The sequence below is a fragment of the Biomphalaria glabrata genome, chromosome 11 (genome assembly GCF_947242115.1).
Source record: "Biomphalaria glabrata chromosome 11, xgBioGlab47.1, whole genome shotgun sequence".
Taxonomy (NCBI): domain Eukaryota; kingdom Metazoa; phylum Mollusca; class Gastropoda; family Planorbidae; genus Biomphalaria; species Biomphalaria glabrata.
Genome location: NC_074721.1, coordinates 11,060,833 through 11,567,500, shown reverse-complemented (window position 1 = coordinate 11,567,500; position 506,668 = coordinate 11,060,833). Strand labels below are relative to the sequence as shown.

Here is a 506,668-nt window from a genome sequence, read left to right as displayed (position 1 = left end):
TTAAGCAATCAGCGTAAAACTCACGTTTCGTTTAGCCCACTCGAATGGATCGATGAGAAAGTATTGATAAACCGTGAAATCGATTAAACACTAAACAATAACTTACACGATTAGAAAATAAATTAGTAATTATTCATCAGCATTGACAACAAGCCACGAATAGTTCAACGCTTTAGTCCGAACAGACAGAAGTTACCACAATCCAAACTTAGAAACGAACGAACCATCCAAGTGCACATCTTTTAAAAGCAGGTCTACACTAGAGATGGGAAACGAACCGAACCCGAACCGAACGAACCGAACTCGAACCTCACTTATGACCGAACCGAACCGAACCCGAACTTTGAAACTGCTTGGTACGAACCGAACCGAACGAACCCTCCTTTTCTTAACCGAACTAATTTTGCAATTTTTACATCCCTTTTTATATTTTGGGTTTTAAAAAAAAATTACTTAAATATTTTATTTAAATTAAAATGATTCCATTATACTTTGAAAACTTGGGAGGGGGTGGTGGTGGTATTTTGAAGAAAAAAAAAAAAGCGGCTCGCTTTGATTCCCATGGGTTTTTCCGACTCTCCCCTAACCTTGAATTTTCGCGGGCTGTTTGCAATATTGGTTTTCAGTCGAATAGACGCCCTCTAATTAGATCTAGATCTAGATTCAAGTTCCTAGTAAGTAGAAAGTTGACATTAAAATATTGTCACTTTTATTTGAGATGGCTGTTAGTTAAGAGTAGAATATTTTTTGCCGATTAGAGAGTGTAGATATAAATAAGCTCATTTGTGTTCTAGTTTAAAATAAATTTTAATTATCTTCTATTAAGTGATTTATTTTTACAAAATTGTGAAGTATTCCATGTTGGAATATTATCAGTGGCGTAGCATGGGTGGGGGAGGAGGGGGAGAAATGTAAAATCCCCCCCGGGCCCCCAAAGAGGTCCAGCCCCTCCCGGGCCCCCAAATGATGAAAAATTCTACGCCCCTGAATATTTTTTACTATTATTCTGTTTTGCATTATTGATCATCAGTATTTTTAATGCAGCGTTTCTCAAACTTTGGGTCTTCTCCCGTGGGTGGGGATGGTTAGTACCTGGAATTGGGGGATGGGGAGACGCAACTTCTTGACAAAAAGGGGTGTCATAAAGTGTGTGTGTGTTTTTTCTGGTGGCGGTAAGAAGAAGTTAAGCGATTGATTGGTGTTTATGTATTAAGGATGATGAAATTAGCGTAATCAAATGTGAAACGGCAGACAATCTTGAGACATGAAAGAGTAAAGACGTTGTTTTGTGGTGACCTAGATTTCGTTTAAATATCAGTATATTTCATTAATATTACATCTCTATCAAAAGTTAAATATGTGAATATTGTAATAACAGTTAGGCTATATTGAGTTGTTCACATAAGAACTTTATTTTAAAGTTTATTAAGTTTATATATTATTATAAGGCTTGTCTTCGAGCCCGAAGATTAGTGAGGAATGCAGTTTTTCCCATGGCTGCGCAGGCCCAGCTGTGACCTACATATTTTGCCACATCCAGGGCAAGCATAACCACTGTTCGCAGGTGGTCGATTTACTTTTTCTTTTCGCGTCTGCGTTTGTCCTCGGCAGCGGATTTTCTTTTGGTCTCAAATGTGTATCCCGCGGCCTTCGGGAGTGAACTCCAACTGGCTCGTTCTAAGACCGCATGCAACCAGGTGCTCTCTTCTATCTCAGCCAAGGAAAGTTGACGCCTAAGCTGGTCTTTGAAGCGTTTTCGTGGGGCGCCTCTGTTACGTCGACCACCTTTTAGCTCACCAAAAAAAAAAAGACTGCCTTTGGCATACGTTCGTCTCCCATACGGGATATGTGCCCTGCCCAGCGTAACTGTCGGACCATAAGAAGTCCGACAAACCAACGACCAACTAACAAAGAGAGGGGGCATCGAAAAAAAAAGTTTTATTTTTATTGTAACTTATCTGAATATTAGTATAATTACATAATTACAAGTGGAGATGTCATTTTATCTTCTAATAAGACCTTGTGAACTGTAGACTGCTTTTTGCGAGGCGCGTATGCACAATATGGGTCAAAACGTTTTGAAGAAAACATTTTAAAACATCTCCGCTAGTGTGATTCTTCCGCATTTTTTTTTTGTTTCAGAATAGTCGAATTTCTTCTTTATATTGCAATTTATAATAGTGACGAATTATGCGTGAAAAAAAATCCTCGATAGAGACGTCTTTACACGAAGAATATTTCTTTAAAAAGATCACGTCCATTATAGAAGTACGTGCGCAATATGTAGGCCTACCTAGAATGTCCCTTGCATAATTCTATTGGCCAGGTCTGCCTCTTTATTATTAGATTTAATATGGCTCTCGACTTTTTTTTTATTATGATGAATAGTGCGTTCTGAAAGAAAGAACATCGATATTAGCCTTTTTAAAAAATTCGCTTAGCTCCGAGTCACGCCCTGAATTAAACCACTTGCCGACTTGAGCGAAAACCTGCCGCATCTTCATTTCTATCTCCATTAAGAAATTTTTACAACGCTTTAAATGTTTGTAGGCAACATTATTTTGGCAAAAGTATTGCCCATAGGCCTATTATATGGTTCAAAGTATTTGTTTTATTTAAAAATTCAAATAAAAAAGTTTAAACTAATAAATTGCATTAAACCTTATAACTTAATTTTGCTATTACATAATTTCATAACATCGAACCGATCCGAACCCGAACTTTAGACCTGACCGAACCGAACCGAACCCGAACTATACTCGTCATCGAACCGAACCGAACTCGAACTTAAATCTGACCGAACCGAACCGAACCCCGAACTTTAAAAGTTGGGTTCGATTCCCATCTCTAGTCTACACAAACACCAACATTCCTCAGTGGGAGATAAATATGTTCACCTTAAGTTAAAACTCATTTCATTTCGTCATTAAGCGAAGAGAGAAACCAAATTGTCTTCCCTTTTCCACCGCATAGCGAATATGTGCAGGAAGGGGGTGTTCGGGATGCTTCTGTAGTAAGGATGGGGGACTGGGTTTAAGGGGAAAAAAAGGGTGGGGAAGGGACTGAATGAAAAACCCATTGATTAAGGCTCCTGTGTTTGAGCTTAGAAGTGATGATAGAAATAAAAAACTTGATTGGCTTAAAGCCTGTCAGTTAAAGAGATTTAACAGTGAATATAGGGCCTACAAATCAATGAATGGAAGAAGTGTCCCCTATTTAAGCAAGGTACTTGAAGCGTAATGCTCTTGACCTATGTCCAGCGGGCATTAGAATGTAGTTTTAGTGATCCGAATGAGAATGTTTCACATTTCTAAAATAGTTTTACTACAAAGAGCTGAACATATTAAAAAACGCTTTAAGCAAATATAGGTAACCAAGTCTATGTCTTTTCATCTGTATGGACTTTTCTTTAAGATTATAATGCCACAATCCCAATCATAGACAAGTATCCGAAATGAAATAATTATTAAAATACAACAAAGTAAAGCGAACAACAGATGGGAATAAGTTAAAACGAAACAAAAAGATTTGATTCAACATAGACATCTAGATCAACTCGACCAAAAAGATTTGATTCAATATAGACATCTAGATCAACTCGACCAAAAAGATTTGATTCAATATAGACATCTAGATCAACTCGACCAAAAAGATTTGATTCAACATAGACATCTAGATCAACTCGACCAAAAAGATTTGATTCAATATAGACATCTAGATCAACTCGACCAAAAAGATTTGATTCAATATAGACATCTAGATCAACTCGACCAAAAAGATTTGATTCAATATAGACATCTAGATCAACTCGACCAAAAAGATTTGATTCAACATAGACATCTAGATCAACTCGACCAAAAAGATTTGATTCAACATAGACATCTAGATCAACTCGACCAAAAAGATTTGATTCAACATAGACATCTGGATTAACTCGACCAAAAAGATTTGATTCAATATAGACATCTGGATTAACTCGACCAAAAAGATTTGATTCAATATAGACATCTGGATTAACTCGACCAAAAAGATTTGATTCAACATAGACATCTAGATCAACTCGACCAAAAAGATTTGATTCAATATAGACATCTGGATTAACTCGACCAAAAAGATTTGATTCAACATAGACATCTGGATTAACTCGACCAAAAAGATTTGATTCAATATAGACATCTGGATTAACTCGACCAAAAAGATTTGATTCAACATAGACATCTAGATCAACTCGACCAAAAAGATTTGATTCAATATAGACATCTAGATTAACTCGACCAAAAAGATTTGATTCAATATAGACATCTAGATTAACTCGACCAAAAAGATTTGATTCAATATAGACATCTAGATTAACTCGACCAAAAAGATTTGATTCAATATAGACATCTAGATTAACTCGACCAAAAAGATTTGATTCAATATAGACATCTGGATTAACTCGACCAAAAAGATTTGATTCAATATAGACATCTGGATTAACTCGACCAAAAAGATTTGATTCAACATAGACATCTAGATCAACTCGACCAAAAAGATTTGATTCAATATAGACATCTGGATTAACTCGACCAAAAAGATTTGATTCAATATAGACATCTAGATTAACTCGACCAAAAAGATTTGATTCAATATAGACATCTAGATTAACTCGACCAAAAAGATTTGATTCAATATAGACATCTGGATTAACTCGACCAAAAAGATTTGATTCAATATAGACATCTGGATTAACTCGACCAAAAAGATTTGATTCAACATAGACATCTAGATCAACTCGACCAAAAAGATTTGATTCAATATAGACATCTGGATTAACTCGACCAAAAAGATTTGATTCAATATAGACATCTGGATTAACTCGACCAAAAAGATTTGATTCAATATAGACATCTGGATTAACTCGACCAAAAAGATTTGATTCAATATAGACATCTGGATTAACTCGACCAAAAAGATTTGATTCAATATAGACATCTGGATTAACTCGACCAAAAAGATTTGATTCAACATAGACATCTAGATCAACTCGACCAAAAAGATTTGATTCAATATAGACATCTGGATTAACTCGACCAAAAAGATTTGATTCAATATAGACATCTGGATTAACTCGACCAAAAAGATTTGATTCAATATAGACATCTGGATTAACTCGACCAAAAAGATTTGATTCAATATAGACATCTGGATTAACTCGACCAAAAAGATTTGATTCAATATAGACATCTGGATTAACTCGACCAAAAAGATTTGATTCAATATAGACATCTGGATTAACTCGACCAAAAAGATTTGATTCAATATAGACATCTGGATTAACTCGACCAAAAAGATTTGATTCAATATAGACATCTGGATTAACTCGACCAGAATCAACTAAACCAACAACTTATAGAGCGTCAACTTTCCCAAATTAACAACTGTTAATTTGTACATCCAGTTCTGTGAAAACATGATTGTACCAAAGAAAAAAATTAAAACATTCAGTAATAATAGACCCTTGATGACCAACATTAAAAATTAACATTCTGTCGTCTTCGAGAAGTACATAGAAGTTTATTTGTATAGCGCTGATTATCAGTGTGTATGGGTTTTTCTTGTGTGTATGTCGATCGTATGTGCATCTATATTGTGCATCTATATTGTTATTGTACAGTAGTCACGCTGAGGTTATCAATTGTAGTCAAACCGAATTTCCATTTGATTGTATCAATAAAAGTTATCTTTTCTTATCTTATCTTCATCACATTGGTAACTTCCACATCTTACCCAAAATGACAAATTCTCTAAATCGACTATATTCCTCAAATCGACTACTTCAATAGAATCGATGAGTCTGCAACTCCATTACACCGGTCTTTCGATCCTGATATATATATTGTCAATTCCAATCACTCCAAATGCGTATATTATCATAAACCTAACAAGTCAAATGCTTCGAATGTTCCTTCAGAGTTGAAGATAATCTACTTCCTAATGCAAACCTCCTGCAGGACGGTTCCACAATAATTCGTTCACTGACATTTCGTTCACCGACAAATCGTTCACGACTTTTCGTTCACGCGACTATTCGTTCACCAGACATTTCGTTCATCCGACAATTCGTTCACGCGACATATCGCTCACGGACTATTCGCTCACAGACAACTTATTCACCGACAACTTGTTCATCGACAGTTGGTTCACGACAAATCGTTCACGCGACAAATCGTTCACGCGACTATTCGTTCACGGCACGGACAAATTGTTCACAGACAAATCGTTCACTGGATAGTAACATATTGTATAAATTATATATTTTCGTTGCGTGTTTAATTTATTTACATTAAAAATTTTGTAGCTATTATTTCCAAATGCAAAAAAATTCTAGAGATCAGGTCAAATCCGAGTTTATTTAATTTCGTTGTTGTTGTTGTTAATATTTTGTTAATGAGGACAGTATGTGGTAAAAATTATACTTAAAATAAAAAAAAAATAAAAAAAGAGATCTTACATGCTAGCTGAAAAATGTAAACGGGCCCTCACTTTACTATAGGTAACATGGGCGTAGCCTGGATTTTTTTTTCATAGGGGGTTTTGGGGGGGATTCCCCCCCCCCTCCCCACGGAAAAAAATTATATATATGTGTGTGTGTACATAATTAATCTTTATTACATTCTGACCCTTTCGGAAGACGTTTATTGTTTATTGTAGACTCCCCGCTCTTGACAGCAAGGGGGTCTGGGGGAGCTCGCAGCGCTCCCCCAGCGCGGGGCTTCGCCCCGCCGCCGAGCACCATTTCTGGTATTGAAAGCCAACAAAATGCATATTCTGAGGTACCTACAGTGCATTATCTTGCTATTAAAAAGTTTTATTTCAAAAACCTAATAAACTATTCTTACTGACTTATACCCTCTCGCGCCGTTCGGCGCATTTTCCGGCAAGCTGTTTCCGCAACTCTTATTTTGCGTAATTCATTTTGTCGGAGAACATGTCCCCCAAAACCTCATGCGACGCTCTATCACAACCTTACTAAGGATTCGACTCACAGTTCGGCATATGATTTCTTTGGTTTAGACCCGATCTCTATGACTGACTCCTAAAATCTGTCTTAGCCATCTTTGTTGAGCCACATATATTGTTTTTCAATTTCGGCAGAAGACTATTCACACTTTATTAATGGAGCCCAATCCACTGGTAGAAATTTGTAACCTTTCTTGACTACGCTCTTGGAATTACATGCCTGAATTTCGCTTTAGATTTTCTATCGAAAAGGAAAGTTTTTTCGTCAAATCATCTGTTGAGGGGTTTTAAACTAAAAAATCTCTGGATTTTTTTGTTGTTTTTTTAAATTTAAAACCCCATTTAGCTACAATCATAGAATTTGGTGACTGTAGTTTGCTTTAAAATAATATTGAAGAGAGAGGTTTTCAACTCTAAACGCTCTGTAGGGGAATTTTAAACTCAAAACCATCTGGAGGGGTTTTAAACTTTAAAGAAAAAGCCATCAACTCAAAACCCCTTTGGCTACGCTCATAGATTTTATAGTGTGTAATTTGCCTTTTTTTATATTGAAGAGGTACTTTTTAGCTTCAAACCTCAACTGGAGGGGGGGGGGGGTTAAACTCAAAACCCCTTTGGCTACGCTCATAGAATTTTGAATGTGTAATTTGCTTTTTTTATATTGAAGAGGGGGTTTATCGTAAATTTCGGAGGGGGTTTTAAAATCAAAATCTTCCTTAACTGTGCTGTTGGAATTTGGGGATTGTTGTTTGCATTTTTTTTTTGTTTTATAGAAGAGGGGGATTTAACTGTTTTAAACTCAAAGCCCCTGGTAGGGGGTTTTAAACTCAAAACCCCCTGGTAGAGGGATTTGTATCTCAAAACCCCCTGATAGGTTTTTTTTTAAAATTTAAACTCAGAACCCCCTGGTAGAGGGTTTTTAACTCAAAACCCCCTCGGCCGTGCTGTGGTAAGTGATGATTTAGTATTAAAATCTCACCTAATATAAACAAAATGAAAGCAAAAATCAGTCACTTAATTCCGTCCCCCCTCCTGCGGTAAAGTTTTATTTTATTTTTATTTTAGTTAACTTGTTTGTATATATGACCACCCATTGGTAGACTAATTTGATTGCTTGGACTTCAATAACAAATTTATTGAAACAATTTTATTTTGTTGTATTACGATAAATTATAATTTTTTGATAGGGAACCAAAATATTTCCTAGTGTTGTACATGTAATTAGTTTTTTTTTCTTAGATGTCTTAATTGATAAGTATTAACCTTAGATCTGTATCTAGTATGTGACGTTCAGAGTTGAACAGTGAAATCATATATAGTACCAAATCTAGTACCATTGTTAAAAATCTAAATTATCTCTCGTAAAAACACTAAAAGGATTGTGGAAAAAAATACTAGTGTGTCTGAGCTAGCCAGGAAAACCAGTGACTTGGCAGAATGCATGACGCGTAGGACGTAATCATCTTCTTTTTTGAAGAAACGTCTGTATTATATAAGATAAGATTTGTTTTTTTAATAAGATATCAATAAAATGGGTATGTTAATTAAACATGGACCGCTATTAAGAAGATAAGCAAATATGGGTAGGTCGAACAAGACCACATGATGGACATGAGTGTAAAAGAAGGCCTACATGTTGAAAGTAAAAATGTTACCTATAGTAAAGTGAGGTCCCATTTAAATGTTTCAGCTTGCTGTGAGATCTCTTTTTTGTTTTCAGTATAATTTTTTATCACATACTGTCCTCATTAACAAAATATTAACAACAAACAAACAAAAATTTACAAAGAATTTCGGATCAGGCCCGATCTCTATCAATTTTTTTGTTTTTTGGAAATATCCAGTGAACGATTTGTCTGTGAACAATTTGTCTGTGAACGAATTGTTAGTGAACGATTTGTCGCGTGAACAATTTGTCGTGAACCAACTGTCGGTGAACAAGTAGTCTGTGAGCGAATAGTCCGTGAGCGATATGTCGCGTGAACGAATTGTCGGGTGAACGAAATGTCTGGTGAACGAATAGTCGCGTGAACGAAAAGTCGTGAACGATTTGTCGGTGAACGAAATGTCAGTGAACGAATTGTCGTGTCCCCCTGCAGGACGACCTGGGGGGGGGGGTGTCATGTGGGCAGGGTATGAACCCGGTGCCGTCGAGAGGACCAAACGACAGTTGAACTCGCATAGCGCACGATCAAGCAGCCCAGACTTCTCTAGGATTCCAAGCCAGAAAAAAAATAGTTCTATTTCAGAAGCTTTTAAAATGCTAACGTTAGAAGCATTCTATTTAAGATACGTTATTTTTTTTATTAAAGAAACATCTCTTTAAAAACAAAAAACTTAGCCTATTTCAGCAGCCTTACATACCCTAAGATCAAAAACCAAATCCCATATTTTTAATTCAAAAGCATTATCCTTTTTTCTACCTTATGGAGCCTAATGCAATGTTTATTTCAGAAGCTGCTATTAAAGTACTTTTCCCTAAACCTACAGTCTTCTCATGATGTATAAAATAGCCCTCAGCCATGAGTGCCAGGTATTGTGGTCTATGGCCTGTATAAGTTGCCGTACAATTAATTAAATCTCTCGCCAGTAACGCATCTGCGAGTCGTCCCGTGCAATTAGCGATCTGTCACGTAGCTGGCCGGTAAAACAGTTGTCAAAGTTAGAATGCAGACCAGAGCTGTCAACCGAACTTTGGGCAGCCCCTGCTCAGCAGAAGTCTCGACCTAAACAGGAAAGTTTGTGCAGGGAACATAGATAAAACTTAAGTTCTGATGGAGTCATTACAACTTTTACATGAGATTTACAGATCTATATAATATAAATAGGACTACAAGACACCCGTCAAAGCCATAGGAGGCGCGGTGGCCGAGCGGTAAAGTGCTTGGTTTCTGAACCTGGGGACCCGGGTTCGAATCCCGGTGAAGAATGGGATTTTTATTTTCGGGATCTTTAGGCCCCTCCGAGTCCACCCAGCTCTAATGGGTACCTGACATTAGTTGAGGAAAAGAAAAGGCGGTTGGTCGTTGTGCTGGCCACATGACACCTTCGTTAACCATAAGCCACAGAATCAGATGACCTTTACATCATCTGCCCTATAGACCACAAGGTCTGAAAGGGGAACTTTACTTACTTACGTCAAAGCCATAAGGGGGGGGGTCGAAGCTTTATAAAGGAGTGCAAAAAAAAACAACATTAAAAAAAAAACATAGTCTTTCAGTTTATTAGATGAAACTTACGTAAATCAAGGGCTGTACACCTACTGTATATTTCTTAGACGAACGAAAAAGGAAGGTTCCCCTTTCTAGATGGACATTACGATCTATAGGGCAGATGATGTAAAGTGTTTTTTTTGTGGCCTACGGTTAACGAGGATATCATGTGGGCAGCCTAACGACCAACCAATTTTTTAAAAAAAGTATGTTTATATTTTGCTTACTTTTTCACATATAGTGTCTCATAAACTTTATTGATGTCATGTAAAGCTACAGAACAAATATTGAAAACATTTTTCAGACATAATTTAATGTCTTCAAAAGTTGTACGGGGTCGTTATTCGTGACATTCAACTTATTGCTGACTTAAATGACTTTCCACTGTACAATCTCTAATAGTACTAATACCTAAATGGCCTACCACTAAGCCACTATACAATCACCAACGGCCCGCTGAATCTCTTTATAAATAAGTCTTGCTAGACCATGTATCATTCATGTACCTACTATCCTCCTCCAGCACTACAGAACAAGATCATACACTTGATTCTCTCGGCCAGCTTGCACGACATTCCACTGCATATTTTTTTTTTTTATATTTCTCGCACCAGTTAACATCAAGGGGTGTTAATAACTGCGATCTTAGACCCTCAATTAACGCCCCTTAAAAAAAAATTCACTTCAAAAACGCACGTTTTCCGAAAAGTACAGTACTTAAAAAAATACTCTCCCCTTTGAATTATTCTGTGTGACATTATCCCCCTTTGATAAGTATATATAAAAAAAAAGGACGCTATGGTTGCCAACGTTTAAGTTTGATGTAGGCTATATTAAAAAATAAAGTCAAGATCTTTATCGCCTCGGAACAATTTGGGTAGAGAAATTGATACAAGAGGCGACATCGTGTCCCCAGGCGTACATACATATGTAGCGAACGAGTTTAACGTTTGAAGCGCACTGCAAGCTCCACAAAACAGTTCAGTTTGAAATGACTAAGGAGATTGGGCGATATAAATACTAAAGGATCAGAACATAAACTGAGGCATTAGAGTAGATCAGTGGTTCCCAAACTGTGTTCCGCGGAAACCTAGTGAATAGGTGTTCCACGAACTACTGGAATACTTTACATAGTAGGCCACCACGTGAATTAACCTCTATAAAAATAAGCAAAGTGTTCCGCAAAATACTCAAAAAGTGTGAAGTGTTCCGCTAAATACTCAAAAAGTGTGAGGTGTTCCGCCAAATACTCAAAATATGTGAAGTGTTCAGTTAAGGAAAAAATTTGGGAAACACTGAAGTAGACCAATAAATAATTTTGTTTTTATGCGAGATTAGGGCAAACATTACCTTAGGTAACAGGACAGAGGAAGAAAGGGAGGGAGGAGGAGTTGACAGACTGATGTTATCTACCTTTATTACAAGGACTTAGACCAGATAGTTGGTCAATAGTTAATAAAATGTTTTTCTTCAAATCATTAAATAAGAACAATCTGGTATAAACTTTGTCACATGTAAATTATGAGTGAGTCTGGTGTGAAAGTACACTTTGGTTTCTTATAGTTATAATGTTTTTTGTTTGGTGTAATGCACTAATTGTAAGACAAATTTCCTTACGGATAATAAAGATTATTATTATTATTATTATTATTATAACATTTTGTTTGTTTGTTTTTGTTTTAATAGTGTTGCTTCAGATGGAAGATTATTACATCCTGGACGGGAGGGCGGAGGGATAGTGGGACCAAGCAGGGCTCGAACCCGAGACCTCGAGACGACAGACAAGAGCGCATAACACTCAACCAAACACCCATCCAATTTGATTTGTTTATTTGACTTAATGTGTAGTTGATAAACAGAGGAATTACTACATTATCATCATCTTTCGTTTGCGTTCGTCATGGGACATAGGGCCTCAGTAAAAAAAAAACGCCACTCTCCACGGTCTCTTGCTGTTTTTTTTTAATGGCTTTCCCAGCTCTTTCCTGTCCTCTCGACTTTATCAAGTCTCAGTAATATTGACTTATCCATTTGATTTATCTATTAGAATCTAAAAGCTGTTGTTGATTGTTTAAATTCACAATTGTATTATTTTACTTCAACGTAAGAGAGCTTCTATTTTGGTATATCGTTTCATTAACCTGTATTGGGCCAGTGATGGCTTAATTTGGGTAATCTCTCTTGATCCTAATCGGCCAATGTTTGTTGACTACACGGATGCAAGTAGAGCTGAGGCTGTCTGCAGATTGGAATGTACTGGCCAGGTATGCCAGATAGAAGGAGAAGGCAGGCCAAATTAAAAAAAAAAAAACGTAAAGAGAACATCGAATAGGAAGTGGCCTTTGCCCTGTAAGAAACTGTTACAGGAAACACGTATGTCAGTAAAGAAGGGGTTGTCTGGGTGATCGCTTTTTAAATGCATTTATGTTTGTTTTTTAAGTGAGCGACCTGAATTCGAAAACGAGGGCTAAAACCTCATCAGCCTCCTCAAGCTGATACACTAACCTTTGTGCCAGCGAAGTGCTTATGAAAATAGAAGGTGTTATAGTTATCGTTAACTTCAACTTTAAAAGTATAAAAGAGATTAATTCAGTTTATACCACCACTTCGGTCAAGTACATATTCTTTCCCTTGTTCAATACCAAAAAAAAAATTACCAAAAAGTTAATTAACAAATTGGTTAATTTCTTAAATTCATTCTTGTGTTGTCATGAAAAATAAATAATTGTGCAAAATTTCAGCTTGATCCGACTTTGGGTGTAGGAGAAATAACGTGTGCAAACTTTTTACCAGACAGCTAGACATACAGAATGAGTAAATATAAGCTTTGTAAAAAATAGGCTTAATATTGTATGAGCAGGGATTAAAAGATATGTGGTTACGAGTCCTACACATTGCCCAGATTTTATCAAGATATTCATAAATGCCAGCCAAAATAAATAAAAGTATTAAAGTATTTTTTTTTAACAAATCAACTTCTGCCAGTCATTCTTATCTTTGTAACTTAATAATCTGACCATCTCTCGGGCAACTATTACGTCCACTGAATTTAAAGATTATAAAACAAACAAATTTGTTTTCTGTTTGACAAATCTCTTAGTCAAGATAAATTGCCATAGAAAAAAAAACTGAAATATTTAAAGCATTTCTGGTCTGACAGCTGCTTAAGCAGAACGTATTAACAAGCTTGACGCAGAGTTAATAAACATATCAAAAGCAATACTATGTTCTTGCTAGACAAAGAAGGGTAATCAAAATATCAACCTGAGCGCATGAAAACATCAACTGCAAGGGGCAGGCTAATGCTCTTGTATCAGAACAAAGTTATCTGATCTTGTTTTTTAAATCAAGTTTTCAGATCAATGCCTTAAAACAGAATGAGTGCTTCGAGGTTTGTTTTTATTTAACACTCGCTAGACGAGTGTTACTTAAACATAGCTCAAGATTTAGTGAACCTCCCTATGTACTCGCAAACTGCAATGAAAAAAAAACAAGTTTTACATTATACACATTCAGGGCCGGATTTACGTCAGTGCAGTACTGAAGTTATTACTCTAGCATTTTAATGGAGGTAATTTTCATTTAGGACTTTAATAAAAGAAAGGATGATATCCATAATAACCACGCTTAGGTTCTTCATTTACTATCGATTAGCTCTGTTAATATATATATATATAGTGTTGTAACCCTGCCTTGCACCAGTGCTTGAGATGCGCACGAGCGCACTAGTGAACAAAAACAGGAAGACACTAGGATAGAGAGAATAACTGTGCATCAGTGACTGTGAAGAGTCTGAATGTTTGGAAACTAAGAAGCCAGCTTTTGTGCTGCTTTAAGGTTGTAGAAGGGACCTGGAGCAAAGCGGGGAAGGCTGTAGTTGGTCCACTTTCGGGTTGCTATCTAAAGGACTGGTATACTTAGTAGTAAGACTCTGAGGAAGCTGAAGGATGTTATGTGTTTGTCCTAGTGAATAAACACCTGTCTTTATTTCCTGTTAAACTGTGTTGAGTTGTCTGCTTTACGTTGAGTGTCTACCTTAAAACAGTTTACAATTATTTGTCAGGTTTTGTTCATTAACAATGGAAATAACTTAAATAACTGAAAAAAAAAGTGACCTTTCGGCATTTTGTACAGTACATTTCTTAATGTTAGCAACACAATCTCTACATTTACATTTGTTTATTTCCACATGAGAATTTTTTTTAAAAAGGAATGCCATAGAATTTGATCGACTTGATGTTTAATTAATCCCATACTAAACGTCACAATTTGCGTTGTATTTTACACACAACTCTCAGTGGACCAGCACGGGATGAAGGCGGTGGGTATAAATGTGCCGTCACAACCTTCGGAGATAATCCGTTAATAGTTGGCAACATTAGACCCGTTGAGAACGGAAGCGGATAATAAAATATCGTCTGCATCAAGCGGTGTCCCCTAATTTTTTATGGGGGTAAAATTTTTCTCCTTCCTTAAACGGTGTAAATGTGAAACGCAATATGTAATTCCTATAAATAGATATCAATAATTTTTAAATAATGTAGGCTGTATGATTTTATGGAAAAGAAAAGGCGGGATATGCAATTAACAAAAAAAAAAAAGAGCTCTTGAAGATTTTGAAAGTCAATCACAGCAATCTGCTCATTATCTTATATCTTATATGATGCAGAAGTTACTTCAAAAAAGAAGATGATTACGTAGGCCTACTACGCGTGATTGTTTATATTTCGATATCTACGATCCGTTTCTTGAAAGCACTAAAAGAAGAGAAAATGTCGGAGTAACGGAATCTAAAATAAAAAGCAAGAAAACAATAAGAGGACTTTTAGGAGAGAGTCTGAAATAAATACATAAAAAACAACAATGTCAAGGACGCGAAATGGAAAGATGACTTGCCAACTTCAAGAGGTGCAGTTGATCTTCGTTTCGCCAGTTCATACATTTCATTTGGCCACATTCATAGACTTCCTCTATATCGATATTATTTTTTTGATCCGAAAGGAAAGGTTAAGCAATTTGATTCTCTGTGGCATTTTACGTCTCGATAGACGATCTTTTCCCTTTGCAACTTCTTGTGTGAGGCCAATCCTTGATATGCAGCCGCGATTACAGGTTGAGGACATATGTTATCACCAGGCGCCGTTGTACTTTCACCCTTCTTTCTACTACTGTTGTGTATGGCATCTGCAATCCGGGACCCTTCCTTTATGCTCGCTCTCCTCGTGGATATATCCAGTGCCACTTTTTCCCAGCTGTTAGTGTCGATATTGAAGGTCTTCATCATGGCTTCGTGTTACGTTTGCATACAACAATATACCGCAAAAAAATGGACGACCAGCGGCTTTCCTGCTTTCTGTTAGATCGCCATACAGAATGTATTGTGGAAGTCGACCAGCCAAGCCAGTCAAGCCGTCTGCTGCTGATAACAGAGCGGAAGTCCTGGTACCCTGCTCTTCGTAGCACTTCCTCATTGGTTATTTTATCTTGCCACCTTATTTTAAAGATCCGCCTTAGGCATCGGAGGTGGAAGATATTTGGCTTTAAAAGAAAAAGAAGCTAAATTCGATTCTACAGCACTTTTAAAATCACACAATTAGCAACTAGCTTTTTTTAAAAAGCATATCAACACGGAAAATCAGTTGTACCAAATATCTAGCTATTTATAGTTCTCTGTCATGAATGAAAGTCTTAAACGTTGCTTAGTGATTAGACTTGGTCCAATCCAGAGGAATCGTCACTGTAGGCCTGAACACTAGCCTACAACGTCACATCCTGTGGGCAGTGGAGACCAGTAGCTCGCTACCAAGTCACTATTTTTGTTTTGTTTTACATAAGACCAAGACTAAGACCAAAACTAAGACTGCTTTATTGATCCTTATGGGAATTTGTTGTGATTACAAGGACTCTTTTCTCATCATTAAGACAACACAACAGATCAACTGCTGTCAACTATCAAAGTCAAGAAGCAAATCCATTCTAAAAATAAAACTACAGCAACTCCATGCATTAAAAACTCGATAAATTTGTATCTGAAATATTCGTTCTGTACACCTCAACACTTGTCCGTCTCGCTACTCCCAACATAGAATCAAGGAATCCTCCACCTTTTTTAGATCGATTTGTGGATATCATGAATATATTGAAAACTAATGAGCACTATGTTCACAGTCGCAATCATACCAAAACTGGCGTAAGAATATCCACAATATCCTAAAATATCCTAAAAAAAAAAAAAAAAATAATCCACAAGAGGTTTCAAGTATCAAAAATAATTAATACTGAAACTATTAACTACTTTATTAAATACCATAAACCTAATTCGATGAGGTTTCATTTATCAAAACTAAGTATTTCCAAAACAAATACCCACTCATCATAATCATTATTTCAATATTACCATGAGGTTTCAATTAAAAATAAAGTCACCAAGTAAGTCTCAGCATTGAATCCAGAGGAAAGGTCTAAGCTATCACAACCACATTTCTATAAGTTTTCAATTAATAAGGGTTGGTAAAACTCGCGAACAATTAACATTCACTTTCCTTCATCCTCCAGTGTATCCGTTGCACAAAGAAATATCAAGATTTTTATCTTTCCTACTAGACAAAGAAATGAAAAACACATTAAGCTTGCCAGACATTGTAGACAACACCTTTAGGAAAAAAAATGTGTTTTTATTATCGATGAATGTAAGGCTTCATGGGCCCTACTAAAGATAGTTTCAGGGGAGAGAACAAGCAGAAATAAAGTACAGTTCTCCTGAATGCTAATCCCTGACATAAACACAGAGAGAAATAATTTATTGCCTAAATTGAAATCTTTAACTTAGCTCAAGAATATGTTGAAATAAGGTCATTGAAATGAAGCATTTGATATTTGTGGCATATTTAGAGTGTCTTTAAATGTAGTCCAAACATCCAATATTCTTTCCCTACTTTTCGATTCCTTCTCATTTTACAAAGCCTATATCAACTTGCCTTATCAATTAACATGTATATCCAATTCCCGTTACAATTTCTGCAATACCCACTCATAGATCTAGTCAAAACTTTATAAACTTATTCGTTGTACCCAAAAAATGAATCAATAAAAAATTAGCCAATTAGTTTATTATATACTGGTAAATAATTATTTTGTATGCTATCGAAAAAGGGAACTAAATGTTTTTTTATTGAGAGATGTAGCCTATATATGGAGTTATTTTTACTTATTACGTTTTGTACACGTTTTTTTCTCCCCTTCCCCATTCTTGGATCAAGTTAAAATTTTGCATAATTATTCACATTCGATGGCGATACATGAACCAATACTTCTTCTAGCCAGCTTTTTGTTGTTGAGCTGTTGGCTCTTTTGCAGACTGCGCCAAGGAAAAATAGTGTGCTGTTCTCTTCAGTTGTTCAGTACTGCCGTACAGGGTGTTGGTTATGTTGGGTTGTAGTGGTAGTGGGGTCTGCCTAAGGTGGATTAGGAAGGGGCATTCAAAGAGGATATGGTTTACGGTTTCAAAGGGGTGGGCGCAGTGTCTACAAAGGGGGAGTTGAGCGGGATTTATTTTGTTAAGATGGTAATTTAACAGAGGTGTGTCCTGTTCTAAGTTGGAAGATTATGAACCAATACAAAAATTAACCAATTTTAACTAATCAATTAGTAGTAATTAATCAATATTGGTTCATATAGAAAAAGGGTGCTTATTCCAGCAGTATTAAGATATATGACAGTGATTTTGCGGTTATTCCTATTAGATAAGCTTTGTTTTTAAAACATGTCTAATATTATCTCACACTATCGCCATAGTTGTACAACACATTGAGACAAAGACCAAAAACAAATATGATTATTTATTTTGACCTTTCATTATCATACCGAGACTAAACTCATGACAACTCATTTTATTAAAATTTTAGAAGGATCACGCACTATTATTCATAGCAGTTAACTATACAAGTATCATTCAAAACTTTAACCAGTTAGTTAATCACTTAGTACTAATTAATTAATTTTGTTTTATATAACAGATAGTGAGCTTAACTCTACAATTTTCAGATAAATGGCAATAATTAGCAGTTATTTCCCTTAGATAAGCTTTGGTCTTGAAAAGTTTGTTTTTTTTTCTATTGCTTGTTTGAGGCCTACAATAATGATTGGTTCCGGTTTGTCGTACTTCCGGAATTGATTGTCGATACACATAGACAGCTACGTAACTTGCGAACTAAATCAAGGTTTATATCTGGTGGCTGTAGAAAGTTTCAGCACTTGTGCATATAACTAACAAGAGAATTGAAAGAAAACAGGTCGTTACTGTAGATACTAATATAATTAGTATGTGTGTTCACTTTTAACCCCAGATGTATAAACTGAGTTGGACCTGTGGTTTGCTCGTTGCCACGTCATAGGTCAGTGCTCGGGCCTACTAAGACTATTGGTCTCTGTTGGACAGTGTCTCAAGTTTGAAAGCTCTAGAAACAGTCATTCCCAAGCGGTTTCATCAATATCAACAGACGATACTTTGCCCGAATTAAAGAAAAGAAAGAGGCTCTGACATTGTTTTAAAAGGTGAATATGGCATAAAAGGCATAGTAGCACAATATGTAGCAAAGTTCTCTAATACATCCATAGTCAATATGCACCAAAGATCTTTTAAGATAATATTTACCAAATATTTGTAAGACAACTAAAGACAATATGTAGCAAAAATCTGTTAGACAACTTAAGACAATATGTAGCCAAGAATTCTAGGACACCATAAGACAGTATGTAGCAAAGAACTATAGGACACCATAAGACAGAATGTTGCAAAGAACTCTAGGACAACCTAAAACAGTATGTAGCAAAGAACTCTAGGACACCCTAAAACAGTATGTAGCAAAGAACTCTAGGACACCCTAAAACAGTATGTAGCAAAGAACTCTAGGACACCCTAAGACAGTATGTAGTAAAGAACTCTAGGACACCCTAAGACAGTATGTAGTAAAGAACTCTAGGACACCCTAAAACAGTATGTAGCAAAGAACTCTAGGACACCCTAAAACAGTATGTAGCAAAGAACTATAGGACACCCTAAAACAGTATGTAGCAAAGAACTCTAGGACACCCTAAAACAATATGTAGCCAAGAACTCTAGGACACCCTAAAACAGTATGTAGCAAAGTACTCTAGGACACCCTAAGACAGTATGTAGTAAAGAACTCTAGGACACCCTAAAATAGTATGTAGCAAAGAACTCTAGGACACCTGTCAATAAGTTCAATGCATTAGTCTCTAATCGCACTACGACTTTCAGTAGCAATTCAAGAAAAGTTATCTTCTCCGATAATTCATTGTGCTATTATTAGCTAATCTGTGCCTCTATACAAATACGATCGGCTAGATAATAAGGAAACGCATCATTCGTTTTATTATAAACCTTTTTATAGCAACTAGATCTAGATACTTCATATGTTCAGCCCCCTTTTTTTTTCTACACTTATTGATTCCAATGTATGCCTCAAGTAATAAAGTTATTCTTGCTACAGGTAGCACATTCAACGTCGCCACAGGTAGCACATTCATCTACTCCTTTTTAAAAGATGTTTTTTTATTCAGCTTGAGGGGAGCCATTTCTTTTTGATGTCAAGCAATGTAATTCAATTTACACTCTTCGTGAGACTAGGGAGCCGTGCTGAGCTATTTACACAACTGTAGTGTACAATGGGGGAAACGCGAAGAGCAACAAGGTCTTTGTCGACTGGAAGTCTTTTAAGTGAAGTCATTCAAAATAATAAGACGATGGCAGAACAGCGAGACACTGCTGTGATGAGGAGAGGTTTGACACTGCTCTTTGACAGCTTAATGAGTCAAGAAAAAAAAATTTACCGACTTAATGTATTACTGCCAATTACAAGTGATTTTCATAATCAAGTTAATCACAGTAGTCTGATCTTATATACTTGTTGATTCTTAAGATCTGGTTTACAATCAAAAGACACCAGTTTTTCAGGCAATAAATATAGTAAGAGAAAAAAATAGAGAATAGAGAAATGTGGAGAAGAAGGATTGAGAGAATAGCAAGAAGGTGAAAGAGGAAGACTGAGATTTTGAAATATATAGACAAACAATGTCAATGAAATTATACTGAAAGATCACTGTTGGCTAAAAATCCGCAGAAGAATTTCCCTGAAACATGAGAAACATTTTCTGAACAACAGCTTTGGTACATTGGTCAGGTGGAGGTAATATTTCCTCAGATTTCCACTTCTCCCCAACTTGTTCTTAGGCACTATATGTGTTACTTGCCCTAAGTACACTATTAAATACATGCCAGGTACACGGTGCATGGTGTGGCCACAGAGAGATCCGCTTTTATTTGCCAAATAGTCTATTCACACACTTAACTCAGTTGAAGATGTGTGCATTCTTAAGAAGGAGCCTCGGCGATAACTTTTTATCTTCCCAACCCTCATTCTTTGTATTCAGTGCATTAGACTGTCAATGTATTCACTGCATTGGACTGTCAATGTATTCACTGCATTGGACTATCAATGTATTCACTGCATCGGACTGTCAATATATTCATTGCATGGGACTGTCAATGTATTCACTGCATTGGACTATCAATGTATTCACTGCATTGGACTGTCAATGTATTCACTGCATTGGACTGTCAATATATTCATTGCATTGGACTGTCAATGTATTCACTGCATTGGACTGTCAATATATTCATTGCATTGGACTGTCAATATATTCATTGCATTGGACTGTCAATGTATTCACTACATTGGACTGTCAATATATTCATTGCATGGGACTGTCAATGTATTCACTGCATTGGACTGTCAATATATTCATTGCATTGGACTGTCAATGTATTCACTGCATTGGACTGTCAATGTATTCACTGCATTGGACTGACAATGTATTCATTGCATTGGACTGTCAATATATTCACTGCATTGGACTGTCAATGTATTCACTGCATTGGACTGACAATGTATTCATTGCATTGGACTGTCAATATATTAATTGCATTGGACTGTCAATATATTCATTGCATTGGACTGTCAATATATTCATTGCATTGGACTGTCAATATATTCACTGCATTGGACTGTCAATATATTCATTGCATGGGACTATCAATTTATTCACTGCATTGGACTGTCAATGTATTCATTGCATTGGACTGTCAATGTATTCTCTGCATTGGACTATCACTTGCTTGTGTTGAATTCACACCAAGAATGCTAGTACTTGCTGTATACATGTAAGAATACAATGGCTGCCTGATCGTGGTGTATACGCGCTAAACTACCGTTCGGTGGTCTAGAAGGTCCGGGGTTCGAACCCAGCCCACTGTCATCACTGCATTGGACTGTCAATGTATTCACTGCATTGGACTGTCAATATATTCATTGCATTGGACTGTCAATATATTCATTGCATTGGACTGTCAATATATTCACTGCATTGGACTGTCAATGTATTCACTGCATTGGACTGACAATGTATTCATTGCATTGGACTGTCAATATATTCATTGCATGGGACTGTCATTGTATTCACTGCATTGGACTGTCAATGTATTCACTGCATTGGACTATCACTTGCTTGTGTTGAATTCACACCAAGAATGCTAGTACTTGCTGTATACATGTAAGAATACAATGGCTGCCTGATCGTGGTGTATACGCGCTAAACTACCGTTCGGTGGTCTCGAAGGTCCGGGGTTCGAACCCAGCCCACTGTCATCCCCCGTCGTCCTGTGAGAGGTTTGGGCTAAGAAGTAATTATTTTCAGAATGTGAAGGACCATGCCCGAACATACCAAAGTATTTTCAATTTAGTTTCATTCATTTCATTAATATTTATAAGACACTAATATTTGCTATCAATAGTGCTACCATTTATGTAAAATAAATTAATTTAAAAATACTTCATGGAATAATACTAAAATGTAACGTAGAAGTATTGCAGAAAACACTGAACCATAATTTACAAAAGTAAAATTGTATAAAATATTCAGAACGACACGAAGATAAAAGCATATTTTTTGTTCCACCTGCTAGGACAACGTCGTAAAAATGTTCATTCCCCCCCCCCCCAAAGCATTAAGAACATGAAACGGGTTTCTTGAATCAGCCACAAAAGCCATGACTAGAGTATTACTTGGATCGAGACCAATCGTCCTAGTGGTTCTGAACGGTGACCTGTGACGTGGCAACAAGCTATTGGTCTCCGCTAACCACAGCTTGCCACGTCACATTGTCAGTGTTCAGACGAAGGTCTCACTTGAATATGCGATGGACATAGTTATCTTCTCCTTTGAGGAAACTCTAGTAACTTAGGGTTGTTTGTCAGCCTTGATTTTGATCTATAAGCTAATGAAATCATAAAATGAGTAAAAAAAAATCATTGAAGAAAGTAAATGTATAATATGTATTGGATAATTGTTTATAACGCTACAAGAAACCGACAGTAGAGTTTCCCAATGCATACATTTAAATTTGATTCTTGATTTGATCTGAACGTCATTATCTGATTCAACTTGATTTAGAATCTAGATAATGGATCTGCAGTTTTGAAGGAAGAATTGAAAACACATTTTGTTGACACTGTGTCACAGATCTAGATAATTCATATATAGGTCGGTGGGATAGGTTTACCTTTTTTAAAACACTTTTTGTGAGGGTAAGAATTACAAAAGAAAACACTTTCTGGTTTCACTACTCAATGTGTGTTAATTTTTCAATTTAGCATTATTCAGAAGGTTTTATATCTGTGTATTTTACATTGTTCTGTTTTGTATTTTCTCATAATACATAAGCTTGATTAGAGCATGTTAATAATTACATAAATGAACATTAACAGGAATGAATGGTTTTCTTTTCAATATTTAAAAAATAATGTTTTTATAGCTAATATAACTCCGATTATATTCTATTTTGTCTTTCCAAATCAACCAAAAATTTACAAATCTTTAAAAAAAAAACCAACCAAAACTTATCTAAGAGGAATAATTTCAGCCGTACAACTATATCTCTCATTAATGTAGAAGATATTTCCCTTATTCGATATTAAACTATATAAAGAATGACAAATAATTAATTGACGAATTGATTAGTTTGTTCATTGATTCATGTTTTGTTAGGTACAATAAATAATTGTTCAAAGTATCGACTTGATCGGATAATGCGCGTGGGAGAAATAGCGCTAACAATTATTTAAAGGGACCCAAATCCTACAAATTAGCCATATCTTTGAATACTGAAGGATTACTTTCCTTTGTAATTACCTATAATTAATTAACTAATTAGTTGGGTTTTTTGTTTATTTATTCATGTCTTGTCTATGCCAATAAATAATTGTGCCAAGTTTCAACTTGATTCAAGAATCGGTGTGGGAGAAATAACGTGTAGAAAGTTTTTACCAGACAGACACACAGACAGACAGAGTTGGTTTAAGCTTTGTAAAAAATATTGAATGACGCTAGTAGACTAATTAGTTATACCTTACCCTAACCCTACATTTTTTTTTCAGTCCGCGGGCTAAAAAATGTTCGAGTCACGAGCCACACCACCCGATCCTAAGCGGCTTCAGTATGCACTTGTGGGCATACGCTTCGAAGGGTCGGATAGCACCACCTTCAAGGGTTTGATATGTCCCGCGTGTCCTAGTTTGGACACCATTCGTATAGGTCATTTCTGAATTATTATATTGGTATGCACTAGGCAATAAAATAATGTTTAGTTACTAGCATTTAGTACAAGTTCCATGTGTTAGAAATGTTTTCTGTTGTTTTTGTTTTGTTTTTTTAGCGGCCCCCGAAAGGGGAAAAGACACTATTAGTTTTGTGTGGCCTGTCTGTCCGTACGTCCGTCTGTCCCTCCGCCCATCTGTCCCGTTTAGATATCAGAAACTAGATGAGAAAATGAAAATCGGACATCATGATATTTTAGATCATTCAAAGTTCTGATGCAACGGCTACTTTTTTTCTTCTCCGAAAGTGAACCATCTAATTTTACAAATTATCTATGCAAGCAGATTTTTCATAAAAATACACCACTTTTACAACTATTCACTATTAATAGTAACCATACCATATTTTTAACACATTTATACATACAGTTTTGTATAATTTATCAAAAATTATTTATTTTTTTACATTTGTATTGCTAAGTTATGTAAGTTCTGTCAGACTAACTACAACATCTAAAAAAAAATTTTTAAAGTATTATTTTAAAGAGAATAAATCTATTTAGCATGCATACAAGTTGGAGAGAATTTAAAACAACATTAATTTAATTAATTAATATATTAGCTTTAGTACACACATCGGCATGGTCATGAAAATACTGGGGAAATGTTTTTTTTTTTTAGGATTTGAATAAAAGATTGACTCTTTACAAAACAATCAGATCAATTAGATATTCATTATAAGACATAAGTTAGGCCAGGTTCACATCTATCTTCACATTCACTTTCACCTATCCTTTGGTCTGCTGGACCGCTGGGGCACCACACAAGATCTGTCAACCCTTTTTCTCAATTTTTCTCTGTCATTTGTCATTGATAAAAAAAATCACTTTGATGTTCCTTCTGAAAATATTGAAGCCTGCCTTTTTACTTGACTAGGTGGACCACTTCGAGGACCGATTTCGAGTTTGTGTGGTAAAACTGTCTTTGTAACCTTGTCGTTTTTTAAATGTAGATCTAGGTCAATCGTAATATTTCGTTGACTAAACAAACGCTTAGTCTGTTACATCAGTCATTGAATGAGTGCAGATTTCTTTCTAACAGCTTGATGGATGCCCCGACAGCGTAATAGAGCAGTGCGCAGTACGCATGTCACAGACCTGAACATGCTCACATCATCATGATGACAGAAATAGTTGTCAACATAAGGAATGTCAACGCACTGTGGCCTAGGTAGACCTACATCCCCGGCGTGTGACCGAGTTGAACAGACATGAGGAATTTCTCGGTGATAGTAACTAGCCTTACACACACGCCACACACATACACGATAAATACAACCCCTTGAATTATGTTTTTTTTTAAAGTAAAACAATTATAAATCCTTTTAGCTACTTCATTGAAACCCTTCATAAGAAGAGCAAAAAGTTGTACAATGGTAAAAAAAAAAGTTCATTTGTTTTTGATACATGATTTAAGGAATAGATGACAGTCTAGTAAGCAGAAGTGAAAGGTAAATACTAGAGGAAAGCCAGTAACTAGTTGCTTAGAGTCAGAAATCAATAAATTGGAGCCAGTAACTAGTTGCTTAGAGTCAGAAATCAATAGATTGGAGCCATTAACTAGTTGCTTAGTGTCAGAAATCAATAGATTGGAGCCAGTAACTAGTTGCTTAGAGTCAGAAATCAATAGATTGGAGCCAGTAACTAGTTGCTTAGTGTCAGAAATCAATAGATTGGAGTCAGTAACTAGTTGCTTAGAGTCAGAAATCAATAAATTGGAGCCAGTAACTAGTTGCTTAGAGTCAGAAATCAATAAATTGGAGCCAGTAACTAGTTGCTTAGTGTCAGAAATCAATAGATTGGAGCCAGTAACTAGTTGCTTAGAGTCAGAAATCAATAAATTGGAGCCAGTAACTAGTTGCTTAGAGTCAGAAATCAATAAATTGGAGCCAGTAACTAGTTGCTTAGAGTCAGAAATCAATAAATTGGAGCCAGTAACTAGTTGCTTAGAGTCAGAAATCAATAGATTGGAGCCAGTAACTAGTTGCTTAAAGTCAGAAATCAATAGATTGGAGCCAGTAACTAGTTGCTTAGAGTCAGAAATCAATAGATTGGAGCCAGTAACTAGTTGCTTAGTGTCAGAAATCAATAGATTGGAGCCAGTAACTAGTTGCTTAGAGTCAGAAATCAATAGATTGGAGCCAGTAACTAGTTGCTTAGTGTCAGAAATCAATAGATTGGAGTCAGTAACTAGTTGCTTAGTGTCAGAAATCAATAGATTGGAGCCAGTAACTAGTTGCTTAGAGTCAGAAATCAATAAATTGGAGCCAGTAACTAGTTGCTTAGTGTCAGAAATCAATAGATTGGAGCCAGTAACTAGTTGCTTAGAGTCAGAAATCAATAGATTGGAGCCAGTAACTAGTTGCTTAGTGTCAGAAATCAATAGATTGGAGCCAGTAACTAGTTGCTTAGAGTCAGAAATCAATAAATTGGAGCCAGTAACTAGTTGCTTAGTGTCAGAAATCAATAAATTGGAGCCAGTAACTAGTTTCTTAGAGTCAGAAATCAATAGATTGGAGCCAGTAACTAGTTGCTTAGTGTCAGAAATCAATAAATTGGAGACAGTAACTAGTTGCTTAGTGTCAGAAATCAATAGATTGGAGCCAGTAACTAGTTGCTTAGAGTCAGAAATCAATAGATTGGAGCCAGTAACTAGTTGCTTAGTGTCAGAAATCAATAGATTGGAGCCAGTAACTAGTTGCTTAGAGTCAGAAATCAATAAATTGGAGCCAGTAACTAGTTGCTTAGTGTCAGAAATCAATAAATTGGAGCCAGTAACTAGTTGCTTAGAGTCAGAAATCAATAGATTGGAGTCAGTAACTAGTTGCTTAGTGTCAGAAATCAATAGATTGGAGTCAGTAACTAGTTGCTTAGAGTCAGAAATCAATAGATTGGAGCCAGTAACTAGTTGCTTAGAGTCAGAAATCAATAAATTGGAGCCAGTAACTAGTTGCTTAGAGTCAGAAATCAATAGATTGGAGCCAGTAACTAGTTGCTTAGAGTCAGAAATCAATAAATTGGAGCCAGTAACTAGTTGCTTAGTGTCAGAAATCAATAAATTGGAGCCAGTAACTAGTTGCTTAGAGTCAGAAATCAATAGATTGGAGTCAGTAACTAGTTGCTTAGAGTCAGAAATCAATAGATTGGAGCCAGTAACTAGTTGCTTAGAGTCAGAAATCAATAGATTGGAGCCAGTAACTAGTTGCTTAGTGTCAGAAATCAATAGATTGGAGCCAGTAACTAGTTGCTTAGAGTCAGAAACCAATAGATTGGAGCCAGTAACTAGTTGCTTAGTGTCAGAAATCAATAGATTGGAGCCAGTAACTAGTTGCTTAGAGTCAGAAATCAATAGATTGGAGCCAGTAACTAGTTGCTTAGTGTCAGAAATCAATAAATTGGAGCCAGTAACTAGTTGCTTAGAGTCAGAAATCAATAGATTGGAGCCAGTAACTAGTTGCTTAGTGTCAGAAATCAATAGATTGGAGCCAGTAACTAGTTGCTTAGTGTCAGAAATCAATAGATGTTAGTCATTAGCCAATAGATCGAAATCAGTAACAAATGGACGTAATCCACTAACCAGCGGATGTTATCATTAACCAATAATTTGTACAAGTTTTGTAATAATTAAAAAAGTTACATCTCGGGATTTTCACAGAACAGACGTTGTTTCCATTTTGCGATTGAGATAAAAATATAGAAAATACTTTTAAAAAAAACAAAGCTTATATTAAGTGTAAATTTATCATTTAGTTTGGATCAGTCATGTGATTAAATTCGTAATAGATCTAGAATCTAGACTAACAATAAATGAAAATGACAATAGCTCTGTTGGCAACTGTGCTGGGAGTCTGGGACATTGAGCAGACGTTGCCGAAGTACAAACTTGAAGCATTGTTCTTTTTTTTTCCTTTACAAATTAATACCAAAAGATTATCTAAAATTGCTCGTCTGACATTTTGTACATATCCGGTAGTTGTCATGCCGTAATGTGTAATATATCTCTTTATCAATAATAGGTTATTAGTTTGTTATTACGTTAACAGCAATGCCTGGCGTGCGGTTAGAGCGCTGGACTGTACGGTCCCGGTGTCATACCCAGCTCACTGCCATTCCCCGTCGTCCAGCGGGAGATTTGGACAAGGAAGTAAATTATCTTTAACTTTGAAGGAACATCCAAAACATGTAACATTTTACAGGAAAAAACAACAACATTTTTTGCAACGCCAAATGAATCGAAACATTACTACTTTTGACAAAATCACGTCTTGAATATTCCTTGCGAATAGGCGGATCCGACAGGGATCCGACTCCGACGGGGGCCACCTCTGAGTTTGTGTGACAACATAAACTCTCTTTGTAATCTTGTTTGTAATTGATTCTTGTTTTGCTGGGTAAAAAAAAAATTATTGTGCAAAAATTTCAACTTGATCCGAGATTGGTTGTAAATTGTAAAAGAAAAACTTGTAAAAACTTTTTACCATAAATACAGGGTAAGTTGATATAAGCTTTGTAGAAAATAAAGTAAAAAAACAACAACAACACTTTGGAATGGATGGGCATTCTTGTTATTGGCCTAATGTGATCGCCCTCTCGGGGAAACAGAAATAAATGTGGGTAGCTTTATGATCTCATGGGAAAACCCACGTCTATGGGACAGACAAAGGCTAATGGTGTCACAAGGGAAAGGGGGAAGGGAAGAAGAATGCGTGTTATTATTTTTTTTTATTTGGGGGGGGGGGGGGCGTTCAGCCAAGGTTGACTCTCCGAGATAAGACTGGCGATAAATTTACGGAAGTCATTATAGATAGATCGCAATGAGTTTATATCACTATCACTGCATGTCAACATGGGAGACAAATTTATAGTAACAATATCTGGGTTATTAGTATCATTATTACATAAGCATGCTCTCCCCTGACAAATCTGTAAGGCATCTAAGGACTATTTCGTATGTTAATTGTATGTTTATATATATATATATATATATATATATATATATATATATATATATATATATATATATATATATATATATATATATATATATATATATATATATATATGTCTTCTAATGATGAGAGAGAGAGAAAGAGTTTTTTTTTAATTACATAGTCATAGTTAAATCTAACTCCATACGTTATATACATTATATACACTAACCCCAGACCCCATTGCTAATAATGGCAGGGAATCTACAATTTTTCCACTAACTCATGGAAGAACCTATTCTATGGCACAATAAACGTCTTCGGAAAGAATGAAGGGTCAGAATGTAATAAAGATTATGTAAAGAAAAAAATCCCCCCCCCAACCCCCCACCACCGAAAAAAAATCCTGGCTACGCCCATGATATATATATATATAGATATGACCCGCTGGCCTTAATTTGTATATCACTCATCTTGTTTACTTTAAAAAAAAATCTTATACGTAAAAGTCATGCGTGAACGTAAAATGTCAAATAAAAATGTACGATGTATGGGACATGGGATGCTCGTGACATAGTCATTAGTAACTAACACTTTGAATTAGTTTCAACCTACATTGAATAGTAAGCTGAGAGATCAACTAAATCGAAACATAATGAGAAGGTTTTATATAGTAGTACCTAGGGGTCTTCAGTTCGAATCCTGATAAAGACTAGGATTTCGAGCTTCGGAATTTTTAGGATGCCCCCTGAGTGCAAATGGTTACATTAAATACCTAAAGGCGGTATGTCGTTGTGCTGGCCACATGACACCCTGGTTAACCTAAATAAATGAGCTTTACATCATCTGTACCCATAGAGGTTAACTATGACGAGGATATAAAATGAGTTATCACAACCCCATAAACCTTATCCCTCGTGCACGAAAACTTGGATCCGTTCATTCACGAATCCGTTCATCTGTTTTACAGTCACTTTAACTGCTATATAATACGCATTTAGAACGGGGGCTTTAGAAGGTGGATCGGTCATGAAGCGGACACCCCGCTGTGGCTCGAGGTTACTGAACAATTATCGTAGTGTAGCATAGCCCTGTCTACATCTTGACTTTCCGATCTGATAAGTGAACAATCAGATGGTAACCATCACAATCTTTTATCAGATGATTGTCACTAGCTTCAAGTTTCCATGAGATACAACGAATAAAGCATATATTTATTTCCCACCCCTCCTTTAAAAAAAAAACACCGCGGAAATTCCAAATAAATTGGCGTTGGCCGAGTGGTAAAGCAAGGCTTCTCTAGTTCAAATCCCGCTGAAGACTGAGATTTTTTTTTATTACGACGCTGAGTGGTAAAGCGCTTGCTTCCGAACCGAGAGGTCCCGGGTTCAAATCTCGGTGAAGACTGGGATTTTGAATTTCAGGACTTTTAGTGCTTTCAACTCTAAAAGATACCTGATTTTAGTTGGGGAAAGTAAATAGTGTTGGTCGTTGTGTTGGCCAAATGGCTAACCGTCGGCCATCGAATTAGATGCCCTATACATAGCAAGGTCTGAAAGGAGGAACCTTACATTTTTTTAGACGCATTAGAGTCCATCGTTGTAAGGGGGGGGGGCGTTGTGCTGGTCACAAGACACCTTCGTCAACAGTCGCTATAGATAACAGATACGTTTTACATTATCTGCCCCAATACAGAGCAAGTTACAACGGGTCAACTGACAACAAATTGTTGTTGGTCATTTCGACTCAAGTTTTAAGGGCCTTTAGTACGAAGAGAGGACAACATTTAGCCACCAATCCCTAGTCACCAATCCCTAGTCACCAATCCCTAGTCACCAATCCCTAGTCGCCAATCCCTAGTCACCAATCCCTAGTCACCAATCCCTAGTCACCAATCCCTAGTCACCAAAAACAATATTTGTCGAAATTGTCAACAAAAATTCATCAATGTCTTTTCAATGGCTGTGCAAATAATAGTTATCCGTATGTCAATATAAATTGAAAAAAAAAAGGTTTACAACTAAATAGATTAATCTACGTTTAGGTCTACATATTCTCTCATTACAGTCGTGAATTACCGTATGATTGTTGGTTCCAATATTAGAAAAGATCCATTACAGTCGATCTTCAAAATGAGAATTTATAAATTCCACATTAAAACTCACTCTATTCACATTCACAACACACCATCAAAATAGTGCACACGTTAATGCTATAATGAATTTCTCCGCGAATAGACAGAATTTGATTTGATCACTCACAGAAATATAGTTCCAATTGTTGCGTACTGATGAGCTTTTACCATTTGTACTCCACACTTGTGAATGAAATGTAGTCTAAACATTAGGGACTACATCTGCATGTATTTAAACGCCTGTGTAGATCCAACTCTATGCGAAATAATTATCGTGCACTCATTGCCTCGTTTGTATTTTCAATAAGACTGCAAGAAAGGATCCAAACAAAACTATGTGAAGGATAGCCTGTTGGGCGAGCGAGCACGATTGACGAACGGAACAAAAAAAATCCCTTTGAAACAGAAAAAAAAAAAGAGCTTCGTAGTCAGCCACCCAAGACACGCACCATTTTCCTCACGGGCTTGTAGTAGCCCAGGTTTTGTATATCCGACCTGTTAAATTGACTGTCGCCTGAAAAGGGAAGGGGGGGGGGGGGGCGGAGATCAGAGACACAAAAAAAGGAGGTGGGGGAGGAGGAGGGTCATGACTCCAGGTTGGCAATTGTTACTCCTACTTTTTATTTCCACCTTCTGTCATAGTCTGGAATATAGTAGGGAAGGGGGGGGAGGAGATGGACATATAGAGCTAGAAGGACAGATGGAAGAAAGCAAGGATAATAAAGGAAAGGGATGGGGTGTATGAGGAGGAGGAGGGACAGATCACCTGCGTTAGTAGATGATTTTTTTTCCCTTCATGAGTGGGTTTAGTTAGTAGAGCAGCGGGGGGTGTTAAAGATGGTAGCAACAGTTGCGACGTCAGAGATAGGGGGGATGGGGGTTAACTGTTCAGGGCCGTTTTAAGCGGGGCACTCCCACAAGCTCGTGTAAATAAAGAGAGAAAAAAATATATAATTCGATAAATGATAATATTAAGACTTATCATTGGTGAGGAAATGTGTTTTACAACTGTGCATTAGGAAAAACAAAACATTACAAGAACAAACGTTTCATTAGTTATTACATGATAGCACAAAAATATACGTTCATACCAGAGCTTCTCTGACACCAGAAAGTTGGATTGTATTCTAAGATTTAATTTGTATCTGTTTCTGTGATCTGCTATGTGGCGGCAACATGTTACAAATTTTAAAACACACCCACTAGATCAGGCTTCTCAACCTTTTAAATTCGGCGACCCAATTTTATAATTCCTTACTAAACGCGACCCCCCCCCCCCCCATCGTGAAATTATTTTCGTTCACAAAGCCTAAGTAATCGTAATTATAATGTAAATATCTAATATGTCTTGCCAAAAGCTTTATGTCTAATCACGAAACATAATTGATTCATTTCTGTTGTACCTGATCAAGAATCCTCGAGACAGTCTTCGCAAGATGATAACGCATGTCACGCACTGCATAAAGTCTAGTTCTGTAATTAGACTTGAGAACAGGCTGGAAAACTCATGTTTCGCAAAAAAAAAATATTTATATATATATTATTGAAAATGGAAGAAATTGCGCAACTTAGACTAACACTTGATCCAGATTTGTTAAACTGATATTGAAAAGAAATCATTTCTCAACGGAACATCTTCAATTCTGACTTTGAATGGACTTCTGACAAGTGCAAACGTGATGTCAGCGCTAGATTTGCACCAGGAAATGTTCTTTCACAAATATTATCATTTCTTTCAATGTCGTTTTCCTCCTAGAGAACAACGTGTAAACTTGTTTGACGATCTGAAGTTACATTTGGGCGGATCGGATTTTTTTTTCCAGACAAATCGAAGCATGTTGCCTTTGATCCTTGCAGTGACGTTTTTAATTTCATCTTGTAATTCTTGTGGCAGTGTCTTCATTAATTATATTCGTCGATGAACCACACAGTAAGTTCTTGTGACTTTTAGTGACTCTTTCTTTACCAAACTTTGAAATCCTGACCATCACACTAGCAAACTTGGAGCACCATCTGTGCAGAGAGCACTGATATTTGTCAAAGTGATTTTTTACTTTCCCAGACCTGAACCAACTTTTTGTTATACATTTAACATTACTTGGTCAATAATCAAGCATGGATTGAGAACTATAACCTAATTACAACTTTGTTTAATGGCCCCTTGTAAAAAAAAAATGTATCTACTCACTCTGCATACATATCCTCTCCCATTTAAAAAAAAAAAATTGAGATTGTCGCCCTCTTCAACTTTGAGAGGACCTAGGGGACGCGCTACACAGTTTGAGAAACGCTGCCTTATACTTTTGCTTCTCTTACCAAGCCCATTAAACAACGAACCCTTGCAATGTATGACTATGTTTCCCATAATTCCCAGCACAACAATGTCGTAGAGATGTAAAACCTGAACTCTGTCCACAACACAATCTTGCTGCGAAATCGCCCACCTACTTAAAACAACACCAATACTGGAAATCCAGAGGGTCCACTGGCTATTGTCCAGTCTCGAGTGTCCATGGTCTAATGTTACATCCTGGACACGGACTAGTCAGTACCAGTCATGAAAGAACAAAGCTATTGACAGTCCGTTGTCAAGTCCATGTGGGCCTTCGGGACTTCGGCCATAAATAAAGGAACGGGGTGTTTTCAGATAGTGTCACGTGGTTTAGGTGACGTCGGACCATTTCAAGGTCATAGCTGAAGAGCTGTTATAAACCAAGGATTGACAGACTTACGAATTATAGAGAAAAAAAAGAGTCTTCTAATAAAAACTCATTTATTAGTTCATATTTATGTGTAGCACAGCTGTTCAATGTTCTTTTACATTAATGATATTAGAATAGCACTAAATTATTCGATCTACTATGTTGCAAACACGGCGGTAATTCAGGTGTGCATTCTGTAAAATATACAATCGGAAAATTAAAAAAAAATGAGGTATGAATAAATCACAGAACTATATATAAATATTTTATCTAGACTAGACATGGAGATCTTTTAACACTACAAAAAATGTCGTGAAAATGTTTTTTAAAGTTGAAAACATATCACATATAATGGGGCTAATGAAGGCCTTAAGAACAATAATTAAGATGTTTAGTCTTCCTTGACTGTAGTCTCCCTTGATTTCTAGAACCGTTGTTTTCTTTAGTTCAACGATTATTAGGACCTGGCAGTCTAATATAAAATGAAACACAATGGAACAGTGGATAACTCAAGTCACACTGACGAATCAGTGATTCTTAAATGTGCGGTGGGTAAGACTCGGTAAGAGAGAAAGAGAGACGAAACGCACAAATACAGAAGAGAAAAACAAGAAAGGCATAAAAAAATTTTTTAAAAAGCACAAAAAAAAAGAACAAAGGTTATATTAAGCGTAGTTGTATCAATTAGTTTAGATCAGTCATGTAAATTTGTAATATATTTAGACTAACAAATAATAAATCTGTGCGATTACAAGTTGTTTTACCAATTTGTTAAGCGCAATTTCATGCTTTTAGCTTTCTCAGTACGCTATGATCCTATCACTACTGTTAGTTTCAAACTTTTCTCTACAGAGAATAAAGGGGACTAATTGAACTTATACCACCACATCAGTCAAATACAATTTCTTTTCCTTGTTCTAGATACCAAACAAATCCTGATGCAGACCCAGCTGCGATGGGCAGGACTCGTCTGCAGAATGGAAGACCACCGCATCCTTAAACGACTCTTGTATGGCCAATTAAGCCAAGGAAAGCACTCGCAAGGTGATCAAAGAAAGCACTCCAGGGACACCCTCAAAGCTTCTCTGAAGGCGTTCAGCTAAGACCTAGCCACCTGAGAAACAGAGGCACATGACAGAGCATCATGGTCGCGCTGTGAAAACTGGCGCACAGGTTGCTGAGGAAAAGAGAACAACGCTGGCAGAAGAGAAACGCCAGAGAAGAAAAGCAAGGCCCACGACACTAGCTCCAGCTGGAAGAACCTGCCCAGTGTGCAGCCGAACATTCCGGGCTCACATAGATCTCACAAGCCACACGAGGAGGCATAAAACCCCAGTGCAAAGCCCTCAGCCCCCTGGATGACAAAGTGGTCATCATCGACCCACGATGGACGAACTATATATTTATTTTTTTTCAATTTATTCTTGTTTTGTCAGTTCAATGAAATAATTGCCTGAAATTTCAGCTTGATCCGAGTTTGAGTGTGGATAAAATAACCTGTACAAACTTTTTACCAGACAGACAGAGTGAGTAAAAATAAGCTTTGTAAAAATCACACCTTCGACCATTTCATTTTTAAACAACGCGCGACCCCCTTAACCCTGTCCTCGACATGAGACTCAAGAGAATCTCCAAAAGACCCCCTAAATGTTTCTTTCATTCGAAGGATGCCCCCATGATCTTGGTATAATCAGCAGGATAGGTGTCTAGAACAACGACATTTTCAGATGCTTTTAACTACCTCGCCTGATAGCGGTACAAAGGAGAACAGATTCGACGAACATTGGTTGCTTAAGTTGTATTGCTATTCAACACAAGTCTTGCCAGCGGTGGTTTAACAAAGTTGTTTTAACCGTAGAAAAATTTAACATAGTTTGTTTATGTTTAATATCTATATATTCGATATGAGAAGGGAATGGGGAAAAACGTGTACAAAACTTATTAATGGAAATAACTCCACATATATAGGCACATCCCTTTTCGATAGCCCCAAAAATATAAATAAAAAAAAAATAACTGCAAATAACGAATTAACTAACTGGATAATTTTTTAATCGATTCATGATTTTTTTTTAGGTACAACAAATAATTGCGTCAGGTTTGAACTTGATCCGAGAATTGGGTGCGGGAAAAATAACGTGCACAAACTTTTTACCAGACAGACAGACAGACAGAGTGAGTTGATATAAGTTTTGTAAAAATACGCAAATTGTACTATCAACCAAAGACATATGGACTGACTCAGTCTGTTGCCCCTCAAGTGGATGATAGCAGAACGGCAGTCTGTATAGAGTTCTACTCTCTCTCTCTATGTATATAACGGCAGTCTGTATAGAGTTCTACTCTCTCTCTATCTCTATAACGGCAGTCTGTATAGAGTTCTACTCTCTCTCTATGTATATAACGGCAGTCTGTATAGAGTTCTACTCTCTATCTATCTATCTCTATAACGGCAGTCTGTATAGAGTTCTACTCTCTCTCTATCTCTATAACGGCAGTCTGTATAGAGTTCTACTCTCTCTCTATGTATATAACGGCAGTCTGTATAGAGTTCTACTCTCTATCTATCTATATAACGGCAGTCTGTATAGAGTTCTACTCTCTATCTATCTCTATAACGGCAGTCTGTATAGAGTTCTACTCTCTCTCTATGTATATAACGGCAGTCTGTATAGAGTTCTACTCTCTATCTATCTATATAACGGCAGTCTGTATAGAGTTCTACTCTCTATCTATCTATATAACGGCAGTCTGTATAGAGTTCTACTCTCTATCTATCTATATAACGGCAGTCTGTATAGAGTTCTACTCTCTCTCTCTATGTATATAACGGCAGTCTGTATAGAGTTCTACTCTCTATCTATCTCTATAACGGCAGTCTGTATAGAGTTCTACTCTCTATCTATCTCTATAACGGCAGTCTGTATAGAGTTCTACTCTCTCTCTCTCTCTATGTATATAACGGCAGTCTGTATAGAGTTCTACTCTCTATCTATCTATATAACGGCAGTCTGTATAGAGTTCTACTCTCTATCTATCTATATAACGGCAGCCTGTATAGAGTTCTACTCTCTATCTATCTATATAACGGCAGTCTGTATAGAGTTCTACTCTCTATCAATCTATATAACGGCAGTCTGTATAGAGTTCTACTCTCTATCTATCTCTATAACGGCAGTCTGTATAGAGTTCTACTCTCTATCTATCTCTATAACGGCAGTCTGTATAGAGTTCTACTCTCTATCTATCTCTATAACGGCAGTCTGTATAGAGTTCTACTCTCTATCTATATAACGGCAGTCTGTATAGAGTTCTACTCTCTATCTATCTATATAACGGCAGTCTGTATAGAGTTCTACTCTCTATCTATCTATATAACGGCAGTCTGTATAGCGTTCTACTCTCTATCTCTATAACGGCAGTCTGTATAGAGTTCTACTCTCTATCTATCTCTATAACGGCAGTCTGTATAGAGTTCTACTCTCTATCTATCTCTATAACGGCAGTCTGTATAGAGTTCTACTCTCTATCTATCTCTATAACGGCAGTCTGTATAGAGTTCTACTCTCTATCTATCTCTATAACGGCAGTCTGTATAATACAGAGTTCTACTCTCTATCTATCTCTAAATACAATGAGGCAACAGAGAAAGAGTGCAGTGGATTGAATGGTGTGACTGTTTGCGCTCTGTCTACATCATGTCTTTGTGACGGCACACGGAAGGCACACTGGCCGTGTGTGAAAACAGGCAAGTCAAACTGAAGGGCAGTGGATTCCCACAAGATAGTGAAGTAGCGACACACGAAGGGGGACAAATCCAATTCTGTTGTCGTTACAAAGAAAAGGGAAACAACTCGTTTTATTTTTTTTTGGCTTTAGAGAACCGCTGCTACGCGTCAGAGCTCAGAGATTTTGAATTGAATTTTGATCCTTACCACTAGATGTAACCAAGCTAGGAGCGGGGAGAGGTTGGGAATCACACATACCCGTTAGCAGAGAGCTACTGTAAGGTTTGAAAGGAATGATGGGATATGGTCCAGTTCATATAAAGTCGAGACTGAAGATTCACTCGACCATTTATTAGCAAGTATACTTTTAAGGCTAGAAATGCTTATCAATCTATATTCAACTTTTATTATCTACTTAAGCACGAAAATGAAATAATGACGTTGCGATATATAGTAGGGTGTGTCAGCACAATTTAATCTGTTTTGAAGCAAGAAACATTGAGTCCAGTCTCTAATCAACTCCCCCAAACCTCTTTGTATAAAGTTTAATAAAGGAAAGAAAAAGCAAAAGCGTCCATCTACAATGGGCTATTTGAATACAAAACTCCTCACTTTTTTTATTCAGTTTAATCAGAACTCTACTCAACATTTTGGGAATGTAACTTAAGATTTAATAAAATGTTGGTCCATTTACAATAGAGAATATTTTTTATAAAGCACTTTATTCCTCGATGATATAATCTATAACTTTGTATAATATTTTTTCGAAGGTACATTGTGCTTTACGTTTAATAAATAGCATATCATAGTAACGTCATAGTTGAAATTCCTTCCATTGAATGCGGATGCGGTATACTTTATAGTACAATAGTATTGTCTATTTAGTCACTTGCGTTTAAAAAGTGCATTTTATGCATTACTAGACTATATATCATTTTATATGATTACTAAAATATCTTTTTAAAAATTATTTGACTGTATAATCAATTACATAGTTCTTAACAACAAATTGCGGTAATGTTTTTTTGTGTTTTTTTTAACATTATTACCAAATGAAAGAAACACGATAAAAAGGGACGTAATAGAAAGTATATCTGTGCAATGTGATTCCATGAAGAGTGATTTCAGGAGAACATAAAAAAGCAAAAAAGATTCTAGAAATAAAAAATCACCCTTTGGGTGATTTTACCATCACAAAAGAGATACGATACACCGATAGCAAAGACAAACAGACACAAACACTCTTTTGTTCCCCCTGGCAATCAAATCATTAATTAGAGACTATCTGATATAACCTTTTCTCATGTAAATTATGAGTGAGTCTGGTGTGAATGTAAATTTTGGTATTTTATAGTTACAATATTTTGTTTGGTGTAATGCTCAAATTAGTGCCCTGAAGGACAATAAAGATTATTATTATTAATATTATTGTAATGAGAAATGATGTTACTTCGTTACATATCTTCGGCCTACTTTAGACATTGGGTCATCAGATGAATTTTCTGAAAATATCAAGACCTATTAAATACCCAATTTCATAGTCACAAATATCTTGGAGTATTAGAGGTTGTGTCTGAACTCCCCAACCATACTCAAACATACACAAATTCATTGTACTGTACCTCTAGCCGGTGGTAGTTATAAAAAAAAGTAAAATCTAAGTGATAACTTAGTCACTCACAATGTCCACTTACTTGTACTGGCGTCCACCTCATTGGAGTCATCATCGTCGTCCTCCACATCGCCGTCCACATCAGCATTCCGCTCATCGCCGTCTTCACCGCCGTTATCATCACCTAATGAAACGTCAGAGTCGGAATCTTCCACAACCACAAACGATGGGTAAAACGCTGACGGGTGGGTGTTGCACTCGTGGGAGCTCCAGGCCTGAATTGGTGCTCCGTGGTGTGCAGCTCTCCAGCTTTCTGAAAGCAGAAGAGGGATCCTCATTTTAAATGAATTAGTCTGTCTGCAGGCCTTTTAAAACTGACTTAAAATATAAGGCCTACAGTGTCAAGTCATGAGATGCATCATTTGTTACTAATAGCAACAGAAGTTGGTTTAATTACATTGCTATGGGAGAACCCACATCAATCTTAAAGTAGATTTAACAAAAGCACGTAAATGTCCGAAGGTGTTAAAAAATTAAAAAAAAAAAAAAGCTTTTTTAAATTACTCCAGATTCTGGTTATTTGTAGAAATTAAAGAATATACATTTAAATCAAACAATTAAAAAAAAAGGGGGGGGGGGGACAAGAAGGTCAATGGTCAGTTCTACATTCGTGCGTTTGCGTTCTGCATTCAGTGTCTATTTATTCATCCTTAGTATTTATAGTGGAAGAATTCAATGTACTTAATTATTCTACAAGTTAAGTTTCTGCAATTAAATAATTCACTATTCTCAATCATTAATTGTATTTCTTCACTTTATTCCAACGAATTCTCGTTACTCTAGACTAGAGTGTTAGTGTCATTAATTTGCCTTTAATAGTGCCGTAGAATCCAGTTATGTACTACTCAAACTCTAGGGCAATTAAAGTTCACGCCCGCCGCCCTGTTTGAGCAATTGTTCCGTCTGGGAGAGATCCAAAGAGATGAAAAAAAATTTCATCTGTTTTCAGTGGTTCGTATCCCAAGCCATTCGGGACTATATGCGAGGCCGAAGGACGAGCACAATGGGGAAACATTTACGTTTTCCTTCAATGTATCACAACGTGTGGATCGTATTGTTGGGTCTCTCTTCCTTCCCCTCCAGTACAGAGAACAAAGTTCTTAGGCGTCCCAACGGGAGTCTTGTTTCTCTTTTGACCTAGTCATCAGCTCAAAGAACCGTTTTCTCCACTTAAAGACTGCCGACTGGGATGAGTTGCTAGAGGTTAGTGCCACTACATCTTTGGGGTTATTGCCACTACATCTCTAGGGGTTATTGCCACTACATCTCTAGGGGTTATTGCCACTACATCTCTAGGGGCTAGTGCCACTACATCTTTGGGGTTATTGCCACTACATCTTTGGGGTTATTGCCACTACCTCTCTAGGGGTTAGTGCCACTACATCTCTAGGGGCTAGTGCCACTACATCTTTGGGGTTATTGCCACTACATCTCTAGGGGTTAGTGCCACTACATCTTTGGGGTTATTGCCACTACATCTCAAGGGGTTAGTGCCACTACATCTCTAGGGGTTAGTGCCACTACATCTTTGGGGTTATTGCCACTACATTTCTAGGGGTTAGTGCCACTACATCTCTAGGGGTTAGTGCCACTACATCTCTAGGGGTTAGTGCCACTACATCTCTAGGGGTTAGTGCCACTACATCTCTAGGGGTTAGTGCCACTACATCTCTAGGAGCTAGTGCCACTACATCTCTAGGGATTAGTGCCACTACATCTTTGGGGTTATTGCCACTACATCTTTGGGGTTATTGCCACTACATCTTTGGGGTTATTGCCACTATATCTCTAGGGGTTAGTGCCACTACATCTTTGGGGTTATTGCCACTACATCTCTAGGGGTTATTGCCACTACATCTCTAGGGGTTAGTGCCACTACATCTCTAGGGGCTAGTGCCACTACATCTTTGGGGTTATTGCCACTACATCTCTAGGGGTTATTGCCACTACATCTCTAGGGGCTAGTGCCACTACATCTTTGGGGTTAGTGCCACTACATCTTTGGGGTTATTGCCACTACATCTCTAGGGGGTTAGTGCCACTACATCTCTAGGGGCTAGTGCCACTACATCTTTGGGGTTATTGCCACTACATCTCTAGGGGTTAGTGCCACTACATCTTTGGGGTTATTGCCACTACATCTCAAGGGGTTAGTGCCACTACATCTCTAGGGGTTAGTGCCACTACATCTTTGGGGTTATTGCCACTACATTTCTAGGGGTTAGTGCCACTACATCTCTAGGGGTTAGTGCCACTACATCTCTAGGGGTTAGTGCCACTACATCTCTAGGGGCTAGTGCCACTACATCTCTAGGGGTTAGTGCCACTACATCTCTAGGGGCTAGTGCCACTACATCTCTAGGGGTTAGTGCCACTACATCTTTGGGGTTATTGCCACTACATCTTTGGGGTTATTGCCACTACATCTTTGGCGTTATTGCCACTATATCTCTAGGGGTTAGTGCCACTACATCTCTAGGGGCTAGTGCCACTACATCTCTAGGGGTTAGTGCCACTACATCTTTGGGGTTATTGCCACTACATCTCTAGGGGCTAGTGCCACTACATCTCTAGGGACTAGTGCCACTACATCTCTAGGGGCTAGTGCCACTACATCTTTGGGGTTATTGCCACTACATCTCTAGGGGCTAGTGCCACTACATCTCTAGGGGTTAGTGCCACTACATCTCTAGGGGTTAGTGCCACTACATCTCTAGGGGTTAGTGCCACTACATCTCTAGGGGCTAGTGCCACTACATCTCTAGGGGTTAGTGCCACTACATCTCTAGGGGTTAGTGCCACTACATCTCTAGGGGTTAGTGCCACTACATCTCTAGGGGCTAGTGCCACTACATCTCTAGGGGTTAGTGCCACTACATCTCTAGGGGTTAGTGCCACTACATCTCTAGGGGTTAGTGCCACTACATCTCTAGGGGTTAGTGCCACTACATCTCTAGGGGCTAGTGCCACTACATCTTTGGGGTTATTGCCACTACATCTCTAAGGGTTAGTGCCACTACATCTCTAGGGGTTAGTGCCACTACATCTCTAGGGGTTAGTGCCACTACATCTTTGGGGTTATTGCCACTACATCTCTAGGGGTTAGTGCCACTACATCTCTAGGGGTTAGTGCCACTACATCTTTGGGGTTATTGCCACTACATCTCTAGGGGCTAGTGCCACTACATCTCTAGGGGTTAGTGCCACTACATCTCTAGGGGTTAGTGCCACTACATCTCTAGGGGTTAGTGCCACTACATCTCTAGGGGCTAGTGCCACTACATCTCTAGGGGTTAGTGCCACTACATCTCTAGGGGCTAGTGCCACTACATCTCTAGGGGTTAGTGCCACTACATCTCTAGGGGTTAGTGCCACTACATCTCTAGGGGTTAGTGCCACTACATCTCTAGGGGCTAGTGCCACTACATCTTTGGGGTTATTGCCACTACATCTCTAGGGGTTAGTGCCACTACATCTTTGGGGTTATTGCCACTACATCTCTAGGGGCTAGTGCCACTACATCTCTAGGGGTTAGTGCCACTACATCTCTAGGGGCTAGTGCCACTACATCTTTGGGGTTATTGCCACTACATCTCTAAGGGTTAGTGCCACTACATCTTTGGGGTTATTGCCACTACATCTCTAGGGGGTTAGTGCCACTACATCTCTAGGGGTTAGTGCCACTACATCTTTGGGGTTATTGCCACTACATCTCAAGGGGTTAGTGCCACTACATCTCTAGGGGTTAGTGCCACTACATCTTTGGGGTTATTGCCACTACATTTCTAGGGGTTAGTGCCACTACATCTCTAGGGGTTAGTGCCACTACATCTCTAGGGGTTAGTGCCACTACATCTCTAGGGGCTAGTGCCACTACATCTCTAGGGGTTAGTGCCACTACATCTCTAGGGGCTAGTGCCACTACATCTCTAGGGGTTAGTGCCACTACATCTTTGGGGTTATTGCCACTACATCTTTGGGGTTATTGCCACTACATCTTTGGCGTTATTGCCACTATATCTCTAGGGGTTAGTGCCACTACATCTCTAGGGGCTAGTGCCACTACATCTCTAGGGGTTAGTGCCACTACATCTTTGGGGTTATTGCCACTACATCTCTAGGGGCTAGTGCCACTACATCTCTAGGGACTAGTGCCACTACATCTCTAGGGGCTAGTGCCACTACATCTTTGGGGTTATTGCCACTACATCTCTAGGGGCTAGTGCCACTACATCTCTAGGGGTTAGTGCCACTACATCTCTAGGGGTTAGTGCCACTACATCTCTAGGGGTTAGTGCCACTACATCTCTAGGGGCTAGTGCCACTACATCTCTAGGGGTTAGTGCCACTACATCTCTAGGGGTTAGTGCCACTACATCTCTAGGGGTTAGTGCCACTACATCTCTAGGGGCTAGTGCCACTACATCTCTAGGGGTTAGTGCCACTACATCTCTAGGGGTTAGTGCCACTACATCTCTAGGGGTTAGTGCCACTACATCTCTAGGGGTTAGTGCCACTACATCTCTAGGGGCTAGTGCCACTACATCTTTGGGGTTATTGCCACTACATCTCTAAGGGTTAGTGCCACTACATCTCTAGGGGTTAGTGCCACTACATCTCTAGGGGTTAGTGCCACTACATCTTTGGGGTTATTGCCACTACATCTCTAGGGGTTAGTGCCACTACATCTCTAGGGGTTAGTGCCACTACATCTTTGGGGTTATTGCCACTACATCTCTAGGGGCTAGTGCCACTACATCTCTAGGGGTTAGTGCCACTACATCTCTAGGGGTTAGTGCCACTACATCTCTAGGGGTTAGTGCCACTACATCTCTAGGGGCTAGTGCCACTACATCTCTAGGGGTTAGTGCCACTACATCTCTAGGGGCTAGTGCCACTACATCTCTAGGGGTTAGTGCCACTACATCTCTAGGGGTTAGTGCCACTACATCTCTAGGGGTTAGTGCCACTACATCTCTAGGGGCTAGTGCCACTACATCTTTGGGGTTATTGCCACTACATCTCTAGGGGTTAGTGCCACTACATCTTTGGGGTTATTGCCACTACATCTCTAGGGGCTAGTGCCACTACATCTCTAGGGGTTAGTGCCACTACATCTCTAGGGGCTAGTGCCACTACATCTTTGGGGTTATTGCCACTACATCTCTAAGGGTTAGTGCCACTACATCTCTAGGGGTTAGTGCCACTACATCTCTAGGGGTTAGTGCCACTACATGTTTGGGGTTATTGCCACTACATCTCTAGGGGTTAGTGCCACTACATCTCTAGGGGTTAGTGCCACTACATCTCTAGGGGCTAGTGCCACTACATCTTTGGGGTTATTGCCACTACATCTCTAGGGGTTAGTGCCACTACATCTCTAGGGGTTAGTGCCACTACATCTCTAGGGGTTAGTGCCACTACATCTTTGGGGTTATTGCCACTACATCTCTAGGGGTTAGTGCCACTACATCTCTAGGGGTTAGTGCCACTACATCTCTAGGGGCTAGTGCCACTACATCTTTGGGGTTAGTGCCACTACATCTCTAGGGGCTAGTGCCACTACATCTCTAGGGGTTAGTGCCACTACATCTCTAGGGGCTAGTGCCACTACATCTTTGGGGTTATTGCCACTACATCTCTAGGGGTTAGTGCCACTACATCTCTAGGGGTTAGTGCCACTACATCTCTAGGGGTTAGTGCCACTACATCTCTAGGGGCTAGTGCCACTACATCTCTAGGGGTTTGTGCCACTACATCTCTAGGGGCTAGTGCCACTATATCTCTAGGGGTTAGTGCCACTACATCTCTAGGGGTTAGTGCCACTACATCTCTAGGGGTTAGTGCCACTACATCTCTAGGGGCTAGTGCCACTACATCTTTGGGGTTAGTGCCACTGCATCTCTAAGGGGCTAGTGCCACTACATCTCTAGGGACTAGTTCCACTACATCTAGATCTAGAATCAATACATTTTAGAGACCACCTAACACCAGCGTACCATTCACCACTTCGTGTTATTCCTCATTCCAACGACCCCAACATATTTTTCTTCTTGCAAATCAACAAACAATCCTACTTTATAATGTAAACTTCCCATGTAATGTTTGAGTGAGACTTGTATGCATGTACATTTCGTTTGCCATCATTATAATGTTTTATTATACATAAAGCACAAACTGTACGAGGCGCGGTGGCTGAGCGGTAAAGCGATTGGCTTCCGAACCGGGATGTCCAATCATGATGAAGACTATTAATGCTCAATAGTTGTAAAAATGTTGTATTTGTATGAAAAAACTGCTTGCATAGTTGATTATAAAATTTAAATTTGTCGCTTTCAGTAAAGAAAATAGGAGCCGTTGCATCAAAACTTTGAAAGTTCTAAAATATTATGATGTTTGATTTTCAATTCCTTTTCTAGTTTACGAGATCTAAACGGGGAGGACAGACATTTCACACAAAACTAATAGCGCTATTCCCCTTTCGGGGGGGGGGGACAAATATTTTCTTCCAATTATTCAATGAAATATTTATAATTAATTATTTCGTTTGGTACTAGGAGTTATTGAGCACAGTTAAACTAAAGTAGGAGTTATTGAACAACACACAGTAAAACAAACAATACTATTCCTTCTTTGTATACTTTGTGAACCAATCTGTCATTGAACAGCTAATATATTTAAATTTGTTTTTCGCTAGAATCTGTTACATAATTAATTAAACATGACTGGCCTTTAGTTTCGAAAAGCTGTCTTACAGTTGGCACCTTAGTTCTAAAAAACAGATCCTACTCTCTAATGTATGTTTATGTTTACCAATAAGAAAACTAACTTTTGTCTTAATAATTCAAAAAACTTCATTTATTTCACATCACGGGTAATGGTATTCTATATTGTAAAAGGATTCCTACAATGACAAAGCTAAAATTGAATAGCGCAGGTGCTGAGGTTTCCTTTAAATAAAAATAAATTAAAAAAAATACTACGAATAAAAAACGGTCTTCAATTTTTTTTTCAGGTTCTCTATTAGCTGTTCCCATCATACAGGTCGATTGACTAATTTACAGACTAATTTACGACCATCGGTAGTATGTGCTTTTTTTTTTTTTACAAAGCTTATACCTACACACTCTGTCTGTCTGTCTGGTAAAAAGTTTATATATGTTTTTTGTCCGACACTCAATCTCGGATCAAGCTGAAATTTTCACAATAATTTCTTTTACCTGACAAATCAAGAATAAAAAAAATAAAAAAAACTATTGGTAATTAATTATTTTGTTTGGTATGTCGAACAAGGTAAAGAAATTGTATTTGACTGAAGGGATGGTATAAGCTGAATTAGTCCCCTTTATAGGTCGAGACTTTAAAGTAAATTTGAAACAGACAAACTATTCAATCTTCTATTTTCATAAGCACCTCACTGGCAGAATGGTTATTACGTCGGCTTGAGGAGGCGTGAGTCATGAGCTCGAATTCAGGTTTTTTCCCTCTCCCTCCCCTTTTTATAAATGCTTTTAAAAAGCGATTTCAGTAACATTCACACAGATGTCCCTTTCTTTTCTCTCCCAACTGGTCCACATAAGTGATAGGATCATAGTGCATTGAGAAGGCTAAAAAGCATGAAATAGCGCTAGACAAAAACAATTGGTAAAAATATTTCTAATCGCACAGATTTATTGTTGTTAGTTTAGATCTATTATAAATGTATTTACATGACCGATCCAAACTAAGTGATACAACGACACTTTGTATAATTTTGTTGTTTCTTAAAGTATTATTTATGTGTGAGCAGGTCAGGCAGGCGCAAGTGGATAGAGAGATCCTATTCTCTGCTGCTCAACATTAAAATTTACCAACAGTAGGCAGATGTTTGCGCTACTGGGTGGGCTCAATCTGTGCACCTCGGTATGGTGACCAAGGGGCTAGAGTCACCTAAGTAACCAGACAACTAACTATACTAACTTAACTAAATGAAAACAAGATAACAAACTTTAGTTTACGATAAATAAAACAAAAAGAAACTTTATTTACATACAAAAATAAATCAATAATAAAAAATAATATATACACTGACACTACAATTGAACTCAGCAACTAACTAAAACCCTCTAAATCTACACCACTACAAACACTAACAAACTAACCAAACCAACTATCTAACTAAATCACTACACTACTACCCTAGACTTAGATCGACAAACAAACTACAATAAACTACAATAAACTAGTCTAGATCTACAATATCCTACTACTACAACCAACCCATAACTAAAACAAGAACATCTTAGCCTTAGGCTCAGTACCTTACTATTCACTAAGAACAGAACTGAGAAACAGACTATAAATATAACTAAGCCACTAATAAGGCAACACTACAGAAACAAAATAACACTAGCTTCCCTAGAATTAGATCTAGAATTAGAATAGATCTACAGAAACAATAACAAAGCTATCAATAGCGGAAACCAACACTAGATTCCCTAGAATTGGAATAGACTTCAATAGATCTACAGAAACAATAACAAAACTATCAATAGCAGAAACAAAATAACACTAGATTTCCTAGAATTAGAATAGACTTCAATAGATCTACAGAAACAACAAAACTATCAATAGCAGAAACAAAAGAACACTAGATTCTAGATCTAGATTCCCTAGAATTAGAATAGATCTACAACAGCAATTATAAGCAGCAATATTTAATAAAATACTCTGAAAGACACAAAGATAAAGGCACATTCCTCGTCCCATATGCTAGGACAAAATTGTACAAATACTCCTTCTTCCCTAGTGCTATTAGAGCATGGAATGGGTTGCCTGAGCTAGCCAGGAAAACCAGTGACTTGGCAGAATTTAAGTCATTGGTTAATATGCATGACTAAATGCATGACGCGTAGGACGTAATCATCTTCTTTTTTGAAGTAACGTCTGTATTATATAAGATAAGATAAGATATTAGATACAGCAGCATGTATTTCAGCAGTAACACAGCAGCTAAAAGCAGCAGTAATAATAGCCTGCAAAACATAAATGCAAAACTATATTAGAATAGATCTATATTCTATTAGGACTGATGGACGCCGCCATCTTCCGTACAGCATGTTGCCAACTATTATGACAAATAGTCCAAGTAGAAAATAAAACAACTACCTTACACATAGTATAGATCTAGTAAAAAATATAAAATATTTCTACACTTACAGGCCGTCCCAGGTACAGGAATAAAAATATAATTGGACGACAGACCACAAATATCTTCAGCTGTCACACAGACAGATATGGTACTGACCACTGGTCAAATGTACACTGAACAGTTTTAAAACAGCGTGGCATCACTTTTTATACACAAAAAGCGGAAGTACAAATAATAAGTTTGGCACTAGCCTATAAAAATAAAATATATAAAAATATAACTCTGAGAGTGCAAGCTCACATATGTTTTTCTTGTTTTTATTATAATTCATATGTGCAACTTGTGTCACTACACCATTGACAGTTCTTCTTCTTCTTTGTCGTTCTCATTGTTATGTTGGAACGTTCAGATGACTAGACCAATATATGAGATGAACTGCGCAGTGGTTTCCAAATCAGGGAGCTCTCCATATAGTTTTCTTTCTATTGGGGTGTTTTGGGGCCAATGTCTTATACGGGCCTCTTGGTAGAGAGAGCAGTTTTGGAGGACGTGCTCGGCATTTTCTGGTGATACTCCACATGGGCAGATTTCACTGGTTCCAATTTTGAGCTTCCGGAACATGTGTTGTCGCATTCTGTTGTGTCCGGTCCTGAGTCGAAAGATTAGACGTTGGTCTTATCGGGATAGCTTATAATAAGCGTCATCTTTCTTGTGATTTGGATGAGAGCTCGTCCATTTCTCATTTATTTTATTTACAATTAATTTCTTCAATTCTTCTGGATAGAGTGCAGAGTTTATTTGTGAGTTAGTTCTCCCACTCGTGGCGAGTGTGTCAGTCTTCTCATTTCCTTCTAGTTGCATATGAGACCATTGACAGTTATTAGGCCTATTTTTTTCTTATTAAAGTCACTCGAGGATAGATTACATACAAATAAATCAAAATGACTTCCAATATTTACATTGCCGTAGAACAAATATAAAATATATATATATACAATGTACGTAAGCGTTACTGATACTTTTACCTTGGGCACATGGACGGTCAAAGGCCCCGCGTAATCCTATCGAAGTTGTCCAGAGAGAGAGGGGGGGAGGGGGTGTGCGGGAGTTCTAGCTTAGTGGCAAGCAGCAACATGGTCTGTTTGTTATGCCATCTTATTACCGGACAGTTGACCGCAGCCAGGTCTGGTCACCACAGCGCTTGCTCAGAGTAAATCTAGGATTGCGAGAATCTAATGTTGTCGTGGTCACCGCTTGTGTTGCGCTGCAAGTGTTATGCGCAAACACTTTTGTTACTTCCCTTTTTGCGCTCTCTAAATATCCGATTACCTCCCTTTAAAAAATTGGCAACGTTGTAACATCCTAAAGAAAATAAGCAAAATATAAAGCAAATCTTTTTCCAAGGGAAATACCTCCGCACTAGCAACTATATCTCTCAATTAATGGATTCATTGGTTCATTTTTAATGGATTCATGTTTTGATTGGTACAATAAATAACTGTTTCAAGTTTTAACTTAATACGAGAATGGGTATGGGAGAAATAATGTGTTCAATCATCTAAGAGTACAAAGTTTTTCATATATATATATGACATGTTCGCCGGATGGAGGACAATCGCATCCCGAAAATCATTCTGTACGGGCAACTTGCGTCTGGCTCAAGAAAAACTGGTCGCCCCCCCACCTCCGTTACGTTGATGTGATAAAAAAGGATTTAAAATCGGTGAACATCGATACTGACAATTGGCAAGACATAGCCTTAGACCGCACTAGTTGGAGAGAGACGGTGACCAAAAAAGCTATAGAAAGCGAGAAAACATGGGAGTGTATGGGAGTGTCTCTCCAAAATAGGGCTCCACAAACCGCCTGCTTCAGATCTTATATAAGACTTTTCATCTGTACTAGTCAATGTCTCTAGAGTTTCTATAAATTTTGAAAACTCCAAGAAATTGCCTAGATTTTGGCTTTCCCAATTCTTCTTCAACTTGTTCGCGATGCCTATTGAGTGCCAGATTCCCTTTTGAGAGGAAAGAAATGATATCCAAGATTCTTTTCAGGTAGCACTATCAGATACCCTTTGACCGTTTGATCCCTACAATCAACCATTTCAACCAGAGATGACAATCTCTCCGTCTGAACTCGCACTATGCGCGCCAACAGGACATTTCAGTCTTGAGCAACGACCATAATATTGTTGACATTAAAGTATTACAATTAACTGGTTGTTGATCATTGTCATTGTCTCAATGGTCATTACAATTTACAACAAACTAACAAGAATCATAGTGAAATGAAAATAAACAACGATAATTATTCTAGATTTTGAGTCTAGAGGTTCAAGCTCTAGTTCTAGATGAAAGCAGCATACCGAGCAATGAAGTAACCATGTGCCGCAGAAGAAAATGGGCATGCAAAAGTGCGTCGCCTTAATAAGAGATTTAAACAAATCTATTAAATTTGATACAACATGGTCTGCAGCTTAAATTTAAGAAAGATCATAGGAGGTGATGAACAAAGTAGCAAAATAATTAGATTTGTAGTTAACACTTCAAATACAGGTTTTTGTTTCTTTCATATTTGTACAATCTTTTGTTTTTATTGAGAAAGTTTATCCTTAGTTTGATGCCCCTCACCACTTGATGCGCCGTGCGGCCCGCACCACACGCACATTGCTAGATACGCCACAAGCTAAGGGCAATAACTCTCATACAACACTATATCACATACTAACAGATTCGTGTCTTGTCTATGCCAATAAATAATTGTGCAACGTTTCAACTTGATCCGAGAATAGGTATGGGAGAAATAACGTTTAGGCTACTAGACAGACAGACAGACAGGGTGAATTGATAAAAGCTTTATAAAAAAAAATACTTGGCTTATTAAAATCTTTCCATATTAAGTGTGAGTGTGAGTAATCTGCCCTTGAGTTTGTCCCTGTATTATCGTGTTTATTTGTATTCAAATGTTTAAGTCCACCTGTTTAATAGGGTGAAGAGGAGGAGAGAAAGAAGGATTTTTGTGGGGATGGGTGACAATGAGTGTTAATGTGAAGAAAGATTGAATTTTTTTAACCAAAATAATTTTAAACTCTTTTTTTTAACTTTTAACTTTTTTGAACAAACTAACCTTGAGAAAATTCCAGGGATTCAGCCGCCCCCATTGTCCAGCCGCTGGACTCCTCTCAGCCAATTGTTAATGTCTTCCTTGTCCTAGTGTGGACACGCCAACTTTTTTTTTCTTTTTCCTCATTTTTGTAAACATGACACAGTCGGACTTTCATAACTTTTTCATTGTATTTCAACATCAAAAATTTACATTTCCAATTTGGCAGTGTTGACTGTTGTTTTGTGATTATTGAAACCTAATTCGTCATTTTAGATCTTTGAATTACAGTCGATCCTTCGCTTTGAGTATACAATGGTAACAATACATAATCTTTCTTAGAGATCTCTTTATTTTCTGTGTGTAAATTCTATCAAACTTGTAGTAATTTCGTAATCCTTATCCTGTATAGAATTTAATAGAAAATAAAGCAATTTTTCTTTTTATAAAAAAATTTTTGTTTTTGAAATATATTTTTTTAATCGTTTCTTAATTTAAAACGACAACTGGTAATACGAAGCCAGAGGCCGAGCAAAGAAACAAGCATTAATGCAAATGCAAAACCTAAGTTACAATGATAACAATAATAATATCAAACAATAGCTATATAGCTATAAGCATCTAGCAAAGAATTATGTAGCCTACTTATTGAGACATGTCGACCAATCAACTAATCCTAAACCTAACCTATATGTTTCCGACACTCCTGCAAAAATGAAGAGTATTATGTTCTACATGGGCGTAGCCAGGATTTTTTTTCGCAGAGCTCCCCCAGCACTATATCCGGTATTGAAAGCCAACAAATTGCATATTCTGAGGTATCTACAGTGCATTATCCTGCTATTAAAAAGTTTTATTTCAAAAACCTAATGTGCTATTCTTACTGACTTAGATCCCCCCGCGTCGTTCGGCGCATTGGGCGGCAAGCTGCTTCCACAAAAAAACTGTCACTGGCAATGACTGAAGCCTCTTCCCACCTTCTCTGAGGACCTCCATGAAAGTGTGGCGCCAAGTTGCACTAGAATGTCCCTGTTTGCGCTTTCCTCGTAATGGCCTCCATGTCATCGTAACTCTTATTATGCGTAATTCATTTTGTCGGAGAACATGTCCCGCAAACCTCATGTTACGCTCTGTCACAACCTTACTAAGGGGTGGACTTCCAGTTCGGCAAAGGATTTCCTTCATGGAGACCCGATCTCTATAACTGACTCCTAAAATCCATCTTAGCCATCTTTGTTGTGCCAAATTTTTTTTTTTCGATTTCGGCAGATGACTATTTACTGCACTTTATTAATACAGCCCAGCCTCTGGTAGAAATGTGTAACCTCTTTTGGCTTCGCTCTTGGAATTAGGTGACTGTAGTTTGCTTTAGATTTTACATCGAAAGGGAAGTTTTAAACTAAAAAATTGTGGATTTTTTATTTTAAATTCAAAATCCCCTTAGCTACGCTCATAGAATTGGTGACTGTAGGCCTAGTTTCCTTTAGAATAAAATTGAAGAGAGAGGTTTTCAACCTCAAAACTCTCTGTATGGGGGTATTTAAACTCAAAACCATCAGGAGGGGTTTTAAACTTTAAAGAAAAGCCCTCTGGAGGAGGGGGGGGGGGTTAAACTAAAAACCCCACTTGGCTTGGATACGCTCATAGAATTTTTAGTGTTTAATTTGTTGTTTTTTATATTGAAGAGATATTTTTTAGCTTCAAACCCCGCAGTTTGAGTGTGTAATTAGCTTTTTTTTTATATTGAAGAGGTATTTTTTTAGCTTTGAACCCCCCTGAAGGGAGTTTAAACTCTAAACCCCCTATGGCTGCGCTGGGGCAAGTGATGGTTTAGTGTTAAAATCCCACCTAAAATAAACAGAGTCAAAGCAAAAAAATCAGTCACTGAATTCCCATCCCCCCTAAAGGGGGGGGGGGGTCATTTCGGGTGGGGGATGAACCCCCCTGGCTACGCCCATGATGTTCTAATCAAAACCTTATGCGGGAAGGCATAAGTAAGAAACGGTGTGGGGGTGGGGCTGTCGACTATCGTGATGACAATCCGAAGCGCCAGAAAACCAGTCTTGAGAGCAACGTTACCACAGTAGCTTATGAGATAGAACAAACAGACGGCAATACAAAAATTTGGATTGACAGAGTAAATAGGGGCACTCCAAGAAGAAGGTACGTCTTTAATCATTACACCTTGCAATAGACTAACTCCTACGGATTACCGCGACACCTTCTTGACATTAATAGTATGGCGTAAAGTAAGTAGGCCTACGCATTTAATACACATTTGAAATAATGTATGTTCTTCAGTGTTTTTATGGACATAATTCTTATAGACATAGTTCTTATAGCCAAGGCCCTTCAAAAAATAAAGATCAGTGTAGGCCTATTTTCATTATAAAAAGAATATTTTAAAATGTCTACAAATATTTACAAAAACAAGGTTACAAAGACAGTTTGTGTGGAAAATCGGCTCCCGAAGTGGTCTACCTAGAGTCTTCACCAGGAATCGAACACGGGACTTTCAGTTCCAAGTGCTTTACCTCTCAGCTAGTTTGATATTTTTGAAACTTATAACTAAAATGAAGTTCGTAACAAAATTCTTTTTTAAAAACAAAATTTGAATCAGTATTCTATTCAATGAGTTAGTTAATAAATGGAAAATATATTTTATAATGATCCATTGACACTTTTACCATTGTGACCTTAGATGCAATTTTTTTTTGTACCAATGCGCGAATCTATGAATGAATTTTGAGTTATTAATGAAGACGTCCATGACCATTTTTAAAAATTTACCTCTCCTGAAGTTTTTCATTTAAAATTGGCGTAATTTTTTGAAAAATCTGCTTGCATAGATAATTTTTAAAATTAGTTGGTTCACTTTCGGAAAAGAAAAAAGTAGCCGTTGCATCAGAACTTTGAATGATCTAAAATATCATGATGTCCGATTTTCATTTTCTCGTCTTGTTTCTGAGATCTAAACGGGACGGACGGACGGACGGGCCACACAAAACTAATAGAGTCTTTTCCCCTTTCGGGGGCCGCTAAAAAGCACTTCAAAAAATTAAATATTCCGTTTGCACTAAAAAAAAAAAAAAAATAACGTTATAAGCAACAACATAATATGATAACGAAATGACTAGATATGTTATCACTTTAGTATACCTCTGCGTGAACATCTAGATCCAGGATGTACTAACCACTGAATAAGCTGATGCCTATACACATGCATACAGGCCTACACTTTGTATGAATAGAATGAATAGCCTATCCATAATGGCACTTAAGGCGATCAATTCGGTAAAGGCTACGTGTAGTAATCTCAGATTTCATGTATTATTTTTTAATTATTAATTTATATAATATATTAGATATTATTAATTTGCTTGGACTAATAAAATGCAACTATCTATCCTAATTTTGATATAATTTCTCTCGTTTAATCCAAAAAGTAAATCCAACATAAGGAAACAAAAAAACAACAACATTGAAATTCACGGAAAACACTTTTGTTCGTGAACTGTTGGAGATATGCTGTTAAGTCCAGGCAAAAACAATATGTGTGTGTGCTGTGTGTTTGTGTGTGTGTCATGTGTGTGTGTGTGTGTAAGTGTGTGTTTTAGGAGCAGATTAAACATCTGCTTCGACGGGCAATCCGAAAAACGTCTGGTTCTGACCAGGAAGACGGAGGCGGGGTGAGGAAGGGGGAACATTTTCAGGATCTGACCAGTTCAACAAGGTGTCCCGGGGAAAACAAAGTTTGACCCTCTGTCTAAGCCCTAAGGTGAAGCACTTCTGAAATCCGGAACAGAGTTTTTTTTAAAAAAAAACGTAGGTTGTTTAAAAAAAACAACAACAACATCGTCCTAGAAGGAAAAAAACAACTACAATTTAACTTCATCGATTGATTTTTTTTTTAAGCAAGCCTGTTCCCACAAAACAAAGCTTATATCAACTCACTCTGTCCGTCTGTCTGGTAAAAAGTTTCAATATGTTTTGTCTCAAATTGAAACCTTGCACTAAAAGTAACTGACAAGACATAACAGGACACGAATCAATCAAAAAAATTAGACAATTAGATAATTAATTACTGGCGATTAATTATTATGTTTGATATCAAAAAGGGGAATAAATGCTATTTAATGAGAGATGTAAATTTATATATGGATTTAATCCCCTCATTACGTTTTGACACATTTTTTCTCCCACTTCGCTTTCTCAGATAAAGCTGAAATTTTGCATAATTATTCATAGCCAATAACAGTAGAAGAATCAGTTCAAAATTAACCAATTAGCTAATCCATTAGTACTAATTAATTAATTTTGTTTCATATAGCAGAAAGGGAGCTTAACCCTGCCATTTCCAGATAAATAGTAGAAATTAGAGATTCTTTCCATTAACTTTTTTTAAAAAATTATATTGCTTCTTTTCTTCTTCTTGTGCGTATGTTTCCATACGAATAAATAAGTTTATTAAAGTAATCTTCGAATTCCAATAGTGATATTAGGTCTACTAAGCCTACAAGCAGGGTCGGACTGGTTATATGGGCAAATGAGCAAATGCCCGGTGGGGCGGTACCAAATGGGCCGGTCTGGTCGCGACCAAAGCCCTTTTTTTTTCAATGCTGACAACTTTATAAAAAATGCCAGAACATTTTTCTTGTGTTTTTTTTTAAATTATTATTACTACAATTAATTTTGTTTGAAATTCAACTAGATTATCAAAAAGTTTACTCATTTACACTTATTATTATTTGCAAAACGATAGACAGTACTTTTTGCTATGCACGAGCGCATGGACTTCAACACTGTTTTGATGTCGTTGAGGTTGTGTTTGGCCTAATCATTTTGCTGGTCGGCATGGACGTTTGATGGCACTCCCATTTTTTTTGCTCCTTCCCACTCCCGTCTTTTGATGGTTCCATTGAAAGTTAACGAAAAAAGAGGGATGAGAAAGGTTAAGTTAGAAAACATCAATATAATACAGAAAATAAAATAGGGGCGACAATTAGCTTAAAAGTTCTTAAAAGAAATTAAATTTAACACACAGACGCGAAATTGCAATCTACCCACCATGTCTATGTACCCAACTTATTCAAAGCTCAATATGGATATAGAGTTCTTCTTTCTGCGATTTGTAAAGAAAAATTAAGTTTTTTTTTTTTGTTTATTTTTAATACCATAGATCTAAAAATACTACACTTAAGGCCTACACACACAAAAAAAAAAAAATGCAAATGTCTAAATCAATTTTTTTGTACTATTAGCCTGTGATTAATGGCCAACTTATGTTTAGCATGAAGTCGTCAATGAGCGAAATTCATATAATAATTATAATAATGTATTAGCGCTGTCACATCCGATATGTAATGTAAGGAGATTTATATTAATATTTTAAATAATGGGTAATGATTAATGATATATTCATTTACAATTCGCGTTTTTTGAAAATGTACTTATATGTGTCAGTATTTAACCGTTTTGCATTCTCTTATCTTTTAATGGAATAGGTTGCCTCAGTCAGCCAGGAAAACCAATGACTTAGCATATTTTAAGTCACAGATCAACATGCATGACGAGATTGACTCATGAAATGCGTAAGACGTAACTATCTTATTTTTTTGAAGAAACGTCTGTAATGTATAAGTAGACTAATACCAAAAAGTTTCAAACTCATTAAGGCTGCTATTGTATTGTTTTGAGTTTTCAGACTACATAATGTATATATAAAATACATTATGTAATCCTACGCAAGCATACAACCAGTTTCGATGCGTTATCAAACTTTATATATTTTGAAGAGAATTAGGCTTACACCTATAATATTACTAATGGGTGTAGTGTAGCCGGTAGGCGGGGGGTTCAAACCATCACTGCATCAGACGTCTTTTTCTGAAAGGGAAACTTTATTTACTGCCCCAGTGCAGCCATGACCGTTGCCAAAAGGGGTTTGTGGTTACCCTCCCCCTCCAATACAAAAGCTAAACAAAGCTATAGGTTCTACCAGTCTTTGGATGAAGTGCAATAAATAGCAGATTTTGTTTTTTGAATATTTTTTTTGCCGAAGAGTAGCAGGCTAATTTCACTGTAGATACCTCATAATATGCATTTTTTAAACCTAAAAGTAACGGAAATAATGCTTGGATCCGGGGCTTCGTCCCGGACTCCGTTCCCTAGCTGTCCTTTGCACCTGGCAACGCCCATGATATGACTTGCCGTTTGTGGGCCGGTTGATATGGTAATGCCCGGGCCGATTTTGATACCCAGTCCGCCCCTGCCTACAAGTTTGTAATATACGAGTTTATAGCAAATCATTTGTGTAATTAAGTTTTCTTAAGTTCTCATTGAAGTTACGATTACTAGGCCTGCACCCCAGATCAAACCTCCTGCAGAACAGAAAGTGATGGTGATGGGCAAGTTTCGAACCTTCAACCATCTTAATGATAGTCTGGTGTGCATAACTCACGACCATTTAAGTATTAGCAGTAATCTACTACTACTCCGGGTAGCTACCAGAATACATTTTCGTATGGGTATTTTCATCATATCGTTACGTTGTTGAGGAAATTGGGCGCTCTCGTGTGTATTCATCTCATCTCGCCAGGGGCATAGGCCACCAACCAGCTTTCTCCAAGCGTGACGTTTCTGGGCAGTGGCGTAGATAGGGTGGGGAGAGAACTTGAAAATCCCTCTGGACCCGACGTGAGGGGTGCTCCCAAATGAGTGTTTGAAATTTTTTTACATTAACTATTAAATATAACTCAAAATGCAAGGGCCCCCGAAGGGGTCAAGCATCCTGGCCCCAAATGAAGACAAATTCCTAGCTACGCTACTGGTTCTGGGCAAATCATTCCTACTACGTCAAGTCAATCTGCCTAGTATCTGCTTCCAAATCCTTCGTTTGAAACAATCTCTTAATGTATTTACTTTTTCTTGCGACACTTGGCAGTTTTTAGCCTTCAATACTGATGTCCATTTCAATGCTTTTTTTTTTTTTCGAAATTAGTCATAATGTTTGTTTTCTTGCATTGATTTGCTGCTTGCATGCCATATACGGCGGAAGTCTGCGTGACTTTGTCTTTACGCATTACCAAGTCCGCTATCTCCTCCTTGCCAGACCACAGATTTCATCCGCAAAGCGCAAGTTAGTAATTCTTCTTCCGCAAATGTTTACAGTACCTTCGTAACCATCAAGAACATCCCCCCATTATCCGCCAAGGAAGATATTGAAATGTGTTGGAGGAAATAAGATAGCTTTGACCAGTGGCGTAGCTAGCCATGTGCGGGTGGTGCGTGCCGCACGGGGCATCAAGCGATGAGGGGCATCAAACTGAGCATTACATTTCTCAGTAAAAACTGCACGCATTGAACATACATGAACAAACAAAAACTGCTGCATTTGATTAAAAAAATATTTATTTTGCAACTCTGTTAATATTAGGGGCTTTGCTTAAGATTGATAAGTCTGGCTGGCGCTCATAGTGCTAGCTCAGACGGAGAAATTGTCTTCTCTGTTTAAAATGGTTGACGGCAGGGATCAAAGGGTCCTAAAGGTAAAAATCTGATAATAAAAAGAATCTTTGATATTATTCATTTTCTCTCAAAGCATAATATGGCCCTCAATGGGTACCACGAACGAGTTGAATAGGAATTGTAAAGACAAAATCTCTTAAGTAGGTGGATTGTTAGTTACCATGCAGTCTTAATTTTCTCACCTATTATGGTTTCTTGGCCCCTTCCCTAGTCGGAAGGGCAACGCTAAAGCCATTATTACCTTCAATGAAAGTGTGGGCTCTGATCTGAGGATTAGTGCAAAACATCAAAGGCGTATTGGCCACAATAAAAAGAAGCCAAGCGAAAAAGGTGAAGATTCTGTATAAACACATAAGAACGAGCTACGATTGAGATTTATTCTTCCTTGGACGTGATAGTTCAAGAAACAATCACCCGATATGATCATATCATGATGTGGTTGGTGAATATGAATTTTGTCGCTCTCCCAACTATTGAATCCTCAGATTGAAATCAATCCTGATATTGTCATAGCGATATTGACAAAAACAAAAATTCGTCTGGAGCGAAAGAGGCGTCAACAATTTGTGGCGATTTCTTCAGAAGCCTTTGAAGTTCTTAAACAATGACCTGTTTGAAATCTTGAGTTAAAAAAAAAAAAAAAAGATATCAGCTAGAATGCCACTAGATGATTCAGTTCTAAATATGGTCTAAATATTCGTGATGCCTATTGAACAGATTCTGCTTTGAGAGAAAAAGAATGATGTCCAAGATTCTCTTCAGGTAGAATTAGCAGATTTTTACATATTTCTGACAATTGCGGAAAGTATGGCTATATGCGAACGATGTTTTTCAGACTTAATTAAGTTGATCAATAATTAATACCAGTGATATATCAGTGATGGTTTTCACTATCTAGGCAATTGGTGGATAACAGATTTCGATAAAATTATTGTATAATAACGTATTTTCGCTGTTTTATATCCGAGGGGGTGGGCATCATGAGGAGATGCCGCACTAGGCATCAAGCACCTTAGCTACGCCACTGGCTTTGACTCTCTACAACTGATTTTAAACTCAGTCCCCAATGTTATTGTTGAGTACACCGCTCTTGTGGTCTGCTAGTGAAGGTTATGGATTACTTTAACTATGTTTTTGTTTATATTGTGGCCTACTTGTCGATTAGTGACCTAGAGTTCCCCATGCCAGACGGGCCCAGACTCTCTCGAATGCATTCTTGAAATCAACAAAGAGAGATTCTGTTGGTGTTGAAGGTATTTCTCGCTGAGTATCCTGGGTTTAGGATGTGTTCCTTTGTACTGCGGCCTGCTTGTTCATTTTGATATAATTCTGTCTGCTATCGGTCTTAGAAGGTTTAGTTCAAATTGTAAGAGGACTTGGCTAAGATATGGTTTACCTTTGTCTATGAGTGCGGTAGCTCTGGCAAAGCTGCGAATTGTCTTTGACAATCTGATGATGAGACTTTCATAGTAAATCCGTTCATTCATGCCATCTCTAATTTATATAGTTCAGTTCAGTTAAGCAATGATTTATCGATAATATATTAGTAGCAAAGTACATAATATCAATAATCCTTAGAAATTGACTATAAATGAAGATCTAGATTAGACGATTAGTAGATAGATCTGGACTCTAACTCTAGATCTATATTAAATATTAATATGATAGATCTATCTAATAGGCTATTTATTTTAGGTGTGTGATGCATAGAGACTAAACTAGAGATCTAAAGCAAGAGCCTGAAGAGGTATAAATCATTATTATTATAGTATTATAAGTATAGATGTAGATCTAGTAAGGCGGAAAACAGATTTCCCATTGAAAATGCATTTTTGAATGTCAATATTCATTATCTCTGAAATTAAGCCACCTGTAACGTATTTTTTAGATCTGATACGTAGATCTATGTTTGTGTAAGCTTCATAAGCAACATTTTGTGGAAATTCGTTTTTATTAAGATTTTGTGCACTTGTGAAATTCACCAAGTAGGCTATTCACGACAGAGAGGTTTTACTTGTGGTTTTATGTGATCCCCTTTGAAAAGGTAAGAAACATATTATTTTTATAGTTATATGAAAAAAATTGCCTACTTATCATTAAAAAATGGTTGTTGTAAATGTTCAAGGAAAAAAAAAGTAAATTGAATGGTTCGTTTGTCCTAGAATTAAAAAAAAATAGCCTCGATGCAAATACGAAAATTGGCTGTCGCGAATGTACGCTTGCCGATATTTATTTATTTACACTTAAATATTACCAATTTTAATTAGGAAACACATATTTTTATTTTAGAAATCATATTGCTATATTTTCGTACTTAAAAAAGGGGAAAAAATATAAAAAATAATGTTTTATTACGTTTTTTATAAACCAATCGGAAGTGGTGTCGTCGAAATCGGAGGGCTTACGCTTTTTTAAAAACTTGTTTTTTCAATCATTCGCTCTGAATCCTCGAGAAAGAAACATCGCTAAAAGCGATCTCAGTCCGAACTATCCATAAGACAATAGTTTTTATAATATTATCAACTATTAAGGTAATTATTGTACTTTAATACTACGTTGTCGCTTTCGAACAACCGATTTTCGAATAACCGGACATCGGCAATAACGCACGCGTGCTAAACAGGCTAAACGCTACACAGCGTGATGCCGCATGGAGATCGATATATCTTAATTTTAACTTATATTTTATAATCTAGACTAGATCTAGATTATAGAATACATAGATCTATAATCTATTATAATAGAGATTAGACCTAGCCCTAGTCTAGATCTAGTGATTATATACTGTCTAATAGAGGCTAGATCTAGATCTAGACATTCTAGAATCTAGATCTAGAAAAACTTCTACGGCGACTACGAGTGTTTTTTTCCTTTGTAAATTCTTTTTACTAACGCCAAAAAAACCAAGATCGGGATTTAAGATTGGATTGTAGATATAGACTCTAAATGTTTAGATTAAAATTAATTACGGTATTGCTAGATTAGATCTAAAAAAAATGCTGACCGGTAAAAAATCGAGTGCTGTAATATGTATCACTTCCATTGTTAGATCTAGACAGTAATTTAGATCTAGGTCTAGAGGTACTAGTAGATCTAGACTAGTAGAGATACCAAAATAACGCAGATACTACATTTTTCTTTATCTAGACACTAGATCTAATAATACTTGTTATGTTTGTGATTTATAGATCTAGACTAGTCTAGATCTAAGACTAAATAGTAAATTCTAAATCTCTATAGATTACTATAGATATAGACTATAGAAGAATAGATCCACTTATCATCTTATGACTTAAACTTAAGACATCGTTAAAAATAACAACAAACACATATAAACCAAATATAAATGTTTTTATTTCTTTTCTCAGCAACATTTACAACAGATACAAAAATTGAGATTATTTGAGATAGTAAACAGAAAACACCATGCACTTCTAGCTTAAGCCTATTATTAGGTCTAGAGTCTAGACCTCAAATGCCTAGATCTAGAAATGATCAAGAACAAGATCTATTTATATCTTGATAATAATTCATTTAATATTAGATCTTTTCTAGTCTAAAATACATCTAGATCTATATATTATACTGTATTTATGTAAAAAAAAATGAAGATAAATATAAGAAAAAAAAAGTGACTTTTTATGGTAGGGTGGGCCGAAGAGGAGACTTATTTATTAGTTATAAATACATTTCAAAGTTGTTTGTTTGTTTTTTCAAATGTTGTATAAATATACTTTACTTTGTGACACAGTTTTATGTTAATAATATTGTGAATTTGTGAAATTCATGGAATATTGGACATATCTTCTGTGAATTTTGGATTTTTCAATATTAGGGGTAAGTGTGTTTGATCTCATTTTTTTATGTTAAATACTTGTCTGATGATAATGAATTTACTTTTTTTGGATTCCTCTGTTCTTGGGCATTAAAATTGATACATTATATGTCAAAACTGATAATGGTTTTGTTATTCAGGATGATGATAAAGTATAATTTGCAACTTTTTTTTTTACCGAGGGGGTGGGGTCTGGGGGGGGGGGGGGCTCAATTAATAGGCATAAATGTCTTAAAACACATGTTTATATATTTTTTTCAAATGTTCTATAAATATACTTTACTTTGTGATACATTTTTCTATTAATAATATTGTGAATTTGTGAAATTCATGGATAATTGGACATATCTTCTGTGAGTGATGGATTTTTCATTATTAGGGGTAAGTGTGTTTGACCTCATTTTTTCAAGTTAAATAATTGTCTGCTGCTTCTGATTTTATTTTTTTTGAATTCCTCTATTCTTGGGCAATAAATTTGATATATAATATGTCAATAATAGCCAATTTGAAATTGGTCAAAAAAATGGTCCTAAAAGTAGAATGTTGAGAACTCAATCTGTTTTCCGCCGTAATTATTATTAAGTAATAGTTAAAATTAGTAATAATTAGTTAGATTCTAGATTCTACTCTTTGCCGCGCTTGACGTGACTTGACTTTGCGTTGTAGTTGAAAAAGTTGTCATACGATACGCCCGTCAGTTGTACGGTTGTCACCGGTTGTGTAGTAAATAATAATACATATAAATTATAACATAATAATAGTATAGTAAAGTACTTACTATAGACTATAGATAGATAGTCTTATAAACTTATAGTACTCAATGTATTATTGTTGTAATAAACGGCTTTAACAGTGTAACAGTAGATCTACTAGTACTAGTAGTACTAGATGAGTAGAGGAGGTTCTTAAGTTATATTTTGAACACTCCATCGAATTCTCCTTCCTTGAATGGGTCGCTTTTTTTGTTTGTAATTCATATGTTTTTCAATTGCCATTGACATGCTTGCACATGGGAAAACACCCGGAGAAGATGGCATTCCTGCTGAAGTAATTCAGTTTATTCAGGCTGGAAAACATGCCCTAATCAAACCACTCCATGAACTGCTAAGCTTGTGCTGGGAACAAGGAATGGTCCCCCAGGAATTGAAAGACTCCAACATTGTTACAATTTATAAAAATAAAGGCGACCGCTCTGATTGTAACAATTACAGAGGCATCTCACTGCTTAGCATAGTCGGAAAGGCTTTTGCTAGAGTATTACTAAAGCGATTACAGATCCTGGCAGATCGTGTTTATCCAGAGTCGCAGTGTGGCTTTAGGGCAGGTAGATCTACAACAGATATGATTTTCTCTCTGCGGCAGCTACAGGAGAAGAGCAGAGAACAAAAGCAGCCCCTCTTCATAGCTTTTATTGATTTGACCAAGGCCTTTGACCTTGTTAGCAGAAGCGGTCTGTTTGCTGTACTAGAGAGAATCGGCTGCCCAAATAAGTTAAGAAAACTAGTGTCAGCTTTTCACGAAAATATGCAGGGCACCGTTCAGTTTGAAAGTTCTTCCTCCAGGCCATTCTCCATTAAGAGCGGTGTAAAACAAGGATGTGTAATGGCCCCTACACTATTTGGCATCTTCTTCTCAGTCGTACTATCCAGTGCTTTTAAATCCCTGGAAGACGGAATATACATCCATAGCAGATCCGATGGAAGGCTCTTTAACCTGGCACGTCTTAAAGCCAAAACGAAAAGGCGTCGTATCTTGATAAGGGAACTGCTGTTTGCCGATGACGCGGCACTCGTGTCTCACTCACAAGGAGGTCTACAGAAGCTAGTGAACACCTTAGCAGCTGCTTGTCAAGAGTTCAGCCTTACTATAAGTCTCTCCAAGACCGAAATCCTGGCACAAGACGTCGCAGAAATACCTATAATACAAATTGGGAACCACACCCTTTCAGTGGTGCAGGAATTTACCTACTTGGGTTCAACAATTGTCAGTAACCTAGACTTAGACATCGAGCTGACAAAAAGGATAGGAAAAGCTACCACAGCATTGGCAAAACTCTCCAAGCGCGTCTGGGAAAATGGTAAATTGACCACAGCGACCAAAATCCTAGTCTACAACGCCTGTGTTGTGAGCACTCTCCTTTATGGCAGTGAAAGCTGGTCAACATACATGTACCAAGAGCACAGATTGAATAGTTTCCACTTGCGCTGCCTGAGACGCATAATGGGCATCTCTTGGAGGGACCATGTCTCCAATCAGGAAGTTTTGAGATTGGCCAATATGAACAGCATGTATGCTCTCCTGACACAAAGAAGATTACGCTTGCTCGGACATGTCACCCGCATGCCAGATGGTAGAATCCCGAAAGATATCTTATATGCTGAGCTTGTGGAAGGAGTCAGACCCAAGGGCCGCCCAAGACTAACATATAGAGATGTCTGCAAGCGAGACATGAGAGCCTCAGGCATCAGTGAAAGTATGTGGGAAAACATAGCCAAAGACCGGAGTGCATGGAGACAGACTGTGCGTGCTGGGACAACCCTTGCTGAGAACAAAAGAATTGAAGCGGCTTTAATCAAGAGGGAAAAAAAGAAAGCTACCCTGTCTGCTAGCCCTAAATCAGAGGCATACACATGTACGAATTGTGGCAAAGTCTGCCGTTCTAGAATTGGCTTGATTAGCCACACCAGATTCTGCCCCTTCTCAAGATTAAGTTAAAACCAGTGACTCACTTGGGCGCATCCATTGCCTTTCGAGACAAAAGGAGCCATATATATGTTTTTATGTTTGGAGCTAAAAATGATGTTTCGGGACTGCGCATGTCCAATGTTAGATAAGTTCCGGTAATTTTGTTCCGTTTTTCCAAAGCAGTTGGCAGTTTTTTAGATTCTCGGTAACCATGTGTGTAAAGCTGTTGTTTTAACCTCCCCGGCAATTCATACCCATATAAGGGATGAAGGCTATATTATGAGCCTGTCTGATCGTAGGCTGATGGGCATATCAAAATAAGCTTCCAAACATCTTTAGAAAGACATTCCAATCACAATTATACCGTTAGCTGTTAAATAAAATTTAAAAAGGGGGTGTCCAACGAATAATAATGAATTCAGCTCATTCTCCTTCCTTGGACACAGCAAAATCGTAATAAGAAATATTATTGGGATTAATAAATCTATGATTTTTTCAAGGAATAAACATGACATAGATTGAGATATTATATCTATAATATATATATAATTTATGAATGAAAGAAAAAGTGCGGGCTGCTAATATGAAGCCAGAGACCATGCCCACTGCAGGTGATCACTCCAGATGAGCTGGCGGTGAGGAGCAGGTATACACTTTAAAGCATTTAGTGTCACAAACTATCAAACAGGCAGTGGAGGAAAGGGGGAGAGAGTCATGAAAAGAATTATAAGCATCTATGGGATGGAGGGGGTGTTAATGTGTCACAAACGAACATTCCAATTATGAATACAAGAAGAGGGTCCTTGGATGGGAATTAAAAGAAATACAGAGAAAATAAAAGTAGCCAATGTAGCCTAGTTGAAAATATCATGTTTATTAAATTATAATAATTAATTTGTAGATATTTAATCTATATAGATTTATTTCTGTCTGTTTCTACACATAGATTACATAGGTATATAAATAATAAACTATAAACGATATATATCGAGAGAGTTAGAGAGAGAGACAGAGAGAGAGTATATGAGAAAATAGACTATAAATACATAATTGCAAAAGTGAATATCTACTTCTTTTAATACAATCTAAAAAAATTTTAAGTAACACAGATATAATTTATTAGCAATTACATAGTTGTGTTCAACGACGGTGCTCACTGTCCAAGTGAGGAGAAAGCCCAAAAACTGCGTTCAATATATGAGCATGAAGTGACCCACTTTATTTTAAAATAAAACCTTGACTATGAGTGGTTATTCAAAGGAATACAGCTATTTTTATAGTCCTTTAGTTGCAGATTAAGAAGCTGCTTTCATTTTTTTTGTTAGTTAAACCTTCACCCAATAAAAAAATAAAATAAAAATTTGATCTAGTTCCAGTAAGTCGGTGTTCAGATATAAGAATCTACTATAGATCTCATCTATCAGTATCATCTAAAAATTAGGATTAGGGAGGGGCATTCAAAGAGAATATGGTTTAAGGTTTCATTAGGGTGGGTGCAGTGTCTGCAAAGGGGGAGTTGTGTGGAGTTTATTTTGTTCAGATGGTAATTTAATAGAGGTGTGTGTCCTGTTCTTAGTTGGAAAATTGTAGATTGTTCTTTGTGGGGGAGGAAGTTAATACTGATCCGATCCTCTTTGACATAATATTTTATTGTAACTATGAATAGCGAAACAAAACAATATATTATACTTTTAATGACAAATGGATGACGAGCTTAAAGATTCTATGTTTCCAGTTTTTTCCTAGGACTAACCATTATAATTCAAACTTTAAAATAGTTGCGGCAGGGCTTTTAACCTGTTTGTTAGGCAAAAATGACTACATTAGACAGCCTTCGATAGAAGACTTAAAAGTAAAGTAGCAATTAGATCTATACATAAAACACTGAACCATAATCTGCAAATACAAAAACAAAATTTAATAAAATACTCAGAAAGACACAAAGAAAAAGGCACATTCCTCATTCCATATATGCTAAGAAAAATTTGTACAAATGCTGCTTCTTCCCTAGCACTATTAGAGCATGGTCCATGGAATGGGTTGCCTGAGCTAGCCAGGAAAACCAGTGACTTAACAAAATTTAGGTCATTGGTATATGCATGACTAAATGCATGACGCATAGGACATAATCATCTTTTTTGAAGTAATGTCTGTATTATATAAGATAAGATAAGATTTATAAGATAGATGTAGTCTATTTATTGTAGGTTGATAATTAAATGGCTCTTATTGTCTGCACTGGTTAACTAAAATCTAATATTATACTACTCTACAGACTGTCATGGTCTCTTACTATTGTTAGTCAGTATGAGTAACTTAGTAATTGTAACAGAATAATCTAGATATCTACTACTACTATCTAGGTCTAAATCTATATATATTATATATAGATCTAGATTTCTAGACTTGAACAATGATTCTGTCAGTCTGACTGAAGTAGATTGTAACTACTTGTCTTTCATACTGTAACTGCTACATAGTCTCATCTGCCACCTACATATTTTGCCCATATCCAGCGCAGACATAACCATTTTCCACTAGTGGTTGATTCAGGCTCTCTTTTCTCAATCTCCATCTGTCTTGTTTGGAAGTCGCCTGCTGCTGTTAAAGCAAGTTGGTACCTAAGCTTGTATTAAAGTGTTTCTGGGTACACCTCTGCTATGCCAACCATCTTTCAGCTAACCAAAAAAAGATTGCCTTGGCATACAGTTGTCCTTTATACAAGATACGTTTCCTGACCAGTTGTGGAATTATAAGCAGTCTCTCTGTACTTCAATAACATCATTATTTGTAGTGCAGACTTGACTAACAAAGGTTTCCAACCATTCATTTTTTTATCAGTCATAACATTAGACTACCATGTTGGACAAGTACACAAGTATGCAAGCACAGTGAAGCAAAAGTCTATACTGTTGTAGTTTACATACACTAATCAAAATAAGGTCAAGATGTTCTGACCCGTGGTTTTGTAACTTGATTGCATAATGGCCATATGTTGAGTGAACTTGGTTAGTTGATGTTGCAATAGCAGAGGCAATCAATGGGATTAACATATCAATGTTTAATTTCAAAGAGGAGACAGTTTTGTTTACAATGTTTTTGTTTTTTTAATTTTTGTTTCTTCTGGCTGTTATATCAAACTGCCTAATGTTACTATTTTTACTGTTATTAATACAATACTATGAATAGCTGTAGTATTGTTTATTTGTTTGGTTTTTGCTACTGCTAGGATAGAAATCTAAAGAGAGTAGACATTAAAAGTAAGGCACTCTTGTCTGTATTGTTGTTGAAGTTTAATTGGGTATCATATGAATAGAAGTAATTATAGATAAGATTGATTAGAAAGATAAATCTAGGTAGTAGATACAAAGTGGTTGTTCCACAAGAATTCAAATTATAATATGTAAAATCCAAATTTTCTAAAATCACTTTGATTTCAGACTCCATTGATAGCACCAATATATATATGCAGTAGTTTTTTTTTTTGATACACATACTATTCTTTTTAAAGACTTAAAAAAAAAAAATGAAGTTGCTAATTTGATTTGCTATCGTGGTTATTGTTATTATTTAATATGCTTTAACATATTGTAAGAGATTGAATTTCATGATATGGCTTTCACTAATCATTATAAATGTTTTCCCCCAGTTCTTAAGTCTTCGCAATGGTAGTGAAAAAGAAAATATCCAAGTGAGTGAGGTAGTCTGAAAGCAATGGGTTGCCTGAAGCAGTTCTTTCAATTTCCTTTTTGGGTCTTAATTTTCAACTTCTTGTTTGTCTTGCAAGCTGGAGTTCCACGCATAAGGAAGGAAAACCACTGTCATCACACAGTTGGTCGACTTCAAGACGTATGTATTTAGTTAATGCTTCTTTCATCCAGCTGCATGTCCTATAAATTATGTTAATCTAAATATTTTTAATAGACTTCAAGACTTCTAATGTAGATAATAGAGTTTACTGTTTATAAAGCTGAACTGTTTTTAAAGCTAAAGCTTTATGTGGACCTAGAGTTTTTTTTACCCTAGCTTGGGAGGGGGGGGGATACTGGTGTGTGATGAGGTTTTGATATAGTTGATCTTGAATTTTTTCCAACTAAACATCCCCTGAAAAATATATTAAAAAACAATTAGAGACACCAATAGACAAAATTATGGTTTGAATCTGAGCCTTCAATTTTTGTCATTAGATACTTGGTCTTTAGATAATTTGTCTTGATATGTTTTGTTTAGATATTTTGTCTTTGCAAGCCTCTTATCTGTGTATATTTTTATTAGCACACTTGCTAGTTACTTAGCGAGATAACAAGAAAGCAGCGAGTGACACAATTTTTTGTTTTGTTTTGTACTTTGCATTCTTAGCTCTGCTGAAAATATTAGACAAATATTTTAATATTTAATCTTAAAATTTTTTATGTAAATTCCCAGGATGTGTTTTATAACGTCCAATTGGACTCAGAACATGTGATAAGGAAACGTGATGCTGACCAACCCCTCCGTATTCACTTACACTTTGATGACAGTATATCTGAGTTGAGTTTGGAAAGGCAGATGGTCGTTAAAGTGAGTTTATTTTTCCAGTGTAATCGTTCACTTTTACACATTAAAGACAAGGTCATATCACAACAGAACAAATCCTAAACCTTTGGATACTCTGTGAGAGCTTCAACACCAACAGAATCATTTTCATATCTTTATTGAATTCAAGAAAGCTTTCAACAAAGTATGACATAGGACACTCTAGGTCGACAATGGAAAAGTACAATGTAAATCATAACACAATAATAGTAATCCAGAACCTCTATAAGTAGGCCAAGTGTGGTTCACTTCAACAATAACATTAGAGACAAGATTAAAATCACAGTTGGAGTGAGAACTACTGGCCAGAATTGCACAGTCCACAGCAGCACTTGCAAAAATCAAAACAATCTGGAAAGACAATGGCATAGCCCTCGCCACTAAAATCAGACTATTGCGCTCCTGGATCATGGCCACATTCTTATTTTATGTTTGCAAATCTTGGATGCTGACTGCATGTCTCGAGAGGAGGATTCTATCAATGGAATTGAAATGCTACAGAAAAATCCTAGGTATTACTTAGTTACAAAGACTGCATCAAAAACAAAGAGGTTAAAGACAGGATTAATACAGCAATAGGAACCCACAATGACCTTCAAACTACAAGAAAAAAACGCAAGGTTAAACTCGATGGCCACATCACAAGTCCCCAGAATTTTTTAAAGGAAAATGAATGGGCTACAAAAGTGTAATAATTAAAATAAATTATTCCAAACAAATTTTTAAAATTAATTTTCAGCTTAGCACGGAAAACGGAAATATATATAAAAACTTCATTCGAAAATTGATATACTGAAAGATTTAACCTTTTAATTAAACATTTAATCCATTATATATATTCAAAACTAAACACATTCTAGCACTTCAAATTTCATAAAAGATGAAAAAATTCACTAAGAAATTGTATTATTTATATTTTTCCAGTCTTGGGAAATAAACTAAAAAAGAGGTACCACTAACATCTTTTTTTTTAAATGTGTTGGTCCTGCATCCAATTTACTACCAAAACAAAGAACAATCACTCTCATATCCGGAAAATAAAAATTGGGAGAAATAAAAAGTTTAACATAAAAAGTGAAATAAATCTTATATACCAAGTTTATCGCTGAGAGTATTGCCTCACTGAAAGAGTTAATTAATACTTAACCCACAAACTTTCATTACCCGATCATATCAACAAACGTTTTGCTTCTGTGGCATTCTAGCCAATATAATTGAGCAACTTTAAACAGTTAATTTTTTTTATTCCAATTCATGTTTGAGGTAGTCAATTTTTAAACTCATTAACATATAATATATATATATATTTATTGTTGTTTTTTTTAAGGCTCATGTACAGGAAGCAGCACATTTTTGGGAGTCAGCCCTCAATGTTCGTCGCTCTGCAACACCCATCAGACTTCGCCGAACATGCATGTATGGTGTTAGATACAATAAAAATTCAACCTATTGTTTGCAAAGCTGTAAGGAAATAACTCTGTGTGGTGCTGTCAGGGTTCCCGAAAAACATCTGGATGTGAGGATATTTTTTTTTTCAGTTCTCTCACCTGTTCTGGTATTTAAAGTTACTTAAAATAATAAAAGAAAGTTCCAACATTAAGATGAATAATTCTATCGAACATTTAATGTTTATTCTTCATTTCTAATGAATATCATATAGAGTAGTTTATTTAATCCGAATATTACATGAATTCGAACACTCACTGTTTTTGTGGTCATTACATCTTTATTTTGATATTTAATATGAAACTAGCGTGCTTTATAATGTGCTTGTCCATTTTCCAATGATTCTTCCATTTAGCTATCTTTTTATGTAAGAAAAAAGAATTTCAAATTTCAAGTTAGGTTATTGTTTTTTCCTATGTTACCAGGATGACTTTACCTCTTCCTAGGGTTAAGACTATATTTTTTAAATTTAAATCCGAAAATCTGAATTCAAATCTGAGTTTATTGATGCCTAAATATAGAGACTGTCTGAAATAAATTATGGTGTCTGGAATCAAATTTCTTCTTCTTCTTCATTCTCATTGTTATGTTGGAGTGTTCAGATGACTAGACCAATATATGAGATGAACTGCGCAGTGGTTTCCAAATCAGGGAGCTCTTTATATAGTTTTCTTTCTATTGGGGTGTTTTTGGGCCAGTGTCTTATACGGGCCTCTTGGTAAAGAGAGCAGTTTTGGAGAACATGGTCAGCATTCTCTGGTGATACTCCACATGGGCAGATTTCACTGGTTCCAATTTTGAGCTTCCGGTACATGTGTTGTCGCATCCTTTTGTGTCCGGTCCTGAGTCGAAAGATTAGACGTTGGTCTTGTCATCTTTCTTGTGATTTGGATGAGAGCTCGTCCATTTCTCATTTATTTTATTTACAATTAATTTCTTCAATTCTTCTGGATAGAGTGCAGAGTTTATTTGTGAGTTAGTTCTCCCACTCTTGGCGAGTGTGTCAGCCTTCTCATTTCCTTCTAGTTGTATATGAGCTGGGTATCCATTGAATAACAGTTTTTTTTGCTGTTGTTGTTGAGCTTTGTAAGTGCTGTTCTGAGGTTTTTAATGTAAGAGGAATCAGAGTTTAGCAAGCTTTGGAGGGTTGTTTTCGCATCGGCTAGAAAGACAATCTGACTGTGTGGGGAACTTGGATGATTTGCTAGCATGGTAGCTTCCCTTTCTGCTCTTTGGCTGTCAGAGAGCTCTCCAGTTATAATGGTAAAGACACATTCGGAATCAAATAATGTGGGTCAAATTTGTCTGAATTCAATGAAATAACATGGCCTCTTTGACCTTAAATATAATAACAAATATAGGTTAGGTGTACAAATATAAGTAGTCATTCTTATTCTCCTTAAACTAAAGAAGATTTCGATACTTCATTTTCTTTTCTATGTTGAACCATTGTCAAATAATGCACTGTTAAAGTCAAACTTTGAAATTTTGGCCTATAGATGTCCGAATAGCATTAACTACTCTTACAAGTCTAAAATTTCTAATATTCACAAGATCTTATCTTATATGATACAGATGTTACTTCAAAAAAGAAGATGATTATGTCATTTAGTCATGCATATTAACCAATGACCTAATTTCTGCCAAGTCACTGGTTTTCCTGGCTAGCTCAGGCAAACCATTCCATGCTCTAATAGCGCTAGGGAAGAAAGAGCATATGTACAAATTTGTCCTAGCATATGGAATGAGGAATGTGCCGTTATCTTTGTGTCTTTCTGAGTATTTTATTAAATTTTGTATTTGAAGATTATGGTTCAGTGTTTTATGTATAATTCCTACTTTACTTTTAAGTCTTCTATCCTGAAGGCTTTCTAAATTTAGTGATTTTACTAAAGGTGTTACTCTAGTCAAATGTGAATATTCGTTTGTTATGAACCTCACTGCTCTATTTTGTGTCTGTTCCAGTTTCTAAATGTTTTCTTGACTTGAGAGGTCCCAAACAGAGGATGCATATTCTATTATTGGCCTAACCAAGGTTATAAGATAAAGTTCGGACCAATGTTATCACATCCCATTTCTTTTATACTAACTATATATAATGACATATTGATAATGTATAAATGTTTCTTGTCTCAGTTTTCACTAAGATCTAAACAGGTTGGTCTTAGATATATTTAATTTTGAACCTTTGATACAATCTCTACCACTATTTCGTTATTTATTTAACATTTCTTCTTATAGGTGTGTAGGTATTGGGATCGAAACTTACAAACCTACATAGATGATGTGTCCTCATCACCTGGGATTGATGCAGATTTCATCCTGTACGTTGCCAGCAAGCATTCAGAAAGGTGTCAACAAAAGGAGACCATAGCCTTTGCAGCTCATTGTCAGCAAGAGGCAGCTCTTGATAGGTAACTTTTTATCTTGTACTTTGTATACCTATCACTTTATAGATATAAGGAAATCTGTTGTTTCTTTTTGTTTCTGTAAGCTCAGAATTGTCCATTATATGGTCCACAGTTTCAAACTCACTCTTTGCTCAAATGATCTTAGGTTTATTCATCTTACAGTCTGTGTATAAAAATACCATCCATATTCAACTTTATATATAAACTAGATGATGTCCATGCTAGCGCTACGGTTGAAATAGTTGGTTGGTAGGTATATATATATTAGATGGCTGCCTGGTCGTGCGGTTTGCGCGCTGGACTGTCGTTCGGATTTATCGGCGGCCGAGGGTTCAAACCCTGCCCGCTCCCATCCCCTGTCGTCCTGCGGGAGGTTTGGACTAGGAAGTAAACTATCTTCAACTCTGAAGGAACATCCGAAACATGTAAAACATTTTACAAAAAAAACAACATATTTATTTAACCTGGAACACTCTTAACTCTTTCTCTCCTAATCAAGGATACCATCATTGATTTTATCCCATTTTGCAGCCTAATGAACCATATTATCGTCAATGCTTAAAAAGTCAGTTAATTTGTTTTCTTTATTTACAAAATACTTTAAATTGCTTATAAATAAATTGTGAGTAGTTTCCCTTTGAAAAAAAAAAATTTCATTGTGTATTTACAAAAAACTATGTTTTTAAAGAGTGGGGGCTAAAAAAGGCTCCATTTTTTCTATATTAAATTTTTATAGGGGTGTGACATGGGATTTTGGCCTCAAGACAATTAATATCAATGTTTTATATATGCTATTTTTGAAAATATAATTAGCTATCATAAAAAAGACTTTTTTATTCGATATGGATCATAAAATATTTCTTAGATCTAGTCTAGATCTAGTTTTAAGGGAGACTTAGTCACAGTTTGTAATTTTTATTTTTAAATATCATTATATAAAATAAACTTTTATTTAGGTTTTATAAACATCAATTAGTATTTTCTAAAAGGGTGTGCATTCTCCTTTAATAGTATACCAAATATAACATTTTTTGATAACAAACAAAAAAGTTATTAACGTTTAATCATAACAGGGTAGTGAAATATAAATGAGCAAAATGAATAATTCCGCCAGAACGTGGAAAATAATTATGCAGAGAAAGAGCTAAACCCATCCATAAAACGGCCCGCATTACATTGCTTCCCCATCCCCAACACAATTTTCTAGCCCTCAAATTCTTTGTCCTTTTTTTTTGTCTCTTTCATCCTACAAATGAAAGGGCCCACAGCCATGCACAAACACTTCTTAGGCCCATATTTATTTTTATTTTGTCAGTCCTAGATCTAGAGAGGCACCATCTTCACAAACTGTTTTGTAACGCCTCTTCCCCACAAAAAAAAACATGTACAAATACTCATTCTTTTAATAGGCCCTTAAATTCATTTTAAAATTGTTCTACACATTATCGTTCACTACATTGTAGTAATTATGACAAGAGCAGAAGACCAAAAGAAAACTTAACTAGGCCGCCGGCGGACAACAGATTTGTCTGCACGAAATGCAGAAAAATATGCAGGTCTCAAATGGGTTTGTGTGGTCATGTGAAGCACTGCACTCACCTTTAATCTTCAGAATCAATGACATTGCCATTTATGTTCTCCACACACACACACACACATGCTTTTATACAGATGTTAAAACACATTTGATAATCACAATTATCTAAGGGTAATCCCTCCGAGTCACTCTGACATTTATCTAGACCAGTGATTCCCAAAGTGGTCTATATAGACCCCCAGGGGTCTACGAAGACTTCCAAGGGGTCTACGAAAGTTAAAAAGGGAATTGGGGGTCTATGAGATGTGCAAGGGGGTCTACGATAAAGAATCTTAATTCATCATGTCGTGACTTTAATTATGACAATTGGAATTTTTTTCATACACACATTTATGATTTGTACCTTAGAAAATCCTTAAAATTTTTATCCTGCTGATTGAATGAAAAATTGTTTTGTTTAATTTAATAACTATATTTAAATAGTGTAGTTTTGTCTAGTTATAACTTAAAAATAAATAAATGTAAACTGTACAGCGTTAAATATTTGAAATTGAACTTCATTACTTCCTTGTCAAACAAGCGAGTGTTAATGTGCCATTTTTTTATGATGCTATGAAACCAATTAAGCTGGAGGATCATTTGAGATGATACCACCCTAATAAAAAGATAAAAGTTTGCAACACTCAAAGATAAAGTTCAGAATACACCCACAAAAACTCTCTTTGACATGACATTGAGAAAATGATTATATTAAAATACTGAAAACCTACACATGATAGGCAAATTATTGATTTTACTAGCCATTGAAGAAATAGTAAAAACTCTTACACAAACTTATATCATTAAAAGAATTTCATGTTTGGGTTCTGTGGCCGGTGTCTTGTTTTGGGCCTCTTGGTGAAGGCATTGGCGGCATTCTCTGGTGACACTCCAAAAGGACAAATTTCAATGGTCCCAATTTTGAGCTTCCGGAACATATGTTTTCTCATTATGATTTGTACGGTTCTGATGTGAAAAATTTTAGGTGGTTCTATCGGGATAGTTTATAATAGGTTTCATCTTTCTTGTATATCGAATGAGAGCTTGTCCATTTCTCGTTTTTACAATTCACTATTAGTTTCTTCATTTCTTCCTGATAGAGTGCTATGTTCAAGTGTGTATTTGTTTTCTCACATTTGGCAAGTGTGTCAGCCTTCTATTACCTTCTATTTAAACATTGGAGAACAGGTCACACAGTATGTTTTGTACAAAATCTTTTGGATGTTCCTTCAGATTATGTGGATAATAACATCCTAACCCAAATCTCCCGACGGATGATGCGAGCAGGCAAGGTGACCACCTAACATCAGTCCAGGCATCATGAGTTGTTTCATTTAGGATACATCAGAGTTTGTCAAGCTTTGAATGACTATTTTTAATATTGGTCAAGAAAATTTTAACTGTTTGGCGAACTTGGCCGATTCGCTAGCATGGTAACTGTTAGCTCCAGTGCTCCTATTTCTTCTCTGTGGTTAATTTTTAAATTATTTTTTCTCCATTGGGACATTCAATGAGTATTCCAGCTCCTCCGTTTGTGGTGGCTTTCTGAGAACCATCCATGCAAACTCTGACTCATTGGTTGTTAGGGTAATGGATTTGTAGAAGAGCTCACTCAATTCTTGAGCTCTGTTGGAATATAGTCAGATTTTTCTTGCTTCTTATATAAGTCTTTGCAAACGACATATTTCTGCAAACAACAAATTTTTCTATACAGCTGGCTGAGTCAACCTTGTCTGGTAATGATGTATTTTTTTATTCAAATTATTATGGCTCAAAAAATCCACGAAAAACTGCTCTTTGTGAAATCTTTTACTATGATACTTAAGGCACATTAATATTTAATGTTTTGAAGAACTACTTCATAAACCAACAAATCATTATATGAAAAATAATCTCCGTAGCAACGGATGGTGAGCTTGCAAACCTTTAAAAAATGTGTATAGTGATATTAACGATACATATTAACTGTTATATAATGGTTTAAATTTGAATTTTGTTAATACATTTATTTTAAAAAATTAATTCAACTTAAAATGTAGGTTTAAAAAACGTTTTCACTACTCGTGTCACTGGTTAGAAATTATTTTAAACAAAATGTGTAATTTGAAATTGATGAATTTTCAAAAATTCAATATAACTATAGCAGGGGGTCTACGGATAACCAAAAAACATGACAAGGGGTCTACGAGACAAAAAAGTTTGGGAACCACTGATCTAGACCTAGGGGAGACTTACATGAACGTACTAATACTGTGACGAAATAGACATAAATAACAAAATGGAATGAATGAAAGTTGTGCACCAAAAAAAGGTGCTTAAGCAGAAGGAATTATTATTTAGTCTTTTAGCCATTAAAATCACCATTTTGTACGTTCCTTCTGATCATTCCGAATATAAAATCGTGTTTGGTCATTTGAATCGCTCCAGTTTTGATCTTGAAAATGGCCTAGTTGTCCTAGGCTTATGTTAAGTAAGAATAGGTTAAATTTTTTTATTTGCTGTTGTAAAGAACTTGGGTCAGTTCTTAGTGGGGTGAAATACGATGCCCCATCTGTCGATCATTAAAAGTGTACAAGTATTATAGGTATGATATTAAATGTATAGAGTGACACTGAATGAGTGCTAATCATTTTTAGTATAACGAGTGCATGTTGCAGCTTAGGGTATGATTCACTGTTTATGTTCAACATGAAGGAGATGCCACAGTTGTCAATTCTTCTATATTAATTATTGGTTATTATAGATCACAATCAACAAAGGAGTAGAAACTTAGTATTTATTTACAGGATATAATGGGTCACACATATAATATAAAATACACAATCATAATATACTAAAAAGTATTAAATGTGCCCAAATTAAATATTTAAGGGTGCTTAGACTAAATTTAATAATGTATTATCTCAAGGTATCATCAAACACCTTAGCATTATCAAAATATTCAGCTCACACACATAGAAAGAATAATATCTCCTTACTCTAAACAGAATAACCCAAAACAACCACCAACACCCTACTCGGACCAGGTCAGCTCTCTAACTGACTAGACTGACCTCTGGATACACATACACTTATTACCCCCTTTGAAAAAGTGGAGATAAAAACAATTCAAAACTCACAACTAATATAATAAACAAACACACACACAATCTCAAATCTTACACACCCCTTCTCTTGACAGTTGTCCACAGAAAGCAGGAGAATTAGTGATTATATATTAGGAGTGATTAGGACCAAGAATTGTATATTGTGTATATATTTATATATTAGCATGCCTGACACTATGAAGTTTTGTAATAGCTTTGGTTCTATGTTCTGCATCTCCTTCCATGTCTCTCTCTCTCATATGTCCATTGACTTTTGTCGTAGGGGTGCTGTGAGAGCTCACGTAACCTAATCCCTCCATTTTCCCCCATCAGCAGCTGTTTTTAGTAGGATATCAAGAGATAAGCCAGTTCCATTCTTGTTTATTGTCAAATCAACTTTTCTTCGGACAACCTAAAAATTTGAGTGAAATACATACAAACTATATTGTTAGACATTCTTTTAATTAAGCCTCTTAAGCATAAATGTTTGAAGGACTCAAGTTTGGATCCTGGTTAAAAATTAGCAGTTTGTAATGATTCCTGGTTACATTCAGGTCCTAATAGTCATCAGGTGTTACGTTAAATTTTTTTTTGCTATTTTGTCTGCATATACAGTACCCTCATGTGTCCTTGACCTAAAAACAACTTGCTGCTCAGGTAGGGTAAAAGTACCCTTTCAGAACTTGCTGCTCAGGTAGGGTAAAAGTACCCTTTCAGAACTTGCGATGAATGGCAGCAACAATGGCCGACAGGTTCTGAGGGTATTGTGGCTAGCACAAGGATCAACACCCTTTAACTTCCTCTACGCATGTCAGGTACCCATTAGGGGTGGACGCAGGAATGTCTTAAAATCAGAAGTTTAAAATCCCAGTCAGATACTTTACCACTTAGTCGCCATAACCCATAAGAGGAACATAAAAGGAAAAGTAAATAGCTTTTTTTTTAAAATTCATAACATTTACTTTCTACATTTAAAGAACAGAATAACTGCCAAAGCAAATAAACTGTTTTTTTTATACTTGGAATGCACAAATACTTAGGTTTTAATTTTTCATTCACCTTTATTAATTACATTCTTAGCACTGAATATTAAGTAGAAAGTTCTGACTGCTTTGACTAGCCACCTATTGAGCAGAAACAGAGTACTTAAGATAATCCATGCTGGACTTAAAATGCATTTCTTTCTTATGCAGGCCTGTGGCTGGCTATTGTAACATATGTCCCAGCATTATTTTAGCCTCTGTCTACAATACTAAGCAACTGCTGACTACCATCAAGCATGAGATTCTCCACGCTCTGGTCAGTGTTAGTTAGTTCATACCATTTATTTGTACATGAAACCTTGAAACAAATGAAATATTTTCATAATGCAAGGAAAGCTCTGATATATGTTTATTATTATTATTATTTCTCTTATTTAATAAAGACATTTTCTTTTATATCAATTTTTTTTATAACCGTATATATATATTTTCTTGTCACAAATCTTTGTTTCTAATTTAGTATAGGACATTATTTATCAATTTACCTTATACTAGTAGTATTATATTAATTTTGATTTTGATGAATATATTAATTACTGGCACCGTTTATTTTTGTTAATATTATTACAAATTTTTATCATATTTATTTAATTATAATCATATTTCTTATATATTACAATTTGTTTAAATTAAATGTATTGTACGAACAAATCTTTTGTTTTTTCTGTATTTCTTTTTATGGTAGGGGTTTACAGCTGGACTTTATGCATTTTATCGCAATTCACTTGGTGAGCCTCTTACTGAAAGAGATCCTATAACTAGACAACCAAGGAACTTCAGTGCTCAGTAAGTGTTTAGGCTTTTTCTTTTGAAATATTAACAATTGGACATGAAACATTAACTGTAGCACATAAATATTGGTTTCTTTTGGAATTTTAACTTTTTACCTTAAACATTCATGACGTGGCTTGTCATGAGTTTAAAATCAGGTTGTTCCCACCCCCCTTTTTTTTTTTTAAATAAATGCTTTTAAAAAACGATTATGGTAAAATTCACCAAGATATCCCTTTCTTTCTCTCACCCCCCCCCCCCCCCCCCTTAATTTTCCAAACTGGTCCAGATAAGTGATAGGAATCATGGCATATTGAGAAAGCTTAAAACAATGGATGGCTGCCTGGTCGTTAGGTTTGCGCGCTGGACTGTCGTTCGGATTTATCGATGGTCGAGGGTTCAAATCCTGCCCGCTCCCATCCCCCGTCGTCCTGCGGGAGGTTTGGACTAGGAAGTAAACTATCTTCAACTCTGAAGGAACATCCGAAACATGTAAAACATTTTACAAAATATTTCAAATCACAAAGATTTATTGCTGTTTGTCTAGATCTATTACAAACTTATGACTTATCCAAACTAAGTGATACAACTATACTTTGAAGTGATACAACTATACTTTGTATAAGCTTTGTTTTTTTTTTTTAAGCATTATTTATGTTTCCTGTTTTAAATTATTTTTATATTTTTCTTGTTATAATTTTGTATGGCACTGATATATATTTCACAGAATATTTTATTGTTTGTCATTTAACTTGATACATTGTGACAGAGCCTTAAAAATTCAACATTATGGCCATTGTTAGTTTGCCTTCTGGCATTGACAGCCCCCTTTTTTTTTTAAAGAATGTTTTTTTTTATATGTTAATACGAACTCCACAACACATCATAAATTAGCTAAAGAAACTTGAAAACAAATAAATATATATTATATATAAATATTTTTTTTTTTTCAATGCTTATTTGGATGCTATTTAATGAATTGTTGTATATCCTGCAGGATACAAATTGTAATTTAATTTTTTTCAATCATTTCATCTGTAAATCAATGTATTTCTTGTTGCTATTCAGAATGAATGTATTTCTTTTGTTTCAGAATGAATGTATTTCTTGTGTTTCAGAATGAATGTATTTCTTGTGTTTTGAATAAATGTATTTCTTGTGTTTCAGAATGAATGTATTTCTTGTGTTTTGAATGAATGTATTTCTTGTGTTTCAGAATGAATGTTTTCTTAAGCAGTACCAACACAGTGAGAGCAGTTTTCAGACCCAACTGGCATCAAATTTCGGGTGTAGCAACCAAGAAAATTTTCATGATGGTCACACCAAAGGTTGTGGTAAGTTTAGAGTTTGTATTACATTATGGTAAAAAAGTACCATTTCTTATCTGCCAACTTATTATTTTGAGTTATATAGCATTTAACCCAACATCTATTGGGCTAGAAATTGGTACAATGTGATATAAAGCTACCAGTAGTTATTTTTTTTAAACTTTAAGAAGAACTCTTCAGGTCTTGTTCAGAATGAGAATATAAACAGGATTATCAATGGTCGTTGACTTCTAGCAACAAACTGCTTGTTGACAACTAAACTGCTGTAGGCGTATTATATTTCAACTTAAAAAACTTGAAATAACTTCTTTTTGAACAAAAATAAGTATAACTTTTATTACAGTATAGATAAATTTAACTTGAGATGAAATGAAATAAACTTATATTTATAAACAAATCTAACACACATCACTCTGGCATCCTAAAGTTGTCTGTGAACCCAAGACAGCTTACAACAGTGCTGCTTATCTTGCATCATTCACATTGCACCAACCAATCGCTAACTTCTTCCTGCTGTCACCATAGAAACATTCACACACACACACACACATACTCCATAATACAGATATACATTTTTTTTTTATTAAAAACCCATTGATTACAGCTCTTTTTTTCTGTTTCGGAAATTGAGTTATTATGAAGCTTGTTTTTTTGTTATAAAGGTATTAAAAGAAATATATATTTTTAGAATATTCATTTTAAAATTTAAAAAATTACAGTAACTGTTAGCCATACCTTTTACTTTCATATACCAGGAAGAAGTCAGACTTCATTTCAACTGTTCTTCTCTGGAAGGTGCCGAGCTTGAGGATCAAGGTGGTGATGGCACAGCCGTGACCCATTGGGAAAAGAGAATTTTCGAGGTAAGAGGATCTTTAACTATCTCATCTCTGCATGTTTTCACATTAAACCTTTTTGAGTATTTTTATTCTCAATCATAAGTTTTCCATCGGCCCAACTTGCATTGTAAAATTTATGTTTTTAATATTCCTACACATTTTTAGCGCTCTAAGGGCATCTTGATTTATAAATAAAAAGACAATTCTACCTTGAATAATTATTTAAATTTAAGTTATATTTAAATAATTTACATTTTGCTTATCAAATTTAAAAAACAGCAACTAGATGCATGACGTGTAGGACGTAGGATCATCTTTTTGAAGTAACGTCTGTACTTAATAAGAAGATAATAATAATAAAATCAGTGATTTTTAGGAATCTCTAAACCTAAAAAAGAAACACCAACTTGAAAAAATTACTCTGGAATCCTCGATACACTATAATGAATCTCCACCCTGGGACGAAAGCCCTCTTCCTACTATAAGGGACCATATTGAAAACATAAAAAGAAAATCTGATTACAGACCAACAGAGCTCAAGGAAATAGTGAACTGTTTTCTACATACCAATTACCCTAGCAATCAGTGGATCAGAGTTTACACGGATGGCTCATCCCATAAAGCCACCACAAATGGAGGAGCTGGAATACTTATCGAATGGCCAGATGGAGGAAAACTAGAAAAATCCTTTGCAACTGGAGAGCTCTCTGACAGTCACAGAGCAGAAAGGGAAGCACTAGCACTAGCTGCTACCATGCTAGCAAATCATCCAAGTTCCCCTCACAGTCAGATTGTCTTTCTAACAGACGCAAAAACAACCCTCCAAAGCCTGCAAAACTCTGATTCCCCTTATATTAAAAACCTCAGAACAGCACTCACAAAGCTCAACCACAACAGCAAAAAAACTGTCATTCAATGGATACCAGCTCACATACAACTAGCAGGAAATGAGAAGGCTGACACACTCGCCAAGAGTGGGAGAACAAACTCACAAGTAAACTCTGCTCTCTATCCAGAAGAAATGAAGAAATTAATTGTAGATAAAATAAATGAGAAATGGACGAGCTCCCATCCAAATCACAAGAAAGATGATGCTTACTATAAGCTATCCCGACAAGACCAGCGTCTAATCTTTCGACTCAGGACCGGACACAACAGAATGCGACAACACATGTTCCGGAAGCTCAAAATTGGAACCAGTGAAATCTGCCCATGTGGAGTATCACCAGAAAATGCCGACCACGTCCTCCAAAACTGCTCTCTCTACCAAGAGGCCCGTATAAGACATTGGCCCCAAATCACCCCAATAGAAAGAAAACTATATGGAGAGCTCCCTGATTTGGAAACCACTGCGCAGTTCATCTCATGTATTGGTCTAGTCATATGAACACTCCAACATAACAATGAGAACGATGAAGAAGAAGTGATTTTTATTAATTGACAAAGCTTTAATAGCTTTCTCCTAGGCTATTGTCTAATCCATTTTGTTGACATGTAATTAAAAAACCCACAAATATTTCATTTGCATAGCTAATCGCAATGTTATCTTAAGCTCAAGTTTTTTAGGTCATCCAGTAATCTGTAAAATAAAGTTACATGATAGAAACAAATATTTATGTGTGACTTTGGCATAATGACTTGTAGATAATTAACACTACTTATTTAATTCAAAGGCAACTTTCAACTAATGCTAATAGAACTTTGACATGATAATGAGTTAGTTTTACCTTTTGCGCTAAATGTTCATAGCAAGTAGAGATTTAACTGTTGACAATATAGAACCTCGAAACATTGATCATTCCTTTCTGAATGCTGCAATTATCCCACCTCAGAGAAATCCTATGACAACAACCAACTCTAGCAAACACTCTCAATGACAGTGATAAGCAGTTGTGAACACCATGCTATTCTACTATGATGTCATCTTAAAAGAGACTCAGCAGTAAAAAAATTGCTAGAAGCAACAGAAACTCTGTTCATATTTTTGTACCTGGCTAGAAACAGCAGTAACTCTGTTCATATCTTTGTTCATAAATCTTTTCTCTGTGTTCTAAGGATAACATTATGAACACTACAATTTTTGTTTTACAAAGTTTTTTCTGTCTACAATTTTTTTTACATGTTATTTCTCCCACTTCACATTCTCGATCGAGTTGAAACTTTGCACAATTATTCATTGTTCCTAGCAAAATATGAATCAATAAAAAAATTAACCATTTAATTAATTAATTAGTGGTAATTAATTAATTCAGTTTGATATTGATTAAGGAAACTAAATTTTACAGTTTGATATATGTAGCTATGAAAACACAGTTTTTCCCCTTAGATAATCTTTTATATTTTGCTTGTTTTTAAGTTGTGAATGTTTTGTATAGTAGCATTCACGTATCTCAAAAATTGTAATTATGTATTGTCAGAATGAAGCCATGACAGGAACCTACACACACAACTCTATATTTTCAAGGATTACATTTGCCATGATGGAAGATACAGGGTAAAACTTTGAGTACAAAATATTGTAATTTATAGGGACACCATAAATTAGAACTGTGCAAAGACTGTCTCAATGTCCTTGTGATTTGTGACCTTAATGAGCACCTATACAACTTATTAATTAAACAGGAAGGAAGGAAAGTAGGATGTGTGGCAGAGAGTCGAAGTAGGCTTCAACTTGGCTTGGCTACCTATCAAGGGAGCTCGAGGTTTGACACCTGACTCAAGCAGAGTTGTGTTTAATGAGAGTCTAAAGGCAGCATGGAAAACCTTCTCCCATATACCCTCCCTCCCCTTACTGGTTCACCAATTGGACCATAGCGCTCTGAGCATGCTATAAGCATAAAAGTCGCACTAATAAAAGCTATTTTTTTAAATTTCCCATTTCAGAGCTTGCAATGTTTAGGGCTAATAATATAAAGGTCATCTGTTTCTGTGGCCCATGGTTAGCAAGGGAGTCATGTGACCATCACAATGACCAAGCTCCCCCCCTTTTTTTCCCCAACTAATGTCAGGTATCCATTAGAGCTGGGTGGACTCAGAGATGCCCTTAAGATCCCAAATTTAAAAATCCCAGTCTTCACCAGGATTGGAACCCTGGACTCCTCAGTTCAGAAGCCAAGTGCTTATTCAGCCACCACACCTCCATTAACAATAAAATGATTGTTTTAATTTCCTAGTGATCTGTACTTTGATGACAACCTATATTTTATTAACTATACAATATCTGTTTTTAATTCCTAGTAATCAGTGATTTTATAATACAAGAGTGTAGAATTTGTTTGCTATACAAGTACTGTCTTAATGTCCTAGTGATTTGTGTCTTAAATGAGAGAGCATAATAGTGATTGCCACCAGTGGATATTGTTGGGACAAGTAGGCCAAAAAGGTTAAACTCAGGGAGAATTTGGACAGGAAGTATTTGCTCAATTCAATGCAGGGTCTTTTAGAGTTGAAATTCTGTAGCACTTATCATGTGGTTAATACAATTATGCACATTTAGAATGAAAATCAGGGCAAAAAAAAATAACTATTTATAGTAAATTACTTGACTAAACTAGATTCCATTGTGAATTTTACAATTTTTTTTTTTACATCTTTTCTTTCAGTTGGTACAAGGCAGACTATTCCAAATCTGGTGAATACGAATGGGGTAGGAATCTTGGCTGTAATTTTGTTCAGGACAGCTGTTATGATTGGATCAATGAAAGACTGACTAGGTACAAGTTAGCTGTGGCAAATTAAAATGTAAAGTAAAATTTCTTAAAAGTTATCATGCTACTGGGGAACTTTCACTTTGATGCCAGTGTTAGAAAAGGTGATGTGCTGTGTCAACAAACTCTGTCCATAACAAAATTTCCCACTTTTCTTTAGGTTATTTTTGTGTACGGTATGTTTTTTGCAGCAATTATTGTAAAAATATTTATTTAGCAAAAATGATTAAATTTAGGTGAAGCATATAAAAAACTACAATTTATAAATGCTTCTTTGAAGCACTCCCGTTGCAAATAATTTCAGCGGAGGTATATCTATTGTAGAACAATTTTTGACATTTAGGAGTTGACTTATTTCATCTTTAGTGGAAAATTACTATCTTCATTTAGGACTGAATTCACTTTTTTTTTTTTCTTAAAACATTATATGTTAGTTTTTTAATATTTAAACAAAAATCTTTTGTTTAGTGCATTTTTTTATGCTTTAGCATTCTCAAAGAACATGTGGAGGGAGGGGATTATCTGGGAGAAGGTTTCCATGCTACTCTTAGGCACTCAGCAAACACAGCTCAGCTCTAGTCAGGATATTAACTCCAGAGACCCATTGATAGGTAGCCAAGTGATCTACGTCACTCATAATTGACTTTATTATTACTATAAAAATTGGTTTCTGATTAACAGTTGGCTTAGACATGTATAAAATGTTTTAAAAATTCAATTAGATTCAATAGAAATGCTTTTGTAATTTTTTTTTTACCTCAGGGAGCATTCCTTTGTCTGCAGTATTGTCTTACATATACTATGCTATTTTTTTTATTGTATAAATACCCGCTAACAGGGCCGGCCCTAGCAATTGCAGGGCCCTATGCGAAACAGATAGCGCTGGTCCCAGTCTGTGTAGGGATAAGCATAATGTCCAAATTAAGATTTTGTATTAGAAAATACATTCGTCTTTAGAATGATTTTTTATCAAATGAAAGCTGACAATGCCATTTTTTTTAGCGAGCTTAGGGTTGGCACCCCAAAATGAACATTTTAATTTTGTCTATTTTCCAGCAGATTTTTATGAGTTTTCTGGAGATTTTTATTTTAGATTTCCAGGACTTTTAGTTATATTTTGCAATTACAGGAGATTTCCAGGAACTCCTGGAAAATCAAGAAGCCACAGAAAACTTGTTATTCTATATAAGTTATAATTTCAATTTAATAATTTACACTTCGCATTAATGCGAGGCCTAATGAAAGTGCGGGGCCCACTGCGACAACATAGGTTGCTGTGGCCTAAGTCCGGCCCTGGTGCTAAGAGCCTACATTTTTAAAAATGTTAGTTTCTGTGTTTTTCTTTTATTCTTAATACGTCTGCAGTTTTACTTATAAATTTGTCTCAGTCTATCAGATTCATTTACTTATAAATTTGTCTCAGTCTATCAGATTCATGCAGTTTGAGGATTTTAGTGCAGACCTGCAGCAGTCCATGCTTGTTTATGTGCAGTTTTGGCATACCAATTTCTACTTGTGCATTCAATTTCTACTGGTTGTCTTCCCTTCTTTGTCGGAAGACATCTCTTCATTACATTAGTCTTTAGTGATTCTAAATGTGATATAGGAAATTTCAAAGTGATAATTTGTAAAAAAAAAAAAAAAAAAGAGATAGTGTTTACATTGTATTCGGACATTCATTTACAATGTCTAGTGTTTACATTGTATTGGGACATTCATTTACAATGTCTAGTGTTTACATTGTATTGGGACATTCATTTACAATATCTAGTGTTTACATTGTATTGGGACATTCATTTACAATGTCTAGTGTTTACATTGTATTGGGACATTCATTTACAATGTCTAGTGTTTACATTGTATTGGGACATTCATTTACAATGTCTAGTGTTTACATTGTATTGGGACATTCATTTACAATGTCTAGTTTGTTTTGTTTGTTTGGACATTCATTTACAATGTCTAGTGTTTACATTGTATTGGGACATTCATTTACAATGTCTAGTTTGTTTTGTTTGTTTGGACATTCATTTACAATGTCTAGTATGTTTTGTTTGTTTGGACATTCATTTACAATGTCTAGTATGTTTTGTTTGTTTGGACATTCATTTACAATGTCTAGTATGTTTTGTTTGACTTTTAGAAGGGAGAACATCCATCCATTTTGCAATCTGGTGAAGAGAGGAGAACTCTGGACTGATTGCTCGCTGGACAGAAAGTCTGTTGTGATCTGCAATCTGGTAGAGTACAAGCAACCTGTCAGTGCTAGATACCAGGTGAGTAGAACAAATGTTGTCAACTTTATTAGATTGTCATCGTCACACTCCAGGTGTTGACATTTCATTTGACTGAGCTAGACATTCTTTTGAAGTTTTATATTTTAATGAATTATTAAATGGATCCTTTAGGCCTGTACCTGTTTTGAGCTTTTACCACCCTTTGTTCAAAAAAAGCATAACTCTTATCAGTTATCAAACTCTAGGGAGCCTTAATGATTCTTCATTTGTGTTATGAAAGAAAAGAAAGTTTGAGAAATTATTTCATGGTTTAGTTGACCTAAAAGTTCACCAGGTTTCTATAAGGCCAGCACAATGATCTAATGCTTGTTCTCAAACCTGAGTACTGTGACATCCAAAAATTCTAGTTTGAAATGTATTTCTGACAACCTGACATAAATGATCGGCCATGCAGTTTGAGCTTTAGACTGTCTTTATGATTGTCCAAAGTTCCAATTTTGCCCACTATCCTGCTGGATTAGGTTTGGGTAAGGATGAAGGAAATCCAAAGTTAAGTTCATGCTTTTAGAATTCTTGCTTCCCTATATCAATCTATTTAGTGATATGAAAACATATGTTGTTTTTGTTTTTATCCCCTCAGTATTTTCATTCTCTTCCTGGTATTCCAACTGACTCTGTTTCAAGATTTGCTGGCTCTGTAGAACTGGCTGACTTTTGTCCTTTTTTGCAGGTACTGTAGACACATAATTGTGTTAAATTATGTTTTAAATTTCTCCTTTACTCTTTTTTTGAAGCTCATCAAGTCACTTTTCTGTATGATTTACATTTTTTTTCTTCACTTTTATATATTGTTATATTTTTCTACTATTAGATGAATTTTAATGTTGTTAACAATTTAACTTTAGTGGTTTTGAGATACCATTAATCTTTATAAACAAGAAAAACATTTTTAAAAATAAAAAAAAAACCTATATCTCCTTTATAGCACATCTTATAGAAAAATTATATTGCTCTTGATAACTAATGAATGTTAGAGACAGAACATTTTTTATTCCCTGCCTCATTTCCCCCTTCCTCCCCCCCTCCCCAAAAAAATCCTAGTTAAGTGAATGTATAAACCTATTAGACTTTATACATATTCCAATGATGGCCTTTAGCTTTAGATTTAGAAGATGATGTGCAAAATGTTCCTGAACATAAGTTGATTAAACTCTTCAATGACGAAATACCCAAAGATGTATGGTGTTTTCAAGATAAATATCTTCTAGGTCTCTAGCCAAATTTAAATTAATATCTTTTTATACTTTGAAAAACCATAACGGCCGAATTACAGTTTTTCCAATGTGGCCAATGAGCTTGTAAATTCTTTTCCCAACAATATACATCAGCTTTCAAATTTCAATGAAAATAGTTAGAGCCATTTTCGAGAATCATGTCGACCCTACATTGCCCAACTAGGTTCCTCTCTGAAAGCGTGACTTGAATAGAGGTATTGTGAAAATACAGATTATGTACCACAAAAATCTTTTAGTGTCTAATCATACTTATTTAGAGTGTGTATGATTATTGGAACAGCTTCTGTATTTTATATTGCTTGGTACCATTCAAAATGGTAACCAACCATATATCTGGAACAAATCTGGCTGATTCATGACTCTAGATAGATTCTAGTGATGCTCTATCATTGTTGTTCATTTAGTTATGTCCTTATTAGCTTGTATGGCATTATGCATTTGTATTCCTCTAGGAACTGAGCTGGTTGAATGAATTGAATGTTACAGACAGAGGCTCCAACTGTCAGGACTCTAATAATAATATAAGTGAGTATGGAACAAAAGGGAATGACCCATAAAGTTTAAAGAAATCAACACTGCTGATTCATTTTTTTTTTATGTATTTAAATGATCTTCTTTTGTTTGTACTAGAAATAGGATAGTTGGCAGTTCATGTGATACGCTCTTCCCACTGTTGCCACTCTGTTCCTAAGCTTGAACTAGGCCTGCTACTGTCTCCTTCTGTCCAGCAGCTTTGAGCTAGGATGTCATTATCTTTTCTGAAGGAATGTCTGAAACTAACAAATAATTTGAATGGAACATTTTGCTTATATCTTTGTTTTTATAGCTTTGTGATGATTAAAATGTCTTCAAAACATCATCTAGAATGTAATAATTTTTTTTGCTGACTTCCTGACAGAATCTAGTTCTGGTGTTCCTGCTTCTTTCTCTAACATTTGACTAAAACATGGGTTTTCCTTCTCATTGGCCAATGATACAACAGGATTTGTCTTACAAAACCTTTTCAGAATCCTTCTATGAAAAAATGTTTACTTCCATGTCGGTAAAACATCATCATGGTGAAAAAGGGGGGGGGGGGAGCAGTCTTCTTTGAAATTTAAGAATAGAAAGAGCTTATGGAAAACTTTTGTGTAAAACCAAAGCCACTCTAATGACTACTTTCTTATTCCCTTGTGTTCAATTGTTCACTCTTTATGAAAGGACAAACAGATGAAATGATCTTAAGTGGATCTTTTTTTCCTGGCTAACAAAGTTATTGCATGTGTATTTAATGTCATGTGAGCATTTATTTTATTCATTGGTCGTCAATGTTTTCATTGTAAGCTATTTGTGTGTCCTGTGCTAGGAGATGAAACAAAGAACTATTTTGGAGAGCTCTATAGCAGCAACAGTCTCTGCTTTGAACATGCCAGCAAGTGGTATCTACACCAGTGTGGCTCTATACGTAGTCCTCAACATTCTGGAAGTGGCTGTTATCAGGTTTTATAAGCTTTGCAATTTTTATTTTTTTAATTGATACATTGTGTTTCAACCAATGGCTTATATTTAATGTTAAGGTGCGTGTTGGCTGGTTAAGTGCTCGGCTTCCAGACCTGGGATCCTGGGTTTGAATCTTATTCAAGACTGGGTTTTTGAATTTCAGGATTTTTAGGGCACACCTGAATCCACCCAACTCTAATGGGTGCCTGACATTATTTTGAGGAAAGTAAAAGCGGTTGGTCGATGTGCTGGCCACATGACACTGTGTTTGTTAACTGTTGGCCAAAGAAACAGATGGCCTTATCATCATCTGCCCTATAGATTGCAAGGTCTAAAAGGGGAACTACAATTTTTATGTGTCTGGGAACTGGGAAATTTTTTTTGTAATTAATTCACAGCAGTCTATGATAAGTGCAGGCTTAATTAATTTTGATAAAAAGTATGTAAATAAACAAAATAAAACATTGAAAATACATTTTTTTAAAAAGGCAATACCTCCATTACACAAATTCCACTATAATAAAGTATAAAAAATAATTAGTGAAAAAAATATTTAGTTTAAAATGGGTATTGAACCCTTGATTTTGACAATCGTCACCTGAATGAATGTGCAGTTCAAATTCGACCATCTGTCTATGCATACTTTTGCGATTATTTATTGATATTATCATTATATAGACATCTAGATCTAACACTGGACCAAGACTTCTGATTTAGAACTCTAAAGATCTAGTCTAGTCTAGCCTTTGAAGAAAGAAAAAAAAAGATATCTTTTTCACTTCATTTTGTCCTCAGTATAGCTGTGTGGCTGGCATTGGACTTGTGATTCATGTACACAACACTACCTATCAGTGTAAATATACCAAGCAAGTCATTAACTTTGTCTTCAAGTCCAGTACATATTTACATCAAGGAAGCTTAGTCTGTCCCAACTGTTCAGACCTTTGTCCAGTAAGTTTAGTCTGTCCCAACTGTTTAGACCTTTGTCCAGTAAGTTTAGTCTGTCCCAACTGTTCAGACCTTTGTCCAGTAAGTTTAGTCTGTCCCAACTGTTTAGACCTTTGTCCAGTAAGTTTAGTCTGTCCCAACTGTTTAGACCTTTGTCCAGTAAGTTTAGTCTGTCCCAACTGTTTAGACCTTTGTCCAGTAAGTTTAGTCTGTCCCAACTGTTCAGACCTTTGTCCAGTAAGCTTAGTCTGTCCCAACTGTTCAGACCATTGTCCAGTAAGTTTAGTCTGTCCCAACTGTTTAGACCTTTGTCCAGTAAGTTTAGTCTTTCCCAACTGTTTAGACCTTTGTCCAGTAAGTTTAGTCTGTCCCAACTGTTCAGACCTTTGTCCAGTAAGTCTAGTTAATCTAAACTGTTCAATCCTTGTCCATTAAATTCAGAGCAAGATTAATGTATTGAAATGTCACAAATGGATTGAAGATATTGTTGTTTTGTTTACCTGCACTGTAATGTAGAGCTTCATCTTTATTCAATTTCTATAACTGGCATAATCACTTTATAAGAAACAGTTGTAAATATGAATGTAAACTAGTCTCTCTATCCTAAATATACCCAAACTTTGTAGACATAATGCAAGAAATGTACTGTGAGCTTTGATATCTGATATTAAAATACCAGTGTATATGGTTTTGAAATGAGTGCAACTGTTTTAAATATTCTTGCTGTTACAATATATCTGTTGCCTTCTTATCTCATCTCTGCCTGTGGTCTCTTCTGGCACATAGGCCATCAATCACCTTCCTCCAGGCGTCTCGGTTCTGGGCGAGTCTCTCCAACTGCCCCCATGTCTTGCCCATCAGCTTGGCATCTGCCTCCAAATTGCGGGGTGGTCCTGGTAGGTCTTTGGCCTGTCGGCTTCCAGATGACTCTGGCTTTCACCAACATGCATCATAAATCTTCCAGCTGGAGGTCCATCTTCTCCCAGGTCCATGAATTCTGTTGATTTACTGTTTGATGTTTCTGTAACTTTTGGTTTTCCTACAGGATAGGGTTGCTAGCCCTAGGTCTAACCCTTCTCCTTTCTCAGCCTGGCTTGGGACCGTCCTATGGCAGAGTTCTATTGCCTATTTTGTAAAATTTTTATGTTTTAGCTCTCGGTTGCTGTGTTAATAACTCTGATATATTACCCAATAATTTGTATTTGTTTTATCAGCATTGCTATCAATAGATGTTTTAAAAATGCAATTTTCTTATAATGATTTTTTTTTAGCTTTCTAATCACTTGATAAACTTCCCATCTATATTGATCTTCTTAAAATAATGTTTCTTTATTACTGTGACATTTCATTATGCTAGAGCTCTAATTAATCATGACTCCTGAATACTTTTTTTGACCACCTAATTGTTAATTATGGTTTCTTATTGCCGTTAGATTACGCAGAAAAGATTTGCTTGTCTCCTCCATGTTTTCTTGCGTCTGCTACTAAAAGTACTCTGTCTTTTTATTTGATATGTTGTGCTTTCATTTCAGAGCAAAGGTGTGATCTGTCCTCCAGAATCTAATCCATCAGTCTTTCATGGCATTGTAATAGACCAAAGGTCACTGTGTAACTATGGCAACAGGACTAGGCAACATAAAGTCTTTCTATTGTGGATGGTACTCTTATGTCTAACAGTAATAATGCATCATTTGCTATTGACTTGATTACACATAACGAATGCTGAGATCTCCTGTTGTGTCTGGTGGACAGCTGCTGAGTAAGCAAATTTTTGCTGAATTCATCAACATGTGTAATTCTAGTTATTTCAATAAGTTATCATAATGGTTATTGATGTCAGGTGACAATTTTATAATTGTAATCACACTGTCATACTACATATCACATTGGGGCTTATATCTTGTCAATATCGTGTTGACAAATTGTACTTAATCAAATCTGGCCACATAGTTTTATTCAATCTAAATTATATTTTTCAAAGCTTAATGGGTCTTTTGTTAAAACAGGTAAAATTTAGTACTTAAATATATTTTATCTGTTGTTTTTTTCCTGTCATTTATGGATACCTAATATTTAATTGGTTAATTTAATTTTTTCAAAAGTATTACTTTGAAGCATGTTTAAAAAGAATCATAAATTTGCATATCATTAGATGAAAAATAATAACTCCAGCATTATCAGCTGTGTAATAACTCACAGCTTCAACTCATTACCACATAGAAATTCTTTGTAGCAGCAAAGTTTAGTTCTTTGTGACAAGATTTGACCCACACACACTACAGTACATGTTACATACTTGGCCTTACCATTGAAATGTTGAATTTACTATTCATTTAAGAGTTATTAAAGTGTTGTTCTATTAAATAATGTCCCCATTGGTGATGTCACTTGCATATAACACTTTTGTTTTTATTACATTTTTTGTTGTTTTAAAAACATGCATGTTAGTGAACCAAGCATACACATGTTAGTGAACCAAACATACACATGTTAGTGAACCAAAGATACACATGTTAGTGAACCAAGCATTCACAGTTAGTGAACCAAACATACACATGTTAGTGAATCAAACATATTTTTATATTTAAGCTGAACATTAAGAGATAGGGTTGGGCAAATGAAAACTTGCAGATTATTATTTTAAGAAACTAAAGTGTATGAGGATTGTTTTTAGAATCTGCTAGCCACCCCTCTTGACCTGCCAAACTTTGATTAGATCGTCTTGCATCTAAGAAAGAGGCTTTTCTGTTAATTAATAAGTCATTGTTTTATGGTTGTGTCCATTTTAAGAGATGGTTTTTCTACAAGCTATTTCAATAGAAAAATATCAGCATCAGTCATCTAATAACCATTTCATGCAGGTTACAATAGTTCAGTGTTTCCCAAACTTTTGACATATGCATACCCCTTCTAGAATTTTCTAAACAATCAGTACCTCTCTCTGCTCCCCCTTCAAAGTATTTATTTTAATAGCACTCAATTTTCTTTTGTAGGCTTGCATTCAAAAAATAATAATTACTTCATCACAATAAAATATTCAATTAGTGAGTTTATTTTTTGCATGCTTCAGAGATACATCAAATACATTCTGAAAAAATTAGAAACAGTGTTTACAAATAAAAGTGGGCATGGCGACGGAAGTTGTAACATCCCTATCCATTTCCGGATCTTTGTAGAAGAAAGTAGTCTCCAAATGTAAAAATAGCACAGTATTTGAGTTTGTAAAAGCTTAAATAATAAAAAAGGATTTAAAACTTATAATATTTTATTCTAATTTATAAACTGAATGGATATTTTTTTAAAAAAATCAGCATAGTTAACTATGTGCAATGCGTACACCCTTCAAGCTCTTCACGTACATCTGGGGATACACGTACCCCACTTTGGGATACACTGCAATAGTTTGTTGGTGTTTCAATGTATTTCTATGTTGAAGTCATCACAATCTTCAATACTGTTTTGTGCCAAACAAATATTTTGCTATTTATTTCTAGCTTTGTTATTCTTTATTGTAGTCATTATGTGACTGATTTTTGTATGTGTGACATCATATGTTTAAATATATATTATGTTCTAAGATGTTGGCAGAGCACTTGCTTTCCTTGGAAGGTTGCCTGGTCATGTGCTGTATGTAATAATTTTCATTTCTGAATGAAACTTGTACAACACATTGCTAAAACATAGCAGCAACCTGGAGTTGAAATCTTTGTAGAAATTATTTTTTCTTTGAGTTCAGAAAATGCAAGCAGAAGTGAATGAGATCAATAAAAAAAAAACAAGAGAAAATGGAACTATTCGCTGAGCTGGACGCTCAATATTCTCATTTGCTTTGAACCTCAGAATGTAATGAAATGTAGATAGTAAGAAAGGTTATTGTTAGAGGTAACTTTTTTTTTTTACAGAATTTTTTTTTTAAATTCTTTTTATAAGTGCCATAACTAGTATTTATAGCCCTTGTGTTCACCAGATAAAAAAGAGCACTGGACAATTGTAATTCATATACATAGATAGAGCTTTTTTTATTTTTGTTAAATTATTACATTCTATCCTATATTTGCAATGTATCAAAAGTTCACAATTTTAAACATTATTTATATCATGTAGCCTATATATTGTGTGGCTGTTATTTTGCATACAACTTGAAGCATATAGTTTTATGCTTATTTTATATTATAAAGATATCAATGCTTATAGAAAACTTGGGGTAGTCCACTACTTTTTGTTTCATCTAGCCAGCTTTTTGATGCTGAGCTGTTACACCACACTCAAGATGATATTTGATACTATGGGCATTTTTGGCACATCAGCACAATTTAGGGCCATGAAAGTAGTGTGCTGTACTTCTTAGCTGATCTGCACTTACCATACAAAGTGTTGGTTAAGCTGGATGGTTGTGATAATAGAGTACATCTGAGGTGAATTAAATTGGGGCATTCCAAAAGGGTATCATTAACAGTTTTTTAAGGCTGGGGACAGTGTAATAGGCAAATTTGTACTTACGGTCATTTATGTCCCTATAATCATGAATTAAAAATAACCATTTTTCTACTTGGGGCAATAGTTGTGGGATGCATGGTCGAGAGGCTATGTATGCTTGAACTTGACCTGGCTTGGCTATGAAAGGGGCTTGAGGTTTGACACCCGACTCAAGCACAGTTGTGTTTACAAAGCGCCTAAAGGCAGAACTGAAAAACCTTCTCCCAGATACCCACCTACTGGTTCACTCATGAGATTGGACCTTAGCACTCTGAGCATGCTGTAAGAATGAAAGTAGTGCTACATATCTATGGCCTCCTTCAGTTGGGAAGCGGCTATTGATCATCTTATGGAAAAGAGATGAATGCCTGGGCATTAGCTGTGGTCGGAACGATGTAGCCCACACATCAGTTCCCCCCTCTCCACGCAGCTGATGTATTCAAAGGAACAGCAATGCCAATACAGTTTGGGGTCAGCGACGTTGCAGGCTGCCAGGGTGTAGCTCTGGGTGCTGCAAACTGCCTTAGGGTCACCAGCTCCTGATTTTTCCTCAGGATTGACTAAAGAAGCCTTTCCCATGATTGGGTATAGCAGCAAGGCAACAGAGGTTTGAATTCAGAGTTTTCCTTCTCCTAGGTGGGTAGCCAGCCATGGCTAACGAGTCCCTCCTGCGCTATGTAAAAGCTATAATAATAATAGTAGTTTACAGGAGTACTTTAAAGAATACAAAAATAAATATCTTTGTGTCTATTAGTGGAAGAGAAAGAAGTTGTTTGGGGGTCCTCCTCATAGAGCAAGGCAGTTATTTAGTAGTACTATGAAGGCATTCCTCATGGTCACTGTCTTTGGCTATTAAAAGGGATCAAAAGCCCAGAGGTCAACACTTTGGATAATAATCTCGTACATTGAAAAAAAAATTCATACAGAATGGGGAGTAAAGAGTTCCTGGTTCATGCCTGTCCACTGATAGAAATCCTCCTTTGTGGTCAGAGGGCTCCGGAGGGACACTCCAGCTCTTAATGAGCATCATTTGAGATTGTTGTCTAGTTCTTCAAAATTACTTCGCTAAGAAGGAAGATTAGGCTGAGTAACCCTTGTTTAGTGTTAGTCTTACTTTAGTAGTATCCATATAGTTTGGTTAACCTCAAAACACGTGTGTTAGTTCAGCCTCAAAACTTCAGAATTGTAATTCCATTTTGTATGCACTCGTTGTAAAACAGCTCAGCACTTTCAGGGTTAAAGTTATTAAAGTGACAGTATTCTGAGAATAAAATTGTGTGTAAGTAATTTAGATAATATCTTCCTCCCAGGTGTGGAAGATCTGTTGCTTCTAGTATGTTTATACTGGGGCACATATCATAATGAGGATCACAGAAACTGTTCTGCTGTTGTTGTTTTTATATTATTATTTTTTTAAATGTGAATGCATTTAGGCCTTCAATGCTGTTAAAAGATGCAATATTGTTCACTACTTACCTCCCTTGGTTTCTGGCCAGTAGAATATTTGGTGCTATTTATGTCAAACTAAGGTCTTATTTATTTATTTTTTATGTTTCAATAGTTGGATCATCTGTTGTGTTTGCTTATTAGTATGATTCTTTATGTCATAATATATTTCCATGACATTTTGTTTTATTTGATGCTTTGATGTTTACACATTGTCTTCATTCAGTTGCACTGAATTTCTACTTTTCAGAGAGTTAGGCCTTTATGCAGGCTTGGATTTATACAGTAGACAATTTTAGGCCTTACTTATCCATTTACCAATCCTTCTATTTCTAACACATTATTAGCATTAAGAATGTCATTAGTATGCTAATTATTAAGTCAATTAACTTTGACAAACAGATAGTTATTTTTTTTTATTGAAGTTTTTCTTAAAACCCTAAAAATTAAAGTTGTCCCCCTTTTTTTCTGCTCATGTTCAAGAATAATATTTTAAATAGTTACAATGAGGTCAACAAATATTATTTCTATGAAATGATTTGACTTGTAGCTGTACTTAGTGTCCCTTAGAGCTTCCTAGATCTAGTAGGATTTCTTTCTTTCTCCATAATAGAAAAATGTTATTGATCAAGCTTAATATTCTGATTTTCTTTGATTCTAGCTGTTTTAGTGATGCTTTGTTTTCTAAAAATGTAAGCAGTTTGTCAACTATGTCTTGAATGTTCAACGCTTGTCAAGCTGCATCTATAAGACTGAACTTGTTAGTTTAATTCTTGCATTCTGAACTTCTCTGTAAGTATAGCTGACACCAGAAGTCTTAAAGTGGAACATTACTTTCAGATTTTAAGGTCATCTATATAGGTCAGTGCATTTATAACCAAATGCTGAATCTTATCCAGATTTTCACATATCAAATTTCCTGACATGACATGACCAAGCCAATAAAGCTGGCTGAGTAGTCAAGAGCTTGGCTGCCCATGAGGAATTCACCAGTCTGAATCTTGCTGAAAGGCACAATTTGATTTTTAGATGTCCCAGAGTCCAGCCAGGTCTAACGGGTACATATTATTTGTTCAGGAAAATAAGGGTATTTTGTCATTGTGCCGGTCACATGTATTGCTTGATCTTAAAAGGAAAAACATTTTGTGTAAATATATTGTTTAACAAGTTGTAAAGTGAACAGTTTCAAAATCCAAAATTGTATTATTTATGTCAAATCTTTTTGTATAATTGGCATTTTTTTGGTTCTTTTTCACCTTCCAGGCCCCATCATCTACAACAACAAAAAAAAAAAGCTGCTGCTTCTCTAGCTTAAGAAAATTCAGACCTGCCAGTTAGAATGATTCCAAATTGACTCTTTATTCATTGATCTCATTTGGCTCACAAATCCACTTATTATTTGCTTAGTTCATTTTTTTGTTATCACCTTTGAAAACCAATGAAGACAATTGAAGATTAGAGAAATTTAAAAGGGATTTGGGGCTATGAGTAAATGGAGATGAAACGTTGTTGGTCAGGTTAGAAGTATTTATTGACATTTTTATTTTTACTTCTTTTCATTTAATCCTGAGACTAGAATGCAACTGCTTATGTATTCAAATGTAAATAAGTGATATGAAAGGATAGTTTCCTTCTGCATTGTTTGCTTGATACTATATGTCAAACATTTTATAGAGTGTGTGAATCAAAAACAATTTTTGTGAACAAATTTTCATGACATACTATGGCAATTAAAAACATATTGTAATTGTTTTGCGTTGATGTTTAGTGTTTCTTTTTAAATTACTTTCGTTGTAGGTTGTCACATATTTTAATTGGTGAAGGATTCATCTTTGTTGACATCAAGTAACCTAAATGTATGCTGTGTTCCCATTGCTCTTAATCACCAGATTAAAGAAAGAAATCAAATGACATGACATGGATAAGATTATTCAACATGGACAAGGCATGGTTTGACATTGAAATGACAATAAATGTTGGTCGTTTCACGGGACCTTTATTTTCTAAAGCCATATTTTTATGGAGTAATGACATTATTGTTGTATAGGATTGTTGATCTTGCTTCAAATTTTGTGTTTAGTACTTTACGTGATACTGGTCTGTAGATTCCTGAATCAGATTTATCTACCTTTTTAAATAGAGGAGTGACATTAGCCTTACTCAGGACGATTTTTACAAAGCTTATATCAACTCTGTCTGGTAAAAAAATTTGAACATATTGTTGTAACTCCGCTCCCGCGCCACACTGATGGTACGCATCAGAGCACTATCAAACACAAGTAGTGGAGACATGTTTATTCTACAAGAAGGCCTGTTGTAGATCCGGCTTGAGTTTTGGGAGTCTGAACAGACTGTGGCTAAGTGCTGTCCTGTGTGTTACTAGTGAACTGTTTGGAAGACCTGGAGCGACACTAGGAAGTGTGTCGGTGGTCTGTTCTAGTATTAAGTAGGACTCTTAGAACTTAAGACATTACTCCCTGTGACTTGATAGCGGAGGTCCAAGTCTAACTATTTGTTGATAGCTTATAATAAATGCATCGTCTCGTCTATTATTACCTCCTACCTTTCGTTGGGTTGCCTGGCTTACAACACTGTATACTCCCATTTTCTGATCAAGTTGAAACTTTGCATAATTATTCAATGTATCTTACAATTAATTATTGGTGATACATTCTTGTGTTTAAAATTGAAATAATGGGAAAAACTGCTACTTGTTGAGAGATGTTGATAGATGAATTTTATCCCCTTATTACATTTCGACACGATATTTATTTAGATACTAGGGATACTTAATTACTTAATCCTGTGTACTCCCTGGGGAGCATAGGGCCGCAACCACACCTCTCCACCGAACTCGGTTCTGAGCAGCTTTCTTCATCTGCTCCCATGTCATTCCCGTACCCTCAGCTTCACTGATGACTGACCTCTTCCAGGTTTGCTTGGGTCTGCCCACTTCCCTCTTTCCTGTTGTGTTTCAGTCAAGTGCCTGCCTTGCAACATTGGTAGCTGGTTTTCGAAGGGTGTGTCCTATCCAGCTCCATTTCGTTTTGTGATGTCTTGGGCTATGGGCTTTTGTCTAGTTCTCTCCCACAAATCGATAGTAGTTATCTTTTCTGGTTACCTAATTCCTAATATTCGGCGTAGGTATCTGTTAAAAAAAGTCTGGAGCTTTTCCATATTTGTTTTAGTGACTCTCCAAGTTTTTGAACCGTATAGAAGGACAGACTTGTATTATAGATTCGTATTTTGTTATGTAGAGATAGTGCCTTTCAGCGCCAGATTGTTTGAAGAGTTGAAAAGGCAAACCTAGCTTTATTGATCCGAATTAGTAGGCCTATATTATCATCAGCTCCGCCGTCTTTACTAACTCTACTTCCCAGATAAGTGAAGTGGTCCGTATCAAGGATGTTCTTTCCCAGTAGCATGATTGGGTTCTCTTGTCTGTTGTTGATCCTCATAACTTCTGTTTTCTTTTTGTTGATTAGAAGTCCAGTCTTTTTCGCTATTTCTGAGAGTCTGCTGAGTTTGGTCTGAGCTATTTACCGACATCACTTTGGAAAGTGCCGCATGAAATAAAATTACTAACTGATCATTTAATCACATCTTTTTTTCGTAGTCACGGCTCCTTGGGATATTATTGCCCGGTAACGCCTTTTCTGACGAGGCTGGAGGTCGAATGTCAGATGCAAGTCATTTATATTCCAACAATGCACTGCCACTATCTGTATCAAGGCCGCCATCACAGCTAGCGACAACCATGTTGAACGGGAACGGTTAGTGAGCCTTTCTTTCTTCCGTACTTCGAAATCCCTACGGAGGTTATGGTTCATTCTCTATTTTTATTCTCCATTTTCTCTTATGAAAATGGATAGACCATGAAAAGGACTGGAAAATATTTAATACCGTACCTGATTATGCCATCAAATTTTTCATCTCTTTGTTCTATTCAGAAAGTCCTGTAATGCTTACTTCGGACTTAATTCAGGAGATTCTTCATCTTGAAACTGTCAAGTAGAGTTGAGCCTTCGGCTCTTGTAACTCTAAGGAGGTCTTCTTTCAATGGAACTGAGTGATGGCAAGCAGACATGCTTTAACTCTACCTCTTCATGTGATTAGCCTATAATTATTTTGTGGTTTTTAGTTTCTAATTCTAGTATAGAAAAACATAGAAAGTAGCAAAGCCTGCATTTTTTACTTGCATTGAACAGTGAGCCCATAATCGGGCCCACCGGGGCCTTGGAGTTTGTGTAAAATGAATTAACAAAGATCTAGAGTTTGCAAGTGAGTGACTGTAATAGTTGCCAAAGCTAGAGGAATTACTAGAATCAGTGTCAATCAGTGGAGTTAAATCCGAAAAAAAAAATTATAATCGGTAATTAGACTTTTGAAATGTTTTGGCACGAAAAGTAAAGATAATATAGATCTAAATCATGATCTAAACGAAAAGAACAATTTAAAACAGTAATCTGGAGTTAATTTGCTTTTCATTAAAACAACAACAACGGAACGACAAATGATCGATAATGGCACTTTTCCGTCATTTTAGCAAAAATATTAAATTGAAAATAAGTCAAAAGTAAATAAAATCCAGAAGAACTTATTTTCAATTATGAGTTTTCTTTTTTTTTTTTTCTTTTTCATTTTTTTTTACTACGTTTTAGCAAGAGAATTAGATGTAATGTAAATTAGAAGAACAATATCATAAAGTCATTTGACGTTACCTTGCTTTTCATAAAAAAATCTGGAACTACTTAGATCTATTATCGATAGTGACATTTTTGGTACGTTTTGGCAATAAAATAAATGTAATGTATGCCAAAAGTGCAATGTCAAATCATTATTAGGAAGTGATTTATAAAAACAAAAACGGAACAGTTTATTAAACTTTGGCGATGTTTTAGCAAGTAAAAAAACCCGTTACAACCTATTATTGATTTTTTTTTTGTGTGTTTTTGACAGAAATTTAAATGTCATTGCACGAAACTTGCTGCATAATATGTTATGGTATTTACACACAAAGTAGGCTACATTCTTAGTTTTTGTAATAAAAATTAAATGTTTCTATTCCCTTTCAGCAGTCAGTGTATTTATCATTATTTGTAACAACTATTATTTTTTTAAACACACACACCGGTTGGTCTGAAAAGGGGACTTTACCTCTTACTTCTTTTACTTTGTCTGCATGAGTAGGGTCCAAGTATGAAATTGGTAAGTAAAGTAAAAAGTAAAGTTTTCTTGTGATCAATAGGGCAGATGATGTAAAGGTCATCTGTAAATTGGTAAAGACATTCTATTATCTGTACTCTATAGTGAATGGATAATATTCTTTGTTTAACTTTCCAAAGGCTATGTTTATATTGATGACGTAATTCGTGTATGTGTAGTGTATAATGACGTATTTCGCTTTTTCTGTATGCATCAATAACTTATCGCCAGCAGACATCATAGGCAGTGGGCCCCCTTCCCACAATAAGATGAGTGTAAAGGGAGACAAAATAATTTAGTAATTTGAATGTATCGGTACATTTACTAAAAGACATTCCCATGTAAGTAGTGTACCATTTTTTAATAAGTAATTAGTAACAATGTCATTACGTTTAATTCAGTTAGAACTCAAACAAGTAATATCGTCTTAAAAGTCAATGTTTGTACAAATTTCTTAACAGAATAAAACGGCTTAAAGATGTTTCAAATGAATAATGAGTTCTACATTCAACACATTTACATGCCTAACTCCTGTTTAGGACAAGTTTAGGTGAAAACTTTTTAATATGGATACAAACTATAATTAAATTCTGCTTCCATTATTTAACAGAAAATAGATCGAACATTTTTCTGGCCTTCTAAGTAGAAAAGTCAGTAACCAGTACAACTATTTCTAAACTTTTATTGTCTGTTTATCGCTCAGTGGAAAGAACACCAAGTGAAGACAACCTGCTCTCTCTCTCTCTCTCTCTCTCTCTCTCTCTCTCTCTCTCTGTGTGTCAAAGAAATTCGTATATCATTTTGAACAATTTAAATTTTGAAACTGACGCTATGCTGAAACAACTGATACAAACAAAGTGAGAAATAAGATGCATGCTGGGACATTGTTTGGAAAACATGATGATAAAATGTAGCTGTCTATGTTAAAAACAGCCAAATCTCATGTAGCTGTCTATGTTAAAAACAGCCAAATCTCATGTAGCTGTCTATGTTAAAAACAGCCAAATCTCATGTAGCTGTCTATGTTAAAAACAGCCAAATCTCATGTAGCTGTCTATGTTAAAAACAGCCAAATCTCATGTAGCTGTCTATGTTTAAAACAGCCAAATCTCATGTAGCTGTTTATAATAAAAGACAATAAACAGCCACGTCTCCTACACAGACTTGTCATGTCGTTATGGACGGCTTCTTGAAAGGATTGCATTCCTGGACAATGTCTTAAGGCAATATCATCTGGGTCAGATGTGACTAAAAGAATGGTGGCATCATACAACTCTCTGTCGTCTGTACGTGAAATGAAACTGGGCATTAACGCCTCCAACAGAATGACAATGTTTTATGTTCATGAAATCAATCAAGTAATTGTGAAACAAAGACATTGATAATCCCGTGAAATGCGTTGATTTTGAAAGTCTTCTCTTAAATCTTGAATTTGATTTTTTTTTCTTAACAGTAATTAGTGGTAGGCTTTTCAAATTCCCTAATAAATTTCAGCAATGGTGTAGTGTGAAAAGACTGTATCAACAGCCCAAGATTGGGCTACTTCAGTTCCACAGCAGCATTTATTACTTTTTAAAAGTCATTTCTTCAATGATTAACTTCAATCTAGTTCTTCAATTGACTTTCTGTGTAGTGTTGGTCTTGCTTCTCACTTTCAAACATTTTCGACACAACTCTGACAGCGCTAAACACTTTTATACTCAACAATAAGCAGAACAATATTATCGAATGTTTCTAATTTACCTCTACTGTAGTTTTCAGGCGTTTTGTTTTCCTTTGAGAAACACAAAGTAATTTGTGTTAACAGCTTAAGGACATCAAAATATCTCATAGCTGTTAGAAAATCATTCCTTGATGATTACCTTGTGGACAACCTTGTTTTATGTTTCCTATTTATTTAAGGGATATTTCACTACTTAGAGCGTTTGTTCAGCCAATTCTGCAGTCGTCTGGTCTCAAAAATATGAAAAGCTAGAAATGACTCTTTAATTTCTTTTTTTTTTTGGTTTTCCCTCATAGAAGATCACAAAAATATATACAGTATAAAAAAATCATGCTAATTTAATTAACTTTTGATGTCTTGAGTGCTCTTTTCTTATCGATAGAGAAAAATGGCTTGTATTGGACTTTCTATAGTACCAGTATTTGTGTCAGAACGGCATCGACCAAAAAGGTGTACCGTATTATTTCGTTTTGAATCTGTGGGGCTTTGTTTTCATGTCAGATTTCAATAGTTATAGCAATTTTAAATAAAGTCTAAGTGGAGGTTTTCGATTAATATAATGGTATTAACTTTCTGTAAGAACTATGAACCAAACTACGCATTGGTCGAAGATAGACATTATTACATGATCAATTCAGACATTTCTTTATGTTCTAAATTTTTGTAATAAACCTTCTCTTCAATATGGTTTCGACATTCATTGTGATAGCCACAAGCACGAGATAGATGGAGTACACTCTGTTTCTTTTGCTTGCTTAATATTTAATACTTTTTTCTGTTTGTTTATTTGTTTAGATTTCATCTCCTTTTTTTATTCTGCTGTAAACATTTTGTACACAATACAGAAGACAACAGAACAATGTGATGAAAACTTTCATGATCAGTTTCATAATGACATTTATTTAGTAAGTTAAAATCTCAGACTTGGTGTAGAAATTTTAACTACAGTACTCGATAATAAATATATATTTTAAAATGTTAAATACAGAAAATAAAAGAAACAGATTGAGCTTCGAAAAAATTGAATAATTAGCAGATGTGTCGAAATATAAATTCGTGACCATCCCTTTAGAGTAGAGAGTATAGTCCTAAGTGTTATTGTTACCCCGCCCCTTTCCTTATTGTTTCTGTAAATAAACATAAAGATATTTTCTAAACCAAACTCTCTCTCTTCCCCCTTCCCATGAAAACGAATACCATCAAATGGTTTTTGTACATTGATACAAAGAATGGGACTATCTGGCAACTATAATCTCATTAAAAACACAATTAGGGCTAGCCACCGCTACAATAAACCTGATGGAGGACAGTACCTTACATTCCAGTAATCCAAGCCGCTGGTATAGTAACTCAAAACTTAAAACACGGGTTAATGTTTTAAAACTAATATAAAGATTAGAATATTTTGAGGGGGCTTTTCAGATTCTGTGTTATATAACTTTTTACAAAAGTGCTATTACTTTTGTTTCATTTAGTGCCATCCCTATAATAAGTTCTCACGTGGGCCCCAACTGGTCAAGAGTACCGAACCCAAGTGCAATCAACCCCTTTGCGCCATTGTTGCCACGCAACAGTCTGTGGGACCCTAATGGTCGTGGGCCCGGGTTCATTGAGCCCCTTCGTGCCATGGAAGCCACGCCACTGGTCACAGGCTAATTTATCGGAGTGCTAATGATGTGAGATGTTCTGGTGTGAAATGGGAAGAAATCTTTTTGCCACTTGATTAAGTTTGGGGTATCATTTCCATTCTGTTTCAGGAAATGTCATTAGTGGAAAGAACCACGATTAGCACAGGAAGTGTTTTCCTGGTTGGGCGTTAAAGGTCTAAAGTTGATATCAGAATTTTCGCATTATTTATGATGCACTCTTTCCGGCCGATCCTGAATCCATTTTCTTTATATATATATATAATTATATACTATATATATATGTATATATATATATACAGAGAGGAGATAGATAGATATTAAGATAAGATAATTACTGTTTATTAATTATTTTGTCTATAGGTGACAATTAAAACTAATACTTCAATATTCACAGATATGGCTCAATTTGTTCAATGTTAACGCTAATTCTCCACCACGCATTCTCCGATCAAGTTGATACTTTAAACAATTATTTATTGTAACTAACAAAACATGAATCAATAAATACAAATACTCAATTAGTTAATTAATTATTGGTAATTAATTATTTTGTTTGATATCGAATAAGGGAAATATCTTGTACATTATTGGTTTTAAGGACGAGTTCTTCCCCTTCAGAGAAGCTTTAAATTTATTTATTTTTATTTTGCTTATTTTATTATTTTTTTCTTTTAAATGGTTACAATACACATCAAACATTTTAGGATGTACTAAGGAAAAAACGACATAAAAGAAACTCACCGTAGGAGTAGAATGTTATATTAAAGTGAATCGAATGCCAACTCGAAACACATTTTGTCCATTTAATTGTTTTAAATGTATCGGATGTTCTTTCACAAATGAAGACTATGACGTCATAGCCTAAACTTCCTGCAAGAAGGCTGGGGATAATGATGGCCGAGAGGTAAACTACTTGACTTCCAAACCGAAGGGTCTCAGGTCCAAATCCCGGCGAAGATCTCGAGATTCTAAATTTCGTAATTCTTAGTTCGCCACTCGAAACTTCAAAATGACAGTTGCGAAAAGTAAAGGCGTTAATCGTTGTGTTGGCCACATGACACCCTCGTTAACAATCGACCACAGAAACAGATGACCTTTACACCATCTGACCTTTAGATCACAAGGTCGGAGAGAAGTACTTTACTCTTTTTTTTTATCCGCTTAAAAATATTAGAAAAAAAAATTCCTTAAAAATGTCTGTTCTATTACATTTAGAGTTTCTGCTGATGCCAATATGAAAAGCCAATTCAATATCCTATTTAAAAAAAAATGAACGTGAAATAATTTTTTTTCTTTTCGTTTTGAAGCATTCACACTTACACACACACCCACACACTACACCCACACACCCACACACACTCACACACACACTACACCCACACACCCACACACACATTGAACTTTAACACTATCCTGCTTGACTCTAATTAATTGAATAGAGCACGACAGATTAATTTTCATTATTGACAACAGCAGACCCAACTTTTTGTTCTCGGTGTGAGAAGGTAAAAGTCACATCTTTGATTATTCATTTCTCTGCTGAGGGGAACAAATGGCTGCATGGTCGAGTAGTACGAGGTCTAATGTTGCCTCGATGGTCCCAGGCTCCAACCCTGCCCACCGCCATCTACCCATGCCGGCGGTTTGGGCCAGAAAGATATAATCTTTCATTTCTAAAGGAACATCCGAAACTTGTAAAACAAAAACAAACAAAAAATGTGTGAAAGGTTCACGCCTGCTTGCGTATTTCTAAGAGTCACGTGTCACGAGTCAAGTAGCGCGGTATTAAACAAAAGTGACTGTCAAATAGATAATGCCATGCAGAAGTACACGGCGACGTGTTTATTTTAAAAGATAAAGACAATGCCAAATAAGTTGAAGCAAAATCTTTTTTTTTTTTTTACAAAGCTTAGATTTTTATTATTGTTCACTATCGCTAAAAAGCAATACAAGAATTAATTTAAAAAAAACTTAGGAGTTTAGTTAATCTATTAGTGATAATTAATTAATTTTGTTAAATATGTAAAACAGGAGATAAAACTTGCAATATTAAGTTATAGGGCAGGGAGTGTGCGGTACTTTCCTGTTCATGCTATTTTTTAAAAAAGTTTTTGTTAACTTGTTTTTTATGTATTAACTCCGTGTGGTAGCAGAGGGAATTAATATATCTAACGACATCCATCAATGATCTGAATCAAAGACAATAAAACTCTTAACATGGATGAAAGGAAGAATCGGTACTACGGAAGATGAGGTAATGGGATTGTGACGAATCTCTGACCTACTTTAAAATAAGTCACGTGGTTATGGTCTTCTACATGACAATAATATGTCAATATCTTCCTATGATAAAATGTAGATCTCAATCTAGTGCTAGCCTAGATCCAGTAGATCTACTAAATTATATCAATTAGTGAATTATTGCAACATATTTATTATTGCTTAAAAATGTATAGGTCTAGAGTCTAGACTATTTTCATATTCAAATTACAATGAGGCCATTACTGTAGACAACACTACCACGTGACATGGAAGAACTACGGAACAGCCCCTTCTATAAATGTCAAATAAAACTATACACGATACAGATCTAGATCTAGGGTTAGCAGTTAGTTTGCAGTTATACAAGCAGCACATTTCATAAGGTCTTAAGTCTCATATTTGTTGTTCTTAATTTTCGTTCCCCCCCCCCCCATTCTTTAACCCCTCCCGTAATCACTTCTTTTCCCTTGAGTTGTCTGTACACTTTAAAAAAAAACTACTTCCGGAAACAAAAATTTGCCACGTGACTGGAATGTTGATCTAATTAAATGAAAAGATGACTTTATTTTAACCTCGTCAAAAGAGAATTAATACCGCAATTGGAAGGCACATTTGACAATATCAAAAGCTGCGGGTGATATCGGCAATGCAATATATATATATACATTCTAAAAGATGTCAACAAAATTTGATATTTTTCATAAGCTTCTGGTGAGTTTGATTATCTCAAATGCTAAGAAGATACCGAAAGAGGTCGATAAATATTAAAATATTAGATTCTAAAATTTTTCTCTACTAAGTAATGATAAAAATAGTTGCCTGCTGGCACACTTATAAATGCGATTAAGATTTGGGTTTGTGTAGCCAAATGAGGTGCTGCCTATAACCTTTTGTATAAGGTAATCTCTTTTGGTCAACTTGTTTTATATCTTTTAATATATATATATATATATATATATATATGTATATATCGTTTGTTCAACTTTTATAATGACAATAGAATCTTTTTAAATAGTAACAAATTCATCATGTAATTTATAAAATAACGTATAATTTGTTTATTCTTTAGACAAATTTCTTAAAACCAGCAACCAGAGGCGTAGCTAGGGTGAGTGAGGGAGGGGGAATTTGACCCCTCCCCAGCCCCCACTTTAGGGGGACCCCAATCGAGTGCATTTTACATTAAATATTAAATATTACGCAAAAAGCAGGGGCTCCCAAAGAGGTCAAGCCAACCGGGCCCCAAATGATGGCAAATTCCTATCTACGCCACTGCCAGAAACTCCTCAATAATGAGCTTTTTGCTATACATTTAGACAAGTAAACAGCCAGTTCCAAGCCCTGGGTAGCTATTCCAATGCAGATGATTTCCCAAAATATATAGAGATTTAAACAAAATGTTTTTAAAACATCGAGGCAAACCATCCCTGTAATGACACTCCCACTTTTCCGCCTGAAAAAGTCTTCTCCATTAATCCATCAGTGCTCTAACAAGCTTTGAATGGCTTTCACTGTTTGCATAATTAACATCAGCGTTCGGGGTACTTCCGTGACATCCTTCAGACTAAAGACTAACAACTGTTCTACTCTTGATTAAAAAAAAAGGTTTACGAGAACTGTTGTCGTCTTTGCCAGGAATTGGATGAGTCTTAACTAACTAATGTATTATTTTTTTTAAATAGTTTTTGGTCAGCACAAATAGAAAGACGTATTAAAATTTGGCTACTCTTTTTGAAAGCAAGACACGAAGAAAGGTTTAGGCAGAACTTTATTTATAAAGCAATCTTTCATTCGTCGCTGGTGTATGATTTTACTCCATACGATTTTTTTTAAAGGTTTGAATGTCGATTTCATTGATGGTTTGTCGAGGTAATAGAGTCTTTCACTTGGAAATCTACAATGAACTCCACCTACGTATTCACATCACCGTGACGTCACCGTGGCCCCACCTTCACCTTACCTTGACTTCACTGTGGCCTGCATCTTCACATTCATCTTACCTTGACTTTATCATTACCATTGAACTCCACCTCGCCGCGACTCCACCGTGACCTCCACCTTAAAATTCACCTCGAAACTACCTTACCTTCTCATCCACATCCGATTCCCCTCACCTGCGTGGTCATTATCTCGTCACCATTGCGCAATATCTTGTCTTAGTTTGACCTAAAGAAAAACGTTATGAAATGAATAAAGAGAGACAAACAAAATCAACTCTTGAAAGATCAGTGTTGCCAACTAAAGAATGCAATAGTTTTGTGCTGTAAGCGAAAGAGGTTAAAAATGATTACAATGATTACGGTCATTAAATTATTTCGCTTTTAAATACTTCTGTATTCTGATCAACGAGTACACAAAAAACTTGCTATTTCTTGAAGTTTCTACCAGGCTAGCGTAAGAACTAATATATGTATTCGTAATATTTCGATAATTGAAACCATCTATTCAGACCAAAAAGACAGTAAATGGCCATTTTCGTAACAGATCACTTTACTTCTTGGAAACTAAGTCTCAGGAAATATTAAATGTATAAATAGAAAAAAAAATAAACTTCAGACTAAAGTTAGAAATACCTGGCACGATGCAGTCTATATGGCACTCTCATGTCTTTATGACAGTCATTCTTTGCAGATTGCAAATCAGAACAAACTAGCTCCTATCATAGCTGTCATAGAAATGGTATATGGAATTGCAACGATCTATTCAGACCAAAAGGACAGTAAATGACCATTTTCGTAGTAGATCACTTGACTTCTTGTTAGCTAAGTCTCAAGAAATATCAAATATATAAATAAAAAAATAAATAAACTTCCGACTAAAGTTAGAAGCCTACTTTAGCTACCTGCTAATGAATGTTTGGCAACAAAATTATTTGACCAACTTCCACGAATGGCACTCTCAAGTTTGTATGACAGTCATTCTTTGCAGATTGCTTAACCCAAATCAGAACAAACTAGGCCTAGTTCCTATCCTAGCTGTCAGAAACATAGTATATGGAACATGCAGCTATAAGAAAATATTAAAAGACGAGCCAGGAAAATGAATCCTCGTATTATTGCGTGAGATCAACTTTATTCACGACAGGAAACTCAAAGAGACGAGAACAAAAAAAAAGATGACTCCCCCCCCCCCTCTCCCCTAGCTCATCTTCTTCCTCTAACAAAGCGGTAAAAGTTTGTCAAGACAAAAGTCATGGCACGGGAAAATTCGGATGAATTCTCCGGCAATTTGCGGTTATTTACGACGTCACCGGAGTTCTTTCATGTCTGGTGGCCATATTGTTTCCGGCCATCAATGGATCCTGACAATGTCGAGGTATTCCCTGAGGGCGGCGTCTCTCGAAATATAATAGTTTGGGAAAGCTATCTAAGATGGGGCCGTTAATATCATTATACGACCAATAAAGAAGTTCGTCTCAATGAAAACTGTCCAACGTAGTGGACACTGGTCTCCTAAAGAAAAGACGGAATTGGAAAGGCAAGGTGGGCTGTTACAAGTCGCCCTTTAAAGTGAAAGCACAACTGCGTCTATTCAAAACACATAAAGAGAAAGAGGCCAAGAGAGAGAGAGACAGAGAATGATACAAAGAGAGAGAGAGAGCGATACAAAGAGAAATACAGAGAGTGAGACAAAGAGAGAGAGAGAAAGACAAATAGAGATACAGAGACTGAGACAAAAGAGACAGAGAATGAGACAAAGAGAGATACAGAGAGTGAGACAAAGAGAGATACAGAGAGTGAGACAAAGAGAGATACAGAGAGTGAGACAAAGAGAGATATAGAGAGTGAGACAAAGAGAGATACAGAGAGTGAGACAAAGAGAGAGAGACAAAGAGAGATACAGAGAGTGAGACAAAGAGAGAGAGTGGAACAAAAAGAGAGACAATGAGAGAGAGAGAAAGTGAGACAAAGAGAGAGAGATTGAGACAAATAGAGTGACAGAGGGTAAAACAAAGAGAGAGATCAAGAGAGAGACTGAGAGTGAGATAGAGAGAGAGAGTGAGAGAGAGAGAGAGTTTGGAACAAAGAGAGACAAAGAGAGAGATCAGGAGAGAGACCAGGGGCGTAACTAGGCATTTGGGGGCCCGGGGGGATTGACCTCTTTGGGGGCCCCTTGCATTTTGACATTCGACATATGACATGAGATAATGTACGCAAATATATATAAGCCCAAAATCAAATTGGTTCAGTATATCAGTAAACTTAACAAAAAAATAATCATGAAGACTCTTTTAATGAATATTGCCGTTGTTTATTAGTTAAATAAGGCACAAGTGACAACTCTCAATTGATATCGCTTCACGTAGTGCATTCTGTGCAGCAAAGAAATCTATAACATCATCTACATCGATACTTTCTAGTATTTGTGACTTCATTGAAAATAAAGCCATGATAAGCTTTTCTTGCGTCATTGTGCTCCTGAGATAGTTTTTGATGAACTTGAGCTTTGAGAATGATCTCTCATATGACGTAATGGAAGTGGCCTGAGTTAGCGGTATTCGGAGAAGGTTGCAAAGTTTGAGCACACGTAATTACCATATGAAGCCTTTTTCCTCAATATGTCTATTGGTGATTGTATTACTGGTTTGTTGATGAAAAGTGCTCGTGCATCAATGACATCATTGAAAAAGCGAGTTGCCATTTATTTCATCATACAAACAGGAAAAGTAGCACAGTTTGTCATAAGCGTGTCTTCATCTAACAGGTGTCTTGGTTCAAGAAGAAACCCAAAGGTATCCATTTTCTTTCCAGCCTTTGGAATCTGCCCTTCATCTCCATATGAAATCTGTCCAGCACTTCTGTCGCAACACGTTTGAATTGCAGTTCTATTGACAGTCCTACATTAGAACTCAACTTCCCATCAAGTCTTTTCTTTCTTCTGGTTGTTTTGATTACAGGGAATCCATAGTATTCACTACCTTCTTTTGCTTTTTCGATGGATTGGGTTTTTGTCAGTTTCTCATCATTTTGCAGAAAGCATGAAAGGGTACTAATTTCTTTAGCAGCTTCCCGTATATGCAGTCCAGACTTTTGTAGTTTCTTCTGAAAGATATTAATTGGGCGCAGGAGCTTTGACCAGAATTTAAGATAGGCAAAAAATTCTTAATTTTCCACAGCATGAAGAAGATTCTGTGCTAATATTATATGGTATTACGTCATTGTTGGTTGTTTATGTTTTGTGCGAAAGCAAAAGGATTCAGAGCATACAAAAGTGGGAAAGATCCATATCTCGTTATGCTCGAGTATAGAAATACTCCGATAAGTGGACTGCCATATTCACCACCACAACTGCTGACGAGTAGAAGACTCAGGGAATCATTCCAACTGATCCCAAACTATTGAAACCATCTGTAGCTGAAAATGCAGAGACATTACTCAACGAACGACAGATGAAAAGCAAAGTGAAATACGATGCAAAAGCTAGACTACCTAAAGATTATTCTGTCGGAGAGTTCGTCTAGGTCAAACATGGCAGAAAGCAGTTGTCATAAAAAAACATTCAGCACCCAGATCTTACATCATAAATAGAAACAATGGAAAAAAAATACAGAAGAAATCAACGCTTTTTGAATAAGAGTTTCGATGAAGACATCTCTGGGTACTATGATACCGATGAAGACAATGAACTGCAAACTGTCGGAACAAACGAAACAGACAGTTATAGACCAATGTCTAGAGAACTTGTTGTGCCAGTCAAGACAACCAGAAGTGGACGAATTGTTAAAGTTCCTAGTAGACAGGGCCGGCCTTAGGCCTCTGCAGCCTATGCGGTCGCAGTGGGACCCGCGCTTTCATAGGCCCCGCGCTAATTCTAAGTATTAAATTAAACCATTATAACGTTAATAAATTAACAGGGTTTTCGCGACCTCCTGATTTTCCAGGGCCTCCAGGAAATCTCATGAAAAGGCAAAATATGCGATAAAGTCCTGAACTTTTTTTGAATTTATTCAGATCTCCTGAAGAATATACCAAATTGACATTTTGGGGTGCCAATAAATAAAAAGTGGCATTGCGAGCTTTCATTTGATAAAAATTTATTGCAAAGACGAAAGTAGGCCTATTTTCAAATTCAAAAAAAAATAATTTTGACATTATGCTTATCCCTACCCAGACTAGGCCCCGCGCGATCCGTTTCGCATAGGGCCCCGCAAATGCTAGGGCCGGCCCTGCTAGTAGATATCACTCTTAAGAACTTTAAAAGGAAGGGTGTGATAATAACTTCAAAAGGAATGATGTGCTAATATTATATGATATTACGTCATTGTTTGTTGTTTATGTTTTGTGCGAGAGCAAAAGGATTAGATGAAAATAAAAAGGGAGTTTCCATTGAATGGAGGAAAGATTAATAGAAATGTAATAACTCGAGTGTGAAGTTTAATTCTGAAATTATAGACGCCAAACCCGAATAATGGACTATTTTAGCATTATTAAGAATAACTTTTAGATCTGTTATACTCGATTCTGTAAATTTTGCTTCAAGGTTAATTAGTGTAGCCACAAAATACTCGCCATTTAGATCTATTATTAGTAAAGGTAACAAGATACCTGGAATTCGCAGTATATCATGCAGTTTTATTCGAGGCAACAATGTTTAAAATGTAAAACTAACTTTAAAAAAAAAACCTTTGATCTCTGTGGGAAAAAATATGTTTAAAATGTCAATAAAGTCAACGTACTGATAGACCTAGATCTAGGTTTAGTCTCTGTGATAAATTTAATCTATAAATGTTGAAAAAAAAGACACCTGTTGACACTATTTGTCAATCAAATATATTAATTTATGTATTTACAAATTTATTTCGGACACCCATTTGGGGGCCCCCCCTAGGTGGGGGCCCGGGGGGATTTTAAAATTCTCCCCCCCACCCCCACCCCCCTTAGTTACGCCACTGAGAGAGACTGAGAGTGAGATAGAGAGAGAGAGTGAGAGAGAGAGTGTGTGGAACAAAGAGAGAGAGAGAGAGTGAAACCAAAGAGAGAGACAGAAACATTGTGAGACAAAAGTAGACAGAGACTAAATCAGATGAAAGCGAATTAGAAAGAAGGATAAAGCATCGAAATCAAAGGAGAGAGAAAATAGAGAGGAGAGTTAATAAGAAGGGGAAAAATAAAAATATAAAAACTATGAAGGGAGAGAGTGTGAATTGCAGTAAATAAGAGAAGCGCTTTTGGACGCCTTCAGGCCAGAGTTTGGTGGAACAAATCGCTCCGCCTGCCTACCAGGCGGTGGTTCTCTCAACCCTTCTATATGGCTCTGAGACATGGACACTGTACAGAAAACAACTAAGACTTCTTGAGCGCTTTCACCAAAGATGCTTGCGCTCCATCATGGACATACGGTGGCAAGACCGCACTACAAACAGCGATGTCCTTGCGCCCCACGGAAACGCTTCAAAGACCATCTTAGGCGACAACTTTCCTTGACTGACATAGAAGAGAGCACCTGGTTGCATGCGGCCTCAGAACGAGACAACTGGAGGTCACTCACAAAGGCCGCGGGAAACACATTTGAGACCAAAAGAAAATCCGATGCCGAGGACAAACGCAGACGGCGAAAAGAAAATCTTAATCAACCACCTGCGGACAATGGTGATGCTTGCCCTGGTGTGGCAAAATATGTGTGTCACAGCTGGAGCTGCGCAGCCACGAGAAATACTGCATTCCTCACTAGACTCGAAGACATGCCTAATTATTATTTATATATAAATGTAAATTAATTAATAATGCATACTAATTTTATTTTATACTAATACTTATTTACCAATGATTTATTGACTATTTGGTTTATTTATGATTCAGGTTTTGTTTGAATGGGCGTGGGAGAAATAATGATCAAACTTTTTACCTGACAGAGTGAGTTGGTATGAGCTTTGTAAAAAATTAACAGGAGTTCTTGAATGTAATGATGAATTTAGCTTTCTCAGTCCGCTATGAGCCTGTCACTTGTTGGGACCAATGAGGTTGGGGAAGAAGAGGCTTACTGTCTAAAGGTTACAGTGATTGCTTTTAAATACAATAAAAAATAGTTGTACGACTTCAATTAAAAATCAAGGCCTCAAGCTTCATCCAGCCAACACACTAACCAAGGTGCCAGCGAAATGCTTATGGAAATAAAAGGCTTTGTAGTTATCGATTGTTAGTTTGAAACTTCCAAGCCACGACCTAATTCTATACACAAAATAAAATGGGGATTAATTCAACTTATTCCACCAAATCTGTCAAGTACAATTTCTTTTCCTCGCTCGATTCTCTTTATGGGTCGACGCTTTAAAGTAAGTTTGAAACAAACAACAGATAAATAAACAATCTTCTATTTTCCTAGGCACCTCACTAGCAGAGTTGTTAGTATGTCGGCTTGGGGAGGCTTGCAGGTCGTTTCCCACCTTTTTTTTTCTCCTCTATGATAGGATCATAAAGTAGTGAGAAAGCTAAAAGCATGAAAAAGTGATAAATGAAAACAATTGGTAAAAATATTATAAATCGCACAGATTTATTGTTGTTAGTCTAGATGAATTACACATTTAATGACATGACTGATTCAAACTAATAATACAGTTATACAGAGTTTAAGCTTTTTTTAAGTACTTTTTTCTTGATTTATTCTCATTAAGAATAACGTCTATAACTTATAACTTATCTTTTGTATGTAATTCGGAGATAAGTTTTAACGAATTCTACTTTTTTCTTGGTGTTAGTCATGTGATACTCTTGGGCGTTTCAATGGCTTGAGATGAAGTGTGTGATGTTTATTGTTTGTTGGTTTCGTTTGAATTTTGTTACTTGTTTTTTAAGCACAATTAAAGTTTGTTTAATTTTTTAAAATATATTTCTTCTTAACGGTCTTACCTTTTATATAAAGTGAATGGTTACGGATAAAGCAGACAGTGTGGCTTTCTGATGTAACTCTAAACAAGCCAACTATAAGTAATAATTTTGAAAAACAAAGCCTTATGTCTAGATAAGATAAAAGATATGATAATTTATATTGGTCCAATCAAATGGAAATTCAGTTTGACTACAGTTGACCACCTCGGCGTAACTACTGTAATAAAATATAGTAATAAAAAAATATAGATGCAAATACGAACAACATTAACACACGAAACACATACACACTCACAACCAGCGCTTTATGAATTTGACTTCTATGAACTTCTCGATGACAACAGCTGATCTTGTAACACTCTGACCGACAGTGGGATAAAGGAGTTTTTTTTTATCTTTCTCTTTTAGTCCTATTGGAAAGGAGACGACCTATTCGTTCAGATCTGATGTAACAATGGGTGCAGGTTGTCTCAATAAATTATGACATTTTTTTAAATATCAAAAAACAATTAATTAATTACCTTCAATTCAATAATTAATCGGTTAACTTTAAAAAAATTGATTCATGTCTTTTTAGGGACAATGAATAATTGTACAAAGTTTCAACTTGATCCGAGAAATGGGAAGTGGGCGAAATAACGTGTAAAAATGTGGACTAGACAGACAGACGGACGGAGTGAGTTGATAGAAGCTTTGACAATATCTTCTCTTTTTCCGTGCTTACAAAGATTTTTTTTTTGAAACTAAACATATTTTATGGGGCATTTAAACAAATGTTTATGTATAGTGATAAAAAGTAAAGTTAAGTTCACCTTTTAGACCTTGTGGTCTATAGGGCAGATGATGTAAAGGTCATCTGTTTCATTGGCCTTCGGTTATCGAGGGTGTCATGTGGCCAGCACAACGACCAACCGCCTTTACTTTTCCCCAACTAATGTCAGTTATTCATTAGAGCTGGGTGAACTCAGAGGAGCCCGAAGATCCCGAAATTAAAAATCCCAGTCTTCACCAGGATTCGAACCCGGTCCCTGATCCGGAAGCCAAGCACTTTGCCTCTCAGCCATCGCGCCTCCATTTATAGTGATAGTATTTATAATATATGATTATATTGACAATAGTATTTATAATATATGATTATATTGACAATAGTATTTATAATATATGATTATATTGACAATAGTATTTATAATATATGATTATATTGACAATAGTATTTATAATATATGATTATATTGACAATAGTATTTATAATATATGATTATATTGACAATAGTATTTATAATATATGATTATATTGAGAATGCTAGTTTGAAAATGAAACAAATAGCGAATGAGTAAATCTGACAGCACCAATTGACTTACTTAGCAGTATAAAAATACAGAGCATCGAATTATTTCCACCAATCAAGAGTCTGCAAACCAGAAATGTTCCACAGCGCATGCATTTCCAATGCGCGTGACAGTGAGTGACGTCACAAACTTTCACCACCATCCCCTCCTCCGCTCGCGTGTATGCTTTCTCACCCCCCCCCCCTTTTTATCGCTAATATTAAAAGGCCTTTCGGAATAGGTTACGATTCGATGGTTAGACTAGAGACTGAAGCGACGTCTTCCATTCCAGTTTAGAACTGTTTGCCTAACCTACTCTAGTAAGAAGCGCTGCATTTTATTTCATAGAAAACAAAATAGCTAATTCATATTCATTTCATTTGATTCATTTCTTATCATTATCTCATCATTCAGTTCATGTCTGTTTTACTAGCATACACATTTTTTTTCCACAGAAATTCCTCATTTTTTGGAGGGCTTCTAGGAAACTCCAAAAGCAAAACCTGTGAAGTGGCGAGAAACTCAAGCTAGTGAAGCAACCAAGCGAATATCCAACGAAAAATGTAAGTTGTCCCGTTTCTCTCATTTTACCTATTAAATACATATTTTGTTAGTAGGGCGGGCTGTCCTCTCTTGGAATGAAGGCTTTCTTTTGTGAACTGGTCTCTTTGTTATATATTTAAGATTAATAATTACTTATTATCATATTTTTAAAATTGGAAACCCTTAAGCTATTAGCATAGAATAGAAAGAATAATCCTACATTGCTTTGGTAACCTAGAAGTACTAGATTACTTTTTTAAAACAAAGCTTATCGAAAGGAAAGAATCACTTATTACTGCCATTTATCTGAAAATGGCAGGGTGTTTAGCTCCCTTTCTACCATAAAAACAAAATTAATTAATTCGTACTAATTGATTAACTAATTAGTTAATTTTTGGATTAATTCATGTATTGTCATCAACTATAAATACTTATATAAAATTTCAACTTGATCCGAGAATGGGAAGTGGGAGAAAAAACGTGTCAAAACGTAATAAAGGGATTTAATCCAAATATACAACCAAAATAATTTATCAGCAATTGTTAATTGAATAATTGGTTAATTTTTTTGATTGACATGCATTGTCCTAGGTGTAATTAAATAATTGTGCAAAGTTTCAACTGTATCATAGAATGAGAAACATACATGTTTAAACACTTTATCATACAGACAGACATAATGAGTTGATATAAGCTTTGCAAAAAAGTTAATTTTGAACGGTAGATCTTAATGTTGCTATTCAATGTAGCAAAGCATGTGGCTAGTTTGAATCTTACGAAGAGAAAGTTATATGTGTAGGCAATCAATGAATATTTTTGTGTTGCGTCTTGTCTTTCTTGTGGAATGTTGTGTTAAATTGAAATGAGTTCATGTCATTAAAACACATTTCCGATAAGGATCAATAATCAGTCTTATCAATATTATCCTTAAATCTTGAATTAGCTACAAAAATCAACAACTTGGCAGAGTTTAACTCACTGATTAACATGCATGAGTAGATTGACACATGAAATGTATAGGGCGTAATTGTCTTCTCTTTTAGAGTACCGTCTGTAATTTAAAAAATAATATAATGTCCGTGTTCTGAAAAGACCTTCAATACCTAGTTGTCTAGTTACTACAACCAATGAATAGAATTATTTTATTTAAAAATGTTTAGTATGGAACTAGAGACACGGTGGTTAAGTGGTAAAGCGCTCGGCTTCCAAACCGAGTCCCGTATTTTTAATTTCGAGATTCTTGGGCGCCTCTGAGTCTAATGGGAACTTGACATTATTTGGTTTGTTGTTCGTTGTGCTGGCCACATGGCACCCTCGATAATCGCAAGCCAATGAAACATAGATCACAATGTCTGATAGGGGAAATTTACTTTCTTTTACTCCAACTTTGTATTTAAAGAGCTTTAAAAAAAAAAAGAAATATTTAGTAGTATGTATTTGTTATTAAAATAAAAATGTATAAAATATACGAAATCTAGATATTTGTAAGAAATTTACTTCTATACTGTTCTATACTTCTATACTGTTTTATACTTCTATACTGTTTCCAGATAGAAAATTAAAGTTAAATAAAAATTAATTGCTTGTGCTTAACAGCGAGACTTTTGGAACAATTTTTAGCAAAAAAAAAAATTCTGAGGAATTCAAAGATAAGAAATGTTTACGCGCCTAAGAAAATATTTTCTACAAGAGTTGTGCGGACAATCAAAGTACTTCGCTGTCTAGTTTGAGTGCAATCTCACTTCCAATGGACTCGAAGATAACTATCAAGTCCAATCTTTGCTTTGAAAAGCAGACCGCACCAAAAGGGTAGTTTGGGTCTCTTGCAGTTTTTCAGGCTTTAGCGAAGTGGTCGGCTCCTCTTCATTAAGGGTCAAACTAAGAGATATGCAAAAACTCCTTAATTTCACTTTCAGTCAGGGTGTTTCAAGATCATTCGTCGTCACCTAGATTTACAAACAAGAAAAAATCCATAATGCGCTGGCTGTGTTTGTGTTTGTGTCTTATCTTATCCCTACCTCTTATGACCACATAAAAACACAATGTTTGTCCAGGTACCACACACACTGCCCTACACAATGTTTGTCCAGGTACCATACACACTCCCCTACACAATGTTTGTCCAAGTACCATACACACTCCCCTACACAATGTTTGTCCAAGTACCATACACACTCCCCTACACAATGTTTGTCCAGGTACCATACACACTCCCCTACACAATGTTTGTCCAAGTACCATACACACTCCCCTACACAATGTTTGTCCAGGTACCATACACACTGCCCTACACAATGTTTGTCCAAGTACCATACACACTCCCCTACACAATGTTTGTCCAAGTACCATACACACTGCCCTACACAATGTTTGTCCAAGTACCATACACACTGCCCTACACAATGTTTGTCCAAGTACCATACACACTCCCCTACACAATGTTTGTCCAAGTACCATACACACTCCCCTACACAATGTTTGTCCAAGTACCATACACACTCCCCTACACAATGTTTGTCCAAGTACCATACACACTCCCCTACACAATGTTTGTCCAAGTACCATACACACTGCCCTACACAATGTTTGTCCAAGTACCATACACACTGCCCTACACAATGTTTGTCCAAGTACCATACACACTGCCCTACACAATGTTTGTCCAGGTACCATACACACTGCCCTACACAATGTTTGTCCAGGTACCATACACACTGCCCTACACAATGTTTGTCCAAGTACCATACACACTGCCCTACACAATGTTTGTCCAGGTACCATACACACTGCCCTACACAATGTTTGTCCAGGTACCATACACACTGCCCTACACAATGTTTGTCCAAGTACCATACACACTGCCCTACACAATGTTTGTCCAGGTACCGTACACACTCCAATACTGAATCGACGCATTCGTTCTAGTTGGAAACATCAAATGTAGACAAATTTTAAGCATAGACAATTTCAATGTAGACAACGTTTAAATGTAGACAATTTCAATGTAGACAAACTTTAAGCATAGACAATTTCAATGTAGACAACGTTTAAATGTAGACAATTCTAATGTTGACAACTCTAGAGCTTAGACAATTTTTAATGCAGCAATTCAAAAATGAAGACAATTAATGTAGACAACTTTAAAATGTATTTGGTCTACTTCAGTCACGAAACGAGTATGGATCAGTTCATAGAAATGGTATGAATGCCTGGGCATTAGTTATGGTCAGAACGCTGTCCCCTACACCGGACTCCCTCCCCCATCTACGCAGCTGGACACTCGGTGGACTTTCTTCGAAAACGGTTCTAACGATTTTCCTAGAAATTTTTTCAGTGTATGTACATTTTTTTTTACCTGATACTGAAGTCCTTCGAAGAGCGGCCCGGCAAAGCAACCATACAATCCTGATGCAGTCCCAGCTGCTAAAATAAATAAAAATAAATTATGGATTTTATATAGCGCTACTTTCATGCTTATAGCATGCTCAGAGCACTTTGGTCCAAACTCAGTTGTGAACCAGTGGGTATCCAGTGGGAGGGGTTATCTAGGACAAGGTTTTTCCGCGCTGCCTTTAGGCGCTCAGTAAACACAACTCTGCCCGAGTCGGGTGTCGAACCTCGAGCCCCCTTCATAGGTAGCCAAGCCAATTTCAAGCGCACTTAGCCTCTGGACTACATCTGCAGAATGAAAGACGCCCGCATCCCTAACCGGCTCCTGTATGGCCATTTAAGGGAAGGAAAGCGCTCACAAGGTGAACAAAGAAAACGGTTCAGGGACACCCTCAAACTTTTTTGAAAGCCTTCAGCATTGACCCAGCCATCTGGGAGACGGAAGCACATGATAGAGCAACTTGGAGTCGCGCTGTGAAAACTGGCGCACAAATTGCAGAGGACAAGAGAAAAGGGCAGGCAGAGAAAAAAAGCAAGACCAATGACACTCGCTCCAAGTAGAATCTAGAGAATTCATCTATAATGGTAAGTAGATATCTATTTCTTGAAACATATTGGAGAGGTCCCTTGAAATCCTTACACATTCTCTCAGAAGGTTGAGTTGCTTTCATCAGCTCTCCGGTCGGCTGTCGAAAAAAACGGGGCTTTAGTTCTGCACAAGTTTGACATTGTTCTATCACAGTTATGACGTCATCACAGGAAAATGGAAGATTTTACGTAGTGCAATAGTCGAGTAACGCCCGGGTGGCAAAGACTAGTATGCAGCAATTTAAGGTCATTGCGTGTGATGCAGATAAATAGTGAGTGTATCAGCTACAGTGTTCTGCTTGCGATAGATGACGTCATAGTGGAAACAAGAGAGTTCTAGTTTCCACCTCTGGATTTTTTCTTTTTTAATTTTTCCTTTGTTTGACCTGTTGTACATGAAAGAGACAGATCGCTTATCCGTAACAAGTGTGAACGCTTTACCAACTAAGAAATGTTTCCATTTCCTCAACGACTCAACAAAGCATATGCATCTTTCTCAACGGAAGAATGTTTTCTTTCACTTTTTGTTAATGAGCGAGAGAAGAAAGCAACGGGTCGGCCATCTTGGTTGATGGTAGCCGCAATGGCTATATCAGAAGCATCCGTCTCAACGGTTAAAGGGCGATTCGGATCAATAGTATATAAGGCGGCCTTTTCAAGCTCATTTTTCAAACTTTCAAATGTTCTTTTGACTTCTTCTTCTTTCTTGTTAACAGACTTATTTTTGTTGAGAAGTTAGGTATCCACTGTGAGTAGTAAGCCAGAAGACCCAGATGGTAACATTGTCTACATAAGCAAAAGTGTCGGTGAGTCGTTCGTCTTCGATGATTTTGTCAATCGTACGCTGGAAACAGGTGACTCCATCCGTAACGCCAAGCGGAATCCGACGGAATTGATACAGTTTCCCACATGCTTCGAAGGCTGTGAACAGTCTTTCTTCTTCTTTTATGGAAATCTGATGGTATGCACTTTTCAGGTCTGAAGTGCTATATACAGAGTACTGGGAAATCTTTTCTGCTAGTTCATCAATTCTGGGCATAGGGTAGGCGTCTAGTAGAGTGAACCGGTTTTGGTTTGACTGTAGTCTATAACCATTCTTTTCTTATGTCTGTCATTTGTTGTGACTAGGACTTGTGGTCGCCAGGGAGACTTAGATGGTTCAATAATCTCATCCTTTATCAGTTGTTGAATTTCCTTCTCTATAAACTTTCTATCTGGAATTGAGTATCTGCGAGACTTTGTAACCACTGGGGTACAGTTTGGTGACAGATTACTAAATAGGCTAGGAGCCTCTACCCTCGCTGGCTGGAGAGTACTCAGGCACAAGAATGGTTTCTGACCATCGAAAGGAATAAACAGATTTTGGTGCAAACTTATAAAGTCAAGTCCAAGAATGACGTCAGAGCATAAATTTTCTAGTATCGTTCATTTTTGAGTCGTGTGTTAGCGTAGATATGTCCTTGAGTGATTCGAGATAGATAAGTGGAAGCCATAAAGATTCTGTTGCTGAGGAACATGTCGGCTATTTATGCTTCTTAGCTATGTTCGTCGAAATATAGCTTTCACAGCTCCCAGTGTCTACTAGGGCTTTCAATTGCACGTTGTTGATGAAAACGGGTACTGTAGATTTGTTTAAATTCAAAGGCTGCACAGTAGCGATAGCCGACACTGTTGAAGATTTCGATTTACAAACTCTTTGAAAGTGACCCTTTTTGAAGCACTGATTGCATGTCACTTCCCTTGCAGGGCATTGAAAGCGGGGATGCTTAACCCTGCCGCAAAAGTAACACTTGCTAGCTAATGCATTTACTTCATGTGTTAGTGAATTGCTTGCACTCTGAGGTATCGTTATATTTGGCAAAGGTGAGGCCGAAGAATTGGTGAGAGTAGTTTTCGGCTGTGATGATTCATATTGTAATAAGTGTAAGTAAGCGAGCCTCGAAGACGTCCTTTAAACTCAAAACTTTCTTTTCAAGTAGACGTTTTCGAATGCTGTTGGACACTGTCCATTGATAAACGAATCTCTAATAGCCTCTTCTCAGTGTTATTCGGCAGTCAATTCTTTGAAGTTGCAATCTTTGGACAGAATTCTTAAATTCTGCATGTAGGTGTCTATTGTTTGACTATGCTCTTGTTTGCAAATAGCTAACCTGTGCCTAGCAAACACCTCGTTCTTTGGTTGTATGTAGATGCCGTTTAGAGTCTGGATTGCTTCATCGAATGTCTGTTTATCGATTATCATTTGGTATGCAGCAGCAGAGATATAGTTTACCAGTAGTTTTCTAGTAGCAAGCTTATCTACTGATACTACTGATACAAAGTTTTTAAAAGTTTCATACCAGTGCTGCCAATGCTCAGCTGCTTTAGGTGCTGTGGGCTCGATGTCAAACTTCTCTGGCCGAAATATCCTATCCATTTCGAAATTCTTACAACTTCACAGTTTTGATTCAGTGTATTAAATTGTTATGAACACAATGATGACAGAGTTGAAAACCATGTCCGCTTAGTTTGACTTTAATACACTGAATGACTACACGGCACACATTTCGTGAACACATTCTTACAGACGAGTTACAAGCACATGTAAACATAAGAACGACAATCGATACAGCATATAATTTTTATAACAAATAACCTGACCAGTGTGCATTCAAACATTTCGAATAACAAAGGTCTCACAATATATTGGCCGTGTGTATTTATTTTGGGTTGGGCTAGAGAGATTACATAGCAGTCCATCTCTGATATCAGTTTGGTATGTTTTCTTTGTTTATTTCCTTTGTTTATATTTTTTTTATCTTCCCTTAAATATATTCAATTGAATATGAAATTAAAAATCAATGATAAAAACACACACACACACACTTCAAAATGTTATAATGAAATCAGCTCTAGGAATGACCAAAAGTAATGATGCCAGTGCTGTGTAATAGATTCCAGGCACGAAATCAACTAATGTCCAGACATGGGACGTGACTGCAAGAATCACGTTTAAAAATTGTATTGAATCATTGATGCAGATATCTGAGCGATAGCAGAGGAGTGTAGTTCTCTCTTTATACCAAGCTCATTTTGTCTATGCACAAACTAATAAATAAATAGGTATACACACACACACACACTTTATGTATTAGTTTGTGCATATATTATATAAATAGTTGACAGCCATTTTTTTTTTCGATTTATCGAGAGAGGGAGAGAAAGAGAGAGAGAGGGAGAAAATATTTTTCTTTTGTCTAGCACAACTTATCTTATAGCAAGCTCTGTGCCCTCTTTTGTGAACCAGGTTAGGATAGGGGTGGAGTAGGGGTGGGGAACGAGTATGTGGGAGAAGGTTTCAGTGCTGCATTTCCAAAAGCAATAAAAGAAAATTCGTTGCTTGATGTCTATAGACTCTATGATGCCCAACTACGTAGTAAAAATAGTTTTTGTATAGTCTAAAAGGTCTATAGTTTAAAATATTTAGCAAAAGACCTCATTATCCTTTACACAAGGATTATCTTCCCTTATCGTAGTATATTTTCTCTCTATATCACTGGCGGATCCAGGGGGGGGGGGCGGTAGGGGCGATCGCCCCCCCCACTCGGCCGACCCCACCCCAGGGGGGGGGCGGACGAACTTTAGTATAGGATTCACACAATTTGTATACGAATTTATTACTTATGTTAAAAATATATACTAATTATTTATATTTCAACCTATTTTTAGATTATTTCGCCCCCCCCTCTAGTATGTTGGCCGATTTGGTGGGGTCGGGAGGGGGCGATGGTATCAATCCCGCCCCCCCCCACTACACTTTCGAGTGGGGGGGGCGGTCCAATTTATTGGTAGAAATCACAGCCTGCTAACAAAATCAATTAAATATCTATATCCTTGTAACTTGTTATTGATATTTTAACCGATCTTTATATTATGTCGTTCTCTGTTTGCCGATTGGTGGGGGGGGGGACGAATACCTCTTCTGCCCTTCCCACCTAAACCCTTTGAGTGGGGGGGGGGCGGTCCGTTTTTATGGAGAAATCATAGTTTGTGAACAAAATTAGTTGAATTAATATATACATTTTATATTATGTCGCTCCCTTTCTGGTATTTTGGCCGATTCGGTGGGGTGAGGGGGGGCGATTGCATGTACTGCCCTTCCCACTCTAGCCCTCTGAGTGCTGGGGGGGGCGGTCCTATTTTTGTGGAGAATCATAGTTTGTGAATAAAATTAGTTGAATATCTATATAATATAAACTACGTATTGATATGTGACCCATTGTAAATATGTCGTACCATACTCTAATCACAAATTGTATCATTAGTAAATTTAAATGAAAAAGGGTTGTACCAGGTGGGAGGGGCGATACATGCAATCGCATTTCCCCCATCGGACAAATCAATACTTTTTCTTTTTGTATTATAGTTAGGAAATTACAAAATTTAAAAAATCTGTCACTAATATAATTTATATATACTATCTTATATCGAGTCGCCCCATACCTATTATTTAATGCCAAATGCAATCTTTAGCAGAAATGAGTAAAGGAGCGAGGATTAATCGTTTTCACTCTACCGCCATTCCCATTTCCAGACAGAGTTTTTGTAATTTCACATGAAGTTATCATAAGTATTTTAAGAAAGACTTTGCATTGGAAAAGTTAGAATTCAAACGAAATTTTTCAGTATAAGAGTCATGATTGAGATGAGTTCTAAACTCAAACAACGTTTTCATAGTCGCCTTTTCCCAACCTTTACTCAATCTGATATTTTTCTAGCTAAATAAATTTGGGACTATTACTCACAATTTATACTAGAGTTTTCTTGAAAACTATTTATCGAATAAGTTTTTTTTCGGCGGCGATCCTCAAAGCAAAAATCTAAATACGTGGGGTATCCTATCTTTTCAAGGAACAAATCGGTTTTATTTGCAATGTATTATGGGCCTATAAATTCAAATTAGAATATTTTTCAAGTACGACATTATTCGAAAGGTCGTTTTTTAATAGTATGAATAATGAGCTTCAGGTCAGGAGAATGCGTTTCTGCAGTGAAGAATGCAAGAAAACCCTTTTGGCGTCGGGGCTTCGTCCCGAACTCCATTTATGAGTAATGAGTTGTAGATGTCAGGAGAATGCGTTTCTGCAGAGAAGAATGCAAGAAAACGCTTTTGGCGTCGGGGCTTCGCCCCGAACTCCATTTATGGGTAATGAGTTGTAGATGTCAGGAGAATGCGTTTCTGCAGAGAAGAATGCAAGAAAACGCTTTTGGCGTCGGGGCTTCGCCCCGAACTTCATTTATGGGTAATGAGTTGTAGATGTCAGGAGAATGTGTTTCTGCAATAAAGAATGCAAGAAAACGCTTTTGGCGTCGGGGCTTCGCCCCGAACTCCATTGATGAATAAGGAGCTGTACTTGTCAGGAGAATGCGTTTCTGCAATGAAGAATGCAAGAAAACGATTTTGGCGTCGGGGCTTCGCCCCGAACTACATTGTGAAGAATGAGCTGTACTTGTCAGGAGAATGCGTATCTGCAGTCAAAAAAGCAAGAAAACGCTTATGGCGTCGGGGCTTCGCCCCGAACTCCATTGATGAATAATGAGCTGTACTTGTCAGGAGAATGCGTTTCTGCAATGAAGAATGCAAGAAAACGCTTTTGGCGTCGGGGCTTCGCCCCGAACTACATTGTGAAGAATGAGCTGTACTTGTCAGGAGAATGCGTATCTGCAGTCAAAAAAGCAAGAAAACGCTTATGGCGTCGGGGCTTCGCCCCGAACTCCATTGATGAATAATGAGCTGTACTTGTCAGGAGAATGCGTTTCTGCAGTGTAAAAAAGCAAGAAAACGCTTATGGCGTCGGGGCTTCACCCCGAACTTCACCATAGAACTTTATAGCGCTGCCCCAGTTGTTTTGTTTTTCGCCGAAGGTTGAGAAATGCTGCTTTTTTTATTCTCATATATATATATATATATATATATATACATATATATATGTGTGTGTGTGTGTGCGTGCGTGTGTGTGTGTGTGCGTGCGCGCGCGCGCTGTATGCACGTTTATGCGTAGAGTTAGGGTTTACTGGGCGTTAGGGTTAGGGTTTGGAAAAAAATCGCCCCCCCCACTCCAAAGTTCTGGATCCGCTAGTGCTCTATATAAATACATTTTTTAAATTATTAATTACGACGAATTGATTAACTAATGGGTTAATTTTTCTATTGATTTATTTGTTGTCATTGATAATAAAATTTGTTCAAGGTTTCAATTTCATCTGAGAATGGGAAGTGGGAGAAATAACGTGTAATATATTACACCCAGACAGACAGACATTGTATTTGAAACGTACTTTTTTAATTACAATAATAGTATAAAGGAAGACTATTACTTCACAGTTTAAATCATATGCCATTAAAGTATCGATTATTAATGTCTACAAAAATTTTTGAAATTTGCACGCACAGGAAGTGGAAACAACCTGATTTTTTTTTTAATTTGAAGAAGAGAACAATCTTTTTTCGGGCCTAAATAGAAAGAAAGTTTCTTCTTTAAAAAAAAACATTTTAAAGGAATATCGGTAACTCTTATAATGCACATCTTAGAAATCTGAGTTGTTTGGAAAGGAACAGAAACAGCAATAGAAAACCTCTTAGTAAAATTCTAATGTGTAGTGCTGACATAGTTCTAGGGCAGGGGTTCTCAACCTGTGGGTCGCGACCCCTTTGGGGGTCGATTGACGATTTGCCAGGGATCGCTTAAGACCATCGAAAATATGGATTTTTTTTGGTCTATTCTTCTATTGCTGTGTGTGCGTGGGGGGGGGGGGTCGCGGCATAGTGAGGGATTGTAAAAAGGGGTCGCCGAGCTTAAAAGGTTGAGAACCGCTGTTCTAGGGCAATGGTGGCCAACCTTTTATTTCCATGGGACAATGGTGTTCACTTCTACTACAGCTGCGCCTTGCATTCCGTTTTATACCTTTGAAAGTTGATCATTTGGACCATGTTTGGTAGGTTTTATATACCCAGTGTAATTGTTGCTATCAAAATCCTATACATTAATTTACTAACTTAAGAGTTTATGAGAATTAAAATGATAATTTTCCAAACATGACTCTGCTTTCTAAATAATGTTGAGCTGTCAAATTATATTTTATGGAGTGAATAAAGGTTAATGGTAAAAAAAAAAAGTAAAGTTCCCCTTTCAGACCTTGTGGTCTATAGGTCAGATGATGTAAATGTCATCTGTTTCTATGGCCTACTATTTACGAGAGTGTCATGTAGCCAGCACAACGACCAACCGCCTTGACTTTTCTCCAACTAATGTCAGTTACCCATTAGAGCTGGGTGGACTCCGAGGCGCCCAAAGATCCCGAAATAAAAATCCCAGTCTTCACCAGGAGTCGAACCCGGGACCCCCAGGTACGGAAGCCAATCGCTTTATCGCTCGGTCACCACGCCTCCCGAAGGTTAATAAGTCCTTCAAATATGTTGAAATTATCATCAATTCCTCTTATAAAAGTCTGAACTGGGCAACATCAAAAAATATCAGCAGATTCGTTCCCGGAAAATGAAAAGAAAATGCATACTTTGATGCATGAGAAAGCTCCTCAATGTGTGTGCAATGAGAGAGCGATTTCATTGATCTTATTTTCGAAACTTGTATCACTTTTAAGCCAAGACAAACGCGTAGTCGTCAGATGCTTCTAATATTACTTCTTTCTCAACAAAGAGATTTCCCCTCTTTTATACCCTCTTTTTTCTTGACCACACATTCTTTGTGAAAATAAGAGTCGGATAATACATTTTTAGTTTTCTTCTATTTAAACTTCATGATGTCTGGAACGATCTCTTCTGTTATCCGAGAAATGGCGCTCACAAACAATTGATATTGGTTTTCCTTATGGACTAGAAATGTTTAAGAATGAATGTTCCCACACTTCATTCAACTTACGTTTGTTGTCACTTTCTGCTTTTCTTTTGTTCCTATTCCTGCAGTGTTGGTGGAAGACTGGGAAGAACCTAACGTAGACTTGTTTTAAATTACAATCGTTCGAGTTGGCAGGTTTCGAGGACTTGCCATTTTGTTTAAACGTTAGGAAATATTTGTTCATTTCCGAGTAGAAGCATCTTGTATTTATTTTTAATTGTTTATTTTGTATTTTGTTCTCAGGTAATTATTATGTTAACTGAACTATCCTTAATATAGTGTCTCTGTAGATCTTTTTTTTTTTTTTCATTACATGAAAGAATGCTGTGTAACTTCATTAGGGATGACAAACGAATTTAAAAACCTTTTTACCAAATATAAGCTTATTCAATTATAGTACACTAAAGCAAAATTATCACATTCTTTTATAGTCATATTAATAGATGGCCAAATCCAAAGCACCGCCCATTTTATCAAGAGCATCTTCAACTTAATAACTTTGGACATTGACTTTTAGACACTTGTAACACGGAAATGGCATCACACAGCAAAATGTCTCAGAGTAGCAAAGCTGACGATATGTTATTGATGTAATGGCAATATTTCCTAACAGTTTTTCAATACAAATAGAAATTAATCTCAGGCATAAGTTATATATATTGATTAACCCTTTAACCATATTGATTAACCTTATTGCATTTTAACTTCATAGTTTGTCCTTCTACCTATTCCATTGAATTGGACTACATCTGAAAGTACCATTTTAGTGAGTCACCTGCTGTGTGGAGTATTTGTGCCATGGGATAAACATAAACAGTTTATTAAATGAATTATTTCTGAATGAGAATATAATTGACGTTGGTAGATAAAGTATGAATTGAACAAAGTGTTCTGAAAGATAGAAATACTGTTCCAGAGTGTAGACTATGGCAGCTTGTTTTAAATGCTTGAATAATATTATGTGAGAAAAGGTTTGTTTAAATCCACTATAGTTTTTATAATTACTACTTACAATGTGAAATCTAATAAATTAAGATAGCTTTTAATCCCTAAAAGCTAGTCTCTAACTTTTATATATTTTTTTTAAACATTTTTTTTAAAGAAAATTTCATTTGGAAAAAAATTATTATTAAAGAATATTAATTAAAAAAAAACAAAAAAAAAAATTAATTGGAAAGATTCATATTTTATTCTTATTGTGGTACTATTGCTGTCATGGCTACCTCAAGAATTATGAAAATAATGTTACACAGTTAAGCGTTTAACAGTAACCCCCAATTTTCAGGTAGAAAATTTAATGCAATTAAAAACTAAAACACAAAAATCAACTTTCTTGAACTTATTAAATATTCTTTATTGATCAGATTTTCATTGTGTTCCCTACGACACAAAAATCCGCTGGTTCTCCTGTCATAAACTAGTGAAGAGATTTTTCATTTGCTCCTGAAAATGCTGCTGATATGCAAAAAAGTTCAGTTATTTACCTGAATGGTATGTCGTAAATTTGAAGCTAGAATTCTTGCTATATTTGCCAGCACTTATCTCTGTGAGCAGTTCTTTTCCATAATAAAAGCTACAAAAACATCTCACCATTCGAGATTATCTGATCAAAATTTGTCATCAGTGAGGAAATTGTCATTGGCAAACAAACTTCAACTTGACATTAGTAAACTTGTATCCCAGAAAAGATGTCAAGCATCAGACCAACGAAAATATAATTATGCGTAATCAAAGCATAATAATTTTTAATGAACAACATGGTTTACACATTTATCTAACTAAGAGACAGAGGCATTCCATTAATTATTGTACTTTATTTTATTGTTTCTAATTTACATAAATCTAGTAGGCTTTGTTTTGCAACTGTTTTTTGCCTGCGGCACCTCAGGTCATGGTAAGTTTTTGTATGTAGCCCATACACCTTAATGAGTTTAACATACCTGTACTATTGGAAAATTACTGTTGTTTCTCAAAATGTAAATATGCTGTTTATTGTTTATACAATTAAATGACACTTATCGTAACCTAACATAAGTTGAAGTTCCTTTCAATGAAATTATTGTATAGAAACTACTCGCTGTGGATGGTAGGCTAATCATTTGTACTTTATGGCTTCTCTTGATTTATTACTTATTAATTTAATAAAACGAGGGGGAAGAAAGGAAATAAATCCTATCGGTGCTAGTTATCCAACTAAACTAAACTGATTGTGGTCGGAATAAACAAAAAAAAAGATATAAGCCCAAAAATAAATTTAAAAAAATGATGGTCCTTGATTACAGACCTGATTACTAAACTTCGAAAATTTGAAGTCATATCCTTCACATTTAGTGTTTTGGGTTTGGGGCCTATTAGTATTAAAACCATGTGGATCTCTGACACCATACTTGCTCATGAGTTAAATTCCCATTCATTTATTCTCTGCAGATCGGTTTTATTATTTTTTACAATCAGACATATTTTTGTTCTTTGTATTATCTCAGGGCTGTAGTGTGCCACTTGTAATCGTGCCCTTCGCCACTTTTAACGTATGCGCCATAAGTTGACCACCCTTGTTCTAGGGAGAAGACATTTCCAGTATTTCAAGTTTCTTACAAGTACTAAACTAGTCCAAGGGTCGGATTTGGAGGTTTAGAGGCCCCGGGGTAACTAATCAGCGAATAAAAGAAACCTTTTTTTTTCGTTAAATCTTTCAAAAATGTATTACCAAGAAATAAAATCGTGTCTACAATTAATGTTCTAATTGGTAAAAGTCAAGTTAAGGTCCCTCCTTAGAAAAGTAAAACAGGCATTGGGTGATGTCATTATGAAGGTGGGGAGAGGTGCCTTTTGAAAAGTTTAAATTCATATGACCAGCGTGAAGTTTTGGGGTGGAGAGGGTTTAAAATCTCAGTAGTTGTGCTTGAAAGTCAAGGACATTTCAAGTTTTTTTGATGGGTTACACTTGTCATTCGATTTCTGTCATTGGCAGGTTGTGTTACAATTCAGCTCGCTCTGATAACAGTTAGTAAACCAGCTGTTTGTTTGTTTTACATGTTTCGGATGTTCCTACAGAGTTGAAGATAGTTTACTTCCTAGTCCAAACCCTCCGCAGGACGACGGGGATGGGAGCGGGCAGGGTTTGAACCCTCAACCGTCGATAAATTCGAACGACAGTCCAGCGCGCAAACCGCACGACCAGGCAGCCATCCTGTTCAATGGTTTAAAAATATTTGTGAAATGTATCATCGCAGTATAAAGGTGAAGCCGCATTGTTGGATATGTGAAAAAAATGTCTTTATTATTGTTGCTTAATGTTTCTATACATCTATAAAGTAAATCCAAAAGCCCTAGCTGACTGACTTACATTTCATCACTAATTGTACAACGTGGGCTGGAGGAACAAGTAGGAACATTGAGCCTGTTATTACTTACCTTGTGCCTAGAAAGACTAAGCTTCTATCAAGATCGACACGGCAGCGTTTAATTTAAGAAAAATAAAAGATTTTTATAAGCGGTTTGGTCGCAAAACGTTTTTATAAAGCCGACGTACTAATATTGAAAATTCTACAACCCCTTTTTGTAGATAAAATGTTCACTTATTTTTCGCTATAGAAAAATTCTAAATAATCAGCAGCAATTAAAAAACTAATAGAGATTTTGTTTTGTTTCTCAAGATCAATAAATATATGAATGAAGTCTTGAGTATTTAACCCTTAAAACGTGTGTGGTAGTTTAGCCACAAAAAAATCAGAATTGTAATTCCATTTTGTATGCACTAACTGAAAAGCAGCTCAGCGCTTTAAGGGTTAGAGCACTATTTTTATACGACTAGATCTAGATCGACATGTATTCTACATCTAAAACCAAATATACAACTAATTCGCACAGTGAAAATGAAGGCCTTTTAAAAAGAGATTTATTCATGTATGGTAATAGTGTTAATAGAGTTGTTTTTTTTTTATTATGCACTCCTCATTAATCTTCGGACTCGAAGACAAGCCTAATTATTATTCTTTTATTTTAAAGGTTTTCTAAACAAAAAACAATTTTTTTTTCAAAGACGATTCCTTTTTTATGACGTTGATGACTTTTTGTAAGCATTATTACTTTACTCTTTACTCTTTACTCCTTACTAACTTATAAATGTTAGGGAAAAAAAAGAGGGGGAAATTTTACCCACCAATCGCCACCCTCGAAAAAAAGACCTGGTTACCCCTATAGACTTAGAGTATTTAAATTCTATTTATTGATATAGATCAAGACTAAGTAACATTAAAAGACAATAGCCTAGACTAGAATACTAGATCTAGTTTGAGAAATAGTATAGAGGATTCTAGTTTGTTGATTATATAGTATTAATGTCGTGTGTTAGAAACTGTATGTTTTATAGACATAAGACGGTGTACTAAATGTTCCTGGGCGTCTATTTGTTTATTTAATTAACTCTTTACTTTAGTGACTATATGAGAGAAATTCCACTGACGTGTATTCAAGATAGTGATGTACAGACCAAATTTATGTTTAAAATGATTATATTTTGAAAAATTAAAACTGCCAAACAAAAATGTGGGAGTTTTTTCTTTCCCAAAGATATATTAAAACTATTGCTACATTTAGACATTTTGAGTTTTTAGTCTGTGTAACTCGAAACATCGAAACAACAGTTTAGAGTGCAAACCACACCATGTGCCAATAATACCTTAACCCGAAAAGGGGTCGGAAGAAAAATGATTCTAGAATTCACGGCCCTAAAGTAGGTGAGGGGGGGGGGGCTTTATAAAATCACCAGTTTCAATTCAACTTAGGCCCAACAGATACTAGAATTTAAAGCCCATAGTATGGTAGGGAAGTGAAGAAAATAGAAAAAAAAACGGGGGGGGGGGGGTGAGGGGGGGCGGTTCCAACCAGAATATAATATTTGGAGAATGGCGCGATGCGCAAGAGGCAAGAAAAAAAAAAGCGGACGTTTTATTGAAAGTGAAAGAAGAATTTTTAAAAAGTGGGGGGGGGGAATAATGAAAATAAGTGTAGTGGAGTGGATACCTTTTCAGGAAACACCGGCCACCCCGATATCCACGTGACCCTTCCCCCTAGATGGCACCTTGTGTCCGCGCATGACAAGGCAGACCATCGTGGGCACTGTCCATTCGACCGGCATCTCTTGTCGGTGTAATGTCCGTATGTTACTGGACCTAAGTCGTCCCCACTCCCTTTTGTGCTTGGTTCTACACCATGTGTACACGTATGGCTGCAGGTCTTTAGTGTATAATAAAGTTTGGAATCGTCCTACGAGTTGCCTTCGTCATTTAGAATTTAGTTGTCTTCTGTGACAAACCCACCACATAAGCAATATATAACCTTAGAACAAATAAATAATAAAATACCCAGAAAGAAACATAGACAAAGCCATGGGGTGAAAATGTCTTCTTCCGTATGCTAGGACGAGTCTATACTATATTTAGAAACTTTCATATGGAACGGGTTTCCTGAATCAGCTGGGCAATAAATTAACACGATTAGATTAACTCGTTTTGAAGGAACGTCTGTAATTTATAAAATAGCTTTAAGGAATTTAATTAAATATCCATTTGTCTTCTAGCTTGGCCATTTAATTTTTTTTTAATTATCATTTATATAAATAAAAAAGGAATCAACCAAATGTATTTCAGCTAAACAAATTTTAAGTCGTGAACAAAATTCAAATGTATTTACAACTTCCATACTCTTAGTCCTATTTTTAATTGCAGAAATATTTGCTGACACCATTTAACTACAGAACCTATACTTTTTTATTATTCCTTATTATTGGAATGTTTCCTTTCAGTGGCGTAGCTAAGGTGGGGGGGCGGAGCGGGAGAATTTGAAAATCCCCCCCGAGCCCCCACTTGAGGGAGGCCCCCAAATGAGTGTTTTTTACATTAAAAATTAAATATTACGCAAAATGCAGGGGCCCCCAAAGAGGTCAAGCCTCCAGGGACCCAAACAATGGAAACCTTCAAGCTACGCCCCTGTTTCCTTTGCTTCCTTTTAGAAAGTAATCTGTCAATTGTGCCGCAAACCTTCCTCTCAAATGTGCTGCGTCATTACCAGGTCGTTATCACCTTCGATGATGACAGCGTCTGTGCGGCACATTAAATAGAAATAGGATGAATATTTTATTTGGATATTTCTACAATTTGAAATCGATGTACCGCGCTGTGTTTAGATCTAGGTGTTAGCTAGACACAAGCCAATCATCACTCATATTTCGGGTCACATGACCTCGCGATTCTCTGATTTTTTTTCAGTTCGACTTTAATCCTCACGTCGGTTTTCGAAGTAGTTGTAAAACTAGACTCCATAAAGAATTATAGCTTCACAAAGAGCATCGAATCATACAAAGTTGTACGAAATTCGTAAGAACTAACCTATATAGAGTTCCCAAGTTCAAAACTACATCCTATACTACCAAGCATATTATGACTGGCTTGGGGAAAGGGTGGTGCGGAACCAGGCTGTACGAATATTGCCTTTTCCATTCGAATGACGATGAAACCATGAAATGGCAGAAGATCATTTAGGAGAAGGGGAAACTTACTCTTGTCTTATCTTCTTTTCCATTTCCTTTGCAAGTTTTTTTTTTTTTTTACTCTCGATTAGAAAAAAAAAAAACTTAAAGAAAAAAAACAAAAACAGCAACATGCATTTCATTATTATTTTTTTTTCACTTTTCACTGAATTTCTGGTCCAATACGTTAAGGAGAAAAAAAAAAGGGGGGGGGGTAGAATGTTGAAAATGCCCATTAAAAAAAATGATATTGATGTAACGGCTTTCTCTCTCTCTCCCCTACTCCCTCTCTCCCTCTGTTTCACCCCCCCCCCTCTCTCTCTCTCTCTCTCTCTCTCTCACACACACACACACACATAATAACAGTGATATTTATCAAAACTTAATTCTTTAATTACAGGGGGAAAAAAAAAACGTTCTCAGAGACCAAAGACAGCCAACAACATTTTAAGTTCAAAAGTTTTAGTTAGTGCAGTATGTTTTAATCCAGGGTTCTGTAACAAATTGTTTCGCTTTTTATTTATAAATCTCTGATAGACTTATACATTTAAATTTTGTAAGATTAAAAAATAAATAAATAAATAAGCAAAGGACATACATACAAGTTTTTCTATTACTGTCGAGACGTTTATGACATAACAACATACTTTTAGCACCTGTCACATAGCACAATGTAACTTCCATTAAAATTAGTATGTGTCTAGTTACCATAGTTTATTTAGTGTTTTATTCATAGGTGTTTTTTTTTTTTTTTTTAATAAGGGAGATAATCACAACAAAAAACTTTTACATCAGCATTTGCATGATTTACCCCACCTTGTTTCTAGGAGAGAGAATTTTTTTTTAAGTGATTGTTTTTTTTCTAGAAGTCTTTGGACCAAAAAATCTAGCCCGTTTTAGCACTGCCTTCTGCTATTGAGGAAGCATCCCTTAGATCTTAGATGCACATGGAATTTGGGACACATTAGTTCGAGATTTAAATAAATATTAATAACATTGATATCTTCTAAAGACAGGTATTCCAATAATTACGTCATTAATAATAACAATAATAATAATAATAGTAGTAATAATACATGGTAACGATATTCACACGTCTGCTTCATTAGCATAGCTATAGCTAAACCTTTACCCTGAAACAGAACGATTTGTCAGCGCAAAGCTATTAGGACCAAAAACTATGAAAGGCATATTCTAAAACTCAGTGTTATTGATTGATGCAGAAAGTTTGAAAATTCGTTGAATCAATCAAACCCAAGACCACAGGTTCGAAGCCAAGCGCTTAACCACTCGGCTTGACATTCTGAAATACCCTCCAGTTCGTTCCAATTCTACGAAATACCATCTTTCAATGCAATCTAGTTTGCTAAGTTTATAAAATTATCATAAAAACTGTCCATCCATAGCTTCCCTAATAAATCAATATACTGACAGTAAAACATCCCATTCATCTTAAAAAACAAACAAACTATAATTGGCTACTCTGTAATTATTTGGAGGCGTGGTGGCTGAGCTGTAAAGCGCTTGGCTTCCTAACCGGGGGTCCCGGGTTCGAATCCTGGTAAAGACTGTGATTTTTAATTTCGGGATCTTTGGGCGCTTCTGAATTCACCCAGCTCTAATGGGTGCCTGACACTAGTTGGGGAAAAGTAAAGGCGGCTGGTCGTTGTGCTGGCCACATGACACCTTTGTTAACCGTAGGCCACAGAAACAGATGACCTTCACATCATTTGTCCTATAGACCACAAGGTCTGAAAGTGGAACTTTACTTTCTTTTACTGTCATTATTTGAAGCTAAGCGATTTTCAAATACAGTACGGTGTTTCGTGACCTTAGGATGCGACTCCACGACCTCTACACACTACACATTTTAACGTGGACCGTAAAATTAATCTTGTCAACCGTGACTAAAAAAAAAAGTTTAAAAGCAATAAGATCCCTTTGAAATCGCTTGAAGCAGACCTGGGTAGCTTAGAGTCTTGACAGTTCTGTGCACTCTCCTTCAGAACTTCACAGAAATCAAATCTCCATAATTGACTTCTCAAGGGAAACAACTCTTTCCCGTCTAACAAAAATTGTTCCACCAAAGAAAACGGAGACACGACATGAATGTTAATGTTAATAATTAGAAGAGAAAATGTGAACAAGCAATTGTCATGAATTGAAAGGATATTTTTTTTTTACAATAAATTTTTTGTTGGTAATTTTAAAAACGTATTAACTTATCACTTATTGTAGACGTTTGTAGCTATTATCACTTGACGCACATAATACCTATATAAACTCCCTCTGTAGATCGTACTGAGTCGGCACATAGAGCGATGTATTTCTTTGATTTTATTTTCACTTACGCGCTACATTAAATACAATATTGATAAAACGTAACGTAGTCAATTTTTAGCATACCAAGTTATTTGTAGCAGTCTAGACGTTTGTAGCTATTATCACCTGACGCACATAATACCTATATATTAATACCTATATAAACTGCCTCTGTATGTCGTACAGAATCAAACAGACAGAAGTTATATTTTTAATTTTATTTTCACTTACGCGCTACATTAAATACATAACGTAGTCAATTTTTAGCATCTCCAAATTATTTGTAGCAGTGGCGGCCTTTGGTGGTGGCGAGAGGGGCAAACGCCCCCAGTCCCCGCACCGGGGCCCGTGAAAAAGATAATCTTTTTGTCAACGTCAATCCATCGTACAAATATTCCTAGCGATCATATGACACTCGTCCAGGAGCACACTGCTAAGACCGCCTCTGCTTGTAGTTTCAGAACAAAAAGTCCTCCCAGACTTAAAAACTCGCCAATGTTAAGTGCATTGTACTGGCAACATTACAATAGAACACAAAAACGGTTGAATTCTACTTGACTCGCCTTGAGGAATGTCTTCTGGTACTTGGAAGTTTAGGTGACGATCATATTTGTAGCTTATGATTTTGTTTCCTTGCTCTTTCCAGATGAAGTCCAGTCTAGTTGTCCTGTGTCTCACTACCATCATCGCTCTCTGGTCACTGTCAGAGTGTCGAGTAGACTCCAAGGACATGATACAACAGCCACTGCTATTCGGTCGTAGAGGTGTCAACCCAAATCTCAACAGTTTATTTTTCGGCAAAAGGTAATAGAAAAAAAAATGTCTTTTAGACCTAGTTCGACTAACTAGATTTGACCCTGTGTATCGTTGACAGGAACTTATTGTAATAGACATATTGTAATAGACATTCTACTATTGGCTAGAGTGTAGCATACCGGTATTTAAACTTGTAACATTGGTCTCCATTAGCCCTGAAACGGCCACGGCTAATGACGTAGAGAACTAAGTGAGAGCCTGGGCATTGGCTATGGTCAGAAGAGCAGTTCACTCCTCTTCACGCATCTGATGTGTCTAAAGCCATGACGTTAGCTGATGTGTCTAAAGCCATGACGTTAGCTGATGTGTCTAAAGACATGACGTTAGCTGATGTGTCTAAAGACATGACGTTAGCTGATGTGTCTAAAGACGTGACGTTAGCTGATGTGTCTAAAGACGTGACGTTAGCTGATACAGTTGGGGGGGGGGGGGGTTGTAATTGCTGCGCTAGTCAACAAATGTATTTTGTAAGTGGGGGCGAGGTGGCTGAGTGGGTAAGCGCTTGGCTTCCAAACCTGGAGTTTTGGGTTCGAATCTTGGTGTAAACTGGGATTTTGAATTTCAGGATTTTTAGGGCGCCCCTGAGTCCATCCAACTGTAATGGGTACCTGACTTCAGTTGGGGAAAGTAATGGTGGTTGGTCGTTATGCTGGCCAGATGAAACCCTGCTATTTAACCGTTGGCCAAAGAAACAGATGACCTTAACATCATCTGCCCAGTAGATCACAAGGTCTGAAAGGGGAACTTCACTTTTTTTTTTTTACGCCACGTAAGTGGAGATCAGTCGCTCATTTTCTTTTATAGGATGTCGTCCAAAAACGAATATCGCAGCGACAAGTATCTAAACAAATTATATTAATACTTGCTTCGAAACTTTTTGTTTAACCATTCAGAATTCCACAATGAAATTTAAATGGGCTATGTTGGGCTTATGCGTTTCGATTCTTTGGTTTAAAAGTAGAATTATAGGCCTTAATTGGGCTGGAAGTACCTTTTTCCTGATATATCTTTTGCATTCTTCAGTTCTCTTTTTAAATTAAACTGGCATTATTATGCTATAATTTTAAGTGTGCCTGATAGAGAAAACAACTTTGCACAAAGAAAAGACCTGAAACAAGTGTGTGAAACTACACATGTACAGTACTTTATACTTTTATTTGATGAGTCTTTTACCTAAGATCTGTGTATTTTTTTTAGGTCTAGCTTACTTTAAGTACCCGGCATTTTCCGATAATCAATTTCACACGCAAAAATAATTGTACAAATATATTTTTTTGTGATTTTAAAACTTTAAAGGATTTTTTAAAAGTTTTTTTTAAAAAAGTTGTTACTGCAATCAGTTAATACAAATTGAAATAATTATAGCTTTTATATAGCGCCACTTTTATGCTTATAGTAATTGTAAATATTCGTTTGTTTTGAATCTCACTGTCTATTTTGTGTCTGTTTTAATTTCTTAATGTTTTCTTGAGTTAAGCGGTCCTGATGTTTATGCCTGATTTCTCTTATCAGCCGTTGTGAGACATTGGTCCAAAATAATGCTAAGCTTATACATTTAAAAAAATCGCATGTGAATATATGAATGAATTTGTTTTAGAGGAAGTCCATTAATTATAGTTGCTTTGAAAAATTGATCTCACACATGCCGTGGGTCTTGTCATAATAGTCATAGATCTATAAATCTAGTTATAGTCTAGTTATCTATATAAGCATAAATATTCAAGTTGAAATCGAATTATAACTATAGAATCAGTATAGATCTACATTTAGAATATACATCTAGGTTATAAATATAGTAGAAATAGACTCTAAGATAATCAGAATTTACTCGAGACTGTAACTTTAGGCAGTCTAGATCAAGCGTCTTGATTTTAGATGGCTTAAAGCAGTGCTGTTATTGCTCCTACTCTATTCGCTATTTTCTTTGGCGTAATGCTGGGTCAAATGAGGGAGCGATTGCACGATGGCATCGACATCAGGTTTCGTTCGGACGGCAATATGTTCAATCTTCGACGTCTACTATAGCATACGAAAACAAAGGAGGTGGTCATAACAGAGCTTCTCTAAGCTGATAATTGCGCCCTGCTAGCTCACAATGAACGTGATCTCCAGATCGCGGTCAACGAATTCACAAATGCTGCCGCCTCTTTGTGTTTATCTGTAAGCCTTAGGAAAACAGAATTCATGTTCCAGAAGTGACCCAATAAAACATACTCAGCCCCAAAGATCACCGTAAATAGTCCCCTTAACGTGGTAGACCACTTCACATATCTAGGAAGCATAGTATCGAATGACGCCTCGCTTTCAAGGAAGTTGAAAACCGTCTGGCCATGGCCCGTCGGGCTTTTGGACGCCTCCAGAATTGAGTTGGCGGAATAGATCGCTCCGCCTGCCTACAAAGAAAAGTGTCTGCCAAGCAGTGGTTCTCTCAACCCTTCTATACGGATCTGAGACATGGGTATTATACAGAAAACAACTAAGACTACTTGAACGCTTTCACCAAGATGCTTGAGCTCCATCATGGACATACGGTGGCAAGACAGCACTAAATACAGCGATGTCCTTGCGAACGCCGGTATGGACAGTATAGACTAGTATAGAGGGACTTCTTATGGTCCGACAGTTACACTGGGCAGGGCACGTATCCCGTATGGAGGACAAACGTATGCCAAAAAGCAGTCTTTTTTTGGTGAGCTTAAAGGTGGTCGACTTAACAGAGGTGCATCACGGAAACGCTTCAAAGACCAGCTTAGGCGACAACTTTCCTTGACTGACATAGAAGAGAGCACCTGGTTGCATGCGGTCTCAGAACGAGACAGACAGCTGGAGGTCACTCACAAAACCGCGGGAAGCACATTTGAGACCAAAAGAAAATCCGATGCCGAGGACAGACGCAGACGGCGAAAAGAAAATCTTAATCAACCATAGGCGTACAATGGTTATGCTTGCCCTGGTTGTGGAGGTCATAGCTGGGGCTGCGTATCCACGGGAAATATTGCATTCCTCATTAATCTTCGGACTCGATGATAAGCCTTATTATTATTATAATGTTATATTAGGTCTTGGCTTTGAAAAATAGATCTATAAGTAGAAGTATATTCAATATTATATAGATAGTAGATCTACTGAGTCTGATCTAGACTAGCTATATAATTTTTCTACATCTAGATATAGACTAGGCCTATATCGAATAATCTAGAAAGTAAATGTAGGCCTATCCTAATTAATATACTTTATTCAGGTAGAGCTAGATCTAGACTAGTGACAATCTAGTCTCAAGATAGAATCTAGATTTCTAAATTAGATTCGATCTGAAATGTAGATATACATTTATAGAGTCTACTTAATGACAATCACATTGATTATGATTGATTCCGAAGATTAATGATGAGTGCAGTGTTTACTATTTTTTTTTATGTTTCACGGATCACATGTGCCCCTGTGGTGAAATGACTACGCCTACGGTATACGCAGAACAGTTAACGACGTAAACTGTAGCCTATACGCAGAACCTATTGCGACTTGAAGGCTTTTGTAAGTTTGTCTTCTGTACTGTACGAGATGCCAAAAAAATATGTTGATTCTAAAATTCTAGAACAATAGATCTATTCCAATTCGTTTATTAACATAAATCTATTTATCTCATTTATAATATGTAGCTCTAGATCTACTATATTACCAACGTATTCATACAGATTTTAATATATAGATTTAATTATACTAGTAAAGAGATGCAATTTAGATCTATTCGGTGTTAATGAACAACGTTACACCATACAAAAAACTAGCCTGGGTTTTTCTAAAATCTAATACTTTGTCTGTAATAGTAAAACAGCACATACCTAAATAAATCGTAAATAGAGACCAAATATCTATATTTTTTGTATTATATATAGGTCTGTGGTTTCATATTATACAGCTTTCATAAATTCTTCTATAGTGAAATGACTTTTGTAATTTCTTTTACTGAAAATTTGGGCTATTCGCGTCTGACACATATATAATTTTTAGGTGTAACAACAAAGCCCATTAGCGTACTAAGTGAGCCAAGTCGATATTGTCTCAAATCATCCCATGCATCCTTGCTAGATCTTGCAGTTACCGACGGCAGATAACAAATAATTCTAAGTTTCTCGAGATGAAATGCGCCATAAATAGAATTTAAACTCTAATAAATAGTTGCAAAAAATATTATACTATAGTAACTATACTACATGTGGGTTTTATTCATAGTAACCTTCACAGCTTTTAATAATACATTTTAATAATACAATGTTGGCGAGTGGTTCAAAAGTGACAACCAACCGTAAAGATTAATTATACGACGCCGCGGCATTTCACCGTATCTCTAGGGCAGTCTAGGGTGTTTCGCTCGATTGCCGTCGTCTGTTGGACCACTTTTACCATCGCATTCGACACGCTGCGTTATCAAGGCCTGGTCAAAAGTCTTAATTAGTAGCTTGACCAGCTAGGCTACAGACTCTAAAAAAAAAAACAACTATCGTGGCATTTACCTTCTTCCTAACATTTAAACGGCACGTGACTTTCTCCTTCTTAGTGGGGTCTTGGTCTTTTGGTGGTGTTTTTTTAATCCCTCTCTCTCTCTCTCCCTCCCTCTCTCTCTTCCCCCTCTCTCCCTCTGTCTCTCTCCCTCTCTCGCTTTCCCTCTCTCTCTTCCCCCTCTCTCCCTCTCTCTCTCTCCCTCTCTCTCCCCTCTCTCTCTCTCCCTCTCTCTCCCCTCTCTCACTATCTCCTTCTCTCTCCCTCTCTCTCACTCTCTCCTTCACTCTCCCTCTCTCCCTCCCCCTCTCTCCCTCTCTCCTTCTCCCTCTCTCTCTCCCTCTCTCTCTCCCTCTCTTCTTCGCTCTCCCTCTCTCCCTCCCTCTCTCTCTCCTCTCGCTCTCTCCCTCCCTCTCTCTCTCCATCTCTCTCTCTCTCTCATATAACAACTGGCTGATCCTATCCCTCGAGCCCCCGCTGTTTAAAATTTTATAAATGTTTTAATATTCTAAAAATTATGGTGTTATAGACAGAACCAGACTTGGGGTCCCTCTACATCCGATATTTTGATCCTAATAGATCAGATAAAAATATTTACAACTCAATAACAACTTTGAAAGAGACCAATAGATTTCATTATTGCATCAGCGGTCAGTTATTCTTGTGACAAGAAAGTTGTTCAGTACAACCAATACATTAAACGTAAGGTAACTGTTATTGAGTGCCTATTTACCATGGCCAGAAGGGGTTCAATGCGACCGGGCCCACCACCAACATGGGCCCTAGAGGTTCAATGCGACCGGGCCCACCACCAACATGGGCCCTAGGGGTTCAATGCGACAGGGCCCACCACCAACATGGGCCCTAGGGGTTCAATGCGACCGGGCCCACCACCAACATGGGCCCTAGGGGTTCAATGCGACCGGGCCCACCACCAACATGGGCCCTAGAGGTTCAAAGCGACCGGGCCCACCACCAACATAAGCACAAGGGGTTCTTGTAAGGGGAGAAAAATATGTTGGCTGAATAGATTTGAATGTTTGTATGTCCCATGTAACTGTGTATAGTTGTATACTTGTTTGTCAATTAGTTTTCTGTTATATTTTCAAAAGAGCCGAATACCTGATCGAATGAATCTTATTTATTGCATTATGTAATCTACTTAAGGAGTGTAACTCTTATATTGTCAGTACAGCGTTTCATTTAAAGTCTAACGTGTTAGATATTTTAATAACAGTAATAATAATAACAATAATAATGTCAAAAGTTTAGAAAAATTTAATGTAATCACTTAGAAAAATTATGTTTGTTTTTGTGTTTTAAATTGTTATTGCATTTTTTAATATTAAGGTATATTTTTACCGGTTGAAATATGTGAATTTGTATTTCAAATACACAGTAAATTAATATCAGTTAATCAATTACAAATAGTTAGAAACTAGCAAATATATATATATATATATATAATTGAAAATACGTGATATGAACCATAAAATTACACATTGACCTGCTTTTGTACAGATGTGGATTACTCATTTATTGATTGATTCTTAAATGTTCCAGCAACTGTTATCAATTGGTGTCGTTGGTCCTGCTTCTTGAAGATCTTTCCTTAAATTATATTTAAACAATTTTGAGTCTTATGATTAGTTCTGCAATTATGTTTCTTTTCATTAAAATAAAAGTAGAGTAAGGTCTCAGTGTTGGTTAGTTAGTGTTACAGTATTGTGAAAAAGTCCCAGAGATGTTCCTTTTAGAAGCAGTAATTTTACAACGTAAACTCTTTCGCACCTGTGAATATTGTTGAGTAAAATGAATTAAGAAATGAAATAAAAATGTTTACACAAAAAAAAATATTTAGGAAGACTGCAGAATGAACACTAACGTAGGAACTAGGATTATTAATGTGCGTTACACCAACATTACCAATTTATTGACAATGAAAACTTCCATCAAAGTATTATAGAAATGTATCATTGGAAACTGAGCCCCAGATTACAATTCACTTTCTAGTGAGTAGATAAACAACGATCTTAATACAAGTGCTTCCAAAATGTTTGTTTTCTATAAAGTTGGTGTAAAATATTCAGTTGATTCTGTCAGGACAATGGCGCTGTGGGGGAGGCTTCAGGACTTTTGTTGTATTGAGCAGGTTAGGACCATATCTACTGGTTCCTATACTTGTGACGAACAATATACATTCAGAATGGTTAAAGATTCAGCATGGGACTCGGGATCCTAGCAAGTTACAGGATTGAAGAAAGATATTGAGTTTTCAAATGACCCAAAGTTTGAGGAGCTCGTTCTCCTTTACCCTTAGGAGGAACCTGTGTACTTTATGAATTCTCTGAATTATGTGTCTTTTGTACTTTATGTATTGTCTGTCTTATGTGTCTTTTTTACTTTATGTATTGTCTGTCGTATGTGTCTTTTGTACTTTATGATTTTTTTCCAAACCCTAACCCTAACGCCCAGTAAACCCTAACCCTATGCATAAACGTGCGTACAGCATATATATATATATATATATATATATATATATATATATATATATATATATATATATATATATATATATATATATATATATATATTCGATATATGAGAATAAAATAAGACTGTTTCTCAATCTTCGGCGAAAAAAACAGAAAAAAAAAACAGTCATGTTGAGGCCTTTCTCTTGCAAGCTTGGGGGTCTGGGAGAGCGCTGTAAGCTTCCTCAGAGGGGTTCGGGGCGAAGCACCGACACCCAAATTCGTTTTCTTGCATTTTTCACTGCAAAAACGCATTCTCCTGACATCTACAGCTCATTATTTATCAGTGGGGTTCGGGGAGAAGCCCCGACGCCAAAAGTGTTTTCTTGCACTTTTCACGGCTGAAACGCATTCTCCTGACATCTACAGCTCATTACTTAATAGTGGGGTTCGGGGCAAAGCCCCGACTACAAAAGCGTTTTCTTGCATTTTTCACTGCAGAAACGCATTCTCCTGACAGCTACAGCTTATTATTCATCAGTGAGGTTCGGGGCGAAGCCTCGACGCTAAAAGCGTTTTCTGGCATTCTTTACTGCAGTAACGCATTCTCCTGACCTACAGCTCATTATTCATTCTATTATAAAGGACCTTTTGAATAATGTGGAAAAATATTCTAATATGAATTTATAGTCCCTTAATACATTGCAAATACAACCGTTTTGTTCTTTGAAAAGATAAGATACCCCACATATTTAGATTAAGGCTTTGAGGATCGCCGCCGAAAAAAAAAGATTCGATGAATAATATTCAATTAAATTCGAGCATAAATTGTGAGTTATAGTCCTAAATTTATTTAACTAGAAAAATAAAGGTTGGAAAAAAGTCGACTAGGAAACGATTATCTGGCTTTTGAACTCATCTCAACCGTGACTGTTATATTGAAAAATTTCGTTTGAATTATAACTTTTCGAAAGCAAAGTCTTTCTTAAAATAGTTATGATAAATTCATGTGAAATTACACAAACTCAGTCTGGAAAGGGGAAGGGCGGTAAAATGGAAACGATTAATCCTCGCTCCTTTTTATAATTTCTGCTAATGATTGCATTTTGCATTAAAGAATAGGGGTTGGGCGACTCGATATAAGAATTCACTTTATAGCATATATAAATTATATTAGTGACAGATTTTTTTAATTTGGTAATTTCTTACTATAATACAAAAAGAAAAAGTATTGGTTTGTCCGATGGGGGAAGGTGATTGCATGTATCGCACTTCCACCTGTTTATATTATATAGATATTCGACTAATTTTGTTCACTCACTCTGATTTCTCCATAAAAGTAGGACCGCAACCCCCCCCCCCACACACACACACACACAAAGGGTTTAGATGGGAAGGGCAGTAGAGGTATTCGCTCCTTCCCTTCCAATCGGCCAACAGGTGAACGACATAATATAAAGACCAGGTAAAAATACCAATAACAAGTTTTAATCATATAGATATTTAATTGATTCTGTTAGTAAGCTGTGATTTCTAGAAATAAATAGGACCGCCCCCCCCCCCACTCGAAATGTTTAGGGGGGGGGGGGTGCGGATTGATGCCATCGCTGCCTCCCGACCCTACCAAATCGGCCAAAATACTAGAAAGGGGGGAGGGGCGAAATAATTTTAAAACAGGTTAAAATATAAATAATTAGTATATATTATTAACATAAGTAATAAATTCGTATACAAATTGTGTGAATTCTATATTAAAATTTGTCCGCCCCCCCCCCCCCAACCTTCCAATGGTCAATGTAGAACTTTCAGAGAGGATTTTGGGTGAAGTTTCTCTCAGCACACGCCTGTGTGCTGAGAGACACCCTTGTCATCGTTCAAAGGGATTATAGGGCACCTTAGATTGCCTCTCTATTTTTTTTGAAACTTATCTTTTCGAAGGTACAACCTATCACGCTAACAATCGAGTCGAAGACAGGAAGGTCTGTCTGCACAGCATTACATTATTCATAGTTCACAAGTTGGTGTTCATGTCAATAAAAAAACAAAAGAAAAAAAAGATATTTTTTTTAAAACAACTAAGCTTATCTAAGGGAAAGAACATCTTTCTTTTCCAAAAGTGACCCATCTAATTTTTTAAATTATATATGCAAGCGGATTTTTTAAAATTACACCACTTTTCAATGAAAAACTTCAGGGGAGGTAACTTTTGTTTTTAAAGGTCATAGACTTCTTCATTAATAATTCAAGCTTCATTCATAGATTCGCGCGTTGGTAAAAAAATTTGCATCTAAGGTCACAAAGGTAAAAGTGTCATTGGTTCATTATAAAATATATTTTCCATTTATTAACTAACTCACTGAATAGAATACTGATTCAAATGTTGTTTTAAAAAAGAATTTTGATACGAACTTCGTTTTGGTTATAAGTTTCAAAAATAACAAACTACTTTTATATCGCGCAGTTTTGACATATCCTCATTATAGGGGCATACACTTGACAGTCCGGATAGGACTAAATAGAGCCTAGATCTAGATATATTTATAATAAATGTATTAATAATTTGAACAAAATTTTAATTATTAAGGCAATAACTTATCTTCTGACAGCTACCTAATTAAAATAGGTCAAGAATTTTTTTTGTGTCGCCAATTTATCTAATTTTGTAAGAAGAATAAATATTTTTTTTAGTTTCTCTTTATTACATGTGTTACATGCTATTAATTTTGAATGTATGGATAAGATTAATTATTATTATTTTTAAAAAAATATAAGTGTACGGTAAATGAATATATGGAGATGCTGTGGCTGAGTGGTAAAGCACTTGGAACCAGAAGTCCCCTGTTCGAATCCTGGTGAAGACTCTAGGTAGACAACTTTGGGGGACGATTTGCAGTTTCTGTAACCTAGTTTATAGGGTGTTCACTGTACACCATTTTTATCTTTTTCGTCAGGTCTTCTGGGATGGAGCAACTTGTCTCAATCAGAGAGATCAAACACGCCTGCTCAGTGTTGAACAGTTATTTCGACAACATGGAATCACTTATCGGCGAGGACGAGTCTCAAATGTAGAACTAGATCATGCAGGAACCTTCGGGTTCGAATAAACTTGTTTCAGTTGTCCACTCTCTGAGATGCTACATGTTGTTTTTTAATTTATTTTGGAGTTTTGTTGCTAAGAGTGCATTGCTCCTGATTACATGTTAAAAGTGGACTAAAAAGGAAGGAGGTAACTGAGAAAGAGGAAGGGGGAGGTGAGAATTAAGGTTTGTTAATGATTAAGAGTGAATGTGTAAGTCTCTATTTAGTTGGACTTTTTAACTTTTATGCAACGAGGTCAAACCAAAAATCAAACTATTCGGATTAAGCAATGTGATAACATTTTATAACTTTGACAATTGGTAATACAGGGACACATTCATTCCCATTCTTCTTTCCAGTTATCTTAAATAATAACTGCTAGATTTTTTTATACTATCATTACGAAAGAACTTTAGATTTCACAAATAACTGAAAATCTAAAAGCGACACAGTCAGGGGAAACGATCCATCATAATATTGAGATTTCTCTATTGGTCAAATCGACGATATTTTGTTGGGGTAAAAATATAACGGGACCTTGCATAACTAAATTTATTTTGACAGAAGATTGAAGAAACAAGAGATAGCGATGAAAGGCGTTTTGATTGACCCTTGGAGAGTATAACGTATTGTCATTAGGGTTGCAAGGTCTGAAATGGTAGCTTGACTTTACTTACTTTACACCGCCTACCGTATAACTCTCATGAATTACAAAATAAGTAAAAACAAAATCATACAACCCGACCCCTAATTATAGCCCGGATGTGCTAAGAGTGACTTTCCGTAAATTACAGGTATATAAGGTACTTTCATGGGTACTATTTGTTTCATTGAGGCTTATAATTCATAAAGAATTCCCTATGTACGTTTCACAGCCACACAGTGAACTATAGGAAGTATAAGGACCCACCGTTATGTTCGTAGGTTCCATTAGGTTATATTTATGAATAAAATGAATGTTGTAAACCCCGCACTATCGTGTACACCTCACGGTCATCTTTCTTATGTGAATATTTGCATGCGGCCTCAGAACGAGACAGCAGAAGGTCACATGTGATACACATTTGACACCAAAAGAAAATCCGCTGCCGAGGACAGACGCAGACGCGAAAAAAAAATCTTCATCGACCATAGGATGTGGAAAAATATGTAGGTCACAGCTGGGCTGTGTATCCAAGGGATATATCCCATCCGGGCCCCCACTTGAGGGGGGGGGGGCTCAAATGAGTGTTTTTCTACATTACAAAGTTTCTACATTAAAAATAGTACGCAAAATGCAGGGGCCCCCAAAGAGGTCAAGCCCCCGGGCTTTAAACATATTTATAGGGTCTTATCTTAAATAACAAAAACATTGTCAATGTCGTTGATACTATTTATGTTGCACAAATGTTTTCTAAAAATACTCTACTAGAGCCTCAGAAATATTATAAATGTGTTTCACTTTGGCAATGATGTCTAGAACAAGTTCTGTTTCCTGATCCGTTGAGCTTCATCATTTGTTGACTTTGACTTAGCGGTAAAGAGAGCAACTCCATGACAGTGCTTTCTTTCCGACTGTCGACGGATGCTCCCTTCATCGTTTGGGTCAGAAATTCTGTTCTCTTGTTGGGGTGTCCTCATTCTCATCTTTGTTAAGTCTTGGGACGATCTCAAATGTGCCAGGTACTAAATAAAAACACGTTTTTCAATTGTAAACAAAATTGAGGAGATCACATGGCCGAAAACAAAACTAATCAGAGCTCTCTTAAAAAAAGAAACATCTTTTAGTACATTTGTGATGAACTTTTCTAGTTCACAATCTTGCTGCTAGAAATGTGAACTTTGAAACTGTCAAATAGTTTAAAATAATATATTACTCCTTAAAAACTATTTATTTAAAAAAGCAAGCTAGTAATAGGACTCTGGTAAAAGCGTGAGATATACGTCACAAAGGTCCAAAGTTTGAGCCTCCTTGTTTTTTTTTCCCTTTGTTTTGACAAATGAAAGAAACATTCAATCGTTATTGCTAATGCAGAACTGCCATCTACCAACGTTCAAAGACATGCAAATATAACCAACAATGGGAAACTAAGAACTAATTGAAGTTGGATACAAATATTAACAATAAATCCTAATGTAAAATTAGACAACAAAATAATAGACAAAAATCTTTTGGAGCCCTGAATATATAAAAAGAGTTTCCTTAGGAAGATATTGCTGCAAACAAGCCACAGAATTATGTAAGGCCTTGATAGAAACTGGTAAATGGACTAGACTACAATGAATTCAGTGAATCTCGATGCTGGCAGTGTCAAAGAATGATTATTATCTTTTGATGGATATTAAATCACGCCATTCAGATCTTGCACGCTTTAACTGACTAAAACATTAATTACAGATTCTTGGTAACTCATTCTTCTAGAGAGACAAGCACATAGTGTTGAACACAGTTATCTGTCAATGTGTTAGAAATGTTACACTATTTCATGACACGCTGACGTGCCGATAGCTGCGTGCTTTCAATGTTTGCTTTGTCTATCGCACGGACAGCGTAATAAAGTGTGTAGCACAAGCCGTATAAATAGTATCCCCCCCCCCCCACCAACTCTCATGGAACTGGCAGAAGTAGAATAAGACAAAAGGTTAAAGTAAACACCAAAAGCGCGCACTGGCTTGAAGTATGCTTCAGTTTTACTAGAATAATTTATTAGCAAGGAATTTTCAATCTTAGACTTTAGAACAACTGTCATTATTTATGATATTTATTACTTTAGTGGTAAAATGTGATTGTCTCCCTTGCTGGACTTTAAAAAAAAAAAAAAAAAAAAAACGCTAAACATAGACGCATGTTTAAACGAAAGAAAAGATTTAATTGACATTATTAGCACGAGTAAGATGAAAATTAATTTTGGAGATGAGTTTATTTTGAGTTATATTAATAATTTTAAATGTATGATCAAATCAATAAATGATGTAGACCTAGATCTGTATGCTAAAATTATATTTTTAAAATTGTTTTTTTTTTTTTTAATGCAAATTCGGAGAGAGGGGTGAGTTAATGATATAGATAGAAGATATAGAGTTTAGCCAGAAAGAGAGAAATATGCTGCCACATTATCGATAGATGTAAGCCGAGGACTAACATTGTTATTTATTAGTAACATTTCCATATAGTGCTGTAGAGGACAATCACTAGGTGTCTGTAAAACAAAAAAAAAAAACTTTTGTTTGTAGACAAATCTATAATCTATTCTAACACTTTCAAAAAATTACAAAGGGAGGTGACTCTCTTCATTTGTCATTAGTAAAGGGGGATAAGAGTTACACGGGCACCTTGGCGCTACACAAATCTTTGTGAAAACAAAACTAACAAAAGGGTACAACATACTATCGCTGGACGCAGGCAGAGACAAAGGGCACTTTTATTTTTGTATCCCTGGCATTGTCCCAGTGGTTCTCAAACTAAAGCCAGCGATGAAGTTCACTTACATATTTTTAAACGATTTATAGGCATATAATCATTTATCTTCAGTGTTCTACAGGTACAATCTATAAATAATAAAAGAGTTCGTCGTCTATACTCATAGAAACATAATACAGGATATAAAAGAATTCTACATGCAAAGTACAGGATTTATTCTTGATAAGGTCCTAAGCTGCTTGAGAAATGGGCACATTGGTAAGTCAGTGCCGAATATGTTTTTTTCAGATACCCATAAGAGTTGGGTGGACTCAGGGCTCAGGGGTGCCCTAAAAAATCCTGAAATACAAAATCCCAGTCTTCACCTATATGAGAACCCAGGACCCCAGGTTCGGAAGCCAAGCGTTTAATCACTCAGCCACCGCGCCCCCTTTTTATTACTGTACCAAACGTTAATCTTCGAAATTGAACACAATGTCTTATTATGGTTATTATAATATTATAATTATTATTACATAACGTTATGATTTAATTCTGCAATTGCGATATGGAAAATACAATAAACATGCATATATGTTGCGACATTATAATTACCTTCAAAACAAACAAATCCAAGCCCTACTTTTTATGTATTAAAGTAATAGGTATCCTGGGCTTATAGTTTTAGAACTCCTCAAGAGTTCCCAAAGAAAAAAAAATATATTACAATTGTTTCAGTGCTGCACATGGAGAAACTGAAACTATTTGCAAGGTCTTTGCGCCCCTTTTTTTTTTTCCACCTTCTAGTCATGCACACAGAAGCCAAATGTGATTCTAGGCGCCAACTTCCTGGCGAACACACATTCTAACACGTTAATTAAGGACAGGTCATAATTACAATCGTCTCATCGTAGAGAAAAATTAAAGTCCATGCGTAAATATAGCAAGCAGAACTAGACGTGTAGGGAGGCTAATGACTTGTATCCACTTACCAATTATAGTCATTGGAAGTGACTAAACACGTGAAAAAGAAAATGGACTGCAGAAAATCGTTGAACTGAATGCAATTTATGCATAGAATTGACTACCTTTAGCACGACAGTCTTAATAATTTTTATCTTAAGGTTCTATAAACAAATGTTAGTCCAACTAGACCGATTGTTTATTTAAATGATCCAACACACAGAAGACTTGTGTGATTCCACTTATAGAAGACATAATTGATTTCACACATTTCTATAATCCCACACATAGATTATAATCTTCAAATACAAAAACAAAATTTAATAAAATACTCTGAAAGACACAAAGATAAAGGCACATTCCTCGTCCCATATGCTAGGACAAATTTGTACAAATGCTCCTTCTTCCCAAGTGCTATTAGAGCATGGAATGAGTTGCCTGAGCTATCCGGGAAAACTAGTGACTTGGCAGAATTTAAGTCATTGGTTAATATGCATGACGCGTAGGACGTAATCATCTTCTATTTTGAAGTAACGTCTGTATTATATAAGATAAGAAGAAGATAAGATAAGATCAGCTGGATAGTTGCCCAAGATGTCAAAAACAAGTAGAAACTATATGTATATCTGTAATGATCTATACGCTTAACAGGGATTAGATTTGCCCAAGATTGTATCAGTAAAATGTCAAAATTATTATTATATTAAATATTACTGTCTGATTGTTAAATTCTTATATGTCTGCGGTCACACTACTTTTATGTCACGTTAGGCCAGAACAATATATTGTGTTGACATATAAAGAACTCGCTGTGTAAACAATAAAGTGTAGCTGTCAGGTTGAGTGCTCTCGTCTGTTATAACAAGTTAACACTCAGAACCAAACAAACAGTAGCTTATGGTAGCCCAACTCCTGACACTATTACCTAAAAGCTTAAGTTATTAACTTTGAACGATATTTGCCTTGTCAGCAAAGCAGTGTACACTTTTTATCACACATAACCCAACGCTAAAACTCATGGCATGCTGTTTTATTATAGTTTATTTGTTAAAAATATTTTAAATAATATTCCGTTTATTGAAAATAGATTTTATATTTAGAATGTTTGTAAAATGTTTCGTTTTGATGTGTGTTCAAACTTGTCAAGATTTTTTTCAAAATAGGAACAATGTCTTAATATGTAGGTTATAAATATTTGGCTCTATAAATAGCAAGTGAAAAGCGATAAACAGGCCAGAATCTATACCTAAGTTGGAGTCGGTGGATATTAAACTTTTGCCTACATGCTTTACAAAGCGAGCCGTTTATATTTTTTTTTAATCTACGTAATATCTGGCATAGAGAAAAGCAGCTCTTAGCTGATGACCACAGAGAGAGAAACAGCTCTCACAAAGGCGGCCGGACAAATTTTTGAGGCCCCAAAAAACTAGCACCTGTAGAAATCGGACGCAGACGACGTAATGAAAACTTAGACCCCCAGAAGACAAATGCTATGTCTGCATCAGAAATTTTAAAAAATATATATACAGGTCGCCACTTGGTTTGCGTGGCCATGTGAAACACTGCACTCATTTTTGGAATCGAAAAAAATGGTATTCATCCAATATAGTCAATTTTAAATATTTTGATTTAATTGGAACATGTTCATTCTTCTAAAAACTGTTAAAAGTGTGGGCAATGATTTGGTTTGAAAACTAGACGATATCTTAAAAATACTTCAAATACTATTACTACTACATACTGCACCAGATTAGAGTTTCAACCCTTCTGTTTCCACACACGTAAAATGATGACAACTCTGTTTCACATTTCAATCCGTGTAAAGGAATTTATTTTCTATCCGATATTTTAATTTTTCCATGAATCGTTCTATCTCTAATGGATACCTAACTTAGTTGGTAAAAGTAGATTGCAGTTGGTCATTCTGAGGGTAAGTATGAGAATAGTAAGAAAAGGAAGTCGTATCAGGACTGGCTATTCTTTACTTTTAATCTCTGTGGCATTTCTACGTCTCCTATACTGAGGGAAAGCCTGCCCGGTAATTTTGCGAGTCAGGAGCTGCCCAAATGTCAACACTCGCCTCTTTTCCATGCTGACTGGATCCGAATGAACGGAACACAATGACAATCTGGGGTCACGTGGATGCCTCCCCCTTCCCCCGGCTTAAGTGTCTCCAGTATCGGATATTCTCTAAGGTTTAACTCTCTTAGCCTAAGGAAACATACTAGGTAACACTAGGCAGCGCGGCAATTGAACTATAGGTAGGAGTTTGTTTTGTTGGCAGCAGGGTGAATCCACATATTTGCTGGCCATGACGGCCTCACATCCCGGGGCCAAACCTCCACCAAGATCCTTGTATATTAGCAGAAGGCTTCACAACCTAAGTTTCCACCTTGGTTGCCAGCGATGACAACAACTATAATGCTGCCACACTAGACACTTTAGACATCCACTTGACAATTAATAATGTATACAAATTTCGTTGGTGTAGCATTAGTGGGTTTCCGAATATTATAATTACATCTCTAAAAGAACAATAACAAAAAAAAAACGTAATCATTAAGACACTAAGAAAAAAAAATCTCTGGAAAAAAAAGAGTTTCAGTTTATGTTTAATTAACTGACTGAGCTAAAGTAAATACATTGCTTAACCCTTGCACATTTCCAATTGGTAAGCTTATTTCGGTAATGGCAGGTGTTGTGGAAAAAACAGCAATATTAACAATAACGTTGTTTTGTTTTTCGCCTTGTGTAAAGGACACATATACAAACAACGTAATAAAAACAAGAACGTTGAAACGAGCACTTATCAATCCAGCCACATGTTTTGAGAGTGTAAGTCTTGAAGAATACAGACCAAAACTGATATATAACCTGAAGTATATTAGTAAACACATATAAACATTATGGTGTTGAAAAAATAGCATTTGTGTCTTATGCACTTCTCAAGTTTCGCTTCGAATCAATTTTTAAGAACCACGAAAGGAAAAAAAAAACACAATATTCCAAATTTTTAAAAAGCACATTGACTGCTCTAGCAATCCAGGCATGGGATTTACATTATTGGGGGCCATGTGCCACTTGGTCATGGGGACTCAATTATTATGAATTGAGAGTGCCCCTCTAAGGATCCAGTCATTAAATCTGGAGTATCTGGAGGCCCTTTCAGCTTGAGTTGCGTTTTTAAAACCATAATTCAAGGCCGTCTTCCATATTTTCTAAGCAGGTCTTTACTTCTAATAAATATTTTTTTTTTACAGATATTTCTGTCTTGTTCAGACTCATCGCGCATGTGTACTACGCTATTAATTGACATTATGGATAAACTATCAGCAATGATGAACTCTGACAGATGCCTAGTTGCAGAATGTGAGACCCTCTCTAGGGCAGACTTGGAACACAGTATACAAGTTGTTAATGGGAGCACTATCACGTGGCATATCCACTAGTGTGTGAGGGAAGGGGAGGGGGTGGCGGTTAGAGACACAATTAGGGCATGTGGTTCCCATGCCATAAGAGGTCTGTCTAGATTTTTAGTTTCTCAAAATAAATGTAGGAGCAGGTTATAATTTACAATAGAAGCGAGACGTAGAAGTGGGGGGATGGAGTACTAGATTCTCTCCACACTGGTATCGACTGGGCCAATTCTTCTTGGGTCAAAATAGACTAACATAAGAAACAAGTGAAGCCTCTATTAAAGAGACTAACATAAGAAACAAGTGAAGCCTCTATTAAATAGACTAACATAAGAGACAAATGACTCCTCTATTAAATAGACTAACATAAAAAGCAAAAGACGCATCTATTAAATTGCGAGTCTTTGTTCAAGGAACTTGCTTCTAGTCCAGGCTGGGCATTAGAATGATAACGTGTGTGTGTGTTTGTGTTAGAGAAAAAAAAAAGAGGGGGGGGGGGACAAAATACCGTTCTCGTGAGTGGGCTAAGAAAAGACAAAGGGAACCCCTCTTTTACTGCCTGAAAGATAAGGAGGGGACAGTCCAGGGGTCCGTCAGAGCAGAGAAGGAGTAGGGGAGAGGTTGATATAAGCTTTATTTATTCTTTGGTGAGGATAAAAACACATAATTGGTGTGTAAAAGTAAAGCAAAGCACCCTTTCAAATCATGTGGTCTATAGCGCAGATGATGATCTGTTTCTGCGGCCTACAGTTAACGAGGGTGTCATGTGGCCAGCACAACGACCAACCGCCTTTACTTTTCCCAACGTATGTCAGGTACCCATTAGAGCTGGATGAACTCAGAGGCTCTCGAAGATCCCAAAATTAAAAATCCCAGTCTTAACCAGGATTCGAACCCTGGTGGTGTGTAATGAGGATAAAAAAATAGCTTAGAGCCTTTTCAAGTGTAAATATGGCGGCGCATATTGCAACTGAAACTGACAACAGTTAAGATATTTAGATACATGCCCAATAGTCCAAAACATAGTCACATCGAACTATCGTTTTTTGATGAGAAAATACATGCTTGAAACTGAAATATACATATTTTTTTTTTATTTTTACCACTTTCAACGTCTATCTAGCTCACCGATAAGAAGGAAAATAAAACAATTAAACTATACAAAAAGACCATGTGGGAATATTTAACTCTACGCCAAGTCAACATCATGTGAGTGGCCTTCTTAGTAAATTAGCTCTAATATCCTTGGTTTCTGGTTTCATTACAAATTATTACTCTAGTTATACTTTACTTAATAAATAAGACAGAATAGATTATTAGTAGCGATCTCCAAGCTATAACTTGTGCAGGGGACAAAAAATGTCCGCTTGACCTTTAGCCTGAGGAAGATGTCGGAACATCTGTATAATGTCACCTTAGCACAGCCTCAGACATTCTGGAGTGTCTGTACACAGACTTGGTACCCACTAATAGATAGCCTAGATCAATAATTGAAGCATTTGAAGCCTAGATCTATACTTAATATGATTGAAGCCTAGATCTATAATGGACCTCATTCACCAATCGTAAACAACATAGTCACGTGATAATATTGATAAAACAACGAAAAAACTGTCAAGTGATAGCCATTGTGTATTAAAATTAGATCGTAATTTGTATAGAAGAGATAGAGAATCACGTGACTAAATGTTGTTTGTTTACGATTGGTGAATGCGGGCCATTAAAACGATTGGAGGCTAGATCTATAATTGAAACAATTTTAACTTAAGCTAAATATTTCGTCTCTGGATCGCTTTAGACCTGGGTTTTATTGTCTTTAAAATGTAGTCTATTTTAAATATTCAAAAGGAAAAAATGTTGGCTGTTTTTCTGATCTCTGCTTAGTGTGTTTTTCTTCAAGTACACCTCAAGAGTTTAAGTTTTATGGCTTAACAGCTAGTCTAGGCCCAAAGGTTATCAGGTTACCACTGAACTATAAAAACTCGAATAAACAAAAAAAAAAGTCTACTTCAGAAAGTGAAAGTCTATTTTTATTTCCCTAACGAAACAAAATCTCATATTACACTAGAGCTGTGAATACACACTACATATCTAGATCTAGATCCTTAATCTATATCTAGTTGACAGATTTATTATAATTGGCTATCAGTTTATATTATACTTATTTGTGAATTTGTTATTGTTATAGATATTATATAATTTTTACATATTCTGCAATGTTATAATGCATAAAAATAACACACTGTTTTACTATTTTATCATCACTGATATTTTGACATAAATAAAAATAATCTAATGATTGACCATATGTTGCTATTTAAGCATACAATACTACCATATAACCCTTTTTATTTTGAATGTTAACTGGTGGTTAACCTTATAGACAACTGCAAGGTCAAAAAGACGTGCCTGGACCGTAAAACTTGTGTCCCAGATTCAGAATAGGTAACAACTAAGTCTTCAAAAAGAAACAGTTTTAGCATATAACTTGCACTAATTGTATTGGTCAATTTATATTTTTAGAAAATAGCTTTTTAAAGAATAAATCTCTGTGTGAGATATATGTCCAAATAATTTATAAATATCATTATTAATATTTGCTAAAATTGTTATTACTTTTTTAAGCCTTTTAAAATACAAAACCCAACCCTTAACCCTATATATCTGAACTTGTTTGTTTTTTTAAGCAAAGTATTAACTCTTTTTAATTTACTAAACTAAGTGTCACTCACAAATACAATGATTATTGTAAATTTTTGTTGTGCCATTGTTAAATTGCAAAAAAATTCAGTGAACAGAAATTTCTTAATTATATCTCGTACAATTATAAATTCATAAGTGGCTGCAGCTGTAGATAAATAAACAATTATTGCATATAGATCTAAATTTGGAAATACTCAGGGTTTATTAGCACATACTTCATATAGATCTAAATCTAGAAATTCTCTGGACATATTTTCTGATTAAATGTCTTGATCTTATTATAAATCTTACAGTTTAATACATGTATATCAATGATATCATCCAGGTAACCTCTTACTTACTAAATTTAGCAATTGTTTCCTTTCTTTTTTTAGCTTCAATACATGCAATATTTAATTATTCCAATTTCTAAACAAGATAATGAATTAAGGTGAAGAGATCTTGCTTTGCTCAGATCCTGGTGAACTCAAAGCTTCTTGTTTAATTCTGATACAGATAACTGAAGCTGCTAACAGATCTTTAAAATTTAATACATTCTCACCTTGTTACGCAACTAAGGGCAAGTTAATTTAGAGTACGCAAGATTCTTTGTTCACAAGGTGAACGAGGGGTTCAAGTGGCCAGCACAACGATAGACCACTTTTAAATTCTAGATGTACTTTCAAATGAGGTGCTAAAAAAACACACATTCTAGATCTAGATTCGTTGGCGTTTAATGGCAGAGTCTGACCGTGTGATATGGGACTTGAGTCACGCTGTTTTTCTCTCTACCCTGCCGTCCTGCAAAGGTTTTGTAAAGGACGAAATAATCTTATGAAAGAACGTGTGAAATCTAGATCTAATCTAGTTGAGTCAAACCAAGGTATGCTCGCTCAAGTAATATATACAATATAGACACTACAAGTTCACTCGGCTCTAGGTCTAGATCTATAAACTGGATCTATATCATTGATCTCAGACAGACAACATGCTACACCACTTTTAAGAAGAACATGAAGACCTAGATCTATCTGTTTAAAACTTTTTTAGATTAACTGTCAATATAGCTCTCGTGTTTTTGTTTGTAATGTTGTTACAGCGCCTTGAGCCTACATTTTGTTTGTTAACAGCGCTTTATAAATAAAATTATTATTATTATTATCATATGTAGCCATTTTAAAAAAAATATAAACGACACAATTTACCTGTGAAAGTCTTCAACAGAATCAAGTCAAGAAAACATCCAGAGACTTCAAAAACACAAAAGAAATTCAAGTACTTCATTGTCGCAAAGCTGCGGATTAGAAACAAAAGCATGGTCTTGTACTCCCGTTGTTCTAGATCTAGAGGATCGCTGGGCTAGGTACGAAATGACTTACAAACACCCGGTGCTGTCCCCTTTTAAATTCTTCACTCTTACTTTTTTTTTCATGTGGGTAATTTCCCCTGGACCCCACCCCTAATTCCCCGCCACCTTCCCCCCCCCCCGTCCCAAACGTTCTGTGCAAGTTTAAGAACAAAGCTTGAAAACAATGAAGGGGGTGTGCGCTTAGACAAGGGGCATAAGCCAAACACGACCGTGAACGTATCCAAGCGATTTGATACAGTGTCCCAACGGGGCGTGAGAAGGCAATTAATACGCCTGGAGCTTTTTTTTTTTCTTGGGCGACTCTAGCTCCGTGACTGCGCATGTAGTGCACGCTGACCGTACTAATTATAACCATGATACCAGGGGCATAAATCGCATAAAATGGCGCAAGGGCCTCCCCCAACCCCTATCTATATCTCTATAAAGAGGAGAAAAGGGGGGGGGCAGTTTCGAAGATATGGCATATGTGGAGTCATGGCATGTTTGGAATGGTTAATGCTTGAGGGGAGGGGAGGAGGAGGAGAAACTTGCTGAAAACAAATGAGTGAACAAGTGAGAGACCGACAGGTAAGTATAATACAATTATGGAATTATGGTGTTTTGATTTTTATTAGGCCCAAATCACTTAACAAAGTCAGCATACGCTTGATTGAGAATTGGAATCTTCCACCAAGATTCGCACATTTAAATTCGATTTTTCATACTTCTTGAATCCTTCCCTCTGTTTGTTTACATTTCAGGTTTCAAGATCCCGTTTACTCTATTTAAACAATCAAATAACCGACAGAAAGAGTTTTTTTTTTTTTTTTTTTTTTTTTTAAATAATTGGATATGGAGAAATGTAAAGGCGATGTAATGGAACCTAAAGAAACAGTACGTAAGACAATGAAAAGATGAACATTGAATGAGATTTTGAGATCTATTGACAAAATGAACACTAACAAGGAAGCCAGATAGAAAGACCACGGTTACCAACTAAATAATGGACCTCATTTACCAATCGTAAACAAACAACATTTAGCCACGTGATAATATTGATAAAACAACGGAAAAAAAACGTATCACGTGACAGCCTGTGTGTATTACGTAATTTGTATAGAAGAGATAGAGAATCACGTGGCTAAATGGTGTTTGTTTACGATTGCTGAATGAGGTCCATTGAAATTCCTTTGAGCTACCAGCGGAAGCGCTTAGAAATTAAATTCTACATGCTTTTAAATATACAAAGATTTAAGTTATCAATTCTTCCGTATTCTAGGCACCGAATCTACAGAAGAATTCATATATAAAAATTTCCCATGGACAGCACCAACAAATTTAGTAAACAACAACTCTTAAATTAAAGAGAACAGCAACACGTCAAAATAATACAACTCATTCCCCTTGCTGGGACAAATGCTCGCAAGAACTTGTTGTTTCCAAAAGACACTCAAGTGCAAACCAAAGTCTACAATGGACATTAATATTTTCATGAACATAAATCTTGACATTACACAAGAAAGAAATTCGAGACGTGGGGATCGAACTATAGAAACCAATGTCCCCAGATTATAAAGCAAGTATGAAAAGCTAGTATAACATTCCCATTTTGAGGTAATGATTTTAAAAAAAAATCCAACAAAGCACTAGGGATTAAAAAATTTTTTACAAATAAAACAAGAACATTTATCTATTTAATCTTGGCTAATCCAATATTAAAAATATGAGTCAATCTTGCTGCTGAATTAAAACAGAAGAAAGAACACCAGAGTTCTGAAGCATCGAGACAGGCGTGAGACAGGACTGTATATTATCTCCCTTCCTCTTCCTTCTAGCCATCGACTACATAATGAGGAGAGCAAAGGATCAGACTGCCTGTGGTATTCCATGGCGTGAATAGAATTGAATAACAGACTTGGACCTCGCCGATGACGTTGCACTACACGGGGCTACAAATAAATGCATACAAGAAATGACGGAGAACCTAGAAAGAGAGGCGCCCAAAATTGGCCTCCGCATAGACTTGGATAAAACGAAACTATGGAATATAAGGCAAAAGAGGTCCCGTCAAACGAGATTGATAAGTTCACATACCTCGGCATCGTCTCAGCAAACGACATGGATGCCTACACTGACGTAGACTGCAACAGGAAAGGCATGGAGCATTTTCCAATGGCTGCGGCCTATTTGAACGAGCCAAGCAATTGGACTTGAGACGAAAATTCACTTATTTAACACAATCGTCATGCCAACTGCAATGTACGCATGAAAGACATTGAAATCATCTGCCAAAATCGAGAAAAGACACCTTCGGGACAAACGACTAAAAAGCAAAGTAACTATAATACATAAAACACTGAATCATAACTTACAAGTATAGAAAAACGCAATCTAAGAAAAAACACCCAGAAAGACACAAAAATACAGGCTTATTTCTTATTCAATTAGCTAGGACAAACTCGTATAAGTGCCCCTTCTTCTAGTATAGTGCCAATACAGCATGGAACGGGCTGCATGAACCAACCATGACAACCATTAATTTAGCAGAATTTAAGTATATCTAGTTAACATGCACGATAAAAAAAAAAAGATAAGTGTACGACGTAATTATGTTCTCATTTGAAGAGAAAAAACGTCTATAATTTATAAAATAAGAGAGACGAAGATCCTTAAGTCGATTCCTGGTGGACACAAGAACTTGACGTCACTTGAAGATGGGAGGAGCCCTGGTCTGTTCTAGTTGACATCCAGAATCCACCCAGCTCTAATATTGTCTACTGGGTGTCCGCTTTAGTCGGTTGGTCGTTTTACTAGCCACTCCAAACCATCCACTATTGGCCCAGGTGTAAACTCAAGCGCCTCTGTCCACTAAACCATAGAAAGTCTCAACACTGACCTGCGACGTCGTACAGACCTGTGACTAGTGTGACGTGGCAACGAGCGATCGGTCTTCACTGCCTACAGGTTGCGACTGTACAGGTCAGCGTTCAGGCCTTCTGTGAGAATAGGTCTCGACTAAACTCGATGAACTTAAAGTAAAATGCTTTTTGTTTTACTTCACAACCTGAAATCTCTTTCAATTTTATGCACTAACATTGCATGCTACTTATCTAGTTATGCCAAAAGTAATCTATTACATTTCAGTTACCAGATTCTATATGCTAAAAAACGTAAGCTACAGTGCCGTAGCACTCATGGTGAGAAAGGATTCATTGCGAAAAGGCATATGTTACTCATGAAAGTGGATATGATAATTTAGAAGTATTGTTATGTTGTTGTTCTTGTAAGATCATTCCATTTGATTGACAAATCAAATCTTTGAAACATTATTTCATATTTGCTTAAGGTGCAAATGTACAGTACTTTAAGAGATATGTATTTGACGATCTTTTAATTTGAAACTAAATTTTACCTTGATCTTGGGTATCTAATTATTCTGTGTTTTCCCCCGTCTTAGTTAATAATTGTTCGGTGTTTTCACCTTGACATATGGTACCTAATTGTGCTGTGTTTTCACCTTGACCTAGGTTTCTAATTGTTCTTTGTTTTTACCTTGACCTAAGGTACATGATTGTTCTGTGTTTCACCTTGATCTGGGTATCTAATTGTTCTGTTTTCATCTTGACCTAGGTACCTAATTGTTCTGTTTTCACCTTGACCTAGGGTATCTATTTGTTCTGTGTTTTCACCTTGACCTAGGGTATCTATTTTTTCTGTGTTTTCACCTTGACCTAGGGTACCTAAATCTTTTGTGTTTTGTGTTATAAGTCTCTGAAGTTCTTTCAGAAGAGAAGAAATGTCTGTTTCCAAGCTCATCATACTTATAAAGAGAGTGTTTCAGAAATGAAGATCATTACGTCTGAGTCCTAGTTCAAACCTCCTGCATGCTTTCCTTCAGATGCTGAAGCATTATCAAACTTTTATAATTTATGTATTATTACGAGGACGGGTAGCCTACAAATGCGTGCTCATAATGTGGCAAGCATTTTGTGGGCCGGGTTTGAATGGTATTCCTAGGGTAGAATTTGACTCTTCCTTCCCCTGACTAGGACTCCTTTTCATTGCAATGACCTAGTACTTCATAGTTGTACATTGTTTCTTTTTTTCTTTCAAAGTAATTGTTGTGGTAATGGACATCCCCAACTGTGAAATGAACAAGGTACTCTCGCTTTAAGTACAGTGTGCATGGAAATAGATAATAGAATGAATCGTATTAGTGTTATGAAGTAAATGTGCGTGTAGCTGATAAGAACCATCAGAAAAGAGAGCGGTTGTTTGGTTGTGTAAACTGATGAGTTTCTGATGACACCACGTGGTGGTCTTGCGTAATTCAAGTGAATATCAAGTTGAGAAAGAGACTGACTAGAGATGTGAGACAGAAAAGACGTGTGTTTGTATTGAGCTAGAGTTTGTTAAAATTATCATTTATAACTCTTCATATAGCAATTTTCAAGTTGAATTTGTGTATATATTTATTAATAAAAGTTATATTGAGGTTGTTTTAAAAGACGTCTGTTCAGGTTTATTTAAGGTTTGTCACTAAGAATTTAATACCCTACATCGATTTAGTTGTACTAGTTGTTTGGAGCTACAAACCAACGACCGATTAAGAACAATTAGTATAATGAGTTTGTAGATGTTTTATTCAAAGACCCAAATTTTGTGTTAAGTAGCATAAGTAATGGAAATTATGTTACTATTGAAAATACAAAATAATCTTTAGCTATTTGTTTTTAACTATATGAGTGTAGGTTAATAATTCTCCTAGCCTTTTGCTAATAGATAGTTAAATGTATTTTTTCAAAGCTTGTATAAGTTCACTCTGTCTGTCTGGTACACATTTTGAACACTTTATTTCTCCCACTTCCCATTCTCGGATAAGCTTAAACTTGTACAATTGTCAATTACAAAACATCAATCAATAAACTACATCCAATTAGTTAAATAAATAGAAGTAATATAATTAATTTTGTTTGATATCGAAAAGGGGAAATAAATATTACATTATTAAGAGATATGGCTGTAAATATGGAGATCTTAGATAAGCCCTTTTTAAAAGTATGTTTTATATTTTGCTAATTATTTTCTATAGCTTTAAACATCCGTTACATCGTAAGTAAACAAAAGTTATTTAGCCAAACCAACATATTGCTTTATATATAAATGTAGGGGGCAGGGATACCTGTTCCCAGTTTGTGCTTAGGATACAAATCCTCTGCCCTGGTCACATGTGACAAAAGTATGCAATGTTAAGACTAAACTTGCAAGCAAATCAAAGCGAGACAATTACGAACACGAACGTCGTCTTTGTGCGAGATTACCTCCCCCCATTAAAGAGGGAAATGTGAGCTCAGGCTAATGGTACTTGTAGTCAAGTTGTAGAGATAATCTAGTCAATATAGAGATCTAATCTACATCTAGATAAAAGTAGGGAACGAGACGTCTGCTGATGAAATGCGAGACAACTCTGTGAGAAATAAAAATGCGTTCGTGAGAGTGTTCAAGAGAGTGTAACAATAAATGCTACAATACTATACGACACACAGATCGTTACAGGTGTCCGGAAAGAAGTTGTCCCTCAACGTATGTGATGGCTATCCTCAATTATTATAGAAATGTTACTAATCTTCCTTAGGATTCAAACTAAAGTCTATCAAATGTTACTAATCTTCCTTAGGATTCAAACTAAAGTCTATCAAATCCACAGCAAGTACTTTTCCAGAAGGCCTCCACGTTGCTTTTATGCACCCTTACAAAAACAATAGACAAAAATAATACTTAAATATGTCTTTCCCTTGATTGAGATACCAAACAAAGTATTGTAATACCAATAGTTAATAAATTTATTCTTGTGTTGTGCAAACTTTCAGCTTGATACGAGATTGGGTGTCGGAGAAATAATGTGTACAAACTTTTGGCCAGACAGACACACAGACAGTCAGACAGAGTGAGTTTATATATGCTTTGTAATAAGAATAACAGAATATAGATTGCTAGTTTGAGGACATAACGTGAAGCTATGATAGAGGAATACAGGTCTTTTGTTGCCTGCCTCTATGTCCACTATTTAATTTTTAAACTATTTTATCCTAACTGAATTCATGTGTTTGATAATCCTTCTTGATTATTGTAGTCCCTTCTTGTTCCACGTAGTTCCTCATTGTTCCGTATAATTCCTCCTAGTTCCATATAGTTCCTTCTTGTTCCGTGTAACGTTCCTCCTTGTTACACATTGTTCCTCCTTGCTCCATATAGTTCCTCTTTGTTTCATTTGTTCCTCCATGTTCCTCCATCTTCCGTGTAGAAAATGTTTCTTTGTAAACTATTGTACATGTTTCGGATGTTCCTTCGGAGTTGAAGATAATTTACTTCCTAGTCCAAACCTCCCGCATTACGACTGGGGATGGCAGCGTGCAGGGTATGAACCTGGTAAAATTTAGATGACCTTACGGCAGTCCAGCGCGCATACCGCATGTAACCATTGAGACAATGTTCGAGCTGTACACATTTGAGGGAGGGGGGGGGGGATACCGGAATTAAGTGACTGATTTTATGCTTTGGTTTTGTTTATTTTAGGTGAGATTTTAATACTAAACCATCACTTTCCCCAACACAGCCAATGGTTTTTGAGTTTAAAACCCCTTACCAGGGGGGTTTTGAGATTATAACCCCTACCAGGGAGGTTTGAGTTTAAACCCCCCTACCAGAGGTTTTAGCAGTTAAATCCCCCTCTTCTATAAAACAAACCCCAAAAAAATGCAAACGACAATCCCCAAATTCCAAGAGCACAGTTAAGGAAGATTTTGATTTTAAAACCCCACCAAAATTTACGATAAACCCCCTTTTCAATATAAAAAAAGCAAATTACACACTCAAATTTTTGAAGGGGTTTTGAGTTTACCCCCCCCCCTTCTTCAGTAGGCTTTGACGCTAAAAATTACCTATTCAATTAAAAAAAAAGCTAATTACGCACTCAAGATGTTATGAGCGTAGCTAAATGGGTTTTGAATACCTCTTTAATATTACAAACAAAGCAAATTATACACTCAAAATTCTATGAACGTAGGCAAAGGGATTTTGAGTTTAAACTCCCCTCCAGTGGAGTTTGAAGCTAAAAAAATGCCTTTTCAATATAAAAAAGCATATTACACATTGTAAAATCTATGAGCGTAGCTAAAGGGGTTTTGAGTTTAAACCCCCCGCCAGTGGGGTTTGAAACTAAAAAATACATCTTCAATGTAAAAAAAAAAGAAAATTACGCACTCAAAATGCTATGAGCGTTGCCAAATGGGCTTTTGAGTTTAAACCCCCCTTCAGAGGGATTTGATGCAAAAAAATACTTCTTCAATAAAAAAAAGCAAATTACACATTAAAATTATTTGAGCGTTACCAAGCCAATTGGGGTTTTTGAGTTTAAACCCTCTCCTACAGATGGCTTTTTTTAAAGTTTAAAACCCCTCCTGATGGTTTTGAGTTTAAAATCCCCTTACAGAGCGTTTTGAGGTGGAAAACCTCTATCTTCAATATTATTCTAAAGCAAACTACAGTTCTATGACCGTATCTAAATGGGGTTTTCAATTTAAAAAAAAAACTCCAGAGATTTTTTTAGTTTAAAACCCCCACAGATGATTTTGACGATAAAACTTCCCTTTTCGATATAAAATCTAAAGCAAACTACAGTCACCTAATACCGAGAGCGTATTCAAGAGAGGTTACATATTTCTACCAGTGGTTGTGCTCCATTAATAAAGTGCAGTGAACTGTCATCTGCGAAATTAAAAAACACTAAATGTGGCTCAACAAAGATGGTTAAGAGAGATTTTTGGAGTCAGTTATAGAGATAGGGTGTAAATCAAGGAAATCCTATGCCAAACTGGGAGTCGACCCCTTAGTAAGATTGTGACAGAGCGTCGCATGAGGTTTGCGGGACATGTTCTCCGACAAAATGAATTACGCATAATAAGAGTTGCAATGACATCCTATTAAGTACAACTTGGCGCCACACATTCATGGAGGTCGTCAGAGCAGGTGGGAAGAGGCTTCAGACATTACCAGTGACAGATTTTTGTGGAAACAGCTTGACGGCAAATGCGCCGAACGGCGCGGGAGGGTCTAAGTCAGTAAGAATAGCACACTATTTTTTTGAAATAAAACTTTTTAATAGCAGGAAAATGCACTGTAGATACCTCAGAATATGCATTTTGTTGGCTTTAAATACCAGAAATAGTGCTTGGCGGCGGAGCTTCGTCCCGCGCTGGGGGAGCTCCTAGCGCTCCCCCAGACCCCCTTGCTAGCAAAGACGGGGAGTCTACAATCTTTTCACTAACTTCAGGAAGAAATTCTAGGGCACAATAAACTTCTTCCAAAAGAATGAAGGGTCAGAATGTAATAAAGATTATGTACACTCACACACACACATACATATAAATATATTTTTGCGGAGGGGGGGGATGGGGGGGGGGGAGAAAAAAAATCCCCCCAACCCCCCCCCAAAAAAAAAAAATCCTGGCTACACCCATGCTTCAGATAATGTCGGTTTAATAACTTCGGGGCTCTAATCCTGCAAGATTTAGATTCTGTCACCCTGCCGCAGGTTTGGCTGCAATAAACTTATTCCATGTAACTTTTAAAACATACGTATTAACTATATTATCATAGTCTTGTTTGCTCGCTCTAAGCTTGTAGCAGAAATGTATTATTATAACTGTTTTTGGCAACGGTGACTTTTGACATTAGCACGCAGAACATTATTTAATTTGTCTAGTTAGTTCAAACTCTCTTATAATCGTGATTTTATTGTCTCTACTTTTCATTATAATGCTCCCGAATTGGGGGACTGCCTGGTCTTAGGGTACTCAGGACCGCTTATTAGATGGTCTTAAACGTCGTGGTTTTAAAGCAAGCCCACTGCCATCACTCGTCGTCCAGCGGAAGGTTTGGTCTATGATATAGTTTATGTTTTCATTTGAAGACTGCATCACAAACCAAGAGACTAGAAACAAGGTTACTACAGCGATTGGACCCTCACGATGACTTGCTAACTATTGTACAAGAACGCAAACTAAAACTCCTATGGCCATATTACAGGTCTTCGGGGCTCGCAAAGACCTTCCTTCATGGGACAGTACCAGGAAAAACAAGAAGAGGCAGACAGAGAAAGCGAAGACAACAAAAGAATGAAAGAGGTTCTAAAGACAGAGAGGAATGAAGAAAGACAGTCGGCAAATCTTGCTTGGTGCCCCAACGGTCCAAAAGATTAAGGGAAAGGAAAAGGTAAATAGTTGTATTCGGAAACTGAAGAACTATCGGAAATATGTACAACATTTTACAAAGCACTTCTCCATGACGATTTCTCCTTTATCTTATCTTCTTATCTTATATAATACAGACGTTACTTCAAAAAGAAGATGATTACGTCCTACGCGTCATGCATTTAGTCATGCATATTAACCAATGACTTAAATTCTGCCAAGTCACTGGTTTTCCTGGCTAGCTCAGGCAACCCATTCCATGCTCTAACAGCACTAGGAAAGAAGGAGTATTTGTACAAATTTGTCCTAGCTTATGGAGTGTAGAAAGTGCCTTTATCTTTGTGTCTTTCTGAGTATTTTATTAAATTTTGTTTTTGTATTTGAAGATTATGGTTTAGTGTTTTATGTATAATTGCTACTTTACTTTTGAGTCTTCTGTCCTGAAGGCTTTCTAAATTTAGTGATTTTACTAAAGATGTTACTCTAGTCAAATGTGAATATTCGTTTGTTATGAATCTCACTACTCTATTTTGTGTCTGTTCCAGTTTCTTAATGTTTTCTTGAGTTGAGGGGTCCCTCTTTTCTCTTCTCATACGCTATTTACTGTTTGTTTCTATATCATCTCCCCTATAGATCGCAATGGTCAACAAGTGGATTTTTTAATTCTTTTTTTCTCTCTCAATGAATTGTATTTCCCAAAGGTCTAAACAGCATACATCGGATTTTAAGGAATCAAAAATAGAAACAAGGAGCAGATAACTGTGCTTAAACTTTTATTATGAAAATCCCCTATATACATATCCATTACTAGTGTCAATAATTGCCTTGGCATTTAAAACATCTTTTAAAACAAACGAGAGAGAGAGAGAGAGAGAGAGAGACTAGAGAACAAAAAGAACAACGACTTTTAGCCTAAGCTATTAATTAACCTTTTTATCTCCCGGCCATGTTTTGGTGTTGTCGTCAGACCCAGTTATCGCGTATTGAATGGCACAATTATCTTCTCGCCAGAGTTACTCTGCCTGAAGTTTTATCAAAGAAGTGAGATAAAGGGAAACGACTCAAGCCTGGCTACAGTTACACTCCTACAAGCACCAATCAACCCGCTTGCATGTTGAGGCATGAGAAGAGGAAAAGGGGAGGCAATCCCTCTTAAACGTATGCCTTGACTAAAACTATAGCAGAAATTTATATAAAGATATATAAACATGAAACACGATGATTTATTTTTGTCGCAACCAGACGTCTTCACGAAAATGTCTACAACAGTGGCGTAGCTCACGAAAATGTCTACATCAGTGGCGTAGCTAGTGTGGGGGAGAATTCGAAAAACCCCCTGGGGTCCCACTTGAGGGGATCCCCAACTTGAGGGGGGCCCCCAAATGAGCATTCGAGTGTTTTTTTTTTACATTTAATATTAAATATTACGCAAAATGAATGGGCCCCCAAAGAGTTCAAACCCCGCCCCCACCCCAAATGATGTCAAATTCCTAGCTACGCCACTGGTCAACAACGTTGATTTAAAATTCACTGTCACCAAATGAATAACAATATATTACAAACAAAATATCTCAGAAAATGTGTTTCGATTGTTTCATAATCCTCACTGAGAGTATACACGTTTAGCATGCAACAAATAAACAAATCATATCTTTAAAACATAGTGTGTGAGAGGCAAAGAACACCGTACTTACAACTGTATCTCTCAATAATGTAGAAAATATTTCCCGTATTCGATATATAATAAAATAATTAATTATTAGTTCATTTTTTTTTGTTAGGTACAATAAATAATTGTTTAAACAATGGGTGTGGGAGAAACAACATGTTCTATTCTCTAAGGGGACAAAATTCTACATATTTAGCCTTATATGTGAATACTGAAGGATTAATTTCCCGTGTTTAGACAAAATAATGAATTACCAGTAATTAATTGACTAATCGGCAATTTTTTTTAAATTGATTCATGTCTTATCTATGCCAATGAATAATTGTGCAAAGTTTCAACTTGATCCGAGAATGGGTGTGAGAGAAATAACGTATACAAACATTTTAACAGACAGACAGACAGACGGACAGACAGTGAGTTGATATAAGCTTTGTAAAAAAAAAATACATAACTTATTAATACTCCATTTATTCTATATATTGTTGTAACCCTGCCTTGCACCAGTGCTTGAGGTGCGCACTAGCGCACTAGTGAACGAAAACAGGAAGACGCCAGAATGGAGAGAAGAACAGTGCATCAGGAACTGTGAAGAGTCCGAATGTTTGGGAAACTAAGAGGCCAACTTTTGTGCTGCCTGAAGGTTGTAGTAGAGACCTGGAGCGAAGCGGGGAAGGCTGTCGTTGGTCCACATTCGGGTTAAGTAGCAAAGGACTGGTATACTTAGTAGTAAGACTCTGAGGAAGCTGAAGGATGTTATGTGTTTACCCTAGTGAATAAACACAACTATTTATTTCCTGTTAAACTGTGTTGAGTTGCATGCCTTTTCGTTGAGTGCCTAACCTAGAGTTGCAACAATATATTTATTCTATATATAGTATAATCGAACAGGCTAACTATTTGTGGCTTTTCCACCATCTCTTATTTTGAAACGAATATTATTTTTTCTAGTTGTCAGCGCCGATGTTCTAATTCATCAAGAATATGATCAACATGTATGTCACCAAGCAGGTGTCTATCGGACGTTTAGATGTCAGAAGAGAAAGCTACAATCCAAGGAGAAGAGTAGAAATGTTCACCAAACTACTGTGGAAGCAAATGTCGACACTCGTGGAAACTTCAAAAAACATAAAAACCTGGCTGGGTGGACACTGATTAAAAAAAAAAATCAACAATTATCCTAGAAATCAAACGTTGCTGTATATCGCTAAGAAAAGAATGACTAGCTCGTTGGCCACACGGGGAAAACTCTAGTTGGATTGTTATAATTTTCCAAACTAAAAAAGAAATAATGTACATTTGGTTACAGAACGAGAACATATTTCTCTTGAACTGACTAAACGTCTTCTGTTTGCAGTATTGAACGGGTAGACACATTATTTAAGAGTTCAATAAATTATGTTCTGGAACATTGTGCGCACCGTCTAGATCTAGAGGCATATCATTAGAATATTACAAAGTGTAGTAGATTTATACATTCGCTTAATTTTAACCAGGATTTTTTTCCTCGCGGAGAGGGGGGATGTTTCATTAAAATCTAACATTCATTAGTTATTAAGATCATAATAATCGCTCATTAAAATTTATAAAAGAGGTATTGTCTTATTTTTTTAAAAGTATTTAATTATGTTTTTTTTCTTGCTTATAATTTCTTTTTTTTCTTTTTTTTTTGGTCTCATCATTAATTAGACTAGAGGTGGTGCATGTTATGAAATGATGCCTAGGCCACACACGAGCGTCTCCTAATCCTGTCAGGACACTCAACTATTCAACACCTCAATTAGGAAAACATATATTTTATGTAAACGCTGCTACACTGGTGACTGTGCTACACTGGGCTACACTGTGCTACTCATTTCCCAACGTGATTACAATACCCTCAGCTCCTCTTTAAAAAAAAAAGTCATTTATTTTGACACTCTGCTCGACCCACTTTATCCTCTCCGCCCCTGACCAGCTAGAGCGAGAATCAAGGTAACACCTTATAGCCCCCCCCCCCCTTTCCACCACGCCACACCCCTCTCCTCTAAATTCTCCCCACCCTACCCCACAATGGTTCGCACTGGATTGACGTAATGAATGAAAAGCTAAGACAAGCACGAATGCTAATTGTTGAGAGCGTTGGATGCATAATTACGAGGTCAGGGGTCACTGGATATCCTCTATCCTTCCCTATGCCTGGTGTGCTTAAAAATATTTGAAACCAAACGTTACTTCCACCACAGACCCACCTTTCTAGCGTGTACAGGGACATGCTGGTTTGGTTATCAATAGAATCAATGAGAGGCGAAACGGGTGTGCCTTGCATAGCTTTTACTTTAATGAATGCGCTGGACGCTTGTTTAGATACAAAGTTTCAAATATTTATACATTTGTCATCATTAGATGACACTTCGTTCATCATTAGATGACATTTGATAGCAAGATTCAAAGTATTGTTTTGTATAAACGCCTTCCAGTATCCCTTAGTTCACTTATTATTATAGCCATTGACATGCTATATTACCGAATTTATACCAAGTAACAACGCGTTGGGTACAAAATTACATCATAATACACACGAACCAAAACACTGTTGCGCAGCGATGGGCAAACTTTTGGTAAACATTTTGGCTTACTACAATTTTGTTTTTTAATTTACAATAAAATAAAATTTTATATTGGATTTTATGATATGAAAAATTAAACTATGAGATGTATGAAGCTGTGTTTTGATCATAGTTCCTCCTAATAAGTTTAAGTTAAACATGGGACGTGGAGTTAACTTTCAATCTTATTGTTTATACAGATTTTTTAAAGTTTCATTATTTAAAAAAAAAAAACTGCTACTGATGTATAAAAAAAAGTATCTAAGGGAGGCAACTCAACTAAGGCTCAAGGTGAAGATGAGTGATGTTTATTACAGGTGATAAAAGATGTGAGTCGATTATAATGAATGTAAATGTTAGTCTTGGTTATCTGATCTTCTAATCGGATTGTCTCAATAACTGTTGCCTTCATAAGCTAACAGGAATCTCTTCCACATGAGATATCTTTATTCCGCGATTGGCCACTTAACCAGACAACCCAGACAGACATCTCTCCGCTGCATCTCACCTTGCTGAATTGTCCACTGGCGTCCTTTCCTTACCATAGACTATAGACGGATCAACCCAAGTTCTAGCCCTCTCATGTAATTTCACTCCAGGATATTTCTTTGATTGATTTTGCACTGCCAATTGTTCTTCAACTCGTTCGCAATGCCCACGGAGTGCCAGATACTGCTTTAAGAGAAAATGCATGATGTCCAAAATTCTCAACATTTTCCCTCTCGCTTATTTAAATTTTGAGCTTTGCAGTCATTATTGTTGCCCAGTCACAAACTTCAAGTTCCCTCCAAGCAAGTGATGTTTGGCTGAGAGGTTAAAACTGCTTGGTTACGGCTTGGCCACCTTTCCATGGGGGGCTTGAGTTCGAATCCCGACTCTATCAGGGTTGTGTTTGCTGAGCGGTTGGAAATCCTTCTCTCAGATACCCCCTACCCCCCCCCCAACTGGTCCACAAAAGAGATTGGATCAATACTAATTATTAATTAAAAAATAACATCATTATAAACATCTTCATAAACATAGAAGTGAACAATAAAGGAACATCATGTAAGGCTTAAAAAAAAAGTGTTAAAAAAGATTTAAACAAATATGGTAAACATTTGATTCCAGCTGGTCTACAGCTTACATTTGATTCCAGCTGGTCTACAGCTTACATTTGATTCCAGCTGGTCTACAGCTTACAGTTAATTTAAGAAAGAATATAGGACATAATAAATTACCAAAACAAATAAATGTGTTTGTTTTTATAGGAGGAAACGATTAGGCTAAAGGGTAGCAAAACAAGACTCCCGTGGGGGGTGCCTAAGGGGGTACAAGAGCATCCTCATTGCACTGTGCGGAGTTGTAAAAAAAGCTCCTACAACCTTGTCACAATCCAGGCGCCGTTCCTCAAGGGGCCGTTACATAAATGGCGTGTCCTGCACGGTTAGCCTGGTATAGAAAAGAAAAATGGCAAGGGTCCCTGTGCACGCGGTCTCTGGCCGCGAGTCTGACACCCCGCCAGACAGAACAGTGTAAACTGTTCTCATTCAGGCCGATGAAAGGGAGCTCTTGTTCACTTTTGCTGGCCTGGAGTTCCAAGAGCCGAAGGCTCAACTCTACCTGGCAGTTTCAAGAAGAAGAAGAATGTAATTACAATGTGTAGTTTTACTGAGAAAGTATGTCCTTAGTTTGATGCCCCCCACCACATGATGCCCCGTGCGGCCAGCACCACCCGCACCACTACGCCACTGTCTATAAGCTTTAAAAAAAAAAAAAAAAAAGGGGGCACTTTTAGAATTAGAGAGCCAGAAAAATGTGTTTGGAGAGGGGGGCGTTGTAAGTTTCTGCGAGAGGTAACCGTTAGACGATTACTTAACAAAGTGGCTCTCCCTGAGTACGCTCGAGCGACAGAACCTTATGTAAGTGTCTGCGATAGGTTGGACAATTACTTAACAAAGTGGCTCTCCCTGAGTACTCTCGATCGACAGAACCTTATGTAAGTGTCTGCGACAGGTTGGACAATTACTTAACAAAGTGGCTCTCCCTGAGTACTCTCGAGCAACAGAACCTTATGTAAGTGTCTGCGACAGGTTAGACAATTACTTAACAAAGTGGCTCTCCCTGAGTACGCTCGAGCGACAGAACCTTATGTAAGTGTCTGCGATAGGTTGGACAATTACTTAACAAAGTGGCTCTCCCTGAGTACTCTCGATCGACAGAACCTTATGTAAGTGTCTGCGACAGGTTGGACAATTACTTAACAAAGTGGCTCTCCCTGAGTACTCTCGAGCAACAGAACCTTATGTAAGTGTCTGCGACAGGTTAGACAATTAGTTAACAAAGTGGCTCTCCCTGAGTACTCTCGAGTGACAGAACCTTATGTAAGTGTCTGCGACAGGTTAGACAATTAGTTAACAAAGTGGCTCTCCCTGAGTACTCTCGAGTGACAGAACCTATGTAAGTGTCTGCGACAGGTTAGACAATTACTTAACAAAGTGGCTCTCCCTGAGTACTCTCGAGTGACAGAACCTTATGTAAGTGTCTGCGACAGGTTAGACAATTAGTTAACAAAGTGGCTCTCCCTGAGTACTCTCGAGTGACAGGACCTTATGTAAGTGTCTGCGACCCGTTTGACAAGTAAAAGGAGGAGGCTTTCCTTAAGTAAACAATTCGTAAACATAGATATGTTAGCCGAGGCTTACAGGTTACTGCTGCAGTAATCTTCTGCAATAGTCTTCTGTTATTACTGTTGCATTATTTCTGTTTTAGATCCAGATCTAGTTGTTGTTGGTATGTTAGTGTGGAGTAGATTTAATTTTAAAAGCCCATAAGATGTGGTTGTCTAGTTGGTCTCATTAGTTTGTTATGATTGAAGGTAATGTCAGTGAAAATTCTCGTCAATGGAGAAGACAAGTGGAACTGTTTCTGTTAGAAATAGGAGCTGAAGAAAAAATCAGACAAAAAGCAATAATACTATATTGTGCTGGACCTCAGGACCAAGAGATTTGTGAGCAATTACAGTATGATGAGAATGAAGACGTGAATGACCCACAAATATTATTGAAGAAATTGCAGGAGTATTGCAACCCTAAAAAAAATGACGTTCTAGAAACGTTTAGATTTTGGAACATAGAAAATGTGTTGTCATGTGATATGTTCATTACGCAGCTGAGAGCTCAGGCTGAAAAAAGCAATTTCAAGGAAAAGGATTGGATGATTAGAAACAAAATTGTATTTCCCGTGGAGAAAAGACTGCAGGAGAGATTATTGAATCATGATGATCTTACATTAAAGAAGTGTATAGAGATATGCCAAACTTATGAGCAAATTGCAAAAGGATTAGCAGCGATAAACAAAGAAACTGTTGTGAAGATAGATAAAGTAGAACAAAAGAAAAATGAAAACATAGATAGCCTAATAGATTGCTGGTTTTGTGAGGCAGACATGCAGGGAACAGAACATCATGTCCAGCTTGGGGCAAAATTTGCAATAAATGCAAAGGTAAAAATCATTTTGCAGTTAAGTGCAAAACTAAAAATAAGATACATATGCATAATGCCATGAATGAATTTGACCAAGAGGAACACTTAAACTCAATAAATGTGTTGAATATCAATAGGGACAGAATGACAGCACTATTCATGATAAATAATCAACAAATAAGATTTCAACTGGACACAGGAGCTGATGTTAACATTATATGTAAGAAATATGTTAAAAAGACACAAATTAAGAAGACTGTTCAAACATTAACAAAGTGGAATAATTCCAAATTAAAAACAGAGGGCATAGCTAACTTAATAATAACAAATCCTAAAAACAAAAAGAACTATTTGGTAACATTCACAGTTGTAGAGAACCACTATCAATGTTTATTAGGCCGTAAATGAAGATAGATTCATATCACAAGTAAACACAATGGATTGTGATCTGGGAGATTTAGGTGAATGAGAACATAGCTCCGGTGGTATCACCTTGTCGTAATATACCATTTTCATTTCAAAAGAAGGTGGAAGCAGAAATAGAGACATTAGTAAAAAGAAAAATATTAATTTCTGTAAATGAACCAACAGATTGAGTCAGCCAGATGGCCGTGGTTCAAAAGCCAAATGAGGATTTAAGGATCTGCATAGACCCAAGACATCTAAACAATGCTTTAAAAAGAGAACATTTTAAGTTACCAACTTTGGAAGCTGTAATGCCACAGTTCCTAACTGCAAAAATATTTTCTAAATTAGACGTAAAGGAGGCTTACTGGCATGTACTGCTAGATGAAAAGTCTAGTCTCCTAACAACCATGATCACACCATATGGGTGTTACAGATGGTCAAGACTCCCATTTGGACTAAGTGTAAGTGGAGAAATATTCCAGAAGTTAACAGAAGCATTGTTAGGACTAGAAGGATGCATTAATGTCAGTCCAAAGAAGAAGCAGAAAAAGATCACTGACTAACTGAAGAGACTAAGAGAGAGATGCAAAAAGAAATGCATTAAATTAAATGAAATGAAAACAGTAGAGAAAGAAGACCAGATAAGTTTCATGGGACACTGCATTAGTGCGCAAGGCATAAAGCCTGACATAAAGAAGATCAAAGCTATTCTGGAAATGAAGAAACCAGAAAATAGCCAGGAAGCAAGAAAATTATGTGGAATGGTGCAGTATTTGTCAAAATTTCTGAACAATCTAGCCGAAGTGTCTCAACCATTAAGAGAACTAACAAAGAAAGACTGCAATTTTAGATGGACTGAAAAATGTGAAGGGGCATTCAACAAGATAAAAACAATGATTACTAAATACTCCAGTCATTATATTCTATAACCCTGACAAGAAACTTGAAATACAAGTGGACAGTTGTCAGCATGGACATGCAAGAAGGACAACCAATAGAATTTGCCTCTAAGACTAAGACTGCTTTATTGATCCTTACGGAAATTTGTTGTGATTACAAGGACTCTTTTCACATATAAAGACAACACAACAGAAAAATACACATAAATACAGCAGACAACATAAAGAGTTCATTCAGCGACTACACACAGGTATCTTGGTGCATTTCATGTTCCCTGATCAATGAGTGGCGGTGATAGAGTCTGACCGAGTGAGGGACGAACGAGTTTTTGTACCGCTCCGTTCCACTAGCGGATCCAGAACTTTGGAGTGGGGGGGGCGATTTTTTTCCAAACCCTAACCCTAACGCCCAGTAAACCCTAACCCTACGGATAAACGTGCATACAGCGCGCGCGCGCGCACACACACACACACACATGCACACACACACGCACACACATATATATGTATATATATATATATACATATAAATATGAGAATAAAAAAAGCAGCATTTCTCAACCTTCGGCGAAAACCAAAACAACTGGGGCAGCGCTATAAGGTTCTCTGGTGAAGTTCGGGGCGAAGCCCCGACGCCATAAGCGTTTTCTTGCTTTTTTCACTGCAGAAACGCATTCTCCTGACAAGTACAGCTCATTATTCATCAATGGAGTTCGGGGCGAAGCCCCGACGCCATAAGCGTTTTCTTGCTTTTTTGACTGCAGATACGCATTCTCCTGACAAGTACAGCTCATTCTTCACAATGTAGTTCGGGGCGAAGCCCCGACGCCAAAAGCGTTTTCTTGCTTTTTTCACTGCAGAAACGCATTCTCCTGACAAGTACAGCTCATTATTCATCAATGGAGTTCGGGGTGAAGCCCCGACGCCATAAGCGTTTTCTTGCTTTTTTCACTGCAGAAACGCATCCTCCTGACAAGTACAGCTCATTATTCATCAATGGAGTTCGGGGTGAAGCCCCGACGCCATAAGCGTTTTCTTGCTTTTTTGACTGCAGATACGCATTCTCCTGACATCTACAACTCATTACCCATAAATGAAGTTCGGGGAGAAGCCCCGACGCCAAAAGCGTTTTCTTGCATTCTTCTCTGCAGAAACGTATTCTCCTGACATCTACAACTCATTACTCATAAATGGAGTTCGGGGCGAAGCCCCGACGCCAAAAGCGTTTTCTTACATTCTTCACTGCAGAAACGCATTCTCCTGACCTAAAGCTCATTATTCATACTATTAAAAAACGACATTTCGAATAATGTTGTACTTGAAAAATATTCTAATTTGAATTTATAGACCCATAATACATTGCAAATAAAACCGATTTGTTCCTTGAAAAGATAGGATACCCCACGTATTTAGATTTTTGCTTTGAGGATCGCCGCCGAAAAAAAACTTATTCGATAAATAGTATTCACGAAAACTCTAGCATAAATTGTGAGTTATAGTCCCAAATTTATTTAGCTAGAAAAATATCAGATTGAGTAAAGGTTGGGAAAAGGCGACTATAAATGTATTTTTATCGGTTTAGAACTCATCTCAATCATGACTCTTATACTGAAAAATTTCGTTTGAATTCTAACTTTTCCAATGCAAAGTCTTTCTTAAAATACTTATGATAACTCATGTGAAATTACAAAAACTCTGTCTGGAAATGGGAATGGCGGTAGAGTGAAAACGATTAATCCTCGTTCCTTAACTAATTTCTGCTAAAGATTGCATTTGGCATTAAAGAATAGGGGTGGGGCGACTCGATATAAGAATTTAATTTATAGTATATATAAATTATATTAGTGACAGATTTTTTTAATTTTGTAATTTCTTAACTATAATACAAAAAGAAAAAGTATTGATTTGTCCGATAGGGGAAATGCGATTGCATGTATCGCCCCTCCCACCTGGTACAACCCTTTTTCATTTAAATTTTCTAATGATACAATTTGAGATTAGAGTGTGGTACGACATATTTACAATGGGTCACATATCAATACGTAGTTTATATTATATAGATATTCAACTAATTTTATTCACAAACTATGATTCTCCATAAAAAATAGGACCGCCCCCCCCAGCACTCAGAGGGCTAGAGTGGGGAGGGCAGTACATGCAATCGCCCCCCCCCCCTCACCCCACCGAATCGGCCAAAATAACAGAAAGGGAGCGACATAATATAAAATTTATATATTAATTCAACTAATTTTGTTCACAAACTATGATTTCTCAATAAAAACGGACCGCCCCCCCCCCCACTCAAAGGGTTTAGGTGGGAAGGGCAGAAGAGGTATTCGTCCCCTCCCCCCACCAATCGGGAAACAGGGAACGACATAATATAAAGATCGGTTAAAATATCAATAACAAGTTACAAGGATATAGATATTTAATTGATTTTGTTAGCAGGCTGTGATTTCTACCAATAAATTGGACCGCCCCCCCCCACTCGAAAGTTAAAGGAGGGGGGGGGCGGGATTGATACCATCGCCCCCTCCCGACCCCACCAAATCGGCCAACATACTAGAGGGGGGGGGGCGAAATAATCTAAAAATAGGTTGAAATATAAATAATTAGTATATATTTTTAACATAAGTAATAAATTCGTATACAAATTGTGTGAATGCTATACTAAAGTTCGTCCGGGGGGGGGGGGGGTCGGCCGAGTGGGGGGGGGTCGGCCGAGTGGGGGGGGGTCGGCCGAGTGGGGGGGGGCGATCGCCCCTACCGCCCCCCCCCTGGATCCGCCAGTGCTCCGTTCTTGTTTTGATGACAGAGGCATTGACACAAACTGAAAAACGGTGGGCTCAGATTGAAAAAGAACTACTTTCCATAGTTTTTGGGCTAGAAAGATTGATTCAATGTACATTTGGAAGACATGTCATAATTATAAATGATCATAAGCCACTTGCAAACATATTCAGGAAGCCTCTAAACCAGGCTCCAAGAAGATTACAAAACTTGATGTTAAGGAGCAATTGTTATGATTTCTCATTTCAGTGGGTAGAAGGAAACAGTTTACACATTGCAGACACATTATCATTACTGTGCAATCCAGAGGAGAAGCAAGATGAAGTTTTTAACATATCCCAGACACAAATTGTGGACATACCGGATCCGTTATTAGAAAGAATAAAACAAGAAACAGAGATGACACATTAAGTAAATTATCAAAGCAAATTATGAATGGATAGCCTCAAAGAAAACAAGATTTAGACAACACTATAAAACCATATTTTGATTTTGCTGATACTTTAGGACTTAGTAATGGAGTAATTTTGAAAGGAGAAAGGGAAGTCATACCTTTCAGTATGCGTCAAGAAATGAAGAAAAACCTACACACAGCACACATTGCACATGATGGAATGATGAGGAGGGCCCGACAGACAATATTCTGGCCAGGCATGGCTGATGAAATAAAGCAGATGGCAGAGACATGCACTGATGGTCAAGAAAGAAAACCTATGAACCAGAGAGAAACACTAATACAACATGATGAAGGAAATGTTCCATGGCAAAAAAGTTGGAGCTAACCTGATGGAAGTGGATAGACGACAGTATCTAATAACTGTTGATTTTATTGAGTATGATTATCTGTCAACAACATCACAAGATGTGATTAGAAATTTGAAAGGACAATTTGCTCGTTTTGGTGTCCCAAAAATGCTAGTAACAGATGGCGGTCCACAATTTACTCCAAATGAGTTTTTGAAATTCACAAGGCGATGTAACATCACTCACATCAGATCAGATCCTGGTTATCCGAGATGGAACATCACTCACATCAGATCAGATCCTGGTTATCCGAGATGGAACATCACTCACATCAGATCAGATCCTGGTTATCCGAGATAGAACATCATTCACATCAGATCAGATCCTGGTTATCCGAGATGGAACATCAGTCACATCAGATCAGATCCTGGTTATCCGAGATGGAACATCACTCACATCAGATCAGATCCTGGTTATCCGAGATGGAACATCACTCACATCAGATCAGATCCTGGTTATCCGAGATGGAACATCACTCACATCAGATCAGATCCTGGTTATCCGAGATGGAACATCATTCACATCAGATCAGATCCTGGTTATCCGAGATGGAACATCACTCACATCAGATCAGATCCTGGTTATCCGAGATGGAACATCACTCACATCAGATCAGATCCTGGTTATCCTAATTGCAAATATTTCTGATATATGTTTTGTTGGCTATAGAAAAGGAAGGATGTTGATGTGTGTTTTATATAGGTTGCACTACTCGGTGTTTGGGAGTAACATCCCTTGTACTTGTTGTTGTCAACCAAGATGGCGTTAGATTAAACAGCTGATTTCATGTTATAAGTTATATCCAGAGTCTTGTTATTATTCGTTCATGATAATTAACACCCAAACTTCTAGCTACGCCACTGGTTGTTAAATTCCATTATTGTTTAATTTTTTGTTGATTTGAAATATGTTAAATCAAATATTGCTTTTGGTGTAATATAAATTTATATTTTTTACTATTTAGTTCAGTTAATTTGAGTTAGTGTTAGTGTGTCGTCTGGTTGCTGAGTTCCCTTGGTCACAAATTGAGGTGCACAGATAGACCCAGTTAGTGTTAACAATTGACTACTGTGCAGTTCTGTTTAGCAGAGGCCTTAGCCCTCTAATAGATAGATAGATAGATAGATAGATAGATAGATAGGTAGGTAGGTAGGTAGGTAGGTAGGTAGGTAGGTAGGTAGGTAGGTAGATAGATAGATAGATAGATAGATTAGATTAGATTAGATTAGATTAGATTAGATTAGATTAGATTAGATTAGATTAGATTAGATTAGATTAGATTAGATTAGATTAGATTAGATTAGATTAGATTAGATTAGATTAGATTAGATTAGATTAGATTAGATTAGATTAGATTAGATTAGATTAGATTAGATTAGATTAGATTAGATTAGATTAGATTAGATTAGATTAGATTAGATTAGATTAGATTAGATTAGATTAGATTAGATTAGATTAGATTAGATTAGATTAGATTAGATTAGATTAGATTAGATTAGATTAGATTAGATTAGATTAGATTAGATTAGATTAGATTAGATTAGATTAGATTAGATTAGATTAGATTAGATTAGATTAGATTAGATTAGATTAGATTAGATTAGATTAGATTAGATTAGATTAGATTAGATTAGATTAGATTAGATTAGATTAGATTAGATTAGATTAGATTAGATTAGATTAGATTAGATTAGATTAGATTAGATTAGATTAGATTAGATTAGATTAGATTAGATTAGATTAGATTAGATTAGATTAGATTAGATTAGATTAGATTAGATTAGATTAGATTAGATTAGATTAGATTAGATTAGATTAGATTAGATTAGATTAGATTAGATTAGATTAGATTAGATTAGATTAGATTAGATTAGATTAGATTAGATTAGATTAGATTAGATTAGATTAGATTAGATTAGATTAGATTAGATTAGATTAGATTAGATTAGATTAGATTAGATTAGATTAGATTAGATTAGATTAGATTAGATTAGATTAGATTAGATTAGATTAGATTAGATTAGATTAGATTAGATTAGATTAGATTAGATTAGATTAGATTAGATTAGATTAGATTAGATTAGATTAGATTAGATTAGATTAGATTAGATTAGATTAGATTAGATTAGATTAGATTAGATTAGATTAGATTAGATTAGATTAGATTAGATTAGATTAGATTAGATTAGATTAGATTAGATTAGATTAGATTAGATTAGATTAGATTAGATTAGATTAGATTAGATTAGATTAGATTAGATTAGATTAGATTAGATTAGATTAGATTAGATTAGATTAGATTAGATTAGATTAGATTAGATTAGATTAGATTAGATTAGATTAGATTAGATTAGATTAGATTAGATTAGATTAGATTAGATTAGATTAGATTAGATTAGATTAGATTAGATTAGATTAGATTAGATTAGATTAGATTAGATTAGATTAGATTAGATTAGATTAGATTAGATTAGATTAGATTAGATTAGATTAGATTAGATTAGATTAGATTAGATTAGATTAGATTAGATTAGATTAGATTAGATTAGATTAGATTAGATTAGATTAGATTAGATTAGATTAGATTAGATTAGATTAGATTAGATTAGATTAGATTAGATTAGATTAGATTAGATTAGATTAGATTAGATTAGATTAGATTAGATTAGATTAGATTAGATTAGATTAGATTAGATTAGATTAGATTAGATTAGATTAGATTAGATTAGATTAGATTAGATTAGATTAGATTAGATTAGATTAGATTAGATTAGATTAGATTAGATTAGATTAGATTAGATTAGATTAGATTAGATTAGATTAGATTAGATTAGATTAGATTAGATTAGATTAGATTAGATTAGATTAGATTAGATTAGATTAGATTAGATTAGATTAGATTAGATTAGATTAGATTAGATTAGATTAGATTAGATTAGATTAGATTAGATTAGATTAGATTAGATTAGATTAGATTAGATTAGATTAGATTAGATTAGATTAGATTAGATTAGATTAGATTAGATTAGATTAGATTAGATTAGATTAGATTAGATTAGATTAGATTAGATTAGATTAGATTAGATTAGATTAGATTAGATTAGATTAGATTAGATTAGATTAGATTAGATTAGATTAGATTAGATTAGATTAGATTAGATTAGATTAGATTAGATTAGATTAGATTAGATTAGATTAGATTAGATTAGATTAGATTAGATTAGATTAGATTAGATTAGATTAGATTAGATTAGATTAGATTAGATTAGATTAGATTAGATTAGATTAGATTAGATTAGATTAGATTAGATTAGATTAGATTAGATTAGATTAGATTAGATTAGATTAGATTAGATTAGATTAGATTAGATTAGATTAGATTAGATTAGATTAGATTAGATTAGATTAGATTAGATTAGATTAGATTAGATTAGATTAGATTAGATTAGATTAGATTAGATTAGATTAGATTAGATTAGATTAGATTAGATTAGATTAGATTAGATTAGATTAGATTAGATTAGATTAGATTAGATTAGATTAGATTAGATTAGATTAGATTAGATTAGATAGATAGATAGATAGATAGATAGATAGATAGATAGATCTTTCTCTGATTTTGAAGAGTAGACCAATGCTTAAATATAATTTAAAAAAGCGAAACATTTAAAAATTATTTCCTTGTCTTCAGGGCATGGCCAAACATTGATTTTTAATTGATTCGTGTCCTGACATTAGTTCTATGTTCATTAATTAAAATAAAATATATATCCAAACGGAAAAGTCCTTAAAAATAAATCCTTGGGATAAGTGAGATTCTATGTAGATCTAGAAACAATCGTTACATATAAACATTAATTAATAATAAGTAGTCCCAACGGCTAACGATATATTAGGGCATACACTAACATTTGCATTTTTAACAGACAGCACTATATGAATGGATGTACAATTTTCTTTTTTTTTGGTCAAAGGGAGTGAACTGATAAAAAATAAATGCACGATTACGCTGTTTTCAATATTATGTTCTCTTAGTTTCAACACTTACTATTTATGATTTTTAGCTGGTTACATTTTCTATTTCACAATCCAATCAAGGGAACCTGGCGTTCTCCCTATTTCTTTCTTTCTCTCTATTTGTCTTATTTTAGCCAAATACTAGATACTCAAAACCGTATATATGATTATATGTATAATAATGAGATAAGAAAAAAGCTAATCAGACGGTAATACTTTACATTGTAATATTTTCTCTTCTTCCTTTTAGGTCCTACTTGCATTTTTCTTTTCCTATTGCCTCGCTATCTTTATATATATATATATATATATATATATATATATATATATATATATATATATATCATGGGCGTAGCCAGGATTTTTTTTTTGGGGGGGGGAAGCCCCTCCCGGCGGAAAAAAATTATATATTTGTGTGTGTGTGTGTACATAATTAATCTTTATTACATTCTGACCATTTCGGAAGACGCTTATTGTGCCCTAGAATAGGTTCTTCCTGGAATTGGTGGAAAACTTGTAGACCCCCCGGCCTTGCTAGCAAGGGGGTCTGGGGGAGCTCGCATTGCTCCCCCAGCGCGGGGCGAAGCCCCACCGCCGAGCACTATTTCTGGTATTGAAAGCCAACAAAATGCATATTCTGAGGTATCTACAGTGCATTATCTTGCTATTAAAATTTTTTTTTTCAAAAACCTAATGTTCTATTCTCACTGATTTAGACCCTCTCGCGCCGTTCGGCGCATTTTTCGGCAAGCTGTTTCCGCAAAAATCTGTCACTGACAATGTCTGAAGCCTCTTCCCACCTGCTCTAAGGACCTCAATGAAAGTGTTGCGCCAAGTTGTTCTAGGATGTCATCGCAGCTCTTATTATGCGTAATTCATTTTGTTGGAGAACATGTCCCGCAAAACTTCATGCGACGCTCTGTCACAATCTTACTAAGGGTTCGACATATGATTTCTTTGATTTAGACCCGATCTCTATAACTGACTCCTAAAATCTGTCTTAGCCATCTTTGTTGAGCCACATTTAGTGTTATTGAATTTTGGCAGATGACTATTCACACTTTATTAATGGAGCCCAGCCACTGGTAGAAATTTGTAACCTCTCTTGACTACGCTCTTGGAATTACAAGCCTGTATTTCGCTTTAGATTTTATATCGAAAAGCAAAGTTTTATCGTCAAAATCATCTGTTGAGGGGTTTTACTTTTAAACTAAAAAAATCTCTGGAGTTTTTTTTTTGTTTTTTTTTAATTCAAACCCCCATTTAGCTACGGTCATAGAATTTGGTGACTGTAGTTTGCTTTAAAATAATATTGAAGAGAGAAATTTTCAACTCAAAACGCTCTGTAGGGGAATTTTAAACTCAAAACCATCTGAAGGGGGTTTTAATTTTTTAAAAAGCCATCTGGAGGAGGGGGATTTAAACTTAAAACCCCTCATTAGCTTAGCTACGCTCAAAGAATTTTAGTGTGTAATTTGCTTTTTTTATATTGAAGAGGTATGTTTTAGCATCAAAACCCTCTGAAGGGGGATTTAAACTCAAACCCCCCTTTGGCTACGCTCATAGCATTTTGAGTGCGTAATTTGCTTTTTTTTTTTAATATTGAAGAGGTATTTTTCAGATTCAAACCCCGCTGGCAGGGGGTTTTAAACCCAAAACCCCTTTGGCTACGCTCATAGATTTTATAGTGTGTAATTGCTTTTTTTTTATATTGAAGAGGTACTTTTTAGCTTCAAACCCCAACTGGAGAGGGTGGGGGTTAAACTCAAAACCCCTTTGGCTACGCTCATAGAATTTTGAGTGTATAATTTTTATATTGAGAGAGGGTTTATCGTAATTTTTGGAGGCGGTTTTAAATTCAAAATCTTCCTTAACTGTTTTCTTAGAATTTGGGGATTGTCGTTTGCATTATTTCTAAGTTTTGTTTATAGAAGAGGGGGATTTAACTGCAAAACCCCTGGTAGGGGGTTTTAAACTCAAAACCCCTGTAGGGGGTTTTAAACTCAAAACCCCTTAGGGGGTTTTAAACTGGTAGAGGGATTTTTATCTCAAAACCCCCTGATTGTTTTTTTTTTTGACTCAATACCCTCTGGTAGAGGGTTTTTAACTCAAAACCCCCATCGGCTGTACTGTGGTAAGTAATGATTTAATATTAAAATCTCACCCCAAAAAAAACAAAATGAAAGTAAAAAATCAGTCACTGAATTCCGTTCCCCCGGGGGGGGGGGGATTTCATTTCCGGGACCCCCCCCTGGCTACGCCCATGATATATAGTGTTACAAATGAACAGTGATAGGTAGAGGTCAACGTATGACCCCGGCGAGATGACACAGCAGCGAGTGTCCTCTGGAATCTACATGTACAAACAAAGACAGGATGTGACGTGCCCTCACGTGTTGTTCCAGGGGACGAACAGATCTAAGTAGGGGGACAGTTACTAATGAACAGTGACAGATAGAGGTCACTACGTGTGACCCCGACTTGATGACACTGCAGCCGATGTTTTCTGGAATCTACATGTATAAACAAAGACAGGATGTGACGTTTCCTCACGTGTTATTTCAGAGGATACTAGCCGTGTTTGTGCAACTTTGGACAAGCGATTAGGGACTCTATATAAGCCAGAGAGTTAATGTTAAAGTCAGTCGTATGGAGTCGTGAGTGAGCCGTTACAGTCGATACAGACGATGTAAGACGTGTGCGGCTCTGTGGAAGAGAAATGTGTACGACTCGATGCAAGTTAACTAGGGTAGAGTTAACTGGAGTGGACTACTGTCGTTAAAGTCTATACAGCGAACTACAGTGGACTTGAGCCGTTACAGTCGATACAGTCGATGTAAGACGTGTGCGGCTCTGATTCGGTAGACTTGAGTGCGACTTGGTTCAGCTTTAGGAGACCTGGAGCGACACTGGGAAGTGTGTCGTTGGTCTGTTCTGTGGAATTCGGCTCGATGCAAGTTGAGAAGAGATGAATTGCAACTAAGTGAAGAGATGAATCGCAACGAAGTATAGCTAACTGTAAACTGACAGATATTGAACAGTCTTCTACGCTACATGTTACAGTGACGAATTGTTAGAGTTAATAGTCATTAAAGTTATATTAAACTGAAAGTTTAGTCGTCAAGTTCTTTGCAGTGTTTTTTTTTTGTGTGCCTACTAGTACATCTAGCCAGAAGATTCAGAAATACGTAACAATTGGTGTCAGAAGTGGGATCTTTCTGGCTAGAATGTGTTCCATCAAACTTCTTAATGAACTTGACATGAAAGAACTTAGACAAGAGCTTCGAGAAAGAGGTCTACAGCTTAACGGAAATAAGGAAACGCTAACAGCACGTCTCAGACAAGCCCTGTTGGAGGAAGATGAGAATCCAGACACTTGCCAATTTGAAATCAAACCTAATACGATGGAGCTCCTGAGAACTTTGCAATACAAAATAAACTCGGTGAAAGAGAGCATTAAGGAGATAGAATCAGAAATCAACACCAGAATTTCTTCATTTAACCAGTTGATTAAAGTCATGAATGAGAATGAACAAATAGCTACCACGCCCAACAAGACAGAAGAACAAATAAATACGATAAAAGATCAAACTAGAATTATGATTAACGAGCTGCTGAACACCCAACATTATCAGATTGAGTCGACAGATGAAAGGGCTACACCATTGATGAACAGCGAACAATTGTCCAACCAAGGATGTGGCGATACAGACAATTACGATAGAGATGCTGGAGATGGTTGTGCTGTCTGTGACTGTGATAGCAAACCAAACGAATGTGGCCCACAAGACATGAAAAGAGACGGTAGCTGTTACTATTTCAACGAAAAGCAGAATGAGACCGCTGAAGAAACAATAGAAGAGACCTATAGTTTGACCGAAGCTTTAACTACAGATATACCTGATATGAGTACCTCAACCAGCCAAACAGATCAAGACAACGTTGGGTCTGCGTCCAAGCCTGTTGCTGTGGGCCTTAAAGACTTCTGTCTTCTATCTGCCATTGTCTACGAGAGGAACTCGAAGCTGGATTATTGCACCCATGCGTTTGACAAGAACTGTACGTACGTAGCTATGCAAGAAGACAGTGAATGCCAAGAAATACACCAACAAGCTCTAGACTTAACAGAAGCTTGTACAGCTATCAAGGTAGGCGTGAGAAGCCCTGGTGATAGTCAAGGAATTATAATAGAAACTGATGCTGAAGTTGATGGACCTTTGCACGTTGAATGTTATCAACCTGCCCCACAGTCGAGTCCTCCAGACTCGGATGAAGGTGATGACGTGTTTGACAACTTGCCTTCAAGTGGACTTGCAGCTAATTCGCAAAGCACCCATCGAAGAATAATGCTGAAGCAACTTGTTAGATCAACAGTCTTGATGACTACAGCTATGAAATACAATGCCTTCCTATGTGCTAAGTCGCTGCCATCAGCATTGATCGACAGGAAAGCAAGACAACGACAACGACATCAACGCAACCAAAGAAATATCAAATTGAGGAGGCGAAAAAAACGACATATGCAGAGTGCAACGTGGATGGCTCCAACAAGATCTAGATACAAACCCACCCCTTCTCCCACTGATAGACCCCCACCTGCATTTATGAAACTCCATAGCCCATGTTGTTAGAAAACAAGCCCACCACTTCTCCCACTGATAGACCCCCACCTGCACTGATGAAACTCCACAGCCCATGTTTTTAGAAAGATTCTGTCCGGAACAATCAGACCAAAGAAGAAAGGCTTACGAATCAGTTGAAAGTGTGAAGCCACTAATGAATAATCTAAGAACATTCCTCATGAGAATAGGTTGATGAAGTATAACAGAGGTTTTAGAAGAACGCTTATTAAGTCAGAAGCAAGAAGGACAGAAAAGAAGTAGTTTAAGATGTCAGAACTGTAGTGAGTAACCATCTGTGACAGAATTGTACAAGAAGATCAACCCAACATCGTACAAACCCAAGTCAGTTGCTGTTGTTTAAAAGAAGAGCATGTGAATATTGCTGTACTGTGATGAACCTGGTCATCTCTGAAGAAGCTCTGGAAAAAGATGCTTGAAAATGTAAAACTCAGCCAGTGAAGCACGAACTCGTTAGAATGCTGATGAATTTTCTTGACAAGAGTGCCCAATGTCGTCATCTGAAGGTCGATGTTTCCATACCAAGATTGATGAAAACATTTGTGAGGAACAGCTGAAAAATGAGGATTTGGCTCCCATTCTTCTATGGAAAGAAGATGGACAACTGCCAGATTGAAAGAACATCTCTGAGAAGGGGGCAACCACAAAGCTTCCTACTTGATCGTCGATCGATTTCATCAGTATCGTGATGAAGTAGAATCTGTTCGGGACGAACAGATCTAAGAAGGGGGCAGTGTTACAAATGAACAGTGATAGGTAGAGGTCAACGTATGACCCCGGCGAGATGACACAGCAGCGAGTGTCCTCTGGAATCTACATGTACAAACAAAGACAGGATGTGACGTGCCCTCACGTGTTGTTCCAGGGGACGAACAGATCTAAGTAGGGGGACAGTTACTAATGAACAGTGACAGATAGAGGTCACTACGTGTGACCCCGACTTGATGACACTGCAGCCGATGTTTTCTGGAATCTACATGTATAAACAAAGACAGGATGTGACGTTTCCTCACGTGTTATTTCAGAGGATACTAGCCGTGTTTGTGCAACTTTGGACAAGCGATTAGGGACTCTATATAAGCCAGAGAGTTAATGTTAAAGTCAGTCGTATGGAGTCGTGAGTGAGCCGTTACAGTCGATACAGACGATGTAAGACGTGTGCGGCTCTGTGGAAGAGAAATGTGTACGACTCGATGCAAGTTAACTAGGGTAGAGTTAACTGGAGTGGACTACTGTCGTTAAAGTCTATACAGCGAACTACAGTGGACTTGAGCCGTTACAGTCGATACAGTCGATGTAAGACGTGTGCGGCTCTGATTCGGTAGACTTGAGTGCGACTTGGTTCAGCTTTAGGAGACCTGGAGCGACACTGGGAAGTGTGTCGTTGGTCTGTTCTGTGGAATTCGGCTCGATGCAAGTTGAGAAGAGATGAATTGCAACTAAGTGAAGAGATGAATCGCAACGAAGTATAGCTAACTGTAAACTGACAGATATTGAACAGTCTTCTACGCTACATGTTACAGTGACGAATTGTTAGAGTTAATAGTCATTAAAGTTATATTAAACTGAAAGTTTAGTCGTCAAGTTCTTTGCAGTGTTTTTTTTTTGTGTGTGCCTACTAGTACATCTAGCCAGAAGATTCAGAAATACGTAACAATTGGTGTCAGAAGTGGGATCTTTCTGGCTAGAATGTGTTCCATCAAACTTCTTAATGAACTTGACATGAAAGAACTTAGACAAGAGCTTCGAGAAAGAGGTCTACAGCTTAACGGAAATAAGGAAACGCTAACAGCACGTCTCAGACAAGCCCTGTTGGAGGAAGATGAGAATCCAGACACTTGCCAATTTGAAATCAAACCTAATACGATGGAGCTCCTGAGAACTTTGCAATACAAAATGAACTCGGTGAAAGAGAGCATTAAGGAGATAGAATCAGAAATCAACACCAGAATTTCTTCATTTAACCAGTTGATTAAAGTCATGAATGAGAATGAACAAATAGCTACCACGCCCAACAAGACAGAAGAACAAATAAATACGATAAAAGATCAAACTAGAATTATGATTAACGAGCTGCTGAACACCCAACATTATCAGATTGAGTCGACAGATGAAAGGGCTACACCATTGATGAACAGCGAACAATTGTCCAACCAAGGATGTGGCGATACAGACAATTACGATAGAGATGCTGGAGATGGTTGTGCTGTCTGTGACTGTGATAGCAAACCAAACGAATGTGGCCCACAAGACATGAAAAGAGACGGTAGCTGTTACTATTTCAACGAAAAGCAGAATGAGACCGCTGAAGAAACAATAGAAGAGACCTATAGTTTGACCGAAGCTTTAACTACAGATATACCTGATATGAGTACCTCAACCAGCCAAACAGATCAAGACAACGTTGGGTCTGCGTCCAAGCCTGTTGCTGTGGGCCTTAAAGACTTCTGTCTTCTATCTGCCATTGTCTACGAGAGGAACTCGAAGCTGGATTATTGCACCCATGCGTTTGACAAGAACTGTACGTACGTAGCTATGCAAGAAGACAGTGAATGCCAAGAAATACACCAACAAGCTCTAGACTTAACAGAAGCTTGTACAGCTATCAAGGTAGGCGTGAGAAGCCCTGGTGATAGTCAAGGAATTATAATAGAAACTGATGCTGAAGTTGATGGACCTTTGCACGTTGAATGTTATCAACCTGCCCCACAGTCGAGTCCTCCAGACTCGGATGAAGGTGATGACGTGTTTGACAACTTGCCTTCAAGTGGACTTGCAGCTAATTCGCAAAGCACCCATCGAAGAATAATGCTGAAGCAACTTGTTAGATCAACAGTCTTGATGACTACAGCTATGAAATACAATGCCTTCCTATGTGCTAAGTCGCTGCCATCAGCATTGATCGACAGGAAAGCAAGACAACGACAACGACATCAACGCAACCAAAGAAATATCAAATTGAGGAGGCGAAAAAAACGACATATGCAGAGTGCAACGTGGATGGCTCCAACAAGATCTAGATACAAACCCACCCCTTCTCCCACTGATAGACCCCCACCTGCATTTATGAAACTCCATAGCCCATGTTGTTAGAAAACAAGCCCACCACTTCTCCCACTGATAGACCCCCACCTGCACTGATGAAACTCCACAGCCCATGTTTTTAGAAAGATTCTGTCCGGAACAATCAGACCAAAGAAGAAAGGCTTACGAATCAGTTGAAAGTGTGAAGCCACTAATGAATAATCTAAGAACATTCCTCATGAGAATAGGTTGATGAAGTATAACAGAGGTTTTAGAAGAACGCTTATTAAGTCAGAAGCAAGAAGGACAGAAAAGAAGTAGTTTAAGATGTCAGAACTGTAGTGAGTAACCATCTGTGACAGAATTGTACAAGAAGATCAACCCAACATCGTACAAACCCAAGTCAGTTGCTGTTGTTTAAAAGAAGAGCATGTGAATATTGCTGTACTGTGATGAACCTGGTCATCTCTGAAGAAGCTCTGGAAAAAGATGCTTGAAAATGTAAAACTCAGCCAGTGAAGCACGAACTCGTTAGAATGCTGATGAATTTTCTTGACAAGAGTGCCCAATGTCGTCATCTGAAGGTCGATGTTTCCATACCAAGATTGATGAAAACATTTGTGAGGAACAGCTGAAAAATGAGGATTTGGCTCCCATTCTTCTATGGAAAGAAGATGGACAACTGCCAGATTGAAAGAACATCTCTGAGAAGGGGGCAACCACCAAAGCTTCCTACTTGATCGTCGATCGATTTCATCAGTATCGTGATGAAGTAGAATCTGTTCGGGACGAACAGATCTAAGAAGGGGGCAGTGTTACAAATGAACAGTGATAGGTAGAGGTCAACGTATGACCCCGGCGAGATGACACAGCAGCGAGTGTCCTCTGGAATCTACATGTACAAACAAAGACAGGATGTGACGTGCCCTCACGTGTTGTTCCAGGGGACGAACAGATCTAAGTAGGGGGACAGTTACTAATGAACAGTGACAGATAGAGGTCACTACGTGTGACCCCGACTTGATGACACTGCAGCCGATGTTTTCTGGAATCTACATGTATAAACAAAGACAGGATGTGACGTTTCCTCACGTGTTATTTCAGAGGATACTAGCCGTGTTTGTGCAACTTTGGACAAGCGATTAGGGACTCTATATAAGCCAGAGAGTTAATGTTAAAGTCAGTCGTATGGAGTCGTGAGTGAGCCGTTACAGTCGATACAGACGATGTAAGACGTGTGCGGCTCTGTGGAAGAGAAATGTGTACGACTCGATGCAAGTTAACTAGGGTAGAGTTAACTGGAGTGGACTACTGTCGTTAAAGTCTATACAGCGAACTACAGTGGACTTGAGCCGTTACAGTCGATACAGTCGATGTAAGACGTGTGCGGCTCTGATTCGGTAGACTTGAGTGCGACTTGGTTCAGCTTTAGGAGACCTGGAGCGACACTGGGAAGTGTGTCGTTGGTCTGTTCTGTGGAATTCGGCTCGATGCAAGTTGAGAAGAGATGAATTGCAACTAAGTGAAGAGATGAATCGCAACGAAGTATAGCTAACTGTAAACTGACAGATATTGAACAGTCTTCTACACTACATGTTACAGTGACGAATTGTTAGAGTTAATAGTCATTAAAGTTATATTAAACTGAAAGTTTAGTCGTCAAGTTCTTTGCAGTGTTTTTTTGTGTGTGTGCCTACTAGTACATCTAGCCAGAAGATTCAGAAATACGTAACAATATATATATATATATATATATATATATATATATATATATATATATATATATATATATATAAATCTCTGATTCTTTCCTTTCCTTTAACTATCTCATAGTTTGGTAAAAAGTTGGGGCACCACACATGATCTGTCGACCTTCTTTCTTCATTCCTCTCTTGTCTTTTGCCCTGGATAGAATCTCTTTCAATGTCTGGCACGTTGATTTTTTTTATGTTGTCTTCCCATCGCTTTCTCTGCTTGCCTCTTCATCTTTTCCTGGTACTGTTCCCTGATGGAAGGTCTTTGCAAGCCCTGAGGACTTTGCGATTTTAGTCTGCATTTTTTGACATTGGTATGCAGGTCATCGTGGGGCCCGATTGCTGTTGTGATCCTATTTGTGCGGTCTTTGTAAGTGCTACCTAGGATCTTCCTGTAGCATCTCAATTCCATTGCTAGGATCCTCCTCTCTAGCTCTGCAGTCAGCGTCCAAGACTCGCAAGCATGTAACAATGTGGTCATGACCAGGGAGTGCATCAGTCTGATTTTTAGTGTCGAGGGCTATGTCTTTGTTTCCAGATTGTTTTGAGTTTGAGTTGAAAAAGGACTGTGCAATTCTGGCACCTTCATTTCAAACGTTAGCTCCGAGGTATTTACAACTACAGACAATTCTCAGCATTTCACCTCAAATACTGTTGGCTAATTGTGTGTGTGTGTATGTGTGTGTGCGTGCGTGCGCGCGTGTGCGTGTGTGTGTGTGTAGAGGGTGGCATTAATTCGCATACCCACGCTGCGGAAGTCTTGTCTATGCGCATAACTAAGTCAGAACTTATTTGTCAACGGTGTTTCTTGGGCTTTAAGTTAATATGCTTTAAGTTTTCAGGTGAAAAGGTATTGTCCTAAAAATACGCAGAAAATAATAACCGTACAATCCAACAGCAATTGCAACATTATTGGCCTGTACACATGATTTTGATAACTATGGTAAAATTATTTTAAAAAAAAGAAAAAACAACAACAGCAGAACTAAGCTTTGACATAAAAAAAAAGAATACTACACAACTTTTTAAATTAATATTCATAGTAAACTGAAATACACCTCTAAGTTTATTTATGTAATAATAATAACTCATAAAAAGGTTACAACAGAAATGAAAATTGTATCATTGATGTTTTCACATATACAGCAAAACGTTCTGTCATGGACTGTATCGGTTTCAAGCTTGTATCTAGATCGTTTTAAAAAAAAAGATAATGATCAAACGTTTCTCCAGCCATTTTGCATCTGCGACTCATGAGTATTTGTGATGCTGCACTGAACATTGACTGCTGCTGAAACTGAACTTCAAAGGGTTGATTTTTTTTCATTTCTATTTTTAATTCTTGTTGGGGGCGCGATGGCTAAATATTAAATTGCTTGGTATCCGAACCAGAAGGTGCCTGGTTCGATTCCTGGAAAAGACACAGTGAGCTTTTTAACTTCGGGATTTTTAGGGTGCCTCTGATTCCACCCAGCTCTTATAGGTATCTGGTATTAGTTGGAGGAACGTATTTGCGATTTGTCGTTGTGCTGGCTGTATGAGACCTTCGTTAACCGTGGGCCACGGAAAAAGATGACCTTTACATCGTTTGCCCTATAAATCGCATGGTTTGAAAGGGGATTTTTTTAAAAATTGTCCATTCTTTCATCTTTTTAATTTTTTTTGCCTATCACCAATTGCTAAATTTGTTGGGTTTAGTCCTCTTAAATAATTGTTAACCCTATTTCTACCTCACGCATTCTCCAATCAAGTTGATACTTGAAACTTTAAACGATTATTTATTATTTAACAAAACATGAATCAATAAATAGAAATACTCAATTAGTCAATGAACTATTGGTAATTAATTATTTTGTTTAGTATCGAATAAGGGAAAAAATTGCACATTATTGGTAATATAGTTTTAAGAACGAAATTCTTCTCCTTTAGGTAAGCTTTTTAAAATAGATTAGCGGCCCCCGAAAGGGGAAGAGACGCTCTTAGTTTTGTGTGGTCTGTCTGTCTGTCCGTCCGTCACGTTTAGATCTCTTAAACTAGAAAAGATAGTGAAATTCCGGCATCACGATATTTTAGGCCTTTCAAAGTTCTGATGCAATGGCTACTTTTCTTTCTTTTCTGAAAGCGAAAAATGTATTTTTTAAAATCAACTATGCAAGCAGTTTGTTCATAAATAAAATACACCATTTTTACAACTAATCACTATTAATAGTAACAAACACGGGAGGCTTTTTAGTAAGGGAGATGACAATTTACCATATTTGTAATACATTAATGCAAACGGTTTCAGATGTTTTGTAATTTTTTAATATTTTTTTTTTACAATCCTATATCTACGTTTATAAGTTCTTTCATATTAACTATAATGTTTACAAAAAAATGTTTACTTTTTTAAAGAGAAAAAATATCTATTTACTATGCATATACGTGGATCATTATTTAAAACAACAATTAATAAGTAGTTTTTCATATTATCGCGTGAACTGCAGCACACATGCAATACACGACACACTTAACTTAAGAAAAATAAAGAATTTTTTTTTATTACGGAAATGTTTTTTTCTTGACGCTTTAAATAAGAGATTGGCCCTTTACAAAACAATTACATCATTTAGATAGTCATTATATGACATCAGTTAGGCCAGGTTCACATTTAATTTCACCTTCACTTTCACCTATCCCTTGATCTGCTGGACCGTTGGAGCACCACATAAGATCTGTCAACCTTGTTTCTCCATTCTTCTCTGTCATTTGCCTTTGATAGAATTTCATTCTGATATTTGTCACAGTTGTGTGATTATCTTGTTTGGGTTTTGTTGTTGATCCAAATACTATAGTACGATCTCTCACGGATCTTTTGCTGGACCTGGAGCAGACTATGACAGTGATGTATAGACATCCAGACAGAGACATCAGTTGACACCAACACTACGAAGACTCGAGAGGAACAATAAACTTGCGAACAATAGGGCTCGAAATAACACGGTCAGTGATACCGGTAGGACACATCGTGGATCATTAGATTTATGTATGGAAAAAGTGGTACTAGCAGAGTCCGGGTGACAAGAAGATAATTAGAGAATAAATTAGACATAGCTTAAGAACTATAAAATCAGAAACGGTTTGAGTTAAGGGGAAGACGACTCAAACACGGCTAGGTGCTGGACCAGACCGATGTTGTAGGAGTCGATGTCGTATTGTGGAATACGACATGTGTTGTATGTTGTAGAAGTCGTAGTCGTATTGGTATATACGACTTGTGTTGTAGTTGTTAGATTCAAGAACAGTATCAGTGCTTTTCTCAAGGACACGCGGTAAGACGGAACTATTAATCTTTTCTTAATGCACGTTAGGACGTTATGAGTTGATTTGTTGATAAGTACTCGGCTATTTGTAAGTGTCTGTCAACTTATATCTATATGACGGTCAGAGACGGTAGATTTATACCAGTACATATCACATCAAGACTATACGGACTGTGACGTGGGCTCCAGGATCCGTGCTAAGACAAGAGAGAGAGAGAGAGAGTGACTGTCCAGTGTGACTTGCTATTTGTACCAAGCATCAATTTATATGTAATTATATTATTTTAGCTTTTATGATTATATAAGTCCGAACTTTTCGTACCATTATTCATTTCTTATAGGCCTATGTTGTTGTTTTTTTCATTGTTTTATCTACTAATTAATCAACCACATTATTATTTCAATTATATCCAATGTTGGTGGTTAATATCTAAACTATATATATAGGCTACATGTATATCAATAATTAAATACCTATTTTAATGACACTATTGTGTTCGGAGGTCCTATATTTGTTACATTAGTCATTGTTGTGCTCTATACTTCACCGTCTCCTGTTGCAATCATTATTACTAGTTGACCAGCAACAACGAGAACCATTCTAGACATCTTGCCATCAAAACTGATATTCAGTTTCTTGACAATATTCTTTCTGAAAATATTGGAACCTGCCTTTTGACATGTCTGGGTGGACCACTTCGGGGGCCGATTTTAAGTTTGTGTTTCCACACAAACTTTCTTTGTAACCTTGTTTTAATATTTTGCTCGTTTTCATTTCTAAGTTAACGTTTTGAAAGTTTACTTATCTTATCTTATCTTATTAAATACAGACGTTATTTCAGAGAAGATGATTTAGTTCTACGTGTTTCCTTAAGTCAATCTATCCATGCTTGTTATAACCCCTAGACATATATCCTTTTCAATCTTTAATAATAGATCTATGGATATTAAAAAAAAAAATCTAAAAGTAAGTCCTATGTATGAAGAAAGAAATCTAAGCATGCCTATATAGCTACTTGTAGCCTAAATTTAGTCTTGTGTTCCTTATGTAAATTTTGTCATAAACAGATTTTGTGCAATGTGGAGCTCACTGGCGGCCTCCTCTAAGAGTGAAGCCCTGGATAACTGATATAGACTTAAACTGCCGTAAATCCGTCCCTGGAAATGGATCTATTATAGGGGAGCGTCATGAATACTATATATGTATATATGTATATATATATATATATATATTAATATCTTCTTCCTTTTGTTTTGTAATGGTGTGATTGTGTAGTTATTGACTGATATAAACGTTACTGTCGAGTGATATAGTGCAAGAAGTTATTTTGAACTACGTTGTCATGTATTATTCTTGTATTTGTTCCGTAATCGAGCTGCCAAGTCCAGTGTTTCCCAGACTATGTTCCGTTGAACCCAAGCGTTCTGCGAGGCATGAATATAGGTGTTCTACGAACTACTGGAATAATTAACTAGTAGACAATCACATGAATGAACTTCTCTAAAAATAATCAAAGTGTTCCACTTAATGCTCAAAATGTGCGAAGTGTTCTGTTAATGAAAAAAGTTTGGGAAACACTGAAACATTCAAGCATGACTATGAAGTCTATTAATAGTAACCAAACTTTCTAGAGTTCATATAAAAAGGGACGTAACTAACTTTTTTTTTCCTACTGTAAATAAGTGATAGATTATTTATCTACTAGAATTTAATTACTATTACTAAACAAAAATGAACTATTTCATTGGAAGAGTTTCCATGTGTTAATTCCATTCTTTTATAGTTAAAGAAATAGAACTAGATCTAAATAAATGATTTGATTTTCTTTGAGACGTTTTATTGCAAGCCGAGTGAAAACGCATGGGCATGATGTTTTGAGTCATTTCTTGACGTCATAAATAACTATATTTAGTTTGGTTGACCCACGTGACCAAACACTAACTAAACTAAGATGGCTGCGTTAATATCTGTTCCGCTAAAAAAGACTTACGAAGTCGATTTAGTAAAGCCTCTTAGAACTTTTATTCAGAACACATTTACACAGGCTAATTCAGATGACTATAATCAGGCTCTTAGTGAGTTTAATAAACTCAGAAATACTATGATTACCAAATCTGTGGATAAGCATGAATCAGCCTTGGAAGTTTTGTACAGGTAAAGAAAGTCTAAAAAGTTAGGAAAAAGTGAAAAGGCCAAAACATTGAAAATGAAACTAAAAAAGGATTATCTAGATCGACTTCTAAATAAATACAAGATTCTAGATCTTCTTGTTTGAAGTAACATCTGTATTAATACTATTATATTATTTATATAAATATAAGATAATATTAAATATCTAGAATCTATTCTAGACTATCTCTAGACTGTACTCATTACATTTATGATTACTCTCATTACTGACATTACTGGACTGATCTCTTTAAGCAAAAACACTATTACAACTGATACAGCTCAATCTAAATAAGTTTTGAACAATGGCGTAATGGTGTGAGTTTTGATTGATTGAATACCAAAGCCCAAAGCAAAGGCATATATATTATTATTATCTCGTGGAGTGGTATTGGCCTAGATTTTTATATCTAAATTTAGATTTGTTTAGAGCTCTAATAATAATTAATTGGGAACAATCATTATAAAATAAATTTATTCATTGTATCAGTGTATATTACAGATCTAGAATCTAAACCTAGATATATTCTACTAACAGTTAAATTTTATGTCTTGATAGAAAGATAGCACCACAAAATTATATTTGTGTGTCTATTAGGTTTTATATTATTGTTTAAACTATACACAAGTGTAATTAAACAGAATGGCTGCATGGTAATGTGGTATAACATACATATTATATGCCCTTCATACTCTCAATGTGAGGGTTCACTATCTGCTTCCATCCTCTTCTGTTGTACAGGAGATTTAGGCTAGGATGTAATAATCATCATTTCTATAGGAATGTAAATTTTTAAAAGTGGCAATACAATGCTTGGCTACCAACTCGAGTTCAAATCCAGACTTGCACTAAGTTGCGTTTGCAGTATCACAACAGTAATTAAACCATAGTGCACTCATGCTATGAAAGATTCGCTATACAAAAGCATTTAAAAAAAATACAAGTCAAACCTCATTGATTTTGATGTTAAGATCACAACTTGCACACATACCTGTCTGTAGCTTAATTAACTCTGGCAGGCTTCATTTGTTCAACTGGCTATAATTTACCCAGTTACACCTAGATAAAATGGTGTGTAAATGATGAAAAGAAACCTGCTTGTGCATTATCAGTTTTAATACATTTTTTTCCTGCTTAAGACAATTATATTTATTTTGACATTCCAGATATTATGATCAGCTGGTTGCCATTGAAAACAAACTGCCCATTGCAGAAAATCAGGTTAGAAAAATGATTATTTTGTATTTCTTTACATAGAAAAATAAAAAGCACCTCAATTTTTAAAGTACAGTAACTTGGTCTTAAAGCATTTAATTATCAAACTTAAATCTATGGTTATATGATATATATTAGTATGTATTATATATTATATCTTTTTATGTATTTTATTGAGCAGCATTACAAGCTGTTTACATTTTTCTAAAGTAAATGAAGTTCATTCAAAATACTAAATTTGTTGATTTTTCTAGAAATAATTTTAATCTTAGTACTAAAAAAAACAACAACCCCCAAATAACAATAGAAATATAGATATCTAAATTATATGTATTTGTTTTGTTTTAGATACGTGTTCAGTTTAAATGGAGAGATGCATTTGATGAAGGTTCCTTCTTGTCTGGCAAAAGAACTCTAGGTAATAAAGAATTTGATTTTCATGTCCAGAATTATTTTAAAAACTTGATCTGTGTGCGCCCCCCCCCCCCCCCCCCATGATAAAAAGTGTGTGCTTTTGTTTTTCTTTTTTAATTTCAAATGCATCAGTTTTCTGTTTATAAAACAGTCTCTTATAAAAGGCTTACTTAATGTCATTTACCTACAGCCATTGCATCTGCTGCTTACGAGAAAGTATGTTTGCTGTTCAACATTGCTTCACTACAGTCCCAGATAGCTGCTGCCCAGAATCAAGAAAATAACGATGGCTTAAAGTTGACAGTGAAACTGTTTCAGGTAGTTGATTGCATCTTAGATTTTTAGTTAGATTCAATATAGCTTTTGGAAACCTTTAAAAGATAGAACTATATCCAGGAAAGCTGTAGAAATAACCCATACTAAAGATACAATCAGTTGCAGCTTTTTAGTTTTTAATTAAGTGATTAAAACAGATAAATAAAATAAAATTGCAATGTGTGAGTAACTAAATGAAAATAACAAAAAAAAAATACTTTAAAAAAATAAAGCTTATATTAAGCATAGTTGTATCAATTAGTTTAGATCAGCCTTGTAATTAAATTTGTAATAGATCCTATATTAACAATAAAAAGCATTTATAAAAAAAAAAGGGAATGACCTGAATTTCAAGTCATGCTTCTCAAGCCAACACTTATGAAAATAGAATTGTTTCTATTATCTTGTATTCATGTTTGTGTTCACTAAGACTCGTCGATGACCTATAAAGGGGACTAATTCAGCTTATACCACTTCTTCAGTCAAATACAATATCTTTCCCTTGTTCGAGATACCAAACAACATAATTTTAATTAATTACCAATAGCTTATTAACTAATCGGTTATTTTAAAAAATTTATTCTTGTGTTTTCAGATAAAAAAAAATAATTGTGCAAATTTTCAGCTTAATCCCAAATTGGGTGTGGGAGAAATAACGTGTAGAAACTTTTTACCAGACAGACAGAGTGAATTGATATAAGCTTTGTAAAAGGTTACATAGCCTGATCTCTATTGTACCTGGTGGTGGAAAAAAAAGGTTGTTAACTTATGAACACACCAATGAGCAGAAAGTAAAAAAAATAATCACAACCAAATTAAACAGCTTGTGAAGACTACTGTTATAACTTTCCAGCTGAATTAAAAGCAATAATAATTGCATTACAGGCATTAGAAAACAATTATAATAATAGCAATGTCTTTCATTCTGAAGATTTAGCATAATAATTTTTGTTTGTGACCCTAATATCCTTTTTATATTAAAGCAAGCTTGCGGAATTTATGGACACTTGAAAGATATAGTTCTGTCTCATGTACAACAAGATCCTACACCAGATTTAAATCCTGACACACTGAGTGCTCTGAGTTCTCTAATGCTTGCACAAGCTCAAGAGGCTATTTATAGAAAGGCAACTCAAGGTAAGGTTATTAAAAGACTAAATGTATGAGTAATGAGTGGATTAAAATAATAATATTAAAAAAAAAGACTAAATGTATGAGTAATGAGTGGATTAAAGTAATAATATTAAAAAAAAGACTAAATGTATGAGTAATGAGTGGATTAAAATAATAATATTAAAAAAAAGACTAAATGTATGAGTAATGAGTGGATTAAAGTAATAATATTAAAAAAAATTATTCATGTAGGAAATAAAATATATGCTGAAAATCTCCTTGGCATTTTTTCATAAGAAATTTATGGAAAAAATAATTTTTAGGATCTTTGCTTTTTTGCAGAATTTCTTCAAAATTTATTCAGTAGAAGTATTTTTAATTATAAAATGAGATGCTGTAGCCTACTCAGAATTGTAAACAACTCACAATAGGTTGTTTGCTTTCATTTGCATTGTATCCCAGCACTGCTTGACTTAGTACAGTGGCTAAAGTGAGAGATTTTTTACTAGTACAGTGGCGAAAGTGACAGATTTTTTACTTTCTTGTTCTATTATTCACTTTCACTTATCCCTTAGTGTGTTGGACTGTTGAGGCACCACGCATTATCTGTTGACCTTCTTTTTCCATTTCTGTTGTCTTTTGCCTTGGTTAGAATCTCTTTCAATGACTGGCCCATCCATTCTTTGATTTTAACTTCATCTGCCCTATAGATTGCAAGGTCTGAAAGGGGAACTTTTACCAAGTCATTCTGGGGTCCAATTGCAGTATTAATCCTGTTTTTAATCTCTTCGTTTGGGATGTGGTCTTAGTATGTGATACCTAGGATCTGTCTGTAGTATTTCAATTCCATTGCTAGGATCCTTCTCTCTAGTTGTTATTATTGTATTTTGTCTACTGTACGTATGTACAGTATAGTACTTAGGAAGAAGGCAGTCAAGATTTTCATTGAGTATTTTTGGGACTTTGTTATTTTGTAGTGACAGTACCAACAGTGGAGGAATTCTCTTTCTTAATGCATTAAATGTTCTGGATCACACACACACTCATTATCAACTCATTGATGGTTGGACCTCACCTGTGCTCTACTTGTACTTGTTCTTTGATGTTATCTCCGCTTTAGCCTAGCCAACACTCTACACAAGACACAGTGAAATGGTTCCCAACACTAATTAAATAAAAAAGATAGTTATTATAGAAAGATAATCTTAAAAGTTTCACTAAAATTATTTTTTTTAACTTTTCTACAGACAAAATGAAGGAAGCCATGATAGCTAAATTAGCTTATCAGACATCAGAGCTGTATTCTGATGCTATGAAATTGATGCAGTTAGGATCCATCAGAGACTTATGGCCAAAGGTAATTTATCATAAAACAACTGGGATCAATAAATGTTACATTTTTTTTTGTTTCTGAAATGCATAGAATGAATGCGATTACCTGAACATAAAGGGTTCTGTTAATTATTCTGTGCACTCCTGTTATGAAGTGTGGTGTGAAATATATTTGTAATACCTTTGAACTAGTCATAATATTGTTTCCCTGCTTCCATAGGATTGGTTGCCCACTGTTGTTATGAAGCAAGCAGGATTCCATGCCATGGCTGAGTTTTATCAAAGCATTGTAGCACAACAGACCAAGAGTTATGGTGAAGAGATTGCCAGACTGCAGGTAAGCCAACAAAACATGGTTTTTGTCTTAGGATCTTTTTTTTTTTTAATAATTTAAATTCTACCCCAAAAATTTTAATTAACCTAAATCTGTTTCAAGTTCTTATATTTCATATTTTTAAAATACAAATTGTAATAAAAAACAAAAACAATAAAAAATAAAAAAAGATGCCTCAATTCAACCACTTTCATGTGTGATTGTATGATCTTGAAATCCTTCATATATATCCCAAGATCACTTACATTATATACTTTTTAGCTAACACTTATCTAAAGCTTGGAAAAAAATTGTCTAGAATCTAAACTGTGTAGATATAAGCAGTTTGAAATAACGTAGTATACAATTTTAAACAATTTCAGCAAGAACATAGAATTAATACTTGTTTAATAATCGAATCTGTTCAAATTGGATATTTTATTTAAAAAAAACAATACACAAAGACAAAAAAAAATTACTATACACTATTATGTTTTCAAATTATATAAACCTGTTCATTTTATTTTATCTACACAGCATGCACAGGAATTGTTAGCAGCTTCTCAGAACAGAGGTGGTGCCACTTTCAATTTCAAAGCAGAGCAAGCAAAAATCCAGAGAGCATTAGATACAGCCACCAAAGACAATAACTTCATATATCATGATAAAATACCAGACTTGAAAACACTGCAGCCTATTGGCAAGGCTGTGGTGGCCAAAGCTGCCCCAGTGGCACAGCCTATGAGTACAAAATTCACTGGTAAGTTAATGATGGCTCAAACTTTAAACACTAGAAAATGCTAGATGAATTCCAATCACAAATGGTGATGAATTTGTTGATACTTTTTATACATCTTGTGTAACATTGTTGGAATGTATAAATAACTTTGGTTTAGTTTGCTGTTGTCTTATGTTGTAGTCTAGTCATATCTACCATTAGGTTATTTCCGAGTTGTTGTTTTATATTCAAATTCTCAGTATTGTATTACAGTCCAGATAGTTTTTGGTTAAATTTTAAAATCTAATCTTCCTTAGTGCGTCTCTTAACACTAATTTGTTTTTGTAGATGCAAATGTTTTCATCTGATAAAAGTAAGAAATTAGAGAAATTAAAAATAAAAATGGCTTATGATGGATATATGTGGCCTTACTTAAACAATCACTTATTTTGAATTCCTGATATCCTTGAAAATCTCAACTCTTATGAGTTTTTTTTTTTTTTTTTGTTTTTTTTTCAAATCTAAGTCATTATTTACTTGTGATTTTTTTCTTACATGAAGTCTTGAAGTGCAAGTTTTCCTGTTTCAGATCTATTTGAGAAAATTGTACCACTTCCTGTCCATGAGGCTCTGACAGCCTTTGAGAACCGCAAGTCACAGATAGTCAGCATGGAAGTTGGTAGGCTTAGGAATGCTACAGAGATGATGAACAGGTTAGTGAAGATTGGAGACTGAAGATAATGATTTTTTTTTCCTTAATTTAAAAATGAATATCATTCAAAACAAAGAAATGTCATCAGTTATGGATTTAGTGAACTGTAATAAGTTTATAGTGAATGATTTAGTGGTTGAAAGTTGCACAGACAATCACAAGTAATTGAAAGTAATTCAAATTTAGAAAAAGTCTTTGACTTTTGCTGAAAGTGATCGTTTCCCTTGATTTCAGTGTTCTAGCATCTTTGAACTTGCCTGCTGCTCTTGAAGACTTGTCTGGGGAGAGAGTTCCTCAATCAGTTTTGGAGAAGGCTCAACAGATTCAAGAACTGGGAGGTCTGACCAAGCTAGACAAACTCATGAGTGATTTACCAGAGTTACTCACAAGGAACAGAGAAATTCTCGATGAGGTACTAAACAGATCATATTAAACATTAAACCAGATATTTCTAACTTGTGTTTCATGGCCTGGTTGAGACCTAGAGGCAATACAGTAATGTCTTATCATCTAACTGAACCCATGAGCATAATTTTCTGAGAAAATCTTATCACTGTTATAATCACTTTATGATCGTCATTAGGCTTTAAATGCATTAAATAAAGAGAACTATCATACTTTCCACAAAGAATTTCATCATTACTGAAGTTTTGTTATAGACCAAAATTTGCTTCCTAAGCTGAAAATAGTAAAAAAATGTTTTTCAGATAGTCAAAATTTTAGGCTTTCTCTTTAGTCTAAATTGTAGGCTTTCTCTTTCAAATCCCTAAAATTTCAATGAATATTGTTTTCTTATGTCTTTATCAAGACAAAGCATTTTTTTTTATGTATTGACATCACACAGCAATTTGCTTTATGCAACGACACTTCAGTTAAAGAAGACTACTGATGTTTATCATCAGCCCTAAAACAATCATGTAAATAAACTAATTTTGAAATTTTAGAAAATTTAAATTTTGCAACTTATTAAGCTTCTTTATTTCATTTTAAGGCTCTTTTATTTTGTTTCATTAATTTATAACTGATGAGTTGAATGTTTTTATTAGAGTATCAAAGCGTTAGATGATGAAGAGAGGTCTGATGTACAGCTTCGGGAACAGTTCAAGGAGAGGTGGACCAGGACGCCCTCTGCTTCACTGACCAAGCCTATGAGAGATGAAGCCATGAAGTACAAAAATATACTGGACACTGCCATCCAAGCTGACCACATAGTTAAAAATAAATATGACACACACAAGAATGCTATTGCCCTGTTATCTAAACCAAAGGTTAGTTTCTCATTGTCTTATGGAAATACTTTTTTTTTTAGTGTTAGTGAAAAATACTAACATAGCTCATGTCATTTTGTTGTTTTGATAGGCTGAACTAGAAACTGCATTGCCTGCTGCAAGTGCTGCAGGGTCTCTTCAGAACAGTGCAGTGGTCAAAAAGTTAAGGGATCTTATAGAACAGGTAAATTGTGTATTGAAAAATGTTATTTTACTTAGTGTTTGTATTCAGTAATTTTTTGTTTTTAGATTTTTGTTAGCATATTTTGTATATAGAGAATTGGGAGGACAAGGTTCCCACTCTAGCTATTGTCCAGGTTTTCATTTCATTTGCTTGGCAAGATGAACAATAGTCATTCTACAACTGAGTGTAGTCATCATACTCCAAAGCACCTTGCTGTTAATTTCATATTATTTTTTAAAAAAAGTTCCACTTTCAGACCTTGTGGTCTATAGGATAGATGATGTAAAGATCATCTGTTTCTGTGGCCTATGGTTAACGAGGGTGTCATGTGGTCAGCACAACGACCAACCGCCTTTACTTTTTCCCAATTAATGTCAGATACCCATTAGAGCTGGGTGGACTCAGAGGGGCCCAAAGATCCTGAAATTAAAAATCCCACTCTTCACCAGGATTCAAACCCCAGTTAGGAAGCCAAGAGCTTTACCGCTCAGCCGCCATGCCTCTTCCTATTATTTAGCATTGCACAAAAAAAAAAAAACAGTAATAAAATAAATGATTCACATCATAGCTTGACCATGTCTTGTTTCCCAGGTAAATACTATCAAAGCAGAAAGAGATGTGATTGAAGTGGAGGTGAAAGATGCTAAATGTGACATGAGTAAGTCAAGTTTTCCCTAAATGCTCTGTACTTATCAGTTTAGACATTAATTTGTATTCTCTTTTTAGTTCTGAGCAAAATAGTTTTTATTTGAGTACAAGTGACGGGTATATTTTGAGAAAGATTTTGACCATTACCAATTGATACTAATATGTTCAGTTTCTTAAATAATCTCAAGGTGACATTAGAAGCTTTGGCAGAGATATACCATTAGGTTTTATTAGCAGTTTTGCCACCTTCCCACATCTTTGAACATTTGATTCCATTTCATAAAAAGAATTCCAGTTAATATTTATGAGATTTAAAATGAAGAAATTAAAGACAATTTTAATTAAGTATAAATTATGTAGGTCAAATTTGCATTAAATTGTCAGCAGCAAACAGCAGTAAAGTAACCTTTGGAGCAAAGTAGAATCAGGAAGTTTTTTTTTTTAATCTTATTACCAAATTTAAACTTTGAACATTTGGCTCAGCATCTAAGATCTCTACTGACTGACCATATAATCACATTTAGTTAATAAAATATTCATTAAAAAATATTTACAGTAACACACTTTTGTTGGAGTTTATTTAAAAAAAAAAAATAGGTAAATAAATAGTGTAAAACAGTCATTATCAAAGTCAGTGTGCCACATTAACACTAAGACTTGGTGCATACAACCACTACCATAGTTCACTCTGCCACTTTTCATTATGGTGAACTATAAACAAAAATGTATACATTATTTTAGTATACAAAGACATTTCATCTTTCCCTAATTAAAAATACCAAAAAATTGTGTTGAAATGGGTATCATACATTTTTTTTATTTGGCTAATACAAATAAAATCAGTGGTGAAGCTTTTGTAGTCTCGATAAAAGCTTGAGGAAAAAAAACAGCACACTCTCAAGATATAATACACAGTTGTTTTTTATATCATTATGGAAGCTTGGCTGAGTGACTTAGAACACCAGTCTCTTTTTTAACATGCATTCAAATCTTTTGGCTGCCTTAATATTTTTACTAACTTTAAAAAAACAACAACATAGCTTTTGTATTGTGGATCTTTCAACCAACTTCTTTTGTGGGGAGATGTTGGGTCTTTTAGGAGTAGATTTTTGTGCTACCTTTAGGTGCTCAACAAACACAACTCAGCTCTTTATCAAATCCTAATTTTAAAAATTCCTGCTCAACATGGGGATTACAAGGCAAGCCCCTTTGTTAGGTAGTCAAGCAGGTTATGCCATTCAGACACTGGACAAGACAGACAGACAGACAAGTTTTTTAAAAATTGTGTAATTTAAAGTGCCATAAACCTTACCTTGTAGGTAGTAAATTTTTTGCTGCCCTTGCCTCCGAGGGCATGATCAATGAAGAGGCCATTTCTCAGGCAGAGTTGGATAGAATCTACTCACCATTGAGGGAGCAGGTGTCTGACAGTATACACAGGCAGGAGATGGTTCTAGCACAAATACAGGTTAGATTTTGAGCCACTTGGTCAGATAGAAATTGTGTAAGTTAAAGTAAGGTTAATTTTGGAGGACACATGTAAACTGAAAATTTATAATCATTTTTTTCAATAGTTATTTAACAGTTAAAGTAAAAAAAACTTTTTTATCATTACCCATTTTGAAGAGCTTGCTAAGTAGATCTATATATATATATATTTCAGAATGCCAACACAGAGTTTTGTAATGCTAAAACATCCAACCAAAATGCTGCCCAGAGAGAGACACTTTTAAAAGACCTTGCAGCTGGTTTTGACAGTTTCATGGAGTTAAAATCAAACATCGAGGAAGGAACCAAGGTTAGTACATCCATCTGTTGTCTTGATACAAAATTTGGATTTCATTCATTGGACAATCCCAAAAATGTTTTTCTATATTTTTCAATTATTGACCATTATTTCAACTGTTTAACAAAGAATTTTGTATTAGTGATGTTTAAATTGATATATTATTAATTAAATACACAAATAAATTATAGACATTTAATTAAAAATAATGTTATTAGTTTGGTGCTATACACGTGTCATCTCTAGTGACATACAGTGATTATTTATAAACATCAGATAATTTACTTTTTCTTATATAATGATCTGTTTTGTTGCTAGACAATATCATCTTTCATTTTAGCATTTCTTTAGTTCCTTTGCTCCGATAGATTGAAATAAACAAGATACACTTATCTCCTTTTTATGATTGTTATTTATTGTTATTTAAAAAATTTTCACTATTAGTAACATCTTTTGGTTTAACCACAGTTCTACAACGACCTGACCCCATTGCTTGTCAGGTTGCAGACTAAAATCAATGACTTCTGCTTTGCACGCAAGACAGAGAAAGATGAACTGATGGCTGACCTCCAGAAGGCAATAGTGAACACGCCTTCACAGGCCCCGCCAATAACCCCACGCTATCAGGGAGGTCCCCCGCAAGGTCAGTACACTAGCTGTAAACCACCATTTGATTTTGTTATTTGTGTTGTGCCATGTTAGACCCTCATAGCATTTCTTTTTGTTATTAGTAACATTTTAAAATTCTCAGATTTCTATTTCCATTGCTGAATATATTTGCTCAATAACCAAATTTGATAATGAATTTAGTATGAAATGAATTGGTTGATCAACTTTTTTTATTTGGTCTTTGAAATTTTTATTTGTTCCATCAAGAAATATATGAAGGAATTTTATGCTCTGAAAAAAAATAGAGGAGAAGGAGCTTATAATTGATAGGACATTAGCTACACATCTTATAGGACATTAGCTACACATCTTAACGTCTGAGTTCTTTTTTTGTATTAGTATTGTTAGAAGACTAGAAGGAAAATTGTAGTTTTATTTTAAAACAAAAGAAGCTAATTTTTGTAAAAGCATCCCAGCAAAACTGTTTTATAAGATTATTTTTTTTTATAGACTTTTTATTTTCTTCACCCATTTATATATTGAAAGTAAAATGAAATGCCATTTTGGCAGTTTTATTTATGTTTGGGATTGGCTGACAATCAGGTTATAAAACATTTCTGCTCAGTACATGTTGAACATGCTCATATAATTAGACAAATTGTGTGTGTGTGTGGAGATGTTAGCTTGTTTGAAACTGTTCTTTTACTGTTGTGTGTGTGTGTAAATATTGTTATTAATGGTGTAAGCTTTGGGCTGCGCTGTATCAAAAAAAAAACTTGTGCTTTTAAATGTCAGCATGTCTTGACCTTCTACATGACATATAGACTTGACCAGATGGCACCATTGTACAGAACACAGTCTAGTGTATTTGCACTCTTAAATTCTTCCCATTATTTCACAATGTATTTACTGGTATATCAAAGTTGTAGTGCAGCTGTTTTCTTGACAGTCTGTTGGCTGGGGAAAAAAAAAGTTAAACTCAGCTGCCATTAACTCCCATTTATTATTTGAATGCTCACATCCATTTCTTCTCTATGAATATAGTTTGTATGTCCAGTAAAACTTTTATTTTAGGAAGTCCTATCATGTTGGAAATAGAAGCAGTATGCAAAACTCCCCCCCCCCCCCCCCCCCCCCCAAAAAAAAAAATTAAGGTTCCTTATCTATGCCAGTTTATTATTATTATTATCCTTAAACCAAGTTCAATGCAATATTGTTATATCAAAGTTAAATCTGCAGTAGAATTATCATTAAATATACTTTTACTTTTTTTTTTACTAAATTTTACATAGAATTTAACCAAATAGCTATACAAGTTGATCAATTCTGTTTTCTCTCTTATTATTTGCTAGACCATTTTTTGTTTTGATGAAGTTTCTTTTTTTTTAACATTTCTATTTTGTTGTGCTTAGAGATGTTCTGTTGTTTCTTTCTATTGTTTTATTTGTATTTTTGATAGACTTGAGTGATAACATTTTTTTTCATATTCATTTGTCTTCTGAAATATTTAACTAATGATATCATAGATAGTTTCATTAATTTCTCACTCCATTTTATGCTGATGCCCCTCATACTTTCAACAGATAACAATTCTAATGCCCCTCCGATCCCAGCCCCACGAAATGCGCCAGCTCGTCCTCCCCCACCACGTCCTCCCCCACCAGAAGTGCCGACATCAACACCAGCAGCAGCAGGAGGCTCCGCACCCTCAGGGGCCACAAGCACACCAAATCCTCCTGGTAATGGTTCGATAGTAGCTTCATAAACCATTTTTCTCATGATAACCCTTGTTGTTATTTATGTTGTTGCATGCTCCTTATGTTGGACTTGACCCTTTTTTTTTTTCTTATTTTAACCTTTAACCCTCTGAATTTTTCTCTCTTTAAGCTAATATTGAATCAAAATTGTTTCTTAATTTTATTAAATGCTTATAAATTCTTACATCTCAGTTTGTGAATGAATATTTATTTATTTTTCATCTAATTTTCTAATCTAATTTTTCATCTAATTTAATCCATGCTTTTTATACTAATACTTCTTTTACAAATAAAACAAAAATGCCATCAAGGTGCCAGCACATTTTAAATTGACAAATATGATTAATGATGTCAAATCTTAACTATTTCACTCTGTAATTATTTTTCATGTTCTGGTGGAGTTAGTGCACTACCATTTTATAATTACTTCAATAACTGTTATCAGAATATGTTATTTTGTATAGAATGAGCTTCTGTTTATAAAACACAATTTAATGTTTTTAAAATCAAACATTAATGTAATTTGGATGATGATTAAAACTTACTAACAATGGACAAGTCCTTGGATCTTGATCTAGATTAGACATTGGTAATGTTTTATGATAAAACACTTAAAATGAAAATCTTGAGCTAATTATTCATGTCACTTCCATTTAAAAAAATTGGAAACTGATAAGAAAGAGGATGATCTTACTAGCTCTTGCTCTAGTCTATATCTAGGAAATATATTAGGGATATGATCCAAATTAATTAAAAAAAAATGGATTATGTTTATGTATATTTTCACAATTTTCACAGCTCATTATCCCATGTCCTCTTGCGATCCCCCCCCCCCCCCTCTCCGAACTGTAATCTAAAGAGAGTACAGACAACTTAATCTGTAATGTTTTTAAAAAAAAATCATTCTTGGGACAAACATGTTCAAAGAACAAAAATCCTAATGATTTGCTAAAGGCTTAAGATTAAATTTTAAGCAATTAAAAACGTTTTGGGAGGAAAGAAAACGAAACAAACAACTTATAAAGCATGGACAATAATATGTTTGATTTTATTGAAATGACAGGTGCAAATTGAAGATGGTATTGACAGTTAGGAGAGAAAGTATTAAGTCCATTTGATAAATTTTATATTTTAATATTTTCAAACAAATGTTCACTTTATATTTATTATATATTTTACAAAATTCAATCATATATTTTCAAAAATTCTATTTTGTTCAAAAACATTTTTTTTTTTTACACAAATCAAATATATTTTATAGCAGTATTCATTTTTAAATATTATATGCCTAAATAACCATAAAAACATAAATATACTCACAAAAAGTGAGTTTTTAATGCCAGGAGATTAACACACTTTTTATGGGTGAGACAAGTACCATCTCCCAAAGAACATGAAACTAAAAATATGTCTGAATTGATCTCTTTCATCACTGCAATTTCATTTCTTGATTCTATTTGCATCTTTGAATAACTTTTTTCCATGTCATAATTATAATTGTTCATGGTATAACATTTATTTTAACATGAGCCTAGGCCTAACTTAAGTTTACTTTGTACTTCCACTGTACTAAAGAGCAGTGGTGCCTGGAACTGTAGCAGGACTCTGTAGGTAGCTAAATGTGAGGCTTTCATGATGCACAAGTTTTACTCCTTGTAGTTTTGTTTTCTTGACATAATGCACCCTTTCTTATGGGTCTCACTCTGGTCTGGCCTTTCTGAATATGCACCTGACTGGTTAAGTGGTTGCCATACCATTATTTAGTCACAAAATCAAGTTATTTTCTGTTGGGCCTCAACCTATCAACTGTTATGGCACAAACCATCATCCTGATGTCAGATTTTCTTACATCATTTCATTGATTTTTAGTCTGCTGTTCTTCTTAAACATCTCTCAAGAAAATTTAATGTTTCCATTTTCTGTTCTTGGTTTGTGTCTTAAGAGTCAATGAATATTGAGCTAAAAGTAAAGTTCATGAAATTATAACCTCTTTCAAATGCTGAAAAAAGGCCATTTCTTTTTTATCTATCATTTATAATTTTACATAGATTTCCTATTTCATGATTCCAAATTTTGAATTACAATTCCATACCTATTAGCCATTCATTTATAAGTTTTGTAACCTAGTCATCTGTATAGGTTATGCATAGAAATGTTAGTTGTTTGGTAATTCATACAAAGTAAACTGAACTGACTTATTATTATAGAATCTCCAGATGTCTCTTTAAATAGTTACATTAAAAGATTTACCTGAAATATCTTCATATCTGAATGATAGCTTAGTCTATTTTTCTAAATTTCTTACATTTCAACTTAAGAAGGGCATTTTGTTTATTACATGCTCTAGTCATTTTAAGGTGACAGCCTAAATCACTGTTTGTATTTGTATCAAATATTTCTGTTTGAAATATTCCCATGACCTTGTGTTTATTTCATCAGCCACATCTTCTGCTCCTTCACTTCCTTATCCAGTAAATCCAAATCAACCAGGAATGACTCAAAACCCTTTTGGTAAGTAAAAAAAATAATAATCCAGCAATTATAAATAACAACAAAACAAAGTAGCTCAGAATATTAAATCAGTTGTTAGCTCTTTCCGGATGCTTATACAATATACTGTGGAAACGAATAATTTGAATTTGCATAAGTTAAAGTTCTGCTTAATTTCTCATGCCCAGTAACAAGTCAGCAGTCAATCCTTCAAAATGTTACTGTTACTTGATTGATTTCTAGCATCCCATTCTATACCTGTATACTTATACAATATACTGTGGAGACATATCATTTAAACTTGCATAAGTTAAAATTCTGCTTAATTTTTCATGCCCTTTAACAAGTCAGCAGTCTGTCCTTCAAAATGCTACTGTTACTTGATTGATTTCTAGCATTCCATTCTATACCTGTGTGCATGGCGTATGGAATGTTGATAATGTATAGGTGCTAAGTCTGGGTAGGTCTACATAGTGAGTGACATAGACTGGCTGACAGAAACTTCTCCCATCCTTCTCTATCTCATACACCAGACAAACAAGCTGTTTAGAATTTACATACACCAGACAAAGAAGCTGTTTAGAATTTACATACACCAGACAAAGAAGCTGTTTAGAATTTACATACACCTGACAAACAAGCTATTTAGAATTTACATACACCAGACAAAGAAGCTGTTTAGAATTTACATACACCAGACAAAGAAGCTATTTAGAATTTACACACACCAGACAAACAAGCTATTTAGAATTTACATACACCAGACAAAGAAGCTGTTTAGAATTTACATACACCAGACAAAGAAGCTGTTTAGAACTTGGAAAAAAAACTATGTTGCAAGTTTTAAATATCTTTAATTTCTTGAAGTTGAAATTTTTTAAAGTGAAAATACAAAACTCTTACAATGGAAATGTCTGTGCTGCAAGATGTTCACATAAAAAGAAAACTTGCTGAGAAACACATTGTTAGTGATTCTGAAATACTGTGAGCAAACATACAATTTTCAATTACCCTCACATGGTTGTGAAGTTTTTTTTAGGATTTCTATATTATTCATTTATTTGCATTGTTCCAGTGTAATCTGATCTCTTTCAATTTGAAGTCTCTCCTGATTTTCTAGATCTTTGAATTAATAGATTCCACTAGCAACTTAAGTTTGTTTTATTTTTTGTTTAAAAAATGACATGATGGCTAGCTTTTGTAGAGATTTATAGGTCAGAAAAGATTTGATATAGCATCAATGTGAACCAAGGGCTTCACATTTTTTTTAAAGCTGGAATCATTTTTTTTTAATATCATTATGATTTTATGCTTCTTCTTTTGTGTTCTAGAAAGGAAATAACTTTTAGTATTCACAGTTCATACACAATTTTATCTTGTAATATCTTTCTCCCTCACCCCTTAATAAAAAAAAATTACTATCCTGGGGCATTGCTTTAGAAGTAGTTTTTTGTAATGAATGAAATAGCGATTATGAACAGAAACCCTTGAATATCTCACTGCTGCGGCGGCAGTTGTTGATCTTACAACAACATGTAGCAATAATCACTACAGCATTGGCCCATCACTCAATGAAATATTGTACAAGTCTACCTATGTTGGCTTTAAGTATTGAATTTGCACTTCCTGGGATATCTTATCATTGATCTCTTTGGCATTCTGACCTGTTACGAAAAGAAATGTATAGAGATAATCAAAGAGAAACTTTTGATAGCTGTTGAAAGCTTCAATCCAAGTCAAGTAATCTCCATTGTAATATACTTATAGAAATAGTTGAAAAGACAGCATGGCTTAACATTAGCTACAGAAGCCAGAAGAGATGTATTTTAACAATAATAATATGTAGCCTATAAATTTACTGCTGTCAACGGTAGTAGCTATCTGAATTAATTTTGTCTTGCTATTAGAAAAAAAAATAATTTCAAGGTACCATAAAATCCTGGCATTTAATAACAGCAAGAAAAAAAAATATAGAAGAAATTAATAGTTAAATTCTGGGCTAATTAGTCTTATCATTGACATATTCTAATAACTTGCACATATTTTTACTTTTATTTTTTTAACAGGACAACCTGGCAACTTCCCAGGTGGCAACTGGCAGGCTCCATACCCACCCCAACCAGGTCAAGGATATCCAATGCCTCAGATGCCTGCAGGGTACAACCCTTATAACCCATACATGGGTTACCCTGCCCAGAATGCCTATCCTCAGCAAGGACAGAATCCACCAGGCTATGCCCCTCCATATGGGCAGCCATATCCTTATCCACAGCAGCAGCCCCCTCAGGCAGGATACCCATATCCAGGTTATCCTGGGCAACAATACCGTTGAGCACAGAAGAAGACAATCGTGATGCTAGCCGTTTGTGAATGTATTCGTCAGCCATGTCAAATTTAGAGCTTGTCCAATTTTAACACTATTATATAGATATTGTTATTCCCAGTATAAATACTAGAAGTGAATTTGAATTAGGCTTGTCAGATAAATCAGCTCTCTGTAGTAGGTCTTCACTCTTTTATGTTCTCAATAGTATCAAATGTCTGTCTGACTTGCAGGTGTCTTTTGGAACAGAATAATGAAATACATATATTTTTTAAAATATTATTTTGTAATGAAAAGAAATCTGGTTATGAAAGCTGTTCTAATGTCAGTGTAAGACAAAAGTTCTTATCAATTATTGTTTCATGTGGATTGTTGTTGTAAATCTCTGTAAAAAATACAATTATTTATATGATTTAATACATTTTATGATAAACCAATTTAACTTTTTTTTTGCAAGTATGCAAAACCTATAAATAAATATGAATTTGTTCAATAGTAAACACGAATGCTGATTTATTGAGGTTATGAAATAATATTGCCTTTGTCTTTTCAAAAGAAATTTAGCTTATATAATTGTTCTCATTAACAGGACAGTGAGTAATTATTTTAACCATTCCATATTTGTTTTTTTTTATAAGACTGCTTGTAGGGATAAAATAATAGTTGAACCAGAGAAGTAACCTAATAATTGTCTTCTGGCATGTTTGTAAAAATAGAAATATTATCACCTCTGTTAGACATTTGATGCTGGAATATACATTACTTAATGCAATGAATTCACATCTTGATGTTTTATTATATTTATAAGACAAATGTTACCAGTGCTGCACAATTTTTAATAAAATGAAAAGTACAGGAAAAAAAGTCACGCTCACCCACATACAATTGACTTTATTGAGAATAGGAATTAATAGCCAGCAGTCTAAAATGCAAGAGAAGATACAGATACAATATACATGTTGAAAGTCTAGTAGACAGCCTGATTAAGTGGTGTTACATCAGTGTGCATATTGTGTGTGAGGAAATATTTTTGTATAAAATGGATAATTTTTTTTTAAAGGGAAACTCCGATGGTTTTGACAATTTTTGATATAATATGTGTTTTGATTTACAGATAATGAATATATTCTTCTTTTTTTTTATTTGCAATAATAACTTAGTAATTGGTGTTTTTCTGACGTAATTTTCCTGCGCATCCAAAACAGTCAGACTTTCACCGGGTTTCTATGTGATGTCACAAAGGTGTTTTAATCTATTGACTTATTGTATAACAGGAGACCATACAGCAAAGTTTACATTCTCGTAAAAGAAATATATTTTCGTCTATGCAGTTAGATCTAGGATCTTGTAAGCAAAGAAAAAATGCGTATTAAAAGTAGATTTATATGTTGACTAATCACGGCAGTGTGTATTTTCTCGCCAGACCACTCAACACACAACAAACACTATCGCTTGGTTTTCTTGTCATGACTGACTACACGTAGTCTCGACTAGCCTTACACTGACCAGCTTGTTCGAATCATTCAGACACACGATCTATTTACTTCTTGGGATAGGGAGAGGCTTAGATGAAAATGTTACTTTTTTTTCACCTAATGCTTTTGGATCTATCTATACATGTTTATATATATAACTGTATCATATCTCTGGACTAGGCCGTCACTAAGCCTAACAGCTACTGTAAGAATGAAGCGATACGATTGGTTAAATCAAGTTTCTCTTTCAGTAATGTTTAGGGAAGTGACGTATGAAATAACTTAAAATAAAATCTCAAGGAATCCCGTTTTTTTTTTAGATGTCAAGAGTTTACTGACTAATTTATTCAATATAAAATTTTCTAAGCATTTAAATAAAAAATTATATAATGTTTACTATTACAACTTTTTACGCAGAATTTAAATATGTCAATAACTCAAATTTGAAAAACTATCGGAGTTTCCCTTTAACAAACAAACAAAATAGTAGCTTATCTTCATTATGAGCAGATTTTAATTTTGCTGCATTTTTGTTTAAAATAATTTAAAAAAAAACAACAAGAAGTTACAATAAATGAATTGAAATGTCTGGAATATCTTTGTTGAATCTATTGAGTAGACCCAACTGTTACCAATGTGATATGGTTTTCTCAGGCTGTTAAGTCATGATCCATCTTGAATCTATAAAAATACCATTTTAAAATGAAAACGGTGACAGATGTGAAGCACATTGAATCTTAAAGTTGACCTAATGGATGAGAAACATTTTGAATGTTTATTTAGTATTTGTGAAACAGTTTTTTATATTTTATAGGAATTACACTGACAATTTAATCTATATTAGTCTCTTGTAATGCATTATGACGCAATACATTTTATTTGTTCTTGTTTCTTATGTTTTTTTTTTGTTTTTGCGATAACAAAAAGCTTTAGTTTTATAATTCTGTGCAATGAAAAAATTCATTTCATGCATTAGTCTATTCATGACAGTAGACCTATTCTACTTTCATACAGTGCTTAGATTAAAATACATTAATTGTATGACAAAACTAAGGTGTTTTAAATGCAGTAGACATTAGAAGTTTATTTGTACACCTAAACATTTCATATTTAAACCTAATTGCATGCATTTCTTTACGTTGGCATTCCTTTATTCATTCATTATATGATTTATTTTTTGGTGTGCTTATTCAACATTTTATTGAATTGCAGACATCTTTAGTTTATTATACAGATTCCACTTAAAATCAAATTTTGGTCAATTTTATAAGTCTAAAAATTAGTTTGTAATTTTTTTTTTTGTGCACTGAAGAATATTTGTGTATGCTTTATTTCTGTGAGAGTTTTTTGTTTGCTACAATTGAGTAGAGAAACCTAACACGATAAAAGGATGGGAACGCCAAAATGGTGGACTGGATTGTGAACTTGTTTCTTTTTTTTTTTTTTAATAACTTTTATCAATAGAAAAACACACTTAAAATTTATTATCAACTTCACCAAATAATTTCACCTAGGTATTAAAAAAAAAAGTACTAATCAAATATTTGAATGACCTTACCTTGTTTTTAAAAATCAGAAAATGTTATGTGCAACAGTTTGCCTGACATTGTGACATGTACTTCTTTCTTAAAATGTTGAGATTGAATCTTTAGTTAATTATCTTGTGGAAATGAATTGCTTTTTTTTTGCCTTCATTTTATACAATCAGAATGAGACTAAACCTTTAATAAATATGTTTTACAAATTATTTTCTGGTTTTCATTATATATTGACAGATCAAGTACCACATTCTTAATATGAAGTCTTTACTTTGTAAATCTCATCATGACATTTCAGAACTGTTTTTAATTTGTGCAGATACTCCACATTATGTACCAACGAATAAACCTCTGGACAAGATAAAACTTGTTGGTGGCCCTTCAAGGTCCACTGTTTAGTAAGCACTACAGGTCAAAAGGGACACATGGTGGCTGAGCAGTAAAAGCGATTGGCTACCGAACCGGAGTTCGAATCAAGACTGGTATTTTTAATTTCGGGATCTTCGGGCGCCTCTGAGTCTACCCAGCTCTAATGGGTACCTGACATTAGTTGGGAAAAGTAAAGGCGGTTGGTCGTTGTGCTGGCTACATGACACCCTTGTTAACTGTAGGCCACAGAATCAGATGATTTTTGCATCATCTGCCCTAGACCACAAGGTCGGAAAGGGGAACTTTACTTTCTTTTTTACAGGTCAAAAGGCAAGTTTTTAGACATTTTTAGCAACAAACATGGAATTGACACAAGATTTCATTACCATTAGCCTTTTTTTTTTTTTAACAGATGACTAAATATGTCATCAATAGTGCCCTTTTATAATAGTAATGGTGAATGTAAAGAACTTTATCAGAGGTATAGGAAATCTTCAGGTGTGAATACCATAAACTCCAGTCACTTCATCCCCAGTCATTTCATCCTCTGGTCCAACAAATAATAATTGTAAAAAGTATGAAATTAACCATATTTCAGATATTTATTTTCATTTACATGGCAAAAAGTGTGACACATTAAATAAAAATGAAATTTAATGCTATCAAAAAATATAAAAATTTAACATCCATAGATATAGAGCTAATGTAAAAATTGATTTTGCATGTTAATTGAAATCAACAAGATTCCTTTTGATAGTAGGTACAGAAGATGATCCATTGATTGATATTGCTGTACATCGTTTGTTTTTTTTGGCCAGTGTTGCATATTTTTCCTTGGATGTTCTTTAGTACCACAATGTATAACTATAACGTTATAACAGGGATAAAAAACAACTTAGGCCATATGAATCAGTTACAGAGGATGGTTGAATCCAGCATTTATTATAAGAAATAAACCATTATATCAGGCTTTGAAATGGCATGCCCATATTCAAGAAAAAACATTTGACAAAAAAAGATGGCCTTCAGGAGATAAGTTATCATCAGCATGATCATAAGTAATGTAATCGTACTTCTATGTCTCAAAAAGATTTTCAATACTTCCACCACACCTAGGCCTTTGATCATTAATAACATCATGCAATGTGCACAGGATAATATTGACATCCCTACATCAAACAGAAACAATATATCTACTTTATAAATTATATCTACTTTTCTACATATATTAGTTCATTTCTCAGCAAGTATGAAGAATGGAGGGGAAAACTATAAACACTACAACATGTTAAACATTTCAAAAAGCATTATTACTAAAAAATATTTATATATTAGATGAAATAAGTGCTTAAAGTCAAAGCCTGAACAGCACAATTACATTATGACTAAAAAAATATTTAATTGGGGATGAAGTGCTCAAAGATGAAATGAATGGTCACAGAATTAACAAATAATAAAACTTATATAATGTATCAATGTTACCAAAAAAAAAATTGCATTTTCTTAAGTGGCACATCCCACTCATAACTTTTCTATTTCCTTTTAAGAGTTGTTTTTAAAATGGTGCATTTGTACGAAAAAGAAAAAAAGTTTGCAACCTAAGACCAAAAATAGTCATTGTATCTACTTTTATTGTCAGAGACCTAAACAAAAATGATAACAGATTTTTCCCTTGGGGGGCACTAAAGAAAATAATGAAGAAAAAAAATTAATTCTGTGAACTTGAAAATACTTTCTGTTACAACTGATACACAATAAAATATCTGCATCACTTTTAGTAAAATTAAGTTATGTTTAAATGTTGCTTAAAAACATGTTTGAAAAACAAGAAATACATGTTAAAATTCATTCTTATCACAGTCATTTGACAATGACAAAAACAATTTCTCAATCATCATGTCAACTTTGAAACAGTATTTTATACAACTAGCCCACAAAATGATTAACCTAAACAGAGTCTGAAAAAATGATAACTCTTTAAAGTCGCAGACTCAAAGAAAAGCCTTATTATTATTATGTAAACTTCCAGACATGTAAGAGCATTAGAATGCAAAGTACAAGTAAGGTAAGAACTCCAATGAGCTCATGGAATGGACTGACACATTAAATAAATAGATGTTTTTGCAATAGATCCAAAAATTTATTAACATTTTAATTTCCATTATTGGTCTTTGTGTGTCATACAACTGGGAAAAACTCTATACTACTTTCATTCACAACCTTTTGACCTTTTAACAATTGGAAATGATAACAATTTTGAGCGTTTATGTCCTCCCATAACTTGATGCTCAGTTTATCCCCAATGTTGGATTCATGAATGTACGACACCGAAAAGTTTTTGATATTTCTGAACAAATGATTGGCGTCTTTCAAACTTTTTTTTCTCAGTTCGTACTGAATGTAAGACTCGTAGAAGTATTTAATGTAATTGGACCAATTGACATGTAAGTAGGGATCTACATCACTGGCTGGAACCTCAAGATGAATCTTTTGAATCGTTTCTCCTGAAGGTGGTTCTGGGTGCACTAATTTCAGGGGCTCTTTATTGTTCAAACCAAGGGAATACTTTTGAGTCCACCATTCTGGTGGCGGGGCAGGTTTTCTTGTGTTGATGTTCACAAAAACAGACTGAGTTTGGTTTTCGCAGATTGGATTCTTCATGCCTTCGATGCTCATGACTGTTGTTAGTTTGAAGCTTGTGTTCCCTACGTAGTCTAAAGTTACATCCTGCACGAGTGGTCCTTTGGTGACAGACAGGTCGTACAGGTCAGGGGAAACTGCTGTTGATGTGGAGACAATAAAGATGAAATAGTTTTTATAAAGTTCTTGGGCATTTAGAAAATTGGCAGAGAAGCTTGCGCCTCTGGCACACTCAACCATTTTGATTAAGCTCCATGGAGTGATGCATGCTGTAAAATATTACAATGAAACAAGATGTCAAAAACAAGCCAGAGTAATTCAAAGTTTTTTAATAAAAAGAAATTACACAAAAATGCAAACTAAAAATATTTTTTCCTAAATTGTTGGAACTTATTATTTTATTATATTACTGTGTTTTTTTTTTTCTCTAAATTACTCAAATCCAAGAAAGTATTTTTTTTTTCCCCAATGGTTTAAATCTTCACCATCTATAACTTAGAAGCTAATACAAAATTTTGCTTAGGACATCAAGAATTTCTCATTTTAAATTATTGACCTTTAATTTTTTAATAGAAGGAATTAGAGAGGCACACAATTACTAGTGATATCCATAATATATTAGCTGATGTTAGTTTGGTGGCAATTTTTTTTTATTGCAGCATTTGCTCTACTAGAAAAAAAAAGGTTTATATCAGTTAAATTCATAGGCCATGTTGAGGTATTTAGGCACATGCATTTTTCCTAAAACTGTTCCTTTTATATTCAAATAATAATAAATAAAACAATAAATTTATTCATCTTATAAAAATCTATACAACTCATTAAAGCAGAGAACTGGAGAACCATTGTCACAACCATGAAAACAAAAAACAAAGTATTCAGCAATATCCGTGGGAAGCGTGGTCGAGAGGCTAAATACGCTTGAACTTGGCTTGGCTACCTATGAAGGGGGCTCAAGGTTCGACACCCGACTCGAGCAAAGTTGTGTTTACTGAGTGCCTAAAGGCAGCACGGAAAACCTACTCCCAGATACCCCCTCTCCCCCCCCCCCCCCCCTCCAAACTGGTTTACATTACAAGACAAATCCTTACATGGAAACCCCAAGAAAAGACGAAGTGGGCATGGACCAGGAATGGCATCGCAATTTGGAAACAGATGACAAGCAAATGGGCAAAAATTAGGGACAGATGCAGGGACCACATTCCACAGGCAGAGGTAAGATGATGATAAATCTATTTATAATATAAATCTAATGATAAAGAGATTTGTAACTTGACTAGACAAGACTGACAATGATAAGATGATATATATGCATATAATGTTTTTATTTCGATCCATTATTTTCTTACTTTTACCTCTAGGATTGAAGGCTTCATAAGGAAAGCCACCAGGTATGAAAACTCTAGTTTTATTTGGAGATAAAACTGTTTGTTTACAATTGATCTGTTGGATAATCCTGGAAAAGAAAAATTAAAAATATACAATCATGTATAAGATAAATTCTGATCACATCACTAAGTATGATATTGTGATATATATTGAATATTTAATTTTCTTTTCATCTTCTGCACCTGTCTTCAACAAGGGTTTCTTTTTTGGGTCCCAAATGTGTGTCCCGCTGATTTTGTGAGAGCTATCTGTCTCTTTCAGAGGCCACACGCTGCCAGCTACTCTCCTCTATGCCAGTTAAAGATATGGCACCTGAGTTGATCTTGAAAGCGCTTGCGGGGGGGGGGGGGGGGGGGGGGGCACCTCTGTTACGCTGTCCTCCTTTAAGCTTGCCAGAAAAGATCGCCTTGGCATGCGGTCATCCCTCATGCAGGATAATTTTAAGTATCTAGCTCAGCACAGCTGTTAAAAGATAATTAATATTTCTATACTGTCCACGCTGGCCTCCAGCAGAACATGGTTATTTGTAATGTAGTCTTGCTAATGTATGCCTATAATATGCAGATTTGTTGGAACTGTTCAAGGAGCTGTTGATGCCTTGCAGGGAGCAGAACCTGGACTTGTATGCTGCTGTCATTTATCTTGTAATCTTGGTCCAACACTCTTTGCCATGTTCTTTGGAGCAATGCCCAATAAAACTTGTACGAGGACATCTACATCAAGTTCAGCAACGATGACAGCATATTGAACATAAGGCGCTTGCTTTCCCATACTATAATTTATTAGAGATGATTGCTACTGAGCTGCTCTATGCAGATATAACTGCACCCTTCTAGCAAACAGAGAGCAGGAGCTTCAAACTGCCACCATGATCAATGAGTTAGCTATATAAGGCTGCTGCCTTGTTTGGTAGTCTATCAACCTCAAAAATAGCAGAGGTCATGCCTCAAAATTCCCCAATCGCATTTCCATAATATAATATATGTATTGTTACCACTTTATTTATATACCTACATGCTGGCAGCACAGTCTAAACGATGTGTCACTGTCAAGAATGGAATGGGTTGCCTGAGCTAGCCAGGAAAACCAGTGACTTGGCAGAATTTAAGTCATTGGTTAATATGCATGACTAAATGCATGACGCGTAGGACATAATTATCTTCTTTTTTGAAGTAACGTCTGTATTATATAAGATAAGATAAGAGAACAGTCTCGCTTAAGGCCAACAGGTCTCTAGATGTAGATCTATATATATTATATGTAATTAGGCCTACTAAAATAGATTTAACTAGATCTATACATATTATAATCTTTAATTTTATCCCATAGTAATTAGTATATATATGTTAAATCTATTTAAGCTTTTAAAGCCTTTTAAGGTCTATCTAGATCTAGATCTTTGATGTTCTAGATCTAGATTATAGATCTATTAGTAATATTACTATGATCAAGAATCATCTATAATAATTATATATAATAGGCCTATATATATAGATCTATATATTAATATATCTATAGTAAATATAGATCTATGATCTATCATTCTAGACTCTATGTGTACCTTGAAAAGTTTGTTCCAAGCCTAGTTACAACTGAAGTCATCTTGTCTTCTAGATAGAATTAACTATTAATTATTAACAATTTTGAATTTAGCTACTCTTACTTTTTAGCTAGAGTCTAGATCTAGAACTCTGATCAAGTCGCTATGAATATTAAAATGAATGTAACTTTAAACTTATCATTATGTAAGTAGATATAGACCATTTGATGTAGGCCTAATTGGACCAATAAACTTTGTATCGTATCAGTATGACTATATAGGTATGACAAGATTTAGATCTCTAGATCTAGATCTAGATATCGAGAATTCTATGTCTATATTATTATTATCATTTCAGCAAATAAACGTAGATCTAGTCGTAAAAAAACATAAGTTGACAGCATAAAAACAAAAAAACTCTCTTTAAAAAAGTTATTCAAAGTTCAATCATATAGATAAGGGCCATGATAAGTGCACGAAGGGAGATTTATATTTATAACAACATGGTGGGCGGTAGATTTTCAGAGATCTAGACTATACAAGGGGGCGATTTTGGATCTAAAAGCACATCAGACATCAGAAACAGGTTTTACAGCAGAAAAGACATTGCTTAATAACTGAGTATTTTTATGACATTTTCTTGAGTTTACTCTAGAGAAAATTAAATAAATTAAGAGGTTCCTCTAATAACAGCTAAATGATGATAAATCTAGTAGAGGAAAAAAATGTCTCTTAATTAATAAGTTAAAATTTCCAGAAAATTTGGAAATTTTCACATAACAAGGGGGAAAAAAAAGGTCTCCGTAGGCCTACATATAAATTTTCGGACTATATCAGGGGTGGGCAACTTTTTTCTACCGAGGGCTGCGTTAAAAAAAAATTTGGGACTGGCGGGCCGCATAATTTTTTTTACTCTCAATTGAGGAATTACAACAACAGTGAGCAATTTCTTGAACTACTTTTACGAATAATTTTTTAACCCCTAAAGTGCTGAGCTGTTTTACAATGAGTGCAATCAGTGCATACAAAATGGAATTACAATTCTGATGTTTAAGAGGCTAATCTACCACACGCGTTTAAAGGGTTAAATTTTGTTATTGTCTTTTTACATCACAACATTTCACCACAAATGTACAATTGTACTTAATGTGAAGCATTTAACTGTTTACATCCGTGCATAATGTTCTGTTACTTTAGAACTAGCTTACTAGTTGTTTTGTTCTTGCGACTGCTGTCAAATTATATAGTCAGTGAGCATCGGCCTGTTTTAATACTTGATAATTTTGAAACAAACAAAATAAAGCGTGATGATGAATTAGGTTCCGAATAATATGAAAGCTTCGCAGCGAAACTTTCTTATGTATGGGAATACAACTTCTGCCAGTCATGAGACTTCTGTGGAAGAACTCACTGGAATTAATCTTTCAGGTAATAATTTGCTTGGAGGTATGTCATCTAGAGCTAAATCAGCCTCTGCATTAAATGGTGAGTTGACGGTATTGAAAACTAGTTCCAATTTCTTGACGTCTTAAAATTTGCTTTCAAATATCACAATTTAAGGAATCCAAATAAGTCTTGTAATTTCATCCATTTCACTAGAAATAGTTTCACCTTTCAGCTAAGGAAAATGATAAAAATTGATTTCACTCGCTGGCTCGAGAAGTGGAATAACTATGTTTGAAAAGATTTAAGAGAGCACATACATTTCATTTGCAAACCAAACATTGCAATGTCTCCAATGATAAACATGAAGTCTGTCTTCAACTCTTCATTAGAAATATTAGTAACAAAGTCACAGTAAATGTCCTTCAATGAACCTAACTATTTCTTCCTTGAGATTCCATATTCTTCTAGGCCAGCAGATACTACTGTGTAACCAAACATCGGAATGTTTTGTTCCAAATCTTCAAGTACTTCTCTCGGAACTGCCAGTCATGGCAATTGGAGGCCCTTGGCAAAAAGAATTTGGTGGCCTCAAATAAAAAAAAAATAAATAAAATAAAACAGTAAAATTATTCAATTTTTTAAAAACCTATTGTACTTCAACAATAACATTGAGGACAAGTTTCGCTATTTCTTCTCTAAAATACTGAAGGTATAGCTAGTGCAAGGCCCTCACCAATTGGGGACCCTAAGCAGTTAGTACCCTTTCATGCTTTCTGCAAAATGATGAGAAACTGACAAAAAACCCAATCCATCGAAATAGCAAAAGAAGGTAGTGAATACTATGGATTCCCTGTAATCAAAATAACCAGAAGAAAGAAAAGACTTGATGGGAAGTTGAGTTATAATGTAGGACTGTCAATAGAACTGCAATTCAAACGTGTTGCGACAGAAGTGCTGGACAGATTTCATATGGAGATGAAGAGCAGATTTCAGAGGTTGGAAAGAAAATGGATACCTTTGGGTTTCTTCTTGAACCAAGACACCTGTTAGATGAAGACCCGCTTATGACAAACTGTGCTACTTTTCCTGTTTGTATGATGAAATAAATGGCAAATCGCTTTTTCAATTATGTCATTGATGCACGAGCACTTTTCATCAACAAACCAGTAATACAATCACCAATAGACATATTGAGGAAACAGGCTTCATATGGTAATTACGTGTGCTCAAACTTTGCAACCTCCTCCGAATACTGCTAACTCAGGCCACTTCCATTACGTCATGTGAGAGATCATTCTCAAAGCTCAAGTTCATCAAAAGCTATCTCAGGGGCACAATGACACAAGAAAGGCTTATCATGGCTTTAATGTCAGTGAAGTCCCAAATACTAGAAAATATCGATATAGTTGATATTATAGATGTCTTTGTTGCACAGAATGCACGACGTGAAGCGATATCAATTTAGATTTGTCACTTGTGCATTATTTAACTAATAAATAAAGGTATTATTCATTAAAAGAGTCTTGATTACTTTTTGTTAAGTTTACTGATATACTGAACCAATTGGATTTGGGACGTATATATTTTTGCGTACATTATCCCATGTCATATGTCGAATGTCAAAATGTAAGGGGCCCCCAAAGAGGTCAATCCCCCCGGGCCCCCAAATCCCTAGTTACGCCCCTGGCCCTAACCCTAACCCAATTTCTCAAAATATTATCTTTAAAGACTATCTTAGCTTGTTCGGATATAAAACTAATGTCAATTCTTTTTTTTTTTTTTCAAATGTCTTTTGGAAAGAAATCGAAGAAATCCAGTGCGCTTAACAGAACTCACATATAATTAAAGGGAGGGGATAGCATGTTACTAACATTCAGGAATCTGACTTATTATATATTCATGAAATAAGCAAAACCTTTATAAAAAAATTTCGCTGGACAGTGTTAGAATTCATACTATACATACAATATTATAATAGAGTGAAATAAACATTGTTATAAAAGCTACGTGTTTATTTAATTATCATCAAATTATATCTCGCGCCAAAACGTCACCTGCGTCAAATCGGCTCGCGCCAAAACGTATCGCACCAAAACATCTGCGCCAAAACGTCACGTACCGCTAAAAGGATGAAGCCTTCTAAAAGCACTGTCTACGGATTATGTCTATTAATTTTTTTTGAAAATGTGCTAGATTAAACTAGTATTACACTATAGTTTGTAAAAGATGTTTTTAACATGACGCTCATATAGCCCCTTATATATGAGAATATTATAAAACCTCTTACAATTTAATGTGTGCCATAGTGGCATTCATGAGGCCTTTTAGGCCCATTTGAGTACCGGCCCACATGGTATTTGCCCAAATGCCCATATAGCCAGGCCGCCCCTGGTCGGAGTCCTCGCATTGTAACGGTCCCCGCAGAGGAGCAGGTCCTCGCATTTTTGTAACGGTCCCCGCAGAGGAGCAGGTCCTCGCATTGTAACGATTTTTTTTTATAGTAACGGTCTTGTGTTTAAACGTTTGCGGGTCCAGTAGTTGAGGCTACTTTAATTGAATTTGTATATAGTGCCCTGTATGTAATTAATTATATCTGTTAAAGGTGTAGTATTAGAAAGTTTCATTTTATGAAGATATTTAAGTCAAGTAGTTATTGAATTGAGAATCTACTTTTATGTGTAATTTAAAGACGTTTACTAAAGAATGAAGAAAAGAACATAGATGTTACTTCAGTGTGTTAGGAAGTCATTTATATAATCTCCGGCAAGATGATTCTGTTTTAACAATAATTAATATAAGAAGAAATAGCAAGAAATAATTAAACAGAAATCATCACTTATAATATGCATTCGAATCTTGGACGTTGACAGCAGATCTCGAGTGGAGGAGCCTGGGAATGGAATTGAGATGCTACAGAGAATCAGAGATACATCTTAGGTATACGATTGGACCCCAAGATGACCATGCTGCTAACTACAGTCAAAAACGCTTACTAAAACTCTATGGCCACATCACAAGGTCCTCACGGATCGCAAAGACCTTCCTTCTCTTCCAGTGTCAGAAAAAAAGAAGAAGAGACAGAGAAAAAGTGACGGGAAGAAAAAATAAAAGAACAGACAGGCCTATCATTGAAAGAGAATCTTTCCAAGGCAAAAGAAAAGAGAGGAATGGAGAAAGGCGGTCAACAGATCTTGTGTGGTGCCCTAACGGTTCTATAGACTAAGGGATAGGTGTTGGTAAAGATGATGTTTCTTTTCGACCGCCCCCCACCCACCCAAACACACACACATCACCCACTTTCACAATTTTCGACCCTTTTTTAGGACTAGGACAATCTTCACTTTTTTTATGACTAGGACAATCTTCACTTTTTTTATGACTAGGACAATCTTCACTTTTTTTATGACTAGGACAATCTTAACTTTTTTTTTGTTTCTAGGACAATCTTAACTTTTTTTGTTTCTAGGACAATCTTAACTTTTTTTTTGTTTCTAGGACAATCTTCACTTTTTTATGACTAGGACAATCTTAACTTTTTTTGTTTCTAGGACAATCTTAACTTTTTTTGTTTCTAGTACAATCTTAACTTTTTTTTTGTTTCTAGGACAATCTTAACTTTTTTTGTTTCTAGGACAATCTTAACTTTTTTTGTTTCTAGTACAATCTTAACTTTTTTTTTGTTTCTAGGACAATCTTCACTTTTTTATGACTAGGACAATCTTAACTTTTTTTTTCTAGGAAAATCTTAACTTTTTTAAATTACCGGTACTAGGACAATCTTAACTTTTTTTTATTACTAGGACAATCTTAACTTTTTTTTATTACTAAGACAATCTTAAACTTTTTTTTTTATTACTAGGACAATCTTAAACTTTATTTTTAGTGTTCTCCGATTGATCGACATTACATTACACACTTTTCAACTTTTGAATTCTATATATAGAATCTATGGTTAGTTTAACATTTTCTTTTTTTTTTCACCCTTTAATCATAAGTCGAGGAATGTACTGCATTTGACACCATTATTGCAGAGCGTTTTCCGAAAGCCCCAATTGAATGCGCCATTCAATTTAACATTTATTCTGGTTTTGTGTCTCTGAATAAAAGGAAATATCAATTGGGTTTTAATAATATCGTTTATTTGATCCCTTATAAATGTAGAGAAACGACAGTGCAACAAGGTATCATTCCTTGCGCTCTCTCTCTCTCTCTCTCACACTATCTTTCTCTCTCTCAAATCTGTGGCATTTTACGTCTCGAGAGACGATCTTTACCCTCTGCAACTTCTTGTGTGACTATGAGGCCAATCCTTGATACACAGCTGCGGTCACAGGCTGTAATCTTCAGGTGCTGTTGCACTTTCACCCTTCTTTCTACTTCTGTTGTGTAGGCCATTTGCAATCCTAGGCACTTCCATCCTACTTGTGTGCTACTTGTAATTATACTCTGTATGCGGCTTTTTGGTGAAGTAACGAAATAAAATACAAACGCTCGCGAATTGCTGTTTTCAGTTGCTAATATGTTCAAATCCGTGTCTTAGCAAGTACCAAAGTGGTAGGAAGAACCTATGTACGAAATTATATTGTTAGTTAAAGAGATCTATTGATACCTTATCTTATCTTCTTATATCTCTCTCTCTCATTCTCTCTCTCTCATTCTCTCTCTCTGTCTCATTCTCTCTCTCTCCAATCCTTGATTCACAGCTGCGGTCACAGGCTGTAATCTTCAGGTGCTGTCGCACTTTCACCCTTCTTTCTACTTCTGTTGTGTACGCCATATGCAATCCGAGGCACTTCCATCCTATTTGTAATTATTAAATTATATAATACAGACGTTACTTCAAAAAAAAGAAGATGATTACGTCCTAAGCGTCATGCATTTAGTCATGCATATTAACCAATGACCTAAATTCTGCCAAGTCATTGGTTTTCCTGGCTAGCTCAGGCAACCCATTCCATGCTCTAATAGCACTAGGGAAGAAGGAACATTTGTACAATTTTGTCCTAGCATATGGAACGAGGAATGTGCCTTTATCTTTGTGTCTTTCTGAGTATTTTATTAAATTTTGTTTTTATATTTAATCCGTCTGTGGTATTTTACAAATATAATATAGATTTAATAAAGAAGGTGTACAAAAGAGCGGGAAAAGATACAGATTTCCTAGATCTCTTGCCAAATTTAGAAAATACCTTTTTTTTGTTTTTGCCAAGGGTCAAGTATCCAATAATTACCAAATAAAAGTTTAAAGTAATTACTATATTAGCCTATTATTTAGTATATTATACTATGCACTGGTGAAGGTGTTTCATTTATAATGAATATTTGTGAACATGGCTGCCTGGTCGTGCGGTGTGCGCGCTGGACTGTCTTTCCGTCGTCTCGAAGATCCCGAGGTTAATACCCTTCCCCCCTGCCATTCCCCGTCATCCTGCTAGAGATTTGGGCTAGGATGTCTGGGATATCTAGGATGTCTGGGATATCTAAGATGTCTGGGATTTCTTCAGAATCTGAAGGAACAGCCGACACGTGTCAAACCTGTTCAACAATCTAAAACATTATTTTACAAAATGTAACGAATTTTACTCTTTGATTGAAATGAATATTGTCATCAAACTAATTGTCACTCGCCATTTTGTGACAACCACTCTCTGTGTTAACAATATCATTGTTGCCTTTCTACTAGAATTTTGATGCTAAATATACGGCCCGCGGGCCGGATCTGACCCGCGTCACGGTTATATCCGGCCCGCCTACGATACACTCCCGTATTTTAATTTTCGTGTAATGAAACTGAAAAACAAGGTCAGAACTCATAACATTTATGAAGCTAGGTAAAACAGATAACGTGTACCTAGAAACTGGCACCATGGAGCCCAGAGCGTATACTACACGACCAGGCAGCCACCCGAGCTGCTTTCTTACAAGTTCCAGAACTATTTGTTTGGCATTCTTTCTAAGTGTCCAAGCCAGGTTATCTTTTTATTGGTCCTCAACCATAAGTGGCTACATGTTTATACCCCGATCTTGTTTCATAAAGATAATTTGTTACACCATTGTAGTTTATTTGTCACAAAGCTAAAACATAACATCAATGAACTTAAATAATCAATTATATTAAAGTCTATGAGCCGAGATTAGGTTCTTGTTTTAAAAGAGTTAAAATTATTAATTTGAGTTTAATCACAGACCTATATATAAGAAATGTATAAGTTCTAATTTTCGAGTTCTAAGGAGGTGCTAATCTTTTCTGATGAAAAAAAAATCGTAGAATGCTACATATAAATATACTCGTATTAAAAATTTAAACAAATAATTAATTCATATAAATAATCAATCATATATGTAATTCAGACCTAAAATAAATAATGCTTTCATTTAAATAATCAATAATACATATATTTAATGATGTGTAATTCAGACCTAAAATAAATAATGCATTCACATAAATTATACAGATATGTAGATCGTTCAGACTTGTATATATTCTTATCAATCTTACCATATATAACTCATTATATACACAATTGTACATATATCATATAACTTAAATAATGTATAGGCATTACATACAAATTAACCTAAAATAAACATACGACTAAACATAAAATGCATTACACTATACAAAAATATCACCGATCTAGAAATGCGTATGGTTTGGCAACATGCTAAGTGACTAAGGTCCTAATAACTTTTAAGAGTTAAAAATAATTGGTCTTTAAAATGACATGACACAATTGTAACTCTAGAATGATAAAACCATGCCCAGACATGATCTAGTTTGTTTTTTGTTTTGTGTCCATGAAAATATCTAGAGCATCTTACTGCATTAAAAATTCTCATATTTCTGTTACTCGAAAAACTGTAATTAAATCGTGTTTGTGTGTGCACCTGCATGTCTCTGTGTGTGTGTGTGAGTGTGTATGTATTTATGGGAGCGTAGAAGGTTTTATAAATATAGAATTAATTACTCTCAGTCGTCCAAGCCTGAGCCAAGGATATGTGGTGAAGAGTTTGGAGTTAGTGTTTGCACCTTTAAGTCCAAAGCTTCAGGATGAATGCTAACGGATCATTTGTGTAGCATGCAACAATGTACATAATAGTTAACGACATGATTCACTCCGGGTACAGCGCCGAGTTAGGACCGGCCTTATCGTGTCTCGATCCTTTGCATAAAAAAACAACACACAATTTAAAAGGAAACATATACTAATAAAAAGAAAAACACTCTAAATCTGATGAGTTATTGGCCCTTATTCCAAAGCTCGTCTACCAACCAATGAAAACAGGTTTTGGATGTACCTTTGAAAATGAAGATTTTTATTTTATGTGAGCGTGCGACCCCAGGTCTATTTGTTATCTATTTTTATCTGTATTTCGATCTGGTTACTTTATATAGGCCAGGCTAGAATAATTTAATTTAGTGTCTTTTTTTCCTGCATAGGTCAGTGCTGTGTGTTTGTAGTTTCCGCTATTTATAACTTCTGCTAGTTTTAGTCTTTTTCTGTTATTTGTGTTTTACTCGTAGAGGAAAAGTAGTTTTAAAAATAGTTAACTAGCCTTAGAGTTGTTGGCACTGTTTCCATTTCTTTGTCCCTGATTAGTTCTACGTATTTTTGTCTTTAGCGCTTAGGTTAGGTTAGTAGTTATTTTCTAATTTCAGTCTAAGTGTAAGTCTAGAAGCTGTATAGGGTCCCTGTATGAGTTTAGAATAGAAATATCTTTCTTCTTCCTTTTTATATTTTTGTAAGATTTAAATTTTAAGATTCTCTTTTTTATGCTGTTTAATTTGGTATATCATGTTGTGTAGTCCGTGTCTTTAGTAATTTTCTAGATTTTATTATAGCGTACGGCTAAGTACAAATTAGGGGAATCAGTAGTCCAGTTTAGTTTTAGGTAATTAGCGTGACGTCATGCTCTCCGATATGTTCGCGCTGACCAGTTATAGCTAGCTCCGGAACCACGTTGAGCTCTCTTTTGTCTTGACCAGTGGTCAGTGCCGACAGTAGTGCCGGTGTAGAGTTAATTGTGTGTAGTGTAATTTCAGCTGGGACCGCCTGCTATCCTTACTGCCATTAGTCTGCCTTTAGACTGCCATTAGTCTGCCATTAGTCTGCCTTTAGACTGCCATTAGTCTGCCTTTAGACTGCCATTAGACTGCCATTAGTCTGCCATTAGACTGCCATTAGTCTGCTGGTACCTTTTTTTGTTATATTTTATTAATTTTAAGCTTAGGTCTAGGGTAGTAATTGTAGTGATTTAGTTAGATAGTTGGTTTGGTTAGTCTGTTAGTGTTTGTAGATTTAGAGGGTTTTAGTTAGTTGCTGAGTTCAGTTGTAGTGTTAGTGTAGCTCTCTCTATATGTTATATTTTATTATTGATTTATTTGTGTATGTAAATAAAGTTTCTTTTTGTTTTATTTATCCTAAAGTAAAAGTTTCGTTATTGCTTTCTTTTAGTTAGCTAGATTAGTTTAGTTTAGTTTAATTGGGCTGTCTGGTTGCTTAGGCGACTCTAGCCCCTTGGTCGCAGACCGAGGTGCACAGATTGGGCCCACCCAGTAGAGCTACCACCTGCCTACTGTTAGAAATGAATTTAATGTTGAGCAGCAGAAGAGAATAGGCCACCACAGCTCGCGCCTGCCTGACCTGCTCACATTTACATTGTACAAAACATCCTCCTACAGGACGCCTGGTGACAGTGTTGATTGCTCGATACATTTTCAAGGCACTTCTGAAATATCCAGTCAGTAATTTAACTTTCGTCTCACTGAACTCTTCATCAAGATCAAGTCAGATCGACGAGTCGTTTGGCATCACAAATAACATTAAACGCCATGAGTTTTGTGCTTATTTTTTTGAAGACTGTCTTGAAATATGTGATCCTATTTTACCTTGCTCTTCAAATACTGAACTCTTTGTGAAAGTCAACAATGGGGCGTAAAATATACTTTAAGATGGTAAACATAATGGTATAACAATATGGTCTCTCACTTGCTGTATCAGGCTCTTAACTCTTTCTCTCCTAACTGACGATACCAGCGTTGATTCCACCAGAATTTGGTAAATAATTACGGAGAGAAAGAGTTAATACTTTGCTGACAACGTTCCATCCATCCTCTCAGCGTTACTATCAAACGTGCGATATTTTAAGATATTCATTACACTCCAGCACTGCGACTGGATCATCCATATACTAGCAAAAGACATTTTTTTCCTCCAACTGTAAGCCGTTTCCGTTGCATTTTCGCGCACCGTGCAAATGTTACAGCCATCGGGGTTTCCACCATACGTTATGTTCCATATGTAGTTCTGGATCTCCAGGGTTAGGGTTAAATTTACGAAGGAATAGAGCTGCTTCGTTACCCGAATAGGCCTTTCGACAAGATCTTCGTAGCGTAGGATGAAAATGCGACCTGGAAACTCCTCCGAAACAAACTGGGACATCTCCAGGTCCCGCGAAACTCTCTGGCAGTGGCCAAGCGACGTTTTGGGAAGGTGTGTCCAGTTGAATGCTCCGACCAGGTATTGGGATTTCATTGTGCCTCTAGGGTCTCGGAGCAGATGTAAGACTTTCAATCTTGGCTCTCTCGTCATCAGTCGGTACATCTCTAGCATGGAGCTTCTGATGACCTTGATCACAACGACCTTGGACTTTCTGCAGTCATTCTGTAACACTCGTACGCACCGTCCTAAAATCTCCATGTCTAGAATTTTCATGAAATAAAGAAACAGGCATTTATTTATTAAAACAAAATCAGTTATCAGTTTATCTAGACTTCTATAGAGTACTAGTACTAGTAAAAAAAAGATTACGAGACCACTTTCACGACTTGCAATGTATGGGGCAGCTGATGTAAAGCTCAACTGCTGCAGTGGTTGACGGCTAAAGAGACGTCACGTGGCCAGCGCCACTAACAACCACCTTTACTTCCCCTATTTATGTCAAGCGCTTAACCACTCAGCCGCCTAGCCCCAATTATAGACAGCTAATTGTCATGAAAAACAAAACAAAAACAAGGTTACAAAGGCAGTTTGTGTTTTCACACAAACTCAAAATCGGCCCCCGAAGTGGTCCGCTCAGGCCGGTAAAAAGGCAGGTTTGTATAGTTTTAAAAAGACTATCAGAAACTATGAACTACAAACTATCAACGACTACAAAAAGATACAAAAAAAAGAGACGTGCTCTTCCAAAAAGTGTTGCCAATAGTGTTTTACTGTAAGTTCAACAAACGACTTGACACCACAGGATACGGATACTTATTAATGTTATCATTATTATATTGTTAATATTCACATGTTTTCAATGAACTGATAGTTATTAAGATATAGTTAAATGTGAACCTAGCGTAAGAGATGTTATTGAATGGTTATCTAATTGATTTAATTGTTGTATAAATTGTCAATATCTCAGTCAAAGCCTCAACATGATATTTCTTTTTACAAAACATCTAAAACCGTTTGCATAATTGTGTTAACAATATGCTAAATATTGATCTTCCTTGTTAAATAGCCTCCAGTGTATTTTTTAAATTTTTACTATTAATAGTTAATAGTTGTAAATATGGTGTATTTTTATGAACAAACTGCTGGCAAAGTTGATTTTAAAATAAAAAATTTTCGCTTTCAGAAAAGAAAACAGTAGCCGTTGGATCAGAACTTTAAAAGATAGCCGTTGGATCAGAACTTTAAAAGATCTAGAATATCAAAATATGGGATTTTCAATATCTGTTCTAGTTTATGAAATCTGGACGGGACGGACGGATGGACGGTCAGACAGACAAAACAAAACTAATAGTGGCTATTCCTGCTAAATACAAAAAAAAAAAAAAAAAAAACAGAAGGAAATGAGATTTTTAATTTCGGGATTTTTAGGGCGCCCCTGAGTACACCTAGTTCTAATGGGTACCTGACATTAGTTGGGGGAAAAGTAAAGGCGGTGGTCGTTTGTGCAGGCCACATGACACGCTCGTTAACCGTTGGCCACAGGAACTATTGAACTTTACATAATCTGTCTGAAAGGGGAACATTACCATTTTTTGTTACCACTACATGTATTACCTTTTTGATGATTAGCACAAAGACCAAAGGCTCGAGTTGACAGGCTGTTGAACATGTGATATTGCTGAAGAGCAGACGACAATAGGCGACATGAGTAAATGACATCTGTTCATATGTTTTTCGTTTTTTTTTCACTAGGTAGGGAGGAAGGCTTGGGGACCACTATTGATGTATATTTTTTTTACAAAGCTTATATCAACTCAGTCTGTCTGTCTGGTAAAAAGTCTGTACACGTTATTTCTCCCACACCCATTCTCGGATCAAGCTGAAACTTCGTACAATTATTCATTGACATAGACAAGACATGAATCAATAAAAAGTAACCAATAAGACAATTAATAAATGATAAGAACGGAGTTCTTCCCCTTTAGATAATCTTTGTTGTGTTGTTTTTCGGATAGGATTTTGTATTTTTGTGTGTGTATATATATAGGCCTACTATTCCCATGACATTGTTTTTTTTTTACCCGAACGTACCCAAAAAGGAAATGACAATTACCATGAAAATCTGCACGTCAGTTTAATTATGAGGGAACAAAACAACAACATAAACATTCTTTTAGGACGATAACTCTTTCTCCTAATATTGAAGAGAAAAATTTAAAGATTTTAAATTTCTTACAGTCTTTTTTCTTAAAGAAAAAAATCATTTAAGTTAATAGTAAAAGCAATAGAGTTATTGCAAAACATTATATTCAAACTAAAATTAATAGAAATAATCTAAATTATAATAAAATAAATATTTTTGACCAGTTTTGATATAATATGCGCAGGTCACACATTTGTAGGGCACAATTTATTTTTACTCTGTAATATTTTTCATAAAATATTAAAGCAATGATGATAAAGCCTAGGCCCTAACTTACAGGCTTTGTCATAAAGACGAGACCCATACTTGTAGTGTTTCATGTATATAAGAAGGCTTAGAAACTAATGATGTCTGTGAACTAATAACTTACTGTAAGCGTGCCCACATCTAGTTCCATCAAGCTACAGTTTAACACCGACTCTAGAATTTGTATCTTTCTGGCCATGTAGAATTCCGCATTATAAACAAATCTGCAGAAATGCAAATCAAAATGAGCCAATAGATAAGCCAATATAGCAGAAGTTGATTAAAGTTTGACTAGGAATACACTCTGGGTACAAGCAGTAGAAAACGGTATAATATTACGAGCTGTGAATTACAAAAATGGAATTGGGCGCGTCTCACTGTTTGAGAAACGCTTTTGAGTTTTGTCATAATTATAAATATAACTTCTAGGTATGTATTCTAGGAGCAGAAATAGAACTACTGCCATAGGCCCAAAAAAAAACTTTGACCCTGCTCCGACACACACCCAATGTCGGATAAACTTGAAATTGTTCACAAAATTTCTTGAAGCTGACAAAACAAGAATCAATAAAATATAACTAATTAATTTTTAAACTATCGGTAATAAATTATTTTATTCTATCGAACAAGGGAAAGAAATTGAACTTGTCCGATGTGGTTGTATAAGTTGAATCAGTCCCCTGTGTGAAAATTTTTTTTTAATGCATGTAACAATCGATCACAGATTCACAGATACCCTCTTCTTCCCTATCTCCCCCCCCCCCCTTTTTTTCAATTGGTTCAGACAAGTGATAAGATCATAGCGCATTGAGAAAGCTAAAACTATGAAATTGTGCTACAAACAAACAAAAAATTCTAATCGCACAGATGTATTATTGTTAGTATAGATCTATAAGAAATTTAATTACATGACTTATCCAAACTAATTGATACAATTACATTAAATATAAGCTTTGTTTTGTGTTCAAACAGTATTTTTATTTAGAACAAACTGTTACAAACATGCATTCAGTGCTTTAAAAAAAGTAATAAATAAATGTTAAAACTCTTGTTGATATTGAGAAAAAGGCCAAAGAAAAATTATTTTCTCATTCTTCTTTTTCAAAAAAAAAAGCGAAATGATTATAATCCAGTGTGCAGAAGTGTGCACGGACATACATTTTGAATGGGCGTAGGGTTCTCCACTTTTTCAAATCAGGCCCTGAATGGAAGAAACGATGTAACAAATTAAACGTCAGTTTGGAAACTTACGGCAGACTTGTTCCATTCAGAAAAGTCAATGTTCCGTTCCCGCTCTTGTTGGTGAGCACCCTCTCAATGTTCCACAGGGGCTCGTACATGTAGAACACGTCCTGGCTTTGTTGAATGATATCACCGGTCAGTGTTGACCCACTTCTCATGTAGGTCATGATGATGAGTTTGTCTCGTACTAGGATAGTTTCTTCATCGTCGATCACGTCTGCAGAAGTCAGACAATAGAAACAGACAAAACATTCTTTACAAATAAATGAAGCATATTTAAGAAAGTAACAAAAAAAGGTTAAACTAAGTAACGAAAAGTCGAGAGAAAGAAAGAAGGCCAATCTTAGAAACGAAATAGTCAAGTTAAGAATGACAAAGGAAGTACATCTTAAAAAGACGCAAGTTCTAGAAAGAAAAAAGTTAAATCTTAGAATTAAAACAGGTAACTCCTAGAAATAAAAAATGTAAATCTCACAATCAAAAGAGCCAAGTCTTACAAATTGTAGAAACAAATCAAAGAACTCAAATAATTGCGCTTTCAGGAACGTTGACTCTTACCGACAAAGAGAAGAACTAGTTTCGGTTTAGACATTGGGGGAGTTTTTAATTGTGCTGTTGAAACTCAGAGAAAACTTATCGTCGAATCCAAGGTGCACAAGACGAAAAGAAAACTTCCAATAGACCCATTGCAAAAAACTTTATAATAATATATATAATCAGGTCACAAGAGGGTCTGCATGGACATTGCCTAGCAATAACAATATAGCTTAATAAACAAAAAGTATAATACCAAAAAAAAAATTCAATTATTGTACAATTTACCAGGCAAAAATTGAAACTTATTATTCGTTCTGTTAAATTTCCGAACATTTCTAGGAAAATAGTCTTTGAATTTCTTATGATCTGAAGTTTGATCTGTGAAATGAAAAAAAATAAAAATAAAATGAATACAAAGCTAAAAAGTCTTAAAACTCTTGGTGTGCAGGTAAAAATTTTGTTGACAGAGAAACTAGATTGGTAACGTTGTACACATTGACTTTGAACGATCATCTCTTTGGAAGTGTTCTCGTTACGTTACTAGATCTACATTTATATTCTTATATTTTCTTCTGGGAAAATAGGAGTTCGTTTTTGCAGATTTCTATTAGATACGGGCGCATCGAGATCGATAATTCATCCTAGTCTTATTGAGAATAACATAATACATGAAATAAGTGACTATTCTATAAAAACAGCTAGTGGAGAACTTTTGCCAGTTTTAGGACAGATCACTGTAAACATTGAGATAGCAAATCAACATTTTAGTCATGAATTCTTGGTCGCCACTATCATGGATGAGTGTATTCTGTGACTAGACTTCATGCAGTTATTTGGACTCTCCTTGAACATTGGGGGTGGCACAGTGCAATATGGAAATCTTGAAATTCCGTTGCTGGGGAACGACATGGAAGAAGAACAGATAAAGAGGGTATTGATAACGAAAGGTACCAGCATACCCACACAGTCTAAAGCCATTATATGTGACACAATAGACGGTAATGATCCTGTGCCTATCACAGGCCTTATAGAGCAGTCAAAGGAAGCACGCAGTAGACTGCCTGTGGGGAGAATACTGGCTGTTAATAGGAACGTCCGAAGGGTACCTGGTAGGGTTATGAAGTTTAACACTCAAGCTTACAACTTTCAGAAGAAGAATGTTATCGCCACTTGTTGTCCAATGGAACTTATTGCATCGTGTGATGCGGTGGTCCCTGTAGCTAGTGCCTCGTCATGTGATTCTCGAGTTGATCGGATACTTGGAGATGAGGGTGAGGATCTATCGGAGGAAGAATGCGGTGGGGTTAGGCAAATGTTGCTGGAGTTTGGGGACGTCGTGCCAGACAGTGAAAATGGGCTCGGACAGACTGATTTGGTGTTCCAGGACGAAGTGGTGCACCTGCATCGGTTGCACCGGTATTGTGAGGAGACCAGGGTCTGTTCGGGACGAACAGAAATAGGGAGGGGGCAGTGTTGTAACCCTGTTCCTCCCTCACTAACCATCTTTTGTTTCCACGTGCAAAGTAGGGTAATTTTTGTTTATGCTGTTGGGCGTAAATGACCTTGACTATGGTAAAATGTGTTAAGAGACTTGAGTTATGATCGAGGATTTTTCAACGGAGGATTGTTTTTTTTCTTGAATCGGTTTTTGTGAATAGTTGTATGTACATTTGATTAGAACAACTGTGAAATTATTTCGATTACTTGGATTATCGACTGTTCGTAGTGGATTGTGCTCACTAGCGGATCCAGAACTTTGGAGTGGGGGGGGGGCGATTTTTTTCCAAACCCTAACCCTAACGCCCAGTAAACCCTAACCCTACGCATAAACGTGCATACAGCGCGCGCGCGCGCGCGCACACACACACACACAAACGCACACACACACGCACACACATATATATGTATATATATATATATATATATATATATATATATATAAATATGAGAATAAAAAAAGCAGCATTTCTCAACCTTCGGCGAAAACCAAAACAACTGGGGCAGCGCTATAAGGTTCTCTGGTGAAGTTCGGGGCGAAGCCCCGACGCCATAAGCGTTTTTTGCTTTTTTCACTGCAGAAACGCATTCTCCTGACAAGTACAGCTCATTATTAATCAATGGAGTTCGGGGCGAAGCCCCGACGCCATAAGCGTTTTCTTGCTTTTTTGAGTGCAGATACGCATTCTCCTGACAAGTACAGCTCATTCTTCACAATGTAGTTCGGGGCGAAGCCCCGACGCCAAAAGCGTTTTCTTGCTTTTTTCACTGCAGAAACGCATTCTCCTGACAAGTACATCTCATTATTCATAAATGGAGTTCGGGGCGAAGCCCCGACGCCAAAAGCGTTTTCTTGCATTCTTCATTGTAGAAACGCATTCTCCTGACATCTTCAACTCATTACCCATAAATGAAGTTCGGGGCGAAGCCCCGACGCCAAAAGCGTGTTCTTGCATTCTTCTCTGCAGAAACGTATTCTCCTGACATCTACAACTCATTATTCATCAATGGAGTTCGGGGCGAAGCCCCGACGCCAAAAGCGTTTTCTTGCTATTTTCACTGCTGAAACGCATTCTCCTGACAAGTACAGCTCATTATTCATAAATGGAGTTCGGGGCGAAGCCCCGACGCCAAAAGCGTTTTCTTGCATTCTTCATTGCAGAAACGCATTCTCCTGACATCTACAACTCATTACCCATAAATGAAGTTCGGGGCGAAGCCCCGACGCCAAAAGCGTTTTCTTGCATTCTTCTCTGCAGAAACGTATTCTCCTGACATCTACAACTCATTACTCATAAATGGAGTTCGGGGCGAAGCCCCGACGCCAAAAGCGTTTTCTTGCATTCTTCACTGCAGAAACGCATTCTCCTGACCTGAAGCTCATTATTCATACTATTAAAAAACAACCTTTCGAATAATGTTGTACTTGAAAAATATTCTAATTTGATTTTATAGACCCATAATACATTGCAAATAAAACCGATTTGTTCCTTGAAAAGATAGGATACCCCACGTATTTAGATTTTTGCTTTGAGGATCGCCGCCGAAAAAAAACTTATTCGATAAATAGTATTCAAGAAAACTCTAGCATAAATTGTGAGTTATAGTCCCAAATTTATTTAGCTAGAAAAATATCAGATTGAGTAAAGGTTGGGAAAAGGCGCCTATGAAAATGTTATTTGAGTATAGAACTCATCTCAATCATGACTCTTATACTGAAAAATTTCGTTTGAATTCTAACTTTTCCAATGCAAAGTCTTTCTTAAAATACTTATGATAACTTCATGTGAAATTACAAAAACTCTGTCTGGAAATGGGAATGGCGGTAGAGTGAAAACGATTAATCCTCGCTCCTTTACTAATTTCTGCTAAAGATTGCATTTGGCATTAAAGAATAGGTATGGGGCGACTCGATATAAGAATTTAATTTATAGTATATATAAATTATATTAGTGACAGATTTTTTTAATTTTGTAATTTCTTAACTATAATACAAAAAGAAAAAGTATTGATTTGTCCGATGGGGGAAATGCGATTGCATGTATCGCCCCTCCCACCTGGTACAACCCTTTTTCATTTAAATTTTCTAATGATACAATTTGAGATTAGAGTGTGGTACGACATATTTACAATGGGTCACATATCAATACGTAGTTTATATTATATAGATATTCAACTAATTTTATTCACAAACTATGATTCTCCACAAAAATAGGACCGCCCCCCCCCAGCACTCAGAGGGCTAGAGTGGGGAGGGCAGTACTTGCAATCGCCCCCCCCCTCACCCCACCGAATCGGCCAAAATAACAGAAAGGGAGCGACATAATATAAAATTTATATATTAATTCAACTTATTTTGTTCACAAACTATGATTTCTCAATAAAAACGGACCGCCCCCCCACTCAAAGGGTTTAGGTGGGAAGGGCAGAAGAGGTATTCGTCCCCTCCCCCCACCAATCGGCAAACAGGGAACGACATAATATAAAGATCGGTTAAAATATCAATAACAAGTTACAAGAATATAGATATTTAATTGATTTTGTTAGCAGGCTGTGATTTCTACCAATAAATTGGACCGCCCCCCCCACTCGAAAGTTAAGGGGGGGGGGGCGGGATTGATACCATCGCCCCCTCCCGACCCCACCAAATCGGCCAACATAATAGATAAATTGTACATATATCATATAACTTAAATAATGTATAGGCATTACATACAAATTAACCTAAAATAAACATACGACTAAACATAAAATGCATTACACTATACAAAAATATCACCGATCTAGAAATGCGTATGGTTTGGCAACATGCTAAGTGACTAAGGTCCTAATAACTTTTAAGAGTTAAAAATAATTGGTCTTTAAAATGACATGACACAATTGTAACTCTAGAATGATAAAACCATGCCCAGACATGATCTAGTTTGTTTTTTGTTTTGTGTCCATGAAAATATCTAGAGCATCTTACTGCATTAAAAATTCTCATATTTCTGTTACTCGAAAAACTGTAATTAAATCGTGTTTGTGTGTGCACCTGCATGTCTCTGTGTGTGTGTGTGAGTGTGTATGTATTTATGGGAGCGTAGAAGGTTTTATAAATATAGAATTAATTACTCTCAGTCGTCCAAGCCTGAGCCAAGGATATGTGGTGAAGAGTTTGGAGTTAGTGTTTGCACCTTTAAGTCCAAAGCTTCAGGATGAATGCTAACGGATCATTTGTGTAGCATGCAACAATGTACATAATAGTTAACGACATGATTCACTCCGGGTACAGCGCCGAGTTAGGACCGGCCTTATCGTGTCTCGATCCTTTGCATAAAAAAACAACACACAATTTAAAAGGAAACATATACTAATAAAAAGAAAAACACTCTAAATCTGATGAGTTATTGGCCCTTATTCCAAAGCTCGTCTACCAACCAATGAAAACAGGTTTTGGATGTACCTTTGAAAATGAAGATTTTTATTTTATGTGAGCGTGCGACCCCAGGTCTATTTGTTATCTATTTTTATCTGTATTTCGATCTGGTTACTTTATATAGGCCAGGCTAGAATAATTTAATTTAGTGTCTTTTTTTCCTGCATAGGTCAGTGCTGTGTGTTTGTAGTTTCCGCTATTTATAACTTCTGCTAGTTTTAGTCTTTTTCTGTTATTTGTGTTTTACTCGTAGAGGAAAAGTAGTTTTAAAAATAGTTAACTAGCCTTAGAGTTGTTGGCACTGTTTCCATTTCTTTGTCCCTGATTAGTTCTACGTATTTTTGTCTTTAGCGCTTAGGTTAGGTTAGTAGTTATTTTCTAATTTCAGTCTAAGTGTAAGTCTAGAAGCTGTATAGGGTCCCTGTATGAGTTTAGAATAGAAATATCTTTCTTCTTCCTTTTTATATTTTTGTAAGATTTAAATTTTAAGATTCTCTTTTTTATGCTGTTTAATTTGGTATATCATGTTGTGTAGTCCGTGTCTTTAGTAATTTTCTAGATTTTATTATAGCGTACGGCTAAGTACAAATTAGGGGAATCAGTAGTCCAGTTTAGTTTTAGGTAATTAGCGTGACGTCATGCTCTCCGATATGTTCGCGCTGACCAGTTATAGCTAGCTCCGGAACCACGTTGAGCTCTCTTTTGTCTTGACCAGTGGTCAGTGCCGACAGTAGTGCCGGTGTAGAGTTAATTGTGTGTAGTGTAATTTCAGCTGGGACCGCCTGCTATCCTTACTGCCATTAGTCTGCCTTTAGACTGCCATTAGTCTGCCATTAGTCTGCCTTTAGACTGCCATTAGTCTGCCTTTAGACTGCCATTAGACTGCCATTAGTCTGCCATTAGACTGCCATTAGTCTGCTGGTACCTTTTTTTGTTATATTTTATTAATTTTAAGCTTAGGTCTAGGGTAGTAATTGTAGTGATTTAGTTAGATAGTTGGTTTGGTTAGTCTGTTAGTGTTTGTAGATTTAGAGGGTTTTAGTTAGTTGCTGAGTTCAGTTGTAGTGTTAGTGTAGCTCTCTCTATATGTTATATTTTATTATTGATTTATTTGTGTATGTAAATAAAGTTTCTTTTTGTTTTATTTATCCTAAAGTAAAAGTTTCGTTATTGCTTTCTTTTAGTTAGCTAGATTAGTTTAGTTTAGTTTAATTGGGCTGTCTGGTTGCTTAGGCGACTCTAGCCCCTTGGTCGCAGACCGAGGTGCACAGATTGGGCCCACCCAGTAGAGCTACCACCTGCCTACTGTTAGAAATGAATTTAATGTTGAGCAGCAGAAGAGAATAGGCCACCACAGCTCGCGCCTGCCTGACCTGCTCACATTTACATTGTACAAAACATCCTCCTACAGGACGCCTGGTGACAGTGTTGATTGCTCGATACATTTTCAAGGCACTTCTGAAATATCCAGTCAGTAATTTAACTTTCGTCTCACTGAACTCTTCATCAAGATCAAGTCAGATCGACGAGTCGTTTGGCATCACAAATAACATTAAACGCCATGAGTTTTGTGCTTATTTTTTTGAAGACTGTCTTGAAATATGTGATCCTATTTTACCTTGCTCTTCAAATACTGAACTCTTTGTGAAAGTCAACAATGGGGCGTAAAATATACTTTAAGATGGTAAACATAATGGTATAACAATATGGTCTCTCACTTGCTGTATCAGGCTCTTAACTCTTTCTCTCCTAACTGACGATACCAGCGTTGATTCCACCAGAATTTGGTAAATAATTACGGAGAGAAAGAGTTAATACTTTGCTGACAACGTTCCATCCATCCTCTCAGCGTTACTATCAAACGTGCGATATTTTAAGATATTCATTACACTCCAGCACTGCGACTGGATCATCCATATACTAGCAAAAGACATTTTTTTCCTCCAACTGTAAGCCGTTTCCGTTGCATTTTCGCGCACCGTGCAAATGTTACAGCCATCGGGGTTTCCACCATACGTTATGTTCCATATGTAGTTCTGGATCTCCAGGGTTAGGGTTAAATTTACGAAGGAATAGAGCTGCTTCGTTACCCGAATAGGCCTTTCGACAAGATCTTCGTAGCGTAGGATGAAAATGCGACCTGGAAACTCCTCCGAAACAAACTGGGACATCTCCAGGTCCCGCGAAACTCTCTGGCAGTGGCCAAGCGACGTTTTGGGAAGGTGTGTCCAGTTGAATGCTCCGACCAGGTATTGGGATTTCATTGTGCCTCTAGGGTCTCGGAGCAGATGTAAGACTTTCAATCTTGGCTCTCTCGTCATCAGTCGGTACATCTCTAGCATGGAGCTTCTGATGACCTTGATCACAACGACCTTGGACTTTCTGCAGTCATTCTGTAACACTCGTACGCACCGTCCTAAAATCTCCATGTCTAGAATTTTCATGAAATAAAGAAACAGGCATTTATTTATTAAAACAAAATCAGTTATCAGTTTATCTAGACTTCTATAGAGTACTAGTACTAGTAAAAAAAAGATTACGAGACCACTTTCACGACTTGCAATGTATGGGGCAGCTGATGTAAAGCTCAACTGCTGCAGTGGTTGACGGCTAAAGAGACGTCACGTGGCCAGCGCCACTAACAACCACCTTTACTTCCCCTATTTATGTCAAGCGCTTAACCACTCAGCCGCCTAGCCCCAATTATAGACAGCTAATTGTCATGAAAAACAAAACAAAAACAAGGTTACAAAGGCAGTTTGTGTTTTCACACAAACTCAAAATCGGCCCCCGAAGTGGTCCGCTCAGGCCGGTAAAAAGGCAGGTTTGTATAGTTTTAAAAAGACTATCAGAAACTATGAACTACAAACTATCAACGACTACAAAAAGATACAAAAAAAAGAGACGTGCTCTTCCAAAAAGTGTTGCCAATAGTGTTTTACTGTAAGTTCAACAAACGACTTGACACCACAGGATACGGATACTTATTAATGTTATCATTATTATATTGTTAATATTCACATGTTTTCAATGAACTGATAGTTATTAAGATATAGTTAAATGTGAACCTAGCGTAAGAGATGTTATTGAATGGTTATCTAATTGATTTAATTGTTGTATAAATTGTCAATATCTCAGTCAAAGCCTCAACATGATATTTCTTTTTACAAAACATCTAAAACCGTTTGCATAATTGTGTTAACAATATGCTAAATATTGATCTTCCTTGTTAAATAGCCTCCAGTGTATTTTTTAAATTTTTACTATTAATAGTTAATAGTTGTAAATATGGTGTATTTTTATGAACAAACTGCTGGCAAAGTTGATTTTAAAATAAAAAATTTTCGCTTTCAGAAAAGAAAACAGTAGCCGTTGGATCAGAACTTTAAAAGATAGCCGTTGGATCAGAACTTTAAAAGATCTAGAATATCAAAATATGGGATTTTCAATATCTGTTCTAGTTTATGAAATCTGGACGGGACGGACGGATGGACGGTCAGACAGACAAAACAAAACTAATAGTGGCTATTCCTGCTAAATACAAAAAAAAAAAAAAAAAAAACAGAAGGAAATGAGATTTTTAATTTCGGGATTTTTAGGGCGCCCCTGAGTACACCTAGTTCTAATGGGTACCTGACATTAGTTGGGGGAAAAGTAAAGGCGGTGGTCGTTTGTGCAGGCCACATGACACGCTCGTTAACCGTTGGCCACAGGAACTATTGAACTTTACATAATCTGTCTGAAAGGGGAACATTACCATTTTTTGTTACCACTACATGTATTACCTTTTTGATGATTAGCACAAAGACCAAAGGCTCGAGTTGACAGGCTGTTGAACATGTGATATTGCTGAAGAGCAGACGACAATAGGCGACATGAGTAAATGACATCTGTTCATATGTTTTTCGTTTTTTTTTCACTAGGTAGGGAGGAAGGCTTGGGGACCACTATTGATGTATATTTTTTTTACAAAGCTTATATCAACTCAGTCTGTCTGTCTGGTAAAAAGTCTGTACACGTTATTTCTCCCACACCCATTCTCGGATCAAGCTGAAACTTCGTACAATTATTCATTGACATAGACAAGACATGAATCAATAAAAAGTAACCAATAAGACAATTAATAAATGATAAGAACGGAGTTCTTCCCCTTTAGATAATCTTTGTTGTGTTGTTTTTCGGATAGGATTTTGTATTTTTGTGTGTGTATATATATAGGCCTACTATTCCCATGACATTGTTTTTTTTTTACCCGAACGTACCCAAAAAGGAAATGACAATTACCATGAAAATCTGCACGTCAGTTTAATTATGAGGGAACAAAACAACAACATAAACATTCTTTTAGGACGATAACTCTTTCTCCTAATATTGAAGAGAAAAATTTAAAGATTTTAAATTTCTTACAGTCTTTTTTCTTAAAGAAAAAAATCATTTAAGTTAATAGTAAAAGCAATAGAGTTATTGCAAAACATTATATTCAAACTAAAATTAATAGAAATAATCTAAATTATAATAAAATAAATATTTTTGACCAGTTTTGATATAATATGCGCAGGTCACACATTTGTAGGGCACAATTTATTTTTACTCTGTAATATTTTTCATAAAATATTAAAGCAATGATGATAAAGCCTAGGCCCTAACTTACAGGCTTTGTCATAAAGACGAGACCCATACTTGTAGTGTTTCATGTATATAAGAAGGCTTAGAAACTAATGATGTCTGTGAACTAATAACTTACTGTAAGCGTGCCCACATCTAGTTCCATCAAGCTACAGTTTAACACCGACTCTAGAATTTGTATCTTTCTGGCCATGTAGAATTCCGCATTATAAACAAATCTGCAGAAATGCAAATCAAAATGAGCCAATAGATAAGCCAATATAGCAGAAGTTGATTAAAGTTTGACTAGGAATACACTCTGGGTACAAGCAGTAGAAAACGGTATAATATTACGAGCTGTGAATTACAAAAATGGAATTGGGCGCGTCTCACTGTTTGAGAAACGCTTTTGAGTTTTGTCATAATTATAAATATAACTTCTAGGTATGTATTCTAGGAGCAGAAATAGAACTACTGCCATAGGCCCAAAAAAAAACTTTGACCCTGCTCCGACACACACCCAATGTCGGATAAACTTGAAATTGTTCACAAAATTTCTTGAAGCTGACAAAACAAGAATCAATAAAATATAACTAATTAATTTTTAAACTATCGGTAATAAATTATTTTATTCTATCGAACAAGGGAAAGAAATTGAACTTGTCCGATGTGGTTGTATAAGTTGAATCAGTCCCCTGTGTGAAAATTTTTTTTTAATGCATGTAACAATCGATCACAGATTCACAGATACCCTCTTCTTCCCTATCTCCCCCCCCCCCCTTTTTTTCAATTGGTTCAGACAAGTGATAAGATCATAGCGCATTGAGAAAGCTAAAACTATGAAATTGTGCTACAAACAAACAAAAAATTCTAATCGCACAGATGTATTATTGTTAGTATAGATCTATAAGAAATTTAATTACATGACTTATCCAAACTAATTGATACAATTACATTAAATATAAGCTTTGTTTTGTGTTCAAACAGTATTTTTATTTAGAACAAACTGTTACAAACATGCATTCAGTGCTTTAAAAAAAGTAATAAATAAATGTTAAAACTCTTGTTGATATTGAGAAAAAGGCCAAAGAAAAATTATTTTCTCATTCTTCTTTTTCAAAAAAAAAAGCGAAATGATTATAATCCAGTGTGCAGAAGTGTGCACGGACATACATTTTGAATGGGCGTAGGGTTCTCCACTTTTTCAAATCAGGCCCTGAATGGAAGAAACGATGTAACAAATTAAACGTCAGTTTGGAAACTTACGGCAGACTTGTTCCATTCAGAAAAGTCAATGTTCCGTTCCCGCTCTTGTTGGTGAGCACCCTCTCAATGTTCCACAGGGGCTCGTACATGTAGAACACGTCCTGGCTTTGTTGAATGATATCACCGGTCAGTGTTGACCCACTTCTCATGTAGGTCATGATGATGAGTTTGTCTCGTACTAGGATAGTTTCTTCATCGTCGATCACGTCTGCAGAAGTCAGACAATAGAAACAGACAAAACATTCTTTACAAATAAATGAAGCATATTTAAGAAAGTAACAAAAAAAGGTTAAACTAAGTAACGAAAAGTCGAGAGAAAGAAAGAAGGCCAATCTTAGAAACGAAATAGTCAAGTTAAGAATGACAAAGGAAGTACATCTTAAAAAGACGCAAGTTCTAGAAAGAAAAAAGTTAAATCTTAGAATTAAAACAGGTAACTCCTAGAAATAAAAAATGTAAATCTCACAATCAAAAGAGCCAAGTCTTACAAATTGTAGAAACAAATCAAAGAACTCAAATAATTGCGCTTTCAGGAACGTTGACTCTTACCGACAAAGAGAAGAACTAGTTTCGGTTTAGACATTGGGGGAGTTTTTAATTGTGCTGTTGAAACTCAGAGAAAACTTATCGTCGAATCCAAGGTGCACAAGACGAAAAGAAAACTTCCAATAGACCCATTGCAAAAAACTTTATAATAATATATATAATCAGGTCACAAGAGGGTCTGCATGGACATTGCCTAGCAATAACAATATAGCTTAATAAACAAAAAGTATAATACCAAAAAAAAAATTCAATTATTGTACAATTTACCAGGCAAAAATTGAAACTTATTATTCGTTCTGTTAAATTTCCGAACATTTCTAGGAAAATAGTCTTTGAATTTCTTATGATCTGAAGTTTGATCTGTGAAATGAAAAAAAATAAAAATAAAATGAATACAAAGCTAAAAAGTCTTAAAACTCTTGGTGTGCAGGTAAAAATTTTGTTGACAGAGAAACTAGATTGGTAACGTTGTACACATTGACTTTGAACGATCATCTCTTTGGAAGTGTTCTCGTTACGTTACTAGATCTACATTTATATTCTTATATTTTCTTCTGGGAAAATAGGAGTTCGTTTTTGCAGATTTCTATTAGATACGGGCGCATCGAGATCGATAATTCATCCTAGTCTTATTGAGAATAACATAATACATGAAATAAGTGACTATTCTATAAAAACAGCTAGTGGAGAACTTTTGCCAGTTTTAGGACAGATCACTGTAAACATTGAGATAGCAAATCAACATTTTAGTCATGAATTCTTGGTCGCCACTATCATGGATGAGTGTATTCTGTGACTAGACTTCATGCAGTTATTTGGACTCTCCTTGAACATTGGGGGTGGCACAGTGCAATATGGAAATCTTGAAATTCCGTTGCTGGGGAACGACATGGAAGAAGAACAGATAAAGAGGGTATTGATAACGAAAGGTACCAGCATACCCACACAGTCTAAAGCCATTATATGTGACACAATAGACGGTAATGATCCTGTGCCTATCACAGGCCTTATAGAGCAGTCAAAGGAAGCACGCAGTAGACTGCCTGTGGGGAGAATACTGGCTGTTAATAGGAACGTCCGAAGGGTACCTGGTAGGGTTATGAAGTTTAACACTCAAGCTTACAACTTTCAGAAGAAGAATGTTATCGCCACTTGTTGTCCAATGGAACTTATTGCATCGTGTGATGCGGTGGTCCCTGTAGCTAGTGCCTCGTCATGTGATTCTCGAGTTGATCGGATACTTGGAGATGAGGGTGAGGATCTATCGGAGGAAGAATGCGGTGGGGTTAGGCAAATGTTGCTGGAGTTTGGGGACGTCGTGCCAGACAGTGAAAATGGGCTCGGACAGACTGATTTGGTGTTCCAGGACGAAGTGGTGCACCTGCATCGGTTGCACCGGTATTGTGAGGAGACCAGGGTCTGTTCGGGACGAACAGAAATAGGGAGGGGGCAGTGTTGTAACCCTGTTCCTCCCTCACTAACCATCTTTTGTTTCCACGTGCAAAGTAGGGTAATTTTTGTTTATGCTGTTGGGCGTAAATGACCTTGACTATGGTAAAATGTGTTAAGAGACTTGAGTTATGATCGAGGATTTTTCAACGGAGGATTGTTTTTTTTCTTGAATCGGTTTTTGTGAATAGTTGTATGTACATTTGATTAGAACAACTGTGAAATTATTTCGATTACTTGGATTATCGACTGTTCGTAGTGGATTGTGCTCACTAGCGGATCCAGAACTTTGGAGTGGGGGGGGGGCGATTTTTTTCCAAACCCTAACCCTAACGCCCAGTAAACCCTAACCCTACGCATAAACGTGCATACAGCGCGCGCGCGCGCGCGCACACACACACACACAAACGCACACACACACGCACACACATATATATGTATATATATATATATATATATATATATATATATAAATATGAGAATAAAAAAAGCAGCATTTCTCAACCTTCGGCGAAAACCAAAACAACTGGGGCAGCGCTATAAGGTTCTCTGGTGAAGTTCGGGGCGAAGCCCCGACGCCATAAGCGTTTTTTGCTTTTTTCACTGCAGAAACGCATTCTCCTGACAAGTACAGCTCATTATTAATCAATGGAGTTCGGGGCGAAGCCCCGACGCCATAAGCGTTTTCTTGCTTTTTTGAGTGCAGATACGCATTCTCCTGACAAGTACAGCTCATTCTTCACAATGTAGTTCGGGGCGAAGCCCCGACGCCAAAAGCGTTTTCTTGCTTTTTTCACTGCAGAAACGCATTCTCCTGACAAGTACATCTCATTATTCATAAATGGAGTTCGGGGCGAAGCCCCGACGCCAAAAGCGTTTTCTTGCATTCTTCATTGTAGAAACGCATTCTCCTGACATCTTCAACTCATTACCCATAAATGAAGTTCGGGGCGAAGCCCCGACGCCAAAAGCGTGTTCTTGCATTCTTCTCTGCAGAAACGTATTCTCCTGACATCTACAACTCATTATTCATCAATGGAGTTCGGGGCGAAGCCCCGACGCCAAAAGCGTTTTCTTGCTATTTTCACTGCTGAAACGCATTCTCCTGACAAGTACAGCTCATTATTCATAAATGGAGTTCGGGGCGAAGCCCCGACGCCAAAAGCGTTTTCTTGCATTCTTCATTGCAGAAACGCATTCTCCTGACATCTACAACTCATTACCCATAAATGAAGTTCGGGGCGAAGCCCCGACGCCAAAAGCGTTTTCTTGCATTCTTCTCTGCAGAAACGTATTCTCCTGACATCTACAACTCATTACTCATAAATGGAGTTCGGGGCGAAGCCCCGACGCCAAAAGCGTTTTCTTGCATTCTTCACTGCAGAAACGCATTCTCCTGACCTGAAGCTCATTATTCATACTATTAAAAAACAACCTTTCGAATAATGTTGTACTTGAAAAATATTCTAATTTGATTTTATAGACCCATAATACATTGCAAATAAAACCGATTTGTTCCTTGAAAAGATAGGATACCCCACGTATTTAGATTTTTGCTTTGAGGATCGCCGCCGAAAAAAAACTTATTCGATAAATAGTATTCAAGAAAACTCTAGCATAAATTGTGAGTTATAGTCCCAAATTTATTTAGCTAGAAAAATATCAGATTGAGTAAAGGTTGGGAAAAGGCGCCTATGAAAATGTTATTTGAGTATAGAACTCATCTCAATCATGACTCTTATACTGAAAAATTTCGTTTGAATTCTAACTTTTCCAATGCAAAGTCTTTCTTAAAATACTTATGATAACTTCATGTGAAATTACAAAAACTCTGTCTGGAAATGGGAATGGCGGTAGAGTGAAAACGATTAATCCTCGCTCCTTTACTAATTTCTGCTAAAGATTGCATTTGGCATTAAAGAATAGGTATGGGGCGACTCGATATAAGAATTTAATTTATAGTATATATAAATTATATTAGTGACAGATTTTTTTAATTTTGTAATTTCTTAACTATAATACAAAAAGAAAAAGTATTGATTTGTCCGATGGGGGAAATGCGATTGCATGTATCGCCCCTCCCACCTGGTACAACCCTTTTTCATTTAAATTTTCTAATGATACAATTTGAGATTAGAGTGTGGTACGACATATTTACAATGGGTCACATATCAATACGTAGTTTATATTATATAGATATTCAACTAATTTTATTCACAAACTATGATTCTCCACAAAAATAGGACCGCCCCCCCCCCAGCACTCAGAGGGCTAGAGTGGGGAGGGCAGTACTTGCAATCGCCCCCCCCCCCCCTCACCCCACCGAATCGGCCAAAATAACAGAAAGGGAGCGACATAATATAAAATTTATATATTAATTCAACTTATTTTGTTCACAAACTATGATTTCTCAATAAAAACGGACCGCCCCCCCACTCAAAGGGTTTAGGTGGGAAGGGCAGAAGAGGTATTCGTCCCCTCCCCCCACCAATCGGCAAACAGGGAACGACATAATATAAAGATCGGTTAAAATATCAATAACAAGTTACAAGAATATAGATATTTAATTGATTTTGTTAGCAGGCTGTGATTTCTACCAATAAATTGGACCGCCCCCCCCACTCGAAAGTTAAGGGGGGGGGGCGGGATTGATACCATCGCCCCCTCCCGAACCCACCAAATCGGCCAACATAATAGAGGGGGGGGGCGAAATAATCTAAAAATAGGTTGAAATATAAATAATTAGTATATATTTTTAACATAAGTAATAAATTCGTATACAAATTGTGTGAATCCTATACTAAAGTTCGTCCGCCCCCCCCCCCTTCGGGGGGGGGGGTCGGCCGAGTGGGGGGGCGATCGCCCCTACCGCCCCCCCCCCCCCTGGATCCGCCAGTGATTGTGCTTCTGCAACCAGAAAGATATCGGCGACCTGACAATCGGTGAGTTAACTTTCTTTAGTCTACTCCAAAGTCGTAACATTATCTTCTAAATTACAGACGTTCCTTCGTGAACAAAAACAATGAAATTTTAATCTTTGTTGGACGAAAGACAAAAGTAACAAACTCAGCTCAGCTCTTAATGTAACCATTTAAACAGAGTGAATTGATATTTTGATTTTTTAAAACTTTTCAAACCTTTTCAGAAAGACATTAGTTATGGTATGGAGTGTGTGTGTGTGTGTGTGTGTGTGTTTTCTAGGTGACGAGTGTGTTGGTGGCTATGCAATGCAGAATGACGAAATATGACCTGAACTATCATAATGTATGCTAAGAACGAGAGACAATCTAGAGACAAGAGTAAACTCATGCTTTAGTTTGTATGTTAGATTTTGTTCAAATATCAGTTTATTTCATGACTATTAGATCTATATCTCATTTCAAGTTAAATCTGTTAATTTTGCAAAAACAAATTATTTTCAGTTTTCGTTGAAAAGAGAAATTTGTTCAAATCATTTAAAGTTTATTTATTACAAATATAATAGGGCTACATCGGTCTAGTTGTAGGCCTTCAAGCTAGTTGGAGCTACAAGCCAACGACCGACCAATACAAAAACAAAATCTAATAAAATACTCAGAAAGACACAAAGGCACATTCCTCGTTCCATATGCTAGGACAAATTTGTACAAATGCTCCTTCTTCCCTAGCGCTATTAGAGCATGGAATGGGTTGCCTGAACTAGCCAGGAAAACCTGTGACCTGGCGGAGTTTAGGTCATTGGTTAACATGCATGACTATATGCACGACGCGTAGGACGTAATCATCTTCTTTTTTGAAGTAACGTCTGTATCATATAATATAAGATAAGATAAGCGATAGTCTTTTTTTTTTAAATCAGGGACTTTCTTAAAATGGAGGCAAACGTGTTCAATGTACAGAAGACAGAAGTACGGATAAACCGCACATTTTGAAAACATATACATTCATTGTGCACACCATAGCAATGTAGAAACATATTTAAGATCATAATAAACTAACTAAAAAATTAACAAATAGCAAATAATTGTGAGAATTTCCAAACTGATGCTAGTTTTCAATGCATTGGTTTTTAAGTGCACACGGTCGCTGTTTCGGGTCAAGTTCACCTAGTTTGTATGTAAGCCAGTAGGCAATACTTAAGTGCACGTTACAAACATATTTTGTGTTTTCAAATCATAACCAGTCCTGGACTGTGAAATCTGATTGAAAGGCGTCTGTTTTATTGGATTCGAACGAAAAACAATCAAGGCTGTAACTCGATGCCTTAATACTCAATCGATCCAACAAAAAAATGTTTGATATGTTTTGGATGCAGGGGCGGACTGGGTGTTAAAACCAGCCCGGGCACTTCTATATAATCCGGCCCATAGATTGTATGTCACATGATGAGCGTCCAATCCTACCTGACCTCAAAAGTATTGTGTAAAGTTTAATAATGTATCGAAGGTAATTAGTACATGGATAATTTATTGGACGATTTTGAAACTATCAAATAAACGCCATTATTAAATGTACAAACACTTGAAATGGAGAAAACTTCTTGCTACCTTATACATTAGCTTTTACATTGAAGGCATCCGAAGATCCTCCGTCAACGAACATATTGTTTATGATTCACTTTCACTCCTCGCCATTTTCTCAGGCATATGGACTTCAATTTACAAAACCAACTCCTCATCCTTCATTATTTAACAAGCTCACGGGGCCGCGGTGGCTGAGCAGTTAAGCTCTTCCGAACCTGGTGTCCTGAGTTCGAATCTCGGTGTAGACTAATATTTTGAATTTCGGGATTTTTAGGGCTCCACTGGGTCCACTCAACTTTGACCAGTACCTGACTTAAGTTAAGAAAGTAAAGGCTGTAGGTCGTCGTGCGGGCCACATGACACCCTACTCGTTACCCATTGGCAAAGAAACAGATGACATTAACATCATCTGCCCTATAGATTGCAAGGTCTGAAAGAGAACTTTACTTTATTTACATATACTACTTTCTCAATAACTTGGAAACCTAGTTTGACTGCATCTTAAAGCTGGCTACACACACACACACAACAGAACATGTCCACGTGTTCTTAATATCCTTACGTTCAGTAAAAGAAATGCTGTCAAGATGATCTCAAATTTAGCAAAGCCTCTTTGTATTTCGGCTTAAGTCAATAACTTTGTCGTCTTGGCATTAGTGTTACTTATGACGTTGAGCCTGTTCATTTGTAAACGCTGTCATCATAAACTTGGTGAATCTTTAGTGCTTGCGAGAAAACATTAATAAGTTTACATTTTTTTTGCACAGCATTCCAGCAATAGTTATTATTACTTATTTTCTGCTTCTTCTTTTTATATTTTTTTTTTTGCATTTTGATTCCAATCAACACCTTTCAACACCAAGATAATAATTATGATTTGTGAGGGACTTCGTAGCGGGGCCAACTCGAGATCATGCTATGACTCCACCAAACCAATAATAATTCGTATGTGACTGGACATATCTATAGGACTTGGAACGTAATTGTTGATTCCTTTATAGATTCATCCGAATATATTCACACTAACGTGGATCTCTATAAGCAATAAATGCCTTAACGTTTCTTGTTTACCGTTTAGTGACGTCTCTACTAGAAGAACTATATATTGACGAAGGATATTTACGACAATGCTTTACATTAAAAAAAAGATAATTTTTTAATCATGAATAATTTAAATCTTGAAACAATTTACTAGCATTTATGCTGCACTTACGGAGGTCCTGCCGGCTCAATGGAGTACCGGCCCACGGGCATTTTCCCGAATGCCCATATTGCCAGTCTGCCCCAGTTCGGATGTTCCTTTAGAGTTCCGATATTTTACTTCTAGTTCAAACCTCCAGTAGGACTACGGGGGATGGCAGTGGTATATGAACCCGGGAACATTCTTATCTTATTTTATATAATAAAGACGTTACTTCAAAAAAGAATGACTTAAATTCTGCCAGGTCACTGGTTTTCCTGGCTGGCTCAGGCAACCCATTTCACGCTCTAACTTCTGAACAAACGTCCAAAATTGACGATATTTAACAAGATTACAATTACAATATTAACGTTCAAGTGTGACTATTGTAAATTACAATTGAACTCATAACCTTAATCTCGTCCCCTTGTTGCCCGGCCCCCGGAATAAAATCGAACTTCGATTTTTGAGAACTTTTTATTTAAATAAATGATTTCAACATACGGAACTTCAGCTTTTGATCATGATTTTGTTACACCCCTTTCCAAGTCGTTCCAGTTCTAAGTCTGAATTAATGTTACCTTGACCTTGCTTGTATCGAGCCACAACTTTGGTCTTCACCACACTTCGGACTTCGCTTCCGTCATACTTTGAACCAAACGCGTTTTTTTCTAAATAAAATAGATATAAAAGAAGAAAATATTAGTGCAATAAAATACAAACAATTATAATCTAAAATAAAGAACAATTAAAGGTCCGAAATCAAACGAAAATACCTACATCTGTAATAATCACATTTTCCCATTCATTTTAGTTCCTGTTCGCATATTGGCTGGGCCATGTAAAGAGATAATGGCTATTTCTCGAAATGGTCTACCTGTTAGCGATTGGGCCACACTTCAGACTTTCGTTGTGACACACACGTGAATTGCATGATTTGTTGGACGCACTTAAGTCCACCCAACTGTAATGGGTATTTGACATTAATCAGTAAATGCTGCTGGTCGTTGTTTTGGCCATACGACACCCTAGCTCATCTACTATATATATATATATATATATATATATATATATATATATATATATATATATCTGTTATCTATATATCTGTTATCTGTATATCTGTTATCTGTATATCTGTTATCTGTATTATCTGTATATCTGTTATCCGTATATGTTATCTATACACAGTGCTTTTTATGTAAACAAAACAGGTGCCGGTACTCAGGGATTAAGTGCCGGTACTCAGTGATTGATTGCCTAACTTTTAACTATTAATAAATTAATAATATACGTTAAAATAAAAGAAAAGTAACAATTTTTTCCCCACATTCAAAAAGGCGTACCGCCACAAAAAAAAAAGCCCTGTCTATATCTATATTTATATCTAACATATATCTAGAGGCAATGACAACATGTGGGATCTACATTATCGTGTGTCGAATCTCAGACCTCTTGTTATAAGCACAGTACAATGGATGCCTAAAATGTGTCTATGTCTTAGAATAGATTGATCCTGTATCATACATTCACGGCTGTCCACAAGCATGATATATGATATCTACTTGATTGCTTTTGTTTGCTTGATTGTTTCAGCTCTCTTGAGAGGTGACGATATTTTTCGGAATGCATTATGTCTGTGAGAACTGATAATGTTTTAATATCGACTTTGACCACAAACACGAACAGCAAGTAAATAAGAATGTAGTTCGGAATTAATAATAAACGATAAAAATATAAAAAAGTCATATAAAAAAGCGATAGATATTCATGCTGTTTGCTTCTATCTATCTATCTGTCTTTCTGTCTATCTATCTATCTATCTATCTATCTATCTATCCATCCATCTATCTATCTATCTATCTATCTATCTATCTATCTATCTATCTATCCATCTATCTATCTATCTATCTATCTATCTATCTATCTATCTATCTATCTATCTATCTATTTGTCTGTCTGTCTGTTTGTCTGTCTCGTTCCGCCGTCATTCACATGTAGGCATGAGCGCCCGCAGTGGGGGATACAAAGTGGTGCACAGACAAATTCTAGCCATTGTTTTGCACCATCAAAGCATTTAAAATTTAAATAGCAACTGAACAAGTAGTACTTCCACTGGTGACTGAAGTACAGTTGTAGTAGACTAGCCTTGGTTTATAAGGAATTGATGTCTGACCATGCACCCCTCTGAATTCTGAGCAACCATATTTTAGCCATTTTTTTGCACCTTCAAATCAATTAACTTCTGCTAGGAAGCAACTTAACATGGGGTGTTCCCACTGAAATAAAGTTAATAAGGATAAGCTATTATTGTAGTAAACTAGAATAGGCTAATCTGTAGTTCATGTCCGACCATGTGCGCTTTATTATAGGCTTGCAGTTCAATATTCTATAGCACGTTAGTCGTGACGTTTTGTTTTTATTTGCACATAATTATAGTTATCATTATATTTAGTAAAGGCCTAGAATATGTCAACATTTTTTTTTTTTTTTTTTTTTTTGTCTTGGAGGACAAATCCTTGCCAGTTGACTTTCGATGTGATATATGTGAACGCTTATGAACAAGAGTGAAGAGTGCAGTATTTTGTTTACATCCTACAAAGATAGAAGAGCTGCAACGTAAAGAGGAATATCAGAACTACCACATACGCGTCCATCGCCGGCTTGTCCATCGCGACGAGAAGCTATTCAATAGTTAAGTTAATGACAGTTTTGGCAGCGTTGACATTTTTTTGTTTGATCGAACGTTAGGATGCACTGACCAACATGTACAGTAAATAGTTTGTTCACATGTTCGTTTTCATGTATTTTATGAAACAAGTATTTACAGTGAACTTAATATCACATAGGTATGGGGGAGGGGCGAGGGTAAGCCAGTTCTTTTCTTTAATATTCTCTGTAATAAAAAAAAGTTGAAGCTACGACTTTGAGACATAGGTGGCAACTTGCACCTCACTGCGAAAAATTCTGCGGGCGCCCATGCATGTAGGCCTACCCATTTGCACAGCTCTACACCATTTAACCAAAGAAAAAGTACATTTTTTTTACACTAATAAATTCTATTCATGAATGTCCACGATAAGTCTATAGATGTGAGTCTTTGCAGCATCATTTATGCTCCGTTTGTCGGAGTTTCCAGAGTCCTAAAGCTCAGCATTATTGACAGGATATGACCCAAAAGGCAGTAATTCTTCTAGACAAGTCCATTGTCTTTTATTACATCTTCCAAGATTTAAACCAATCAAGATCTAGCTTGTTTCATTAAAAACTCCGAAACTGCCTTTCTCCCTTGACACAGCATGAGCTTCTTTAAAAAAATATTTTTACTATTCTTCTTTTTTGTTTTGCCATGTCAAATGCAAACATTTCACGGCGTTGTCTGCAGTTATAAGAAATTTCTCGAAAGTTCAACAAGATCTAGCTGCTTCTTTTTAAAATAATAAAATAAGAAGTAAACAAAATCAACTCCTGATTAAGTTCAAATAATCTAGTCAACTAAACATTCATATTTTAGTTGTCATTGATGAAAGAAAAGTGAACAAAGATTTGGTCAGTATGGGGATCGAACCCACGACATTGGCGTTATTAGCTCGACGTTCTGTCAACTTTGCGAGTCTTTGACTTACGACTTTGGACCTTCAACTTTCGTTCCGTGAAGAAAATCCAAGCCAATACCAGAAGAAATGGAGAAATCAGAGCTTACCTTACCTTCAGATAAAAACTTATCTTACATTTAGAATAAAGCTTATCTTGCCTTTAAAAGCTTATATTGCCTTTAGATAAAAGCGTATCTTACTTTTAGATAAAAACTTATCTTACCTTCAGATAAAGCTTATCTTACCTTCAGATAAAAGTTTAGCCATCCTTTACATAAAAGCTTATCTTATCTCCAGATAAAGCATATTTTACCTTTATATAAAACTTATCTTGCCTTGAGATAAAAGCTTATTTTATCTCCAAATAAAAAGTTATCGTTCCTTTTGATAAAGCTTATCTTACCTCTAGATAAAGCTTATCTTACCTTCAAGATAAACGCTTATTTCACTTCTAGATAAAAGCTTAATTTACCTTTAGATAAAAGATTATCTTACCTTCAGATAAAGCTTATCTTACCTTAAAATGAAGCTTATCTTACCTTCAGATAAACCTTATCTTACCTTCAGATATACCTTATCTTACCTTCAAGATAAACGCTTATCTTGCTTTTAGATTAAAGCTTATCTTACCTACAGATAAGCTTATCTTTCTTTTAGATAAAAGCTTAACTTACCTTTAGATAAAAGCCTATCTTACCTTCAGATAAATAGAAAGCAATTAGAAGCAGTACTGTCAGCAGCAAGATGGCTAATGTCTGTTTGTATAGACGCACCCGTCTTAACATTCTGTGTGACCAAAAAAAGAAAGCAAAATAGCCTACTCTTGTTGGTGTACTTGTCAAAAAGATGACAACATATGCCAGCTTAATTCCATTTGGACAAAGAAGAAACAGATACAAAAATACTTTCAAAAATAACAATGCTTATATTAAGCGTAGTTGTATCAATTACTTTGGGATCAGTCATGAAATTAAATTTGTAATAGATCTAGACCAGGGGTGGGCAAATTACGGAACACGGGTCACATGCGGCCCGCCGAGGTGTCTTTTGCGGCCCGCCGACACCTACAGAAATCAGGTGTGCCCACAGTAGATAGATATAAAAATGCAAATATTAAAAAAAAATATATCTATATAAATTATTGAAACTGTCTCGTTATAAAAAGTTTTAAGTAAAAGAAGATTATGCTTATTGGCTATACATCAATACACTCAATTCAAGACACAATGTCTAAGTGTTGGGTAGGCTTGGAATAAGATGGCAAGTGTAACAACTGATGGAGCTCGATTTTGGACTGAGAACCATAAACTTGAAATAGGAAATTTTGCACAAAGCTGCATATAATATAAACTTTAAAATATAAGCAAAGGATACATAATGAGATTTATTAGAGCTAGGGGAGTTGATCATTGGTAGTTCCGATTTATGAATAAATAATCCAATGTATCCGCTAGCTTAGCATGGGCAAGGCAAAGGAGAAGAATATAAAATCTTAAGGATGAAATTATGTTACTTGAAGGAAATTGACTGTCACTTTGTTACCAATATTTCTAATGAAGAGTGGAAGATAAAATATCATGTTTTTTTTTAAAATTACTACTGCAATTGATTGTTTACATATGAAATGCAAATGCATGTTAAATCTTTGCAAACAAGGCTTTCCCATTTCTACTGGCAAGCAAAAAAAAAAAAAGAAAAATTGTCATTTCCTTTACTGAAAGGTGAAATTATCTTTAGTGAAATGATTAAAAGTACAACACTTATCAAGAGAAGCCGATTCAGCTCCAGAGGACATAACTCAAAGCAAAGAGAAGTTCCAGTCAGCATTACCATGGGTGCCAGAAGCTCTATTTCCACACTTAAAAAACTTTTGCTGCTGTTCACAATATTTGGGTACACATATATCAGTTCTTCTTCTTCGTTCTCATTTTACATGTTGGAGGATTCAGATCAGTAATCCTATATCTGAGATGAAGCGTGTAGTGGTTTCCAGATCAGGCAGTTCTCCGAATAGTCTTTGGAGAGTCTTGTTCGGATCCCTTGATTTAGTATGCACCATTGAAGGACATGGTCAGCATTCTCCGGTGATGCTCCACAAGGGAAGACTTCGCTCGTCCCGACATTTCACTTCCGGAACATATATTGTCTCATTCAGTTAGCAAGCATTTTTTTTGTGGAAACTAAACAAGTATAATCACTGCTCAATGTTGATTGACTGTAATTTGACAGCAGTCACACACAGGGGTAACAACTAGTAAGCTAATTTCACAGTTAAGAAACATTATGCACGAGTGTAAGAAGTAAAATACTGCACATTAAGTACAACTGTATATTTGTTGGGATATTGTGATATAAAAAGACAACAGCAATTTTAAAAAATCGTAATACATTGTATATATGAATTAAAAGACATTCTACACAGCAAGCTTATCTTTCTAAGATATATATATATATATGCGGCCCGCCATTACCAAACTTTTTTTAATGCGGCCCTCGATACAAAAATGTTGCCCACCCCTGATCTAGACTAACAATAATACATCTGCCCGATGACACGTTGACAAAGCTTTTATCAAGTCACTCTGTGAAAAAAGCTTGATACAAACTTCTTATAAGACAAACAAAGTGAGTTGATATAACATTTGTCAGAAGAGACCAATGTACTTTAGAATCATATATAATATTTACATTGTATATTTCTCTACTGTGCCTGAACTCTTCAGGTATTCTTTAAAATGAGGAACTTAGCATTTTGTCGGTCACACACACACACACAAACACACACACACACACACACATACATACATACGTACATACATACATACATACATACATACATGTATGCATACATACATACATACATACATACATACATGCATACATACATACATACATGCATACATACATACATACATACATACATACATACATACATACATACATACATACATACATACATACATACATGCATAGATACATACATACATACATACATACATACATACATACATACATGCATACATGCATAGATACATACATACATGCATACATACATACATACATACATACATACATGCATACATGCATACATACATACATACATGCATACATACATACATACATACATACATACATACATACATACATACATACATACATACATACATACATACATACATACATACATACATGCATAGATACATACATACATACATACATACATACATACATACATACATGCATACATGCATAGATACATACATACATGCATACATACATACATACATACATACATGCATACATGCATAGATACATACATACATACATACATACATACATACATACATACATACATACATACATATATATATATATAATACATACATACATACATACATACATACATACATACATACATACATACACACATACATACATACATACATACATATATATATATAAATTAATGTATATAATGCTATATTTAAAAAAACTGGTAGTGTTGTATGTATTAATAAGGATATAAAAATAAGCAATGGAAAAAAAATTGAATGTAACTTTAACTATTGACACTATTCACTTTGCTTATCGACTAACCTCAGTAACTTAAGTAAGCCAAGTACAATTAGAAAATCATTTAATCATATCCTTTAGTCCAGGCTCACATCGAACCATATTTTCGTAACAAACAAGTGTATTGAAAACTTTTGAACATTAACCATGTAATACTAATAATAACAATATCAGCCGGCCAAACAGTACAACAACTTCGGCCACACTTTAGTTTCGCACACGTTTCGTACGGACGAAGGGAGGATTATGTTATTGAAAGTTTGTAATTCATTGGCGTGCTGAAAATATCGAAACCTGATTGTTTACTTGCTTACCAAACCATTGGCCTATAAAAAGGACATTTCGGCGGCCCCATTTGAGTTTGCGAGATACACAAACTCTAATTGTATTCTTGTTCTAAATTTGTGTTTTAAAGTGTTTAGAATCCATGTGGACTTTCGTAGATTGTTCATACGTTAGAACAAGCAAAATAAAAACAATGCTTTTAATAAAAAAAGGTATATCTAAGGGAAGAACTCCACATTAACAACTATATCTTTCAATAGTACATGATTTATTTCCTTTTTCGATATCAAAATAATTAAAAAATTAACTGACCAATCAGTTAATTTTTAAATGGATTCATGTTTTTGTAGGTACAATAAATAATTGTGGAAAGTTTCAGCTAGATCCGAGGATGGGTGTGGGAGAAATAATGCGCTAAAAAATTTTTACCAGACAGACAGACAGACAGACAGACAGAGTGAGTTGATAGCAGCTTTGTACAAATTTTATTTCTAAACGTGTTGATTTCGGGGTATGCTATTAGCACTGCTAATTTTATAATATAATGTGATTAAAAATTGGTCACAAGTATATATGAAGAGTCATCACTACGCATAATTTCTACTGTAACAGCTGTCTTGACGTGCCCGTTACTTTATGTACAGGTTGCTATCGATTAGAAATCAATAGACAAGCCATAAACATCACACTTTAAAGCACAAAGAATTAGCGATCAGTACTGAAAGTTAATTCCTAGGCTTTATTTCTATACTCTGTTTACTGAAGGAATGTCCAGTACAATGAGCATTAGCTGAGCATTTATTCCTACTTATAACTAAGGTAGGAGTTGACTTAACATTATACATACGTTAATATCAGACTCACTAAATCAATAAGATTATTTTAAAAAGTTAGATTATCTTATTTTCTTATAGATTACTGACGTCCTACCTACGCATAGGCATATATATATATATATATATATATATATATATATATATATATATATATATATATATATATATATATATATATATATATATATATATATATATATATATATATATATATATATAAATGTTTATCTATCTATGCAGGATAATGAGAAAGTTAAACTCTGCTAAGTCATTGATTCTCGTGTCTGATTCAGGCAATCCTTTGCCATGCTCTAATGACACTAGGAAATGTAAGAGGACGATGTTTATGCGCTGTGGTCTCACTACTGGCTTCGTGAGTCTGAGCTGTGACTCTTATGTTGAGCATTTAACTTGCGCTATAGATTCAGTACATACAAGTTTTAGAACGCGTAGATTCAAGTCCGATTTCAGCAGACTTCTTCTTCTTCTTTTAGCCAGCTATTTTGCAGACTACGCCAAGGAAAAAAAGTGTGCTGTTTTCTTCAGTTGTTCAGCATTGCCGTTCATGGTGTTGGTTATGTTGGGCTGTAGTGGAAGTAGGGTCTGCTTAAGGTGGATTAGGAAGGGGCATTCAAAGAGGATATGGTTTACGGTTTCATAAGGGTGAGCGCAGTGTCTGCAAAGGGGACGTTTTCAGCAGACAAAGATAAAGTTTATTCACATTAATAATACACGATAAAATAGAGCTGCTTTCAAGTGTCCAGCTACATATCACTGATTTATATATATTGGCATCCTTCAGTCGTAGAACGACTATGGTTCATCTCGAACACACACACACTCATATATATATATATATCATATATTGCAGGTCAAAGTGGCTTTCGCTTTGGTGGTAGAGGAGCCGGCCATTTTCCGTATGGCTTTTCTTCAAGAGCTGAGGCCCATGTTTTCTCGCTGTCCATAGCTTTCTTGGTCACCGTCTCTCTGCAACTAGTGCGGTCCAAGGCTATATCTTCCCAATGGTCAGTATCAATGTTCACTGATCTTAAATCCCGCTTTATCACATCCAAGCAACTGAGATGAGTGCGACCAGTTTTTCTTGAGCCAGACGCGAGTTGCCCGTACAATCACTGGTTAGACTTAAATAACACAATATCCTATATAGGAATACATCCAAGCTTGAATGCCAGTTGCATATATCCAATGTATAAGAATTACAATGATAAGTCTCTTTATAATATAACAAGGTACCAGCTCTTAATTACGTCTGCATCACCGCGGGTATAAGATATCAACTAACTTTACTACATGTGTTGTCTTGATCCAAGGTGAACAAATAACACTCAATATCAAATGAGGCTGTGACAGGAAACAAAGAACGCTTGAACGAATTAAGTCCTAACATATAGAATGATCGAAATGACTATTTTGAAAAACATAGCTACTTTAATCAGCCAAGTAAAATCATATCAAAATGGCTGTATTTTACAAAGCTTATATTTACTCACTACGTCTGTCTGTCTGTCTGTGTAGTACACATTTTGTACACGTTACTTCTCCCACTTCCCAGTCTTGGATCAAGTTGAAATTTTGCACAATTATTCATAGTCGATGACAGTACATAAATGATTTAGAGCGTGTCTAAAATGTTTTGTTTTTATTTGACTTCTTAAAACATACAGAAGGTTTCATATTTCTGCTACTTCTATTTGTACTTTATATTTAGAATGCAGTCTTCTGGGGGAATACCGAAAAAAAAAAATAAAGATTTATAAGGAAACTTGCGCTTTTTCGAAAATTGCGCTGTTCAGGATGCCGATTTGTCGAAGCCATGTCATAGTGAGCACATAAGTGGTAAAAGAAAACTTTGTATGACATTTCATGGAAATCTCTTTGCTAGTTAAAACTAGTTTAGATGATCTCTCTGAGTCAGTGTGTTGTATTTTAGAAATATATATGGATTATTATTAAATCTCTTTGCGTTCCTTTTAAATGCGCATATCTGTGAACATCTCCGGACATAGTCATATCTGTGAGCATCTCCGGACATAGTCATATCTGTGAGCATCTCCGGACATAGTCATATCTGTGAGCATCTCCGAACATAGTCATATTTGTGAACATCTCCGGACATAGTCATATCTGTGAACATCTCCGGACATAGTCATATCTGTGAACATCTCCGGACATAGTCATATCTGTGAGCATCTCCGGACATAGTAATATCTGTGAACATCTCGGGACATAGTCATATCTGTGAGCATCTCCGGAAATAGTCATATCTGTGAACATCTCCGGACATAGTCATATCTGTGAACATCTCCGGACATAGTCATATCTGTGAACATCTCGGGACATAGTCATATCTGTGAACATCTCCGGACATAGTCATATCTGTGAACATCTCCGGACATAATCATATCTGTGAACATCTCCGGACATAGTCATATCTGTGAGCATCTCCGGACATAGTCATATCTGTGAACATCTCGGGACATAGTTAAATCTGTGAACATCTCCGGACATAGTCATATCTGTGAACATCTCGGGACATAGTCATATCTGTGAACATCTCCGGACATAGTCATATCTGTGAACATCTCCGGACATAGTCATATCTGTGAGCATCTCCGGACATAGTCATATCTGTGAACATCTCCGGACATAGTCATATCTGTTAACATCTCCGGACATAGTCATATCTGTGAACATCTCGGGACATAGTCATATCTGTGAACATCTCCGGACATAGTCATATCTGTGAACATCTCCGGACATAGTCATATCTGTGAGCATCTCCGGACATAGTCATATCTGTGAACATCTCCGGACATAGTCATATCTGTGAACATCTCCGGACATAGTCATATCTGTGAACATCTTAGAACTGATAGAACATTTCTTTAGTATGATTTAAGATGAACTTCACACCATACGTTTTATTAAAATATCGAATTTCAAGTGCGTCACGCGTTTTAAATGTGTCTGTAAATTAGTTTACATGTTTCGGATATTTCTTCAAAGTTGAAGATAATTTACTTTACATCCTAGTCCAAGCCTGCCGCAGGACGACGGGGGATGGGAGCGGGCAAGGTATGAGCCCGGGACCATTGATAAGTCCAAAAGACAGTCCAGCGCGCATACCGCACGACCAGAAAGAAATTGTTTCGTGTGCAATTTTTTTTTAATATGGGAATGTTTATTACAATTTTTGTTTTAATTTTTTAAATTTAGCCTTTTGGCAACCAAATCCTGCGCATTAATATATGTAAGTCAATATATTTTTGTAGAAGGAAAATAATTGGTAAAAATGGTGATTGACGTTATGATTAATGTTAATAAACACTCTATCGCAAAGTTTTTTATATGATAAATTAACACACACAGTCTTTTAGCTTAGAAATAATGTCCTTTACACAACGCTTATCTCCCTTAGCTTACTGCGTTGTTTTTCTTTTCTATATATATTCTATATTTAAAACATAATGATCTAATTACGACTTGATGATGAACTAATTGGCTCATTGTTTTTATTGATTTATGTGTTGAAATCGATCAAGAGCGTGCATGTAAAATTTTATGACGATTGGATGAGTAGAAGGGGTCAAAAAGTCGACTTGTGAAAAATCCATGAAAGATACAGAGTGAGTGAGTTATTATAAGCGGTGTACAAATGTAACTAAGGACACTACGCTATACAAAACGCTGAAGAGATTTCTAAAAGAGACCATTATTCATCAGGATGGTTGCCTGGTCGTGCGGTTTGTGCGCTGGACTGTCGTTTGGATTTATCGATGGTCACGGGTTCAAACCCTGCCCGCTCCCATCCCCCGTCGTACTGCGGGAGGTTTGGACTAGGAAGTAAACTATCTTCAACTCTGAAGGAACATCCGAAACCTGTCAAACATTTTACAAACGAACAAAACATATATGGATAATTTACTGGTACGAATTTAACTTTTGAAGCGTGTGGGAAGTTGTGTGGGAAGTTTTGTGAGAAGTTTTGTGAGAAGTTTTGTGAGAAGTAGTGTTTGTTCGACTTAACCTAAAGGTCACCGATGTCTTTGTGTAACACACGGCTCTCTTGTTTTATTGCATTGCTAAAAAATAATAAATCCAAATCCAAAAGGCTTAACTTTCAAACATATCAGAAACTTTCAGCTGTTGCGAATCAATATTAAAAGATTAAAATAAAAGAAAATCATCTATTTATAAATATATAATCCTGGAGACACAAAGGATAAAAATGCTAAATAAAAAAATAAAATAGATCATACCGCATTAAAACATTCCAGGCCTGAGCCCGATGTCACATGACTGATCTTATCTTAGAACAATGTTCTCAATGAAAAGAAAAACGTCTGGTGGTAATGATCTTTTAATCACGTGATATCTTTCTTAATAAAACTAATTTGATTTCGAACGGTCCCCGTGGGGCAGAGCCTTTTGTGTTTGGTGTCTTGTCAGTCGCGTTTCAAAAACAAGAAGCACTTTTTCAATTTCGATTGCTGAAGCGTTTTTAGCGAGTTCGATAAAAGTGCAAATGCTATTTATGGTCACCCAAAGGGGACTGTTTGGTTTATAACATAAATTACGCAATTTTTATACAGCTAGAAAAGAATTTAAAATAAGATTTTAAAATGCACCTTTTATTTTTTTAAACTTCTATAATGGGGTTTTGGAAAACATAAACGGTACACAATAAAATGAAAAAAAAAAAGAATGTTTGATTAAAAAAAAATGGAAAACGTTTTACCCCGCCCCATTCCGCCACCTGCCCACGAGAACAAATTTCTGATTAAACAAATACATAACTCTGCTAGACTTTCTAATATTTCAATGATTGGATTAACAGTATAATATGTTCCTGAACATTAATTTATTGAACTCTTCAATGAATAAGGCCTACATCAGGAAATACCGAAGATGCATAGTCCGCTCAAGATAAATAGTTTCTCGATCTCAAGCAAAGCTGAAAACTATTTCTTTTTTTAACTTTCAAAATTAAACAAATTTGAAAAAAAAAATTGAAAGGTGAAACTAGAATTTCTCCAATGTCCAATTTCTACGAAAATCATTTGAGCCGTTTTCGAGATTCGTGTCAACGTTTCACCCACCCAGAAGGTTCCAGGAAGTTTCCACTAAGTTACGAGCTGAATAGAAGTATTGTAAAAAAACAATAGTTTCCTTATAATGTAAATCACCACATTGGTAAGCATTATTCCGGAAAAAAATTCTTTAGTCCTACATAATTCTTGTATGTATATATATTTATATATATTTTTTTTTCGAAAACGGCTCTAACGATTTTCTTTAATGACGTCAAAGGAAAAAAACTTGACACCTCCTACGTCACTGGCTTACAGCCGTTTACTAAAACATTTCTTTGAAACAAGTTTTATCGAGTTTCAACGAATGAATAGACACAGCATTTTGCGCACCGTAGTCGAAGGTGTAGTACCGGGTCAGCGTTTATTTTGATCAAGCACGTGGTTACCTGAAGACGCTCAAGTGTTTCCAAGTGTTTCTACAAATTAAACATTTCATCGATTATCGATATTAAGTAAGGTAAGTTTAAAAAACAATTTGATGTATGTGCATAACTTTAATTAGCTAGAATGTAGGCCGAAAGAATAGATTGTTTACTAATCCTGAGGGTTTTGATCTCGCCTCATCCAATGAAGTATGTGACGTGCTGACACTGAATGCTGATCAAAGCATTCCAGCTAATGAAATGGTTGCACATCAGCGAGGCAAAGAAATAGTTACTTTAAAGAACACAGACAAACGAACAGAACCATTCACATATCCATTATTTTATCCTAAAGGCAATAAAGCTGGCTAGATGAAGAAGAGGAAGATAGGATGAAGAAATTATTTACCACTTTTATTGGCAGATGCCCCGAGCATCTTTAATGGATCGGAAGACAGAATGGGTTGAGAGACTTCGTGAAAATCAAAGATAATGGTCGTATCCTCAGCGTTAATTTTGTTGCCCAGCCAGAACTCTTATCACCTAAGGATGCTTCTGTACCACGTCAACGATGCTACATGTTTTGACGACCTTCTTAAATTTATTGGTATCAGGCATGCCACGTTCAAGCAAGCGTGTCTGGCTCGAGGGCTTGCCTATGATGACCAACAGTGGATAGATGGTCTGTAGGAATCTATGTTAAATACACCAAGAGCAATGAGAACACTGTACACACAGATTTTAATCTTTGGAAAATCCAAAAGGACTTTGGGAAATGTTTCAAGCAGATCTGGCTGAGGATTTTCTACTAGAAATAGAACGCACAGGTGGCCGAGTGGAAGACGCGATAAATCATGCATATCGAATTATCGCCTCCAAACTAGATACCGAAGTCACAGAAGGCAGAGATTTTCAGTACTGGGTCATGGCATGGACAACATTCACTTTGTTAATAACGACTTAAATATGGATGTACATAACAGCAACGGCTCAATACTGTTGTTTGGACTCCTAAAAGGGAAACAGGTTGACATAGTGAATACTAATCTTGATGCTGTACAATTCATAACTCTGGAACAATTTGTTCTTTTTTATTTTTTATTTTATTTTATTTTTTATTATGTACCTAGGGGCACTGGAAAAACAGTTGTGTACAAGACTATTTTTCACACGGGGTCGAAATTTCAATGTGAAATGTACGGCATTTACAAAAATAGCATCAATTCTTTTGTCTAATGGACGCACCTCACACTAAACATTTGGACTCATGTGCCTCAAACATCTGAATCAGTTTCAAACATAAAGCCAGGATCACTGAAAGCTGCTCAGTTAGCGGAAGTGGATGTATTTTTAATGGATGAGGCTCCTATGCTGCCAAAATACGGACTTTCTACCATAGACCAGCTACTAAGAGCAATCGGGAATTCGAAAGAGTCTTTGGAGGAAAAATTATAGATTTGGGGGCGACTTCCGACAATGTCTTCCAATTCAGCCACGAGCTAACAGAAGTGAGCTTTTAGATGAAGCCCTTTAAAAAATTGAACTATGGAGGCATTTTAAAATATTCCGATGAAACCCTAAATGTGAGAGTTGATGAAGAAGAGACGGCTTCTGCAGAGTTTCTTTTAAGGATTGGAGACGGCGAAATACCATTAAATGATATGGGTGATATAGCTCTACCCCAAAGTGACAATTTTCGTCTGTATATTTCCGTATATTTTGCGATTTCGGGAGATTTCCAGGAGCTCGTGGTAAATCGACAGGATGGCGCGGGAAATCTGTTTTAAGTTATAAAATGGTTTAATTTAATAATTTATATACATTGAATTAGAGCGGGTCCTATGAAGGTGCGGGGCCCACTGCGGTCGCATAGGTTGCAGTAGCCTAAGGCCGGCCCTGAAAAATAGCGGCGTATGCTACGCCGCCGGTCGACTAGTAGATTTTTAATCCTTAGATATTAGGCTGCTCATTATATTTTTTTAACCTACATTTCATTATAAATATATCTCTAGAGAAGATATTTTCTACTTTGCCTGAAGTAGATGTCTTCATTTTGTACAAGGCCTAGACAAAGTTTGAAATAGCTTGGTTATCAACTAGTTTGCTTAAAAAGGCCTTGACTTCGCACATTGCTGGTAAAAGATATAATATATTGGTTTAGTTGTTTGGAGTTCAGAAATTATTTATATAGTAATCTAGTAATCCATGAGTAGGAACAACGCGCATCTAGGAGTTGTTTTTTTACAAAGCTTATATCAAGTCACTCTGACTGTCTGTTAAAACGTTTGTACATTTTAGTTCTCCAACACTCATTCTCGGATCAAGTTGAAACTTTGCACAATTATCTATTTGCAAAACAAGTCATGAATCAATAAAAAAAAGTAACCAATTGGGAAATTAATTGCTGGTAATTAATTATTTGGCTGCATACCAACAAGGAAAACTAAAACATCAGTACTCACAGATATGGCTAAATTTGTTGGGTTTAATCTCTTTAAATACTTGTTAACGCTATTTCTTCCTCACTCATTCTCCGATCAAGTTGAAACTTCAAAAAATTATTTATTGTACCTAACAAAACATGAATCAATAAACAAAAATGCTCAATTAGTCAATTAATTATTGGTAATTTATTATTTTCTTTAATTTCGAAAAATGGAAATAACGGAACGATAGATATAGTTTTACGGGCGGAGTTCTTCCCCTTTAGATAAGCTTTATTTTTTTATGTATAATTATTTATTTTTTGTTTAAAGAAAGGATTTTTTATATTTTGCTTGTTTTGTATCACACAAACTCCGTGGTGAGACCTGCTGTTTGATTACTTGGTTTGTTGTGATACGCTTGGTATACTTCGACAATTTATTTTAAGACTCTACCTTCCAAACAAAAACAAAATTAAAAAGACTTTTTGCTATTGTTAGCTCAAGAACTTATTAACGTCATCAAATCTAGAATGAACATGAATGACGAGATCGGTGAAGGCAAGAAAGGCAATGATCCCGAACGAATGTCTAATATGTGTAAGTGTTTGGGGGTGGGGGAGTGGCGTAAACCAAAACAAACAAGAGGAGAAGGTTGTCGACTGGTTAGCACAAGCATAGAGTGGAGCACTGACATGAGTTACTTCCCGAAACTTACAGTTGCGATCCTTTGTTTTGTATAAAAAATAAATGCATAAATCAACTTCAAGCTCTTTAATTACATACAAGATACTGCGTCAAGAGTAGTTAATTTAATCAATATAGTTTTTTAAAAAAAGTCAAGTTCCCTTATCAGACCTTGTGATCTATGGGGCAGATGATGTAAAGGTCATCTGTTTTTTCTGATTAACGAGAGTATCATGTGGCCAGCACAACGACCAACCACCTTTACGTTTCCTCACCAAATGTCAAGTACCAATTAGAGCTGGGTGGACTCAGAGGCGCCATCCCAAAAGTAAAAATATCAGTCTTCGCCAGGATTCGAACCCCTGACTCCCAGTTCGGAAGACAAGCGCTTTACCAGTCAGCCACGTACTAGGCATAGGCAAAATAGGCAGCATCGCACAGGGTTATAATCTATGTTTTGTAGAGAATAAATAGCGAAGAAACGTTTACTCAATGCTATTGTTGGTGTTGCTATTGTTGAAATGGAAAAGTGGTTTGAGTGCTGGGACAAGTCCCAAAAAGCCCGTGGAGTCTGGGAGCGCATGAGGCGCCCTGACCGCACTTCCCCGTGGTGAAGGCTGTCCAGGCCTGAGAAAGCACAGTGCAGGACAGGCCACTGTCCTGTTGGCTCATATTTCTCGCGGCTATGGCCAAATTTTGATTCACGGTGCCCCCGCTGCGGGGAAGAAGAGGAAACCGTGCCTCATATTCTGTTTGACTGCCCCAGACTTGTTGATCTCCGTCTCGACAGGTCTGGGAAACCCAAAATTCTCGACCTGTATGGCGACATTTATGCACTACGCAAGACAGCAGGGTTTCTGTCCAGGGCTTTTGCAAGAGAGGATTTGAGCCTCTCAAGCCCTCTCTCTAATGGAGTTTGATGATGATGATGATGATTGTTGGTATAAACTAGGTTTTTAATTTAATTTAATTTTAGTTTCTTCGCTGTTTATTTATTTATTATTTTTCTATTTTATTTGGGGCCACCAAATTCACTTCGCCTAAGGCCTCCAAATTATCTAGGCCGGCCCTGGTGTATCTATATCTCACTGTTACGCTTTTTTTTTATCATGTAATCAATGATGGTGAACGCCAGAAGCAATAAAACCAGCTGATACACTAAGTGATTGAAACCACACAAAATATCGACCGAATACCAGATCAAGTTATATACTTTTATTATCAAACTAAAAGATTGACCAACAATATCCTAAAAGATGGCTTGGTGGCTGAGCGGTAAAACAGTTGGCTTCCGAACCGAGGGGTATAGAGTTTGAATCCCATTGAAGCCTGGGTTTCTTTTTATTTCGGAGTTTTTATTGGGTTTTTGCCTTTAGATGGGGAAAAGTAGAGACGTTGGTCGTTGTGCTGGCCACTTGACACCCTCGTTAACCGTGGGCCATAGAAACGGATGAGCTTTACATCATCTGCCATATATAGATCATAGTGTCTAAAAGAGGAAACTCTACTTTTACTTTATCCTAAATGAAAAAAAAATTCTTGTAGCTGGATCGGATGCAAAGTATGGATTTAAAAAAAAAATTAAATGTGTACCTTACCTTAAAAAGTAAAACTCGTCTTGTAAGTCAGAAGTTAATTCTAACTCAACATGTACACTTTGTACATCAGTGTTTTATGTGTCACATGCTGCGAACAGATGTACACAAACTTTTCAATGGCATCCGTACATTTGAATACAAAAAACATACCCAGACACACCTTCCCGGGCACTTTGACCCATTTCTTGTCATCTCACGTCTGCCATTGAACGACACGGCATTTTGTTTATTAGGTTACGTCCTGAAATCATGTTCCGTGAACTCATGCTGGTTAAATATATAAAGTTATAAGGGCGTTGGATAATTGGTACTAATGTTTCCCCTCACCCCTTTTCCCAAACACAATAACCAAAAAAAAAAATCAATTATTTCTTGTGGTATATATTCGATTGACTATGTTTCAATTTAAAAGAAAAAACGTACTAAAGATCCGATTGTGTACTTTTAAACGCACGCATGCACATGAAAAACACATTACCACAAATACCTCCACTGGCGAATACAAAAGAGTAGGGTGCGGTAAGGGCGATCGATTTTTTATGGAGAAATCACGTAATTTATGTACATAGTTAATTACTTATCGTAATAATATATACTAATTATTTATATTATTATTATTTATATTTTAACCAATGTCTATGCTAATGCCGCCTTCCTGTAGTATGTCAGCCGATTCCTTGGGGTGGCGGGGGATGGCTTAATTTTTTGTGAACAAGATTAGTCAAAAATATTTTCTTTACGAGTATTTTTAGTCTCGGGACACACATTGGAGATTTAAAGAAGACGAAAAGAAAACATTGTCTTTGGTTTAGTCAGCCTCAGATGTGTCAAAATATTCAGGTCGCAACTGGGTCTGTGTATGTCAAACACTGCACTCATCCTTAACCTTCGGAATCGAAGACATTGCCAGCATTCATTATTATTGATATTTTAATTAATCCATGTGTATAATATGCCGCACCTCACTCTAATCTCAAATTCAATTATTCTTACATATAAAATTTGTTTATCAGTATCAGGTTGGACCGTGGGATGAGCGGGAGATGCAATCACCTCCTCGGCAGGTCCTTTCTTTTGTGGGGGAGCGTATTTCGGTAGAGAAATTGCACAATTTGATTAAGAAATTAAAGAAGAAAGCAGAGGCGTAACTAGGTATGTGCGAATGGCGTGGGCCGTACGGGGCATCAACTTGTTTGGTCATCATAATTTTACCCAATATTTAGCTTTTGAACTAGAGATCCTGATTATCAGTCTGCGTTTAAAAAGACCGTCCCTGTCAGACGGATTTATTGGCTCTGAATACCTCATCCTAGACAGTGAAGTATTAAAACAAACCCTGGGTATCATGAAGGATGTGGTGAAGGATGTGGTGAAGGATTGGAAGGACGAAGACAATTTCTTGGTGAACTTACTACCCAGTTATATTTTTTTTAATCTGGCCTACTTGAGTCGTAGAATGAATAGGGTTCATCTCGTAGAACCCTTGTTCCTGTGACTGTGGAGCTCTATTCTTGAGAGACATTCCCGTCCACACGTATCGCAGGTTAAAGTGGCATTCCCTTTGGCATACTTTTTTTTCCAGAGCTCTGCAAATGTTGGCGAGAAGGTGATGTGTCACAGGACCTGGGGGAATGCTAAGATCGTTATCATCTACAAGAACAAAGGTCACAGAAGCGATTGCAACAATTTTAGGTGAATTTCCTTCTTAAGTATGGTAGGCAAAGTCCGAATGATAGCCTACTAGCCAGGCTACAAACACTCGCTGATCGGGTCTACCCAGAATCACAATGTGACTTTCACTCTAGGGAGATCTACTATTGACATGACATTCTCTCTTCGTCAACTACAGGAACATGCAGAGATTAAAGGATATCTTTGTACATTGCCTTTGTTGACCTGTACTACCCAATTCAGAGCAATGACAAACGAATTTATTTGGTATCGATGGAAAATCAAGTGATAAGGCAAACAATACGGCAAGTAAAATAAGCCAAACATTTCGCGATCACATGACGACCTAACATCTGGATCCAACTTAAATCTAGTGGTACACCCTCATGGACACTGACACTGAAAGTCCTTCATCGAAATTAAAGATAATCATTACCTTTGTAGTGTGTGATTGACTGGGGAGAAACTGGGCTTCAAATATTTCAGCGGTCACAGAAATTGTTTAATTTGGTGTCAGAAGTCTTGGATATTACCTATATGCAACAGAAGCTATGGCCTAGGGACCCCACCACAATAGGTGAATTGGGGAGGGTGCGGAGAATTTATGCGCGTTTTTTTTTTCTTTGCCATTGATTAACTTTACACTGTTCTGTGCCTGATAATCGATAGTATTAAATGTCGATCTAGAAGATGAAGCGAGAACACAGGTGAAAATCTAATTGCTAGAAATCAAATATTGTATTGTCTCCCCTGAAATCTAGACACTCTAATCTATGTCAGAAATCTCCTTCTTGCTAGAGGCAAGACTAAAACCTAACCTCGCTAGAAAAAACTTGGCGATAAAATCTCCTGTAAACCGAAGCCAACAGAGAATCAATGATGTAAAAGATGTAGGTTGAAATATTGAATGTTAGTCTAGTTACCAACTAAAAGTTAAAGAAGTGGATGTTAATAATAGTTTAAAAAATGTATAGTACATCTAACAAAATTATATACACTATGGGGCAGATGATGTAAAAGTCAACTGTTTCCTTGCCCAACTGTCAACGAGAAGGGTGTCATGTTGCCAGCACAAGGATCAACAGTTTTCGCCAGATACTCATGTAGAGTTGGATGGACTGAGAAGTATCCTCGGTATCACATTCAAAGATCGCATCACAAGATTAGAGGCAGGGTTACTACGGCGATTGGACCCCATGATGACCTGCTATCGTAAAAAAAAAAAACGCAAACTAAAAATCTATGGCTATATTACAAGGTCTTCGGGGATCGCAAAGACCTTCCTTCAGTGAACAGTACCAGGAAAAAGAAGAAGAGGTAGACACAGAAAGTGATGGGAAGACAACTTCAAAGTTGATAATAATGAATGCTGGCAATGTCTTCGATTCCGAAGGTTAAGGATGAGTGCAGTGTTTGACATACACAGACCCAGTTGCGACCTGAATATTTTGACACATCTGAGGCTGACTAAACCAAAGACAACGTTTTCTTTTCGTCTTTTTTAAATCTCAAATGTGTGTCCCATCTAAGACAAAAGACAGAGAGGTATGGAGAAAGAATGTGGGCGAATCTTGCATGGTGTCCCAACAGTCGAACGGACTAAGTGATAGGTAAGGTAAGGTAAGAACTCAGAGGCTTCTTAAAACTTTTGAAATTCAAAATCCCAGCCTTTTAAATGAGATTCAAACCCGAGACCTCTAGGTTTGGAAGCCAAACGCTGTAACGCTCAACCACCATGCCGACATGTTAATAACAGACTGTCGAGTTACTGTCAAGTTTAACACAAAGGTCAAGTTTGTTTTGCTGGAGCAGATGTATCTTCAAATTTTAAATATGCTCTTTCTTGTTTCGTGTGTATAACTTGACCTGAAAATGCATAGAGCAATAGGACAATCCGAAATGAGAATTCCAAGCACTTTACTCAATAAATCCAATACGAATATACGAATAACTTCAATAAATATATTTATTAAGCCAAACCAATAATATTAAACAAGCCATATATATATATATATATATATTAAATATAATAGTTCGAGCTCTTTTTCTTTTACATCTAATTTAAAAATACTAACACAAAATTTTTTAAAATTTCTTTCCAATTTTTTTATATTATTCCTCTATTCAGCTTGTACATTCATGGAAACTGGGTGTGTGAACGCGGTTCTCGAAAACGGCTCTAATGGTTTTCGAAATTCCTATAAATGTGAAAGTGGGTTTGAATTTTATTTTGGGAGTTTAAGGCCACCACTAGTAAACATGTAAATCTTCGCGCGCGTTAGCTCGCGTGAAAAAAAAAGTGATACAATCTCGTGGTAGATCTAATAAGAATAGCCAATTCCGCATTGACGCACTGATTTATATAATAATTATTATTTTTTGCTTCAGAGGGGGAAATGCGTATTTTCAGATGTCAAACCGTACTCGCGTATTTTCGTGTCCATTTGCATACTAAATACGCAAGTAAGATGCGTACTTGTAGGCAACTCTGATTTAGAGCTTTATCAAGGGTAAATCCGACCCTGCTGGTCATGACTGTCATGCATGTTAATTAGAGATTTAAACTCTACTAACTCGTTGGTTTTCCTGACTGATTTAGGCAACCCCTTCCATGATCTAATGGCACTATGGAATCATTGACAATCGTATGAGATATAAATAGAGAAGAAGTCTTAGGAGCTGAAATTCAAACATGTAATAGGAATACATGCAATAGGAATATTTATTCAAGAAAAAAAATCAGACATGAAATTGTATTGGATTGTGTTCGTGTTTATTTTGCATCTATTTTCATAATTTAATTCGTGAATAGTTCTGAATATTCATAATCTCTAAGACCATCAGGTGTTGCATAAACTGACGAGCTCAAGCTGTCTAAATAACTTTTCGATTCGGCTGGACTAAATCGGGACTCACATATCAACCAGAAGTATTTATACGGAAATGCTTCAGTAACCGTTGAACAGATTGCATAACGCTTTGGTATGTATTGATTTGAAAAGAAACGACACGAGTCCTACGCCTCACAAAATATCTTCCATACTACAACGACACATTTGACTTGACAGCTGTTTCAATTCTTTAAAAATGGAATTAGGAACTTTCTAGATCAAATCTGAATGATTTTACATACACATATACACACATGTACACATACCTCATTTGGTTAATGGTGTGGATACCCGTGTCCTTCACGTCACTTGCTCACTATCAAGGATTATTTTAGGAATGAAAATATGGTTTGGTAGATTTTGAATTATACCGAAAGATAAAAATAAACAGTGCATGCATTACACGATATAACATCAATGTAAAGGTTTTAGAATTAGTTAAGATTTGTTTTTACAACATAGTTAGCCTTGGGTATACTAAATGGCCTAATTAAATAGATTGTAGCCTTAGAAATATATTTTAAATATGATTCTCGTCGTTCGAAATAATTCGCCTTTACAGCTGTCATAAAGATTACTAAAAATTGTCTTTTTTTTTTCTTTTATATTGAAACCTAAATAATAGTAAAAATACCTTTACTATCTTTTAGGAAATCTGTCTTACAATTTGTGCACTTCATACAACAAAACTTTAAATCGGTTGAAGACGAAAGATGGGTATATGTTGTGTATGTTGCCTAATACTTACTATGACGCTTAATTTAGTTTTCCTCAGAAAATTGAATTGAATTTAGTGGTTTGATTAATTTGCATAAATGTTTGACTGTTACAAAAGTACAATCATTTCATTTAACTGAGATGGTAACAGATGTTATTCTTCACATTGTATTTCCTACTTACGTTTGGGGGTTGAGTGACGCTGTAAGAAATAATTCCAACACGTTTCAAACAAACAAGACGAACTGAATGAAGACTTGGATTCAAAGTGTTTTTTTTTTTGTCCAATCACCAGATGGTCTTGTCATAATCCGCGTCTGATACAAACTTATGTCCTATTGATTTCTTTTTTAAACTGATGTGTGACACTTGCAAAGTAAAGAAACCTCTGACACTAGAAAAGACGTTGAAATCATTGCATCATTCCCAACTACTCTCTCTCTCTCTTTCTCTCTCTTTCTCTTTCTCAGTCACTTTTTCTTTCTCAGTCTCTCTTTTTCTCTCTCTTTCTCAGTTTCTCTCTTACCCTCTCTCTTTCTTTCTCTTTCTCAGTCCCTCTTTTTCTCTTTCTTAGTCTCTCTCTCTTTTTCTTCTTCATTCTCTCACTTTCTTAGTCTCTCTCTTTCTCTCCCTTACTCAGTCTTTCTCTTTCTCGGTCTCTTATCCTAATGAAATGGGTAGCACATTTTCTCATTCATCCATCAAAGGGAAATGGAACAATGGATATGTGCTTACAACAAATTAATTCTCTTTGGCATTTCGCCTTTTAAAAACATTCTCTGACATTTAACAATGACTCTGCCACTAAATAAATTGTGTTTAAATGTGAACCCAAGAGCCTCATCAAAGAGACGGGATACATAAATGGAGTGCACACTTTCAACATCCGATGGCCATGAACAGGGAAATTATATTTCTAAATCTAGTCTTTTTGTTGACTTACTTCCCTCTAAGTACTGTTTTCGCCTGACACACACACACAAGGAATTTATTGATGACATAATGTACTGTTTATAACTTGTGAATTGTTCCGAATAGAGAAAGCTGTTGCACGTGGATTTATAGTGGTTAATAGTGGGTGCAGTCCGTCCGGTCAGAACTTGAGTAATGGTTAGTGTATGCCTCTTGTTCAATGTCTTCGCTCGAGGCTGTCTTAAGTTTTGGAAGACGGAAGACGGACAGACAATGAAAACACAACATCAAGGTATAGGCAGACTTTAGAGGAGACGAGGAGACAGACAGACAATGACAACACAACATCAAGGTATAGGCAGACTTTAGAGGAGACGAGGAGACAGACAGACAATGACAACACAACATCAAGGTATAGGCAGACTTTAGAGGAGACGAGGAGACAGACAGACAATGACAACACAACATCAAGGTATAGGCAGACTTTAGAGGAGACAGACAGACAATGAAAACACAACATCAAGGTATAGGCAGACTTTAGAGGAGACGAGGAGACAGACAGACAATGACAACACAACATCAAGGTATAGGCAGACTTTAGAGGAGACAGACAGACAATGACAACACAACATCAAGGTATAGGCAGACTTTAGAGGAGACAGACAGACAATGAAAACACAACATCAAGGTATAGGCAGACTTTAGAGGAGACGAGAAGACAGACAGACAATGAAAACACAACATCAAGGTATAGGCAGACTTTAGAGGAAACGAGGAGACAGAGAAGAAAGACAAATAAAAGTGTATTCAGATGACTTGTGTTGTCTTGCTACACCGTCAGACTCATAAGCGAAGTCGAGAGGCCAAGTGCGTTTGAAATTGGCTTGGTTGGCTACCTAGAAGGGGGCTCGAGGTTCGACACCCGACTCGGGCAGAGTTGTGTTTACTGAGCACCTAAAGGCAGCACGGAAAACCAACTCCTAGATACCCCCCCCCCACTGGTCCACAAATGAGATTGGACCAAAAGCGCTCTGAGCATGCTATAAGCATGAAAGTAGCGCTAAATAAAAAAGCTATAAATATAACATGTGAAAGTGATACAATTGTTTCTACCTGTTTACCTGTATATTTTATCTATGTTAAAAGAGCTGTTGAAAGTAAAAAAAGAACCACCCTCGCACAGGATTTACACACAACTTCCTGTTGACTCTTTCAAGACTCACTCACTCACTCACATGACTCACAAAGGAATCAAAGAAGACTTACATAAATTAACACAAGTGTCGCACCAAGATTCACTCAGGACCTAAAAAAGCACCCACACACGACTCATTAAGTGATCGAGCAAGACTCACACATACCTCACATATACCTCACGCATACCCCACACATACCTCACGCATACCTCACACATACCACACACATATCTCACGCATACCACATACATACCTCACATATACCTCACAAATACCCCACACATACCTCACACATATCTCACACATACCTCACACATACCACATACATATCTCACACATAGCACACACATACCACACACACACCTCACACATACCTCACACAGGACTTACACAGATTTTTTTTTTCACTATAACATTTGAGGGAGTCAACGGTAGCTTAACTGATTTATGTAGATTTTTTTAGTCTCTGTTTTAAACACACAAACAAACAAACAAAAAAGACTTACGACATCCACAGTTCAATGCTGCAAATTTGAAGCGCCATGCTACGCCAGGATGTCGTCATAATAACACGGGTCACCGACCACAAGGCTATCCCTCTATATCTGGTCCCAATGACAAAGTCTAACGCCAGTCTGTTAAGGAACGCAGTCGATTATACCTGTCTCCAGTGACGCTGATCATATAAACAAAAACCTAGATGGCTGAGTGGATAAATGTTTGTCACCTATGAGCTGAAGCCAACACGATCAGGTTTGGGGCGGAGTCCAGACTATAGAAGAGAGGTGCACACAGGCGCTTCCTCCGATTGCAAAATCATAAATAGAAAGGAATAAATTCTGTGTATACAACAAAAATTGGAAGTTCTAAATATAGATCTAGTGTTAACGATCTACGAATAGATATATAAAGTAACGATCTACGAATATATATATAAAGTAACGATCTACGAATATATATATAAAGTTACGTTCTACGAATAGATAGTTCACACTAGATCTATATTTAGAACTTCCACCTACCCTTACTCCTGATTTGATTTCCTAAGGTATTATAATCGTAAACTAAAATGGGAATGATCACACAACAAATCTCACTGTCTAGGTCTGGACGTTGAAGTTTGTGTACAATAGCTGTAGAGATAACGAAAGTTCAAGATACGCTCGAGGTGAAAAGGAAGGAGCCAGACTCCAAGGTTGCAGCTAAAATACTTTATATTTATTTTTTTTTAAATAACGTTTTTAATAGAAAAATAAAGTGTCTTATGGTCTAGGTTTGGTCTCTCTAGTTACAACAAGTGAAGTATAAAATAATCCTATGAAAAAAAATAAAACCAAGAATATATGAGAACTTAAAACTATTTCTATAAAAATGTAGAAGTTATTTTCTTATTTTCAAAGAACATAATTTGTTACCAATAATTAATTGATTAATTGGTTAATTTTGTTTTTATTGTTTCTTTATTTCTATTAGGTACAATAAATAGTTGTTTTAGGTTTCAACTTGATCCAAGAATGGTTGTGGGGAAACTAACGTGTATTATTATCTAATGGTGACAAAACCCGACATATTTAACCATATTTGTGAATACTGAATGATTAATTTACCTTGTTGCTATCAAACAAAATAATTAAAAAACAATAATTAATGAACTAATTGGTTAATTTTTTTATTCATTCATGTCTTGTCTACACTAATGAATAATTTTGCAAAGTTTCAACTTGATCCGAGAATGGGTGTGGGAGAAATAACGTGTTCAAACTTTTTACCAGACAGAAAGACATACTGGCAGAGTTGACAAAACTTTGTAAAAAAGAAATTCAACTTAAGATCTAGACTAAAGGAATCGGAGCGAACAAGACTAGCAGAAAATCTTTCCTTTTTTTGTTTTGTTTTTAAAAAAACATTAAAATTAGCCTTGAAGTTTCAATGTGTTTGTAAATGCGCTAAGTAAAGGAAGATGACTCAATAGTGAAATCAAGGAGTGTATTTTTGTAAAAATGTAAAAAAAAAATGTTTATGACATTGTCTTGAAAGAGCCTAGTTCTTTACCAGTCACATTCTAGAGAGTGGGCTGTTGTAGGATTGTTTTTGTTAAACTGACTATTCAATCACAGGGAGACCTTGAAAAGTTCTATAAAGTAGTCAGTGAAAGTCAATTAATGGCTTCGAATGAAATTATAAATCCCAGATTTAATTTTTATGAAAAATACACAGACTAAAATTATTTTTATTGGATTTTTCGTCAATGGTCATTTTTGCTAGATCAAGATGAGATTAAGACAAATTGATATTTTACGTGTCGGCAGAAAGGAGGTAAAGAAGTTTGGAAATTCATAGCAACATTATAAATAGCTAAACTTAGAAAATGTGTCTGCCTGTTTGGTATGCGCTCTAAACTGTCGTCTCGATTCTCCAGGGTTTGAACCCTGACCGCCGCCATCTTCTTTATTGCAGGTTTGGGATAGAATGTAATAATCTTCACTTTTCAATTCAATCTGAAACATGTAAAACAAAACAAAACAATGTTACCTTAATAGCTTTTGCGTAACCTTAAATTGATTGATATTTAAAGACTAATTAGTCGGTGGTTAAACAATTTTGTCAGCTATCGTAGTTCTAATGGTAGCGTTGATTGATTGTAGCTATTCTCCTGTATAGTTATAAAGGACCTCTGTAGTATAACCATTCATAATTGTTATAGATATGTCTGGTCGTGTGGTATGTTGTGAAACAAATTCTATTTTGTAGATCTACATAGCCGTATAATTATATTCTTGATTTGACTTTTAAAAGTACAAAGCTTTTCAACTTTGGTTACATGTACTGCTGGTGGTACTTCCAACTATGACAAGTGGTTCTCGTGTGGTCATTTATTTTTCACAAATTGATGTCTCGATTGTTCCTTTTTTCGTCTTTTTATACTTTTCCATCTAATCTCTATAGCAGCTTTTCTCAAAGTGTGGCGCTGGGGGGCACGGCTTCCAACCTGAACTTTGCCGGTCAATGTACTTTACAAAAGACAAAATAAAATGTATTTTCTTTGTAATTATATAGCCAGGCTTGAGCATTAACAAAAATGACTTTGTTAAAAATTTTTTTTTTTTTTTTATGTTACTTGATAGAAATTCGACCATTTTGACCCAAAACAGTCGAGTGGGAGACGCGTTTTGACATTCCTTACTGACAAAATTTTAAGTCGATATTGTTACAGACGCCTGTCTTTAAAAGTCCTACTTAGACCATGCAACAACTTCTTTTACTTCATTGTTTTCTTTTTTATTTCGTATAAGTTCTGGTAAGGCTTTCTGAGCTTCGAACTGAAGTGCCTATCTCTTCTTAAATGATTCGTCATCCATTGCAGAGAAGTTCGAAGATTTGCAATGAATGTATCACCATGGGAAGATTGTAGGCATGTTATAAAATGAAATGAGCTGAACAGGGCTCCCACTCCGCATACAAAATTTCCACAACGGAAGATAATGTTTCAGCTTTACATAAAGAACATTTCTTACTGGATAAATCTGGTCAGAAATGGAATGTTGAAATGGTTTCCGGTGGCCTCTAAATTTCTAGCAATGCTCTTGATATATGTGAGACCCAGAAAGTTATTATCAACCTCTGAACAAGATTAATTTGTATCATTTTTCCCATTTTTCTTCTCAGATAATCACGCATATGACTTTTTACTTCATAGACTCTTGTATATCGCTCAATTTCCTAAATAATTAAATTAAACATTCTAATTCCTATATTAAAACAAGAATGATCTTGTCTGTTTTATTCTATACATTGTATATTGAAACAAGAATGACCTTGATTAATTATACTACCCAGTGTATGTATTTAATAAAGAATGACCTTGGCAGATTTTTACTTCCTGGGTTGTATATTAAAACAAGAATGACCTTGGCTGATGTTATTTGTAATTTCCCTTTTTTTTTCCTTCCTCTGTGCACACCTTCGTACATTTCATTCAGAACTCCCAACCTGATCCATGAACTATGTTTGCCAACAAACCGTTGTGTGACATTTTAAAATATATATGTCAAGGGAGGTAAGATTGGTAACTACAAAGTTTCGCTAATACATTCAGGATTTAGAGAGTAGTGCCCCTTCGTCATTTTTCTCTTTTTCAGTCAAAGAATGTGTTGGGTCGCTGTATGCATGTGTTTCCCAAACTGTGTTTCGCGGAACCCTAGTGTGAATAGGTGTTCCTCGAACTACTAGAATAGCGTAATAAAATAGTAGGCCACAACGTAAATTAATCTCTCAAAAAAATAAGCGTAGTGTTCCGCTAAATATTCAGAGTATGCGAAGTGTCCGTTAGAGAAAATTTTGGGAACCACTGCTGTATGCGTATGAAAAGGGCTGTGAATATTGTTGCCAGGCAAAACAAACAAACATGCTGCCAACTTGATCCGAGATCTAACGAAGGGTCAAAGGTGTTCATCTAGCTCATTAACACCATTAGCTAAGCCATGGCAAGAATGTGTCTAACCACATCAGTGTGGTGTTAAAATATGTCAGGCCAACGTGTTTGGTGGTAGAGTGTGTTTCGGCCCATACTCACTGAACACACAAACATACACTTTTACGTTCTCATCCAGAAAATAGATCAAAATATGAAGCTAGATAAGTGTACAAAAAAAAATTTTATGACATTTTAACACCTTAAAACACACATGCTCACTTACGGGTACACTCTTCTATTTGGTTCACTCTTCTGTTTGGTTCACTCTTCTGTTTGGTTCACTCTTCTGTTTGGTTCACTCTTCTATTTGGTTCACTCTTCTGTTTGGTTCACTCTTCTGTTTGGTTCACTCTTCTATTTGGTTCGCTCTTCTATTTGGTTCACTCTTCTATTTGGTTCACTCATCTATTTGGTTCACTCTTCTAGTTGGTTCACTATTCTAATTGGTTCACTTTTCTAGTTGGTTCACTTTTCTATTTGGTTCACTCTTCTATTTGGTTCACTCATCTATTTGGTTCACTCTTCTAGTTGGTTCACTATTCTAATTGGTTCACTTTTCTAGTTGGTTCACTTTTCTGTTTGGTTCACTTTTCTGTTTGGTTCACTCTTCTATTTGGTTCACTCTTCTATTTGGTTCACTCATCTATTTGGTTCACTCTTCTAGTTGGTTCACTATTCTAATTGGTTCACTTTTCTAGTTGGTTCACTTTTCTGTTTGGTTCACTCTTCTATTTGGTTCACTCTTCTATTTGGTTCACTCTTCTATTTGGTTCACTCATCTATTTGGTTCACTCTTCTAGTTGGTTCACTATTCTAATTGGTTCACTTTTCTGTTTGGTTCACTCTTCTATTTGGTTCACTCTTCTGTTTGGTTTACTCTTCTATTTGGTTCACTCTTCTATTTGGTTCACTCTTCTGTTTGGTTTACTCTTCTGTTTGGTTTACTCTTCTATTTGGTTCACTCTTCTAGTTGGTTCACTCTTCTATTTGGTTCACTCTTCTAGTTGGTTCACTCTTCTAATTGGTTCACTCTTCTGTTTGGTTCACTCTTCTATTTGGTTTACTCTTCTATTTGGTTCACTCTTCTGTTTGGTTCACTCTTCTATTTGGTTCACTCTTCTGTTTGGTTTACTCTTCTGTTTGGTTTACTCTTCTGTTTGGTTTACTCTTCTGTTTGGTTTACTCTTCTGTTTGGTTTACTCTTCTGTTTGGTTTACTCTTCTGTTTGGTTCATTCTTCTATTTGGTTCACTCTTCTGTTTGGTTTACTCTTCTGTTTGGTTTACTCTTCTGTTTGGTTTACTCTTCTGTTTGGTTTACTCTTCTATTTGGTTCACTCTTCTGTTTGGTTTACTCTTCTGTTTGGTTTACTCTTCTGTTTGGTTCACTCTTCTATTTGGTTTACTCTTCTATTTGGTTCACTCTTCTGTTTGGTTCACTCTTCTATTTGGTTCACTCTTTTGTTTGGTTAATTCTTCTGATTGGTTCACTGTTTTATTTGGTTCACTCTTCTAATTGGTTCACTCTTCTAGTTTCTGAGATCTAAACGCGACAGACGGACAGACGCACAGACAGGCTACACAAAACTAATAGCGTCTTTTCCCATTTCGGGGGCGCTAAAATATTTCGTATCGCACAGATTTGTTAGTCTAGAATACTCTTGATCTATTACAAATTTAATAACATGACTGATCCAAACTAATTGATACACGTACACTTAATATAAGCTTTCTTTTTTAAAGTATTTTTTTATGTTTTAAAGGTCACTACTTATTCATTAATAACTCAAGCTTCATTCATAGATTCGCGCATTGGTACAAAAAATTTGCATCTAAGGTCACAATGGTAAAAGTGCCAATGGATCATTATAAAATATATTTTTCATTTATTAACTAACTCATTGAATAGAATCACCAGAGAATGCCCACTACGTCCTCCAAAACTGCTCTCTTTACCAAGAAGCCCATATAAGACACTGGCCCCAAAACACCCCAATAGAAAGAAAATTATATGGAGAGCTCCCTGATTTGGAAACCACTGCCCAGTTCATCTCATGTATTGGTCTAGTCATCTGAACACTCCAACATAACAATGAGAACGAAGGAGAAGAAGAAGAAAATTAAATAGAATACTGATTCAATTGTTGTTTTTAAAAAGCAATTTTGATACGAACTTCGTTTTAGTTATAAGTTTAAAAAGTAACGAAATACTTTTATAGCGCGCAGTTTTGACATATCGTCATTATAGGGGCCTACACTTGACAATCTAAATAAGACTAAATAGAGCCCAGATCTACATATATTTATATATATATATATATATATATATATATATATATATATATATATATATATATATATATGTATATATATAATATATATATATATATATATATATATATATATATATATATATATATATATTGTAATAACTTAAGTGAGGCAACTCAACGAGGACATAGACGTTTATTTACATAGAGACATGACAAACACAAAGGGGCATCTGCCTTGAGTACAGCATCTCCATATTGGCTCTCTACTTGGGCGGAAATCGTTAGTCTCTTATGTCAACATCCGACTTGTCTGGTCACTGATAGTGCGCACCTTCTTTCTGCACTATCTTGGATGGCGGTGCGCATGGCAAAGTCATAACAATATATATATAATAAATGTATTGATAATTTGAACATTAATTATTAAGGCAATAACTTATCTTCGGAGATAGCTTAGGGGTGCAGATTTATTTAAATGTAATGTGTAAACAATAGTATCACATTAAGAAATGAATTGGATACGAACAGAATAGTAGGCCTACACCATTACCCGGTAACAAATGGTCTACTATTCAAGATCATAACATTGGCCTAGGTCTAGTAATGATATGATTAAACGTTTAAATTCATACGAGTTCTAGTCTAGATATAGTAGATTCTTTATCAAGATTATAGAGTATATCTAGTTCTAGATCTAGACTTAGATCTAGGCCTATCTCTAGATCTAGACTTAGATCTAGGCCTAACTCTAGATCTAGACTTAGATCTAGGCCTAACTCTAGATCTAGACTTAGATCTATTTCTAGATCTAGACTTTTTAGATCTATTTCTGGATCTAGACTTAGATCTAAAACTAGGTCTAGATCTACCTAGATCTAGGCCTATGTCTAGTTTGTATGACAAATGACAATGGAGGTATTAATTTTTATTTGCGAGGGGAAAGTCTTTTGTACACAATTGTAGCTTAAAGTAGGTCAAGATTTTTTTTTGCCAATTTATCTAATTCTGTTAGAAGAATTATTAATTTTGAATGTATGAATAAGGTTAATAATTATTATTTTAAAACATATAAGTGTACACTAAATATATATAGAGAGATGCTGTGGCTGAGGGGTAAAGCACTTGGAACCGGAAGTCCCGTTTTCGAATCCTGGTGAAGACTCTAGGTGGACCACTTCGGGGGCCGATTTTGAGTTTGTGTTTCCACACAAACGGTCTTTGTAAACTTGTTCTTGTTGTAGGCTCATTTCTTTTATTTATTGTGTCCTTTTCAGACAGAGGTAATACAAATAAATAATAAAAAAAGTTACAAGCAAACATTTTGAAATGTATACATAATATACAATCCAATCAAATATATATTTTTCATAAGCGTCTTAGTGCAGACCTCTGAAAGAAGATCAAGGCTACCTATACTTATTACGTTTCAAACACAATTCAAGAAAATAGGAAACGAGAATTTCCATAAATGAAATATAGCAGTCTAGAAAAAAAAAAGAATAGTGTCTTGTAGTTTTTGAAGCTTAATTATGTATCAATCACCCATTCTGTCTGTCTGTCTGTCGCTGTAGCTCTCTGTCCATCTATAGAATTATCTATCTTGCTTGCTTTTTTTTTCATCTCTCACTCTCTATCACTGTGTGTATTTATGTTTAAGTTTTCTCCTGCTTGTTTTTCAGTGCACAGACTAACTGAACTATATAATTATTAAGCTGTTATGTGACACTTTGACCTATGTTACACGTTTTGATACAGCAATTAGTTCCGCGCTAACTATTGGACGTTTAAAAGGGAAAGAAGACAAAGGATGGACGCTAAAAGAAGATATGGTTTTGAAACAGCTTTAAAATAAGCAACTAAATACTGAAAACAATAAATATATAAAATCTGTCAAAATTACTTATTAAATAACTTCGTGTTTTAGACACAGTAGTGTGATAACAGTGAACATAACTACAAATACAAGAGGGTTTACCATTCCTCAAGAACTGAGTGGGTTGCATTCGAACCCTGGATGACATCAAAGAAAAAGATGAAGGTTTGGAGACATGTTCCCCTCCGTCCACCTCACCCCTGGCTTCATTACCCCACGCGCTGAATTCTTTGTGCCCCAATCAATACATGACGTCTGCGACACGAGTTCCTCCCCTTGGCTGTGGAACTCCAACCTTCATCGCTTCGTCCTCTTGGTTTCCCTCTCTTCCCCCAAACACCGTAGAAATCACAGACTGTCTCTCTCTTTCCTCACTTCTTCACACTCACCCCAAAAAGATCGTTCTCTGGCACCCTCGCGCCCTGTACCTCAACCGCCACTTGAGAAACATTCTCGAGAATTATATGCCAGTTTTTGTTTTGTGTTTTGTTTCCCTCCAGAATTAAAAGACAACTATTGCTTCGTCAGCGCCATCCTGAGGAACAACATCATCCCCTCGTAGAACAACATCATTCGCTCGTGGAGCTTATCGGTAAGTTAGCAGTAAATTTTTCTATTGGTAGGATGTGTTTACTTTTTGTTTCTGACTCAATTTGCTAATTACTTTCTCTCAGTGAGCAATTTAATTATCTAATTATGACATTCACAGTTGGCATCAACTCACAAACAAACAGGATAAAATAAACATGTATGATTTGTTTATAAATTATTTTCTTAAAAGGAAGTTATAAAGATGATCAAACAATTTCATGTTTAAAATTAATTTGATTTCATTAGCATGAAAGCATAGCGTAAATATGTACCCATGTCATTAATTCCCCTTGATTGGATTGATCATTTTTAATCGAGTTTTTTTTTTTACTTCTTAAGAAAATGCATACAATAGGAAACGAAGAACATGCATTAGTTGTTTAGTATAACTCTTAAACATTTAATATAATGTAATCTACGGTGGCTGAGCGGTAAAGTGCTTGGCTTCCTAACCTGGGTCCTGGGTTGAAATCTCGGTAAAGACTTGGATTTTGAATTTTGGGATTTTAGGGGCCTCTGAGTCAACTTAGCTCTAATGGGTACCTGACAATAGGTGAGGAAAGGTAAAGTCAGTTGGTCGTTGTGCTGGCCACAGAAAAATATGATCTTTACATCATCTTCCCTTTAGATTTCAAGGTCTAAAAGAGAACATTACTTTTTAAAAATCTAATCAATCACAAAGAAAATGAATGTCATATACAAGATATTAACGGCGTGTGTAAATATATATTTATATATCATTGGCCTCCTTCAGTCGTAGAACGACTTAGTTCATCTTGAACACTTTTTCATGTGACTGTGGAGCCCTATTTTATAGAGACACTCCCACTCACAAATATCGCAGGTCAGGGTGGCTTTCGCTTTGGTGGTATATATGCATATCTGGTTTTACTGTATTTATCATCAACTTTCTCTGTTGTTATATTTACTTTTTCAGTGATTTATTTTCTTGAGATATGCAAGCTGTTTGTTTTATCAATGTATTACCATAGAGTGTGGTTAACTGTGTGGTAGAACATGTGGAATTGAGGAATCATTTTCTATTGTGGTCATACATCGATGTTTTCCAATGTTCGTAGTTTCCAAAGTGTTCTATTTACTTCGTCGAGCAGGTGTATTTATTTGTTGCTCGTAATCTTTCTTTCTCTCTCTCTAGCTCTAGCTCTCTCTTTCTGCCTCGTTTTCTTTTTTTTTATAGCTCTCTCTCTTTCTATCTTCCTCTCTTTTACTCCATCTCTTACTCTCTCTATCTCTCTTCTTAATCTCCCTCTTTCTTCTCTCTTTTTCTCTCTCACTTTCTTTCTCTATCTCTCCATGTCTGTCACTCTCCCTCCCTGTCTCTCTGTCTCTTTCTCCCTTTTTGTCTCTCTCTCACTCTCAGTCTCTCTCTCTCTCTCCCTCTCTCTCTCTGCTACCTATCTTACTTAGATCTAACATCTTTTACAAATAGTTTACAATATTATACTCGTTAACATGTAAACCAATTCCATGAATTAGTCTAAAATATTTTACAGTTCATATATGTTGGTCGAGTGACTAAATGATTAGCTTTTGAACCGAGTTGTCATGAGTTCGAATCTTGAAGAAAACTGGACTCGTGAACTCCATAATATATAGGAATTCCTCTCATGTGTATGTGACATTACGTTTGAAAATTAAAGGGGTCTTTGTGCTGGCCACAACACACCATAGTAAACATCGCCCATAGAAACAGCGAGCTTAATAGCATCTGCCAAATGGACTGAAGGGATTATTTGACAAATTTTATTTACGAAGAATAGAAGCATGAGTCACTAATCCAAACACGAGTTCCTTTTATAAATACGTACTATGTATTCATGGTAACTGTAAAACAAACAAACAAAGAAAGAATGAGTTTTATAAAAATTACAGCAACTGTTTCTGAAACATTTTTTTTCTCTAACGGAACAATTCGCACATTTGGAGTATTTAGCGGAACACTTTGTATATATTTTTTAGAGAGATTAATTCGCATGGTGACCTACTAGTTAATTATTCCCGTAGTTCAGGGAACACCTATTCAGGCCTCGAGGAACAATAGAGTTCGCTGAACACAGTTAGGGAAACACTGAAATACAGGCATGACTTCCAAAGAGAATACATTTGGTCCTACATGTTCCCCTGTAGATATAATATTGAAGATATGGTTTTATTTCATGAGCGCAACATTTTTAACAATCGAGTTAGAATTGTTAGTGTGATATTACATAAAAGATTGAATTTTGTCTATTTTTTTTATTTGTTATTAACAAAAAATCTTTTTTAAAAAAGACAATTCCCCCTTTATACTTATAGAGCGATTATTTAGCTCTAACTATAACTAATGATAAAAATCGTAATTAAGCTTATGTATAAATCTACTAGATATTCTGATGATAGGCCTATACATCTCTTAGAAGACAGTGCACAAAATTTCCATTAACATTGTTTATTAAACTCTTTAATGACTAGGACCTACATGCGGAAATACTTGAAGACGTGGTCTGTCAAAGGAAAACATTTTCTAGTCCTCGAGCCAAATTTGAGCTAGGAGTACTTTTCCCAACAACATACATCAAGTGTCAAATTTCTAGGAAAATCGTTAGAGCCGTTTTCGAGAACCGTGTCCAGGTTCTTTTTTTTTCCCGGTTCCACTTGTTTCCATGAAGGTGCGACCTTATAGAATTATAAAAAAAAAAGAAGCAAAATATAAAAATACTTAAATAAAAAAACAAAGCTTATCTAAAAGTAAGAACACATTTACAAAGAAATGGCTAAGTAATGAACTTAATTTCCATTTTTTCGATAACTAAGAAAATAATTAAATACCAATCATTAAATTAATTCGATTTGGAAGAAATAATGTGTAAAATTATCGAAGGGGACATTACCCCACATATTTAGCCATATTTCTGATTACTGAAGGATTAATTTCCCCATTTGGTATCAAACAAAATAATTAATTACCAGCAATTATTTGACTAATTCTTTTTATTTACATTTAAACATGTTTTGTTAGTTACAATAGTAATCTTTTGAAGTTTTAAGATGATCCGAGAATGGGTGTGGAAGAACTTGTTCAAAATTTTTACCAGACAGACAGACAGACAGAGTGAGTTGAAATAACCTTTGTACCAGAAAGACACACAGACATAGTGAGTTGAAATAACCTTTGTACCAGAAAGACACACAGAGAGAGTGAGTTGAAATAACCTTTGTACCAGAAAGACACACAGACATAGTGAGTTGAAATAACCTTTGTACCAGACAGACACACAGACAGAGTGAGTTGAAATAACCTTTGTACCAGACAGACACACAGACATAGTGAGTTGAAATAACCTTTGTACCAGACAGACACACAGACAGAGTGAGTTGAAATAACCTTTGTACCAGACAGACACACAGACATAGTGGGTTGAAATAACCTTTGTACCAGACAGACACACAGACATAGTGAGTTGAAATAACCTTTGTACCAGACAGACACACAGACATAGTGGGTTGAAATAACCTTTGTACCAGACAGACACACAGACATAGTGAGTTGAAATAACCTTTGTACCAGACAGACACACAGACAGAGTGAGTTGAAATAACCTTTGTACCAGACAGACACAGACAGAGTGAGTTGAAATAACCTTTGTACCAGACAGACACACAGACAGAGTGAGTTGAAATAACCTTTGTACCAGACAGACACACAGAGTGAGTTGAAATAACCTTTGTACCAGACAGACACACAGACATAGTGGGTTGAAATAACCTTTGTACCAGACAGACACACAGACATAGTGGGTTGAAATAACCTTTGTACCAGACAGACACACAGACATAGTGGGTTGAAATAACCTTTGTACCAGACAGACACACAGAGTGAGTTGAAATAACCTTTGTACCAGACAGGCACACAGACATAGTGGGTTGAAATAACCTTTGTACCAGACAGACACACAGACAGAGTGAGTTGAAATAACCTTTGTACCAGACAGACACACAGACAGAGTGAGTTGAAATAACCTTTGTACCAGACAGACACACAGACAGACTGAGTTGAAATAACCTTTGTTAAAAAAAAAAAATCAGATGATGTTTGAAATACTGATAACATCCACGAGCTATGTAACAACGTAGTCTACTGGGAATATTGAACAATGATTGAAAATCAACTGAGTATGGACTTCAGTCCTCGGCCATCCCGCTGCAGAAGTGAATGTTTGGTCCAATAAAAAGTGAGCACCTAAGTTACCTCGTACTCTATTGGTGAACTCTTTTTGTCAAGAGAAACTATTGAACTGTTATTGACCCTGTTACTTGGGAATGGTTCCTTTCTGTTCATAACGACACTAGGTGAGTTCAACAGACTATTTACAATCTAGAGTCAAATCTAACATAGCAGCAAAGTTTTTATACAATTGTTGTCCTGATTAATATAAAAACTTTAAAACAAAAAAAATGTATTGTGTGATATCAGAAGTTTTGTTTTCCATCATCACCATATGTCCTTTATGTGTGAAAACCCCCCACGGCCTTTTGCTAGTGTTTTTGCAAAGCTTATATCAACTCCCTCTGTTTGGTAAAAAGTTTGTTCACGTTATTTCTCCTGTCAAGATCTTGATATCAGCTCTTGATGGCTATACGTCTAGGGTGATTCTTACTGATGTAATTTAGCTGATAAAACACACACATCACAGATGACTATGGATTAAAGACCACAATATTCAATAATGATATAAATCATGATCTCTGGACACAAATTTGCATATGAAAAATAAATATTTAATTAACAACTATAGTTACATATAACATGTGATTCTAGAATTAAAATTTAATAATCACATAGACATTGATGCTTGGCTGTAGGTCACGATGAACTTTCCATTTCTCTTGTCTCTCTCTCTCTCTCTCTCTCTCTCTCTAGTCTCTGCACGGATCCTGGAACCCAACGTCACAGTCCGCTCAATACTAGAGTGATATCCCCTTGAGTAGCAGGCAAAGATACACCATATATAGATCTACCGTCTCTGACCGTCAGAATGTCACTAAGACTCAGACAGTCGCCAAGACTGTCACTCTAAATAGACAAATAATCAAAAATATCGCTAACAACTAGCTAAAGCGCCATTCTATTTATTCATAATCAATTAACATCTAATACTAGATATATAACTAATAAAAACATTTCTTCTTACCCTGGTCCTTAAGAATTAAAGTTCCTACATGTTGTCTCTGGCAAACAACTCACACATCTTGGAGCCAAGATCGCGAGCCAACCTCGGCGACTTGCTCCCAATGTCTGTATGTGTCGTTCACCAGAAAACGCCTAGCATACGACACACGCCCCTGCTAAAACTACATGGCGTTGTGTCCCGATTGCCCCAAACTCTACTCTATATAGGCTGAGTATCTAGCCTACGCCTAAACTAACATTGCTAATGTCTGTCCCGACCCACATATCAGTCTCTCTACAAGACAAACACCTAACTGACATTGTCCTAACCTTTGTCTGGTCTCTGTCAAGTCTATCGGTGAGCTTTGATAACATCTATTAAACTAATTAATAACCCTTGCACAACACTGTGACATCTTCCCCTTCTCCTTTGACTTTTGTTGCAATATTTGCAACCAAAGTCACACTAATACGACTCACTAAACTGCCTCTACCATCTCACATTTGGAGAACAAATTCTGGAACTATATTGAGACATAAAAATAATGTTATAGAACACATGCAGCATTGCTAACCAAAGTCTTTAGGCAACTGTAGCACACTGGAATAAGATTATAAAATCATAAACAAAGTGGTTGTAATTAAGAAGAAAAAAAAATCAAAACAAACATGTGAACATCGTCATCTCATATATCTGCACTGCAACTGTCACAAACTTCAACTTTAAACATCAAATAATATAGTCATGAATCTCTGCAAGTAGATTTACAAAAAAAATATACATCAAAGTGAACATGCAATTCTGCCAATCAAATCTTGAGTGCAAGTAAAACACGAATTAATATAAAACTAAAAGTAAGAAAAATGATATCATCTAATCATGGACAAAGTTTTTCGGATTGCAAGCTCCACTTGCATCTTATTTTCGACCTAAATATAGAACAGTATAATTCAATATATAAGTAACTAAAACATAATGATAATAAAATGAAAATACAAAATTCATTAGCATCCCTATAATAGAATAGAAATTGTAAAATGGCTGTACTCATTGCCAGTGTCCATCACACATGTCGTAGAAAAAAAAACAACGCTTTGTCATTTACTTCAGTGTCTGTTATGCACCCTCCCCCATTAGAAGGACTCACTTGACTCTTCAACAAACAACTCATGTTCCACCTTGGATACAAATGTCCTAAAACGTCAATTTTCTGAACTACCTAGATAGCGTGTACATTAATCGCCATAACTCAGCTAAAGCTCAAATATTTGCCAACAAAAAAAAATCTATGTAAAAAAAAAATCAATACCAATTCAAGCTCGTCAGGCCTAAACTTTAACATCTTAGTAATATCAAACGTTGAACAAACTAATCAAATGACCTTGATAAACTGATGATCTGTCAACACAGCAACATCTCACTGAAATAAAAAAATCCACGACATACCTAATGTCGGATATTCTATATAGAGCTATAGCCAACTATCATCAACACGTTCAAGCAAAAAAAATAGACGGCATACAAAAAACTGAAACCAGGCCCAACAAAACTCGAGACCCACTGTAAAAAAAAACAACTCTTGCCGCAACAACAAAAAATCATTACGTCACCCTGTGACTTAACTACCATGAATCCGTACAACAAGGACACACCAGGTAAAAAAAATCAACGCTCGACCTCAACTAAGAGGGAGAAGAAAAACAAATGTCCCTGCCCTCTGGCATGGCACTGGAAACGAAATTCCAAAACTTCCATTAACAACTACAAGGTTTGATAGGCATTACTAAAATACATGGGTGGGGTAGACACTACATGACCCAACGCCATTGTCTGTCTCTCAAACCCCCTATCCCGCCTATCAAAACACCAAAATGGCAACAAAAAAAACAACTGGCCAACAGTACTGCTCACCTGGCTAACCATCTACAAAGCTTAACAAGCTAAAAAGCAAGAAAAAAAAAATAACTGAGGACAACGACACTATACGTTTACCCAACGCGAACATACAGGTCCAACCCCCTTCTACCTTCTCCAAACAATATCTCGCCCCTGTCTGCCTGCAAAAACACAGTATAAGCACAGTATAAATGTAACACTGCCCAGTGCAGTAATTATGCTTTAAAAATAATGTCCACCTCTTTCTATCCCACCTCTATGAAATCCCTAAGCTCCCTATCAAAAATAAAAACAAGAAAACTTACACCTTATCTCACTACATCATACAGCTTACCTAAACATTGAAAAAACACGAGCTGAAGATAACAACGTTACCCTCAAACCGTGGATACACGAAGGCCCCAAGACAATGGGCGCAGGAATCAGGAGTGACAGTCTAAAAATAGATCATGTGTGACGTCCACTGCCAAACAGCCAATTCACCTGTACCACAACAAATGCTAGGCAGAAAACAAAATGTAGAAAAAAAAAAATTTTGAAAAATACAATCATGGTATTACAACAAGTGTAAAAGTGTAAACAGAAACTCTACTTAATGCTAATTCTAAGCAGTGAATATTCGTCCAAACCTTTACAAGCAAAATACAATTTTCTCAATACTATGCTGGATAAAAAAAAAATGTCAATAGTGTTACGAATGAACAGTGACAGGTAGAGGTCACTATGTGTGACCCCGGCGAGATGACACAGCACCGAGTGTTATCTGGAATCTATGCATGTAAACAAAGACAGGATGGGACGTGCCTCACGTGTTGTTCCAGAGGACGAACAGATTTACGAAGGGGGGCATTGTGACAAATGAACAGTGACAGTTAGAGGTCACTACGTGTGACCTCGGCGAGATGACACTGCAGCAGGCATCCTCTGGAATCGACATGTATAAACAACAACAGGATGTGATGTTTCCTCCCATGTTGTTCCAGAGGGTACTAGCAGTGTTTTTGCAACAATAGACAAGCGATTAGGGACTCTTTATAAACCAGAGATGTTCATGTGAAAAGAGTCAGTACAGTCGTCGATACTGTTCTCTACTGTGCGAGACAGTAGAAGAGAGTGGACTTGAGCCTTTACAGTCGATACAGTTTATGTAAGACGTATACGCTACATGTTACAGTGACGAATTGTTATAGTTATAATTCAATAAAGTTATTTAAAGCTGAAAGTTGAGTCGTCAAGTTCTTTGCAGTGTTTCTTTTATTTGTGTGCCTAGTACATTTAGCCAGAAAATCAGAAATACGTAACAATTGGTGTCAGAAGTGGGATGTTTTCTGGCTGAAATGTCTTCGAGGAAACTACTTAACCAGCTGTTGGTCAAAGAATTAAGGCAAGAACTTCGTGAGAGAGGTCTGCAGCTCAATGGTAACAAAGAAACACTAACAGAACGCCTAAGACAGGCCCTTATTGAGGAAGATCAAGATCCAGATGAATACATATTTGAATTAAACCCAGATATGACAGAGATCCTGAGTAACATGCAGGGCCAGATGGACTTAATGAAGGAGAGCCTCAAGAAAATAAACGCCATGAATGAAAAAGTAAATGAACAGATGAGCTCTATGAACGAGAAGATTGACCAGAGAGTCAACACTGTGGAAAAAGAAATGGAAGAGATAAGGACTCATGTCCAAGAACAACTGAGTAAGGAACGGGGTACTAGAGCAAAAACATTAGTGCCCGAAATCTCTGGGAAGATAAAGCCGCCTGTGTTTGATGGATCCATCTCATGGACTGTTTACAAAAGACAGTTTGAGGCAGCGGCCAAGGTTAATAACTGGAACACTGAAGAAGAGAAAGCGACTGCTCTGGTGTTAGCTTTAAGAGGGAAGGCAGCAGAACTGCTCCAGTCAATAACAAATCAACAAGATTACGCTGCCATTGTTAAGGCTATGGAGCTCCGTTACGGAGACGAACATTTACAAGAAGTTTATAGAGTTCAGTTGAAAACCCGACAACAAAGCTCCGGTGAAACCTTGCAAGAGCTAGAGGCGGATATAGAACGTCTTGCTCATTTAGCATATCCAACAGCAGCACAAGACTTTCTGGACGTCATTATCACTGATGCATTCATTGATGCTATTCGAGATCCAGAACTGAAGAAGGCAATAAGAATCAGTGGTAAGCGCAAATCCAGCGAAGCTCTGGTCTACGCCCTCTCCTATGAAGCCGCCAAAGACGCCTCTAAGAATATCCATCATGGGCGTATGCTGGAAGTCCAAGAAGAAGATCTTACACAACTTCTCAGAAGGGTAACTGAAGTGCTAGAAGAACGCAGACCAAATAAGAAGCAAGAAGGACAGAATAGAACCAGTGTACGTTGTTGGAATTGTGGAGAACCTGGCCATCTACAAAGGAACTGCACGAGAAGATTTCCCCGACAAACAGAGTATCAGCACAGACCGGAGACAGATGCAAGGTCAGGTGCTCATGTCTACCAGGGAAACTAACTTTCGCCGGTTTTATGGGGCAAAAATCGGCGATCAAGAACATGACAGCCCCTGCAACTATAATTCCAGTCGCTGTGTTAGGGAAGAATAAAAGTCTGTACATCAATGGTAGAATTGGATCTCGAAATTACCGTTTTCTTCTAGATACTGGTGCCTCACGTTCAGTCATTCGTCCAGACATTGTCAAAAAGAACGAAATCAAGAGAGTGAACTCTTACTCCTTGAAGACGGCCAGTGGAGAGATGATGCCTATACATGGACTGACAAATATAAACTTTGAGCTCGGGCATCAGTCATTTATACATGAATTTCTGATCGCTAACATTACGGATGACTGTATTATTGGGCTCGATTTTATGCAGAAATGTGAATTCTCTCTGAACATCGGAGGTGGTACTTTGAAATGTGGTGATGTTGAGATTCCCTTGCTCGGGGATGAAGATGAAGAGAATGGTCAAATAAGAAGAATCCTTTTAACAGAAGATACAAGTTTGCCAGCTCAGTCTGAAGCAATTATCTGGGGAAAGTTAGAGCATGGTCAAACTGCAACGATGACGGCGATAGTGGAAGGCATTGAAAATGACAACAGCGGAATGGCAGTAGGAAAAACATTGGTCCTTGTCGGAAAAGATCAAAAGGTGCCCGTCAGAATCATGAACCTCGGCCTACAGGAGAGACATCTAGAGAAAGACAGCCCCATCGCAATATGTAATACTCTTGACCTGATCAGAAACTGTAATAATGATATCACGATCGTTAATTCCACCAAACCTTTCAATCCACAAATTACCAAGCTCCTGACAGAAATGAAAGTGAATTTATCAGATGAGCAGTTCAGCAAAGCGGAACAGTTGATCATTGAGTTTGAAGATATTCTGCCATCTGATGAAACAGACTGCGGACGGACAAACATGGTACAACATCGAATAGACACTGGAAACACCAGACCGATTCGACAGCCACCACGTCGCTTGCCGCTAGCAAAGCAACAAGAAGCTATGGACATGATAGAGGGCATGACGCAGCAAGGAATCATTGAGCCCTCAAATAGTCCTTGGTGTTCGCCTATTGTCTTAGTAAAGAAGAAGGATGGATCTATGCGATTTTGTGTAGATTACAGAGCTCTGAATGAAGTCACACATAAAGATAGTTATCCACTTCCTAGAATCGACGATACTTTGGACACGCTTGCAGGGTCCCAGGTATTTTCTACTCTCGACCTAAAGAGTGGGTATTGGCAAGTTGAAATGCATCCCAATGATAGAGAGAAAACCGCCTTCTCTGCTGGCAATGGCCTCTGGCAATTTACTGTGATGCCATTCGGTCTCTGCAACGCACCAGCCACCTTTGAACGATTGATGGAGAGGGTTTTACGAGGACTTCATTGGACTACATGCCTTGTTTACCTTGATGACATTATTGTCATTGGCAAAACGTTTGAAGAGCACCTTGCAAATCTGAAGGAAGTATTTCAACGGATAAGAAGTGCGGGAATGAGACTCAGCCCAAAGAAGTGTTCCTTATTCAGGAAAAACGTTAAGTACCTTGGTCACATTGTGTCAAATGACGGAGTCAGCACTGACCCTGACAAAGTTGAGGCAGTGAAACGATGGCCTACGCCAAGTAATATCCATGAGCTGAGAAGTTTCTTGGGACTCTGTACATACTACCGACGTTTCGTGCCAAATTTCTCAAACATCTGTAAGGTCCTTCATCAACTGACAGAGCAAAAGAGGCCATTTATTTGGACATCTGAATGTCAAGAAGCTTTCGAGAGGCTGAAAAACACACTATCCTCATCACCAGTATTGGCCTACCCCATTCCAGGGAAGACATTCATACTCGACACAGATGCAAGCAACACTGGAATAGGCGCAGTCTTGTCCCAAAAGGTGGATGAAACTGAACGAGTCATCGCATACTTCAGTCGAAGCCTATCGAGAGCTGAAAGGAACTACTGTGTGACGAGACGTGAATTGCTGGCTGCTGTGGATGCAATAAAACATTTCCACAAGTACCTATACGGGCAGAAATTTATCTTAAGGTCAGATCACGCAGCTCTGCAATGGTTGCTTTCGTTTAAGAGCCCTGAAGGTCAGGTGGCAAGGTGGATCGAACGTCTTCAAACCTATGAATTTGAAACTAAGCACCGAAAAGGGCAAATTCACCAAAATGCTGATGCACTGTCTCGACGACCCTGCAAAGCAGAATGTAAGCACTGCAAGAGGGCTGAAGAAAAGGAGGTAGCTGTCAATTGTCTTCGGCTTGGAGTAGATGTTTCCGGACCCTGGTGTGATAAAAGGATTCGAGAGGACCAAATGCAAGATGAAGATCTGGCTCCCATTCTTCTATGGAAAGAAGATGGACAACGGCCAGATTGGAAAGACATCTCTGAGAAGGGGGTAGCCACCAAGGCGTACTGGGCTCAGTGGGACTCGCTGACGTTGGTCAATGGTGTCATCAAAAGAGTTTGGGAATCTGCTGATGGAACATCCAATCGCCTTCAGCTGATGTTACCGAAGGTGAGAGTTGCTGAAGTACTGAAAGAGATGCATAATGGCGCTAGCGGATCTCATCTTGGTGTCAATAAGACTCTGGAAAAGGTTCGTCAGCGGTTCTACTGGTTCAGATATAGAGAGGATGTAGAGGAATGGTGTCGAAGGTGCGACATATGTGCGGCAGCAAAAGGCCCTCGACGCAAAACTAGGGGTCTTTTGCAACAGTATAATGTTGGTGTTCCATTCGAGAGGATCGCAATAGATGTAGCAGGCCCATTTCCTGAAACCAAGAAAGGAAACAAATACATCTTGGTAGTCATGGACTATTTCAGCAAATGGCCAGAAGCTTATGCCATACCAAATCAAGAAGCTATCACAGTGGCCGAAACACTCGTGGATAACTGGATCAGTCGCTTTGGTGTACCTAATGAGTTGCACTCTGACCAGGGCAGGAACTTCGAGTCCAAAGTTTTCCAGGAGATGTGCAAGACACTTGGCATCGAAAAGACTCACACGACAGCTCTCCATCCGCAATCTGATGGGATGGTGGAGCGATTCAACAGAACCCTAGAACAACATCTGTCTAAGGTTACTGATGACCGACAAGACGACTGGGACAGCCATATCCCCATGTTCCTCATGTCATACAGAGGATCCGTTCATAGCACCACAGGATATACCCCAGCGAAGATGTTATTTGGTCGTGAGCTTCGTCTACCATGTGACCTGTTATTTGGGATTCCGAGAGATACGCCAGTGTCTTCAACTGAATATGTCACCAATCTCCGAAGACGATTGGAGAATGCTCATGTATTGGCCCGCAGAAACATCAAGACCAACAGTGACCTGATGAAAACGAGGTATGACAAACGGGCCAATACGTCGGGGTTCCATGAGAATGATCTAGTGTGGCTCTATAACCCACAGAGACGAAAAGGCAGATCCCCGAAACTCCAAAGAGACTGGGAAGGTCCATACCGTGTCGTAAAAAGAATAAACGACGTGGTCTACCGGATACAGAAAAGTCCACGGTCCAAGCTGAAGGTTGTCCACGTTGACCGACTCCATCAGTACCGTGGTGAAATAGAATCTGTTCGGGACGAACAGATCTAAGAAGGGGGCAGTGTTACGAATGAACAGTGACAGGTAGAGGTCACTATGTGTGACCCCGGCGAGATGACACAGCACCGAGTGTTATCTGGAATCTATGCATGTAAACAAAGACAGGATGGGACGTGCCTCACGTGTTGTTCCAGAGGACGAACAGATTTACGAAGGGGGGCATTGTGACAAATGAACAGTGACAGTTAGAGGTCACTACGTGTGACCTCGGCGAGATGACACTGCAGCAGGCATCCTCTGGAATCGACATGTATAAACAACAACAGGATGTGATGTTTCCTCCCATGTTGTTCCAGAGGGTACTAGCAGTGTTTTTGCAACAATAGACAAGCGATTAGGGACTCTTTATAAACCAGAGATGTTCATGTGAAAAGAGTCAGTACAGTCGTCGATACTGTTCTCTACTGTGCGAGACAGTAGAAGAGAGTGGACTTGAGCCTTTACAGTCGATACAGTTTATGTAAGACGTATACGCTACATGTTACAGTGACGAATTGTTATAGTTATAATTCAATAAAGTTATTTAAAGCTGAAAGTTGAGTCGTCAAGTTCTTTGCAGTGTTTCTTTTATTTGTGTGCCTAGTACATTTAGCCAGAAAATCAGAAATACGTAACAATACTATATCAAGTATAACCAAAGTATTTTCACTTAAAGAAAAATAACAGGTCCCAGTTATTCATTAGCCCCCAGACATCATTAAAGTGTCGTAAAAAAATTAAAATAAAACTTTAGACGAGGCCCCAATTGTCAAGATCTTGATATCAGCTCTTGATGGCTATACGTCTAGGGTGATTCTTACTGATGTAATTTAGCTGATAAAACACACACATCACAGATGACTATGGATTAAAGACCACAATATTCAATAATGATATAAATCATGATCTCTGGACACAAATTTGCATATGAAAAATAAATATTTAATTAACAACTATAGTTACATATAACATGTGATTCTAGAATTAAAATTTAATAATCACATAGACATTGATGCTTGGCTGTAGGTCACGATGAACTTTCCATTTCTCTTGTCTCTCTCTCTCTCTCTCTCTCTCTCTCTAGTCTCTGCACGGATCCTGGAACCCAACGTCACAGTCCGCTCAATACTAGAGTGATATCCCCTTGAGTAGCAGGCAAAGATACACCATATATAGATCTACCGTCTCTGACCGTCAGAATGTCACTAAGACTCAGACAGTCGCCAAGACTGTCACTCTAAATAGACAAATAATCAAAAATATCGCTAACAACTAGCTAAAGCGCCATTCTATTTATTCATAACCAATTAACATCTAATACTAGATATATAACTAATAAAAACATTTCTTCTTACCCTGGTCCTTAAGAATTAAAGTTCCTACATGTTGTCTCTGGCAAACAACTCACACATCTTGGAGCCAAGATCGCGAGCCAACCTCGGCGACTTGCTCCCAATGTCTGTATGTGTCGTTCACCAGAAAACGCCTAGCATACGACACACGCCCCTGCTAAAACTACATGGCGTTGTGTCCCGATTGCCCCAAACTCTACTCTATATAGGCTGAGTATCTAGCCTACGCCTAAACTAACATTGCTAATGTCTGTCCCGACCCACATATCAGTCTCTCTACAAGACAAACACCTAACTGACATTGTCCTAACCTTTGTCTGGTCTCTGTCAAGTCTATCGGTGAGCTTTGATAACATCTATTAAACTAATTAATAACCCTTGCACAACACTGTGACATCTCCCACATCCAATCTCGGACCAAGCTGAAACTTTGCACAATTATTTATTTTACCTGACAACACAAGAATCAATAAAAAAAAATTAGTTAATTTTGACTATTGGTAATAAATTATTTGTTTGGTTTCTCAAACAAGAGAAAGTAATTGTAATCGACTGAATTAGTGGTATAAGCTGAATTAGTCCACTTTATAGGTCACCGATTTGAACTAAGAATAATAATAAAAATAAGGCTTGTCTTTGAGTCCAAAGATTAGTGAGGAATGCAGTATTTCCCGTTTGAACTAAACAATAGATAACTAAACAATAGAAAACTAAACATTAGATAACTAAACAATAGATTACTAAACAATAGATAACTAAACAATATATAACTAAACAATAGATAACTAAACAATAGATTACTAAACAATAGATAACTAAACAATAGATAACTAAACAATAGATAACTAAACGATAGATAACTAAACATTAGATTACTAAACAATAGATTACTAAACAATAGATAACTAAACAATAGATAACTAAACAATAGATAACTAAACGATAGATAACTAAACATTAGATAACTAAACAATAGATAACTAAACAATAGATAACTAAACGATAGATAACTAAACAATAGATAACTAAACAATAGATAACTAAACGATAGATAACTAAACATTAGATTACTAAACAATAGATTACTAAACAATAGATAACTAAACAATAGATAACTAATAGATAACTAAACAATAGATAACTAAACGATAGATAACTAAACGATAGATATCTAAACAATAGATAACTAAACAATAGATAACTAAACGATAGATAACTAAACAATAGATAACTAAACAATAGATAACTAAACAATAGATAACTAAACGATAGATAACTAAACAATAGATAACTAAACGATAGATAACTAAACGATAGATAACTAAACAATAGATAACTAAACAATAGATAACTAATAGATAACTAAACAATAGATAACTAAACGATAGATAACTAAACAATAGATAACTAAACAATAGATAACTAAACAATAGATAACTAAACAATAGATAACTAAACATTAGATAACTAAACAACAGATAACTAAACAATAGATAACTAAACAACAGATAACTAAACATTAGATAACTAAACAATAGATAACTAAACAATAGATAACTAAACATTAGATAACTAAACAACAGATAACTAAACAATAGATAACTAAACAACAGATAACTAAACATTAGATAACTAAACAATAGATAACTAAACAATAGATAACTAAACAATAGATAACTAAACGATAGATAACTAAACGATAGATAACTAAACAATAGATAACTAAACAATAGATAACTAAACATTAGATAACTAAACAATAGATAACTAAACTATAGATAACTAAACAACAGATAACTAAACAATAGATAACTAAACATTAGATAACTAAACGATAGATAACTAAACAATAGATAACTGAAGGATTCATTTCCCTTGTATCTAAGTAACTTTATTAAATAATTAATATTAAATAATTAAGTAAAGTTTCAACTTGATCTGAGAATGGGTGTGTGAGAAATACCATGTTCGAAATTGTCACCAGACAGACAGACAGAATGATTTGATATAAGCTTTGTAAAAAAAAAGACACGTCTTCCTGTCACTCGTCTCTCGTATATTTTTCCCCTCTTCGACTTTCACACATCTATTTATAACCTCAACTAAGACAGACATCATCGAGGTTACATTTAATATATACAGCTACACTACCCACCTAGTTGCATCATAACATTGAACCTTACTGACATATTTCTAACACAGGAAGGATGCATAGCCATGTGAGGAACTGCACTCCGACTTAAGCTACGGATTCGAAGACAAAAAGTTTTATCGCGCTTGCTTTTTCTTTGAACCCACCAAGTCAACGCCGTCGAGCCCACGTCAGAATACTGTCTTAAAGTGTCATTTATTGCGACATTCAGGCCGAGCGAAATTTCCCGCTGCGCTAAACCACCCGTGGAAGAAAAAAACACTTAAGCGATTTTCTAAACTAACAAATGATTGGTCGATACTTTCTTGAATGAAAGACAAATTTACGGCCCTAAGTGCGGTTCCTTAACAAAAGCTGACTTTTATAACTCATCGATACCAATCAATCAAACCTATCACTATTTCCCACCACCCCTCGTCCTATAATCGATACGCCCAGTCGTCGATCTCGACAGTGAATCGCTGCTTACAAATCACTCATTTAGACGGTCCCAGTACGCACTCATAATTGAAGGGCCGGTGATGCTTAGCCCCGGGGTGAGCGGCCCCCTGCCAAGAAGTGCTCATGTGCTTAAGTACTTCCGGTCATATTTTCACCTCGTCGCAGCCAAATCTTTTTTTATAAGATTTTTTATTTGGTTCAAGTTGGAAGTATTGGTTTATCTCGCCTATAATCATATATTTTATAATAATAATGATTACTATGATTACTAACTTTTACTTTTTACTATACGAGTGACAGAAAGACGTGTCTTTTTTTTTTACAAAGCTTTTATCAAATCATTCTGTCTGTCTGTCTGGTGACAATTTTGAACATGGTATTTCTCACACACCCATTCTCAGAGAGTTTTATCGGTAATTACTCTCATTAAAGAGATTAAATCTTGAAGAGAAAAAAAATGTAACAAATACGTAAAAAGAGACATAATTTATCTATTACAATATATTTTTTTGATAAATCATTGTTAATGTAACCTCTTCGCAGAAAATTGGTCGACCCTTGACGTAACAGAGGTGCCCCACTGAAAAGATTTAAAGACCAACTTAGGCTCCAACTCTCTTTGACAGACATAGACTGACATTGACAAGAACATCTCTTTGTCTAAACGACGTAGTCAAATAGAATCTCCATTGATTAAAACAAGCAACATATAAAAAATCGTTTAAAAAAAAAACAAAGCTTATCTAAAGGGGAAGAACTCCGTCCATAAAACTATATCTACCAATAATATACTAGTTATTTCCCTTATTGGATCGCAAAGAAAATAAATAATTACCAATAATTAATTGACTAATTGAGTATTTTTTGGTTTATTGATTCATGTTTTGTTAGGTACAATAAATAATTATTTAAAGTATCAACTTGATCGGAGTATGCGTGATGGGGAAATAGCGTTAACATTTATTTATTGGGACAAAACCCAACAAATTTAAGCAACATCAGTGAATAATGAAGGATTAGTTTCCCTTGTTGTTAGGAAACAAAATAATGAATTACCAGTAATTATTTGACTAATTGGTTACTTTTTTATTTTTTATTTTATTTTTTGTCTATGACAATGAATAATTGTGTGAAGTTTTAACTTAATCCGAGCATGGGTGTTGGAGAAATAACGTGTACATATGTTTTTACTAGACAGGCTGATAGATAGACAGGCAGACAGTGATTTGATATAGCCTCTATATGTCTAAACGAAGAAGTCAATAGAACCTCCATTTATGAAAACAATGTTTCTCGTTAAATTTTTACAATTTCTCCTGTCAGCCTAAACCTGGGTGGACACGGATCTCGAATACGGCTCTAACGATTTCCATAGGCATTTGACAGTTTATGTACATCTTAGGGAAAGAAATAGGGGTTTACTTGCTAACTGGCAACATGGAAAACTCTGGTTTGGAACATTTGCACACTCCTTTCTGTTTATGTTTTCAAGTCTGGATCTATATCACCAAACTAGAATCTTCTATATCTCTAGATCCAACGTTCTGGTCAGTAAATCCCCAAGCTAAATTTTTTTCATATTTAGTGTGGTAATAGCTCTAGATTCAGTCTAGGTCTATTACATCACCAAACATCACCAATTTTTATTGGTTATCATTATTAATTAACTTTTGACAAATTTAATTACACGACTGGTCCAAACTAATTGATTTATTTTTCAATTTTGTCCTTCAAATTCTCATTTCATTTGTGTTTCTACATATATCTACTTTCAAGTTGATTCTTCACATCTTTATAAATTATTTATCTTCTGTTTAGTTTAAATGAAGTACTTTTCACGATTACTCCCCAGTCAAACATTAAGAATGTAATACGCCTACTCCGGTTTAGAGCTGTTTCGATTGACAAACCAACGACCGAGTGTCTACAGCAAGAACTCTTGAACATTGCTGTAAAGAAATCATACTCGCTGTCAGACTTGAACTGATGCTCTACTAATACAAACACTGAAACTTATGTTCAAGAAAATACTTGATTCTCATTTCTAATTGATACATTTCATATTAAATGGTAAATAAAAAGAAAATTTCCTCTTTTAGACCTTGCTATCTATGGGGCAGATGATGTAAATGTCATCTGTTTATTTGGCCAACGGAGCTACAAACCAGGGCTGGGCTCGTATCCCGTATGGGAGACGAACGTATGCCAAAGGCAGTCTTTTTTTTTTTTTGATGAGCTAAAAGGTGGTCGACGTCACAGAGGTGACCCACAGATAGGCTTCAAAGCCCAGCTTAGGCGTCAACTTGCCCTAGCTGACATAGAGGCGAGCAACTGTTTGCATGCGGCCTCAGAACGAGACAGCTGGAGGTCACTCACAAAGACCGCGGGATACACATTTGAGACCAAATGAAAATCCGCTGATCAAGACAGACACAGACGGCGAAAAGAAAATCTAAATCAACCACCTGCGGGCAATGGTTATGCTTGCCCTGAATGTGGGAAAATATGTAGGTCGCAGCTGGGGCTGCGCAGCCACGGGAAATACTGCATTCCTCACTAATCTTGGGACTCGAAGACAATTCTTATTATCATTATTAGGCCAATGGTTAACTCGCAGGGTTTCATGCATCCAACACTACGACCAGCGCCTTTAATTTTCCCAAGAGTTGGTTGGGCTTAGGGCGTCCTTAAACCTGAAATTAAAAATACAAGATTGGAACTTGTCACCAGCTCAGAGTTGGTGCCATACAGTAGACACCCCGTATTGCCATACAGTAGACACCCCGTATTTCCATACAGTAGACACCCCGTATTGCCATACAGTGGACACCCCGTATTGCCATACAGTGGACACCCCGTATTGCCATACAGTAGACACCCCCGTATTTTAATATTATGATTATTAGTCACAACTTATTTATCTAAAGGTGAACACTTTAACCTCGAGCTAGGTGACTTAGGGTTTTCAGTAATGGGTAGTTATTGAAGATAGTCACTTGAGAAAGTTATTGAAAGAGTCACCACATAGTTATTATAAAGTAGTTGAGATTTATACCAGTCAAAAAGGTGTTACCATTGTCAAGTATTTCTATAAAGGATCATTACTGATTATTCTTGAATTGTGTGTCATGTTTCCTATGTGGTGGTGTTATTATTGTATATATTAAACGTATTATTTGTGTCTGCTACATCGAGATTTATTTCCTTATTTACGAGAGAGGTACGATCGTAAAAGAAGTCATTCTGACAATGACTACATATAACATTATAATATGGGCCCGATGTCACCCACGACCACCCAAAATAACGTGCTGACAGAACTGTTCATAACACGCATTTTAGTAATAAGCATAGAACATTAGGACATCGAAATAGAATCCTATGTACTTGTTTACAGGTACACTGGGAATCGAACCTGGCACCTCTTAGTTTGGAAGCCCTAACCCTAACCACTCAGCCGCCACACCCCTATATTAATGGTATTAGAAGTAATAGTTACGAAAACTTTCCTTCTAAAAATGGGTTATATCTGTTTAAAGTTACTTTTTTTTTCTACTTTTTTTTCCTAGACAATTTTAATTAGTTTGTTTTTAGTTGTTTTTTTTTCCTCTCTATTTCATTTAGCCAAGGGAGTTAATTTAAATAATTCAATACTTTCTCCTGCCTGAAATTGGAATCCTGTGGCCAGGATTTGGTAAGACTACAGTCAGTTAGGAGTCTCTTCTGTACCACAGTGACAGTCGTAGAACTTAAAACTTTTTACAAAGCTTATAGCAACTCTGTCTGTCTGTCTCTCTATTAAGCCCTCTATAAAACAAAATGCTACTTTTCTAAACTTAAAAAAAAAAAAATCATTATTGAAAGTGTCATTTAATTTGGATTAGTTAATTATATCGGTTAGGATTACATGTAGACTACCAATAAACTATCAGTGTGATTAGAATTATTCATGCAATTTGGTTTTGTTTAATGCAATTTCATGCTTTTGTCTTTCTCACTACGCTATGACCCTATCACTTGTCTGGAGCAGTTGGGAAAACAGGATTGGGGGGGGGGGGAAGAAAGGTATATCTGGGTGGACTTTACTGTAATTGTTTTATAAAAGCACTTATCTAAAAAAAAAATGGGGGGGGGGCGACCTGAATTCGAACTCGTGGATAACACCTTCTCGGGGGATGCGCTAATCGCATTGCTACTGAGGTAACTAGGACGAGAAAATTATATGAGTATATATATATTTTTTTTTAATTAAGAGCAGCTACCTATAAAAGGGTTTAATTCAGCTTATACAAAAACTTCAGTCAAGTACAATTTTTTTTTCTTGTTCGAGATACCTAACAAAAGAATTAATTACCAAAAAGTAATTAACTAATAGGGTTTGTTGCTGAACATAAAAATTATATATGTGTCAGACGCGAATAGCCCAATTTTCAGTAAAAGAAATTACAAAAGTCATTTCTCTATAGAAGAAGTTACGAAGGCTATATAAAATACAACCACAGACCTATATATACTACAATAAAAATAGGTTTTTGATTTCTAGTTACGATTTATTTAGGTAGGTGCTGTTTTACTATTACATACCAAGTATTAGAGTTTAGAAAAACCCAGGTTCGTTTCTTGTGCAACGCTATTAGCTAACACCGCATATCATCTCTCCATTAGTATATTTAGATCTATATTCTAATTCTAGTCTAGGTCTATATATAAAAATCGAATAGATCTAGTAATAGTATAGATTCTATCTTGAGGCTAGATTGCCGAGTCTAGCCTATGTTAATCCTATAGTCAGTTTTTATTAGAAAAAAGGTCTAGATATTAATAAAGACTAAAGTTTTTTAATTATTAGATTATTAGATATAGACATAGGCGTCATAGGACATAGATCTAATAATACTGTAATACGTTTACTATACTCTATACTTAATCTACTAGACTAGAGATCTATCTATAGATCTATCTATAATCTAGTCAATCTAGATCTATACAATATTCATTTTAATACTTCTACTTATAATGACTTATTTAATAAGTTAGTACTTAGACTTAGATCTATTATAGTTTATTAATAGATTTACTTTTCAATGCCTAGACCTAATAATAAAATTGCGAATGATGTCTATAATGACTGATTATTTTAATTTTGTTTATAGTAATAGGCCTACTAGATCTAGGTCTAGACTCTACTTAAATCTAGTCTAAAATAATGACTGTCTAAGACTCTAGATGATTGAGAAGTTCACATAGAGGTGTTGTTAATAATACGGCATGTCGGCTGAAAGTATATAAAGTGCTTTTTTTTTGTAAAAATAAAAAAATAGGTGCCGGTACTCAGTGATAGATTGCCTAACTTTCAACTAATAATAAATTAACAATTAACGTTGAATTACAAGAAAAGTAATCATTTTTCCCGACATTGAAAAAAGGTGCCGGTACACCGTACCCGTGCGTACCGTCACAAAAATATATGTATATCTCAATCTTCTTTCATTTAATTTTTTTTTTGCGGGGTTATTGCTACTTAATACATTGATACCGGATCGATTTAAATAGGGCCTAAGTATACAAGCAGGATTTCGAGCATTGGATAAATTTATTTTTTAAATACAAAGTTTTATGGAAGAGTTGTTTGAAGTTTGTAACTTCTTAAATTCAGGCTAAAAAATATCGAAGCCTACATTTTTACACTCATTTCTAAACAATTAGAAGAGATGGACTGACTCATAGTGTAGCTTGTGTACATCTGCAAAAACACAAACTCTCTTTGTAATCTTATCAGTTAGACTTTCAAAACTATTTTTAAAAAACTTAGTGATTATTTTTACTGTATAATTCTATTATTATTCCTTTTTAGAATTAGGATATAAACAAAAATTTGCCATATGAATTTGTCTAACAGAAAAAAATAATGAAACTTACGTCTATTTATAGTTATTTTTAGTTACCTAGTAATATAAAATATATTGAACTAACACGTACATTCATCATAATGCAGCCATATGTGATTTTTCGCTTATGAACTTAGCATTATTTAGGACCAATATTTTACAAAGGCTGCTTGGAGAAATCATGTATACCCATTAGGAGAAAAACGACCCCTTTACACAAGAAAAATTTAAGATACTAGAACAGACACAAAATAGACAGTGACATTCATAACAAAATAATATTCAAAATTGATTAGAGTAACACCTTTTTAAGTAATCATTTAAAGTTTAAAATCACTACAATTTTTTTCAACAATTATTTTGTGTATGAAACTGTGTATCGGAAAATGCCGGGTACTTGAAATAAGCTAGTCCTAAAAAAACAACACAGATCTTGGGTAAAATACTCATCAAATAAAGTACTGAAAATGTGTAGTTTTACGCGCTAGTTTCAGGTCTTTTCTTTTTATAGCCTCTATCGGGTTTGATCACAACTACCCGTATTTTTGTGCAGAATTTTTTTCTCTATCAGGCACACTTAAAATTATAGCATAATAATGTCAGTTTAATTTAAAGAGAGAACTGAAAAATGCAAAGATATATAAGGAAAAAAGCCACTTCCGGCTCAATACTTTTTTAATCAAAGAAACGAAACGGACTAGTCCAACAAACCCTATTGGTTAATTTTTTAGTGATTCTTTTGTTGTCAGGTCAAAGAAATAATTATGCAAAATTTCAACTTGATCCAAGATTGGGTGTGGGAGAAATAACGTGTACAAACTTTTTACCACACAGACAGTGAGTAGATATAAGCTTAGTAAAAACAACCAACAACTTTTTCTATCCACTGGAATTTATTCTGTTTTACATTCATATATTGATTTTATTCTCTTTGGGGTCTCTAACTCTCTCTTTCTCTCTCAGTTTTTTTTTAAATATCATTTCTCTTTCTCTTCTCTTTTTTTCTGTTCTCTCTTTCTCTCTTTCTTAGTTGTTGTTTTTTTCTTCTTCTAATTTCACTCTACCTCTCTCTACCTCTTTCCTTTTCTGGCTCTCTACTTCAATTGTTCTTTCTATTTCTCACTCTCTGGGTCTCATGTTGTTTTTCCTTTTTCTTTCTTTTTTTCTTTTTTTCTTTCTTTTCTCAATGTCTTTTTCTTTCTCTACATAATGTCTTTTCTTTCTATCTCTTCTTCTCTCTTGTTCATACTCACCATTTTCATTAACAACAAAGACAACTAGCCTGTGTCCAGGCTTCATTCCAGTCTCTGAGACGTCCAGACAAACGCTCTGGGCTATGTCCATCTCCCTGCCTAGGTCAGTTATGGTCAGTCACAGATATGAGAACAAAAGGACGTAGACCTGGACACTGTCCACTCCAGAGATGTTTAGTTATCTTAATTAGAAGCTGAATCTGGTTTGCATTTTCTAACATTGTTGTCTTCACTCCATGGTGAGAACATTATTACACTAACATTTTGTTTGCATATTAATATCAACATTTTGTTGAATAAAGTTAACAAGACACTAAATATAGATATCACATTGAATTTAGATATCTATCTATCCGTCTATCTATCTATCTATCTATCTATCTATCTATCTATCTATCTATCTATCTATCTATCTATCTATCTACCAATGACGGTTAAGAATGCTAGTACATTCTAGATAGATAGATAGATAGATAGATAGATAGATAGATAGATAGATAGATAGATAGATAGATAGATAGATAGATAGATAAATAGATAAATAGATCATTGACGGTTAAGAATGGTTATTACAACGACCAACCGCCTTTACCTCTCCAGCGAATGTTAACATTATTGTACATTTTTGGCGATGTCTTCAATAAATTACTCCACCATTACAAAAATTGTCAACATAGCAAATGACAATAGAAAGAAGTATGTATTTCACTAGACTACATAAGATGAAAGAGAAATGTTAATGCCCGGTCGTTGGTTTGTAGCTCCAAACAGCTAGCTCAGCTACACCGATGAAGGCGTATTCAATTCTTAACCTAACACTTGAAATAAACACACAAAAAAAAACAATTCTTTTACAACAAAATTGTGTATACTTTTATTTATAAATAGACACAGATTTAACTTCAAAATAGATCTATGTAGAATGTAGAATGTAGAGAAGTAGAGAAGTAGAGAAGAAGTAGAGAAGTAGAGAAGTAGAGAAGAAGAGAAGTAGAGAAGAAGAGAAGTAGAGAAGAAGAGAAGTAGAGTAGTCTTTATGTCTCTCTCTTCAACTTTTCACCAGTCTTTATGGACTTTGACTACAGCAGACCTCCTCGTGATTTCATCAGAATGCATTCAAACTACACAACCAAAACCATCCCCTCTCCTTTCCTTATAATTAGGCACACACTCTTTCACATGGATTAAAGCTCTTTTATTTTTTTATTGTAACATAATTGGTAACTCCCTGTCTTAGTTCAACAATACAATCCATACTCTTGCCTAGAGCAAGTTTTGAAAACGGTTCGTTCTCACACAAAGCAAAACGCTGCCTACAACTTAACACCCACCGTGTTCTATCTTAGTCTACTATGATTTGAAAAGTTTCAGATATCTCATTTTCTTCTGTCATGTTTTAAAGAAAAGGTGATTTTTTTTTTTGCCTCAGTTAAAAGTTGAAAAATATCTTTAAGGCTGATTGCGTGCTTCAAGGCGTGAAGAGATCATCCCTAAATTAGAATGAAGACATTTGAAATCTTTTTGAATGACACACCTATCCCGATGTCACATAATGGAAAGTTAGATTTAGAATTTGATTTTTCTAACAGATTTACGAATACCAAAAACGAACTAAAAACTATGTGTGGCATATGCTAGTGACATAAAAAAAATCATTGAATGCAATGTAACATTCTGATGTAAACTTCACATGTAGGGTTTACGTGAAACTGTGGAATGGACGTAGGCTTATATTTTGTGTGCAATCGTTATAGCTTAATCAGATCATTTAATTAAGTTAAATCTTGTGAAGGTGAGTTTGCAAAAGGAACGAAAGAGTTCGTGTGTCTGTTTGCATGTGTAGTGTGTTAGTCCTAAAACCAAACGCGCATTTGAAGTCGTCTCTAGCTACAGAAACTGAAGATACATAAACATTCTGTTTTCTCAAAGAAAGAAATAGATATTTAATGTTCACTTAAAGCTGATATATATACAAAGCTTCTGGTCAAATGTAAGCTAGAAGTGGTCAGAGTTGTACTTGTATGTTCACGATGCCCCAATCTCTACGTCATATTCCAGCCACAAAAACGTTCACATTTTTTAGCTTCATTTGCCGTCACTTGAACAAGACTTCGGTTTTAGCCGACTCTCCAACCCAGTTCAGTTTTTAGGAGAGAAAAAAAACTGCCATTATGCCACACTTCATTATTGTGTGGGGGAACGCAATGAAAACTTGATTGCGTGTAATTAGAACTCAGATTAATTAGAGGCTTTTTTTTAGCCTTCAAACAAAGAGACTACGTCTTTTAAAAATATTTCTTGGCCTGAGATAATCTGCTACAAATTATAAATAATTGTAAAATTTTGTTAAACTGTGTATGTGTTTAAAATGCTACAAGAGAAACGTTAAAAACTCCATTTTAGTTTAAAGACCAAGCCTCCTATATACAACTTATAGCGCGATTGTTGTTCTCTTAATAACTCATGAATGTTACATTTTATAAAATATCCAAATCTTCTTTCTCCCCCCCCCTCTTTCTTCCCGAAAAAGACTCCTGGCTAAGCAAATGTAGAGATCTACAACCATTTATAATATTCCAATCATAGGCCTTTAGATATACACATAGATCATTAATTTATTAAACTCTTCAATGAAATTGGAAACACCCGAACACGTAGGGTCCGTTCGAAATAACTATTTTATCGTTCGCTAAACAAATTTAAATATTTTTTTTTTACTTTGAAAAATTTTACCAATGAGGCCAACGAGCTTGTAATTCTTTTCGCAACGATTTACAGCTATTGACAAATTTCCAGGAAAATCGTTTGAGCCGCTTTTGAGATCCGAGTTCGCATGGGTTTCAACCACCCACCCACCAACCAAGTAGTTTCCACGAAGTTACTATTTGAATAGAGGTATTGTAAAAAAAATAACATACAGAGATAATTTTATAAAAAAAACAACTCTGTAATTAGGTCGATAGTTATATGTTATAGTTCTGGTGTAATTTAAATGTACTAGACAGAGGATGCCAGGTGACTTCATAGTTTAGTGTTCATATCTGTAGGATCTCGGTGCAACGAAATATAATTGTCACCCACAAAGTAAAAAGATTTAAGCATTCAACATTTAGAAGCAAGAATCAGAAGCATGCAGTCACCTAGTAGGCAAGCACGATTCATTGCACAAAGGTATTTACAATCCCTCTTATTAACTTGCAAATTCATGGGTGGACACAATCTCGAAAACGGCTCTAAAGATTTTCCTATAAATTTTTATATACATCCTTGTATATACACGTCATGGGCGTAGCCAGGGGGGGTTGGGGTTCACCCCCCCCCCCAAATGAAAACCCCCCACAGGGGGGGGGGATCGGAATTTATTGACTGATTTTTACTTTGATTTTGTTTATTTTAGATGAGATTTTAATACTAAACCATCACTTGCCCCAGCACAACCAAGGGGGTTTTGAGTTTAAAACCCTCTACCAGGGGTTTTGAGTTTAAAACCTCAGGGGGTTTTGAGTTTAAACTCCCTACCAGGGGGGTCGAGTTTAAAAAACCCTATCAGGGGGGTTCGAGTTTAAACCCCTACCAGGGGGGTTTGAGTTTAAAACCCCCTACCTGGGGTTTTTGCAGTTAAATCTCCCTCTTCTATAAAACAAAACAAAAAACAATGCAAACGAAAATCTCCAAAATCCATGAGCACAGTTAAGGACGATTTTGATTTTAAACCCCTCCAAAATTTACGATAAACCCCCTGTTCAATATAAAAAAAAAGCAAATTACACACTCAAAATGTTATGAGCGTAGCTAAATGGGTTTTGACTTAGTTTTGAAGGTAAAAAATACTTCTAATAATAAAAACAAACAAATTATGTTATGAGTGTAGTCAAAGGGGTTTTGATTTTAAACTCCCCTCCAGTGGAGTTTGAAGCTAAAAAGTACCACTTCAATATAAATAAAAGGAAATTACTCACTCTAAAATCTATGAGCGTAGCCAAAGGGGTTTTGAGTTTAAACCTCCCTTCAGTGAGTTTTGATGCTAAAAATACCTCTTCAATATAAAAAAAAGCAAATTACACACTAAAATTATTTGAGCGTAGCCAATCCAATCGGGTGTTTGAGTTTAAACCCCTCTCCTACAGATGGCTTTTTTTTAAAGTTTAAAACCCCTCCAAATGGTTTTGAGTTTAAGATCCACCTACAAAGCATTTTGAGGTGGAAAACCCCCAACAGATGCTTTTGACGATAAAACTTCCCTTTTCAATATAAAATCTAAAGCAAACTACAGTCACTTAATTCCTAGAGCGTATTCAAGAGAGGTTACACATTTTTACCAGTGGCGGGGCTCCATTAATAAAGTGCAGTGAATAGTCATCTACCGTAATTGAAAAACACTAAATGTGGCTCAAAAAAAGATGGCTAAGACAGATTTTAGGAGTCAGTTATAGAGATCGGGTCCAAATCAAGGTAATCCTATGCCGAACTGGGAGTCGACCCCTTAGTAAGATTGTGAGAGAGCGTCTCATGAAGTTTGCGGGACATGTTCTCCAACAACAAGAATTACGCATAAGAAGAGTTGCGATGATATCCTAGTACAACTTCACGCCACACATTCATGGAGGTCCTCATGGCAGGTGAAAAGAGGCTTCAGACATTACCAGTGACAGATTTTTATGGAAACAGCTTGACGGCTAATGCTCCGAACCGCGCGGGAGGATCTAAGTCAGTAAGAATAGCGCATTAGGTTTTTGCAATAAAACTTTTTTAATAGCAGGAAAATGCAGTGTAGATACCTCAGAATATGTATTTTGTTGGATTTCAATACCAGAAATAGTGGTGTGCGGCGGGGCTTCGCCCCGCGCTGGGGGAGCTCCTAGCGCTCCCCCAGACCAACTTGCTAGTAATGACGGGGAATCTACAATTTTTCCACTAACTCATGGAAGAATTTATTCTAGGGCACAATAAACGTCTTCCGAAAGAATGAAAAGTCAGAATGTAATACAGATTATGTACACACACACACACATAAATACATATAATTTTTTTTCGCAAAGGGGGGGGGGAGGAAGAAAAAATCCACCATCCCCCCCAACCCCCCCCCCCCCGAAAAAAATCCTGGCTACGCCCATGATACACGTATATATCGCTTTACTCTTTTTTTTTCCTGTTACTTAAATGTATTGCTTAAATAATGTAAAATGGATCTTTGAAATTGAAAATTGAACAAGGTGAGACTACTGAGTTTAACGTGTATCAGGACTATCACCTATGCTATTAAGAAACTAATGGATAGATCAAAATGTCCTAGAAATACTGAAGTAAGGGTCAGGAGATTAAACAAACAAAAACAAATGTCCTATACGTCTACTTGTTGAATGGCCGCAAATCTCAGAACCAGACGCTCACTGACCATACTGCCCAGTCCAATACGCTGGACAAATAGATCACAGAGTTAAACAAACAAGAGGAGCAAATTGGTTTACAACAGCGCTGTGCGCCTTTGGTAGATGACTCCGGAGTAGTCTTATATTTCATAACGTCGAGTGCTGGTCAGTTAATGACTGGTCAGTTCCTTTAGACTAATCAGATAAGAATCGAGTCTGTCTGTGCGATTCAATACGTTAGTGTCCAGAATCTATACAACCCATTGGATACTACAATAATGAGAATTGGAAGATTTCCAACATGAATGCGTATCCATATACACCACATTTATATTCCTCATTTGTGGCATTTTATATCTTCATTACCAATCTTTTCTATTTGCACCAGATAGTATAGCAAAAGAGGCCAATCCTTGATACCCTTCTTTCTGCTGCTGTTGTGTATGGAAATGAGAAATGTGCTCATCTTCGACCACGAAGGAGGAGCTATATGAATGGCATCTGCAATCCGGGACCCTTCCTTTAAGCTCGCTCTCCATGTGGATTTATCCAGTGCCACTTTTTCCCAGCTGCTAGTGTCGATATTGAAGAACCTGATGTCGCGTTTGCAAACATCCGTATATCGTAAAGGTGGGCGACCAGCGATTCTTCTGCTTTGTGGAAGTCGAGCCTATTTTGAGATCAGCGTTCAGTCAACGCCCACCCGACTTCCATGAAGTTCTGACTTGAATAGAGGTATTGTAATAACAACTACAACCACTGAAATGGAAATGTCAATGGAGTTACAAATGTATCAAAAGATCAAATTCTATTACATCAAAGACTGTAACATCACAGTTAAATGTCATTATGAGTGGGTGTCATTTAGCCATCACGTTTTTGAATTGGTGCCCTTTGTCTATTGCACAAATTCGCCAGACAAATAGCAATATAGGCGTACATGTATTGCTTACAAAAAAGATTGTCATTACGTGATCATTATTAAACACTAACACCCATTTATAACATACATTAAGATCAGGTTCCTTGGCACTTAGAATACACATTTAGCTCTCGGTAAAATAAATATGAGTTAACTGTCTGATTCTTGTTAGTCTTTTACCAAATTTGTAGACTGTAGATCTACGTTTGTACAATAACATCGGATCAAGATAAAAGTTAACAAATGATTTTATTCCAGAATCCAGAAACAGACTCTGAAGATAACATTTACACAGTTTGTTTTGTTATCTCTCTTGACAACGGCAAGACAACTCTTTGCAACTTGTGAAATTATCTAGAACTCTTTCCAGTTAAAGTTTAAGTTAATCAAGTTGTTGGGAAACGCAGTGAAAAAAAAAGATTTATTTGCAATTAATTTCATAAACAATAAAGTTACAGTTTTTTTGTTGTTGTTTAGTTTTTATGTCCTTAATGGAACTGTTATTGAACGTCAATTAGTTGATTTGAAAAGACTTGATAAAGGGGATGAAAAGAGGAGAGGAAATTCCAAACACATAGTCAGATGGACAGAAATGTATGGTGCACATTCTAGTTTGAGCATTTAATTTTTCTCTATCTAGCTCCAGCTATATGAGGAGGCACAAAACCCCAGTGCAAAGCCCTCAGCCCACTGGATGACAAAAGTGGTCATCATCGAACAGAGATGGACGAACTATATTTGAGGGGTTAAACACCTTTTGCCCACAGAATCACACAAAGGAGCCTATCTCTTAATTACCATGAAATAGTTTGACTTGATCGCTTTATTTATTGTATATGTTAAGTTTTTTTGAGGTCATAACACCGAACTTCTCTTTGTCGATCACAAATATGCTGATTAATCCCTTCAAGCCCCTTCAGAAATCTTGCAAGCCTTAAAGGAAGACCGTGTTAAGTTCACATGTTTTATTATATGAGATCCAGTTATACTTTACATTTATCCTGGTGCCTCCACCTTCAGACCAGAGCCAAGGGTGAGACTCACTGTCTTGCTTATGTCGTGATGTTATTTAAAGTACTTCATCTGCCTTCCCCCCCTACCGAACTTATGTTGCAATGTTTTAACTTTAACATTCAAATTTTTTTTTGGTTTCATCTCAATCATCTCAATCTGTGGGAAGCGTGGTCGAGAGGCTAAGTGCGCTTGAACTTGGCTTGTCTTGGCTACCTAGAAGGGGGCTCGAGGTTCGACACCCGACTCGGGCAGAGTTGTGTTTACTGAGCGCCTAAAGGCAGCACGGAAAACCAACTCCTAGATACCCCCTCCCCCCCCCCCCCCCACTGGTCCACATATGACATTGGACCAAAGCGCTCTGAGCATGCTATAAGCATGAAAGTAGCGCTATATAAAAGCAATAATAATTATCATCAATTTACATTCCAAACTTCTCTATTTTAATTTTTTTGCGTTTATTTTTGTTTTCTGGACAGAGACTTTTATTCTTTATTTTTTTCTCTCATTCTTTTCATCAGCAGAGACTCTCAAAGGGAGATTCGGGAAATGTTGAATGTTTGTCTTTGTTGACAGAGAGTTATCCGCAGTTAGTGATTGATTTCTTGGTTCTGTTGGTGGATCTTGCGTTGTTTTGTTTCTCTTTGCCTTTTACACTCTAGTCACATTCATCTGGACAGAAGTTGTTTTGTTTTTGTTTTTGTTCAGGCTTGGAGAATTAGGAGATTTCAACTTATTGTAATTCTACTTACACTCGATTTTAATGAAATATAATTATTTTACTGAGATAAAATTGTCTTTCCTATATAAATCTAGTCAAATTCTACATTTATTTGACTCTAAGAAACCACGATATTTTAATATCGAAATTTGTAGTAACTCCAAATGCACATTTCCAAGGACCTGGATATATATGTATTTATCATACCACATTTCCTATTTAGATCAATAAGGCAGCCTTATTCCTCTGGCACTGCTCAGTGTACTAGCATTAACTAGTGATGAATGGTTTATACAAATTTAAATTACAACATTAAACTTGTGAAACGTCTAACAAAACATTGGCCTCTTATGATAGTTATAAATCGAACACTTTTATATCATGTATCATATTCTTTTAAAATGACATAAAGCTCGATGTTATGTTTCTGTTTATCCTTGATTTCCATTTTAACAACTTCTCCTGGATTCGTCCCAGCATTCCCTGTCTATAAACAAACAGTCAACGTGTGAGCTTTCTGTGTCGTTGTTGTCTCGGGTCTCTGACCTCTGATTACGTCAGGGCCAAATCTATGGACATAAGGAGGAAGATAAAATGAGATAATGGCTGCATGGCTCTCTGTAAGGTCACAACCCGCCAAATATCTTCTTCCAGAAATTGACGAGACATGAATATCAATAAAAAAAATGTCTCACGTTAAAACGTGTCGGAAGAGTAGAAGGGAAGCAACTCGGGTGTAGAATTGTCTACTCTGTATACTTTCAATTATACAGCCTCAAAAGCCAAAATATGTTTTCTTGTTTTGTTTCTCCATCTCGAATCAAGCTCTCTCTTTCTCCATCTCTCTCTTTCTCTCTCTCTCTCTCTATCTATCTATATTATTATCTATCTATCTATCTATCTATCTATCTATCTATCTATCTATCTATCTATCTATCTATCTATATTTTATATGTATATATATATATATCAGAATAAGTGCTTGTAGGCCTACACACTCATCGTCTCCTACAACAGAGCGAACATTTCTTTACTAAGTCTAATTCAACACATATTTAAACATATAACATGAGATGAAACTTGCGGACATTTTGTTAAGAATGGCATGTAGTTTTTAGAAAGCATTGATCCCCAATGACCATTGTGATGCTCACATTATCTGCTCCATCGAGCAGGGCCGAACTTAATTAATTAGAGGTCCTTAGCGAAGTGAGTTTGTTGGCCTCAAATGAAAATAGAAAAATAAAAAAAATAAAAAGCGAAAAAAAAAATTCAATCCAGTACCCTTCCTTAATGGTTGTTCTTCATGCATCTTCTTTTTTTTTAAGTAACGTCTGTATTATATAAGATAAGATAAGATGGGATCTATCCAGTGCCTCTTTTTCCTAATTGTTGATGTCGATTTTAAGGAGCTTCATGTCACATTTGCATACATCAGAATACTTTAAAGGTGGGCGACTTGTGGCTATCATGCCTTCCATTAGATCATCATTCAGAATGTCTTGTGGGAGCCGACATTGAGGCATTCTTTGAAGATGTCCATGCCAGCCAAGGCGTCTACTCCTGATAACAGCGCGGATATCTTGGCACCCAGCGCTTCGCAGCACTCTTTTGTTTTTGTTTTTCTTGCCACCTTATTTTTTAAGATCCACCTTAAGCATAAGAGGTAAGAAAGGAATAGTGAAATACTGCACTCATCTTTAATATCTCTCACTCCAGACAATGTCTTCTTAAGGGGTAAAACACGGTAAGAAAAAGGTGTTGTTTTTTTAAGCATCTTTTAACATAGTTCTAAGCAGTGTGTGGACACCTAATCGAAAACATTTATCCGTCCAGTAGAGGTACACGAATAGGCTGGAGGCGTAAGGCGTTGTAGCTCTTCACGCGAGACATATTGTTAAGATTGATACTACGACTCTCAGCGTCTAGCTTCGTTTTATGAGGATTTGCATTAGGTACATACTGGAATTGAAAGAACTACACGTGCCGCCGGCTATGGCGCCCATTGAAAATGCTCCCGTACAAATTTTACGTATATATTTACAGTCAGAAAACGGGTATTAACGAATTAGAATTTTAATGTTTTAATTGTTTGTATGTTTAATTTAAATGTTTGTATTCATTTTTTAATTTAAAAAAAGGATTTCTTTAATTTGTGTCTTTTCTCGCAGTCCTTGTTTTTAAAGTTTGTTCGTGCGAGACTTTCTCCGCTTTCTCTGATTCTTTCTTTCTGTCCTCCTTTCCTCTCCGTACTGCAGTGGCGTAACTAAGGGGGGGGGGAGGGGGGGAGAAATTTAAAATCCCCCCGGGCCCCCACCTAGGGGGGGCCCCCAAATGGGTGTCCGAAATTTATTTGTAAATACATAAATTAATATATTTGATTGACAAATAGTGTCAACGGGTGTCTTTTTTTTCAACATTTATGGATTAAAAATTTATCACAAAGACTAAACCTAGATCTAGGTCTATCAGTACGTTGACTTTGTTGACATTTAAAAAATATTTTTTCCCACAGAGATCAAAGTTTTTGTTAAAGTTAGTTTTACATTTTAAACTTTGTTGCCAGGAATAAAACTGCATGATATACAGCGAATTCCAGGTATCTTGTTACCTTTACTAATAATAGATCTAAATGGCTACTCTAATTAACCTTGAAGCAAAATTTACAGAATCGAGTATAACAGATCCAAAAGTTATTCTTAATAATGCAAGAATAGTCCATTATTAGGGTTTGGTGTCTATAATTTCAGAATTAAACTTCACACTCGAGTTATTACCCCTCTATTCATCTTTCCTCAATCCAATGGAAACTCTATTTTTATTTCCATCTAATCCTTTTGCTTTTGTACAAAACATAAACAACAAACAATAACGTAATATCATATAATATTAGCACATCCTTCCTTTTGAAGTTATTATCACACCCTTCCTTTTAAAGTTCTTAAGAGTGATATCTACCATTTGCGGGGCCCTATGCAAAACGGATCGCGCGGGGCCTAGTCTGGGTAGGGATGAGCATAATGTCAATATTATTTTTTTAAATTAGAAAATAGGCCTACTTTCGTCTTTGCAATAAATTTTTATCAAATGAAAGCTCGCAATGCCACTTTTTATTTATTGGCACCCCAAAATGTCAATTTCGTCTATTCTTCAGGAGATTTGAATAAATTCAAAAAAGGTTCAGGACTTTATCGTATATTTTGCCTTTTCATGAGATTTCCTGGAGGCCCTGGAAAATCAGGAGGTCACGTAAACCCTGTTATTTTATATACGTTATAATGTTTTAATTTAATAATGTACACTTAGAATTAGCGCGTGTCCTATGAAAGCGCGGGGCCCACTGCGACCGCATAGGCTGCAGTGGCCTAAGGCCGGCCCTGTCTACTAGGAACTTTAACAATTCGTTCACTTCTGGTTGTCTTGACTGGCACAACAAGTTCTCTAGACGTTGGTCTATAACTGTCTATTTCGTTTGTTCCAACAGTTTGCAGTTCATTGTCTCCATCGGTATCATAGTACCCAGAGATGTCTTCATCGAAACTCTTATTCAAAAAGCGTTGATTTCTTCTGTATGTTTTTCCGTTGTCTTTATGATGTAAGATCTGGGTGCTGAATGTTTTTTATGACAACTGCTTTCTGCCATGTTTGACCTAGACGAACTCTCCGACAGAATAATCTTTAGGTAGTCTTGCTTTTGCTTTTTCATCTGTCGTTCGTTGAGTAATGTCTCTGCATTTTCAGCTACCGATGGTTTCAATAGTTTGGGATCAGTTCGAATGATTCCCTGAGTATTCTACTCGTCACCAGTTGTGATGGTGAATACGGCAGTCCACTTATCGGAGTATTTCTATACTCGAGCATAACGAGATATGGATCTTTCCCACTTTTGTATGCTCTGAATCCTTTTGCTTGCGCACAAAACATAAACAACCAACAATGACGTAGTACCATATAATATTAGGACAGAATCTTCTTCATGCAGTGGAAAATTAAGAATTTTTTGCCTATCTTGAATTCTGGTCAAAGCTCTTGCTCCCAATTAATAAAGTTCGGAAGAAACTACAAAAGTCTGGACTGCATATATGGAAAGCTGCTAAAGAAATGAGTACCCTTTCATGCTTTCTGCAAAATGATGAGAAACTGACAAAAACCCAATCCATCAAAAAAGCAAAAGAAGGTAGTGAATACTATGGATTCCCTGTAATCCCTGTGGGAAGCGTGGTCGAGAGGCTAAGTGCGCTTGAACTTGGCTTGTCTTGGCTACCTAGAAGGGGACTCGAGGTTCGACACCCGACTCGGGCAGAGTTACGTTTACTGAGCGCCTAAAGGCAGAACGGAAAACCAACTCCTAGATTGGACCAAAGCGCCCTGAGCATGCTATAAGCATGAAAGTAACGCTATATAAAAGCTATAATAATAATAATCAAAACAACCAGAAGAAAGAAAAGACTTGATGGGAAGTTGAGTTCTAATGTAGGACTGTCAATAGAACTGCAATTCAAACGTGTTGCGACAGAAGTGCTGGACAGATTTCACATGGAGATGAAGGGAAGATTTCAAAGGCTGGAAAGAAAATGGATACCTTTGGGTTTCTTCTTGAACCAAGACACCTGTTACAAACTGTGCTACTTTTCCTGTTTGTATGATGAAATAAATGGAAAATCGCTTTTTCAATGATGTCATTGATGCACGAGCACTTTTCATCAACAAACCAGTAATACAATCACCAATAGACATATTGAGGAAACAGGCTTCATATGGTAATTACGTGTGCTCAAACCTTGCAACCTCCTCCGAATACCGCTAACTCAGGCCACTTCCATTACGTCATGTGAGAGATCATTCTCAAAGCTCAAGTTCATCAAAAGCTATCTCAGGAGCACAATGACACAAGAAAGGCTTATCATGGCTTTAATGTCAGTGAAGTCACCAATACTAGAAAGTATCGATGTAGTTGATGTTATAGATGTCTTTGCTGCACAGAATGCACGACGTGAAGCGATATCAATTGAGATTTGTCACTTGTGCATTATTTAACTAATAAACAAGGCTTTTATTCATTAAAAGAGTCTTGATTACTTTTTGTTAAGTTTACTGATATACTGAACCAATTTGATTTGGGGCTTATATATTTTTGCGTACATTATTCCATGTCATATGTCGAATGTCAAAATGCAAGGGGCCCCCAAAGAGGTCAATCCCCCCGGGCCCCCAAATCCCTAGTTACGCCCCTGCCGTACTGACTCATCAGAGGGGCTGAAGGCCTTTTTTTTTGAGAACCAGTGGATTAAAGTGATTAAAATGAACTGTTCTGTGTGTAGATCCTTCAGGCAAAGATTAGCAGACACTTTCATTTCATTTGACATTGATTATCTTGAGTTATATTAGGTCTACGTCTTCTCCACCCCCACTCTCTCTCTCTAGCGCACACACACACACACACTCTTCTCTCAAACACTGTCACACACGACCTTCACACACACACACACACTCTTCTTACACTCTCTCACACACATTGATTTTATTTTTATACCTGCATTTTGTTGTTCGCTTTTCTGATGTATTTTCAGATGTTATCCTAAAAGCTGAAAAAAAAATTTAATTTGTAAAAATAATTTCCAATATGTTTTAATCTCTAGCATTGCCATTTTTAAAAAAAAACAACATTTCAACAGCGACATGTTTGTGTGAGTTGACGTTCAGATTGTCTCTAGACATTCTGCTCTGACTTTGTTGATACCAATGACTTTTGTTTTGTTAATAGGATTCATTGATTGAATGCAATTTTTTTTTAAAATTTGATTTAGGTTGAAGTATAGATTGGACGGATTGAATATTTAAATGGATTGAATCAACGAAAACCTTACAGAAGACAAAAAGAATCAAATCTGACACAAAAAAAACAACAACAACATTTATCTGTTGTTGGACAAACAACTGGAAGATAACATCGTTGTGAGACTTCCTGTTGTACTCAGTACTATCTATTGAGCCTGTGGTGTCTTTTTGTTTTTTACCCACTGGTATATTCTCCTTTTATATCCAGGAGTGTCTTTTCTTTCTACCCAATAGTATCTTTTCTTTTTTATCCAGTGGTGTCTTTTTTTTTTAAATCCAGTGATGACTTTTTTTTATCCAGTGATGACTTTTTTTATCCAGTGGTGTCTTTTCTTTTTATACAGTGGTGTCTTTTTTTTAAATCCAGTGATGACTTTTTTTTTATCCAGTGGTGTCTTTTCTTTTTATCCAGTGGTGTCTTTTTTATCCAGTGGTGTCTTTTCTTTTTATCCAGTGGTGTCTTATTTTTAATCCAGTGATGACTTTTTTTATCCAGTGGTGTCTTTTTTTTAAATCCAGTGATGTCTTTTTTTATCCAGTGGTGTCTTTTCTTTTTATCCAGTGGTGTCTTTTTTTAAATCCAGTGATGACTTTTTTTTATCCAGTGGTGTCTTTTCTTTTTATCCAGTGGTGTCTTTTTTTAAAATCCAGTGATGACTTTTTTTTATCCAGTGGTGTCTTTTTTTAAAATCCAGTGATGACTTTTTTTTATCCAGTGGTGTCTTTTCTTTTTATCCAGTGGTGTCTTTTTTTAAAATCCAGTGATGACTTTTTTTTTATCCAGTGGTGTCATTTCTTTTTATCCAGTGGTATCTTTTCTTTTTAGCCAGTGGTGTCTTTTTTTTTAAATCCAGTGATGACTTTTTTTTATCCAGTGATGACTTTTTTTTATCCAGTGGTGTCTTTTCTTTTTATCCAGTGGTGTCTTTTTTTTTAATCCAGTGATGACTTTTTTTTATCCAGTGGTGTCTTTTCTTTTTATCCAGTGGTGTCTTTTTTTTAAATCCAGTGATGACTTTTTTTTATCCAGTGGTGTCTTTTTTATCCAGTGGTGTCTTTTCTTTTTATCCAGTGGTGTCTTTTTTATCCAGTGGTGTCTTTTTTATCCAGTGGTGTCTTTTTAATCCAGTGATGTCTTTTCTTTTTTATCCAGTGGTGTCTTTTCTTTTTTATCCAGTGGTGTCTTTTCTTTTTTATCCACTGGTGTCTTTTGTTTCTACCCAGTACTAACTTTATTTTAGCCTTAGAATGAATTAGAGATCTATAATCTATTTCTGGTATCTTCAACATTAATTCATTTAGCCAACACACACACACGCACAAACACAATGCAAATCGTGCTCAGATGTTTTGCTTAGTTACCCCTCCCCCACCATCCCTGTCCCCCCCCCCCACTAAAAAAAAGCAATAATGACGTCCAAAGCAAGACTCAGCTAATCGCCTCAGCCTACGGCTTAATACAATTATTACTTTCTCAGCAAGTAGGCTCGACTCGTTTCTAGTCAACTTTCCACTTTTACATTACGTACAGTGATTCTCAGAAATACAGCAATCGAATCCTAATGTAGATTTATTGTAGTGTCAGTTTCCTTTAGAAGGTTGACGGTGGACCATGACATGAAATATAATGTCAGAACTCATCTGTAGTAATCAAACAGTAGGACTTTTAAAGATTTTAATTTAAATCTGTCATGCTGATTAATTGGTCAGTGCACTAAATATAATAGTCTAAAAATGAACAAGTAGAGTCTAATAGGATCCAAATCCAGAAACAACAAAATTCTTAACGCAACTGAAGCCATTTGTCAGACATACAGTCGAATTAGTCGTCCAACCATTCTTCCATGAACTATGACAATTAACAAGTATTCCAACCATTCTTCCATGAACTATGACAATTAACAACCTCGTTTTCTTTCATTTCTGACATTAACACAATCTTTTCTTTGAGGCCGAGTGACATTTAGTTCCTCAGTTTGTGCAAGAACATCCTTTAATAGATTTTTTTTGAAGCAGAGAATTGTATATTGATTGAATTTCGAGGTGGAAGTGAGGACTATTGATATAATTCATTGTGATTTCTGTATTTCCTGGGTGCGTGGGTGATTAGCATAAACATGCTGGCTAGCTATGTAAATGTCCTAAGAGTTTATCTTATATTATACAGACGTTACTTCAAAGTAGAATATGATTACGTCCTACGCGTCATGCATCTAGTCATGCAGTTAACCAATGACATATATTCTGCCAAGTCACTGGTTTTCCTTGCTGGCTTAGGCAACCCATTCCATGCTCTAATAGCGCTAGGGAAGAAAGAGCATTTGTACAACTTTGTCTTAGCATATGGAACGAGGAATGTGCCTTTATCTTTGTGTCTTTCTGAGTATTTTATTTAATTTTGTTTTTGTATTTGGAGATTATGGTTCAGTGTTTCATATCCAATTGCTACTTTACCTCTGAGTCTTCTCTCCTGAAGGCTTTCTAAATTTAGTGAATATTCGTTTGTTATGAATCTCACTGCTCTATTTTGTCTCTGTTCCAGTTTCTTAATGTTTTCTTGAGTTGAGGGGTCCCAAACAGAGGATGCATATTCTATTATTGTCCTAACCAAGGTTAAATAACATTTTAGTTTTATGTTCTTATTTGATTTATAGAAATTTCTTTTAATAAACCCTAATGTTTTGTTTGATTTTTTTATAGTTTCATCAATATGGGGATTCCATGACAGTTTTTCATTTATTATAACACCTAGGTATTTTGCGTTTTTAGTCTGTGTTACTGGTTTGCCATGAATAAGATAAGTGGAATTAATTTGTTTTAGTTTTTTTATTACTCTTAACAACTGACATTTTTCTGGGCGGAAAGACGTGGTCCAATTTGATTCCCATTTCTGTAATTCATCTAATTCTCACTGTAAAATTTCTGTATCTAATATTGTTTTTATTGTTCTATATATTATGCAATCGTCTGCAAATAATCAGACTTTTTGGTAAAATTATTTATGTAAATTAAAAATTGTAGTGGACCTAAGACTGTTCCTTGAGGTACACCCGAGTTGTTATTGGTGTTGATTTAGAGCCATTTGTTATTACAGTTTGTTCTCTTACAATCATGGGAGCAGTGATTGTGTAATGCAACGGACTATGAATGCCACAATATTTTAATTTTGTAAGCAAATTATGGTGGTGAACTTTATCAAAATCCTTGGAAAAATCTAATAAGATAGCATCTTTTTGCTCACTGTTATCTAAAACTTTAAAAAAAAATCATCAATTAGTCCTATTAGTTGATCTATATATCCTAAAGCCATGTTGGTTTGGAGTAAGGACATTATGTTTGTCTAAGTGGTTTATGATGTTACTAAATACTATGTGTTCTAGGATTTTACATGGGATGCTGGTTAGTGATACTGGTCTGTAGTTTCCTGGGTCAGATTTTTTCTCCCTTTTTTTTAAAATAGGGGTGACGTTAGCTTCTTTCCAATCCCAGTTTAGTTCGAAGATTCTTGAAACTCTTGACCCATGGAAGCTCCCATGAACAAGCTGTTCTGCCTGGAAGGAATCCTAGCAGATACAATTTGTTACATCCCTATTACAGATAGCTCGAATCCCGAAACGCTCGGGCTAGAGGCGAGGTTGAAAGCTTAGCATACCGCCACACTTATTCTTTTTACATCAGTGCCCCCTCCCAACAGTTTGAGAAACGCTGGTTAGAGTATTGAAAGTAGGTGAAAACTTTAGTTAACCCAACCAGGTTTAATAGGTTATATTAATTTTAAGCGGTCCTAAGGTACGTTGAGGGTCTCGAAAGTTGGTGAATTTTAGTTTCTCGGTTTTATTTGCCAGTTAGTTCCAATGATTAAAGGCTTACTTAACACAATGCCGGTACACATTTTATCCTAATGCAATAAGACCGATACCGAAAGTACATCCCACGAGATTTTGGCCCAATGCACACTGTAGAATCGGTTCCATTGGGCTTGACAAAATGGAAATGCTCTTATACAGATGTCAAGAAAACAATGTTTACTTCAAACTGTCCAGACACAAAAAACATTGAATATTTCGGCTTAGAACCGAAAACTAAAGAATGAGGCGACAATGTTCCTGAAAATGAAAATTGGGACAAGTGAAACTTGCCTTTGTGGAAAGTCACGAGAGAATGCTCTTCAAAGCTGCATACTCTATAGAGAGGCGTGAACAAGACACTGACTTCTAAACCTCCAATAGAGAAAAATAATTATATGGAGAACTACCTTACCTGAGAACCTTTATGCGGTCCATCGCAGATATAGGACTATTCTCTGAATCATTGAATATAACAAGAAAAAAATAAAAAATAGTTTTTTTTTCAAAACAAAGCTTTTATTAAGTGTAATTGTACCAATTAGTTTGGATCATTCATGTAATTAAATTTATGATAAATATAGACTAACATTTATAAATGTGCTATTAGAAATTATTTTACCAATTGTTCTTGTTTAGCGCAATTTCATGATTAAAACTTTCTCAATACACTCTGATTCTATTACTTGTCTTGACCACTTGGGCAAGGACTGAAGGGGGTGGGGGGAGGAAGAAGAAAGGGGTATCTGTGTACAGGTTAGCATGATCGCTTTTTAAATATATTTTATATATATATATAAAGTTGTACGGCTTTATTTCGAACTTGAGGTCTCAAGGCTCCTCAAGCCAATACACTAACCACTGTGCCAGCGAAGTGTTTATGAAAATAGAAGGTTGTAAAGTTATTTTTTGTTAGTTTCAAACATTTAAGCGACGAATTTTCTACATAAAGTATAATGGGGATTAGTTGAACTTATACTGCCACATCTGTCAGGTGCGATTCTTTTCCCTTGTTCGATACCAAACAAAATAATTAATTACCAATAACCAGTTAACTACTTGGTTAATTCTTTTTTCTTGTTCTGTTAGGTACAAGAAATAATTGTGCTAAATTATACTTGATCCGAGATTGGGTGTGGGAGAAATAAAGTGTACTAGATGGTCAGAAGGAGTTGATATAAGCTTTGTACTAGATGGACAGATGGAGTTGATATAAGCTTTGTACTAAATGGACAGAAGGAGTTGATATAAGCTTTGTACTAGATGGACAGATGGAGTTGATATAAGCTTTGTACTAAATGGACAGAAGGAGTTGATATAAGCTTTGTACTAGATGGACAGATGGAGTTGATATAAGCTTTGTACTAGATGGACAGATGGAGTTGATATAAGCTTTGTACTAGATGGACAGAAGGAGTTGATATAAGCTTTGTACTAGATGGACAGATGGAGTTGATATAAGCTTTGTACTAGATGGACAGATGGAGTTGATATAAGCTTTGTACTAGATGGACAGAAGGAGTTGATATAAGCTTTGTACTAGATGGACAGATGGAGTTGATATAAGTTTTGTACTAGATGGACAGAAGGAGTTGATATAAGCTTTGTACTAGATGGACAGATGGAGTTGATATAAGCTTTGTACTAAATGGACAGAAGGAGTTGATATAAGCTTTGTACTAAATGGACAGAAGGAGTTGATATAAGCTTTGTACTAGATGGACAGAAGGAGTTGATATAAGCTTTGTACTAGATGGACAGAAGGAGTTGATATAAGCTTTGTACTAGATGGACAGATGGAGTTGATATAAGCTTTGTACTAGATGGACAGATGGAGTTGATATAAGCTTTGTACTAGATGGACAGATGGAGTTGATATAAGCTTTGTACTAGATGGACAGATGGAGTTGATATAAGTTTTGTACTAGATGGACAGATGGAGTTGATATAAGCTTTGTACTAGATGGACAGATGGAGTTGATATAAGCTTTGTACTAGATGGACAGATGGAGTTGATATAAGCTTTGTACTAGATGGACAGAAGGAGTTGATATAAGCTTTGTACTAGATGGACAGAAGGAGTTGATAAAAGCTTTGTACTTGATGATAACCAAGAAGAAAAAGAAGAGTATGGCGATTCTTTAAAACGCTAATGCTACGAATGTATTTGTTTTGAAAATTGACTTGGACCCCAGGCCTTAGAAAAAAAAAGGATGAACACCACTGCACTATATAAAATGTTTTAAAACCATGATCTAATTAAATCTAATAGGATTAAAACGGAATAGCAGAAATGTGCAAATGAAATACTCCCGCCAAAGTTAATTTCAAACGTGTGACCTCTATCCTCCTTGGCGATTTAATAAAACATAATTTATAGTTGATGTATTCTATGTGATACTATAGATCTATAAAAATAATAACATCTAATTTTAAAAAGCTATTCGTATTTCTTCTGAAATGATTAAAACTTGACACTGATCACTTCAAACGACTACGTAATATAGCTTCCAGGAAGAAAAAACAAACAAACCTATTTACGAAATGCAAATTGACCGTTTAATGTCCTGGACCAAAGTACTTTTCTCTTCCCCCCCCCCCCCCACCTTTTCACAATACGCACCCCTCCCCCTCCACGCCTTAATCCAATAGTACTATCACTCAAGAGGAAGGCCGTTATCTCCTGGGCCGCTCATTTCTCACACGGTCCAAGAAATCGTCTGCGACTCTATCGCCAGGAGAACACGCCGTCGTAGGTCCAATAAACTTGGACGAGATTCTCTTTATAAAACTGTCACTGATACTATTAACTAGAGTGAAGGGAGAGTGTGATGGTGGCCGGGACTGCTGGAGTTAGGCGAGGAGATGGGGGACACGGAGGTGGATAATCCTCTTTAAGCTTAGTGGGCGCGCCTCTTTTGAATTTTGTTTTTTGTATCTCAGATTTAGATAATTATTTTTTTTTTGATATACATAAATAAAATAAAGTAAGAAAATGAAAATCTCGAGGAAACTTTTATTTGAAATATAAAATGTATGTTGTTTGGATCAGCTGACGCAGGAAAGCTATCACTATATTGATCGGCGAAAGTTATATTAAAAAATAATGTAAATTTTCTTAAATAAAGGCCTGTAAGATCAGAATCTTGTTAATTTTTCTTCTGCAGAATACCTTTTTTTTCACAACAATTTTCGAAATAAATAATAAAGCATATTAAGTCGTGTAAAATGAGCTAAACTGGACGGTATTAGGAAAAACTAACCCTAAATTTATGGGATCTCATGCCCCACTATTCATCTAGTTATTTTTCTTGAATACGTAATATAAACACACAGCGGGTATAGTACTAATTTACCTATTTCATCTTTACCAATCCCTTAATCTGTTGGACCGTTGGGGCAACACGCAAGATTTGTCGACCGTCTTTCTCCATTTCTCTCTGTCTTTTGCCTTATAACCTCCTTCAATGGCAAGCCCGTCAATTCTTTTATCTTGTCTTCCCATCGCTTTCTCTGCCTCTTCTCCTTTTTCCCTGAAGGAAGGTCTTTGCGAGCCCCGAAGACCTTGAAATATGGCCTGTTCTTTTACGATATCATCATAGGGTCCAATAGATGCTGCAGTAACTCTATATCTCTAGTCTCTTGGTTTGTGATGCGGTCTTTAAATGTAATACCTAGGATCCTTTTGTAGAATCTTAATTCCATTGCTAGGATCCTCCTCTCTAGCTCTGCAGTCAGCGTCCAAGGTTCAAAAGCATAAACAATTTGGCCATGACCAGGGAGCGCATCAGTCTGATTTTAATAAGACAAGTAAAAAATAAAAAAATAAAAAATAAAAACAAAGTACCATTATACATAGTTAATATAAGCTTTACCCATGTTTGTTTTGCATGCTTCTAATGAAAGTATTGAAAACAATTCCAAGGATGCCGGTAGGGGGGGATGGCGGCGGTCAGAGTTCGAACCCGGAACCATTGACACGATGATAAAGAGCACGTAGCACACGGGCAGGCAGACACCCGTGTAAGTGTGATGAGAAGGTCTGACGGGGGCGACACTGAAGTGGCGTGAACAGGGCTCTCGGCTGCTCCCCTCTCTCAACCCTCTCTAAGTTTTCCTTACTTACATCCATACCCCTCACTGGCGGATCGCCCCCCCCCTTTCGGCTGACCCCCCAATATTTTGAAAGCCTTTCTTGTCATCTCTATGGTACCATCTACCATATAAACTCTAACCACGACATTTTGGGTTTTGATACACCGTTCAGCTTCGGTAAAGCATCTTAAGGCCTGTTGATTCTAAGCTGCTTTCACTGTTTAACAGTTCACCTTGGCATTATAAAATAAAAACGCCTAACCGGAAGCAACCAATTAAGAATCGTGTATTTCGTAAATAAAGAGTCATACAATATGCCTACTGTATGTGCGATACAGTGAATATCCTGTTACTTTAGTCAGCCATAGAGAAAAAAAGGGACCGGTGTGTATAAGAAGGATTATTTGTATAGTGTTATTATTTGTAATTTTGACTACCTTTGTAGCACTTGCGTTTTTTGGGCTTAACAAATAAAATTGTTAAATTGTTGATTGCTTGTTTGGTACTGTGACCTAGCTCGTATGTTACCCATGTATGTGCTCTACAGTTATGTCGGCAATAAGCATCCTTCGATAAAGACCAGTAGGGAATCCATTATTCCGTTGATCATTGGAAAGGCTTTTATCCAACGAACAGGCTCGGACGCATTTTTTTTTTCATTAGAAAGTCGGATCTGCGGATCAATGTAATTCCTATCGTACACTTTGTTCTTTTACCTAAGACAAGTATTTTCTTTTCCTAGTCAGTGGTTTAGAACGATAGGTAGTGGAGGCCAATTAGCAAACGAAAGCTGCTGCGACTGGAACCATCTTCGTCATAAAACTCATCAGGTTTCTATAAATCACTTTAAAATGTTTGTAATTTTTTTTTTAATGTTTCGGATGTTACTTCAGAGTTGAAGATAATCTACTTCCTAGTCCAAGCCTCCCACAGGACGGCGGGGGAAAGCAGCGGGTAGGGTTTGAACCCAGGACCATGGAGACGACCAAACAACAGTCCAGCGCACATACCACACGGCCAGGCAGCCATTCATACTTATAAGCAATGTTGTTGTTTTGTTTTTTTTTGCAAAAAAAAAAAAAAATAGGTGCCGGTACTAAGTAAGACTAAGACTAAGACTAAGACTGCTTTATTGATCCTTACGGAAATTTGTTGTGATTACAAGGACTCGTTTCTCATATAAAGACAACACAACAGAAAAATACACATAAATACAACAGACAACATAAAGAGTTCATTCAGCGACTACACACAGGTATCTTGGTGCATTTCATGTTCCCTGATCAATGAGTGGCGGTGATAGAGTCTGACCGAGTGAGGTACGAACGAGTTTTTGTACCGCTCCGTTCTTGTTTTGATTGACAGCAGTCGCCCACTTCGCGACGACCTGGCGTAGTTCTGATGGAGCGGGTGGCCGTTGTCTTCCAAGATTTTTTCGATTTTTCTTAGGCACGTTTGTTCAAAAAGTTCCTTTAAATGTGGTAATGTTGTGAGTGTAATTTTTGATGCTTTTTTAATGATGTTTTCTAGTCGTTGCAACAGTTTAGATGAGGCGTTGCCTTGCCAACAACTTATTCCGTATGTTAGCAGATTTTGTACAGTCGCGCCGTAAAATGTCTCAAGGATCTTCTTATTTAATTTAAAACTGTTGAGTTTGTATAGAAAAAAGAGTCGCTGGGCTGTTTTCTTTGTCAGAGTTCCAAGGTGGTCTTCCCATGAAAGCTTGTTGTTGATGATAATGCCTAGATATTTATATGCCTTTACTTGTTCTATAGATGTAGTGTTTATTTGCAGTTCACGTATAGTTTGTTTTTTCTTTCTAAAATCTATTATAAGTTCTTTAGTTTTTGTTACATTCAGTTCTAGAAAGTTGTCGGTGCACCAGTTTGTAAACTCTTCTATCGAGCTTCGATACTGAGTTTCGTCTCCTGAAATAAGACCGACTATGGCAGTATCATCAGCGAATTTAATGAGTTTAACTGAGTCATAGATGCTTCTTATGTCATTAGTGTAAAGAGTGTATAGCACAGGAGAAAGTACACAACCTTGTGGAGCACCCGTACATAGTACTCGAGTTGACGATTTGGTCTTGTTGACTTTAACATACTGGGGCCGTTGGGTTAAAAAGTTTAGAACCCATGCTTGCAAGTAAGGGCTTACATTTAAGTTACTCAGTTTGTTTAGCATTAGATGTGGCTGTATGGTATTGAAAGCCGAGGAGAAATCTACGAAGAGGACTCGTGCATATGTTTTGGGTATATCGAGATGCTTATAAAGCTGGTCCAAAAGCAATAGAATGGCATCCTCAGTTCCTCTAGCTGCTTTGTATGCAAATTGGTGAGGGTCTAGGCTGTTATTGACTTTTGCTACAAGTTGTTTAAGAATATATTTTTCAAAACATTTCATAACAATAGGTGTTAGTGCTACTGGGCGGAAATCATTTAAGCAATCTATTTTTGGTTTCTTAGGCACTGGTATGATTTCTAAAGTTTTCCAGATGTTTGGAATTACGCACGTTTGCAATGACTGGTTAAAGATATGACAGAAGATAGAAGAAATTTGCTCCGCACATAGCTTGATCAGCTTGCCACTAATTTTGTCCGGTCCACAAGCTTTTGTTACGTCTACTCTCTTAAATAACAATGTCACTTCATCCTCCGTTACAAAATTGACGTAGGGCTCTTGTTTTCCTTTGGACAGAGTGTTGAAAAGTTCTTTGTGTAGATCAACAAAATCTTCTTTGTCAAAACGAGAATAAAAATAATTTAGTTCGTTGGCGAATTTCTCATCATCAGCCACTAAAATTTGTTTTCGTTTTGAGGCGCAGCCTGTTATTTTCTTTAATCCCTCCCAGCATTGTTTTGAGTTGTTCTTTGCAAAGAAATTCTCAATTTTTTCTTTGTATGTTTTTTTCCCTTCAATTATTGCTTTTCTCAGTTTATTTTTAGCATTTATAAACTCTTCGTTGCTAGCCTTATACTTTGTTTTCTTTTCAGTAATAAGGTGTTTGATTTTTTTGGTCATCCAGGGCTTATTGTTTCCATAGACTTGTATTGTTTTTGTTGGAATTGTTAACTCCTCGCAGAATGATAGATATGAGGTAACAGTTTCTGTTAGTTCGTTTATGTCTGGACAGTTCTCAATAAAGATTTCCCAGTGATGGATCGCCTAACTTTTATCTACTAATAAATTAATAATAAACGTTAAAATACAAGAAAAAGTATTTTTTGTCCACATTGAAAAAGGTGCCGGTACGCCGTACCGATGCGTACCGTCACTAAAAAGCCCTGCCAGCATGGTCAGTGTGGTTGGATTAAGATCTGAGAGTTTCAAATGGTAGTGCAAAGGATAACTTGATGCTAAAACAAAGTAGAAAAGAAAAACTGCAATGGCGCGCAGTCATAACAAGAATTCTAGCAATAGTTCAGTACCTGCCTAAAAATAAACAGCGCATTTCGTGGGGGGGGGGGGGAACAGAGAGGTCTTTAGGGCCTTATGCTCCGAACAACGGTCAGTTTTTAGGCTTGGTTGTGATGCTTGACCAATTCGACCCAACCATGCAAGAACATCTTCGATGAATTAAGCACGCAGAGGCTCACGACCAGCACCTCGGATATAGGATTCAAAACGAGCTTATATACACCTGATGGCATATTTTCCCGTCATCCTTGACTGCACGCTTGATGTTAGCCACAAAGAGCAGATGTTTTTGGACTATCAGATCCAGAACGTGGAAAACACTTTTAAAATGTCGTTAAAAGGCCAGTAGTGCAGTACTTACGTAAGGTATAGTCAATGCGGAGCCATGAGCCGTAAGTGTAGACAATATATATTGTACCACGAGTCCACGACACGCTAACTGATCGTCCTGGCCCAGCGCACTGCTAAGGCCACCCCTGCATATGTTTCTTAGTTAAAATGTGAAGAGCAGATTACTGTGATTCTCTTAATTATGAAACTCCCCAATTGTTCACTTAGGCTACTCGATAGGATTTATTATCATTGTTACATAACTGAATTCGCTAAATAATTTGTGTTTAGAATTGTGAAATAGTAGACGTGAACTTTTGTTTTTCTGAATTGTTAAAGAGTTTAATTTTTTAAAGCTATTAATAAATTAATAATACATCGCTATCATTTACATTCTGAGGGTTTTAAATCGCCTGAAAAAGAAAATGCGGATCCATTTGATTGATCCACGTGACGTCTGCTACGCCAGCGACAACCCGTCATTACAATCAGGCCTCAGCAGACGATTTTTTTAAAATTCCGTATCTCATAATGCTCGAGATTGTGTGTTTTACTTTCTTTTCCGAAATGAGATGGGCCTCGCCCCGCTTAACTCCGGTCTGATTGAATGTGTACATGGAACATATCCCTGAGCTAAACTGCTGCCGCTAACTTTAGGCGAGATAGACCTGTCTCCGTTGTCTTTCATTGATTTATTGATTCCTGTTCTATTGCGTGAGCTTGACAACCTGAAATGTATAGATATATATTTATCTATATCTCATTAACGTTGTTTTTCGTTACATGTTACATTCCATATGAAAAGTTCTGAGACAAACAGTTTAATTACACAAGTAAAAAAAATACTTAAAAAACAACAACAACACAAAGCTTATCTAAGGGAAAAAACTTCGCACTTACAACTGTAGCACTCACGAATGTAGAACTTATTTCCCTTTTTCTATATCAAACAAAATAATTAATTACTAATAATTAAATGACTAATTGGTTATTTTTCAAATTGATTCATATTTTGTTAGGTACAATTAATAGTTTTTTTAAAGTTTCAACTGGATCCGGGAATGAGTGTTTGAGAAATAACATGTACAGTTATTTAAGGGGACAAAACCCAATATTTTAAACCATATCTTTGAATACTGAGGGATTAATTTCCGTTGTTGGTATTTAACAAAAAGAAATTACCACTACTTAATTGATTAAGTTTTGTATAGATTCATGTATTGTCTAAACTTTCTAAAGTCTATGCCAATGAATATGTGTACAAAGTTTCAACTTGATCTGAGAATGGGAAGTAAGAGAAAGAAAAGTACAAACTTTATTACCCAGACAGACAGAAAGACAGACAGACAGAGTAACTTGATATAAGCTTTGCAAACAATAACTAAATTATTGAATGAATATTTATGTGGTAGTAATAGAGTAAGGACAAAGTCACAAGCAAGTACAAATACAAATTTTAGTGTTGATACAATATCATGATACATATATATCAGATATACAATTTCAGCATAAGGGGAGATATTTTTAATATGCGAAAATTGGGATTTAATTATAGCGAAATACTGAACAGTTTCGAACCACGAACTCTAACTCAACCAATTTCACTTACAGCAACACCTCGTATAGAGATTTCCACAAATACACAGACACAAAAACATGATCTTTTTTTATATTTAAATACAGCTTATTAGATTATTGCGATGGGATATTGAGACAAATCTTAGTTATACTATGCAGTTGTATGTTGTTTATGAGAGTTTGTTATGTTTTGTCCTACAATAGCTATCCCTTAGTCTCTTTGACCATTGGGGCACCATGCTAGATTTGTCCACCGCCTTTCTCCATTCCTCAATGTCTTTTTTTCCTTAGTTAGAACCTCTTTCAATGGCAGGCCCGTCCTACAATAAGGTAGATTAAATTATGGTAACCGAAATTAAACATTTTGTTTCTTTAATGTAAACGTCGAGTAATATCTGCAATGTGGTTACGTGTTTCATTGTAATTTAATTAGGAAACGTACATATACATTATTATTTAGCGTAGTCTCCCCTTGCTTTTTCAAAATACTCGGTCCAAAATAGTCTCCCCATGCTTTTCTTAATGCACTTGGTCCAATATAGCCTCCCCTTGCTTTTCATAATGCACTTGGTTTAGCATAGCCTCCCCTTGCTTTACATAATGCACTTGGTTTAGCATAGCCTCCCCTTGCTTTACATAATGCACTTGGTTTAGCATAGCCTCCCCTTGCTTTACATAATGCACTTGGTTTAGCATAGCCTCCCCTTGCTTTACATAATGCACTTGGTTTAGCATAGCCTCCCCTTGCTTTTCATAATGAACTTGGTCCAACATAGCCTCCCCTTGCTTTTCATAATGAACTTGGTCCAACATAGCCTCCCCTTGCTTTTCATAATGCACTTGGCTTAGCATAGCCTCCCCTTGCTTTACATAATGCACTTGGTTTAGCATAGCCTCCCCTTGCTTTACATAATGCACTTGGTTTAGCATAGCCTCCCCTTGCTTTTCATAATGAACTTGGTCCAACATAGCCTCCCCTTGCTTTTCATAATGCACTTGGCTTAGCATAGCCTCCCCTTGCTTTTCATAATGAACTTGGTTTAGCATAGCCCCCCCCCCTTGCTTTTCATAATGCACTTGGTTTAGCATAGCCTCCCCTTGCTTTTCATAATGAACTTGGTTTAGCATAGCCCCCCCCCCTTGCTTTTCATAATGCACTTGGTTTAGCATAGCCTCCCCTTGCTTTTCATAATGCTCTTGGTTTAGCATAGCCTACACTTGCTTTCCATAATGAACTTGGCTTAGCATAGACTCCCCTTGATTTTCATAATGAACTTGGTCAAATATAGTCTCCCCTTGCTTTTCATAATGCACTTGGTCCAACATAGCCTCACCTTGCTTTTCATAATGCACTTGGTCCAACATAGCCTCACCTTGCTTTTCATAATGCACTTGGTCCAACATAGTCTCCCCTTGTTTTTCAATATACTTTGTCTAACATAGTTTCTTGCTTTTCAATGAATTTGGTCCATCATTGCCCAAGCTTCATAAATCCCTCATAGAAGAAGATATTTGGTTTAGCTGTTTTCCAGGAATGTAACCCTTCTTTCACTGCTTCATCCGAGGTAAATCCATGGCCTTCTGATGCCTATTTGAGTGGACCAAACAGGCGAAAGTTCAATGGGTTAAGGTGAAGACTCTATGGAGAATGATGCAGTACTTCAAGGTCTTCCATATATTCCAGTTCTTGGTATATCTACCACTACAAAAGTACAGATCACTTCATGTGGCTCTTCTTTGGTGCTAACAGAGAATGGGGCAACCATTGTTAATAGCAACATTGGATCTATCTTATCAATCTTATATTCTTATCTTATATAATGCAGACGTTACTTCAAAAAAGAAGATGATTACGTCCTAAGCGTCATGCATTTAGTCATGCATGTTAACCAATGACTTAAATTCTGCCAAGTCACTGCTTTTCCTGGCTGGCTCAGGCAGCCCATTCCATACTCTAATAGCACTAGGGATGAAGGATCATTTGTACAAAATTGTCCTAGCATATGAACGAGGAATGTACCTCTATCTGTGTGTCTTTCTGAGTATTTTATTAGATTTTGTATTTGTATTTGAAGATTATGGTTCAGTGTTTTATGTAGGCTTTCTAAATTTAGTGATTCTACTAAAGGTGTTACTCTAGTCAAATGTGAATATTCGTTAGTTTAGAAACTCACTGCACTATTTTGTGTTCCAGTTTCTTAATGTTTTCTTGAGTTGAGGGGTCCCAAACTGAGGATGCATATTCTATTATTGGCATAACCAAGGTTAAATAACATTTTAGTTTTATTTTCTTATTTGATTTATAGAAATTTCTTTTAATAAACCCTAATGCTTTGTTTGATCTAACCTAGTAGTAGAAACTAATTGAGCAGACATCACAAAATTAAACATCAAAAGTGCTGTTAATAGTTAACTTACGGAGGTGCGGTGGCTGAGTGGTAAAGCGCTTGTATTACGAACGAGTCACGAGTTTAAATCCTGGTGAAGTTTTGGATTTTTAATTTCAGGATCTTTTGGCGCCTCCTATTCCACCCAGCTGGCCACATGACACCCTTGTAAATCGTAGGCCACAGAAACGGATGACCTTTACATCATCTGCCCTATAGACCACAAGGTCTGAAAGGGGAACTTTACATTTTTTTAGTTAACTCACCCTCGTAAATTACAAAATAGAAATCTTACCAGAAAATTGTGAATACAATTGTTTATATCGAATACAGATAAAAAGCATGTTTCGCTTATATTCAAATTTGTTTTTCAAGTTATTACATAGACCTACAAGTTGCGTTTGGGTTAATTGTTTGGAGCAGTCAATTTTAAACTAAATACAAAATTTAAATCCTAAGTCTTAACTCTTTCTCTCCGTTATTATTTTTCGACGTTTCGAAGGAATTCTTCATTTTGCTCATTACTATTTCACTCCCCTGTTATTTGTTATCTGAAAGTGTAGTATTTGGTATTGAATTAAAGAGAAATGCATGCTCTTTTTATATAACACAAAGTCAAGTTTGTATAATAAAACAATAATTTAATTTAATGAGGTCAAATCAACGATGGTATCGTCGATTAATGACGAATAAGTATAAGATTATCATTAAAACGAATAAAAAGTATTTCAGAACACATATGTTTACAGATAAAGCAACTGAAATAATATAACTATTTTTTTTATTCATTTTGCATTGTTGAGCAGACTTATACTAGACTTTCATAAAATATGGTAGCATCAACTATGTATTTATTATTGAGAAAAAATGTGTAAAAACTAATAACATAGAAAACAAAACAATTTAAAAATATATGATTATAGAATAATAACACAACTTCTACCTTCCATATTTCATTTTTGCATCAGATTTATTTTGATTGGGAAAGTAGATACAGAGCACAAAGTTTGTATATGTGCATTATAGTTCTCTTTTGTAGCTAGTGGTCTTATTCTTTGTTTGTTTGTTCTTTTTGTTTTGGTGAAGTGTGAATTGTAACTTGCCTAAGAGAACTCAATAAAAAGCATGTCGTAAAATTACCTTAAATTTCTTTCCGATCAACGCGATATCCAATAACTACAATAATTATTTAGTTTGCGCTGTTTGACTAGGCAATAAATCACACAACAATTACGCTACAATTATATAAAAACCTGAAACCTGCAGTTAATTTTTGTTTAGGTTAATTGCACCATAAAGTACGTGGAACAATGACATAAATACATGCACACAGGAACAGTAAGATGCGCCCTGGTACCCACCCTGAGGGCCCCTCTCCTGGGTGCAATGACTTAAATACAAAGACACAGGAACAGTAAGATGCGCCCTGGTATCCACCCTGAGGGCCCCTTTCCTGGGAGCAATGACTTAAATACAAACACACATTAACAGTTAGATGCGTCCTGGTAACCATCCTGAGGGCCCCTCTCCTGAGACCAATGACTTAAATACAAACACACAGGAACAGTAAGATGCGCCCTGGTACCCACCTTGAGGGCTCATTCCCTGGGAGCAATGACTTAAATACAAACACACAAGAACAATAAGATGCGCCCTGGTACCCACCTTGAGGGCCCCTCCCCTGGGTGCAGGCCGTGCTCCTCTGTAATGGAGCGAGTGAAGACAACGTTGTTGACTTTTATTATAGGCTGAGAGAAGGTTGAGCTCCCCTTTCTTGTTACGAATCTTGGCTTATGTCCCTTGACACAAGCAGGGGCCGTTAACTCTCATGTCAATAATATTTTTTTTTTGTCTTTTCTTCTCTTTCTGCCTCTCTAGACGAGCGCGGGAGAAGGAAACAAGGGCGACCACTCAAAAAAAAAAAAAGCCTGCACACGGTTTCGTCGTTTTCTAAAGAAATCAATGGACTTCATAATGGAGCTGGCAGTCAGCAAATTGGCCGTGATGATGACCAGTCATAGAAAACTGGACATGAAAGCAGTGCTGGGATTGAGGGCGAGGTGGAGTGGGGTGGAAGGGGAGCAGAGTTTAAATGATTTATTGGTTTGGGGTATGGCTAAGGGGGGTGGTTGGGGAAACACACGCACACACACATACAGTGTGAATGACGGCGACGATGCGGAAAAAAAAGGGGGGGGGAGGTTAGATATAGTGTGAGAGGGGTTATCTACCATTAAGGTTCGAGTTCTTGCATTGCTTGCGCTCTTGATGACGTCATCAATTTTTGTTCACCTTGGGGGCGATTCATAGATCCAAAGTGTCAGGTGTTAAAAAAATATAGAAGTTAAAGAGCCTTGAATGAAAACTATAACACACAAATGTACCAAATATTTTTTCTGAAGTTAGCACTTTTTCAATCCATGCTTACAACCGTGGTTAGCAGTCAGCCTTGAAGAAGGTCCTAATTTTAAAAGTATGTCTTCAAGGCCTTAGAAAAGTGTTTCTAATGAAATATTTCGAGATGAAAGTAAACAGAAGTTTAATATTTAGTTCGAACCAAGAAAAGAGAGTGTATTTTTGTTATAAATTTCAACGCTTATATCAACTCACTCCGTCTGTCTGGTAGAAGTTTGTACAAGTTATTTCTCCGACACCCAGACTCGGATCTAGCTGAAATTTTGCACAATTATTTATTTTACCTGAGAACACAAGGATCAATTTAAAATAAAAAAGAACCAATTATTTGATTAACTATTGGTAATGAATTATTTTGTTTGGTATCTTGAACAAGGACTGAAGTGGTGGTATAAGCTGGATTAGTCCCGTTAATAGGTCGCCGCTCTAAATTGAAACAAACAATATAATACTATACAATCCTCTCTAGTCATAAGTACCTCACTAGCAAAGTGGTTAGTATGTCGGCCTAATAGGACATAAGCCACAAGATCGAATTCAAGTCGCACCTCTTTTTCTTTTTGCAAATGCTTTTAAAAACAATTACGGTGGAATCTGACCAGATATTTCTCCCCCCCCCCCCCAAAATCATTTTCCCAACTGGTCCAGAGAAGTGATAAGATAATAGCTTATTCAAATTACTAAAAGTATGAAATAGCACTAAAAAACACAATTGGTATAAATAATTTATTGTTTATTGTTGCTGGTTTAGATCTATTACAAATTTAATTGACTGATCCAAACTAATTGATACAATTACACTTTGTGTAGGCTTTATTTTATTATTTTTAATTAATTTATTTTTTATTTTATTTTGAAAAGTATTTTTTGAAATATTTTTTCTTGTTTTAATGCCTTAAAAGTTTTTAAACAATTTTTCCCTTTTATTTGTTAATCATTTTATTTATTTTATTACACTTTCAAATTTTGTTTTTGAAATACTAAATATATGTAGCATAATTTTAAAAAGTTGAATATATTATTATTCAATAACACGGTTTGCATTCAGAAAAGAAAAAGAAGCCATTGCCAAGTTGTATTTTTGCGTTTCTAATTTTAAATGAAAACTTTGTCCCTTGCTGCTAAACATACAACAGGGGCAGCTGTTTCTGATGATGTCATTATACATTTTTATACTCTCCCTCACCAAAAAAAAAAAAACATCAACTCTCGAGCACAACAAGACAGAGCTCTTAATTAATAAAACCTTTTATCGCTAGTATTTTTATTTTGTTTTCTTTGCTCCGATTTTCTCCCTTTATTTATTGCGACTTTTATTGCGAAAGTGTCGAGAATGCAATCAGTGTTATGATGCAACAATATCTTATCACATAGAAGATTATGTTAACTGGATGTAAAGTTCAACTTCTGACACCAGTAATGTTGTAGAAACCACTACTCTTTTTATGCTTAAATATATATGCGCTTGATAATGCAATCCATCTAAAAACAATGTTAGATTTGAGAAGAAATAGAGTATTTATTAGACTATTTATAGAGTATTTATTTATTTAATATGCATATTCTGTATATCGCAATTTAAACGAGGAGACGTCCCTATATTCAACGATTAGGCCCTGGACGGCTGCACTGGCCTATGCGGCCTTGATAAGATAAATAAGTTTTATAAGATCTTGTCATACTCAATAGAATAAGGACTCAATAATAAGTTTAGGTTTATACAAAAGACCAAGTAACATCCAAGAAGCTAGAAATTAGCTCTCTATTTAATTCGAGACCTTATCTTTTTTCACTCACCTCTCTGTTCCTCTCTTTCTATCTCTCTACGTCCTTTTTTTCCTTTTCAAAGTTCTGTTTCTCTAATAGCTCGGCATGATCCAGACTCTTCTATAATTTATTCATGTGTAGAGATCTAATTAAAGAAACACAATTTTCAGCCTGTTTGATTTTGTCTGAAGTATAAGACTTTTAGGCCACTTTTAGGGTGTATTGCTGCGTTCAAGTACCTCGAACAATAGCAGGCATTTATCCCAAGCTGATATCAAATAATACTTCATTATTCTTTTGTCCTCAACGCAAATCACATGAATCCTAAATCAACATTTAATCTTCACTGAACGATCTTATTGCGAAGGTTTCTGTTTATCAAGTGGGCTTTAATAACAACCTAAGACTGTGCAGAGTCTTTAATTTTTTCTTCATGGCGTTATTGTTATGTTGTGTTTAATATCTCTTAGTTTGAGGGATTGTCGTATTATTTTTATTTTAAAAAAAAAAGGTGGTGGGCGGGTCTGGCTACAGTTAGTGGGGTGCTTTTTCTGTTCTTTTTTTTTTCAATTTCTTTTTGTTTCTCTCTCTCTCTCTCTCTCTCTCTATCTCTCTCTCTCTCTCTCTCTGTGTTTGTTATTTTCTCTCTATCTCTCTCTTTCACTCAAATAAAAATTCAAAATGCGTAGCAGTGTCTGACCTTTAGTATGTAAAAAAAAAATGACTAGTACTACCACTGTACCAAAACTAATGTTAAAAAAAAAAATTTCCGAGATAAAGAGCCGGTGTAATGAATCCTTTGATATCTGTTTTAAATTGATAGAGAAGAATGAGCTGTAATTTCTCTCGGTATGCATGCTGTGGGTTGGAGGCATAATCGCTGGGTGACAATGTACATCGATGCATGATGCTGGGGAGGTAGCTATGGGGTGACGTAGGATGGGGGCCATCAAGCTGATGGGGGGCATCATAGGGAACCATGGAGCGTGTGAATTATAGTGTGGGAAGGGGGAAACAGCATGTGACGTAGACGCATTTATGGAGGGTGCATATTTGGTCTGTGACGCTGTTTTGTAACCAATGCACTTTAGGGAAAGGGATACTAAGCATGGGTGTTGCCTGTGAGAAGGAATGGTATTAAGGTTCAAAGCCCCCATTCCCCTCTCAAAAAAACTCTGCACAAATCGACCTGTTTTCCTGCCAGTCCTAGGTATTTATGAATAAAATGCAGTGTATAACTGATTTATTTGACCTGCACTTTTTTTTGTTAAAAGAATAGCAGAAGTTATTTCGCTGTAAACGCTTATGAAAATATTAAAGCTCAGAATACGATAAACGCTTGGCGCCTGGGCTTAATATAAATACATGTATAGGCAAGTAAAGAAAATCGGGGGAAAAATATTGAAAACTCTTAAGCCACCCCCCCCCCTTCCAATCCTCTTAAGAAAAAATCGTGGCTACACCAATGTGGTGAATGTTAAAAAACAAAAGGTAACGTTTCACTGTATGATAAACAGAACATGATTAAAATTTGGTCACTGTTACAACATGCTACCGCAGGATGATGTTGCACAGTCTAACCATGAAAGAAGGAAAAAACCCCAACAAAAACAACAAACAAACAAAAAAGCAAAGATAATCTAAAGGGAAGAACTCAGTATTTACAGCCATGAAGCTCAACCCTGTAAAATTTATTTTCCTTTTCGATATCAAACAAAATCAACTAATTACCACTATTAACTTCTGTCAGAAACAATAAAATATGTGCAAAGTTGATCCTGGAATGGGAAGTGAGAGAGATGATGTGTTCAAAATTTGTACCAGACAGACAGACAGAGTGAATTGATAGAACTATAACAATTTCTTAAGGCTAATCACGAATCTTAACTTTTTCTCTCCTAATTGACGATACCAGCGTTGATTCCACCAGAATGTGGTAAATAATTACTCTTGAGTTCTCATGAATGGCTAATAATAGAAAATAAATCACAAGGAAACTGTCAACTTGTATTGAAGAGCGAATGAGTTCAATGCTACTGACAATGTAATGACTTCATTCAGAGAAAACAAAAAGTATGTCGCGGTCATTCGTTCCGTCTTGTCATCAAACCCATATCCTGGTTTACTAAACAATACGATTAATTTGCTCTGAATAAATGGGCTTCTATTACACAACAGAAATCTATGTTGTTAACTCTCTAACTAGTAGGTCAAGATGTAGTGCTGGAACTGGTCATTCAATCTGTTAGAAAAACATTAAGGACATTCATTACATCTCTGTGTTAGTAAGTTTGATAACAGACTTACTTGATGTTAGCAGATTGACCAAGAAGTTTTAGTGATATCTTCATTTTGGGTTACTTTATTAGGAATCTTAGGCGCGGTGGTTGAACAGTAAAGCGTTTGGCTTCCGAACCGAAGGTCCGGGATTCGAATCCTGGTAAAGCCTGGGATTTTTAATTTCGGGATCTTTGGGCGCCTCTGAGTTCACCAAGCTCTAATGGGTACCTGACAATAGCTGGGAAAATTTGTGCCGGCCACATGACACCCTCGTTAACCGTAGGTCACAGAAACAGATGACCTTTACATCATCTGCCTTATAGACCACAATGTCTGAAAGGGGAACTTTACTTTTTACTTTTTAATTAGGAATCGTATCTTTTGCTGTGCCCTTTCTGTAAAATAAAACCAAACGTCTAAAGATTATGTCATGTCCTTAAAGTGTTATTGCTCTGAGGGTCTCTTCCTCTCTCTCTCTCTCTCTCTCTCTTTGCACCTCTCTGTACCTCTTCTTTTTCTCTTCGTCTCATCTCGCACTCTCTAACTGTCTTTCTCTTTCATTCTCTCTCTCTCTTTCTCTTTCTCTCTCTTGTATTAGCCAAAGGGGAACTCCGCACTCGTCTGACTTGGCTACACAACATAAGAATGAGATCAGAAATATGGCCGGAAGTCAACAATGCTCCAGCAAAACAATTTGAGAAAATGACAAAGTAAAGATTAGGAAAGCGAGGAAAGATTGCCTTCTCGCAAGAAACGAAACAAACAAAGCGAACGAAAAAAAAAAGAAGCTGAATTCGATACGAAAACGCAATAAAACAGGCGAGGAAATGGACTCGGGACTTTTCATTTGTTCTTCGTCATTTATCTGCTCATTGCGAGCGTGCTATTTATGTCTTGGACATTAGGGCTCACGTTGGTGAACTTTTTCTTACAGTTAATTGCAACGTACAAATTAACCTATTATATTTTCTACAATTAAAAGCTTTTTTTTTAAATGGATAATTACAATACTTCAATTTAACTCGTAGCTTCGTGGAAACTAAAACCTGGCTCAAAAAAACAGGACCAGATCTCTAAATCGGCTCTAACGTTTTTCCTAGAAATGTGACAATTGATGATGTACATCGTTGGGAGAGGAATTACTAGCTCGTTGTCCACACTGGGTAAACTCTATCTTATCTTATACGATACAGACGTTACTTTAAAAAAAATGAATTGCGAGCTAATTACATCCCTAGAACTTATTTCTACCATCTAACGAAAATGACGTCTTGTTTTGCATGTTGTTGTTTTTTTTTTTTTTTGACGTTCCTTCAGCTCGAAAGATTATTACGTCTTAGCCCAAACTTCCAGCATGACGGCGAGGAATAAAGGTGGCCAGGTTTCGAACCCTGGACCTTGGAAACGACAGTCCAAAGAATATAGCACACAACCATGCAGCCATGCTCTAGGCTGTTTAACGCAAGTTCAGAGCTGTATATTTTAACCATAATATCTTTAAAGTCTTTAAAACTATTTACGAAAAGACGCGACGGGATTCGAACCAATAACCGTTCGCTGGGCAGCTGCTTGCTCTAGATACCGATGGTTTTCTTTTTTTCATGAAGACAACACAAGAAGAGAAAGAAAAAGGCGAGATAGAATGTTCTAGCACTATGGAGAACGCGAGTTCTGTCATGGGGACACGAGTGATGGATAGATAAAAGAGTACATACGACTGAGTTGAGCGAGGGCACCTGAGGGCCCGTGATGTGCAGGAAATTGATCAAACTTGTCTCCAGAGCAACTTAAAGATTTCTCGTTTCCGGATATGCAAATCAGTTAACGACCCAATGAAATGGAAATTCCGTGAGTTGTATCTTGTTTGACCTTGACCTATCTTGTTTCTCAATCAAAAGAGAGGAACCTGAAGGTCGTCAAATTAATTATCGGTTCAAGTTGATTTACGTTGTAAGGAAATCTGTACAGTAAAGTAAAAGTAAAGCTCCCCTTTCAAACCTTGACCATCTATAGGGCAGATGATGTAAAGGTCATCTGTTTCTTTCACGTTTTGATGAATTATGTACACACACGAATGACTTTTAAATTCATTTTCCGTTCATTAAAAAATAATTTCGAGCCCTGCCCAACATATAAAAACATTGTGAGAAAGAAAAGTGGCAAGGAAATACTAAATGTTAGAAATATTTCTGAGTGGATGTTTTTTTCTGAATATCTAAATTAGATGGCAGGACAGTAAAACTCATTCAACAAACTTGATTGCCTCAATATAAATGTGCTTCTCTATGACATCTGGAATTAATAAAAGCTGGCTTTACGTTTTACGTTCTGGAGTCGTCTCCCCTAATTAGCACCAAAAGAAAGCAAAGCCACCTATGTTGCATCCATGTAACTTGAAAACATGTACATCTATTGTATTCGGATTTCCGAATAATGAAAAAATTGCATGATCTTCATTCTTAGATTTAAAAAAACACTAGTGAAAATAATGTAATACTTATATAGGTTATGGCTGAAATAGATATGAATACTTAACTTTTATACTGCTCATAAATGTTGTATAATAAACTACACACAAATTTTCGTTTCATTAAACTCTTTAATCGGCCAGTCTATATTTATTTATATCTATGGTTGCATCATTCTCAAGCAAACGCAAACCTCTTCCCACCGTCACCATATAAACACACACACACTCAATAACACCTACCCAATTAGTATTGCTGACCTACTCAACAAAATATTGCTGACCTACCCAACTGGTATTGCTGAACAACCCAATAAAATTGCTGATCTATCCTACTGGTATTGCTGACTTACTCAATACAATTGTTGACCTACTCAATTAAATTGTTGACCTATTCAATTGATATTGATGACCTATCCAATAAAATTGCTGACCAACCCAATAAAATTGCTGACCTAACCAAATTAAATTGCTGACCAACCCAATAAAATTGCTGACCTAACCAAATTAAATTGCTGACCTACCCAATAAAATTTCTGACTTATCCAAATGATATTACTGAGCTATCCAACAATAAAATTGCCGACCTCCCCAGTAAAATTGCTTGTTCAACTATCCAACAATACTGTTAAACTACCTAATAATGTTGTCGACTTATCCAATAACTCTCATGTGACCTTGACCTATTCCGTTTTTTGTTTTTTTTCAATCAAAAGAGAGGAACTTGAAGGTCATCAAATTAATTCTTGGTTCAAGGGTCTTTACGTTGTAATCAGACACATGCCGGAATGACTTCAAATCAAACCTTTATATTTCGGGAATGGATTTCGGCTCTACCACTTCTAAGAAAAAATAAACTATTTAACAAAGAAGATTTAGCGTTTTCGTTGAAGATTTTGCAAAATATCTCAATTTAGATTTTGTATCTTAGCCTAAACAATAAAATGTTTGACCTTTTCAAAGATGTGTCCTTTCTTCTTTCAGTTTGACATGCAACTGGATGGTTCTTTCAAGACGTTATCTTACAAAACTTCTAGCTGATCAGCAGATGTACAGACGTCTGGGGCCAGATATTAGTGTAAGTTATAAAGCTAGCTAGAAATAAAACATTGTTATTTATTAACTCATGGGAAACAGACTTATCCTTGTCTAGATATACTTTCCACTACCTGTTAATTTTAACACCCATCTGTATCAGTTGGGAAAATTTAAATGTGTAAAAAACAGTCGGAACAGATAGAAACTGAATGTGAACCGACAAATCGATGTCTATTTAATAGATGTTTCCTCAAAACCACGTGATAGGATTCGCAAGGACAGACACACATCCTACAAAAGAAGAAAACAAAATGGGAAATTTTAGTGTCATTTAGTTGAGAATTTGAATTTTCCGCTCAAACTGAATTTTTCTTTTGAATGTAAACATAACAGCAAGAAAGTATCTACTATCTCAATAGATGTTGCAGAACATTAGTAAACATTCACTTGAACTCTGACATACAATTTAAATAGTCACTGCAGCTATAATGTGACTAGATGTTTCCCACTGACATTGATATGATACATTCCGCCTTATCTTTAGTTTTACATGACTCACCGAGAATCTGGGTATTTAATGTCAGTACTTCACTTGACATTAGATATTTTAATTAAAACAGGCGCAGAGTAAGCTTGTAGAAAATAAATACAAATGCACCATTTAGGATGTATGGCCGAGTGGCGAACAGCGCATCTATCACGGTGGTGGGGGGAGGGTCGAGTTCGAGTTGTTCGCTGAGCGCCTAAAGGCAGCCTGGACACTTTCTCCCACAGCCCTCTCTCATGTCTACAAAGGAGATTGGAAGAGAGCAAAAGGAGCATCGGAGAGAGAGAGGGAGTAGCTCCCTTAAACGCCCAGCAAACACAACTCAGCTCAAGTCAGGATTCGAACTCGCGACCCCTTTATACAAAGCCAGGTAAACAAAAACGTCACTCCGCCATTTGTTTTAAATGACTCTAAAACGTTAGTCAGTGTTTAAGACATCTTTAAAAAAAAACAACATAATCTATATAACAAACTTTTTTAAAATAATATATTCCATCTTTTACACAAAAATCGTCCATTTACAATAGAAACATTAACCGATTTTTTAAATTTAAATTCCTTTGTTGCTATGGACGCTTCCTATTGTGTGCAAGCGGAAACTGCTCCACACAGTATACTTCCTCCAAACATTCGTCACGTGTCTGGTAATGCGAGGGGCTGAAGGGGAGAGAATTCCCATGAAACTCTGAGTTTCCCAATGTTTAGAACAACCTGGCCAACAGGAAATGAGACTGTTTTAACCTCTTCGTGTGGGGACAGGAAGAAGAAAAAAAGACAAGATCAAGTTTCATTTTATTGCATTTTTTTTTCTTTAAATTTTTTTTTTTGTGTGACATCAAAATCTCTAGACATTTGACATTTATTTGCTAGTTATAGATAGTTACAATTTCCGTTCATTTGATTGACAATTGCAATCCCTGCGAAAATAGAACATAAACTCTCTGACATTTAGATGGCTTTTATGTACTCATGGAACAAGGTGAATCCTTTGATTTGTATAATACGAGTTCAATGGTCAATTAAGAAAAGTTTTAATGTAACTTCCCCTCACCTTCACATAGACTCAGAGATAGGGATGTAAGATTTTTGGGGCACCATACAAGATATGTTACCGTCTTTCTCCATTCCTTTGCCTTGGATAGAATCCATTCTTGTATGTTGACTTCCATCGCTTTCTCTGTCAGCCTCTTCTTTATTTTTTTGACTGATACTGTTCCGTGAAGGATTGTCTTTGCGAGCCATGGAGACCTTGTGATATGGCAATAGAAACACAAGTTAAAGATGATATTTCAAACACAGAAAATACAAGTCTTTTGTGTCATCCGTTTCGCATAGGGCCCCACAATGGTTAAGTCCGGCCCTGCTATTTAGTGACGGGTGAATATACATAGTAGATAACTTGTTCTCTTTCCATGACTTCTTGGTCACAATGCTTAAGTCCGGCGCTGCGATTTAGTATTTGTAAAATGTTTGTTTGTAAAATATTTTAAATGTTTCGGATGTTCCTTCAGAGTTGAAGATAGTTTACTTCCTAGTCCAGACCTCCCGCAGCACGAATGGGGATGGGAGCGGGCAGGGTTTGAACACGGGACTATCGATAAATCCAAACGACAGTCCAGCGCGCAAACCGCACTGCCAGGCAGCCATCCGTAGTGACGGGTGAATACTACTTGTTCTCCCCCCTCTTGTTTTTTCGTGGGGTAACTCTATCCGCAGAAAGGAAAGAGTGATCTTTCCTTTACTTCTTGTCCAAACCCTTGAGTCATGAAGAGAATTATATATATAGATAGCTTTTATATAGCGCTACTTTCATGCTTATAGCATGCTCAGAGCGCTGTGGTCCAATCTCATTTGTGGACCATTTGGTGGAGGGGGTATCTGGGAGAAGGTTTTCAGGAGCTTAGTAAACACAACTCTGCTCGAGTCGGTTTTCGAACCTCGAGCCCCCAACATAGGTAGCCAAGCCAAGCCAAGCCAAGCCAAGCCGAGTAGTTCAAGCGTACTTAGCCTCTTGACCACTTCGTAATGCAGATATAGAAAGAGAAGACTAAATCGGTTTAATTGTAGTCCTACTAGCAATTCGCTGCAGCATGTCAAAGACTGACAACAACTCCATTATTCTATTTTAAAAAACAAAAGCATATTCGTTCACAAAGCATTTAAGTTCATACACCAGTCAATTCTCAAACGCTCCATGGTACCACAGACTCTAGCTTAGACTCGTTGCTTTGTGACTGTGACTTGACAAAAGAAACATGTAATAGCAATTACTTCCCCTTGTAGCCGAAATTCTATGAGCTATGGTTAAAAAATGACATTTTCCAGACGAATTCATCTCCAGCACTCGTGTTTGTTACTGATGAGCATGTACCTGCAGAGCTCTAGTGCTGACTCAAGTGGCCATTCACTTATATTAGGTTAACAATGAAAACCATTTAACGATTCTCTTATTCTTCATCTACAAGAAAATCTGGATAAAAATACAAAGAGATGTATTTCAAAGTGAAAGCTTGTAACTGAAGCATCATAGCCATTTTGTTGGTAAATTCTTGAGCAAATACTAATTCAATTATCAAACTGCAGACAGATCTAGATGTAAGTTTTTTTTTGCAGGGATGATGCGCTAAAGGGCACCTCTCACCTTTTTAAGTATCCTCTTTCCCTCTTCTCTTCAACTCTACCAAAAGCTGAAATAAAGTCATTGGTACTCAGTTTGGCTTCCTTTCTACTTTTTTTTGCTTCACTCTTTGAATGACCATTTAGCCCAAAGATTTGTGTGTTTGTATGTATTGTACTTGTGTTGTATACAATTCTATTTTCAGACTCCTGTCCTGGTTCTAGAAAACAGATGGCAACCAATGATGTAGTCTTTCGTGTGGGTCTTTGGGAATACATTGCGCAAGACTTTCATTCTCGAATTAAGTTCATTGTCGATGACAATAGATGAATATGTCAAAAAATCAACCAATTAATTAATTAATAAGTGAGCATTAATTAATTTTTTTATATAGAAAAGGGAAACGAATCTGTATTGAAAAAACAAAAACAAAAGTAAATGATCGGTTCTTTCCCTTATATACTTAAACCGTAGTGTATATACCGTATTTTGCTTGTACACAATTTTATTCTAGCCTACAAAACTTTATGGCATAGTGCTTCTTGTTCATACATTTAGTCTAGCTTACAAACATTATTATTACAAAACTTTGTCACAGAACTGCCTCTAATTCAAACATTCAATTTTGCCTTCAAACATTATTAGACTTCTTGTTCTTCTAGCCAACTTTTTGATGCTGAGCTGTTAGCTCTTTTGCAGACTGTGCCAAGTAAAAATAGTGTGCTGTTCTCTTCAGTTGTTCAGCACTGCCGTACAGGGTGTTGGTTATGTTGGGCTATAGTGGTAGTGGGGTCTGCCTAAGGTGGATTAGGAAGGGGCATTCAATGAGGATATGGTTTACATTACTAGACAACTTAGTGTCCTTTTATCCCTCTTGGTGGTCAAGGACAATTTTATGATCATTGAAATCATTGACATCACAGTCGTTACCGTAGCGGCCCTCGTAGACAAGAGCCGCGTTTGGTTTTGTGCTGTCCGTCTGATACTCTACGATCTCAAAATCGTACTGGAAACTCTTGTAACTGATTCTACACTTCTGAAAGAAAATCCTTTGTTTTCAAAATTCAATGTGCAAACTGCTCCCGCATACATATACACCATTTTTAAAACTGTATTGAATTGGTTTATGTAATCTATAATAGTACAGTCTTTATTGTTTCTAGAAAGATTTCTTGATTTAAAACCAAACGGTTTTGACTTCTTATTCAGTTAGATTTAAAAAGTCACGAATGAGACTTTTAAGTTATTGATTGGAATCATTAATCTATGTGCAAGATGCTACCACAGTAGCTAATGGTCTTGCTAAAGCGTACATTTTAGTGTTTGAAAACAAAGTTGTCATGTAGTAATAATAATAAGGTTTGTCTTCGAGTCCGAAGATTAGTGAGGAATGCAGTATTTCTTGTCGCTGCGCAGCCCCAGCTGTGACCTACATATTTTGCCTCATCGAGGGCAAGCTTTACCATTGTCCACAGGTGGTCGATTTAGATTTTTTTTCGTCACCTGTGTCTGTCTTCGGCACCGGATTTTCTTTTGGTTTCAAATGTGTTTCCGCGGCCTTTGTGAGTGACCACCAGCTGTCTCGTTCTGAGGCCACTTGCAACCAGGTGCTCTCTTCTATGTCAACTAAGTTGGCGCCAGTCTTTAAAGCGTTTCCGTGAGGCACCTCTGTTACGTCGACCATACGGGATACGTGCCCTGCCCAGCGTAACTGTCGGACCATAAGAAGTCCCTCTATACTGTCCATACCGCCGTTCGCAAGGACATCGCTGTTTGTAAAGCGGTCTTGCTACCGTATGTCCATGATGGAGCGCAAGCATCTTTGCTAAAAGCGCTAAAGTAGTCTACCAAGATATGGTTCTCTCAAACCTTCTATATGGATCAGAGACATGGGAACTATACAGAAAGCAACTAAGATTTCTATCATATACTATTCACTCCCATACTTACAATGATTTTATCAAAGACTAGATTTCAAAAGACATTAAATGTTAATCCCAACTTTAATACGAAGCTTCTGTTAGTATGAATGTAATGAAATGTGAGCTTACTTCTTAACCGCATGAGCCGCCTTTCTATATATATATAATTCTCTTCGTGGCCCAACCATGCGGAACACCACTATGAAAAGTCATGCAAGTCGGACTAGAGTTACCCCACGTAACTTTAGCGGTGACAGAGGGCGAGGCTCAGAAAAAAAAAGAGGGGGGTGGGCCTATTCTACGCCGCGAGTCGGCTCGTATTTCATAGACACCCTTTATTATCTATTGTCTATATATATGTATATGATTTGTAAAAAGATCTTTTAAAAAATTAAAAAAAAACGGAAATTCCTGAAAAATCGAAACTACCATTTGTGGATCAAAAGCTATCGGCCTTCCAGTACGAGCATTACAAAAATATTATGAGATCCTTCAAGGCTTTTATTCTACCTGGCCAATCAATCGCTTGGCCAGGTTTTGGGTTTCCTCCGTGATGGAAGATGGAGGAAAATGGCGAACTCTTGTTTGAAGACATTTTGTTGACACTCGCCAGACACAGTTTGATTGAATCACGCTATTGGGTTACCTTTTACTAAATGTCCAAACTTGATTCGCCAACAATTCGCAGGTATCGAATGAGTGCAAAAGAATTTCTTATCAATTCTTTAAGATCAAATGGACGAAATAGTGTTAATGGTTGCGTCGTGTTTTATTATCCTAGGTATTTAACCCAAAACTTAAGTTTTTTTGGGTTCACATTATAGTTTAACTCGTAACGTGTGTTGGCAATTTTCATTCATGGAGGGAAATCTATAAAAAGTACGGTTATGGGTGTAGGCCCGGTGTATAAAATACAAAAGATTCGATAATTAAAGTATTACAATAAACCAAATTATAATTTTTTTTCAACTGTCTGTCTGGTAAAAACTTTCAACATGTTTTTTTCTTCCATTTCCCAGATCGAGTTAAACTTTAAACGTAGTACAATTATTCATAGAATCTGATTGGCCTTGAATTAATAAAAAAAAAAAGCTAATTAATTGTTGGTGATTAATATTTTTTTTTGATATTGAAATTTCGCATAATTATTCATAGTCGATGATAATGCACGAATCAATCCAATTAGTTAAAACATTTAGTACTAATTCATTAATTTTCTTTTGTGTAGCTTTAATGGATCTAAGCCCTGTAATCTTCAGATCTAAGGCAGTATTAGCTGTTCTTTAGCTTAGATAAACTTTGTATTTAAATAAGTATTATGTTTCTATTGCTTGTGTTAATTGTTTCATTGGCCAAACTGATCTTTCAAAATGAATTCCTTGACGTCCTTGACATTGTTAATTGGTCTCTTGACTTCACAATCTCTCAGGCTCCAAATTTCACTTTCCTATTTATTACTTCAAGTCCCATTATATCGCCACCACATTCGTTCATGTCGTTTTGCCTTATTTTTTTTTTGTTTTAACTTTACTGCTAAGAAAGCGTTTTAAATCAAAGTGTAAAGTAAAGAGAAGATCACTGTGATTAACTTTTAAGATGAAAATCCCCAATTGGACTCCCAATGTCTGCTGATTCCCTAGCCTCTAAATTCAGATACGACACTTGAAGCGTAGTTCTACCTTTTTTAAAACCGAAATATTCTACGTTTAGCAATGATTATTCATCGTTAGAAAATACAGAAACAAACTATACAAAAATTGTTAAATATTTTTAAGTTTACGTTCAGGAAATGATAATTTGTTGTAACTCATGAATTCATATATAAAAACATTAAACCAATTAATGAATCGATTACTTGTATCAAAAAAGGGAAATAACTTCTACATTATTGAAAAAATATAGATGTTTTTCTCGGTAGATAAGCTTTGTTTTTTTAAAAAGGATTTGTCAAATATTTTGGCTGTTTTCTTAGGGAACTCTTAATATCGCCTCTAAAGTTTCTTCGATACTTGCTTGCGTAATGTAAATCAAATCTTTAAGCTAGCAAAATATAAAAAAATACTTTATTAAAAACGAAGGTTAAAGATAGCACATCACAATCACTTTCATGTATCTCAATACTGCAAACATTATGTCCCTTTTTCTATTAAAAATTTAATTAATTAATTACCACTGATTGATTAGCTAGTGGGTTAAACTTTTTCTGTTTTGTTGATTCATGAATTCTATTAGAAGTAATTGTGCAAACGTTTTACTTGAATGATAAGTGGGGGAAAATGTGTAATACAATTCTCCCAAACAGACAGACAGACAGACAGAGTGAGTAAATGTAAGCTTTGTAACAAAAATATCCATATGCAAGTAATGATTTGATTACAAGCACTATGTTAAAAATCTAGATCCTCCAGGCTACAAGAGACATGTTTTGATGTTTTGTGTCAGTCAATTCAACGCTTAATGGTTAAAATGGGTCAAGTAATGTCCCAGATTTTTTTTTCTGTTCATTTCTTCCCTTTGACTTAAGACTGTCGCCAAACACAATTTTTTGATGTGTGTTTCCACTTGCTGACGCTGACCAGCCCACTGCAATCTTCTGGTTTATTCTGGCCAGCACAGGAGCCGTCATCCCCGAGTCGAGATGTTAACAAACACGATGAATAATTCAGTGACCACCAAGTGATACTACAAACCATTTCCAGCTCCCTCCGCCCCCCCCCCCACCAAGTGATACTACAAACCATTTCCAGCTCCCTCCGCCCCCCCCCCCCCATGTTACATAACAGTGTTGACATTTCGAGTTCAGGGCTGGATCCTGGACTCCCCAAGTATTGACTTTTGGATACTTCTCCCAGATTTCGATAGTCTCCGTCTTACCCCTCAGGGTAGGTCAAAGGTTGTCAATGAAATGTCCTGTCTCCCTTAAAACGTCAGGATGACACAGAATATGATGTTGGATTCTATGCACTGCTTAAAGTCAGTTTCAATGCCGTCGTGTTTAATGTCATGGCTCCTTATAAATGTCAGGATGACACAGAATATGATTCAGAATATACTCTATGCTCTGCTTGAAGTCAGTTTCAATGTCTTCTTCTTGAACGCAGTAGTCTGATGGCTGAGTAGTGAAACGCTTGGTTTTCGAACCATTCGGTCTCAGGTTTGAATCCCGGTGAAATCTGAAATCATGAGCGTCGTGGTGTTTGAGAACCCCTGAGTCCACCCAACTCTAATGGACATCTGACTTAAAGGAAGAAATGAGGGTTGGTAGTTGTGCTGGCAACATCACATCCTGGTTAACATTATCTGCCCATAAAGATCTCAAGGTCTGGAAGGGATACCTGCTTAACACATCAACACTTTCATGTATGCTATTTAAATAAGTGCATTTTAATTTAACACATTTGAAGACACAGTGTCGGATCTTTCTGATTTTAAATAGAACGAGGACACCGAAGTCTGGACATTTTGTGGATTAAAACATCATTTAAAACAATCCAAAGCAGATGTTTAGACAGACAAATCCACAGGATTACCTAGGATCTACTCGCTTAACATTTCTGTAGGAATAAAAAAAAGCCAACGCTTTCAGCACAATAAGACGGTCACTTTGTTGTTATTTCAGAAGTTGTAATTTTACTTTAGGAAAATTAATTAGAGTTACCGGATTTCAGAAAGGTACGTTTTAAAAGAAGGGATGGTATCTCAAACAGGTCGAAACTTTTTGGGACAAGATTAACAATGAAGAAATTGTGATGGCCGAAGAGACAATACGAAATAAGTAAAACTGACATAGTGTGGGATTGTTTTTTCTTTGAAATACTTCTCAATGGTTCATATATACGTTCTTGGCGAGGCAGATGTGACATTGTATGGAGTTCCAACTTTGAGTGGGAGTGCTCTAAACAACTCACTCAATTTATCAGTACGGTGCTAAGAGCCACCACACCAGACGGAGTCTGTGATTATTCATTTCCTTACAAACACTCTCCAACTGGACTTTGTGTTTGATCGCACTCAGCCACCGACAAACAAATGCATTGACACACGCACACACACATTTGTTACACACACACACACACACATTGATTAAACAGGCGAACAAGCAGCCATCACTCACATTCATAATAACTTTTCTTTGTTACATATATAAAAGCGAATATGAATTGTTTCTTAGACATTTTTTTACAAAGTTTAAATCAACCTACTCTGTCAGTCTGGTTAAAAGATTGAACACGTTATTTCTCCCACACCCATTCTCGGATCAAGTACAAACGTGAAACAATCATTTATTGTAACTTACAAAACATGAATTAAATTTTTTAAATTTAACCTATTAATCAATTAATTAATTAATAATTTTGTTTGATATCGAAAAAGGTAAATAACGTCTACATTCTTGAGTGATATGCGAAGTTCTTCCCCTTAGAGAAGCTTTTAGTTTGCTTGTTTATTAATATTGTTATTCGTTTTAAATTAGCATAAAACAACAAAGTTTTGTATTGTTATTTTTTTTTTACCAAACAATCATCAACCATATGCTCAACTTCTAACAGATATATATAGATCTGTCTGTCTGTCTGTCAATATATCTATAAGGCTAATAAGGGTCACTAACAGAGCAGTACTAGAAAGAGTCTCAAGGTCACGTTTTGCTAACAAGATTATTAAGATGTGTCACTTGATGTCATCGATTCACTCCAGACTGATTACTTCTTCTGCATTGTCTGAGCCTGAGCTTGTGACGTCTGGTCAATGAAACACCTTGTGTGGAGAAAAATGTAGATAGCAGTCAATGAAACATATTTGGAGATAGTAGTATATGAAATATCTTATGTGAAGAAAGACACATAGAAGTCAATGAAACATCTTATGAGAAGAAAGAAACATAGAAATCAATGAAACATCTTATGAGAAGAAAAACACATAGAAGTCAATGAAACATCTTATGAGAAGAAAGAAACATAGAAATCAATGAAACATCTTATGTGAAGAAAGACAAATAGAAGTCAATGAAACATCTTATGTTAAGAAAGAAACATAGAAATCAATGAAACATCTTATGAGAAGAAAGAGACATAGTAGTCAATAAAACATCTTTTGAGAAGAAAGAAACATAGAGGTCAATAAAACATCTTATGAGAAGAAAGAAACATAGAAGTCAATGAAACATCTTATGAGAAGAAAGAAACATAGAAGTCAATGAAACATCTTATGAGAAGAAAGAAACATAGTAGTCAATGAAACATCTTATGAGAAGAAAGAAACATAGTAGTCAATGAAACATTAAGAAGAATATGCCAAACATAATAGTATAGTTCTGTTATTATATTAATCATTAAAATTGTTTCGCTCGACACTCTAAATAAGTGTTTCAAACTCGCTTTTGAATTTAAAATGATTAGCTAATTAAAAATGGTATTGCTTAAAAGATTATGTCAGACAATGTATCTCTCTTACAAGGGATAATAGCTAACCTTTTGATGCTATGATGAACCAGGAGAGGCTTACGTGGCCAGTACAACCATTAAGATAGATCTTGTTTTCTGCAGTTTGAAACAGACTTTCGATTACATGAACATTTTTTATTTTATAATTAAGAGCTCTAGGTTCGAACCGAGGACATTAACCTCATAAGCGGATTGCTCTATCTTTCCCGTCTTCATATTTATAATAAATCTAAAATTTCAACAATCCTTCATATGAAGTAGCTGTAAACAATGTAAGCAGAATGTAAGCAGAATGTAAGCAGAATTGCTTCAAAAGTATTTACACGTAGTTGTCAAAGTTATCTCAAAGATCTTCCATTAGGCCTTTTGAGAACATGACATTTAGTGATAATGTATCTAAGGAGATCTGCTGTGGAAGCCTTGTTTCTCTTTTTACAAAGCTTACATTAGCTCAGTCCGTCTGTCTGTCTGGCAAGATTCTTTTACACGTTCTTTTTTTTCCCAATTCCCATTCTCGAATTAAGTTCATTATCGATGACAATACATGAACATGTCAAAACATCAACCAATTAATTAATTAATTAGTGAACATTAATTAATTTTTTATATAGAAAAGGGAAATGAATCTTGCTGCATTGAAAAAAAAAAACAGAAGTAATTGATCGGTTCATTCCCTTATATACTTAAAACGTATTGTATATACCGTATTTCGCTTGTACACAATTTTATTCTTGCCTACTAAATATTATAATGGCAGTGCCTCTTGTTCATACATTTAGTCTAGCTTACAAACATTATTATTACAAAACTTTGTCACATCATTGCCTCTAATGCACGCATTCAATCTTGCCTGCAAACTTTATTAGACAACTTAGTGCAGTGTTTCCCAAACTCTATTCAGCGAGGCCTAAATGGGTATCTCATGAGCTGTTGGGGCAATTAGTTATTTGGCTTACACAGGAATTACTTCCTAGGTAAATGCAGACAATAAAACATAAACTCTTCAAGGTAACGAAACAATTAATTGTATAACAACATCCCTGTGAACTTTGAACTGATCAACCATTAAATGATTTCCGGTCGAGTTTGTCTGAAGAGTATCACACTATTTCAGAACAAGCTGCTCGTTAGTGTATCTCGGTTTCCTACAACTTTGTTGTGCGAAGAACTATCTTCGTATTATGTTGCAACTAAGTTTAAGTGTAGAGACCATGCTCGACTCCACACCAGATATTAGAATTCAGATTATCAATATCATGACTGATATCAAGAAATTTTTCTCCTCAAGGGCACAATACCAACCAAGTCTCTAAACCATATTTTTTTCGTATGTTTATGCCTGTATTTAATATAGGTTTATACGTCAAGGAGGAAAAATTCTGAATGCCAACCTCTGTTGCCTAGCAGCTATATGCAAACATATAAGAGGCTTCGAGAGTCAACCCTGAGGTGAATTGAGGTGCCGGCGACCTATAGGCAGCTTGTAGAACGCAGTGCTACATCCTGACAGAACCTGCGACGCCGCTGATTGCAAATTCCATCGGAACTTGCCGTTCATTTTGATACATCACCTGCGTCGAGGGGGGGGGGGACTGCTGGGTGGGCAGCATCGTTCCGACCACAGCTAATGCCCAGGCATTCATCTCATTTCTATGAAATGATCCATATTTTTCAACTGAAGGAGGTCATAGATAGGTACTTCAACTAAATAATAAGGCTAAATTTAGAATATGGTTTAATTATTATTTTTTATATTTAAAAAAGTAAATAAGAGATGATCCATAATAATAATATAATATTATTATTATGTTAGAAATGAACGAGTAGTCATTCTCTGGCGCTGCCAGGGTCGAGTTTCGCCAAAGAGAAACAAAATTCATCGTAGTCCCTTTAACAGTTTCCACTGAGGAATTTTCTGCTGGTGTGGCAGGTCTGCAGCAGTACCGCGCTCTGACAGGCAACGAGGATGTGCCTAGGAATGTTAGGGGCCTTGAAGGTGTCTGTGAGGTCAGTTGTTATATCCCCTCGGTTGATATAACAATGAGGTATATTGTTATTTTGGACAATTTCCATAGACGCTTAATCTCCAAGCCTAGGTTCCCAAATTTTCTTTGTTATTATTATTATTATTATTAATTATAATATGAATGAATCAAAGTGTTTCGCTAAATTCTTCAAATGTGAGAAATGTACGTTAAAGAACACATGTTTGGGAAACACTGACTTTACAGAATGTCTTAAGCGGCACGGCACAGCCTCCCACGGCACAGCCTCCCATGGCACAGCCTCCCACGGCACAGCCTCCCTTTCAGGAGTTTATGTCATTGTGCCGTAGCTTTTGTTATCGGAGGATGTAACGGCGCCTGACGTAATGGAACCATACATCAATCTTTGATTACATGTGATTGTCTGGAGATGACTAGCTAAAGTAAGAGGGAGTCGTCTGCTGAGAAGTGGGGGGGGGGGAGGGGTGGCGGGGTAATAAATATCAGGTGCAGTGGTGTAGGTTGAAGTAATCTAAACGACGGGTGCAATGTGATCAAGTACCTATTATATATGTTCACCTTCTTCTATCCCTTAGTCAATTGGACCGTTCGGGTACCACACAAGATGATTGTCTTTCTCCATTTCTCTCTGTCTTTTGCTTTGGATAGAATCTCTTTCAATGGCAGGCCCGTATATTATTTTATGTTGTCTTCCCATCGCTTTCTCTGTCTGTCTTTTTTCCTGGAATTGTTCCCTAAAGAAAGGCACCGAAGACCTTTGTAATATGGCTATAGAGTTTTAGTTTGCGTTTTTTACAATAGTTAGCAGGTCATCGTGGTACCCGATCACTGTCCATTCTATTTTATTTTATTCTATTCTATTCTGTAATATTATATTCATCTTCACCTATCCATTAGTGTATTGGGCCGTTGGGGCACAACACAAGATCGGTCAACCTTCTTCTCCGTTCTTCTCTGTCATTTGCCTTCGATAGAATTTCATTCTGATATTCTTTCTGAAAATATTGAAACCTGCCTTTTTACCTGCCTGGGTGGACCACTTCGGGAGCCGATTTAGAGTTTGTGTTTTCACACAAACTGTCTTTGTAACCTTGGTGATATGATCATTATTTTTTTATCATTATTTTCAGCACCGATGAGGTATTAAAAGTTTGGACTGTTTCAATGTTCTCAATAGCTACAAAACATATTGTTATAAACCTGGTGGTGGCACAGATGGGGGTAGTGGTGTGTGTGTAGTCAGCCGACGCAAATCGCCCCAGGCTAGCGCTAGACGAGCGGTCAACCGTGACGAGTTACGACTGTCAGCCGAGACGAGTGTCAACACGGCGGTTCGGGAAGGATCGACGGCGGTCCGGGAAGGATCGACGTCGTGAACAGAGCTCAGGAGCGTCACGAGAGTTGTAGTCATCTGACCACCTAGAAACGTCGAGCGGCGTTCTGTCCGGTTCGAGAAGGCCAGTAGGGACCCTATATAAGAGCGGAGGTGTCGCAGTCAAGACGGTTCACTGCAGGGGTTCAGAGCCCGGTTCACTACAGTCCGGTCGACTACAGCACAGTTCAGCGGTGTGGTTCTGTACGGAGCATTACGACGGTTCAGTGCGGAGTAATGTCAAGTACAGTTGAGACGAACGGCGTCTTGATCTTGGTCTGTGATCGAGTCCGACACGACGAGCCTAGTGTGTGAGTCAGTCCTGAACTGTTGAACCCAGTGCAAGCCCGGAACGAGACGAAGAGGCCAGTGCAAGAGTTGATACGGCGGTACGGTGCTATCGGAGAGATATTTGTACAGTCTTGTGTTACGTGCTGCCAATTGCACAGTATTGACTGTTATTTATTCAACTATTAAAGTGTTAAGTTACTTTGGAGCCCTGAGTTGTCAAGTTCTTTAAGTTGGTGGCGTATGGTGCAGTTTGCAGAGAGCCTGGATAGTGAGATTCGTAACAACTGGTGTCAGAAGTGGGATAGGATCGGAATCGGATTGGATCGGATCTACTATGGCTCGTCTGAAACTGCTGTACGAACTTGAATTTAGAGAACTGAAGCAAGAACTCCGTGATCGAGATCTGAAAACGATCGGAAATAAAGAAACCTTACAAGCACGCCTCCGAGAATGCATAGTTGAAGAAGAGGAAGATCCAGACACGTATCTGTTTGAAGTCGCACCAGATTTTGGAGAGTTCATGAACTCTGTACGAGCCTGGATAGTGAGATTCGTAACAATATATATGTCTAGGCTACACAAATAATATTTCTACTTTTGCTATAAAAACCAATACCGGGTATGTACATATATATATCGAGTCCATGGAGAGTGGCCAGTTTTTTACTTAGGCCCCTATGTTCCATGAGGAACTCAAAGGAAAGATGATGATGATGAGGATGATGATTATAATAATAATAATCTCTATTGTCCTTAAAATTTGTCTTACAATTTGTGCATTACACCAAACAAAAAACATTATAACTTTAAGAAACCAAAATGTACATTCACACCAGACTCACTCATAATTTACATGCGACAGAGTTTATATCAGATTGTTCTTATTTAATGATTTGATGGCAAGCATAACCATTGTTCGCCGGTAGTCGATTAAGTTGTATATATATATATATATATCACCTTCACCTATCCCTTACTCTGTTGGACCGTTGGGACACCATGCAAGATAATTTGACCGTCTTTCTCCATTTCTTGTCTTTTACCTTTAATAGAATATCTTTCAATGACTAGCCTGTCCGTTCTTATATGTTGTCTTAGTCTCTCTCTCTCTCTCTCTCTTTCTCTCCATATATAAATAAATAGGCCTATATATCTGTTTTTGTAATGAACATTGTATATTTCCTTTAACTAAACAATAACTCTATTGCTACAAGATCGAGATGTTTTTCCTTTTGAAAAGCAATGTACTTACTAGAACAGGTTGACAAGACATACAGTCGCTTCTATTTCTTTTACAGCGTAATTGACACGACTTCCTCCCCCGCGCTTCATCCCTGAAATTACAAGGAAGATAAATTTCCCACGTAAGCCTGGCCACACAGGGGCCCATAAACGAAGCCCGCTAGTTCAGATAGTCCCTCCGACTGGCCCCGACCGAGGTCCGACGATCATATAGTTTGTCCCTCGTGCGTCTCTTTTTACTGCCTGGCTTTCAAAACATGGCGATAGCTTTCAGCTGTTAAGGAAATGGAGTTTGTCTGTTCGGGGTTCGGCTCATTTTAATGTGAATGAAAAAAAAATTAAAACTGCTCGCTACTGGATGAACTGCCCTCTATTTCTCTCGAGAAGAAAAGAATGTAGTGGATATCAAATAGTGTTCTGGGTTAGCGGTCTTCGCCTCTTGCTCTGCGGACCAACACTAACATAAGTTTATTAGAATATGATTATTATTTAAATAATTCTTCTTCCTCAATTCATTTCTCTACGGGCTAGAGAGGTTGTTTTTTTTTAATCTTTAAAACTATGAATCAATCAATATGTCTCCACTGACATAGATCTGTTAAGCCTATTCTTATTTTCGTGGTGGTCGGATTGCATAGATGTGTGTGTGTGTGTGTGAGAGAGAGAGAGAGAGAGAGAGAGAGAGAGAGAGAGAGAATGATATTCCCTTACGTTGCCTCTTCAGCCTCATGCTAGCTCTATGCCAACTTTGATACATACACTAAATATTGTAATGACAGAATTGTTGGATGTTTGTTTCAGGAAAGGAAACTCTGTCATATTTAACTTTAATGTTGCTACAGCTTTCCTATTATATATCTACTTATAACTCTCTGACAACTAGGAACTAGGATGCAATAGGCTTCCTAAGATTACATAGTAATTATAGAAAAAAAAAAACAATTAAACAACTAGATGTATACACAGAAACCTTAATGAACTTTTCGGCATATCAATCACTGCACTCTCTACTTTTGACAACCAACACACTACTAACTATCTTCTCTTCTGTAAAAATAGATTATACTTACATACACACATTCACCGGTGACAAATGTACTGGTTAAGATCCTGATGCATAAGTAGACAATATATGTACTACTGGTAATCCTATAGAATGAATTTGGGCAGACATATTTATGATCGTTGTTACATTTTATTTTTACATCATATCACATACATTGTCTTCTAGCCTTTACATAAATAAATAAAAATAAATATAGACCTATGGGAAAAAATATGCTATTATTTTAGGTCACTACAGAGTTAAAAATGCCCTAACAGATTGAATAACAAGGATATTCTTTTTAAAATACATTAAAAAGAAAAAAAAAGAGCGTACACAAGAGAAAGAACTGTACATTTACAGACATATATCTCGGTACTGTATGACTTATTTCCCTGTTTCTGTGTCGTAAAATTAATTACCACCATAGACATAAAATATTTTATGTCTATGATTTACCACTAATTAATTAGTGCTTGCTCTAATGGGTGCTTAGAGCTTAGTTTAAAACGACAAGTAGGCTAGAAACTTGCACCAAGCAACAAAAGAAGAAAAGTTAAACTAAAAAAGAAAATCCGACGCAAGGAAGACGGCAGTCATAAACAACGAGCTAAAAAGGCTACATATTGACATTGCAGCCCTGCTAGAAACCCGACTGGCCGAAAACGGCATGCTCCGCGAGACTGACTACACTTTCTTTTGGAAAGGGAAAGCACAGGATGAGACTCGAATACATGGTGTGGGCTTTGCTGTCAAGAACAGTCTTCTTCCCATGATCGTCCCTCCAGTTGGTGGCTCGGAACGGCTAATAAGCATAAGTATGATGACAGCATCTGGAAAAGTCACTCTAATTAGTGCCTATGCCCCCACACTATGCTCGCTTCAGGAGGACAAAGACATGTTCTATGAAGACCTCAAAGAAGCCATTGCAAACATTCCTCAAAAAGAACATATGATCCTCTAGGTGACTTCAATGCCAGAGTAGGATCAGATTACACTACCTGGCCAGACTGCCTTGGGCTTTTTGGAATCGGAAAGATGAATGAGAACGGACAAAGACTTCTTGAATTCTGCACATACCATAAGCTCTGCATTACCAACACATACTTCAGAACAAAACCACAGCACTGTGTCTCATGGAGGCACCCTAGGTCTGGGCACTGGCACCAGCTGGACATGATACTGACACGAAAAAAGGACATTGGAAATATACTGCTGACACGTAGCTACCAAAGCGCGGATTGCGATACTGATCATACTTTAGTGTCCTGCCGGACAAGACTGTTGCCAACTAAGATCCACACATCACAGGGAAAAAGAAAATCACGCCTGAATACCACTAGCACAAAAAAATCCTGATCTTTGAACCGAATTTGAGAACAAATTAGAGGAAGCTTTTAAAAACTTCTCTGTGACTGAGGTAGAAAAAGCTGGACGTTTATGCGTGATACAATCTACCAAACATCATCACTGGTCTTTGGAAACAAAAACAAGAAAAGCGAAGACTGGTTTGAAGCTAGTCTACCAGAAATGGAAACTGCCACTACGAACAAGAGAGCAGCCATGCTAATCTACAAGAAGGATCCCACCCCAAGCAACTTAAAAAGGCTCAGAGCTGCACGTAACAATGCTCAAAGAGTAGCGAGACAGTGTGCTAACAAATACTGGCAGGAGCTATGCGAAGATATTCAATCTTGTGCCGACTGTGGTAACATAAGAGGACTATATGAGGGCTTGAGAAAAGCCTTTGGACCTCACACCAGCAATTGTGCTCCGCTCAAGTCAAAAGATGGCTCAATCATTAGTGATCGTGCGCTGCAAATGGAGCGATGGGTAGAACACTATGCAGAACTCTACCAGATTGAAAACGCAATCTCACCCAATGCTGTTTCCAACTTCCCATCACCAGTTTTGACGGAATTAGACGAAACGCCCTCAGTAAAGGAGCTGAGCATAGTAATTGACATGCTTGCACATGGGAAAACACCCGGAGGAGATGGCATTCCTGCTGAAGTCATTCAGGCTGTAAAACATGCCTAATCAAACCACTCCATTAACTGCTAAGCTTGTGCTGGGAACAAGAAATGGCCCCCAGGAATTGAAAGACTCCAACATAGTTACAACTTATAAAAAAAAAGGCGACCGCTCTGATTGTAAAAATTACAGAGGCATCTCGCTGCTTAGCATAGTCGGAAAGGCTTTTGCTAGAGTATTACTAAAGCGATTACAGATCCTGGATGATCGTGTTTATCCAGAGTCGCAGTGTGGCTTTAGGGCAGGTAGATCTACAACAGATATGATTTTCTATCTGCGACAGCTACAGGAGAAGAGCAGAGAACAAAAGCAGTCCCTCTTCATAGCATTTATTGATTTGACCAAGGCCTTTGACCTTGTTAGCAGAAGCGGTCTGTTTGCTGTACTAGAGAGAATCGGCTGCCCAAATAAGTTAAGAAACCTAGAGTCAGCTTTTCACGAAAATATGTAGGGCACTGTTCAGTTTGAAAGTTCTTCCTCCAGGCCATTTTCCATCAAGAGCGGTGTAAAACAAGGATGTGTACTGGCCCCTACACTATGTGGCATCTTCTTCTCAGTCGTACTAACCAGTGCTTTTAAATGCCTGGAAGACGGAATATTTATCCATAGCAGATCCGATGGAAGGCTTTTTAACCTGGCACGTCTTAAAGCCAAAACGAAAAGGCGTCGTATCTTGATGAGGGAGCTCCTTTTTGCCGATTATGCGGCACTCGTATCTCACTCACAAGGAGGTATACAGAAGCTAGTGAACGCCTTAGCAGCTGCTTGTCAAGAGTTTAGCCTTACTATAAGTCTCTCCAAGACCGAAATCCTGGCACAAGACGTAGCAGAAATACCTATAATACATATTGGGAACCAAACCCTTTCAGTTGTGCAGGAATTTACCTACTTGGGTTCAACAATTGTCAGTAACCTAGACTTAGACATCGAGCTGACAAAAAGGATAGGAAAAGCTATCACAGCATTGGCAAAACTCTCCAAGCGCGTCTGGGAAAATGGTAAATTGACCACAGTGACCAAAATCCTAGTCTACAACGCCTGTGTTGTGAGCACTCTCCTTTATGGCTGGTCAACATACATGTTCCAAGAGCACAGATTGAATAGTTTCCACTTGCCCTGCCTGAGACGCATAATGGGCATCTCTTGGAAGGACCATGTCTCCAATCAGGAAGTTTTAAGATTGGCCAATATGAACAGCATGTATGCTCTCCTGACACAAAGAAGATTACGCTGGCTCGGACATGTCACCCGCATGCCAGATGGTAGAATCCCGAAAGATATCTTATATGCTGAGCTTGTGGAAGGAGTCAGACCCAAGGGCCGCCCAAGACTAACATATAGAGATGTCTGCAAGCGAGACATGAGAGCCACAGGCATCAGCAAAAGTATGTGGGAAAACATAGCCAAAGACCGGAGTGCATAGAGACAGACTGTGCGTGCTGGGACAACCCTTGCTGAGAACAAAAGAATTGAAGCGGCCTTAATCAAGAGGGAAAAAAAGAAAGCTGCCCTGCCCGCTAGCCCTGAATCAGAGGCATACACATGTACGAATTGTGGCGAAGTCTGCCGTTCTAGAATTGGCTTGATTAGCCACACCAGATTCTGCCCCGTCTCAAGATTAAGCCAAAACCAGTGACTCATTTGGGCGCATCCATTGCTTTTCGAGACAAAAGAAGCCATACAATTAAATAATTGGTTATTATTTTTAATTGATTCATGTTTCATTGGACAATGAATAAGTGTGCAAAGTTTCAACTTGATCCGAGTAAGGGAAGCGGGAGACGATTGGTGCCAGACAGACGGAGTGTTATGGAAAGTGTGTGTGTGTGTGTGTGTGAGTCTGTGTGTCTGTGTGTTTTCTATGGTGACGGTGTGAAGAATTTAGCGATTGGATGCTGGTTATGTAGTGTAAATAATGCTAGATAGTCGACATTGTCATAAGCCATAAGCTGTCTTGGATACACCAGACGGATCCAGGATGCCAGTGTGTAAAGACTCGTTTTCATTGTGAGTTAGATTTGTTTTAAAATATAAGTTTATTTCATTTCATCTCAGGTTAAATGTTGTCTATATTGTACTAAAAAGTTGTATTTAGTTTTGTTCACAAAGAAGTTATTCAAGTGATTTCAAGGTTTGAAAGTTTAAATAATAATACGCCTACAGCGGTTTAGTTGTCCACCAGCAGTTCATGGCCGTCAACAGCTCGGGGGGAGCTGAGCTAAGCTTTGTAAACATGAACATGTATGAACCTCTTTTTGTGATTCCCTTCAGTCAAAGTGTTACAAGGTTACCTGTCGTCATAGAGAAGTAGGTCCTACATAGATGTCTAATTCATAAAGTGCTGTTTGTGAGTGTGTTTCGTGTGTGAATGTTGTTCGTATTAGCATCTATATTGTTATTGTACTGTAGTTACGCTGAAATGTTCAATTGTAGTCAAACTGAATTTCTATTTGATTGGACCAATAAAAATTATCTACTCTATCTTATCTTATCTTACTGTGTTTCGAATCTCTTATTCACGTTTTAGACGCCAAGTGAATGATTGGAAGAAAGCAGCGTGTGTCTTCTATAAGAGAAATAGTTCGTTTCCTTATATAAAAGACTAATAAACTATCTACACTTCGTTTAATTATAATTATCTAGGTACTTATCTTGGTACTAATCTAGGTACTTATCTAGGTACTTATCTAGGTATTTATCTTGGTACTTATCTAGGTACTTATCTAGGTACTTTACTAACAGAGCTTTTACCTTGATCCAAATGCATGAAAATACAAAAGCGTGTTTCGTGCAGTTACAAGTCACTGTGCTATTAGAAGCTTGTGACATTCAAAGAGCTTTGTTTAACTTATGAACAGAACTGTCGTCCGTGTATAGGAAACATTAATCATGCGTGAACAAACGATTATTGGTCTGTGATGATTAAGTTTGACTTAAGTCAATAATCTCAGGGCGAACCTCGGACTCGCAAACAAGGTTTCAGTACCCGCCCACTTCCGGTCAGAGCTGATTTTGTGGGGATTCTGTACGTTAGTGTGCATTAACACTAGCTTTATAACACTAGCCTTTTACACTAATTGTGCGTGTTTTGATTTCGGGCGCCATATTGAGGAGAGCGGAGGGCGCCATCACGAAAAGGACGTCCGTCTCATCTCGTGTGTAGTTACACTTAAATCCTTTGTTAGTCATTATTACTGTAGTTTAACTGGTTTCCTATCATACAATTGTATACATTAGGAACCTATTGGGACATTGTTAACCTAGAACAAAAAGTTATGATTTTACAATGATCGCTCAGCATTAGGAACCTATTGGGACATTGTTAACCTAGAACAAAAAGTTATGATTTTACAATGATCGCTCAGCATTAGGTACCTATTGGGACATTGTTAACCTAGAACAAAAAGTTATGATTTTACAATGATCGCTAAGCATTAGGTACCTATTGGGACATTGTTAACCTAGAACAAAAAGTTATGATTTTACAATGATCGCTCAGCATTAGGAACCTATTGGGACATTGTTAACCTAGAACAAAAAGTTATGATTTTACAATGATCGCTCAGCATTAAGTACCTATTGGGACATTGTTAACCTAGAACAAAAAGTTATGATTTTACAATGATCGCTAAGCATTAGGAACCTATTGGGACATTGTTAACCTAGAACAAAAACTTATGATTTTACAATGATCGCTCAGCATTAGGTACCTATTGGGACATTGTTAACCTAGAACAAAAAGTTATGATTTTACAATGATCGCTAAGCATTAGGAACCTATTGGGACATTGTTAACCTAGAACAAAAAGTTATGATTTTACAATGATCGCTAAGCATTAGGAACCTATTGGGACATTGTTAACCTAGAACAAAAAGTTATGATTTTACAATGATCGCTAAGCATTAGGAACCTATTGGGACATTGTTAACCTAGAACAAAAAGTTATGATTTTACAATGATCGCTAAGCATTAGGAACTTATTGGGACATTGTTAACCTAGAGCAAAAAGGAATGATTTTATTCTTTAGAGACGTTTAGGTACTGGTTCTATTTGGCTCAAGTCTAAAGCCTCCGTGGTGTTCTACTTCTTTGGTTACAAAGCTACAATACAATAAAATACTAAGCAATCCATTAGTGACGTTTTTTTTTATATCTGTACCCAAAACGTCATTGTAGCAATACATAAATGCTTTTTGAGGGTCTGATCCCGCCTGACCGCTGACTGACCCGTGGCAACAAAATATAGTGTCATTGAATACCAGTTTAGAATGAGAGTGATGGCCTCCACAGTGAACGATAAGCTCCGAGACTTCAGCTCCGTAGAGCCCCCTATAAAACATTTTCCTTGTCCCTTGTGGTAACGAGACCAATTAAAGAACTTTGAGGAACTTGATCGCAGAATAATTGTTCGCTGATTTGTTTTTTAAGTGACGGGAAAAGAAGTGATTGAGAGAGAGAGAGAGAGAGAGAGAGTAAGAGAGAGAGAGAGGAAAGACAAAGAATGTCAGAGAGGAAGTTAGAGAGTAAAGAAGGAAAGAAAGAAAAAGATTTATTTGAATTTAAAAACAAAAGTCTTTAATGTAATGCAGCGGTTCCCAACCTTTTTAGCTCCGCGGACCCCCTAATACAATTTTAAACTATACGTCGACCCCAACCATAAAATCTTTTTCGTTCATTGACTTATGTAAATGGGATTTAGCTAGTGTTAAATTTTCATCACTATGTCATTAGATCATATCCATAGAAATGTTTCATCCCGCAATGGTGTTACGACGCATTTAGTGAACAGTAATTTCATTGGTTACAAAAGTTTACTGCAACAACGAAGATGTGTTCCAAAACATATATTTTCGAATAACAATTATATAAAAGAAAGAAAGAAGTAACTACCAAATAAAAAATTATTTCTACGTTCAATGCTGATACATTCACTTAAGCTATAAGTCAGTGTTCTTAAATCTATCTTTGTTATTCCCACTTTTTTATTTTATTGTTACTTAATAATAATATAATCTTATTAATCTTCCAAACCTAGGTTATCCAAAATATAAATGTAGTTCGACTGTAGTACAAATATGCTTGTTACAACACGTTAGAGACACACACAAAATCTATTTTAAAAAAACTTCCGATGAAAATAGCCCCACAAAAAGTATCAATTCTCCGATAGTCTTATTCGACCCCCAAATGGGTCGCGATCCACATATTGAGAATCCCTGTTGTAATGGGAAGGGAATTGTTGAAATGGGATTTTTGGTTCCGTTAAAATGACATTGTTGATTGTGTGGAAGCAGATTGTTGATTGTGTGAAATAGGTAGGTGATTGTGTGGAAGCAGATCGTTGATTGTGTGAAATAGGGTAGGTGATTGTGTGGAAGCAGATCGTTGATTGTGTGAAATAGGGTAGGTGATTGTGTGGAAGTAGATCGTTGATTGTGTGAACTAGGGTAGGTGATTGTGTGGAAGCAGATCGTTGATTGTGTGAAATAGGGTAGGTGATTGTGTGGAAGTAGATCGTTGAATGTGTGAAATAGGGTAGGTGATTGTGTGGAAGCAGATCGTTGATTGTGTGAAATAGGGTAGGTGATTGTGTGGAAGCAGATCGTTGATTGTGTGAAATAAGGTAGGTGATTGTGTGGAAGCAGATTGTTGATTGTTTGGAAGCAGATTGTTGATTGTGTGGAGGTATATTGTTGACGATGTAAGAATTACTGTCAACGAGGTAAACTTATCTTATATAATACAGACTTTACTTCAATAAAAAAGATGATTACGTCCTACGCGTCATGCATTCAGTCATGCATATTAGCCAATGACCTAAATTATGCCAAGTCCCTGGTTTTTCTGGCTAGCTCAGGCAACCCATTCCAAGCTGTAATAGCACTAGGGAAGAAGGAACATTTGTACAAATTTGTCCTATCATATGGGACGAGGAATGTGCCTTTATCTGTGTGCCTTTCTGAGTATATTTTTAGATTTTGTATTTGTATTGCAAGATTATGGTTCAGTATTTTGTCTACGGTTGCTGCTTTACTTTTGAGTCTTCTGTCCTGTAGGCTTTCTAAATTTAGTGATTTTACTAAAGGTCTAGTCAAATGTGAATATTTGTTTGTTATGAATCTCACTACTCTATTTTGTGTCTGTTCCAGTTTCATAATGAAATCTTGTCTTGAGGGGTCTCTAACAGAGGATGCATATTCTATTATTGGCCTAACCAAGGTTAAATAACATTTTAGTTTTATGTTCTTTTTTGATGTATAGAAATTTCTTTTAATAAATCCTAATGCTTTGTTTGATTTTTTTATAGTTTCATCAATATGTGGATTCCATGACAGTTTTTCATTTATTATAACACCTAGGTATTTTGGGTTTTTAGTCTGTGTTACTGGTTTACCATGAATAAGATAAGTGGAATTAATTTGTTTTAGTTTTTTTGTTACTCTTAATAACTGACATTTTTCTGGGTGGAAAGACATGCTCCAATTCCGTTCCCATTTCTGTAATTCATCCAATTCTCTTTGTAAAATATCTGTATCTTGTGTTTTTTTTTTTATTGTTCTAAATATTATGCAATCGTCTACAAATAATCTGACTTTTGTTCCTGAACTAATGCAATTTGGTAAATCGTTTATGTAAGTTAAAAATAGTAGTGGACCTAAGACTGTTCCTTGAGGTACGCCTGAGTTTACTGTTATTGGTGTTGCTTTAGAGCCATTTATTATTACAGTTTGTTCTCTCCTTATCAGAAAATCTTTAATCCACTGATGCAATGGACCATCAATGCCAAATCTTAATGAACTACACAAACCTTTCTCCCAACAAGCTTGGTAAGTCATGTGATTGAAAGATACAAACAAGAAAAACATTAAAAATACTTTTTTTTTTTATAGTATATTTAATGTGTGATTGAATCTGTTAGTTTGGATCTGTCATGTAGTCTTATGCATGACTGTTTGAAATCTAAGCGATTAGAAATACTTTTAGCAATTTTTGTGTTTATCTTGTAGCTTTCTCAATACGCTATGATCCTATCACTTGTCTGGACCAGTTCGAAAGGGGGAGGGAATAAGGGGATATCTTGGTGAATGTTTACATTATCGTTTTTTAAATGCATAAAAGGGCTCGAGTCCTCAAGGGAACTTATTCAACTTATACCACCACATCTGTCAAGTACGATTTCTTTCCCTTGTTTGAGATACCAAACAAAATAATTAATTAACAATAGTTAATTAACAAACTGGTTAATTTTTTTTAAATTGATTCTTGTGTATTCAGGTAAAAGAAATAATTGTGCAAAATTTTAACTTAATCCGAGATTGAATGTGGGAGAAATAACTTTTTACAAACTTTTTACCAGACAGACAAACAGAGCTGACATAAGCATTATAAATAGTCATCATGTGAAGAGGTGTCTTAGGGTTGATGTCACCCAGTTCAATTCGCTTAGGATGTCACCGCCCCTCTCCTCTAAACTGAACAAAATAAACTTTCGCTAAAAGTCGTCGTTCCTTCTTTGTACTTTTGTATTCTTCTTTTGTTGAAACATAATACAAAGAGCTATTTCGCTACATCCATTGAATGGTACTGAACTAATGTGCGAAGATTCTTTAAAGAGTAACGTGGTTTCGGACGTTTTTTTGCACCTTGCAGCCTCGCCCACGGTTGTAGGGCTTACGGCTTACATGGATAAGGAGATACTTTGAAACAGAGACTAAGATAAGATAAGACTAGCTGACTAAGTGCCATGATAACTTACAACCACACTAGATGCTTCATTTATGATAAGACTGTTTGCCTCAATCACAGTTCAACAATAAGACATTCATGAAAACGTTTTCCTTGTTAGTACCTGGGATTGACTTTGGAAAACTGGAGCTTGTTCCGTCAACTCCTACAGGGTGTCCACGGGCTACAACGTTGATCCGTTCCTACATCGCGTCCTAAGGAAATATAAAATACGCTTAAAATGAAGCAGTGACTTTAAACTAACTAATAATTAGGAGGAGGGAGCTACAGAAGATGGTGGAGACACTGGGGCAGGTAAATCTGGAGAGGCAGCTGGGGTAGAGGGTATAGGATCTCTTGCAGGATCTCTTGCACTATCTTCATGAAATCATGCTGCGGGTTAGCCTGGAAGAGTATGCATGCATACGTAACAATATCTAGAAACTTCTCTGCTTGTCAATACACATTCACGAAGCTCCACTGGAGCGTTCAGACTGCAGACACTACATTGCATCAATCTTATAACAATGAAGTGCTACACGGCTTTGAGTCTCTAAAAGCTTTGAGGGCTGACCCTTAACTATTCAGTGATCATTAGTCTGAAGATTTTGTCTTGTGTGCGCCCATGGGAAGCTGCTGTGTTGAGGGGTGTTTTCTTGGAAATGTTTTAAGATATAAATACATTTTTAAAAAAAAAGATAAAGAAAGAATATGACCCCTAAAAAAAATTAAAGGCCTTACGAGATTAGCCATATTCGTTTTACGAGTAAGGTCAGACCATGAACATTTAATATTAAAACGTTCATCTCATGAACTTATTTAAACTGGCACCCTCCAGTGCCGTTAGGTGCATGGGGCGGCAAGTTGTCTTCACAGAGATTGGTCATAGGTGATTATCACAACCTCCTTCCAGCTGGTGCCAAAGGATTTTGGTTTTTTTTTAAAGAAAGAGCGACGCCATGCTCTACAACTACGTGGACGGGCCATGTTTTCAACTTCCTCTTTTCGGCCTCCACTTTATGGCTGAATTGAGGCTTCCTCTTTTCGGCCTCCACTTTATGGCTGAATTGAGGAAACATGTTTCGTCTTGTCTAAGAATATCTCACGCGAATCCCATACGACGTTCGGTAACCATTCCACTCGGGGGTCGAGTGCCCGTCATTACTGCTGCCATAATCGTGGTGTGTTATTCCCAGAATAGCTGCTTAGCCATTGTTGGTCTCTTGCTAACCTTTATGAATGACTTGCACGTCTAGCATGTGTAGTTAGCCGTTGGGACGTTGGTTGTGTCCATGAGGTGGATGGATTCTTCAAACGATATGATAGCCCAGTTATATATATATATATATATATATATATATATATATATATTATTCAGTACTGAAGAGATTACATGGCCAACAACACATAAGACACTAACATAAGTTTACGGTTTACACAACAGTTCACGTTAACATTGTCCATGAACTGTCCAAACTTGACGATCACTGGGTTGTCCTTTGTCCTCTGTTGTAGACGAACGAAGATGCTGGGATTCTTTCGGAAGGATCTTTCCTAATTTCCTTTGAAAACTTTATCTATTTTTTTTATTTAATTTTTTTTTAAACTTTATCTATGTTATTTAGATCCTTCCAGTATAGTACTGTGAACTTAAGGAACACATTTTTTTTTTAGTTTTTATATATCTGTTTTCTATTCTAAAATTTGGTCAAAAGTGTTTTCAATATTTATAGAAACTATTCACTTATTGAATGCATAAAAAATATTACTTTATTTTAAATTCAATAATATTGATAACACAAACACAAACATATAAATAATAAAAAAGATAACAAAGCTACTTAAAATCTATTATTTTTAACTCCTGCATAGTTATCATTTACCTGCGGATAATAGTTATGCTTGTTCTGGGTGTGGCAAAATAAGTAGGTCACAGCTGGGGCTGCGCAGTCACGGGAAATACTGCATTCCTTACTAATCTTCGGACATGCCAAGACAAGTCTTATTATACTATAAAGTAAAATGAATCTCTGTAACAACAAGCGTGGTCGAGAGGCTAAGGTTCGACGCCCGACTCGGGCAGAGTTGCATTTACTGAGCGCCGAAAGGCAGCACGGAAAACCAACTCCTCCCCTCACCGGTCCACAAATGAGATTGGACCAAAGCGCTCTGAGCATGCTATAAGCATGAAAGTAGCGCTATATAAAAGCTATAATAATTAATAATTTGCTGACAATCAATTTGGGAAGTGCTAAAAACAAAATATATTATAAGATATATCTTTTTTACAATTTCAGACATTGTAATAATTTTGTGACTAATCACCTTCACCTGTTTCATAGTATGTTGAACCGTTGGGGCGCCACACATGATCTGCCGATCTTCTCCATTCTCTTGCTACCTTATGTCAGGATAAAAGTTTCTTTTATTGACAGGGAAGTTCATTCCCTTTTAATGTCTTCCCATCACTTCCTTTGCTTCGTCTTTACTTCCCTAGTACTGTTCTCTACACAAAGATCTTTGCGAGCCAAGAAGAACTCGTGATATGGCCGTTCAGACTTAGCTTTCACATTTTGTTTAACCAACAAAAAGTCAGAATGTCATCGTAAGACCATACAGACATAATAGCTGCGTGTTTCTGTTTCGTATTTCCTCGTTTGGGATTCGGTCTTTGTTAGGTATATCTTTTATCTTTGTAAAGCATCTAAACTTCGTGTCTAGAATCCTCCTATCTAATTCTGCAGTCCACAAGCAGTAGCGGCCTTAGGGGGTGGCAAGTAGGGCTACCGCCCCAGGCCCCGCGCCTGAAGGGGGGCCCTGCGATTGGAGATTCCATTGTCGTCGTCAACTTCGAAAACCAGATCAGTTCTCATAAACTAGGATATTCGATACTATATGATTTGATATGATACAAATTATGATGTAGTTCTTAGCATGATATTTTTGGTTTCGAAATACCTTTCTGTTTCAGTTAAGACAGCATCTTATGAACTGCCGATTCTAAGAGTTTATGAGATTAAAAGTTGTTGTTTTTTAAACCTTTCCGCGGAAGTTGTATCTGCGAAAGTCAATGAACTACTGTAGATCCTATTTCACACTTTGTTCTTGTTTTTATACCAAAGACAAGAGTAGTGTGATTTCTTTGTAAATTATTTGGCACAATAGCTACAGGAGGCCAATTAGCAAACAAAGGCTACTGCCACTGGAAGCATCTTGGTAATAAACTTCGGCAGCATGATGTTTTTTTTTGTGAATCACGTTAAGTGCGTGTCAGCGTGGTTGGATTGAGCTCTGAGAATGTCCAATGGATACCAGGATGCTAGAACAAAGTACTAAAGAATAGCTGAAATGGCGCGCAGTCCTCACAACAAGCAATTATATAAGAGAACAGTTAAACTTTATATGCTGACCAAATTCGACTAATTAAGAACACCGAGGCTCATGACCATGAAATCGAACATAGGATTCAAAATGATCTTATGGACCTGATGGCATCAGAAATGAAAGGGAAAGTTATTGATAAAATCAAATTTGCTAAATATTATTCTGTCATCCTTGACTGCAAGCCACAAGGAGCAGATGTCGATTATATTTCATTTTGTAAACGTGTCTGATAGAAATTCAAGGAACATCGAATCAGACAAAGATTCAGACGCAAGAAATAAAAACAATTTGATTAAGAGAGTAAAGACGAATCAACATTTTTGCCAACAGCGACACAAACCCGTTAGCGTGACGTTGTACGATATATATATATGGGGCCCCGCATATGACACTCGCCATTGCGCGCCATTGCAGCTCTGCTAAGACCGCCTCTGCCAAAAGATTCACTGGAGTACGTAAATGTCTTCATGACCAAATCACGAATCAGTCATATGTTCGTTATTGCAGGTACGCATTATCTTTCTAAACGGTGACTTAATAGCTGGAAAGCAAATAACATATTAAAAGTTCTTAGTACAATACCGCTTTTCAAGTCAGAACTTCATGGAAGACTTCATGGAAGACTCAGAAACCCGGATCCAGGAACCTGGACAGCTGATCTCAAAAACGCCTGTAACGATTTTCCTAGAAATTGAACAGTTAATGTGTATTGCTGAGACAAGAATTACTAGCTTGTTGACCACACGAGGTAAACTCTAGTTTGATCCTTATAATTTGTCAAAGTAAAAAAAAAATAAATGTAAATTCGGCTGGAGACTTATATCTAGGTCTAGAGCCAACATAGCGTAGTCAACCGTATTACTGTAATGATGCCGTAACTGAGTAAATTTAAAGTTGCTTCAATTGTATTGAATTTTATAAGCGTTGCTTATATTTTAGGTAAATCTAATATAAATTACATCTAGATTCTAGATCTAGAAATAGATTTAGACTAGATCTTAGTAGTTCTAAATCAGAACTTTAGGTCTAGTGTCTAGTGTTAGATCTAGGCCTATATTTCCATATAAGGAACATATCAATAAATAATCGCTTAACATATATCTTCCTTGCTGGCCGAATAAAACAAGAAACTGGCGGTGTCACGGGTTCGATACCCGAATTTAACCAAATTTTTTAAAATTATTTTTTTGTTTATTATATTTGAAGTTTAATAATAGAGGTATTGTCCATTTAAAAAAAAATGTTTTTCTTGTTTGAATCGAGACCTCCTATCAGTTCGATGTGATATTGCAAGTAGTCTATCCAGTGAATTTTCACAATCAAGTTCTTCTGTCACAATCCAGTTCATTTCTTAATTAGTCGGTGCGCCAAATGTTTATGAACGCCTATTTATTTACTCAACTCTTTATTGAATACAAAGAAACATTGGAGTTGAGTGCGGGAATTCCCGCTGAAAGCGTGTTCAAAATATCAAATTTGATTTTATGATAATAACATTTTAAAAAATTATTATTGTTAAACCAGAATTTTTAATATGTGGACAATTACCTTTGTTTTTAATTCATAAGATATAAATAAACTGTCAAATTCTAGGAAAATCCTTAGAACCATTTTCGCAATCCCTGTCCTCACAGCCATGAGGAGTTTGCAATGTAAAGAAGAATTGTAATAATAATAATAAATTCTTATCAGTAATTGTATCAGTAATTGTATCAGTAATTGTATCAGTAATTGTATCAGTAATTCTCCGTCTCTTAGTTTCTCTACATTTTTCTGTTATTTTGTGTGTCTGTTTCTATTAGTATTTTGTCTGTCTATATATATGTCTGTCTTTCTGTCCATCTCAAGGTCTCCTACACCTCTTTAGTTTCCGCTACACTCCCTTTATTCAAAAGTTTCTTCCCTTTTTCTGACCTGCACACGAATTGAATTTAAAAAACTGGGGACAAATGTTATAAAAGTAAAACAAGAAAAGAAAAAAAAAAATAGAGTGAAATAATTGGTGACCTTTCACCTCGTGACTTCAATGTTCGTAAATGACCACATCACGTGACATGACAGAGGGCGCCACAGGGCTACAAGTTGAAGCTAAGAGAGATCCAGTCACTTCAACATAATGCTTCATTAGTGGTCTTTTGACAAAACACTCTTAAGAATGTCGCTTCTTGGAAAGCTCTAGACGTGTTCAAGAAGAAAAAAAAAGTGAAAGACTGATAGCTAAAGTTTAGGTGTTATTCAATGTTTAGAACTTTACAGGACCTTAAGTTTGTTTTTTTTTTATCTGAATGTACGGTTCACTAATGTTGTCATTTGTGATGTAAAGTTTGTTCTTTGGCAACAATTCTTTCTAATGAAACTATGCAGTTGTGCATGTCGAAAACCTTTTAAGGTTTCTAAACTTTTCTCCAGAACTTTTCTGACGTAAACTTATTTGGCGAGACATTCAATTCAAGTTATTCAAACGCTACTACACCACAATAATATCTACAGATCACCGCCGTCCGTTTTCACTCCAGAAATGTAAAAGAAAGTGAAGATCTTTAAGTTGTAGGGGGGTAAAGTTCAGGTCGCAAATTTGTTAAACATTGTTTTCTTTTTTTTTTTTCACTGGTCAGTGTAACATAATTAAAGATCTTGGCGTCATACATTTTTCACGACACAATATTTAGAGTCTAATAAAATTATTTTTTTGACACAAAGATCTAGACCAAATCAGATGAGTGCACACAATTATAAAAATCAGGCCTACAATGTTATAGTAAAAAAATATAGAGCACTATGATATTGAAATCAATAACTATCTCAAACAGACTCCGTCCCTCAAGTCTGTATTTTCTTCATCTTTCTATCCCATATTTTTATTTTCCATTTTCGTCTGCTCCCAGAATCCTTTATAAAAAAGAAGCCGAATACAAATGATTGCATATGTTGTACAGTATTTTATGGTCAAGATAAGTTTATTACATTCAGTGTCTAGATTGGATACGCTAGTATTTAAGATTATGTCCCTTAAGTGAGTCTTAAAAGAAGATTATTTATTTGTGATTCGTGTTATCGTTTAAGTCATAATTATAGACTCATTGTCCATATACCTTCACCAAGTCCTTGTATAAACTTTTAATTGGACACCATTGGAATTGTTTGCGTAAACTTTACAAACTTGAATAATAAACAAAATATTCATAGAAAATGATTGTAAATGAGAATACGCTTATCTATAAAATGAAAGTCTTGACACACATCTTGTATTTCTAACAGCTCAAGATACATCACTCATGTTTCAGATTTATCATATTACATTTAAATGTATGTCTAACAATTTACTGTTGTTGCTGTCCTGCAGAGTGCGAACATTCCAGCAGGCGACTTTGAGAGATTTCCTTTTATTGACTCGTTTGGGACTAGTCATTTGTGGGCTAATGACTGCATTGTCTCCATCCCGCGCAAAGACAGATGGAAGTCACTCACAAAGGCCGCGGAATACACATTTGAGACCAAAAGAAAATCCGCTGCGGAGGGCAGGCGCAGACCGCGAAAGGAAAATCTCAATCGACCACAGGTGGACAATGGTTATGCTTGCTCTGGATGTGGCAAAATATGTAGGTCACTGCTGGGGTTGCGTAGCCACGGGAAATACTGCATTTCTCATTAATATTCGGACTCGAAGACAGGCCTTATTATTATGTCCAACAGTTACAAATATCGTTCTTGAAGTTAGCACATTTTTGTTTGTTTATCACAAATAAAATATTTTTAAAAAGTTGAGTTTTCAAAGAAAAGGTTGACAGCTAATAGAATTTGAATGCGTCTGAGCAAAGCAGCTAAGGAGTTAACGCCCTTGGCTTGTAAGGAACAGAATAAAATTAGCCAGTGATTGACGGACAAGGTTATTTTAAAAACTAGAAACACAATGGAAAGACATTGCGGAAAGGAAAAAAAAAAGCAGAAACAATTTAATTTATTTCGTGTCTGGACTTGGGTTTGTAGTTTTATCTAGACTTACAAATATTAAAAAATAATAATAAACAAAAGAACTCATGTCTAAAACTGTAAATTCTTTACAAGAGGTAAACGCTGAACTATAGGACAAGAGCTCTTCTTTGTGAACACGAATTCAGATCTAAGCCAAGAACAGATTGCAGGTATGAGTTTCAATATAACATTCAGATCTAAGCCAATAACAGATTGCAGGTATGAGTTTCAATATAAAATTCAAATCTAAGCCAAGAACAGATTGCAGGTATGAGTTTCAATATAACATTCAGATCTAAGCCAAGAACAGATTGCAGGTATGAGTTTCAATATAACATTCAGATCTAAGCCAAGAACAGATTGCAGGTATGAGTTTCAATATAACATTCAGATCTAAGCCAAGAACAGATTGCAGGTATGAGTTTCAATATAAAATTCAGATCTAAGCCAAGAACAGATTGCAGGTATGAGTTTCAATATAAAATTCAGATCTAAGCCAAGAACAGATTGCAGGTATGAGTTTCAATATAACATTCAGATCTAAGCCAATAACAGATTGCAGGTATGAGTTTCAATATAAAATTCAAATCTAAGCCAAGAACAGATTGCAGGTATGAGTTTCAATATAACATTCAGATCTAAGCCAAGAACAGATTGCAGGTATGAGTTTCAATATAACATTCAGATCTAAGCCAAGAACAGATTGCAGGTATGAGTTTCAATATAACATTCAGATCTAAGCCAAGAACAGATTGCAGGTATGAGTTTCAATATAAAATTCAGATCTAAGCCAAGAACAGATTGCAGGTATGAGTTTCAATATAAAATTCAGATCTAAGCCAAGAACAGATTGCAGGTATGAGTTTCAATATAACATTCAGATCTAAGCCAAGAACAGATTGCAGGTATGAGTTTCAATATAACATTAAGATCTAAGCCAAGAACAGATTGCAGGTATGAGTTTCAATATAACATTCAGATCTAAGCCAAGAACAGATTGCAGGTATGAGTTTCAATATAAAATTCAAATCTAAGCCAAGAACAGATTGCAGGTATGAGTTTCAATATAACATTCAGATCTAAGCCAAGAACAGATTGCAGGTATGAGTTTCAATATAACATTCAGATCTAAGCCAAGAACAGATTGCAGGTATGAGTTTCAATATAACATTCAGATCTAAGCCAAGAACAGATTGCAGGTATGAGTTTCAATATAAAATTCAGATCTAAGCCAAGAACAGATTGCAGGTATGAGTTTCAATATAAAATTCAGATCTAAGCCAAGAACAGATTGCAGGTATGAGTTTCAATATAACATTCAGATCTAAGCCAAGAACAGATTGCAGGTATGAGTTTCAATATAACATTCAGATCTAAGCCAAGAACAGATTGCAGGTACGAGTTTCAATATAAAATTCAGATCTAAGCCAAGAACAGATTGCAGGTACGAGTTTCAATATAACATTCAGATCTAAGCCAAGAACAGATTGCAGGTATGAGTTTCAATATAACATTCAGATCTAAGCCAAGAACAGATTGCAGGTATGAGTTTCAATATAAAATTCAGATCTAAGCCAAGAACAGATTGCAGGTATGAGTTTCAATATAAAATTCAGATCTAAGCCAAGAACAGATTGCAGGTATGAGTTTCAATATAAAATTCAGATCTAAGCCAAGAACAGATTGCAGGTACGAGTTTCAATATAACATTCAGATCTAAGCCAAGAACAGATTGCAGGTATGAGTTTCAATATAACATTTAGATCTAAGCCAAGAACAGATTGCAGGTACGAGTTTCAATATAACATTCAGATCTAAGCCAAGAACAGATTGCAGGTATGAGTTTCAATATAACATTCAGATCTGAAGCAATATATTTGATTGACAATGAATATGTTTAGGGTTACCAGACGTCCGGCAAAAAGAGGCCATTTTCTCCTTTTTGGGAACCTGTTGTTTGTTTACGATTGGTGACTGAGGTCCATTCACGGTCGTTGGGTTGTAGGTTGTAGGCAGCTAGTTTAACTAAACCGCTGTTGTTTATTATGTTATTAATTCTGAACATAAACAGTCAAAAGATTTATTTGAAAAACAAAAAAAAAATGTTAATAACTTTTGTTGACTGTATACATAGACAATTTTTAACTTCGATTTATAGTTATGTAGAAACACAAGTGAAATAATATCTTGCACAATTTACCTCATTCACCAATCGTAAACAAAACAACATTTAGCCAACATTTAGTCCATTCTTTTATGTTGTCCTCCCATCGCTTTCTCTGTTTGCTTCTTCTTCTTTTTCCTGGTACTGTCCCCTGATGGATGGTCTTTGCGAGCCCAGTGGATCTTGAAAAATAGCCATATATTTTTAGCTTGCGTTTCTTTGCAATAGTTAGCAGGTCATCGTGACAGTCCAATCGCTGCAGCAACCCTGTCCCTAATCTCTTGGTTTGTGATGCGGTCTTTGAAAATGATGCCTAGGCTCCTTCTGTAGCATCTCAATTCCATTGCTAGGATCCTCCTCTCTAGCTCTGCAGTCAGCGTCGAAGAGTCACAAGCATAAAAAAATGTGGCCTTGACCAGGGAGCGCATCATTCTGATTTTGGTGCCCAGAGCCAAGCCCTTGTCTTTTCAAATTATACAACTACACTGAATATAAAATTTATGGTATTTTTTTTTAATTAAAGAATATTTTTTTTTTATTTTGTTATTAAGATTTATAGACGTTGGCTGAAGATTCGAACCAAAGACTCCAGACTCAGATATCCTACTACTAACAGTGTCACGTGGTAACCCAGCTAGATGGCGGTGAAGTTTTCCAATCTCCTGTTCGTACTCCTCCTTCTGTCCCTCGCTATGACGTCATCAAAACGCGCGCCTCGCCGAAACCGGAACAGGGCTCAGATGAGAGATTCCCAGGTGGCTGACGGGACGGACGACGACGTCTGCGAGCTGGAGGTGACCTGCAGGAGCGGAAAGAGCCTGCCCGTGACCCTTCCCATCAAAGGGCCACGTGGACCCGCCGGAAAACCTGGTTCGCCGGGACTTCCTGGTAAACCAGGCCCCGCAGGAATGCCAGGTGACTCAGGTACATATATATGTGTTTATATATTTATTAACTTGTTATACCAATAGTTCAAGTATTGATTGATTGATTTTTTTTTGCAAATTTGACATTGTCTTTCTTTTTTTTTTTCAGTCAGCAATGTTCCTACGTAAAGAGAAAACAATATTGAAAAAATAATACTAGCCTAATAATAATAATATCGAAAAACCAGTATAAGGGTATATGTGTGGTCACCAAACGGTATAGAGCCACTTTGCATGTATAGGGATAGAGGAATTAAACTAAGACGATCGCCTTATAGCTCTCACCACTGCTCTACCTTTACATAGTCCCTGGCTATTGTGGTCATAGGGCAGCTGGTCGTGTAGTATGTGCTCTGGGACGGCCGTTTCGATTCGAACCCTGCTCATCCTCCTCCTGGACTTTTTGGGCTTGGGTGTAATAAACCTTCTAATGCTGAAGAAACACCAGGATCATTTAATAACACAAATATTCTCAAAGGTGACCTCTCAACTGACCAATAGATCTTGAGACGATGGCTAATAGAACTACTTTTATCACTGTGATCACGTGACGTTCAAAACAAAAGATGCACCTTCAAGTCTTGAGCTAGTCCCGCCCTTTACATTTTGTTTTTGGTCTTTTTTTTTTCAAAGATGAAATAGCTTTACGTTTACTGGATGTTATGTAGTCTTTTATATGAGCCAACAATAACTCTTTCTCTCCGTAATTATTTACCACATTCTGGTGGAATCAACGTTGGTATCGTTAGTTAGGAGAAAGTAAAGTTCCCCTTTCAGACCTTGTGGTCTATAGGGCAGATGATGTAAAGGTCATCTGTTTCTGTGGCTTACGGTTAACGAGGGTGTCATGTGGCCAGCACAACGACCAACCGCCTTTCCTTTTCCCCGACTAACGTTAGGTACTCATTAGAGCTGGGTGGACTCAGAGGCGCCCGAAGATCCTGAAGTCTTCACCAGGATTCGAACCCCGGACCCCGGTTCGGTAGCCAAGCGCTTTCCGCTCAGCCACCGCGCCTCCGTTAGTTAGGCGAGAAAGAGTTAACTGTCCTAATTCTGTTGGAATTGACAGTATCATATAGAACTTTTATAATATTGCATTACACATAACAAAACAATATAACAACAGAAAATAAAATATACATAAAAGTGACATTCACATTATTGGTGTCAGAAGATGACATTTACAGAATTCTCGGTAACAGATACATGTATTTAATATTATACAGTTGTATCTTAACAATACATTTATTTTCCCCATTTGCTCCAGCAGGCCGCGATAATGACGACTCAATAAGGGTCGCTTTCTACTCTGGTCTCACTAAGAACATCGGGCCCTTCAGCAAAAACACTGATCTCCTGCTGGACAGAGTGGTCACCAACGTCGGGGACGCCTTTAACTCTGAGACTGGGCGGTTCACAGCCCCTTTCAACGGAACTTACGCCTTCGCTGTCACCATTTCTGCTCAAGGACGCTCAAGGGTAAAACATTGTTTAGATTTCTACGTCAGATTTCTTCGCTGATAAGTAGCTACTAACTGAAAAAAATAAAGTTGCCACTTCACTTCTTGATTATAAACTTTTTGAATTCAGATCTTTTATAAAATATATATAAAGATTAATTACTTTTAGTTCTAATTATAATTATATCAGCCTTGGATGTGAAAAACTATGTAGATCTCTGCCGAGTCTAGGTAGCCACATGAAATATGCCCTCTCTTTTTAATCTTCGGGTTCAAGGACAAGATTTTATTGTTATTAATAAATATCTAAAATAATAATAATAAAAAAAAACATGGTCAACCTACTCATGGCAGGAAAAAAAAGCTAAATATCTTCCACCTCCAATGCCTAAGGCGGATATTTAAAATAATGTGGCAAGATAAAATAACCAATGAAGAAATGCTACGGAGAGCAGGCTACCAGGACTTCCGCTGTGTTATCAGCAGCAGACGCCTTGGCTGGCTTGGCCACTTTTGTAAAATGCTAGAAGTTCGACTTCCACAAGACACTTTGTATGGCGATCTAACAGAAAGCAGAAGAGCCTCTGGTTGTCCACTTGAATGGTATAAGGATGTTTGCAAACGCGTCCAACAACCAATAGAAAAAAAGATTACTTTTTAAAAACCAAAGCTAATTTAAAGAAAAGAACCGTTAATTACTGCAATTTATCTAAAAATAGCAGTGTTTAGCTCCCTTTCTTCTATATTAATTAGTAAAAATTGTTAACTAACTGGTTAATTTTTGGGATTGATTCGTGAATTGTCATGGACTATGAATAATTATGTAAAATTTCAACTTGATTAGGAAGTTGGTGGAAAAGCGTGTCTAAAAGTGAGGAATTAAATCAATAAATACATTCACATCTCTCGTTAAGTAGCATTTATTCCCCTTATTTCGACATTATACAAAATAATTAATCACAAATAATTAATTAACTAATGGTTAATTGGCTAATTGTTTTTTTTTAATGGATTCATGTTTTGTCAGGTACAATGAATAATTGAGCAAAGTTTCAACTTGATCCGAGAATGAAAAATGGGAGAAAAAACCTATTCAAACTTTTTACCAGCCAGACAGAGTTAATATAAGCTTGGTATAATAACGTATTAAAAGGGGTGCTTTTTTGGACATTAAAATGACAGACAACCTTCGGAAGCATTTCATGCTAGAGACCTTTCTTTAAAACTTGTCTACTTGTAAAACGAATTTAAACGAAACAAACACAAATCTATGTACGGTAACTCTCTTTTTCTTTTTTGTCATCTTTCCAGGCAGCTGTTGAACTGGTGCATAACGGAAAGCTGGTCGTTACGATCTGGGCTGAGAGCGTTCCACTGTGGTCGACGGCTTCCAACAACGCCATCTTGACCCTGGAGGCCGGTGACCAGGTCTGGCTGGTGCTCCTCAGCCGCGCCTCCTCCGTCCACGGCTACATGTACACCACCTTCTCGGGTCATTGCCTCTATCGGGGTCTTTGACGAAGGCTGGGCGGACAGGCCCGGGGCGATGGAACGCCTGAACATGGTCTCCGCTAAAGGGGGATCCGACATCGTTGTGGGCAAAGGAGAAAGGTTCATGGAGGTGGACGGCAAGAAGGGGGAGAGCCGCCTCGTGGCAGGAGACGGAGAGAAGAACGAGGAAGCTTCGGAAGGTGCCGCCGATGATGACAAACTTAAATACGACACTGAGGAGGAAATCGTTATACACAATGTTGAAGGCAACCACGTGGGCAAGGCGTACTACGTCACGGAGGAGACGCAAAAAGAAACCGGAAATTCTGGAAGCGACGAAGATTTCGGCAAAGTCCACAACAATCATCATGACAATAAAGAGACACCGGGAATTCCCTTTGCCCAGAACGTGTCCTACGCAGACAATTACGACTACGGTGGCGGTGACATTTCAAAAGGAAGTTTCTCTCACAATATGGGTTCAGAGGCGGAGCCGGAAGAGAAGTATAATGAGCACAGAACCCCATCCGCAGATCCGCCATCGTGCGATAATGACGCTTACATGGTTTTGTTCCCCGACAAATGCGGCGTCGTGGAAATCGTCAACGGGCAATACAGAACCACGTCCCACTCCTCGCCTCACGATTTCGGCGAGTCAGGGGCGGTGGCGGTGGGTGAGAGTGGAGGGAACATTAACGAGGTCGCTTCGGTGCAGGCGGCGTCTGACAACCGTAACCATAGCAATAGAACTCTTCATTCTTGGAGTAGTTTGTGTGTGTTTGTAATCGCTGTACTGAGTGTCATTCCCGTATCACTAGCCTCACTTTAGTCCTGACCTGACCTAGATATCTATTGCTAGTAGAAGCCACTTGTACATAACGTCTTCACTAATGATGATTATGATGTATATCTCTGATTTTGTCCTACCATCAGGATGTATTTTGTGTGACTGATGGTCCTTTACTATTGACCGTGAATACCCTCCATCCATTTTTTGTGTCTTCTTTATTGGAATTTTAAGTTTTCTCTGAAATATCTTTGTGATACATTAAAAATGCTTTTTTTTTTAAACCTCACATCTCCATAGAAATACCCAGATCCATAGAAGTCGAAAACATATTAAGACAAAAAGGAGATACGTAGAATAATTGCCTAAACAACGATACCACAAATTCTGGTTACAAAAACGAGATTCCAGTTTTTATAGTCTGCATTATGAGATATTGTGCAGAAGTACAATAAGGATACACTGCCGTAAAAAAAACCTACGACTTTGTGTGAGTTGAAATTTGCCTGCCATTTAGTTTAAAAAAGCAATCACAAAATCTTACCAACCTCATATAATTTGTTATAATTTTATTTTTAACAAAAGTTACTATCTCAATAACCACTCCTTCAATGACATTTCTATTTTAGATGTGTAACTTTTATAAGCAATTACGTAGCATTTCATTTATGGGTCCGTGTGCAAGTTTTGACTATTTAAAGAAAAAGTTTGAGAACCTCTGCTGTAAATGACAAAACAGGCTAAAAGCAAATGCAAGCGAGCTATCTCTGAAACATGTCATGCTTCGAAAGCAATTAACTTTTGAAGACCAACATTGAACTCTGCAGCTATCTTCGTAAACATTGAAAATGAAGAGTCTTCTCATCTTCCACCAAAACAGGGGAGTTAAAAATGTCTTATGAAATAAACGGTTTCTCCCCCTTATTAAAGCAACAACATTATTTCCTTTTCGATCCCTACCTTTCAAAGTAATGACCTTAGAGATAGATCTAAGAGTCTTGTACATTTTGTTCATTTACCAAGAGTTCACAATCAAACTAACCACAGAGATTGGCTAGCATACTGAATCATTTGAAAAGTAGTCAATTAAATTGTGTTTTTATAGGGCATTGCTATTAGTTGCTACTTATTTAGTATTTCAAAGGTTCACTCTCATTTAGCGTTTTTTTTTTAAGCACGATTAGGCTTCAATATTATTTCGAGTAGCTCACAAACTATTCACATTTCAAGTCATTTTGTGAAGATATCTGTTTGTATATCATTCAACTCCCACAGTCTGTTTATATCGCATATATCTTCCATCACTTCGTGTATTTATTATCGTCTTATTTTTTATAATACCTCTATTCATTGAAGTTACTCCTTCACGGAGGAACCTAGGAATGTGGGTGGACAGTTGATCTCAAAAACAGCTCTAACGATTCTCCTATAAATTTATAACTCTTAGAAAAGAAAAGCTCGTTGGCCACGCTGGGAAAGCTCTGGATTGACCGCTCTAATTTTTCAAAGTAAAAATAAATAAATGTAAATTTGGCTGGAGACTAAATCTAGGTCTAGATCCTACATCGGTTTTAAAAGGACTATCGCGTTCTTGAAAGGACTGTCGCGTTCGGGAATTTCCGAATGTAAGGCTTTATTGATTAAAGAGTTTAATAAATTAATCTTCAGGAAAATTCTGCACATTGTCTTCTAACTAAATGCTTATAAAAATATCATTGAAATATTAAAAGGCGTACTAGATCTATACATTCGGCGGGGTAAAAAAAAATGTTTTTAATTAAATCTAACATCCATTAGTTTTTAGTAGAAAAAACAATCGCTCTATGAACTGCATAGGAAGGTATTGTCGTTTTAAAAAATATTTTTTTGATTAATGTTGTTCTGGTTAATTTCATCGTTTGCATTCGCAGCCTAACTACTAGTTGAGTGACATCTGATGTTGGAATGGCTTCATTGAGAAGTACAGCAATACTTATTCATTGCTTTTGTTTTACGGTGTTGTACTTTTTTTTTTTTTTTGTACATTGTCGGGGAACAGTTTCGTAGCTAGGTCAGATATACCGGGTATATAAAGATTTTTTTTTTATGACAATACAGCAAAGCGACTTACATCTGCAGACAGGGCCGGATTTACATGTAGGCAACACAAGCTCTAGCTTATCGGGCCCCAAGAAATATTAAGCACTGATTCTGGACTTATAAAGGGCCCCATATCTGAAATAGCTTAGGACCTTTTCAAGCATGTAGCTTAGGACCTTGACCTTTTCAAGCATCTAGGGCCCTGCATTTAGAAAAAATAAAAAAAAAAAACAACACTAAATGTCACATCAAACATAACTCATCTTCCCCTCTGACTATTTCCCCACCTCCTCTGTACACGCCGCCTACCGCCCCCCCCCCCCCCCCCCCACTTTTGCGGTACTATACAACTTACAACAGTAGACCTACCGCTTTCTCCCGCACTTTTCTCTCAGCGTATGGTCATTTGTTTTTCTTTGATAGTCAACATCAAATACTTTTAAGTATAGAAATACTTTGTGTTCATCTATTGTTTTCGCTTGTAGCTTCGTGGGACTCTTAAGTCCCTCGGTTTTGTTTGTTCTTTGTTGAAGTAGCCTATAGCTGGATTAACTTTGTTTATTGTAGTCCTGTCTATAGGCCAGAGGTAATGATTTCTTGCCGTAGAATATACAGACGAAGCTTACCTCTGTAGGAACTATTACTTCTTGTACAGATCTATGAGTTAATCAAGTCTTTTTGTTAGTGATTTAAACTGTAAGCATTCACACGTTCAAAAATCATTTCATTCACGAGTGACTCTTGAAAAAAAAAGTGTGTGTGTGTTTGTGCGTCAAAAAAAAAAGGTTACTACTTTTGGGTCTTGATGTATCTGGGTATATTGTTAGCGTATGTTTTTGTGTTTGTAACCTAATAAAATACTCAGATAAACATAGAATTGGTTGGTGTTAAAGGACATCACATTCCTCGGATGCGTATGTAAAATCCATATAGAACGTTGCACAGGCTTACCTTTTTTTTTTTTTTTTTGAAAATTCAAATATCTTATTTAAAATACTTTCTGGTATGTGGCAAAATTTGTGCGTATATTGAGTGATGGCAGAAGAACCCAAAATATTTCGTTTAAACAAACAATAATTTGTCGGATCATTCCATGGGTAGAAACGTAAAATAATTTTGCCTTGTACGCTATAGTCGTTATTGCAATTTGCTTGTATCACTTGCATATAACGCATACATAATTTCACGTTACTTTGCTAGTTATTATTTCTTTTCATTTATATTTTCCTAGGTGTAGATATAACAAAATATCATCATCTGTAGACATTGGAATTGATAGTATTGAGAAGTAATGACAGAATTGAAAATAAAGCGCATGTCGACTTATAACGTAACTTTATTTCATATTTGACTGTAAAGAAAACAAAAAAAAAAATCTGGGGACTTCATGTGTGAGCTCATCTACCTGACCTTTGTGGTAAAACTTTTATTCTGCTGACAATCCACACGATTCCTATATGTGAGAACTGATAAATATAAAGTAAATTTGTTCTTCCCACCGCCATTTGGTATATGTCATTTTTTTTTAACTCTTCCGATTATCAGCTTAAATATCCTAGACATGTTGGCCAAGTCAGAAGTGGTCACTAAGTGATGCCCACATCACCTCCACCCATTTTATTTCCACAAGTGGGCATACCCAGAAGTCTAAATCTATTTCATTAAAATTGCTAATAGATATATAGTAACTGACAGCCATTAATATGTAATGATACCAGTGTGAGCAATTATACGTTATCTAATCTTAGTCATCTAGGGGGAGTCCATCGAGACGAATTCCCATTGTTAATTGCGCAATTGCCATGTCTGGGAGTGTGTCCATACCTAGTGTTTATGTATGACTTCATGTTTTGCTACTTTCATAAAGTGTGATATGTAGTTGATCCCTTTTATAGAACTCAATTATGTTTACCTCCCTTTAAATGTATGTATATCACAAGGAAATGACGTCGTGAATAGTTTGAAGAACTTGAATTGTTGTGACCTACTGAATCCTCATTTCGTTTTTATAATAAACATTTTAGAAACATTTGGTGTTGTGTTGACTATTATGGATTCGAACTGGAGGTGGCCAAACGATTTTGGCTTCTCACATACACATCAAGTTACATAGTTAAAAGCTGCTATATGCTAAGAAATCTTTTTTTTAAATCGTTAAATTCCACCGGGATGCCACTATATGGCACGGCAGCTTACCTGGAACTTGATAAAAAATTGTATGTATGTAGGAGGCTTTCCATTGAAAGGGAAATAAATCAGAAATAAAGATAGAAAGATAATTTCCTAAACTTTTCAGATTTTTTTCTAATCAATAATGTCAGCGGATTTGCCTTTATTTAAAACAAATTACTAGCATAAAAAAGAATATTTACCTTTAAAAAAATCTCTTAACAAATCTTATGATTTGCCTTAATTTTTAAAAATCATCAACATTGATTTTCCACTATAAATAATACTACCATACTATAACTAAATGTGATTGGAATAAATGAAATTATATGCTCATATCACATTGGCTTCTATTGACCAGCTAGAAACTGACACCCTTCAATTTTAATGTCATTATCCCCTTCTCCCCTACCTATGAACAAAAAAAACAAACAACTTATCGAATAAACAACAACATATGTTTTGTTTTTTTAAATACCAAATAAAAATTGTTGTAGTTTTTAAAACTATGTTTATTTATTTTATTTACATGCAAAAAAAGAGTAGTTTTATCAAATTGAGGTGATTCTTCTTCATTCTCATTTTTCAAGTTTTAAAAATTTTAACACAAAAATTGAACAAGTTTTAAAACAGGCTGACACTTTTTCCTATCTTTAAAACAATAAAAGGTCAAAATAAACTATTAAAGTCAGAGTGTTATAATTAGTTAAAGCTTACTTATGTATGTATAGTTATATCAAATAATACTTAGTACAAATGACTGATAAATCTTGGCATTATAAAACAGATACATACATGATCAAATTACTACTTGAAAGAAAAGAATAAACAATCCTTGGACACAAAGAAGAAAGAAAACATCAGCTAAAATATAAAATGCTTTCACAATGTCACCAAAAAAAATGTGTTTGAAATGCAGTTTAAAATCAACTTATGTCAATATGAAATTTTAAGATTATCAAGGAAATAAAACAAACGAAGTATTGAAAATTAATGCTTTTTAAAATAAAGATAAACAAGTTGTTTGATTTTTGGTTGTTTCATGTCTTTCCTGCTCATCATGAAACATTTGTGTAATCTGAGAAGGTAACCAAGGCTACCAATTTCACATTGCAAACAATACAGCAAGAGTTACAGAAAAAGCAACAACACTGGAATCAATTGTGATTCTACTTTCTACAATTATGTATAATGAAAGCCTGAAAAGCAAATACACAATTCTGATAAATAATTTTATACAAGATAACAAAGGGAGTTTCCAAAGCAATGCAGGTCAGGTTTTGGCATTTTAGAGAGAATGTTATAGTAACTGGGAAATTAGAAAACAATAGTGAATTGAATTGCCCATAATATCTTGTTTTTTAACAAGGTGTAAAAGTTTATCCATACAACGTGAATGCTTGAGTTTTCAACAAAAATTACTCTTTTCTTTAGAGTAAAAGTAGCTCATGTTTCTAAAAAAAACATATATATATAACTTTTATATGCATAGTTAATTATATTTTTACAAAGCTTATATCAACTCACTCTGTCTGGTAAAAAGTTTGTAGATGTTATATCTCCCACACCCAATCTCAGATCCATCTAAAATTTTGCATTTAACAAAACAAGAAAAAAAAATTAACCTATTGGTATATAGGTATCGGTAATCCATTATTTTGGTTGGTATCTCGAATAAGGGAAATGTTAATTTGATAATTTTATATTTCTGCACAATTTAGGCCATGTCGTGCCCAAATAAGGGAAATAAATTGGTACAAATTATATTAGTCCCCTTTATACTTTGAGAAAAGTTTGAAACTAACAACAGATAACTGTTGAACCTTCTATTTTTAGAAGCACTTCCCTGACACAGTGGTAAGTATATTAGCTGGAGTTGAGTTTGAATTCAGGTCGTTCATTTTTTTAAAATAAATGCATTTAAACATTGATCCCCCAGATAACTCCTTCTTTCTCCTCCTACCCCTTTCCAACTGGTCCAGACAAGTCATAGGATCACAGCGTATTGAGAAAGCTAAAAGCATGAAATTGTGCTAAACAAAAACAATTGGTAAAATATTTTTAATCTCACAGATTTATTATTGTTGGTCTACATCTATTACAAATTTAATTACATGACTGATCCAGACTAATTGATACAAATACACCCAATATAAGCTTTGTTCTTAAAAAAAAGTTTTTTTTTTTTTTTTATTATTTTAATACCAATAACAAAATGTTACATAAAATTTTTTTTAAACAATCATTTATCTTTCATTTGATAATCATATTCATTATTATCATTAGTACATACAATATAACACTTTAAAATATTGTTTTTAAAACATTAAATCTAAACATATGAAATGTTAAAAATATTGAATATATATTTGTTTTAAAATGACAGGGTGTTGCTTTAAGAATACAAAAAGAAGCCCTTGCATCTAAGTGTCACACGCAAACGGAATATGGACAGATGAAATGACCTTAGAAGTAAGAATTTTTTAGATCTACATTTGAGAACTAAATATCAGAGTCATAAATTTACATTTTTAAATCTAAACTATCAGTGCTAATAAGAATTGAATTAATATAACACAGTTGACAAAAAGACAAAGCTCAAAGTACTTAACAGTATGCATGGGTCATATGAAACTCATAAAAGAAGATTTACATTATGTACATACCAAACCTTTTTTAAGTGAGGCTAAATTTTGTTCTTGATAGTAGTAAAGCAATTAGCTTACCTGACCACAGCGAGAAGCATGTTCCATAATTAAGGCCATATGTCGAAAAGTACCTCAAGTCATATGTTTTTCTACCAACAGAGGCTAGACCACAGAAAGCAGTGATCTTTGTAAAATTGTTGATATGATCCTATCCATAAATCCTAATGACAAATTCTTGCCAGCTTATAAATATATTCTTGTACTCTAATGGAGTCAATGCTGCGACTGAGTTGTGCTTTGACTTGCATGTGATTTACATGGATTTGCTTTATACAATTCATCTCAGCTCAGCAAATTTGTTATCAAATGCATTTACTAATGGTATTTCAAAAGTCATGACAGGAGAGTTTCAAAGCAATTGCAAAACTACTTAATTAAAGTTTTATTCTGTCCAAAGACATATGTACATCAAAAGAAAGTCCAAAGAGATATGTACATAAAAGGAAAGTCCAAAGACATATTCACATCAAAACAAAGTCCAAAGATATATACACATCAAAAGAAAGTCCAAAGATAAATGCACAACTAAAGTCCAAATAAATCTACAATTTCAAATTGTACTGATGTGCCAAAACCCCAAAATATCAATTTTAAACTTTATTGATAGACAATTTTTATTTTTCACTGAGTCCAGGCCATATACTTTCTCCATTTCCCTAATAGTCCTTAATAAAGGCTGTTGACCTCTAGCAATAAGTTTTTTTTGGTCAAGAGTTATTTAACAATGCTCAATCATATAGAGGAAATAAATAAATAACTAACTAATAAATATTTTTACTAGAAACTAACAAAACAGCAGAGTATACAATGGTATTTAAAAATAACCATTTAATGCAACAAGAAACCGACAAAATCATCTATCTAAGAGTACTTAGAATAACAGCTAAATAAAAAAAGAAATCCAGCATTTAAATATATTTTTATATAACATACCAATTAGTTCAATAATACAGCGAAATTGTACAATATAAAAAACCAAATTGACAACACTCTCTGATCTGATGTGCTTTACATTTATAACTATATCTAACTCTAACACAAGCCTCGAAGTCTTTGAGTTAGGATGGCTGCCTGGTCGTGCGGTTTGCGCGCTAGACTGTTTGGATTTATCGATGGTCCTGGGTTCAAACCCTGCCCGCTCCCATCCCCCGTTGTCCTGGGGAGGTTTGGACTAGGAAGTAAACTATCATCAACTATGAAGGAACATCTGAAACATGTAAAACAAAACAAAATCTTCAATTCTGAAGTAATATCTGAAAAGTAAAACAAACCAAAGGAAATGTGCATAAATGGAAACAACCTAAAGATGAAACTTTTTACTGGGGTATAGTAGCAATACTGATTTCATATTTAAGTCACAAACCATAAATGCTGACTTTAAAAAAAAAAGCTCAAGAACAAAAAATTGAACATACCCTTTCCTAGAAGAGAAATATATTTATATATGTTTCTAATATCAGTTTTCAAAAAATTGTATATGACAGATTTAACAAACAAGTAAAACATTTTCTGACCATTGGAACATTAACACAGCCACAGAAAATTACTTTTATGATCACTACCTCTCTATTTATTACCAATACAAACATTACCTCTATAATCATTACCAATACAAACATTACCTCTATAATCATTACCTCTACAAACATTACCTCTATAATCATTACCTCTACAAACATTACCTCTATAATCATTACCTTTACAAACATTACCTCTATAATCATTACCTCTACAATCATTACCAATACAAACATTACCTCTATAATCATTACCTCTATAATCATTACCTCTATAATCATTACCTCTACAAACATTACCTCTATAATCATTACCTCTACAAACATTACCTCTATAATCATTACCTCTACAAACATTACCTCTATAATCATTACCACTTCAAAGACAAACCTGGAAATTCTCATCACTAAAACAACTATAATTAATACTCTAACATAAATACAGTACAATGTTGATTAATTGGTAATGAGGTCTATCCAGATATTCAATCCTCCTGATAACTGAATGTGGCATATTATAAACATTCCATTTCACCAAAGATATCAAGAATGTTAATAGGGTGTATTGCACTATAGGTAAATATAACATTCAAAGTAAATATAAGTAAAGTTCTCCTTTCAGACCTTGTGATCTACAAGGCGGATGATATAAAGGTCATCAGTTTATATGGCCCACAGTTAGCAAGGGTGTGATGTGACCAACACAAAGACCAACCACCTTTACTTTTCCCCAACTAATGTCAGGTAGTCATTAGAGCTGGGTGGACCCAGAAGCGCCCAAAGGTCCAGAAATTAAAAATCCCTGTCTTCACCAGCATTCGAGCCTGGGACTCTGGTTTGTAAGTCAAGCACTTTACCGCTCAGCCACCAAGCCTAACAAATAAAATATGCAGAAGAACAAAAAGTTATATCTGGTAGTGTGGCTTCTCTCACTGTCATGTTCCCAACTCGCATGACAATTCACTACACAGCCACCCAACATTTCTCTTCACTGACTTACAAGCTTTAAATCTATCAACTTGTTCAAAACTGTGTTTTAGACACACAAGCTACGAGACAATATATCAAGATCAGGAAGCAATGCAATAAAAAAAAAGTCATACATCAGCAAGAGCATTTAGATACCATACTGTTAAACAAAAAAAGGCAATCAGAATATTTGACATTCTGGATGACTGAAATTTGGATAAACGACATTCTACTGTAAAGGAAATCTCAGCAGGTTTTTATCAAGCACAACAAACATGATAGAAAACTTAAGCAAACAGTTTACATTCCACAATTTATCAATTTTTTGTGTTTAATTATCTGTTAATAAATACATAAGTCTAGATAGTAATGACAGGGCTGAAAATATAGATACCAATTTGACCATATCATTTATAACAACCAACTGTACCATAAAATAAATATCTGCTATGCCTTAAGCAGTACATAGCTTAGACTAGCATAACTAAGAAGTATACAGCCAGGCCATTAACCTAAGGTTAATTCTAAATTGTGCACTTGCATGTGAAATTTCCTTATGTTACATAAGTATGTTAGTGTGCAATGAGTTAAGTGGCATTAACCCCTTGTAAATAACGACTTTACTCCAGTCAAGTATTGCTACATTTAAGTGAACAGAAACTTGAAGCAGAAGCACTCTGTTAATAAAGTCAAAAGTTGGGATCAACTGACCACAGTACAAATACAATTACAAATGCTGACTGGTACAATTACATGAAAGAACAGCACAAAGATAGAGTTCATGAGTATTACAAAGAAGTCTGACCCTCTTCATGGCAAAGTTTGTGTTAAATCATTAAGTTATTAAAAGAAGGTCTGTGGTTTTAAAATGGAATGTTTGTCACATCAGAAATATATTAAGTTATTAAAAAAAGGTCTGTGGTTTAAAAAAGCCATGTTAGTCACATGAAAAAAAAAAATTAAGTAATTAAAAGAAGATTAGTGGTTATAAAAAAAGTTAAACACATAAAAGATATAGACGAATAAAGAAAATCTTTCACTGGACAAGCTAGTCACATAAAAAAAAATTTAGTAATTAAAAGAAGATTTGTGGTTATATAAAGTAAAATTAAACACATCAAAAATATGGATAATTAACGAAAATCTTTCACTGGACAAGCTAGTCACATAAAAATAAATTAAGTAATTAAAAGAAGATTTGTAGTTATAAAAAGTAAAGTTATACACATCAAAAATATAGACGATTAAAGAAAATCTTTCACTGGACAAGCTAGTCACATGAAAAAAAAATTAAGTAATTAGGAGAAGGTTAGTAGTTATAAAAGGCGATGTTTGTCACATCAGAAATATGGTAAGTAATTAAAGAAGGTCTGAGACTAGAAAAAAGGCACAGTTGGTCACATTATCAGAGATATATTAAGAAATTCAAGTCTATCACTGTTCAAGGCATAGCTGCTAATATTTATAGTTACAATTTCCCAACGCTAAAGGGATGTACTTGGTGAAGAGCATAACTGACAAACATGGAGGTTCAGATTCTATATCATGCAAGAAGGTGGGATTTTTATAATGGATTAAAGAAAATTGAGTCAACCTAGACTTATTTTTTTTAAATTTTAAACTAAACTATTTAACAATTTTCTAAATTGAGACGTAAAATTTATTCGATTTTTCTTTTCAAACAAGTTTTTCATTTTCTATTTTTTATGGAAAATAAGGAAGAAAATTTATTTTCATAAATTAAAAATATAATAAGCTTAGTTGACATCTCCATCATATTAATTTCATATGACATCAACTACTGGAATACAGTAAAGCTCAAGCTCAGAGATATATATGTTTGTTTCTCATAGCTAAATAAATATTATTTTCTGTAATACTGATACAATTAATTACATTTAATTTTGTTACCTGCATTGTTTCTACCAAAATAATTTATTTTAGTAATATGATAATTATAAGCTCTAAACAAAATAAAAGCATTTTAAAATAATACTTAATACAAATCCCTGGCCTAATGCAATATTAATTTTGCATGTTTCTAACACCTGTACATTGTTTTGTGAAAATTGTTTGGGTGAGCAAGTGATGCTGAGCTTATCTGTTTCTATCCAGAGGCCAGCACATCATCCAGAAGACTTTATGATCAAACAAAATAAAAAGGAGACTTCACAAGCTGTTTATTTCAAATCCTATTCCTTACCAAATAGTCAAAATGTCACCCTCTGTTTCAAAGACAAACATTCAAGTCCTCTACCAAAAGAAGCCTCATTAAAGCCAATGAAGCCAGTGAGAGAAGAACCTGTATGAATGCTTGATGAGACTTTAGAAATTAAACGGCAGGTGGATAGAAAAATTTAAACAAATGCTATCTCATAAATAATGGTGATTTTTTTTAACAAGATAAATATATAGATATGCCTAAATATAACTGTGAAGTTTAACAAGTTTTAAGTAAACTGATCACTTTAAAAAATCATGGTTTGTAAAGCCCAAACTATTTTTTTTTTAAATCTTAGTGTATGAAAATAGTAGTAAATATTTACAATAGTTACCAAATCAATATTTAAAACTCAGTCAATTAAAAAGGTTACCTAACTATTTATAAATATCAAATTTGTATTAAAAAAATATACACATATATACAATATAAACATTATTTTGTAGTAATTAATATAGTTAAGCTTAAAACTATTAAAGGCAAATACATACTTCATCAAGCCTCTTAGGAGACTGCCACATTTTCTGAACATATATTTTCTACATGCAGACACAAGCTAAGTAAATGTCTTGTAAACTGGCATTTTTTATTTGAAAATATACATCAAATGTTAAAAAAAATAATTCTATTATTGTACATTAACTGAGAAACTCCATGTATTGTTAAAATTTGTGCAACTATCTTCGGCTAGCTTCTGTAAGTAAATAGAAAATATACATTAAGTTTTATTTTATATGGAAACAATCAGAACTACATAAGGCACAAAAAAATGTCAAGTATGTACTTGTAGTATAAAAGTACTTCTAGTTAAAATCAATCATTTATTAAACAAATCTTGAAAAAAAAAGTATAAAAGGAAATGTGTTTGCATACAAAAAATTTTAAACATGTACTGTACAAAAAAACTGTGTGTCATGCAAAACCAAACAAATCATTGAATTTACTCAAAAATAACTTGATTAACAGCCAATTATTTTAACAGAGATTATAGGTAACTCATACTTTACATATTTTAGGTTAGTTTCCAGTTTTAAGATACATTTCACTTAATAGAGAATTTTATTTCCTATTATTACATTATAAGCCTTTCTTTTTTTTTTACACAGTGATAAAATTAACTTTGATTTCAAATAGAGAAAGTCTAAAAACCAATACTAAAAAAAAAAGGAAGGGCTTATATACTAAAGTGGCAAGTTTTACACCAATAAGTTATAACCAGAATTAGGATTTAGCTTTTCTTATGTGTGTAAATAAGGTTTGTTAATAAAAAAAAAGAATATTTGCAAATAAAATTTACATGTTTTCCACCATGATTTCAAAATACTTAGGAGAAAGTACATCAGAATAGAAACTGGAGCTAGAGAATCAACAAGAGTTATGACAAACAATATCGCTCTACTTACTTAAACTGTACAACTAACAGTTTACATTAACACTTTGATACAATTAGATTTAGGGATACATGATAATGAGTTTAATGACTTAACTAGCTAATCATGTTACAATGGGCAGGCTTGTGAAAAACAATGAATGATCATTTATGTTTTTATCTTAGTGCGCCTATTGCGCGGGAGGGGGAGGTCACGACACCATTGTTATTGTAAGAGAAGACTAGTTACTAGAGGATGAGATTGTTTAGTGTAAGAAATTGTTTTATATAAAAAAAAGAGGGATGTATAGATACTTTACGATATATCTATTAGAGCAAGAACAAATAGACATGTTAGAATAAAAGAATTCTAAATACAAAGCTGTACATTAGCACATAAACAGATGAGACGAAGAAACTAATGACAAGAAGAAAAGGGAAAAAGCAATTCAATATATGCTAGGCTTAAATAGAGCTGACATCTATTACAATATATAGCATAGGCTCAAGTAAAAATAAGCAGTGTTCAGATCCACAGTTGACAGAAGCAATGTCTTAACACAATAAACAGTAAAGCCAGCTTAATGATTGAATGTATGGCGGAGATCTGAAAGTCAGATACATTTCATTAACCAGGCAACCTTTTTGAACTTATTCAAAAATTAAATTAGAAAAACTGAACAAATCAACAGCAATTAGTGTTTTCTGTAGGCATAAATAAATTGGAAGTATCATTCTCGATATAATAATAATTTTACCTTAACATATCATGATATATATTTTTTTTTTACAAATGCTCAAAATACAGTTTTAGAACTCATCCTGTCAAATATGATTTTAGCATTTGAAAAAAAATGTAAAGGCATTCACTAAAAATATAATTTTATAATGTTTATAATGTTCACATATTCAAGAATCTTGTAAATATAAGAATTAATTCAAAATAAAATTTACTATCAATCACAGAAAGAGGATATTGATGTAAAATTTAAATTTCCCATGCATCAAAGTAAACATTAAGTAACTGTGCTAGAAAGAAAACAAGGTAGTAATACCAGGAGCTACAATAAACACAAGATAAATATACGTGTGGTAAGTGTTAAGGTTGTCAGAAAAGTTTTTTTTTATATTGGCTTCTAGTTTCTACACAGAAAAGTAAATAATCTAATAATCATGGGGAGATAATTAGAAACAAACATTTTGATTGCTTTTCAGTACGTACTAGATCTTTAGATATGTAAGAAGAGGAAAGATATGTAAGTAGAGAAAACACGCTTACATCAGGGTTAAAAAAAATTTGTCCATTCAGCCTGCATGTCTACTTTTGAGCATGCATAATTGAATTTGAAATATAAAGTACATTATTCTTTGATATATAGTGTATTCAATCTTTTCATGATTTCTATTGAAAGGATTAAAGTATTTTATTTTTTAAAGAAAATTCTGTTATTTCTTCAGCTTAACGAGGATCTCGGGCATAGAATTGAATTTTGGGTCATCATATTCAACCTCTGAAAATATGTAGACATATTAACCACCCAATTCCGGTGTAATTTTAGCAAAGCTTTGAGCTATGATGAACACAGGTTAACAAGGCTATAAGCTACGATAAGCATTTGGTAAATGAGTTATGGACAATATAACACATAACTGGACATGACAATATATGAAGACTTCTGATATAAGAACACTATGGTGGGACAACTGATTTAACTAACCACAGGAAATAACTAGAAAATGACTACTTTAACACCCACACTTGTCACAAGTGGAAATAAGGAAACACATCCACATATCTACCTGGCATATACAAGAACAAACATTTGAGTCAAAGCTTTAGGAGTCAAATAATGTGCAATGAATAGAGCACAACTTAATTAGCATATATTTATAAAGTGTGTCTCAATTAAATCATTGCCATTTTTCAGGCTACTAAAATGTCTTACATCTAGTCTAGTAGTGCTTCATTTTGACAGACAATAATTTTCTAAAGAAATTGTCAGTCTGCTTATTTCCACTTATTTGTGCCTAAGTAGTTCACCAAGCAATGTCACAGATCTAACTAAACATCATGAGTACTATTCAATGCAATACAGAGAATTTCATTTCTTCTCTATATGATGATAATACTATAGGATTAAGAAAAAAACAGTTGTATATTCAATAATAAGTTCCAAATTACTTTTATTGTTCCTGACATTGTATCTCAAGTAAAATTTGTTTAATGTCTTTGCAATTAGAATCAAATTCTTCTATAATGTCCCTTCTTTCTATTTGATCTATAATAACCTTAAGCCTATCAAGTGGGCACCACAATCCATTATTAGTTTGTGAATAAGAGAACTGCTTACGCCTGACCCAATCACTAAACCCTAATTTAAATGATGTCTTATAATCCGAATCTGGAAATTTTTTAAATTGCAACTCTTGTATGATGATGTCAGCTTGTGTTCCTAACTTTTCGCACAACTTGTAGGCAAATATTTCAATGGCATTGTATAATCTATTCTCTACATCTGATATCTGATTGTCATTTTGTGACATATTGTTCTTCAATGAACTGTGTAGTGAGCCTCCAGGAAACAATGATGTAGGCCTGTTTTTATTTCCAGAACCAGGATCATTGCTAGGGATGTTTAAGTAGTGAGAGTCATCTGCATTATTCGAATGGTTTGCTTTATGGAACTTGTTTAAATCCCCAGCATCATCAGATTTGTTTATATTTGGTAAATCAAAAAGATTATCTATCTCTTCTGCATCATTGTTTGATTGGTTGGGAGTATCTTTCACAGGTGAATGATTTGAGTTATCTCCATTTTTTCCATTCAATTCACCAGACTCCTGTGAAGGGTTTGAGTTATCTCCATTTAATTCATTTATTCCATTTAATTCATTTATTTCATTTAATAGTGGTGTCTCTAATTTGCTGCCATCATCTACTTTATCGTCTTCCTTTTTGTCATAAGAAACAGAAGAATCCTTAGGTTTTTGTTTTGATGAAAAGCATAATTTTTTATTTTTTTTAAAAATGATACACAAAATGATGAAACTTATAATAAAAACAACTACTATGACAACAATTGGTATGACAATAGGAAGAATGTTTATCTCCTCAGTTGGTGATTGGGTTGTTGCCAATGGTTCACTGCTATAATTTAACTTTGTAGTTGTTTCAAAAGACACTAAAGTTGGTTGTTGTGTAGCCATGATACACTCTATTAAACCAGAACTGTTAATTTCTTGGTAGCCATCAATACAGGCCCACTCTATATCCTTTTTTGTAGTGCCACCATTCACTATGACCCAACCTGGGCCATTCTTCTGTGTCCATGGCTTGCAGGCTGTGTTTTCATGAGCAACAGCATCCATGTAAGATCTAGAAAAGAAACAAACAAGCAAATCTAAATGTAATTTAAAAGGTGATTAAAAGTGCTTTAATTATGTGAAGTCCAGTAATCAAGATTAACAAAAATATCTAATTGTTTCAATTGGATGTGACTCAGACACTTAGACATTAAATCTCTTCTTTGAGTTATTCTATTTTATCCCAAGACTAGATTATTAAGTTTGTGTATTCTAGATGTTAGCTAATAGCTCTAAAATGAGTCTAGAAATAAAATTTTTGATTTTTGATTGTTATGTGAACTAGTGTCTTTGATCACTTCAGAAGGTCAGATGCTATGTGAACTAGTGTCTTTGATCACTTCAGAAGGTCAGATGCTATGTGAACTAGTGTCTTTGATCATTTCAGAAGGTCAGATGTTATTTCAACTAGTGACTTTGATCACTTCAAAAGGTCAATGTTCAGTGAACTAGTGCTCTATAGAAAGCTTTTGTAAGTGAGTATTACAAAATACTTTCTGTATTATGTGTCATTCTTAAATTACAAGTGAACTTTCAACATCAGCCCACTATTACAACCTAGGCAAAGTAAAAAATAAAGAAGTTATTTTTTACTTAGCCTGAAAGCATGGAGTATTCCATACATATATTATGCTAAGATGGTGTAAAGATAGTAAATTAAAAAAAATAAAAAAATTTGGGCAGAGGAGCAAAATAATTTAGGAAAAAAAAGAGTTAAGTCGAGTTTTTAATATATTTTTGAAAAAAAAGATCATTATTATATGAATAATAGCAAATGTCAAAGGTGATGCTATAATGTTAGTATTGTATGCTGTCTTACTATTTCTGTTTCATCCAGAGGCTGCTGATGTGTAATGCTCAACATTTTATTGTCTTGTTTATTACTAGATATCCACAGAAACATCAAACTGCTAATGTATCACAGCCACAATCAAATATTGAATTATTGCATATACACACATATATTCATTAAAATAATAAGGCTTGTCTTTGAGTACGAAGATTAATGAGAAATGCACTGTTTCTTGCAGCCCCAGCTGCAACCTACTCATTAAATAAATATTAAAAATTAATAATAATTAAAAATGATTTCTGCTTAGAAGTAGAGTAACCACTTCAACCAATAGCTTTTACATATGTAACACAATACAATATGTTAATTCATGTATCACAGCACTGTCAAATACAGCACAATAATACCATTGTGCTTCACACCTTTTGTAAGCTTTTTCTAAAAATAAAAATTATTAAGTGAAATAAACTTTAAAAAAAAACAACAACACATACCCATTATTACACTTGATACAATTGGTTACATTGCAATACTCTCCAGAAAAACAAAATGTTATACAATCCAATGCCGCACATACATAATAATTTTGCATTACCAAAAACAAAGCCAAGAGAAACAGCAAAATGTTTTTCGTAGAAGTCCAGATCATTTTTCTGGCTATTGACAGACTGAAACGAGAAGAATAAAAATTATATTTAAACCATAACGTGACAAAAACTTCTACACTCCCTCACAAACTCTACTTTTTTACATTACTTATATCCAGTGCTGGGGTTCACACTTTTCACTAGCATAAATCTTTTTTTTTTACATCAATATGCAGACTCTGAGTAAAAATGTTTGTTTGTAAAATGTTTTACATATTTCGGATGTTCCTTCAGAGTTGAAGATAGTTTACTTCCTAGTCCAAACCTCCCGCAGGACGACCGGGGATGGGAGCGGGCAGGGTTTGAACCCTGACCATCGATAAATCCAAACGACAATCCAGCACACAAACCGCACGACCAGGCAGCCATCCAATGTACAATACCACTAATAAATTTAAAAATATTTTTTTAAATGATATAAAATGCTTTGCACCAGAACTAGATCTAAATGAGGAGAAAAAATAGATTTATCTCAATTCCAATTAGGGCTTAAGGTAAGATAACAAAGCACATGTGCCCAACATTTTGTCATTCTGGAGCCGGGAGGGGGGGGGGGGGCCCCAGTCATATCAGCATGAAAAATGATGAGTCCTCTGACGTTTCAATATAACAGATAAGTTTCCTTGGTTTGTAGAAGATGAAAGCCTCATAAGTTCCCTTTCAGATCTTGTCATGTGTCTCGGTTAACAAGGGTGTCATGTGGCCAGCACAATAGCCAACCGACTTTAATTTTCCCTGAAGAATATCAGGTATCCTTTAGAGCTGGGTGGACTCAAAAGCATCCAAAGATCCTGAAACTAAAAATCCCAGTTTTCACCTGGATTTGAACTTTATACCCCAGTTCGGAAGCTTAGAACTTTATCTTTCTGCCAACGCACCTCATGAAAGCCTCATGGCGCATTACCTGAGATGAACTCCTATTGAAAAATCAGAGCAGGAAGGACTAGTCCTCCCGTAGTGCTCTGGCAAGAAACTTAGCCGTCCGGCGTAGTGCCTCATAGCTACCATACAAGTCAAGTGACTGCACAGGCAAGTCCCCCCTTAGCTCGCAGAGCTGCGGACACTCGTACAAGACATGCGACACTGTTTCGACGCTCTCTCCACAGTGACGGCATCGGGGGTCAAAGTTAGTGCAGAACCGGGCAAAATATGCCCCAATAGGACAATGTTCCGTCCTGCACTGCGCAACTATTCATGGCGCATTACCAATTCTGTGCACCTTTTGCCCAGCAGGGTCTGTGATAACTGTGTCTATTGCTATTTCCTATACTTGTAATTGTTCACCCCTGCAGCAGAAATATTAATTTTATTATCAACTGTGGACAGAAGTTTCAAAGAGCTGGACAACATCGAGGCTAGGTGGACGTAGATAAGGCATCAATATCAGCATTTTTTTTTTCTTTTTTCATTTTTTCAAAAACCTAGACTAATGATAACTAAATGCAAAACTTGAGAAGGATCCTAGCAATGAAGTTGGTATGTTATAAACAGATCAAAGTACCACCTACAAAGATTGCATCAACAAGAACATTAGAAGTAGGATCACTATGGCTATAGGGCACATGACCTGCTGACCACTGTAAAAAAAAAAAACACTTTATGACCATATCACAAGATCCTAGGGACTGTTAAGAACTTTCTACAGGAAATAGTACCAGGACAAAGAAGAATAGGCAGACAGCTTTGGGAAGACAATATAAAAGAAAGGAAATGGCCTGCCATTGAAAGAGATTCTATTCAAGGCGAAAGACAGAGAGGAATGGAAAAAGGCAGTCAACAGATCTAATGTGGTGCCCCTGCGTTTAACAGAATAAGGGATAGGTGAAGGTAAAGATGAAGAAAACTAATAATTTTATTATATTTCAGTATAGACTATACTCATTCTGTCATAGATTCTAGAATCCTAACATTAAATTTATACTTGTTTTTTCAAGATCTCTGTGATCATGACAATGCTTCACAGAAAACTGGTTCAACAACAATTCATTCACAAACAAATGGCTAACCAATATTTTGTTCATCAACAATTTGATTATATCATAGAAACATTTTACAAATATCTTGTTCTGACATTTCATTTGCTTGCTTTGAAAGTACCTACTGAGGATTTATCTTTTTCTTTTTTTTCATTTCTATGATTTCTTTTAATTTTTTAAAATTACTAGAAATCTATATAGGGCCTACAATAAACAACAACTTTTCATCTATAATTAATACACATAAGCCAACTGAAATTAAATGGTCATTGAATCATATGCACCATTTTTATTTTCCCACTCATGGAGCTGAAATCGCCCTACCAACATATCTATGTGCATATAATCTTTAAATCTAGTTTGAAAATGTTTCTTATTGACATATCTCTTCCATAATAATTTAATAAGCAATTCTCTTCAAAGCCTTCATCTACGTATAATCGTATATATACTTTCCATTCTGCTTGATACTTGAGTAAACATCTAATAGACAGAATCATGAGAATGGCACTTAAATAAAAAATTTATAGGACAGGAATCATTTGTGTAGGTCCAAGGGACTAGGACCAGGGGTAATTAGGGTTATTTTATTCAATTCTTGAACTTGAAGCAGAGACGTCACACACATTTGCCGTGATTTGGGGTGTAACAGTGTAACTTGATAATGATACACTATCAGTATCAGTAATCAGTACCATCTATGATCTAGTGTGTGCAGTAATCAAAATTAATAGATAGATCTATAATGTTACCGGGAAAGTGAGAAATCCGGAATTCTACTAGAATATAAATAATATTATATCTGTACTAGTGCTCAGGTTTACTCTCTCAATCAACTTACAGGCATAGATCTAGATGTAGCATCATGGTGAATGACTAGATCTATATCTACTAACTTTTATAGGAAGCAGAAAACTTTCTCTGGAAATTCCCAGTATTTATTTTTAGCAAGCACGGAACACCCCCCTCCCCTCAATCATTAATGTGACCCAAATAAGTGGCTTTGACCTCCTACTTATCCTACTAGATCTATATCTCATTAAAGTCCAACAGAAGAGGTTTTTTGGGTTAGCATTATATTACAGAAAACAAGTATTAAAACGGTTTCTGTGATTGAACCCAAAACCTCTTCAGTTGGTCTTTAAACTTTAAACTATTGCGGAAAAGGAAAGAAGAAAAGGGAATGCTAAACCTGAAACCGCTTTCCCTTTATATATATATATTCAATAAATATTCACACAAGATTCCACTGCATAATATGCCATGAAATTTTCCCCGAGTGGGGAGGCTTATATAGGCCTAGGCGTAGGACCACAAATCAACGATTCAACTATTCAGTTTTGTTTGTTTGTTTTACGTATTTCGGATGTTCCTTCAGAGTTGAAGATAGTTTACTTCCTAGTCCAAACCTCCCGCAGGACGACGGGGGATGGGAGCTGGCAGGGTTTGAACCCGGGACCATCGATAAATCCAAACGACAGTCCAGCGTGCAAACCGCATGATGCGTACTTTAGGTGGATATGGGGGTTGCATCCGGGTTCACTCACTGCTTGTTTAAAAATGTGACACACAGTCTTACAGGGGCGGACTGGGTGTCCAATTCGGTCCGGGCATTGCCATACGATCAGCCCACAAGTTGCTTGTCATATGAAATACATCTTTTTTTTTTTCTGCCTATAATCCAGCGAAAATTGAACTCACCCCCCCCCCTCCTCCCCATGGCCGTCATGTGAGATGTTTGGTCTACTCTGAAGTAACAAACAAAACATGTAAATGAAAACAAACCAAAAATTTGAAAAGAAAACAACATGAAAAGTCCATGCCAATTATCAACTTGTCCACATCTAAGGAGTAGACCTAAGAATTTTAAAGAAATCTGATCAACAAACTTCTCGCCGAAAGATCGTATATGTTTGTGTCATGAACTTTTTTTTTTTAAACGCCTTTATTGCGTCTTTAGCCTTCAACATGAAACCATGCAAGTGTTCTTGTGTTATAATGCTTTTCAGCATATTCTTAATAACCTCAATACCGGCAGAATCCTTATTACGCAAGCTACTTAATTTTTATTACAGCGTAAGTGTCGCAGTTATCTATGTAACTGTATAGTAGAATTATTTCTCTAATTGATAGTGCGGCGTTGATCACTATATTGATGACGTCATTACACTATTAATATTTTTCTTTGTAGACTAGAGGACTGAGCTTTTGTTGCTTGTCACAACTTCTAGTGACGTAAAGTTTGTGTGTGTGTGTGATTTGCGCCATTTATCGTCTAGTAGTGATGCCCAAACTACGGCCCGCGGGCCATATCCGGCCCGCGACGTGGTTTCATCCGGCCCGCCGAAAAAAAAGGTTGAAAAATGTATTTTCCCTAAGTTAGAGATGAATGGATTTCATTGTGATCTAATGTATAACTTTCATATTACTAATTTTCTACAGAACGTGTATGTTTGGGACTATGCCACTGCTTTCAAGAGCTGGCCATGTCCTTGACATTTTGGGTGTGTAGCACAAGGCATCATTTCTGCATTCTTTTGGTTTGTGTTCTTTTGGTATCAATGCAGAGTAAACTCTGAGTGTAGAAAATTGAAGAAACAGTGGACAGATCTTAGAAGATATGGGTTCAAATCTTCAAAACTGAATGATACAACGCATGTTCCGACAGAGAAGCAGATTTCGAAATGTTTTTTTTTACTGACTTACAAAGCCAGACACCCCTGCTTGAGAAATTTTGAGCGATGCAGACAATTGTTTTCTACGCCAAGTTGCCGACTAGAGCCACGAGTTTGTAATAAAATATTTAAAATAGTTTATTCTCTATTTCATTTTATTTTTCATCTTTTCATTAATGTGGCCCGCGACACGAGTGTCGGAAATTAAAATGGCCCGCAGACCGTATAAGGTTGGGCATCACTGGTCTAGTACAGTCTCTCCATTGTTTTGTACGTTGGTACAGATAGACGTGTCTTGAGAGCTCTTGAATTTCTCCTTGGTTTTTGTTACTGGATAGCCTTAACATTTGCCTTGGACATTTTCTTGTTGGATCATCTTGACCCCTGTTTAGGGTGAGTTTTATTTTTCATTGTATAGTTTTTCTATTTGAATTCGTTCGTATTTGTAAGTCTATAATTAGACTAGATATATTATAAAAATCCTTTCTTTTATCTTCTATAGGGTTTTAGCGTCAAGTCTAAGTTTTAGTCGTAGTCTCAGTTCAAGACTCTATTTCAAGTTTTAGCGACAAGTCTAAGTAGTGATCTTAGCTTGGTGTCAAGTCTATGTGTTAGACTCTGTGTCAAGTCTCAGTGTCAAGACTTGTTTATCCAGTCTCAGTTATATATTGAGAGTACAACTTTAGGTCTACAGTCTACAGGACTGAGGTTTTCCTCTCAGTTGGTCGTCTGGTGTGCAAGTTGGTTGTTACATGAGTCTGAGGTTCAAGATTCCAGACTCTTGGGTTGCATTGGTCAGACCTGATGTTATAGTGTCAACTATGAACTTCTATTTTTGGAATTGTCGTCAGTGGACAGTACCTGATCTAGAGGCTAGATCTACATATATTACCAGTTGTTTTGAGATTGAAGGTCTATGTGATCCATTGAACTACCTATTATAGTTAAGGTAATATACTATGTGTTTCATAATTATTTGAATGTTCTTTATCTAAAGAGACTAACTGGATCATTTTAGAGTACATATTATTACATATTGATATTTCATACTATTATTATCATTCGTCATGGATCAGTCATTTGTAAATATATCACAAGAATAAATTTTATTGTTATTTACATCATACACTTAGTTTATTAGTTTATCTACAACTATATGTGTATGATGTGCTTGTCAGGCTGAACTTGAGCCAAAATATTATAAGTTCAGAAAATAATAACAATAATACAAATTGAAATAATATTTAATATTAATAAATATTTACATTTGAAATATATAATAATAATTTGATAAATACAAGAACACAAGAACCTGACAGTAAGTACTAACTCGAAAGCATAGCTGATGATTACAAAATACCACTCCCGTTGATAAATCGTAGCCTATTCTCAATACAGTATAATATTATGCTGAAGTGGTATATGGTATAAACTGAATTAGACCATTTTATAGGTCATCGTTTTAGTGAACACAACATGAAACAAAAAAAGGACCAGACTATAGAAACAATAGAGAACTAGACACTCGTCCATGTTTTTAGGCTCTCCAGTTGCAGTGTGGTTACAGTGTTGGCTTGAAAATCCTGAGAAGGCTTGAGCCATGAGTTCGAATTCAGTTCGTCCCCCGCCCCCATTTTAAATGCCTTTAAAAAGCTATCACACAGATGCCTCGTTAAGTACCAAAAGATACCAAGATATCATACATTGGTGCCTCGTTAAGTACCAAAAGATACCAAGATATCATACATTGGTGCCTCGTTAAGTACCAAAAGATACCAAGATATCATACATTGGTGCCTCGTTAAGTACCAAAAGATACCAAGATATCATACATTGGTGCCTCGTTAAGTACCAAAAGATACCAAGATATCATACATTGGTGCCTCGTTAAGTACCAAAAGATACCAAGATATCATACATTAAGAATTTAAGAAAGCATTTGGATACTTAATCCTATTCAATATTATTCATTTGGAAAGACCTTTATGGCCAAGATAAGGACAAAATTTTGTTTTAAGCGATCCATTCCATCATGGATTATTGATTATTCCAAATTTATTGTTTAAATTAGTTAGTATATATTGAGGTCACATGATCCATTCCCGAGACCCCGCTATTCCTAGGCTTGGGGTTTCAACACTTCCACTTAGCAAGAAGACATACTAACGTGGTATATACTTTGAGTAAAAGCAGTGAATTGTGTTGTGGTAATGGCATTACTTTTATAGACTATTTTCAGAACTTCGAATTATTGAATGCTTATGCACATGTGAAAATTCAGGAAAATAATATTTTTTTTCGATATCTTTAGCTTAAAATTAAAAAAAAAAAAAGCCAGCAATATTTGTAAAAGTGTAACTGTCTTTACTTTAATTTAAATGGAAAAAAAAACTAACAATACACCGACAAAAAAAATTAATTACAAATAATTATGTAATTTGAAGCATTTTAAAATATCATCTAAGAAGGTAGAAATAATGCCAGCATTTTCTTTTCTCTCTGGACAATAGGTAGGAAAAAGAGGTTCTTCAATAAAATAAGTTTAACCTTCTCTCTAAACGCTTATGATTCTATCTCACTTGTCTGGACCAGTTGGGAAAAAAGAAGGGGGGGGGGGTATCTGGGTGAAGGTTACCGTGATGTATTTAAAATTTAAATGTATTTTTCTTTTAAAGTTGTGCAACTTCAATTCGAACTCGAGGGCTCAAGCTTCTCCAAGCCAATACACATAACCACTTGGCCGGCCAAAAATGCTTATGAAAATGGAACGCTTTATATTGCTACCTATTGTAAGTTTCAAACTTAAAAGCGACGCACTAATTCTCTGCGCAAAGTATAATGGGGACTAATTCAACTTATAACATCACATCTGTCAAGTACAATTTCTTTCCCTTGTTTGATACTAAACAAAATAATTAATTACCCATAATTAATAAACTAGTTTATTAATTTCTGCTATTGATTCTTTTTGTTTTGTTTTGTCAGGTATAAGAAATAATAGTGTAACATTTCAACTTGATCCAAGATCGAGAGAGGGAAAAAACGTGTACAAGCTTTTTACCAAATATACAGACAGATAGACAGACAGATATACAGACAGATAGACAGACAGATAGACAGACAGACAGATCGAGTTGAAAAAAAGTTTTGTAAAAAAAAAAAACAAATTCCAGTCGCAAAAAAATATTATTGTTAATCTATATCTATTACAAATTAAGTACATGATTGACACATAATAATTGATGCAATTACACTTAATATAAGCTTTGGTTTATTAAAAAAAAGAGAGTATTTTTTCTTTATTTTAACAATGTTTTTCTATAACGCATCTTTCTTGCTAGAGGAAGTTCAGTGCGCTCTGGTCGAATCTTTTTCTGGACTTTGTGTGAGGAGAAATTTTTGGGGATAAGGTTTCCATGCTGCCTTTAGACTCTCACAACTCACTCGAATTGGGGTTCGAAACCATTGTAGCCAAACCAGTCTGCCACACAGATGTTATTGTTTTTGTGAAGTCCGTCAATCTATAACATGTCTACATGAATGAAAAAATAAATTGCACCAACTTCTTCTTCTTCGTTCTCATTGTTATGTTGGAGTGTTCAGATGACTAGACCAATACATGAGATGAACTGCGCAGTGGTTTCCAAATTGCTGCAACTAATTCTGGTCTTTTGGGAACATACATTTTGTTATTGAAATAAATATGCATATTTATGACACATTTAAAAGGTTGATTCCCACAAGACATTTTGTATGGTGATCTAATTGAAAGCAGAAGAGCTGCAGGCCACAAACTTTTAAGCTATACTATACGCGACATGAAGCTCTTGGAAATCGACGCTATTATCTGGGGAAAAAGTTGCACTAGTTAGATCCACATGGATTGCAAATGGTATTCACACCAGAAGTAGAAAGATCTGGTGATTACGGTACCCAGTCAAAATAGCGCCGACAAAATAGCGCGAACAAAATAGCGACGACAAAATAGCGCGAACATAATAGCGCCGACAAAATAGCTCAAAACATTATTTAGTCATTTTGAAAGAAACACTTTAGATATAGTAAAATATTAATAGAGCCAATTTTTTGTTTTTATTTTAATGTTATCATAATTTTTCAGTCATTTTGCAGGAAACACTTTAGATATCTTAAAACATGAATAAGCAAAAAATCAAAATGAATAATTCAAAATATAGTATTTATTTACATTATAAAAGTGTACTTCGAAACAGTGGCGTCACTAGAGGGGTGCGGGGGGGGTGCGGTCCGCACCGGGTGACACCCGTTAGGGGGGTGACACCCAAGTAAAAAAATACACTTTGTAAATAACTGACAATTTAAAAAAAATAAACGACAGTGGCTAAATATTGGAACATGCTATTCACAAGAAATAAATTTGATCTTTATACTTTTTTTTTTCATTTCAACCAAACATATTTTAATTTAATTTTTTTTATTAAATCATTTTAAAAGGTTTAAAATTCTATATCATACTTAATATATCAAGGAAAACGTGAAGCCTTTCATTCAGATGTTTACCAGCTGCATGTATGTATATATATGAAAAGGCCTACTGCTTTGATTCAAAACAATATTTTAATCGAATCTATTGACTTTGTAGCTAGCGCCGTAATATCAGGATACCAACCAATAGTTACTGTTTAACAAAGGAAGACATTCTTCAGGTATAAAATAGTATTGAACTCTCATATGTAATTGATGTACATTTTGTAGAATTTGAAAGCAAATAATTGGCCATTGAGATTACTGAAAATGATGATGTTTTTTTTTCGTTTTTCTGTTAAAGAAGCTGTAGCCAAGATAAAGGAAATGTTACAATGTGTCCGTCGAATGATATACTTGAATATTTTAGGGGATTTTTCTTCTTGGCTAGTGCCAAGAATGGTTCTGATGCTTCCTAATGGGGACGATTTAGTCACTTAATAGCAAAAAAACTGTATTCTTTTGTAATCGACAATTTTCAACTAATTGTATTGAAATGAAATAGAAATTAGTGACTTAATTTCATGTGTGGTTGAAAGTAAGTCCGAAATTGGAATATTAAAAGACGTATGAAGAATTCAACTGGATTGGAAAATAGGAAAACAAGAGCATCCGGCTATAAATACAATGGACAAGAAAGTCGTTGCAATGCTTCATGTAAAGAAGAAAAACAACGGAAGGAGATATTGCGCGGACTGTTTCTATAAAATTTGTCATTTAGTGACCATATTAACAACGAGTCTTTATTGAATAAAAAATTTCCATGAGATGATGGAAATGTTATGTAAATACAACCCATAGCTGAAAGTACATCTGTAATGTGAAAAGTGTATAAATGTTTTAGTAAACGACGTAAAAGTCAAAATGACTGTAAGCACCTTTGTATTTTGTTTGACAACACACCAGACATAGCACACCTGACATAAGACGCTGACCAGATTTAGAAATTACACGATTTCAAGGGAGACAAAAAAAAGCAATCGAAATTGAGGGGGAGGGGGAGATGTACTAGAAGGACAAATGTACACAAGATTATGCCTATCATTAGACTATTGACAAAGTGGTGACTAATTAAACTTTATTTTCAACAAAAGCATAACACGTTAGCGCTAAGTGTTATTTAAAAAAGGCTCTTCAAAAAAAAAAACAAACCCTGTGATTCAGAAGAACAAAATATAAAAAAAACAAGAGGTTCATTCTTATGTGCATTGATCGTTTTTCTAACTCTGAGCTGTAACTACTACTGGACAGGAAGCAAACATTAATGTAGCAGATAACTTTTAAGCAATCCAACTGAAATTTTTTAGTTCAACAACCAACGAAGAAATTTCAAAATGCGACATTCAAACAGAAATGCAATGACTGAGAAGGGCTCTTAAGGCAAGTAAAGTTTCTTGAAGAAAATAAAAGTCGACAGTGCATGATGCCACTAAAACTTAAAAAATATTTCTAAGTCATTTAACAAAGCCTTCAATCGTTTATTACCATCTGCTTATCTATGGCGTCATGTGAAAAAAAGGATTATTGAAATTAAGAACTTTTTGAGATAAAGGAAAAAAAACGACACTTTCACAAAGGGGAATTTTATTAAAAATGAAATCGTTAAAGGCATTCATTTTGATCAAGTTAATGATAAGTTTGAAATGCAGAAGAAAAAAAAACAGTGCAATTTACTTATGTGCCAAAATTGAACTATACTCTATTTAAATTGCAATTTCTTCCATTCCAAAGATTACAGATGATTACAGAGTTTCACATGACTAGGCAAAACCCATTGAACTGTAGATAAATTGTAATAAACAACTGAATTTTAAAATGTAATAGACACTCATTTTATAGTTGTTGAACAATAAAAAAAAAACCGTAGATATATATCAACTACATGTAACAAACAAACGAAAACAAATGTATGGGGGTGACACCCTGAGCTGACCGCACAGGGTGACACCCACCCTAGTGACGCCACTGCTTCAAAAACACGAAAAGATACTTGTCAAATTTACACACACACACACACACAAACTTTCACAAAGTTAAATTGTAGGAAATGTCACGTAGAAATTCCATCACTGACTTGTTTTCCTACATTGGCACTATATCTTCAAGTCGTCTGTTAAGTTATGAACGTAAATATTCGTTTATGTCTAATATATGTATGTATCACGTCTGTTAAGTTGGAGGTACTTTGTCAAGCTTGCAGCTTTACTTCGTTCTCCAGCATTGTACCTCAGAATCTTGTTCTCAGTGTTCTCCTGTTCTCTGAGGAAGTGAGAGATTACCTTGTACACATTAGGGTGTTGACCGTCAATAGACAGCTGAAATGCATGTTGCCATGCCTTCACTGAATTGTTAGTTAGTGGTAGATTGTCCTGCACAAGATCTCTAGCATTCCATAATGCTAATGGGAAATCTTGGAGTCACTCTGCGGTTTCGTCTCTGGCGACCCATATAGCTGTCCTCCCAATAGTCATACGAATTCCCTACAACAAAGGCAGTATTTACATCGGCAGGTGGAACAAATGAAAGGGTTAACAGCATCTTGACAAACATTCGTATCCGTTTAAGAAAAAACAACTGAATGTTGTCATGGAAAAGAACATACCATAACGAGAGGATGGCAAGATTTCTTGTCTCATGATGGGTGTACTTGGGAGAGACCGGAAATTGATTCAGGCCTAAAGTCCAAATAGACACTCCTAAATTTGATATCTATTTGATGGTGTTAGGAAGATGGACAGGAAATATCAAAATCAGTGAACTTAACTAATCCTGACACACCTAAGTTTGCCAATGTTGCGGCAAAAGACGCCTTGTTTTGATCAAAGAAAGATGCCGCATATTTCTGATTATAGTATAACACACTTTCGTATTTTCCTATCCTATTTTGAGGGGTCACCACATTTCAAAATCCTATGTTTAGCAAGTTATGCATTTTAATCAAAGGTAAAAAAAGGGGAATGATATACAATTTAATTTACTCTCGTTCTCTGCAAATATGGCATACTTTCAGATCTATTAATATTGAAGAAGATAGAGACATCAACAAAAATGATGCCCAGGACATTAAATTACTAATAATCCGGCACTTTTATACACATCATATATAAGTCCGCGATATTTTGTTTTGCGCTATTTTTTCGGGAAATTTCGCGCTATTTTGTCGGCGCTATTTTGAAGGCGCTATTTTGTCCGCGCTATTTCGACGGGTCACCGGTGATTACAGATGCCCAACCTATAACCGCAGCTGTGTATCAAGTACTGGCTTATTTTAGCCACAGCTTACAAGAGAAGTTGGAAATGGAAAAGATCGTCTCTTGAGACGTTGGATACCACAGATTGCTAAAACATTTTATACAATATAAAAAGGCATTTTTGTTTCGTACAGTCAATGCTCTTCTTCAAAGAGCGCTATTTTAAATCATATTTCTACTAACATTGACATCACTCTTTAAAGACTAAGATGAAAAAGTTAAATATATGTTTTATAATGATAACATTGGAAGGAGGATGACAATCTGTGACATTTACAACTGTATCCCATTTCATTGCCATATGGGTACAGTGGCGTAGCTAGTATGTATAGAGGAGGAGGAAGAATTTGAAAATTTCCCGAGCCCCCATTTGAGGGGCCTCCAAATGAGTGTCTTTTGCATTAAATATTAAATATTACTCAAAATGCAGGGGCCCCAAATGATGGAAATTTTCTATCTACGCCACTGTAGGGGCAGGAACAAATACAAAATAATACAAAGCTGCACCATGATTGTGTACACGAGTCTAAAGTACACATAAAGAAATAGTAATAACAATCAGTATAAAAACAAATGAAAAAGAAATATAGTAAAAGGAATTGGTGTTTTCCAAAAACTCATATACGGCCCCAGTTGATGTATCTTGCTCATTCATTACGTTACGACTTGGCTAGGCAATAAATGGCGCTTAATTTGCGGAGTTTAAAATTTAAAACTTTTAAAGCTTTTAGGTTTTTAGGCATCTTGGTAACAGATGGACGGATAAAATGAGAATCAATGAGTGCGTAGATCTCAAAATCAAGGTCGCGAAAAATGATTTATTTATATATAATTAAGATACCTTTATTATGAACATAAAATTATGCTAATTGAAACTGAACAATGAACATATTTAATTTAATATTCTCATTTCTCTTATGAGATTTCATTCTATTGTTTTGTTATCAGATCAAATTTATAAATTGTTAATATTGAGCATCTTTTTTTGTTTAACATAAAATTAAATATGTTTATTGTTCAGTTTCAATTATTCTGTGTATCACATGTATCTTGATATAACTTTTTGTTTTGTTTTGACAACTGAACTTCATAACTATATCAGCTGTATTTCGTATCCGCTTTGTAGACATGATGTAAATCATTAAACCGTCTACAGCCAGTTCGAATTGTTTTGATTCGGTAGACTGTTTATTTGATTAAGACTAAACTTTCAATCATCAAGATTGGACGCTGTAAAACCAAGGGCCAGCCTGGACTAAGATGGATCAACTTGGATGCGGCATGACTAGCTGATGAAGAACTTCTAAAGAAAAACGAATGTAGAAAGCCTCAGGGTGTAGCAGACACAGCGATGGAATTGTGACTTCCATGTGTCACCGATGATTAGAATTAACAAGATCGAAAAGATTAACATCAGCAACTTCGTCATTTTGAATCTTTCTAAATGTAGACATCACATCGTAAACGTTGGCAGCTCTTTCCCTGAAATAATCGACAATGTCCTTCCTGCCCATGCTCGTCAGCTCTTCCTTTACGGTACACAAAGGCTCCCATTCTAATTGTTCATTCCAAACAAATGGAAATTGAAATGCCCATTTTCCGAGTGTGTCGACAAAAGCTGATTCGGGGTTCCTTCCTTTCATACGGTTGTCGTAATCAGCTTTTAGACATAATGATACCAACAGATCAATATGCTGAGGCCCTAGTGACGTGAAAAGTCTATAACAGAATTGTATGTATGCCCCATTCAGTGTGTGAGCTTTGGACAAACACTCTGTCACTTCGTTGATGTCTAACTTGTTTGTCTCTTTGGGTAGAATATAACCGATCTGTTGCAATGAATTCATAAGGTGCAAGGAGTGTTTAATGTCAGGATTGGATTGTGCCCAAGCTTTTAGAATAAAATCACAATCCTCTATTGAATTCAGTTCGCAATTCGTATTAAAAGTTTTGCTTGGATCCGGCAAATAAATAATGAGAGTTTTAAACTCGTTAAGTCCTAGGACTTGCACAACTTTTGAGAACAAGTTTTGCAAATCATTCGGAATAACATATTCAGCAATACTCCCCTTTGTTGTCAACATTGGTTTACCTGAGTCTTGTAACAAATTGTTATTTGAGCGATCATTTCTATTCCTAATGTACCAGGTAAGAGCAACTACTCCCACTATTATAGATAAAAAAACGACTCCACCAATAGTAGAGCCAATGACAATATATGCTGTCTTAGATTCTTGAATACTTCCGGTCGCGACTGTAGTTTCTAGCCTCATCGTGGCAATGGGCAATGTAGAAGTAGTTTTTGGTGTGGTTGAATGAGTGGTTGTGGATGTGGTTGAGGCTTTCATGCAAGCCCACTCACCAGCAGCGCTTATAATGCGTTGGTCGAAACCTTCTTCACAACCCCAGACAGCATCTCGTTCACTGGAGCCAGCTTTAACAAGTGTCACATGAGGTCCAGACATCCTTGTCCACTTGATACAAAATGTCTTTGTGTGCGCGTCAAGTGCCATAAATGATCTAAAACGAAACAAAAGTAGACATCATTATCAATGTGCATGGACGCAGTTTGTAGATTTGCTAGGGGCATTTATATTGAAGTAAGATCATTTGAAAAGACGTAAACTATTATTGAACTAAAATCGTTTAACAAGAGATCTCGAATGTCGAATTGTAACAAAGAATAAAGCAGTATCCCATTGAAGTAGATATCCTTTAGAGATGGATAGGCCATACCTTTTGCAAGCCTGCATCCAACATTACAAGCAAGCCCTAACCTAGTACCCCTCGACGAAAGAGAAAGAGGAACAGCCTTGGAATGCATAGAGCTGCGTTTCGGAAGATTGTGACAAACATTGTTTCGTAAGAAAGATATAACATAATGAAGGTAGTGTTGAGATAATAATAATAGATAACATAGTGTAAGTATTGATTTCTTGAGTTTAATTCATTCAAACTCGAAATTGAAACAATAAACATAGATACAGGATGCTATAGCATCAATGATGATCAAATAAACCAACCAATGTTGTATTTTTATCTTAACTAGCGACATCTAGATTTAACTCTCCAAGTCCCTAACACCAAGTAGGCTACATCATTAAATAGCCTAATCCCCTAAAACATCTAGAATCTTCTTAATCGTTCACGCTATCTTGACCCTGACCCTGCGTTTCCTGCCTTGTTGTGTGACCCGAACTACTTTTTATATACATTGATATTGCATTCATGATCATCTGATCACGTGACACCACACGAGCCCGTTCGTTATAGAAGGCTTCAACACTAACCTGCAACGTCACAGCCTGAGAGAAGTTTGGACCAATGGCTCGTTACCACGCCGTACAGACCTGTGACGTGGCAATGAGCTATTGGTTTAAACTACCCACGGGTTGTGACGTTGCATGTCATTGGTCTCGCGTCACACCCTTTCGACTAGCCTTTACTTTGTGTCCCGGTTACACATTAAAGCGCGACAGTAGACGGTTTCAAGTAGAAACTTCATCAGTGGCTTGTTTCTATACACAGGCAATAGAGTTGCAAGACGTCTGATAAGTTGGTGGTACTTTATCTTCCTTACAATTTTCGTTCTCCAGCAAGGTATCTAAGAATCTTGTTTTCAATGTACTCCTGCTCTCTCAGGAAGTGACTGATCAACTTGTAGACATTGGGGTGACGACCGTCAATAGGCAGCTGAAATGAATGATTCCATCCATCCACTGCATTGTTTGTTCATTGTTTGTTCATGGTGGATTTCCTGTACTCAATCTCTAACATTCCAAAATGCTATCGGAAATCTTGTGGCCACTCTGCGATTTCATCTCAAGCGGCCAATATAGTTGTCCTCCTAGTAATCATAAACATTTACTACATCTGGCCGAGCCTCCTCTAGTTGTTTTTATCCAGACAGGAAATGGGACCGCCAGCTTGACTAATCCTGACACACCTAAGTTTGTCAATGTTGCATCTTAAAGGAGGTAGATGCTTGAGGCAAAACATCTAGCTCAGGACCTTCACTTACTAAAGTCCTCTACTTATAATTTTACATAAGTCCGCGCTATTTTTTGACTTGTGCTATTTTGTCGGGATATTTCGCGTTAATTTGTCTTTCGCTATTTCCTAGGGAAATCTCGCGCTATTTTGTGAGTTAACCGCACTGAACCAGTGAACACACTATGTGCTAATAAGATCTTAGCGTTTTGATGAATGAAATAACGAAGATTTGATTGTATGTATGCATATTTCTCAAACCTCTTCATTCCTCCCATATTTCCCTTTATCTGATGTTAAAGAAACATCTGATTTCTAGGGAAATATCTACACTATATTTACTATTTTGCCATTTACCTTTATTCTTTCTATATGAAAAGTAGAAGGATTATACATCTCATTATTGATACCAAAAGCTGTGAGCTTGAAATCAACTTTTTATTGTAAACACTTTACACATACGAAGACCGCAACTGGGATTATACAACAGATACCAAAAAAAACTTCATAATATACAATTATCATTGGCTCAGAGCAAAATTAAAGAAGATTCTTAAAAGGAAACTGTGTAATTACTGAAAATTTAGAGTTTCAGATAGACTGTAAAAGTTAGGTCAGCGTGATAGCCACGGAAAGCTAAACTATGTGACATGCATGGCTTTTGGTAATTGATTCTCGCTTACATTAAATAGGTTTTGCATGATTCAAAGAAATGTTAGCAACTGACAGGTATCCGATCTCTTGTGAGGGTAAATTTCAACCTGAGTCATTCTTAAAGAAAAAGGAAAGAACACGAATGAACATATAAATATCTGCCCAAGTAGTCACTAGTAGTGTATAAATATTCAAGAAACAGTTTTGCAACAGATGTCCATCATTGTGCTAAACAGAAAGCGAATTAACTTATGTTAACAAAATTAACTTATGTTATGGATTTTAAAAATTTAGCAGTTACCCATAAGGACACGTTATACAAGTGTGCGTCTGCAAGTCACAGTACTTCCCCTTGAAACAAACTTCGTTGCAGATAGGTTCTGCTGACAGGGTGGACAATGAGGACACCAAAATAAACAACAACAAAGGTTCCGAGAGTTTGTTCAAGTGCCTCATTGTGTCTCTGAAAGACAAACCAAATGTAGAGCTTTGCGAAGTATTTCGTTCAGTTATATATATATAGGAATGTAGCCACTATCTTCATCTAGTAGGCCTACTGACACTGAAAACAAATATAAACAAACAAAATATAAACAATTGCTTTAAAAAGAAACGAAGCTTATACTAGGGAAACAACGCACAGTCACTTCCATAAATATATAAGTAGACCTATATAGTATGCATATTTTAATCTACTCTACGAGTCAAAAGATGAATGAGGAATGGGGTATTCCCCGTGCCACATCCATCGCAGACATAACCTTTGTCACCCGGTGGTCGATTTAGATTTTGTACCGGACAGACACAGAGGGAGTTGATATAAACTTTGTGAAAAAAAATACTTTTTAGAATATCTCTACTGTGAAGCTACAAAATGTTACAGGATTTTCCATTATCACAAACTAAACTTATAAAACAGCAGACAGAGTAGTTATAAGAATACTATGCTATAACAGGGGAGGAGTAGGGTACCAATAAACTATGTTCACTAGGGGAGAAGTAGGGTACCAATAAACATTGGTATGTAGGTAAACATTGGTATGTAGGTAAACATTGGTATGAAAGTAAACATGAGTGTGTAGATAAACATTGGTATGTAGGTAAACATTGGTATGTAGGTAAACATTGGTATGTAGGTAAACATTGGTATGAAAGTAAACATGAGTGTGTAGATAAACATTGGTATGTAGGTAAACATTGGTATGTAGGTAAACATTGGTATGAAAGTAAACATGAGTGTGTAGATAAACATTGGTATGTAGGTAAACATTGGTATGTAGGTAAACATTGGTATGTAGGTAAACATTGGTATGGAAGTAAACATGAGTGTGTAGATAAACATTGGTATGTAGGTAAACATTGGTATGAAAGTAAACATGAGTGTGTAGATAAACATTGGTATGTAGGTAAACATTGGTATGTAGGTAAACATTGGTATGAAAGTAAACATGAGTGTGTAGATAAACATTGGTATGTAGGTAAACATTGGTATGTAGGTAAACATTGGTATGTAGGTAAACATTGGTATGAAAGTAAACATGAGTGTGTAGATAAACATTGGTATGTAGGTAAACATTGGTATGAAAGTAAACATGAGTGTGTAGATAAACATTGGTATGTAGGTAAACATTGGTATGAAAGTAAACATGAGTGTGTAGATAAACATTGGTATGTAGGTAAACATTGGTATGTAGGTAAACATTGGTATGAAAGTAAACATGAGTGTGTAGATAAACATTGGTATGTAGGTAAACATTGGTATGTAGGTAAACATTGGTATGAAAGTAAACATGAGTGTGTAGATAAACATTGGTATGTAGGTAAACATTGGTATGTAGGTAAACATTGGTATGTAGGTAAACATTGGTATGAAAGTAAACATGAGTGTGTAGATAAACATTGGTATGTAGGTAAACATTGGTATGTAGGTAAACATTGGTATGAAAGTAAACATGAGTGTGTAGATAAACATTGGTATGTAGGTAAACATTGGTATGTAGGTAAACATTGGTATGTAGGTAAACATTGGTATGAAAGTAAACATGAGTGTGTAGATAAACATTGGTATGTAGGTAAACATTGGTATGAAAGTAAACATGAGTGTGTAGATAAACATTGGTATGTAGGTAAACATTGGTATGTAGGTAAACATTGGTATGAAAGTAAACATGAGTGTGTAGATAAACATTGGTATGTAGGTAAACATTGGTATGTAGGTAAACATTGGTATGTAGGTAAACATTGGTATGTAGGTAAACATTGGTATGAAAGTAAACATGAGTGTGTTGATAAACATTGGTATGTAGGTAAACATTGGTATGAAAGTAAACATGAGTGTGTAGATAAACATTGGTATGTAGGTAAACATTGGTATGTAGGTAAACATTGGTATGAAAGTAAACATGAGTGTGTAGATAAACATTGGTATGTAGGTAAACATTGGTATGTAGGTAAACATTGGTATGTAGGTAAACATTGGTATGAAAGTAAACATGAGTGTGTAGATAAACATTGGTATGTAGGTAAACATTGGTATGAAAGTAAACATGAGTGTGTAGATAAACATTGGTATGTAGGTAAACATTGGTATGTAGGTAAACATTGGTATGAAAGTAAACATGAGTGTGTAGATAAACATTGGTATGTAGGTAAACATTGGTATGTAGGTAAACATTGGTATGTAGGTAAACATTGGTATGAAAGTAAACATGAGTGTGTTGATAAACATTGGTATGTAGGTAAACATTGGTATGAAAGTAAACATGAGTGTGTAGATAAACATTGGTATGTAGGTAAACATTGGTATGAAAGTAAACATGAGTGTGTTGATAAACATTGGTATGTAGGTAAACATTGGTATGAAAGTAAACATGAGTGTGTAGATAAACATTGGTATGTAGGTAAACATTGGTATGTAGGTAAACATTGGTATGAAAGTAAACATGAGTGTGTAGATAAACATTGGTATGTAGGTAAACATTGGTATGAAAGTAAACATGAGTGTGTAGATAAACATTGGTATGTAGGTAAACATTGGTATGTAGGTAAACATTGGTATGAAAGTAAACATGAGTGTGTAGATAAACATTGGTATGTAGGTAAACATTGGTATGAAAGTAAACATGAGTGTGTTGATAAACATTGTTGATAAACATTGTATGTAGGTAAACATTGGTATGAAAGTAAACATGAGTGTGTAGATAAACATTGGTATGTAGGTAAACATTGGTATGTAGGTAAACATTGGTATGAAAGTAAACATGAGTGTGTTGATAAACATTGGTATGTAGGTAAACAGGGGTGCGTAAATGAACTTCCATTTCCCATTTATCGTGTCAAGTGGCCAACACAACGACTAGCCAATGCACCCATTACAGTTTTTAGGCTACCTAGACTCGAACTCAGTGTTCATCAGCTTGGTAGCCAAGTGCGTTATCCTTCAGCCATCACGATCCTTGATGAAAGTAAAGATAGCCCCACTCCTCTTTTTTTTTTCTTTTTTTTTTTGACTTGTCTCGATGATCCGTGATTTGTTCCCTTTTCACCGATATTCCCAGCCTCCCCGATAGCGGTTTGGGCTGGAAAGTGATAATCTTCAATTCTAAAGGAACATCCGAAAGATAAAATAAAATAAAACAATCATTAAACCTATTCCATTGGATCTAATTTCTTCAATTTTATCTTGAGAGCCTTCACTATAATAATAATTATAATTATTATATTCCAGTATAATTTACTTTGTATCATCCCATACTTTATTTTTATGTGGATCGCTGTGGCTGAGTGGTTAGGCGCTTGTCTTCCGACCCTGGAGTCCTGGATTCGAATCTCGGTGATGACTAGGATTTTAAATTTCGTGATTTTTAGGGCGCCCAACTCAAATGGGTACCTGACTTTAGTTGGGGAAAGTAAAGGCGGTTGGTCGTTGTGCTGGCCACATGACACCCTGCTCGTTAACCGTTGACTAAAGAAACTGATGACTTTAACACAGGGGTGGGCAACCTTTTTGTATCGAGGGCCGCATTTAAAAAAAAATGGGAATGGCGGGCCGCATATATATATATATATATATATATATATATATATACAACTTAGAAAGATACGCTTGCTAACTATGTAGAATACCTTTTAAGTTTACCGCTGTATTATGTTCACGTTTTTTGTTTGTTTGTTTCCACACCATTTGAGGAATTACAACAAGAGTTAGCATTTAATTTTTGAAGCCAATTTTACGCATTTTTAACAAATTGTTGTTTTCTTTTTTTATCACAAATATCACAAATATACAGTTGTACGTAATGTGCAGTATTTTACTTTTTACACTCGTGCATAATGCTCCGAAGTGTAGAACTAGCTAACTAGCTGTTACGCTTTTGGCTACTGTCAAATTACAGTCAGTCAACGTCGACCAGTGATTATACTTGTTTAGTTTCCACACAAAAAATGTTTGTTCACTGAATGAGACAATAATATATGTTCCGGAAGTTAAATGTCGGGACGAGGGAGCATTATGGAGCATCACCAGAGAATGCTGACCATGTCCTTCAATGGTGAATACTAAATCAAGAGACCCGAAAAAGACGCTGGCCACAAAGCCCTCCTATAGATCAAAAACTATTCGGAGAACTGCCTGATCTGGAAACCACTGCGCGGTTAATCTCAGTTAACCCTCCAACATGTAAATTTAGAAGAACAGATGTATGTGTACATAAATAGTGTGAACAGTTTCTGGCACCCATAAGACTCCTGTGGAAGTACTGACTGAAATGTCTCTTTGTTTGGAGGTTTGTCCTCTGGAGCAGAATCGGCTTCTTCACTAAGTGGTGAACAGAAGGTATTGAAAACTGGCTCATGACGTCTTAAAATTTGCTTTTATAAATTGCATAGTTAAGGAATCTTAATAAGTGTTGTACTTTTAATCATTTCACTAGAAATAGTTTCATCTTTCAGCAAAGGAAAATGGCAAAACATGTTTTCTTTAGCTTGCTTGTAGAAATTGCATTGCAATAGATATTGTGGAGAATAAGAAATATGTCTTCCACTCTTCATTAGAAATATTGGTAACAAAGTCACAGTCAATGTCCATCGAGTAACATAACAATTTCTTCTTTGAGATTAAATGATCTCATTTGCCTTGTACATGCTAAATTGTTGCTCATTTGAAACTAACCGTGTTAAACATTACTTACTTTACTAAATATGTGCAATATTCTGATGATACAATACGATGACATTTTATGCAATTTTGTGCAAACTTTCCTGTTTAGAGTTCATGGTTTTATATTAAAAAAATATTTTTTCAGCCACTTGTTACATTTCCCTTTTTTTTTCCAAGCATACCCAACACTTAACACAGTTCTTCATACTGATCAGAGATTGTGACATCTATTGAGTATATTGATGTTTAGCCAATAAGCATAATCTTCGTTTACTTTAAACTTTTTATTATGAGACAGTTTCAATAATACATAAAGATATTATTTTTAAACTATCTGTACATTTTTATATGTATATACTGTGGGCACACATGATTTCTGTAGGTGTCGGCGGGCCGCATAAAACACTCCGGCGGACCGCATGTGGCCCGCGGGTCGTAATTTGCCCACCCCTGCTTTAACATCATCTGCCCTATAGACTGTATGGTCTGAAAGAGGGAACTTAACTTTTTTTTTTTTTTACTTTTTAGTTTATTTTTATAGACTTTGCTTTTAAACTGAAGTCTTTTACATCTCTGTAGATTTCATTTCAGATAGGACAGTATTACAGCATGCCTACTTAATTAACACATTAAAAATAATACTCCCACGTTGAACCATAAGTTAGTCTTCTTAAGATTAGTCGCACAAACGCTTTATTCTGCGTTTGTGCGACTATTGTCCAAACATGAGAAAATCAGAGATCATTTTTAAGATAAACACTATTATAATGAAAAGCATGTCGTTTCTGGCATCATTTTCTTAATTAGCGTGACGATTTCTAACCGCCCACCTTTTCAATCATAACGTAATCTACTAAATAGCTTAGGGACTCTTAAGAGAGCGATACATTACTATTTAATGAATGACGAACCTGATTTTGACTGACGACAAAACTCCGGGTAAACTTTTGTTAAAAAGTTAAACATTCAAGAATTCTGTGCTAGTTAATTTAGAATGGAATCTTTTGTTAAACAGTGCATTCTCCAACCACCCCTATGTCAATCACTTTATGTAAAGCTCTTTTAATGATTTAATTGATTTTATTGAGTCGATTGAGTTCATACCCATTTGATGTCATATTAAATTTGCCACACAACCAATCATCGGGTATTTTCACGACAAATTTCTAACACAGTAGTTTCCTCATTGTTTTTATTTTATTTTTAAGATCCACGTTAATTATTTTAGCAATAAAATACAGAAACATTGAGAAAAGCGGTATGCAGAAATGTGGAGACGATATAGAGGAACCTTAAAAAAACAAACTAAAAAGATGAAAATTGGGAGAGATTTGAAATAGACAAACTAAATAATGTCAGGGGCTCAATAATGATAAATCACAGTTACAATCTAAATAATAAACATTAGTTTGTACTACAAGGGGAAAAGCTTACAAATTTGAATAAAACTGCATAAAAAATATTGTATCCCTTTAAAACTACAAAGAAAAAAGTACTGATTTTTTTTTTTTTTTGCTAGGCATAATTGTAAAACAAATTTCCTCATGGATAATAAAGATTATTATTATTATTATTGTTATTATTATTATTATTAGGCCTACTTCCTATAGTCATTACACGGATACGCGTTATATTGTTGGCTGCTATTTATAGTTTTACGCGATAGATATATAACTTTTACAAAATATATAGATATAGAAGTGACAAATAGTCATCACTGCATCTAATTTTATTGTGCGCCTGCCAATTAGGCCTACTCAGATACTAAATATATATTACTTACAGTCACGGTATTTCTGTTTATCCCTACGCAGCCCTAGCGGCGACCTACATATTTTGCCACAACAAGCGCAGGCATAACCATTTTCCGCCTGTGGTTTATTTAGTTAGTCTTTCTTTTCGCCATCTTCGGCTGTTCTCGGCAGTGGATACTCTTTTGGTCCTTTGTGATCTCCAGCTGTCTCGTTTCCAAGCCGCCTGCAGCCAGGTGATATCTTCTATGTCAGTTTAAGCAAGTTGGCGCCCCAGCTGGCCCCATAAACAAAATGTAAAAAAAAAGAACAACTTTCTTTGATAAGAAAAAATACTTCTTTAACAAAGACAGTTGCTTCTTTATACAATGCTCTAAATAACAAATGAATTTTAGATTTTTAAAACCCCATCAAAAAAAAAAATCAAATCCTGGCTAAGCAAATGAATATAAATCTATCTATTTGAGTTAACAAAATTTTATTAATAGGCATATATACATAGATCTAGAGTTTCTAGACCAAGACTTAGAAGACAGTGCGCAAAATGCACATAGCACAGACCTATATAATATATATGGGTCTGTGGTTGCTAGGTGTCTATTAATTTATCAAACTATTTAATTAATGACTAGGGCCTACATGCGGAAATACACGATGACGTAATCTAGAGCTGTTCAAGATTGTCTCAAGCCAAATTTGAATTAATTTTTTATTTTAGTTTGAAAAATTATAACGGCCAAACTAGAGTTGTTTTTTTCAGTGTGGCCATTCAACTAGTAGGCTAATTCTTTCTTTTTTCATCACATGTCGAATTTCTAGAAAAATCGTTGCAGTCGTTTTCATGAACCGTGTCCATCCAGTTTTTTTTTTTTTTTTTTTATGTTTTTTGCATCGATGACTTCGCAAGCTGAATATAGGAGTTGTAAAAACATAATTTTATAAAATAAGAATTTAAAAAGCTACAACAAAACTAATCCAGTACTTTCCCATTTTCTCTCATTTATTTGTCTACTTTTTCATCGTTAGGCAATTTAAACAGCTGCGAAAGATGAAATAGATCTACACTTTGAGAGACATTCACTTAGGTAGACGCTTCGCCAATCTAATCGGGAAAATCCTATTTGAGTTGTGTTATAATTGCCAATGTAGTTATTTTATAACTGAGTGCAGCTTTTTTTTTTTTAAACTTATTTAAACTCACTCTGTCTGTCTGTCTGTGTGTGGTACAAAATTTAAACGTTTTTTTCTCCCATTTTCCATTCTCGGATCAAGTTAAAACTTTGAACAATTATTCACTGAACCAGACAAGACATGAATCAATGAAACAAATTAAACAATTACTTAATTAAATGTTGGTAATTAATTATTTTGTTTGCTTCTAAATAAGTGAAAATAATTGCTACTTAATGAGAGTTGTATATATGGATTTAGTCCGATGATTAAGTTTTTTCTCCCACTTCCCATTCTCGGATCAAATTGAAATTTTGCATAATTATTCTTACTCGATAATGATACACGAATCAATTTAAAAAATTAAGCAGTAAGTAAATCATTTAGTACTAATTAATTTATTTTGTTTTATTTAGCAGAAAGGAGCTGAACCCTATAATTTTCAGATAAATAGCAGTAAATACCTACTAATTCCCCTTAAATAAGCTTTGGTTTTAAAAAGTATTATTTTTTCTATTGCTTGTTATAGCCTACTACCTGTATGTTAGATAGTTAATTAAATGTGCATTTATCTAATATCTATATTAATCTTATTTATCTCTGAAAGCGAATTGGGGAAGCATCACGACAAATGGTTCACAGGCGAATGATTCAACAACAAATCGTATTCGACAATTAGTTCACCTGGGTATTAATTCACCCGACAAATGGTTCACCGACAACAGGTAAAATGACTACTGGTTCATAGACAACTAGTAGACAGACAACTGGTTCAACGACTGCTGGTTAATCTGACAATTCACAAATGAGTCACTGATATTTGGTTCCATTGATAGTAACGCACTGTTTGTATTCTGCCTGCGTGTACTTAATTGATTCTAGTTTGGGAACAAAACTGTTAAACGTGTGTAATTATGAGCTTTGTGACCATAAGGCTTTTATCGATGTACGAAGATGTGTTGCTCTATGATGTTTACGTCTTTTTATAAAGTTTCTATCAGCTCGCTCTGTTTATCTGGTAAAAAGTTAGTGCACCTTATTTCTCCCACACCCAATTTCGGATCAAGTTGATATTTTCCCACATTATTTCTTTTACGTGACAAAATAAAAATCAATAATAATAATAAAAAAAATAACCAAGTAGTCAATTAACTATTGGTAATTAATTATTTTGTTTGGTATCGATCAGGGAAAAGAAATTGTAATTGACTGATGTGGTGGGATATGGTGAATTAGTCTCTTTTATACTTTGAAGAGAGAAATAGCTCGACGCTTTTAATTTGAAACTAACAATACATAACCATAAAAAAGAAAAAAATAGTTCCATTTTCATAAGCACTTCACTGACAAAGTTGTTATTGTGTTGGTTTGAGGAGGCTTGAGCCCCCAAGCTCAAATTCAGGTCGTTCAACTTTTGTTTTATTCAGACTGAGTAGAGATAGAATTATTTTATTTTAAATTGCCTTTGGATATTTCGATTTGGCAACACTAGTAACTTTCATTTTACTTGTAATTCTTCTTATTTAATGTGAACGACTATTTATAATTCAAACTCTCATAAACAATACTATACTGATTACATTATAAAAGCAATATTTGTAGGCCTACTTTGTAAATGAACAATAAGATTTATATATTTATACATTAAAAGTAGACCTAAATGCTATTGTTCGAGTTTGTTTTTTTTTTAGTCAGGCAAAGTAGGCTGATAATACTAAAAATGTCATAGATCTAGATCTAATTGCTTATTCAACTTGCTAGGGCTTGTAGCCTACCCAGATCATGATTTTTTCTTAAGGATTAAGGTTACTAAATTATACACAATCGTAGGCCTACTCCTTATATTTAAAATATTTCTTTTTTAAAAAAGTAGAGCTACATACCAATTTAACTGTTTCGCTTTGATGTTTTCAACGATAACCTCACTCAATATTGTTTGTTTTGCTTACGTGTGTCCTATTAATAGCTTTTTTTTTTTTTAAATAATAGATCTACAGCTTACGCTTGCGATTCTCAACCTGTTGTAAGCGTCCCTTGGCCCTAGGCCCTCGGTGACAAGCAGTCATTTTTTCTTTAAAGGAAAAAAAAATGTTGTAATTACATTGTATCTATAGATAAATAGGCTTATATCTATTTGAGGGTTCGCGGTCATTTCATCCCCGGTCATTTCATCTTTGATCACTTCATCCCGGTCTTTTCATCCTCTAATGCATCAAATAATAATTGTAAAAAGTATGAAATTAACTGTATTTCATTTTTTTTATTTACAAGACAAAGAGTGTGACACATTAAAATAGAAAAGAATTTAATGTCGTTAAAAATATAAAAATTTAAGATTTATAGTCATTTATAGATATAGAGCTAACGTAAAAAATGTTTTTGCGTGTTAATTGAAATTAATAAGATAAGCTATTGAATACTATTGATAGTAGGTACACAACACGATCCATTGATTCATATTGCTGTACATCATTTGTAATTTCTTGGCCAGTGTTGCGTATTTCTTGCAGTCAGCGTTTATTAGAATAAATAAAACGTTATATCAGACTTTGAAATGAAATGCTCATATTCAAGAAAGAAAAATTTACAATTATAGATAAAGTGAAAGATGGCCGTCAGCGGCTTTATGTATATCATAAGTATTCTAATCGTTCTCATCTCTCAAAAGATTTCTCCTACTTTCACCACACCTTGGCCTTTGATCATTACATCACACAATATGCACAGGATAATACTGACATCTCTGCAACAAACAGAAACAATAGAACTAAACTAAATACAAACGCCACAGAAAGGTTTTAGAAAGAAATAGAAAGGAAAGAAACGAGCTAGAAATTGAAATGTAAACATAGCCATCAGTACATCTGTGACAATCGGATCCATTGCAATAGTGTCCGGCGATACACAATGTTTTACATTCCAATGTGTGTGTGCAGGGTAGGTCAACATGACAGGTATTCCAACCATAAAAGACACTTCGTCGCAGGATATCATTTTCCTTTCATTGGTTTGTCAGTGCTATTCAAATTCAGATTGAGATTCGATGATCACCTTATACTGGTAGGTCTGGATAGAGGAAAGCCGCAACAACGACGTAAACAGATTTTTTCTATAAAAAAAATTAGCTCTATATAGATATAGGCATTGCCAGATAAATACATGTAAGATATAAAGAAAAAAAATCAACAAATTAATTATTCGTAATAACATTGAGTGTGTGTCTATTTTATTTTTAATGTGCTTTATTGTATCTCGAGGGAGATTAGGCAATAATAACAAGCCTAAAAATATTGATGTGCGATGTTTTAATTATCACTTTAATTGCAAACACCGATGTTTAACATACAACTTCGTTTTAATAAAATACTATATATAGGCCTACTATAATAATAACATACGTCTGAAAAAGCATTTGAACACAGAACAAAGGGAGACTACATTACAGACATTGGTGAGAAACACATAAAATAGGCCTAAGTGTTACTTGCGCATGTGAGTGTAAATGTGGAAGGTGCGAATGCGTGTTGAAAGGAGAGGAGAACCCAAATGGAGGAATAAAAACAATATAGTGTTTACAGTGTTAATTAAGATTAAATTATTTATTAACTATGATTTTGACATTTTGGTGTTAATAAATCGCTATAGTCTCATTACATAATAAGATGTAATAAGTGGCGCCCAACCAAAATTTACTAGGTAATCTAATCTCATACAATACAGACGTTACTTCAAAAAAGAAGATGATTACATCCTACGCGTCACGCATTCAGTCATTCATATTAACCAATGACTTAAATTCTGTCAAGTCACTGGTTTTCCTGGCTGGCTCAGGCAACCTATTCCATGCTCTAATAGCGCTAGGGAAGAAGGAGTATTTGTACAAATTTGTCCTAACATATGGGACGAGGAATGTGCCTTTATCTTTGTGTCTTTCAGAGTATTTTATTAAATTTTGTTTTGTATTTGAAGATTATGGTTCAGTGTTTTATGTATAATTGCTACTTTACTTTTGAGTCTTCTGTACTGAAGGCTTTCTAAATTTAGTGATTTTACTAAAGGTGTTACTCTAGTCAAATGTGAATATTCGTTTGTTATGAATCTCACTGCTCTATTTTGTGTCTGTTCCAGTTTCTTAATGTTTTCTTGAGTTGAGGGGTCCCAAACGGAGGATGTATATTCTATTATTGGTAATTCAATTTAAGAGCACATAAATTGCTATTACTGCTGAAAGCCGCGTGAAATGTATCCAAAAAAAAATAGAATCAATACTCCCAGTGTATATTTATAACAATATAATTCATCAAAGAGTATATAATTCGTAATATTAAATAACAATAATAGAGAATATATCCTTAGGATAGTGTATGTAGCAATGAATAAATACTTTCAATAGACTTACCTAGCTCATTATTTCTCCTAGTCCATCTCGGTATCGAAGACTTGCTGATACGGAAACTTGCTTCCGGATAAAATGAGATCATAATTATGCTTCTTAGCGCTATTCATGCTATATTTTAAAGATGAAACTTGCTATGCAACCAATCAAACTTTGGAAGAAGGCCATACACTCGATTGGTAATTTTACTCATTTTTAGCTCCCACGAAATTGGAAAAGCCGTTATTAGTTTTGTGTCGTTAGTAGGTATCAAAATTGGAAAACATATTGGAATTCAGATTTCCCATACTATGCAGTTTGCCATAGGCCACTGAAACCTATGCGGTCGCAGTGAGCCCCGCACTTTCATAGGCCCGTGCCAATACTAGGTGTAAATTATTTAATTAAACCATTATAATTTATACATAATAACAGGAGTTTCGCTGCCTCCTGATTTTCCAGAGTCTCCCGGAAATCTCCTGAAATTATTAAAATGCTCCTAAAAATCTACTAAAAAATAGACACAATTGTCATTTTGGGATGCCATTAAATAAAAACGAAATTGTGAGCTTTCATTTAATAACAATTTATTGCAAAGACGAATATAGGCCTATTTTCTAATACAAAATCTTAATTTTGACATAATGCTTATCCCTACTCAGACTAGGCCCCGCGCAATCCGTTCCCGCAATTGTTAGGGCCGGCTCTGTATAACTGTTACTCGGATTCCTCTGTTTTTAAAAGTCATTTTGCAAATGGTTTTTTTTTTTTGTTTGTTTTCATCATTTTAATCGATGCTTAAAAGACTCGTAAAACGGAAGCGAATCCATTAAAAAATACTTTTTTGTGTGTATTCGGTGACTAGTACATTAAAAAATGGATAGTAAGCTATACATTTTAAAGCCATATCAAGGGGAAATCTCTGTGTGATTCGAAAGGTTGAAGTTACTGGTCTCACCCATTGTGCCAAGAGTGCCACAAGAATACCTGATATGGTGAAACAGAAACAAGCTGAGGCTTTGCACGGACGTTAGCTTGCTTGTATATACTCGATGCCTGACAACAATAGATGCTTCGCTACGCTTTTCACAATGTCACATAAGCATGTAACAAGAATGAGGTGAATAGACAACAGAAAATTAAACAAATGCTAAAATGTCATTTAATTAGTTGTAATTGAATTATAATCAGATTTTCTGGCATAAAATTGTACAGAAAGCTTTTGCTGTGTTCAATATCTATTATCTAGCAATGTTAGCTCGTCACCATCGCCTTACAGCATTTCCTAGCCCAGCGTCTCTGTGCCAGTTTTAGCGCACTCTGTATTCACCATTGCATTGTGTTGTATTTAGGCCTTCGGGGGGGGGGGGGGGGAGTAAAGAAATTCAGCAGAGTTAATAGTTTCGAATTAAAAAGCTTATCTCCAATAGAAGCATTCGAAAGCAAAATTGAAACGTATTTCCCAGGTAATAATCCGCACCACGAAAAGAGAATATTTTTTCATTAAATTTTACAAACACTACTGTCACTGCAGTTAAATGCTAAAATGAAGTTTTTATAATTATTAATTACATTTAGTGTAGTTTATTACATGCACAGGCAGTATAGTTTACTAAAATAAGTTGACGTTGTCTCTGTCACTAATAAAAAGCAGAAACTGTAGTTCCCCCCAAAAAAGAAAAAAAAACTATAATTAGCCTACAAGGCTAACTGCAGATGGCTCGTCACTCATGTCTCTGTCCACTCAGCCGAGAGCGTTTGGCAGAGACCAGACCATCGACGTTAGGCCTGAAGTCGCGTGTAGTGGCAAGCCACAAGGTTGCTCTCAGATGCTCATCAGTCAGTCTTGATCGTAATGCTGTTTTGTTGATCTTCATTCTGGAGAAATCTGTTCGCAAACGTACGTACTCCCAAACATCGCTAGAGATTCTAGCAGCTGCGCAGAATGAGTTTGTAAACTTCTCTCTGGGAAGAAACTGGTAGAAATCTGGAACGCCAACATCAGCGTATTTTTGCTTCAGAACAGTGTCACACTGCAGGTCCAGTAGTTCCATCTGGACTTCCTTTGGAACGTTTTTCACGTCAAATGCGAACGGAGTGGAAACAAGGAAAAACTGTGGTTCCAGTTGCTGAAAGTGGTGTTCAAAATCTTCCAGTAGTCTGAAGAGGATGTCTACGTAGTCTTTCAGGCGCTGTGGTTCAACCGTTATGCTCTGTAGAAAAGAGAAATGAGCCAGGTTTCCATCTGCCAGCTGAGTGGCCCACAAAGTCAGCTTGCATCTGAATGATTTGATGTGGTCAAACATCACGATAATCAGCTGCTTTGTGCCCTATAGTTTTAAATTGAGTGCATTGAGATGTTGTGTGATGTCAGTAAGAAAAGCAAAATCCGACAAAAACATTGGGTCACTGAGCTGAGGTATGTCTCTGTCTTTCATTGCCATGAACAATGCTATTTTCCGTTTAAGTTAAAAAAATCTCTGCACTTTTCCACGACTCAACCATCTGACTTCCGTATGATACAGCAACTCTCCGTATTCCGTTTCTAAATCAGCTAGAAATGACACAAACTGTCTGTGGTTGAGACACCGTGCACGTATAAAGTTCACAGTCTGTCTTCACGACAACATCCATCAGGGTCTTCATTTGTAGACTTTTGCCACATAGTGCTTCTTGGGGCAGAATGCAAGTATGGCTGCAAAAGGTCCCGCCAAGCTGAGCTGATTCCGTTTGTCTACCATTAATCCAACAACACCAACCTTCTCTGAACACATTGGTGATGCCCCGTCCGTAGCCACTGAAACAAGTTTTTCCCACGGTAGCCCACACACCTGCCAATACAAGCTTCCAGTTCTTGAAACACATCGCGTCCAGTCGTCGTTCCTTTCATGGGTAGTAAGTCCAATAGCTCTTCAACAATGTTCAAGTTTTCGACGACCCCACGAATGAATACGGCACAGTATGCGGTGTCTGTTACACCAGTAGACTCGTCCAGTGCAATGGAATATGCTACAAAGTCTTTTGCAGCGGCAATCAGTTGCTGTTGAACATTTGTCGCTGACTCGGTGATCCTGCTTGCAACTGTGTTCGCAGACAAGCTTATGCCTTCGAAGAGCTTCTTTTTCTCGGGGCAGATAATTTCACATGCCTGTAGCATACAGTCTTTTACAAACTGGCCTTCAATGAATGGTCGTGATGCCTTTGCTATCATCTCGCTAACAACAAAGCTTGCCTTCACAGAATCTTGACACATGTACCCCATCCCTCCCCATCTCCCTCTCTTTCTCCTGTTTCGCTAGCCGCGTGGCCTGATTAAACACGCGGCCAAACGGTCAGAGCAGTGGTATAATGGTGGCCAGATTCTAGTCGCTAGCGGTTAGAATCAATGTGGTCATTGTAAATTTTATCAAATTTTTTTTTAATTCTTGGACGTGGCCGCGGGCCACACAAAATAGTTTCGCGGTCCACGTGTTTGAGACCCCTGCAGTAGACCAACATGGTCGACTTTGAAAGAAAATTATAATATAAAGCTACATGTTAAATTTTAAAAATGCATCAATCTGGTCGATGGCATTTGTAATGGTCTTAAGAATCACATCAGATTCTACCGAGGCGGGAAGACACTATATCAACACATACTTCACCCAAAGACGAAATCTATAAGGCAAACTCCATCTGGAATCTTTTGCCGGATTTCTTTTTCTTCGTTCTCATTTTTTTTGTTTGTTGTTGTTGAGTGATTTCTATTTCTGAGATGAACTGCGCAGTAATTTCCAGATCATGCAGCTCTCCATATAGTTTTTCTTTTGGAGACTGTGTCTTGTTCCGGGGCCTCTCGACAGAGAATGCAGATAAGAAAGACATGATGGGCATTCTATGATGACGCTAGTTAGCAGTGTTAGTTGTAGATTTTTTTAATACCGGTACCCAAAGTAAATTTCATTCATTATTAATATCACTTTAAAAAAAAATTATAATAATAGTCTGCATTTAAAACGATAAGATTATTTCTTTTATAAATTAAATATGCTTTTAGGGGTTTTGTGGTTTCAAACCTTTCACATTTTAAATTTACAAAAAATAATCAATGGGGAATAATCGCAAAATGATTTAATTTCGTGAAGTCCGACCTATTAAAAATAACCCTCGTGCTATCAACTACTATTTCAGGTAACGACATTTTACTTCTTTTGACACAGGTAATATTTAGAGGACATGTCAGTAACCTTCTAGATTAAAAAGAAATTTTAAAAATGTATTTAAATGCATTTTAAGTTTTCTGATAAAATGAAGAGCTCCAAATACCATGAAAAAAGTTGAACCATCAACTTGATCAAAAGAATTTTATTTCATAAAAAAGTGTGCAGCATGCAAGCATTCTTGTTTTACACTCCTAATGTCAATCAATCAAACATGTTCTTCAACACAATTGGGTAAAGGATATAAATCTATATACAATCAGTATTTAGTAAAACAACAACAATGATTGTTGAAGTTGGCAGGAATGTTGATATTTGCCAACTTCATATTGATAGGCTTTTTCCCAGCATGATAGTAGTTGCCGCTTAAGTCATGAGATCATTTGGGAAAACAGAGGCTGAGCATTTTTTTTATTATGGCACCCTATAACCAGGAAAATTCAGGCAGATGTACATCTAGCTGACAAATGTACTCGATAAGTAAACAAAAAAAGTTTTTTGATCAACAACACCATTTCAAAGAAAAACTCATCTCACCCCCCCACTCCCCATGTCAATTTTATGTCATTGACAGTCATGTGACACACGGCGATCTTCTCTCCACCTTCTGCCGATGCAGGGCAGAGCCAAGAAGTGAGCAAGAGATACAGCTCACAGCTGACAAAAAAAAAAAAAAAAATCAGCAGTAAATAAAAAAAAATTATATTATAGTTTTTATATAGCGCTACTGGTCCAATCTTATCTGTGGATCAGTTGGGAGTAGGGGGTATCTGGGACTTTAAGCGCTCAGTAAACACAACTCTTCTCGAGTCGGGTGTCAAACCTTCAGGACCCTTTCATAGGTAGCCCAACTAAGCCAAGCCAAGTTCAAGCATACTTAGCCTCTCGACCACGCATCCCAGTACTATGATGAGGCGGATTTTGGAGATCTGGCCATTCCATTTTTCCTAAAGCATGCATCTGACAAGTTCTGGCTCTTTATTTAACCTCAATCCAGGGGAGGGAAAAAAAAAAGGCTTTCACATACAATTTTAAATATATGATAAGGAAACTATTCTTTTCAACAATGCTATTCTCGTAGCCTCCAACAGGCCAGAGACTTTAGTGTGATTGAAATAATTTGCTTAGTCAAAGCACTTAATCCACTAGCCATCAGTTACTGACTTCCAGTAATAATAACAAAACTGAACACCAGTTATAGCACTAACAAACTATACGCATAAAAACGTATAAGGCCTCAAGATAACTTTGAATATATGTTACAAAACATAACATTGTCTTCATATTAGTTCAACTGCAACACATTAAATACTGACAAAACTTGTGTAATTGAAAAAAAAATAAAAAAATTAAGTACTTTATAATAAAAAAAAAACTTGTTACACTACAGAAAAACATACTCTGATACACAACTGTAATGAATTGATGAATCACACATAAAGATTATAAAAAAAGATTACAAGATCAAATAGTGAATGGCATAAATACAAAATGCATTTAAACAATGTGTGTACCGGTATACATTTATACACAGATCTATAAACAATATCAAAGAAATATTTTAGAAAGCTGAGTAAAAATTGCCTTTTTTTTTTTTGGTTGTTCATTTTTTTAAACATGTTTTATTAAGAAATTGAAGTCTAAATGTAAAATTTCACTGTAAAGGCCAAAAATGTATATAAACCAGAAAATATATGACAGAGAGCAACCACTAACAATTTAAAAATATAAATAACAAGAAATGTAACAATATGTATACAAATAAGCATCCTTGTCTAATGAATACTTGTAGCAAGAGCTCTCAGGATAAGAACAAAAAAAAGTTGATTCTTTTGCATATATCCTATTTTATGTTAGCATTTATTTTATTTACAAATTAAATGAGTCATATTGTAGTAAATCAATACTGTAACATATGAAACAAATAATATTAAAAAGTATAGAGGGTATATAGAAAATAAAAAAAAAGAATAACTCACAAATCAATATTGCACTAGGAAATATTCCAATACATCTCACTACTAAGAAATGACACAGGCTATCATCAAACTTTAGTATTCAGACAAATAAAGAGAAATTTTACACTAATGTTACACTTTTTGAATGTTTGAAAAAATTACAGCCTTAAGTATGAACTATTTGAGGATCATTGCATTATTGTAGTAATACCAGGGTCATTCAATGAAAAGTTAACTTTATATTGTATTATACAAAGTTAAAATTGAAAAAAAAACTTTCCCATGCACTTTGTTCTACTTAAATAATGGCATTAGATAAGGAAAAAATGTAATAAATATCTGCACCAATTAGATATGTGTGGGGGTTTTTTAACATGAAAGGATCAATGAGAAACCAGAAAGTCCTTGACAGTGTTATGCAAAGTATGTAGCACATTTAAACAGTACAATTCTTTGTAATTTTGTTTTTAATTTAGAAGTCATTAAGCTTACAAATTAAAAAAAAACTCATTTATTAGTGTGACATATTGCCATTTAATGTTGAATGATTATTTACTCTCTACTTAGTGAAAAATGTCTAATCCCAATACAAGACAAAAGGACCTAACTGTGACAATCACATTTGCCGGGGATTATATTATCAAACTTGATAATCCAATGAAGTGAAGATACATCTCTCTGTATTTTCTTCCAAACTTCTTTAATAATACTTCTTCAAATTTTAACATAAAATTAACTTCTCAATTCAATAACAACTTGACTTGATACTTCATAAATAAAACTTAAAGATATATGCAACTTCACTTAGTATAACATTCAGCTTCAACTAATAATATTACTTCAACTAATAAAACTTTAATTAATAGACCCGCTAATACTACTCTACCAAACTATTACTAAGTGAGGACTAAGCGAGGACCAAGCAAGGACCATCGCTCTACAAGAACCACTACTATGCGAGGACCCTGTCTGACTTTCCCCTAATTTATACTTTTTCAATCGTACATTCCAGAATCATGGAAACTTCTCAAATAATTATTTTAGAAACTTTGACCTTCTAGAAGCTGACATATGCTATTTTTTTCCTTAACCTCTTTCTTTGATTGGATACCTAAAATTAACTTGTTTACGCTGAACACTTGCACTGGTTTGACCTCGCTTCTAGAACTTGGTCGAAATAGGTCACAGACTCGACTCGTGACACTAACCAGGTGAGAATGTCTATGTCTAGTATGCAGCCTGTAGATGATATGATGCACTTAAAGTGAACAAAAATAGGCATCTATCAAAAATGTAATGAAGACAACATTTTAGGATTAGAGCCAGTACATGAGTTCCCACAATCCATAAATTTAATCCGAAATGCTACTTGTTAGGTGGCTTAATTCACTTGGTAAACAAAGGAAGTGACAAATTGTATGCTTTTACAATAAAAATTAATACAGGGCCTTTAGGAACTGGCCTTTAATTCTGATTAGGGACAAGTTGAAATTATCAATAAACATTTTTACAAAAAAAAAAAAAAAAGGCAATTATTGTATTCTTTTCATGACTATAAGATAGAAAATTAAGGTTGGGCATGGTCCTTTTTGACACAACTACCGCTGCCCTAAAATATATGTAAGTATACATAATAATAATAATTGCAATGTCTTTGATTTCGAAGATTAAGGAAGAGTGCAGTTGCGACCAGCAGGTAAGTATATATACAAATATTTAAAAATACATAATATCCTTCATATGTCAATAAGCATATTTTTAAATAACTATTACTATATAGTACTATGCTATACAATATTGGTGGCGCCATTTTGATAGCTCTGTGAGTTGTAATTCTCCATTGCTGTATAAACACAAGAAGTAAGTGTTGGCAGATCTTCCACAATATCATTCCTTTCCATTTCAATCAGTTTTCTCCTTACAATAGTCAAGGGCTCCCATTCTCTATCATTTTCTGTGTACCTAAATGGATGTCCAAAAGCCCACTTTCCCATGCAAACAGTGAACGCCAACTCAAAGTTTTTTGAAGATTTTTGGATATCTAATTGATTTTTGAGATTTAAAAGTATAGCTAATTTTTCAGCATCCATGCCTAGCCAAGTGCACATTTCTCCACAGAAATTTTTAAATGCATTATTAAGTCTATCTGCTTTAAATAAACCATCAGCTAGAGTCAAAGAATTAATCTCACTTGAGTTTAAAGGCAATTCAATGCCTATTCTAGAAAGTGTGTCCCTGATCAATGATGGGTGATCAAATTCAGGATATCCATTTGCCCAGCTTATCAAAGCCTTTTGTGATTCTTTCTGTTTAATGATCTTGCCATTGGGATCATGTAAATAGTCAATTAACCTAATGATATCATCTTTGCTCAAAACTCTCTCAATTTCTGAGAACAGGTCAAGTAAATCTTTATCAGGCACAGTAGCATTTGGAGGTCTATGGTATCTTACTTCACCAGATCGATCAGTATTATTAGGACGTCTCCTACAATATCTAATATACAGGTATATAATTATTGCTGCTATTATAATGACACTACATCCAATTGCTATTGCAGCTATATAAGGAGTTTCTAACTCCTGAGAGCTGCCCACTGGAACTGTTGCCATTGTTGGCTTGATTGTAGTTGAGATTGACGTAGATGTAGATGTGGTTATTGTAGTGGTTGTGGTGGTTGTGGGGGCCTTGATGCAGTCCCATTCAGCGGCATTGATATCATGTTTGATGTATCCAGTTTCACATCCCCACACTATATCTCTACTCTCAGAACCTGGTGTAATCTGAATGATATTAGGTCCAGACATTGTGGTCCACCTTTTACAAACTGTGAAAGTATGGCCATCTTGTGATATGAAAGTCCTATAATTAAAAAAAAATTATATAATAATAACTGATCACTCTTGCAAAATAAAGATAAACATGTCTACAATGTTTTTAACAAAGGCAGTAAACACATATAATGAGGTTTACCAAATAGTAAAAATATGTTATTGAAACATAAAAATAGATATTTCTATTTTAAGCAATTATACCAAAGCAGGGTTTTTTAACTAAGTATGATTAGAAAGGCAAAAGATACTGAGGAATGGAGAAAGACGGTCGACAAATATTGCATGGTGCCCTAACGGTAGAATAGACTAAGGGATCAGTAAAGGAAAAAAATGATTCGAAAAAGTCATAGTGTCATAGTCATCATATCCCTATTTTGTGTCATTCTAAAAAAGTTAAAGAGATGGGAGAGGTGGGAAGGGAAGGGGGGGGTGCAAGATGGAAATCAAATGAAACTTTTGTTATTTATTGCTTCCTGTTTGGAGCAACTTCGGACAAAACTATTTGTGGACTATTTCGTTTAAAATCAACACATGGACTTGCATTTATTTCTACCTTGTGGTTATGTCCTTTTAGATCACATGACCGGAAAGCTGGTCACAAGTTAATAAGAGTGTAGTCAGTCTGGTATACACTCAAAGAACATGGAAATCACAATGTGGAAATGCAAATGTGATGGACTTTGGCGCCGCCATTTTGGCGCGAGCCGTTTTGGCGACGGGAGGTTTTGGCGCGAGATATCATTTGACGATAATTTAATAAGCACGTAGCTTTTATAACAATGTTTATTTCACTCTACCATAATAATGTACGTATAGTATGAATTCTAACACCGTTCAGTGAATTGTTTTTATTAGCAAGTGTTTGGTATGTATAGCTGGAGATACCATAATCATTAAATAAACCAATGTTAATGTAAACAAATAATTGCATCAATTTTTAGTCTATCATCGTTTCATTTTTATTTTAATTTTAAAGTAATATCTTAAAAAACTTTTTTGAAATAAAAGTATGCCTCTTAATAAACACACATACACAAGCCAAATGTTTATTAAAGAAAATGATGTGAAACACAAACACACATTTACATTTAGTACGTGAAAAATTTGTCTTAACACAAACACTAATGCAAAACATACATATGATTAATTCTTTTAAAAGAAATAATACAATAAATGTACATAATGTATTTCGAGCCAAAACGGCGGGGCTAAACGTCCTGCTTCGACATAAAATATAGTGGTTAGTTGAAAAAGATTTTTCAAATGCATACATTAACAGAATCCTTTGTCCAGTCAATGATTTTCTTTGTTTCTAATTGTTACAGGGAAAAAATCATTGCAAATGTGTCAAGAAAGACTAATTTAATTCCTTCCTACCTTCCATGCAATGTTTGTCTGGCCTCTATCTGGACAAAAGATCAGCATGTATTCTTATTTACCATATTTGTCTATCCTCAGGACAAAATATCTGAAAATCCCCATGATTTAACTACTTGCACTATATGGTGAATCGGATAGAGACACAGAGGTGAAAAAAAACAATTATAGTTCTATACTCAGGACTGTAGGAACACAAACATTTATCAAGAGGCTGCATTGAAATACTGATCCTTAATATAGAATTGTTTATTTTTTTTATTTATTATTCAATTCATTAATTATTCATTTGATGGTTAGAATATAGAAAGAAAAAAAAAGTAAGCCCAAAAAAGAGCAGAAAGCCAAAAAGAGACTAAGAAAGCCCACAAAAGATGCAAAAGAAAATAGGCAAATGCCCAAGGATTCCAATGATGTAAATAAATAGCACCACAACTTATGTCACAAGCAAGGCTTTTGAATACTTATGAAGTAAGTGCAACAAAGCCAATGAGTTTAATTTTTCATTAATAAATGTGCTAAAAACCTCATTTTGTTATAGAACTATCTAAAATTTTAAAAGTTGTGAAAACTGGAAGGCAGTAATAAAATAGTTAGGAGCAAAGATGAATGTGAAGAGTAATCTGCCATGGAAATAGTTTTCTATTGAATAGGACACATAGATATGTATTATTTAAAGATATTTTTTTTTACAATAGCAATAAGGTTTATAAAAAAAAAATTATATTTAAAAAAAAAATGGTGAAGATATTTTTTTATCTTACTGTTAATTAATACAACATGTGAATACAGAATCTAATTTTTGGGGCAGAAATGATTATGAGGGAAAAAAAATATATGTAATAACAAATACATTTAAATTTCTTTATTTCTTAAATTTAAAAGACATATTTTTTAATTTTTTTTTTTTGTCAGCAAGAGATACTAAGTAAAACTTACCCATATGGACAAGGTATACAATCTTGGCCTTTACAGAAGCTTCCTTTAAAACAATAAGCATCACATGGCAAATCAGTTGAGCTTAGAGTAAAGCGTACCGCGATAAGCAAAAGCTTTACAAACTTAATAAGCTGTTTAATACAGGCCATGGTGTGTGATTTTCTGAAATATAAGTAAGATAACTATTAATTTGATTAATAATCCTAAGTAAGCAAAACTTTTGTGACTCTAGGCTATGTTGGTATAACAGGTATGGTGGGAGTTTCTGAAATATAAAGGAGATAATGATTAATATTACTGAGTAAACAATACATTACACATAATTTAAGATTTTAGGCTTCTGCAGCCAACATCAGTACCCAGTTTCCTGCAATGCTTCTCAACCTCAATATGGCGCCCTGGTGGAAATAGTCATTAGATGAGACAATTAGGCCAATAGGTTTAGATAATAGTGAACAAATAGATGCTATCTTACTAGATTTTTCTAAGGCTTTTGACAAAGTTCACCACCATAGTTTGCTTAAAAAATTAAAATATTTCGGCATTAATGGTCCACTGCATCAGTGGATTAAAGACTTTCTGATAGGGAGAGAACAAACTGTAATAATAAATGGCTCTAAATCAACACCGATAACAGTAAACTCAGGTGTACCTCAAGGAACAATCTTGGGTCCACTACTATTTTTAATTTACATAAATGATTTACCAAATTGCATTAGTTCAGGAACAAAAGTCAGATTATTTGCAGACGATTGCATAATATATAGAACAATAAAAACAACACAAGACACAGATATTTTACAAAGAGAATTAGATGAATTACAGAAATGGGAATCAAATTGGAGCATGTCTTTCCACCCAGAAAAATGTCAGTTGTTAAGAGTAACAAAAAAACTAAAACAAATTAATTCCACTTATCTTATTCATGGCAAACCAGTAACACAGACTAAAAACGCAAAATACCTAGGTGTTATAATAAATGAAAAACTGTCATGGAATCCACATATTGATGAAACTACAAAAAAATCAAACAAAGCATTAGGATTTATTAAAAGAAATTTCTATAAATCAAATAAGAACATAAAACTAAAATGTTATTTAACCTTGGTTAGGCCAATAATAGAATATGCATCCTCTGTTAGGGACCCCTCAAGTCAAGATTTCATTAAGAAACTAGAACAGACACAAAATAGAGCAGTGCGATTCATAACAAACGAATATTCACATTTGACTAGAGTAACACCTTTAGTAAAATCACTAAATTTAGAAAGCCTTCAGGACAGAAGACTCAAAAGTAAAGTAGCAATAATACATAAAACACTGAACCATAATCTTCAAATACAAAAACAAAATTTAATAAAATACTCTGAAAGACACAAAGATAAAGGCACATTCCTCGTCCCATATGCTAGGACGAATTTGTACAAATGCTCCTTCTTCCCTAGTGCTATTAGAGCATGGAATGGGTTGCCTGAGCTAGCCAGGAAAACCAGTGACTTGGCAGAATTTAAGTCATTGGTTAATATGCATGACTAAATGCATGACGCGTAGGACGTAATCATCTTCTTTTTTGAAGTAACGTCTGTATTATATAAGATAAGATAAGATAATAGAAAAGCAAAACAAGACCCTAAGAACCTTGTTCATCGCATTGGAGGAGATGTAAGACAGCCCCAATAGTCCTGTCACAATGCACACGCTGATCCTCAAGGGGCCATATTATGCCAGACACTCACACGGTTGCTGAGGTCCAAAGAAGAAAAATGTCAGTCTTTCCTCAGGGTTCTCTGCCTTCTTGATAGCCATGATAGTCTTGCAATATGAGGCCCAGGAAACAGATGCAAAACATTTCCTTGGATTCCTTTCAGAAGGGTCAATTACTCAAACAGGGCTGGTGGTGAGAAGAATTTTGGTCATGTTTACTTATTAACACATATTATTATGTCAGACAATTGATAACTTTTTTCCCACCTGTGTCCTTTGTTATTTTTTTAAACATTAATTGCTTTTAAAAACTGCTTTTGAGTACTCAGTGAGAGTTGAAATCTTGCTGACTGCTGAATAATTTATTTCAACCCAGCTAATGAACTAGAAAGAATTTAATAACTTTTAATAATTCAAGAACTGGACCTCAAACTAAAGTAACTTTGGTTCTAGACTATATCTTGATTTATGAATGTCATGAGAGCTGAGACTGTCTTTTTTGGACTCTAATAGGCTATGATAAAGTGCCCCCATAAAAGCCAAATTTCTGTTTCAGATTTTATCTGATTCTTGAGGCAATAGGCTGAACATCCATAGGATTTTTTCTATACCAATACCATGGCCATGAATCACAGCTACTAAAAGAAAAAATGGCAGCCTTGAGGAATAGTGTACAATTTCATGAGGTTTTCTTTCATCTCAGCCAAGTGCTGTAAATTTAGACTCATGACACCAAAGTTTTTTGTTGTTTCCCTAATAGAAAATATAGATCCATTTCCTTTTTTTCTTTTGGACATTTCCACCAAAGAAGCCACTTTAAGGCTGAGAAATGTGTCCAAGTGAAAGACACAACAAAGATAAAGGGACTTAATCTTATTCCAGATCTAGGACTAATTTGTAATTTAAGTGTTCTGTCTTTCCTAGAGTACTTAGAGCTTGTCTTGCAAAAAAAAAAAACAAGGACATAGTAGAGTTTATAATGTCTGTACTTACGAGAATGACCAAAATAACACATGGATATATTATATATATATTGTATATATAATATAGTATAGTCTTAGTTTTAACAGATCTGATCTTTTTTGAAGGAATGTAAATTTATAAAAGTTAACAGAAAAATGATTTATTAGATCTACATTATTCTAGATTCAAAGCCTGCAGTAAACAAGAATATAAATTATAAGTTGATGTAGAAAAACCTGGAAAGACAAGTCTCATGACTTTATTAAGACAATTTAATTAGGCCAATTAAGTAAAAAAACAAGTTGACATCTAAATCTGGACTCTATATTGTCTATAACTATAGAGTGTTTGGATCTAAATAAATATCTATTCTGTTTATCATCTATCTAGACCAGAATTTACATGTGTTTCGCGGAACACTAGCCTGAATAGGTGTTCCACGAACTACTGGAATAATTGAGGGCTTTTTTTTGCGAAGCAGGACGTTTTGGCGCCGCCGTTTTGGCGAGGAAGGTCGTTTTGGCGCGAGCCGTTTTGGCACGAAATACATTATGTACGTTTATTATATTATTTCTTTTAAAAGAATTATTCATATCTATGTTTTGCATGAGTGTTTGTGTTAAGACATATTTTTCACGTACTAAATGTAAATGTGTTTTTGTTTTTCACATCATTTTCTTTAATAAACACTTTGGCTTGTGTATGTTTGTTTATTAAGAGGCACACTTTTATTTTCAAAAAAAGTTTTTTAACCTATTACTTTAAAATTAAAAACAAAAATCCTGTGAGAGAGGGGAGGGGTGGAGGAAACAGTATATACAAGGAGTGAAATGTGAGCAGAAGAGAGGGGGCGGGAAAGGTGTTACATGTAATGACCATTCCCAAGGAGATGATCGCCAGACGCATGACGCCAACGACCAGTGCTCGGTGCTGGTCTTGTCTTCATTTGTTTAACTCTACCTGCGTCAATGCAAGATGTGTCATCCAAATCACCCCTACCCGATTTCTCAAAATATATCTTTTCACGTTAGAGTTTCTACTGACCACATTCCGTGTCTTGATCTTTACTATGTGTGGAGTTATTGTCGGCATTCAGCGTAATAGAGCTTTAGATGTTAACATGTTTTTTGTTATATTAAAGTGTGACACTTAGCTAGTTCGTATATTACACTAATGTCAAATAAAAAAAAATTTTTTTGGAAAGAAATCCAAAAATGTCATCCAGTGCAATTAGCAGAACTCACATATAGCATGTCATTACCATTCATTAATCTGATTTATTATAGGCCTATGTTCATGAAATAAGAAAAACCTTTATAATTAAAAAAAAAAAAATTAGTTGAACGGTGTTAGAATTCATACTATACATACAATATTATGGTAGAGTGAAATAAACATTGTTATAAAAGCTACGTGCTTATTAAATTATCGTCAAATGATATCTCGCGACAAAACGGCTCGCGACAAAACAGCGGCGCCAAAACGCCACGTACCGTTTTTTTGTGACGGTACACACCGGTACGTTGTACTAGCACCTTTTTCAATGTGGGGAAAAAATTATTACTTTTCTTGTATTTTAACGTTTATTATTTATTTATTAGTAGTTAAGAGTTAGGCAATCCATCACTGAGTACCGGCACCTATTGTTTTACAAAAAAAAAAGCACTGGAATAATTAACTAGAAGGCCACCACATGAATTAATCTCACTAAAAAATAAACAAAGTGTTCTGCTAAATACTAAGAATGTGCAAAGTATTCCATTAAGGAAAGTTTGGGAAACAAACTTTTTCTAGACAATCTATTATCTAATAGAATTTATAAGTTTATAGATCCTGGTCTTGGGCAGGCAATCATTAGATGAGATCTGGTCTAGATCTAGTATTCTAGACTGTATATATATTATATATAATATAGATCTAGATATGAAGAGATTATATTATTTCTATAGCCTTAATCACCAGAATCGAAAACATTCAATTCTATACTATTACGAGGTAATCATAGTTTATTAACAAAATTACTTGAATTAAAATATAATTTTTATATTATGTCGCTCCTCTTTTGGTATCTTGGCCGATTACGTGAGGTAAAGGAGGGGGACGATTGCATCTACTGCCCTCCCAACTCTAGCCCCCTGAGTTGGGGGGGGGGGTCCTATTTTTATGGAGAAATCATAGTTTGCTAACAAAATTAGTTGAATATCTATATAACAATCTATGTATTGATATGTGAACCCATTTGTATATTATGTCACACCACACTCTCATCTCAAATTTTATCATTAGTAAATATAAAATGAAAATGGTTGAACCAGGTGGGAGGGGCGATATGTGCAATCGCCTTCCGCCCATCGGACAAACCAATACTTTTTTTTGTATTATAGTTAAGAAATTACAACATTTTTTTAAAATCCGTCATTAATATAATTTATATATGCTAAAAATTAAATTTTTATATCATTAGCAGAAATTATAAAAAGGAGCGAGGATTAATCATTTTCACTCTAATGCTCCATCCCTTCTTAGAAGAAAACATGCCGTTTTAAAACAAAATAGCCAAATATGGAGGCAGAGTTTATGTAATTTCACATGAATTAATCATATTTTTTTAAAGAAAGACTTTGCTTTGGAAAATTTTGAATTCATATGAAATTTTTCAGTATAAGAGTAACGATTGAGATGAGCTCTGAACCCAAATATCCTTTTGCTAGTCACTTTTTCCAACCTTTACTCAATCTGATATTTTTCTAGTTAAATAAATTGAGGACTATAGCTCACAATTAATGCTTGAATCCTAAAAATGCAAAAAAAAAATTAGAGTAGAAACTAATTGGTACACCTAATTTCTCCTCCCACTTCCGAAATTTTTTGTTAGAGCTTTGAATTATAGTTCTGTAACAAAACAAAGTTACAAACAGGCCTATTGAACAAAATGAATCACTTACAAAAGAGCTTTTTTTAATAATAGTGTTTTTCGAATAATTTTTTTTTCGCCGGTGATCCTCAAAGCTTTAATCTAAATATGTGGGGTATCTTCAAACCATTTTTATTTTATATGTAGTAAAGGCCTATAATTTCATATTTGAATATTTTTCAAGTAAAACATTATTCAAAAGTTCCTTTTTAATAAGATGAATAATGAGCTGTAGATGTCAGGAGAATGCGTTTCTGCAGTGAAGAACGCAAGAAAACGCTTTTGGCGTCGTGATGAATAAAGAGCTGTAGATGTCGGGAAAATGTGTTTCTGCAGTGAGAAATGCAAGAAAATGCTTTTGCCATCGAACCCCACTGGGGAGGCTTAAAGCACTATCCCAGACCCCTAAGCTATCAAGAGAAAGGCCTCAACATTACTGTTTTTTTTTGTTGTTGTTTTTTTCGCCGATGCTTGAGAAACACTGCTTTTTTTATTCACATATATATGCTGTACGCATGTTTATGCATAGGGTTAGGGTTTACTGGGCATGAGGGTTAGGGTTTTGAAAAAAATTCCCGCCCCCCCCCAGTTCTGGATCCGCTAGTGATTGTAACTATTATCTATCTAGACAATTTATTATCTAGTCTTTACAGATCCTAGGTTTAGGGGAATGTTAGGATATTACGTAACGCGAAAATTCAGCTTTTTATCCCCCCCCCCCAAACATCCCATCATAACAAGCAGAGATCAATACCCCTTGGTATTGATAGAAATGATGGACAATCAATGTATGAACTACTCTACTCTAGGCTAGTCACGGTAGTCCTAAGGCCTAAGGCTTTAAGGCAAGGTCTAGCTAGAGTCAACTAGAATCTAGATCTAGTCTAAATCTAGAGTCTAGATCTACTTCTTATAAATTCTAGACTTGAGACTGAGATACCAGTACTTGATACTTTTGATAGACTAGTTAGTCTAGAGTCTAGTTACTAGTAAACTCTAGTATAATAGACTAGACTAGTATTTATATATATATATATATATATTATATATACATTATATTATATTATAGTGTCTATATATTGAGCCTGAGGTCTAGTAATTAGTAGGTCTATAGTTATATATAGAATATAGACTAGAGCTGCCTATATAGAATAGACTAGATTTGACTAGATCTATATTCTATAGAGCTTCTCCCTCTAACTCTAAGAACTGTCTAACTCTAATGATCTAATGAAATGAGTCATGACTCTACTAGACTCTAGTTCTAGTCTCTAGTGAACTCTTAGTATCTCTAGCCTAGCCTTTTCTAGCAGCTAGACTCTCATCTATAGTCTATACATCTAGAATCTAGATCTAGTGACAATCTAGTATAGCCACTCTAGTTTAACTCTAACTCTAGTAGTCTCTACTCTAGTGTCTCAGTGACTTGTCTAGTCTAATACTAATAATAGTTTAAGTTTAATAGAATAGTTAATCTATAGAATTATTTTTTTTATTTTTTTAGACTCTTTAGCTCTATTATTATTATTATAATATATTAATATACTATAATATAGTGAAGTCTATTATACTTAGAATTATAGACAGTCAGTTACTCAGTATGAGTATAGTGACTTATAGTCTAAACTCTAGTAGATCTAGAAATCTAGATCTAGATCTAGACATTCTCAGATAATCACAATAAATGATAATAATAATACTTATTAATAGATTATAGATCTAGATCTAGTATAGATCTAATCTAGTCTATATATATAGACTAGTGACTAGTAAATACAACTCTCTAAAACTAGATCTATAATATATATTTATATAATATAGATCTAGATCTAGATCATAGTTGATAGTAGTCTAGTTTAGATCTAATCTAAGATTAGACTAGATGACTAGATCTAGATCTAGATTGACTAGATTTTTTCTGGTTTAGATCTAAAATTCTAGATCTATCTATATTTTAGACTTACTTGAACCAAGACTTGTCCCTGGGCCTGTGACTTAGATCAGGATTGTGTCAAACTGTGTCGGCAATATTAATATAGAGGGTCTACGTAATTACCCCCGTAATTTTTACCTAGATCTAGTGTTTTTTTTAATATAGATCTAGCATGGCTGTTTGTGTTTTTTGTTGTCTTTCCCGTTTAGATCTCGTAAACTAGAAAAGATAGTGAAAATTCGACATCATAGATTATATTTATATATTAGTCGGTAATTTGGCAACCACTGGCCAGATTTTTGAGATGCCTCAGCGTTGAATCGATGCTAAAAAAAATATTTTCAGGGGGAGATAACCTAGTTGATTTTTAATATCGCCAGCTGAAACCATACTCGAAGAGAGAGGAAATAAAAACATATAGAAATAATAGAATTAATAGCGCTGTAGAGTCGACTCACAGACCTATATAAATATCGCCAGCTTATAGCGGATTGCAAGAGAGAGAAAATAAAACAAATAGAAATAATAGGAATATTTACTATTGTAGTAGAAGTAGTACTTTAAAAAAAGGAATGGGGGGGGGGGGAGTAAAATATTATTATTTAAAATTGGAATGACATTAATAAAGCGTAAACTTAGGTACCTATTTTTTTTTTCATAGAAATTTAATGATTTAACCAGATTTAGGCCTATATTGCCCTATATATGATGAGATTATTTATATAGATCTATGAAGTTATATTTTAAATGATTTGATGAAGATTTAAGGTGCTGACAGCTTGTAACATTTTTCAATAAAGCTGAAATGAATGTTGAATTTAAATAGATCTAAATCTAGTGGACTAGTCTAGTGTAATGTTGTGTGTTATGAGACTTGTTGCATTGTATCTAGAATGTGCTTGAGGATACATGCAATAAACAACTGATGTCCTTATAGAAAAGAATTTCATATATAGGCCTAAATATTTATTCATTTAATAGAAATATCCCAGGTAAAACGACTGTCTTCTCTAATCTAGCCTCAAGAGTCAATGAATGTGGCTAGGTAACCAAGGTCACTGAAACCGTGAAGGCGCCGCTGAAACTGACTGACTGGCTCAAGAAATTGTTGAAACTTTGGGAGCGGGCTGGGAGGGTCAGGGGTGGGGTTAAACAGCGGGAGCAGACTGGGAGGGTGGTCAGGGGGTGGGGTGAAAATGCGGGAGCGGGCAGGGAGGGGTCAGGGAAGGGGTGAAACTGCGGCATAGGGATGGTAGGGGAGGGGTGGGTGTGTATAGCTGGATCCTTTGATCGGGAAACAACAGATTGACCAGAGAATGATGAAGTCCAGGTCTTACTGTAATAGGGCTGTCGAAGGTGCCGAATAGGGCCAGATGCATTGCGCAATCCTGTCACTGTAGGCCAATGAAAGTAACTATCAGTGCTTGCTTACAGGGAACTTCTACTGTCAAAAACAGTCTTTAGATCTCTATCGGCATTTTCTCTTGTGACCAATCCATCTCCACTTCCTCTCTAAGATCTACACCTCTATATTTTTCTGCCCACTCTTCTCCCACAGTTTGGTGTTTTCTACTTTGTCGTACCAGTGTATTTTTAGGATATTTCTCAGGCATCTGTTGATGAAGGTCTGTACTATTTTTGTTGTCGCTTCAGTTGTTCTCCATGTTTCCGAACCATTCAATAGGACAGCCTTGACAATAGAGTTAAAGATTCTTAGTTTAGTCTTGTTTGAGATGTGAGGATATTTACAGTCAGGTTGGTATTAGCTGTGTAAATCAGTAAATGTCTGACGCGCTAGATTTATACGACGTTTAATGTCTTCAGGGTTAGGGTTAGGGTTAGTAATTTTTTTTTGTTAGATTTATCTGAATTTGACAAATTTATCATTCTGTTCTGCCTTCCCTTCCACAAGCACATCTTAAAGGTTAAGGTAGTTGGGGATAAGGCGATTATATTTATCGTCATCACACCCGATCCGACTCTGTATCTATCATCGGAATCTTTTGCTTTATCGTTTAAAGGGGGGGGGGAGCTGAAATGGTAAAATTCAATACTTTACCATCAAACTTGCTTGACTTTGCATTTACTACTGACTTATGAGTGGCTGAATTTTACATTAGAGAGAGGTAGCGACATAATATATATTTAAAAAAAAATAATATGAACAATTAATCTAAAGGGTTGGTGGTGGATGTGAAGCATTAAGCGGGAAATCATCTCTACCTCCCCTCCACAGAATCCTTTGATGTGCAGGCCTAAATTATATAATGTGATTTTCCCCCGCATTCTTGTGATTGTACTTTTTTCCGTTTGTCAGCTTTTCTTTTGATTCATGAACATTCTGTTGAAAATTAATTATTGTTGGTATTTTCGGAATAAAATATGCGCTAAAAAAAATCAGTTATCTTCTAAATTAAGTCTCTATTGAAGATTGCCTAATTTTCTGCCTTGTCAAAAAGTGCCCGATTTTCCGGTCCCGGGTGCTTAAATTACTGGGAGCTTAAATATTTCCAGACACCAGTCGATTGTGAGTCAGAAAGAATAAAATCATATGTTAATAGCAGAGCTGAGTTTGTCACCCAGTCCATCTACTGTACATACACACACACACCGTTTTCCATTCATTGGACCAAAGCAGAGGTCGTTTAGCTTCCCTCCCCTTATCACTCTTAAAGCAAAGAGGGACACCCATGAGCCGCTAGCCGAAAACGCCATCGTCTGGATGTTATGTCATCCTGGATGTCTTGCTAACTTCTGTTCCCCCCCCCCCCCAAGTAAGACTTAGTTTTCTTTCGCCACTTTCTCTTCCCTCCCCTCTTCTTGACATTCTTTCATTTTCCATATATGACTCCCCTCCCCTCTTGTGAATGGTAATTGGTGTGCGTGTGTGGCGTATTGTATGAGTGTGACTTACGTAGCGCACCTGTGGTGTATTGCTCCAGTGGTCAAAAATGGGACGTCTAGTAAGTGAGGTATGTCTTTGATGGTTGTGAGATATGAACAATATGGGTATTTGGCGCAGTAAAAGTGGGCGCTGTTTTCTTTTGAACTTCCAGACCGCCGAGCAGCAACTTTAGAACAGAATTAGAATACGACTAATTTCGTATTTATCACCAACTACCAGGATCCACTTGTCCAGGTATTACGTTATGTTGTAATTATCTTTGACTCAACTCTTTTGACAAACAAAATAATCAGCTCTGCAAAGGTTTATAGTGCTTTGTTAACAGCGCTTAATAAATTAAATTATTATTTTGTAGTTATTTGCAGGAGCTTGCATACCTAGATAAACCTAACTCTATTCTAACCCTAACATTAACGGTGCCTAAACAGTAGGCCTATATCTAGAGGAAAAATGTCGATTTTTGCACATTAACGTAACCTGTAGCTAATCAGTTAATGAGCAGATTAGCTAGCTTAAATATATGGCTCCTCCTTCGTAGCTGAAGATGAGATTATTTCCCATTTTTCTATGAATTTGAAGATGGCTTTGGAGTCCATTTTTTCTTTTAAAAAGCCGACCACATAGATGGCATGGGTTGCTGCAGATATGCCTGCTTCATTTCTCACCTTCCTTTTTTTTTTAAATCTTAGATCTACGTTCTTTGTTGATTACCAAGCTCCTTGCGTTATATCATGAAACACGACACTCACGGCCGCAGTCAATAAGAAAGGACTAGAGCTATAGCGTTTCCCTCACACTCCTTGAGAGAACTCTTAAGGGTGTCTTTGTAACGTTTGTGTTGACCCTCCCACGCAATTGTTGCTGTGGCATGGATACTGTTTATCCGTAACAACGTCTGTTATGTGGTCAAGCCAATAAACCAAATGGATTATTCTTTAATGCAACACTAATGTCCAACCCAAACCAAAGACTAGCTAAGTAATGTGCACATTGACGGATTTTAAGCTTTAGCGGTACTGTGTCAGCGTGCACTTGTCTCCTCTACCGCCTTAAAATCGTTTTCTAAACTAAAATGTACTAAAATGATGGTACTGATAAATCTACATTAGTCTAGTCCCCTGCCTAGAATGAGAAAGGAGGGGATGGTGGAATTAATATGTCTCATTAATTGTTTTACCATTAATAAGATACTTGATAAGCTAAGTTATTTTTTAACTCTCAATAATTTCATATAAAACACACGCGTAAGTACGTATGCACACACATACACATATATACACACATATGTACATACACACACATAATGAAATAAAGCATCATCAAATTAAAAAAAAAAAAAAAGAACATCTATGTGAAAAACAAAAAAATACCGATTTTTTTTTTTTTTTTTTTTTTTCAGATTCAATAGAACACAAAAACATGTATCCTTAACAAACTCAATCTACACCAACACATACAAAATAAAATATTGAGAAATAATATAGATTCACACTAGTAAAATGTACATCTATTAATTTCCTGTTTAAATAAATAGGTCTACATTCCCTCTTATCTAAATGTATTCAGATTTTGTTTATGTAATAGTTGGCAGCACACTATAACTCATTTTATTTATTTTAACCAACAAAATCCATCTGGCAACAATTGGTTGCCTGGGAGCTGTTGCTATCATCATTCCAATCAAAGTTCTGATGCAACGGCTACTTTTTCTTTTCTAAAAGTGAAAAATCTAATTTTTAAAATCACATCTAATTTTTTAAATCACATAGATCTAGAGTCTATAGAAAAATACTATAGATAGATCTATATCATATATATTATATGCAAGCAGTTTTTTCAAAAAAAAAATAAAAAAATACACCACTTTTACAACTATTCCCTATTGATAATAACAGAGTTGGGGAGATGGTAATTTACCATAGTAGCAACACATTTATGAAAATGGTTTTAGATATTGCGTTTAAAAAATACTTTTTTTTTTACATAAGTATTCAGTATTGATACGTTCTGTAAATTCTGTCCTACTAACTATAACTTTTACCTGAAAATAATGTTTACTTTTTTTTTTTTTTTTAAGAGAAAAAGATCTATTTAATATGCATATAAATCGGACATAATTTAAAACAATAATTATTAAGTAGATGTTCATATATTATGTCAGTACTGAGCTGCAGTACTGATAGTACAACACAAAACACTGAAGGAAAGGAATTTTTTTTACGGAATGTTTTTTTTAATCTTTTTTTTAGGTTTTGAATAAGAGATTAATTGACCCTATACAAAACAATTAGATCAATTAGATATTCATTTTAAGACATCAGTAAGGCCAGGTTCGCATTTGACTTCACATTCACTTTCAACTATCCTTTGGTCTGCTGGACCGCTGGGGCACCACACAAGCTCTTACAACCTTCTTTCTCCATTCTTATCTGTCATTTGTCTTTGATGATGTTCTTTCTGAAAATATTGAAACCTGCCTTTTTACCTGACTAGGTGGACCACTTCGGGGGGTGATTTTGAGTTTGTGTTTCCACACAAACTGTCTTTGTAACCTTGTTCTTCTTGGCTAGTGCCAAGAATGGTTCTGATGCTTTCTCAATAGGACGATTTAGTCACTTAATAGTAAAAGACTGTAATCTTTTGTTGTCGACTATTTTCAACTAATTTTATTGAAATGAAATAGAAATTTGTAACTTAATTTAATATGGCGGCCTGGTTTGCTTTATAAGATAAGAGCCGTGGGGGTGCGGGATATATTACTGGATTAGAGATTTCCTAAAAGAGCGTACAATAAGAACAAAGATGTATGGAGAAGTCTCAGGGGAAATGACCCTCGAGCACGTCCTCCCCCAGGGCTCCGTCTTGTCATGCGCCCTTTTCACGGCCTTCATAAATGACCTACCGCTCAGCTAAAATGCCAAAAGCTTCTATATGCTGATGATATTGTCCTTTGGAAATCCGGAAGGAGCGCAACCTCTACACAAAAAGTGTTGCAAGAAGATCTCCATACGCTCTGCTCATACACACAAAAATGGAGGTTAGAAATAAACACCTCCAAGACGGTCTATTCTCTGTTCATGCTCGGGACTGGCATTCTCAGGCAACCTCTCCGCTTCTCCCTCAACGGAGTGGCTCTCAGCATGGAAAAGCTACCCACGTACATTGGCGTAACTTTAGATCGTAAACTAAAAATGTGTGAGCACATCCAGGATGTTGCAAGAAAGGTCTCAGGGAAACTTTGCATTGTGCGGAAGCTGGCATCCACGAAGTGGGGAGCCGAGCAGACATGCTCCGATCACTGTATTTAGGAGCAGTCCGATCACAAATAGACTACAGCCTACCTGTGCAAATTTATGGCTCTAGGACTGCTCTTGAACAACTTGATAAAATACAGTCCCAAGCACTAAGATTTGTTTGTAGAACCTTTAGGGCAAGTCCAGTAAATGCGTCTGAAATAATGGCTAATGTAGGTCCACTAAACATTAGGAAGGTCAGTACTGACCTGCTTTGAGCGGTATAAAAGGCTGGATGAATACCTGCCAGCTAGAAAACAAGTGGATGGTTGGAGATGCAGAAGACGTATTCAGATACAGTATTTTATGCATCATGCCACTAGACTATCTGATAAAGCTGTCCTCTCCACCAACCGACAAAAACATTCAACGTTTTCATCCCCTTCACCCAACGACCCCGGACATACGCTTGAAACTAGTAGACCCTAATGCCACTAAGCTAAGTCGTTCATCTAACGACCTTCAAATTCTAGCATTGGAGACCATTATTACCTTCAAGCCCAGTGCTATTTTTACATACACTGATGGGTCGGCATCGATAGATTCTGGAAGAGCAGGCTATGGAGCCTACATCGACTTTCTTGGCTCTTACTCAGTCAAAATCTTTGGACCATCTGGTAGTGTTTGCAGTTTTCATGCGGAGACCATGGCAGTCTGTGAAGCCTTAAAAGTCATTGACTCTCAACTCGGCGAGGGATATTTGAGGGCAACACAGATTGTTGTGGTCACTGACTCAAATTCTGTACCACAGGCTTTGCAAAGGCCCGGACCATGGCCCCCCAATATCGAAATTGTCATCATGGCTTTACACAACATAAAACAACGCTATGGCACCATTGTAATAATGCAGTGGGTACCGAGTCACATAGGTGTGACTGGCAACACTATTGCAGACTCATTGGCTCACCAGGGAGGGCAAATTCCACCCACTGAACAGGCTGTAAGTTTTCATCATGCTCTGGCTATAATTCAAAAAACAGAAATGGAAAAGTGGTTTGAGTGCTGGGACAAGTCCCAAAAAGCCCGTGGAGTCTAGAAGCGCATGAGACGCCCTGACCGCACTTCCCCGTGGTGGAGGCTGTCCAGGCCTGAGCAAGCTATTATAGCACAGTGCAGGACAGGCCATTGTCCTGTTGGCTCATATTTCTCACGGCTATGGCCAAATTTCGATTCACGGTGCCCCCGCTGCGGGGAAGAAGAGGAAACCGTGCCTCATACCCTGTTTGACTGCCCAAGACTTGCTGATCTCCGTCTCGACAGGTCTGGGAAACTAAAAATTCTCGGCCTGTATGGCGACATTTATGCACTACGCAAGACAGCAGGGTTTCTGTCCAGGGCTTTTGCAAGAGAGGATTTGAGCCTCTCAAGCCCTCACTCAAATGGAGTTTGATGATGATGATGTTGAACTTAAATTTAATGTAAGCTTGAAATTAAGTCCATTATTGGAATATTAAAAGACGTATGAAAATTTCATCTGCATTGGAAAATTGGAAAACAAGGGCATCCGGCTACAAATAAATTTGACAAGGAACCCGTTACTATGATTGATGTAAAGAAGAAAAGCAATGGAATGATATATTGCTCGGAATGTTTCTATAAAAGCACAATATTTGACATTTTCTGACTATATTAACAACGAGTCTTTATCGCATAAAGAATTTTACATCAGATGATGGAAATGTTATGTAGATAAAATCCATAGCTAAAGTTAGATAGAATCCATAGTTGAAAGTACATCTGTAATGTTAAAAAGTTTATAAATGTTTTAGCAAACGACGTAAAAGATAAAAGTCAGAATGACTGTAAGCACTTTTGTATTTTGTTTGACAACACACCTGACATAGCACACGCTGATCAGATTAAGAAGTAATACGATTTTTAAGGGAGACCAAAAAAGCTGATGAGATCAACTTAACTTAATATCTTAAAATGCCTAGAAAAGGTTGAGCTTGAATTTATATGTGGAGCTCAAAAATATGAAAATGCAGCTTCAATTTTTGGGACCATGAAGGAGTACACGAAATTTATTAAGAACCAACAGAAAAGCTTTTTAATAGATTCATATAACATTTACTCAGTCTATGTGGTCAACATTCTTTTACAGAAATTAGCTTTTTGCCTAGCATTTTTGATACGATTGAAATACTTTTTTTTTCGTTCTGAAATTATTGCCACTAGATGAGCAGCTTAAGATCTTTTATTTTTCATGAAGGCCAAGATACACAAGAGTAGGCCTATTTTTAAACTCTTGACAATGTGGTGACTAATTAAACCTTTTATTTAACAAAGGCATAACATTTTAGTGCAAAGTTTTATATACAAAAAAAAGGCTCTTCAAAATTAAAGCACTGTGATTCAGAAAAAAAAATTAAAACAAGAAGAAAATGTCAGGCGAGCAATGGCAACTCTGAGCTTCAACTTCTACTGGAAGCAATCATTGATGTACCAGATAAATATGGAGCAATCCAACCGAAAAATTCTTTAGTTCAACAACCAACGAAGTATTGTAGATGTTAGTTTCAACATATTGGCGTATATAATGATTATTCAAAATTCGACTTTCAAACAGAAATACCTTGACTGAGAAAGGATCTAAAGGCAACATAAGTTACCTTGAAGAAAATAAAAGTTGACATTGTATGATTCATATGCCACTGAGACCTTAAAAATATCTCTAAATCATTTAACAAAGCCTTCAACCGTTTCTTGCCATCTGCTTATCTATGGCGTCTCATGTGAAAAAGGATTTTTAAAATTAAAATTAAAAACTATTTGAGACAAAGGAACAAACGACACTTTCACAAAGTGGAATTTTATTAAAAATGAAATCGTTACAGACATTAACATGAAGTTAATGATACGTTTTCAAGTTTGAAATCCAGAAACAAAAAAGCAATGTAATTTACTTGTTGCAAAATTGAACTATAGATTAATGGCAAAGTCTTCGATTCCGAAGATCAAGGATGCTTGCAAAGTTTCACATGACTAAACAAACCCAGTGAAATGTAGGTAAATTGTAATAAACAACTGAATTTTAAAATTTAATAGACACTCATTTTATAGTTGTTGTACAATCAAATAACGTAAGTAATTATAAACTATATGTATTACAGCACAACAAACAAACGAAAAAAAAAAATCTTTTAAAGGGGGGGGGGTGACACCTTGAGCTGACCGCACCGGGTGATACCCACCCTAGTGACGCCACTGGTCTCTGTCCTGTGTCTCATGGTGCACAGTCTCGCACGTAATAGCAGTGCGCAATGTATAAGGGTCATAACAATATAGTCAAGGAGTTTTACAAAGCTTATATCAACTCTGTCTGTGCATTTTAACAATCTTCATGAGCAATCGAAAAAGATCGACCATTAGAATAATGTTTTAAAAAAAAAGCATTGGCCATTTAAAAAATTGCAGAGTTTATAGCAAAAAAAACCTATGTGTCATGATGCTGTAAAAAATTATCAAAAAGTTCTTATAAATTTGACATTTTAATATGAGTCTGCCAAACCAATTCTACCTGTTTTGCAATCATTAAGATGGTCAAATTTCCTCAGAGCGCTTAACAATCGATCTGGAACTTCCGTTGACGTCTTCTGCTGACCAATTTTACACAAGGTTTCATTTAATACAAGATAATGTTACGATGACTATGCCAAATGTAAACATGCACATACTAACGCTACATGTGCCACAATTTTCACTCACACTTCAATATTAGCCCTTTCCCCAACCTTACTTTATTTCACTTAATATGTGTGTATGTGTGTGTGTGTCTGTGTTATACTTAGGGTATAGAAAAAAATCACCCTCCTCCACCCCTTTCCCACTAAATCTTCTGGATCGCTAGTGAATTGTATATTGTAATCGTTTGAAACCTGGTCATTGTTTATTCTATATCGTAAAGGGCCTTCCATGGCGCTTGAAATCAGTCAGTCTTTAAAAAAAAATTGCAGTGATATGAAATATAGCTCCTTCTTCATGGTCGAAGATGAGCACATTTCTCATTTTCTCATTTTTCATTTTCTCATTTCTCATTTTCTCATTTCTCACTTCTCATTTTCTCATTTCTCATTTTCTATGAACACTGTAACGTCCAGTCCGGCCGCATACGTGGCATGGGTAGGTTTGCTTCTTCCCTCAGCTTTTTGTTTGTACGGCGCTCTTTTACGCTGGCCACTCTCCTTGCTTCGCATCTCGTGATTCCGACACTCACGGCTTCACGCCACGAGGATCGAGAGGTATGTGCTTCCCTGCCGTGAATGTCAAAATCACACTTCTTAAATAAGCTCTTAAGGGTGTTTTTATAGAGCTTGTATTGACCCCCCTCGGATTGCTTTCCTGTGCCGAAGCCGTTTGGTAAAGTGATGTGGACTACATGCCTCGCCTATCGAAATAGGGCCCTTTCTACTGATCAGTCATAATTTGAAAGTTTAGAAATTCCTGAAACTAGCAGTTGAAAGAGCCTCTTGCTATATCAACGAATGTAGTACCGTGGATTCGATCCCCATTCTGGTCAATTTTTTTTCTCACATGACGATCTGATTAGATCTGATAAAGACAAATGTTCGGTAAAGTCGTACCAACCAGAGAATAGTCTGTGCTTTTGCTTCCACCAAAAATGCTTCGGAGCAAGTGAAATTGTTATCACCAAAAGTACGTAGACTAGGCTCTTTTATTAGACAAAGTGAAAATAAGAATGCCTGGAAAAATGAAATTGATGAGGCCGATATAAGCAAATGTGTAGAGGTAGACAATAGTAGACATATCAAGGAAAGTAGGATATTTGGTGGCTTATAGAACAAGGTAGAATATGTTTTCTAATTTCTGTTGCAACCCAGAAACTGCTTCAATAGGTGATATTTAAAAAAAAAAATTAACCGAGGATTCAAGAAACAATGTCAAGGAAAACATAGAACCAGGAACAATCGCTACCGGGTATTTTTATTGAGTACCGGAAATCGCGTGCTTTAATCTTCTATCAGTCAATAAAAAAAAATACTTTGTTAAACAAGATCACAAGAAGCTTGCAGATATATGCTGAACCTGAAGCTTTAAACATTCGGACTATTGCTTGAGAATTGTCTCTAGATAAGACTACAGCAACCTGCATAGGCCTAGATGAAAATTTTTAGGCCTATTACTTTTATTCCTAAATAAATATCCAAACCATAACACCTTAGGTACATTAAAGTTTTAAAAGGAATACGAACAATTTAAAAGAATGACCACTCCCAACATTTCAACGGTGACACCAGTACAAATTATAGTCTAGTATATATCTGTTCTCCTAGATCTAGTTTAGATCAGTGTTATAGGATAGCCTATATTATAAGCTATAGCTTAGGGGCCTATCCCAATGATTCCATTGATATTTTCAATCAATTGCCTTATGCCGATTACAATTAGTAGCCCCATATCTTAATTAGCTTAGGGACTGTTTTCTATCGAGTCGAAATCCGCCCCTGGTTTTTTGCTGCTCAGTTGACTTACAAAACGTTTATACATTAATTTAATGCATTTGTTATGTATTTCACTATTGTTTTTGCTATGTTTTCTAAATAATAATAATGGCAATGTCTTCGATTCCGAACATTAAGGATGATTGCAGTGTTTCAAAGGACTACGCAAGCCCAGTTTCGACCTGCATATTTTCCCGCATTTCATACAGATAGCCGTTGTAAATAATATTCAACGAAAACAACAGGAAAAAAATCAATTTTGAGAGAAACATTGGGGGGGGGGGGGGGGTGCAAGAATAATATAATTTTAATTCTAGATCTAATGACACCAATTTTAATTTCTAATGGGTAAAAAGACCAAATTATTGGTGAAAAATTAAATAACTACTCCCTAACATTGTTTTGAAAACATAGGTTTATGTATTTTTGTTGTTGAAGAGATGGTTTATATACATAAACATAAAATATTTAAAATATGAGCAACCATGTACTTATGTTATATAAATTTTTATATTGATCATTTTAATAATGTAACTATGTAACACGATGTAAACAGTTGTGACCGCAAATTTTTTAGACAAACATTATTTTGTCTATTGGAGTGTATAATAAAGAATTTTTTTTGGTGATCATAGGTAAAAATATTTTTGGTGATTTCTCAGTTGTTCTTTATCAGTGAGAGCTGGAGGTTTCTTGTTGTATTTATTAGCAGCATATTTGCAGTTTTAGTATCTTTGTCTTGATCTTGGCGAAGTTTGGTTTTCTGGAGATTTTTCTTGCAGTTTTTGAGATAACTGGAAGTTTTTTTTTAAATTACCAGTTCGTTGAGGAGGGTAATATCGCAGTTATCTATGTAGTTAATAAAAATATTCTCTAATTAATAGCACCGCTTTCATCAACTCTTGATGACGTAATTTGCGCTATTTTGTTTGTGTGCAGTAGGTGATCTCCCCTTGTTGCTTCGTCATATTTTGTTTATGACGTAGTAGACTTACGTCGTAGATCGTTTGGTTCTTTCTCTCCATCTTGGGCTGTAGAGCCAAGCTGTATATCTTTGAAGCTCCTGAATTATACGTGTGTCTTCGTTACTGGATAGCCTTATCGTTGACCCTGTTATATTTTCTTTGATTATTTTGACCCCTGTTTAGGGTGAGTTTTATTTCATATTGTATAGTTAATTTTTATTTGGATTTGATTGTATTCGTATTTTGTATAGAAGATTAGAAGAATCTTATCTTTATCTTTCTATAGGGTTTCAGTCTCAGTGTCAAGTTTCAGACTCAGTTTCAGTTTCGGTCTCAGGTTTCAGTGGTGAAATCGCAAGTCTCAGTTTTAGGTTACTGGACTGAGGTTTTCATCTCAGGTTTTCTGTCTGCCCCATGATGTTTCAAGTTCGATTCACGAGTCTGAGGTTTCAGATTGCGGATTGTTGTATCCAGACCTGGTGGTGCTTTGTGAAGTTGTGAGCTTTGATGTTGCTATAAACTTATTGATCTTCAGGCAAAAAATATCCTGGCTAGAAGATAGATCTACTTGTATTGCGAGTTGTTGTCTTGAAAGATTGTGTGGACAATATTACTGAACCTTATACGTTAGGGTGATTATATTAATTTTAATATACCGGCAAATACTATTAAGTATTTAAATTGAACTATATTATATTACATCACATTATATATTTACCGGTATTCATATCATTATCATTATTCATATATCAGTTCATTGTACAAATATCATTAGATTAAATTCATATTTTAATTTAAATCATCATACACCTCGTTTATTGGTTTATGCACAACTGGGTGTGTATGGTGTGACTGTCGGGCTGCACTTTGGGACCAAAAATAACATGATATAAAGTAAATATATATATAATACTTACACATATGGTAATTCAAATAAATTATTTTAATAACTACATATTTTAATACATTGGTAATATGTAATAATTTCATACATCTAAAGACCTGGCAAGGACCATCGACAAGTCCAAACGACGTACGCCCAGGCAGCAACCCTGGTAATAGATCTATACATAAGCTTTGTGACTCGGGCAGTCGAATTAGACGTAGCACTAGAATAACTAGATCTAGAACCAACTTTAGTTCTAAGAGTCGACATGTAAAATGTGTATATGTAATAACTTTGAGTCTATAACTTATTGCGTAAAAAGATTTGCACACACTATTAATATTATAGGCCTAATTTAAAATATAAGCTTCCAATTAAAGATTTTATTTTTCAATATTACGTGTGATACATACTCTTATCAATAAGCAATTAGAATGTAGATTCTAGGTGCCAATCTTAATGAAACTTCAAAAGATTTTAAACACTGGAAAAAGAACTATTAACTTCCATTTTTACCATTTTACCACTATATAAATGTTAACGACAAACAATTTAATACACACAAAAAATAAATATATAAAAATTGATTTTTTTTTTCTTTTCGGGATTATTGTTATTAGTAAATTTAAAAAAAAACAACTTCACCCCTACATTAACAGCATCAGTCCCTTGATTTTTGTCTTATTAGGGGTGCTGTGACAGTTGACACCTTTTCCCTTCCACTCTTGACAATCTAAGCTCCCTCCCACAATAGTTTTGTTGTTGTTGTTGTTTTTTCAACACTGCCAACTGCTCTAGCTATAGCATCCAGTTTTGCAGCAATGTGGTCTATTTTTCTCCAAGAAGTCTTATTATCTGTAAACCTGGGATTGGAAATAGGCCCGCAGTTTTTAAGGTAAATCTAGAAGTAAATCGTTTTAGAGTTTCCATTATGATATTCTCCAGATTATGGGCGCCATTAGGATTTTTAGCAGGGGGTTTGCAAGTTACAACGTATGGCTCATTGTCGGAGCTCCAACTTTCTGGTTACCGTACGGAGAATATTAAAGAAAACAAGTGATGCCCGCAGCCCCCCACCCCATTCCCTCTTATAAAAATACCCCAACAATCTGGTGTGGCCTCTGTAGGCCTGACACCTGTGACCTGTTTACTAAAAAATATAATTACAATGTTATAAGATTGTAGTTGTGATATTAAGTGCACTATTCTTGCCTGGTAATTTAATACAAACAAAAGCTAAACAAATGAACACACTTTTACTGTAACTGTTGTTAAGTTTCTCTGTGAGACCAGTGTCTCCCTATTGTTGATCAAACAAAAACTGCAAAAATAGGCTATGGCTGTCGAAATTGTCAATGACTGATGAATTGCTTGTCTTCAAGATAGACAAGTTGGCGATGAGCTCTTATCATGCATATTGCCGAGACCGCAACCAGGTTTTGAATCTTCGTAGTATGCTGAAAGATCTTTCAATACTACACGTAGTGGCGGTAAAGTTGGCACACTCAGATTTGCTTCTTAACTGCCGAAAGAAATCACAGTGTTTCAACAAGTCAGCAGTGTCCAACGTGGCAACGTCTGCAACCTGTGATTTTGAATGCCAGTTTTTCGTCTCGTATTCAGAACTGTTGATACCATACATTGCGTTGCTGACAGCAAGTAGACTTCTAAATTGTACATGTTGAACTAAATTGTACATTATTGATGCTCGAAAAGCGAGACGTTTGTGAAGAAACTAATAAATTAAGATATGGAATGTAAAGCTGTGTTCTGTAGTAACTCTTAAAATCCAAGTCAGTGGTGTTTGCTCAGTATTTTTCGTTGACTGCAATTCCTCGGCAGCACCAACTCAATACCAGTATTGATTGTTATCCGCCAGCTGTATCGCCTTACTCAGTATGCCATCCCTGAAGTGTCCTTTAGTTGTTGTTTTTTTTACAAAGCTCACTTACATCACTTTACCACTTTACACCAACACTGTCAGTCTGTCTGGTACACATTTTGTACATGTTATTTCTCCCAAACCCAATCTTGGAATAAGTGGAAATTTAAACAATAACCAATTAGTTAATTTATATTGACAATTAATTATTCTGTTTGGTATAGAACAAAGGAAAGACATTTTTAAAAACATAGAAATAAATTTAGCAATAATACAATCTCATAACCTGGATTTAAAATAGAATATGATATTAATCAAAGAACCATAGATTCACGCAAATCTATGATAAAAAGGTTCATCTTTTTACAAATCTACATTCATTAATTATTAAGAGCAAAATAATCGCTTTATAGGATGTAAAAAGGATAAATTTTCTTTTAAAAAAAAAAACAACAACACGTAGGCCTACTTTTGATATTTTTCTTGTTACAATTCCCTATTCAGCTTGACAATTCATCGAGTCAAAAACTGAAGGGTGGAACCTCGACACGGATCTTGAAAATGGCTTGAAAGATTTTCCAAGAAATGTGACAGTTGATGTCTATATTTTGAGAAAAGAAATACTAGCTAATTGGCCACACTGGGAAAACTTTAGTTTGACCGTTTTAACTTTTAAAATTATAATACATTAAAAAATTTGGCTAAAGGTCTCTACTTTGAACAGACATACGTCAGGGCTTTTTCCCGATGGTAGTCCTTATTCATTTAATAGTTTTATCTATATTTAAAAAAAAAAAAAGACGTTCTAAGTCTGGATATGTATGAGCGAAAGGACGCATGGTGGGAGCTCAGCCGTGCGGAACAGGCCGTCCTAGCCCAGTTCCGAGCCGGACACTGTCCAATAGGCGCATACTTTGGACGGTTTAGCGAGAATTACGACTCACGGTGCCGCCACTGCGTCGAGGACGAAGAAACAGTAAACCACATTCTTTACGAATGTCGCGTTTTGCATGAGGGACGATCGGGACATGGAATGAGAGAGAGAGAGAACTGGTCCATGTGTGCGGCATTAGGGCTGTACGTTGGCAAGGCGACCTTAAAACTCACTGCCCGCTTCCTCTTCCGTGCTCTAAGGGAGTAATTCTCAGCATGGGGTTTCTGATTCGGATTTATAGATCTATAATTCTATATCATTAGAACTCTATAAACTCTGAGCAGATTTATACATTCGCTTAACCAATTTTTTTAGGGGCTTGGTTGGGGGAGGAGGTATGAATGGGGCAAAAAATGTCACTTTTTTAAAAATCTATTATTAATTAGTAATTAAGATCAAACTAATCACTCTTACAAAGGTTGGTCAGCTGTATATTAAGTTTTTTTTTATATCTTTTTTCTATTTTTATGATGAGAGTTTGCAAAGGTTTCCATGTTTTCTTTTTTTTTGTTTTTAAATCGTTTAACTTGCTGTTTGAAATAGCCCAATAAAGATCTAGATCCTTTCATGATTTTGACTCGTCCATCTTTTCTCTAGAAGAAATTTAACGATTATATTTGTATGTCCCAACGATGTAAAAGTGAGAATAGAGTAGAGGAAATCAGGAAGAACGCAGGCGATCACGATAAATTTTTATAGGAAGAGGTTGTAAAAGTAAGGGCTGGAGAGAAAAGGGGCAAGAACGAGAAAGGGGTCAAGTAGGGCAAGGGTGGAGACTGAAGCTCGTGCTAATGGATTGAAGGGTAAAGTAGCCTACATAAGGACTGAGATCTAGCCTTTATTTCTGGTATTTAATATCCGATCATTTACAAGTCAACGTGTAACAAAAAAAAGAGTTATCAAGATGTGGTTGATTGTGAAGCTGTATTAATACGTCTGCAATCGATGTTTTATTGTGGGCCTATTCGACAATTGGTGGCTTTCATTGTAGACAATACCTTTAACAAATATATATATATATATATATATATATATATATGGTTATAAAAAGAAAACATGTTTAACAATAGACTACATGCCGAACTTGTGTAATATAGTGTTTATTTCAGAATAAAAATCATTAGGATACCAGTACCACAAAACTGGGCTAGTTAATATCAAAGGCACACGGGCTCACCAGTTAGCATTTTACATGTTTCGGATGTTCCTTCAGATTTGAAGATTATTACATAGCCTACTAGCGGATAGGCGGGGTTCAAACCCAGGATCATCTAAAAGACAGTCAAGAGCGCAAAACATATGACCAGGCAGCCATCCATCCAGTATATTACAACAATATGTAACATATTACTTTTACTTGCTATCAGCTATTGATAACGACCCACATTCAAGTTAGCAAGGATGAATGGACACGACAGCCCTCCCAAGTTCAAACCTTGCCCTAGCCATACAATGCCGTCCTTTGGGAGGTTTGGGCTATAGCAATTATATCTTCATTTCTGAAGAACTTCAAGCAGGCCTATACGAGATAGGTGGCGCTAGCAGTCTCAGGGCAGATGTTTTGGGAGTCACTGCATTTACACATCAAACTAGAACAAAATTCCACCGCCCCCATCACTTTTTAAACCACTGAACATTTTTTGTATTCCTAATACGAGTATATATCTGCCTTGCTATAACAAAAGTGACAAAGTTGTGAGGAATACAAATATTTTTGGGGAATCAGAAAAAGATGGCATAATAACTGTTAAATATAAATTATTTTTACACCGAATACATTCCTAAATGTGACATATAAAATATATAGTAAAAAGTACATCAATATAACATATAAAATATATGAAGTGGGACACACGTAGATAGATTGCAGTAAATAATATGGTATGATATAATACTACATAAGGCATGATCTCACAAGTTGGTGTCAACTGACTTTGCATGTATATTTTCACTAAAAAAAAAAGACTTTTTCCATACCAGGTACTACTTAGTACATGTACAAATGCTACATATCAAATAAAGATTCACATACCAGCAAAGTAATAGCGTTTACTTGTTTTTGGTATGAAAGTTTTAAAATACTTTAGAATATTTGCAACAAACAATCAGTTTTGACACTCTCCTTTGTCTGGCTACACCTGATTTAGTTTCTTAACAATATAAAAACATACACACAAACTATTTACAAAGCTTATTTAAAATCACTGTGTCTGTCTCTCTAATCTTGTACGCATTATTTCTCCCACTTTCCCATTCTCCAATCAAGTTGATACTTTGCACAATGTCGAGGAAAATGCATGAATCCATCAGATAAATAAATTAATTAGTTTTGATTTAAATGGAATAAGGGAGAACAATCTGGCAGAATTTAGAGATATGACAGTAATTATGCTGCTCTTTTCCTTATATAATCTTTGTTGTTTTTTGTAAGTATTTTTTTAAATGTTGCTTGTTTAAATGGTACAGTCTAAAAACAAACAATAATATATTGTTAGTTTACTAAAGGTATGTATATCTGGGATTGTAGCAATTAAAAAAGAAATAATTGTCACAGTGTAAACAGCCAAGATACATGCCTACATTTTTAGATTATTTCCTCTAATAATGCTAAAAAAACATTTCACTCTTTTTTTTGGTCATAATACACAGCAGGAAAACTCTGAAACCTCTGCTGCATTGCAGATATACCTTAACATGGGAAAGGCTTCAGGAGTCAACCCTTGGGAAAAATCAGGAGATAATAATAATTTTAATAAAGCGCTGTTAACAAACAAAATGTAAGCTCAAGGCGCTGTGATAACATTTCAAACACAAACGCCTCAGCTAAAATGACAAACTAATCTAAAAAAAAGTTTCAAACAGGTAGGTCTTAATGTTCTTCTTGAAAGAAGTGTAGCATGTTGTCGGTCTGAGAACAATTCCAAACCTTTGGTCTGTGCACTGAAAAAGCCCGCAGACCGTAGCTTTTGAGGGAGAAACATAGCACCACTAAAAGCGTTGAGTCCATTGAGCCCAGGGCTCTCTGAGGGACATATGGAGTGATCGATTCGCTAAGGTACAAGGGCATATCTTTGCTATAGATACACTGATGACAAAGTGTGGCCACCTTGTAGTTGATGGTGACCCTTAAGCAGCTTGCAGCAAACAATGCCTCACCCTGGCAAAGCCTGCACTGCCACAAATTCCTATCTGTATCAGCACTTGCTGTTCCATCGGACCCATCAGCTATGTGAGAGAGGGGAACTGCTGAGTTGGCGACATGGGGATTGTCTCAGATTTCTAACTCAATAGTGCTTTCATTTTTTATCAATGAAGGGTAGCCAACTATTCTTGATAAAAAGTCAATGACCTTCAGAGTGTCTTCATTGTCTGAGAATTTTGTATTTATGTAACCTTTATTGAAAAGAAAATCCAAAATGTCTTTTTTATGAGAAGCATTGGGATGTCTTTTCTTCCAGTTCTCAAAAGTATCCATACACTGACTGGCTGAAGTCAATACTAGTTCATCCTTAAATTCAACAGACTTAAAAAACTCTTCACATTTCTCATGGCCTATAATTTGAATAGCTAGGTAGAATATTCGTTTTAAATCTAAATAATTTTTTAGAACACAGGTAACTTCTTCGGCAAGAGAATCAAAGTCTTCTGCAACACTATTTAGTTCCATATTCTTCAGCTCTCTTTTTATAACTGATAATGGATACCAGTCTGTATCATAAGGATTGTAAGGATACTTATAACTCCAGTTACCTATGCATGTCATAAAATCTGTGTCTGTTCTACCAGTACATCTTATTTCATGCATAGACTTTAATTCTAGAAAATTTATGAGAGTGTATCTGGCCTCACCTAACAAACGTGGCAGTTTGAGTAGAAACTTCTTATAAACATCATTTAGTTGTTTCATTTCACATAGACAAATGTTTAGCAATACTGGATCTTTGAAATCATTGTTTGGAGGCAGCTTGTATCCTATTGTTTCAAGGGTATCTGCTATACATTTACAGTGTTTTACTTTAGGATTTAGAGATTCCCAGCTTTGAAAAGACTCGACACACATCTTTTCATCCAAAGGAGATATATTTCTGTTAAATCTTCCACTTTCATCATCAATAGATCTAAACATTTTAACACAATCGTCTAATCCTATGACACCAACAATGGTGTAGTACAGTTTAGTCAGTTCTAGATTGTTTTTCACTGGATTTAACTTGTGATTTTCTGTTATTAAATGTTGTTTTTCTGGTATTGGCTTTTCATTTTTTGTTGCACTCCTTTTTAGAGCAGGTCGTTTTAGTATACATTGAAGCTTTTTCAATCTCCATAACATAAACAAAACAAACAGTATTGCTATTGCAATTATCCCAAATGTTAAACCTATTAATAGTGAAGAATCATGTTCCTGAGAAGTGCTAGGGGATGCTGTTGTTTCAGTTCCCACACTAGTAACAGTAGTAGATGTGGTTGTGGGTGGCATAGGAGATGAACTTGGTGGACTGGTAGTTGTCACTTTAACACAATCCCATGTGCCATCATTTGAAATGTTTTTCCTTTCAAATCCAATGTCACAGCCCCAAATTATATCACTTGTAGATGTACCATTCTCAATTATAACTGAATTTTTCACTGGCATTGATGTCCACTTTTTGCAGTACCTCTCTGTATGGTCATCTTTTGCAGTGAAACTTCTGAAAAAAAAAATTATTATATACTGGTACATTATATATTATAAGAGAAGATAAAACAGACATAATCATAAGTACCCAGTTTTGGAAACTAAAACATTATAGAGATAAAAGTGAAACCAATAGTTTGCTTGTTTTACTTTACTAGAAATAATTCAGAGGGCTCCTGAAGTTCAACAGATTTTGTTGCCAATGGTTTTACAAGTACACCGTACCGGCACCTTTTTCAACGTGTGGGTAAAATTATTAATTTTCTTGTATTTTAATGTTTATTATTAATTTATTAGTAGTTAAAAGTTAGGCAATCCATCACTGAGTACTGGCATCTAATTTAAAAAAAAAAAAAAGCACTGATCAAAGGTAATCCAGTCCTAAATGGATTTTAAAAAAATGTGAGACCTATTATTAGAACTATGGTCCAAAGGAAATAACAGTTAATCAACTATGTGAACCTCATTGACTAAAACAAAATGGATCATTACATTGAAAGCAACATGATATATTAATAAAAATAATAATTTAATTTATATAGAGCTATTAGCAAACATAATGTAGGCTCAAGATGCTACGATAACATAGACATAAAGAAAATAGTTCAAATGACAAACTAATCTAAGCTGGCAGTGGCTTGGGAGCAAATCACAACATTAAAAAAAAAAAAGACATACACCAGTTACATCAGGCCCACTCTAGAATAAAGTGCCACAGCTTGGGGCTCAGCAGATGGAAAACAAACTTGCACAAAATAGACAAGGTACAAAATATAGGCCTAAGGATAATAACAGGAGCAACAAAAACAACACCCATTAGAGCCATGGAGGAAATCGCTGTCCTGGTTTCATAGAATAAAAGAAGAGAAAAAAAAACTGTCCATGTTCACAAAAATGGAACCAAAATCCACAAGTCTGGCACTCAAAACTGGCTAAAAAAATCTCTTATAATTCAAGAATCACTGAACCTTAAAAAGAAATACCAATTAGAAAATATAACCATTGAATCAACAAAGCAGCACAGTGCATTTTCCCCATGGAACCAAAGCTCCCTTCCTTCTATAAGAGACAGCAGTGAAAACATAACTAAAAATTTGACGACAACCAAAAAAAAAAAAAAAAAAAAAGCAAAACAAATTAGTGAAATCTTTTCTAAAAACACATTACCCAGCAACCAATGGGTCAAACGGATCATCTCTAAAATCCAACACAAACGTAAGAGCTCAAATACTAATCAAATGGGCCTGTGGGAAGACTAGAAAACTCAATAGTAACCATAGAGCAGAAAGGAGAGCACTTGAACTAGCACTAGTAAACTACCCAAGTACACCAAACAGTCAAATCATCTTACAGACCAATGCCAAAACAGTCATTATTACACACAACACCTGTTCATTATCTTTCTTTCTGGGTTCACTTCTACTAGTACTACAGCATTTCTCAAACTTTTAGCTGTTTCCCCACCCCCCTCCCCCCAGATGAACAAAATTTCTTTCACTCCCACCCATCCCCCTAAGTCAGGTGGTATAGAAAAGTGATGTAATATCCCCCAATGGAGTCCATGTGGATTATGAAATTATAATAAAAAGAAAAGCTTAAAGACATATAATTATAATGCAATATTTTTACATTTTCCTTAACATTTAGTTTTTAAATTATGTTTTGACTCCAAATTCATGTTATGAATGTTCATTAAAGCTAGTCCTTTTATAAGTCTTTTGTGTTTTGTAGATAGAAATTATGTAGAACAAAGTCATACATTTTACTATATCCCCCTTACAAAAGGCTGGCTTCATAAAACTCATAAAAACTTATGAGTTGGATCATTGAAGACTACAATACTTTTCTTTGCTTTACCATATATATATTTTTTTTATTTTAACATGACAGACTGTATGGTCATGTGGTATGCGCTCTGGGCTGTCGTCTTAATCAATTATTGGTCCTGGACTTGAACCCAGCCAGCAGCGGTCCCCTGAAGTCCTGTGGGAGGTGTGGGCAAGGATGTATTATTCTTAAATTCCAAAAGAAGATACAAAACATGTAAACACACAAAAAATGCAAACAGATTTTTTTTCAGTAGTACAATTACACCAACGTATCAATTGACAAACCAAATATATTTGTAGTTGACATAAGGTCTGCATCTGGCATGAAGTCAATATACTTATGAATGAAACTCAAAAATTTTTGTTTTTGATGTGACAGAGCTACACTGCTTTAAAAAAAAAAAAAAAAAACAAATTAAGACTTAATGCAGCAGTTAAAAGAAATGGTGTGTTCTTAGATCATATTTATAAGCAATGATTTTATTCAAACAATGTTATATAGTTATGTGGTTTTAGTCAAATCACTGGTTTTTGCTCACTTCTTAGAATTTGTTGTATTTGTAAAAAAAAAAATTAAAAAAAAAAAAAAAAAAAAAAAAAAGAAAAGTACAATATTTTCTACATTATCAGTTTTACAAAAGATACATTTTCTTCAGTTATATTCTATTAAACATCATTGTTGTGTGCACAAAAACAACTTACCCAGAAGGACAAGGATAGCAGTCATCCTCTACACAAAATTTTCCCTTAGTACATATTGTAGTGCATAGTGATGACTGGCTTCTGACAAGTATCCAAGGATGCCCCATTAATAAGAGAAATATAATCTTCATCATTATCTTGACCTCCAACATGTCTAAAAAAAAAAGGATGCAAGATTTAAGCGCTAAGTGTTCTGTAGATTTTTAGGTTTTGAAATGGAGCAAAACTGTTTCAACTTAACTGGAGAAACATTTTTTTTTCTCGAATCTGTGGACTCCTGGCGACTTTTAAAATAATTTGTTTTAGATAGAAGAACAAGCAGGTTTTAGGACTGAAAATTCTGTGGTGTTTTTTTCTTTTCCCCTTTTGTCAGCACTGGTAATGATGATTCTGCTTACTTTTTAGACAGAAACTCAACACTGTTAAACATTCAAAATTCCACCCAACACTGATCTTGTGTCAATTTTTACCAAAAAAAAACAACTTTTATGGCCTTACTAAAAAAAAACAGAAATGGCAAAAATGACTCTTTTAGAATGAGGAGTAAGGTGCCAGTTCCTTTCCTATCACTATCATCATTTGCAGTGCCATTCTTAATTTCGTGGAGACTCCAGTATCCTAGGTTTTATTCTGTTATGATGAGTGGTCCAATTTAGGCAAATTAGTCACAGTTTCAGCAAGTACACAAATTTTATGAGTAGCTGATTGGGCATCTGCCTTTCTCCTCTTCAACGACTCCTCAGCCCATTTGCTCACTGCTATAGCCCTTTCTAGCTGCAGCTTCCTGGAATATATTTTCAGTGCCCATTGAATACAACAAACAGAAAGTCCACAATCTCTGTCTATATATATATATATATATTTATATATAAAATATAAAGCTATGTACTGACGGATCGGCCTTCAAAGTCACCATCAGTACTGGTCTTGGTGCCAGTATATATAAATATATATATAAATATTTATATTCAAATATATTGTTAATGGCTTAATGTGAAGTTTACTAAAAGTAAAAGTACTAAAAGATGCTCACCATTCACATCCAAAGAAATTTTATGTAGCTTAGAATCTTATATCTAGATAAAATACTATAGATCTAGAATCTAGACGATATAATAAAATTATTAATAATTAAAGTGATAAGATTATAAAAGTCTTAAAAAGTGCATGCTCGACAATAGGCTACTCACTTCACTACAACTACAGTAGTACAGACACTGACTGGTGCTCACTCGACTAACCTGACCTGGACTCTAAAATCTAGAGTAATCTAGACTAGAGTCTAAGGTAAAAAGATATTGATCAAGAAGTTTAGTAATAAAATAAAAATGATACCAATGAATCATATCTGACATTGATGTTATTAAATCAAAATCTAGCATATTTCTAGCTACTCTTAGATGACTTAGTTTTATAACTAGATCTAAAAATATACATTACGGTATAGGTAATAATAGCCTTTTTAATAAAACGGAAATCTCCGCTTAGATATATTAATAGCCTCATTCATTAAAACGGAAATCTCCGCTCTATCAGTAACACTATTGGATTTTTCCCGCAAGGGAAAGAGACGCTTATTAGTTTTGTGTGAAATATGTCTGTCCGTCGATCCGTCCCGTTTAGATCTCGTAAACTAGAAAATATAGTGAAAATCCGACATCATAATATTTTAGACCATTCAAAGTTCTGATGCAGCGTCTACTTTTTTTCTTTTCTGAAAGCGAAAAATCTAATTTTTTAAATCACTTATGCAAGCAGTTTTTTCAAAAGAATATGGGGACACGACAATTCGTTCACTGACGTTTCGTTCACCGACAAATCGTTCACGACTTTTCGTTCACCCGACTATTCGTTCACGCGACACATCGCTCACGGACTATTCGCTCACCGACAACTTGTTCACCGACAACTGGTTCACGACAAATCATTCACGCGACTAATCGTTTACTAACAATTCGTTCAGAGACAAATTGTTCACAGACAAATCGTTCACTGGATATTTAAAAAAAAAACAAAAAATTGCTAGAGATCGGGCATGATCCTAAATTCTTTGTTAATTTGTTTGTTGGTTTGTTGTTAATATTTTGTTAATGAGGACAGTATGTGATAAAAATTATACTTAAAAGAAAAAAGAGATATTACAAGCAAGCTGAAACATTTAAGAGGGCCATCACTTTACTATAGGTAACATTTTTACTTTCAACATGTAGGCCTTCTTTTACACTTATGTCCGTCATGTAGTCTTGTTCGCCCTACCCATATTTGCTTATCTTCTTAATAGCGGTCCAGATGTTTAATTAACATACCCATTTTATTGATATCTTATTAACAAAAACAAATCTTATCTTATATAATACAGACGTTTCTTCAAAAAAAAAAAAAAAAAAAAGATGTTTACGTCCTACGCGTCATGCATTCAGTCATGCATATTAACCAATGACTTAAATTCTTTCCAAGTCACTGATTTTCCTGGCTAGCTCAGACACACTAGTATTTCTCCACAATCTTTTCAGTATTTTTACGAGAGATAATTTGGATTTTTAACAATGGTACTAGATTTGGTAAAATATATGGTTTTTCTGTTCAACTCTGACCGTCACATACTAGATACTGATCTAAGGTTAATACTTATCAATTAAGACATCTAAGAAAAAAAACAACTAATTACATATACAGACTAGGAAATATTTTGGTTCTCTATCAAAAAATAATAAATTTATCGCAATACAACAATATAAAATTGTTTCAATAAATTTGTTATTGAAGTCCAAGCAATCAAATTAGTCTACCAATGGGTGGTCACATATAGAAACAAGTTAACTAAAATAAAAGTAAAATAAAACTTCTTTTAAACTTGATGGAAAGTACTATACTAGTGTCTAGTAGATATTTTCAATGTTAACAGATTGAACATGTGTATAGGCAATATCCAATAAAGTTTTATTACTTCCAGAGGAGCCATTCTGACTAGCACTCCACTAGGTGTTAACTAGAGTATCCAGATGAATGGGTAGATTCCCGGTAGATGAAAAAAAAGAGGTCGTGTAAAGGTATATTAAAGGTGAAAGTAAAAATGTTACCTATATTAAAGTGAGGGCCCGTTTACTTTTTTCAGCTAGCTTGTAAGATCTCTTTTTAGCGGCCCCCGTAAGGGGAAAAAGCCGCAATTAGGTTTGTGCAAAATGTCCGTCTGTCCGTCTGTCCGTCTGTCACACTCAGATCTCGAAAACTAGAAGAGATATGAAAAAAATTATTTCATCATTAAATCCGGCTTGAAAAGTTTAGGTGCAACGGCTACTTTTGGTTTTCTAAAAGCAAACCGTTTAATTTATAAAATTAATTATGCAAGCGATTTTTTCATAAAAATACACCAATTCTAAAACAATTACTTAAATGTAAGGGAGGCAATGTTACAATATGCTAACAAAGATGGACAATTTTTGTGTATTTTCAGTATCACTAAGTCAAATATATTTTTAAAATGTACAGGAAATGTTTACAACAAATACAAATAATAGTTAAAGACGTTTTTTCTGGTCAACTAGCTGCTAAAATTAAAAGAAAACATTTCTGTTTGTTTATAAAGGCTAATAATGCACTTTGTATGTAAATATCACGCACATTTTTTTAAATGGACTTTTTATGCAGCGATTTTCGTGCAGTAGCGTAACGTCGCAACATGATCAGGTGCTAAACCAATTCCTTAAACTTTTTTTTTAAAAATCAGATTTTATTTATGTTTTGTTTAGTGCCCCCATCCGAATAAAAGAAGCTTATTTTTGTGCGTTTTGTCTGTTGGTCGGTCTGTCCGTCACGATTAGATTTAAAAAACTAGAACTCTAAAAGCTATTGAAAATCTGATTTACCCTTTAATGTTCCTCCCATAACATCTCAATAGTTTTAAGTATCTAAAATTGATTGTTCCGGATTTTTTTGTGCAAAACTAATCAACGCCAACAAATGTTTGTTTGCTCTTCTAACTTATAATATTACATTCAATTTCCATGCTTAAACGTTGCAAAAACACATTATCAATAATATGTTGTTCCGTTTTTTATGTAAATAGCATATTAATGCTAAATCATAATCTCTATACTGACTTATATTTCATTAAGTGTAAAAATGTTCCGGATATTGTTTTATAAAACATGAATTATGCCTAATGATTGTTTGAAATCGCATAAGGCTTTTAAAAAAAGTAATTTACTAGAATTGATTACTGAAAATTACTTTTTAGACATTTAATTTTCTTGTAAAACATAACATAGAAGTTTTGAAATCGATAAAGAAAGTTCCGGATTTTGTTTCTTACAAATCGTCGCCAGAAATTTCCGAATTTATTTAAAAATCTACTAACGCCAAATAATTGTTTGAACTCCCTCTTCTAATTAATAAACAAATAATCTTCTCATTTACGAAATAATGTTTTTATGGATTTTTATGAAAAATATTTTAACTCACTACTCTCTTACAGTACATTTAACTTTGTACCTAAAACATTAAAAAATCTAATTATCGTTAATATTATGTTCCGATTTTTAAGGAAAACAGAATCCAAACACCAAAGTAAGGTATGAAAATCTCTCCACGTGGCTGTAGTATATCTAATTTTTATACGAGACCATCCAAAAAATTTAATTAACGGTATTACATTTATCTGAAATGCTCTTTTTCTTTTACTATTTATACAAACATCCGGAACAATCTATTATATAAACTTTTCAATTGTGTTCATACCTAAAAATTATTGCGATGTTTTGAAACGTAAAATAAAGGTTAATCAATTTTTAATAACTTTTAGTTGTTTTTTTTTATATCAAGATAACGGACAGACCGACTGACAGACAAAACGCAAAAACAATGTGGCTTTGATCCTTTTTAAATAATATCTATTAGAACTCAGTGCACCAATGTCTATGAACCCTCGTTAAATATCTCGTGTAAATAAAGACATTTTTTTTTATGGTACCGGTACTAGCCTATTGTGAGGTAATGGAATTTTTTTTCTTTGACGTCATATGAATGGACTCTTTAAATGTAATGTTAAAAGAACGCACTCGGTGCACCAATGTCTATTAACCCTCGAAAAAATTGCTTGTATTAATGAAAACATATTTTAGTCTAACTTAGCCGTGTGACGTAGTGTTTTTTTTTCCTTTGACGTCACATGGAATGAATTCTTTAAATGAAATGCTAAAAGAACGCACTCGGTGCACCAATGTCTATGAACACTCGAGAAATGGCTCGTGTTGATAAAGGTGATTTTTAGTCTAGCTAGGCCTTGTGACGTAGTGTTTTTTTTTCCTTTGACGTCATATGGAATGAATTCTTTAAATGAAATGCTAAAAGAACGCACTCGGTGCACCAATGTCTATGAACACTCGATAAAAGGCTCGTAATGATGAAGGCGATTTTTATTCTAGCTAGGCCGTGTGACGTAGTGTTTTTTTTTCCTTTGACGTCATATGGAATGAATTCTTTAAATGAAATGCTTAAAGAACGCACTCGGTGCACCAAAGTCTATGAACACTCGGATAAATGGCTCGTATCGATGAAGGCGATTTTTAGTCTAGCTAGGCCGTGTGACGTAGTGTTTTTTTTTCCTCTGACGTTATATGGAATTAATTCTTCAAATGAAATGAAAAAAGAACTCGGTATAGTAATGTTTATTAAGCCTCGTTATGTGACTCGCGTTTAAAAAAGGAATGATATCTTGATTTAGATCTAATCTAGATTTTTTAAACTAGATCTAGATTTTTATTACAGTATATCTAGATCTGGATTTATATTCTAATTAAAATTATTTTAGAGTCTAGATCTAGAATTTCTAGATCTAGTTTAGACTAAAATAGACTAGATTAAGATGTAGAATTTCAATTTCTAAACTTAAAGTGTAAAAAAAAAGTGTAGATTTTCATTTCCAAACGTTTTGATCAATATTGTAATGTTTTAATATACTAAAACTAATCTACTATTTTTTTTATTAAATTTAAATTTACGGCAAATGAATCTTTGAAACATTATTACTTTTGACCATCGGATGGCTGCCTGGTCGTGCGGTTTGCGCGCTGGACTGTCGTTCAGATTTATGGATGGCCCAGGGTTCAAACCCTGCCCGCTCCCATCCCCCGTCGTCCTGCGGGAGGTTTGGACTAGGAAGTAATTATCTTCAACTCTGAAGGAACATCCGAAACGTGTAAAACATTTTACATCAAAATTAAATCACCTCTTGAATATTATTTGCGAATATGCAGATCCGACAGGGATCCGACTTCGACGGGGGCCGCCTCTGAGTTTGTGTAACACAAACTCTCTTTGTAATCTTGTTTTATTTTTTTTTTATTTTAAGTATAATTTTTATCACATACTGTCCTCATTAACAAAATATTAACAACAACAACAACAACGAAATTAAATAAACTCGGATTTGACCTGATCTCTAGAATTTTTTTGCGTTTGGAAATAATAGCTACAAAAGTTTTAATGTAAATAAATTAAATACGCGACGCGAATATATAATATTAACAACATGTTACTATCCAGTGAACTATTTGTCTGTGAACAATTTGTCCGTGCCATGAACGAATAGTCGCGTGAACGATTTGTCGCGTGAATGATTTGTCGTGAACCAACTGTCGATGAACAAGTTGTCGGTGAACAAGTTGTCTGTGAGCGAATAGTCCGTGAGTGATATGTCGCGTGAACGAATTGTCGGGTGAACGAAATGTCTGGTGAACGAATAGTCGCGTGAACGAAATGTCAGTGAACGAATTGTCGTGGAACCCTATCCAGTGAACGATTGGTCTGTGAACAATTTGTCCGTGCCATGAACGAATAGTTGCGTGAACAATTAGTCGCGTGAACGATTTGTCGTGAACCAACTGTCGGTGAACAAGTTGTCTGTGAGCGAATAGTCCGTGAGCGATATGTCGCGTGAACGAATAGTCGCGTGAACGAATTGTCGGGTGAACGAAATGTCTGGTGAACGAATAGTCGCGTGAACGAAAAGTCGTGAACGATTTGTCGGTGAACGAAATCCACTTTTACAACTATTCACTATTCATACGTAAACACTGGAAGCTCCTTAATAGGAACAACGATATCACATCCATATTTTGAACAAACGTTTTTTTTTTTTTATGTTGTTTTTTTTTTGTACATTTGTATTGCTACGATAAGTAATCTTAAATTGTTATACTAACTACTACATTTACACAAAGAAAAATGTTTTCTTTTTTTTTTTTTAAAGAGAAAATATCTATTTAGTATGCATATAAGTTGGACATAATTAAAAACAACAATTAATAAGTAGTTTTTCATATTATCGCGTGAACTGCAGCGTAGTCCAATTGCAATAAAACATTGAACTTAAGGAATTTTTTTTATGGAATTTTTTTTTTTCTTGACGAATTGTCCCTTTACAAAACAATTAGAGGAATCATATATTTATTATAAGACATTAATATAGTTAGGCCAGGCTCACATCTAACTTCACTGTGACCTATCCTTTGGTCTGTGGACCTTTGGAGCACCACACAAGATCTGTCAACCTTCTTTCTCTATTCTTCTCTGTCATCTGTCTTTGATAGAATTTCATTCTTATGTTCTTTCTGAAAATATTGATACGTACGTGCCTTTTTACCTGCCTGAGTTGACCACTTCGGGGGCCGATTTGGAGCTTGTGTCTCCACACAAACTGTCTTTGTAACCTTGTTATCTACGATCTAGTGTACAATACAGTACGCAGTACTGTCATAATGGGCATTGACACATTGAAGATTTTTACATTTCCTCCAATTAGCTTATGGAAAATTAGTGGATCCTGGACACTGGAAGGGTATTACAAAGTACAATGCATTATAGAGCATGCCCTGGATGTGGCAAAATATGTAGTTTACAGCTGGGGATGCGCAGCCACGGGAAATTTTGCATTCCTCCCTAATCTTCGGACTCGAAGACAAGCCTTATAGATAGATATAGCAAACAATTTAACCGTTAGCACACCAAATATACATTCATACCCCAGTTTCTCTTTAACACTTTAAATGTAAAATTTACAACAATATGTTACATTTTGTTCAACGATTTAACTTCCAAATGAACAAAAGAGTGCTTATGTCTACTTGTTTCTTTTTTTTTAAATTGGTGTCTTAGTGATCTAAAATGTTAAAATCATGAAACAGAGGGTGCACTTTTATGCTTAAAATTTTATTGCTTTCTTAGCAAAGTTTGCCTCGAATAGAAGTCCAATTGCGGTTTGTTGTTGCCTAAGATCTTACTAGCAGTATTTAGAATTTTCAAAAGTTTTTTTTTTATGCTCAGACTGCCATGCCAGGCAGTTATGTTGAAACTTAAAGCCTGTTTTTTTTTTATATTTTTTTATAAAACGCCATCAGAATATGTAAAAGCGCCGCAAGTGCGTTCTCTACCAGTATACCATCTACACAAATGGCGTAAGAAACCCAACAGTCAGCGGCGTAGCTAGGGTGGGTAAAGGAGGAGGGAGAATTTGAATATCCCCCCGGTCCCCCACTTTTTAAAGGGGGGCCCCCAAATGAGTGTCCGAAATTTGTTTCTAAATTAATTAAATATTATGTCACTGTCATGTGCTCTTGCTATTCAAGTTGTTATATAAGTTAGTGACCCTATTGTATTTATTCCACAAAGAGTATCAACACTTTCCGTGAGAGGTTACTCTCAATTTCAAAGTATCACTATTAAAATGATTCATACAAAGATACAGCAGTCGAAGAAGTGAAATTGTCTCTTGATGAGAGAAGTAGTGCTGAATAGACTCCAAGGGAATACCTTTTACCACAGTCAGAGAAAACATCTGAAGTAAGTGATGATAAGTCAAGTGATGGTCTTCCAAAATCACTTTCTCCAGAAGTGGAAGAAGCTGTAATTAAGCACAAAGACTTCGGATAGATCCAGCCTGGAATTATATCTGAGGAACTGCGAGCAAAGATAGTGCTAAAGGGTATCTTATTTTTCCAAAACAAAGATGAACGGTATTTGTTTCCAGTAGGCTTTACCCAAAATAAATCACGAAGTTTGACATCACGGTTCACTAGATTGCTTCCAACAACTGAAAAAATGGACACTAAAAGCAGTGCACAGAATCTTCTTCATGCAGTGAAAAATTATCTTTTTTTTTTTTTTTTGCTTATCTGGAACTCGGGTCAAATCTCCTGCGCCCAATTAATATTGTTACGAATCTCGCTATCCAGGCTCTCTGCAAACTGCACCACACGACACCACCAACTGAAAGAACTTGACAACTCAGGGCTCCAAATAACGTAATAGTTTAATGTCAATAAATAACAGCCAATACTGTACAATTGGCAGCACGTAACACAAGACTGTACAAATATCTCTCCGTTAATCGCCGTATCAACTCTTGCACTGGTCTCTCTGTCTCTTCTCGGACTTGTGTACTGAGCCGTCATAACGAACCGTAGCTCGAGAAGTTGTCTCTCCCCCGTCTTTGATACCTTCGCTCTTTATATAGGGTCCCTGCTGGCCTTCTAGAACCGGGCAGAACGTCGCTCGACCATTCTGGGTGGTCATATGACTACATCCCTAGTGACGCTCCTGAGCTCTGTTCACGATGACGATCCTACTCGAACCTTCATGTTGATACTCGTCTCGGCTGACCGTCGTAACTCGTCACGGTTGACCGCTCGTCTAGCGCTGGCCTGGGGCGATTTGCGTCGGCTGACTACACACACACCACTACCCCCATCTGTGCCACCACCAGGTTTATAACAATATAATTCAGAAGAAACTACAAACGTCTGGACTGCACATAGGGAAGCTGCTGAAGAAATTGAAACCCTTTTATGCTTTCTGCAAAATGATGAGAAACGGACGAAACTGATCACCCAATCCATCGAAAAAGCAAAAGAAGTTAATGAATGCTATGGAGTTTCTGTAATAAAAAAAATAACCACAAGAAAGAAAAGACTTGATGGAGAGTTGAGTTCTTATGAAGGAATGTCAATAGAACTGCAATTCAAACGTGTTGCAACAGAGGTGCTGGACATACTTCATATGGAGATGAAGGACATATTCCAAAGGCTGGAAAACCATGTGGATACCTTTGGGTTTCTTTCTTTCACCTCTTGGAGTCTATGGATGATGACACGCAAATGAAAAACTGTGCTACTTTGATGAAATACAGGCAAATTGCTTGTTCAATGATATCATTGATGCACGAGCACTTTTCAACAAAGCAGTGCCACAATTACCAATTGATATATTGAGGAAGCTGGCTTCATACGGTAATGATGTGTGCTCAAACCTTGCAACCTCCATCCGAATACTGCTAACTCAGGCCACTTCCATTGCGTCATGTGAGAGACCATTCTCAAAGCTCAAGTAAATCAAAAACTATCTCAGGAGCACAATGACGCAAGAAAGGCTTAGTATGGCTTTAATGTCAGCGGAGTCACAAATACTAGACAGTATCGATGTAGATGATGTTATAGATGTCTTTGCTGCACAGAATGCACGACGTGAAGCGATATGAGTTGAGATTAGTCATTTAAGCATTATTTCGCCAATAAACAACGGTATTATTCATTAAAAGATTCTTAATGATTATTTCTTGTTAATTTTACTGATATACTGTACCAATTTTAATGTAGGCTTGTGTATTTATTAAGTACATTATCTCATGTCATGATGTCAAAACTCAAAATGCAAAGGGGGCCCCCAAAGAGGTCGATCCCCCAAATCCCTAGCTACGCCCCTGCCAGCAGTTAATATGTATCCCCATCAGCAGGATTGCTGATGACACTGTACAGCAGCTATCATCTCGCAGGTGATGAGAGACAATACCATTCAACAGTTAACAACTGCTACCATTGGTACATAAACAACTTATAATTTGCAATGTCCAGAAAACTACGGAAATAACTGGAATTTAGAAAGCATTTAAGACCAGCTTGTAGAGATTTAGATCAGAAATCCAGTCAAACCCGTAGCATGAACATAACTAAAAACCGAACAGGAACAAAAAGATGTGTTTGTGTCTGTTTGCATCTATATTGTTAAAGTACTAGGCCTAGTGATGAGGTGGACAATAGTGTAGTCAAAATGCATTTACATTTGTATGGACCAATGAAATAGTATTATGTTAAAATATGATCCTTAAAGGCTACACATTTTACATGGAGGAAAGAGGGTACTATGATTTAGCCTACCCGCTACTGAACAATTCTAAAATTTTCTTTTCCAATCCAGTGGATACAATGGTTAAAAGGTCTATAAAAACGTGTTCATGTTGATCAATATTTTTGATCAACTTTTGTGTGTGTATGCAGCTTAGGAATAAAATAGTTGAGCTTTGGATTCTTCATCATATGTTTAAATAAAAATGTAAACATAACAAAAAACATAACAATACATGCTCCTATTCATTATTTCAAGATTCATTTAAAAGTACAGCGGCGGCCTTCCGGCAGAATGATGCGAAATTCACATATTTCTGTGGCTATTGAGTAAAATGTCATGTAACATACTAGCAAATACAGCAACTAATCACACTTACTTTTCTCTATTATTAAAGTTCCTGAGCCTATTAAGCTAGAGCTGAGTCTTTTGTGAATGTACTTTTAGCTTTTCTATAGTAATGTTTTGTTTGGTGTAATGCACAAATTGTAAGACAAATTTCCTTCCGGACAATACAGATTATTATTACTTAAAACAAATGTTATGGGACCACCTGCTACAGCACCACCCTCCATCCTCATAGACGATAACAAGCTGGACGCCGTAAACGAATTCTGCTATCTGGGATCCACAATTAAAGATGACCTGTCTCTAGAAGAGGAGATAAAAAAACGGATAGAGAAGGCTGCCTCGACCTTCGCTAGACTCAGGCCAAGAGTTTGGGAAAACCATAAGCTAACTACGGTGACCAAAATGGAAGTCTACAAGGCATGCGTTATGAGGACACTGCTGTATGGCAGTGAATCATGGACCACCTACGCAAAGCAAGAGAGAAAACTGAACTCATATATTCCATTTGAGATGTCTCTGTAGGATCTTGAAAGTCACATGGAAAGAAAAAGTGTGCAATACTGAGATCCTTGCGCGATCAGGTATTCCCAGCATCTTTACAGCCCTCAGACAACGCCGCTTGCGTCGGCTTGGACATGTTCGCCGGATGGAGGACAAGCGCATCCCGAAAGTCATCCTCTATGGTCAACTCGCGACTGACACAAGAAAACCTGGTCGCCCCCACCTCCGTTACATAGATGTAATAAAACGGGACCTCAAATCAGTGAACATCAATACTGACAATTGGGAAGACATAGCTCTAAACCGCACCAGATGAAGAGAGACAGTGACCAAGAAAGCTATGGACAGTGAAAGTACATGGGTCTAAGCTCAGGAAGATAAACGTACAATCCGAAAAATGGGCAGCTCCTCTACCACCGAAGCAAAAGCCACCTTAACCTGCGCTATTTGTGGACGGGAGTGTCTCTCCAAAAAAGGGCTCCGCAGCCACTTGAGGAAGTGTGCTCTGAGATGAACCATAGTCGTTCTACGACTGAAGGAGGCAAATATATATATTAAAGTGTTTGAAAATCCCTGAAAGAAAGATAACAACCTTCTGCAGAATTCTATGCCTAATTCTTTAGCGTTTTATCAACTGGCCAAAACTGCATGGCAAGCATGTATTGTTTTTTTTACAGATGTAGATTCATATGAGAAAATGAAAATCGTATTTGTTGTAGATCTATCTGCCAAAGTTATGACAAGATCTGCAGTCATTTTAGAAGATCTCTTGCATATTAAAGGTCTTTCCGACAATGATAGGCCCTAAGCAGTGAAAGGCCTCAGTAACTTTTTACAGTGGAAGAGTTCTGCATAATGCTTTACCCATCTCTCCATTTCCAGCGCACGATCACTAATGACTATACCATTTAGTCGAACTTGGGTGAAGTCGGAAGGCTTTTCTCCTACAGCCCACTATTGTTTGTACTGTTTGCACAAGATTGGATGTTTTGGCATAGTTCCTGCCAGTGTTTGTTAAGCGCATTGTCTTTGGGCGGTGTTCCGTGTGGATATAAGTGCATGTAGATTGTAAGCAGAAGTAGGCTCTTTGTCGTAGGCCTACTAGATAAAATTGGTTGCTCAAATAAACCACGGAAACTATTGTCAGCTTTTCATGAAAACATGCAGGAATTTGTACAGTTTGACGATTCCGCCTCTAAGCCATTCTCCATTAAGAGCGGTGTAAAACTAGGATGTATATATCCACAGTAGTGGAAGGCTTTTTAACTTGGCTCGACTTAAAGCCAAAATAAAGACACGACGTTCCCCGGTATCTGAGCTCACCTCCCATTCGCAAGAAGTATTACAAAGGCTAGTAAATGCTTTGGCAGCTGCATGTCAGGAGTTTAGTCTTACAATAAGTTTCACAAATACCGAAATCCTGGCACAAGACGTCACAGAAATACTCATATTGGAAATTAAAACCTTACGGTGTTGCAGGAGCTTACCTACCTGGGATCAACTATTGCCAGCATTTTAAATGTAGACATTGAGTGTCTAAAAAGAATTGAAGAAGCAGAAATAGCAAAATTTTATACTCATGTCCGAGAAAATGCCAAACAGGAAGTTTTGAAATTGTCCAATTCACAAAAATCTATGCTACAGAAAAGACTACATTGTCTCATATGGAAGAATCCTTAAGACAACTATGCTGGAGGAAATCCGACCAAAGTGTCACCTAATATAGAGATGTTTGCAAGTGAGATCTGAGTACTACAGGCATCAATGAAAATACGTGGACGAAAATCAAGCAACATGGAGGCAAAATAACCATGATGGATAAACCTCGCTGAGAGAAAAAAGTATGAAGAGGCTCTAGAGTCTAGACAAAAGAATGAGAAAGAAAGCCGCTCTATCAGATAGCACTAAATCAGGTGCATTCCCAACCATGGACTGAGGTAAGCTTTGCCACTAAAAAATTGGCTTGTCTAGTCACTCCAGATTCTGCCCAGACTCAAGAAAAAGGAAACGAAACCATCGATTCATCTGGGCGCATCCATTGTCTTCAAGACAGAAGCAGCCATATATTATGAACTTTATAGATTTTTAAACACCTTTTAAATAAAATACAAGAACAAAATTATTATTAGGTAATATAAAACAACAAAGTATGAAAAGGACACTTTATTTTTTTTCATTAATAGTTTAATATGTACACAAACGTTTTTCTTCAATATCCAATACTCTGTTAACAGTTTTACATCCATTCTGAATCACATAAATAATACAATGATGAAAGTGATAAATGAACTCA

The 506,668-nt window shown here is 35.8% G+C and overlaps 12 protein-coding genes and 1 long non-coding RNA gene across 39 annotated transcripts in view; 4 read left to right on the top strand and 9 right to left on the bottom strand.

Annotated features, from left to right (window-relative positions):
- LOC106054815 (F-box/LRR-repeat protein 7-like) overlaps positions 1 to 31,410 on the bottom strand; it is a 111,576-nt gene extending 80,166 nt beyond the window's left edge. For 2 of the 4 annotated variants that reach the window (XM_013210854.2, XM_013210856.2), the window contains exon 1: positions 30,953 to 31,410. The gene's annotated coding sequence lies outside the window, so the exon portion shown is untranslated. Of the gene's footprint in view, positions 1 to 106; positions 255 to 30,952 lie in introns of those variants that run through there. The other 2 variants (XM_013210852.2, XM_013210857.2) reach the window with 1 other exon arrangement.
- Positions 31,411 to 60,040: 28,630 nt separating this feature from the next.
- Positions 60,041 to 99,809, top strand: LOC106054814 (leishmanolysin-like peptidase). 2 transcript variants are annotated; one of them, XM_056004173.1, is made up of 17 exons: positions 60,041 to 60,125; positions 69,042 to 69,241; positions 69,818 to 69,952; positions 71,295 to 71,483; positions 73,655 to 73,827; positions 79,680 to 79,785; positions 80,215 to 80,315; positions 81,517 to 81,634; positions 82,384 to 82,491; positions 84,885 to 84,961; positions 86,070 to 86,180; positions 88,318 to 88,450; positions 89,052 to 89,141; positions 90,159 to 90,231; positions 91,052 to 91,185; positions 91,981 to 92,136; positions 93,666 to 99,809. In XM_056004173.1, the coding sequence occupies exons 2-17, from the start codon at positions 69,107 to 69,109 to the stop codon at positions 93,837 to 93,839; spliced, it is 2,013 nt and encodes a 670-aa protein (XP_055860148.1). In that variant the 5' UTR covers positions 60,041 to 60,125; positions 69,042 to 69,106; the 3' UTR covers positions 93,840 to 99,809. The 2 variants fall into 2 exon arrangements, with proteins under 2 accessions (XP_055860148.1, XP_013066302.2); XM_013210848.2 differs by lacking the exon at positions 60,041 to 60,125 and adding an exon at positions 60,464 to 60,619.
- Positions 99,810 to 121,633: 21,824 nt separating this feature from the next.
- On the top strand, positions 121,634 to 122,497 carry LOC129921729 (soluble scavenger receptor cysteine-rich domain-containing protein SSC5D-like). The gene has a single exon (XM_056004313.1). The coding sequence runs from the start codon at positions 121,634 to 121,636 to the stop codon at positions 122,495 to 122,497; it is 864 nt and encodes a 287-aa protein (XP_055860288.1).
- Positions 122,498 to 203,358: 80,861 nt separating this feature from the next.
- Positions 203,359 to 224,168, top strand: LOC106067781 (programmed cell death 6-interacting protein-like). 2 transcript variants are annotated; one of them, XM_056003527.1, is made up of 19 exons: positions 203,361 to 203,733; positions 204,916 to 204,970; positions 205,313 to 205,382; positions 205,569 to 205,696; positions 206,677 to 206,830; positions 208,054 to 208,163; positions 208,359 to 208,475; positions 208,989 to 209,211; positions 209,759 to 209,882; positions 210,116 to 210,293; positions 210,928 to 211,149; positions 211,241 to 211,333; positions 211,925 to 211,991; positions 213,301 to 213,449; positions 213,645 to 213,779; positions 214,236 to 214,410; positions 215,960 to 216,115; positions 218,573 to 218,644; positions 220,690 to 224,168. In XM_056003527.1, the coding sequence occupies exons 1-19, from the start codon at positions 203,531 to 203,533 to the stop codon at positions 220,953 to 220,955; spliced, it is 2,697 nt and encodes an 898-aa protein (XP_055859502.1). In that variant the 5' UTR covers positions 203,361 to 203,530; the 3' UTR covers positions 220,956 to 224,168. The 2 variants fall into 2 exon arrangements, with proteins under 2 accessions (XP_055859503.1, XP_055859502.1); XM_056003528.1 differs by lacking the exon at positions 215,960 to 216,115 and having other exon boundaries at positions 203,359 to 203,733.
- Positions 223,839 to 230,403, bottom strand: LOC106067782 (uncharacterized). Of its 3 annotated transcripts, none has more exons than XM_013227050.2 (3): positions 229,919 to 230,403; positions 228,324 to 228,424; positions 223,839 to 227,237 (listed from the first exon to the last, which is right to left on the bottom strand). In XM_013227050.2, exons 1-3 carry the CDS (start codon positions 229,957 to 229,959, stop codon positions 226,507 to 226,509), a joined length of 873 nt encoding a protein of 290 aa, XP_013082504.2. In that variant the 5' UTR covers positions 229,960 to 230,403; the 3' UTR covers positions 223,839 to 226,506. The 3 variants fall into 3 exon arrangements, with proteins under 3 accessions (XP_013082504.2, XP_055859505.1, XP_055859504.1); XM_056003530.1 differs by having other exon boundaries at positions 230,021 to 230,402; XM_056003529.1 differs by lacking the exon at positions 229,919 to 230,403 and adding an exon at positions 229,372 to 229,489.
- A 9,534-nt stretch (positions 230,404 to 239,937) lies between these two features.
- On the bottom strand, positions 239,938 to 245,863 carry LOC129921728 (carbohydrate sulfotransferase 3-like). The gene is made up of 6 exons (XM_056004311.1): positions 245,794 to 245,863; positions 245,240 to 245,332; positions 244,427 to 244,634; positions 243,300 to 243,399; positions 242,341 to 242,404; positions 239,938 to 240,986 (listed from the first exon to the last, which is right to left on the bottom strand). The coding sequence occupies exons 1-6, from the start codon at positions 245,861 to 245,863 to the stop codon at positions 240,367 to 240,369; spliced, it is 1,155 nt and encodes a 384-aa protein (XP_055860286.1). The 3' UTR covers positions 239,938 to 240,366.
- A 5,388-nt stretch (positions 245,864 to 251,251) lies between these two features.
- Positions 251,252 to 289,949, bottom strand: LOC106067783 (carbohydrate sulfotransferase 3-like). 5 transcript variants are annotated; one of them, XM_056004583.1, is made up of 9 exons: positions 287,354 to 288,121; positions 281,892 to 281,979; positions 267,711 to 267,799; positions 263,999 to 264,088; positions 256,554 to 256,646; positions 255,741 to 255,948; positions 254,614 to 254,713; positions 253,655 to 253,718; positions 251,252 to 252,300 (listed from the first exon to the last, which is right to left on the bottom strand). In XM_056004583.1, exons 3-9 carry the CDS (start codon positions 267,796 to 267,798, stop codon positions 251,681 to 251,683), a joined length of 1,263 nt encoding a protein of 420 aa, XP_055860558.1. In that variant the 5' UTR covers position 267,799; positions 281,892 to 281,979; positions 287,354 to 288,121; the 3' UTR covers positions 251,252 to 251,680. The 5 variants fall into 5 exon arrangements, with proteins under 5 accessions (XP_055860558.1, XP_055860557.1, XP_055860559.1 ...); XM_056004582.1 differs by lacking the exons at positions 281,892 to 281,979; positions 287,354 to 288,121 and adding an exon at positions 289,785 to 289,949; XM_056004584.1 differs by lacking the exon at positions 281,892 to 281,979.
- An 8,256-nt stretch (positions 289,950 to 298,205) lies between these two features.
- On the top strand, positions 298,206 to 404,969 carry LOC106075948 (complement C1q-like protein 4). 7 transcript variants are annotated; one of them, XM_056003762.1, is made up of 7 exons: positions 298,206 to 298,488; positions 362,173 to 362,266; positions 387,494 to 387,574; positions 395,922 to 395,998; positions 398,544 to 398,916; positions 400,186 to 400,397; positions 401,690 to 404,969. In XM_056003762.1, exons 5-7 carry the CDS (start codon positions 398,631 to 398,633, stop codon positions 401,894 to 401,896), a joined length of 705 nt encoding a protein of 234 aa, XP_055859737.1. In that variant the 5' UTR covers positions 298,206 to 298,488; positions 362,173 to 362,266; positions 387,494 to 387,574; positions 395,922 to 395,998; positions 398,544 to 398,630; the 3' UTR covers positions 401,897 to 404,969. The 7 variants fall into 7 exon arrangements, with proteins under 7 accessions (XP_055859737.1, XP_055859736.1, XP_055859738.1 ...); XM_056003761.1 differs by lacking the exon at positions 387,494 to 387,574; XM_056003763.1 differs by lacking the exon at positions 395,922 to 395,998.
- On the bottom strand, positions 312,578 to 313,405 carry LOC129921641 (uncharacterized). Its single transcript, XR_008773597.1, has 2 exons — positions 313,013 to 313,405; positions 312,578 to 312,894 (listed from the first exon to the last, which is right to left on the bottom strand). It is a non-coding gene; the product is annotated as an uncharacterized LOC129921641 (long non-coding RNA).
- A 3,320-nt stretch (positions 404,970 to 408,289) lies between the features above and the next one.
- Positions 408,290 to 423,420, bottom strand: LOC106056717 (phosphatidylinositol 4-phosphate 5-kinase-like). 4 transcript variants are annotated; one of them, XR_008773681.1, is made up of 4 exons: positions 423,309 to 423,420; positions 420,339 to 420,512; positions 411,280 to 419,064; positions 408,290 to 411,234 (listed from the first exon to the last, which is right to left on the bottom strand). XR_008773681.1 is itself a non-coding variant. In XM_056004163.1 (3 exons), exons 1-3 carry the CDS (start codon positions 423,332 to 423,334, stop codon positions 417,873 to 417,875), a joined length of 1,392 nt encoding a protein of 463 aa, XP_055860138.1. In that variant the 5' UTR covers positions 423,335 to 423,420; the 3' UTR covers positions 408,290 to 417,872. The 4 variants fall into 4 exon arrangements, 2 of the variants coding, with proteins under 2 accessions (XP_055860138.1, XP_055860139.1); XR_008773682.1 differs by having other exon boundaries at positions 411,415 to 419,064; XM_056004163.1 differs by having other exon boundaries at positions 408,290 to 419,064.
- Positions 423,421 to 426,374: 2,954 nt separating this feature from the next.
- On the bottom strand, positions 426,375 to 447,572 carry LOC106056716 (uncharacterized). Of its 2 annotated transcripts, none has more exons than XM_056004287.1 (3): positions 447,503 to 447,572; positions 437,842 to 438,102; positions 426,375 to 435,416 (listed from the first exon to the last, which is right to left on the bottom strand). In XM_056004287.1, the coding sequence occupies exons 2-3, from the start codon at positions 437,994 to 437,996 to the stop codon at positions 434,270 to 434,272; spliced, it is 1,302 nt and encodes a 433-aa protein (XP_055860262.1). In that variant the 5' UTR covers positions 437,997 to 438,102; positions 447,503 to 447,572; the 3' UTR covers positions 426,375 to 434,269. The 2 variants fall into 2 exon arrangements, with proteins under 2 accessions (XP_055860262.1, XP_013068996.2); XM_013213542.2 differs by having other exon boundaries at positions 437,842 to 438,003; positions 447,503 to 447,561.
- A 6,748-nt stretch (positions 447,573 to 454,320) lies between these two features.
- On the bottom strand, positions 454,321 to 469,069 carry LOC106056714 (uncharacterized). 4 transcript variants are annotated; one of them, XM_013213538.2, is made up of 4 exons: positions 468,847 to 469,069; positions 462,940 to 463,192; positions 461,302 to 461,463; positions 454,321 to 459,013 (listed from the first exon to the last, which is right to left on the bottom strand). In XM_013213538.2, exons 3-4 carry the CDS (start codon positions 461,448 to 461,450, stop codon positions 457,939 to 457,941), a joined length of 1,224 nt encoding a protein of 407 aa, XP_013068992.1. In that variant the 5' UTR covers positions 461,451 to 461,463; positions 462,940 to 463,192; positions 468,847 to 469,069; the 3' UTR covers positions 454,321 to 457,938. The 4 variants fall into 4 exon arrangements, with proteins under 4 accessions (XP_013068992.1, XP_055860478.1, XP_013068990.1 ...); XM_056004503.1 differs by having other exon boundaries at positions 463,038 to 463,192; XM_013213536.2 differs by lacking the exon at positions 462,940 to 463,192 and having other exon boundaries at positions 468,847 to 469,067.
- A 17,153-nt stretch (positions 469,070 to 486,222) lies between these two features.
- LOC106052729 (uncharacterized) lies at positions 486,223 to 493,770 on the bottom strand. Of its 3 annotated transcripts, none has more exons than XM_013208158.2 (3): positions 493,539 to 493,770; positions 492,349 to 492,502; positions 486,223 to 489,830 (listed from the first exon to the last, which is right to left on the bottom strand). In XM_013208158.2, exons 2-3 carry the CDS (start codon positions 492,498 to 492,500, stop codon positions 488,414 to 488,416), a joined length of 1,569 nt encoding a protein of 522 aa, XP_013063612.2. In that variant the 5' UTR covers positions 492,501 to 492,502; positions 493,539 to 493,770; the 3' UTR covers positions 486,223 to 488,413. The 3 variants fall into 3 exon arrangements, with proteins under 3 accessions (XP_013063612.2, XP_013063614.2, XP_013063615.2); XM_013208160.2 differs by having other exon boundaries at positions 493,684 to 493,770; XM_013208161.2 differs by lacking the exon at positions 493,539 to 493,770 and adding an exon at positions 493,382 to 493,524.
- Between the last annotated feature and the right edge of the window lie 12,898 nt (positions 493,771 to 506,668).

Excerpts from the sequence above, each read along its gene's own strand:
- LOC106054814 (XM_056004173.1), top strand. The coding sequence starts at position 69,107 with ATGGGTTGCCTGAAGCAGTTCTTTCAATTTCCTTTTTGGGTCTTAATT. Across the intron at positions 71,484-73,654 it reads TTCCCGAAAAACATCTGGAT|GTGTGTAGGTATTGGGATCG; the intron begins GTGAGGATATTT and ends TTCTTCTTATAG. Across the intron at positions 80,316-81,516 it reads CCAAGGAACTTCAGTGCTCA|AATGAATGTTTTCTTAAGCA; the intron begins GTAAGTGTTTAG and ends CTTGTGTTTCAG.
- LOC129921729 (XM_056004313.1), top strand. The coding sequence starts at position 121,634 with ATGTTTGTCCAGGTACCACACACACTGCCCTACACAATGTTTGTCCAG.
- LOC106067781 (XM_056003527.1), top strand. The coding sequence starts at position 203,531 with ATGGCTGCGTTAATATCTGTTCCGCTAAAAAAGACTTACGAAGTCGAT. Across the intron at positions 203,734-204,915 it reads GCCTTGGAAGTTTTGTACAG|ATATTATGATCAGCTGGTTG; the intron begins GTAAAGAAAGTC and ends TTGACATTCCAG. Across the intron at positions 218,645-220,689 it reads AATGACTCAAAACCCTTTTG|GACAACCTGGCAACTTCCCA; the intron begins GTAAGTAAAAAA and ends TTTTTTTAACAG.
- LOC106067782 (XM_013227050.2), bottom strand. The coding sequence starts at position 229,959 with ATGACTTCAGTTGTAACTAGGCTTGGAACAAACTTTTCAAG. Across the intron at positions 228,425-229,918 it reads CTTGGAACAAACTTTTCAAG|GATTATCCAACAGATCAATT; the intron begins GTACACATAGAG and ends TTTCTTTTCCAG. Across the intron at positions 227,238-228,323 it reads TGAAGCCTTCAATCCTAGAG|CATGCATCACTCCATGGAGC; the intron begins GTAAAAGTAAGA and ends AATATTTTACAG.
- LOC129921728 (XM_056004311.1), bottom strand. The coding sequence starts at position 245,863 with ATGTCGTTCCCCAGCAACGGAATTTCAAGATTTCCATATTGCACTGTG. Across the intron at positions 244,635-245,239 it reads TAAGTTTCAATTTTTGCCTG|ACGTGATCGACGATGAAGAA; the intron begins GTAAATTGTACA and ends TGACTTCTGCAG. Across the intron at positions 240,987-242,340 it reads TTGTGCTAATCATCAAAAAG|ACATGGAGATTTTAGGACGG; the intron begins GTAATACATGTA and ends TGAAAATTCTAG.
- LOC106067783 (XM_056004582.1), bottom strand. The coding sequence starts at position 289,843 with ATGACGACATCCTGGCGTAGCATGGCGCTTCAAATTTGCAGCATTGAA. Across the intron at positions 256,647-263,998 it reads TCGATACAAGCAAGGTCAAG|ATCAAACTTCAGATCATAAG; the intron begins GTAACATTAATT and ends TTCATTTCACAG. Across the intron at positions 252,301-253,654 it reads TTGTGCTAATCATCAAAAAG|ACATGGAGATTTTAGGACGG; the intron begins GTAATACATGTA and ends TGAAAATTCTAG.
- LOC106075948 (XM_056003764.1), top strand. The coding sequence starts at position 398,631 with ATGGCGGTGAAGTTTTCCAATCTCCTGTTCGTACTCCTCCTTCTGTCC. Across the intron at positions 398,917-400,185 it reads AGGAATGCCAGGTGACTCAG|CAGGCCGCGATAATGACGAC; the intron begins GTACATATATAT and ends CATTTGCTCCAG. Across the intron at positions 400,398-401,689 it reads CTGCTCAAGGACGCTCAAGG|GCAGCTGTTGAACTGGTGCA; the intron begins GTAAAACATTGT and ends TCATCTTTCCAG.
- LOC106056717 (XM_056004163.1), bottom strand. The coding sequence starts at position 423,334 with ATGATGCTACATCTAGATCTATGCCT. Across the intron at positions 420,513-423,308 it reads CTACATCTAGATCTATGCCT|TCTGTCAATAGCCAGAAAAA; the intron begins GTAAGTTGATTG and ends TTCTCGTTTCAG. Across the intron at positions 419,065-420,338 it reads TGTATCAAGTGTAATAATGG|ATCTTACATGGATGCTGTTG; the intron begins GTATGTGTTGTT and ends TTTCTTTTCTAG.
- LOC106056716 (XM_056004287.1), bottom strand. The coding sequence starts at position 437,996 with ATGAGGCACTTGAACAAACTCTCGGAACCTTTGTTGTTGTTTATTTTG. Across the intron at positions 435,417-437,841 it reads TGTATAACGTGTCCTTATGG|ATCATTTATGGCACTTGACG; the intron begins GTAACTGCTAAA and ends GTTTCGTTTTAG.
- LOC106056714 (XM_013213538.2), bottom strand. The coding sequence starts at position 461,450 with ATGGCCTGTATTAAACAGCTTATTAAGTTTGTAAAGCTTTTGCTTATC. Across the intron at positions 459,014-461,301 it reads TGTATACCTTGTCCATATGG|GACTTTCATATCACAAGATG; the intron begins GTAAGTTTTACT and ends TTTTAATTATAG.
- LOC106052729 (XM_013208158.2), bottom strand. The coding sequence starts at position 492,500 with ATGTTGGAGGTCAAGATAATGATGAAGATTATATTTCTCTTATTAATG. Across the intron at positions 489,831-492,348 it reads TGCTATCCTTGTCCTTCTGG|AAGTTTCACTGCAAAAGATG; the intron begins GTAAGTTGTTTT and ends TTTTTTTTTCAG.